We start from the raw sequence: 541,489 nt of genomic DNA, 5'->3' as shown, positions 1-541,489 counted from the left end.
TTGGTTTTTAATCCTAGTAATCAATTGAAAGAATATCTTTAAGAAGTTGTCAGCCAAAAATAGCAGCTCTATTGCCGACACCACCTCCCTTTCCCCTCCAACTCTGGAGAATGTTTCCCTTCCTCTCTTTCTCTTCTTATCCAGCCATGTCATCCAACAGAACCAGAGGCTGGGATCTGAAAGTATACAGGAAGGCAGCTGGGGAGAGAGGAGATAAAAGATTGGAGAGGACAGAGATGTTTTCTCTTGTTCCTTGCATACTTTCTAAGCATCCTGTCTGACTTATAGGGAAAAGACACCATATCTGCCAACTAGCTTTATGTCTTTTAAAGTGATATTCTTCTCATAATCTGGTGTTTGGAAAACTGGAATGCCATTTGATAGTCCTGAAGTATCATTTCAAAAGAACATCCAAAATAGTTTATTTGGAAACATAGAATTACATGTGTTGAATTTTCTATAAATAAATAAATGGTCTCCTTTTTCTTACTCTGAAACTGTCTACAGAACCAACCTAACTAGTACTGCTATCTCCATCCAACACCAGAAGTGCCTTTTTTTAACAAACTCAATGCCTGCGGCCTGTTCTAATGCTTTGTCAGATCCCAAATATCATCTACCATCTGCCAGCCACTGACATACATCTTGATGAACAGTGTTTTTCATTTCATGTGAACTGGGTTGTTCTTGTTTACACCCAGCAGTATAGAACTGCTCCTATTGTCCATTGTTCCCTTATGTACTCTCAGAAAACCTTTTTGTTTCTGGCAGCCTTCTCTTCAAGGAATGTGATGCAGAGTACAGATAAAAGTGCAAGCATCTGTTAAGATGACTGGCATTATCCTGACAACAGAAATTGTCTGCTTGGGAAGGCAGGCAGGCACAGCCAAACAAAATTAACTGTAATCTTAGTCTGCAGTGGGTATGATAGAGCATATGCTTTAATTCCAGGAGAATTAAAGCAGCTGTGCAAAGCTTGCTGCTTATTTCCTAGGCTTCCTCTTCATGGCAGACATGCACACACTGATTCCTTCAGCAGGAGCTGACACACAGGTGCTAAGCTCCAGCATACTTTTAAGGAAAATAGTATGGATAAAGGCAAAAATCCTCCCAGAGTTCTTCAAATATTAGTTTTTTCTTGGGAGCTTTAAGGAATGTTTGCAATCCTAGAAGCTGGTACCTGACAGACTTCTAGTGTCGATGCTTTATTTCAGCCCTGAGTGATAGAGTCTCTCCAGTCATCAGTGCTATTTCAGGCAACACTGAGAAAATTATTGATGCTTTCCAGTTCAAGCTTTGACCTGATCTGACCCTGCTTAACTTTAAAATCTGACCAGCAGGGTCTGAAATTATTTTTTCTGTATCTAAGAGTTGAATGCATATTTAAATTCTTTAGGCCTCTAATATCAATGTTGGTCCTCTGATCAAAGATAAATTGTTCTATTTCACTTTTACACACATGATTTTGGCATGGTAGCCCTAAAAAAATATTTCTGAAGGAAAAAAAATACTGAAAACTGAGATCCTGGGTTTTTTTACTTCTCAGTAAAATACATCTTTAATAAGGACCTAAGAATCTTCAGTGGTGTCTGCTGAAAGGCACTACTTTGTTTCTCCAGTGATATTTTTTCTCATTATTCCTGATTTGCTGGCTAGATTCAACAATATAGTGTTCTTGAAAGAGACCAGCTATTACTCTTCCTTCCATTCTGTTCTTCTACTGTTTTATTTTCAGTTTTTGTTATGCAAAATGCAAAAAATCCTTTTGGAAGCTTTCAGCAAATACAAGTGTCAAATTCCCTAAACATCAGAAAGCAAAAATAGCTGTAGACAGTTTCTGCAAGACCCCAGCACTTTCATAAAACAATCAAAATGAGATAACTGTCATGCAAACCAGGGAAAGACTCTCTCCCATCACTGATGTTTCTCTGCGCTGCAGAGGGATATCAGGTTGATACTTTGATAGATTGCAATCTGTTTTCAGCAGCTGACCCAGACATAACATCATCATTTCCTGATTATATTGATATGTGTTTCTATTATTTGCTTATTTTGCGCCTTGAGAAACAATTCCTTTTTGTTGTTAAACTGTAAACAGCATAGCAAGGCCTCATATTAAATCATAATTATTTACCATGCTGTTCACGCACCTTTGTCCCTGGGGAATGTGGTGACGTGAATTTACAGGAAGATCGGGGTATTTCTCACCAACAGTTTCCTGTTATTGATATGCTTTTGTTTAGTTGTGGTCTTTTTTTTACTCTTTCAGGTTCTCAGGGGAAAAATAAACAGGCACATGACATTAATCACAGTCCTTGGGTATCATATTGGAAGTCTCACAAATACTTTCGATGTGGAATTTTGAACTAGGTTTGAATCTTTGGAAAACACCAATGACAGCTTATTGTTTGCTAGTACTTGCTCTCCTATTCTGATAAATGATTCCAATAATTCTTAAAAATTCTTTTGTGATTGTGTTCCTTTTAAGAATGCCAGAAGGGTTCAAAAGTTTATGAAGACAACCTTGAATGGTTTGCATCAGTGTGTGTAGATTTGTATAATTGGGCTAACTTTTCATTTGAGAGAAAATATGGACCACATAAGAGATAGAGAGGTAGTTCAAAAACCTAGAGTCCTTTCAGCAAATACTATCAAACATAGCCAAAAACGTTTTCTTTAAGATAGTTTGCCAAGTTCTTTAAGAATATATGAAGCCTATGTTCTTTCTGCAAAAAAAAATTAGTATATAAATTGTATTTACCAGAGTGTCAAGAGTCACCAGCATAATTACCAGGGTAGTTGTCTAACATATCTAAGATGTAGCTCTTAAATCTTTTTCAGTGGTTTTGGCTATCCTACTTTTATGTCTGTCTCTATGGATATGTGGTACACTCCTAGCCAATAACCTTTGCAAAATATCTTGATTTTGCAATAAGGAATTGCAGTAGAACAACCATGAAAATGAATAACAAACCAGACTTTGGGAGGCTTAGATTTTTTTCTTCCAAAGCATTGTAGAAATATTGTGGTTAAAGGCAAAATGACATTGTGTCCTAGAGAACCCACACCAGGAAGGCCACCAAGAGATAGATCTGTTGGATAAAACAAACTATTAAAGTTACTCTTGTATTCGGTACCTAGTACTTCAGTGCTGCATTGAGTGTGTCACACTGTTGTTTCCCTTCATTTCTGCTGCTAGTATTAAGGACTAAGAGTAAGCTCACAAAAGCTGTATGTAATATAATATTAATAAAAATCATAGGATCATAGAATGGCTTTGGTTGGGAGGAACCTTAGAGGTCATCCAGTTAAACCCCCCCGCCATGGACAGGGACACCTTCCATCAGACCGTGTTGCTCAGAGCTCCATCCAACCTGACCTTGAACACTTCCAGGGCATCCACAGCTTCTTTGGGCAGCCTGTCCCAGTGCCTCACCATCCTCACAATAAAGAATTTCTTCCTAATATCTAATCTAAACCTTCTTTCAGTTTGAATCCATTCCCCCTTGTCCTGTCACGACATGCTCTTGTAAACAGTCTCTCTCCATGTCATATAACTTCCTACAGAGGTTTTTAACTGCCTTCTCCTCCTGGATAACATGTGGTGTTATATGATTTCTTAAAATCTCAATTATTCTTTTCCTGGCAGGCCATGCAATCTAAACAGGTCTGTAAAAAGTTTCTCAATCCTGCTCCCACTGGACTTCTGTGAATTTGTAAGCTCAGCCAAAGAAGATCTGGCTGCTTTTTGGATGAGGAAATTCTAAGAAATCTCAGGTTATTAGGTTCTTCTAGTTGTGACATTTTATCCTCTGGACTTCCACATCTTTAACACAAATCGCTGGTTCCATTACTGAATTGGAGGTATTTCCTCCCAAAGCTATCAGTTTAAGAATTCACAAATTAGGCAAAATACGTTTCTCTTTGTGGGGGAAAAAAATTACAAAACCCACAAATTATTTATTAAGCAGGCTATAACAAAGCTTCCTATCTGATTTTTTTCATTAAGTACAAGTATCCCTCAAATCATAGAAGTGTGCAGTCCTCCGAAGTAAAGTTTTTTCCATTCCAAGTGAAGCTATAGACTAACAGATGAAGTCCCCAGCACAACAGCAAGCTCATCTCCCAGTCTCTGATATCCCCCTTCAAGACCTTGTGTGCTGTGTTCTCTCCCAGCACATAGTCCTCTAGAATCCATATAGTCCTAAAGTCCCTTCAAATTTTTTCCAACACGTTGTCTTTTTAGCATCACCTGTTAGGATGTCAACTCCAAGTTGAGCAAAGGTGCACTGTGCCCTGGCTGTACCTCAGCAATTGTGTGGCCTGAATGAGACCGTGGCTTAATATTTCACTCATACAGCTGATATATTCTTTAACCTACTGCCAGAGCCAGCTGACCTGGTGAAGATGAACTCAGTTTAAGTGTTTTGGAAATTTAGGAAATGCCTAATTCTCTAGTCATATCCACAGCTACACTCTGAATGCACAGTTTTAACACAGTTCTTCCTTCCTCAGAAAGGGTTTAAGATACGGATCTGGATCTTCTATTTAAGTATCACACAGGATGGAAGGAAGTCAGAATTACATTTTATCCAAGGTATTTCAGATTCTTTACTCCTACTGGTTTGGTGTTTGGGATCACTCCTCAGGAGAGAGGAAGAGAAATTTCTGAGTCATTAAATATTTTGTTGCTGTTGTTTCTCTGTAGTTCTTGCTCTCCGGTAACTACCTCAAGAGCCATTTCCAACAAGATGGTAAGACACTTGTACTTTGTTATATCCCTCTGAAACCTCAGTTAGTGATTTCAATACCTTTAATTTCTCTCTCAAGATATTTCTGTTATTACTCTTTCATGCCACAGGAAAAAGTTATTTCTGTTGTTGTTAAGTGCCTTTCAAAAACAGAGATGTCAGTCATGATCATTACAGAATTATGACACCAAATCAGAATGCCTTTCCCTCTGCATGGATGCTTTGGCCACTTTGATTTGTTTGATGTTTGACTAACAGATTGCTTTCATATTTGTCACAATTAGGAAGACAAGTGTTCAAGATAACTGTCAAAACTAGATGTTCAAAGGTCAGTGTTAGGTAGAAAAGCTTATTCACAAACCCTGCCCTGTTTCCAGAAATACCCAAGTTCTGGAAAACTAAACTTTCCCAAAAGTTCATAAGTCTCTCCTGTTTCCACTGTTCTTATTGGAAAATAGAATAGTGTCTTATTGGAAAATTTTATTTTCACACAGAATGTGCACTCATCTATTAAATCAGCAGTGATTTTACATACTCCTTCCTTAATGACAATTCTATTTCATTCTCATTACTTCCTACCGGACAAATAACAGTAAAAAGGTCCCTGATTTCCCTGCCATTGCATTGTAGGTTTGGGCGAGATGGTTGTTGCAGGTCCCTTCCAACTGAAACAATCCTATTCCATTCCATTCCATTCCATTCCATTCCATTCCATTCCATTCCATTCCATTCCATTCCACCTTCCACTCACCAACTGCAGGATAATGTACTTCTTTGATGAGTTCGGCTACTGTGCTATCCTCATGATACTGGTTCACTACACCTAATATGTATGTATCTATAAATGCTATTTCAACACAGGATCCAGAAGAATGCTGTGGTATTTATCTCAGCTGAAAGAGTAGGGTAGTGTTCACCTCACTTAACTCACACAAGTGCAATGCAGAAAACTACTGCTTTTCTGTGGGTCCTTACAACTCAGAACATTCTGTGATCTGTTCTCCCTACATTCCCTACATAATTTATAGCGAATATTACGTTCTGTGAGAGAATTCCTCTCACCCACTAAAGAACACCAGGAGTGGGTCAGATGAGTGAATGATCTTGGTTTACAGCTGCAGAGGTTTAGCAGGAAAGCAAATGACTCTACAGCTGTATGAGCACTTTAAGTAGGAATTGTGTAGGTGGTAGTTAGAGGGGACACTGGAGGGCTTGATTCCAACCTGCCCCTCCAGGCAAGATTGCATGAGGTCAGCTTTGTGGCTGACAATGCAGCCCTGTGTCACCTTGGCACTAGCACACACTAACTGGCCACACCATTAAGGTCTCTTTGTTCAGACTCCCGGTGTTGCAGCATATCTCCTTTTGGTGTGGTACGCTCTACTCAGAACCTTTTTACTGCATGTGCACCTTCTCACCTTGGCAGCTTTTTATCTTTTCAGGGGGTTTTGGCATTGTTCATTGTTTAGGTGTGATTTACCAGTGAACTCAAGCTCACAGAGGCACCCAGCTCACAGTGGGTACACAGATTGTCACTGCATTGTGCAGTGAATGCTCTGAGGGCAGGCTGCAAACACAATTCAGCCTTAGGTGGGCCTCTACACTGTCCTACAATGTCCTACATTCCTAAACAAGATACCAGTTTTGCAATTAAAACATATATTTTTTACTTGAGAGGTAAATTACACAGGTGGTGTTTTAATTATGCAAATATCTATGGATGAAATGTGCACCTCTCTTAACTGCTGTTTTGTTTGCAAACAGAGCAGCATCCCTTAGTATGAAAATCTGACTGATTTGAAGATAAATTTAGGCTAGGAGAAGTATAAATACCAAAGTTACCATCTTGCTGGCCAAGGCACTCTAAGATTTTGTCTAATGTCACCTTGGAGGCAGCCTAGTCTCCCTGAGATATGCTCAAACCCAACATGTAAAGAGGGAAGGGGAACTTCAGTGACAGAATCACAAGCCCCCAGAAATGTCTCCAGGAGACCTGGTTGTCTTGAGTGTTCAAATGGCATTTCTAAACAGTCTTAATCTACCTTTTAGCTAAGAAAATGTAAGACAGCCGTAGTAGAGTGCAGGTCGAGATGATGCCCTCTGATGACATACTTAGCTAATGAGACCTGAGTCACAGCAGTCAGGAGACTGACATAGAAATGGGGTTGATTGTGTGCAGACAGCCTCTCCCTTAATTCCAGAGATGGTTACAGAATCCCACATCTGTGAGATGCTCTCACTCGAATCCCGTGTAGGGAAATTTCCTAGAGTTTTTAAAGCTGCACAGTGAAATAGAGCTTATAATATTACTTCTATTCTTAAATTTAAATACACCAGTCAGAAAGCTGATCCTGTGGGAGAATTGAGCTCACAGCCATTGAGGTCTACCACAGAGAGTACTTTTTTAAAACAGAAACCCCCACTATCTTGCCTCTTGAAAAATATTTATTCTTTCTTTTCCTAAGCTATGTTTTTCTCTGACATTTTTCAGATATTGGTGCCAATGTCATTTTACAATGATTTTTGGCTCAGAATACAACATATTAACTCTTCCTCTCCACACAAAACAAACAAATGAAAAGAGAAACAGAAAACCCTTTATCTGTTCTCATTTTGTTCCGCCAGAATTAAATAGTTACACATTGTTATGATAACCGAAAATTATTCATTAATGTTACCAACAATATTCTGGAGTAAATGAAGAATAGTATAGATATCACTCAATAGTTCTTAGTTTAAAAAGCCTCAACAACATAATAAGTTATCATAATTTTACTTACAGGTTTTACTCATAATATTTGATATGTAATAAGTAATGATTTTACTTAGAGAACTTCATTTTAAAGTACAAAGTGCTTATTTGCAATTATAGTGGATTATGGCATGACATTAAAATGTATGTTTTTCTTTATTTTTTATCTGGATTTACATAAAACTTAGCAAGCTACTATTTAAAACAAATATTCATCAGTATCCAAACCTGCAATGTTCCCAAAGCACTTTGCTACTGCTTTAAAGAAAAAACCCCAATACAGTAATTGTTAGAAATGTCCAGGTTGCATCATTTATCAATTCTTTATTTGATTCCACCTGCTTTCTTGCACTGCACTTTTACGTCCTCAGATTCCACCAAGTAAAATCATATTTAAATAAGAGATTTAAATCAGAAAGAGCTAAACAACACATTTTCAGCCAAGATGGTGGACTACAAGCACAGCACCAGTAAAGGTTACACAGGTAGAGAAATTATTTCTTTCTTAACAAGAAGGGAACAGAGCACTTGGCTCTTTCCCTTGGCATCAGGGTTCTTTGGCACTATGATTTGAACAAATTGCCACTCCACAGCAGTCTGGTGCATCATGGTAATATTGGCTGTGAGTCTGAAGAAAATTGCCAACAAAATCCTTAGTGGCTATGCATTTATTCCAGAAAAAATGTCTCCTGTCAGTGGAGTTTCTTCCACTCTGAACTGGTTTAGGCAGCACCAACAAAAGTACTCTCTTGCTCAGGTGAAGAGATGTTGCCAATATTGCTAGAGCAGGAAGTCTTTTGCATGCAGACAGCCCAAAAGTGTGGGTGCACCGTGCGCTGCTGTTGCTGCACACCTGCCAAGGTGATGGGTGAGCCCTGCTGGCCCCCCAGTACCTGCCTTGTCTGAAGAAATTATTTCAGATTGGCAGCAAGAGGAACAAACTTCAGAAGGACTTGCCAGCTATCTGCCAGGCTGCTTCCATGGATCCTCAATCCCCTAACCCATACACAAAAGACTATTACTGGTTATGATAGTGTTGGCCCTCAGAGGTGGCATCTCCAGCCCAGGAAGGACCACAACTGCAGCTTTGTATTGCCAGGTCTTGAGGGTAACCTCCACACTGCCCATACGGCTCTACCCAAAGCATTTTCAGGAGGACTGTGAATTAGATGCCTGGACAAGATGTAGGAAGTATGTAGCACTCAGCAAGAAGTGTGACTGGGAGGAGGGAGACACAGTCAGGGAGAGGACCAAAGCACTAGAGAAGTCACACCTCAGGGAATGAAAGAAAAAAAGGAAATCAAGGTGGAGAGAAGTAATGAGACAGACAGGATCTAACTGGGGCACAATCTGATAGGCAAGATGATCCACTGTTTCACAGTAAGCATTGCTGAGTGTAGGTTTATGATTTTCTCTTTCCTTTTGATTCATATGTTTTCTTGCTTTTATTTCTCCCTAGAAGTTTGAGTGTCTGTGTGAATTCAATGGCAAGGCCTCTTCTCCCAAAATCAGAAATACTCTACAGTATTTGGAATTTATGCTTCCAGCTTGCAAGGCACAAAGAAAGTTCTTTTCTGAAAACAATGACTCATTTTAATAAACAAAGTAGTAAATAAAATTCTCAAGCATAAAGAGATTTGCTATGCTGCTGATAATGAGTGTGTGAGTTTAAAAAAGATTTCTGGCTTTTTTTTTTTAATGTGCTTTATTAGTAATAGACTATTTCTCAAATATAACTTTTGACTGGATCATTTATTTCAAGCAAGAAGACAGCACCCTGTGGCTGATGAAAACATTTGAAAGTGCTAAGTGTACAGATCAGAAAGAAAAATATTTACCTTTCATGAAGGCATGATGGCAAGGAAAAGATTCTGAAGACATTTTCAGCTGCTGCTTGGAAACTTGGCACTATGGTCAAGGGATTCATTCTTGCAGTCTTTACACCCCTTGTATGAAATCACACTTGCCCTTCTCTAAGCACTTATTGGGAAAGCACTGCAGAAACAGACCATTCATCCTCAAGGGGAAAATCCTAAGGCATAGGCTTAGATCTTCGAGTGACAAATGATTTTCAATACCTCAAAGATTAGCAGGAGACCTGAGACCTGTTTCCCCCTCTCCCCTGCCTCATGGGTAACCCCAGCAATATTACCTTAGTACATTGGGTCTCACTTTCTTCCTTTTTAAACAGGAAAGGGAAAAGTGCTTTAGAAATAAGGATATGATCATTATGCAAGAAATAAATATGGCTATTATTTTTAATCACAAGTATGGAACATAGTCACTGCACTATAGTGCTAGAAGTTGCACAGCTCTCAACACTGGCTCAACATTTCTTCTATTTTTTTCTGTTTTCTTTTTTCATGTTCCAGATCATGGAAGGAAACTTATCCTTCCAAGAAGAAATGGACAGAAATAGTATAAAGAAGTAAACATTAGAAGTATAATTAAAGAAAATTATTTAACCCTGTTTTGTGGGAAAGCGAATAGATAACCAGTTTTAGAATGAGAAGTTATTTTGCCTTACAGAGTTGGAGGAAAATGAAACATGCTTTGTCTGAGAAATAACTAGTAACTGCAGCCTGGAAAAATATCTGTGGATAAAAATATATAAAATAACTTTTTATAATAAGAATTACAAAAAAATGCGGTCAGGAAGAAACCAATTAGCATAGTAGAGAGGCTGAATGTACTTCAGCCCAGCAAGACTCAAGAAGAGAGCACTAAATAGGAGCTCAAAGAGCTACTTTAATAGAGACAGCAGTGTTATATAGCACATCATAGAATCACAGAATGTTTTGGTTTGAAGGCAACCTAAGGATCATCTCTTTCAAAGTCCCATACAACCTGGCCTTGGACACTTCCAGGAGTGCAGCATCCACAAATTCTCTGGGCAATGTGCATGTTGTCCATATATGAAGTTATACTGCTTGTCTGATTCTCCTTCTGTGTAACTTAAGCCTTAGAGTCATAGAGGGAGTATCAGGGATATTGAACTTAGATTGTGAGTTACAGGTGTGATACCTCACTGTGCATATTAACTATAGTCAGTTTTGAAGTCGAGGTGTTTGTACATGTGCGTGCTTAGCTGCTGGGTCTATATGTGTGTGCTTTTCACAAAGCAGTGTGGGGTTGCACAGTCCCACACGGGACTGGGACTTCTTTGTACTTTACTCTGCATAAGCTCACAGGAAGACATGGTCTTTGTCCCAGAGCATTTTAATGTCTACCTAGAAACAATGGCATGAAACAAAAGGAGGGAAGCAGAGAGGGAAAGGGACAATGAGGTCTCAAAGTTACGTGAGTCAATTCCACATACAATGGAATTGACCTGAATCCTCTGAAAGGCTCCTGGGGTAAATAGCTTTGCTGTCCTGGTATGTGTCCGGGCAGCTGGTGCTTTTACACAGCTTTGATGGTCTGTCTATTCAGTTTCATTCTGATGTGGAGGATGTTGTTTGCATTGTAAGAGAAGAAGGCCTGGTTTTGAGGAGGGAAGCAGGACTTCCACATTTACATGCCGCTGAAATAAGTTTGGGAAATAAAATAAAACCTAGGACATACCGTGTTTTTTACAGCATGTCTGAGAACTATAACAGGAATTGATATTGGAGTTAATCTGTCCTTCTGGACTGCTGTGCTTCTGCAGTCCCAGCAGGTTCAGAGAGGTATGTAGGCAGGGGCTGTGCAGAGGATCTTCCTATGATTTAATTTCTACTCCATGAGAAATTAATAAAATTTAATTGCAGATGACAGTCAGATTCATTTATGTGCACCATCTGTCTTACATTCAAACATACTTGTGTGAAAAAATGCTGGTTCCCAAAATACCTGTGTGAATAAAAATATTTTTGCATGAGTTTTTCTGGAGAAATGGTTGCAAAGATGCACAAGCCTGCTGGAAGCAAACATCTGTCCAGAGACTGAGAAATCATTCATAACTGTTGAACAAACTTCCAGAGCTCTGATGAGTAAATAAAATGTAGCAGTAAATATCTTACACTCAGACCTTCATTAAAATTGTTAGGCTCTAGGATACAGAGAAAATACACACCCTGCACTGTAATCAAGTTTTCCCAGAACAAATTATAGCAATGAGAAATCAAACTAATTGACATTTCTCTTCATATGAAACCACAGGACACCTGAAGGTCTGCCTTGCAAATGTTTCAAAAGCACTTCATGAAAGAAGATGATACAATAGGTAGGTCACTAGTCGAATACCTGCAACAGCTGGTGGGAGCTCCTGCCTTGGCACAGAGTACCAGTGGGGTCCTGGGTGGGAAACTTGGCCTCCTCGTCCCTCTACTTGCTGCCTTCAGGCTGTAGTGCCTTTCTGTCTGTGAGTGCAGCCATGGGGAACACACTAAGGACTGCAAGATACTCATGAAATGGTGGAGGAAACACCACACAGTGCCAAAAAGCTTTTGTAATACACAGGGCTCCCTGTTGTTGTTTACAGAAGAAAAATATTCCTACCTGCCTGGCACAGATTCAGCTAAGTTTCTACTGACATTACATCTGAGCTTTTCAGATTACAAAATCGACAGGTAGCTCATCTGCTATTTCTCAAAGTAAGCACTGCCAGCTGAATTCTCAGTGCTTCTGTCTCCTCTCTTATTAAGGGTGCTATTTATAGCCCCTCTGGCTGCATTCCACCTGAAGGTCAGATTGTTTACAGGGAGGGAGGATATATTGTGTTTTTTAAATAGAGAACACATATTTTGAGTCATTAAAATAAAACACCAACTCTTTTCCCTGCACAAGATAATGGAGAGACCTTATTCTTTACTCACAACAGAGACCTGGCTGCATATTCGAAGCATTCCAGAGAGCAGAGATGGGTAAAAAATTGGGAAAGTACAGTAAGGGTTTTCACATGCATGCAGGAAAGTAAAGAACATCCAGCTAATAAACACAAATAAATACAGATGAATGCAATGGCATTTCTGTCTATTGAATATTTAACCCTGGTTTTATGTTTGTTTTTCTTGCAGCAACTGCTGCTCTGCTACTAAACAGCATATGAAGTCCAGCACCGTTTCATACTCTGCAGGCATGGTATGGCTCCCATTATTTATTTTCCAGTCACAGAATTCTTTACTATTTCCTTCATTAGAAGCAGGATTGGGTCAAAAGTTTTTGGGCTCTACAAACCCAAACAGAAAAGGAAAATGGAAGATACTGTATAAAAGTAAAATGTTGGTTTAAGTAGATATATTATGTATTGTATCTATTTTTTTCCTCCAACTTCCATGTGTAATACAGAAGTACTTCATGTCCTGGTGAAACAATGGAGTCTCTGAATATGATGTACTATTGTTCTCACCTTTCTTCATTGCTCTTTAGTTCTTCATCTTCTCCTTGCCTCAATATAACAGGGGGGAAAATGTCAGAAAGATAAGAACTGGTCTCTCCATTCAAATGCTTGAAGACATAAATAAAGAAACGAGCCATTCTAGAGCTTTGATGGAGCAGTCCTCTGAAGCATAAAAGCACATGGAACAGGCCGAAATTTACACATGGACCCAGGTAATTCACATCAATCAGCAAAGAGAGCTATTTTTGACAATTAGGTGCCCTAAGAAAGAAATCTTATCCAGTGTATGGTAAAAGAGGGCAGTGTACAGCCAGTGAGCTGATTATAGGCTCAGGCTTAATTGGAGAAATGAGGTCTTCGGCCTCTCCTCTCCTACTAATTCCAGCCACTGCCATGTCACATGTGGTTGCAGCAGTATAGCCTGCCCCTGAAATGCAACCCTTCAGCAGACCTTTAAGTCTGATCTCCTCCTTCCATTACTGAGACTACTGCAACGTTTAGAGCCTAAGGAAAAGGAAAAAAAAAATTAAAAAATTTGTTTACATTTAAGTGATTGAAAAGGGCTGTTTAATATCTACTACCCTGTGAGGGCATCCAGGGGGCTGGGGTTGGAGCAGAGTAGGTACTGCCTGGCTGAGGTCTGCCCAGGCACATGGCAAAGGTGGCAACTCCCTCCAGTACATGAAGGGAACATGTAAGCCTTCTAGTACCTGAAAGAAACCTACAAGAAAGATGGAGAGAGACTTTTTAAAGGGCATGTAGTGACAGGACAAAGGTGAGCAGCTTTAAACTGAAACAGAGTAGGTTTAGACTGGATATTAGGAAGAAATTTTGACTCTGCCAGTGGTTAGGCACAAGTTGCTCTGAGAAGCTCTGGGTGCCCCATTCCTAGAAGCGTTCAAAGCCAGGTTGGATGGGGCTCTGAGCAACCTGGTCTAGTGTAAGGTGTCCCTGCCTATGGCAGGGGGGTTGGAACTGGGTGGTCTTTAGGGTTCCTTCCAACCCAAACCATTCTATGATTCTATGTAAAGAGAACATGCAAACCCCACAGGTGAATTTGCTAATGTGCTGTGAACAACTGGAAGGCTCACGTGGCTCAAGTCAGAGAATGAACTCTGTGGGCCCAGGAGTTAAGGTTGGATGGTGTTTCTTAAAAAATCACTTGAGATAATAGAAAGGCATGGGTTTCAAAGAATTCATCTTATTTCAGACTAAAAAATACTGGAAGCTGCAGGTAGACAAGAAGTTCAAAAAGTGATTAAACTGGGGTCTGCCCAACAGCTCGGTTCACTTTCAGCACAGCACAAGTATCTCTGCTGCCTGCATGGTTAGAACTACCAGAAGAGTCCTGTGTCTTGTTGTTATGATAGACCTGGTCACTAGAAAGAGCTGCCAGATGCCAAGGAGGCTCTGGGAAAAAGACTGGCAGTTTGATGGGTGTTAGGGAGCTAAGGGTCATTATGAAGAGCATACTGGGCTAGAACAATCTTCAGCCTGAACTAATACAGTTTTTCTCCCTCCTTATATTACATTCTTCACTGCAGTACGGGAAGATGGCTCTATCTTACATCTATAAGGGTTGAGATCAGCTACCATGTACTTCCTACATGAAATCATCAAGTTCCAGGTGTCCCAGTATTTGCACATTTGAGTCAGCTGAGGCTGATCTCACTTTCTTCAGCAGTGTTCACCCTGGAGATCAATAGAAAACAGCAACCATACTATGATTATCTACTTAGCTACTTATCCAAGACAGAGCAAAACTGCCTACAGACATGAACACCTCCAGGACCAGGGAGAGATCTGAACCCAGGTATAGTCTGTGTTTCTGTATTGCTTTTGTGTAGCCAGGTTTTGGCAGAGTGGGGGTACAATACAGGTGGCTTCTGTGAAAAGCTGGCAGTGTCCAAGAGAGCCAGTACCAGCTGGGCCCAAAATGGACCCACCAGTGGCCAAGGCTGAGCCCATCAGAGAAGATAATAACACCTCCTTAACATAATAAAAAATTAACATATTTAAGAAGGAAAAAAAGTTATTGCTCAGGTGTAGTTGCACTCACAGAAGAGCAGGGTGACAGTATGTGACAGGAACAGCCCTGCAGACACCAAGGTCAGTGCAGAAGGAGGGGCAGGAGGTGCTCCAGGCACCGTAACTGAGGTTCCCCTGCAGCCCTGATGCAGACCATAGTGAGGCAGCTGTGCACCTGCAACCCATGGAGGACCACAGGGATGCAGAGACCCGCATGCAGCCCATGGAGCAGACCCACACTGGAGCAGGTGGATGCCTGAGAGGAGGCTGTGACCCCATGGGAGTCCTGACCTGGAGCAGGCTCCTGGCAGGGACCTGCAGACCCATGGAGAGGAGCCCATGCTGGAGCAGGTTTCCTGGTAGGACTTGTGACCCTGCAGGGAAACCACACTGGTGCAGGCTGTGCCTGAAGGACTGCACCCTGTGGAAAGGGACCCACACCTGAGTAGTTCCTGAAGAACAGTAGCCCATGGGAAGGGCTCAGGCTGAAGAAATTCATGAAGAACTGTCTCCTACGGGAAGAACCCCACGCTAGAACAGGGAGGACTCCTCTCCCTAAGCAGTGGCAGGAACAGCATGTGATGAACTGACTGTAACCCCCATTCCCTGTCTCCCTGCACTGCTGCAGGGAGGAGGCAGCACCCAGGAAGGGGAGAGAGGTGGGGACAAGGGGTTTTTTTAAGATTTGTTTTACATTTCATTATCCTGCTCTGACTTAAATTGGTAGTAAATTCTAAGTATTTCCCCAAGGCAAATCTGGTTTGCCCATGACAGTACTCAGTGAGTGATCTCTCCCTGTCCTTAATTCAACTCATGAGATTTTTTTTATATTTTCTCTCCACTGTCCAGTTGTGGAAGGGAGTGATAGAGCATTTTTGGGTAGCTGGCATCCCAGTAATTATTGGTAAAGCCTTGGTAATTATTTAAGATGATTTATGCCTAATTTGTTAACTTAATTAATGCCCAGGGCATTTGTGCATAGTTTTCATCATTGCTTTATCGGTTTCTTTAAGCTTGTTGTGGTGGTGGTACACTGCTGTGGATGGCTGTGCTAGCCCTCATACTGGCCAGAGGAAGCCAGATGTTGTTGCTTGACATGGCCGCAGCCAAATTTCAGCAATTTGAAGAAACTTTGTGAAGTAGAGAAGTGAGAGAATTAGGGAAGGGAAACAGATGCTTTCACTGTTCACTGTGTCTGGTTTTGTACTTTCTTGGACAGTGTCAATATTGCCAGCCCCAAGCTCAGAGTTTCAGTTGGGAGCCAAGTCCCAAGAAATTATGACATCAGTTTCAATGTGCTAAAGGATTTAGTTTGGACTTTTTAACACCATCTCTTAAACTGAGCACATGGCTGCTGATTTCTGAGTCTCTGAGTGCACACATGCAATGAAGTGCATTCACCTGTAGAGAAGTTTATTGTGGGGTAAACAAAACTTTTCCCCAAAAACCTTTGTATATTTTTAAACATCAGATGAGGTTCCTGACTAATTCTGTGCAGATAGGTCCTAGGCTGCTAGCAAAGCATTCAGTAATAGCATGAAATTTGTGGTACATCTTTAACAGGTGAAAACATTCTCTGTTCAGTAGGTAAGCTACTTGGCTCCACAAGATTACAAATACTTCAATATATAAACAAAGGGGGGAAAAAACACACAAAACTTCTTTATGATGCAATGTTTCACCAGAGCCCATTTATGTTTCTTTTTTTCTTAAATGCCAACCTGGGAATTTAAGATGAGACTTCATACTGGTGGCTTCCCAGGCGCAAAGACCAGGATATACTCTAGAACAGGCTTGAGGTTTTTTTGTATACAGCTCTTTTCTTACGCTCATGAAGTCTGTGTATGTTACAAGCTGAAAACTAGCAATGTAAATTTCCTAAATGCCTTTAGAAAACCAAGAACTCAGCCACTGCCAAGAGAAACATGACTTCCTAAAACTGGACAGCATTGCTTGGGTTTCCTTTGAAGAAAAAAAAAGGAGGAAAAAATGGTGAGCGAGCCAAATGCTTGAAATATGTAAGACAGAGCAATACAGGAGTTAAGGGGAAGCTGCATAGGAAGCAAAGCAAAGACCAAAATAAAGAGCAGGAATGGCAAACTAAAAATAACAAACAGGAAAGTGTGACACAGCTGCAAGGGCTCTGGTGCATTCTCCCCCAGCATTGTACCTTTTTTTTCAGGAACATACTAATATTGTGTTTGGATTTCAATGGCATTCCAAACCATTATTTGTTCTTCAAAAATAGATGTTTCTCTTGTGAGGAAGAAAGATATTCTCAAGTAACATTCATAGGATTTCAGTTGTTCCAGTTTATCAAAAAACACTTTTGTTAGGCTCAGTGTTTTCAGAGCAGAAAAACTGCATCAATTACGTCATTTCATGAAAAATTAGTCTGTATCTCCTTAGGACAGTGAAGATAAGCTCATGCATAATCAACCGTTGCCCTTAATTTCAGTTGAGTTTTTACTTGACAGCTTTCAAAAGTAGGAAGGGAGCAAGTGCATGATTCTGAGGTACAACCACTTTGGATGCACAGTGGATGGAAGGGGATCAAGGAGGATCAGGAGCATCATGTACTAATAAAGTTAAGGAAATCTCTGTCTTTTTCTTCATCCAAACACAAGTTTGTTTGTTTACACAGAGCATTTGTGGGATCAGGAAGGCAGCTCAGAGGTCTGCCAGGGCTGTGGCCGGATCCTAGTGGGCGCCTGCAGAAAAGCCAGACTCTCCAGGCGTGGGTGCCACAAAACCACCCAGCCATGACTGAGGCACCCAGCGTATGTACAGGGGCCACTGCCAGCTGCTGCAAAGGAGAGAGGAAGGAATACTTCAGTGTTTGGAGGTCATGCTATTTTAACACCTATTTGACTGCTAAACTTACCCATCCTGAAATAATTAAGCCAAGTTGTTGAGTTGTGCGTCATCTCTGGCCACCCAGAAGATAGATAGTGCCACTTTGAATGAGTAAGAAAGCCTGAACACACCAGTTTTTCAGCCCCAGTTTCTGTGGACACTCACAAACCCTGATGAAAACCACATTAAGACGTGCCAAAGTGGGGATCATAGTGTCTGGCAAGTTATCAGTTCAACTTGTAAAATTCCTATTTTTGGCAGACACAAGAACAGGAAATATTTACCAATTTTGCAGGTGTCAGGAAATATTTTCTAAGTGCTGCTGTGACCTGACAGTCCATTTAAATAGATAGCAAACGTGTACAGAGGTGATAATAAATATATTTTAATTTAAAATATGTACTTTGATATGTTTGCTCCAATATCTGTGTCCTAGCAGACCAGAGTGGCAAATTCGTGTTTTTAATCACACTACAGTGATTAAGCAGTGATAAATCTCACAATACTAGTGTGGATGTTTTATACAATGAAAACATACATTAGAGTACATTAAAGATGTTTCTCACTGTTCCTCTCCTTTCAAGCTCCTCCTTTCTCCTGACTTGCCAGCTGCGAATTCAGAGTTTGCTCCTTTATGGTAAATGAAACAGTGTCAAGGAGTCGCAGGCTCTGCTCCAGAGCTAAGTATTCCCTGGCATGGTGATGGCCAGGCCAGCAAGATAAGACAACTTCCAAATCCTTCCTGTACTGGGAATGGCCAAGGAGTTGGTTGTTCTGAGTAGGCAGCTAGGATCCAGCCACCTTGTTTTGGAAATGAAAGTGGTTGGAATGGTGTGGACACAAATCATTCTGGACATGGGCCACCACTCAGCTTCTGCAATTGTGAATGGTCCCAGCAATTTGCTGAAATAGATGCAAATGTTGTGAAACTGTTTCTGTGGATTTGAGAGCAAAAGCATACCTAATCTGCATGCACCATGGCTGTACCATCACCAGCAGGCTTACTCTGTCGTTAATAGATAGACACAATAGACGGTGATGCTTTCAGTTGTTTTTTTTATTGAACAATAATAATATTACACTCTTTAAAACCAACTGACTTACTAGATTTACATTCAAGAACTCATAATGTCATTTATGACACTGATGCAAAATATTAATAATGTATGCAATATTTACTACATTCTTTAAATATTTATCATTAGTCTGCTGGAAGACCATGGGTTTGATCCTGCTCTCACTGAAATAAAGAAAAAAATTACTTTTGATATCAGTAGATTAGAATCAATACACCTGCTTGTAAATAGCCCAAGATAACATTGTTCTGTCTCAGACCCTAACATTCAATACAGGTTAAAATGTGGCATTATGCTAGTTTGAGACTTATGTTTATATGTCTCCGATTATCATGGCACTTTAATCCTGACATTTGCATGTCTACTGCTGTCATTATCCTCTTGTTGCAGATCAGCATGATTCACTCTGCTTTCCCAGGTCAAAGCAACCTGCTTCCACAGATGTTGACTTTGGATCTCTTTAAGGGCATTAGAGCTTCTGTTGTTCATAGTTTTTAAAGTATGCTTTCAGATCCTGAACTAAACTCTGGCTACTGTACTGTGTGTTCCTTCTTTCACTGAAGTCATTGTCAAAGCTCACATGGATTTCAAAGGAAATATTAAAATCAAGCCACACTTCCAATGAGCGTACTCTGTGTTACAAGGCAGCTCCTAAACTCATGGAATCCAGGTTCACTCTGACCCAGCAACATCAATTTTCATTATCTGTGAATCTGGTTGTTTCCAGACATATTAGCAAACTCATCTCAGTGGTGATTTCTGACTTATACGTGTATCCTCCAATTTAGACTGAATGAGGGACTGCCCATTCCTGCAACACTCTAACACATATAAGTTTTGCTCCTGGCTGAAATGGGACCACTTGCTCATGCAATTGATAAATAAAGGACTGGGTACCAAAACTGTAGTCTGTGGCTGCACTATCACTTGCTGAGGGTCCAAGTCTTCCCTACCCGGGATCAAATAAACTCCCTGCGAGTCACATCTGGGCCATAGCTAGCAGTGAAGATGGAAAATATGAAGGTTCCTTTGCTGGCCTCTCACCGCTCTTCCCAAAGAAATGCAGACGTTGCCTTAATGACACCAACTAGCTGGTTTATGGAAACATATATATTTAAATAATGGTAAGCAGCTTGTTTTGTTTCAGATCCCCTTCTACAAATCGGTAGAATTTACCAATCTGCTGTTTCTCTGTACAAAATTTAACGTTAGAAATCCAACTAAATACAATATATGTCTGCAGTGTCTTGCCTAAGTTATTCACAATGTATGAACTGAAATGCTGGGTATTTTCTCACTGAAGAAAGGCATATTTATCTCTGAGGAATTGTCACCAAACTTCCAAAAACTAGAAAATTTTTAACAACTAATGTTGGTTTATTTAATGTACATTGTTGTGCTTCTGTTGTTATTGTTATCAAGATTCAGGGGGTTTCCTTCCATCAGAGGTGTAGTTTATCTGTGTTTCTTTCATGGTGTTCCACACCAATAGTATCACTCACCTAAACTGTCCCCTTCATTCAGTGAGAGCTTTCCCAGCCCCAGGCTGCAAGAGTCAGCCTCTGGCATTATTTAAATGATCATGTTGGGTTTTTAGTATTACTATACATTCAAAAAACCACAATACATTTCTCTGTTCAAATACTTATCAAAACAAATATCAAAAGTCATATACACTGTACAATCTATTTTTAAGTAAACATTTTTTGTCACTAAAAACTGGTCACATTTGACCTTCAGAGATTACATTTTCATACGTTATAGATCTACTTTGTTCTTAAAGTGTGTTGTTGCATATTCAATAATCTGTGAGAAATGCATTCACCTGAAAGTCTTACAAGTGTAAGTAAATATCAGCGAGGATTTAGCCATTTCATTACTGGAGAGCGAATTACTTTCTCTTTAACGAATTCCTCTTTTACAGAATTTCCATCCCCTGATGCCATGTCATTGTCTGAAAAAAACCACAAACATAAAGATGGATTTCATGAATATGAGAGCTTTAAAATATTGTCCTGCAGCAATGTCCCTGGTTTTAGGAATACTTAGGAAAATCCTTAACTGGCAAGTTTGCAAGAAACTCACTAAATTACGTCTGCTTACCTAGCTGTGAAATTTCTACCAAATTAATGCATAAGTCATATCTGCTTTCTAACAGTTTAAGCATAAGGCTGATTATTTGACTTCGGTTTCCAGTTCTGACTGTAACACTCACTCCAGTGTGACACAGGCCCAAGCAACACATCCTCAATAACTACAGCAGCAAATTAAACTTCCCTGCAGCTATTCCCTGACTGAGGCCAGCTGGCATGGAATATCCTGATGCGTGCCACTAAACTCTCTTACTCTCCAAAAATAGGTAAAAGATAGTCCATTTGTCAACTGGAAACAGTCCCTGGCTGAGGCTGATTCCTGAGCTGTGACTGAGGTTGTCTGGCACAGCTAGCTGGCCTGGGACAAAGCGTGCTGTCCACTGCCCTACCGTTTGACCGTGAAAGGAGTCAAATTGCAATGCACAGGACCATGCTCTGACAGCTTTAAGTTTGCTAAGGTATATGCAGGCATAGTGGTCTTTATAAAACACAGGGGTCAGATTAAGTACAGAAATACAGAAGTCTTTACAGCTGTTTTAATTTGCTGAAGATCGCCTAGACACTATAGCTACTTCCAAAGACCACTTTTAAATGAAAGCCTGTTTGACCATCCCATGGAGTACTACTCATAGTGTCCCTGATCTGCTAACAGTGATGGACCTCTGAGGACAGAAATCACAGGGAAACTTTTGCAAGGGTAAAAAACACCATTTGTTTCCAAGAAGTGAGTATCTCATCCCGTCTGGGATAAGTCAAGCAGTTAAACACTGGGGCATCAAAATCTTTGGGACCAAAGGCAAGTGGGGGATTGGACAGGGGAGGAGGAACTGATGAAAATAGACAGTCTGGGAAGATTTGGAATATAAGCTAGATACAGAAAAAAGCAAGCACCCTTATTATTGTGGCACCCTCAGTAATAAATAGAACAAGGAAAGGCAAAAGCGCACAATCACATAGAAAACTACAAAAATACCAAGGCTGATTTATTAGAGGGGTTTTTTTGAGATCATTTTAAATGTGATATAAGCACAAGCTGAAGACATTTGCTACTATCTAACTTTCTCTAAGCAGAGAATGGGAGAAAGATAAATCTTGTGTGAAGACAGCAAATTCCATATAGCTTAATATAACAGGAGAAAATAAAAAATTGCACACCAACTGCAGTTGGAGAAGAAATAAAATCCAAAGACCTTTAGGTGAAACCCTATAAAAGCTCCCAGTAGGCCTAAGATTAAATCTCTGGTTTGATTTTTGTTTTTTTTTTTGCTTCTAAACATTTGTATTTATTTTGGTTTGGTTTTAAATTTAGAGTAAACATCATTCAGACAAATATACCTCAGGTGGGAAAAAAGTGGAAAATTTTTAATCCCACCTCTAAAAACTTCAGTGATCTTTCCTTGGTGCATCAAAAACACTCCAGTTTCTCACACTCCTTTTTTTTCTTCTTTTACTTTTAATTCTGGACAGACCTATTACAAGCTACAGACATAAATGTAAAGGGAAGAGCTTCTTCCAGAGATACTGTGACAAATGACTACAATAAAATGTTTAATAAAACAGTTCTCTGACAACTGAAAACTTATAAGGCTCTGTCCTCATGGGGGAAAAAAAGTGTTGTTTTTACTATGTATTAGCTAATAGTAGTAAATAGTAGTGAAATAGTAGCAATGTGGCAAAATCCTGAATTGACTGATGCAAACCCTAGCACAGCCTCCCTTTGCACAGGTGATGTACTGCTAGCACATGCAACAAAGTATTTCAAAATATGTTTACCATGTGTCACAGCTCACCTAATTCCTTGCCACATGTTAAGGGAGCTGCCAATAAGAAAAATAAACCTACCTTGTGCTGTTACTTGTTTGCACAGCTCCACCAAAGTACCCATCACTCGCACACAGAGTGGTAGCAGATCATGTGCAAGGTGTTTTCTGCTAAAATCAACTGTCCTGGAAGGTCTTACCTGTGTGTGAAGATATTTTTCGTCGATTTGGAGGCTTTGAAGCAGACAGTTGAAAAAACGGGAACTTCAAACACTTCCCTGTTACTCTGTCACAGATGCCAGAGGGACAATTGCAGGTTTTCCTGCATTCCATTCCATAGGTACCATAAGGACACTCTGGAAAAAAAGATATTGCAAAGCAGTTCTCAGTGATCCAACTCAGCTGCTGTCTGAATAGCTGGTCTGCTTGAAAGTGGAAAACCTTTGAGTGGAGGTCAGCTAAACCTTAGCTACAGGACTTCAGCATGCTGACTGGTTTTTACAAGTATTTTCCAGTATTAACAAAACTTGACACACATTACATACATCATTTCATTTCCTGTAACTTATTTACAGTGTGCCACTGGTAATCCTTCTCTGAAACACTCTTAGATTTAAATGCACTCTTAGATTAAATTGCCTTAGTTAAAGGCAAAATGAGTATGTAAGTACGCAATCACAGAAGACTTAGTTAAAGGACTAGCAATGAATTCAGAAAAGAAGATGACTCCAGAAATTCCTGGAATTCACTATGTGATTCACTATGGTATTTTCTGACTTCATGACTGTTGTGACTTAGATCTGCAATCTGATGCTGGTGCAGGGCTGCTGTGGCCAGGGCCAGCAGTCTGGGTGGAGGATGCAGCCCGACCTTGAGGAGCTATCCAGCAACTCACCCTCTGCCTGGAGAGGCTACTGGCTCCTGGGGAGTAGCCTCCCACCCAACACCTTTTCACACAGCAGAGTTTTGTCTTCCCGTGGCAGACAGCTCACCCGCATCTCCAGCCTAAAGAGTGAGTATGCCCTGAAGGGATCTCTGGCACTAAGGCAACTCCCTGGTTGTACTGGATCTGGTCACATAATGCCCCAATTCAAACCTCATATTCCTGAGCAAGCTCGTGGAGGAGCACCAAAGAGCAGATGTCAGGATGGAACCAAATGCTTTCCAAAGAAAATTAAGTCAGGTACAGGAGATTTGCCCTATCCCTTAGCTGACACACATCACATGCTAAATCATATATCTTCCCAGAGGGTTTAAACTAGGGGCTACAGCCCTTGTCTTCCTCTTGCCTTGCTGTTGAACAGGATACCTTCTCAAAACCATTGCTAAAGAGATGGAGACTGGGAAGATCCATGTATAACATACATTTTCCAAACCCACAAACAGGTGGTCATTCCCAGCAGAGGTTTGAGATATGCCAGGAGAAAGGCCTGTATGTTCAAACTGTCCTTTCCAACCCAGGCTACATGGTCACCTCAAATAGCAAGGTCTGAAGAGTCTCTAATTTACCTCCTAAGGGCAGATGAACGACTATTCAGGGCTGGATCAAGGATCCATCTAGCCCAGACTTCCACAAAACACTTAAGAAAAGTGATTGTAGTAAGCACAAATGATACCTCCCTCCTCATTTTGTCTCTCCTTTTCAGCTATGGCACATCCTGATCCAGTCCTAGTTTCTGTGCATATAGCACCCCAAAAGAGAATTATCTTTTTCAGTTTGTCCAGTCTCCTCTTGAATGAATGCAAACTTTTAGCTTTGCCATAGAGCCTAGGCAAGATGAAAATCAAGCTAGTGCATTATAGCGCAGCCAACATTTTACAATTCTCTGTGTATCAAACGGATATGGTCTTATAAATGAAAAGCCCTAGAAGATCAACCAGTTCCCTGAAAGGCACTACACAGCGAGTCACTCCAGCAAGGAGAATCTTGCAAGGTCTCACCACACTCCCCTTCCTAAGAAGGACACTCTTTGATCTGCTGCTTGTCCACATAAAACAAAAACAAAATCTCACGCAAGTGAAACAGTCCTTGTGTTCACATCCTCCCTGGGAGACAAGCAAAGAGCACACGCTACATGGAGCATCAATCTGCCTGCTGCAGGTGCTCAGCCTGGAGAGATGGGATTCAAAGCTGTGCACAACAGCATAGAAACAAGTCTGAGCCCAAAGCACTTCACTCGGTGTGGAATAATCCTGGTATTGATGAGGCTCTTCAGATTTCATGAAACTGAGATCTGAGTCAATTTTTCTTTTGGAAGGTTTTTGTTCAACAGGATCCTGCTCCTAAATAAATTGCAGATTGCTCCCAGTGGTTTAATGGAAGCAAGGGCACCAAAAAAGTAGTTTGCTCCTGGCAATAATGACATTGCCATTGATAATAATATGATGCACTCTTCTAATAATAAAAATATCCCCAAAAATTGCTCTGGAACATATACAGCCCATTTTAGAAATAAGAAATTGAAGAACACAGAGTTCAGATCATTTTTTCAGAACTTCAAAGTAAATCGGTAACAGGAAGCTAGAGAGAATTTAGCCATCCTGCCTCCGTCAGTTATTACAAACATGGAAGTTATTAAAATGAGTGAGTGACCTGGTATCATAGCTGTAAATGGATATATAAAATAACAGTATCTGGCCCCAGAGAGAGATTGTGCTATCTCAGAGCCGAGATGAAGAAAGAAAAATAATTCAAAATTACATCTATAATATTTAGTGGAAAAAAATATATGGGGAATAGAAGATTTAAACACCAATTTACAATTCTAAGTCAACATATTGCTTTACAGAAATTAAGGAGAGTTTTTCCACTGACTGGCTGGGAAAAAAACCCAAGCATTTTACTTTGCATTTTCTACAGAGCATCCGAGATTCAGCTATGGGGATTCAGATTTCATGTCCCATAATATTTGTTTTTTCCCAAAGTGTGCTATTGCAAAGAATAACACACTTTGGGAAAAGTGTTTTATATTCCTCCTATAAGGAAAGTGAAAAGTACGCACTAATTCAAAAGAATTGTTAATAGAATTATAGGCAGTATCTTCCACTGTGGTAGTTTTTAATAAACTGAAGATCAGTCAATTATCTCAGTGAAATACTCCTCTGGTGAGTGCACCAAAGATACAATCTTTATATGTAAGTTCTACTCGTTTGCAATAAAAGTGCTATATTGGGTTTCACACTGTGTGCAACCATGCACACAAGTTTTTTTTAAATAAGGTAAATAAGTGTGTGCTGTATGTGAATCAGCCTGGGTGTTTTTTGCAGTGTCTGGTCCTAAGTCATTACTTTTACTGAGTCTATTAATACTCCTGATATATAACTATCTATTCAAGATATTCCCACTTTTAAGGAAGTTATTCTAAGGCTTATCTGTATTTACTTACTGAAGTGGTACACAAACAGGAAAATCTACTGCATTCATGCTTTGCAAACTCCTTTTTAAGAAGCTTATTTTTTAAGATATTAATTCTACTTCTTACAAATATAATACCTTCTCACCTTTTAAAGATTCCCCTGTTTACATGGAGTGAGAATAGCTCCTAAATGAAAAATGCCATTATAGACTCTGACTAAAGAAATCAGCATGCAACATACCTTGTATAAATTGAAAGCAGTGCCTGGCTGCTCATCTCACAGTCAACTTCTGTTCTGTTATTGCCATCTTTCAGGCAGGAGGGTTTCTGTTTGCCTCCCCTGAACACATCCCTAAGATAGCTGAGCATCTCAAAGGTAGAACTAAATTAAACAGAACAAAGTCTCCAGGCATTCAGGCAGTGCTGCTTTCTCCATCCCTCAGACTGAGCACCTGGTTCCTGGGCAGGCAGACGGCAGTGCCAGAGGGAGCATCACTCCCAGGAGTGTGCAGCAGTGACAGGGACCCTGTGACAAGGTTGGACTTGCGGGATTAAAGTCTTAATAATTTATAGAAAGTCACCCACCAAATCAACTGAAAGAACAGGACTAGTGCCTGGGTCTCCCAAGCCCCAGTCAAAAATCTCATCTCCAAGCACACCCTATCTGTATTTCCTCACACACGTTTCCAGGTGTAAACAACATTGTCACATTAATAACCCTGCCCCACTACATGTAACACCTTTTGATGACAGCAGGTATTTCCCTTTTTTCTTGGCTAAGGGCTGAGCTGGAAAAATCCAATTTTAGACTTTTCAAGCAGGAGGCAAACTCTGCATGTATGTTGCTGCCAAATTGCCAAAGCGGGTGCATACAAAGTGAATATCATTACCTTTGCAGATACCAAATTCATCACCAAAGTCATCCTCCTCAGTGTAAAACTGGCACTTCAGCCCAGGACCACACTTGACACCATCCATACCCGAGACTGTACGATAGCAAGTCTCCCCCAGAACAGCTGCACACACTCTGCAGCAGCCACAGTCATCCAGCACTGTTCGCTTACAGCGCACAGTGCTTTTGCACGCGTTACTGTCACAGGGATCGGGGCAATCCACTGCGTATTTCGCGCTCCAAGAAGCTCCAGCATGCACGGGCATCAGGAGGAATGTGAGGAACAGGAAGCCCTTCATGTCTTGCAGGGGTAAAATCTCCATCCCAGAGAGCAGGTCTCAGTGCTCAGCCTGCTGGTGCCTCTTGCTGAGGGAAGCAGCCGTAAAGAATCCAAAGTGGTAGCTGCACACATCAGCCTACAAGTTTATGAGCTTTATACAGTGTGTTGCCCACATGTTGCACCGTCGTCAGCTTCCTCAATCCGGCAGCGCTGCTCCTGCCAGCCTCCCTTGTTTCAGTTTATGAAATCCAGGATGGAGGTTGGATTAGCACTCTGCTGCCATCCAGGAATTGAAAAGGCTGAGCTGATGTAATCTGTTATGTTTAGTTGGTTGTTTTGTATGAGGTCTAAAAACTCTCTCACATCCGTTTCAAATGCTCAAGGACGTCTGCCAAGAGTAAAAAAAAAGTAAAAAAACAATCAGCCCCGAGGAGGTTGCATACCTTCCTGCAGGACAGGGATTGCTCTGACGCTGGGCACACTGCTGACAGGAGAGCTCTGCCTTGCTATCAGAGCTTGTACAGCCAGAAGAAAATCACACTGAGTCATCTTACTGCTGAAAGAATAATCTTTAATAGAATAAATCCTTCCCATATTCTTTTAGGGGATATGGACAGTTATTTTGAGGAATTAAATGAGATCATGTCATTTAATAGCCAAACTCAGATTTTTCAGTAGCTTTTTCTGCCTGCATTTAAATAGTACTTCTTAATCAGTGTTTAAGTGAATTAAACATTTCATCCAAAGATTACTGCCAGAACTGAAAACCGGTCAGAAAAAACCCATCATTTTGTGGGATCTTCCAGAGGAAGTTCAGGAGAATGAGCAATGAGCTGCCCCAACTTCACAAACAAAGGGGAAATCCCCATCCATCATCAGCACTGTCTGCACAGCCTAAACATACATCCAGGGGGCTGATTCTTCTCCCCTTTACACCACTTCTATTCTTACAAACTTTATGGGATGCTCTGATGTTGCTCTTGAATGAAATCAATGTAAATAAACAGAAAACAAATCTCAGTTTCCCCTGTCTCCCCTCTTAGACTTTATTTATCCTGCCAGAGCCTTGACAAGAAACAGCAAACAAGTGGAGTTCAGTGAAACTGATGAGCCACTGGAGAAATGAAAATTTCTGCACTTGAAAAAAAATCTACCGGAAAGGAAAAAAGAAATAAGGCTAGGCATAAATAAACCTCTGAATACCAAAAGTTGTTGCCAGTAAATTTATTGGGAACCAAAGCGAACTTGTCAAAAGATGTCACTTGGGAATCCTGTGTCTCGAGTGGGCTAAGGACACTGCCAGTAGGCTACCAAATAAAATGAAGAACTAGGCTAGAAATACAAGAGAGCAGGGAAGCCTTTTCTTCATGAATGCAAATGTGAATTGATAAATACACAACCAAAATTCTTAATTCTTCTGTCTTGTGAAGAAAATGGAGAAAACCAACATACTGTATGTTATATTTTGGTAAGTTGTTCATACACTTCTGGTGCATGTGGGTGTAAGAAAGAGGGGAGGGAAGGGGGGGGGAGGGGAGGGGGGGGGGAGGGGAGGGGAGGGGAGGGGAGGGGAGGGGAGGGACTGGCCTAGGTGTAAGAACACTTGCAGATATTCATCTTATACTGTACATAATTACTTGGAACATAGTTCTTCTAATCACAGTTGTTGGCAGATGTTTACACGCACAAGCTTGTGCATGGTTTTACATACATTCTTGGACCAATTAATGAATTTAAAATATAAAAAATTAAAATGTTAGGTTGAGGTCACATACAAACCAAGGAAATATTACTGGTAGGTATGAGCTGGCAGCAAATAGCAGTTGTAGACAGCTTCATCTTCAAAATACAAAGCAACTATCCCCTAAGAAGTGAAAGGAGTACTTCAAAGATGGGAATGAGAATTACAGCTAAAACCAGAGGAGGAACACAAGTTTAAGGTTATAATGAGCAGATCAATCAGAAATTTATGTCCTACCACTGACTCCATCACAACTAAAACATGACAAAAGCCTGTTTTAAAAAAACCAGCAGTCCAGTATTTCTTCCACAGTTCTCAGGTCAGCAGAATAATGTGAACCACTGCCCATGTCTGCTGGCATAGCAACAACTAAAGTTGACGTTGATTTCTATTAATAGGTCAGGCTGTAACCTGTGGGACTGAGGAGCCAATGTAAATCCCACTGGGCAGTCCCTCAGCTCACCCTTAAGTTAATTCACACCTGCACTTCAAACTCATGCCTGCTTGCTTGCTCAGAGGAGATAACAGATGATGTGCAGATGTGCAGACCCATCCACACATGTACTTAGACATTTATGCCTGGTAGTAACCACCAGCTGATAAAATCCTACTCTGTAAATATTTATAGGAAATGCTCCTTGTCTAGAACACCAAGCAAGATCCAAAAGGGCTACATTTTACATTTGGGTTTCTCACAGGAAAAATGTCCTAGAGAGATGATAAATAAAAAAATTACACACAGATGTGGTGAGGGAAAGAAATTGTAAAAGGAATCAGCACACTCCCCTAGCAACTAGCCAATATTATTTGGAATAAAATGGAAACTGTATCTTATGCTTGGAGCTAGAAGCCAAAGTAAATTATTACAATGGATTAAAAAATACGCGTAATGGAAGAAAACAATATGAACAGATAGACGTCTGGCTTGCGCATAAGTATCATGGAGACAATAAGGATACTATGATCTTCCACACTGTCCACTGATTAAATAGTGAAATAAATCCAATGTCACTCTCTTTGGTTTTAATATTTCCCTGTTGTTTTACCTGTTGAATCCATTAAGCTTTCCTTTCCAGTGAAAAGCTTAATCTGTAAAACCGTGAGCTAAGGTCTTCCATGAAAATTGATGCAATGGGAATTAATGAAGCTTCCTCAGATATCAACAGCAGAAAATTTGCCACCATTTTTTAACTTGTTGTATAAATATATTTCAAAGGTGGTAAGACCTTCTAGATCAGATCAGAGCTATTTTTTTTTCCAAATTTACAGCATAAATTGTCTTTGTGCCAGCTTACATCATAATTACATCACCATGTATAATGTTTGGCACTCCTTCTAGAAGCAGAAAAGGTTCCATGCTTGGGTTCCATGCTTTACAGGAACCAAACAATCTAATAGCAGTGAGCTGTGTTCCAGCTGAATACTTCTGAGAACCATTTTTCTAGCTCTTTTGTAAATAAACTATTTGTCAAGCAAAAGCAGCCTGTGGGATGGTCTTGTTGATGGTCTTGTATTTATGCCCTCTGAAAAGTCTGACCCCACCTGTTAAAAATACCCATGAAATGGCAAACATCATGTTACATGATTTTTTTGTGCTGATACATGGGCACAGTCTATTGACTAGGTTAATAGGCTTTGTTCATTTTACTCTTTAGACAGAGAAACATTCACCTCCACTCTTCTGAACTTAAGCGTTCTGGCCACTGTTGCTATCCAGTCTTTTGAACGCATGAAGTCGGGATAAGCAGGAAGCACTAATATCTCTTTAAACACAGGTAGATGTTTAATGCATGACCCTTGTTGTTCACTTCCTAAAGACAGTCCCTAAACTAAAAATACGCTACCAAACATTCCTGAACAATCCAACCTTTTCCCAGGCTTCTTTTACAAAAAGCCGTAGGCACAATGCTATATGAGAAGCAAAAATTCAAAGGGAAACACCGAAAGGAAGCTGAGCTGCAAAGTCCAAAATGAAAAGCCAGAAATAGGAAGTAAGAGATAAGAATCAGGAAAGTGAGATAGCGGCAAGGACTCCCCTTTGTATGATTTCTTTTCTTGTATCTTTTCAATGAATTGCTAATTACTCTTTGTTTCAGCTGTAACATAGCAACTCAACTTCACTCTGGTAAAAATAGATGCTTTGGGACATTTCCTACTTGCTGAAGGCAAGAAATGTTTACATGCTTTCTCCAGGCAGACCAGGTGCTCTGCAGAGAGCTGGGTAGGCACAAACTGCAGGAGCTACTAAGAAATGACTGGATATGGAGGTTACCTGTAGAGAGCCTCAGGAATAAGAGCCACAGCTTCTTTGGAGTACACCAAAAATATACTTGCCCATATGTCCGTGTGCAAATACATGGTATATCCAACCTGGCAGCTGCTAGCCAAACCTACTGCACATGATTTCTTCTCTGAGTTTGCCATTGAAATGGAGCTGGGCCCTGTCTGTGCTACTTACAGAGCCCATGTGGCACTGTCCTGTTCCTCCATGGGCTCCGGTCATGGCTGGCTGATTGCAGGACCTCTGCCCTATGTCACCTCTTCACAGAACAGGTATTCCCAGTGATTTTACAATCACCATAATAATCTGCATCACAGAAATTACTGACTTTCTATCAATTCAGTCATGAATCAAGTAAAATAGTTCTTCTGTGCTTGGAAAAGGTGTTCAAGAGGCAAAAAAATCACAGAGTGGTGTAGAAGTTCTACTACATGGCAGCAAGGATCAATTTTTTCCATGGTGGGCAAGTCTGAGTTTGTCACTCACAATATATAGGTAGTTGATTTAAATGGAAAAACATGATAAAAAAATATGTTGTGACTCTGTTATGCTGAAAACTTTTTTTAATACTTTCTAGTCATCTACATTTCCAGAGGAGGAAAGATGTTCAGTGCCCAAGACCTCCAAGATCTAGGGAATTTCTGAACAGTACAAGAAAGTCACATACCTTTTCTATACTTCAGAAAATTTGTTTGTCTGAATACAATGACTGATTACTCGCAACCCAAAATTCTGCCTTCACACACACCCATCTTACCAATAGTTTTGTCAGGAGCTGTTTCTCTTGTGACACTTCTTGCTTCTAGAAATCTAAATCACCCCAGGTAAGTCATATGTGCACCTAGGGAGAAATAAAGCCTTTTTGTATAGAAAAACACCTTTTAAGGACTGATCGTCAAATATTCTGTTTCTTTATCAATAAAAAAATAAGATATGAATGATGGTTCTTTGCATGTTCTGCTTAGGTGGTCAGGTGTCCATATGATAAACAGTTTTAATACTGAGATAATGTGACTATTTACTCCCTCACTGTTTGACATAGTAAATTGATGTAGGAACACACACTCATTTCTCTATCATCAGGAAGCTTCTGCTCTCAGTAGTTCTCTGCAGAACTAGAATAAAATACAGTAGACTTGAAAAAGCGTTTTCATCAGTTTTTTCAGGACATGAACAGTAACTCAACAGTCAATAAAATTACAAATACCATATGGATTTTTTCCTTTCTCTATGGAATCCAAATGGTAATTGTACTCCGACTCTACCAGTCCCTGATAACTAAGCCAAATTCCCATTGAAGTAATGTTTGTTCTTGGTACCTGTGCAGAATCTCAAAGTGCACAGTTTGATTTTCAATTCCTAGGTAGAGATATTAGAATCAGGTATTTTAGGATTGGTGGGGAGTATCCTTTTGCTTGCAACTCAAGTTGATCTTGATCTCTGCTTTTTAAGATAAAAAAGTTGATAATCTATAGACCCGAAAGGAAATAGAACCATATCTTAAGTATTAATGTGATTTCTACTTTTCTGTACTAAAACCTGCCTTTTGTTGCAATTAAGTAGTGCTATTGTCTTACAACACTTCTGCAAATATTTTAGCGATGCCTTATATATAGTTTAGACTTGACTAAGTAGCTATTTCCTGTAATGAATGACAAACCTATTAAAAGCTTGTTATCTTCTTGTGCTCCATGTGTTGCTAACAAGCAAATCTGTAGTCATATGTGTGAAATCTTGGGTTGTTTAAGTTAGGGTTAGGTGTCCTCATGAGCTAATACTTCCATGTGTTCTTTGCCATATAGCCAGGATGACTTCCACTGGCAGAGAAACGTCCATTTGAATTAATTAACTTAGATAAGCAAGCTTATCAAACTTACCTTGATCATCATTTTTCATTAAGAAGAAATCTCTCCCTTTCGTAAGTATTCATCTTTAAAGTATAAAGGTTTTCCAGAATTATTAGGTGATCCCAGAAAGACCGGAAGAGGACTTCTGATTTCCTAAGTAATTCAACTTCAGGGAAGAGACAGACAATGCCTGAAAGGAGTCAGGACACCAATGGGAACTATTTTTCAGATTTTTCCAGTGTTGCACATACTTGCTTTCCTTGGGATGAGTGGCTGTTTTATTCGTACTTCTCTCTGCCACACAGTCTCTCTGGCTCAGCCTTAGTCCTCATCATACTGCTTTTCTCCTTTATTATACTGTGTTCTCTCTCTGATCTATATGCAAGTTTACTTATGCCACACACAAAAAGCACCCTAAAAATAGGAGTGCAATAGGCTATATCCCTTCATTCCATCTTTATTGCTTTCTCTTGTTCACAGTCCTCACACTCCATCCATCTTGTCTATCCCAGCTGAAGCCTCTGAGAGTTTGGATTAACTGGAGCAAAGGAGACTTTTGGTGGCCGGTCCTCAGGCATGTCCGTGCTATATGAAATTGATATCTACTTCCATGAACAGGTTTGGACAAAAATTGAATCAGTATCATGGCTTCCATGAAAAGAGACAACAGTCAGGGTCTCCAAGAACAGTGCAGTTGGAGGGACTTAACACAGAACCATTTGTTTCCCCAGTGTGGCAAGAGGATTTTCACACACATGCTCCCTAAATCCTTTGTCCTTTGCTCCATAAATCATATGGTTGTGTTTTCAAATATCTTTTTTTCTTTCTCTGGGGCACACATATTGTGGGTGAATGCTGATCCCAATGAATCAAGTGCTGTGTCTCTCATTTCAGCAGGGCCAGGATTTCACATGATACTTTCAATGTTTTATGATCTCTACTGTGGTTTTTTTACTCAAAATATGGAAAGTAATGTTTGCAAACAAGCTCTAATTAGAAAGCAATGAGGCGTAACAGCTGCGAATCGTCTGTCACAAATTTGGTCTCACTAAGAAACAAAACTGCTAGAAAGCTTAAAATTATAAGCTATAAACCTACAAAGAGCCTAATCACTTCCAAATCTATTTTAGCTTGTATTTCATTATTTTCAGCTTTCTTAATATATTGCTAAAAGAGGTGTCATAAGTAAGCAATATTACAAGTGCAGAACACAACCTTGTGATTTTACTCAGAAATGTGATAATTTATATGCACTTATATATACTCGGCATATATGACAGAATAAAATATAATACACAAGTAGTCTTGGTTTTCTTATTTTTTTCATTGATCAACCTTAGTTATTTGATCAAAACTTGATGATAATTTTCAGTCATTCATTTAAATGCCCAGAAGATTTATTCTTTAAGAAAACCACCTGGGGAAAAAAAGTATGAGTGAAATATACAAAGCTGGAGCTATTTTTCCAAGTTGTGAATCTGATAGACTGAATATGTGATTTATCCATAATGGCGTATTATTCTTCTCTTTTAGTTTATCTTCTGAATTGTCATAGACTGAACATATGTTATTGTAGATGTTTCCTGACCATGATAGAATAAGCTTTTCAAGCAAGAAAAATTCCTGAAATAGTTCACGATCAGATGCACGTTCTTAGATGATTTATTTAAAACCAGATAGCTGCTACTCAATCCTGTGTCCTAATTGTGCCCTGCACTGTATTATGGATCCTCTTCTCTGTGCCAGGGGCTGGCCTGTAAGGTTTTCGACTATGAACGCTGGCTGGGTGCTGGGTCTCACCCTGACTGTAAAGAAGCTGCAAAGGGAACACAGAGGAAGATCATCTGTAGATAGCTGTTGACAATAGGAAACATCCTCCAAAGCTGTGGTGTACAAGATGTTCCCTCATGTGGATCCCATGAGGCCACTTGGGCCAGAACTGGGCAAAGTACCTTCAGTGCTGGCTATAGTGGCTTTTTCTGTTTTATAAAACAAGAAATGTTTGGTTTTTTCATTTATAAAGCATTGGATGTAAAAATAAAAAGTCCATTTTCTACAACCAGCATAGAGGGAAAGAGTTTTTTTGTTTGTCTTTTGCCTAAGATAAGTGCCTGAAACAGGACTTGGAAACCACTGACAGCGCAGATGGAAACCCTCTCAAAGTGACCAGAGTTGTTTGTCTGGGCAGATGCTTCCCAGGATGGCTAAGCTGCAATCGAGCACCATGAGGAGGGAAAACCCAACCCAGCACTGCTGGTGGAATAACAAACCCTTCTGGAAATTGCTGTCCCAAATATGAGTGTCAAAATGGGTAACCATTACTGTGACCCTGACTTCAGTAACTGGGTGCAGGAAAAACAAGGCGAGGGAAAAAGGCCTGGAAGAAAAACAATTTAAATATCACTTTAGAACTGAGTCTAGCTTTTGTATTTTCTTACCACCAGCAGTGCTCTCACCTCATGCAGGTACTCTCAATATTTCTACTCATTGAGGCCAAGACCACTCGATAAAGTCAACACCATTGTTCGTAAGACAGAATAGTCTGTTAGAAAGTAAGGTGTTTTTTAATAATTCAGGGCTCTGATGTGCAGTCCCTGTTAAATCTCACTGTGGCACTGTCTGTCTGATTGTTGCTGCAGCAGAGTCTCATTTCACAGGGCAAGTTAACTGCAACCACTCATTTCTACTCCTGGAGAAGCAAAAATACCACTCCACCCCGCTGTGCATGTGGTAACGTCGGAAGTTGATGTACCTGGAATCATGAGCACCACAGCCCCCTGTATCACTCTTTTCAGCACTCTCATATTCTCACCCACCTATATTTTGTTATAGAGCCACACCAAGGAAACTAGGTTAGAGCCCAGCCCTTGGGAATATTGCAGACAGAAAATGAACACGTTAATATTAGCAAGTTTATCTTCTGTCTCTGTGAGTGCAGAGGTATATCTTCAGTGCTGGAGGTATAATTGCTGCCTCCCCATTTTTCTTTTCATTATGATGTGGGTTGTACATAGGAGGAATTTGTTGACAAGGTCTGGCTGAACCACCTTGAAAGGCAGGGCCTCTCACAACCACCAGTGACAGGGAGCAGTGCAAGTTTCTCCACAGTCTTCCATCAGCATGGCCAAAAGCACCAGTTCTGAGAATAATTGTGAGTTCAGTGCAAGTATTTGTTACTTGAACTCTCCTAAGACCAGTAACCAGACCGGACTGTGGCTTTTGGCAAGGGATGTGCACGCCCAAGATTTTAACCAGTGAAAGCTACATCACTGTCAATGTGGTCCATTGACATTTGAATATGTCACAGGTTTCACACACATAATAGTCCAAAGTCCACCCTATTTTCATGCATCTGCTTTTTTCTGGTATCAGTTTTCTGGTATTCTTTCTGGGCTGAAAGAATGTCTTTTACAGTTTTGGTTGTAAGAGCTTGAGATAGACTGACCAGTGCATCCTGATAGGAAACATCCTCTACATTGTTTCAAGATAACCTAAACCAACAACCATGTACCATTTTTCCATATAAATGGAAATCATAAAATCATAGAATCTTTTGGGTTGGTAGGGACTTGAAATATCATCTGTTACAACCCCCCTGCCATGGACAGGGACACATTCCACTAGATCATGTTGCTCAAAGCCCCACCCAGCCTGGCCTTGAATGATTCCAGGGACAGGGTAGCCACAACTTCTGGGCAACCTGTTCCAGTGTCTCACTATCCTCTGAGTAAAGAATTTCTTCCCAACATCTCATCTAAACCTACTCTCTCTCAGTTTGAAGCCATTCCCCCTTGTCCTGTCACTACATGCTCTTGCAACAAGTCCCTCCCCATCTTTCTTGTAGGCTTCCTTCGGGTACTGGAAGGCAGCAGTTAGGTGACCCCAAAGCCTTCTCTTCTCCAGGATGAATAATCCAAATTCTCTCAGTGTTTCTTCACAGGAGAAGTGCTTCATCCCTCTAATCACCTTCATGGCTCTTCTCTGGACTTGCTAATTAATAGTTAATGAAATACTCATGACCATTATGTTTTAGTACAGGAGTGATTAAGATTGATTAAAGTAATATTTAATTTTTTCATTTACTGATATTGCTACTGTTCTAATTATCTTTATCTTAATTTTCTATGTGGCTGCAGAAAGGCTTGGGGTTTTTTTGAAATAAAGGTGTTTTAAGGGTGTTAATAGGGCAAAGTTTCTGGCTTTTTACAAAAAAAGGTATTAATAATTCATAAGAATGAAGTCTGTGAAATTCTGTTGTTTATATATTAAATCTAACATATACCTTTGTAAGTAGCTAAGGTATAGAAGTTCCCATTCTATTATTATATAAGGGCTTTTTTTTAATAAGGTCTTTTTTGCTCATCTTTCTGTGGTTCCTTTGAAAAAATCTGTGCCACTTTGAATTGAATTATGATTAAATTAAACCTACCTGTAATCTGTTACACATTAATTATGAAATGTCATAAGTCAATCCAAAAAGAGCTCATTCAGATGACTGTGGGATTATAAACATACTGGGGTAGAAGTGTCTGAACCGTCTAGGCCAGGTCACTAATGAAATTAGGATATATTTTTGAAATTAGCAATTTTTAATTAAAAGTTGTAGCAGACATATGAAAATGGCTTGCTCTAATTTGTCTATGATGAACTGACTTATTCAGAGTCCAAAGAAGTCTTCTGAGTTTATTTATTTTTGGCAAGTATCCAAGAAAATTATCTTGAAAATCTGATGGCTTGTTTTAATTCTGTTTTCTAAATGTTTTTTCCTGATGCCAGATTGAGTTGCCCAAAAGCAAGGTTATTTTTACAGCTTGCTAGATAGTGGGCAGCTCTGTCATCGGAAGACAAAACAAAGACTTTGACTAGAAGCTGTGGAGGCAGTCCATGCTCCAAACATATCACCACACTTTCAGGAAACAAGAGTTGTTGACAATACATAATGACACCCTCTGTACTGAGAAATAGAAGTTTGTTTAAAAAAAAAATTAACAAAAAATTACACATGCAGTGCATTAGATGTACAGCCAATACTAAAGGCACTACAAAACATCAGGCACTACAAAACATCAGGCACTACTGCCCAGCACAAGAGCAGTATGAACCTAAGGACTAAAACTGACTGGCATCTGCACCCCAGTGTGATGCGTGAGTATGAGCTGTCGGTCCCCTCTTGGGCATAGGGATGCAAGGGCTGTGTGTCAGTACTGTGTGTTCTGCGTCAGTGCCATACATCACATCAGTGCCATTTGCCAGGTCTTTGCATGACCTGGTCAGCCTTGGGGGCTGCATTCTATGACCAGTCATGACTATGTGACAAGCAACAAGCAAGACAGACGTCTCAGAAAATAATCCTTAGGAAACACTGCTTACCTGGAAGACCTCAGTAAAAACAGATGTAGAGGCTAAAGTGTGACAGAGAAGTTCTGCAGAGATGAAACTGAAAAGTACAAGCATAAACAGGAGCATACAGAAGGAGAGAAGGATTCCTTAGGCAGGATCCCTTAATCCACTCATAAATTTCCAGTAAAGGTAAGTATAGCTCAGGAAAGCTGGGGTGGTAGAAAAAGTCAGTGTTTAGGAACTGGGAGGTACTGCGTGAGGGGACACCTCACAGGCACCTAGAGTTCAATGTTAAGGCATGTCGTGTTAAAAGAGACAAGACTAACTTTGTGTCACTGAATGAAAGTGGAATTGCAAATGCTGTGTTAGTATGTTTTATAAACTCTGCTACAAGCTGCTGAAAATGAGCTTTTCTCAGTCTGGTCAAGAATGTGTTTCCAGTTAATTTTTTCATGCTTCGTTAGTGTCTGTCATTGCAAAACTGTAACATACATGGAGCTACTCTCTGTGGCTTTCCTGTTTTGAGCTCAGTTCTGAGAACTAGCCCAGCAGTGCTTTCAGCAGTGAGTGACACCAGTGGACACCTCCTTTTCCTGGACCTTTCTTCTGCCCATCTCCAGCTGCAGAACCAGTTATCCTTCCACCATGTGTTTTCAGAGGTGCCAACAAAATGCAAAACTGTGGGACACTTTACAGCCCCACTGCAGGACTCCTGCCACTCTCCCTGGCACAAAGTGCCCCTCCTCACACAGAGCAGTGGAGAGGTGGGAGGGCTGGCACTCTCTCAAGACACTGGTATTTCAAAGCTAGCAAAGGCTTCCCTCCTATTACATGGAGAGGGAATAAAGCCTCAGGGTGGGCAGAAATTGAGTCAAGGCTGCTGCTCTGCTAACAGTTGCTGGGGGAGGGGTTGCTGGCCCTGGGGGCTGAGATGGGTTCTGGTAAGTGGGTGCGTGGGTGGGTGGTGGGTGCGTGAAGGAGCCACAGGGGCTGGGCAGGAGCAGTCAGGCCTAACAGTAACACCCTTCCACATGCTACATCACCCATAAACAGAAAAAAGGTTATGTGAATGAAGTAATTGCAGGAGATCACACACAGGAAGCCCAGCATCTGAACTGTTATGAACCTGTTAGGTTATGGTTTACAGATTTTATCACTCACTCTTTCCTATCAGTGACAGAGACAGCCACTGTTCACATGAGTGAGGGAGTTAAAGTTTTGCCTGCGCCAAGTTACACACCAATTGGTGGCCACTAGGCTGCATGGTGTGGAAAGCTTCCTGTCATTTAGCCCCACAAAGTTAAAAGGGACTAATTTGTGTTTGCAACATCCTCTGAGACCTCCAGCTGTAAAGTGAGAACAACAGTACATTATTCTTTCCACTTTTTTTATACCTTTCACTTTTTTCCCCTCAGTTTTTCCTAGTTCTCTCTGTATTCCAGTACTGAGCCAAGTCCCACTGACATCTCCTAAGGTCTTCCTTCCCACAACCTTGAACTAGAACTGGGTCTAAGCCTCCACACACCACAGCAGCAGGTTTTATTGCACTATGGCCAACGACCAAACCAGTTTTGTGGTGTCCTGTTGCTTCTTTTCTGCATAGCCTTTATGAGACAGGGCTTGTTCTGCCCTGCTCAGAACTGTGACATGCCTCCTGGTCAATAATCAAGGCCAGTAGGTTGTTATGCAGGAGTTATTTATTCATGCCTCTGCAGCATCCCAAATTTTACAGTATTTGGTACATATAAGTGCAATAAGCAAAGAAGCAGAGAAACCCTGCAGACAGACACTTCAAAATTGCTAGTTACAAAAGACCTAGTAAATATTTGGAAGGTAATGGAGTACAGCAAGCTAACCACAGATTTCTTCAGAAACGCACGAGATCCTTCTGTTACTAGAAGTCTGTTGAAATCCATAGCCAGAGTCCTGTTTGTTTCCACAGATGTTAGATAAGGACCGTGTTAAAGAACTATAATTTCACCCATTGCAATCAGTATTTACACTTTTTGAGGAACTGTTAACTGAAAGAGTGAGATTATGAACCAAGCTGTGAGATGATTTAGTTGATTTGATAAACAAAATAAAACAATACCAAAACAAACAAAAATAGCCAAACCACCATGCCCCCTCCCCAAAAGAAACCCCAAACAAAACCAAACAAAAAAAAAATCTAGGGAAAGAAGTAGGACATTATTTTTATTTCTATATTTGTATCTTTATAATGAAGACTAATTGGAAAACGGTTTCTCTGTTTAATATTTTAACTCTTTGAAATTGAATTTTAGATAAATCCACAATAATGGTAAAATCAGGTATTTGGGGTTTAATAACACCACAGAGAAATATTTGAACATTTTAAGCTTTTGTTCTATTTTTTCTCATTCAGCAGACATCTCATTCACTATCAGTCTGAAACCCAATTTTTGTGTAAGTACATATTAACAGATGTTGCCTTATCCCAGGTGCAATGAATACTTTCCCATCCCACTAAGAAGTAGAGTGGAATCCAACACAAATTATGATTTCCAAGTGGCAGTTTCTTACTAAAGATTAGTAAAGGTGTTATCTGTACAGATGTGGATATTTTGAACTGTTCTCATAAGGCTGTGTTGGTGACAGCAAAGCTGTAAAGCTGGGAGGTGCATTTCAAAGGTGGCACACTAAAGCAGCAGCATCCAGCTCTAATGCACAGCACAATATTTATTAAAATGCTCTTGCCTCTGGAAATTGTTTTTTTTATCCAAACAATATATTTTTCAGTCAGCCATGTATAAACTCCAGGTATGACTCTTTTTCCACAATTTTTTCCAAAAGTAACAATCCCATGGTACTGGTCATCACAGAATAATGGCCCACCTGAATCTCCCTGGAAGACAAAACAGAAGGAGCTGTCAGTGTGCGTCCATTTCTCTCCAGAGGAGCATGCAGTGCCACCTGCAGTGCACAAGCATGTTTGGAAATGTTACCTCTAACCTTTTCCAGCCTATGAAATGGAGCAGTTGGCTTACATCAATTCATGGGAATTGGGTGAGGTATAAAGAGAGGTTGCTTTTCAAACCTGAGGGATTCTTTGACGGAAATGTTATAGACCAGCAGGGTGCTATTATAATTCTGTTTCAAAATATATTTTTTATTGTTAGTGTAAATGGATTCTCACTTCTTTATCAAATCTCTCTTCTGGATTCAGCACAGAACATTATCAAAAGCAAGATCCAAACAGTCCCAGCAGCACTTTTGGGTAAAAAGTTAATTCTGTTGTGGCACACTTCGCATCTATTCAGATGTTGATTTCTGAAAAGGATCAGATAATTCAGACCCTGTAAACTCTTGTTTTTCTCCCATAACTACAGGTGGTGTCTAGGGAAAGCACCACAACTAAAGAGATGTACGTGAATTCAACAGGTAAGTCCAGGCTCAAATTCTCATGCTCTCAATCCTGGTATGTACATCGACCTAAACGGAACAAAGTTTTAACACTTCTTTTTCACAACAATGAAGTCTCTTACAGGTGTCATTAAAATCACTTTATTCATTATCAGCCTCATAAGATTTGTAGCACTGCTTTGTTCCCAGTGAAAAGAGAGCCATTGTTAAATATATGTGTCCCCCCTTTGTAACTTTGCTTCTTACCTGGCAAGCATCGCTTGGAAGAAGTATACTTTTCCCTATAGCACACAACATGTTGATGGTAATTTTGGGCTTATTGGCTCTTTTTTTTTTTTTTTTGTCACAGCTTTTTCTATCAACAATTTTAAGATTTACCTCCTGGAGATATTTTGGTGGCTTTCCTGATGATGTGTTTCCCCAGCCAGTCACCTTGCAGAGTGTGCCAGGTTCAACACCTTCAAAAGAGTCAGGCAGAGGCAAACACTGCACATATTGATTCAGCTTTGCAGTATCATTCAGCTAAAAAGGAAAAAAAAAAAGCTTTCATATGCAGAAAGCGAGGGGAATATAATCCAGTTTCAATTGCCATTTAGTCTCATTCTACTAATACTTTCCTTATAAATCACTTTTCACTGTTTAGGAACTGATCCTAAAGTTAATTTCCCCTTTGAAAATACAAAGGACTTTCCATAGGAGAAGTACAGCAATATACCATCTATGGCAGCAGTAGTGAGTTCAAGCCCAGCTTCCCATCGGATACGGTAGGAAATGTAAAACCTACATGGGAGTTAGGCTGTTGGATCTGTGTCCTGTTTACTAACCTAACTCACTACTGAACTTCAGCATTGAAATCATATTCTGGTGCTTGACTGACAGAAAAGTCTCAAAGAGCAGATCAATGTCCCCAAGAATAAAGATGAAAACAAAAGCTCTAAGCAATTAGTCATGACAGCAGCAACGTAACCGAGGAAAAATCGGGTCCCAGTCTATCCAGACTGCCAATTTTTTCTCTGAGAGATCCTTAAGGGCCTAAATGATTCAAACTCTCTCTGTTTTGTTGGCCTTTGCCTAACAGATTCATCCTTCAGCAGAGGCTGGTTTAAGCCTGTAAATGAAAACGCAGCCAAAGCCTGACATATATCCTCAGTGTGCTTGATAAGGGCTCACAGCTACTGAACAGATATTTTCAGTCTTACTGCACCGTGATTCATTTCACAGGTTGCTGTATGGTTCTCATCTAAGCAATTCCAGCTTTATACCTTTAAAAAAATGCACTCCAGCAAATCACAAATTTATAAAAATAAAAAATCTTTTCAGTAATTATTGCCGGTGCAGCTGGAAAGTTCCAAAGATGGAAAGTTTATCCCAAGCCATTTAATACTCCATTACTGCAGAAGTGTATAGATGGGAGGTGAGCTCTGATACTAGTACTATCCCTGCTTCTGTGTCAAACTCAAAGGATTGTATGGTATCCATACCATTCTGGAACAGAGCTGGGATTTTCAGCTCTAGAAATACTACTTCCTAGATATCCATTTTGGTTTTGTGTTCACAAATACCTTGGTGCACAGAAGAAGCCAGTGAAATGAGACTGGTCTACTTTACAATGAAGCAGATGTATAATGCTCACTATCTGGGAGAAGGAGTTTCTCAGAGGTGGGCTGTGATCAGGTACTTGGGCCACAGGTGCCTCTACGTGCTCCAGCTAGCACAGAAAGGGACATGGTTACCTTCCTCCCTGTGTCATTGCCGTGTCAAACTGGTGATGCACTCTAAATACTAGAAACCAGGTTCCAGTCATAGAACCATAGAATCATAGAATCATAGAATGTTGAGGTTGGAAGGGACCTTAAAGATCATCTAGTCCCAACCCCCCTGCCATGGGCAGGGGCACCTCCCTGTAAATGCAAATTCTTACAGCTCTGCCTCCCTTTGGTATCAGGTGATAATGTTGGCAAGGATATCTTTCCATGCTTCATTCTGCAATGTCCTGAGCCTTATCCACTTTGTGACCACTCTGTGCTCTTAGAGCTCAGTCTGTGTGTCCTGTATTATCCACACTTTTGCTTTACATCGTTATCCCAAAAATTAACAGTAAGTTTCATCTCCATGTTTACTTAGTCCAGCACAAGGTATAACTCTGGGATAGAGATATGAGCCAGACTTTATTTCATGCATCCCTCCAGCATTGCCTTTGAAAAATTACTGAAGAATGTGCTTTCTGTTTTGGAGGGATTGCTGCAGTGAATGGGTTAAAAAGGGAGTTTTAGGGCACAGAATGGGCTTGAAATATAATCCCTGCTCACAGAGCCACTGATCCCTTAACTTCATCTAGAGTAATACAACCAAAAGTAGATTTCTGTGATACTGTTAAGCTATCTAAACAATGTACTCTTCAATATAAAAGAGTGGCCAAAATTACCATCAGCAAAATTCCTTTCATAAAAATACAGCAGTATTTTTAATAAGACACAATAATACACAATACCTTGAGGAGCATTATATCATTTTTTCTGGAAGACCAGTGAAACTGATGATGATGAAAGATTTCCATGATCTCAAATATCTGCTGTTCTTTTTCAGCAATGGATGCCTGATGAGCTCCAAGAACAACTCTGTCTTCCGATTCATCTATTCTGTAATTTATAGAAAGTATAGGGAGAGAAAGTCACTACAGGAATTGAGCAACATCTCTCAGGATAATCAAAAGACATACAACATGATACCATTTCATTTTACAACAACATGATTAAGACATAGAGCAGGAAATAATTCATTTCAATGTTTTGACATAAGCTTCTTCTTTCCTCTATTAAGTAAGGTTTCTTTACTGTGAATATAGTTTAGTGAAATAATTGTGTGATAACTGACCTCCAGAGATTTTCAGAGTTTTGAATTAATTTCATGGAAGAGTCTCCCATCTTTTTAAGGAGAGTTGCGTGCACAAGGACTGCTGCTACTGATGCCTTTCATTAGTCTCTGAAAGGTCTCCTTTTGGATTATGACCTAATCCTGCAAAGGATTGGAACATGCCTGGCATGCATGTAGGTTGTCTTGATGACATCAGTAGCATGTAAGAATGCACATCAGTACTCAACACTTACCCTGAGCATTATGCGTACAGGTACGTGCTCTGCTAAAATAAATATCTTTAGTATTAATAAGTGTTTTGTCCTTAATTTACTAAACGCAGGATACAGCATATAAAGGAAGAATGATGTGTTCTGCCCAACCCAAGACACCCCAGCAGTGAATATTAAAAAAAAAGGAGAATGCTAAAATTCAAAGAGTTATATGTTCACTTCCTGCTAATAAACGTTAATAGCTAAGCAACCAATAAATTCCCCTCTGTTCCAATCTCTCTAAGTATCATCAGAAATGTATTTATTAACATTTTTTTGTCTTCATTTTGCCCTGCTAAACTTAATGTAGCCCAGTAATTTGACATTGCAGAATATATGCTGCCAGTTTCCTGCACTTCATCTTCAGAACATAATCTCACCATACATAGGAAAATTTATTCAACCCAGAACAAAGACTTTATCTATACAAACTCAAAAAAACCCCTCTTTTTCTTCATTCAAGATGCATGTTTCACTGAAAGACACTATTCATTTCTTTGTATGTGAAAGTTTGCTTGTGAAAATAGCTGCAAAGGCAGTGCTGTAGTCCAAAAATTTCTCTTTTTATTTACAAAGCACTCTTCCTCAGAGAGAATTATATAAGACCCTAAAACCTCCACCTCGGTGCCTCTAACAGGTGGTTCACAGGCACAGTCTCTCACACAGAGATTCACGTTGCTGAATTCGTGTCATTTTGCCTAAGAAAAAATTATCTCAGATGTGATTAACACGTAAGATCCATTAGTTAGGAAGTTTTACATGCACTGCAATTGCACCTGCTGAGAGTAGACCAGGCACAGAACAGGAGTTGGTGGGTTCTGTGTGAGCATTGTTTTACAGCTTAAGAGAAGGAAACCTGCCTGATTCAACTTGCCCCAGTGGCAAAGACTTAAAGTCAACCCGAACCAATGCGCTGTTAGAAACCCAAATCAATGACCAGAGCACATTCTCCACAGGATCAGAGACAGACAGTGCCCTTTTCACTGAACAGCTAACAAATCTGAATTTTTGTAACTGTACTGGATATCTCTGACCTATTTACTGAAGAATGAGAGACTCCAGATCCCATTAAAAAGTCCCTTAATCCCAAAAAGGAAGACTTGGTTTTGTTTTGTAAATTTCCAAAACATAGCATGCAGGGAATGAATATTTTTCCCCTTACAACCAAACCTGATTCAGCTGAAAAGTAATGGAAGTTGAATTCACTTAGAAGGAACCGTGTCCTCTATTTCAGACTAACTCAGGAAAGAAGGCTGGCCAACCTGCCCACACTGTGTTTAAGGAGGTCAGGTTTGCACAGGTTTATTGTAACTGGTTTCCTTTCAGATTGTCAAAACAAGGAGGAAAAATTGGAGAACTAATACACAATTCAGAGAACATTTTTACAAAAACAGGACGTTTTACTTCCCAACAAGAACAGTAGATGTCCCCCTTACCTTGAGTCAGCTGCTCAGCAGCAGAGCTGATCTCGGAGTATCCCGGATGGGGAAGAGGTGCTTGTGCTCACATTTAACTTGTCAAATGGACAAGTTTTCTTGTCACAGTCATGAGCAACATTCTGGATTTGTAAGGCCAGGTCACTTAAAATGAGAGGAATAGTGTCCCCATCTAATTCAACTTCATCTCTCAGGGTATTTTGAAGCTTAGACCCAGGTACACAGGTAAGATTTGTTTAAAGTACCTTGGGACGTATTCCCTTCTCTAAGACGTTCCTGTTTCAGATACATAAAGAGTTAATTTGGTCTTTCAACAGCACAGTATGCTGTAACATTGGCAAGATCTGACGAACGAAGGTAACTGTATTCAATGCAGACCAGTAGCTTATAGCAACTTAAAACAGTATGACAAGTTATTGGATCATTTTAGTGAGAGAACTGCAGCTTTTAATAATTTATAAAAAAATCAATACCCACCTTTCTTCACTTACAGGCTTGCATACCATGCCCCATTTCAATTAAGAATTAAAATTGCCCCATTTTAAGATACTTGCTGCTGAAATTATTTCACTAAACAAAACCCATTGTTTTTCCACAAGAGTTCCTCCACAAGAAGCATCTAAATACTTGTTCTGGATAACAGCCATATAGGGCCAGGAATGAGGATGCTCTTTGTGTCCTCTGATAATGTCCGTGCAGCCCCCTGAAATGCAACAGAAGTGCAATCATACTACACGTTATCCAGAGGAATTGGAAATTTGGATACTTTTGCTCTTAGGTGAGTACTTGCATCTTGCCAGTAGGGTAACAGCAATTAGAAGGAGCAGGAGAGCAGGAGAGCTTCCAGGTGTCATAGCTGCTGCTATTTGCTGACAGGAGTGCTGTAAATTACCATGCACTCTTTTGAATTTAAATGCCCCCTACAGGAAATGGGGTTTGAAAGTTTTTATTAATAGCTCTCTCTCTTGAAACTTCCCTTTTCATCATTAACATTGTGTTATTTTACTGCAGATTGATTTCTTTATATTTGTTCTTTCAGTTTCTTTAAAGCCTGCCTGTTTCTTGAATCTCCTAATGAAAGCTGAATAAAATCTAATCGCTGAATAATCCCTCATGTCTCAGGGAATTCAACTCATTTTTGGCTTCAAATGAAAAAAAAAATACATGAGAAGAGTTAAACTGGCCATCTTTAAGCTGGTGAAAGAAGAGGGAGAACAAATGCAAGGGCCAGCTGAAAAGGCTTCAGAGAACACCAGTGTGAAGGAAAAACCAGGGCATATAGAGTAAAAAAGTCAGTCTTAAACTGTGGACCAAGATAGAGTAAACTCAGGGCACATAGAGTACAAAAGTCACTCCTGTGGACCAATATACATCAGCAGCCAGCAATTGCTCCACAGAATTCCACTGCCCAGGTAACATCTTCAGTGGAAAGACTGAAAAATACTCATATGTAAGTTAACAAGAACCACTGAGAACTGTCAAAGATCTGTTATTTGATAAGCTAAGGAATGTCATATAAAAGACAAACCACACACATGTAAGACAAATCAATTTGTATTTTCTTAGAAATAATTTTGGGGGTGCAGCTTTCAGAGAGTGCCAAATGCAAACAAAACGTCTAATCTGTGGTCACAAAAAAAAAAAAAGGTAAATTTGTGAGAAAGACATTTCTGTATTGTAGATCTCTGTGTCTGCATACATGTTTTGCATACCTTGCTGGTAAACCACTACAAAAAACCCAGCCTGCCCTTGTGTGTAGAAGTTACAAAACCTGCCACCATATTCAGCATCTTTAGAAAGAATACGAAACATAACTTGCCCAATAAAATTAGCTCTCATTTTTATGCAAGAGTTACAGAATGGCAACTCTTTGTGTCAACCTCACTGTTGAATGAGATTGTAACATTGAAATAATATATTTCTATGGCACGGAATCTTACTAGTTAGAACCCAGTTTGAAAACATGTATACGATGCAGCAAAATGTAACACAATGTTTCAGAAGACTCTTTCAAAGCTCTTTTAAAAGAAAGCATATAACTATTAGAATTCATCAGCTTTTAAAAGAGCCAGCTGCAGCTCCCCCAAAGTCATTCTCCATTCTCCATCTAATCCCAGAATTACTCATCCACTGGAAATTACCTACAGGTAATCTCTGCAAAGAAAGTCATAAAGGCATAATTACGTTTGTCCTTTATGACTTTGCCCCGCTAATAAATAGCTTGATTGAAAAGCAGCATAAGAGACAAAATAGAAAACAGATTCATATTCTGGCCAGACAGGAGAAGGCTTGCATTTCCAGAGCATAATATGTAACATTGGATTATTTCTGTCAAGTACAATCAACATCATAGAAGGAATGCCGATTTGCTGCAAGACTTTGAAGACTCCCTGAGTTTACCACATCTACTTGTATCTCTGTGCTACTATATTTTCCTGTGATATCACATAGCAAATAAGTGAAAGAGGAACACTGAGCAAACAGCTGAGGCAAAAAAGACAGCCAGGTAAGTATTATGAGGCACTGGTACCAGAGAAGAAAATAAAATAGGTAAGCCCAAGCATGTATTCTGCTCTCTCCCCAACAAGTTCCCGGGAAGTCTGTCTCCCAGCCACCAAGAGACATGTCCAGATACACTGGGGTGGAATTGGGGATGGGCAACCCAAGAAGAAGACAGGGAAAGCGTGGCAGCTCTGTCTTACTGTGCTCCTGGCAGCTGCCAGCTCCGCACCACTGTCCTGCCCTCCATTCCCAGCCCAAGTAAACAGCCCTACAGCTGAGATGAGACTGTCTGAACTCAGGCACCAGAAAACATGAAAGGTTTAGAGGCATGCCTGAACTGGTGTCCTAAAATCACATCCGATGCTCACCCTAAGCCCCACAGAAAGCAGCACGAAGGAAAAAGAAACACAGTCACTGCAGAAGGAAAATAATCAAAATGACTGGGTATAAGGGATAGAAGACCTCAGCACAGTACTGGACAGAGCTGAAAGTGATCCACTGGCCCATGGGCCTAAAGCCCATAGGAAACTTCCCCAAAGGCAGAGGCTGGAAATAGACCTGGGTATACTCCTTGTTCTTTTTACTCAGGCAGTAGCTTCTGCCAAGAGAGTGGCTCTGCTTTGTGGGCACTGTAGGGAGAAAGGATGGAATGTTTTGCTTACAATATGTCACTCCTCTTGAAGACCAATTGAGTATGCAACAGAGGAGATAAAAGAAGTTTTGCTTTGGGATTTCCCTCTACATGCAAAAGACCAATAGAATCTCGACTTCACCATAAATTAACTTATTGCCGTAACCAAAGGAGTCCAGTCAACTAATTGCACACTCTAAAATTTTATGTCAAAATTTGACCCTCAACTATGTAAGTTACAAGCTGAAAAGAACTCTCTGACAAAAAGCATTTGGGTACAAAATTCGATGCTGGTTATGTGCATATCAATCTGATCTTTAACACCTGTGCCATCAGGGATTTTGCAAATAGTCAGAGAGGTTGTTCAGGAGCTTGCACAGAAGTGATCAGTTGATACTGAACAATAGTTTAGACTGCATATTTCTAGTTATCAATGTCAATGGCTCTCTCAGAATTGGAGGGGATTTTTAACAGGCAGGGATATGCTAGTATCTATGGAGTTTCAGAAAAAACATCTTTAGAAGTAAGTATGATTTAGCAGTAAATAGAAGCACAACTAGCAATTGAAAAAAGTATAAACAGGCTATAGAAAATTTGGTTTTAGATAGAAGGCATAGATTTACCTAAATCTATTTCCTGGAAAACATCTAGGAACACTTGCTAATGTTTTATTCCATGTCTTCCAAATAGATTTTCCTTGAAAATAGATGACACAAACATCGGATGGTACATACCAAACCTCTTTTCCTGGCCATTGCAACTCACATAGGACCATCCAAGGAAGAGCTTCACAGTCTCTGAAAATAGAGACACCTGCCTTCTTCAGAGAAATCACCAACAGTTATCCTCTGTCCCAGAAGAGGGGGCAATAGCAAATTTGAGCAAGGTCTGCCCAAGGTCTTCTACAGGTTAAACTCACGTGGAGCTGGGCCAACTGAGCTCAAAGATGTGACACAGCTAGAATCCAGAAGCTTTCTACAGGCTCACCATAATAGGGCTCCTCTCTCCTTGACTGTAGTGGGGCTCAAGACTTCAAGAAACCTTCCAGTCTGTGTGACAGTGGCATTTCACTAGTTAGGTTATAGAATAATTGATACTCTGAATTATTTAATATTGATGCAAGTTATTTCTACTATTTGGGTATATATATGCAAGTGAGGAACTGTGCCTTTACAAGGCTCTAAATAAGATTTATTCATAGAATCATAGAATCTCTTGAGTTGGAAGAAATCCAAAACTATCATTGAAGTCCAGCTCCTGGCTCTGCACAGGACACCCCAAGAATCACACCATGTACCTGAGAGCATGGTCTGAACATGTCTTGAACTCTGCCAGCCTTGGTGCTGTGACCACTGTCCTGGAGAGCCTGTTCCAGTACCCAACCACCCAGGATTCAGGACTCAATTCTGTTGCCTAAAACTCAGCATTTAGTCACATTTGAGATGCTGTGGGTTTTCCAGACAGGGGCACAAGGCAGGCAAACCTGACACAGCATCTTCAGAAGAGTGATGACCTTTTGCACCGACCTAAAGCACCTCAAGACACTTTAAATATCATTATACCCTTAGCTATAGGCCATGAAACTACACCACACTCAGTGCTGTATGAATGCTCAGCCTGTGCAAACCTCATGAGGTAGGATCAGATCCTGAAATGAGTAAACATCAGACTCCTTGGCTCGGAGGGTCTCCTGAGCAGAACAGATATTTCATTGATGGGGAATGGACTGGAATTCATGTCTGACCTGGAAGCCACCTGAGGTGTCTGGAATGAAACTATACAGCTTCACATGGACAACTGAATCAGCCTAAATTTATGTGAAAAGAGTCCCACTGCATTTCAGTCCAATATTCATACATCAGTTCTCTGCATGTGCTACAGAGAGAACACGAAGTGGGGCAGAGCTTGTCTTCACACCACAGTAGATGATGCAATTTCTCACTAACACTTCTGCTGTAAGGTACATCGGTGGGGAGTGTTTCTGTCTTTGTCATGGTTACAGATGTCAAAAAAAACCACATCCTCTTCATTTCTATGTATATATAGATAGATAGATAGATAGACAGATAGAGATATATCGAACAATGAATAAGGAGGAACATCAGACAGAAATCATGGGTGCTTTCCTCCCTTGGAACACCTTTGCTGCTGTTATTCTCCTGGTAATTCATGGAGGTAAGTACCTAATTTAATACTTTTGAAGGTAAGTGCTGCTGTACAGAGTTCCAGTTAAGCCAACATGTATTAATGTAAAGGAAGTAGTCACAATTATTATTTGAATTCTTATAATTAGCTCTTCTCCACTGTCTGCGTATGTTTGATCTTTCATGCAAACAAAATAATCTCTGAATGGGTAGTGTTAATCAAAGATGCACAGAGGCTGAGCTGTTAGGAGGATTCTGAGTAGAGAACATAACAATTATCTGTTCTTTCTCTCCAGAGGCATACACGTACATTAACTGCTTGATTTTCTCTTTTTCTGAAAAACAGATTCATGTAATGTGACTTACGCTATATAGCCCAGTTTATAGGTACAATATTTATGATGTGGCAGATCTGAGGTTGTTACTCACTATGAAAGCTAAGAAATTAACCATATCAGCAATCTTCAAGAAAAGAAATCTGTGCAAAAGCAACAAAACTTTGGCGGGGTTTTTGCCCAAGCTAGCCCCAATGATCTCATTTCAGTATTATCGAAATATGATGAAATAGTACTGCTGAGTAGTTTTAAAATTCTACCCCGAAGACCATCATTGTGACATATGTACGTACTTGCATGTCTGTATACTTTCTAATTACATTAGCTGCATTTTCTAAGAGTCTTGGAGAGTCTTATAGTATTTGTTAGCCCAGCTGTGTGTCTTGTGGCTTATTTTTTTAGGTTTGTGTGCAGATATCATTGGAGGAAGTGAAGTAGTACCACACTCAAGACCATTTATGGCCCAAATCAAGGAACCAAGAGGAGATATTATTTGTGGAGGAGCTTTAATCAAGGAAAATTGGGTGTTAACAGCTGCCCATTGTAATGTGTGAGTTCTTACTGTGATTCAGAGATTGTCCTTAGTGAGTATCTGGTGTCTCTGTTCAAGCAGGAGAGTTAGTATTTCTGGTCATTTTATTCATTTATCACGACCACGATCATGTTCTGATTACTGTGCTTTATAGTTTCTATCAGCAAATGTGTTACAGTGTAAAAAAATGTTATGACAAGGTATACTGATCTTCACAGTTTCTGAAGAGGTATTTGAAAACTTTTAGCTGCATGCAATATGGAATAGCAACACTGAAGCAGTGAGTTAGGGGGAAAGTTTTATCCCTGTTTTCTCAGTCAACCAGTACGCTAGATGAGAGGAATGTGCAGTCTAAACTGCTGCTCTGAGAATGAAAATAAATTCTTGTAATTTTATTCTGTAAAAGATATGCAGTTTACCACAGAAAGAGACAGCATGTGGTGAACACAAGATCAAAAATCCTCCAAAGAGATGGCAGAAGACACTTAGAGATCTCTGCCTTACTTGGTGTGTTGGCTTGCCAGCCGGTCTTTCTTCTCCCACCCAAATCAAGATGCAAATAGGTATTTGGCTCTACTGAGTCCTTCAGCAAGGCAAGAAGTGAGTTTTGAATTACACATCCCACCCCTATTTGCTTTTGTGGGGAGGACTGAAGCTGCTGCTGAGCCAGACCTCACGCAGGCTCTGTCAACAGCCTGACCAAGACCAGTGAACCACTGGACTCTGCAAACATTAGAGAAATGTATCCATCACTCCTGTCCTTGTCCAGACAGGGAGATATATGAGACCTACTACAAAGAGAACACTAGGCCCAAAAGCTGTGTATTAGCATAAAGTAAAGAGTGTTTCCAAATCAGATTGCATTTAAGAGAAAATACAATGAATTATTAACTTAATGATGGCTCAGTCAACAGAGAGCTCTCAACAGAGGAAGGAAAGGAGCAAGCATTTTCCCAGGGTTGTGTTTTCCACATGAATGAGGGCCAACATACACATCTGCTCCAAGAATATTTTCCCATTCAGCTGTAAGATGCACTGTTTGCCCAAAAAGAGCTGTACCTCTGGTCAGATAGTAACATCTGCTTGGCCTGTTTGGCCAAGGAGTGCTAGACTTCTGGTGTCTGTCAGAGAGCTGCAGCAGACACAACTCTGCCACCACTTCAGGATCTTATAAGTACAGGAAGTTGCAGAAAAACTTAAGAGAAGAGGAATGAGCCATGTCTCACACGGATTCAGAAAATGGTGTTGAAATCTGTTAGAGCAAAGCAATAGTATATTTTGACACAGTAAAGATATCTCTGACCTAACAGTGTTATGACCTATTTTCCTAAATTTTCAGCACAAATTACAGAAGGCACAGTTGGTGAGACAAGTACCCACAGCAAATCTGATGCGTCCCAAAAGGAAACAACAGGGATAGATCCAGAGTCAAGTACCTGAAACCTGCCTGTGCTCCTGGGGAAATGAAAAGAGGATAGCATGAATTTTGATTCACGGAATCACTTTTTTCTTTTAACTCTTGTATGAACAGGGTCATCTTTCAGATATTTCTAAATTGCTGTTGTTTTTCAGGCACAAGAAAAGAGACTGTAGCACCCGGACATTATAGCACCACATTTAACAGCAAAAAATTTAGAGTTACATCAAAGTGAATCCCAATAACCATGTCGTCCTCTCCTCAGGGAAAAAAGCAAAGTTATTCTTGGAGCTCATTCGTTGAAAAAAAGGGAAAAAGAACAGCAGATTTTTCAGATTGCAAAATACTTTCGTTATCAGTGCTACGACCCCATTACCAAGGAAAATGACATCATGCTGCTGCAGGTACAGACTTATATATTGTTTGTGGAATATACATCTCCTACAATGCACTGTTTTCTTCCTTCTTTTGAGGGAGATGAGCCAAGGGAGTTTCTGGTGACTTTTTTTCTAGTCCACTAATCCAGCACCCGGAGGAATTGGGGATGCACTGGAAACTAAGGCAATCAACAATTTTTGCCAAGTAGTAGACAAATTCTGGAGCTTGATCAAGATATTTCAGTTTCTGGCTTTTCACTAAAAGAATAGATTTACACAGATACATAATTTGGTTAAAAACTCTAGTGTTCTGTCTGAAAAAGAGTTCTAATTTAAAATGTCTGACTTCTCTGATCCTCAATTTTGCCAGTATCAGTAATTACTGTTATTTTGTCCTCTCAACGGTCTGAGAGCCAGAGAAGTAAAATATGATGTTTTTTAAAGCTAATAGATCAGCAAAAGGTAAGTGGGCTTTCATGAGACAAAGAATACTCATTTTCCTCATTCTTGCATTGATGGCATAAATACTGTCACAAAGAATGGAGGAATCTCAAAAAGGGATTGCAGTAATTACCATAATGGGAAAGATCCAATGGTTAACATGCAAGGGCTTCTATTAGACTCTGCCCCATAATACCTATTTTCCATATCTTCTACAGCTTCGGGGAAGAGCAAAACTTAATAAAGCTGTAAAACTGATCCCCCTGCCTACCTCAGATGATGATCCCAAGCCAGGAACCATTTGCACAGTAGCAGGATGGGGGACAACTACCAATTCTCCACACAAGTTGCCTACTGCCCTGATGGAAGTCAATATCACTGTCATCAGCAGGCAAATCTGCAATGATAAAAATCATTATAATGGAAAACCTGTCATAACAGAGAACATGATTTGTGCAGGGGCTAAGAACGGAAAGAAGGACTCATGTAATGTAAGTATATTTACTAAATAAATTGCATACATTTTATAATAAAAATAAAATATAATGTACTAGTATTACACATTAACCTTTTCTGTCTCTCTTCAAATCAATGAATAATTTTATCAAATATCCATGAATTTACCAAGGCTTTTTCTTCTAAGCCTTAAAATCAAAACTTTAGATGGGTAAATTCCCCTTCAGAGCCTTTGGATATTGCAGTTGTATCCAGGCACGGAAGATAGCTATCCTCATTTTCAATAAAATGAGTTTAATACCAAAATGCCCACACAACAGCTTATGGGCCCATTCTCAAGCAGCTGACCACAGTGGAACTACTTCTCTGTTGTCAGAGGACTTTGAAAGGGGTTTTGCTGATAAAAAGTATTTGATTGAGTCCCAAGTCAAGTACACAACTGTGTAAGAACTATCACATTTTAAAAGATTTAAATGTTGCCTATAAAGAGTTACAAAAAAGGTATCAGTTTCTGGAGACTTATATTTTCCATGAGGAAAGTTTTCAGCCATTTTTCCTCATTTTCAAGGAGACTAACTCTTCCTTAGTGCTGAGCTAGATTCATTCCCCATAAGCACACTTGAAAGATTAGACTGAAGTCTATGAAGTCTTTTTTTTATTTGGTTGGTTGGTTTTGGTTTGGTTTTGCTGTTGGAAATCTTAATTTCCAAGGAGGGAAAAAAGATTCCTGATAACACTGGCTACTTTTTTATTTTCTCCATGTAACTAGTGAAAATTTTATTTAAAGGAAACATTTTTTAGCTTTTGTTAATATGAATGACAGTATTTTCCCTTTTTCTAGGGGGATTCTGGTGGTCCTTTAAGATGTAATAATGTGATGAGAGGCATCACTTCATTTGGGAAGCTGAAGAAGTGTGGCAAGCCTGATGGCCCTGGTGTCTACACTCGACTCACAAAGCAATACCTTGAGTGGATAAGGAAAACCATAGGGGGGGCCTAACAGGTTGAGTTTGGGCCAAGTGATTTGTGTAAATGAAATAGGCTTTAAAAAACACCCTCATTAGTCTGGTAAAAGAGGTATTCTTACACTGAATTTTGGCAGCTTGATGTAGTTCTGCTACCACAGCATTTATAGCTTATACGGTCAGCCATGGAGTCATTGGGGGTATTTGGGACTGGGGATTTCAACATCCCCGTAGTGCATGTTCACACTGAGCTCTACATGGATTAGCATTTCAGATCAAGAATCTCATCCTTGTTTGTGTATACTGCATGCTGATTATATACTGCACTCTTCTGTACCTGGACTTCTGCAAAAACCCTGAACGTTAGTGATGTGCTAGGTACAAGTCCAGACACCTGAAAAACTTCATTCCTCTGCGGGAAAAACTGGTGGTGTTACAGGTGTAATGGACTGCTAAGCTTCACAAAATTAAGTTGTAGCAACTGCATTTGACTGTGGGACATAAGTATTAATTTTCTAACTGTCTTCTATTTGAAACCTCTAGATTTTATCCCTCTATGTACTTTGCATTTAATAAAGAAATGGCAATAAAAATCTACAGCTTTCAGCTTTCAATTTGTGTGGAAAGCTCTCTTGAAGTACAGGAAGTCTGTGTACTATCTGTATGATCTTGTCCACTATATGTACAATGTTCTGTACATGTAATATGTTTGCAAAATATACCAAAATAAGCAGCATTATGTTTAAAAAAATCATCTGAAAACCCGTGCTTCAGAGAAATGACAGGAACTGTCACAGTTCAATATGATAAAGCACTGCTGATAATATAAAGCACTCTTAATTTTATGATGCCAGTACTGCTGTTTCAGACATGCGGTGATATTTTTAAGTGCTTCAACAAGCACTTGTCAAGCAGCAAATAGACCTATTGTGAAAAATGTTTCTGCCTGCCTCTAAATTAACAGACTTGGGCATTTTCAATGCCATGAGCACCTCAAAAAGGGCTTGGATTTATTTTGTGCTGCTTCAAGAGGTTTTTACTCGGAGATGGGCATTAGCTAAGAGAAAGCAGAGAACATTCAAGGGTGGAGAAATTTTTCATTGATTTTAATTAAAAAATTTTTGTTCCATCCATCATGAGCAATTAAGCACCACTTGGAAACACAATGAAAAAGTACAAACTAAACCTCTTTTACACAACTGCCTTTACCAGATCTTGTTGAGACAGTAGTTCTCTCACAGAGAAATAAGGAAGGGTGAGGATGAAGAAGGCCTAAACTACAGGGAAGTTTACTGAAAGTTTTGATGATGAAAAACATCTTTTTTTTCCATTTGTTAAAAAACATTGCACAGTCAGAACTTTCCACATTCCTATTCTTATTCCTAAATGTTTTTTCTTACTCTTGGGCTGAACACACAAAAAAATATATGCAAAGGGAGACACAAACACAAAAGTAAAGCAGGAGCAGAGAGCAAGATTCTCAGCAAGTAAGATTGCATAAGTAAAACTGAGAGGAAAATTTGCCCCACTGACTGCTACCAACACCCAAAGCAGTGACTTGACTCTGTCTTTAAACACATAGGAAATAAGTAAATTCAGGCTTTTTTTTTATTTTTGCGAACTTCCAAACCATTGCTTAGGCAAAAACTAATTCTAAAAACCTTCAGGAAACAAAAATATCTTTATCAATCTGTAGCCCACCTGGGGCTACTTCATTTCTTTGCTCGTATTTTTACTGCCTTTCTTTCATCTTGCTGTTACATTATTTTATCATTCTGTTTCCTCTTTAGCCTGATTTTTCTTCTTCCCCACAAGTCACAAACAGCACCCTTATCAGCGGAAAATTCCTCTCAAATCCTGTCATTCAGTATTTCTCTATTTTCCGTACAGTTGTTCTGAACCAAGTGTTGGAGAACCTTAGAGACCAGGAAGGAGACATTCTGACCAAGGGTAAGTTTACAATGCATGAAGAAATGTGCAACAGAAAAATATGCAGCCTTCTTCTTCTACCTTGAAATTTAGGACCTACCCCAAAATACCTTAAAAATGTATTTTTTAAATGGATGTTTTTAGTGAATTGTGCAAAATAAGCCTTTGCAATTGGACTTACATGGTAAAAACAATCTTCCAGCCTCTGTCACTACTGCCAATAGTGTAAACCTCTAGAAAAAGAGGAAGCAAGAGCAAAAGAGAACTGAATTTTCCCCTAGATGGGGAGTTTCTCTGCTCAAGAGGCATGATACGAACCCATTTAAAACAGAGTTTCACCACTATGGAATGGAACCCACACGAGCTAAGAAAAATGCTATGATAATTTGATGTCATTGTTTTATTCTCACTGCGGCTCTGTGAGATAGTTGGAGGGAAGTAACAGGTGTAAACTACATTATACAATGTAACATATATGTAGTTAGTATCAAGTCAGATCACACAAGGCCAGAACAGGACAGTGTCTGCTAGACTAGTGCTTTTAACTGTGGGAACAAATGGATTTCTCAGTCATTACATTCCAAACAATTGCTTTGTCATATTGATACACCTGAGAAAAAAGACACATACACTGTATGAGCAACGATGTTTTTTCCTCATACAAAAATTGGTTTTGACCTGAAGTTTTGGATTCTATATGTTGTACAGTGCCCTGTAGATGCTGAGAAAGCTAGCAGAGAAAAATTCTCCACTTTTTACTGTCTCATGTGAAAGTCTCCGTTCTCATGCAAGCTATCTGTCTGATGGTTTGCTAGTCGGTAAACATTTTCAGGTGCAGGGCTGTTGTGAGAATGTAGTGGAATTGTTTTTGGTTCACTGGGAATAATACTTTGAAATGGGTGGTTATACCTCTTAGCCTATCACCTTGGTAGGTGGTTGACCAATGGGCCAATCATGTAATTTCTCCTTTGTGATCCATGCTATAAAAAGATGGGGTTTTGGCATTAAAAGGTCGGCTTCAACCATCTTCTCTGACCTGAGTGCACGTCGTTCTTCTCCATCCCTGCGTGCAACACCAACAGCGTCCCACCTTGGGCAGGACTGTAGGGATGAAGATCTGAGCTTAGTCAACTTAAATTTTCTTAAACCTCTGTGCCACCCCTGGAGACTTAGCCTTCAGTGCATACAGACCACAGATGCAGAACAAGTTGACCTCTCAGAAATGGGTTCTGATTTCTGTCTCAGCCTGGGCCTGAGCAATATACGAGGCATGTAACTGGCAGTGAGCTAAAAGAATGCCATATTGTACAGAGAGAAAGTCAAAATTTCAGATTTTGACCTAGACTTCATACGTTAAGACCTCTGCACTGGCGGAATGAGGCAGCTATACAAGAGCAGTGTTCAACTTTCAGCAGCTTCACGCTCTGCACATTCAGAAAAGAAGCACTGCAGTATATGTTTAATTTTGCTCCAGATTAGTTACAGTCTGGAATGCACACTTAGATGTCTTCTCAGGCATGGTCACATAATAGATCTACAGATTACACAAACAAGGTTCTCTCATAGCTGTGGGCTGTTGAAACCAGTGACTTCTCCCACTTTTAGCTATTATGCTAAAATACATCTGGGGCAATACTGCTTTGCTAGTCAACAATGAGCAACAAATAACTAAGATATGAGGAGTTCTTAGACTAAGAAACATGTACTTTCTTATTTTGACTCTTCAGCATCCAACAAAATATGTATGGTTTCAGTATTGATCAGGTCCTTCTATGCCACAGCCTCCCATCCTGTGTCATACACCTCCTCCTATACTGGGCAAACGAATATCATTCAGGTGCTGCCAAAGGAAAGAGAGAATTTCTGGGTGAATAAAAAAATAAAACGTGTAAAAAGACTAATCCTACTCATTTTTTAACATTCAAAATGGGGAAAAATATTTTTAATATTCCTAAAATATTTTATATTATTTAAAATACTATTTTGATTGTTTAAAAAAGATTCTAACTGATAAAATCTCCAGAAACAAACTTGTTCATATTAGAAGACAGGCACAGTATAAGTTATTTCCCATATTTAGACACCAGCTTCTTGGTAGCAATTTCTCAACTGAAAACCAATATTACCATTTCCTAATTTGCTTTTAAGACCACATGAGATGACATCAGAACCCAGTAGTTTAGTAGCAGGTTTACTGCAATCTCTTACTAAGTAAAAGAGATAAGTGGTCTCAACCTTCCAGAGCTAAAGTTAGCAAACACGTGATTTATGAACAGCACAAGATGAGGCTTTAAAAATCATGAGAATTAAAGACATGTAGGTTTCACATTCATTTACAGAGATAACTTGTGCCCCTGTCTATCTCTTCTCATGCATTTGACCACAGTGTAATTTTCCATAGATTGGCACTGCTCTACTCCCCTAATAACCTATTCTTCCCCAGTACAGGAAACATTTTAAATAAGTTTTCAGTTGTGAAAAGAAAATAAAAGAATCCAAATAGTACAAGTTTCTGAGCTAAGAGGGCTTTTAATATAAAAATGCAAGAGTGAATCCTTACCCCTTGTCTCTGATTGTTCCTAACAATGAAAGCAAAGCTCTGAAGGTGTCTGTGGGCAGAACACACTGTGAATAGCACTACTGATCTCTATCTGAATAGCTTCTGAGGACCCTCCTGACATCCTTACTTAGCTACTGGCAGTGTACAAGTCTTCCACAGGCAAACCTATGTTAAAGCCCAAGGGGTTTTGTCCTTGTGAGCACTAAGTAAAATTCCCAGTATGGTGACTGCTGCACTGGTTGCTGGCAACCAGAACTAAACCGGTGCCCTTAAGAAATGAGTGAACTAACAGCTGTGTTTGGCCCAAACAGCATGCTCCTTTGACTATGTCCATCTGAATTCTTAACTAGTTGATTACACAGCTATGCACAATAATAAAATCATTATGTAATTGTTTATATTTTCATTCATTGTCAAACACAGTGAGTGGGTTTAACAAAAGGAAACTAAATTAAAGATCCAATACAGTTTCCTAGTTATGCTAGTTTTAGTTATCATTATGAAAACAATAAATAATTCCCAATAAATCATTTATATTTAGTTACATATATAACCTAGAGCTCTAGCAGTATTTAGAGAGATTCCATACCATGATTTATGTGATATACAGAACAATTATGACTCCTGAATTGGTCTCTGCTGATCGTAGTCTTTGAATGATTCAAGGCAATATACCTTAATTAGTATGTGGTTATCAATGGGGATGCTAAGACAGTGTAAAATTTATTGCAAGAATCAAAGCTAAAAGCACGACCTAAAACTTCATGCTGGCACTTTACACAGGGTGGATTCCTTCCATGTTTGCTAATTTAATGAAAATATACATGACATTATTCTTCAGAGTTAGAATCTTTTTCCTTTAGGACAAAACAAGCTACTAACATTTCACATGACAGACTAATAAAGAAAATTTTGTTCTCTTAAATAAATTGTACTATATTTTGCCATGTTTCTATTGGAAGGAAGACACATATTTTGAATTATTGAATGGGTGAAATACATTAATCACTGGCTTTCAAGAAAAAGAAGTCACAAGGATGAGCTCAAATAACCATTATTAAAGTGCCTTGTTGCTGTGCATGCTCTCCCTAGACCCATGTTGTTTTCACAGACAAGCCATCCCATCTGCTGCAACAAAAATGAGCCTACTCTGATCTGGGCTCAGTGCTATATGAAAGACTCTCCCTTTGTGACCTGTAAAATAAAATATGTACAAAAGAAAAGGGAAGATACATCAGAATTCAATGATGATTATGCCAGTCTCTTTCACCACCCACACTGTGGCTTGTTCCACTTTTACTGCAGCAGAGAAGCATGCTGCATAGGATGTGGGAAGTTATCATCATCTATTGACTGTTTTCGTATTAATAAGGAGCCGAAGGAAATATATTCTTAATAGGGAGTAGGCTCTAACTGACTTTGAGGAGACATTTCTGTCAAAGGAACACATTGAACCTGAACTACTGTTCTCCATGCATTCACAACATCAGTCTCATCTGTGTTTGGTAATGTCTGTCACTGTTGAGCTTTCCCATCTGGCTGCATAGGCCTTGCAGACAGTTGGCAGCAGCTGATCCAACAATAATGAGATACTGTCTCCAGCTGCTCAGTTATTGCTGTTAAGGAGATTTTCCAACAGTGATTCCACTAAGCCATTTAGTGGAATCATGTTTTGAGTTTGTCTGCAGTTGCAGTAAACCTTGGGACCTACATGCTGAAAGCAAAAAGCTACCCAGTCCAGCAGCACAAAGAATGTACAAAACTCATTAATGTGGTTGTACAAAAATCTCACCCATGAGCAGCCACTGAATTTGAACTGAAGACAGAAAGAGTCTGGAATGAAACTGAGACTGTTGAGAACTGCATTTACCTCATTGCTCTGCCATAGACTTCCTGTATCTTCTAGAGCTGTGTCAATGCCTAGGAAACCCATGAAATTTTTAGGCACACAGCAACAAGAGAAATTTGAAGCCATTTTCCTTGATGTTCCTGGACCTCATCTTTTCTGGCTGGGTGAGTTACTGACAATCACACTGGTAAGCTAGTCCCGCAAGGGAAAAAAATCTTCTGAGTCATAGTTTCTAAAGCAGTTCAGATAAACCACATCCTAAAAGGAAGTGTGAAAGTAAGAAGTCATGTGTGACCAGCTGAAATGAATGAGTGACCTGTGTCCTCCCATCACTTGTACCTGAGTTCTCAGTGAACACAAGAGGATGGCACTTCTCTAGCTGAAGATATTATAAGGATAAACATGTGAGGAGCTGTAAAGCCCTCTGAAACTCTGGTACCTGATGAAGACCTGCAGGTACCTGTTGCCAATGGAAAGTCTGCCCTTAACTTGTGAAGCTGCTACAGTGGCTCTCTGGAAATACTGACTAAATCCAAACACCTGCTGTCCTGGTACTGAGCAACATGTGTTCCTCCTAAACCTTGTGACTTGAACTTCAACGCCACCACTAAATTATTTCAACAGAGATTAATTTTCTGGCTTTTCTCCTTCTGAAGTTGTTGAAATGTACACAACCTTTGACAATAGTTAGGACCATGAGTTTATAACAGTGAATTCTGTATGCTGTCCATTCCCTGTCTGTAATGACTCTGAAGGAAGATCTTGAGTTGTAATCTTTGGAGGCATCCAAAATTATCCACAACACTCATTGAAATTTGATTAAAATTCTAAGTCAAAAAGGAATGGAGGGCCATAGGGAGAAATCAGACAAGTAAAAATTATTTATTTCCATGGGTGTTGAGTGGAGTTTTCTGGGTTTATTTCATTGTTTCACGATCATGTTCAGGTCAGGTAATTTTCAAAGCAATTACTTATTTTATTTGCCTGTACATTTTCATTGATCTACAACAACTTTTCTAAGGGAAGGAAATTACAGCCAAAAAAAATTTTTTTTTTCCTAGAAAATTACTGTAATAGTTCTATCAGAAGTATCTCAAAAAAGGACTCAGTGCTATAAAAAGTTACCATGTTTCAGTTGTCATTCTGTTCTTAATATGCTATGTGACAGTCAACCTTAATTACAGCACTCAGCTGGTGCTGAGGGGTCTTCATTCTTCAGCATTTGCAAGAGGCTTAAACAGTGAAATTCAGTTACAATTTATCAGATCATTTCTGTGGGTATAAAACTTACATGGTTAAAAGTGTCTGAGGTTGTCTTAGAACCATCTCAAAATCATCCATCACAGTATTTATTCTGACCATATTTTGATACATCCACAATTTTTTCCAACATTCAATTGCTGACAGTAAGTTATTAGGAGTCTTCGTAAGCAGGAATATGTCTGTGTAGCAATGATCTGGGGTTTTGCTCTTGAATAGACCAGAGACAAGGAGGACTAATATCAAGAAACAGCTTCTGCATATGGTATAGCCCTACAGCACCGCAGAACAATACAGAGCTACAAGGAAACTCCACTTTCTCTAGCAGTCAGCAGGGTACAAGGGAAACGTTCTGCAGTGCATTTCTTCACAGCAAAATCCTTCATTAAAACACAGACATGTCTAAATAACACATGGAGATTTGGTTTAGACATCGTTTGAAAGCTGGTTCAGTATCCTCACATCATGAGAGGCAAAAGCACATCTGGTTTGTTTATGTTGTCTAGAAGGTCATCAGCCAGAATACACTGGAAGCAACCTGACATTAGCACATTCAATCCTGGCCTGGTAAGCCTTAGGAAGAAGTGGAAATACACATATTGCATCTGGCATGGCCTTAGGAATTATAGGAAAGGATCCCATCACAAAAAACAAGGAAATTTTGCAGCAGAATTTTTTACCATGTTCTTAATAAGTCAGCCATTACAATCCCACAAATCGGGATTGTGCACATGAACACAGATGTGTAGGTGACTGCTCTTTACTCTTTTTTTTACATCAGGTATGCACTTGCAAAACCAGACTGATTTGACAGATAAATAACTGAAATACTTGCCATAGAGTTCTAATGAATTGACAAGCATTGGATACTTCTGTATTTTCATCTGATTTCCAGGAAGGCCTTGTCCCATTATCAGTTCACCGGGTAACCAGAGCAAGGAAGAAATCCTTGCAATCTAATCCAATGCAATTTAAAATTCTGCTTTAGTTTTCAGAAGAGCTTAACATACACCATTCAGAGGTTTGAAATGTAATCTACAATGTTTAAACAAGCTACTGAGAAATAGTCCCAACAGAGTATTTACTTATTTAGAAGGATCATTTAATTGTTTGCAACTCTTCAAAGTACTGTACAAAAAAGTACAGTTGCTTTATTGTCCTATCTAAACATGGTAACAGCCTGTTGGTATAACACCAAAGCCCTCAAAACACCTCCTCAGCTAAGTTGTAACAGCTCCAGCAAATCAAGTTGTTTTACTGCAGCTGAGAACCTGTTCCTCTGTCTCCTAATAGTTAGATTCCAGAGACAGATGTTTTCTCTCTGACTCTTACACCTCTCCTCACCCCAATGCTCTGGGAATTTTTCTTTCCCTTCAAGATTCTCTTCACATTTAGAGTTTTGGCCAAAACTATTATTGCCAGCAAGGAAAGAGGATGAAAAGTGTCTGGCTTCAAGACTATCTCCTCTTCAATCACTTCTGCATGAAGTGGTGAATGAGAAACAACAAACTGCTTGAGTCAATCACACACTGCAGTGCTGAATGTAGCACAATTGCACATCCAGAGAAAATCCTGCTGTTCCTCTTACTGCAGAACCGCCCTCAAAGTCAGTGGGAGTTTGCCAAAAGAGCACTAGACAAAAAGAGCGTAGCCTAAATATGCAGACATTTCATCATTTCACCTGCGAATCTGTAACTGCACTTTGGATGATTTTCTCACAATTTATGTGCCAGACACGCAAAATCCCATCTTTCATTCCACCTCCTATAGCAAGGGCTTTTGACTGCCAAGGACGCCAGTTTATAGCCTAAAAAATAAAAAGAAAACAGATGCCAGAATAGGTTAGGAGGTTAGCTGGAAGAGCAGAGGAGTTTTAGCTTAAAGTCTAGTTATAAAAATGAACTACAACAAGCACACGGAATGTACACTTAGGGCAGTGTAGGATCCCAAAACTTGAAATGCTGCTTCCCTTGCCCTTGTTTCATAGCCTACACTGTCCCACATACCCTCCTAAAACTCCAGCTTCTCTGCTTGCCCTTCCGAGGCCACAGACTCACACCTCAGTTCCAGAAGAACCCAGCAGGATAGAGTCTTACTGCCTAAGCCAAGCCATCGCAGAAGTCTAAGCAAAGAGGTCTACAGGGTTTACAAGACACCTGGTTTCTCCTGGGATATTTCAAGGATATGCCTAAGGCCCAGCATCTACCTGAAGAAAAGCTTCTCAGAACTCAATTCCACCTGTTTTAATAAATTTCCCTGACCCTTTAACCACAGCACTCCAGTCCAGTCTCAGATACTTTTGGGAGGACAGCTTGTAAATACTGGACTCTCCTGCCTCTTATTACTAATACCTGACCTATCTCCAACACAGACAGGGACCTCATAAAGACAAAGAATCTTAAATTGTTTCATTTAAAATTTCCTTCTTCAGATTATTTGCCACCGGAAACAGCAAGAAAATATGGGCAGGAGGGCAAAAGGAACCTCATGTATTAAATTAATTGCAGCAGAAATCATTTTCCAAAACTCCAAGAATTGAAACATCTTGTTTGCAAACTTGTAAGTATTACACCACCAAACTTTGCTGTGAAGGTACATAGATAGAAGAAAATGTGGTAAAGGTTATTTCTGTTTGGCAATATATTTACAAAGGCCTACTAATCCAGTATCAAAGCCCTAGCAAACATATCTATGAGGAGAACTGATCTTAAAATTAATGGCAACACAGACAGAAAAAACTAATAGATATCAGTAAGATAATCTGAAAAATTACCCGGGCGATATGCCTTCTTCATGTACTTTAACTGCTAAGAAATGAAGTATGGTTTCCAGTGTCTGTGACTGCAATTTCACACCAGGGTCGCTATGCCAGATATTCAATATACCACTCCTAGACCCAAATGCCAGCAACAGGTTGGCTAGTGACAATTTCAGGCTGCAAGTGTTTTGTTTGTTTTGACAAAGAGTCCCAACATGGTGCTGAGCAACCTGAACATCATGGTGACAGAGGGATCCTAGTAGTGAACCACTGCAGAGGAGAAAAAACAGCGTGGGTTTGATGTTAATGATGACAAGCAGCTTCATCACACCAATGTTTCTTCAGAAGCAAACCACATCAGAGTGAAATCTGTCAGCAGAACAACAGCACTTCAGTAAGAGGAAACACAGAACAATTATCAAACACACGCCTGACCGTGGAGGTGACTGACAACAGAAAGGCGCCAAGCAGCTGTTCCACTCAAGCTGGGCAGAATACCTGTTGTCTCTCAAGTTTCTTTTCCATGAGCACACTGTATGCCACTGATCTGCACCCTGTTCAACTGCCAAGCCATATAATACAAACTATTTCCTGTTCCTCATGAAAAATTCTTTCACAAGATGATTTTTGCCAAAGCCAGGTGTGACTGCACACCCAACAGAGAGGCAGTGTAGAACTGCATTGTATCACTAAAGGTCTTTCTAGCAAGTTGCAATGTATTCTTTGGTTCTGTCCCTTCCCTTGTGTGCTGTAAGCACTCGTTTGCAAGAACATCACTTCTGGGACTATGCTAGCTAACCCATGACGCCTTGTCTCCTTTCTCCCTCCCGCTCTAAGGCTTTAGGAAAATCTGCACAGCTTGGCACTGTTGCACTAGCTGCCTGACTAGAAATGGATTCACAGTTCTACAACCAGTATCATCAGTCTACCAAAGGCAGGAAGGAGTACCCTGCCTGGAAATACTGCTACTATTAAAGTTTAGCTCCTAGATATGGGGTTTATATATTAATAGAGGAGTTGAACTGAAAATATTGAAAATACCTTTCAATGCATTTTACCATTTTTTATGGATATTACTTACATTAAACCTATGACAAATCAGAAGAGCTTCCTGCTGGAAATTCACACTTACAACTAGTATGATGACACTGAAATAAAATCAGCAAGTTCAATACAATCTTTCTGGGTATCTGAGAAAGAGATACCTGATATTACTGCAATAGATTGATTTAAGGTATTAAGGGTTAGTGACTGGAGACTTTCTCACACTAGCTCCAAAAGATTTATCAAATACACATTGAGTGACATGGAAGCCCTAAAAATGCAGACACAAAACTGACTTGTTGCAAGAAATGTCATTGTGTTCTGCTTGTATAATGGACTTGAAGATCACAAAACAGGGAAGATTCCAACCAAGCCATGTATCAGAGAAAGTTAAGCACGTCTTTATGGAAAATACCTATAAAACTAAATGGGAGTATGAGCCTTACATGCAAAGGCATCATCAATTGCCTCCTGAAGATTTATATAGATTTTTCCTACTAAATAATAATAAAATCTAGCCTAGTGTATCTGGTCCAGATGAGATGGAGTTCATTTCCCCCACAGCAGCCCCCCCAGTGCTGTGCTTTGTGTTGGTGGCCAGAAGGGTGTTGGTAACACACCCATGTTTTGGCAGGTGCTGAGCAGCACTGGCACAGCATCAGGACTGCCTCTCCATCACTCCTTTCTCACTGGGGGCTGGGCAAGATCCTGGGAGGGGACAGAGCTAGGACAGTTGACCCAAACCAATATTTCATACCATATGACATCTGGGCAGCAAAAAAACCTAAGAGAAGAGGGCAAAGGAGGCAGAGAGAGGGGAAAGCATTCTTTATTATAATCTCTGTCTTTCAGAATAACTGCTGTCCTGAAGTCCTACTTCACAGGAAGTGGCCTTTGTTTTTGCCTTATTCAACTGCCTTTATCTTCACACACAAGGTTTTTTCCATCTTATTTTCTCCCCTTCCCCTTTCTGATAAAGGTAGTGGTAGACTGGGTGGTGGGCACCTGGCATCCAGCCTGGGTCAATCCAGCACATCACAAGAAACAGAAGTCAATTGCCATATTGTCAGTGTTGGTCATATTAAGGTTCCCAGTAATTATAGTGATATGAGTGGCAAGGAAGCAGACTCCTTAGAATAATGTCTGAAAGGAGATCTTTTTCCACTTGGAATGAAAAAAAAATCAAAATTATTTGCTTTTGACACAAAAGACAGCATCTGTTTTGCTAAAGGCAAAGAAAAGACAATAAAATGTGATGGATTAATTTATGGTACTGAAATTCACTTACAGATTAATGATGATGTGTTGTTGGATTATTTTTAACTATAATTAAACTGTAATCCTGAAGTCAGTTGATACTTTGGAATTGAAGCCTCCACAGTGAAATTTAGTGTAAGAATGTTGCTCTAATTTTAGTTACAATTAATATTAACTCCATGCCTTTTTTTCTCCTTATGCAGTTATTTTAACTCTACCCTAATATTAGAATTAGACGGTAAATTTCAAACCTAGAAAAAGAAATAAATGTTACCTCAACCTAATGTGTCAACCATAACTGTAGTTCCCAGGTTCACACTGAATTTTATCATCAGTTTCTACTCTGAAGTTCCTGTTATTTTCACAGCTTTGGCCAAGAGGAAACATGGACCGAAACTATTTCTTGCTGTAGTAAGGTTATGCCACTTGGCACTGGCAGGATGTTACACCTGCATCCTTGTAACCTAACCCACCCAGTATAATTGCAGCTGTATTTTGTTAACTGTTTGTTCAGCTGGTATGCCTGTACCTCCTTGTACCTCCACCTTCCAGACTAGTACCGTCACAACCAGAGCATCTTGTGAAACCAAAACAAAACTACCACTGCTGTTCCTACCAAGAGATACTAGTTTCATTTTGAATTAACAATAAAGTTGTACCCTTGCTATTATGTTTCCAATTAAGTAAAACAGAACACTATCATATGATTTTAAAATCACAGCAGCATTCATCATACACAAGTCTCCCCTCGGCCCCATCATGTGTGAGTTAAAGATCTGAAACAGAAAGTGGGATGAAAAAAACCCACAAGAGTACATTTGATCTTTCTCATCTGAGCCCACATACAGAAATGATACCTAAATACAAAATATTCACCTGCTACTCTAAAATACACCCTTCACAAAGCAAATTTCAGGGACTTTGTCCCTCCTTGGGCTGCAGATAGCAATGAGCTGGCCTTTCCTTGCAGGTACAGAGCTAGAGAGGTGTGCAACTCTTAATAGCCGTGGTTTGCTGGGCATTTGAAAAGGCAGATGCAGTCTTGATATCTATACAGGGGCCATCTAAGCTACGTACTGTCTCCCCAGCACTGGGGAGGCTGTGATTTTTGACATTCAGACCCACTGGAGACAATAGAATTTCAAGCTCAGGCCTTGCACAAAACCAGAGTCACAGCCTCCAAATCATACTGAAATTCTGCAAGTGGTGACAGTTTTCTGGAAGGAGAGTAAGAAACAGAGACTACAGAAACAGGTTAAATCCTTTTTGGCTGCTTTCCTGTCATACAATAAATCTCTGTATGATTTCTGAGATGGGTGATAGATGAGGGAACAGGAAAATCACATTTGAACAAAGCCAAGAAAATCAGCTAAAATGAATGGGACATTTGCCTGACTAAAAGCAGCAAGACTCTTTCTGGGAATAGACTTTACTACTCACCTGCTCAGAATACAATGATTCCAGCTCCAATTACAGACAGGTGGCCAAACATATTTCTCAGCCGCTTTCTGGTTTCAATGTTCCACAACTGCCAATCCAAAAAAAAACAAGAAATAAAAATTTGACAGCAAGAGGAAAGAAAAATTTGTTCCCTTCATTTGTTCACAAGAAGCCACTCCCCAGTTCTGAATTGACATAAGGAAAACTCATTTATTTCACAGGTAAGATAACGAGTATTTCCAAATTTCAACACCTGTGTCAGTGATGCTGAAGTCAGACTGGATTGAAGGGGTGCACGTCTGTGAGTTTAAAGCTGTTTATTTATATGTCAGTATTTATAAGTTCCTACATGGACATGCTCCACTTCAGTATCTTCAGATTGATGACTCATGACTGAAGCAGGTAAGTCCAGTTATTACCTAGCACCTCAGCCAAAGTCACACAAAATCACATACACATTTACGCTGCAGATGATAGGAAAAAGTGCAAAAAGTTATTAAGGAAACTCTGCTTCTCATCTTCAGGGCTTGTTCAGTAAATGTATGATGGGAATACTGCTTCCACTCCCTGATGCTGGTCACATTGCATTTGCAGACCAAATCACTACAGTGATTATCTTCAGAACACCCTGTTATGTCATGTAAGTCAGCAGCAGATGGTGTGCAACATTTAATACCTAACCAGGACATTCTCATTTTGCATGACCTCTGAAGCACAGAACGTTCTACCATAATCCAAGGTCTGGCACCATATTTTGGTAACTAAAATCTCTCTGAAGAACAGTTGAATCCATCAGTCTGTTTAATTACAGATCTGACTCTCGCAGCAGAAATTGTTTGTTTCCACAGACCACTGTTGTTAATGTTGTCGGTCCTGGGACATACCTTGTGCATTAACAGTGTGTATCACCCCAACAAACCTTTGTCCTGTTCATGGATATACATGAACACTCACAAAGGTATGTTGAAAAACTTCCCAGGGACAATTATAAACACATAAACATAAAGAGTTGTTTGTTATATCTTATGAAGTGCTAAAAATCTTCAGACCTGAGATTTATCTGTTCATGTATAGCTTGTGAGTGTTCAATTTTTGCCTGTTCACCAACAAAGACGTAAGTGAGAATTTAGTTCAGAAGGTGTCACCCAAACCACAAATGTCACTGCTGTCTTCAAAAACAAGATATTTCAAAGTCCACTCAATGGAACTGCTGCTGTGGTTACTGGCTACTACCCAGGGCTGATTGATAAAACATTTAACTTACTCTTAAGTGGGGGTAGATCTATTTGATTTGAAAGTTGTATTGAGATCTATAGCTGAAGGAAGCTGTATGAGACTTATGTTCTGCAGTGATTCCATTTTATGTGAAGGGGACACACCACCATCTTTCTTGAAACACATTATAAGAATTCACAGTCTGTGCTAGAAACACCACACAGGAGAAATTAACTTACAGCAATCATTGCACCAGCCAGTAATATGAAGCCTCACTTCTGGCTCCAAAGGTGTGAATGGCTTCATAGTGGTAACAGTTTTAAGCTCATTTTGGGTCCCCTCTTGGCATCCTGTATTTGAAGACTCATCACATGCAAATCAGTAATGCAAAACACCACCATTTTTTCTCAGGCCTAAGCCTTTCACATTCTCATTATATTTGTCTCCCCATGATTCAGAGGAGGCTTGAAGTGCCTAATTTATCCTGGGTAGGCTCAAAACACTAGACACACTAGACCAGGTGAAAGCCACACCTCACCAGCTTTTTCAAACCTTCATGCATTCAGTCAGCTAGAACTGAGAATAGGGTCCACCATATTTTGTTTAAGTTGTACCACTGTTCAATACAAAACATGGTGGTTTTCCTCTTTTTTTGCCTTTGTTTCTGTCAGAAGTTGCTATTAGCAGAATTTTTCATGTATGCTCTTCCACTCCAAAACCCCTTTACACAGTAATTAACTCTTTTGCTTTCTGGTGTTTACTTCCCCCCTAAGGTCTACCCCATCGATACCTAACCACAGGAAAAGGTTTTTAGAATGCACGCTCCTTGATCACACCACACTAAGCTCATGACAGCGCAGTGACGAGAAACAGAAGACAATTCAAGTACGAGCAAGAAGAGTCATCCTTTGTGGTCATTGTCTACATCAGGCTGCAAAGACTCCTCAGCATTATTAAAAAAAAAAAAAAAGCCAGATCATTAGCCTTTTGAATAATTTAATGCTAGATTTTTATGTATAAGAAATTATATTGCTGTAGTGTGCAGAGCAGAATGCTGGAGACCCACATTTTTGCAACCTTCTCTGTGTTTTAATTTCCTTATTCAAATTATTCCCCAGGGAGTAGTAATTACAATGAGTCTTAGAAGTTTCAAGGGCAGAAGATGATATTTATCTCTACAACTAACCTTTTCTCTTCAAAAAAAATTTGACACTGACAAAGTATTTGTATTCTGTAAATATGCACATGCACAGCCTATATGAAACTTCAATGGCAAATTGTGGAGAATTTGCATCATGCAACCCTTCCATACTCTTCTCCCATATTCCAAAATTCGATTTTGACAGACAGCAAATGTTTCCCCTCTCAGCTGTGGTATTCCTTCTCTCTGAAGATGAACAAGTAGATTAGAGTGATTTTCTTCTGTGTCTAAAATTTTGTGGAGTTTAAAAAATTAAGAAGATTTGCAGGAATGACCTCAGATCTGCACAGTAGGATATGTAACACTGCATTCTAACCCTAAAATGTCTGACATCACTAAAATGAGACTTCGTTGTACAGAAAAAAATTGTACTTCTAATGTCTAGATTTTTCATTACTTTTGAAAAGTTTACAAAATCTTTCTGAATCCCACCAAGATAATTCAAGAAACTTAAGGCACTTAATTGTAATATTCAATGAACGGCAACTCTTCTGGCACTCTGTAAACACTTTTCTTCTTTAACACTGGCAGCTGACATTGTGTAGTGAGACAGTAACAGATGAAATCATCTTGGTAACTCATTTCAGGATTCTCTTCTCTTGTGAGTAATTCATCTACCCCAAATTCATACTGGTTACCCTTTCAGCTCTGTTCACCCACTTCATGGGCACATGAATATGCATAACAGGCTTTTTTCTTAGTGGAGATTAAATTTCATTATGCCATTTTGTTATTTTTCCTGGGTGCTAGTGGATATCACTGACTTTTGATAAGATTTTGGCTCTCACATGCCTGTGTCAATTCTCAAAATGAAACTCAGGAAAAGTAGTCAGTACTGTCACATCAAACCACTTGATTAACAAGTAGGTGGGTGGAATCAAACCTGGTATTCTTAATGCCTATATTCATTTGTCATCAAGGGGAAAAGCCACTGTGATTTATCCCTATACTGTTGCTATTAACTGCTCTGAAACCAGGCTTATTTGCACAGAGGAAAGCAACAAAAGAAAACACAAATCTATCACATAAATCCCAGCTTCTTCCAAACAGGGTTGAAATCCAGATTCATAAAGAGACATAGCCAGAGCACCAAAACAAATCATCTGTTCAAGACAGAAGGCACCAAAATATTAGTCTGAGATTTAATGAACTGTCTCACACCCAAGTAAGTATGGGAACGCCTGTATTATTTCACAGGCTTATCTCTTCAGATACCTCCTGTTTTCAAATCACTTGATCATCCACACTCCCTTATGCTCCTTCATTCATAGGATATTTTATGTAGTAAATTAATCTACTGCCCCACAGATGAAACCAGCTGCAATGCTAGGGACAGTTTGATCCTATCATCTTTCCCTACAGGTAAGAGCAACAAGACTCCACCATCTCCGCATGCCCTGCACTCATATGTACCCAACAGTCCATATGATACATATCCCCCACTCATTCCACAGCACAACCCTATACTTTTTGGTTTCATTTGTAGGGCTCTGAAACAGAAAAGCTGAAAGGAAATTAATGTTTTAGGGCCACCAGTGTATCAGATGGGGGCCAAAGGAGAGCCAGGTAAAATGCTGGGAGTTAACCACGCCGAAAGCTGGAATACTACCTGTTCAGAGGTTGTGAGACCTCTCAAAATAGCTCTGAGCAGGTAACTCTCAGCCACTTTGTGTTATTCTGTAACACTTGCTGAAAGAGGTAGAGGCACTTGCTTTTCCTGTGTAGATGCAGACTGTACTATCTTACTGTTCAGTGTGCCTGAAAATGTTTGCTACATTGGAACATACCTTTCCAGATGCAACTGGTGTTTTCACAGACCTCCATATCATCATTTTCTGAAATGCTATATCCAACCTCCTGGGCGACTGGAAGCTGAGCTGAAGTGAAAATATGACTGAATTAAGAAGCCAGTTGAACAACATACTTAAATATGGATAACATCAAAGGACTCAACGGTCATTACACAGAAGCTTCAAAACAGCCTGTCTCTGAGATGGGAGATGAATAATAAATACCAAATCATATCCAAATCATGTTGCTCTGACTTGAGGGACTTGAGACATCTTTCCTTCCATAAAACACAGATCCACTGCTAATGATCACACACACTTTAACAAAGCTGTTTGAACAAGGCCACCTTAGCAGTGGAAAAGGATCCCAATCTGTACATCTGGAGTTACTACCTGGGTCACCTGTCAAACCTGGGTCACCTGTCAAACCTGGGTGACCTCTTGTCCACTTCCAATTGGCATTTGGACTAATTTTACCAGCTTGTAAAGACACTTCCTGCATGCCATCAATAAGTCTATCTGTGAGGGAAGATAAGGTATGTGGTACATACACTGCAGGGCCACTGATTACAGCATGAGACCCCCTGGATGTCAGAGTCTGCCCTCAAACCAGGCATACAAACACTGGACTCCATGATCCCATTCCCTAAACCAGTGACACAACATAAAATGGAAAATAGCTACAAAGTATCTCTGAGGAATAAGATCTTAAAAATTACTTCAGCATTTCCTTGGGTATCAAAGAAATAGATGATGCAGCAAAAATAAGAAAAGGGAGATCAGAATTATTATTGGAACCTTTTTTGAAAATAATTAGCATAGGTCTTAAACCAAGATTCAAAGGCTCGGATCAGCTCACACAGGACAGGAATATCTTTACCAATTCCTAGTAATATGCATTTCTTCACAATGGTGACTGAGATGAATGCTCTGATGCCAATTTTCTGTTTGTTCTTTAATTATTTATATACAGTAATGTGGAAACGCAGCTGATGTTCTTACCAACCACTCAAGATTAGTGAATTCTTTCTCTCCAATGCCCTTCCATGCACAGTCTGTGTTACTCTTCTTCAAAACCCTGCTGCAGTCCTGACAAGAAATGTCTTAGAAAAACATAACCTGAAAATAGAAGTGTTTCTCCTTTATTTATTCCAGCTGCTCTGCAGCAGGCCTTCAGCTTTGAGAGGCATTTTCTGTATGATTTATACAGACAACTTGGCAGACAGTTAATCACATTGTTTGGTTATGTGTCCCTTTAAAATTAGTGCAGACATTTCTGTGGAAAACTGATTGTGTATACAAAAAAGTAATATTTTGGCCCACAGAGAGACCACACACATTCACTGGTATGTGAGAAGATTTTATTCTCAATGGATCCCATTCCTTTATACTAACAGGGAGCACAAAGTAAATAGTCATTTGTTATTATATCTAAGAAGATAAATAGATTTTTGTATGGGTTTAGCCAGGACTGGCTTTTAAATGGTTTTAGGAAGATCTTAGGTTTTGTTCACCCCAGCTATATCACAGTAGAGGAAATGGTTGCAGTCCTTGATCTAGAACTCTGAGTATATTAGCTCTAACTCAACTTCTACTTGTAAGTCATAGTATAAATCTAGGTTTACATAGCATCCATGTGAACCTCATGAGGTACCTCAATAAGGCTAAGTGCAATGTGCTGCACATGGCTCAGGGCAACCTCCAGTATCAGCGCAGGCTGGGGGTGAACAGACTGAGAGCAGCCCTGCTGAGAAGGACATGGGGGCACCAATGGATGAAAAGCTAGACATGAGCTGGAAATGGGCACTTATAGCCCAGAAAACCAATTGCATCCTGGGCTGCACAAAAAACGTGGCCAGCAAATTAAGGGAGGTGATTCTGCCTCTCTGTTCCGCTCTGGTGAGATCCCATGTGGAATGCTGTGTCCAGGTCAACACAAGAAAGACCTGTTGGAGTGGGTCCAGGCCAGACCCAAAAAAGCGATCTGAGAGCTGGAGCACCATTCTCTGATAACAGGATGAGAGGGAGGTGGTTGTTCAGCCTGGAGGGGAGAAGGCTCTGGGGAGTCCTTACTGTAGCTTTTCAATACTTACAGGGGACTGATAAGAAAGAGAAGCCTGGTCCTTTCAGCAGGGCCTGCTGTGCTGGGACAAGAAGTAATGGTTTTAAACTAAAGGAGGGGAGATTGATACTAGATATAAGGAAGAAATTTTTTTCAATGCAGGTGGGGAAGCAGTGCAATAAGTTGCCTGGAGAGGTGGTGGATGCCCCATCCCTAAAAACATTCAAGACCAGGTTGTACAGGGCTCTGAGCAACTTGATCTAGTTGCTAATGTCCCTGGTCATTTGCAGGTGTTTTGGACTACATGACTTTTAAAAGTCCCATCCAACCCAAACCATTCCATGACTCCACTTGAAGAGAACAACCTGTACTCACCTTGAAAATACGTTTCATTATAAGAAAAAATGTTTTGTGTACATTACTTCATCGAAAGTGCTTATGATCTCACCAAAAACAAAGAGGTTACATTCAATTTCTCTGTTGGCTATATTCACCTAGGACTGTTAAATCAATAGAGTTGTTTATTGTAAGAGTTCTAATATTCACTGATTCTCCAATCAATTGATGGGGGGGGGGGGCGGCAAGAAGAAAGAAAGCACTGCTGTTGAAAGAAAGACGTTCAAGACTACTTCATTTATTAAGAAAATCAAGTGATTGTCCCAAGAATCAGGTTTCCCTAAATGGCATAAAAGCATGGTCTCTTTCCAACATCCAGAGATGTTCAAGAGTACCACTATTACAAAGCATCAGTCAACAAGCCTATTAGACCATCCATCAGTGCTCCTTCTCTTAGAAGTTCAGCTTACTACCCTCACAGAAACTCTACAATAATATAAATTAAGGATTATAAAATGCTACAAAAAAAGACATTAGGTATTGTCCTGGGTTGCAATGTATTCTATTACCATCCTCATGAGCTGTTGAAATCAGGTGGGGCAGTGTTTCCTTGCCTCCTCCCCCCAGACTATCTTGCTGTTAATGGCCCATCACTGTCCTGCCACATGACTCAGAGATAACTCCCTCCGGACTGTCTTCTGTTAATGAGCCTAATCAACACTTGGCCTCATGACTCATGACCCCATTGTGAGATGCTCCACCCAGAGGGAGGAGCCAAGCATCCCATCGTGGATATAATCTGAGGCTGAACACCAGAGACACCGGCTTCCCACTGGATTTCCAGAGGACAGGAGCTACACAGCCACCATTGGACTTCCTGAGGAAGGGCAGACTGTTTTACTACAGGATCACTGCTTCAGAGGACTGCAGCCACCTTTCTACCAGACTGGCTACCACCACCCTGCCTAACAGGGACTCAGGTTGTATCTTGACTCTGTCAGTTTGAACCAGTGTTTTCTTTTAGGTTTTTTTCCTTTTCTTTAATTTCCATTAAATTGTTATTCTGACTTGGTGCCTCCCACTGGTTTGTTTTCAAACTAGTACAGGTATGCATCTCTGAAGCAATCTTTTTCAATAGTTATGGTCAAAAGAGTAATTATGTGAAAAGAGCTATTAACATCTTCATATCAACTTCAGAACTGGTGCAATCCAGGGAAGGAGAGAACAAGAGAGACTGTAATCACTGACTAAAAAGTTCCAACTTAATATATGAACAGTCGCAAGGAGATAGCAGTAAAGTAGAGAAGAGGTTCTGAGCGTCATATTATGGTAAAGGATTTTATAACGTAAGTACCAGTGCTTCACATAAGAAGTCAATTTTCAAGTTAGTGAAGAGAAACTTCTTCACTAGTGAAGGTGAGTAGCTGAAGCATAGACTTATGCTCCAAAAAGACATAATGCCTAAAAAAGAAAAAAAAAAAAGAGGTGTGCCAGTGTTCACTAGGAAGAATAAACTGATAAAATGTACAGCAGTAGAAAATAACACCTAAACAGGAAGTGTCCTGAAGTCTTTGTTTCACATGTTAAATGACCTTTCAACCTTGACCAAAATCTGACCACCTGTTTTCTCAACTGTATTCTCAGAAAGCTGCTTTTTGGTAACTTTCATAGCACCTCCTTCTGCCTACGTGACAAAATGAACAGCAACATCCTGCAGAACTGAAGCAATCGTCTTCTTTGCACACAGTCCTTATTAAAGCAAGTGGAAGACTGAGTCATCCATGCTCTTCATGTGTATTTCTTACAATATATGCTTTCCCTCAGAGGTAACAAACCCATCTTGGGGGCTTCATTAGTTTAATTTTGATTTTAGTTTACAGGATGATAGCCTGGAGAAAGAGGAGAGAAGCTGAATCAAATAAATGACAAAAAAAGCTACTCCTGACTTTTCTCCAGCAAACAATTCCTAAATGGACCTTCTTACGTTACTGTTATCCATGTTAACAAAGTAGTACCCTCATAACTGATTCCAGGCCAAAGACAAGATAAAAAAAACACATCAGAAAAGCAAATATCCTATCTGTGCACTTGAACACTGTATTACTCTTACTTTTCTATTTCAGCTCTCCTGTTATTCCTTCCTTCCAAACCCATTGCAGCATGACTGCTAGGTAGAGTAGTTTTTGTGATGGAGAGTTTCTTAGGCATCTGCAATGTTACTAGAAAAACAATTTTAATGGAAACAATTCCTCTTATGCATGGAAATATTTGTCAAGTACTTTTTAGAATAACACTGATTGTGTTATAGCAGCACTCGGAAAGCAGATCGGCACACTAAGCAGGATAATCCAAACACTGACATTTGGAGCAGTCACCCTGCTTTCCTTTTGTCAGTGAAGAGACATTTCTACAGCATTATTCATCTTATCCTAAAAAGAGATGTCTAAACAAGATCAAATTGATCATTCCCTTTATAAAGAATGCCTGTTTACTACTGCAGCTCATGTCCAGCCTTAGGTTTATTGACTAGTTATGGAGAATCTGACTCCATAGAAAATTAGTATCTGATTTCCCAGGATCAGACAGGCTTTCACCACTGCTTGTAGAGGCAGCATGCAGGACTTCCTGTTCTACAACCTGAAGATAGAAAGACCTCACACTGTTTCAGAGCCAGTTTCCTAGACCTGGAGCAGGCATTACTGAAAAGAAATACTCTGGTATTCTCCTTAGTAGAAAACAGAATTGCACTTTCTGACCAACATCATAGGAACATATCCTGGACACTTAGGAGCATCTTTTATTTTTTCTCTAAATATTTCAATTGTTAATAAAGAAGTCAACTGTGTTAAGTTCCCTACATCTTCCAGGAAGCTTTTCGTGAATGTGGATGTGCAGCATGCAAACCCACTTTCGCCTAGCACTGTTGGAAGCAGGAGTCAGCACTCTCAAATCTCATTTGACGTTTTGTCAGCTCCCCCTGTTGCTGACGGAGAGAAACAGCCTACCCTAGAGTCAAGTCCCCCGGAACTCAGGGTGCTGGAAATTTGATCTGCACTCTGAATGGCCCTCCAGTAAATCTCTTCTAAAATGAGTGGAGTGTGGGTGTTCCTCGGCTGGTGTCCCTTTGTCAATACATGAAGCCTTAGGCACTGGAGAAGAAACAACGGCACAAGGTAAGCTCCTTCTGCCGTGAGTGTGCACTACTCCAAATCCAGGCCTGCGGACTGATCCTAGTTCTGCAGTTACAGCTGGGTCTGCAGGAACTGCATACAGGGTGAAGAAGAAGCAGAAGGAAGCGAACAAGAGAGGCCTGTATGAGTTCTCCTGCCCTCCTGTCAGTTGTTGATATATTTTCCAGATATGAAGGTGCTGGAACAGACTCTGTGCCCTCTTACAGTCCAACAGAACTTAAACCCATTCCTGGGTGTCCCACATCACAAAGCAAAAAAAGGTTACTGTGCCACAGGCACTGCTTGGCTGTGCATGAGACCCTCTTTTTCCTCTTCCCTTCCACCCTACTCAGTGTCAGTTGTCTGTATCACCTGCTGCCCTAGGCTGTCTGCACACAGGGAAGAGGAAACTTGGGCCCAGCTTTCCTCTCATGGCTGCAGCATGCTCCTGTGAGAAAATCACAGAATCAATTAGGTTGGAAAAGACCTCTGAGATCATCAAGTCCAGCCTGTGATGGAACACCACCATCTCAATAGACCATGACACTAAGTGCCATGCCCAGTGTTTCTTAAAACACGTCCAAGGGACAGTGCCTCCACAACCTCCCTGGGCAGCCCATCCCAATGTCTAATCACCATTTCTGTGAAGAAATTCCTTCTAATGTCCAACCTAAACCTAACGGCTTGAGGCCATTTTCTCTTGTCCTGTCACTGGTTGCCTGGGAGAGGAAGCCAACCCCCACCTGGTTCCCCCCCCCCCCTTCAGGCAGTTGGAGAGAGCGATAAGGTCACCCCTGAGCCTCCCTTTCTCCAGGCTGAATATCCTCAGCTCCCTCAGCCGCTCCTCACAGGACTTGTGCTCCAGACCCTTCACCAGCTTTGTTACCCTTCTCTGGACTTGCTCCAGTACTTCAGTGTAAATAAAAAAATTGAGAGGATGCTGTCCTGGAGCTTGCTCTGCCTGGGCAGCCTGCGCAGTTTGCTGCAGCTGTGACTGCCGGAGCCCCGGCAGCGGGAGACGGGAAACACCGATACTCACCTCGCACAAATTCCCTGCCGCAGGCCGTTTCATAAACCCCTGCCGGAGGTCATCCTCTCCCACACTGCCTTGTTTCTCTGCGTGCTGCCCTGGCCCCTCGCCCGCCGTGCTGCTGCGCCGGGGCTCCGCGGCGGCTGCTGCCATCGTGTGCCGGCAGCGCTGCGCGCCCGCTCCCGCGGCACGGAGCGCTCCCACCTGGAGCGCCCGCTCCGCTCCGAGCCTGCCACCTACACCGCGACAGGACACCAAACACCCAGATTAGCCAAGGCTTAGTGTCATCCCGTCCCTTCGCGCTGTTTATAGTTCTGCCGTGCCCTTGCCTAGGAGCAACAGCCGGGCTGAGGAAGGCTCCGGCAGACGGTCAAACGCGCAAAGAAGGAGAGAGGAGATGGAGCAAAACGGTGCAAAACAAATGTTTCTGTTCAGATAGGTACAGCTGAATCAACGGTGGCACAGAAAACCTGTGGCAGGGGAAGAGAAAAACCCCACAACATAAATTTGTGTCTCTCGTGCACTAAAGATACATGAATGGCTTTTGAGGGCCCAAGGCACCTTCAGCCCCAAAGCAGCGCAGGCTTAGAGGTCTGGTGGTTCCTGAGAGAGGGACACTGGGCAAACCCACATGTTGTCTGCCTGGAACCAGGCAGGTTCTCTGATCTCCACTCAAAAAAGGTCTTAGATCTCCTCTGATTTCTGAACCTTCTCACCACCACTGCAGCTTGTTCATGTCATTATTTTTAATGTTATCTTGTACTTTTTAATGTATTAAGGGATACTAACTAAAGATTAAATCACTTTTTAAAAATTTTCTTTTGATCAAATTCATTCATAGATCAGTTTGTGTCAGAAAACCATAAAACCTGAAAAATTATCCCAACTTAAAATATAAGAGCCCAGACAATATTAAACAATGTATTCTGTTTTTCAAACAGATTTTAAGCAAGGTTTTAGTTCAGAGTAGCAACAGGAGACACAGCTAATATAATGGGCTTCTGGTAATTATTAGGTACACCAGTAAATATTTATAATATATGAAGTTTTGTTTGGTTTGTTCAGTTCTGAAATAATATTAGATGCAAATTGCAAACATTTGAGCTGGAGCTTAGACATCAGGATGTTGCATGGATTTTCTGTAACCAAACACATTTGATCTTGTCTTTAAGGTCAGCATTAGTCACCTGTGTTTGCTCGTTGAGGACAGCTTCATTCATTTCAGCACAGAACTCTGTGCTTTTTCTGTCTCTGCCATCAAAACACCATGCTCACAGGCCTCACTCCCAGGCACAGATGAAGCCTAATATGTCCTCAGATACAAATATTGAAATTTCACAGTGTTTCCTAAGCAGCTCTCTGTTATGTAGAACAGTGTGAAGCTCTCTATATAGTCTTGTTAAACAAAATGAATGTGGATTTTAGCTATTTAGAGATTATAGCAAGAATTTAATGCATCACTATGATATTGTATGAATCAGTGATACTGGTAGTACTACTGAAAAGGAAGAAACAATCAGATTCCAGGTTTTACATTCAGAAAAGCCCCTTCTGATTCCATCCTTTAAAATGCAACCTCTAAGTGCAGCAAAAAATCAGGGTGACAAAGAAAACCCACTGAGACAGAAATCACTCTTAATGGTGGTTTGCACTGGGAGGGACAGGGAGTAAGCAGAGACTCACAAGCAGCAAAACACCACTGGAACTGCTTGGCTTACACCTGAGACCTCTCAGCTAACTCTTCTCTCATGCAGACCTTCAATCTTACCATCTCAGTACATCTCGTTGCCAGGTAGCCAGTAGCAATTAAGAAAGCAACCCATTTTCCATTATCATCCCCACTCTCATTGCAAAAGAATCTACACTGTATTATCTTCCTTTATGACAGCCTATTACCGAGGAGTTTTTCTCTGCCCCATGTGCTGAAAAGGGTTTTGCACAGCTGCCTGTGATCCCAGAGCAGCTGATGGGATGCAGGGCTGAGTTTGTAAACAAGGTGGTTTCAGCCCTCCTGCATTTTTTCTTCCTGAACAGCTGTCCCCCAGACTGCTTCTCCAGGTCTGCCTGATAACACAGCTGCCTCCTGCTGAGCAGCTCTGTCAGATACACTCCGGGAGCCCAGGGGATGTGCTGAAGCTGCACTACAGCTTCACGCTTGGCCACAGCAGCTCTCAAGACAGTGCAAACAAGCACTGGAGTATCCCACAGAGGTCAGTTAGAGCATTCAGCATCCTTAGGTGATGGGTACACCCTTCATTCATTTCTTTCCCCCTCCCTCCCCCTTCCCCCCGAAAGGTCCCGATACTTTACGTAAGAGCTCAGGAGCCCAGCAGGCACTGTGATATGTAACAGCTGGTTTGCAACAGGGACAAAAATGAGAAGCTTGTTCTTTCCGGTCTGAGCTGAGAGTCTCATATTTCAGCTCCGCCTTCACATTCCAGGCCTACCCAGGCTACTCTCAAAAGATTTCGAAAATGGAGCCTCTCACAACTAGTTATCCTCTGAAATACTCAGTGCCCAAAGCCAGGGTCTTTGTTGTCTTCCTGTCAATGGTTTTGTGTACCACCATTCTCTGCCTGCTGCAACTCAGGTTTTTTAAACCTAAAATCAAAGATTTTTATTCTTTTGAAGTCAAGGATTCACGAGGAAGGATCATTTCCTTGGAGAAGTACAGAGGGAAAGTAAGTTATTATTTCACTTTTTCTGCCTTGAATCCTTACTGACAAAAAATGTGTACATTTCTAGGTAAATAAAAGGTTTGGTTATGGGAGTTTTTTGGCAGAGATTTGTGCTAAATTCCTGCTCTTCACACAGTAAACTGGAGAAAATTTGTTTTATCTAGGCCTGCTCCAGGAATTAAGTATTAGATCTAATAAATCAAGGAAAGAAATAATATTATTTATAGACCAATGCAGCCTAAAAGGCAAACTGGTGTATTTTAATCTTAGTTTGGAACATTGGTTTTGGATTTTAGAAATTCATCTAGTAAGTATGATTTTAGTGCATGTCCTAAATATCTGCTTTTTTAAATGCTTATATTTAAACAAAGCTGTAAAAAATAAGTTTATCAGTTTACTGGATTTTTACAACAGATTGTTTGGACGTAATTATCTTCAGCTGCTTTCATCATTATCTGTTTTATCTGTTTAATGAAACGATGATCAGACAGATTAAGTTTACCTTTCTGACAGGAACCATCTCGGTTATGAGAGATGCCATTTTAAGATTTAATTGTGATCTCTACAATATCTGTAGGCTTTTTCCTTACTATTCTAACTTTATTTTTCTGAAGGCAACTTTGGTTGTAAACGTGGCCAGTTACTGCCAATACACAGACAAAAATTACATCGCACTGCAAGAGCTACACAGAGAGTTTGGTCCCTCCCACTTCACTGTGCTGGCGTTTCCCTGCAACCAGTTCGGAGAATCAGAGCCTAGTTCAAGCCAGGAAATAGAATCTTTTGCCAAAGGAAACTATGGAGTAACATTCCCTGTTTTCCACAAAATCAAGATCCTAGGATCAGAAGCAGATCCCGCCTTTAAATTTCTAATAGGTAATTGTTTTCTTTTATGTATCAAGCTGCCTGTGACCATGGTACTCTTACTGAAGCCAGGCTGAGTGTTTTTGTCAGGGAACATTGAAGTCTTCATAAACTAGGGAGGGAAACAGGCTCTCAACATACAATTACTCTCATTGCAATCTGGATATCAAAACTATGGGCAGAAGAACAGTATCCTGAAAACATCAGTTTCTCCTCACTGCTTGTAAAAACAGCCTACTCTGACCAGCCTAGCTAGAAACATCCATTTTGTGGGTGTATAAACTTGGGTCCAAAGATTTCCACCTACAAAATCCCATTACAAACCATGTGATTTTTATTTTAAAAAGGCTTTTATTATGAACAAAACTGTAGTTATGGGGATCACAAAATTACTGGAAGATTTTATATAAACACATGCAGATGAGATTCCTTTCTTAGCAGAGTCATATGTCCACCTTTACATAAACTGTACTGTAAAGCAGGATTATATGTACTAGTTATATATAACCACTGAGATAGATAGATAGATAGACAGATAGATAGATAGAAAGTTAGATAGAACCACTGATTTGTATTAATTTTTCATGTGAACTTCAGGGCCTAGCCCACAAAATCCTGCATGAATACAGGGAGCATTTACAGACTAAGAGCCTCATATACTCAGAAGCAGAATTAAATTCTCTTGTCTCAGTTGATCAAAGATCTCATAGACTTAAAGCCAACTTGAAAAGCCTCTCTGAATTTTTCTGAGTTTTGACCAGGCCTTTGAACCATATTGATACATGAAAGAAAGAATAGCTTAAACAATCCTTTTCTAGCACACCATTTTAACTAGAAAAAAAAGTAACAGAAAGCCCAAACCTGTATTCAATCTCCTTGCCCTCCATTCCACTCTCTCATACTGCCTCTTGTCAGAAAACTATTACAATAGCCAAATGAAATCTTTTCTAGAACACTTAAGTGTTGCTTCTTGCCATATCCTCTATGATACCTCCTATGTACTTGAAAATTGTTATTATTGAGTAGTCATTTAAGTGGTCACCATTGTCATTGTAACTGTGTTTGTTCCTTCCTTCTCTTAGGCATGCTACACAGACCTCAGGTAGCTTTGTCTCCCTGAGTTGCCAGATGTCCAGTGGAATTATTGAGTGTTTTCTCTCTGTTCTTTACAGAAGAGACTAGAGCACAAAGGCACCAGCTGTGTGTGGTGAATCCAGATTCTAAATATCAGTGCAATCAGTGTTAAACATTAATACCTATAAAGGCAAAAAAATTGTTCAGCATTTTCTTATTTGACATGCTGTTCACCCGCAGGAAGGAGAAAGAACCTTTGGTACTTAAATATTTTGAAACAAAGTTTTCTCTTCTTGCATTCCTGTGTCTCACATTAAATTACTGTGCGTTTTCAATTAAAGTATCTGTTTTCTTCATGTAGCTGTTTTGACAATCAGAAGGTTGAACATCTTCATGCTATACCACCCTTTTGTGCCTGTGACTACTAGCAACAGGATGAAAACAGGACTGTCAGATAATCTAGTGCAAAGTTGGTCCCCTTGCTGCACAAGTGCGGTGTCAAACTTCAATCCATTGCTTCAAAAAATCAGTTTAGGGTCTGGCACCATTCCCAACCAAACACTTGCTCTCCACTCAAAATCTACTGTAGTTTTTTGTGAAAGCAGCCTAATTAAGCCATCACCCATACAACTTCCTGCTCCCATTTTACTTCCCCAAAACTGGCATAAAACTGGGGATTCCCTGAATAAATATGCAGCCCTTGTATCCTCTTCCCTAGGAAGCATACCACAGTAAAAGTAGGAACTCTCAAACAGTTTCACAGGAAGAGGGGAGCATCATTCACCTCCCACTTTTCAAATCATTAACAGCAACCAGTAAATCCACACCCAGCAAATAATATGGTGGGATTACTTCAGCATAAATAGTCAAAGAATCAGTGTGGGGCATGGAGGCAATTCCAGGTGTAAGTCACTAAAATTATCTGATTTCATTCTTACAGATTCCTCAAAGAAAGAGCCTCGATGGAATTTCTGGAAGTACCTTGTCAGCCCTGAGGGTAAAGTTGTGAAATTCTGGAGACCTGAAGAGCCAATAGAAAGTATCAAGCCAGAAGTAACGTCATTAATCAGGCAGATTATCATGAAAAAAAGAGAAGACCTCTGAAAAGGCCATTCAACACCATGGGTATGCAGCCTTTCTACATTCCTGGGAAATGTTGCTAGAAGCTAAACCATCAGGTGATTTTGCTGCTCTTTAGCAGTGGTGTTTGCAACGTCCATTAATGCTGGATTGGCTCCTGCAATGGCCATAAGAATGACTGAGGTTACTGACAGGACAAGGCACTTGGTGCCTTGCAGGGAGGGACTGTCGATCTGCATAAGGGGTTTATGATTTTTTTTTTTAATTGCTGACAATAGCTAATTAAAATTGTCACCAGAAGGGAGATAGCTAGAAAGAAAGTTTATTTTAAAATTACTTGTTATTTACACAGGGTTTTTTTCCCACCTACCAGTAACAAAGAGGTTCTTATATTCCATTAACACATAATTGCTCTGTTATGAAAGAAAAGAGGCCCAGTGACAGCCATAGCAGGGTTTCTAGAGACAAATGTAACTGAAGATACCAGCTTTGCAGTATCTTCTCAAGGAAGACTTCTGAACTGTGAAGCTGTCAGTTGCAAAAAAATTGTACATAGAAAGTAAGATTATTAAAAGAAGGAAAAAAATTGAAACAAAATGTTTGCTTGCTTGCTTTATATTTTGATTATTTTACTTTCAGTTTTACAACACCTTTAAACTCTTCAGCCTTCTCCTCACATTTGTGCTGAAGAACAGTGCCTCAGACATGATCTCCTTTCCTGCTGGATTCCTTCTCTTCTGACCTGGATGAAGGCAGGGCCTGTGTAAATATACATGGTTGTTTACAGAAGGATTCAAGGGGCAACAAAAATCAAGAGCCCAGCACTCTAACAGACATCTTTCTGACACAGTCCAAAACAATGCTCCTCAGTCACCCACTTACCTCATCTCTAGAATAAAATGGCAATCTTCAAGTAGAGGTAGAAGAAGGGGCTGAAGGTTCATGGCTGAATCCCCACTCTTCTCACCTTGCAACCTCCCCAGTCCTGCATGTAACTGCAAACCCATTTCCAGTTCTGTCCCACTGTTCTATTACAAACTGCCAAGTGTTTTGATTTATCTCTTTGAAGAAGGGAGATAGTAAATATGATTAAGAAACCTCACTCCAGCTGCCCATGTCTTGAAGGAGGGCTGAGAAAATAGAAATGAGAAAAAACTGTCTCAGTGGAGTTTTCTATATGAAAAGAATGGATAGAATTAGTTCTGTTCTCTTGTAAGACTAACAGTGATTGAAAATACCTAAAGTGCTCAAAATTTTTTTCCAGTAACAGCCACTTAACTGTATTAAAAGGCAAGAAATTCAAAAGAAATTAAAAAAACAACAAACAAACGAGGGGTCTTTTTCATTCACTTATTGAATTAATCGAGAATTTCACAAAAAAATATTTACGAAGATTGAGTGATGGTACTGATGTGGAAGATTAAACAAAGTCACTCTCAATAATGACAAAGATCTTTTTGGAGAGGAACTCAAATTTAATGCATGATAATTTTATCCACTTACACTTTCGGAGCCCAGTTAAGGACTATGCAAGGGTCTCATTAGACCAAACGAGTCTGCTGCTAGTGTTTTAGACCAGCCTCTGCACTGTTAGCCATTAACCTGCAAGATTCCACATCAAATCTGTCAAGACAGTGCCTGTTCTTATGCTGAGATCCTGTATTTTACTCCAGTTGCCTCCTGCATGTACAGTTCCAGCCCTGAGAACACATAGTGGGACATATCAGGTGATTTTTGTCATACATCTCTGCTGCTTTGATGGAGCAGGAATGAAACTGAGGTATGGACCCTCTCCTCTCACTGGGAGCAGGCTACAGTCATGTAACTGCGTGGCAGGACACACTGTTTTGCCCTTAAGAGGTGGATATCTTAACTTGAAAATGTACAAGTCTAAAACATGCATGTCTGCTCATGTGCACTGCTAAAGCTCCCTGGTTTTTGCATCACTGAATAAAAAAACGGTAGGTATAAAGATATGTTGGGTGCTGTTAGAGGAAGACCTGAAAAAAAAAATGCTTATTTTAGTCCTGGTACTGCCTGAGAGTTATTCAGCATGTGGGAAATTTCACCTGGGTCCTTAAAACACTCAAGACAAACAGTGCAGTATAATTTTCTAGTTTGAAAGGTATCAGGAAGGGAAGGAGGGAAGGAAATGTGTACGCTTCGTTTGTGACTCGCTCACTAAAGCTCATATTGTTTTTCAGAGGACACAGTGTAATCTTGAATATCTCAATGCCAGTATTAAGATCAAGTGTCTTTCCTGGTATTCAGAAATAGCATGTGATATTAGCGAGCAAGTGGACAGAATTACTTAACTCACGCCTTCCTGAATCATGTCCACTCCACAGTCCTAGAAAAAGAAGATTTTGTCTGAGAAAACAGTCATTGAGCTTCTCATTTCGCTATTTAGTCACAGTGCACTACAACCATCTTCTGAAGAGATTTCAATATAGGTACTGTTCAGTCCTGATTGTACACAGTTTAAGTTTTTCAAAATTTACTGTTAATTAACATTCCTCAACAAATTAACATACCTCCTTAACAGAAACTCAGTGTGTTTGTATTACTTATATATCATCATGAGACATGCCAGCTCTTCCAACATAGTGTTTAGGGCAGATCATTGATAAGCTAATCACTCCTTTCTTAAAACTAAGTTACCAGTTATCTGAGGTAAAAATAAAGCATCTTTAATGGACAAATCTATGCAAACTTGGAAAGGCAAATAAATAAAATGGAAGTAAGAATACTATTGTATAAATACACATTTATTTATAGTCAAAAGGCAAGAAAGTAGTATGAATGCATGTCTGCATAAATATTCACTTAGAGTTAATTTTAAATACAACATATAAAAATACAAAGTCCAAATTTTTAAACAGATTGAAACCTATTTCTTGGATTCTTAAATATCTCCCCGATTTAAGATTAAACTACCCTCCTATAATGTTTAACAATGATCAGTCCATGAGTGTCAAAGTTATTTCATCTCCATTTGAGCATAACCTATTGGATCTTTCTTCCTAACCCTTCATTCCCATCTCAAGCTTCCTTCACTCCTTAGGTCTGACATATCCTTATTTTTTCAAACAGATACCATTTAATTGTGAGCTTCTCTTTCCAAAAAGTTGCTTGGGAGTGAAAATATTCTAAATCCATTTCAGTCACCAGTAGTACATGTTCCTGTAAATTCAAGTACTGTCACAAAGTACTTGTTTGCTGAGCCAACACATCAGTGTTCCTTCAAACATTTAATGGTATAAGAGAAACATACTCATATAGGGTTCAAACCCAAAAACTGTTACTTAGTATTTACATAATTCAGTAGATTGTTTATAAACCAGTTGGGGTAGCTGTATAACTGTGTGAAATACAACTACACTTACTTTTATACTCTCGGTTACGCTTTATTTTATACCCTACATTCACTCAGTCTGTATAACCTAGCACAGCTCCCTTCAGTCAGGGGAACTAGGCAGGCATTGGACCAGCTAGGGACCTATGAGATATTTATAACAACAGTGTTTATATTCTTGTTTTGACAGTGATGTATGTGCTAATCTGACAGTGTAGTCAGTTGCTGGTGTGTGAGGAACAGCTAACTAACAATACACTGCCTAATCACCGCACACAACAGTGGGATCACCGTGACTCTGCAGCCTTCACCAACACTGGTGCTCTTTCTCTTCACTGTCCAAGCTACATGCAGCAGCACCTACACAAAACAAGTAACAACAAAGAGTTTCTGCTGCACTCTGTAGATGCCTAAAGCACCAGGACAAGGATACTATTAACACTCTGGTCACTGTGGCAGTATGTTTGGCAGAAGCTTGCAGTGTAACATGAATCAAAAAGATTGATATGCTTCCAGCCTTTATTCTTCTTAGTCTTGTGTACTGTTCACACTGTGTGGCTGGAGAGACAATATGCAGTTTTTTTAATGCATTGATGTTCACAAATTATATTATCTGAAGAAGCAATGAGAGAGGAAAAACTCTAAGCCTGACTTTTTAATACATATACAATGGAAAGGTAATTATTTTTCAGATACATAATTAAGGAAGTTAGTGAAAGTGACTGTAAGCCTTTGGGGCCTTTCATTACGCAATTAAAAACAACAAACAAACAAAAAACACCTCCCAAAAAACTATCAAGTTGCATTTGCCAAATATTACTATTAGAAAAACTAAAATCAAATTTTAAAATGCATGTAAAGTTTTTAACTGTGCTGCTTTTGTTTTTAAAAACCTCCCAGGAGCTTAAATTTTTTTGAAATATTTGAATTATTTACCTGGTTCAGGTATGTAAAAACATCCTGTTACCTTGGTATCTAAAAGCAGATGAACACCAGAGTCTAAATTCATCAAAAATTCTCACAGTTGTTAGAACAATGGAAATACAAAATGCCACTTATATTTGCCTGACAGTCAAAAAAAATCAATAATAAGGAGGAACTACAAAAGTAGTGGCTTTCCATTTTGATGACCAAGGTATGTGGGAAAAGAGAGCAGCTGCATGTTAGCTGCTGTCAGAATTTCAAGCAGCCAACAAACACTGCCGCCCCATCACACACAGTTGCACCACCTCCATTCCTGGAGCCCAAATCCCAGCACCTTCCGAAGGAACTGCCTTGAAACAGCGGTGAGCAGCCCTGCAGCCAGTGACAGTGTAGCAGTGACTGCTGCATTAGGTACAGCAGTCAACTAGCAATACACTGCCTACCAGACACAGAGTCCTTTTGAGGGAGATGCCTCCTGCAATAATATGCCTGGAAATATTTGTCATTTTCTCCCTAAACTCAGTGTTATTCACCTGTTTTAAGGTTCATGTTTCAACATGTATATGTACAAGTTCAAACAGTATATACTGTCAAGAAATAAATGTCACAAGTACGTGCCTGACTCAGGAATACCAGAATAAGAGCAGCAGTATAAACCCTGTATGGAGTTCCCAGACAGTCCAAAAGGAACTGGATACTGTTGCAAACAGTTTCTTGCCTTAGTTGTAGGACTACCAGTATAGTGTTGCCTCCACAAGTTAATTTGTATCATACACACTTCAGTCCTTTTCTCCGTGGGACATTTGCTTACAGTCACAGTCGCAACCCTGTCCTTAGTCTAAATGAGCCCATAGTCAAAATCAGTATAGTCAATTTTATTTTGAAATTAGAATTAGCATTGGCTACTCCATAGTGCAATTTACCTGTAGGTTACAAGCCACAGGATACCTCTATTTACAGCCACCTAATGGAAAATGAGTAAAGGTTTCAGGATTGAAGCTCATCAGTTTAGTCTGCATGGAGGTAAAATTTTACCTCCAACACCCATTTTGTTGAAAGTCCTTTGAAGTCAAGCTGGAAAGGAGGTACTGAGTTAGACACTTTGTACAAAAGCCAATTAATACTGTATTTGAAGCCTTCACTTTGTTCCTTCAGAATTGGTCTTAAATCACTCAAAATAAATCTTACCTCAATACAAAACAAAACATAAAACATTTACTTCCTTGAGTGGTGCTGCTGTTAGCAGCCACAGAAAGTACTGGTTAATTGAGTTCTCCTTGTTCCACAGCAAGAGGAGGCCACCTCTGAGTTTTCTGTGATGCTTTTGAATGAAACAATATGGAGTACAGCTAGCAGCTGTGGACGCATCAGAGACGACAGCCAGCTAACATGCACTGCCACACTGTTACAGTCTCTTCAGTTTTGGCCATTAGTTCCCCTTCACCACCAACCCCAAAGTTTTGTCTCCTAGAACTCAGTCGTTGCCCACTGCAGCAACATGGCTTTTCCCTAAGGGGTTATTTATATAAGATATATATGTTGAAGCAACGTTCTCAGCACGCTAGAGGTTACATTTCTATATTGCCATTATATCTAATGGCACACTGCTTATCTCCTGTCTCAGTGTTTTTCAGTATGGTCAATCCCACCACCACCTTTGTTTCCCAGTCCATCAGTTCGTATGTTGCAGTCTTACCTGGTTTTGTGATTTATGTCAACTCACTAAGACACAAGCTGCTTGTATTTTGCCTATTGATTACTGTTAAGCAATTATTTTTGTGATTAATAAGTTTCCTACCTAGGTTCCTTCTGCACTTGTGAGTTCTTTGTTGTCTCCCTCATCATTTACCACCCTCAAAACGTGGATAAGTGAGCTTGTAGTTCCAATGGAAAGGGAGCTCTGCAAATCTATACAACCCCTTCAACCAGGTCAGGTAGCTTTTGCTTTTGAAGAGTAAGCAGTCCCTCTAGTGCACTAGGAGAGAAGCCCAAAGGTGTTTTTGTTTCCTCCCCTGAACAGATGTCAGTTTACCACAACTTGTGATTTTCTGGTATTGCAGATGCTACACTTGAGAAAGTGTGATAAGGATTAATAGAAAAGAATAAAAAGTACGTGTTGTGGGTTTTTTTTCAAAAATGCTTATTTTCCATAGTTTCATTCCCTCCTCCCTCCCTCCCTCCCCCAGAAGTGTACAGTGGAACTCTCAGTTCAGTGTGTACAAAGGAGTGCAAGTGTCTGTGCCGATCCTTACCTTAGACGCTCTCCGTGGGCTTCTGCTCCACTTCAGGTCTTTTCCAAGTGTTCTCATCGCGTCATGCTCGAAAAAAACACAGAGACACAACACTTAGCAACCGCGCAGCTCAGTTTGTTCACACGAAATCACCCTCCACCCAGCCTCGTTGCTGGCGAGGCTTCCCCGTGAGCCACGGCCCCGGGGACAAGGCAGAGCCGCCGAGGAAGACATCCCCCCGGCCGCAGTCCTTCCCAAGGCACCGGCAGCCCCTGCACCCCCACGAGGCACTGTTACCAAAGCAAGTCCTCATCCCTCCTGCTCGTCCTCAGGGCGCGTTTTTCTAATTTCCACTCCATCTCTGTCGGTGCAGAAGCTGGCTGAAGCACTGAAGGAGAGGTGCCCTGGGGCAGGATCGCTCCGAGCGGGTCGGCCCACAGGAGGGTAAAGGGATGGTCCGGGCAGGTGCGTGGCAGGGAACCTACTCGTAAGGCAACCTGTGCGGAGGGAAACTTATAGCCCGGCCAGCCCTCGGGGCGCCGGTCCCAGCTGGGAGGCGGTGCCAGCTGCTCTGCCGCCCACCGCACCGTGCCCTGGCGCCGCACGCCGTCCTTTAAGCATCCCGCAGGCGCGCCCGCCGAGGCGGGAAGCCGTGCTCCGTCCCGCCGGCGGGACCGGGCTGCGCGGCGGCGGTCGCGGCTGGCGGCAAAGCCCCTGGCGCGGCGGGTCCCGCGGCTCCGCGGGCAGGGCGGCGGCGGCGGCCGGTGCCAAAGAGCCCTGGCTCGGCCTCGGGCACGGGCAGCCCGCCAGACCGACACCCCCGGCAGCCGCTGCCTGCCCCGCCGAGGCCGCTGTGTCACCTCCCCAGCCGTGCCACCTGTGGCTGCCCCGTGGCCGTGCCACGGTCTGGGGGTGCCATCACCTCCGGCCTTGCTCTCTGCCTCTGGAATGGGGCTAGGGCAGCTTCACAGAATCACAGAATCAATTAGGTTGGAAAAGACCTCAAACCATCGAGTCCAAGCTATGACCGAACACCACCATGTCAACTAGACTAGGGCACTAAGTGCCATAGCACCCAGTCTCTTCTTAAACACCTCCAGGGACGGTGACTCCACAACCTCCCTGGGCAGCCCATCCCAATGTCTAATCACCCTTTTTGTGAAGAAATTCCTTCTAATGTCCAACCTAAACCTAACGGCTTGAGGCCATTTTCTCTTGTCCTGTCACTGGTTACCTGGGAGAAGAGGCCAACCCCCATCTGGCCATAGCCTCCTTTCAGGCAGCTCTAGAGAGTGACAAGGTTCCCCTGAGCCTCCTTTTCTCCAGGCTAAACACCCCTAGCTCCCTCAGCTGCTCCTCACAGGACTTGTGCTCCAGATCCTTCCCCAGCTTTGTTGCCATTCTCTGCCCTTTTCTTCAGCACATGCTGCACACAAAACTCCTCACGTCTCACATCAGCTGTTTCCCACTGACGCTTCGCCTGCTGTGAGGAGCCGGGCACCACCGCTCAGGGAGCGAGGTCTGAGGGGCAGTGCCTCTCTGAGGCACTCAAGCCAGGCTGTCCGAAACGGAGAGCTGAGTGCAGTGCCGTTTTCTCAGAGCCGAGACTGAGCAAACGGCATCGCAGCCCCTGTGCACACTTGTCTTACATGACAGCAAAGGCAGAAGTTGCAGGAGAAAATGGGAAGAATCACTTAATGCTAGCAGATGAGTTCCTTATGCATTTGTGTTATGGATTTTGCATGCCAGAGGGACAATACACATACTTAGGCACACACTTCACACTAAGAAAACCTGAGCACAACTTCAAGAGAACAAAGGTAAAACATGGTTTTTTGAAAGATAAGGTTTAGTTAAATCAAAAGAGTTAGAAAAAGAAGAATTACTGGTACATTTAATTTGTGTCTTTTTTTCAAAGTAAGTTGAGAACCATTGTTTCAGTACTTGTCATAGTTGTCACAGAATTTGGAGTGACACCACCCAGGTTTTCAAGAGACAGGTGCAGACAAACACACAGCATGTAAAAGAGCCCATTTTCCCTATTTCTGTATTTTGGATCTAAGAAACAGCATTAAAATTGTTCTTTTCTGAGTAAGAAACAGAGTCCCACTTTTTAAAATATGCTGAAAGTATTCTTCACTTTCTTACTGCTTCCAGAAAACAGGAGAGATTTTTCTAAATTTTCCATTGGAAAATAATAATTTGAACCAATAAAAAAAAATATTCTGCAAAAATCTTCCTATGTAATTTCTTATTTCCCACCTAATTCTATTTTTCAGCTTCACACTTCACATCTGCAGCAAAACACCGTGTAAGCAAGATGACGATATTTTTATTGATGCATGTGTAATAAGCAATAATTAAATATCAGATGATAGAGTTGTTTTGCCGAGTCAAAGTAAAACTCCTTCAAAAATTGCCACCTTATTACTTCCCTTTGTGTTGGTAAGGACGCAACTAAGCACACCCAGCATACAAAGAGGCTGGGTCACTCAGCACCTTCTTAATGCTTTCTGTAAAATAAACAGCACACAAGGCACTGCTAGCATAGCTTCACAAAGGATTGTTTGCAATGCTTCAGTTGCTCGTTTAACTGAATGTGAGTTTTTTCCTACAAGACTAACGTTTAACGAGCACGGCCAAATATCGTCACCCTGCCTAACAGCAGACTCTGGCATGCACTGCAAAGCCAGCTCGCTTGAACACTCAATAAATCACCAACGCTCAACTGAAGTGTATTGAACTATTACCTATCAGACCAGTGTTTGAGGCTCTCAACAAACCTTTTTCTCACACTGAAAATTTCTTTCAGACGTAACCGTGCAATTTGTTTGATAGAGGGAAGAAAGAGCTTGCAGTTGAGAACTATATGGCCGTAAACTGGAATAAAAATCAAAAGTCTTTCAAAGTCAACAAGGTTTTGTTCGAGAGAACTAGGTTTAATTAATGCCGAGCAATTCATTAAAGAGTAAATACTATGACCCACTGCAACTGGTGTTACAAGCAGTGATTCCTACCTGTGAACCTTCAACTCATCCATGCACACATGCACCATGAACATATTATAAGAAAAGATCTGGAGGTTTTTCTACAAAATTTCTACTGAACACTGATTAGCAAATGGGAAATACGCCAAGACATTACATTTGGTAGCAGCCTTAAGGTAAGTAGCTGCCTAGGTGAAGTCAGTGGTAAATAAAAATAAGCAGGAGTGCCATGGGGAAGTCTGAACTTCATTGTGTTTGTTGAGGAGGATGTGTTGGATTGTTAGGAAGGTATTATAACACAAAGGATATCCTTAATACTTTCTTCTTCACTTGAAGCACATGGTATTTTGGAAATCGTATGCCGAATAAGAACTTTGTTGTCCCTTTGAGATTGTAACTGAATTTTTAACAAAGGCGATTTGTTTTAGAAAAGTTGTACACAGCTAAGTGGATCGCTTCTGTAATGCTTCCAGCACCTCACTGATGTGTCTTCAAACTGAAGTGAAGTCGTCTGGGTTAAGTGTTTTTGTTTCTTTCTCACGGTGGACTTATTTTAGGCTCCTCACTATGGAACCTATGCAGCCAATTGCTCAGCTAATTCGTTTAAATACTAGAAATGTTGCTGAAATTTTGTAGCTCACTGTAAAAGTCTTACCAAACCGATATGCAAGACACCATGTAGTTTGTCCTCACTGGCAGCAGGTGGTGCTGATATGTTGTGCCTGGTACTTCTTTAAAAGCTGGTATTCAGGTTATAAATACCATAGTAACGGTTTTTTTTTTTCATCCATTATCCCTAAGGTCTTTTAACATAAAATTGCCATCATCATCATATGTCAGAATTTATCGAGATAAAATACAAGTTTATAGTTTGAAGGTGAGGTTTGGACATCAACAGCAAGCCTCACAACACTATCAGAGAATTAAGCACTGACTGAAAAAACACATTTCAGGTAAAGTTGGATTCATCACATCCAGGCTGCTGAACAAGGACCACTAATACTTTTTGGACCCAAGCATTTCAGGATATGATAATGACAGTGTTGCTTGCCAAATGATTGCTGACAAGATGTGATGGTAGCTTACACCAGGTTCTGGCAAATGGGGAGATCTCAAGAGCTGGTCATAGAACATTGTTTTAAAAGCGATAGATGACATTGTCTCCGTGTCAGAGAAAGAGGGAAGTGAACAAAACTGGCCTTTAGGTAAGTTTTTAGGAAACATTTGCTTAAATAAAGGCCTAGTTTGAGAAACCTTGCTAGCTAACGAGCACAGGGACTTAGATATCAAGGGCATATTGGACTGAATACTTATCCAGAGACGATGTAGTCCTTGCCTGTAACACCCAGGATAAACTAAGAAAGGTGCAACAAATTGTGTTGAGAAAAGGATTACCATTTAACAATGTGAGGGATCTGAATAAGATTTACCACAGGATTGAGTTTCGAAATATGTGGAAAAATTTGATGAATATATAGAGGTGAAAATTTGTTTCCATTTTGCGTTTGCAATCAAAAGAGACTTCTGAGAACCAAGGCCTCCAACTTCCTGCCAGAGGGAAAATTATGTCCTAGCTTTGTTATATGCTTACTGAGCAGAGATCCTGAGATATGGAAACATCTTAAATTTTCTTCCTGTATTTCTTCATTGTTCTCTCTAGGTTTTCAGCCGGTATACCAGAAAGATCCCAATCTTTTTGCCTGCTCAGTGCTTAAGTGCTTCTGAGTGGGTTAGAGGAACAGTTCTCACAGCAGTACAGAAAAGACACTGGGCCTTTCTAAGTAGCTGACAGTTGCAGTAGATGGTGGCTCTCATTTATTAAAGGCGGTTTTGACCCTCAAGTATTTCTACCTGCAATAGAAAGCAAAGCAAGCAAGGGGAAGGAAAGAATCTGGAAAGAAAGAGGGACTCAATCGTGTAGCTGCTCTCATCACATCATTTCACACTGCAGTGAGCAGCTGTTGTTTAGACTCCAGAATGAAATATTGTTGACCAGGTAACTGGAATATTCTGGCAATGAACTCAAAGCTTCATTTTAGCTGTACAATGAACTCAAAGCTTCATTTTAGCTGTACAAAGGAGAGGTAATTAAGAGGACAAGAGGAGGAAATAGTTCCTTGCTTTGCTGATTCTTTGCTGGGGCTTACATTAAAGCCAACAATTAGCATCTCAGTCCAGCACTCTGCTCATTAGAAATCTCCTGTTACATTTATCTTTGCCAGCACAGTATAAGTGGTTGTGAACATGAGGGGAGTGAGCTCTAGAAATAACTGTCTGCTACTACTCTTCAGATGAATCCCAAACATTAAGGAAAATTACATCTCCTTTGCAAACAAGTGAGAAAACAACAACAACAACAAAAAATGTAACCGTTACTTGTGTGTTGCGTTCTGTCACAGCAAGATATTATGTGCATAGACTGGCATATAAAAGATTGAATACTGTCTATATACAGTTTTTTCTGATTTTTGTCCACTTGTGCCCCACTTTCACCTGTACCTAAACCTCTTTTATTTCCAACATTAAATTTAGCAATAATGACAAGCCTGGCTGGCAAGCATACGTGAGTAGATCAGGGTTCTATTTAGCTCAGGGAGGAATTTGTGTCACCTGTCACTTTCTGGTTTTATGGGTTTAAAAAGAGAGAGGTGGAAAAAAAAGCTAAGAAAACAAGGGCACCAAGGGATTAAGTGCAGTTTGATAAATTATATTAATTTTCATGTAACACACAGTTGACTCCCAGGATTTTCAGTTTTAATGTGACCTTCAGCTTTCATAAAACAATAGTCTATTTCTTCATCAGCACACTATAGTAATTTTCTGGTTTTATTTTTCCATGGATACATCAAAAGCTGTCCTGCTAGGTCATCCATCCCAGGCCTTTCTGCTGAGTTTCACTCTTCAGCGTATTCTCCCTTTTTTTGTGCACACTGCAAATCCGTTTCAGCACATCACTGCTGCAGTCTTAAGTCAAGGCTTCCAACATGCTGGGATCCTGTGCTGGCGTTAGGGAGTGCATACAACGTAAAACTACATTTTGTTTAGCCTTGGATATACTCCAACTCAACAAAATAACCTCTGGGTTCATTGCCAGCTGCCAACTGTGTGCCTAAATAATATTTCATCCTGGAATCCTGAGAGTCTGGATTAATAAACTGCCAAAATACCACTCGGATGGGGTTCTTTCCAAAGCTTCCCTAGCAGCTTCTATTGATAGCACAATACTTATTTCTACATTACTAGTACCAAACTGCTATATGTTATTGTACAATTAAGTATTGCAAAAACTAATTATGTCTCTGAATAACTATGAATTGCAACTATATACAAGGCTTCAGGCATCTGCTGTAGGTGATTCCTCTCATGTTGTCTTGAACACAGGGCAAGGTTTCTAACATTCTTCCCTGGATAAGGGTAATTAACTATACAGCTTAAAAAGCACTGTCATCTCTCATTGCAACTGTGTTTCACTCAAGTAATTGCTGACAGGTTCAGCTTCAACACCTGTGACTCCCTGAAGTTCTGCTGCATCTCCATATGATTTCCCATGGAAATAAGTCTCTGGTTTCACTGCCAAAGACTAATATTTATGGAATCGTGTCTGACTGTGTTTTCGATACAGTTGAACTCATAAGCTTTCAGTGAAAATGTTTTTCTGGGTTTGTTTTTCTGTTTCATTCTTTTAAAATTGATCCATTTACAATCATCAGATCAAAATAGATCTATACAATCAGAAAATATGCCTCACCTCCCTATCGAGATAGTGACTTCAGCAAAACAGATACGCAGTTTTTAGGTGACACAGGTTAAGTCGCGCCCTCAGTACTTTACAAACTTAATGTTGAAGATACCCAATTTGTACCTTACTCTGTAGGACATGTTCAGCTGTTTCAACTATTCCACTCTTTTGGGCCCCTAAACCCTTCCCTGATATTCATTTTATAGGTACAGGTCAAATCATCTCTGTCAACCCACAATTCACAAAATTCCGTTCCCCTCACAAGAGATACAAGTCCATTACAGCTCTTCTCAGAGACACTATGAGTTTCTAGTCCTGCAAAGACCTTGGAACTGCGGGATTCCTGAACCTACCCAAAGGCCCACTGAGACAAAGGAGACTCTGAATTTCACCTGGAGATACAAATTTGATCACAAAATTAAAAAGAGAAGCACGCTATGAACATAAACAAAAATGGAAGTGTACTAGAGACAATCAGACCAAGAACAAAATGGTATAAAAGAATTTAATAAATATCACTGTATCTGTTTTATTAATAACACATTTTACACAAAGAGGCCAGTGTGAGAGATTCAGCTACTGATTTTACCCTCATCTCTTCCTTTCCTCTTTGGTTGATATGCACCTGCTCTGCATTGCACACCCCAGAATATGATGAAGTATATGCTGGCCATTACTCTGATCATATTAGTGCATATTTGATAGCTCTAACTAGAATTCTGAAGAATATTGTATAGAAGTGCTGGGTGCCTATATCTCATCACCTGTGTAGTCATCCCTAGGGCACCAACCAATTTCGAAGAAAATAATAGGAAGAAATTTCCTAAGAGAAAAAAGAACTGAATCAGGGCTTTTAGAAAGCTGAGAAGTGGTGTGTCACAGGTTCAGTAGTGGCTGGTGCAAAATGTCCCAAGGCCACAACCTTTTGGAAGTCAAACTGAAATATATTAAGAAACCACCTTCATCTATTTATTTCCACCTGAGATCCACCTGAGTTAGGGAATTACAAAGCTACTTCTTTGGTGATGGACAGAGAAAGCCCATTGGAGTAGAAGGGTAGGCATAGTTATACTGCTTTTAAGAGAAAACTCTTTGCAGACAGTAAGTAAACTGAGAATTAAACTTCTCAGGCATTCACCATCAATCTATATTAATAAATAGTCCTGTGAGCTCAGGCTTAATTTAAAGTCAGATGCTTCAACACTTGAAGCAGAGAACAGATCTCCTAATTTTGAGCAAGATGGGCAATTTTCTGTTAGTAGTGTAATTCTTTTTATTGCCTCCTTCATGACTGCTAGTTCTAAACATCAACGAAGTACTGAAATGCAAAACAGTTAATTCGTGAGCTCTAGAAATGTCACTTCGGAAATAGACCCTCCCTTCTTTTAAAGTTCCCTATTCAATTATTTAGAAAACTAAGTTAGCCTAAAATCATGTGAGATTCATACCTTACCACACAAACCACACAGGCAGAGCCACCGTATACTCATGTGTGATTAGGACTGAGTAGAGAGGTCCTATTAAAGCCACTGAACCCATTTGAGTACTTAGGGTTAAGAGGATGTACTAATGTTGTTTGTAGACCTCAGGCCATGGAGTCCTCCCATGCATGCCCCAGCAGCTCAGCTACTGCCCAAGCGAGCTGGGACAGGCTTCAGTAAATGGCACCTCAAAGCCAAAGTGTGGGGGGGATGCAACCAAACGCCAAAAGGACATCATTGGGCTTTGGACGTAGCTGCTATGGAGACCGAAGAAATTAGACAACTGAATACCTTGCCTGATGTCTCAGAGAACTCTTCTGCTGTGGGACTGCTGAGGTTGTAAGAATAACAGGTACCAACTGCTACCAAAATGGTGCAGTGGCAGCAATACCACACCAGCTGGGATCCCACAAACCCCATCTGTGAGATGATTCGTGATTCATGAGGAGCCAGGGAGTGAGCCAAAAGACTCGCTCACACTCCAACAGTCCTATGTAGCCATGCATAAATCCAGTGTGGAGCGGAGACTGGTGATGGACTATCGTGGCCTGAACGAACCCAGACCACCACTGAACACTCCCATGCCAGACATGCTGGAGCTTCAGTAAGAACTGGAGTCCAAGGCAGCAAAGTGGTGCCACCACTGACATTGCAAATGCATTTTTCTCCATTCCTCTGGCAGCAGAGTGTAGGCCACTCTGCTTTCACCTGGAGGGGCGCGCAGTACACCTGGAACTGACTGCCCCAGGGGTGGAAGCACAGTCCCACCATCTGCCATGGACTGATCCAGCCTGCACTGGAAAAGGGTGAGGCTCCAGAACATCTGCAATGCACAGATGACATCATTGTATGGGGGAACACAGAAGGGGAAGTTTTTGGAAAAGTGGAGAAGATAATCCAGATCCTCCTGAAGGATGGTTTTGCCATAAACCCAAGTAGGTCAAGGCCTGGGACTTCAGCTTTTAGGAGTAAAATGTCAGGATGGACATCATCAGATTTCAATGGACATGTTCAGTAAAATAGCAGATATGTCCCCACTGACCTGCAGGTAGGAAACACAGGCTTTCATAGGTGCTGTGAGGTTTGCAGAATGCATATTCGAGATCACAGTGAGACAGTAAACCCTTTCTATCATATGACATTAAAGAAGAATGATTTCAGGTGGGGTCCTGAACAACAACAAGCTCTTGAACAAATTAAGCAGGAGGTTGTTCGTGGAGTTGTACCTGGGTCAGTCAGGACAGGACAAGATGTGAAAAATGTGCTCTATACTGCAGCCAGGGAAAATGGTCCTTCCTGGAGTCCTGGTGAATGGTATCCAGGAGACCCAACGATGAGCCTTGGAGTTCTGGCTTCAAGGATACAAAGGATCCAAGGCCTGCTACACCCCAGCTGAAAAAGGGATCCTGGCAGCTCAGGATGGGGTTTAAGCTGCCTCAGAAGTGATTGGCACCGAAGCACAGCTTCTTCTGGCATCCTGACTGCCAGTGCTGGACTAGACGCTCAAAGGGAAAGTGTCTTCCACACATCACGCCACAGATGCTACATGGAATAAACGGATTGCTTTGATCACACAGTGAGCTCAAATAGGAAACCCCAGTCGCCCAGGGATCTTGGAAGTCATCATAAACTGGCATGAAGGTGAAAATTTCAGACTATCATCACTAGAGGAGGAAAAGGTGACACATGCTGAGGAGGACCCACACTACAACCAGCTGCCAGAAAATGAAAAGTGATGCACTGTCTTCACTGATTGTTCCCACTGTATTGTAGGGACAAATTGAAAATGGAAAGGTGCGGTATGGAGTCCTACACTATTGATGGACAAGATGGATCCAGTCAGTTCACAAAGCTGAAAGCCATCCAGCTGGCTTTAGATATCACTGAAGGAGAGAAATGGCCAGTGCTCTACCTCTGCACTGACTCACCAATGGTGGCAAATGCTCTGTAGGGTTGGCTGGACCAATGGGAAAAGACCAATTGGCAGTGCAGAGGGAAACCCATCTGGGCTGCTGAAGTGTGGCAGGACACCTTGCCCGGGTAGAGAAGCTGGCTGTAAAGTAGGTGCACATGTACCCAAGAGTTGGGCTACTGAAGAATATCAGAGCAATGGAGAGGTGGATCGAGCTGCCAAGATTGAAGTGCCCCAGGTGGATCTGGGAGGGCAGCACAAGGGTGAATTATTTCTGGCTCAGCGTACCCATGAAGCCTCAGGTCACCAGGGAAGAGATGCAATATCCAAATGGTCTCATGATAGAGAGGTAGACTTAACCATGGATGCTCTCTTCCTAGTTCTCCCAAGATGTGGCAGACTGGTTACACCACACTACCACAAACAAACCCACCAAGGAAAGATTTATGTGCTTACAGTGGTGGAAACAACCACTGGATGGCTCTTAGGGAAGATATTTTGGATCAGTCCTGCCTCAAGCAAAGGCAAATCCATCCATGAGATTGTTTTTGCTCAAGGACATGGGTGCACTTGGTGGGTAATTCAGAAGGACAGGGAAACATGATTGTTACAGTGCGGATACTGCAACATGCATATCAGACAACGAGGCCCGTGGAAAATAAATATATATGGACCGATTCTTGATAGATATTTCAGAGAGATGGTTATTTTCCCAGCTGCATGGCTGGAGCTCTGCCAAGGAACTGAGGCAATCACGGGTCTGGAGGGTCCTTTGCCCGCGCAGGGAACACAAACCAACCAATGGGAACGAGGCTGAGCAGGGGCAGGGAAACCCCGTGTCTGTGCCCTCAGGGCCCCTCTCCCAGGGCTACACGGCAGGGGAGGGCCCCAACATTTCACTTGTTTATTTTTAACAAAAAGAGATTTAAACTTAACCTTGAAAACAACTGGATAAACATGAGACGACAAGGACAGTTTCAAAACAAAACAAGCCACCCTCCTGAGTCTTTAAATGTCCAAACAGATTCTCTGGAACATCTTAAGGCTGACAGAAGGGAGACAGGACTCTCCGGGCATGCTTTGTGGGGAAAGTGAGGCAGGAGAGGGTTTCTTCTATTTGTACCTGTTGGAACTCTAAGCAACAATAGTTAATTTCTTCCCTCCCCCTCTTCATCCCCCACTCGGCATTGGAAAGGGATTTTTGGGGAAAAAATTGGCAAAGGCGTGGTTTTGTGAGGGAAACCATGGGTGAAAAAATGTATTGGGAATACACTGGGAATACATAGGATATAGGATAAAAGGGAAAGGTGGGATTAGGAAAGGAAGACTGTAGGGGGGGCTTATAATGGAGATATTGTCTAACATGACTACGATTTTTAGCATATACACTGCCTTTCACAAAAACACCATCAGGCCCAGTGACTTCTGCTGCTTGTAACCCTTTTCTACCTTGCACAATTTTGAATTCCACCACCTCTCCATCTGCCAAGCTTGGGATGCATTTTTCAGGGTTACTCTTTTTAATAGCAGTTCTATGAACGAATATGTCTTATTGGTTGTCACATCTTGTTGTAAACCATAATTTTAACATTATACCATTTTACTATTCCTAAAACCTTAGCTATGATGATTTTTTCCTTTTTCCGAGTGGCTGCTGTTTTCTGTCTTGCTGCGTTTTTGCTTTCTCTTTCACTTCCGCTCGCTCCCATGTTGGAGCTGTTGGGGCTGCTCGTGCCTGCGCCCTCTTCCTGGGGTCGTATTCGGGGCTGCGCGGGCCGAGCTGCTCAGCTCCCTGCGCACCATCTCCTCTGCTCTCAGCTGCGCTGCCGCTGCCAGGCACCACATCCATGTCTCGGCCGGGCCCCCGAGCGGCAGCCCCCCTGTGCCCTGCTCCAGCGCGCATCTTGGCTAGGCGCAGCTCCGCTCCACCGCCACCACCGCCAGCCGCTGCCCACAAGCCGCCCCTCTTGGTCAGGCGTTCCCGGGGCTCGCTCCACCATGCACTGCACGGGGCCGGGTGGGCACTGCCGGGTCCCGCCGCTCCCGTCGTGCCTCTCTCTGCTGCCGACACTGCAGCTCTCATTGGTCCGCCCGCGCGCGGGAACTGCCTCGCTGTTGCTCAGAGAGGGCTTGGTCCACATGGCCTGGGTCGCACGGACTCTGAGGCACGCTTCCCTTCGCCAAGACACAGCTGACATTGCTCAACAGTCTCAGTAATTAAATAATATTCACGAAAATATTTTTCCATTGGCATGTATTTTGACTCAAAAATTAACTGTGTCCAAAAGGTATTCCAAAAGTCTTTGGTAAGAATTAAATCCCAAGAAACATAGAAAAAGTTCTTAAACAATCATGCCAGGAAGTGTTTCAGTTCCTTTTGAGCTTGAATTAAGCTAAAATTTACAAAAATCGCTGTTCAAGAATCTTTTCAAGTTTAAGATAAATGTCCATATGCGGCTCGGAGAGCTAAGAGTCTTTCCATGGTTCCTCCATAATTTAGATATGGAACAGCAAAACAAAAACAAGAAGAGGAATCCAGAGTTTACTCACAAATCAGTCACTGTAGGGATCGGGGATCGTTCTGCCCACATTACCTACCATTTGTTACAGTGCGGATACTGCAACATGCTGTATCACACAACGAGGCCCGTGGAAAGAAATATATATGGACTGATTCTTGATAGACGTTTCAGAGATGTTTATTTCCCCAGCCGCATGGCCAGGGCTCTGCCAAGGAACTGTGGCAATCATGGGACTGGAGAGTCCTTGCCCGCACAGGAGAACACAAAACAACCAATGGGGAATGAGGTTGACCAGGGGCTCGGGAAATCTTGTGCCTCCCCCCGGGCCCCTCTCCCAGGACTATATGGCAGGGGGACGGCCCCAACACATGATGTGTACCTCAAGGAGGTTTGATTTTTGGGTGAGAGGAGTCTGTAATATTGAACTGTATAATATTGGTTGCTGAATGACACTGCCATTGTATGCCATAACTACTATGGGCAACAAGGATGAACTGCTCCAGATACACCAGTTGTGAGCTCCTGGTGCAGCTCACAAACAGCCAATAGCACATGAGCCCTCCTGCCCTGGAAGATGTCCAGGGAGGATAGAACCCATAGCCATGGACTACATGAACTCAACAGACACCTTGGAGGGACAGATGTTGACTACAGAAATAATACCTGTGTATGTGTATTTTTATGTATCTATCTATATCTACATATATATATGTATGTATGTATGTTTGTATATGTATATGGCTCTCTGTCAGAGCCATGTGGGTATGCCTAGGTTATTATCTGCTGGGTGGTAGCAAGTAAGGGATTCTCATTTCCAAGAAGGAAAGGGCCATGCGTGCCGTATTGTTCTCTGTCTCAGAAAGCGGCATGACACTGGTTCTGCTCCGTTAGACTCTGTGAACATTTTGTGTGCAATCGCCCTCTTTTATACATTGTTGTTTGTAGTATTGCCGCTGTTACTTTTTGTTTTCTTATCTCATTGCTGTTTCCAGTAAATTGTTATCTCAAACTATGATTCTGCCTTTTTTCTCTCTCACTAGTGTGTGGATGAAGGACTAGAGGGCAGGGAGTGGCAGTGTGGAGTTTAACTTCCAGCTGAATTTAAATCATGACACCCTCACAGGCAATTGCAGCAACAATTTACTGGGTGAAAAAGAGAACAGACTCAAAATCCAAGCTGACCTATTTTAACAAGTGTGTTCTAATTGTAACTGCATTATCCACACAAGAAATCTGGAGATTTTACCAAAAATTAATGTTTTCGTGTGTTTTACCAATACATGAAAAACCTTGAAGATGCTTACTGATTTATTTTTTGTAGTATTTTATTTAAGAGTATAAAGTAAATATTGAACATAAATAGTCACTTGCTATCAGAGTTTGAACAGGTGCTAGATGCAAGTCAGACTTTAAGACTGTTTCTGCTACAGCTATGAAATTGTTGTGCCAAAGCAAACTACAACCTCTTTTGACCTCTTTAGCTTTAGTTATTTGTTAAGGCTGTACAATGCAAAATGCAAATAATGGCTGCTGCCCAGAAGTAAGTCAATGTTTAGAAAAGATGAAGAGTGCTGCTGCTGTCATATAAAAAGGACTGCAAATGCTTGCCTTTCTCTTGAATTTAGACATAGGGATATTTATATGTTACTTTAGAAAAATATTCAGGAAAACAAGGGACTAAATGTCAGTGAAATTCCGTTTTCCACCAAAGAAAAGAGAAATGAGCCAAACCAAACAGAAGTAGATTAGTACTGCTGCTATCACATGATGGCCGTGTTAGAGTCTGGTCTCTACATGATCACAGGCACCCAAGTCACCTCAGTGCCTGCCTGCCACCACACAGGGTCTGCGGCAAACCAACAGGAGCATCAGTTGCATCTTTGTGATGGAATATGAATGGGAGTTGTATGAATCCGTGTGCTTCAAAAACAGTGATCAGAGCAATTAACTGACACCAAACGTTTGCCTGCATTTACATACAACTTGATAATGAACATCAAATCAAGACCATTTCTATTACTGATGTGTGGAGAGTAGCTCAGACTGTGAATGGGCAATATTTTTGCTTTAGGAGAAACATTGAACAACCCTGGCAAGCCCTGCATAAAAATGCCATGCTGACATTCAGTCTTGGATACTGCCTTTAGACAAGGGATGAGTAAAACTGCTGATAAAAAAGGCTTTCACAAATGATAGCTCTAACAAAAGCCCTCCGCCATTTCTAAACAACTCCACCCAGGTCCATTCTGCCTTTTCCATCCTTAACATTACTGACTTAATACGCACCTATTTACTAGAAATTAGTTGTCTTTCTAGTATGTAGTTTTAATCAAGATTTAATCAAACTTGAGGTCTGGTGTATTCTTTTAATGAACACCTAAGGATTTTACCCAAGGGAAAACCCATCTTCCCAGACAAAGTATATACGGAACTGGTGTGCTTATCTTCAGCACATGGTCAGTAAACCCTTACCTTGGCACCCACAAATTAAAAGATATTTTTCTCTTTCACCTCAAAACGTTCCAGTTGTCTGCAGTTCTGCAGACTTCCACACCACACTTCCACAGCCACACATCCCATGGCCTAGCACTAGCAGGGAAGGGAAAGGTGGAGATAGCTTACTTAGCATGGGCAGGTAAATAGCTCATGAAATGTTATTGCATCTACTTTGCTTTATTTCTGCTGGGGTCTTGCCCACCTCCCTTCACCCATTGCGTGATGGACTGTGCACCACCAGAGAGAGAAAATTACAATGAGCATAAACCACAAACCAGCATGTTCTTCAGTTCATCACACCTGCATGTCCAGGGGCTCTGCACAGATTCTGTGCAGACAATAAACATAAAGCATAAAATATAAAAGCATAAAATAGAGCAAAAATTGGATGTGAGGCTTCCTAGAGGTAGACTTCCAGCTTCTCCAGGGTCAGCTTCTGATGAAACAACCATGAAACATGGGCATCAGAAGACCAGGCTTTGTTTCCTGTGATCCCAAGCACTCCTGCCTGAGAGAAAGACACCAGGAGCCCTTCTAATTTATTGTTGTCAAAAACAGTAAGTGGGCTGTTTTAATCTGTGCAAGAGCTTTGCCTAGTTTTTATACAGCTCCTGTATGGAAGTGGATGCATAAGTATCAATTCAAAATACACCTTTATAGATTAAAGGAGATGTTTACAGTGTACCACTAGAAATACATTTACAGCCTAACACCATGACCATACCATGTTGCATACCAAACACCTTTTATGAGTGTGTTATCTGTGTGTCTGATGATGCTCCAATGAGCCTCACTGAGAAACATCCTGTTCTCATTAATCAATTTTCAGCCTTTCCAATTAATAGGGCTTAAATAGATTTTAAAAATACATCTATGATCATTTTCTATTATTTTTAGATCATATCTCAAAATTAATCATGGACCCTTTTACCATAGAAAACTATGAGTGAAAGTAATCAGTGGAAATGCCATAGCAGGTCCACTCTAAAAGTGGGTAAAAACATATTTGTAATTCTGAAAACACTTGAAGTAGCAGCAAGATCAACAGTAGTTGCAATCCAACAGGGTGGTTATTTCATTGTTGCATCCTACAAGAAGTGTACACTTCTAGTGTGTCACTTAATTTCTGAGGAATTAATATTCTTATGAGCAATTACGTAATTGTACACAACGTACATTTTGTGCTTGATTTCATAAAACACACAGAGAGGAACTGTTTATATATATTCAGAATCTACCTTTTGCTATCAATTTATTCCCTGCTGAATTCAGTGCAGACAGGAAGCTTTTGTCTCTTCTGTCTGCTGTCAAACCAGAGCTTTTGTACAGGATTTTGGCCTAAGTGGCAATGGTCTCCTGCAGTAATATAAATGTCTTTGAAGTCATCCCAGGGTTGAGCCCATAGCATCCCAGAAAGGGCTTCAGTGCCATTCCTGCTAGAAAAACGTCAGTGCTGCAGACATGAGGACCTCAGATACTCCATGACCACTTTTGCAGTCTCCGAGCAGCCATACAACTACACGTTGTGCTGACAACAACCATTCTCCTTCTGAATACATCTCTGCTTGCCAAAAGCGCAACAGTATGTGCAGTGTTTCAACTCCTCTAGGAAATCCACCGAAGTGATGATGTACTGTCAGTTTAACCATCACAAAAGTCTGTAACCACTGGACTGCTGTTAATGTGCATGGACCCATGCAAGAACACTGGAAAATTTGAGGGCTGAAAAAATTATAACTTCACAGAGAGAAAATCCCTGCCCTGGATGGAGCACAGTGTGTCACTCGTGTGTCACAGAAGTATAAAAAAATCAGGTACCATTTCATGAGTGTTATTAGTGGTTCAGCTTTCAAACTAGTGGGTGAAATTAAATGTATCCATTCAGAACAGTTTAACATCACTCTTTACATTTCTCTTTATGTAAGTTAGTATCACTGAATGTTAAAAGCAGCATATTTTATTCTAAAACTTTCTGCTTTCTGCTGTCTCTGCTCTAATGAAAGCAAATATGCATACCTGATGCAAAATGAAGTCTGCATTAAATCTGTACAAATAAAATGGCAATTTAAGCACTATTTAATAATCACAACGAGTACAAATATACACATACACTTGCACATATGAACGATACAAATGCACTTTGTAAACACTGTGGGTGTAAAATTCCACGATGGGGCAGGTGCATCGTGTTTAACCACTGTCAGTCTGCTTTCGTACTGGCCAGCTCCAGCCACTGTCCCGTCAGCTACGGTCGTCAGCTCAGCTAACTAAAACTTCCGGATAAAACCGGGCAGATCTTCGTTTAATTTCTACTTTTGTTACATTCATTAACAAGCTACTGAGGGCAAGCTGCCGACCCAGGAGCTATGGCGACTCCGCTTACAAAGCCTGCGGCGCCGTGCCCGCGGCGCAGGACCCTCGCTGAGGCACGGTGGCTTGCTTCTGGCCCGCTCGTCCCGTCGCTCCTGCAGCGGGGGGCGGGGAGGGGGGGAAGGGCGAATGCCCCTTTTCCAAGAGAAAATGGGAGCGTGCCGTCGGGTGGGGTGCGCTGCCATACTCACGCTGCAGAGGCCCCGCTCCGCCCCGCCCGGGACACGGGAGCCCGGGGCCGCGGGGGTCTCAGCGCGGCACCCATCGGAAGCGGTGCCCGCCGGCGGCGGTGCGGAGAGTGAAGGCGTTTCCCTGCGGGAAGGCCAGGGTGCGGATGGCGCCCGCCTCCCCCAGCGCCGCCCGGAGGCTGCCACCCCCCTCCAGCTCCCCGCCGACCGGGCGCGGGGCGGCGCGACCGGCGCGCAGCCCGCGGAAGGCGCCGTGCAGACGCGGGCCCGGCCGCGGGCGCTTGGCCGTGGGGCTGCCTCCCGGGCTGCCCCCGGGGCTGCCCCCCGACCTGTCCCCCGCCTTGCCCCCCAGGCTTCGCAGGGCGGCGCGGCACTTCTCCGACACGACCCGCAGCATGGCATCCACGCCCTCCGCGTCTTCCCGGCCGCTCCCTGCCGGGGCAGCGGCGGCGGTGGCGGCGGCGGCGGGAGGAGGAGGCAAAGGATGAAGAAGAGGAGGAGGAGGGAGGGCTGTCCCGTCGGCGCTTTGCGGGAGCATCAGCGTCTGCCGGAGAGAGGGAGCGCGAGTTTCGCGATCTGCGCTGCACCGCCCCGTCCTATTCCGCACCACACTGCGCCCCACTGCTCCATCCCACATCGCACGGCCCCATCCCACATCTCACTGCTCTGCCCCGAACTGTACCACCCTGATCCCCCACTGCCCGGCTCCACCCCGGACTGCTTCACCCCAAAACGCACCAATCCACATTGCCCTGCCCCACCCCGTCCCATCCCACACCACCCTGACCTGCACCACACAACTCCCATAACCCTACACTGCACAATCCCATTCCACATCTCCCACCACCCCGGCCCTGTCCCACCCAGTGCTACCTCACCCTGCACCCTGTTCCCCTCTGCAGCCGACATCACACTGTCACCCAGGGACCAGCTGGGCCGTGGCAGCCAGGCCAAATGGTGAGCGGCACTCACGTCAAGAACAGCGGCCAGCTGCCTGGCCTGACTTGCCAGCTCCTTCAGCTGCACGTTGCTCTCCCGCAGCGTCACCAGCTCTTCCTGCCTCTGTGTGAGGGTCTCCTGCAGCTGTGAAGGACAAATGGGGAAAGGAGTGGTTGAGACAGCCCCACCATCCAGGGGCTGGGGGATGCTGCACACCAGGGCCCTGGAGTCGCCTCAGCAAGATGCAGCAGAACAAACACGACGCAGGCTGGGGAGGTCTTTGGGTTTCCTACCTGGCTGTTTGCCTCCAGGGCATCTCCCAATGCTTGCTGGTGCTGGTCTGCCAGGTCCCTCCAGCACGGCTCGGGGGAAGACAGGGGCTGTGGGAGCACCTGCACCAGCATGCTACTCTGCAGCTGTGGGGTGCAGGGGCCAAAAGCCACCTCCTCACCAAGTGAGAAATCAAAATCAGTACAGTCCAGCGATGGTGGCATTAAGGTGGATACATCTGGAAGGAATAGCCACGAGTGTTAAGACTGTGGAGGTATGCATGTGCTCTGTTCTCCCCAGCCCCAACCCACCATTCTGGTTCTAAACATCCCTCTGGTATGTCCTGAGATGCTTTTACTTTACTGTGACAGCTGTGCACCCCAAATCTGTTTGGATTTAATTTGTCTCCTGTGGGAGAAAGCTCAGTGACAACTCAGGTCTCTAAGGGAGTGAGCAGGAATGCACTACCTTACAGACTGTCCCATGGTGGGACAAGCATGCAGTGAGTGGGCATCCAAAATTCCGAAAGCAAAGCAAAAAAGAGGAGACCAAATGCAGCATGACTGCAGATGTGCACATGCAGGTACGTTTGGCTCAAGTAAGGAGAAGTATCTACTTGCCAGGTATAAAATCACCGACAGTATCTCTGAACTCCTGGAAATCAAACTCTGGCCCATCCTGGAAGCAGGGACCCTGGCAGGGGTGAAGGAAATGATCCAGTGAGCAGGGCCCAGTGCTCAGACCTGCCCACACCACTGTTCATACCGTTCCAACAGTGTCTGCTGCCTGTGCTCACCAGCTTATCACAGTTCCAGCACCCCCAGGCACCATCCCCTTGCCACTAACCCATCTGACACATGGGACAAGATGCTGTCCTCTGCTGTGTCCATTTCGCAGGTTGGAAACCCGAGGCTAGGGGAGTTGCCAGCCCCCATCTGCTTGAGAGAGCTACCCCTCCAGGTGTCAAGTGCAGCCTAGGCTGTTCCGAACAGTAGGTTTACCTGCTGCAGGGTCACGGGGCCAGCTGGGGTGGTGGGAAGGATGGGGGCAGAGGCTGTCAAATCCTGCCAGTTGATGGTGCTGAGCACTGGGGACAGTCAGAGACAGAGGTGAGTAGCGCAGGCAGGGAAGGGCATAGCCGGGGGGGCATGGCAAAATGAGCAGCATGGCTGGGGGGCATCCTTGGTGCAGGGCTGGGAAACATGGTGAGAAGGCACCAGGGAGGATACAGTGGACGTCATGGAGAAGGGTCATGGCCGGGGGAACGCGGCGGAGGGCAAGGTGGGAGTGTTACAGCCGGGGGATGCTGGGCTGGGGAGCACGGTGGGGGACACCAGAGGGGCGCAGAAGGAGAAACGGGGAAGGGTACACGCCTGGGGGTCAAGGCTGTCCGCCACAGACTGACTCACCGAGGGCGGGCGCGGCGGGAGCCGGCGAGGCGCCGCTGCGGCGAGGTCGGGGCAGGAGAGCTCGGGGACTTTGGGCGGCGGGGGGCGTCCACGCCGTGTCCCCGCCGGGCCGGGCCGTCTTCTTGGCTAGGCGGACGGGCGGGCCCTGGACCGTGTTGGGGCAGATGGTGCCGAAGGCTCGGCGGCGGCCGCCCTGCTCCATGCTGGAGCCGCGGCCCCGGCCCCGGCCCCGACCCTGGCCCCGGCCCCAGCCTCGGCTCCAGCTCCGGTGCCGGCGGGAGCCCTCCGCCCCGCGCCCCGCTCGGCGCCGCCCCGCGGGCAGGGGCGCGGGGGGCCGCGGCCATGCCGGGGACTGCCCGCCCGCCTTCACTCTCCCGGGGCGCCGAATCCTCCCGCCGCCGCCCCGGGCTGCGCCGGCGGCTCCCGCGCCCGCGGAACCCTTCCCCGCGCCCGCGGAGCCTGGGCGGGTCGAGGGGGCTGCCCCGGAGGGAAACTTGAGGAGAGGCGCTGCCGGCCCCGCCACCACTGCCGCCCGTCCCCCCAGCACCTCATTGCCGCTCCCAGCCCCGCGGGTCTCTGCCGGGCAGCGCGAGCATCAGCCTGGGGGCTGGGCTGGTTTTTATAATGATGTTTGTTAAATGTCGTTACAGGGGTAGGGGCCGGGCTGGTTTTTATAACGATGGTTTTTAAATGTCTTTACAGAGGTAGGGGCCGTCTGCGTTGAAAGCCAAGGGGCACAGGGGAGTGTGTATGAAAAAACCCGCCCATGGAATCTTGACTGTACCGATCCGTCCACCGGCACAGGGTACACTCACACCGGCAGAGAGTCCCACCCGCTGCTAGGAAAAGTCCAGCTGAAATCACCGGCGGGACTGGCGGAGGATGAGCTGCCCCTTATTCCCTTGTGGTGGTCTTGTAGGCATTTTCTGTAACAGCAGCGTCGACAAAGGTTTCTTCGCTCTGCCTCACCACCTGACGGCAGGCCACTTGGAGCGCCGCCCGGTGCCCGGGCCCCCCTGCCCTGAAAGGCGAGCACTCCCGAGGGCAGCTCTAGGCGTCCGTGAGGTCTTTTAACACCACTTTTGTGCACAGATACAAACGAAGAAATTTAAATATTTTACAACACTATGACTGTTTTCTGCCCTTGAATGTTTCCCGTGCTACAGTGCCAACCAGCTTAGGAGAGTGCATCTGGATTATAGACCTGCTAGAAAACTAAACAAACCAACCAACCTAGATGTTATTATTATTCCACACTTTGTTTTCCTACACTTATGTCAGTGCATCTAAATTGTTTTTTCCCCGAGCCATGACCAAGCCAGCGGGTGCCAGTTTGAACCAGGGAATGACACTATTGGGCATCTTTTTTTTTTGGGCGGGGGGAGGGGGGAATTGAGTTAACTGACGAGGTGAATTCGTTATGTGCCAATGTGTTTCCTCTCCCACCTGTGTACACATACCGCCAGCAAATAAACGAATAGAGGTAACAAGCAGAAAAGCGTTTATTCAACATTCAGTTGGTCCTTACACCGTTATCTTTATGGACCACCCTCCAAATAAATAACACAGTACGTGAGATTCAGTGTATTATTTACATGCTGGATTTTTTTAAAAAAATAGCAAAGGGACAGTGCAGATGACATGTCACATAAAATCTTTTGCAAAACGCCATCAAATTTTTAAGCTCCAATGACACTAAGGCTTAGTGGATCACACTACACCGACTCTGTGGAGCACAGACGCCGAGACAGAGCCGCCGCCACCACCACCCGCTGTCAGCCGTCATCCCCAAGCCAGGGGCACTTCTGGGCCACCTCCGGGGGCAGGAGGAGAGACAGGGACCGCCCGTTCAGAGACACCAGGAGCTGCAGCTGGTCCATGCAGTCCCGCAGGAGCTCCTCCGGATAGCCGCTGACTCGGAGGTCCAGGGGGCTGAGGTGGCGCAGGAGGCGGTCCGCCAGCCCCAGGCTGCTGGCTGCCAGCAGGGAGGGCGCGTATTTGATGAAGGCATAGTCAGCTAGGCTGAGCTCTGCGACGCCCGCCGCCAGGCTCCGGGCGGCCGCCGCCTCCCCCGCGTCGGTCCCCCGAGCTTCCAGCCGCACCTGGCTGAAGTGTTCCAGGAAGAAGCTGACGGTGGGCGCCGCAAGGTCGAAGTGAAGGCGATGCAGGACGATGCACTCCAGGTTACGGAGCTGCTGGCGGGTGAAGGCGTCGCAGCAGAGGGCGAGAAGCTCCTTCACGCTAGGGGGGTGCACCTCCACCTGCGAGGGGGGACAGGACTGAGGACGCTGCCGCTGGGAAGCAGCGCAGGGGAGCTGGCGCGGAGGCCGGCCTGTCTGGGGCCCCCTCGGGCTGGCCTCGGCGGGCTGCAGAGACCCTGGCGGCGGGGCAGCCGGGCACCGCGGCCGCCCTACCTGCTTGGAGGCGATGAGCAGCGCCGTCACCCCCAGGAGCTGGAAGCAGTCGGCTGCCACAGGAGTGGTGGCGAGAAAGCGGTCGAGGATGTTGACGGCCAGGCAGAGTGACTCGAAGGAGAGCCCGAAGTGCCGGTGAACAGGGATGAGCCAGCTGACCAGCTTGCAGCGCGCCTCCGCCGTCACCTACGGCACCGGCAGCGGGGGTCAGGCGGGGCCGATCCCGGGCTACCCCGCCCGCTCCCCGCCGCCGGCCTCGCTGTCCCCACCTGCGGCTGCCGGGCGAGCGGCTCCCGCGGCTGGAAGCGGCTCTCCAGCCCCTTACGGGACCGGTACCAGCTCTCCCCGTAGTCGCGGAAAGCCTGCAGCTCCTGAGCGCTCTCCCCCGCCGCCGCCGCCGTCCCCAGGCGCCGCCGCCGTGCCGGGCGCCGCGGGCAGCTCCCGGGGGAGCCGCCGGGCCCCTGACGTTCCGGGGTGCCGCCGCGCCGCCCGGTCGCCGCCGTCACCATGGAGTGGGCGGCCGCGCCTGCTCCGCTCCGGTTGCGGCGGCGGCTATTTGAGCGGCGTGGTCGCCGCCGAGCTGTCACTGCCCGCCTCCCGGGCACGCCTCCCCGCCCGTCCCGGGGAGGTCGTCTGGGCATTTAGGGGACCACCGTCTCCAAAACAAAATCCGAGCCACCGAAATGTCTGTCTCTTATCTACCGCTTACCCTCAGGCTAGAAGGCTGTGGTGGAGTCGCCGTGTGACTGTGACCTCCCGAAGACGGGCCCCTCGCTCTGGCAGGGCACAGAGAGCAAAGCGGGCAGCAGTGCCGTAAACCCAGGGCAGAGCATGGAGCCAGCCAGCTGAAGCTGCTGCATCTGTTTTGCCATTACAAAAGCAGGCGTCTCTCCAGCTCCTAGCAGTTCAACTCGGAACCCCACAAGCTTTAACAGCTACTGATCACTCCCCATAACTAACACTTTTCACTGCAGGTCACCAGAAACAGCACAAATACACCAGGAGAGATACCTGGGAATGCTGGAGCTCCCCGGGCAATCTGGGGCTCAGTTACACTTCCATCCATGAATAGAGAACTATTTTAAACAGCCGAATGCAGGGAAATCAAAATAGTCCTGCACTCCATCCACCAATTTATAATGCGCTATAGCCGTGGAAAGACCTGGAGAAAGAAAAAGCAAACCTCTTCTGGGTTAAGCGCTGGGAAAGATACCAGCGGGAAACAAGAGCTTCAAGCAGCCCATGATTCAGAAGCAAAGGAGGGGAGGAGGTGGGAATTCTACAACGTGAATGGCAGGAGCAGAAACTCCTCTCCGAGGTGAGGACAGAGACCAGGAGAACAAGCTGCCTTCAAAAAAAACCAAAACACACATTGCAGACCACAGCTGAGACTACAGTGACCAAGACCCAGAAGAGATAGTGAGTGGTCTTGTGTCCAACAAACGCCTTGAGAAAAGTAACACAAAGGTGTTAAGAGAAGTCTTTATTAAATAAATAGAGCAAAAGAGAAAGATCATTCACCCAAAAGAGTACAGGCACAAAAGTTGCTCATGTATACTGCAGAAGCAGAAAGCCAGCATAGTATTTGTTTTTTTGTTTTGGTTTTTTTTCTTGTTGTTTTTTTTTTTAAGATAACTGTGCTTATCTGTACACCACAGTGTAACCTCCTTAATCTGTTTTGCAGAAAACTGTTGCTCACGCATATCGTGCAATGCCCCAGTTATTACAATATATCCCCTTAATTTATTTCAGTTATTTATTTAAAAGATTACAAAGCAGAGCATGCTAGAAAAACGAAGAATAACTCTGAATTTCAACATTACCACCCATAAATGGAAAAAAACCTCCTATTCATCACAGTTGAATGAGGGAGAAGAATTCAAACTCGATTCACACATTCCCTAGGATCTAACCATTTGAGACCAATAACCCCTTTCCAAAATTCAAACCCAAAAGAAAGAGGAGCTTGCTAGTTACTGAATTACTGAAATGTTTTTCTAACTCATTTTTCCAAAGGATACAAGTAAAATATCTCAACCAAAACAAAACTTAGGAAATTTGTTTAGGGTACAGATTTAGCTTGTATCTTCAATGAATATAATTTACACTTCAGTGTGGTTTTGACTTCAGTGTGGGAATACTGAAGGCAAAGTTGAGGTCTTATGGTCTAAGATCAAAACTTCCTATTCAAATGCTTCCTTGCCTAAATGGTGGCGTGAAAAACCCCCAAAACTCATTTCCTGTCTCCTATGAAATCAGGACTATCACTGGATTATCATAACGTACAAAAGAGTAACGGATGTGATCCCTGTTCCCTCAGAACTGTTAGCAAACTTTCCTCTTCCAGAACTAAGTGTAAGCTAATGTACACAAGCTGGACAGCAATACCAGTTCTGCTATGATAATCTAAATGGACAGGGTCCATAGATCTTGCATTTTTATGCATTCATTTTCCTCAGGGCCCTTTCTGTACACAATTAACCTCAGCTGTATAAAATCTTTTATTTTTCAGATTAAACCGAAGTTGTCATCTACACTGTGCCTCTGTCTGTAAAGACAGTTCCTACTTGACAGCAACTGTTTAATGGCAAACCCTCCCCACCAATATATTCCTTATTTTTGAAAGCTGAGTTGGCAATCTAAAATTGCACTTCATAACTGGAAATAGTGTGGATAGGTGGAATATAAGATCATCTGATTAATTAAGCTACTCAGTTAAGGATTATTCAGTATTAAAGAAACAAGAAACAAAGGATCACACAAATATACAGTCATTGTGAGGAAGTACGGTAGGAGAGAACTGCCACTGGAAGTTTCCACTACGAGCTTCTCTGGTATTTCCTTGAAGAGGGTCAACATGAACTTTGACCAACAAAGGGAAAAAAATCCCATGATCATCACTTGAAGGGGGGCTTGCAGAACTATGCAAAACTTAACATACAAAAAAGGGACAGCAAAATATAGTACAGTTGCAGGAGTTGCAAGGATCAGGGTAAATAGGGAGTAGCAACTGTGAAAAGAGGCACATCCTCTGTTTGGGAGGATCTGCTGGTCAGTACACGCCTCACCGAGCACTTGTTCACAGCAGTCCATACTATCACCTTATAGAGCATCTTCTTAATGTAAGTCATACAGAAAAAATAAGACTTCCCTAACATGTATTGGTTTAATACTGTAAATTCATAGTTCCAAAAAAAAAATCATCCCTTATGAAACCCATATGAGAAACATTTGTCTTCTGTTTGCACACATGGAATTCTACTCAGCTAAGATTCTGGACTGAATCTTTAATCATCAGTACATACTGCACTGATGGCATGATTAGCACATTAAGCTAAAAAAAGAGGACTTGTTCACGGCCATGTCTCTTTTGAAAATAAACTGCTTGCAGTTATCGTTCAAACAGACAAATGGCACCAAATATATTGTAAAGGCTAAACATATTCAATGTTCATCTTTAAACTGATAAAGAGAAAGACTGATCCTATGTAAAAACATGCAGTCTATCCCCATCATGGCTGGTATCAACCACACGAAGAATTTAAAAACTTTCAATTAATGTTGGAGTGCATATTTCCCCTGCAATTACTGAAGCTCTGATTTGTTAGTGATTTCTGGTTTCAGTTACCATTTTCTGTTTTTATCAGCTCTTTGATGATGTATAAGACTTTGTCATCTAGAAAAGAAAACAAACAAAATGGGTGAAAAAACAGTGAGTTTAAAAATTGATCCCCAAAACCCCAAAAAAATCGTAAGAGAAGTCTAGCTCTCACCAACTTAAATTTCTAATGTTTTAGGCTACTCCAGAATCTAAAGCAAGACAAGCGATTACCATTTGGCAAGCAAAAGGACCAACAGTATCTACACAGTACATCATTATAAAATTATCCAATGAACGGCCAATGACCATTTCAGTATTTCACAAAAAAGATTGGGAAAGTGGTGGGTTAACTACAGATACATCAGCATACAGGAACTCCCTTTCTTCCCCACCTACAATATGCTCCTGAACATCCAGTGTCCAAAGTTTAAATTGTGCTCCACTATCTCTTACTTTTGGGAACCAACATGCAGTTGGTTAACCTAGATTTTGAGACAACTTGCACAACATTTACAAGTCATCCACACCTAGGATTCTCCACACACAATCTCAATGCTGTTTTGAGATGCACGCCTCACCATTACTACCACTACCTTGCATGTTACTGTCAGGGATACCTTTAAAACAACAGTTGTGCAGATCTTCATACATCTGGGGTGAGCCACATAATATATGTAGTTAGTAATCACTTTTTGGACGCCTCTTAATGGAACATTCATGTCACACATGCTACTATGTGAGGATGCAGTGTACTAACAATTCCTCAGATTTGCCACAAGGTCCACTTAAACAGTAGTGCCAGCAATGCAGCAATAAAGTTACCTTCAAGTGACATTTTGGGATTTTCAAGCTTCTTCTTTAAAACGGACTCAATGAGAACTCTCAGCTGTTTGAAAATTACTGCTATCTTAACAGGAGCCTATAAAGAAAAAACATTTGCATTATCAGACATTTCATACCAAAATATAGCTCATAATATTACTCTACATATAAACAGAAGTTTGTAGTAAGATTCCTGCAAACATGATGCACATACATGACTCTTAATGGTAATGACAACCATGATGGATAGTATACTCATGAAATGACTGGGCTTACATTATGCCTTAGCTTTAAGCACCAATTGTTCATAGTATCAAAGCCTGAAGAACAGCAGCTCAGAAGGGTTCCCACACAACCAGTGTAAGAGGAAATTATTACTTTACCAAAAAGCCACCCAATTAATCGCCTTTTCTGCCCCAAGGTAACAAAGCTCATATTACATTTATACCTGAAATAAAATAGCTACACATTTCCCTCTTGGGAGGTCTACCAGGCCTTCTGAGAAAGCAATCATGAGCCCTTCCCAAATCTCACTAGGAATTTGGATACCTAAAGCTGAACCCTCTCCTAGAAATATTTAATTTTATCCTTCCCTCCCTATTTCAGTCTTTATTTCATTTATATGCTGCCTTTAGTCCAACAAGTAGCTGCTATGGCAGAAGCACAAAATGCAATGTATTCTGCTTAGCATCTCAGTAGAAAAGTAGAAATTCTGAAACACTCTGTAAGATGTGACTAACCCAGCAACTGCGCCACTGTAGCAATCCAGGGACCAGGAAAAAAAGCTCCAACAAACCCACAAGGGACCTGCTTTCTAAAATTCCCTATTCATGATAAGCAGTGAATTCAATTAGATGGTTGCTTACTTGGATCAGCAGACTGCAAAAGACGGTTTTGTTGCTTATAGTTGTCTTTGAGAGTAGCACATAGCCCACAGGAGCACAGAAAATTGTAACCAAGTAGCTGTCAGGATAGCAAAACCCACTACTTGCCATTTACCAGAATTCACAGAGGATCTTTTCATGACAACTGTTTTGTCTGCAAAAATATGCTAGGAAAACGCTCTCAGCCTTTCCATTTCCAAATAAAGCTTTCACGTATGGAAAGGAAAAAACCTAATCAAGGAAACCAAACACCCCAAACCCAAGTAAGCAGCAATTTTACAATACGGATTTTTTTCTTTTTCAAATAACTCCATCTGCACTATAAAGTAGTATACAGTATACAGTAGTGTGCTAAAGACGAATATGTAGTTACAAGATTATAAGATTGTAGGAAAGGGTAATATAAAAACAGTACACTCCTCTGCTTTCAGTGCAAGCTCTATAAAAAAAAGGCTTAGTCTGCATCCACTTTCAATACTTTTCTGAAAGAACACTTTCTTCTTGAAGAGAGAGGGAACTGATTTGTTGCAAACCACATATGACACGTCTATTCTTTTGAGTGTGATTTATTAAGATTTCATCACATGTATATAAAATTTCCCATCATTCTTTTTAACTTTCTCCCCCTTTCTTCCTTCTTTTCTCCATCTTCCATATACAGTGGTCTGAATCAAGCTGATACATCAACTGAGTAATACAAAAGCCCACGGAACCATAAAAGGTAGTTTAGTTGTAACTCCAACGCACCTGAAAATGGATCCAACCATCAACTGTCAGGAGACGCTCGCGATGCTGCACTTCTATATCCCCACCAAAAAGCAAAATGGGAAAGGGGGATACTAAAGTAGTCTCTCTCAGATACACCCTGGTGTACCTCACCTACATATAAACAAACATAAACAAATAAAAGCAAAAACAAAAAATCCTAAACCATGTAACATCTATAACAATAAATCTGATTGCTACTTCTACCCGCAAAAAATACTTTTTTTTTTCTTTTTTATGATGCAACCAACAAAAGTTATTGGACACGATCAATAGCTATTTGTCTGCCTTACACCACTTAAAATAATTCACCTCTAAGTAAGTGGCAGGCTTATATGCTGGAAGTTAGCTAAAGTCACAGTTACCTTCTTAAAGCTCAAATGGAAAGGTAATGTTAGCCTAGTGGTGTTCACAGAAGCTACATTAAAAGTAATAAAACTACTGAGGTAAAAGGGAGGAAAAGCTCTTTCATTATACATTCTTCTTGGGAGCAGCTATTTTTTCAATTTATCTGCATCCACATACGCACATGCATAAATGTGGTACACCCAGACATACACTGCATGAAGTACGGGGCTCAGCATGTGCTGCTTCTGGCTTTGGAGCATCTCAAAGACAGAATGAGGTGAAATGAGTTGTAGTGGGAAGAATGGACATAAAAAGAGTGCACCCCCACACAAAATTGCAGGCTTTGTCTGCCCTACTGTTCATGGAATAACTTACCTACCTTAGCTGCTGTCTTGTCATCAGACTATGATGTTCTTGGGGGCAAGAAGTACTTTCAGGTCTCAAAAAATACTATCACTTTATACGCATTAAAAAGTCTAATGCTTTCTGCTTCTCTACAGTAAATTTGGCCAATAAGCAACTGCTGTCAAACATCTGTTACACCAGAAATGTAACTAAATACAAACACTTGAATTCAGCAAATACCTGACAAGGTTTTCTGTTGAAAGGGAAAGAAAGTGACAGGGAAAATAATGCAATTCACTTAGGGAGTTCAGCAGTCCATTACAGAATTGGTTATTTTATTACTGGGTTAAGTCAGTACCAAATTTCAAAACCTTAGAACAGTGAAAAAGTAGACTTTGAAAAGTTACTACTACATTTTACTGTGTAAAGTAATACTAAAATCAACAAGACTGTACTTAAAAAGTCAATTATATTATTAAGTTAAATGATACAAAGAAAATGCCTTTCATTTATAGCTATCAGTTTCACCATGAACATATTTGTTCATGATCTTCAGCTTTACCTTCTTGTTCTTCAGCACTCAGATGACTCATTTTTATGGTTTTTAGGATCATTAGATAATAAAAGACTCTTTAAGATAAAACATTTAGATATTAAATAACATACACTAGTTTAAAGTATACTAGAGGTGTAACTCCACCTTTACACAAACTATTAGCTGCATTCACTATCTTCAACTTACCTTCTCCTGGTAAAGCAGCCATCCATATGTCTGCAAGTCTCGATTTACAGAGGAGGGATGAACTTGCGCTTTACCCTGAGCAGTTTCTACCATGCAAGCCAGCTTCTCTGTAATATCCACAGACTTTGCATACAGTATTTTTCCTACATTGTCATAGAGCCCTGCAGTCAACACAGCTTTAAGAAGAGCTATTTCACTGGGAGACGGGGATTGTGTGGCTCCATTTCCATCCCATCCACATTGCATTGAAGGTGCTGTGAACCCTGCTGCTCTGACCAGCCTTATGAGTTCTTGCTTCACATCCTGAAATTAGGATATTAGTTAAGTTTTTAATTCAAAAATTACATACTTCACTTCAGCAACAGGAAATGACATTTCATCTGAATTATTCATGATCTCCAAGGGAAAGTCCCTTACTAGAAAAACCACTTGTGTTTTCTGCAGCCACACTGGAATCCTAGCTATTTCTATGAGAAAAACATCATCTATAAAACAATCTGATATCTGGAATATAGGATTAGACATATGGAAATACATATGCTGCAAATACTAAATCTCTACTTGTAGTTAAAATGAAAAAGATATAGCTACATCAAAGATCCAGTTCTGCTTAGAAGTACTCAGTCACCCAAACTTAAAAGAAAAAGATCAATTAAAACATTTTCTTACCAAAACTAAGAGGTTATTCACATAAGTTTGTGGCTCATCTTTTAAATTAACTGTTAATAGATATGTTATTGATATCAAGAATAATATAAATATTTTAATTCATGAAGTTTTGATCATCTGATGGAAGTAAGGCCTAGCTTCTCCAATGGCAGTGACTACAAAACTGTTTACCAAAGCGTGCATATCAAAACTCAAATACAAACACAGCTGCTTTGACTGAGAGTGCACATTTCATCAGTCCCTAGAATTCCACTTGCTTTTATCTTGTCTAAATAGTAACTGTGATGTATCACCTCTTTAAAAGGGAATGACATTTTCAGAGGAAAATTTTAACAAATAACTTATGAGTGCAGAGCAGAACATAGAATGCTTTACCTCCAGAGTTAACAGCGACGTCCTATTAAGAAAATTTCTTCTGCAATAAGTCATTTCAGCACGATATCCCCCTTCCTGTCGAGCCCTTTTCCACCTAAGGGAAAAACTGTGTCTTATTAGAGCAGGAAGAAACCCATCAAGACTATAACAACAGATGTGGCACTAAGTTAAAAAAGAATAATGTATTTTGGTAAGCATTCTCCACTCTAACGTAAGTTGTATTAATGAAGATGAATACTGTTGGTCTAAGGGCACTCCAGAGAACATGCCTGTAACATAGATTTGACAGATACTAACAAAAATACAAGGTGATTTACTCTCAAAACCCACGTTTCTGCCTGTCTTGACAGTCAAAACAAAATTCAGATTTAGTGGTAATACCCTAAAAAGGAAAAAACCTGTATGTCATTTTATACATTTGTGCTTTATCAAATACAAAATATTCTGGTCAAAATACCACAAACAGCAAACAAAATACTTTAAACACTAGGATAAACCCACACAGTAAACCTCTATAGGTGTGTAAGCATAGTTAAAAGAAGTTGAAGAACAACATACTAAGCAAGCTATCCATTTGTGTTACAGTATTGGCAATCTATTGCTACTCCGAAGAGAAAAAACTTGAAGTGAAAGCAGTTCCAGAGATATTAAGGATTCTTCCCATAACTGCATTACTTAAGTGTTATCTGCTACTAGTTACGAGCATAGGAGAACCATCACTTACCCCAGATAAGCATTGTAGATTGTTATATGGTCTGAAACTGCCATAGCTAGAGATGATTTTGCAAGATCTGCTTCATCTTTTTGACCAATAGGTGTAGTAAATGGGGATTTTTCTGTCATAACAGCAGCCAGAGTTGCCTGCAATTATAAAGTACACATCACTTAAAAATATTTTATTATAAGCTTACAGGTTTGTAATACAAATAGTCTTAAATTTTGTTTTGCCAATATCAGAATTACAGGCTTGGGTTGCAAGGGACCTTAAAGATAAACTAGTTTCAAGCCCCTGCTATAGGCAGAGACACCTTCTACTAAACCATGTTGCTCAAAGCCCCCCCCCAACCTGGCCTTGAACACTTCCAGGGATGGGACATCCACAACTTCTCTGGTCAACTTGTTCCAGTGCCTCACCACCCTCACAGTAAAGAATTTCTTCCTAATATCAAAACAAAACCAATCCTCTTTCAGTTTAAACCATTCCCTCTTGTCCTATAACCATATGCCCTTGTAAGAGGTTCCTCTCCAATGCCCTTCAGATACTGAAAAGCTGCAATTAGGTCATCCTGAAGCCTTCTCTTCTACAGGCTGAACAAGCCCAATTCTCTCAGTCTCCTCAAAGGAGAGGTACTCCAATCCTCTCCAGTCATCTTTGTGATAACCTCTGGACTCACTCCAACAGGTCCACGTCCTTCTTGTGTTGGAGACCTGGAGTCACATACAGTGGTCCAGATGGATCTCAGCAGAGCAGAGCAGAAGGGCAGAATCCCCTCCCTCCCTTGCTGCCCACACTGCTCTGGATGCAGCCTAGGACACGTTTGGCTCTCTGGGCTGTGAGTGCCCATGGCTGGGTCATGTCCAGCCCCTCATCCACCAGCACTCCCAAGTCCTTCTCTCCAGGCTGCTCTCAGTCTCTTCATGCCCAGCCTGAGTTTATACCAGGGTTTGTCCTGACCCTGGCGCAGCACCAGCACTTGGCCTTGTGAGCTTCGCATCTGCCCACTTCTCCAGGTCCCTCTGGATGACATCCCATCCTTCAGGTGCGTCAAAAGCACCACTCAGCTCGGGGTCATCTTCAGATTTGCTGAGGGTGCACTCAACGTCTTCATCTATGCCACTGATGAAGACACTAAATAACATTGGTCCCAATACAGACCCCTGAGGGAACCACTTGTCACTGATGTCCATCAAGACTCTGAGCCATTAACCATCACCTTCTGGGTGGGACTGTACAACCACTTTCTTATCCATCTAATAGTTTATCCACTGAATCCATCTCTCTCCAATTTAGAGAGAAGCATGTTGTGGGGGACCATGTTAAAGGCTTTACAGAAAGTCCAGATAAACAAATATGTAGCCTTTCCCTTACCCACTGATGTGGTCACTCCACGACAGAAAGCCACTGGGTTGGGCAGACAGGACTTGCCCTTGGTTAAGCCATGCTGCTGTCTTGAATCACCTCCCTGTCCTCCAAGTGCCACAGTGTATTTCTAGGAGGATCTGTTCCATGATCTTCCCAGGTACAGAATTGAAGCTGACAGCTTAGTAGTTCCCAAGTAGTTCCCTCTTATCTACTTATTAAAAAAAAGATGGGTACAATGTTTCCCCTTCTCTAGTCACCTGGGACTTCACCTGACTGCCGTAAAAGAGGTTGCCATTGAAGACTGAGGCAAAAACATTGCTGAGTACCTCAACCCTCTCCTCATCTGTTGTTACCATTTCATCAGCTGCGGCACATTTTCTTTGACCTTCCTTTTCTGGCTGACACAGCTGTACAACCTCTTCTTACTCTTCTTTGTGTCCCTTGCCACGTTCAGCTCCATCTTTGCCACGGTCTTCCTCACCCCATCCCTTACACAACTAGACAGCATCCCTATACTCTTTCCAGGACACCTGTCCTTGCTTCTGCACTGCTTGTGCATTTACTTGTTGCCCTTGAGCTGGGCCAGCAGGTCTCCCCTCAGGCCCATCGACTGTATTCCCTGCCTGACTTCTTGCACCTGAGAAATAGTAGCTCTTGTACTCTAAGAAGAGTATATAATATTTAATTATAGCTTATCTTCTACTAAGTCTCAAGGAAAACTCAGCACCATAAGAATTTCTTATATAGAATTCAGCACTTGCTTATATTAAAGCCACCATTTATATAGTGTTTTACATGCAAGGATAAAAACCATTAAATCTCAAAACTCACATGAAATATTTTACCAAGTTACAGGGCAATGAAGGTCAGATTAATCAACTGCTTTAGGTTATAACACATTAAAAGGAGACATCAAGAATTTTAACTTTCACATTCCAGGAACTAACATACTCATGTTTTCTCCTAATTTGCAGTGAATTAAATGGATTAGGTGAAAATAAAAACCATGCCACAGCCTTTATAAATAAATTAATTATTTGCAATCAATTAATTTGCAGTAACTCTGATAATGTTCTTGGCCACAAACTGTGGGGTAGCCCAGACTGCCAAACCCACATGTAAGAGGATGTTTTCTTTAAATGTCAGATTCCCTGGGAGCACCATGGATAGAACTGGAGAGCAAGCCTGATTATCCACTGTGGAGAGTTCCTAGGAGTTCAGAATCATAGAATCATTTTAGGTCAAAAAAGACCTTTAAGATCATTGAGTCCAACCAAAGAACACTTACGTTATTCCCCTCCATGATGCCTGGGTGCCCTCACCCTAAACATTTTAACTTCTTGCATCATCTTTTCAAAATATCACATTATAAGAAATCAGATTAATTGCAAAGAGTTAACCATTTTTATACTTTTTAAAATATAATTTCTTACTCACCACAGGATCCAAGCAGCCAAATATAGCACCAAATATAAGCATTTTGCCAATCTTTACATTAACAGGAAGGGCTGCAAGGTGCTGGCCCAATGGAGTCAGCTTGGGCACATGTAACTGACAAGCCCCAATCTTCCTCAACAGGTTCATTGCATTACCAATTACTTGCTGCTGTGGCGGATCTAACGCTCTGGAAAGAAAATCTTCAGGAGAGCCAAGACTACATTTCTGTGAAGTAAAGGGGCATATATTTCAATATAAAAATTTATTATTAAAAAGTTTTCCAACAGCTACATAGAAAACTGCAAAGCTGTTCTTGCATCAAAAGTTCACATTCCCTCCCCATTAAACAAGTCTCTTGCTTCCCAGAAGGCTGATCTGCCCCACATTAGGTTAACAAAACTTCATTGTTTGGAAGGGCTCCATATGGCATGACCACTGTTGAGAGAAGTGTGTTACCAACGACCACTGATGAGCAGGAGACTCAATCCTCATGGGATGCAGTTCAACCTAGCACTAACTTGTCAGGTTGCTCATCTTTCCATGCACATCCTACTCACTTAGGACACGATGAGACGTAAAGGAATTGCTCCCTTAAGCAGAAATCAATTAGAAAGCTATTTAACAAAGTTTCAATTGTTACTCTGAGGCAACTGCAATCATATAGTAGACTATTCTCACTGAACAGTGCGCTCCTATTATCCAGCAGTCAAGTGCTGAGTTACCCCCTGACCTGTGGGAGAAGCCCCATTAAGTAATTACATTGGATCAGGTCTGTCGTAGCAAACCTTTTTAGCTACTAAGGCCAGTAATTCCAAACCAGGCAATAGTATGAAGGTGTAATTTCTCCAAAGGCATGTGTAGTATTTTAGCTACCAAGCCTTTTGTTATGTTTTCTCTCCCATCCAGCTGAGGACAAGAATAATAGAGGCGCTTTGGGGCCACCCAGCATCAAGCCAAGGTCAACCCACCACACAAGGTTAGCAATTCTAAAACCAAAAACCATACCATAATATGAAGGCATAATTCCTCCAAAGGCACACGCAATATTTCTGGAACAGAATATTCCATGAAACTCTCAAACCTGCAACATCACAAAAACACAGAAACATATATTCAACTAAATCTTTGAATTAAACTTGTAAATCTGGGTTTCACATGGTCACTCTTCCAGTTTTTCTCTTGAATGGCAATGGCATGGGTAAGCCATTCATACTTTGAATTAAGGCATGTGTTGTGGCTTGAAAAACAAGTTTTAGTCAGAGAGGGAAAGGCAGGAAACCCCAATTTTCAAAACAAATCTTTAATGCTTTCAAACTGAAAGTCTTGTATGTGATTAAAAGGGACACTTCATTGGTTGTATCAGAAGACTTTAACCTTTGTTTCTCAGCTGAAAGTCGCTTCAGGCTTTCACAGAAGCAGGAAAAAGGTTATTCCACTGCAGTAACAGAAACTAATTCTGCAGTGCCCCCATCTCTTATCCATAGAGATACCTCCTCAGAAACCTACAGATTTGCCTGATAAAAAATTCAAAGCTCAGGAGATAAGGTTCGCACACATTTGATGTGAACCAAGCCAGTGTTAAAAAATTCATGTTCTACAATTCCTTGTGCTGCGTTTTTCCTTTAATTATGGATACTTTTAAAAAAACACATTCTAGAAATATTAAGAGTAAAATTAACTTTTTTAAAAAAATGCAAAAGACTACCGTAACACTTTATATATATGACATTCAAACTCCTGTTTTGGTTGAGTTTTTTTCCAGTTTTATCTTTCTGGTTTGCAGTAAATAATGTGAATTTCAACAAGAATTCTTGGTTTTTCACAGAAAAACAAAAAGACAGTATCTGTGTGATTTACATAATTCTGCTAAGTTTACAATACCTGTCTCTCGTGTACATTCGGAAGCAGAACCCATCCCTAACACGCCCGGCTCTTCCTTGCCGCTGCAGAGCACTAGCTTTACTAACAAAGGTCTCTTCCAGGGAACTCATCTGACTGCTTTCGTGATACCTTAAAAATTATAAAGCAAAAGCCTGTTCAGATTTCAGAATTAAAATCTGCACATACATATAACCTGAACATCAGCACACTGACAATATATTTAATGAGCAATTATTTGAAAATATATTTAGTTTTGAAAATTAAGCATGGGTGGAACTGTATATTACAAAACCTTGAATACAACTAACCAATGAAACTGTAAATATTGGAAAATGAAAACTTTATTATTGCATGTCCCTGGCAATTCAGAATCATTCCAATACATTGTGTAGGGCTTTTCACATTTAAAGTGAAGAAGAAAAATAATTCTTAAAAACAGAGATAGTATAAAACATACTTCCTTCATTTTTAAAGCAGTACTTAATCATGATTATCCATACATTACATCCATTATCTGTGGATAACTTCCCCTGTTCTTCACACCATTTGAAATTCCAAAGATACATCCCAAACTTGCACCTAAAACTCCAAGCTGTTATATGAGCTCAGCACTCATTTCTGCATCCGGAACTCTAGTTTAAGAAGGATACTACAAAATTCTTGTATTTCTATCCTCCAAATATTTACAGTAATCACAGTATGACTGATGAAAATCAAACTCTTACCTATTTTCTTTTGTTCTCCCAGTATCAATCACAAAGACAACATCTGGTATTGTAATACCCGTCTCTGCTATATTGGTTGCCAAAACAATCTGGAAAAAGCAACATAACATAAATAGAAGAACTGGAATGTCTAACAGTTTTCACCCTTTAAATCAGTATTATGGGGTAAGTCTGGTTAAAATTTTTTACCCAGAAATGTTTCCTTAAATAAACTGACAAATAATTAAAAGCTACATGACTTAGGAAATTGTCTAGTTTCTCCCAATGAGAGAAATTAAAAGTTAATAAAGAATTTCACATTCCCATTTTGTTTTATAATCCATCAAAATTATTGGCTAGTATCTGCCAAAACTAATCAACATTTAATTACATAGTTTGGCAGTAAATAAAATTGTATTTTTCCTAGAAAGAAAGCCATAGTTACTGGTTAACAATAGCTAAAATACAGGAAAGTAAGAATTAAAGAAGTTCACAGAAAAAGATTAGGTTTAAGAATTTCTCCAATACTGTCAATATTTTCACAGAATATTAGCTTCTAGATCATGAAATTAGAATTGTTTCTTTGCAGAGAGGAAATTCCATGAACAACTGTTTGTTGTGTAATTCTGTATGATTATATTTCATAACAATTCAGAGTTGCACCCACAGAAAACTTCTCTTTTCAGCTGTGAACTTTGTAAATACTACCTTTCTAATACCAAGAGGAGGTATTGTAAATGCAGCTGCTTGATCTTGAGTTGAAAGAACAGAATGCAGAGCTATCAATCTGTGCCTAGAACAAGAAATTAGAGTAATAAATATATACTTATCAAATTAGATAGAGTAAAAAAATGAGACCAGAATAATGACAACATTCGGAGAAAGCAACTAGAACAGACAACTGAAAGAATAAAGCTTTGTATGATTAGGTATGAAAGTCTGCTTCACTGTTTTATTACAATATCTAGAAAAAATAACATCATTAGCTCATAGGGATGTTCTCCCATTAAGTAAAAATGCAGGCAAAATAGTAATACTGCAGAACTTCCGGTTACTTTACAATAATAGCCTAGCAATAAAGGGAGGAAGGTGTCCATAAACCCAAGTTTTTCAAATTGTTCTTCCAAGACAAGGACCATTACAAACACATGCAACTTTAAGTTTGAGTAATAAAGGCCTTCGGAGATGAGATAGCCACAGAGACTGGTACTTTCCTTCTCTTCCAGACCTTTACATCTCAGTGCACCAACAAATATTTAGCATTTGACTGCAATTGTTCCTTTTATGCAGTTGTGTTGCTAACTTTCAGTTACCCAAAAAAAAATTTTTGAAATTATCTGTCACTACAACCCTAGGCCATTTCTCTTGGTAGATCCAGATGCTCTGGAGCTCTTCTCAGGAAGTAGTCACTTCCATGTAAACAGTAAGCCACAGAAATCTGTATCCCAGGTATGGCAGCTTCCATACCCTAAGAAGTGGAAAAGAAGTAGTCAACTGCTTTTGATTAAATAAATTTGTTGAAGAATAAAATAGAAAGTAACAAAAGAAAATTTATCATACCATTCTTAAGTATCTGTCATTTTTGCTTGTACAACTTTTAGATTATAGTAGTAAAAGTACATTCGTATTAAAGCGAAACCACATTTGTACTGCAGTAAAAGTACATTTGTAGCACAATTAGGTCAGAGGTATAACTCTCAGTTTCCTTTTACAAGAACACCAAACCTTAATGAATATGTTTATTGGGTTGTAACTGAGAGTATTAACTTAAAAAAATACATCTGTGTTACCTGTCACGCAAGTTAAATCTTCTGTCAGTTGAAATGAGATCATACAGCTGTTGGATGTGAGCAAGGCCTGGTAAAAAGATCAGCACAGCACCTTCAATGCTCTTGAACTGGGGACTTCTATCTGCAAAATTACAGTACAAGCATATAGTTAAAACAAACATGCATTGCAAGAAGTTTCACATAACAACAGGAACTAATGCTATACCCCGTGGTTAATGCTTTTTAGGATGTTTCATTTAAGAATGAAGTCAAGTACTTCAGTATCAGTAGAAAGCACTGGAAAATAGGTCCAAAGGACAACCACAAGTATATAAACTTTTTAAGAAGTGGACTGTACCTAAGTACGCAAGCAACTCCAAAATAAGTTCAAGGTTGATCTTGTAAGGGTTCATGTATAAGATAGCCTGCTGTGTACGACTGCTATACTTCGCATAGTGAGGAGCCAAATCGATACCAGATCCAGACTGAATTGGGACATACTCCTAAAAAGAAAGAATAAGAAAAAAAAAGAAAAAAAAAAAAAGAAAAAAAAAAATCACATTCTTAGTATTTTAGAAGAAGGTAAGAGAGAAGAAGGTGAATTTGCCATTCACTTGAAACAGAGATAGGGATAAGAGAAATTTAACTGACTAACTTCCCACCAAAACCCGTGCAAGTTAGATTTAATCACAACCACCTACACAATGTGTATAGGTATCTACAACTGTTAAATGACACTCCAGATGGAAAAAAGGTAAAAATTAAAGTCTGCTGAAGAACTAAACAGGCCCCAGGTCCATATCTAGCATTCAACTGGTATCAGTTCAAACTGGGCTAACAGATGTATTCTTGTCTCTCAAAACTCCTACTCTGGGGTATAAGAAACTAGTTTCACCTTTTCCCTCTCCCTCACCTCACCCTTCTCAAGTAATGGTAGCAACGAAAATTAAGAATGAACGAGGCGGCAACTCCTGCAGTGTTTTGGAACAAGAAAGAAGAGTTAGCACGAGAGACATACATTTGAATTGTTTCCAGGCATCTTAAACACATAGCATAGTTTCTGTATTAAGTGGCACTATTGTAAACTTTTTCACTGTTAATCAATATACTTAAGGAAGCATGACACCACATATTCTTCTGTACTGAAGGACAATCAACAGAGCACACCAGAGTATTTTTTTCAACTTAAGTATCAGTGTTTGATCATAGCAAGCTAAATTTCCAGAAGTTTTGCAAAGCAAGTTGGAGCAGATGGGTATCCCCCCAAAATACATAGTCTACATGAACAGCCTAAGCTGCTGAAGTCAGATGGCACTGACAGAATCTCCCCTTCAAGAGTTCTGATGCAAAAGCACAGAGAGCTGTCACTGCAGAGTACTCAAGGATTAGCCACAGACTGTTAAAGAAAAGAGGTCTATACAACAATCTCATGTAAATCATCTCATTTGGCATGTCAAGTTGGAGGTTCTTTCGAGTTTTTCATGTAAGGATAAAGCCTTGTCTCTTCTGTTGTTAGGTTCACTATGTAGGAGAATTCTTTGGCATAAAAAAATTAAATGCTTTCCCTGCTGCTGCTTATAGTGCAGAGCTGGGAATCTACAAGATATCTCATTATCAAATACAGCAAAATCAAGACAGCTATATAGGAGTTGGAGTGACAATCAAAAGGGTGCAGCATTCACAAGTATTTGTAGGAGTGCCACTGTGTCTTTTATAAACTGAAAGAATATTTGATATTCTACAATCCAATAACATTTAATTCAAAGGAACCAAAATGATTAAATAATAAAAACCCTCAAAATTTCCAAGACAAAACGAAAAATGCCTGTTTTACCTGGTGCTTTGTAGTGCTTCCTCCTTTGCCGGTAACATTTATTGTTACTTCCTCCTCCTCCTCCAAGAACTTCTGACAATATTCTGAGTCTTTCTCCAAAACATAGCCAGTTGCTTCAATTACATCTTCAACATGAAAAATCTTTAGTGAAAATTCAAAGAAAAAGCACAAGGCATGTCAAAAATTAATGAGCAGCCTTTTTCACTTTTTAAAGCTTACTGAACAAAGTTGAACAGGGCATGCCTTAATGTTGCAATAAATCTTCCAGATTTCAAATAAAACTCTTACAATTTTTGAAAACCTAACCTTAGAGCTGCTACAAGTTTGTCAACGGGCTTCTCCACCTGATCATTACATAACCTTTACCATAGTCTACATAGCACAAGTAAGAAAAACACCTAAGAGTGCAATGACAAAGTTACAGGGGGTGGGAGGAATTCTTAAATGCTTTACCTTCTACCTAGGTTTAACAGAGAAAAATCAAAGTGTCACTGATGGACTGACTGTAATCAATTAAATCCATCACGAAGAAATAGTACAGCTGTGCACTTCAAAGCCCTGAAGCTATTCTGTATTTTCATAAAAGGACTACAAGTCCCTAAAATATTTATTTTAAGATCTGTATTTTTGGTAAAAAAAAAGTGATATAGGTATATTACCTAGATACTAACCAGGCAAACACTGCACACATGCATACAAAGTGTCTTGCATAATCAAAATAAACATCTACCTACCTCAACAGGGTAGCTCCTCCCTGAGATCCTTAAAATGGGACAGTGTGAGAAATAGCTGGAAAACTTCTCACTGTCTACAGTGGCGCTCATTAAAATCAGATGCAGGTCTGAACGCTTATGCAAGATCTCTTTCAGAATAACTAGCAAGAAATCAGACTGGACACTTCTTTCATGTACCTAGAATTAGAAAAACACATCTATAGCAAGAATTTAGTACAGGTCAAGGCCCAGAATAATTATAATTTCTGCAGAACAGTAAAGAACTGATAACCTCATCTACAATAACATGAGATATACTTGAAAGAAGACCATCTTCTTGAAGTTTTCGAAGCAGGACACCTGTCGTACAGTACAGTAGTCTGGTGGCTTCTCCTGTTCTTGATTCCATACGAATTTGATATCCACACAGGGAATTCTTAAAAAATAAATTAAAAATATAGAATAACTAAACATACAAGCTCACAATATTCAAAATTTAGTGAACTCTACTGTCAGATTCAGACACCGCACAAGTTGCTAATTAAGTAGTATACTGAATGACTGCCACACTTCCATACAAGTACTTTCTTTCCTTTGTTAAGAAAAGAAAAATACAAAAGTTTATCCAGAGTAGCAAAGAGCTGGTAAAATCAGGGCGCTTTTCAGGACTCTCTGACAGTCTCAAAAGTATTTTTGCACAAATTACCCTAACAAATGCAGGACTTCAGCTTTCTTCAGATAACAAAATAACTTATACTGGAAAGGCCCTCTCTCAAGGCCAGACTGGATTGCTCAGAGCCTTATTCAGGGGATTTTGCTTCAGCCCTAGTCATAGTGATGGCCAATAGTCCCTGGAGCATCTGCTCAAATCTTTGACCATTCCCACTATGAAACACTGTTGCTCTACATCAGCCTCTGAAGATTTTAGAAATCATACAGAGATACCTACAGGTTCACAGGTGACAAGACAAAATAAATAACTGACATACCAAGAAGTCCTTTTCAAGAGAAAATAGCATCTAATTGTTTTGTTGTGTAAGAAATAGTGTTCTTGCTTTTTGTCAACAATCCAGCCCCCTGTATTTGATCAAGACAAGCAAAAGAATTCAGACACTTCTTACTTTTCCTCCTGGTCCTGATTCGCAGCCCAGCTCTTCACAAACCCTGGTTGCCAGACTCACCGCTGAGATTCTTCGGGGTTGTGTGCAAACGATGTTGCATTTTTTTGATCCTTCATCTAGCAACAAGTCTTCTAACAAAAAATGGGGCACCTGGGTACTCTTCCCACTGCCTGTTTCACCAGCAACAACAATTACTCGATGTTTTTTAAGAGTTTCTACAATTGAGTATCTGTGCTTAAACACAGGCAACTCCTGTCTCTCTTTCAGAAGCCTCTGGTATCTGGAAGAACTCTGCAGCTTCTTAAACAAAATCCTTGAAGGTTCCAAATTATCTGCATCTGAGGTCTCAAGGGAGAGACTGCTGAAGTCCTCATCAGAAACTAAGTTTTCCCAGGAATCTTCAGGACCCTCAGATAGTTTTGGCTGATTTTCAGACTGTAGCTGCTGTTGTTGTTTGAGTTTGTTTAATAATCTAGCAATAAAGGTATCACGTGGCTTGTTGGTTTCTATCTTGCTTTCTTCTTCCTTTTTCTTTTCAATATCCCTCCACTCTAGCCAGACATCTCGGTAGGTAGGAGGCAGCAACTGATGAACTGACTTCAGGTGCAAAAAGCAGAAAAAAACTATTACATACTACTTAGTAGTATCATCATTAATATTTTATGCGTAAACAAACTCAAATGTCAAAAGATATGACAAAAACCAAGAAAGAAGTCATTCTGAATACAGAAACTATGAAAGAAGTAATAGAAATGTCAACAATAAATTTTTATTTTCAATTAGCTTACAGTTTTTACAAGACTGAAAGTACAGCTTTACAAAAAAAATCATTTCTGCATGCTGCAAAGCATATGCACAATTAGATAAAAACAAATGAATTTGTAATAGAAGCAAAGAATTTAATGGGAAATACTACATGAAACTATTTTTAGAACCTAACCATAGATAATAATATAGATAACAAAAAAGTGCAGAAGCAGATTTGAGGCCAAGAACAGTAGTACTGCTAAGAAACTTACTTGTCCTTTGGTTAAATGGTAGAGCGCCAAAGTAGCAGCTAGATGTTGTGCTTGCATACTATCTTCTGTTACAATTGTAGGACACATTGTCATTACATCATCTGATGACTTGATAATCCTGACCCTTAAAGAGATATTTCAAAGGCATTTACCTCAATTTTTTGCTACTGATATAAACAGAAAATACGTATATAACGTAACATTTTCAGCAAAGATTCCAGCTGTGAATTCGTGGGGTTTTTTTCCCTCTTCACAAACATCTTCACTTTCTTCAAGGCAGAAGTGTTTATATACACACAGATTATCATTAAGGTTAGGTGCTTTGGAAGAAGGACTAAGTGTTTGTGGGCTTGTAAGCATATAGGATAGGTCGAGGTGACATTTAATGATCTACTGAGATGCAAACATCTGTTTAACAGATAAACACCAGTCAGAGCAGCAGTCAAATTTTCCATATTCTTAGGGTGGCAGTCCATTAGTAGTTTTTAGCTTGAGCAAGAAAACAAGCTCTTTTCCTTGGTTTCTTCAAGAAATGTTGCTCATTGATAATGTTGTGACTACTTTATTTATACATGGTAATATTCTACTTTACAAATCTATATTATACACTTGATTTCTAAAAGAAATTTTAAAATAAAATACTGCACTCTCTTGCCTACAAATTTATGTTAGTTTTAATACAAATTTTTAATTTGCACTTTATTTCACACAATCTCCAGAGTGGTTTTGGTATTCACAAACTTGAATCTTTGATTTGTTACTTTGAATATCAAACGTAAACTGTTCAAATCTATCTCACAGCTTCAGACTAATTTTTCATTCAGCAGTACACAAATAAAAAACCTTCATCCCTGCTTTATGGGATCATTCACTAGAATCTTATTTTTGTGACTTTGTCTAGTCCAAGCATCACTTTTGAGAGCTATTCAGAGTAAAATATATCCCTGATGGACTAAACAGGACACACTATATAAACACACTGTATTAATATAAATCTCAATCAACAATACAGAATTGACCCAGTTTTTATTTTCAAATGAACCAAAAGACAAATGTAAAGATTACAGGAAATACATACCTACATTTCCAATATTTTCCAACGGGAATTTTTTCAAAAGCAGGATTTGGGCTCTTGGGAAAATTCTTTCTGCACCAGTCAATCAAAAATTGTTTTGGAGATTTACCAGTCCAGCTTCGAGCACTATAATCAAAATTTCTTATATCTAGTGGTTCCCTCTTTTTCACTGCAAGAGCAGAAAAACACATTTTTAAGTATCTTAAAATTTATTCTACATTCATTTGAAGTAATTTTTACCTTTTATTCACATGTATTTAACTAGACAGCACTATTTTCTGGAATGTTTTGCAGAAATACAGGTATTGATGATACATGACAGAAATTTCTGCTTTTCCTACAGAAGTATCTGGCAGAAAATTAATTACAGTATTTTGTTATCTCTGATCACCCAATAATTTCAGAACTTTCATTAAAGTTTCGTTATTAGAAAATAACCTAACAATTTGAATATTTACAATTAAAATAGTTGAAAAACATGTGAAGGTGACTGGAATAGCAACTAGCCCTACAACTGAAAAAAAAAAATCTAATTTTTAAGACATGACAGCATGACAAAAATAGCTTTCAACGTAATCTGCTAAAACAACTCCAGATCCTTTAAAGGTAGCTTGGTCAGTGAGACAGACTGTACACAAATGACACTGATTTGGGTGGGAGTGTTGATCTGCTGGACAGCAAGAAGGCTCTGCAGACAGATCTGGACAGGGTGGATCCATGGGCTGAGGCCAATGGTGTGAGGTTCAACAAGGCCAAGTGCTGGGTCCTGCTAAAACAACCCCAGGCAGCACCACAGGCTGGGACAGAGGGACTGGAAAGGACCTGGGGGTGCTGGTGACAGCAGCTGAACATGAGCCAGGGTGTGCCCAGGTGGCCAAGAAGGCCAATGGCATCCTGGCCTGGATCAGCAATAGTGTGGCCAGCAGGACCAGGGCAGGGATTGTCCCCCTGTACTGGGCACTGGTGAGGCCACACCTCGAGTGCTGTGTCCAGTTCTGGGCCCCTCACTGCAAGAAAGACATTGAGGTGCTGGAGGGAGTCCAGAGAAGGGCAATGGAGCTGGGGAAGGGTCTGGAGCACAAGTCCTGTGAGGAGCAGCTGAGGGAGCTGGGGGTGTTTAGCCTGGAGAAAAGGAGGCTCAGGGGTGACCTTATCACCCTCTACAACTGCCTGAAAGGAGGCTGTAGCCAGGTGGGGGTTGGCCTCTTCTTCCAGGCAACTGGCGATACGTCAAGAGGACATAGCCTCAATCCGCATCAGGGAAGGTGGTTCAGGCTGGACAGTAGGAGGGATATCTTCACAGAAAGGGCTGTCGAGCGTTGGAATGGGCTGCCCAAGGAGGTGGTGGAGTCAGCAACCCAGGAGGTACTTAAGGAAAGACTGGACTTTGCACCCAGTGCCATGGTCTAATGGACATGGTGGTGTTTGGTCATAGGTTGGACTCAGTCTCAGAGGTCTTTTCCAAGCTAATTGGTTCTGTGATAATCCACCTTCCTTTCCAACCAGAGTTTGTTCACTTATCACTGCAAACCTAGAAAAACAAGAACTAATTTTGGAAATTTATGGTATGATTCAAGCTTATACTGAATCACTTCCAACGCACCTTTGTCTTCCTTTGCAGCACCATCAGGTTTTTCAAGCAAACTCAAATTCAAAGTGGTTTCTTGAGGCTGAGATGAGGGAATTTTTTTCTTTTCATTTTGCTGCTGGTTTGAAATCTTTATAGATGGATTAAATACTGGATGTTCCTCAAGTACTGCCATTTCTGTCAGAGAGAGAATATAACTTACACCCACCAACGGCTTAAAAAACACTACATTAATTCATACTGAGTACCCAAAAACAGAAGTAGTGAAATGTTACTGACATTTTAGAATTTGACCAAGAAAGAACAGATTCAGAAAAGCCTTCATTTCACAGAGTGGCATAAAAGATAATGAAATCATCTTCAAGTCAATCTGACTCCAATATTTAATCGCCTAACAAACATGCAGGCCAGAAAATAAAACACAGGTAACTTGCATAGCTCTACCTTGCTGAATTCTTCTTATTTTTTCTTGTGCTGCCTTCTGGCCTTGCTTGTCTTTGTCTTGCTTGGAGATGCTTGCTTGTTCTTTTGCTTCTGAAAGCTTGGCAGACAGATGTACATATCTCTCATTCTATTTCAAACAGAATTATTAATTACAAGTTGAACATGGTATGCTTGTCACTTTCAATGACCTTCATAATAAAGTGCAGGTTTTTTATCCTTTGTACCAAGCTTACACAATCGGGAAAAATGAGTTTTTACTTAACTAACACTCAAAACCTCCCAGAATTTGATAGTAACTCACTCAATCTCACTGAAATGTATTTTAAATTTTTTTCCTGCACGTTACATTCCAACATTTTGAACCCAGTGCAAGTAATATGGGAAATGAAAAACAACTTAGAAAAGAAGCAGCTTCAACAGATTTTCCTTCAGCAGCCAGATGCATTACTGATAACACAAGAGAAGTTTTCAATCCCCAATTTGTAACACACAATTTTGTAACAAATAGATCCACCACATGCAGATGTACCAGACATGTCAGTTTTTAGAAAGACTTCCATGAAGCATTATTCTGCTTACTGGGTCAAATTTTTCTTGCTCTGTCTCTTTCACAGACTCATCCTTCTCTTCATCACTCTGTTGCTCGGCATATTGCAAAATCCATTCCTTCATACTCAATTCTTTCTCTTTCCTCACATTCGTTTCCTAAGAGCAATGTAAGTTAAAAGTAATGATAAAGTATGTGAAAACAATGCTTTTTCTGCCAGTATCCAGGATCTACTGGTTAAGATTTTATATATAAAATATATATATGACAAGAAAAAAAATGGCTCAAACTTCTCCAACCAGGGTGAATACTCCACCATACACTTAAATAGATCTTAACACTAGAGCAACTATAATTGCCATAAAGAATGAAATTATTTGCATGAAATCTTTTTGTTTTCTAGTTTAAGATTCAATAACCACAGAAATCGAAACACTGAAAGCATGTATGCAAACTTTAACCCATGCAAGTGTGTAGAGAGTGCCACATGTAAATAAACAGAATAAACCCATTATAGCATAAAATTAAGCAATTAATCTATAGAGTCATAGAATGGCTTGCGTTGGGAGGGACCTTAGAGATCATCTAGTTCCAACACCCCTGCCATAGGCAGAGACACCTTCCTCTATGGCAGGTTGCTCAAAGCCCCATCCAACCTGGCCTTGAACATTGCCAAGGATGGGGCATCAGCAGCTTCTCTGGGCAATCTGTGCCAGTGTCTCATCACCCTCACAGAAAATAATTTCCTCCTAATACCTAACCTAAATCTCATGAGATTCTCCATGCTTTACCACAAAAATGAACTACAAAGAACCTTCACAGGAAAAATACCTTTAAATTACCATTCCACTGAAATTAAAATGCAGGTGACAACTATCAATCATACAACATTTTCATAAGCTTTCCACATCAGTGCTTGAAATCAATACATCTCCCATATTTCTGAAAGCTTTGTTCTCTCCTCCCTGCCCTGCCCCAAGTAACTAGAGATTAGATTTTCAGATTACCTTAGTTTCAGGGCCATTTTCTTTCTTTTTGTTGTCTTCTAAGGGAGGCAGCGTTCCACGTTGTGACACAACAGAACGAAATTTTGCTCTAGGTTTCTGCTGCTGCTCTTCAAATTGCTGGCTAAAACCTTCAGGCAAGGCATCTTCAAAATAAAACATGTCACAGAAAATATCAATAATAATTACAGGAAAATATTTTAAAGTGTGTTGGTAAACAATTAGAAGAACACAAACAGAAATAAAAATTAGGCTTTAGCATTTATGTAAGATACTATTTGCTCACTGGACTTCCACAGAACTCCAAGTGCAGAAACAGGAAGACCACAAGATTTATACACTAAAATATCCCAGAACCAGTCAGGCGTGCCTCTAGGAAAAGAACACTGTTGTAACTACTAGTCTTAGAAACATATTGTATTTAATTGCTACTATGAAGTAGGAATGCTACTGCTTAGGAGGTCCTGTTTCTCTTCTGTCAAGAACTATTTTGTCACCACACTCACCATCGGGAAGGTTTAAACAAAGCCAGTCAAGTGCAGAGTGAAGATCACCACCATATAAAAGTGTATTTTTCATTGCTTCTTCAATGTGCTCAGTCTTAAAAGAGAATCTTTGTAAAGCCATATATACATCCTATAAATGAGACAGCCAGAAAAGGTTAGTATTTAATCTAACAATGTAACACAGGCTTGCAAAGTTCTATTTCCCACATATCAGAAAGTCAGCATTAAAGGGAGATAAACAATGTGCAACAGTGTATCTAAAACTTAAGCAGAAAATTGTTTTGCACACAGAGTTTATAATACTTTCTTTCTAAATATACATGCATAAGTATAAATAAATCTACATTCCTGCCTCTGTACACAATATATTTTATAGCTAAATAAGGACATACCTGTAATTTTCCAAGTATATGGAATGAAAAATGTAGGAAACCTAAATCATTCAGATTAAGTACTATTCCTCTATGTTGTCTGAAACCTCTTGATTTTAGTTCCTGAATCCATAAAGATGTGCCTTTCCTAATAAGCATACTTCTTGATTTCACTGACTAATCATTAGTGTAACTACTGAAAAGCATGGTGTATTGGCTTGTACTGTATACAGAAGTGTAGTATAACACTTGATAAAAATGACAAAAAACAAACTTTATTCTACATAAATAATGGAAACTAAAACTTTGAACTGTACCTGTAGTTTCTTTGCAGTTAGTCTTTTGGAAATAATTCCTTTGTCATCATTTTGGTTTTTATGTTTATTAATCACATCGATAATCCTTTTCTCCAAACTACCATTTATCATTACCTGCAAAGAAAAAATTAATTGATACAGGTAAACATTAGAAGCTTTTCTGACATGTCAGTGCTCTTAATGACTAAGGATGTAAGAATGGAGAAATCTCTCTGCCATTCAAATTCCAATTTTTCAAGCTTTCCATAAGTGGCCTAAACATCTCTTACAAAAAGGATACCTTTATTTCTGCAAGCTATATGCTTTTACTTGAAACAGAGGGATTCGTTCCTTATTACCAAGAAAGCCCATGTACATTTTCAAGGAAATTTGGTATGTTAAGTGAAATGCCATAAGTAAATTTTCAAAAATTTCTACCAGAAAAACCAAGGTCTTTCTGTTCTACTTGTATAAGATAATTTGGACATAAAGATGCAATCTGTGATATCCTCCTTCCAAAACAAATATAAAAAACAAATTTAGTATAATAATTCTAAATAATATTTGAAACTCTTCTGAAACATGAACCAGGCTTTACTTACTACTAAGTTTGTTATATAAAATCTGTAACTCTTTCCTGACAGGAAGAAAAATCAATACACACAGCAGAAGCCCAAACCTAACTCCTAAAATAATCTTGCATGCGAAGTATGATTTGTTATTTAAAAAACAGACAGCCATTCTCCTACACTGTTAATTTATCCCTATTTCTTAAAGGACACTCAAAACCCTAAACAATATCAAACTCAAAATGGTGACTGTCTCACACATTAATGTAGTTTACGTGCACAACATAATACTGAAATAGACCTGAAGAAATATTTACTCAGCTAAAGCAGTATTATGAAAATCAAAGTTATTTACATAAAGAAGATACTTGCCTTAAGAACAGATTTATCTAGATTTGCAGCACTACTGGAATCTGTTGTTGAACCAAAACTGTAAGTTTTTGGACCTGCAAATTTTAAATAACAATCAATTACACAAAACTCATTGAGAACATTGTTTAAAGTAGCTAAAGCAGACCTAACATAACACAGGTTAGTGCAAACTATTACACTAACTTGCCAGAAACTTGCAGGTGCATAAAGACAATAATAATCAAGAAAGGCCTTAAACAAGGAACAGTGAAGAGGGCTACGACTCTTGGTAGACAAAATATAAAATTCAGAGAGTATAATGAGAGGAAATGGGATTGACTGCTCACCCTCTCAACACTGAAAAAGGATTGCCAAATAGGAAGTAAATGGCAGCTTCAGAACATGCAAGGTTGCTAAGAATTTTTTATTATAGAGCACATAGCTATGTAACAGAACCCTTTGCCACTAAAGCTATGGACAGTGGATATTTACTGAGGTCCGAGGGCAGACAGAACAGCTCTGAAGTAAAGAAATCAATTGATATGGGAGAGTATTGAAAAAAAATTATATCTGGCTCAGGAAGACCCTAAGCCACAGCTGGTGGAGCCTATATCACTGCATGCCTGATCTGTTCTTACCTACATACCTGCTTTTGTCCCCTACCTAGGAAAGGGCACTGGGTTACAGAAGCCTTTGGCCTGCTCTGCTACAGCCATTCTTAAATACTTCTCATTTAACAGCTATTAAAAAAACCAAACCCCAATTCACAAAACTATTTATCGCCATTAGAATGACAACACACAGCTTGCTGTTGAATTGAGCACACATACAGTGTCTGGTACTCCACAGGTAGGAAGAAACTGAGCAAGCCCACAGCTTCCACCAGCCCGTGTGGCTAAGTGCTGTTCCAGGAGGCACAGTTCATCCATGCTGGCCTGCCTGCAGAATGGCTCTGGGAGAGCCTGCTTTGAGATCAGACCCGGTTTTGGTAACTGCATTTCAGAAAAAGTATGGTCACCTCTGCTCAGGAGAGACAAACAGCTGTCAGCACTCAGGAGTTACTCACTGGCACTTACCAATGGGCTCTTTAGAATATACCAACTTAGCTTTCACGTACCCTGACTGATTTTTCACCATATTATGCAACCTGAGAGAGAAGCAGGATATTTTCTGAAGAGGACTGAGTACCGTGGTTACTGGAGAAGTGGAAGACACAAGAACTACACTTGGTAGAGCCCACACTTGTGAAAGCAGACTACATTAACAGGTCCAGGAAGCTTATATTAACAGATTACAAGAACTTTTTCTTAACAAATTCGAATCGCAGATGCCCTGGCCATTGCATGATTTGCTCATGGTCTGCAACACAAGCTGTTCTAACGTTATATAGTATCTGAGCTACTTCTGGCAAAGCTGGCTTATTGAAAATAGGCATCTCACAGTGTTGCAGAATATCATTATTCAGACATTCAGAATAACATTATTCAGAACAGTCATCCCTTATCTTATCCAACACCACAGAAGTGCCTCCAGCCCTGTAACAGCTCCTTCAAGACAGAAAAAAACCCTAAAACAATCCCAAATCCACATTACATTAATTTTAATAACATACAAAACAAAGACCTACATCTGGGAAAGTACCATCCAAACACTTGCTCCATAGGAGCTACTGACCATCTAATAACAAGACTTTCTGTAATTAACTCAATACATCAATGCCACCAAGGCTTATCTGCTCAGGGACACCCATGGCAGCAGAATCACAGAATAAGTACAGTTGGAAAGGACCTCTAGAGATCATCCAACCTAGAGCGGGCGACACAGGAATGAATCCAGGTGAGTTCTGCATGTCTCCAGAGAGGGTGACTCCATGACCTCCCCAGACAGCCTGTTCCAGTGCCCTGCCACCCTCAGTATACAGGATTTCTTCCTCATGTTGAGGTAGAACTTGTCATGTTTTGGTTTGCAGATATTGCTCCTCATTCTGGGTACCACGGAAAAGAGTCTGGCACCACCCTCTTGGCACACGCCTTTGAAATCTTTATATACATTTATGAGAGCCCCTCTCAGTCTTCTCTGAACAGGCCCAGCTCCCTCAGTCTCTCCTCATAAGGAGAGCCATCATCTTTGTGACCCTCCATTGGGTAGATCCACTCTCCAGTAGCTCCTCTCTCCCACAGAGAAGCCCAAACCTGGACACAGAACAACAGACGTGGCCTCACTAGGGCCGACTAGACGGCGAGGACTGCCTCCCTTGACCAGCTAGACAGGCAAGGCGGGCTGTAGCCAGGCCCAACCACATTAGGAGCAGAGTAATTCCAGCTGCCTCTCCCGATGCTGGGAAACAACAGCCCCTATGGCCGACCTCTCCTCGTAACGCCGCGGTCCACGGCAGCCGCACCCGTGGGGGCCCCCTGAGGGCACTGCCCCTCCAGCCAAGGCACCCTCAGCCGCGCGCACAGCGGGCCCCACTCCTCGTCCGCACGGCACGGCCGCTCCCCGGGCTCCGCGGGGCGCGGTACCTTGTTTGACACGCGGCTCCTTGGAGGCAGGTGCTGGTCGCGGCGGGGCAGCCCGGCTGGCCGGACCGCCGGCCGCAGCTGCCCCGGCCTGGGCGGCGCCGGCGCGGGCGGTGACAGCGGCGGCAGCAGCCGCATGAGCCGCGCCGCCCGCGCGCTGCTTCTTGTTGCGGCCGCCCATGGCACCCCCGCCGCCCTGCGCGCGCGCACATACGGGCACCGCACTTGACACGGCCGCCGCCGCGTCCCATTGGCCAGCACTCCCAGCGCACGCGCGTAGGCCGCGCGGCCTGCGTCGGGTTTTCGCGCATCGCCTCCCAGCGGCAAAGGGCCGGGTGTGTGCCCGGGGGGAGGGTCACAGAAGGGTCCGGCATCGGGACCGAGAGCCAGATCCAGACAGAAATCGAGATCGAGATACGGCGCGGGCCGTGCGGGCGGCTCTGGGTGCCAGAACCGGCGGGAGTCTCTGTCTCTCCTCGGGGGGCGGGGCCGGAAGGGCCCTTCTCGCGTGAGGCGTGAGGCCCTTCACGGGGCATTGTGGGAGCGCGGCCGCTAAGATGGCGGAGGCCTTTGGGGATGAGCTCTTCAGCGTGTTCGAGGAGGACGCGGCCGTCCCCGCCTCTGGCGCCAAGAAAAGCAAAACGGGCCCCGCCGAGGGTGCCAGGAGGCCGGGGTAAGGGCGCGAAGCGGGGTTGAGGCAACTATACCGGGGGCGCTCTGGCGGCGGGGGTGAGGGCCGTAACGCTGGGCCCGGCTTCTGCCGGCTTGATTGAGCTGCTGAACCCCCTCGGGACTCAATGTCTATAAGTGTCTGAAGGGAGGGTGCCGGGAGGATGTAGTCAGGCTCTTCTTGGTGGTGCCGAGCAATAGGAGAAGAGATAACGGGAAGAAACTGATGCACAGAAAGTTTCACCTGAACACGAGGAAGAACTTCTTTAGTGCGTGGGTGACTGTGCACTGAAACAGATTGCCCAGAGTTTTGGGAGTCTCTCTCACTGGACCTATACAAGTACCATCTGGACACACTCCTGTGCAGTGTGCTCTAGGATCGTCCTGCTTGAGCATGGAGGTTGGACCAGATGACCCACTGTGGTCGCTTGCAGCCTGACCCATTCTGTGATTCTGTGAGGCACTTTCCCAGGATCCCTGGCTCTAAAGTTGTAGCCAGCCCTGGTGCTGTGGTCAGCTGGGGAGTATGGGGACCTGGTGTCCATCTTATCTGGGCGCTGGTTTGAAATTCCACGACAGTTTTTGTGGATGGACTTACCTGGGTTGTTTCCCAAGTGCAATGGGATCACGGTTTCCCTTAGCCTATCTGTTTTTTCTCCTGAAACTACATGAATAAATGAGGCAAAATGTAAATTTCTTACGTTTTTATGTTGCAGAAAACGATTGGAAGAAAAGCCTTCGGTACCAGCAATAGTAAAGCCAAAAAGGGAAGTTGAGCTTGATAGTACTGAAAATGTCTTTTTGGGAAAAAAGCCGAAATTGGAAGATGTTTTATCAGAAGATGTTAAGTAAGTGCCTGGCTTAATGTGTAAGGTAGTCCTAGCAAGCCACACTGGGAACAGTTGGGAACAGTTGATAAAAAGTAGCTTTGCAGTGTTTTCATGTAAAGATGGATTTGCACAAGTTTGTTTTTCCATTATCTGTTTAAGTGAGAATGTGCTGCTAGTGCAGCCTCAGCAGTAATGAGCACTGGGTGTGTTTAAAATACTGCAGACTTGTAGATGTTTGCAGTAGAAAGTATACATTAATTTGTGGTTACTCATATGAATCGGTGACTCTTGCTCAAAGCCATCATGTTCATTTCACATAGAGCAGAAGATGAGCTGGAAGTACGTGGGAGGAGACAGGCTTGCTGTGTACTGTGATGTTGAAAGACATAGTTGGCTTGGGATATCGGAAGAGTAAATTGGCAAATAGGACAAACAAGGCTTTTGAGGCATGTAAGGTGGTAACTGCATTGTCATTTGGTCTTGCATTTAATTTTTCTGAAGTTCAGTGTCAGCTTTTCTGTGAAAAGCTCATGAGAAGACTTCTCAAAACACTGTAAACAAAGGGTAAGTGTATAGAAGCAAAACAGAACCAGAAACAATACTTTTAAGTCATTTTCTGTGTTGGTGGTATCAGTAGAATGTATACTTGCCTGAAGTAGCTTGCTAAGTATGTTAAAACCATCAGAAATAAACAGTTTCTTGCATTGAGACATTAGGCCCTTCTTGTGGCCATTAGAGAAGGAACTGGTAAAGAAAAGAGGAGCCTTGTCCTCAGGCAGCTGCTTGAGATGCTTCAAGCTGCTTACTCTGTCTTGACTAGTAGCAGGAGTACAGGTCTTGAATTTTGTTTCATTATGTATTGAAAAAAGTCCTCATTTAATCATAAAACTTTATGGGAATAAATGTGACCTAAGTGCTGTTGTGTGGTGCAATTTTTGAGTCAATAGCTAAAGTAGATTTATATGGTAGCAAAATTTTAATTTACAGGTATTAGTCCTGGTGGTAACCTCTGCTGCCTGTCCATGCCAAGACTGTGCATCCTTTTTTTTTGGTGTTGCAATTCAAGTAAAGGTGAAATTCAACATATTCACACTTACAAAGATCAGGGTTTTTGAGTACTTATTTTGGCAATCCTAACTCATATCTTTTTAGTTTGACAGATCTGATGCCTCAAGTAACGGTGCAGTCTGTGGACACTGTTGAAGGTTGTACACATGAGGTGAGTGCAATGAAAATGCAGATGAAAAATAGGCTTGTTTCACCTAATTGTGTGTATCCTGCCAGTATAACAGTATTTGATATTCCGCTTGTAATTATTAGATCATAGAATCACTGAATTTTTTAGGTTGGAAAAGGCCTTTGTGGTCTAACCATTAACCTATCACTGCCAAGTCCTCCCCTAAACCTTGTTCCCAAGTGCCACATTTACACATCTCTTAAATAGCTTCAGGGATGATAACTCAACCACTTTCCTGGACGGCCTGGTCCAGTGCTTGACAAGTCTTTTCTAATGTTCAATCTCTTCATACACATTTTAAGGTCATTTCATATCCTCCTTTTGCTTATTACCTCAGAGAAAAAGCTGTCTCCCCACCTGGGGGTGCCTGCAGTGCTCGTTAGAATTGTTGTGACCCAAGGGCAGGACCTTGTACCTGACCTTGCTGAACTTCACACCGTTGATCCAGCTTGTCCTGATACCTCTCCAGAGCTTTCTTGCACTCTAGCAGATACAGTATTTCATACTATGTTTAAGGTTGTGGGGAATTTGAAGTCTCTATCTGACACTGAGCATGCACAAAATGCACTTGAAAAATTAGTAAAATATTTTACCAGAAAAAGTTTCAATCATACTTAAAATAAAATGAGTGATTGTGAAAGACTCAAATCATAATGTTGATAGGTTTCCATATTTGTAAGGTACAAGAACATTTTGAGCACTGTTGTTGAGGAGAAGAACCTACTGGTTGGTGAAACATGTTTGTGTTCGTAGTGTGATCAGAGCATTGAGGTATTCTGCTATTCTAGTTCAAGAATGAAAGACTTTCTTGTAAAGATTATTTTATGTGCAAAGTAATGAAAACTTCCGTTTTCAAGTTGTGTTCATAGACATAAATACAAATTCAAATGCAAGAAATATAAACTATTAATGTTGGGTTTTCTTAAATCATCCTGCATCCATATATGACTATCAGAAAGAGTTCATGTGAGAATCAAATATGTAAATTTTAAATTCCTTGTACTGTTATGGTCTTTTTCTCTTGTGTGCTGTTTTGCAGAACTAACTCAAGTTAATTAGGGTCACATTCAAGGGCTCTGTATCATCAGACTTTTGTAATGAAGGAACTGTATAAACATTTGCTGATAAGGGTTCTAAAGCCCATGTGTCTGTACAATTCTTGTTATTTTGAGATGTCTGGTAAAGGTTTGCCATTACTTAGTAAGTATAGAGAGCTTAAGTATTTAAAGTGATTAACTGTTAGATATTGGCAAGGAACGGGAATGTTACCAGTATAGATACAGTGTACTTGAAAAGGGAATGTTTATCAATGTGAGCTCAGTAATTACTTGAAACATCCACTGGCCGGAAGACATGATTGTGTCTTGGCCTGAAAAGCTAGTATTCCAAGGTAGCTGAAGCAGTAATGTCTCACACAATACAGTAGGGATATCCGAGAAGTGAGAGAAGGAGCATTGTTGGGGCAGGAGAATAAAGAGATTGATAGAAAAACTCTTGAGAGGAAGGGATGAACCCTGGACACCTGAGCTTGTAGAAACAGGATAACAGAAATTCAGATTGGTTTTCATATACTTCATATTGCCAGAAATGTCACTGCTGTGGACACAGAAATCTGCAACTGTTTTTATTTTAAATGTGTTTTGTAGGTTGCGCTTCCAGCAAATGAAGAATTCACGGGTCTGAAGCCAAGAACTGGAAAAGCTGCAAAAGTATGTGGTAGATTCCATTTCTTTTTCTTTTTGTACATGCTTTACATACTAGGTGAGAGCAGAGGAGAAAAATTATGTACTTTGTCAGTAAAGTCTGTAAAAGATAGCCTGTCATAAATAAGATTGATGTTTCTGTATTTAAAATTCTGTAGAGAAAATTATGTGGTTGAATGAGGTGGATAGGCTGTTATGATGTCCATTCTTTTTGTTACATCAGGCGGTGGCATTATTTTAGTTTCTCTTCCTAAGCTAGTAAATTAGAGAAAATTCAGTCATCAGGGCAAGATTTTCATTTGCTATGACAACAGGACATAAGCAAAGATCTTAGGTGTGGTATGAGATAAAAATATTTAAATACAAAGTCATTGCCTAATACTGGATTAGATCAGCGGAAGTTACAAGTATCTGCAGGATTTAGTTCCTGTCTCTAATTTACACACTAGGTCAGTCAGAAAATTAATTAGATGTAAGTCTGTATTAAAATTCTGTAATGTTTTTGTTTTTTTCTCTTTCTAGGAATATCCATTTATTCTTGATGCCTTCCAGAGAGAAGCTATTCTTTGTGTAGATAATAACCAGTCTGTGTTAGTGTCAGCTCATACATCAGCTGGTAAAACTGTTTGTGCTGAGTAAGTACTTCTCTAACAGGCTCTAATGAAAGAACAGTGTGATGTCCGTTCTGTCCCTTTCTTGTGCTGTCAGTAGCTGTTGTGTCTCAATTTCTTGATGCAACATTCAGTCCATCGGTGTTAGAATTAAATTGACTACCCTTGAATATGAAATTTACATCTTTCGTCGTTTAGTGGGTAACAAAAGGTTTAATTTGTGTTTAAGCTTAGCTTTTATTTTTAAACTGTCAAGGTGTCGCTGTATAGATTGAAATGGAAGCTTCTTCAATACAGATTTCTGTAAATCTAGAAAAAATACCTTTGTTTTCTAGCCCTTGGATAGAACTAGTAAGGACTTTCTTGTGTGGTCTTTTTTTGCTTTGTTGGAAGCACTGGTTTGCTTTAGTTGGCAACTTTGTGTTTATTGGGCAAGAAATTCTTAAAAGGTAGTGTATATTTTCTGCCAGGGTTTGGTTCAGGCAGTGAAGTGGCTTTGCTGACCTGAAGCAAGGAGTGAAGTGTACATGAAGATATGTTAGAGCATGGCTTCAAGTAACAATAGTTTTGTTGTGAGAAAATGACAGTTTTTTAATTAAACTACATGTACTCTGGTGTCCATAAAAATCAGCTAACTTGGTGTTTAAAGGTTTTTCACTCTCCAGAGATGCATATGTAGTTGATTTAAGGTTGCACTGAACTTACTAATCTAGATATGAAATGCTAAATGTGTTAAGAGTGTGGGTTCAAATGCTGTGAATCATTCTCTTCATGTTCTGAATTGCACAACTTATTTTGTTTTTAAACAAAGTCATATGCTCTGTCTTCCTGACAGCTGTTAATATGGACATTGTTTGAATACAGGTATGCAATTGCCCTGGCTTTGAGGGAAAAGCAGCGCGTGATATTTACAAGTCCAATTAAAGCTTTGAGTAATCAGAAGTACCGTGAGATGTATGAAGAATTTCAGGATGTTGGTTTGATGACTGGGGATGTCACCATTAACCCTACAGCTTCTTGTTTGGTAATGACAACTGAGGTAAGATCAGACATTAATTCTTGATCTGTGTTTTCTTCTACCCTTTTTTGATTGGGGAGGTCTAATTTTAAAGTATTAAACTTGCCCAGTTAGGGTAGAAAATGTTCTAAAGTTCGTTATGACCCATTTGAGCGTTTTAACTTTTGGTTATTTAAAAAATTAGGTAAATCTCTGTGAATTTGTACTTTTGAACTATAAGCCAGGAACTTTTGATTCTAATGTGGAGAAAGTCAGAATTTCATTTCCCGGGTGCTCAAGACACTGAGTATTTGTAAACGTAAAATGCTGAACGTCAGATTTACTGAATCCTGTGGTCAGTATTTTGTTCTAGAAAGGCAAAATGGGGAAAGCAACATCATTGAAGGATTGTTGAGTGGTTCACAGTAGGTGCTAGAGCTCCAGGAATATGCTGCTTTTCACCTTTGGTAACAAAGTACTGCTTACAGAGTTTTGTCACATTTCTGTTGTAGAAGTGCAGCCATGAGTTGGAGTTTTTCTCTTTTTGTCTTTACCTCAAAAGAACCAGGCAAAACTTTGGTAGGGAAAGATTAGAGAAACAGGATGATTTGATTTCTGACAAAAGATTTCCTCTTAGGATGAGGTAAAAAGAGGGCTTGCAGAAGTAGACCTGTAACAATTACCTGCCGTGTAGAAGCTTGGAGAAATACGTTGTTTCATTCTTTCACCTTCCTTTCAGGGAAACCAGTTTTTCTCATGTAATGAGATTTGTTGGATTGGAATGAACTTGGAAAGCATCTCGCAACTTATCTTTAAATGCTTTTACGTTTTGTGCAAAGTATGATTTCATATACCCATGTAAATGTGAACCAAAAATTCTGGCAGTTTCTTATAAATGTTTGTGTAACACAGCTGTTGTTTATTTTGTATAAAGGCACTCAACTCTTACTTCCTTTTCTAGATTTTGAGAAGTATGCTTTACAGAGGTTCTGAGGTTATGCGTGAAGTCGCATGGGTTATTTTTGATGAAATCCACTACATGAGAGATACAGGTATTCTATGCATACCATTTTTTTTTTCCAATCATTTTTTTTTCCTCCAAGAACAATTTATTTTTCTTTCGAAGTATTAAGTCTTATTTTCTCTCTTAAAATCAGTCATCTTTCTGTATAAATCATTCAGAATTTATTTCCTACTGAATTTTTGTAATTCTGTGTTGTAGTTTGCATTTTCTTCTCCAAAGCAGAAACGATTTTGAGGGCATTTGATATGCCCCACTTGTGAAGGGGAGATTTGTTTTAGTTTTTGTCTTATTTTCTTTTTAAGCATGCTGTTCTTTGGCTTCAGGGATGAGAAGCATGCTTTGACCACATAAATTTCCCATATGCCTTTCCATTTTCAGAACGTGGTGTGGTTTGGGAAGAGACAATTATTTTGCTTCCTGATAACGTACATTATGTGTTCCTTTCTGCAACTATTCCAAATGCCCGTCAGTTTGCTGAATGGATCTGCCATCTTCACAAACAGGTTATATTTCTGATATGCTGTACCTCTATCCTTTTTGTCTTGTGACATAATACTTTCTGTTTGGTTGATAACTGGACCTTTGAGTATCTTTTTAGTCATTTTATTGCTTATAGGTGATGGTAGAGATCAGTCCTAGTTCTCTGGCTGTATTCCTGCTTTTGCAGGTGTACTGGCTGTTGCTTCTACGTGGCAACATTAAGGCTGTTTCTTCATGTTTATTTTCCACAATTATTTAGGTACCTGCCTGATTTCAGCAAACATTCTGAGTTATGAAAGATGGTGAACATACTGTGATTTTCTGAGGGCTCCAAATTCTCCCAAAAACAAGAGGTTTTTGGGAGAATTTGGTTGAGGAGCTCTGTAAAAAGGCCATGCAGAAATCGAAAGCAAATCTTAAATCCATGGGAAATACTATATATGCTTGCAAGCAAGTGGGAAAAGTGTAATTTAAGAAACCTATCCTGTCCTGTAACTTTTGGGTTTTAAATTCTATTCTGGTTTTTTTCTAAGATGCGATTTTATAGCAAAGAATTTGTGGATTAGAACTGGGGAATTTGTTATCACCAAGAGGTTGGTCCAAATTTAAAAATATCCTGGAGATTGATTCTTAAGTTGTTTGTGATGAAGGGAGTATAATATAAAAGATGTCTGTTTAAACTTGGCACAAAACCTTGACTTTGTTTTGTAGAACATTAAATTGCCGGTTTTTTAAAAGCAGATTTATGCAATATTTAATGTTTTAAAGGAAGTGTTTGTTTTTTTCCTAAACAAGTCTTCTTGATGCATTGAAACCTTAAATGCTCATGAAAGTCTACTGTGAGTCTTTTTTAGGTGTTTCAGAAATACTTCAGGCTTTTTTTACAAAATAGAAATTAACAGGTTTTCATTTGATTTTAGAAGGTGTTAATATTTCAAGCCTGTCTAATAATGCAGAAGGAAACACTGCCTGTCCTTACTTCTTTGTGTTCGTGAGAAAGAATTTTTATAGCCATCTTCAGAGTTCTAAAACATTTGCAAACTTTCATTTTCTTAAACAATGTTGTTAGTACAAAATCCATATTCAGGATAGAAAATTTTCTATCTTAGCTTCAAAAGCCTTACTTTCTGGTTTTTAAAAAGTTGTATTTTAATAGTAATGTATTAGATTTTCCATCAAGCAAGTGATAGTACAATGCAATTATAAAATATTTATGTGAATTCTTTCTTTATAGCCTTGCCATGTGATTTACACTGACTATCGACCCACTCCACTGCAGCATTATATATTTCCAGCAGGAGGAGATGGACTCCATCTGGTTGTTGATGAAAATGTAAGGATTGCTCCAGTTGTTTGAAAGATTGTTTTCCTCACTTAACAGTCAAAAGCTTGAGCTCTTGCAAAATTTGGATAGGCTGTATAAAGGATGTTTTTGTTAAAATTAAGTACAAGCGGGTAATGGTGATCTCTGAATTGCTTTTAGATTTTTGGAGTCTTACACAAGAAATTGATATTATTATCTAATGTCATGCAATCAGCTGAGTAATACTTCCCTGAGCTGTCTTAAGTGCCCACATTCTTGCTTGTTTCCTAAAATGTGTGCTGCTTTTTGTACATCTGCAGAGTAGTTGATTTCCTTGTACTGTTTCTCACTCAAAAGAAAATGCAGGGGCATGTAAATTCGACTTTAGTCAAGGGGGCAAAATATTTTTGTTTCTTCAGGTATTTTTCAACTAACAAGTTCTTTAAAATTTATCATTAGCTCACTTAGCCGTAGCTGATGCCATAAACAGTAGTGCTGCACTTGAAGATAGGTCTTCATTGGGCAGTGTAGTTTTATGTGGACATTCGTAAAAGTCAGTTTTGGTACTGTGTCATTTAGCAGGTCTGGCATGGTGGATAATGTGGTGGATAGAACAATGAGCAGTAACTTCAGAGACACCAATGTAATTCTGAGCTGTGACACTGACCTAGTAAACTCTTTTGATAGCTTATGAATTGTTTTTGTCCTTCTGCCTGTGTATATATGGGGCAATGGTACTGCCTGTGCAAAGTACTAGGTATTTTTAAGTGGGCTGTGTAAGTAACTCCTTACAAAGTTTGTGTTTTACATCTAGGGAGATTTCAGAGAAGATAATTTTAATACAGCAATGCAAGTGCTTAGAGATGCAGGAGACTTAGCAAAAGGGGATCAGAAAGGCAGGAAAGGAGGAACAAAAGGTGAGTTTGAACCCATTCTGAGGTAATTTTTGGTATAAATGTTTTCTGAAGTTCTGTGCAACTTGTGCTTGTGTTTCAGTTACTCCATAAGATACTTTTTGTTGCAAAATTTAATTTAAATGAATGTAATCTTCCTGCAGGTCCTTCAAATGTTTTTAAGATTGTGAAGATGATCATGGAAAGGAATTTCCAACCTGTGATTATTTTCAGCTTCAGTAAGAAAGACTGTGAAGCCTATGCACTTCAGATGACAAAGTTAGATTTCAATACAGGTACAGATAAATCCAGTCGAATTCTATTCACAGATGTAGTTTGATGTGAAATACTACTTTTCCTGTTGAACATCTTGTGTAAAACCAAAAGGAGAATACATACTGCTTTTTTCTTTTACTCTGCTGGTATCTCAAGCTGTATTCGGTAGGAAGGTGTTGGTGTACAGAGTACTTGGTCATCGCAATGTTGAACTGTTCATTGATTTTAACTCTATTTCTTGCTTCAGTATGCCGTTTATTGTAATAATAATATAAGAGTTGCTAGAAAATTCTGTCTGTAATGGGAGAAGACTGATCATAACAAAAGTATATCCGAAAATTTTCATGTTATGTTCATTAGAAAAATAGTATACTCTCAAAGTCCAAACAACGGTGTAACAAACCACTAGACTGTTTTTTCTTGACAATGCAACCCAGTTTTCTTTCTTCCCCCTTCTCCTCAAAGTAAAAACCAAAAGGTAATTAAAGATGTTTTTCGTCTTGGACTAAGACCAAGGTTTGCAAATAAGTTAAAGCTCATCACTTCTTGGAAAGCTAAAGAGTTTTAACAAAAATAAGGAATTTGTTGTAAGTCAGTGTACTGTTTCATGTTTGTGAAATGTTCAGGGTTCTTGCTTGCTTACTTACTTGCTCCAATCATTGCACATTTTGGTTCAGTGTTGCAGAATAGTCAGAAAATATAGTCAGAAAATTTTCTGTCAGAAAATATAAAGATAAGTGTAAATGCAGAGGTGCATTTTCATGTTTTCTTCAGAATCACACCTTTGAATGTATATTCTTGATATTCATACTACTTAGTGGAAACAGTGTAAACTTTGAGAGTTAATAGGGAGGAGCCTTTATGTCCATTCGGACAGGGACTAGTAGGTGGAAGAGGAACAGGGGAGGTTTATGAAATAGGCAGGGAGCACATAAAACTGATAAATCCCAAGCTTGGAAGTAGCTGAAGTTTGGACTATTCTGAAAGGTTTGTTCTAGTTTTCTTTTTCCTGATCATCTGCTTCTGCTTACCATTTGGCTCCTCTAGGCTTATTGAAGTCTTGATAATCTGACCCAGTGCAGGTGGTTTTGTGTAGACTTCACAGTATTCCACTCAATTTTTATTGTACACTTTTGTAAATATTAGAATGTGGTGTCACTTTATTTACAGCTGGTATTAGCCTTCTACATTTTGTGATAATTTACAAATTGCCTTCTTAGATGAAGAAAAAAAGATGGTTGAAGAAGTCTTCAATAATGCAATTGATTGTCTCTCCGATGAAGACAAAAAGCTTCCTCAGGTGAGTGGAGATTGAACAGGGTTCCTTTGAATAGAGTTGAATTGCTCTGTCCTGTTTTCTGCAACCTGTGAAGCTGAGGGTGTTTTGTAGATGGTATAGAAATTATAAAACTGGATAATCTCATTCATCTCCCTATGTTGTTCTTGTCATTATGAAAGAGGTGATAAGGATTCCTTGCAGTTGCGATTCCAGCAGATGATGTATGTCAGAATTAACAGTGGAGTTCCTACCGCTTGTTTTATTTTTTCCAATTATGTTTTTAAGTTAACATAAGAGTTTATCAAGCAGTAGACCTGGTTTAAAACAGTCCAGAAGTAGTTCAAGTCAGAGTGCAGTGTGCACTTACTAGTTATTGATTCCTGACACTTTCAAAAAGTCACATTGATGCATCTGCAGTCTAATTTTTTGTATAATGACTAAACACAGTGATGTTTTCCTATCTTTACAATGGAAAAATACAAGCTTCTAAGCAGACAGAATATTACAAGATTAAAGGGGTAGTCATTGTATTTTAAATTGGGAAATGGTGAATTACATGAACACTGAGGGCAATGTTGAGGCTTTCCATGCAAATTTTAGTAACAAATGCTAAAATTTGTTTGCTGGTGTTTGGTACGTTTCTTCTCAGGTTGAACATGTGCTTCCCCTCCTGAAACGAGGAATTGGTATTCATCATGGTGGTTTGCTTCCTATCTTAAAAGAAACCATAGAAATTCTTTTCTCAGAGGGCCTAATAAAGGTATGTTTTATGTCCGTCAGTAGTTTGTTCTCTGTTGTGAATACATGGCTGGTAATCCTGAAAATCCAAGAAGTACGCTTTAGCTCAGGGTGTATGCTAGTATTACAGTGGAGATCTACACAATTGCAGCTGTAGTTTTAAGTGTTCCAGATTGTATTCAGAAGTGTTTGAACTTACAGTGTCTAACTTAAATATTTTCTTCAACCGTTTTATGTTACATCTTGCTCCTATAAATGACAATGGACAATTGCCAAGCTGATTGTTGGTTGTTCTAAGGAGAAATACTCAGAAAAATGTAACCTTAGGTCAATTTCATGGTTTTTTGGGATAGCTAACTCCTATTTTCTCCTTGCAAACTTGAATATTGAAATTAATTAGTATTATTAATTAATATAATTTGCACTCCATTATGGTTTTTTTGGAATCTTTCATTTGTCCCATCTATTTAGTTTTCATGCTTTCCCAGGAAAAATAAGGGAAGAAGGAAAGATGGTTTTAGTCCAGTTTTTAAGTATTGAATATGCCTGTGTTCCCTGTATTGACTGCACAGATATGTTCAAATCCAGAGGGATTCTGTGTAGCAATCTCTGACTATTTTCATCCTCTTTTGAGATCATCTTTTTTTGCTATATTAACTTCAGTCTGTTTATTTAGGCCTTATTTGCAACAGAGACTTTTGCTATGGGAATTAATATGCCAGCCAGAACTGTGCTGTTTACAAGTGCCAGTAAATTTGATGGAAAAGATTTCCGATGGGTAAGTGATAAACAGGTTCTGTAGAATAATTGAGTTCTTTAAACCTTACTAGGATTAAATTTGCGCTTTATGTGTTCTCCTCAATGTAGTAGAAAACACTTTTTCTTTCGAAAATCTTCATATCTAATCCGGTTACAGTTAGTACACAAATTTCTGAAGACAAGGTTCCTCAGATTATCCATGAGATTGTTTAATAGACACATCAAAAGGGAAACAAACACAGGTTAGCAGCAGACACTGGATTAGACTAAGACTTTTGCACAACTTGTCCAAAACTGTGAGACCCAAATATTTTACTCTGTGTCAGAGAACTGTGGAGAATAAATGGACTTGATAACCTATCCTAATGATCACTAATTTTGACAGACCTAAGAAAAGAGATCATTTACCTTGGGAGAGTATTGTTTTGTTACAACAGAATTTTTTTGCATAATTATAAAATTTTAGACATTAAAATGTGGTATGTGGTTTACTTAAAATAATAATGATGTCTTGCAAGTCACCACAGCAAAGCTTTATAAGAGCCAAGGCTCATCCTTCAAAGGTGGGAAAATTGTGGTGAACAGGACAAGTGACTTGACCTATGCGTTATGAAGTAAACATTTCTTCGATCGTAGTTTGGGTTGTTCAGTTTCACTATTCATTCTGATTGCATGTCTGTAAGATATGTATAAGAATGGTTTACCTTTGAGATAGCAGAAATGTGGAACTTCTGAAATTATTTAGCACAGTTCACTTAAGTAGTTTTTGAAATCTGACTCTAAGTGAAACCTGGGGAGTTGTTGAGATTGCAGTTCCACAGATGACAAAACCCGTGTTTTATAACTTGCTGAGACATAGGTAACCAGTTGTAGCTGCCTCTTGCCATGTCCCAGTTCTTTATAAACTTCAATTTCACATATAGGAGGCATAAAAATACTCCTTTTGCAAGTGTGAGTATATTAATGTTAGTCTTGAATAATTTGAATGAAATGATACATTACTTGAAGATGATGAAGGTGCATTATCAGTATGTTGAAGATAAATTGTGTCTTCACCATTCTCAGCAACCTTCCATTATAAAAGACATTAGTAAAACGGTTTTTGTTCTTGCTTAAATGATGCACCATGATATGGAGCTGTAAGAGCAGTAGTTGACTTTTACAGCTGACTATGTTATTCATAGTAATGGATTTATATAATTACTTCATGGTAGTTATGACTAATGAAGTCAATCTGATAACTCTTAGATAACTTAGATAAGTCTTTGCTAATTTTTACACACCGTGTCAACTTACTGTGCAATTGTAATTAGCACTGTATTCTTGCTATTTTCTTGATGTTTGTTAATTGCTTTTTCTCATTTTATTGTAGATATCCTCAGGTGAATACATTCAAATGTCAGGTCGTGCAGGACGCCGAGGTATGGATGACAGAGGAATAGTAATTCTTATGGTGGATGAAAAAATGAGTCCAACGATTGGCAAGCAGCTTTTGAAGGTAGGGGAGACATTATTTTGTTTCTATTCTCCCAACAAGGTTATGCTCATTTGAATAATGTTATGTGGAAAATTATCCACCTTAGATGAGAATATCATGCAGGTAGAAGATGACAGCTCCTAAAAGTAGCTTTCAGCGAGTTCTCATAGGAGTTTCTATTGTGAAACAAAGTTAGAAGACTAGTACCATCCTTATTTGTACAAAAGTAGTATCATCCTTCTTGGTATAAAAGGCCTGTCAGGCAGGACAAGTAGAGCTGTATCCTGTTTTCTAGTGATAGCACTACTTCTTTAGTATTCTGTTTGTTTCTTGCTGACAGCAGTGAATTTAAGGGTTATGCTGAACTAGAAGGTTTGAGCTTTCACAAGAGTTATTAAATTCTTGGTTCTGTGATGAAATGAAACTTTGTTAATAGGCTGTCAGTGTGATAGACAAAATGGACAAGGTCATGCAAAAATGAGGTAAAGAAGAAGAGTGAAATGGCTGTCAGTGTGCTCAAATCAGCTATGGAGAAATTGACAGTTCTTGCAGAAAATGTTGAGTTTGGAAATTAAGAGATTGAAAAAACTATAATGGGAGATTATTACACTAATACCCTCTTGCTTTGTAATTTGAATATGAAATACCGTACTCATTACACTTCTGTTTAAATTCCATGGCACAAATTACTACAAAGAAATACAGTAATCTATTGTGTGAGTTGCCTGTCTTAGGCTGCTTACATTAATTGTGCACACATGTTAAAATAGAAAACCTGGGGAGTTACAATGCACTCTGTTTAGGAGCTTGTAGCCTTGGTGCAAATAGCAGGTCATTCGTGTGCACATAGCAGGTCATTTCTCAAAAACAGCATTTACAGTATTACTGGACTTAGTATAAATTGGGAATCGTCTCAAGTCAGCATCAGGTTATGTTAACAAAAGGCATGTAGTTGTTGCAAAGAAATGGAGATCCCAGTGTTTTTCATTCAGGCAAATTAGAAACAAGGGAAAAAGTACATAAATGGCTGCTGTTAATTATGCAGATGAGGATTCTTTGTTGTGTGTCGTGATCTGTCAGTGCTACCTGTAAATTCATAATACATTATACTTGTAAATATGTACATTACATGTACCCTTTATACACAGGTACTATTTTCCTTCTTAAAGTCAGAATTTTCATGAATGCTGCATTATGGCATAATCATTATAGCCAGAAATCAGTAAAATGAATTTCAGAAGTATTCTTGTATGGTAGCATTAGGTTTTGTGTTAATTTCTTAGTCTTGATTTGATTTGTGTTTTCTCAGTGGAGCGTGCCTATATTTATTCCTTCACATGCACTCTTAATGCATGTGTACATCTCTGAGATGTATGAAGACTTAAGTTTTTTAACTGGGTTTTTTTGAGTTTTTAAGGCTGTTTAAGAAAACAGATGTAATTTTGTGTCATACTTACTTTTAAAAAGGTTTTACACATTTGTACTTCCACAGCTGAAAAATAAAGAGCAGGATATACAAAGTGAGAGAACCAAAAGGAAATCCTTATAAATAGTATTTATAAAAAAGTCCACAAAAAAGCTAATTTATATTAAATAATTGTTAATAGCTTAAGAAAAAATGGTATTTCAAGTAATTATCTTTATGTTAAGAGATTATAAACTCACCTGTTCAGAAGGTGGGGGTTTTTTTTAAAGTTTGAAAATTCAGCAGTTTGAGAACTATTGAACTTAATCTGAATGAAGTACGACAGAAAAGGAAGTAGTAGATCACTTACCTTCTCTTTGATACTACCCCTGGGTTTTAGATTTTAAGGAAATAATAAAGAATATTTCCTTCATTGAAACTTCAAGACCTTTGATTTTTCCCCCTTTTGAATTATAAGGAAACAAATGGGAAAAATAATGGCAACGTTTTTGCTTTCTATGTTATCTCTTGCTTCTTACCCACTGATCTAAATGAGTTAATGTATTTCATTAATTTTTGACACTATTTCACTAGTGAGCAAAGACTGAATTTTAGATTTTTCTGAAAAAGATCAGAAGGGGCTAAAATGAAGGTATTGATGTTTCTGTAGCTTCTGTAACTAGCCAATTGCTGTAAAGGCAGTAAAAGTAATCTTTTATGAAATGAGCAGTACAGCACAAAAAAAATCCTGCTTCTTATTTTCCTTCTTAAGTACAAAGCGTCTAGAGGAAATTCCATGTCAAGCAGGCCAAGAAAATCTATACAGACTAAAATTTCTACTACATTTACAATTCACAGTCATCTAAGTATGTCTCAGTTTTTACTTACTGATGGTATTTGTGTAAGATTGTGGATATGTCTCATAGTAGTGTTTTACTTTCAGAATAAGCTAAAGATTTATAGGAAAAACTCCAGAAGAAATAAATTAGCTGTATTGAGAATGATAGAACACTTACATAAAACATTTTTATCATAGCTCTTCAACCCTAATGAGTGTCTGATCCAAACCATTTCCTGAACACTAGAGCAAAACATCTAGGAATCCTGTTGTCAGCTGCCTCCCACTGCGGTCGGTGAAATGAGAGCTTTGAGCGTATTGGTACCAGCAGCATTGCTGCAGCTGTGCTGCTTGGCTGTGGCACTGTTCATTGCGACATTGTGTACAGTACTCCAGACTTACATTCAGCATTCCGTTCTTAGATGGACTTCTTACAAGGGAGATTTGTAAATATTTCTTAAACTCAGTAATGTACATTTGTCTTTTGCAGTGTAACTAGGTTTTTTTGTTTATCCTTAGCATTTACTTGACCACTGAATATTTACTAAACTTGCATAAATCTGTAAACTTAAATGCTTACAACACTGTTGGGGCAGCTTTCTGAAGATGGTAAATTGTAATTTTACAATTTGCATAATACTAAGAGATACTTGATTGGAATTTTTTGTTGTTGTTTCCTTTCCTTACTTAAAATCTTTAGCTATATTGTGTTAGTTTAGATAGGAAGTGTAAAGTGTCTTCTTGATGCTAGATGGCCTTTGAAATCAGTGTACCATCTCTCCAGATGGAACTTGGCCATGCTACAAGGATGTATTCCTACAGAGATAGTTGATAATTTGTTATGTCTCTAAAAGACAAAATCTTGAGCTAATTATGTTACTGGAATGGATGTTTGTACTCTGAAAGAAAATGTGCTGCATAAGTAGATTTTTGAACTTTGAGCCTATCAGTGCTTTGCATCTACTCACTCCATTACAGGAGAAGATAGATGGACTGAAAAATTCAAAGAAAACATAGACTCATCAAGGTTAGAAGAGACCTTTAAGATCATCAAGTCCAACTGTAAACCCAGCATTTACCAGTGCAAGCCCTAAACCACTAAACCATGTTACCCAGTGCCAGATCCAGACACCTCTAAAACACTTCCAGGGATGGTGACTCCACCACCTCCCTGGGCAACCTGTTCCAGTGCCTAACCACCCTGACAGTGAAATTTTTTTCTAATATCTAACCTGAATATCCCCTGTCCCAGTTTAAGGCCATTTCTTTGGGTCTTCTCACTGTGGGCACAATAGAAGAGACTGGACCCCACCTTACTAACAACCTCCTTTCAGGCAGTTGTAGAGGGCAATGAAAATTCATTCCCCTGAGCCACCACTTCTCCAGGATAAACACTCCCAGCTCCCTCAGGTGTTCCTCATAAGACTTTATCTCTAGATGCTTCATGAGCCTTGCTGTCCTTCTCTGGACATAGTCCAGCACTTCGAAGTCTTTTTTGAAGTGAAGGGCTCAGAACTGAACACAGGACTCGAGGTGTGTTCTCATCAATGCCAATCCTTTCCCCAGTCCTGATGGCTACACTATTCCTGATACAAGAATACATTCATCTATCAAGGTAAAAAATTCGTTAATATGCTTTCTTGTCATTTGCCTATGGAACATAAAATGCCCTGATGCCAAGCTGTAGGAGATACTCCACTAGCTGCATCTGATTCCTTGGCAGGGCCTTCATTTTATAGAGCTGGCTGTACCATCCTTATGTGGCCTGTATGCTGCCATTAAAAGTCTCTTCGCATTTTACTTGAATTCTGAAGTTGTTTTATTGTACCAGGCAAATGAGCACAACAGCAATTCAGACAGTTCAATAGTTTTCTCTGGAAGCATCAGCTTAGTATGCCATCTTAATTACATTATGGTACTTTGGTTTGACTCAGAACTTACTTCTGAGGAGGGAAAAGCCTCAGGAGTTGAGAAATTTACCAAATCATACATCAGGAGAGAAAAACTTCAGCTGGAGGTTGGCACTAATACTTGTTGGAAAAGACATTGCAAAACCTTAAAGTAACAGATTGTCAGTAGTGGTTTGAGGACAGTAAAACATTTTTCTAAAGTTGTGACGTAGGTAAGAATCACAATGAAACAAGTGTTTTGGATGTTTTATAAAATGTATTTACATAAAAATAATATTAATGTGAAATAATTGTTTTTCTGTAAACTGCCAACCTTTTCTTGTCCTTACGAAGTATGCACTGCAGGAATTTTCCAGGCTTTGATTCAGGAACGTACTTAACTTTTAACCTTAATTTAAAATCGCCTTAAAGTCAACAAGGTTTTAGCATGAAATCCCAGAGATAAGGGAAATGGATAATCAAACACCTTTGTGAACAGGGTCACGAAGATAAACAGTCTATACAGTTTTGTATATAATCATGCAAGCCAGCAGATGGAAGAGAACAGCAAATAATTGTTCTTGCTGATGTTTGCAACCAAAATGTAGGAAAATGGAGTGTATCAAATGGTATGTAAAATGGTTTGTCATTCTTGAACTTCGCCTCAGGATTTTCAAGAGCCTGTAGGACTAAGCTAATTGTATTATTTATTAATTGTGGTTGCTGCTTGTTAATACCACAGAATACCTCAAGTTTTATTAGTTCAGTCTGTGGAGAGCAGTTTTCCTCCAGATTTTTGGGAAATTTACTTCAGTAAACTCATCACTATAATGTGAATGTATTTTGGCTGTCTAAGCTAGATTTTTTCCTTTGCCTTCTTATTCTTAAAAAGGATAAGTTTGAGATGAACAGACGACAGATACTTTTTAAAATTTATTTTTGTATTAACATTTTATAGAATTAGATAGTCTTTGCTAGGGCACACTTTTCCTTTAAGTTAAAACATACTGCATATTTACTGAAATTGTAAAGTGTCATAAAATAAATGCATCACTGTCCTGATACCTATAGTGGCAAATCTGTTGAGGATCTGAGCTAGCTTCTTCTTGTAGACAGAGATAGTATTTACTTTTTCCAAAACCAAGGAGAAGACCAGAACTTGGAGTTACCAACCTGAAGTCAAACTGATGGCTACAACAGTAGAACCTACTTTATTAAAGAGGGTAAATGACTGCAAATTTCTGTCATTCAGAACTGACTTGAGAAGGTAGTATTTGCAGGCGAGAGAAACAGAGGTACATTGTTTTCCTTTTAAGTCTCTTGTTACAACTGGAGCATGTGTTGAACCCCAGCCTGAGGTATTTTCACCAGCAAAGCCTGCTGAAGCAGTATTTTGCCACCCACAGTGGCTTCTGTTTGTTGGTGTAACTGGTTTTGGGGCAAAGCAGTGAGCCAGATTGGTAATATATTTGTGTTTAAAATAGCTGTTTACCATTGCCTATTAAAAATAACCTCACAGAACAGTTTTTTTATTGGTTTTGCAGCTGTGCTAATGTAGTTCAGGGTAATTCTGCTGTCAGTGTAACTACAGGGGGTTTTTTATATTTCTGAGGGAGCACTGAATATTCCTGTGGTTATTTGATTACCGATATATGGAAAAAAGCATGTTATTATTTCACAAGAGGTGTTTCTTTGTCATAAAGATGTATCAAGCAGTCACTTGCATTTTTATTTAATGAGGGTTTTAATAGAAATTCGTAGCAATGACTGTTACAGACAGCTAAGTGTACTTATTTTCCCTTTATGACGAAAAAAGTGAAAGATCTTTATCTTTTTAACTATTATCGGTTTGTTCTGTTCTTTGCTCTTTTTGTAAGTGTTTTATTATTTCCTTCCTGGAAACTCAATGATTCAATTTATTTCTGGAAACACTGATAATTAAATGAAATTGTTTGTGGACCAAAATGGTGTAAATGATGTCCTGTATTGTATCAAATTTCATCATTATGAAAGACACTTTATTGTTGCTTTGCAACGTGGCTCTTTGATCTTTGTTACCTCATAATGTCTCTATGAATTAGTTAGTTTCAGACAGTATTTGCCATTTGATATTCCCATGACAGGCTGGAGAGCAAGAAATTAATGTGCAGAATTTGTTCCTCTCTCTTAATGGGAACATATTTAAAAATGTAAATATTTTTCTCCTGCTGTAAGAGAGAACAGAGGGAGTAACCCTTACCAAATGTACGTCTTGCTCAACACTACATGCCATAGTGCAGCAATGACAACTCTCACATCTCTGGTTAGACAAGGCTTCCAAGTCTTAACAGTAATAAAAAAAAAGAAAAAACACTGTTTTTATCAATTCCATGCAATAATCTTCCTCATCCCAATCTTCCTATCTTACTCGTTTATGTGGGCAAGAAATGGTTGTACTGGTAAATACTGAATGGCCTGTTGGATTGCTTGGTTGTGTTAAGAAGAGGATCTGCTCTCAAATTGTTGGCAGTTAAACAGGGGACACTGTACAGCAGCTCTAATTTTCAGATTCTCATACTTTTTTGTAGCTTTTGACTAAATTATTTCTGTAGTGAATTGTTTATGTTCACGTTCCTGATTTTTAACATTATCAGCTTAATCCAGTCATTGTTTTGCAACCCAAGTCTTGGAAAACTTGAAAGGGTGCTTCTGTTAAGTTAGCTTAAATTTCTTGAGAAATGGTTGCAAGTGCAAAGTAGATCATTGATTTCTGAGAACTTTAGTTGATACATGCAGGCTATGCTTATGTATCCAGGCAATTGTCATCCAGAGGGAGGAAAAGCTTGCAAAGTCATTCTGCTGTCTAAAAACTATTCAGAAAAAAAGTCTATTGCTACAGTCTTGTTGAATATTTGAGGTGAGGAGGACTGCCCTCTCAAGGAATGAGAAGCAGGATTACTTGCAGAAACGAGGCTGGAGAACTGGGACAATAGTTCTTCAACAGCAGTGAGTCATGGATGCAGTGCATGTTTGAAAGTGACTTATTGATGCCTGTTGAAGTCAGTCTTTCTTGTCAACTCTTTTTGCAGCTCTGATTAGGCTTTTGCCTGATCTTCTGCATTGACTGGTTGGCGGTTCGTTCTTTGCCTAATGTGGAGCTTCTTCTGTGGAGGCAAGGGCGAGGCTTCCTCAGACACTGAGAGGTGTTGAGGGAGATGATGGTGTAGCCTAGTTTATTGAAGAAAACGTTGTATTTTGGCAGGAGGGCCTGTGGTAGAGGGTGAACTAAGTGCTTCACAGTATTTTTAAGAAAGTAATCCATTTAGGAGCCAATGGCAAAAAGGTTGAGCAGACAAAGAGGTTTCAAGAGGAGCAAACCATCATGGAGAAAATATAAGTTAAAACTGATTTGCATCTTATTGGCAATAAGCAAAATCCAGCATAGCTAACACTTTATATTGTCAAGGCTCTTTGAAAGTAAGTTGGGAAGGAAAAGCCCACCTTCCCTCCCCTCCTGTTAATTGCTTCTCTCCACCATGTGTATCTGACAGGTGACTTTAGGTAAGCACTAATTGTCTCTGCAGTAACTTACCATGGCCATTTTTAGTATTTACCATAAAAGGCTGATTGTCTACTCATGCCTTGAGTGTACTGAGTATAAGAGAACAACTGTATTTTGGTGTAAGGTTTTCTAATGCAGCTGCAAAATCTGGATGTTGCTGTTAAGTAAATGAAGCAAGGATGGTACAGGTGATTGCTCCCTGTTAGGTGTGAGTCTATTGATAGCCTGGGGTAGTAGGTAAAGACTAATGCACACTGCAGAACTCGCTGGTTGTGCTGAAGGTGTAATACAATAGAGCTAGTATATTTCATTCGAAGAAGTAGCAGTTTCAGTTTTCAGACAAAGTAAGCTTCTCAGAACTCTTGATTTCAAATGTATTGCTTAGAGAACACTGAGAAGACAGGAGTTTCTGAAATTTGGAGAAAGATGTGTTTATGAGATGATGGAACAGGAAAAATTCATAATTTTTTGCCAAAGCAGGATTTGTATTTTAACTGCTGTGTCTTAATAGAATGATCATATTCTCAAATTGTAAAATGCTGATCATGTGTTTAAAATAAAAATTGCCACATCAGCAACTGGCTCAAACATTGCCTTTCAAGTAAGTCTGCTTTATATAATCTCTGAACTAGCTGGGTTTTTCGGTTTGTTTTTAAATTACTCCTTCATAGTTGAACTCTGCTGTTTAAAAAAGTCTTTAAAGTGAATCTGCAGGAATTGTTTGGTCTTTCTTGGCGTGTTCTGTGCATATATTATAGTTGCATGAAGTTCCTTGTTTTCTCACTTTATGATCACATTTAATAGGGGTGTGACAGTTATAGTTCTATTCTTTCAAATAGTTTATAATCTTGCAAGCACACGATGAAGGTTTTGCCTCCAAGATGTCAGGAATGGAAAGAGGAGTTACTTCATAGTGTGCTCAGAGCAGTCACACAGCAGCTTTTTGCCAGACCTCTAGTGCCTGTAGCCAGCTGATGAGTGTATTCCAGCTTCTTTAGTTGATGCCTGACTAGAGCAGTGGACATTGCAGTAGGAAAGAATCTGACCACTGTTAGCTGACACTGGCATAATTGCTGTGCCATTCTTTAGTAAATGGCATTCTTTAAATGGCATTTTTTGTTACAGAGAGGCAAGCTTCTTAGGGAGTGATAATGTCTCTTTCCTAAGATGAATGATATATTTAGAAAAATGGTCAGGAGGTTGGGTAGATACACAATCCTTTTATCAGGTCTAAAAAAAAAGAGGCTATGTTATATGTTGGTTAGCATCAGCAACAGAAGTTCTGTCATCTTTATTTGATAGATCAAATCAGAGGCATCTGTAGAAACTTGAGCACCACAGCTCAACTGTTGATGTTGTAATTAGTGACACATTTCTGTGTCACTAATTCCTAATTCTGTGTGTCACTAATTCACTAAAATCATCTGTGGTGATTTCAGAACTGACAGCATTATTTTAAATTCACATTTCACGGTCTAATTTAAGAGGTACTTCTGCCCTGAGATGCATCACTTGAGGTGAAAACCTAATGTGTATTCATGATCCACTCACAGATGTTATCTAGAATGACTAAATGAGTGGCCATGGGAAGCAAAATATTAGGCTGTATGATTTATCCTAAACTTGTTTTACATGTATGCATGCTGGTACTTCCATAAGATAAACATACGCCGAAGGCTTTTTCTGTAACAGCTGTGTTCTTTTCTGAGACAAAATAATCATGCAGTGAGTAGGATTCTACCATTTGTAAGGTAATCTTGTAAAGCTCTGTCTCACTTAAAGCAAATGGGATTACAGTATTCTTAAATCTTCTACATGTGAAGGAGTTTTAGATTCAAACTGTCTCTTAATAAGTCTAGTATCAGTGCATCAATGGATGTAGGATCTGAATTCCTGACAGTACCTTTAAAATTGAAAGAAAAATGTGTGTATTGTAGTATTGTCATTTAAAATCCAGTACACTTAGCTTGATCTAGAAAAGCACTGGATCTGAATTTCAGCATTTGCATATATAAACAAATCATCAGTTAATTTTTGAATAGCCAGTGATTTTTTAAATTAGGTATGGCAAGGGAATAGCTCTGCTAATAAAGAAAAGCAAATGAATTAGCTGCAAGAAGATATACTTAGTTTTAGGTAAAGCAATTTGTGATCTTAAAAAAAGGTGCAGAGTAGCATGTTTTCTAGTGTCAGCCTTCTGAGCTCCTAAAATGTCTGATAGAATATGTGGAACTTTAGGCAGTCGTATAGTTGCATGAAAAATATGTCTCCTTATTTTCTTGTTACGTTTTAGTTGTTATTTAAAATGTTTAATCATAACTGAATTTACTCATAGGCTTGTTGAAATAACAATGCTTGTTTAGTAAATCTCTTATATTTCACATATAAGTTATTTTAAAAGAATGATAGGTACAAAACCATTGCAAACTGTTGTCCATTGTCTTTTATGTTACTTCTAAATTAGATTTCACTTGCTGTTTTATTCTTTGTCATACACTGTTTGTGGATTATTTGTGTCTTCAGATATCTAGTACAATTTTTAGCAGACCTTGCTATTTTTCTAATGTTGCGTTTTTTACATTTCTTATAAGTCCAGCCCTCTTTGAGTCTCTGGGAAATTTTGCTTTGGAAAACACCAAAATTGCACTGGTTTTCTGTTCAGTAATTCACAAGAGTTTGTTTTTTAAAAATTTCTTAAACACTTAATTATGTTACATTGTTGGAGGTGAGTGTATTGTCATAAGCATTTCAGGAGGTATGATAATCCATGTATTTATTAATACCTTCAAAGAGCTCTGAAATATTTGTGAGATCTATCTTGGTTTTACAAAAAGCCTATTTATGTTGTTGTTCTGCCATGTTCTGTCCAGCTGTGTGTTGCTTCTGTTTTGAACTCCTTAAGTTGCACACAAATTGTAATTTTCTACTTCATAACTCCTGAATTTCCCTGGTATCCTTTCTGAAGGACTATCAGACACCTGTTCCTTTGATACTAGTGCTACTTGGATGAAAGGTTATGCACCGCAGTTGGGCAGTTTTATATTTCAGAAGTGTTGGATCTCTCTCATCTGATTTCAGTGATTTGGTATATCTGGATGGTCTTCTGTGCTGACATTTCAGTGAGAGACAGTTTCCCAGGCTGGCCCTTACTTGGAGAGGCTGTGTGTTGAGCTCTTCTAGATCTTCTGTGGACACTGCTTAACTGTTATGTTTGTTCTTTGAATAACTGGTTGTTTTGGTCCACATTAATTAAATGTTTGCTCTTTTATGATAACAAGGTTGTCCTCTTGGGTAGAACATAGTAACAGCCAATGATGAATCAGGCCAAAGATGCACTTACTTAGTTCAGTACCCCTTTTTGACAGATGACAGTAGTAGACATTCTTAAAAAACGTGTATGGGTAAAGAAGATAATTGTGTTACCTGCAATGCTTTCTGAGCATCCTTTCTTCTTAGGTTAATCAAAATACCTGTATGTACCACCTTGTAAAAAAAAAAACTTAACTTCCCAGAATGGTGGGGGTTGTAAGGGACCTGTGGAGGTCAAGCTCCAGCAGGGTCATATAGAGCAGGGTGCCCAGGACCACATCCAGGGGAGAGTTCACAGCTTCTCTCAAGCGACCTGAAAATTATGTTAATTTTATAATGAGTCATAATTTAAGTTAAAGAATTTGCAGATTACCTATTTTTGAGCAAAAAGCAAGACACCAATGTAACCAGTAGGTCTTAAGACTTGCAAATAAGATTTTTTTTCAGTGTTAAAATAATGGATTGCTTTAAATCGTTAAGAAACTCTTACTTTAAAGTTAAGATAATGGAATCCAAATTGTAAACTACAGGAAACATCTGAATTTTTCACCTGGACTTTTCATTTCGTTCAAATATCATTTATAATATTGTGGCTATGGTAAGTATCAATACAGTACAAATACTTCTACATATTCAGCATAATAGAATTGCTTAGGACTTCATGAAACATGTAATCTAAATTCAAGACAAGTTGTGCAATTCATCAAAGCAGCTCCTCATATAAAATACTGCATCCTGGTTCGTTCAGTGTGTTCTTATATGCTGCAATTAATATTTTTTTAATCGGAAAATGCTCTTGGATCTTTTTCAGGGTTCAGCCGATCCCTTAAACAGTGCATTTCACCTGACATATAACATGGTATTGAACTTGCTTCGAGTAGAGGAAATTAATCCTGAATACATGTTAGAAAAATCCTTTTATCAGTTCCAGCATTACAGAACTATTCCAGAAATAGTGGAAAGTAAGTACTGCTGCATGTTGTTCCCATGTGAGTAGGTATAAAATATGGTGAGATTGGGCAGTTAGACTTTATTATGCTCATACAAGTTTTTACCTGGGCAGTTTTTGTCTTCCCTGCCAACAGTTGCCGTTGCATCATTTGTTGCCACGTTGTAGTTTCAGTAAGAGTAATTTCCTCTTAGTTCTTAGGACTCATACTAATATGCACTGTCAGTTTATGAAGAGAGCTTTCCTCTCTGAGTCAGACAAGAAGGGTTGTCACATTGCTAAACTGTAAGGCAGGAAGAAGGAAAAACAATTTAAAAATTCCCATGGCTTATTTGAGATGCAGGGAAAAAAATCTTAGGGAAGGAAAGTCTTCCAGCTTTTAATATCCCAGTACAATCTGTAAAAAGAACTTAAGCACACTGCATTCAGAGTAGTGTAGGTAAGAAATGTTTATTATAATAATAAGAAAAATGCAGAGAGATCTGAGACATTATTTGCATTCTGTTGAGTAACTGCATTTTGAGCCATGATCCTTAAATAGTGAGTTTTCATGCACCAAAGTCAGTTTCTGGAGATTTCAGACAGTGTTTGAGAGTGAGGCTTCTTATAAAACTTAAGAACATGAGAGGAATTATTAATGAGGAATTCATCTGGTCATTTGTTAATTGAATGTTATGAAAGAAAGTGTGTATGTGCATGTAGCTTTGATAGCCATGCAGAGGGAGGGTTTCCATTATGTCTCTGTTAGTTTGCAGGTGCAGTAGTAGTTAAATAAAGTATTTATTTCCTGACAACCTCTCTGTTCCAGTTGGTATGCCTAGATCTTTATTCTGTCATTCCAGCATTGCTGTTTAAATAGAAAAATGGAGCTGAAGAACATTTTTCATAGTTCGTGCACAATTTCACCATAGGCACCATACTGGGCATTAGAATTTTGTAATCACTTCAGCTGCAATTAAAAACACAAAGGAGAGAACTGGCTACTTAGACTAAGGAAGAAAGTATGCCATGAGTATGAATGAATGGCTTATTTCTTTGAAAAATTGGCAGGTAAAAATAGGAGCACTTCCCTGAGTTGTCTCTCAAGTCCCAGTGAAGTGGGATTTCTGGGCCACTTACGAGCATTCAAAAATAGCATGCAAGAGGATGAGTTGGTAGAGAGGAAAAAGAGATTTTTATAATCTGTCCTTTGTTTATGCTTGCTGATGGTATTACCAGAATGAGAGAATGAATCATACTGCTTAGAATAAAAACTGATTTGCATAAATAAGATGTAAAAATACTGGAGGAAGAAAATACTGATTTCGACTGATAAATCAGAACCTAAAACAAGTTAGGAAGAACATCTTCTAACAACTCACCTCTTGTTGGAACGCTTCTTTTTAGAAGATGTCCTTGAGCAATCTTATTTTTGTAGGAGGAGATAAAAAGTGCTGGTAAGCATCGAATACCTTCCTGCAAAATCACTGCATGTTTTAATGTGACTTCTGTGCAAACCTAAATCAGTTATTCCTGGATAATTGGGTGTCTAGCCTTTTCCAGTTTCTCAAGCTTGTTTATTTTTAAAAACAATACTGGAATTTAATTCTCTATAAATAAAATGCAGGGGACGAATGTACAGATTTCTAGCCCTCCAGAGAATGGGTTCTTGTAAGTAGAAGATGAATACTAAAAGTGGTCACAAAATATTAGTCATGTAGATCTGAAAGTGAAACACTGATTTCTCAATCTGTGTGAAGATACTAATTTCCTTGAGAATTTACTTGTCATTTTAGGAGTCAATAATTTGGAAGCACAGTACAACAAAATTGTAATTCCCAATGAAGAAAATGTGGTGATATACTACAGAATCCGCCAGCAGCTTGCAAAACTGGGTAAAGATATTGAAGAGTATATTCACAAACCAAAGTACTGCTTGCCCTTTCTACAGCCAGGAAGACTGGTAAAGGTAGTTTGATTTTTCTTTTGTTTTGTTTTTAATTTCTGCCCATTTTTGAAATTTGCAAGGTTCATTTGTGTCTGCCAGTTTACCGTCTTGAAAAATTACATGCATCACACTAAGCACCAGTTTTTACTTGTGTTTCTTTGCTAAGCATTCAATAATGCAATAAAAGAAATACTGTTTTCATGATGAATAGTAATCTATGACTGCTGTTGTAAATATCAAAAATACAAAAGGTTGTGCTTGCTAGGATGTTATTATAGGTGGGTGATGTTACAACATCTTGTAATTTTTCCAGGTGAAGAATGAAGGTGATGACTACGGATGGGGAGTGGTTGTTAATTTCTCTAAGAAATCAAATGTTAAGGTAAAATACATGTTGTCTCCATTATCAAAATATATATCTGACTGGCTTTTCTGAAAATAAGATAAAACTCCTATTTCTTTATAGTTCTCAAAGGCAAAAAAATTTCCTTTTACCCCAAATTTACAAAAAGCTCTGAACTTCCTCTAGTAAAAGTGTAAAGAAATAAAGTTATAGAAGATGGAGAAAACTCCACGTCTTGGGTTCAGTTTTTAACTTTTAACATATTTGTGGAGGAAATGCTTGCTTTTACATAGCACTGAAAATGTTTCGAACTAAGTTGTTTCTGAGACATTGCCAGTGCTAATTTAAGCTGTTAATGAGAAAGTTGAACAGCTTTAATGAAAAAAGCTGTTTAAATGAAAACCTAAGTTAAAAGCATATTTTTCTGTGGTACCATTTTTGCTATAATTTTATCAGGAGACCATTGGCATTAGTTGCTAGGTCTAAATGCAAAGTTGTCTTTGTTGAGTTCTGGTGGTGCCTGTTCATTGTGGCACCTTTTGGTGCTTCTCTAATATATATTCGTTAAAGAGGAAATGAGAAAAATGTGTGCATACAGAACTTACTAAAAGAGCTTTTGTTCTGGTTTTCCATCTTCCTTTTGAAAGTCATATTTCTTTCTTTTTTCAAGTTGAAAAACTGGACACTTACTGCTGTTGCTTAAATCTTTGCTTTATATCATAGAGACACACAAGTAGTAAACCAGATTGTCCCCCTAGTCACAGCTTTCTATGTAAAATTTCCAACTTCTGTGTCATTTGGAGGCAGTTCTTCTATCTGTGACATATTTATTCACATATATATTTGCCTTCCCTATCTGGTCTGTCTCACTGTTGTATAAGCCTTTGGCTTTGAATATTAGCTTTGAAATTCCAGTCTGTTTTGCAAGAGATGGATGTGGCTCCAGCAGCACTTTTTTCATTAAGTCATTCTAGCAGCTGGGTTGAATTTTTCCTTCTGAGTGTGTGGAAAGAATGACAATAGGTGGTGGAAATTAAGGAACAGACTTAAAGCTATGTAACTTTTAAAGTCAGTATGAAAGGACTAGTTTCTATGAGCAGAGGCAAAACAAATTACTTGAAGAAGTTGTTGTTTACCCATTTTAGTGTCTCTTCAATGCATTTTTGTCCTGAGACACAGATGCCATTTGCCATTACTATTTAATGTATACAAGTATACTTAGTTAGTACTGGAAAGATATTACTTATGCTGCATCTTTAAACCTTCATCCACTTCTAAGCTGAACAGTTCTTTGGGTTTGCTTTTAGAAATCATGTTGAATTCAGTCGATATTACTAGATCAGTTGCAAACTTTTCTTCACTATATCATCGTTTCTAATTAAGTCTTTTTTTCTAATGAGAAATCTATGTAATTAATAATGACATTTAGGGCTATAGTATGTCTGTATTTCACATAATATTCTTAGTTCATTGCACTGTGAAAGTAAATGCATGAGTCATGCCAGTTATGTTTATTATTAATTATGTGTAGATGCTTTTCCATCATAATTTCAAAATTCAGTGTTCCACAAAATTGTCAATGCAAATAGCACTTTACTGTTATTCAGAATATAATTTATCTCAAGCAGGGGTGCTTGCTATATACTCTACATTATAGTAGGCAGCAAAATAACTATGTCCTTTGGAATTCATACAAAACCCAAGTATTTTTGACTGAGAAATTTTATTTTCACTAGATTGTGCCAGCAGTAAGCTAGTGATACTGTTGTGCTGTTGATAGTCCGTATTATCTGATCCCTGATTCTAGACAAGAAATTTTTGTCTCTTAGCAATTATTGATACTAAAATTTGAGATGCTGCAGTTCTGTCTTCCCTGTTTAGATTTATCGTAATCCTTGTATATTTATAATGTTTACTATATAAACATCTCTTTTAGTGCTGTGTCATGGTCATTGAATTTTCAGTGAGTTTGATGTTACTAATCTGGGACTCTGAATTCGTTACCTGTGCTATACTTCTTAGTTCCTGGGCACGATCACCTTTCTTATTTTGGTTTGTTTCTGGGCAGATGAAGTAAGAGATGTTTCAGGGCAAATCTAAAATCTTAAGAATACAGCTAATCCTTCTGTACTCTGCCAAAAAGGGCTTAATTTTGTCCTTGAAACATGTGACTTGATGGCAGTGTGAATTAAAGAATCATTTAAACTTGATATGACAGAGAAGTCTGTGGCTAACAAGTTTTCTAAGGGTTCTAATCTCCTTTTATTTTTGCATATAGAAACATGTCTGTCACTGTTCAAAGATGTAGTAACTATACTGTTGTAGGAAATCCATGGAAGGAAACAGTACACATTCAAAATGTAGCTGTAGGTTGAGTCGTGTCTAGTGAGCATTGTCTAAAAGCTGTTGGTATATGTAAACTTAAAGAGAGTAATATTAACAGCAGATGTTAATGATTTTTATATTCCTGCTTTATTAATAAGTTTGCAATGCAATCAGAGATAGAAATTTTTTTTCCTCTCATAATTTTCTAGATATCTCCAATTCTAGTATTTTCTGTAGCACACTTGTGCAGCTATGAGTTTAGTCTCTACTTCATTCAAGTCAGCATTATGCTTTCCCTGGCTTTGGCTGGATACTGATCTGGTACATGTGGGTATTATTTTAAAATTCTTATTTCAGAGAGTGGCAGTGGTTTGGATCTCCTACATTGCTGTGACTGCTTCCTGCAAATGTAGGATACAATTTAGAGGAACAATTTCTTCCCCAGCAAGTAATTGGCATTTCTTGAAGAAATAATTTAGCTTATACAACAGGATAACCCTGTTTTTGTCTTTATTTTTCTATGGCAGTTTCTCATAGCACTTCTGAGGATCTGTTAAAAATGCTAGTTGGCATGCAGTGAAATAAAGTAGTATGTTGTAGCTTTGTAATGAAAAATACCACCCAGTAAAAATGAACTGAGTTAAGGTGGGATTTCGAAAAGAATGTTTTCTTTTTCTCTTGTATTTGGAAGCAGAAAGCTTGCACGTGGTATTTTAAAAGATTATGTCTATGTTTGTGTTAGGCCTAGAACATAGTTCTGTTCAAAGTCTTAAAAATACTTGTTTATAGTAGGAGTGTATCTGAGCAACCCTAGTGCATATTGATCCACTCAAATAACTAATGTCAGGCTTTTTAAAATCAGGATATAAGGAAGGTTATGGCCTTGTGAACAGTAGTCTTTCATCACCACATCTACATGTTTGAGTTCTTTAAATGAATATCAGATGTTATGAGTGCATTTTGGGGTTTGTAAAGATGAAGCGTGCAAGACGCAATGTCCTGCTTGCCGCAGATACGAGCTGTTATACTTGAAAGATTTTTCTGTGGTCTCTATTGTGCATGAAAACTTGAACCTGCAAACCTGCAAATGAAAGAGATCCCCTAATTTTGGTTTGGGTTGTTTTTTTTTTAAATGCAAAGTTCAGTACTGCTAGTATGATGCAAATATGCATTACAGTTTTAAAACATATTGGCTTACTTTGGAAGAGATACATCTAGAAGAAAAGGCAAAAGCACCTAAAGCTTCAAGCAGACTTTAGGCTATTCCGACAAGGGAGGATGAGGGAGGGTAATTTTTTCAAGTGTGTTTTCCTGGAGGAGGGATCTTTCTATCAGTTCACCAGAATGTGCGTTTTCAGAATGTACTGCGACACTGAGCTGATACTTTGTAAAGAGACATCGCTCATTTCATACCTTTAATGTTGGAGAAATGATGTGGTTTTCATTCATTCTTTCTGGTATTTTAAAATAACTGTTTCAGACCTGTTCTTTTTCTGTGCCCTCAACAGCCAAATTCCGGTGAATTGGACCCTTTGTATGTAGTTGAAGTGCTCCTGCACTGCAGCAAAGACAGTCTGAAAAATTCTGCGACTGAGTCTGCAAAGCCAGCCAGACCTGATGAGAAAGGAGAGATGCAGGTTTGTTACATGTGTTTATTCTCAGTAGTTCTTCGTAAGCTTTCTCAAATCTTTATTTCCAAGCCATTTGCAAACTATGGTAAAAGAGGGACTGATTCATTTAAGGAAGAGAAAGAATCTGTAGACCTAACTCTGCCTTATTAATAAATTAAAGTAATAGATTTTTAGTAGTACTGTTTGACAGATGCTTTTTTTAGCAGTAACTTGTCTTTGGGAACAGAACTCCTTCTTTATATCTTAAAATCATTAAGGCTGGAAAAGACGTCCAAGATCATTGAGTCCAACCTTTGAACACCAGCTTCTCACCTAAATCATAGCACAAAGTGCCACCTCCGGTTGCTTCTTGAACCCTTCCAGGGATGGTGACTCCACCACCTCTCTGGACAGCTTTACAAAACTCATTCTAAAATTAAATTGAAACTTTTTTTTAGTGAAAATACTTGCTTTATTTAAAATTTTTAGTTTGAAACCCTATATCAAGACAAACAGTTACAATTTTCAGATCAGAGGCAGTTTAATTTGTCTGCAGGTTTTTTCTCAGGAAGTCCATTTAAACCTTGGAGTTCAATGCAGTATTGATTCTTCATGGTGTCATGATGGTTTTGATACTTAGGAATTATGTGTTTTCTGGCTTGATGTTCTCTGCTGTTAGCATTCTTATTCAAGTGTATGACAATAATTTGTCTGGTTTGGATCAAAAGAGGTATTCCAGCAGGTAAGACGCGAGGTAATAGAAAAACTGTTGTTTTGTTTTCACTTGCAGTCACTCTGTAGAGAGAAACTGCATTCAGAATTTTCCCATTTGGACAACTACTTTTCTTCTTTATGAGTACTTTAAGTCATTAGCCACATTTTCCTGCTTTCTGATATTCCTTTACCCACTGCTGCGTGCTTGTGCACTAAGTTTTCCTTTTCCCTTGAAAAAGTTTTGCTATGGACCAGTAATAAGAGGTACGTTTTTTACTGATTTATGAGTTACTACCCTCTCTTTGATAGGTTGTTCCTGTTTTGGTACATCTTGTCTCAGCTATCAGCAGTGTCCGACTTTACATACCAAAAGACCTGAGGCCTACTGATAACAGGCAAAGTGTCTTAAAATCTGTACTGGTAAGTTCCACTAGGCTGTGTAAGCACTCTGCTGTGATTAGTGAGGTACTCTTGAGCCCAAGGCAGCTTGTTATAAAGAAATTTGTGGAAAGCATCTGTCACATCTTCAGCTTTATTCTTTAAAGGGGTTGGAAACCACAATATGTGTCAATTGTTTCTCCTTGTCACGTCATTTTAAACTAATTTTGAAAACTGCTGAAATGTCACGTAACTTACATTACAGCCTCCTGTGTCTCTATAGTTATGCCAGCTTATTTGTAAAATGTAGTTTATTTTGCTGTTACTAATCATAAAAATAAAAATCTTTTTTCATCATTTTAGGAAGTACAGAAACGGTTTCCTGATGGAGTGCCTTTACTAGACCCTATTGATGACATGGGCATCAAAGACCAAGGGTTGAAAAAAGTAATCCAAAAAATAGAGGCATTTGAGCATAGGATGTACTCACATCCTCTTCACAATGATCCAAACTTGGAAACCATATACAAACTTTGCGAAAAAAAAGCACAGGTAAAGATACAAACAAAATCACTTTGTATTTAGCTGGAGTGGGGGAGGGAGGTTGTCTTCTTACTTGCTTTTCTTTTTATTTGCTAAGCCCTAATCAGCCCTTTTAAATACAGTAAAATTACTGAATCTCAATAACAAAATGGCTGAGTTGGTGGTATGCCTTTCATTGATACAGACGCAACATATGTCTGAAAAGAAGACTCTTCAGAGGAAGTTTTCAGGAATTAGAAGGTTACAGAGCTCTTTTTCACTGAGTAGGCATAGCACAATGCAGCATAGGAAAAGTCTTCATAGATAATTTCAATTGATAGGTTTGCAAAAGTATATTAAAAATTAAGTTGAATTACTTGATGGGGCTTAGTAGCTTGAGGAGTATACCAGAGGAATCATCATGCTACTGCTTCCTGAGCTGACTCTCAGCCTGGAAGCAATGCACTTACTTATTTTGCCTAGCGTTGTACCCTCCTAGACTGAAACTGATTGTGCATAAAACCAGCTGTCATGTTTCTCTGCTGCTTGAGAAAACAGGTTCTTCAGCAGCCACTTCACGGAAGTGAGGTAGTTCTGGTATGGCCACAAAGTTGCATGTGGTAAGACCTGATGGACCAAACAGCTTTCTGCAAGGGTGTCTGCTGTCAGGATCTAGACAGTGACTGTGATGAACTGCAAGCCACTGCAAGAAGCTCTAATAGTGGAAAATAATGCATTTGGGTTACATTTCATTGAATGATTGGTTAGGTGAGACTTAGTATAGGTCTCAGAAGATGAGCACTCATTTCTCAACAGATGATCACTTTGTCTTTTTAGCATGGGCTGGTTTGGTTTGTTTCCCACTATGTGTAAATAGCTTAATTTACTAAGTTTACCAGAGGCTTCAGTGGGTAAATGGAGCTGATTTTTAATAATAATAATAATAATAATGATAATAATAATAATAATACTGTTTGTTTTAAACCTTCCTCTTAAGAGAGTTAGGCAGGTCAACTAGTCAAGTAGTATGTTCATATACTGTTATTCTGAGGCCTTTATGTAAATTAAACGATGTCTTTAAAACAGTTGCATCTGTTAAACCAGCAAGGTGTAATTCCTCTCCTTCTGGCCCCCCAGATTGCTATGGATATTAAAGTAGCAAAGCGAGAATTGAAGAAAGCCAGAACCGTCCTACAAATGGATGAACTCAAATGCCGCAAGCGTGTTTTGAGAAGACTGGGGTTTGCCACGTCTTCAGATGTTATAGAGATGAAAGGACGGGTTGCTTGTGAAATCAGCAGGTAACTGGCTTCTGTGGAAACTGTTCGTTGTCATGAATACACACTTTACTGTCCTTGCTAAAATCAGTACACTGTATTTTAAAGTTTTGAGACCATTAGAAAAAGAATTCTTCAGAGACAGTGTTCTGTGTAATAAAGGTATTATACTGATTCAAGCAGTATAAATAAAGGTAGCAACTTAAGGAAAAACACAATAGATTTTAAAATTCAAACATAGACATGAAAATGCCAAAACAATGGCTATTTTTGTGCCTAAGGTAATAGGATGTGTTTTCATTTAATGTTGCACGAGAGGAAGATCTTGATTTCTGTGGTTGACATTGAACCAGGACTGTTGGTACAGTCACTCACAAACAAGTGTAACAATGTTGTCAGCAGTTGCCAAGTCACTGACAGGTTTGGAATATAGTGAAATTGCTTCCATAGGAATCAGTGAAGTGGTGCATTTTACTATAATACATTTAGCAGGTACGTACATACTGAAACAGGTGAAAAAATCATGAATCAGACTTCAATATTTTACAGTAACTCAGATTTTGATAGAATTTTGTATTTTTAAAAGTCACAGTGACTGCTGTACCCTTTGTCTTACAGGTAAGTTTGAAAGCTGCTTTTTGGTATTTGTTTGATAGCTAATTGCCCTGCAAAATTTGATAGCAAGTGGGGAAGCTGAATCAGAATTTTATCTACTTCCTGACTGCCTGGAACTGTTTGAGTGACATATCTCTTTTTTAAAAAATTCCTTCTTTGTTTTTCCCCCATCCTATTCATCATTTTTTTGATAAATTCCAGTATTACCGAAAATTTGGTGTTTTATCCAAATAAGTATGTTTGGATTTTGTATCTGCATCATGCACTTACTTTTATAATTCGTGATTAAGTCTTTATTCCTCAAGTAAATTGAAGCAAGTTCATTCCTTTCTTCAGTATTTTGGAAATACCCAGTCTACTCTTTTCTGAGCAGCAGCAGTACCAGTTTTCGTGCTTTTCCTAAGTTGCCTAACTCCCTGGTTCTTTCTGATCTCTTGATATTCTGTCTGATAGAAACTGACTAAATCAACTATTCATACGAACTCATATGATCTGTCAGGAGGGTTTTATTTTAGTCTATTAAGTGCTTTTAGTTTCTTTAAAATAATGTTGCAGTCTCTTATTAATTAGCATTCCCCTTAAAAAGCTAGTATTTTTGTGTGTGTGTGTCTGTATATTTGGTGTCCCTGACAGTAAAATTAAGATGCTGGTTTTTTATCCATATCCAGTTGCTTCACAAAACAGATTAATAGTTCTTAATTTTAAAATTACATTTCAGTAAGTCTTTCCCCTAAGCTTCCTTCTCGTTATTTTAGTGCTGATGAACTACTCCTGACAGAAATGATGTTCAATGGTCTCTTCAATGACTTATCTGCAGAACAGGCAACTGCACTACTCAGCTGTTTTGTGTTTCAGGAGAATGTGAGTTACTTCTTCAATTCCAGAATTCTAGACATTCCTGTCTTTTAATAATACTGTTTTTAATTCAGTTGCAGAAATTGGTCATAACAGTATGAGCCTTTGCACATTTTTTATCGCTTCCTAAGGTGTTTGACATGAACTCCCACTGAACTGAGCAAAAGCATTTCAGCTTCAATGCTCAAGTCTCTTTCCGCATGCGTGACATGCCAAAGGTTGTGTTAAATTGCAGACTTCCTCATTAAATGAAGCAGTATCAATAGATTCTCAGCATATGTGCTGCTATTAATACATACATACCCCCCTCCATATAATTTAAAATGTAGAATGATTATCTCAAGAAGAGGCTTAACAATAACTGCACCCCTACACTGTGGGGTGAGGGTATCTTTAATTCTCAGATGTGTCTGTGTTACGTTACATGGTCAGTACCCTTGACCATTGATCAAAATGGCAGTAACACATGGAATTGATACCAAAAAGGCTGTTAAAATCAGACCATATATTTTTAAAAGCAATAACATGGGCATTTTATACCAGGTGTTATTTTTTTCCCACCTGCACGCTATATACAAGGTTAGTCTCACCTCAGAAAATTAGTAACAATAACTACCATATGAAATATTTTTACAAAGAGCTAGCAGGATGTATCACTCAGGTTGATTCTAAATATGGGAAAAAAACATTAGCAGCAGATGCCAATGCAGTTCATTTGTTAGTGGAAGGGATGCCAAGGTAAGCCATTGTTAATCAGAATATTGGGGTTCACTCAACAATAATACTTGAGTCTGAACAGCTAGGACATAAAGATGTTCCTGTATTTTGAAAAGCCATATTTTCATATATTGCCACTGATGCTTAAGTTATTAAAAACATTTTTTTGTAATATTCTTAAAGAAAAGCTTGAACTGTCACATAATAAATAGCAGTTCATTTGTCGGTTCCAAACTATGGTACAGCTAAATAGAGAGAATTTTGGAAGTATCCAGATAGCAGGTGCTTTTTCATGATGCTGGTATATTATGCAGAAAGATTTAGTTTCCTGGTTTAGTTTGAGGAACAAGCATTTGGGGAATTGAGTCATTTTAGTGTTGATAACAGGTTTGAGAAGTTATTAGAATAATTTAGGATGGCAGTATCACACACCGAACTTCTGGTTTTGCATTTAATTTGGTATAGAGCAAATGTATGGGAGCACATGAGATTGTTTAATGTCTTCTTTTTCAGTCCAGTGAAATGCCAAAATTGACTGAGCAGTTGGCAGGACCACTTCGGCAAATGCAGGTAATTAGAAATCTGTCTGAGCTCAGGGTTAATGTTAACACGAGCAAAGCTCATGAGTAATGTATAGTAAGTGCATAGTAAAGACTTAATTTTGGATCATCAGTGAACTCAGCTGGCACTGCATGTGGTTTTGCAATGTGTAATAACACGTTATATTGTTTGCAAGAAATCTTTATGCTAATTTAGGATATACCTCTAAAACTTTTATAAGCTTGCTTACTACACTGTACATGGTTAGTGCAGGCAGACTTCATGTAAACAGTGGTTTACTTTCTGATTCTGAATAATTTCACACTAAAAAAGGAAACCTCATTCTGTAACGCAGTACTTAGTAACGTGCATGTCTTTCTATCAGTTCAATACTTACTCAGGTTAAGTATATTATCAATATAAAATATTTTATTTTAAAGGAGTGTGCAAAAAGAATTGCCAAGGTGTCAGCAGAAGCAAAACTGGAAATTGATGAAGAAAATTACTTGAATTCTTTCAGACCAAACCTAATGGATGTTGTGTATACATGGGCAAATGGAGCTAACTTCGCTCACATCTGCAAAATGACAGATGTCTTTGAAGGTAGGCTAATCAGTTGTTCTTTAGAAGGTATGAGTTGGTAATTCTACAACAGGGAATGGTAATACTGAATAACTTTATAGTAAACTCAGATGTATTCAAGCATCTGTATGGCTACAATCAAGTGGGGAAAAAATTGTTTACTATATATGTTAATTTATACTTAGACACTTGGTAATTTATAATCTAAGATTTTTTAAAGGGATATCTCTGTATTCTAAAAACTTTCTATAAAACTCAGAAATTCTAAGCATTACAACAAACAGTAATGCTTACCTTTTCTAGTTAAAGGGGAAAAAAAATGTTCCAAATGCTTGTCATCAGGAAGTACAGCTCTTGCACTTGTCCTCATTATAGTTAAGATTTTTATTTATTTGGTATAACCAGTTGGTATAACCAATTCCTCCTGCTGACTTAATGATGACAGAAGTGAGAAGTGGTAACCAAGTCTCTCTTTTGAATAGTTTTTCACAGCGGTGCAATGGATAGTTGAAAAGCCTAGATATAACCTGTCATGTGGATTAATTTGGTTCCTAAAATTGGAGTACTAGAAACTGGCGCTTGAGGAAGAATATTTTGTTTCCACTTTTAAAAAGTATGATGACTTGAGCTCTGATACTTTGTAAAAACAAACCATCCAAAGGGTTGTGAAACCAGAATGAAAAGGTCAAACCAGAATGAAAAACCAGCCTATTGGAAGTTGTGAAGAACAGTAGGATGGATGCAGCAGTCTTAGAAGTCTTCCTTTTTGAAGTTGTTACTGTCAGTGCTGCCTCTCTCAAATGCTGTTTTCTTGTTTGCAAAGGCTTGCAAATTCCCTTAAAACAAGGGAATTCATGCGCATAATTCGTGCATGTAATCCAATGCACAGATCCAGGAACTTAATAAGAAAGTTGCCTTTAGCAGCACAAATCTTGGCAGTCTTGGCTTCTGCAGTCAGCAGATTCCTCCTATTGCAATGATTATCTGAGCCTTCCATTTGCTATGGAGGCACCCTGAGTGTGTGGAACACTAAAGTAGCAGTAGCTGGCATGTATTTACATTGACACTTGAATGTTCAGAATACACTGGGCAGTAACATTTTCCATTTACCATATTTAACATATTTCCATTTAACATACTAAAACAGTCAGCTTTGTTCTACTCAATAGTGCCAGCTCCGTCAAAATTAGATCTAGTGGCCTGTTTTGAGGTCAGCTCTTGTGGCAGGGGTCAATGCATAATTCTTCCCTTAACTTTCATTGGCTGGTTTTCTGTGCCTTATCCACAAGGATGGGAAGCATTTCAGGCATTTGTTGTCGGTTATGTGTACCTCAAATGGATTGTGGTGTCACTAAATCCCAGAGTAGTTCACCTTGGTTATCCAACTAACTATAGTGATTTCAAAGAAAATTAGAATACAAAATAAGTCTGAGTGTTTCAAGAACAAGTGTTTGCCACATAGTGGAGTAGTGTTGATTTGCTAATGCAAATACCTTGTCTTCAAGTTGAAATGCGTGTGTTGGGAAGAAATGAAAATAAGAGCGGCTTTTTAAAGCCTTTAGGGAAGAACGCAAAACTGAGTTAAGTACCCTATCTATTAACTGCAGACCAACTCTTGCTTTGTGGAAGTATTAACAATAGTAATTTATTTTAAAATTGCAATTTTCTTTATCTTGCACAAAAAACTATGTCTGCAGCAAGCCCAGCTATGCTGCCTGTAAACAAATACTCCCTGGAATGGCTGTCGGGGTTGGCCTTGTAAATGGAGACGAGCAGGATCTTTGACAGCTGAGCCAGGACATGCCACAGTGCAGCACAGCCGTGCTCGGGGCAGCTGCCCACAGGTCACTTGTGTTGGTGTGTGCTCTGCGCTCAATGCTCTGTGTGGGTTTCTCCATCTTGTCATTGCAACAGGTTTTACAGACTTGCTGCTCTTACATACACTGTTCTCACTGTAGAAACTGACATGACCTAGTGAGGCCCTATGAATGCTTTTTTAAAGAGAAGCATTACTTTATCATGTCTCCGCTTTGTAGAATGTTCTTTTCGTATTTTTTTTTTCCCCAGATATTATGCCTTAGAGGTAATATAGAAAGGTTGTACAGACCAAATCCTCTTCAGTGAGCAGGGACATCTTTCCCTAAATCTGGTTGCTCAGAGCCCCATCCAACATGACCTTGAATGTTTCCATGTATTGAAAGGTCACAATAAGGTCTCCCTGGAGCCTTCTCTTCTCTAGGCTGAACAACCCCAACTCTCTCAGCCTGTCCTCAGAGGAGACCTGTTCCATCTCTGATCATCTTGGTGGCCCTCCTCTGGACTTGCTCCAACAGGTCGATGTCCTTCCTGTGCTGGGGACCCCAGAGCTGGACGCAGCACTGCAGGTGGGGTCTCATGAGAGCAGAGGGGTAGAATCACCTCTCTTGCCCTGCTGGCCACACTGCTTTGGATGCAGCCCAGGATATAATTGGCTTTCTGGGCTGCAGGTGCACATTGATGGGTCATATACAGCCTCTCATCCAGCAGCACCCCCAAGTCCATCTAAGCAGGGCTGCTCTCAAGCCCTTCATCCTGTATTTACCCAGTAACTGTTATTTTGCCTACAGTAATTTTGACTGTACGACATGCTGCTGGAGGAAATGACCAAACAGGATAGTCTTTGCTTGTGGCCAGAAGAGCAGAAACATTCAGAGTTGTTTTGTGAAATTTGTAGCAGTAACTTGGGCTGAGCTGTGAGGAAAGTTCAGAGAGAAGATGAATGCATAATAAATCATGAATGGGTGTTGGGTTGCAGTGTAGTAGTAATGCTCTATGGTTTTTGAGGAAGTCTTAACAAGTACTTGAAAGAAAAAATCCACTAGGAACTACTCAACAGCCCAGAAAGTCCTATGATTAGGTAGTAGTTAGAGACTGTAAAGACAGTAGAAAGGACAAGCATTTGGAAACAGCTTCAAGGAAATGCCTCACAGAGAAATTTACTGTGCAAACAGAAACTAAGTTTAAGACATTTGGCTTCTAGATAAATTGAACAGGGTTGTAGAAGGAACTATTACTTTGAATAATTCAGGACCAGTTACATGATGTGGCACAAAGTTTTCCCTTGCTCTTTCATACAGGTAGCATAATTCGTTGCATGAGGCGTCTAGAAGAACTGCTTCGGCAGATGTGCCAGGCTGCAAAAGCCATTGGGAACACAGAACTGGAAAATAAGTTTGCAGAGGGTATGTATTTCACTTTCACAGGACATGAAGCAATTCTAGAAGTAGTGATGGGGGAAGGGGGCTGCACAGGTACCGAGGGGCCAAAGGTGAATAATTTTGTAATGAGAACTTCTGGTGTTGACTTCGTGGTAAACAGCACCATTGCTGTTATTTTTCCAGGTAACATCTCTGTTACGAAGTTTGACTTAAAGGGTGGATACTGATGGTTTAACTAAGTTTATGGCTAAAAATGGATGGACAATGACTTCCATTTAATACTTGTAACATGCTTATAACTGTACTTTAAATAGTGGTTGTGGCAGTTAAGACTCTTAGACATGGATATTTTTTTCCTTAATAGGGATTACAAAAATCAAGAGAGATATCGTCTTTGCTGCAAGCCTTTACCTGTAACAGCAGATGTCTTCCAGAAACTATATTGACATGATGGAACAAATTCATCAGCGTCACATGTGGCTTCCATCTCAAGTAATTCCTTTTAATGGTGTTTACTTAAACCACAGTTGATTCAACAAGGCATGTAAAAACAGCAGTGTATGTAATATAACTTGTTACTGTTTTCAATAAAAATTTACAATTTTAATAGCTTTCTTTTAAGCAAGAGCTTGAACCAACAAAAATTTAAAGTTTAGATGTACAGTAACTGTGGTAGGTGTTACTATATACAGGTAAAGTGAGCATCCAAGAAGCAGCAGCAGTCCCTTAAAGGCATTTACTTATATTACATAATCAGACTTGTTGAAATTGTTTTCTTTCAGAGCAACAGAGGTGATATGGGTCATTCTTCATGGTTGATGATTGCTGCCAAAGTGATTTCCATTTGTTGGAGTCTCATGTAGGGTTGTATGGGAATCTTCTTTTGGTTGAAATGTACATCCTCTCACTTTGAAGAAGTCTGACACGTATACAACCTAAGTGAACAAATTAGTGTTAAGTTCCTGCACTCGTAAGTCTTTGAAACAAGGGCTCTGCCGAAGGCAGATTCTAAGATCAAAACTAATAAAAAGCTTAATCAGTTTAAAACATCAGAAAATGGCAGGGAAGTCTTGTACAAAATTCAGATGTCTGTTCTTTCAATAGCTTTTACTCCTTGCCCTTGACCATTTAGCCACTGATGGTTTAAGACAAATTCAAGGCTTGTGCTAACTAACTGCTGACTGCCTTACCAGGCACTGCTTCATCACAACAGCCATAGTTGGAGCAGCTTTAAATGAAAGCAGAATGTGCTTTCTGAGGGCCCACAATGCAAGTTTAGTTAAATTTTTTTTCTGTAATTTATGTAGAACAGAACAGGAGAGGTGGTGCTTTAGCTGGACCCAGCAGCTCTAAGGCCAGCTCTGCCTACATAGTCCTTTCCTGCAGTCCTTTAAACATACGACCTCAGTTCTTCACAGCTAGGAGACATGTCCCTGACTACAAGACAGGTGGTTGATCCAGTTCTGCAGCTCGCTGTCTTCCATTGCTCCCTTCAGTAAGTCTCACAGCAGATGTGCTAAGCACAGTGCTGCATGGGGTGCAATAAATGAGAAGCCTCACATGATCCCTTCCTTTCCTGCATTGTGTCTTCCCCTCCCACTGCAACCCTGAGAACGGCAGAACACTGTCCATGGCAGAAGAAAATATCTCCCACCACACTGGTAGGTGGCTGATGACCCAGCACACTGCTTTAGCCACAGGCCAGGGGAGTTTCAGCTTCCACTTAATGCCAGATTCCCTCAGTCCAATTTAGTGATCCATTTGCAGTTGCTGCACCACCATGCTCTAACCTCACCTTGCTGTTTCTGGAGAGGAACTCAGTTCTTTCAAATAAGAGTTTGGGGGTGGTGGTTGGTGCTAATGTATATTTTTAAAAATAATTTCCTGACCTTTCAACTCTTCTCTCTGTAATGCTACTTTCTACTCTTTCTTGTATTACCAAGCACCTTCTGAATCATCCAACATTCTTGACTAAACTTGTTTTCCTAATAAAAGTGTCCTCACCTCTTCAATCTCTGATGTTTCTTACTCTGAACTCCTTTTCTTAGAAAAAGAGATTGGACAAAAATGAGGGGTAGGATTATGTGAACATGTAGCCATTTAGTAAGAGCTACTGGAGCCTGTACAATTTCCCAGAGCTGCTCCAAGATTTGTTTTTATTATTGATTGCACCTTGTAGACAGCTTTGTCTTGAACTATACCCTTCTGACCTGAGAAAGCTGACAAAGCATTTATTTTGGATGTGGTTCTTCCCCTAAGCCTCAGTTCTTGGCAACTAAATCCTTCAGTAGACCTCAACTCACTCCCATTGATCTGGAGTTCCTCATCTATCCCTTCCCAATGGATGAATCAGCCTTGGCACTCTGGTGACAGCCAGTACAACTGTTGCCATTAAGTCAACTGGGCCTCCTGTGACAAGTTTAGGCAAGTGTCTGTTCCCTGGGATAGCTTTATACTTATCAGTACAGCTGAGCTTCACAGGTTCCTCCTTGTGAACACATTTTTAGTACTTGGAATGCACACAGGAAAAGGTGAAGGGTTTTAGTTTCCCATCAGACTGAAAAAACACACTGTGTAAGGTGGCAAAGGCAGACACTTTGATGCTCTCCTTATTCTTCAAGGCCTTTTTCCCTCGTTTACCTTGTACAGAGTCCTCTGCTATTGTACTCGAGATTTTGAATTTGGCTAGAAGCAAAAAGCGTGATTTATACAGAGAGGCCTACACACTTTGCAGGTACCATTTCTATCTTAATTATTTGAAAAGCTCTTGAGCAGAGACAATTTCATGTTGTCCAATGGCTAAAACTGCCACTTATCTCATTGGGCCAGAGCCTGTCTCACTCCCCAAAGTACTATTGCTTACACCCAGTTCAAGGAGTTGTTTCCCTGCTTCAGCAATTTTTGAAGCATTAGAAATACAGGTTTGCTTTCCTCTGAACACAGCCTGCAATTCTAAGGTGCTGTTCATAAAAGCAGCATTCACACACATCCACCCCCTCAGGAGTTACTTACAATGAGTACAGCAACCACTGCTCCCTGGATAAGTCCTGTTAAAACGTCACTCCAGTGATGCTTGTAGTCAGAAACACGTGAGAGACCCACATAGATAGATGCAGCAATGAGACCAAATTGTATAGTAGGACGTACAAGTCTTGCCCAGTCTCCTTTCATTCTTGCCTGAAGATAAAGCTGAAAGAAAAAGAAAAGTTACAAAATGCAGTAAGCACAGAAGAAGTAAAATTGTGTTGGGTCTTTTCGAAGAGTTGATTGAAATTTGCATTGAGATAATATTCACAGCTGTTCTAGGTGCTATAGCTGTACTCTCAAGGCTGCCAAGGCAGAGCTTGGTAGTTTTGGTCTTTATTTTATATATAACACCATCATATTGTTTTGTTTGTACTAATGTGACAAATGAGTATTTTCATCCCAGTAATACTAGAGCCACTTAAGGCTTAAAAAGAATCCACTGGAAGTTAAACCAATATTTTACTCCTGCATGAACTAGAGGTAAGTCTTACACAAAATAGTTTACATTTACGATACATAGAGCTGACAAGTTTTTTAACTTCATTTGCAATTCTAGTCACCTTTAGTATTATCAACTTCCTGCATAGTATTGCAGCTGTAGCTAAGTACCAGAACTAACTTGATAAAATGATTACATTTCTCAGTTGTCAATGGTGTATTTCACTGAACTTTGTTCCTCACCCTTTTCAGCTGTGTATTAACCATGCTGCCACTCTGGTAGATATATGAAGTTCCCATGTTTCTTCCCTCCCCTCAGCTCTACTTCTGTTGTGTATATCTGTGCTTTTGATGTGTTATCTCCAATTCACAGTATTTGTTACTTTCCCATCTAATCAAGACCCTGCCTTTGTTTCTTCTCTGGTCTGTCTACAATCTGGCTGTCTACATCTGTCTAGCTCTCTAGTTTCTCCAAATACTCTGTAAATACTCTCCAAATACTCTCCAAATACTCTGTAACCATCATTGAATTTATTCTGAAACTTAATCCTAACACCAAAAAAGGTACCATAGTTACTGTATTCACTGAGAAAATAATACAGTTGGAAGTTACATTTAACATTTCAAGTATATCTTCTCAGAGACATAGAAACTTCAGGGCAAGGACAAAACCTTAGCTGATAGTGTTGAAAAATGTAAAAACCAACACACAGGTGTCAGGCACTAAGGCAGCACACCAAACTCCTGGTAAAACCCTCTACTACCAACTTCAAAAGCCATGGCTAACTTTGAGAAGCAGTACATTTACAATGTAAATATAGGCACAGAGAACACACTGTAAATGCAGAGGCGCTACTTTCTAAAGTTAAACATTTGGGGAAAGTTTCTCTGACTAACTTACATCACAATTTTGGCAGGCTGACATTTTCAGGTATAAATGGAGCATCAAAAACATCAACCCCATCCATAAACAGTTTTCTTTAATAGCAAGGTCAGGGTAAAGTTGGACTCTGAAGAAGCTACACCTAAGCCTGAACTGAAAAATAATTTTTCCCCTTCAAATTGGTGGGCACTGCATATTTCTGCGGGCCTCAAATTCACCACTAGGGAAAAGAGCTTAGCCACTTCAAAAATTACCTGTCACACGAAGTTCTTTTAACAAAAGGTGTTTTAATGGGCTTAGTGATACTACTTCTGGATTTACCAACAGTAGACCAGAACACTACAAAGTGCCTGGTGGAGTAGAGGTAGGTCCAAGGAGTAAATGCTAGTAGTCTAAAGAGTTGGCTGATGATTTGATACTGGCTGTTCTTTGCTCTTTCCCTATTCCCACTAAAGTTTCCTGAAGGCAGTTAAAATACCTTGCTGCAATGAAGTTTTTTCCATATAAACATTTTTGGAAGTTGGCAACGGGTGTAGAAAAAACCCCAGGGTTACGCAACTGCAGATCTGTGAGAAAACAGGTTTACTTCTGAACACAAGAAGAAAATGGGGCAAGACATGCAAATGCCAACTTGCAAAGATGCCAGCCCAGTGCACTGAATGATCAATAAAGCAGTCTGTGCCCTTATGCAGCAGGTATTCAAATTCCTTCTGCTTTACAAAGCATCAGAGAAGAAACTTGGATTGGACGTTGATGTGAAAGCTTGACTTTTGTACTGTGAGAGTTACCTCCTGTCATAGAGAGGATCTGCAGCTGTTCCATCAGTTGCAGGGCACAAGCAGTTGGCTATAGACTTCACCAATTCTAGATGATTCTTTACACCATCAGTTCCTGTATCTGTACAGGAAATGACCAAAGGCCTTCTCGCACCTCATACCAGCAAATAGATTTACATTGTTCTAAAACTATGTGTGAGAAGGGTGAGAAGTGATACCACAGATAAGTGTTAGGCTGACTGTTCACAGCTGTGTTTAATTTCAGAAGTAGCAGCTGTCATTCTGGTTACAATTGGTTTGGGGGTTTTTTTGTTGTTGGTTTTTGTTAAATTTAAAGTAATTGTTAATTTAAAGTAATTGTTAATAATTAAGTAATTGGGGGTTTTTTTGTTAAATTTAAAATAATCTGCTGCAATAGCAGATACCGTGTTATTTTTAAGCAAGTAACTTCAGACTGCTTCTTTTAATAGGCTGAGTTGTGCTCCCCTGTCAAGTTTCTTCCCACTACTGTGACTTGCTCTTACAAAGACAACAGCGACATGTCTGCCTGCAACAGGCCATCAGGTCCACACAGGAAAATAAAGCAGCCAAGGAGAGGAGGAGCTTTTGCTGATGATTCATTAAATGTAAATCAAGGTTAATACTGGCAGTAATCCCAATTTACATTTATACAGTATTAGCCTTTATGTAGCATTAAGTGCACAATATGGAGGTGTCCTAGCCCCACGCTTCGTTAACTCTTGCTACTATTTTGACCCTGTTGACTAACAGAGGGCAATGGCTTCAGGCTGTTTACAGAACCTCCTCCTTCACAGCATACCTCAGGTTCCTTTGCTCCTCTTTGAAGTCATTTACAGGACAGCCTTAGAGAAGGAAAACAGAAGCAAATCCGTGTTTCCCCACCCAAGCCTCTTTGCTAGAAAGGAATAAGCTTTATAAATAAAACTTGTAATTTATAGAAGCCACAGGAACTTTAGGAAATGTCATCTGGTTAATACTACTGAAATGCCTGCTACCAGCTTTTCACATGTTGCTGAGAAACAAAATTTGCGAGCCTATGAACACAGCAGGAGTGTCCCAAGCCGCTCTGATAGTGACTTGCTTCTATCAGCATTCACCATGCCAGCTTCCCTCCACACTGTTCTAAGCAGTCTGATCCTTCAGCAGTTGTCATTCAGCTATGCTCTATTGCTCTCTACTCCCCTACCCTGCTGTTTCTTGTGTTTGCTTCGTTCATTCCTTTTAAAAGTGCAGAGATTTCATAAAGGCTTCTTTTTAATGGGATTAAATAATCTCCAGGGTTTTTTTCCCCTGCTAGCTTACTCTATAATGAAAATATGTTCTCTATGCCACACACATCCTGAACACAAATTTCTTCTTAATCTATGGTCTGGTACTTCATTTCTAAAAATTCACACAAGCCATGAAGAGAAACTCACAGCTACTTTGTGGCTTCTTGCAAGAAGCCACAGACATGAATGGAAGGGTCTCTGCTACTGGAGAATTATTTACTACTCAACATTTCTAGCATGCCTTTTGAGTGTTTGCTCTTTCACCAGAGCAGTATTAATTTACATAAACACATGCCTACCAAATTTTGAAGTACAGTGACTTATATGGACTAGATAGACTTCTGGAGGTGCAACCATGTGACTTCACAAGGAAATTTCCTAACAGCTAACATATTGCATCTCCACTTTAAGGGCACAAAATTCTTTCAAGATTTACCAAAACCTACTCACTTCACCAACCAAGATCATACTTCAGATATTTAATTTCAATACTTTAAACTCCCTGGTTATTTTTCATTCAATACCTTCTCCAATTATACAAAAATTCCATACTGCAAAATACTTTTGCCTGTTAAAGTATGGAAATCCTCCTGCACTTGTTCAAGAATGGAAGTCAAAAGGAAGAAATTTGGAGGGGGGGATTGTGGTGGTGTTCCCCAACCAAGTAATACTACTACTTGTACCAATTGATTTGTTCTGGTAAGTTTCAAAAATGGATTTTCTCCTGATACAAAAAGGCCCCAGTAACTGGATTTCCTATAGGTGTCCTGTCCTAAAGAACAGAAGCAAGGCACATCTTCCCTTTAGAGATACACCTATTTTCTCTCTTATTTCTGTCTCTCCAACCCTAACAAACTCTGCATCATGAACTTAAGAGCAGAACAGTGACAAAGTTTCCAAGAGAGAAAACTCCCGTGACACAGAGAAATGAGAACACTTCTCAGTTTGTCCAAGTACAAGTACGAAGAGTCTGGAGATGAAACAAAGGTGCAGAAAAGTCAGTTCTCATGAAATAAATCCCTACTTTGAGAGACCTTAGTAGTCAATACAAGTTTTAGAAGCAAGCAAGTGGCATTTACTTTACTTAGCTTAGCATTTACCATTAGTCATGTTTTACTTTGGTTTATGATATCTGCTGGAGCACTAAGGAAGAGCCCTATGGCATTACTGTTCTAGGAGGCACAAAATACTGCTGTGGTTATAGTTCGTATTTGGATCCATTATTGGCTACCGTTAGGAAAGCTCATACTTCAAAGCAAGTCTGCTGACCCAAAAAGTCCCAAGAGCCACAAACCATAAGGATTCTTCCAAACCAAGAAGCTCTGAATTAGGAATGCTTAAGCACACTCAAGTCCATGTATACAAGTATGTGGTTTGCTTTGGGATTTCAGAGGTGGAGGGAGTAGTTATGGAGCTACTGTCTATACGTGGTTTTGTTAATGAGGCAGGGGTGGAAGGAAAGGAAAGCACAGGAGGCACCAGTGTTTTGAAGTCTTCAGGAAAAACAGTCTTTGCATAACTAATACGAAAAGACGGGGCAAAATTTTTCAGGAGACCTGGGACTGGGCATTAACAGCTGAGAATCCAGGCACATCTGTAAAATAGGAAAATTCCATTTCTACAGATATCCCAAGGACATCCTTACAGGAGACAACACCCCCTCTCCTAAGACCGTAAAGTCTTCCATTAGGAAGTTGGGCAAATGCATAGAGTGCCAAAGTAACTATTCACCCTTCAACTCCAGTAAATACACACTGTTGCCTTTCCTTGAGGAGAGGGCAGTGCAGTAGCCACAGTACTACACACTTGCACAAGGCACAGTTTGCATCTTTGATAAAAGCAAAAAATATTAAAATATGAAAATATGATCCTCCAAGAGAATGAGCAAGCTGAGACATTCAGGCTAGATTCTTGCATAATGTTATAAAACAACTGAAAACAAATGTTTACACAGGTAAGTGATCTGCCATCCCTGTTCCGGTCCCGTTCAACAATCCAGACACCTCTGCCCTGCTCAGACTAGGCAACAGCAGAGAGAAAGGCTCCCTTCAGAGATTTTCAAAGCTTTCTCTTACATCTGTAAGTGTTTGCAGAATAGCTCTTCCCTTTCTGCTTGTTATGGGAAACTTGAGAGATCCTGTCATATGAAAACTTGTTTGTATAAATGCTATTACCCAAATAGCTGTGTATAAAAGTTATTCATCATATTTCAGCTAGGACAAACTCTGGAATTCAAGGAAATAAATCCAGTAAACAGTTTAAAAATTGCAGCTCTGAGCACAAAAGAGCCACAAGATGTGCTGAGAAATAACCTGTCATATACAATCTTACATTTATGCAAATATTACATACAAGTGCAACAGCTTATTTTATACCTGGAAGCACTGTATCTATGGATAAATACAGAGATATAGGCATCAGCCAACAAGACACTGCCTGCAAACCAGAAATATGGATAATGTCTCTCCCATGTACTTTTAAGCACAGCAGGTTCACATCCAAACAGAAAACTGTATTATGAAAGGAATACAGAGCTGTAGAAGAATTAATGAGTCACTCATGAGCTGGGCTTCTCAAAAAAATATTTAAAATAATAATAAAAAAGCAACTTAAGACTTCCATGTCTGTCAATGAATTTTGCCTTTTTAATGAGATCACCTCCTTTTCTTAAATACATATTTATGATCCCTGGTAAATCTGCATTATTAGATGTCCTTTATTTTTATTTTGATTGGGCAGAAAATAAAGAAAGAAAGAAGCAATTGTCCAGAATTAGTTCTTCCCCTTCCAGTGAAGGAAAAGAATATAGGTCTATAGTTACTCCAATGTGGGAGTATATCAAAGCTGCTTTTCAAACAGAAGGCAGATCCATATTGTTCCGAGCATATCTGATTCCCCTGTGTCAGCTCTGATGTTTGAACAGCCCTACAAGGAACTGATCTATTGGAGAGCTGAACTGGGGGGTGGGGAGGGAAATGAACTAGGGAGAAAAGGCAGAATATCTCCCAGTCTGGGCTCTTTAAGATAGCTGCGTACTGTTGCCAAAGGCAATTGATGTGCAAGAGCTGCCTCCTAAGCAATGGGGATAAAGTCCCCATTGTTACTAATAACAACTCGACTTTCAATTCAATATCAAAAGTATTATCAATCTGTCCTAAACAAATACTACTTGTCCAGTGGGCAATGGGTTTTTTGGGTTTTAATCCTCCTGCTTCAACTTGGCAGTACATTGCCAAAATAATTTCACTTCGACAATTTTTACCATAGAGCAGGATAAACAATAAGAACATTTTATTCCATTGCAAATTGGAATACAACACTTACCTCTTTTCTGATGGAAAAACCCCTTGAAATTAGTATTTTAACCTTTACTAGAAGAAGTAAAGCACTGCAGCCTATTGCTTTCAGTTCAGTCCTACAGGAGCCAGTTTGTAATACTGGCATTACTACTGCTGGCCCTAACTTCCAAGCAAACCACAGAAAAATCATTTTTCTTGTTTGCTTACTATAAAAAGTCTAAATACCAATGTTAAAAGAATACGAGGAGCACATACAAACAGAAGTGCAAGTGCTTCCATACTTGAGCTGTGCAGCATGACCAGTTACCCTGTATTTTTTTAGCTCTGCTGAAAGTAATATACTTGATACTACACACAGCTACAGCCAAACAAAGCATTTTCAGTAACAAATGTCTTTTCATTAGTTTTAGAAAACCAGTAGTCCTCAACTTTCATGTGGGCAGGAACACATTAAAGACTGTTCTGTAGCTCAAGTCAATAGCATTTGGGAACGTGAAGAAATAGGTGCTGTGTAAACAGACATACCTAAAATACTGTGTTCAAGACTGTTGTTTGAGTACTGTTTCACTCAACCTCCAATCCCAACATAAACAATTAAAATCAGAGTTTGAGACCAGAGCTTGACTGGCACATTTGGAAGCATGAATACCAAAAGCAGCCTAAAGCCTGCTTTCACTATCCTATGATCTCTCTGCAAAAGAACGCTGTCAATCCCGGCCACTGAAACACCAGTTCTCATCCGTAATTCCGTGTGTCCTTGGATACATAAAATGTTCCCAATGGCTCGTAGGAGAGCCACTCAAGTTACATTGTGCAACACTCATCATCCCTTTTCATCCCAAGTCTAAGCAGCACAAACACGTTGCCATCCCCAGAATAGCAGTGCCTCTTGGTTGTGTTTGTGCAGCCCTATTCTTCATCCTGGGATAGGTGCCAGCAGGAAAGTGCCCAGGCCAGCTACAGCCAAGACTGATTCTGTTACAGCAACATAATCCTAAGGGCCACACCCATTTCTGCCAACTGCCAACAGTTGTGGTGGATCTTTCTTGCTACTGATGGCAGCATGCATTTGGCATTTTAATTTACAACAGCTTTTTAACATACTTAGATGGAAAAGTCAAAGCAAAAACTACCTGCAGCTTCTCCCCCTCCAGGGGCAAGGGGCTAGTTTCATCACATGGAGACACAGCTAGGAGAAGTGTTCCACTACACTTGCCCTCCCATTCTCCAAGCCAAGATTAAATAGTTTTGTTGGTACAGGAGAGGCCATGCCAGCTGTTTAACTATGAAAAAAAGGAACATCATGGGGAGACAATTCAGGATCCAGCATCTGTTATTAGGTCACGGGGTTCCCACATACTGTTGCGGTCAAACTCCATCTAGTTTCCACACAAAGCTGCTGTTGGCAGAAGCTCTTATCCCAGAGATAACAGCTCTGCTTGGACCCTAACTAACCCATCTAGCTCTGCCAAATGAGTCTCAAAATACACTCTCCACCATAGCTTCCTAGACTGACAGTCTGCAAGCAGGTTTTTTTCTGGGGCTTCACTCATTTTATGTACCAACAAGTTAGAAAATATAGGAAACTGTAACTTTTACCTGGAACTGGGCTGAAAACCCAAGCTTTGAACTTGTCTAGCTAGACACAACAGCTTTTTTACAGGTGCAATGATCTCTGTGGTGCGAGAACAAGTGATGTATACTGCTGCTTATTTAAACAGATGGATAATATAACTATTTAACATTCCCATGCAAAAAACAGTTAAGGTAGAGAATTTGATGACTAATACAGTGAATGGTGTTTCCGTGTGTGGCCCCTGCTATGAGATGGGACATGCAGCACAGGATTATGTTGAAAATTGCAGTTTTTTCTCCTGAAACCAGCAAAGCCATGCAGTCAGGACTCAGATAATTTTGGCAACCTCCTGTAAGCAGAAGAAAGGAATACTTCTCAGCATAATTCAGATTCTTGAAGTAATCCAAACGGTTGCCAAGTAAAAAATGCCATAGAATCACAGAATTGTTTAGGTTGGAAAACACCCTTGAGATCATTCGAGTTCAACTGTTAACTCAGCACTGCCAAGTCCACCACTCATCTATGTCCCCAGCTGCCACTCCCACACATCTTTTAACTACCTCCAGGGATGGCAATTCCACCACTTCCCTGGGGTAGCCTGGTCCAATACCAATCCTTTCCAAGAAGCAGCTTTTCCCAATATCCAACCTAAACCTCCCTTGGCACAACTTGAGGCCATTTACTCTCATCCTATTGCTTGCTGCCTAGGAGAAGAGACCAACCCCCATCTGGCTACAGCCTCCTTTCAGGCAGTTGTAGAGAGTGATAAAGTCACCCCTGAGCCTCCTTTTCTTCAGGCTGAACTCCCACCTCCCTCAGATGTTCCTCCCAGGACTGGCTGTCTACAGAGTCATGGATTCACCTGACACAGCACATGCATTCAGCAGGTAACATTTAAGAGCACACTTTCTTCACTACACACACACACACATCAGACTCCTCCAGCCTCTCCAGAAAGCAGCACGCTAGTGTCTGGTTATGATTAACACTGCCTCTGAGTAATGCCACATGTTAACAGCCTGTCCTGCTGATGACTCAGCCTGTGACTGCAGGACATGTGCAGGGCGCAGATGAAGCCAACATCAGAGTTCAGCAAAAGAACAAGCCATCAAGGGCCGCAGGTTTGGCTTGGAGCCAGAAGCAGCACTCTGCCGTGCGGGCAAGCATGTGTGTGTGTCTTTTCCTCACCTTCCTTCACTAGCTGTCTTTTTGAAGACATCTGCACTCAGTTTGGGTTCTTGGTATGCGGTAAGGCTGTGTTAATCAGCAAGACAAAAACATACCACACAGGAGCCATTAACCTTCTTCAGGTGTCCCTACAATGGCTTCATGGCAGTTTCTAGATGATTAATTTTATTATTGGACAGAAGGAAGTAGAAGTCTAATCTCCACAAAGCTTCTTATTTTTACTGGGAAATATAGCTCAGCCAGAGACAAGAAATGGGTGCAGGAATACACGGGGCTCTGGGAACTCAGTGACTAATTATAGAAAAACAAACTGATCTCCAATGAAACACTTCAAATGTTGTCATAGAAGAGTTAAAGGCATTTGTACCCCTCTAGTCTGAGTATGCTACTAAGCAAAGCCATGTTTTGCAGCTACTACAGAACTGAATGAACACAAGGACGGCTCTGAGCACAGCAAGTGTCTGAACCAGGACAGACACAAGGCCAGGATTTACGGTATTTTGAAGTGGCTTGCATAGGAGGTGTTTGATTTGCACTTGACTTGCCACCTGTCCATGCAGGAGGTTGCCAAGAATGAAACTCATACACACAAAGCCCTAAGACAGCTAAGGTTCATAATTTCATCTTCAAGAACTTTCTAGACAAGCTCTTTTGCATGGATTCAAAAAAATATGCTACAGGCACTCCAGAAAGCATTATTCAAGCCACATGAAGTTAGTAACTTCAAAATAAAGAATTCTTTACTTTCTTGCCAAAGGCTGAATTTTTTCCAAGCCTAGTAGGTTAGCTAAACAAGGTTTCAAGTTGAGTCTGTTCAGGACATATTCTACTATCTTGTGTTCATCTAGAGAGTTGTATTATCTAGTGTGACCTATTACCTTTTATTCAGTTATTGAGTTGAGAATTCCTTCTGACCCCCACCGTTCACCCAGGCTGCAGCAGAATGCTCCTTACACACATGGGACAGAGGTAAAAGCTCAGGCAGCTTCAGATCCCTGACAGATGACTGTAATCCAGTCAGTCTAAATTACAAACAATACATATTGCTACACACTACACCAAGGTTTTTCTTATCTCTAGGTCTGTCCTTGTGTGAGGTGTCAATATCACATTATCATGTTGCTCAACAAAACCACATGAGAAGATGTTGGATGAGAAGGGTCTGACTGAGCCCAGAGGGGCAAATCTGTATTAGGGTACTCTCTGTATAGCAGTAATTGCTTCACTGTACTATGGAAAGAGTAGGTTTGGGTTTGAAGTGCTATTAGAAGTGGACCCATAAAATTTTGGAGACAGCCAGTCATAATGAGCAAAGACACTTTATTACTTACTTTCAAAAACCCAAACAGCTGACAGGAAGTCATACCATATTCTAGTCAAACCCAGGACATAAAGCTTTTATGAACTCTTTGTATTTACGTTAGATAAGACCAGTAAGCAGGGGAGAGGAACCAAACAGGTTTAGCCATAAAAAACCAGCATGACAGACCAAAACTCAACACAAAGCTTCTGAAACAGCTTTATTTTAAAATAAAGCTAAAAAAATACCAACATCATACTGAAGAGTCACCCCTTTTGTGTGTGTGTAGTTGTAGGGGTTTTTGATTAGTTTGAACAATCAGTCCACTCACTGTGGATGTTATACTATTGCCAAGAGAGTGAAAAAATTAAAAATGCAACCAAGACAAGAAAGCAAATTGAGGTCTGTAAAGATCGTGGAATGTACATGTGTTAGCAACTTACATCCACTACTAGAGCTTAATAATACAACTACATTAACAACAAAATTCCATAAAGTTGTTAATGTCTTCTGTGTTACTACTTAGCAGGAGAACAACAAAATCAGTCTTTCATGTTACAAAGCTTATGCTAAGAGTGAAAATAATTTGTCCTAGATGACTTGGAACAATTTCAACTAAAATATATTAATCTGCAACTGAAGCATTTCCAAACTGATCTTACCACTAATATTTACTGTCCCCTTGCTTTCCTCACTCTTTCCTCTCTGTCCCTAAAAAATAGGGAAACATAGAAAGGAATTTGAAAATTCAAGTTGATCTGCTGTTTTGTGCTTATGGGCCCAGCTGCAATTGATCAGTGTTTAAGGGTCTTGTTTGCTTTATTTTAAAATAGGCTTTGCACATTTCATTAAATCAGACATATTTTATTATGGCTTTTTATAAGGCTTATAAATTTAAACTATTATAAACCTTATACATTTTATAAGGTTTATGATACTTTAAATGTAACTAAATTTAAGTAGCATCTTCTTTTCAAAACCCACTTGTCACTAGGTTCATTTTAGACACGACACACAAGTGAAGTACCATATTAAGTATTCTTAGGCATACTGAACATCATTCTACTTCTTGTCCCAGTATCACCACCCTTACAACTCCTCTTTAACTGTACCAGACAAGCATCCTACAAAAGCAATGTCCCTCCTGCAGAGCAGCCAAGTAAGTATTCAATTTTTGTACTGGGTAGCTAACAGATCTTTTGTTGCCACTTAGATGGAAAGAGCATACTTACTGCTAAGAAGAGCATGCAGTACATGGAGAATGAAGAATGGCCAGAATAAAATGATAGTCTGGAAGAGAAAAGATCAGACATCATCAGTTTTCTTTTACAACATTCAGTCTGCAGTGATACTAATCTATATTATACAAGTGATGAACTGGTAAAATGCAAACATGTCCATACTACTCTTCAAGGAGGCTCTCTAGGCACATTACACACATCTGAAAACAGCTTTTGACAAACAGTACAGACTTCACTACTTAGTAGTTATCCTTTACCAGAGTTAAGTTGATCTCCACATCAAGCAGTAACTACTAGACCTTTGACTGAAGTTTGAACAGCAAGGGAACACATCTTCAAAGAGACAAATCAAGTGTCCTTTAATAGTTCATCTTGACAAATGCCAGAATACTTTAAATATAATTACTTCTTAAAACTCCTTGTCTTATAGTACATGTATGAATACAAATTACATTAATCATCCCAAACCAATTACTTGCATTTAGTCCCCATCAAGAGGCAGTAGTTAACAACTCATATCTAGTAGTTTATATTACATATGTACATACCTTTGTAAAATGTATGATTCACAAAGACCCTGATCATTTATCACTGAAGGGTAGGGGGAAAGGCAGGAATGCCGTTTATTAGCTAGCCAACTACAAAAGATAACACCTCATCTAATATTTTTAAAAGGTATTCATACTTGGTGGTCTCATTTAAAGTGTCAACACTGTCTTCAATTCCCAAAGGCTTCTATCAGGTCCAGGCTGAAGGGACTTGACAGTTGACACTGACAGTCCAGGATTCCTTTGGCTAGGTCCTCCCCTTCACAGCTGGTTTTGTGAGGAGCCACAGCTATAAAATAAATGCCACCCACCTCTTCCAGAAGAGAAGGCAAAATGGAAAGATACTTCTAATTTAGTCTTAAGCAGGGAGATGAAAGAATTCCTTTTTTCCATTTTGTGCACAGAGCCTTGTAACAGTGCTACTTCACAGGCCACCAGCCAGGTCTCCATGCAATTTAACTACACAAACAGAACACTCCTCCCTCAGCAGTGTGGCATACACAAACGAGGCCAGCTTAATAAAGTTTCATAGCTCACCAGACTGACCTTTACCATATCCAGCAGGTTCCTTGTTTTGCTGCCTCTGCCAGGCAGAGACCCCGAGGCCAGGGAAATTCCTGGTCAAATACATTTCTCCTCTTTGGACTAGGAGTAATCAAGGCAGCTCTGACGTACAGCAAGATGAGGTTAAACACACCGTACTCAAATGCCACAAACAAGGCAATGAAACAGTCTCGTGCACAAGTGAAACTGCAAAACTTCCTGAAATAATTTGCACATATAACATTTAGAAACTGCATCAGAAAAAGCCTACATAGGTTTATTCCAGAGGTTTTAGAGATTTTGGTTTATGGTTGATTTAAAACACTAGCAATAGCTTTTGGTTTCAGAGGTACTAAATAAGCATTCTGAAATAAGAATCAGTTTCACCAACTGATATTTTCCAATTAACTTCTTAAAAAGAAGAACTTCATTGACAATGTACTATCTTCAGATGTTTAAAGTTCAAAACCATTAAGATTACACTGTAGCTAGACATTCCTTTTCCACTCTTGTACTCTAACACTTAACATTTCTGGGCAAAAGTCCACTAGGAAAACAAATCAACAAGCGTCTTGAAGAGCCCTGCCTTTCAAATATGTTATCTCAGAACGCAAAGTATGCTGTTCTATAGAAGATGCAGAATAAGGAATTCCTGGCTCCAATGACAATATTTTATCCAATAGCTCTGGAGCTGTTCCTGTTGGCCATAAGATGACATTTCCCACAATTATTGAAAGCAACCCATTGCCAACTGAAGGAGTTTAGAAGACAAGTAAGTGATAAAAGGAAAAAATACCATTCTTTAAGTTTATTTTGGAATTCCTTTACCCTTTTAAAAGCATTGTTGACTACTGGTCTTTTTTGTTTCAGGGAAGTATTGGCCTAAGATAACTTTAAGAATGCCTTGTTTCAAGTTGAAGATTATGAATTTTGAATGCATGCTTATCAGGCATAAGTAAGTACATGCTTACAGTCATGCTGTACATGACTGAAAATATTGTGCTTAGCACCTGAAGTATTGCTGGAAATACAACTGGGATAAAGTACTGATCCAACCTGCACATTGTGCGATCCCAGTGAAATTTCTTTGGCAATACTGCTGTCTCTAGACCTCTTTTAAAAACAGCCATTAAAAAAAAAAAAATCTTATAATCCTTTCAAACACTAAGATTGACAATGAAAAAGTTTCCCAACAATTCATCAGCATGTAAATAATGTCTTCCCAAAGCCAGGAGAATGTCATGTCTATCGGACCAGCCAAACACTTGTACAGCCCAGGCTTCTTTGTGATCCTACTGCAAGTCCTGGTTTGCCATGAGCCGCCGGTAAAATGGTACAGACAACTCTCCAAATCCCTAGCTTTCACCAGTAAAAGAAAGGCTACATTGTCCCAGTAGGAATTCACACATCAGATTCCAAAACTTCCTTTTCAAAATAGTATTAGAACATTCAGTGAAACTGAAGTATCATGAAATAGAGCTGGTAAGTGCAAAATCTTGATCTGATTGTTTCCAAAATGGCCAATTCTGACATTAAAAAACCAGCTTTTCAAGGTCCATGTCTTTCTGTCCATCAATACCTACCTCACAGACCTCCTCCTATGTCAGAGCAGGGCTTCATTTTAACAGGAAAAAAGCATAACCTTTAATTACTTCCATTTGGACAATATACTATTCCCAAGTTAGAAGAATGCCTTAAGTAGTAACATAAAACCAGCTTCAGGTCTCAATTGAGGTCAAAAGTATACTCCTAGTTTCCAATGTACACAGTAGAGCTGGACATCATAAAAAGGTCTTAAAACAAGGTAATTTAAGGGCTGTTTAGCTTTCTTGAAACTTAGTTTTGCCATTAATTTCACATGGTTTCCAATAAAGACAAAAGTAAAGACAACAGTTTTTAAAAAGCTTGCCGTAAGATTGACTACAATTTATCACTATGGTTTATTACTGTAAGTCTGCATTTTTAAAAAATACCTGGAAAAATAATCAAAGTACAAACAATCCCTACAAAAAGCATATCAGCTCAACCACTTTGTTATTTTAGCCAAGATTTCTAAGCCCAGATAAGCAAGACTAAGAGAGATTGCCTTGCAGGACTTGACACTGAGAACCTTCTATTACTTTCAATGCACAAGGCCAGCTTAGCCTAGGGAGCAGAGCTGAAAGGTCATGTTTCTTCACATAGTAGAAAAATGGAACACAGCACACAGCACATAAAAGGATCCTTTTTCTTGGACTGTGACTTACAAGAAAGAGCATGTTTTAAGAAGTAAGTTCTGCTTGGTAGTATTTTGTAGAGTGAATGATTTCTTAAAGTGAATTACTGCACACTGGAATTCAGTAAACAAGCTTGATGTCTTGTCTTCATTAAATGTCTTAGTATGAACACCTGAATGTGCAGAAACTGTAAGACAAGTGCAGGAATCTGACAGGGAAATTAATAGCCTTGGGAAACACAAGACTAGAGAACAGCTAAACACATATGGTACAGTGGAACATTAAATGGTAAGAAATTGAAGTAAATGACAGTGATAAGCCACAAGAAAGGGATCCTGTGGTGCCACAATAAACCTGGCAGAGGCTGAATGATAAGGAAATCTTCCCAAAGTAACTACAGAATTATGGAATGACCCCTTGGAGAAAAAGAGGCATCTCAGCAAAACATTATGCGCACTCCCATATCAAAGCAAATAAATACACCCAACTGGGTTAGCCAGAAAGTCCTTTCCATCTTCAAGTTCCCTGGATTCTCCTAGACTGACTCAAAGCTTCCACTGACATTTGTGTTACCCATTCCATGATCTGGAGGGGAATAAATGCCAGAGTGCTGCAGCTCAGCATGCCTGTGTTGAGTAAGCCAACGCCTGTGACAAGCAAGCCACATGAAAAGTCAGTGAAATAGTCCTAGTATTTCAGTGCCATGGTTTACTAAAGTCCTAGTTCTATGCTTAAGCACCACATTCTTTAAAGTCAATTTTCTCTGTATTCAACAATCAGCTTGTTCTCCCAGGATCCACTCTTTCCTTATGTGCTGGACAACTTGCACTGCTACAACTCGCACGATCAGTGTGGTCTAAGAGGTTTGAGGACTCCGAAATTAAGCACTTTTGTTATTATTGCGAAGAAAAGTTTAAATAAATACACAAGCACTTCACCCACTGAACAATACCAGGAACTACTCAGAACCTCACTTTCAAAAGACAGCATTCCCAATTTCTCCACTTTCTTCCTTCTCTGCTAGTAATCATACCCACACTTCAGTACAAAGCCATACACTTACACATAGGAAAATGCTGCCAGTCTTTCCAAATCAGTAATCCTCATCTGGAAAATTTTATTGACAGGTTTTTCAACACGAGACCTAACATTTAATAGCAAGTATCTTGCGCAATTCTCTAATCATATCTGGGATGAAGGGTGGATCCACTCAGCTCTGCTTTAAGCAGTGGCAGATAGTGAGGAAACTGCCAATGCTGACATTTAATACACATGATTTAATACCATGACCACGTTTTTGCAGACTTACCACATTTTTCCTTTTACAGCCTATCGCACACAATTAAATTTCCCTGCTTACCCTACTGACATAAACCCAACCTAACAGGTTCTAAGAAGAGATAGGTATCTTCTAATTTCTAACCACCTTCCTAGCCACCAGCCTTTGAAACAAATGCTGCAGACAATGCAAGAAACAGGGGTATAATGTAACTTTTTCCCAAGCTCAGGATCAACATCAAGTAGTTTTACTCAGCATTAGGTACTACAAGGGCTGTCTTCACCGCTAGACTGACCAGATTCTGAAGTTGGATAAAGCCTCTGCTGGTGTGATTTGATGGGTGTTTGTTTCTTTACTCTCTGAGAACTGAAGAAATTAACTGACGATACATTCAAGTGTGCAGATATTCTGTAAATTCTATTTAAACAGAAGTACTACACACTGATGGAACAACCTAGCTGAGCAATGACTACTTAAGCTAGCTATTTTCCATCTGACAGCTGAAGTTTATATCAGCAGGTACCAGGGGAATAAACTTGATTGCAAAATAACCAGTAATAAAAAAAAAAAAATTCATACTCCTACTGGTTTTTTCCTTTTTAAATAAGCAGCAGTCAACTTGCACATGGAACTTCCAAATTTTTTTAACTTTTTCCTAGGGAGCAAGAAGTTACCAACTCCTGTCATTCATGCCACACACAAACATGTACATTTTGAGTTTTCAGTATTCCAAAGTCAACCAAATTGCATGCTGCAATTTCCTCATGCACATTGCAAAACCATTACAAAACAAGTTATCTTTCATCAGGTCTGATTTTATCATTCCATTTAACTCAATGCAAAAAAGGAAAGTTTAACTTTCCACTACATTTCTATTTAGCCGCCTCCAATAGAGAAGAAAATAAAAATTAGGACTTTGTTTACTTCTCTTCTTAGTATCCCATCTCAGGAAAAGAGTAAAACTGAAAAGAGCGGCAAGGCGTACTCAAACCAACATTTCTAAAGACTAGTAGCTTGTTCTCACATGCATCAGATTACGGGTTCCTGTTCCATTTATTATGTCTGCATAACTTACCCACATAATACCTTTTTGATTGGCAGTAATGTTAGTTTACATAAGGGGAATGAAGAGAGAAAATTATAATCTCTATTAAATCAGGGATTTATGTATTATTCCTTCTTTAAGGACCTGCTTTGAGCAAGAAGTGCTTGGCAAGAGTGCAGAACATCCTTCAGTAGATTCTTTTAATCTTTGAAGGGGAAAAGGAAAGGTGGCAGTGGGAGAACCATTCAGGGGATACCTGTTCCTCCAGTACTATTTGATTGGTACAGTTATACACACCCGAAGTTTCATCTTAAGAGACTTTGTCCTCCTATTACCTTAGATATAAGCTTTGCAAACCAGTGAAATCCTATGAATGAAAAGATGCATCTACCTGCTTGGTTGGCCACAGCTAGCTTCCAAATAAATTTCAGGATGCACTGAACACAAGGCACATATTTTGATTTCCAGTGACCTTAAGCATGATAAGCTACTGAAATAGATTTCAAGCCCACCTTTGTCTGCAACCCACTAAAGGGGAGGAGTTTTAGTATCAGTCATGAAAATGAATGTTACCCATCACTAGACAAAAGGTCCAATTCACAGTAGGGCAAAGGAGATGTAAGATCACAAACAAGATCCAGATTGCAGAACTGCATCTCAGTTGATAAGAGCATGCTCACCTTTCAGATTCAATTCTCCCCACCACCAGTTAGTTTCTTTTGCAAAGGCAGCTCCTTTTGCTCCCAAATCAAGTATAGCCCCATTTCAACATGCACTGCCAGGCTTAAATATTTAAATTTAAAGGCATTTATTCACTACCATCTCTTATTTTCCTTCCATGTAAAATAATGTGTAGTTGCCCTGACTAAGCTCCACTTCTCAGATGTGATGAATAATTTCATTAGGACTGTAAGTATATCCTGAATACTAGTAATGGCATATGTGTGAAAGCAGTGTTTAAGGAAAAGGCTGCACCATCTGAATAGTAGTACATGTGTGGCCTTTCATTCCTTTCAAATGCTTTGGTATCCAAGCTGGTTCCATTTTTGGGGTTTTTTTTTTTTTGCATGTATATTTTCAGAAGTGAAAACTAGTAAAGTAGCCTCCAATGAAAACTCCTATACATAGAAATTTCAGTAGTGTAGAGCACTTCAGGGGTTGAAAGCTCCATAAAAGAAATAGTCAGTGCTATACACAGCATACCAGTATGCCTCTAGTAAACACATATTAAGTCTGACACATCAGAAATTTCTGATTTCATGATGCTGATGGAAACTGCCAGATGAGAAGTAATCCATTTAGTTATGCTTGAATCATTAAATGCAGTTTGGTTTTCAACAAAGCTTTAAGAAGTTTCAAAATAGAATATTGGTACATTTTATAAAAGGCATGTAATTTTAATGCAAAATAATACTTCATTATTAGAAATACTCCCAGTAATGACAGGCAGGGAGACTGATAAGGAGAAGGAGAAACAGGTTATTTAATAGAGATAGGTTAAATTAAAGCAAATGTTCGGTCTCTTGACTTAAGTTGAAAAAATACAGAGCAAACCAATTGCTATTTAATGAAACAAGGGAAAAGAAAAGCATTCATTAAAACAGAAGTAAATAATTTATAAGCCTTGGAAGTTTTGCAAAGGTTTTGTGGGTTTGTAGTTGTTTTTTGTTTTAACACGGTTACAGTTTTGAAGGGGTACACAGAACAGACAACATAAGCATTTCAAAAGTTTGGTTGAACTTCAAACAAAGTTATATGGGTTAGTCCCATACCAGCTGCGTGGCATGGGTGCCCTGCTACTGGAAACTGCTCAGTGATTTAACTGCACTCACAGCACATGCAGGGCTACAACCTGAGAAACAGCTATGAACACAGCTGACAAATTCCTGGCAAATGATTGGTAAAGGGCACCACCTTGGCAATTGTTTTGAAATAAATTATCAAGGTCAAAACAGTCAGCCTCAAACTTCCTAAAAACTTCCTTTGAAGATTACATTTTGAGTAATGGCAGACTACGCAAAGCTTGTTTTGAGTGCAGTCAGCATGGGAGCAATACATCAACTGAAGCAGGGAACTATTTTTTCCCTTTAGACATCTGAGTTGTAATATGAATATGTACATTAGTATGACAATTATAATTATGAACCTTGACAGCTGCTTGTTACCACAAATAGAAAACTGGCAGACTGAAATTAGAGAGCTACAAATATCCAAGGTTAAATTTAACTTAAAAGGAAGTGTTTCACACACACACATCCTTGCTAGCTGTAAAAGTCTGCTTTGGGGGCCAATAAAGCTCAGACTGCACAGAGTGCCTCTGAAGTAGCAGCCTTCTACAATATGGCATAATATGTACCACTTCAGGTTTAAAGGTTTAATTTCTATGTACATGCTTAGTTAGCTGACAAATAACCCAGGAAGACCAATTTCCTGGATGTATTCCTGGATCTACTTTGTCAGGAGGTCTTCAGTGTTGCTCCAAACCCAGAACTCTAAACTTTTAGGTCCCACCCCAATATCTGCACTCAGCAAAAGAAGCTAAAAAAATTAATATCTAACAAAAATATTTAGACCTTAGTGATTGCATTATTGTGACAAAGCTGCACTGCTCAGCTAAAATGTAGTAAATACTGCATTTAAGAAAAATTTTTAGTAAACTCAGGAAGCCTAAGCAGGTAGATTAAGGAGCCTTTTCACACATACCCAGGACAATTACAAATGGGAAAAAAATACTACACTGTACAAGAATTTGTACTGAGGAGAGTTAGTTTACCCAATGTTAAAGCAACAAGCTTTACAAGAAACTGTACTGCAAACTGCAACCAAATTTAGCATCATTAGAAGGCCATTATCAACCTACATGAATATGCTGGCATTCAGTTCATCCTCTGAATACTTACACCACTGCTCTGTTCCTCCTTTATATTCACTTATCCCATTAAGGGAAAAGATGGATTTTTGGGAACAATAAATAATGATTTTGTTCCAGCTTCATTCAAAAGTTCTGAAATATTAAACAATGTTCTCAGAATTGGTTAACAACATGATTCAAACTTCAGCTACAAAAGGTCTTAAGCAAATTCCTCATAATATATACTAGAGGAGACAGCTAATGCAACCACTTTAAGTACATCCACTGCCAGTACTCATTTGCGGATCACCCACATTACTTCTATTTGTTCAGAAACAGAGGTTAAGCAAAACATGGTATATATGCACACAAGTACTGCATGCACACACTCTTAACTGCTCACATAGAAACTTGCTACCATACCTAAAACTATTTGCATGAAGGGCTAGTCTTTCAAAGGACTGCTTAGACATATATTTTCACATCCTTCACCAGAAAAGATCTGGACCCTTACTTCCCATTCCCAGCTTTGCAGTGTATTGACTGAGGAACAACATGTTACGCTTACAGCCTCCCATCTCCAACTGTTCCATGTCTAAGAGCAGGATACTTAAGCACTTTACACTCCTGGAATAAAAAGGCTGCTTGGTTTACATGACAAGTATAGATCATTGCTAAATGTGTATAACTGCCCTGCTTTCTTAAAGAGCATGAAATAATTAGGGGGTGAGATGTTTCCTATACGCATCTTTTTCCTCTAATGAATACTGCCCCCTCCACTTTCAGAAACAGAAACCTGAACTGTCTCTTCATACAACACTGAAACTGCATTGTTATGGAACTAGTACCAATATTTCAGTTTCAAAAATGTGAAATTAGGTTTGGAATTGCATTCCTGAAGACTAAGTTTTATTGTTTTTTTTAAAAATCCCAAAAGCTGGACCCAACAATTACCCAGGTTTGAAATTCAAACCAGATTTTTCAATTGCAGTCCAAAAGCACAGTAAAATTCCATCACAAAGGGACATCTGGCAATTATAAAAACCCAGATCTTATATATGAATGTAACAGAAAGTCCTCATATTTGCATCTCAAAAGAAAAACCAAAACAAGACAGCAATACCTCAACAGTACGTGTTTTAAGAGACAGGAATGCCTCCAAATCTGTACCTTAAATGAGAGCTCAATAAATAAACTTCAGAGTAGAAGTTAGTGAATTGAAGGTTTCAATAAATTAAACCATATGTTGACCCTTCTCCTTTAACTCATCATAAGGTGCAGCTGGAGAAGCATAAAAACAAAATGCGAATGTGTTAAAGAAGGTCAGCAAGTAGAAAGATCTTTTCAGCCTCCCAGGTCTTCATGCTTAGTTGTACAATTCAGAGATGAGAGTCACCACCCAGCCACCGAAGATCTTACCATGATTATGTAAAAGCCAGACAAGCCCATGAGTCCATGAGACATGCATCCAGTGGTGCTGAAGAAGGCAGATGATGCCATAATGAGGCTGTCTAGATACCTTTTAACAGCCATGTGAAGGAGCCAGGGTGTCCCTCAGATGGTTAAAAAAATGGATCAGTATTCACAGGGCTTTGTTGAAACAGCTACCTCCACATTAATGAAATATTTAACCCATTCTTGTCAGTCACTGTAACAAGATCTCCACAGTCTTAAAGATGATGGGGACATTAATAATAATGGGGGCAAGGTGACTCAAAAGCTATACTCAAAAGGGTAGAAAATGATATTTTATGAGAAGCAAGAGAAGCCAGCATATTTATTTTCTGAAATTATTTAATCCTTTTTCCAGTGACATTTTTTAAAGTTATTTTAAAAATAGTTTTCACCATCACGGGTATAAAAATATGTACTTCACGTTAATACAAAACTATGAAGAATAGCTTTATAACCCAATTACCAGGTATCTGAATTTATTATTAAACTTGTATCCACTAAGTAAGTTAGGATTTGTCCCAGTTAAACTGTTTGAGACCTACATACCCACTATGGCACAACAGAAAATCAGGTACACTGAACATGCAAGAAGAAGAACATGTTAAATAAAAGCCTTTTGCTTTCAAGGGTTGTAAGTTCAGCACAGCATTAGCAAATTTCTGTTTCTCATTCCTTACTGAATACAGACACTGTAAACTTATTTTTCCTACATTATTACTTCAGGAAATTATTTTAAATCCAGAAAATGAAAAGAAGTATGCTTTAAAGCTTTGAAGTTCTAGGAAGGCATCATTTGCATGAGTGAAAAATGTTATTATACCCTAGTATATTACTGTCCCTGTGAAATTATTCAGCAGACACTGAGTAAGAGTATAGCATACTTCATGCTACAACACTTATTTTTAACATTTTGTGGATAAAATATAAGTTTAAATAGTATCATATTCAATACACCTGACCTTTACACAAGGCTTTAATGTGCAGCTTGTGCTGCCAAGTTTATAAAATTATATATATACATACACATCCCAAAGTGACAGCACAATCCTAAACTGAGCTCTAAAAATACTGTAAGCTTTATGTAGCACCTGCTACATTGTTTGTGTTTCAGTCATACATAACACTTATGTTGCGTGTGATTGAAAGAATATTTGAATTAGTCTTACTTAAACCAGAAGTTTGGTTTTGGTATTCTTCGTTGGTTTTGTAGAATTTTTGTTCAACTTTGACTGGCTTTTTTGCTGGGAAGGCTTAGGGAGTTGTGTTTGATTTTGTTTTAGTTTTTATTTGCTTGTAGAAAGAACTTTATGAAACTGGAGAGAAACACCTACCATTATTACTAAGTTCTCACCCTCCTCAAAAAAAAAAAAAATTGACAGAACTTTTATTTAAATCACATTTACTTTTTTTTGAGATCAGATTTTACAACCAATAGGAAATACTCCTTTGCTTAAGATGACAACTAACACTGACCTTTACCAGGTTCAGGCTGGTCTCGTCAAGTGTGTCCTCCGGATTCCAGATCCTACTTCCTAGAGATTACAAATGCTTGTCTACACAAAGGCAACCAATGTTGAATTCGCAATTCCTGTTTGCCAAAATGAGTTGGGAGCCACCAGTTAGTACTGCCACACCATGGTTTGGTACATCCCAATGATAAAGCCGGAAGGCACACTGTCACCACTGAAATCTTGAAGCACAATATATTTCAGCTTATCTGAACAAATACCTTATAAAGTTGTCTTTTTTCCCCTCTGCCAGATGCTAAAAAATAAGTCTATTCCAGGGCAGTCAAGTGTTCATATACTAAAGGAAAAGAGCAGCACTTGATGTTCTCCTTTGTTACTCTACTGGACACTCAAGCCTCACTGTTTAAATACTCATTTCAGACCACCAGCAACTACAGCAAAGTACACTCACCAGAGGAACACTGAAATACTAATTCAGAGCTGCTGCTGCTGAACATCTGTGGTTTCTGTTCAGTCTTTTGGATGCAGGAAAGATAACAGGATGTATGAACAATCTGCCATGAACTGGTTAGAGCAGACAGGTTTGGGAAACATGCCTTAGCTACCAATAACAAATGGAGAAGCCATCATCTGTCCTATCTGCTTACTTCTCCTTGAGGAATTTGGGCACTTTGCCAACCCACTCAAAGCCAGGCAAAGGTACGCAGTGGAAAGCCAGAAGAAAAGGAAGATGTGCAGAAATGGAAGCTGCAAAAGCCAAAGAGATCAGAGGTTAGTAAACACTGCTCACTCACACCCCCACTTTATCAGGGTTATAGCCTGGCACACCTACCTATTTTACTGAGTCTTGCTTTGCTTATTTGAAAGGGAAAACAGCCAACTGACTAGTCATTATCTTTATAGGTGCTCAGAAAAGTACCTTAAAGGCAATTCAGCAACAGTAAAGTACATACTAGTACACTAAAAGTGACATGCTAATTGCAAGCACCAGTGACTAGAGAACACCATGACTTTGATCTCTCTTCATTCATAGGCACTAAACTTGTGCTTCTATATCAAATTTACTTTTCTGAAACTAAAACAAGCCAGGTCAGGCACCTTTATTGAGTTACTACTCTTAATATTTATTCAGAGGGAAGGAATACTGCACAGCTCTACACAAAACTAGCTGACATCAAACCTAGCAACAACTCCATAAAAGCTTGTGATGGCACTTCTGTACAAGTCATTCACCTCAGCGAAATGCCATTGAGTAGCTCATTCCAAGATTCTGTGTCTAACTTAAAATAAATGCCAAACACTGCCTGAAGAAAGGACTGCCTTACAAAGAGGTACAGAAAAAAAGTAGTTTATAATGTTAATATTTAACTAGCAATTTTTTATATAACCAGCGAATTGCACGCATATTTTAGAGATCTTCAAGTGCGACAAACTTGGATGTGTATGTGCCAACTCTTACATGCATCTTTCAACAAATATGAAAGATTTACGAAGCACACAACTGTGCTTGTGATCCTCTGCTTTGCTGAGCCACCAGTAATGGAAGTGCAAACATACTACAAAAGTTGTCAAAGAGAACCTAAGGCATTTAAAACTGAGGAGGACTGCTTTCAGCACGATATATAGCAAACAAAATGCTTCAGTCAGCAAGACCTGTCTTATTAACCTCAGGTTAGAAAGTGAAACCTTACTGAAACTAACCATAACTCATGGGCACTTTACTCATTTAGACAATCAATCCTAAATCCATTGGTCTATATTCCTGATAAAGCATGCATGTACTGTAATACTGTTCTTGCCACTGTACAGTAAAAACTAATTACTATCTTTCTCTCATGCCCCCATGTTATAACAGAGTAGACATATGCAAAGAATTGGAAACATCAGATTTACATAAAACAGTACTGGAACATAATATGCAATATGTTTGCCTCCAACCATAAAACTTACAGGCTTCTAGAAACACAGGTTGTTTTCTTGAGGTTAGTCTTCTAGAAGTTCCTGCAAATGGTGTTTTGAACCCATTTTGAACCAAACTTACATATTCCAGTACTATAAAGAACTTACACAGCTTACTCCTTAATCTTCATGTGGGAAAAAATAAACTACTTCAAATGTTTCCCCTTCCAGTTTTACTGTTAAGGAGGAAATAGAAACACTGATTGATTACCTAATTGCTCTACCACTTCCAAAGTATCCTTTAGAAACTTCCACCTTACATCCATCTCTTCCACATACACACTCTTACTCTATTTCAAAACAAGAAGTCTGATGTACTCAGGGATGCTCCATACAAAAACTATTTTATGCTTTTGATTAGTAAAAAATTGTAAGAAGAAATGAGAAGGGAGGAGATAACTAATCAGAAAATACAATATGAATAATGGAAGCACACAATGGATTTTTACACTGTTCTCATTATTTTCAACGAAATAATAAAAAAAATAGATTTGTCTTTCTGACTGTACATTCAAGCATGAATCTTTAAAAATATTCAAATGCAACCTCAAGTTTTACTAGTATACAGGAATAATAGGTTCAGTTCAGAACATATGATTTTACATGCAACACTATGATTGTTCTGTTTTCATTCTCTTTGCATTTCTACCTGCCTATTTAATCTATGCAAATTAGAGTAGATGGTAGTAGGTTTGCCACTAATAATTTTGTCAACTGATATAGAAATTCATCTCTGGATTACATCTTGAGAGACTACTGACCTCTTCCAGCTTCCCGGAAAAAACTCCCTGCAATCCACCACTCTCCTCTTACTGGGCTATTAACTGAAAGGTTAATGCCTTCAGGCATATGGCTTCTGTGTGGGCACATGACCCAAGATCATTGAAAGTTTCTGTAGGAAACCCTGAAAGATTTACTGGATTACTGCATCCAGGTCATACACCTCTACAGGACAATGTCCCACTTTAATCTATCCTACACTTCTTCGACCACTCACTAGCTTTTGGTTTACATCTTCCTGTGCATGCAAAACTTAATTGAGAGCATAAGCCCCACAAGCGAGCTCACACTCAAGTGAATACTTCAAGGCAACCTCTGACCAAACCGGAGAGCCCTCTCACATCACTCTCTAGGGGAAACAGTAGCAACAGAAAAGGGGAACACCACAGTTGCTGGAAATACAAACCTAACAGCTGATCAGTTAAGAGATGACAAACAAATCTTGCTTCCAATATAGAAGTCTGAGATGTCAAAGCACAGGGAAGAATACAAGGTAAGTGATCACTATGTCATTGCTCCCCCATACTATTCTCGTACAAGAAAAATTTTTTTGTTTAAGCATATGCTAACTCTTGTTTTTCAGCATCCCCGAAACCCAGAAAGATTATTTCAGGACCATTTCAGTCATCACGACCAATTCAAATTTTCTCCATGCCCCTCTTTACACTTAAGAAACATTTTTAGACTCATGAAGAAGTTAAACTAAAGAGTTGGAGCTGGCTGGTACTGGCTCTGTGGGACACAGCAGCTTCTCAAAGAAGCCACTCCTGTACCCCCTGCCACCAATCTCTTGTCACACATATCCAGCGTACTATTCTACTGCGTATCCATGCACTTGCTCCTCTACCATCAACAGCCATTCACATTTCAACAGCGTTTTCCTATGGCTACTGAAAAATACCATACATGCTACTGGAAAATTATAGGGAACACGTGCCAGAAAAGTCAAGGAACACAGAGGACAGTGAGCAAAACTACACACATCTACTTAAAAACTACACTAAGAGAGAAGTTCTAACTAAGAGGGTATATGGAATGTCTGGAAAAAGAATGGCAAGGAGTCTCTATAAAGGTAAGGTTGCAGAAAGCTCCAGCAACTCAAATTATTCTGAATATAGTTCTAATATTTCCAATAGCACTCAAAACAGTGTTTATGGCACAACGACTGAAGTTTGAAGTGTCAGATGCTTTATTCTTGTTTCCACAGTATATTGCTGCAATTGAACTGGCAGATAAGTATTTAAGATTAAAAACTTCTTAATAGTGAGAAAAACTAATAGAGTAATTTTCTTAATAGTCCTGCATATATTTATATAGATGTGCAGTTTTTATCACTTTCATTCCAAGGTGAAAACACTTCCTTTGCTATTCTACATCCAATCTATACAGTAGATTTCAAATTGTTCACTTCATTGGGATGCAGACATTTTAGAAACACGAATAAAAGCCAATTGAAACTGAAAAAAAAAAGACAATCAATCACACATTTTCTAAAGAAGCAGAAACAAACACACACTTAGGCATTCACAAATTGGGAAAAAACCCCCACTGTCTAGACAGGGTTTAGTGTTTAAAATTACAATAAATTTATTCTAGGAGAAGCACAAAACCTGCAGCACCATTACCAAACTCATTGTCCCAAGTTAACAAACATGTTACACAACCAAGTGTACAAGGTCAGTCATACTCACCTTCCCTCACTGATTTTTGCTTTGTCTCCATGACAAGTGAAGTTCTCAATGTAGCCCAAGCTGCAGTTGATCCGTGTCCAGTCAGGCTGGCACACAGCAATGAAGTGAGGACGCAGTCTACCTATGGAGTACTTGGCAATGTCTGTCAACGACTGGCTAGCAGCTGCCCCAAAAATGAAGGTCCCAATGGCTTTGTAAATAGTGGCTATGTAGTTATTTCTGACAAATGAATTTGAGTGCAAATTATTATAAAAGACTGAGAGAGTCTCTCCTAGGATTATCTGAAAGAGAAATAAGGACAACAAGTTAAAGATAATAATTTTAAAAGAAAAATATCACACTATTCTTGTTAATACTCAGACATACAGTTTCAGAAATTAGTTTTTTATAAACATTAAGCTGCAAATTTAAGTTCTCCAAGAGTCAGCAGTAACCATGTCCAAACATTATAAACACTTTCACACAGAAGAGAAACACCCTTTTACTTTACCCTACTTCATGCTGAATTTAATCATATTATTTTCAGAATACTTATTAAAACAAAGCCTTCTCAGAATAACATTTAACGATACTACTTGGCATGGCCCTAACTAGAAACATTTTCTCCTGTATAACTTCATTTTACATTGAGTCTTCTTCAACTAACTTCTACTGAGCAAAATTTTTCTAAGCTTGTTAGGTTTTTCATGAAGCCAGAAACTATTCTGAAGGGTTGAGACTTCATATTCAGATCTGAAAGGCCATATATTTTAACAAAGGAATTCCCTATTCCTCATGAAAACTAAATCCTTCAGGCAGAAAAGAAAACTAATGAGAGTAGGGAAGACAGGGAGGTCTTTCTAAGGATTTTTCACCCTACATGTCTAAGGTACAAGTATCAAGTGTTGACAAGAAAGCAGATCTAATTTTGTTTTCTTGCAACTTCATCTTTTGCAGAAAGTATTTCCTTATGCCAAATACAGAACTTCACTCCAGATAATTTGGATATTGAACCAGATGGTCCCATTCTGTACAGAAAAGATCAATTCATATAGATAATCAGATGTGTGGGGGACTGGACATATATATGTAAAGTTATCTTGAAAAATCATGTAAAAATTAAAATTATGGCTCCATCTGTCACTTGAGAGTGCCAGGTCCCCAATCTCAGCAAACCAGAACTTTGGTGAATGAAGCCATTACTTAGACACTGCCACCCAGTGACAGCTTGTCAGAGGCTTCGCACGTGAAGGCTAACAGACAATACTATCAGATGTGTGACACTTTAGTTTTACAGCCTCCACCATACCCAAACATGGACTGAAGCAGAGAAACACCAGAACATGCACTAAAGCTGAGAAAGTCTTCAGTAAAGTACATAGACACCTAATCCAGAAAGTAACCTCTTAAGGAAGATGGTTGAGCACAAATAGACATGGGTAAATAATGAATCCCTTTCAAAGAACACTGCTGCAAAACCTGCAAGAAGGTCACTTATCTCAGTTGAGGCAACAAAAAATTAGTTGATGTCTATGCAATTACTACACTGGACAGACATCAAAGAATGTTCATCTTCAATAATCTGACTAAGCATTGAGTAAAGGACACCAATATTTGCTTTTACCATCTGACTATGAAGCAATCTTGACAGAAAAGCCTGGTTTCCCAACTAAAAGATGGTCCTTGATGTTGCAAAAGAAACTTCATTTGCTAAATATTCATACAGGCTCAAATGGAGATTGGATTAATTCAAAGGGAATACATCCATTAAAAAACTATATTCAGTGGAGCCTTTTCTGACTCAGGAAGTTCCTGAGCTGCAAACAGGCAGTAGCCAAGTACTGAGGGCAAAACATCAATCTTTCCATGCTCTGTTTTGTTCCTCCTCCCTCAACTGTTTTAACTGCTCTAGAAATTAGATAAGCTATATGGACTTCAGTTGTGAGCCAGCACTGATGGTCTCAGGTAATACTGACTACCAAAGGTAGTAACAGGGTGGAAAAAAAAAAGCCTTATCTTAAAGGCAGGATCTTTAGCATAAACCACTTGCCATTTAACAGAACACACAACCCCTCCCCCCCAAAAAATCTCATGTGCTTCAGAAGCATTTCTGTAAGATTTTGAAATAGCTTTTCCAAAAAGAGGGAAACCAGGCAAGTCATGGTTTCAATTCTCAGAACATATTTCTACACTGCAAAAAAAAAATTCCACTCAAGAGCAAACATGAGCTGCAAGTTGACCTTTATGTTGGAACCTAGATAAATATCCATGCAGTCCCTGCGCAACGCAGAGTTTGATTATCATAATATTCCTCCTGGCTTAAACCCATTAGCCCAAAGAAACAGCTGGTCAATACTGAGGATTACATTTAGCTGTGCTAAAATTCAGCCATTTTCATTTCTGGCTCCTAAATATACTTGGATAAATATTTATATGCCTAAAAATCTTATTTGGCATAAGAAAGTTTTAACTCTGTTCAAAGTGTGGCTCTGATGAGCTTGGATGCCACTCAACAGAACCATCAGTGGAGGCTGAAGCTTTTTAGCACATCTGGACAGGGATCTTGAGGGCCCTGTTGAAGGGCCTTCGTAGGAACTGAAGTGCAGTCCTATCAGACTTAGGACATGAAATGGTTAACTGAAGAGGTCCAACTGTCCCCTCTACTCATGAGGGCATGTCCCAGCTACTTTTTGCCCCCATATCCTTCTAGAAGCCATTTGTACTCCATATGTAGTCAAGGAAAGCTGCTGTTTTCTGCCAGGCTACGGAATTTTCACTAGCTGATCATGGCTCAGACAAGCCACAAGAGGCGGCAACAGACAGTGTAATAGTGGGACCTCAACTTTTGTCCATACATAGCAAGCTATTAGGTTAGCTCAGCTGACAGCATACAATTAAGTATTAAGGATAGAGAGTCACTACATGCTTGAGACAGTTCAGCTGAGCTAGGAGCTGTGGTCAGAGAGAGATCCCAAATTGACAGTCACAGAGACAACCTGTCCAGCTCACTGATCTGGTGTGACAAAGAGGAAAGAGGAAAAGTACCCTGTTTTTCAGCCAGGTTAGGTGCAGTATGAAAGTGAGCCCCTGCAGTAATTTAAATACAAATGGGCCCAGAGCTTTATCCTGACCTTCAGGGAAATATCCAGGGGAAAACTCCACACCTACTTAGTCTTTTTATTCTATTTTTGTTTTTGGTAACATCTGACTGGAAGTCAATCTTTCTCTTAAATAGGCTGTTGTTACACTTCCACACACAGAAGTATTCCCGAAGATTTTGTGGCAGATAAAAAAATGCTGACTTAATAGGTCATGCACACTGATACTCTGAAAGTAGCAGGTCCTAAAATAAAAAGACTTAAGACAGTCACTTCCAATACATTAGTGCTATTTTCAACAAACATGCTAAGAAGTTTTTCTCTCTCTAAATATAGAATTAAGCCACCATAGTTCTAAGGTTCAAAGGCATTCTTCTTCTGTTCTATAATTCTAGCTGTTTGACCTCAGTTAAAGAAAACGTTTTAGTTACACTTGCCAGACCATCATTTCTACTTCTTTAGCACCTGCCCTAAGGACATTATTTTAAGGTTGAGAAATCTTACAGAATATAGTTTTGTAAGTCTATATATATTAATATATCGCCCTCCTCCCTCTCTCCCACCCCCACTGAAATCAAAAGCAATGAAGAAAAGTTTAACTTACAACAATTACACTGAAAGGAATAATTATTCCTGCTAACAACTTATAAGAAATGGTGTCCTCTTTGTATGGATACCGGATGGATTCATCACTACAGAAAACGCCTCTCTGGAAGGGGATACGTCGTGAACTGAGAATTGCAAAAGGCAAGCCAGCTGGCAAAAAGGAATACAAAATACATTACAAAAGCAAAACAAAGTGGTGATGATTATACCCCCGCATTTCCAAAAAGAAGTGCATAAAGAGGAATGGGCATGCAGGAAGTTAGAAGGTTATGCACTTCTCTTGGCCAATGCCTACTGCCTTGACTTTTTAGCTTCCAGGAAGGATTGCTGAATGAAGGAAAGCAGGGCAGGATTCTTCTCATCTCCATGTTTGTGGCACTTGAAGTGTGGAAGCCTGCCAAAACTGTGACTGAGTAAATAGTTCAGTGACAACCACTGAGGTGCTCAATCTGCTGCTACTGGCACAATTATCAAATATTTCTTTATATTCCAGTGAGCACCAGTTGCCCCTGTACACCTTCTCTGGACAGCTTTACAAGTCAGAAGAGCATAAATTGCATTTCATGAAAGCAGAAAAGGAGGTGCTTTTCACGGAGTGCAAGTGCAGAGGGAGCTTTTGGGAATATGGAGAAAAGGAAATTACACATGCATGCAATACCCTCACTTCCTCACACACCGGATAGCTTCCTAGAACAACATGGTCACTGCACAAGCCCTACAGCCTCATGGCATGGAGATTTTATCCTCACCTCTTCCACCAAAGAGGATGCCTTTGGCTCAATCTAATACCAGCAAGACACAATACTAAGGTGCACAATAGCTGCACACTATTGCACATCAAGATACCCAAAACAAACCAAAACTAGTCATTCGAACAGCAAAGATTTTTTTAAAAAACTCAAAATAGGATGCAAGTCACCACAAACTAATGGAATCACATTTCTAAAACCTGTTCCTCCATCCTTAACACACATACAGCATCCACACAATCTGTGTACAGGGATGAATACTCTCAGAAAGAAATGGCTGTATGGAAAACAAGAAGTGGGGGACTACAAAGAATGCTTAACCAAACAATAAATAATCTTCTTTAGCCTAGGCATGTAGAGCCCAGTAGGACAAAAGCCCTTGACTTAATGTCAAAATTCAGCTGTGTTGCACATAAAATGCATATTCCTTTAAAGTTACACAACAGAAATTATCTGGGGAGACACTCCCATCCAACAGTAAGGGATTGCAAAGATAGAAACAGTCTCCATCCTTCCTTCCCAGCAGAAGTAGATTTTGCTGTAGTCTCAGGTCTCTCCTCAAGACCTCTCTGCCAAGGCATAGCCTACCTCTTCCTTTCCAGATACACAGCTAGCCCCAAATAAGCACGTACATGTAAAAGTAAAGATGTGAAGAACAGGAGAAAAAGTGAATAAAATAGGTTACCAACCAAGTCTCAGGAGAACCGCTAAGAAAGGGAAGCAAAAAGACCTAGGATCCTTTCCAATCCTCTTCCCTCTTTACCTACACCCATGAAGTCCTCAGCCTGACTCCTGGGGACCATCACAAGAGATACAACTGGGTTTTCATCAACAATTTGCTATCAGTTTTGTTCTGCATACCGTAAAGTGCTTAAAAGAATACTTCAGTTTGAAAATAAAAGAGCAAATAAACTAATAGCTCAAAAGGTGAAAACTTCCTTGAAGTGAACTCTGGCGAATGACACAACCTTATTCCTTGATCAGGCAGTTATAGATATATCATGCGGGCCCATGAATTCTAGCTAAGTCTGTTGCAAGGAACCACGTACCTTCTGTATTGCTGTAGTCATGAAACCAATAGCATGCAAAACCTCCCCTCCAAGAGTGGCAGAAAAAGACCACTGTCACTGTCAAGAGGGGTTGTTTCCAATTCCATGCCAGCAGGACTACAATGACACAGCTCTGGAAGCCATCCAAGCACACCAACAAAGCAGAAGGACAGCAGGATGGGCTAAGAGCCAAGCCAGAGCCTCACCAAAACACTGCACTATTCAGATACCAGCCAGCAGAGCCCAGGAGCTGGACTCTACAGTACAGTGCAAAAACACTGCCTTTCCTACTAGGAAAAAATTCCTCTCTCTTTCTCTTAACAGGAAGAATATCAGGATTTTAAAAAACACTGCAGCCCAGACCTCATTTTTTTCCCTCCCCTTGTGTTGGTATTGTGACAGACGTCATGATACACCATCAATTGTTTCGTATTTAGCTGACTTGTGTCAGGGATGAGGCAGAAGCATATACAGCCATGGTGAGGGAAGGTGACCTGTCAACATAATGTCATGGTGTTTCCAACACCACTTATTACTACAAAATATGTATGGAATGAAAACTTCATCATTCACCCTGCACACATGCTAACATCAACATTCAAGACTGAGTATTTGAGAAAAATATATTGTTTGGACCTCCAAATATAGAGAGTTAAGACATATACGGATCAGAGTTTCTTAATTACTTACGTGGTTACTTCTTTAGAGTTGGTAGTTCTGATTATCATGGTAAAGCAGTTGTTCACAAAACTATGTTCAGCCCAAAAAAACCTTATCACAGCTTCAGCACAGTGCCACAAACACCTGTGGTTATAGCTTGACAGTGTCACTGACATCAAATCACTAGCTCTGCATCACCCTTTTTAAAGGCCTGCTCTGTGAATAATGGTGTCATGGTACCTTACTCCTCATTTCCTCCTACCCACACCTGGATGTTTCAGCGTCTCAAGGTGAGAGATCAAAAATTTTCAGAACAATGGGGTTATATTCAGGGGGCAGCTTTTTTTAACGTAATTTCCAGCTACTAAATCAGAAATAAAAAGCAGTGCTGTGTGGATCATAGGAATGAAGTCCCTCATGCAGTGAGGATCTGTGCTCTTCCATGCTGAGTGAAGCTGCTTCAAGTGTGTGCTCACTCTTCAGCAATATTGAGATTATGATGTAATTAGCCTGTAATTGCACCTTCCTGTATCCAGATCATGCAAACAAAATACCAAAGAACTCAATGTTTGTTTTTGTTTTGCTTTGTAAGCAAGTATGAACAGCTAAAATAAAGTTACTGTCTTCTTTCATAATTTCTTTCCACCTCCTTTACTTTGAGTTTTAGAAGTCCTAGGTATCTACGTGGTAACCATTAAGTTGCCATTAAGTAACTATCAATTGGAAGAGCTACGCACTGAAATACAATACTGTTAATAAACCTTATATAGGAAATGTAACAAGGGTTTCTTCAGTTTCCCCCAACTGCACAACAGAGTCAAGAAGTAATTCCACCAGTCATTTATCTTACTGCTGTTCTCAGCACCTTTCATTTTTGAAAGGATACAGGCTCCATGAAAGTCTGTGAGAAAAGTTTTAATTTCTAAAAAACAGATTACAGTAAAATTGATCAGATTAACTTAACACAGTTAAACTGTAAACTGAAGTCACAGAACTACAACATCTGTAATTTACTTCTTGCTCAATCCACGGCAGTCATTAGCCTGAAAAACCATGCCAGTAGGGGCTTTTGGTATCTTTTTGGCTGAAGTACTCTCCAACATCAATACCTAATCCCTCAGGACATGCTCCATACAGCAGGTTTAATTTACTTCTTTTTAACACATATGGATTGACTTCACTATTACTAACTGGTGAGAGAGAGGACAAAAGTAGAAGTCAAACCAGAGGGGCATCAAGTGTTTCTGGCACGTGAAGCCAGTAAGAGAACCTTCTCACAATACTGAGGGTTCTGTTCTGTTTTAAATAAATCACCAAAGTCTGCTTTTGTGGGTTTTCAAGGTGTTTTCATTTCTAAAATCAAATCAAAATTATTTCGAATATATAGTTTAAATACTTTCTGCAGTGAAAGTTTCTCTCCCTGTAAGAAAATAAAGGGACAGGAAAAAATAGTTCAATTTTTTCATTACTGCAAGCAGAACAAACAAGCAGAAGAACTGTCCTAAGTGATAAAGAGAAAGCTTCTTACTATATCAAGTACAATAGTAGGGTTTCCCTATAGTTGTGATAGACATGTTACTTTTTCACCCTGACAGATATCAGGATTTCAGAAGAGAGGAACAAGTTTTTGCATCACAGCAGCAATTTCCTGAGCATGGAAACTCCTGGTACATACAGGAAGACTGGATATGACTGAAGATACTGAATGATACCTGTCTTTATAATGGTACCACTATCACTAGTCTCACTGTCTTTAATTTCACAGATACAACTGAGGAAAAAATGTTTACTGTAGTATAGGAAGTGGTGTACTTCAACAGATTTATTCACATAAAAATCTAAAGTAGTTTCTCAAGAAAAAGTAGCAAAGACAACAGCAGATGACTGTGAGAAGAAATCCTGCTCATCTGCCAGTCACATTACCACATCTAGTTAAAAGAAAGGTCCTACAATATCCTACAAACAACCATTTTGCTCCTAAAAAAGCTACAATTTCCAAGGGCAGAGTCTGGCACAGTAAATGGAGAATTAATTTGGCTCAGTTTTCCCTGAAAGCAGAAGAAATTGGGGAGTCTAAGTACTCCTTTTATGTAAGAAGTGGAGACAGTAGAGGAGCATCTTCTGTGCCAATTGTAACACAGTGAAGAAATTGCCTAATGGGAAAATTACAACACATATGTGAAGAGGAATTATAAGGTTGGGAAGAGGTCACCTGTAGGGTAATCTCAAAGATAGAGCCAACAAGCTGGTGTTACATGGTGCACATGCATCCTTAATGAGTAAGTAGAAGATGTACTGCTGACAGAGCCGGCAATTCTTTGATACAGTGGAAGATCAAGGCCAGCCAGTTCTGCCTGCAAAACAACTCATAAAGACTGAGGCAACAGAACATACAGAGATTTGTGCAGTAATGAGTTCAGAGTCATGCATTTGGAGGTTAAACAACTCTGTTGAGTTGGGAGCTTGTCAGTTAAAAATAGCAGGGGGAAAATAATGTCTGCTTCCTGTGATTGTTGTATATCAATATAATGGTGTGACCATTACACAAGTCTTTTCAAAGGCATTAACACTTCTAACCATCCGACAAGAACTTTCTTCTGAAACAGTATTCAGTCAGAATTGGTGAATGCATTTAGTTTTAATTAATCTGTCTTAAGTGCAAACAGAGAGGGACTGCTAGGATATACTCTTCAATATCTCAAAAACAAGAGTTTGGTTTCGCATAGTTCAGCAGTCAGGCTGTAAATCAGCCAAGTGCATATGCAGTAGGTACTAGAAAAAAAAGCAATACTGATCCAACAAGGAACCAAGAATCCAGGAACTACAGAGTAGATAATAAAGATATAGGGAGAAATATAGGCTCTGAAATGTTTCAGTCAGAATACACAGAGTAGAGACACAAGTAGCTCAACTGATAAGACATATTTTAGACAATCACTATACCCTTGTCCAAAAGTTCAACTCATATAATATAATGTATTAGATTTCCTCAAACTGGAGTGATTTCTGACTGATTACATTACGTTTTTTCAATAAGTATCCTGCATAACAGGCCTATTGCTTTCCAAATTTCTAATCTTGATTATGTTTCTTCCCTGGGCATGAAGTTGATCTCTCCACTAAAGCTGACCATTACTACTCCAAAGAGAGAGAACATCAGATCATATACCTCCCTCAAGTTGTCCTTCCCACTCACCTCAGGAAGGATATCACTTGGCATTTATCCACACTGTATTTCACCAGCTATGTTACTGTCATCTTTTGTATTTATTGCTCTGAGTTCCCTACTTTGCTGCCTCACTGCATATGCTTTCTCTCCTCCAGGGCACTTGTGACTATACTGAACAGGATAGACTCACAGAGAGCTCTACTTAACAGCTTCCTTCCTTGCAAAGGACAAGAGGCACTTACTCCTACTGCTCACTTCTCACAGTTAAGCAAATTATTTGTTCATTTAAGGATTCTTTATCTGGTCTCATCACATTTTCTTAAGATTTGGTTCAAGTAACCATTTGAATATACACATCTAATAATGAGATTTTCTAAAAAAATGAAGTTTTAGCCTGAGTTCTCCATCTTCCTGGTTTATCACAGGGATTAGGATAAGAACAGATGTGACTGACACCAGAAAACAGTGGATATGTTCCTGACAAAGTAGTATGTTTCAACACCTATGCTTAAGTAGTGGGTAGTAACAATCTTTCTCCAGAGCTCAGAAACAAAACAAAGTTTAAAAGATTTTGCTATCTTCTCTCCCAGCACCTCAAAAAAAGCTGCCACCACTTTTGTGCTTCTTTGCTGTAGCTTTAAACTAGAAGTGACTCCTAGACTTATTTTTTAAAAAGCATAAGTAATATTTTGAGCTTTAAGTCTCTTTACATCAGAAATTCAGATAGAAAGTAGAAGTTAACATTTCCCCCAAATATGCTGTAGATATTTCATTACTAATTCCATCAGCAAAAACATCCACATTATTCATTACAACATTAGAACTACTGCCTGGAAAAACATTCGTTTTGTAAAAGCTTGCTTAAAACTTTTGTGCTTATATTACTGCTCACATTCTGTGAAGGTTGGGCATAGGGTCACAAAGCTGTTTGCAGATTAAGTTAAGACTTTGGCTTCTCCTCAGTGTAAGAACAGTGCTACTTTCCATTTCTCATAAGTGTTAAGAGTTCAGGAGAGCACCAAGAAATAAACCATCACACCACAGTTCACCAAGATCAATAGTTCCATTTTTTGACATTCAGCTTTCTCCTGAAAAGGTGGGTTAAAAACCAGCTTTTTGCATGAACATTTCCTTGCTCAAGACAGAACAGAAAGAGGCACAATGACGTGAGCCAGATGAAGGGAAGTAGAAGAGGTAGTACAAAAAGGAACACTCTCTGCTTTACTTTCCCTGTTCCTTGTCTCCAGTTCCTAGTGTGGTTGCTTCCCTTTTTTGATACCCCCTCCAGTCTCTGGTCTAAGTCCTGAATGTCAAGAGCACATTACTAGTAACTGTGTGTCAGTCTTGAGAAAAATCTACACCACAGACTGTTTAGGTTTTTTCCTTAAATTACAATACTCCAAATAAGCGGCAACTCCCTCAACCTACATTTCTCCCTATTCCATTTTACCCTTTTGTATACTCTACTAAATAATACTTAAACTCCTTTATACCAATGTGACTGCTTGGCTTTCTCATAGCTGTGACCAAACTTCACTTAGCATTTTAAAAGCCCTTGTCTGGAGTTCCTCCCACAGTCACAATGCCAACTGTCTTACTCAGTTTCATACACTGTGTGCATTCTCCATCACTATATTAAGAAAGGTACTTGAAGGGTTGAGGAAAGTACAGTACCAAGTCCATAGGGCTAACAAGCAAGTTGCTACAGTTCATTTACTTAAATAAAGGTGTAATAATAATTACAGCTGCACTTAGTAAGAGTGATTTGTACAAGTAACAGAGGCAAATGGTGCTCCTCAGATCTTTCCTCACCTGATCTCAAACCAAGCCCACCAGAACACCCACACCATGGACAGGTCAAAAAAGCAGAGTCAAAAGCTGGATGCTGCTACTTCTCAGCATCTGTCCCCCACTGCTCAGATCTCAGCCAGGAATTACTCATCAATTCAACAGCTCACCAAAGTGCATCACCCTGCATATTAACCCTTCACAGAGTAAAACCATGGGTTATTATTACTATGTTGGCTTTAAAAAGAGAACCAAAATATATATATTTTTGTTTATTCCTCAGAATAACGTTGGGTTCAAAGATAATGCTAACCTGTAGTAGTACAAGGTGAACAGTTAGTATCAAGTAGAACCTGTGACAGATTATGAAGTTCAACAGCATTGCCCAAAAAAGTTTCCAATGCCATAAATACACCAAAAAAAAGATAAAACATGAACACCTTTTCAAGAAGTTTAACAGATAAGAGGCAGTCTTGCTGAGAGCATAATAAGACCACGTACAAGTAACCTGAAACCTAAGATTTAACTTGAAGCCCACTCTAGTGTCAAACAACAGGTTTAATTTCAATTAGTTGGAAAACTAACAGTGGGTCATAAAGCTTTGACACTGCTGAAAAAGTGAAGAGCACATCTACCAATCAACAGTCTTCAACAGGTTTCATTAGTCCCCTGATTTATTAATCTCTATCACAGTAGTAACTACATTTGTCCATTAAGACATACTAAACTAGCCCAGTGAGTACTTTTGTTGGTCAATCTAATAGCTGCTGTCAATAAAAGTTTCCCTTCCCATCCCTTTCATAAACAGGCCGTTAAAGGTCAGTGTCTTTTGCTATAAAAGAAATCAATAAATTGATTCCAAAGTACGACTGTGCTAATCTGTAGGAGGGAAAAGCTTCAGTCAGAACATCATTATACACGGTGTTAAGTAAACATTCCCAAAACCACCAAGCCTAATGCTTAATAGGTTAAAGCTGGCACAGGAGCAAAGCTACCTAGGTCCCTTTTGGGAAGTCATCATGATACTGAGGACATTTTGCCAAACCAAACCTAGGAATGTTTTGATTTTGCCCTGTTTTTGATGTTGTTTAAACTACTTTGAAATTAATGTAACCTGATCACTTAAATACCTTTTGGATTTGTGCAAGGAGGAGATATCAAGTCCTATATGCCTCATCACGTTCCTTTCTCTCAAAGATGTTCCAAACAGCAGCACATATCCCAGAGAAGTGACTTAATCAAAACACTGTTTACTAACAGACATTTCCCTGTCAGGAACATCAGCATTTGCATTACTTGTTTTGGTAGCAACAGGTTGTGGAGAACTACTTTTTTTCCCGGAAACTCAGTGCAGCACTTTGGCTGCGTTAGAAGATCTAAACTCTTCTGTCTACATCAGTCCATCTTGTAATAGAAACCTACCAGCAGGTCGTGAGCATTCAGCTCTGGAACAGAGCTGCCAGGCAAAGCCTTGGCAGGGAACCACAGAAATCCTGTTGAAAACCTAGAACAGGGAGCAGACAAAATGTAGCAACCCTCATGTTGCTCTGTTGCTCTGTTCCTCTGATGAGAAGGGTGTTTCTTTCAGAGAGGTTTTCCTTACTCTGTGCACTTTTCTTGCTCTGGACACTGGCCTAGCCACCTAGAGAGATTCAGTCTTCTAGACCAATATCAAGTCTTGTTTGACCCTATATCTCAAAAAATTCCCATAGAAAAACTGTGGTTCCCATCCAGACAAAGAGAACAATTTGGAAAACTGAGAAGCATTATACTATGAAGAGGCACTTGGAAAAGAATAAACATTAATTTCTCAGACATTTTATTTCCTGATAAAACATGGCAATGGCAACAGAAAGGGTTCAGAGCTACAAAGAGAATTATGATTCCTAAGAGCATTCTTCTAATTTTTTTTAAGATTCCTGAGTTTCTAGCACATCTTGTAAATCTTCAGAAAATGTCATAAAAACAAATCCATGTTCATGCAGCCTAGTTTCTTTTATGTATAAGAAACTTAATAAAATATCTATGTATGTTTTGAGTTTTTTGAGGGTTGCTTTGTTTGTTGGTTTTTTCCCCTCTTTGAAGTTACTTTATATTCCGTAACAGGCCTGTCTCAACAAGATCTTTTAGTATTATTATTATACAACAAGATGTTCAGGCCATTTCTTATTACATTTTGAAGACAAGCAGGCCCATAGTGCAGCAAAGGGCATATGCATAAAAAGAGTTCTACCACTCAGGCATCATCTTTGAGGTAGTCTCATTAGGGAAGAGAAGTCTGTACAAAAGTGCAATTTATAGACTCTAGATGAAATTTTTATCATCAATTCCTTCATTGAGGATTCTGTGCCTTTCAGTAAAGTCTCATGTGAGGATAACAATTTTTACTAGATGCGGGATAATCAGAGTTATTGCCCAAAAACCTTTCATGAGCAAGCTGTGTTCCTGTTGATACTGAGTGGACACACTACGCCCAAAAACTTAAACTGTCTTGGAAAGTCTCAAGCCTCTATCGAGTCAGACCAAACAAAAAACATTCTGAATTCAGATTCCCAGACTGATCAACTTTCCCTGCCCATTTTGAATAAAGGCAATCTTGAAGACAGAAACCATTCACTGGGAACCCACTTTCAATTCAGGAAATTGTAATATCCTGTCTCATAGTCCCTAGCTGTACAGCTTACTCTGGCCCTTAGTTTTCAGTAGCTATGGAAGATTTTTCACCTCTTGCATGAGACTAAAGAGCTCTCTAAATCTAAAATTGAGATTAAGAGAGCCAGGTCAACATGTTAACTACACTGAGCAGTTGCTTTAAGGTTTGTAAAATGTTCAGACTGAAAAGCAAATGATCTGGTTAGACTGTATTTTAACAACTACAAGTGCTCTAGAATTTTTTTTTTTAAACCTTTCAGCATGGAAACCAGAAGTGATTGTTCCAATTATAAACTCCAGGGCCCTGCACAAAGACAAGCAATGAAAATCCACTGTGTGACTCCTACAAAAATATCATAGCAGAAAAATATCACAATAGACTGGAATAACTGACACATCTAATTATAAGCTGTAACTTTAACTACACGAAGGTTATCTAAAATTTTAATAGTCCAAACCACTCTTTAAATGTTCAGAATTAGCTCTAAGTTAGATGTTTCTCCATTGCTTTAGAGCCAGGAAAAAACACACTCTCAATTGACTTTATATTACAGGAACAACTTCAAATGAAAGATAATAAAAATATCAAGCAATTCAACAGATTATTGAACTACAACTAGAACATTTCTTTAAAGGTCTGAAAGTGCAGAGAGCTGCAATTGTTAGTTCACCTGTACCCATATCTATCAAGGTATACAGGAAACTACTGGAAAATAAATTTTCCCAAAGGTGTGCTGAAGATATATGTACTTGTCAAAGTGACAAACTTTCCTTAAAAGTGAAACTATACTAGTGATAACTTGTTGTGTTAACCTCCTACTGATTGCACAGGTCTAATGGAAGCTTCAATAAATAAGCACTAAAGGCAAAACTACAGTAATATACATAGAAGTTCTGCAGGTAGCTGTTCACTTGTTTTAAATGACTGCCTTCCATCCTTAAACCATTTCATATATGTCTTACTAATTAATTCAGCTTATACATTTGTTAGATAATAATACCATATCTTTCATATGGCTTGGTCAAGTACTGCAGGCAGAAACAAGATGTAGTTTCAGATTCAAAACTATTCTGCACTGTTATATTTTGATTCTCTAAGTCAGTTCAAACCTTACTAAAAACTGGGATACAAGCAGGCTTAAAATATCGTTAGAAAAACCTACTAAAGAATTAAATTGTTCTTTGTCAAAATCATGTGGTCTTTAAAACACTGAGCCTCTTTTCTACGAGCAATTAGATTTTCAGTCTCTGTATCCCATTTTATCCCACTCTTCTTTAAAGAGTAATCACATTACTTTTAAGCTAGAAAAAGCTTTTGAGTCAAAATTAGACTTATTTTTTAAGAAAGTACATGGAAGCAACAGTGATCAGTTATAGGTATGTGCACTGCATTACAGTGCCAACTTTTAACATCACAAAGTGTTTAAGTTACCGGACTAACCCATTCTAATCATTCTGTAACATTTTGGAAGATATTTTTCTTCTCCAGTGATAAAAGCCTAGTCCAAATTTTTTTTCTGCTCCTAAAACAAATGAAATTAGCAACACTAGCAGTTAGAGAATAGTTTCAGATTTTCTGGGCAAACAGAAAGTAGCAACAGCACCTTTCACATGCATATGTCTACACATATATGGGATTTTACCTATATAGACTCGTCTTTAACTCATTTACCGTGCTGAGCTCTTGGAAGGCATACATTTTACTCCCATCACCAAAGCTCCCTATATATTAGCTACTTACAGAGAAAATGGGCAGGGTGAACCCCACTGTGTAGAGGACAGTGGATGTGATGGTACTGTCATGGAACGGATACTTGATGTTGTCATCATTACAGAAAAAGCCTCTCTGATACGGTTTTATTTTGGCCAAGTTTAGAACACCAAGGGGTAAGCCAGCTGTTGGGGGAAGGAAAACAAAAAACAAAAACAAGAAATACATGTGGTTAAATCAAAAAAAATCATGTCTAAACATGCATGGAGGAAGCTACCAAACATGCATAACTCAAATTTCCTAAGTATCATGCAATGCACATACTTAAACCAAATCCTGTTTATAGACATTTCTCTTTTAGAAGACTACTTCAGAAAGACTCAGATTCCTCATCAGGTACGGATGTTAAACAAAATACAAAGTTCAAAGTCTTCCATCTGTAAGGTGAGTTGCTACTGAACCACATTGCACCAAGATTACATTAAAGAAAAAGCCTTTACCCCTCACATGACTAAATGATTATAGACGGCAGGCAGTCTTTCATGCCCCCTCCCTTTGCCACTGCCCCATGACCTTGGCTTGTATCTGATTTGCCAGCCTTGTTCTATACACTATAATGTGGCTAGTGTTTACAGATAAGACAAAAAATACACACAGATTCTGTCACAGGGAGTTAAAAGATTTCATGCAAGTAGTTTCCATGCAGGTAATGGGAACAAGAGAACTGCAGGGACACCAATGGACACTTTGAATGGACTGCATCTCCAGGTAATGAGACTATACCTTACACAGCTTTTGTACACTTTGGAAGATTTCTGCATGAAAATATACAAGTTATTAACATGGCATCTGAGACCTGGGTACAAATTATAGCTCTCAGAATTTACACACTGATATATTACCAATTCCCTCTCCTAGAAGTTAACTTGCACTATACTGACAGTCATGCCAAAGAAGTCTTCAAGACTTCTGACAATTATATTCAGGTCTAACTTATTTCTGGTAAGAACTACCTGCCACGGAATACACGTTTGCAGGAGCAATAACCTCAGGAAATCAAACTTGTTTTTACGCTACTTTCTCACAGAATCGGTAAGGTTGAAAAGGCCCTCCAAGATCATGAAGTCCAGCCTTCAACCAAATAACACCATGCCCACTCTCCCCCTTTCCTTTGATCAGCTGAGCAAGCGATAGATTAAAGTGGCTAAATTACATAATGCTAAATCCCCAAACAAAACAAAAAGTAGATTTTGTTTTAAAACATGGTAAAAAAGGACAAATAACTGTGCGTTTTCCCCAACATCCATGTAGTATACAATTCTGCAAATGGACACCCTATAGGTAAACTAGACAGTGAGTACAATTACTGCAGCAGAAACAACTAATCAGTACATAAACAACCTGCTGTACTGAGAACAAAAAACACTTCAAAGAAGTTAACATGACTGCTTTGATTGAGTGACTGCCTTGATTTCTGGTGACATCTGTTTACTACCAGGTAAGTAGCTTAAAGGTGTTTTAAGTAAGCTTATTTCTATATACCTCATTAGAAGAAAAGACATCAAGAGTGAAACAGTAGGAACAGAGTGATAAATGCTGGCCCCTTTTTTGGGCTGCTGAGTTGCAGTGCAAAGGCTTGTAAAGTGCATATTGAAACTGTACATGGTTGGTAGCACGCCAGCTTTCAACTCCTCTTCTAAGAAAATTGCTACGGCCACAGAAAGCAGTTTGGGAGTAATTTAAATCCTCTTACAGAGCAGAGAGAAGTTTTTTTTCACAAATCATCTGAGATATGAAAACTGTCCACACTTACTGATGCTTACCATCCCATATAGAAAAAGTGAACTAAAATACAAATGGCAGTAAGCTTATTCAACTTTAAGCACAAAGTTTTTCATTAAGTAGCATGGTGCACCATTGAATCAACTACATCTCAAAAGTCTCTCTCCTTGCACTTTAATGGCTGAGAAAAGAGCTAGAGCTTGACCAAGTACAAGTGACAGACAGAAGCAGATGAAACAATTGCAGCCCTTCAAATATGAAGGGGGCCACACTGAAGAACTCAGAAAGCTCACTCTAACCAAATGGCATTGCTGTATGTTCGCATGCCTGGAGCCAAGTTCCAGCTACTCTCAAGGCCATGGCAAGATCCCACTAACATAACCTGGAGTCCACACTTCCTGTCTTTACCTCTGCTATTGCATACCCAGAAGGATGATGGAGTGGTAATCCCATACCTATGTGATACAATCACATCTTCTCAAACAGGTCACCAGATTTTCATATAAGGAAACATCACATGTTCATGATTAACTTAAGCAGCAGCTTGTGTTTTGTGGAAGTGGACTACTTCACAGACATAAATACCTGTTTTCCAAGGAAAGCTGCTACAATTTAATATAAAGAACTCTAACACGTAATTAATTTTTAACCTGGGAAGGGGAAAAAATTGAAAGCAGCAAATAAAGGGGTCAGATGAGAACAGTTTCAAAGTGACTGCAAAATTCATCTGTATAGTCTACATTAAAAGAATACCAAAAAAAGGAAGTTGTTACACATTTTACAGCGACTGCCCATTTCCATTTTTTTTCATTACTGTTAGAATTCTTATTGCAATTCAAATTATGTACTGCTTTCCAACAGTGGACTAGAAGATTTTGTTAAGTGGTACTCAGTTAATCATTAACCTATCCCAAACAGTGGTAGTATTTTTACTGTTGCTCGTTTTACAGGGAGAGAAGACAAGACTTAGTACGTGTAAGCAAACAGTCCTGAACTTTTCACTGTAAGCAGAAAAGGAAAAAAACCCACCACTAATGTACATAACAGGCCAGTATTGACATCAGAGGTGTCAAGCATCTCCATGACCTTTAATCAGTCTGAACTTCTGAGGAATGTACATATATGTTCAGTCTCATTAGCTTCTACAAACTGGAGCAAAGAGTGACCAAGATCTCATGCAAGATCACCAGGCTAAAAGCCAATCTTGTAGAGCAGCTCTCATGCCTTATCCTCTCCACAGTATACCTCCACTTCCTTTTCACCTAGACAGTACCAGCAGTAACCACAAGGTGCTCTTCTGAACCAAGTAGATCTATACCTTAAGGAATCATAATGGCTTAGTTGCTATTCAAATCCTATAAAGCATGAAGACCTCCAGCTGTAAAAAAGGGCTATTTCTTGAAGTCACCCATCATTCAGACTGGAACATCTCAGAATTGGAGTTTATCTGTTTTCTGGTAGAATTTGTGCAGCTTATCTTGTCAAGAACTAGTGACCAACAGAGATTCTGGGCTGTTTTGCTAGGCAGTAGCAAGAAACAGCAGTCCTCTGAGCTTTCTCTCCCCTTTAACTATAAAGGGAAAACAACCTGGTCACTCCAGTGCTCTGTAACTGTTACAAAAGCACACACTTCTGCCATGCTCTCACAAACAGACACTAGCTAACCCATAGGCCAGGCTGGATAGGGCTTAGAGCAACGGTCTACTCAAAGTTGTTCCTGCCCATGGCAGGCATATTGGAACAAGATAATCTTTAAAATCACCTCCACCCAAAATATCCTACAGTTTTATAGCCTTGAAAGCTACAGATGTAGTAACAAAGTTGAATTGGAAAAGAGATTGCAAAGATTTTAATTCTTTTCCTATGAAAGAAAGGTAAACAGCTTCATACATGTGAACAAGAAAAAAAACCAAACAGGGTAAAGAGGAAGACAAAGACAAGAATGATCCTTGAATTACTGAGCAGGGATTGCAGGGAAGGAACAGCCTTAAGTTTTGGCCTAGAACTGTAAGAACAGGGCAGCACACATTTGTACAGAGTGAGGCTAAGCTAGTTACATGAGGTATGCTGAGTTCACAAGGAGTTTCCAACTCTAATTTGTAGGTCCAAGCCAGTTGCAGTGCAGTTTCCACTGACCACCTACAATAATTCACAGTAATATACATAGCCTTCAGGAACTATTTGATCACATCTGGCTGGATGACATAGTGTGACAAATGCCTGTAGGAAAACAAGGAAGGAAGGGAAGTCCAGGCTGGAAGAATAGGGAGGAAATCCCTGTGAGAATGGTCCTCCACCCACAGAAAAAGAACGTTAAAAATAAAATACTAGTACCCAAGGGGAGAAAGTGAAGTCTTTTTTTCCCCCAAAGGAAGTCTGTTTGAACAAAAAATGTTGATATGCTATATTTTTAGTGGTTTTTTAAGACTAAACCAGGAAAAAAAAAAATTTAAATTTCACAGTTTATCCTACAAATGGAAGTGATGAGTACCAATCCATCATCTTTTTACAATGTGTGTAACACTGCACTACTGTTCTGATCTGTGGCGTTTATCACACTGGTAATTTTAGAGTTAGGTGCTTAAGCTTGGAGACCTAAGAAGTGAGATTCTGACTCTCAAGTGTCCATGTAGCTTTGGCAGCAAGCTGCCTATTTTTCTTAAACAGAAGAAAAGAAGAATTTATAGCTGAGCTAGTGTCTTTTACAGCAGTTGCCATAAGTATTTAAGACCAGCAAAGAATATTATGGTTTTATGTCTAAAAGGAAAGAAACTCTTCAAGTTTCTAACCACTTCAGTGATACTGTACTATCTAGTTCTCAACCAAATGTGGCGCTCACAAAACTTGGCTCAGCTTTCAAGAGCAACCCAAGACAACTTAGACTGTCCTGTCCTTCTCCCACCTCTGGCTATCCACCACTACACCCCCTTCTTGCCCCAGCATTAGTTTTCACACAACCTGTCCAAAAAGACAAGCCCATGCCCACGCAACACAGGTTTTTCAGAGGCACTTGCTCATCTGGCCAACTGTATTACTGTAAGAGCTGGCTTGAAGGACAGAGTAGGAACATGTAGCCAAGAGCGTGTAATAAAGGACAACAAGGACAGCCCAGGACAGATCAGCTTCAATACCTCATGAAACTGCATCTTGATCACTGGTGCTTTCTTCCCCACAATTTTAAGTAGTACAAAAGAATGCACTGTATTTTGTAAACACACTTTAATTAAGCCACCTGGTCTCCTTATCTGTGCAAGTATTGAATCTCCACTTGAGGCTCTGTGCCATCTGAAACTCATGCTGGATTGCTGCTTCAAGTCCTCCAAGGCAATATGACTCTACTCCTATCTGGTCCTCAATCAGGAAGTTCTCTTCAACAAAACTAATGAATATCTAGGATATTCAAACAAATGAATGAACTGGGAGAAAGGCAGTTACCCTTAAGGGAGACTACAGCAAATGAGAACACTCTGGTTTGATTATTAACCAAAGTTTTTCCTCATGCTGCAATGAACCCACAAGTGAGTGTTAATTAATAGAACCTGTATTGGACTAACATGAGACTGAAGAATTTTTATGTTCCTCTACACTTACACTGAAAAATATAATCAACATATTCTGCACTTGATATGCTGACAAAGTCAGCTTCAGGTTTTGTACAGAAATACACAATTTACAGTTCAGTTAGGGAGTGTCAAACAATTCTATCTGTATCTGAGAAATAATGAAATAATCTCCAGAAAACACATCAAATTATATCCTCAAAACAGATCAGCTACTTTCTACAACTTACATTCTTATTAGCAAGATGGTGCTGTTAACCCCACAGACAGATAAATATCATTATTTCAAGCTAAACCTATACAGCTGTTAATTACTACCAACAGCAAGAGAGAATTTAAGTTCTCCTACTCTTACACATCTATTTTTGCTTTTTATTTTCAGATAGGACAACCATGTTTGCTTAGCTGTTCATTTTTCAGTGTACAGTCTGGGGTGAGGAAGTAGGCAAGAGATTTAAGAAACTCACATCGACCTCATGCTACTGGAGAGAATTTAGAAACATCTGTAAAAGATACTGCTGCTGCAGAAAAGGAGACTGGCTGAAATTCTTTTTCTATGAACAGTCAAGAGAAAGAATCAACACTTTTTAAGACAGAAGGTTCTGTGAATACAAAAAACTACCAAGAGGAAGAAGAGATTAAAATAATGAGAAAGCGTTTAAACTTTTGATAACTAGAGACAAGGGATGTACAAGAAAAAAAATCAGTGCACTATTTATTTGCAGTAGTTGAGATAAGTGGATAGCCCACAATTTACCTCCTAGCCACTTTAAAGAACTTTATCTTACTTTTCTACACTAAGGAATGTGAAGAATTTCTAATACCAGCAAACTGATTGTTCTGATAATGCCAGAAGCTGTGATAGGCTTCAGGAAACAGGATACACGTATTTAAAAGCATGAACAACATTCTAATACCTCCTACTATTATACTTGCAACTTTATGCTACTTACATTTTTATTTGTCCTCTGATCTATGACTTGGCCAGCAGAGAAGCCAGATCAGCAACTGAGCAAGTTCCTCACCACTTTTTGTTATGCCAGGCAAGGGTGATGGAGGCAGGAAGCAAAAGCAACCCTCCTCTGAACTGGAACAGCCTCAACACAAGCATGCATTTTCTAGTCCAGTCATTTACTAAGACAGAACGACATCATATTCCAGTTTCTCTGCATTCAAGAGTTTACTACAGGGGAACACTAGTTCAGTTATCTATAGACCCAACTCATTCGAACAGGTCAAAACATTTGTTTAAAAATATTAGCACGGACAAGTGTATTGTCCCTTATAATAATATTTCAGTCAAAAAAAATGGACTTTTACAAGCACTAAGTACATGTTACTCTAAAACCCATGCAATTGTCTCTCCTGGGAGTGCTTAGAGAAGCGCAAATGTAAATTAAAAAAATGCAGAAGCAAGTCAGTAATATATCCTATCCCGCTCTATTACTTAGAGAAATATACACCAGACAAGTGAGTCAACTGCAGGTCACAAGCAAAAGCTGTGCCCTGGGCACTGCTCAAGGACAAGGGAAGGCTGAAGCTGGCCCAGGGATGGACACACCTGGAAGTCGTTAGCAGCTCACCCAGTGTGGCAGAGGCCAACTGCACCATTACTGACAGATTGAAAACACTGAAGACCTCCGGAGGAACAGTTAAAAGTCACCAGGGGGACAAAGGCAAGGGATGGAACAGGAGACATCAGCAATTCTTTGCACTGCAGTGCTGCTCATGGGGCGGGAAAAAATCTAACTGGCTGCAGCCAGAGTAAACAACGGTAACTTCCCCCACTATAACCCCTCGTGTAGGGGAAATTATATATTTCATCACTGCTTGCATTATGTGCTCAGCATTACATTCAGTTAAAGGCTTTAATGGTACTATATAGAGAATTAAAAATAATGTACATGCCCCCAAAGAGGTCGATTTGTGCACACAATCTACCTAAATCACTGAGCTTACAGACCAGGAGAGCCACAGCCAAAGAAACAGAACTGACAAGGTCAGCTGCTGGCAAGACAGGGAAGGATTTACTTTAATTTTTTAATGTAGGTGACACCAACTTTGAATGTTATTCAAGACTACTGCTCTTTTAATCTCCAGAAGTTGCAACTATTTTCCCGTTTTAATCTTTGTTTTGTGGGAGTGCACAACAGGAGGCTTTCAGAGTATTTCACCTATAACTACACACCCTAACTTGAAATACCATTCAGTCTCTAGAAATATAATAGGCAATTAGTTGTCAGGAACGTAAATGCTCATTTTCCAGTGAGTCCTACAAGCATAGCAGCGTTTTATTTAAACAGTCTTTAACGAAGTCAGCAGTGCTACAGAGGGACTCAGAATTTCCATGACATTGTATACCCTGTCATACACCACGACGTCACTTTACACTGTACACACTGCTGCATGCCACCATGTTTACGAGAACAGAACTTAATTTTTCATGTTAGACTTAAGTTTGTAGTGTCTAATGGTACATTGTAAGAACAAACTCTGTAGAAAGCTCAATATAAACAGATTTTAAAAGAAAAAGTGACCAATATACTCTTGAGCTATCAGAACAGTTTTGTTTTGTACAGATTCAGGAGACTGCCCAAAAAGTCCATTACTTAAGAATTTGGAAAAATATTTATACAAAATCGCTCTTGATACTTGAATACAATGAATAATGCCATAGCATAGAAAGTCTTAAAATACTTAGAGTAGGTGCTGCTTCCCATTTGTAGTAGAAGTTATCAGCATTAGGTTTGTGATCTCAGTTTCTGTGTACATCATTTTCTGGTGTTGATGACTAGACTCTTACATTTAAAGAAGAGATGGGAAGAATGAAAAGAGTCTGCAAGCAGAAACGGTGACCTGACTTCCATTCCCAGGATCTCCACTAGTGTTAGACCCAACCATCACACTATCTTAGAGAATTTTAACTGAGTACTAGTACTGCAGCACAGGCTCACCTAACAACACAAAATTGAAGCCTTGATTTCTATGCATCAGCAAAAACCTACAAAAAACTCACCCAAAGGAACACTAAGAAAAGCAGACACTGACTAAAATAATGACTAAGATGATTTTTGGAATTTAATAGAGAGTAGTTTCTGACTATTTGACTGGCTCAATCCCACTGCCTGCCTTCTGTACCTCTTAAGGGCCATGTATGCTCCCCATTAGCTTGCTGCACATCAGTTTTCCCTGGTTATAATTAGCGTTTTATTCTCTCAGGTCTCTCCACCACCAGCTTCCAAACCACCCCTTCAGCTTAAGGTAAGCAAAGTTCACTGCCCTTCCATGCCTCAAAACAAGGCAGACAAATTTAGATATGTGTTCCTTACCATCCCAGTGGTCCAGTTTCAGAAAATATTGCACCTATTGCTTAGTTTCAGTGACTCAGTAATCTAAGACTTTCTGCAACAGAACTAAGTTAAATGGACAAAAATGCACTAATATTAAATTGAGGTAAAAATGTCACCTTATTCTAAGAGATTGAGAAGCCACCCAACATGAGAAAATTTTGATACATAATTCCTTCTATATTAAGGCAAAAATTGAGTATAATTTCTCCTTGGTACAGTTTCCTCCTTTCCCAGGAAAGGGATCACATAAAAAATTGTGATCCTTCTTCTATACCAGGCATGGCTAGGTAACAAATTGAAGCTACTTTTTGAGATCCAAGAAAACCCCACATAGCTCCTCTGAAACCTGCATATTTAGCAGAGGCAGACAGAGGAGAGGAGGCACTAAAATCTAGGCTATGTCTAGCAAAATCCACTGCTTCATCAACAGCACCACAGAAATAAGGGTGTACTGATATGGCTCATCCATACCTTTGGTTTCATTTAACAGCATCTGGTTGAGAGACATTCCAAGATGCATGTCCTGACCTGACAGACACCTGTTTTTTAAACAAAATTTTTTAAAAACCCTTCATTTTTCTGTTGCCTAATATCAAAACACCATATCAATGGAGATGCTAAAACTAAACTGAAGTACAATACAAATAAAACTGAAGTGCCTTCACAAACTTCTGAGTCAGACTGCTTCTTGATCACAGCTTTTTCAAGATGAATCAGTTAAGTCTATAAGAGAGCAAGAGTAGCCTATTGTTGTACTGGTCATTTCCTCTAACTCAATATTATAACAGAACAAGAGTTTGATAAGTGCACCAGAAAGTTTCAACATTATCTTTCTGTATCATATTTTACTAAAGAAGCTTATTTGGCTCTATTTTTGGCTTCCATACAAACAAGCAGTCTTGATTTTAAAAGCTCTGTCTGACTGTATGAGAAGGATTAATGCACCAGAAAATCCAGCAAAAGTGGAGTCAAAAACACAATGCAGGTTTATCAACAGTTTTTAGTTCTATACCTTTGAGATCAGTCTCATAACTTGAAAAAGGAAAATTCCTCCCAGAAAGTGGGTCAACTCATTAGCAGTCAATTGTTAAACAATAAGAGGCGGCATCAGATCCTTAATATAAGCAGGATAATTGTTTTAGTTTTAAAATTGCAGGATTGAGCTATTCTGGCTGGAAAATCACTTATGAGTCTACTCACAGGCAGCACTGAGAGATCTATTGCTACAGCTGAAGTGAGTATCTGTTCTAGTGGAAGGTGCCACTATCCACGGCAGTGGGGGCTGGAACTACACGATCTTTAAGGTCCCTTCCAATACATTTTATGATTCTATGACTAGTGTTTCCTGATGCAGTGGCAATTATACAGTTAAAAAACAAAACAAAACAGTTTCCAAAAGTATCCTAAGGAAGTCCTGCTTCTTCAAAATAGCTTTAAATGGTTTTAATTTTTGTCATAAAACTAGCCGTTTGCTAGTCATCCATTATCAGAATTTCTGGTGTTTGCAGATTTTTCACTTGTTTCAATGAACTATTTACCTGAATAAAACCTAAGAACTATGAGCTTCTATTGCAGAATAGAGGATGAAGACAAGCACCCCCACCTAACTAAGCAGATCTAGTACTAAATCAAGCTCATTTTAAAGCCATACTTCCGTGGGTGACGTATCTTGCCAATAGGTTTCTATGTAATTCTGTTCAGCACTCTTTGTCGTTTTCCTCCATCCAAGGTGAGTTTGGTTTAATTCTCCTGGACTAATTCTGGAAAGAGGATTACCAGTTGTTTGGGACAGTAAATCTGAGTCAGTTGGCAGGCTACAAGGCTCAAGTTCTCTTCTCATTGGGTACTTTCAAGAGTTGGGTCACCTCTTTGTGCTACTTGCCTTCCACAGCTCCAACACAGTCACAGGCAGAGGATTATCACAGCTTTATCCCCTCATCAGCATCTGGTCAGCAACAGTGCTCCTACATAAAACTATGCAGTAGCAGGCAACCAGTACTCAACTCTTTTTTCCCCCCAGCAGGGCTGTGATTGTGCAGCCTTCAGACCAAGCTGCTTTCAGTCAGTATGAATTCATACTGCCCAACTCTTTAAAACCAGGAGGTGTGTTGCATCAGCTCAGTACAGCATAAACAAGCACTCAAGCAGTATGGAAGGGAGGGACAAATTCTTCTGCTATGAGAGATTAGCTATTTTATAAATTAATTGTAGTGTCATACTTAATTTTCTACAGAAAATGTTAGAAGCCCCTTCCCCTCCCATTCCATTACACAAAGGTCACCACCCTCATGTAAGAAAGCTGCAAGAGCCCTTCTGACTGTTTAAGGCTAAGGAAAAAAAACCACCAGGACTCAAGCAGCTGGTAAGGAACCCAAGAGCTGATAAGCATCTTGCTCTATTACGCCAAGAGAAAAGAATATAGTCCTGAGTTCAAGACTTGGCTCTTGGGAAGGCACTGGAAGGTGAACTAAGATTCACCCATTGCTGTAAAAAGTAAGTGCAAGAACTTCTGGTTTTGAGTCAGAAGTTTGTACAAGACACACTTTAACAGCAAAAGCTGGCAGAACAAGAACCAGACTGCTGACTTTGAATAGTATTCATTAACTAATTGAACTTTTACCTAAAGTTTCACTGCAGGTTTCTGATCAAGAGGGAGAGTCTCTGGTAGGGCATCTTTCTTCATGTGGGGGAAAACAAAAAGTGACTGCTGCAAAGAAGAAAGCACAGCAGAAGAGGAAAGATTTGCCCAGTTTCAGGTAACAGCTATGCTTCCAATTAACTGAGAGTGTCAGTTTAATGAGTACCATATCATGGTACTCATTATACTGGTGGATAGTGTCACTGAAGACAGACTGCTCTTTCACATGTACTTGTTACAGCTTTACAATGTATTCATGCACTAGAAAAAGTATTTAGCACCCACATGATGTGGAAAATAAGAAAGGTGACACATATGTCAGTGAGTCACGAATAATAGTGGAGGAGGTTTAATTTAAACTAGGGCAATCAGGAAGTGCTAACCCACACAGAAGGAGACTTCCCTGACTGAATAGCAATACCTTAATTGTCACTGAGACTTCAGCCTTCAGTGACGGCAAGAGTAAACACTCCCAAGAGAGAAGAAAGGCACTGAAAGCAAAAACACTGTGCGGGGTGTGCGCAGTGGTCCAGCCATTTAACCCCCAAAGGTCACACACTGCAAAAGCAAGCTCACTGAGTCCTATACACATGCATCTGCTGTTTAGCATGTTGTCCTGTATCATAAAATATTCCAAAAGTCTTTAAACAGTAACCTGAAAGTGATGTGAGCGTTTACTATTTCTGGGTTCAGTTTATATGTCCTTATGTTTGTGAAGGACTAGACGAAGTTTCTTGACAAAAGAAAATAAAAAAAAAAAAAATGTATAAATAAGACTGCCACAGTCTCACCTTCCCCACAGTCACAGGGTAGGACATGGTGAGAAGGAAAAAAGATTAAATCCCCACACAGCTACAAGTATATTCCACAGCAGTTTTAAACTTAACTAAGTAATTCTTTACTATTTCCAACATATTGCAGAAAAAATGAATCAGAACAGAAAGGGTTGAATTTTTAGAAGGCTTCAGTTTTTCTAGTCTTGGGTTGTACATATTCTTGCATTACACCAGCGATCAGATATTGACAAGTACACTCTCCAGTTACTTATAACAGCTTGTCAGTAATTGCAGAGTCAGGTAAGGACTAAAGATATAGAGCTGTGTTGTACTGCACCCCTGCACTCAAGTTAGGTATGAATTTCAACAAGTACAGACCAGATGAAAGTCATCCCAGAATTGTGACAGAGTGTTTTCCTTACGGCTCCAGTCACCTCTGCAGAGCTTACTTTAATCTGATTTTGTTTTTGTGAGAGTGATCTAAAGATAAATGCATTTAGCAGTTCTTCCACTGATTACAGGAATATTGCCATGCATTTCCCAACTTTGTTCTTTAATGCTGTTTACCTGCTGTAATGAAAAAAGAGCCTGATTTGCAATCAAACAATAGACCTCTAGGAGTGCCAAATAGTATATATATAGTGCTTAATGAAGACATCAGTTGCAAGCTAACTAATTAACCTATTCTAATAAACTTTTTTTTTTGCATGACAGTTTGCAAGTATAATAAACCATAAGGACCAAGCCTCAGTATCTATCTGTGAAAAATACTACTGTCTAGAATGCAAATCTCTGCCATGCTACATGAAATGTCTATCAGAAAACCCAGGAGTAACAGAAAAAAACTCAAGTAACAGAAGTATGAGAGAGAAAGAAATCCTGCAGTCCAGGCCACTCATGCTTTCCAGTGCCAGAAGCAGCTGTGTACCATCTATGGGAGTGCAGGGAGTAGGGGAGGTGCTGCCTGCAGCACTGCAGAGCTGCATGCGGACATGCAGCACACACACACCCAGCACTGCAGATCAGCACACAGGGAATGCAGATATAGCCTCCTCGCACTGTTTGAGGACAGGTACTGCAGAAACCTGTTAGATTACAGAATAGAAAGCTAGTTTAAGGCTGAAACACCGGTGTTATTTTCAGGAGAGAATTATCTTGCTGATAAGAGGGAAGGAGTTATTTTCTCGGGCACCAAAGACTGCTTTCCCTGAATTCTCCCTCCTTTAGTGGGTAAAAAGCCAGATGAGGGAGAGATCTTTCTTCAAGACAATTAAAAGAAACTTAGACTCAAGTTTCAGGCAACCAAACCGGTCTAATAATTTAATGGGGATGTTTTTTACCTCCTATTTTTTCCCCCTCTCCCCACCTGCTCTTCTTTGATGTCTTTCTTATTCTCTTACCTCAACTCCATCATAAGCATGTCACACCTTTCAGTAAACCCACCTAAATCACATATACAAAAAAAACCCAAAAAAACCCCACCAACAAAAAACCCCAACATAGTATAGCTCTTCTTCCCCTTCCCTTTCTTTTGAAAAACTTACGTTGGGAAAGTTGAAACTGCACAAAAATGGCTTGACTAGAACAGGAGCAAGTAAGTCAGACACACAGTCAGAATCACTTGTTTCCACTGCAGTGAGCTCATGGGTGTGTCAGATCAACTGCAACTTCAAGTGGTAAGCTCGGATATCACTTGAGTTTCAAGTCCAACATTACTGAGACAATGAAAATAATTTTTCTTCCCCATCTGCACTTACTTTGGGGAAGGTATAAACAGGAAAAAGAGGAGAGTAAAGCAAAGCTCTGTATCAAGTGACAAGAGTTAAGTTGGGGATTCTGAGTATGCTACTGCTACCCCTTTTTGTGGTAGCAGGGGCTACCACACCAAAATTGAGTGTTCAGCTGAAACCGGTCTTCATAGTTTTTAAACCTTCACTTCTGTTGGAGGCCTCATGGTCTCTGTAGTGGAGATACTAGGTATCATTTATCCATCCGAGCAAGTCACTTTATCTGGACAGTTACCTCCGTCATTTGAGCAGATACCAAAGTACACGAGCAGGGGAAAGGGCGGGGGGAAAGTGAGAGTTAAAGTCCACAATCAACTGGGACTATTGTTTTTACAGTAAAAAAATTAAATTAAACAGCCCATTAAACACAGGTAAGACCTATGTTCTTCTAAGGGCCTGTCTCAGCCACGTGAGAGTCAGCCAGAAGAGGAAGAGAACTTGGTCCTACATCCAGTATCTTTCCCATTCTGCAACTCAGCTAGAGTTTCACTGAAACCTGTAACTCAATGTGTTTAAAGTTGCAGGTGTCAGAGCACTTCATATTATGCACTGCCTGCATTTTTCAGACTACTAGTAGGAAGTAAACAAGCCTAGGGGAAAATAAAAAGTCTGGCAACCCTTCAGCACACTGAGGCACCAGATAAGTACATCTGTGATCCAAATGCTACGCAGTGTGAGAGGAAGAGAAGGGAAAGGTGTGTAAACTGATATTACACTGCGGAGCAAGGTCAAGGACCTACCTTCCCAGGTAATGACTTGAGGCAACAGTAGGGGGAAACCCTCATCCTTTCAGGTGGATGACCCTCAAGTTACATGCTTCTGCAGTCTTACTTTCAATATATTTTGCTTTCCTTGATTACTCAAGATGACTTATAATACGCCCATATGCTTCATACAGACCAAACCATAGGCATAGTGCAAATTTTTTGTCTAATTATAAAGATTTTATAATTACAATTATCCAGACAGACAAAACGGCTTCACTCACCATAAAGACAGCATGAAAGTTTAAGCCTCACAATACCGTAGCCCAATAAAACTCCTGATCTGAATAAAGATTGCTCTCAGTGGATTACATGGATCCACTATCATTTTGCAAAAGCTCTCTCTCCTATAACACGACCTCAGAGCAATGCATCATTCATTGTAATTTTGCTTTTTAATGGCATTTAACTACAGGTACCACTGCTATTTGAAGCATCCAGCAAGAGAAAAACGTTGTTCATTATGTTTATACTGATGCTACAAACAGCTTCAGCCAAGCAGGAGTTCATGAGCTAGGCCTGAACACTATCTACTGAACGTGGCAAGAAAGTACTTAGATTACTGAAGTACTGACATTATTTAAACAAGCTAACACCCAAAATTAGCACTTCCTAAGACCGACCAAGAAGTACATCTCCAGAGAGTAAAGACACTTCTCAGGCTCTCAATACCAAGAGGTGCCACTTCTTTACAAAGTGCACCTGCCTCTTCTTTGATCGATAACTGACATCACTGCCCTTTACACTGTATCATTAAACAAAAGGAGAGAGTTAATGCAAACTGGCAGGACGTTAAGAAGTTTCAACAAAGACTGAAATAGAAGTAACACTGGGAATGCGCTGATATTTGGGCTGGCCAAGCCAAGCATTGCAGCGCTGTGGCAGTGTGCTGTGGCTGTGTCGGTTCGACGCATGGCCATAACCGAGGCATCGCTCCTGCCCCGACACCCATCTCTCGCTGCTGCACACGGACAAGAGGGCGCAGACACCGTGTTCTAATGAATGCCCCATTTCACTTCCAGCCTACAGCTACAGCTCTAGTTCAGCGCCACTGACATCGCACTCAACCCAGCCTTACAGCGAATCCCTGCTCTGCTGCCGAGCACCACCGTGCCTCTGCAGGACCCTGGATGGATGAAGCGTGTTTCCGTGATGACGGTCCCTTCCAGGACAGCTTCCCGACCCACTGGGGATAACAAGCACATCCCAGGCTGCAGGTATCTCCCAGACATCCACCTCTCCAGCACTGACTTTTGCCACAACCAATTTTCATCTGACAGAGGAGGTTAGGGAAGGAAGAGTAAGGACGTAAGAAAGAAGTGGGAGTTACAGATGTCAGTGGATAAGCTGCAGCAGCTCCCTCCCCCCGGCGCTTTCCCGTCTCCTCCCGGCCCGCAGCAGCGACCAGATCCCCCCGTGCGGGCGCGGGGCGGGAGGCGGGGGAGCGGGCGAGGGGCGGCAGGCACGGCGGGGGCTGCGGGCCGGCCGGAGCCCCGCTCCGGGCGGTGCCGGCGCGGCGGGGAGGGGGAGGCGAGCATGCGGTAAGCGCAGTGCCGTGCAGGGGGAGAGCGGCGCCCCGGGGCCGGCTCCCCCCGGCCCTCCGCGGCCCCCGACCTACCCAGCAGCACGCAGAGCACGTCCAGCGCCACGAAGGGCAGCCGCGTTCTGTCAAACATGCTGGCGGCGCCCGGCGGCAGGCGCGGTGACAGCCTCGGCCCGAGGGGCGGGAGCGCGGCGGAGGCGGCAGGGAGGGGCTCCAGGCGAGGCGCTCCGAGGCAACGGCCCCCCCACGCTCCCAGCACCGCAAAGGAGCCGCCACCGCCCGCACTGCGCTACTGCCGCCGCCGCGGCCCCCTCGCGCCTTTAAGGCCGGGCGCGGGCGGCGGGGCAGGGAGGGAAGGGCGGGCGGCGGCGCCTCCTCGCTCCGCCCCTCAGGGACGCCCCGCCCGCGGCCTCCGCAGCCCGGCGCGCGCCGCCAAGCGCGCCGCGGTACGCCCCGCGCCGGGCCTGGGCCGCGCAGCGCCCCGGCAGCGAGCGCAGCCCCGCGGCGCACCGCGCACCGCCCGGGGAGCCTTGCCGCCGCCTGCCCTCACCTGCCGGCCCAGCCCGAGGCCACACGGGCCGTGGCTGGGATCTGGGAGGGAAGGGGTCGGTCCTCCGCGGAGAACACGGGGAAATTTATTATTACTATTATTATTATTATTATTATTATTACTACTACTACTACTACTATTACACAAGGAAAAAGCTGTTTCCACCTCTGGAATCACTGAATCCTCCAGGTCGGAAGGGACCACAGTGGGTCATTTGGTCCAACCTCCCTGCCCAAGCACCGAGGACAACCTGGCTCCTTCCTCTTGGCACCCACCCCTTTTAGATATTTACAGACATTGACGAGTCCCCCCTCTCTGTTGTCTCTCTCCTCTTAAAGCTGAACAGGCCCAGCTGTCTCAGTGTTTCCTCGTAAGAGTGATGCTCCAGTTCCCCAGTCCCCTTTGTTGCCCTCTGCTGGACCTGTTCCAGGAGCTCCACGTCTCTGTTGTGCTGAGCAGCCTACAACTAACACCCTGCTCCAGATGTGGCCTCACCAGGAGTGAGTAGAGGGGCTGGAAGACTGCTGGAAAATTGCAAAAAAATTACAAAACAGCTGGATGCAGAGTTTCAGCCCAACCCAACCCAAAGCAATCTTTTTCCTTGTTAAAAGCTTTTATTTGGAAAGAAGAAACTTACCAACACAAAGAAAATGTTTTCTGCATAACCACAGTTTTATTTTAGCACCATTAGCAACAAACCAGACAATTTTATTCACTAGTGTTGGGCACATACGTGTAGCTCCTGCTACAGAGCACATCTGTGTTTTGTTCAAGGCAATTGCAGATGGGATGAGTGGCACTTCCCACAATCACAGGACCAGGCATAAGCTTTTCAGTCATTTCTCATATATTCCACTCCCTAATTCTGTAAACAGCTTCACTTTGTACAATATCCTAACAGCTGAATAACAGGTTTGAGGGATCCACAAGAGGGACAAGTTCTTGAGGTGGAAGTGCCTCACTAAATATGCTGTATCTTCAACTATGCTGCCTAAAAAAGCACACAAAGTAGTTCCATATAGAATACATAAGCAAGCTCTACATAGCAGCCTATACAGGAGATCCCAATTTTATCTCAATGCCTAAGCATCATCCCACTACATGTCAAAATGGACAGTTCTAGATATTAAAACTACCCTTGATTTCTGTAAGTGTAGTATAAATTACAGAGCGCATTTTCCTGTGGAAGTGTTCTGGGATGGTTTCATGAAGGTAGAAATTCCTGTTGTTTTAAAATGCATGAAGTAATGGAACAAATTGGAGCACAACCTGGCAATGAGGAGAACTGGGCTTATCTTTGTGAGAACAGCTGCTGAAAGAAGTGTGCAATCTGCTCTTCTCCTCACAAAGCAGGAAATTGTACACAAGGTCTTAAATCAGGAGTAGATAACATCCCAAAAATTGAAAGATGTTAGAAAAAACAGATGACAAGCAATGCAGACATTTCATGCACAATTGCCATAAGTGCTTTCTTCAACCCAAAAGCATCAGGCTAATCTTGTTCAGGCTAAGCTGCAAACAGCCCCCCGATCCACACACACCCCTATGCAGTGAATTAGAGACCTGAGAGATTGCACTAATTTAAATGGATCTCTTCCCAGAAGAATGTAAGCAAGATAGTGATTACACTTAGAACACCTGGAAATTGGGTCGCAACACAGCATTCACTGACAGAAATTAATCATGCTTTATTGTCCTGCAGTTTCTACATCTCTGTTTCACCCTTGCGATGTAGCGTGCCTGAGGGAAGAGGTATCTTTGCAATCTTCTGCCAGAATTCAGGAAAGAAAGCAGTCACTGGCTCCTCTCCAAATTTTCCATTGCACAAGGGATATGAGCCTTGTTGTTGCAACCCTATTCCCACCACTTGGCTTGCTGTGTCTTGGAAATCCCCAGCTGAGCACAGTTTGGGGATGTGGGTAGCAGTGCACAGTTCCAGGTTCTCAGAAGGCTTTCCTGGGCCTTCTAATGTGGGCAGGTATTAAGCATGGAAGCATGCCAACCCAAGCACTTCCAGCCTGAAGTACTACTCAGATTAGCAAAACCCTACATTTGCACAAGGGCTGTGTTAGCATAAGTACTGGCATCTTCAGATATGTTGTTATTTCATACGAAAAGGATGTTTTGGTGTAAACTGAAGAGAGTGTAAAAAATCCAAAGCCTGCATACTTAAGTACCTTTAACAAAGAATATATGCAGTAGCAACAAAGCCCAGAGTGGCAGAAAGGGTAAACCGATGGTGCTTGATTAGAGAGCATCTGGAGCAATATGTTCCAGAGGAAATGGATGTTGGTTGATTACAAACACAAATAGAAATAACGTTCAGCATTAGTTGGAGGTTCAGGGTTTTTAACAATACAACACAAATCAGAGCCTCTGAGTTTCATTTTCTCCTGATACCGTGAGAGCTTTGTAGTATCTCTCAGCTTCATGGCATTTTTACTGTGTAGGCTTTGCTTGGTAGCTGTCCCTTACAACAAAGTGCTAACTACTGCCACTACTCTTAGCCACAGTGACCTTAGTGACCCAGCGAGATCAAGTCAGAGCCACTCATATACTTAACACAGTCTGTGCTAAAGAACATTTCTGGACACAAGTAAAAATTAAGGCAGCAGACAAAGCTCATAAATTACATCGTCTCATATCCCTTAAGGAGATTTACATGTTAAGTTAGTCTTAATATTCTAGAATTATAACTTCTTCTCTAGAATTTAGACTCTCCAAAATATCTTCCCCTCTCACCCATTCTCTTTTTTAGTATGGTTATTTAGTTGGTTGGTTGGTTTGTTTTTATAATGGTGTCTTTTTGTTTGTTTAAGGGAGAGCAGTGAGCAGCAGCAAACCCCAAGAACAAGTTGAAGCCCTGTTAATGTCTCGTCTTCTGTTTCCTCTACAAATTGTGACCTTCAGTGTTTCTACCAATCTTCTTAGAAGTTTTGTGTGTACAACGATTAAACTCTCAAGAAGTTTATCATCAGTCTCTAGTGGTACTTGTGTGATAATTAATTAGTACTGACCCAACAGGATTCTTAACTGCAATTAACATTCATACAGATCAGCAGCTTTAGTAAACGACGGGACTTTCCCAGGCTTGTTTCTCTGTAGCTTGTTCTGGGGTGGGAGTCAACAGCTCTGAATGAGCTGTTACCACTCAGGAAAGGGATGAGAGGGTTACTGTGGATAGTTCTGGGAAGCCATCCTCTGGGTGCTCAGAGAGAGAGCAACACTCCAACCATAGCACTGGGAATGCTATTAGGAAAGAGAGCAATCTGACAAATCTCATTAGGACACATTCCTGAATGCCAGCAATCCCACTTCAAAATGGGTAACTAGAAGCAGAGAAAGCACACAGTAAAGCAGAAAAGAAAGCAATTTTAGAACTTGTATACAACAGCTTCAATGTAGCAGAAATGGAACATGATATTTCAACATTTAAAGGGAATTATGGGATAGGAAAAGTCTATAAAGTACAGATCTAGAAAATCATTAAATATGTGGAGAACATTAAATGTGTAACAAGCATTCAGTATTTTATATCAGCTAAAAACTAGAGAGAACTTCTACAAGATGTCAGACAACAGGACGTTTTTACATGAGAATGTTGTGAAATGTTTTGCCTCAAGATGCTGTGGGGCACACAATTACAAAGGAGCAAAAAGGCTCTAGTGAATTCATAGAGGATAGGTCCACTGTTAAACAGTGGATCCTGGTTGTTTCAGAAACATCCCTACTTCTGATTTCCCACGTTTAGAAAGAACTGCTGGCAAACACAGCTCCTGTTTCTTAAACTCCCCCTCAACATCTGCTCCTGGGCACTGCTGCACAGTTTTTGGCTGGATGGACTTGATCTGAGTCAGGTCTTCATATGTTCAAAGCCCATCTGCGTGCACAGTGTAGCACTGCAAAATACATTAGTAATAGCAGAGATTAAAAAGTTCAGACATGTTCATAATGTTCCGTCAGTTTCAGACTCTGCAAGACTTTTGTGTGGCTATTTTGAATTTATCTGCCAAAACCCCACTCATGGAGTAAGGAGGACAAGGAGAAAAGTCCGCAAGATAACCCCCCTGAATTTGTCTTTCAGGATACAGGATTTGCCTCTAACAAAATTGCATACTCTGCTATAGGATAGTAGAGACCTGAACCTCTCAAGTCAGCTGAAACCCCTTGCACAGAATGTTTCAGGAAACAGAATTTAGACTCCACCAAAATATCTTAGCCTCATATGTCTTCTTTTGTTTGCTCTGGCCATTTATTTGTTTTCTTTCTTTTGCTTCTACATCTCATGTTTGTTTTGTTTTTAATAAGGGAGCTGTGATCAATAAAGAAAACATATATTTCTAATAAACAAAGCATGAGAAGTTTCCTGTCTTCTCTCTTTTAATTCTTTTTTCTTTAAATGCAGGTGACACTTTTTTGGGTAGTTCATCCCCATGTCTCTCTTGAACTATTCCCCAGAAGGTCCTGCTGTCAGGCTGATTTGAGATTGTCACCTACAGGCAAGTTCAGATACGTGAAGGGTTCTGCTCCCCCAGTTTTAGATCAAAGTTGTAGATCATTCCCACAATAGATCTGCTTTAGTAGAAAAGACAAGTTATTTATAAATATTAGCCACAGAAATAAAGAATCAAGCAGACCTCACCATACAGCATAATAACAAATCTAATATTCATGCCCATGTAATGAATGAAGATGCATGAAACCCCAAGTATGTAGTTTTGTTTATATTTAATGGTGTGTATCACACAGCCTCAGAGGATCATATAGCATATTCTAGAAAAAACACTTCAGGCTATGTCTACACAAGTTAATTAAGTGGGGCCAACACACACTGAACAGGTACTGGCACATGATGGTACTGTTTATAAGTTAGCTCACAAATGGTGTTGTTCAGAACTAACTACCACAGGCTGGGGAGCATTCCCTATGGCAGTTTTGCATGCAGCCATGCTATTTTGATAGGAAGAAAAAGCAGTTGTGTGGCCATCAGCTGTGCTCTACCAGTTGGCCTTAGGGCTGAGAAACTCTTCCTGTTTGCTCTTTATGGGATTTCATTATTTGTTTCAATTACAAATATTGCTCTGAAGCAGTAAGAGACTCTGAAAGAAAGAATGTCTCAAGGGCACCCACAAAATGTTCATGTCTGAGTGAAACTTTTATTAAAAAGGTCTTACAATTATTGCAAGTTGGAGTGATTTAAAGGCTGCAGAATTTGTGTCCTCTGGCTTCTGATTTCCCTTTTCGATCATGCTTTCCTGTCAAAACAATTAGCAAAACAGAAGTAACTCTGGCAGCAGCCATACATCTCAAGAGATGAACTTCAACATGGTAACCAGTTGCACAGTGAAGAATTTGCCCATGATGTTTTAAAGGCACCCAGTTTTGACCCATCACACACCTAAACTAGTAACTCAGCCTCCTGTGCCTGTTTCTGTGCATGTTTGGATACCCATATATCCATTTCAACAGATGGAAGAAGATAAGCTTGAAGGAAAATATGTGTCTTTGCAATTTTGTCCAGGTGTGCTTCACTGGCTGATCAAAGCTGTGCATTCAGATTGCAGCAGGTAAGGTGTCTGTTCCTGCTGCTTCTCCCTGTTTGGCAGCAGCAGTCCCACCCCTGACCTAACACTCTGTGCTTTAACCAGGCAGCAACCTGCATGGAAACCATTGCCAGGCAGTAGCCCCCAGTCTCGTAGCACTTGAGGATGGCCTGGATTACCAGTAGAAGTACCACTACAAGTACAGTATGGGAGTTGACAGAAGCAGAGAGATCCAAAAAGAGATACATCTAGGTATTTTTCCCAGCCTAATGCTTGTGCTGCTGCTAGGAGGATGAACCACCTGACTGCTGTCCTTCAGTGCCACACATCTTCATTTATATTGGAAAGTTTTCAGATTAGTGGTGGTCCCTTACCATATACACTTCCTAACACAGTGGATTGAGCCATTGCAATACTCCTAAGTCATATTCATCCACAACTCACTCTGAAGCTAAGGCCAAGACAAAATGACCAGAATGGTCATACGGAAACTTGTCTGTAGCAGACCTTTTGCAACACTATTAGTCACAGTGCTATGCTGTAACAGTTATCAACACTTGCTTTTGTTTCATCTCCACTTGTGATTTTCTTTCCTAGTGTCAGATCTGAAGAAATTTATTCACAAGTTTATAGCACTTAGTTGTTTTCTTAAGAAATAATAATTATATTGGATAAAATTAAAGCTTGGACACATTTCCCTTACTGAAATGTAGTTACTATAGCCTAGCACGTAAGTGATGGCAACTAAAAAAATTAATTATGAGGGGGCTCTGAAAGTGAAATAACTATAGACAAATTGTCACCAGAACCCTAAAACTGGAAGAATCAAGTAAAAAGGAAACCTGCTTCAGTACTGATTGTAGGGCATGTTTATTTCTGGTACATCTGAATTATTTTTAATGGAGCATGATTAGGGCCAGTTCCTGCTCAAAACACAATTAAGAGTGGAGGAGAATAGATCAACAGATTATTGCAACATTAATTATTTAGAATTCTTCCACAAAGCATTATGTGAAGATTTGGGTCCTAATACAATCATAATCTAATGGAAGCTTCTGCTTCTCCATCTTCTATAAAATAGTATTTGATTCCTTGAAATAGTCATCAGAGTTGAACACAAAAAGCCACAGCTGGAGCTGCTCCAACATACAGAGTGTTCAGTTACTGAAACCTTACACTTCCTCTTAGTTTGCATTCTACACCCTGAGCAAGAAACATGGGATTTCACTTTGCTGTCTTGTCTCTTTAGATGGGGTCACCCTCATGCCAACAGCGGATTCAGTGCCTTAAAGCACAAGTTGATGTCTCCTCTAATCTACTGGCAAAGCACAGAATGTCCAGATTATAATTACGCCCTGACCACTTGGTATTTACTTTTATTACACTAATACTGTGAGGCCCCAGTAAGATTGGAGCCAATTGTGCTATGTGCTGCACACACGCACAGCCACTGCCTGAAAGACTTCACAGAACAGGGTGAGAGAAAGAGTTATTTCCCACAGCAGCAAAAGGAGCCTTAATTTTGTTGCTGCTCTCCTTGAGGCATTAATCCCAAAAGAGAAGAGGAATAAACCTGTCTCAAATGAGTCATCTGAGCAGATGCAAGCATAAAAATATCCTCTTATCTCTTGTTTTATCTTCCCTTCCACATTGCTGCTTCTTTCCCAACTAGAATAATAACAAAATAAGAGTGAAGTCAGTCCTGGGCAGGGATGTTGTAGTGTCTGGAGCACCAGAAGCAGTGGAAGCAGGCAGGAGTCTCACTCGATGCACTCTGGCTCCTGTAGTCTGAGCAAGCACTTGGCAAAGGTGAGGAGAAGGATTATATCTGTCAGAATAACTTTTATGGGACCCAACTCTTCCAGGAATTGTTTAAAATCCACATAATGCTTCTGAGTGTTAATGCCTGTATTGGGACATTTGCATTAGCAGATAAATGTGCAAGAACACATGTTTCCAGACATCCGCCTAGTGACTGCACATCTGAGCAGTTTGCTGAAACTTAGTCTAAGGTCCGTGAGGTCCTTGGGCTCCTGAAATGATTTCCAAGGTTTGTAATAAATTGTGCTGCTGCAGGGTACCATGGTTAAGCAATTATCCCATGATAGAAACAATATGTGGTGCACTGCACTAAAACCAATCTATGTTATTTTAACTTTCCTGCCTTCGAAATCTTTCAGAAGGGAACACAGACGAGTTTCATACATACAGATGCTGTGAAAAAAAGATGAAAGCTTTTGTGATGATATCCCCAAATTATCACTTTCCCAGTACAAGACAAGTGGATAATACAATGCTGATCATTGTGCATTGTATTAGTAAGAAGTGAGGAAGAACAGTGTAGTTTAAGGCAAGGACACTTAGTAGATTTCTGCAGAGCCCTGGTTGAGTTGCTTACATTCCCCCAGCTAGATCCATAATTTTTTAGCCATGTCAGAGAAAGGAGGACTTGGAATGTGCAATGCCATGAGGTTAAGTGGTGGTGATGTCTGGGAAGGAGGGGTTCATCTTCAGGCACAAAAGGCATTGCAGTGTTGTTGAGTTCCCCTTCCTGGTGCACACACGGGATTGCAGGATTGCGTCAGAGTGTGAGTCAACAAAGAGGTGGACTTTCAGGGATTTTGGGCTTCAATGGGAATGCAAGCCATTAGCTAATGTACACCATGTGTTTTTCCCTTCTTTCAAGTGGAGAAAACAGTGCTCCTGTACTACAGGTAGGTACTGTGAAGATAAGTGTCACAGAAATGTCACAGATACTACTGTCATGGGTACAGATTCAGGGCACAGATTTAGCTTGTTCATTTGTCTAATGCTATTATTGCTGTTATTATTACTATTAAAACTATTAAATTCACAAATTATAATCTACTATCAGGCTACACACACATTACATACTTCATATGACTAAAGCAATTAAGACACATAAAAAGACCTTGCATTTGATAAAAATAGGCAAATGGGGAGTATCCCATCCCAGACACAGCAGCTGGAGAGGGTATATGCTGCAGTCATTCACTGTGAACATGAACTTTGTTCTTCTCAAGAGTTCATGAAGCTTGTGATAAATTAACTTATATTGGACCAGCCACAGCAGGCTGGCAGAAGTACCCAGGACTGAGCATGATTTTTATTACTCAGTAACCTGTACTCTTAAAAAAATGTAACCATGAATCAATGTGGTGTTTTACACTGTGTTTGTCTGCTTAACAAAATGTAAGAGGAAAGCTATAGGAAGAAGTGGGAGGTTGCCTAGTTAGAGCTTATAAAGGTCTATAAAACATGTTATACAGTTAAAAAATGACATGCAATGCAATGTTAAGATTACTTCCGCCAAGTATGTTCATGGTATGGCTTGTTTTCTATCAAGTCATTTGTACTGTCCTTGTTTAAAAAGCATTAACTAGTTTTATAAAATTAAAACCAAAAAAACCAGTCCCGTTCAGAAATCAGGCATCAACTCCATATGATAAAGACTTTGACTTTGTCACATTTAAAGACAACTGACAGAATTGGTTCTGTAAGGCTGGTAATTAGGAAGATCTCTGAGAGATTGTAGATTTTGCTGTAAGTCTGCTCCACATGTGTTAGTTACAAGAAGGGAGAATTCAGCTTCCCAAATCTCCCATCTCCCATCTGAGTGCTTTTACTGCTGGATGTGGGCAGGACGTGGGTAGGATATAACCCATCTGCTTCCTGGCTGTAATTCCAGGGACAGTTAGGCAAGAGACTGGAGAAACCCAGGTTTTTGCATCTCCCTTGTTCTCACCTGTGAGGTAGGCTCTGAGTACTTTCATGACCCCAGGGATGACTGCAGACACTGCAGGGCCAGGTCCCAGACATTGTGAATACACCAAGTGCTGATATTTAAAAGGCCTGTTAGGCATTGAAGACTTTGTGAATAAGACTCAGCACTGACACCATCACAGAACTGTCAGTCTTCATCTGAGAGCCTTTCTAGTGTTACTCATCTTTGCTGAGACTTGTTTGCTCAAATGCTCAATCCAATACAACACACGCGATTATTTGCAAGATGGGAACCTTCCTGTTTGTCTGCAGTCTGCTTTGAGGACAACCATGTTGATTTTTCTTGCACTTTTATAATTTGGAATATACTGTGTTTAAATGGCGGGGGAGGGGGGAGGAGGGGAAGGTAAGGAGAGCAAGTGGAGAAAGAGAGAAAGACTGTGTGCGTATGTGCTTACCTGTATTTATCAGATTAAATAAACATATTTTAATAGGTTTATAGGAGAGGATAATTCAGTTTGGTGATGGATTTTCATGTAAGAAAAAACCCCAAGCTGTTGCCAAGATTATGGCATTGGTTAGAGAGAGGAACCTTCTGCCATCGGTGCAGTTCAGAGTCCTGCCTGGATCCTAAGGCTCTGGAGACAGATGAGCAGCTCTGGAGATAGAAACAACTATCAGGGGAGAAGAGAAAGGAAGCAAAGAAAATGCAGAGGCATCTCCTGGCATGTTTAGTTCATGCACAGCTCATATGTGATTTTATCAGGGTTGATGTCTAGTCTTGCAAGAAACATTTTGAAATAGAACAGTGAAGCAGTACTGTACAGATGGTGGTGTGGAGTGAGAGGTGGGGGAGCTTCATCTGAAAGCATCAGAGAAGTCAGTGCAAGAGCAGAGGTGAAAGGCTCAGTGAGTAGCTCTAATTTAGAAGGAAATTAGTGCAAATTACAAACGTTAATTAAATAATATTTCACAGGGCAAGAAAATACTGGATAGCATTCCATTTTTTTTGGAAACAGGAAGAAAGGTGATGGAAATGATTAGAGTACTCCAATATGAAGATCCTGGATAAACTCAGCTTCGGTCCTTCAGGCTTTCTCAAATGACATGACAGGATATCTAGCACAAAAACATGCTGAGAAATGTTCAGATTCCAGAAACACAGTGACTCATGCATTTCCAAAACAGTGTTACAGCAAGCTGCTGTCCAAATTTCCTGCTGTATTACATGTAATGCATGTTGAGTGGTGCTGCTGACCCACTTCCCTCTAAGTCAGTGTAGAACCACTGCCCCAATTCAGAGTTAGGTGACCCCTGCACAGCCAGTGCTTCTGTCATTGCAAACAGATGTGAAACAAATGTCCTGATTCCTCGTAGTCCTCAGGATCCTTTTACAGATGGCAGAGTCTACTTAATCTCTGACAAAGTGACAGTGTACAAAATAGATACTTGCCTTCTACATTTCTGTGCCTTTCCATCTGATTACAACAGTTTTCAGTTGGATTAACATTGAGCTCTGGGGACATGGACTCTAAGTTAGGGAAACAGAAGGGGAAGTTGGAAGGGAGCATTACTTTGTACGTTTTCTCTTTGTTTCAGTACCTAATGCAATGGTATTATGTCTTAATGCTGCATGTCCTTTCCCATGGACCCTCCTTGCACTGTGTGTTTGACAAACTCTTAGGAAGCACAGGAAACCATGTGGAGAGGTGAGAAGGAAGGTTTAAGTGGAGAGAAGGACAAGTACTGGCCTTAACCATATTGACATGAAGGGATTCAGTGATGCCAGGGAACAAAACAATTTGTCTGCTCCACAAACCCTGGAGTAATCCTCCTCCACAGTGATTTCTCTCTGTTCTCTTTTTTCTGTTCCTGGGTCTTACTGCTGAAGAAAGGCCTTTCAGTCTCTGGGAAATCTCGACCTATGTAGGCGTTTACTGCAGCTTGTAAATGAACTAGAGGAAAGGGTAATGATAATGAACAATTAACAGCATTGAGCCTGGACTTAAATAATCATGATCCCATCTGTTGAAAATGCAAGAAGTAAGAGACCTGAATGCAGTAATGGGATCTTCTCCGATCTTTAGATGCCATCAAAAAATATAGAAGAAGAATTGCACAAGCCTTGTTTTGTTTTTCATTCTTTTTAATGTACTGGTGGACCCCTTGAACAAATGAAATCACGAGGCTTTACGTGCCCTCCTAGTAATACTTTTGCCCTCTGTAAATGCCACTGTTTCATACCATCTGGAAATCTGGAAATAAAAAATTCTATCCTAAGGGCAATTTATTTGAACTGAAGGAGTCAAGTTTGAATTTCTCCCAGAGCACATTACATGTCTCCTGAAAAAGAGTGAATTTTTTAAAGGTTAGGTGTTGCCCATTGTATGCTGGAAAAGCACCTTTGTAGATTTGCATGGAGGCAAGATGGTATTTGAATCTGGTATGCTTTACATATTCATATGGCCTGAAGGCTGGGAACTTTTTATCACCAGAGGAGTAGTAGAGATGACAGTAAAGATACAGTTCAGTCAATGGAAAATGAGATAAAAGCAGTTGTTGAGACCCAAATTTTCTTCAAAGCACCTCCCTCCCTCCCCCTCCCTCCCCCCCCCCCCTTTTTTTTTGCATGTGAAAGTCTACATCTCTTTTTGTGAGATGTACTGATTTGCAGGGTATGTTGTACTGGATCCCAGGGACAGCTCCAATAAGTACAGTTTGATCCCTGAATGGACTTCAGATGTAAATATGGAAAACATAACAGCTTTTCTTGGCTATAATGAGAAGAGTGACATGCCATGTCCTTACAGCTCTGACTAAGGTAACCCCCTACAACACTTCCTACAGGATTTCCTTTTCTACAGCATTCTTGCTGGCTAGATCAGAATTCATTTTTTAGCAATGATGGTTTCCACAGATCTTACTCTTGGAGATACAACTCTCCCTCCAAGAACCTATCCTGAATGACATGGCAGTAAAAATTAGACACAGTACTGAAGAGCACCCTAAATCTCTTGTCTTATTTAACCTAGAGCTAAGAAGTCCAAGAGAACCAGATGATAATCTGTTTTAGTCCTGTCTTGAATGATCCTGGTAACTTCTTACAGTTGTTCATTTTTTTTGCAATGATTTTTCTCTAACACCACTCTTAAAAATTTAGTTACAAAATCAGACAGGCTAATTTGAGAATAGAGATACTGAAAGATGAAGGAAGGACATGGGGTGATTTTTATATTAGTGCTTAGTTTCTGTTTCTGCAGAAACAAGATCCATAAGGTTTATTGATGTCTGGAGATCTCTGGGTGTGTGCAGCCATACTCTGATGCACACAATAACTGGGAAAATTGCTGTTGCGGCCTTGGAAAAGATGACTTTTCTTCACAATTACAATTAATTTAAACAACTCCAAGACACAAACCTAAGATCACAGCTGACAACACAGCAAATAATTAGGGATGCTCTACCTTGTGGGATATATTAATGAGTCATATTAAATAAAGAGTTATGCACTCACATTACATAAGAATATTCCATTACGTGATATTAAAAAAACCCAAACAGCCAAATAACAAAACACAGAATAATGCAACATCCAAATACCTAGGAAAGGAAAATAAATAAAAGCTGTAGAATAAATAGTGCTATAAAAAGCAGTAAAACTTTTGCCAGAGACCTTGGTCTTTTGCACAGGTTTACAATTGTGTTTGATCCTCCTTCTTTGGTTTCTCATGGAACCCTTGTCCAGCTTTGTCATTCTTTATTACGAGACTGACATCAGTCAGCTGGTTTGTAGCCAGTGGCACTAATAATAAACTGGCAAGGAGATCAGAAATTACTGGAACTATTTGGTCATCTTGAAACTGAAAATTAAGAACTACTCCAAAATTCTTGAAGGCAAAAAAAAGACACTCTTAAATGCCTTTTGTATAATAACTGGTTCACAGCATAAAAAGTCGACAAAGTTCAAATTGTTTCAGTTTATTTAGTGCTATGTTGGCCTTAAAAGCTGTAAGGAGTTCCAGCCAACAGAATCTATCTTCTCCAAGAGAGTTTCATTTAATATTAGCAAATAAAAATACATATAGTTGAGGACCTTTAAAACCTTTTTAAACCTTTAAAGCTGTAGAAATAATTTATTAAGGAGAATGACTTTTCGTACCATATTTCCTACAGCATTCTAAGTAACATACTCCATTTGTCTCATAAGGTTTATAGTCTAATGTGGAGCCATTAAGAGACTGGGTAGGCTTTTGAATCAGCTACATGAGCACAGTGTGTGATTTATTTGCATGTTTGACTGCCCCACTTGCAGGTTTTTTAAGAAATTCAGCTCTCCTGTGCTGAGGTCATTCACTTACAACTTTACAGTTCTAACCTCACTCCACAGGAGTATGGAGTGAGAGCTTGGTGAAGTTTGTGAGCATGTTAATAATGTTCTTGTGAAGATGGAAACACGGATACAATGTTTTTCTCTGTCTTTGCACATCTAGGCTTTTGGGTGGAACTGCACATGTCCTGAGGTAGCTTTTGCTAGCATGCTATCTTTCTATTAATCTTCTATTATTTCTTCTACAGCTTTGGTGTGCTCAGTAAGGCATTTTATCCCCTTTGAAAGTCCTCAAAGGAAGAACAGCAAAGCAGTCTACACAGTTATACCAATTTTAGTGGAGATTATGTATTTGGCAGCTGGAGGGCACCCCCCTCAGTGAGTGTCTGAAACCTGGATACAGCCTGGAGCAGCTGTGGCTGTACCTCTGTTATACCAGTCCACTAGTGATGCTCCCACCCCTCTGTTGACAGTGTGAAATGCACCTCTGGTATTTGCTCAGGCCAGGATACAACATGAGCTCAATATCCCTAGAGCTAGAACCAGGACGTTTCACTATTCCTGAGAGCCAGGCTGCCAAGCTGACTGCCACCACAGACTCATCCTCTTGGTGGACTGGATATCAGGGTGACCACAGGAAGCAACTGATCACAGCCCAGCATGGCAAACTTCATGACCAAAGAGTACCTCAGGGGCTCAAGCAACAGCAGGTAGGTGCCTGTTACTTACGTGTCAGGTATACCCAGTGGTGCCCTCTCCAAAACAGGTCAGCACCAGAAGGTCTTTAGATCTCCAGAAGAGACTCCTTCTACTTTGTTGCACAGGTCAGTAGCTCCGCTGAGAGCCCTGATGGGCCAGATGATGTCCATTCATCTCCTGAAGAACTGTCATCAGGAGTGCCAGAATGGGACAGCTGGTAGTGAGGTTAAGCAAAACTAGACTAGTTACTCTAAAATGCAGTGTGATACAATGAACAAGTGATGGGACTGACGGAGAAGGAAATGGCAGAAAATGGAATTCTGAGTCTTCCATGACTTCATATATACTTTGGCTAAACATTTTAAAATAAATGTGGTCAAAAAATTCACAGCTTCTCTCCAGCTGTCTGTTGGCTTGAGGTTTGTGGGTCTGGTCAGTAATGAAGGCGGTGAATCGCATGGAAATTCACACAGCACTTAGAAGAGGAAAGATCTTTTAAAGCTCTGTGACCATTCCTTACAAGTGTTTTTGAAGAGTACAGAGTGCCCTTTAGTGGGTTTTTTCTTCCCCAGAAATACATGACAAGATCTACACACAACAGATTATTCACCAAATTTAGCAGTGAAGCTTGGTGCATACTTTCCATGCGGTTTAAGTGCTATAAAATACTCCATAGAGAAATGCTACTTACAAATAACTAACATGCAAAGAACAAGTACACAGGGGCCCACAATGCAACTACACACAAATCCCAGAGTGTGAGTAATTTTTTGCCCAAGGAGTTAAGAAAAACCAACAAAACCAAGATCCACCCTGGAATGACATAGCCCGCAGAGGGTACTTCACATGTGTATTCCTGTATGAGTTATCACAGCACCCCTGCCCCGCTACAAAAAAAACCAAGCAAATTCCCTTTCCCACTTACGTTCTTACTTTAGTGCTTACCATGTCAGTGAGTTTTTTAAAAAGTAAATTTGTTATTTCATACTCAACAATATAACATGCAAACTGTGATGCAGGTCCAACTGCATCTGAGTAACAGCTGCTGAAGTATACCCAGCTCCTTGCGTGGAAAGCGGAGTCCTGCTGTTTCTGATGGAATCTTCCCTTAACTGCCAAAATCTTTTCAAAAGCGACTTCTCCAAGGGCTGAATCAGTGCCCACTAAAAGCAAAGGGAAAGATTCCTATTGATGGCAAGCATCCCAAGTAAGCCAGAGGTCTAGGTTGCCCTTGCCAGAAAATTTTATGTGCATTTTGATGACTCTTAAAGCTTCTCTTTTTGTAGTTGTCTTTCATATGGATCTCACCATGTGATTTTTTTCTGGACACTTCACTTAGTGAACAAAGTGAGGTTGATGTATTTCTATCCCTGACTCAACAGAGAACATAATTTTATCAAATTAATTTTTAAGAGACCTGCTTTAGTCAGGGTGCAGGGGGAAGCATATGCAATGTTTAAACATTCTGCTGTCCAATGGCCTGATTTTCCCTGTATAAACACATGGGATGAAGGTAAAAGACTCAGTCATGTGTTAAAGAAAACGATGTGGTGCCCTCACAATAAAACCATAGAAGCCAGGTTATTCACAAGTTTACTCAATGGTTGAAGTTTACTTGCAGTTTGTCCTCAGAGGTAAGTATAGACATTCCAGTGCAGATGGGGATTGTGGAATGAAATGAATATGTGGAACGAAGTCTCCTAAGCTCCCAGGGAAGGTGTGGGAGCCTGTGGTCATGTACATTCTCCTTTGATGCCACTAAATGGCAATTTGTTACCAAGGTGCAAATCAGGTAAATAAACCTGTCTGAAAGGGGTTAATGGGAGCATGAGTTATCTATGAAAACAGACAGGAAAGGAATGAAAAACCGTGCACCTTTAGGTAAAAGTTTATTTATGGAGAAGCTCTAGCCCATCATTTATTGCAATTGCTGTGATGGGGTAGCTGGCTGCCAGCAGGAAGTAATATAAACAAGCGCACACAGAGAGCAAGAACTGTCCCCTTTTGTTGTTCTTTAACTAAACTCAGTTTCTTCTGTTGGAGTAAAAGCAGGAACAGTACATGCAGTTGCAACTCATATTTTCCCTCTTTTCATAGACCAAGATTGTTTTAGGCTAGATCAGTTCATTTAAAAAAATGCAACACTCTCCTGCTGCTGCATTAAGATTAGCAAATTTTGTTGTATCTTTGATACCACAACTAATTATCCAGAGAAGAAATCACAATTAGTTGGAATTTTGGCTACAGACTCTACCCCTAATTTTGCACTCCTTTGGTATACAGTGTATTGAGAGGACAGACAAGATGACACTTGAACCTGAGCCAACCCTGTAAAAATAGGGAGCTGGTGGCATCATAAAGAAACACTGAAATTATTTCAAAGGCTTAGTGAATCTAGTCTCAGGAACACCACAGTCAAGAATAATCTGCTCATGGCAAGTTTCACAGAGGCAGGATATGATCTTTTGCCCATTGCTGTGAATCTGGCTGTACCCTAAATAGCAGCTATATTTCCATAACAGAGGACTTTAGTTATGCAAATCATCCCCCTTAAGCTCAAGGATGGCAGACAGGGTAGGTGAGATTCAGCCTTCCTTTAGTAAAGAGTGTTGCACTTCTATAGAAGAAGAAATGCAGTGCAACCATGAGCTCTTCTAAATTCCAAACACACAGAGCCAGCACAAAGCATTACTGGAAATCATCTTCACTGTCTCTGCCACTCTGTACTGGCCAGACTCCTTGAACTCTTATGCTGGAAGGCGAAGGGATGTACATGAGTTTGCTTATGCTAACTTGGGCTCTTATTATACAAAAAAAAATAAAACAGGTATTCACTGAAGAGATAAATAAAAGCCCAGCAAAACAAAAAAAACCAAAAACAAAACAAAACAAAAAAAAGCCTTCAGTTTCTTCCTACGACCAGCCTGTAATTTGAATGCCCCGTGGTAATTTCATAAATCAACCTCCTTTTGCTCTAAGAGAAGAAACCAGATGGGCAGTGGGGACAATGTCTCTCTTTCGTGTGGCATTTGGTATCTAGCCTGGTACTCAAATGTGTAGGCATTTCTCCTCCCCTTGTATTGCAGCTGAATGACTTTGCTGTGTTGATTTGAAATGACCTGACTAATCTCAACTTCCTCTAACAGTTTAATGAAATGTCAGAAGTTAACAAGGTTCATGGAATTGAAAAAAGGCCATTCAAACAATGATGAAAAGAAACACATGGACAGCAGTTTTTAAACAGTCTTTGGGCTATTGGAAATAATTCAATGAGCTTTAGCCAAGCTGCAGTACAAACATACTGAGATGCGACCAAAAAAAAACCTGCATTTTTCATCTGGACTATTTAATCTATTTCAGGATTACAAAAAGGAGGTATTTAAGAAAAGCCATAATTATGTAAATTTGAAAAAAAAAAGAAAGAGACCCTTTCTGCCCCTCTTGGATCATCTGGTGTTTGGAAATACAAACCACAGAGCAACAGTTACGTGGCGCTTGTTCCACTATCTGAAATTACAGGAGGCAGAGGTAGTGATGATCTGGCAAGTTGAGTCCTGTTCCTTTCCAAGAGAAGTTTAATGGTGTTCTCAAGGGCAAAGGAATTGAATACACTGATCGTGGTTCCAATCTCGTAGAATACCAACTCAGAGGAAAAAGCTTACACTGTACTCCCCCACTAAGCATGGTACAATGAACTAGACCAAACACATTAGTGCTTCGTCTATCATTAGTATTTTACTTCCTATTAAGAAGTTATTGAAAACTCTACTAAAATAGCATTTTGTCACTGAAGACAGCTCCCAGATTTAGCGAACTGCCCACAGGAGTTAATTTCTGCTTCCAGCTGAAGGAAAGAGAGACACTGTTTTGCTGGTACCAGTACCAGTTATGGCCAAGCACTAATCCTTTTCCTTTTTTTGATTTTTCCTCAAGGTAGGTACCTTCATATCTGTTATAAAGGTGATAGAAATTTAGTGCAGCTGTCATCTGGAGCACAACATCCTGGAAGGCAAAAACATGCTTTCCAGAGGCTACCATCTCTCTCACATCCCCCACTACCATTTCACTGCAGAACCTGGCCACTGCAGCATCAGTCTGCCTCCTGTACACAGGAGTCTCTAGGACTTCGAATAGCACAGACTGTATATCCTAGCTTCAACTGTTTCAGTATTCCAGGAAGTCTCTTCTCCCTCCCATCACAACTCCAGCTGTGATGTAACTCCTTTATACTGCTGCTGCCACTCAGCTTTCCAGACTTGGATGGATGGATGGATAGAAACTTGGTTCAATAAACTCCACAAAGGAGTTTTATCAACCTTAGGGCTGACTGCATGTCCTTGCATGTTTATTAACACTTGGCCAGAGTTGAGCACTCAAAGCTGGGAGACGCCAGGTTACCGCAGTAATGGGGAACCAACTGCCCTGGCAACCTTCGCACTCTCAAGCTGACTCCCTATGGAAAAAAGGTTACATGAGCATGTAAACAGAAGATGGCCCTTGTGCAGAAGCCTGGTGATGGAGGGAGCAGTCTGGAGGTCAGGCAGGCGAGCTATTAACACAAAGAAGAGTTCAGTGTTGCAACCAAAGGCTATTATCTTCACATATTTTTGCACATGGAGTTTAAACAGCTGAACCTTTAAGAAAACAGGCAATGTTACATAAAATATCCTCCCTGAGACCCTCTGTTTACATGATGCAATGTTTGGATCCCAAATGCTCGTATTTGGTGCACACATCGTCTCAGCTACATGATTTAATACATTAGCATTACATTGCCAGTCCAGGCGGAACAGGAGAAAATTATTTATGGGAACAGATGCAGCTGTGAGAGACTGGAAGAGCAAAGGCAAACTGAGAACCAGTAAGCATACGAGAAATTATGAAGACCACTAGGAGCTGAAAGGAAGAATCTGGGCCACAATAACATTACAAAATGATGCTAGGCCATTACAGAGGGGTCAACGAGATTAGTACAAGCATATAGAGAAGGTAGTTCTTTCTCGTGTCGTAAGAGATGACAGACTTACAAACTGTATCATCTGTCCTTGTCTTCAGAAAATACAACTACTTCGGTTCATCACAACGGTCCCGCTGAAAAACTAATCCCTTAGCATCAGCGCTCAGAGTGTGCAATAACCTACAGACATATCCACAAACTCACCACACAGGCATGTCCACAACTGCTCATGGAGCTTCCTGGGAATTCCCCAGGCTACTTATGCTTTGGCAATGTCTGAAGGTCATGCTGGGTTAACACCTTATGTATCTTGAGATCTGGATTTTAGCTTGATGGTATCAGCACAGAGGATTGACTGCAACTGCTCAAACCTCATGCAACAAGAATTTCAGTTTGCATCACTGAGTTATCATGTAATATGGATGGCTGGATCGTCAGAGTGCAATGAGTTAGGGATGGTGACAAAGAGCCTGGTATGTTTCGGTTCTTTTTGAGCTTGAATCAAGCTAAACATTGGTACTGTTAGGAAGAAAACCTTAGATTCTTAGTCAATGCCCAGAGCCAAAAGTGTTTCACCTCACAGCTTACTTCAGCGAATTCAGTATTTCCAGCAGAGATTATTCTTCTTCTGTGAGAAGGTAATAAATGACATTTCATAATATACTACTGGGTCAATATGTTACTTTTTGCTTTTCTAAATCACATGATGATATCCTGGAACACAGAACCTAAGGAACTGAAATTAGCTGGCCATCACTGCAGGTGAAGTGTGTGTTTGTAAAAAACTACATTTTGTGCTTGCACTAAAAAAGACACTGCAATCCACCTCTGGTCTTTTAGGGCATTTAAGTTGCCATTAAATTTTAAGACATTATTTAACTTAGGATGCTGACAAAGAAGAGAACACCTGAAAATCACAATCTACTTACACAGTCATAACTTGCTTCTGATGCTTGTGAAAATCTCAACTGCATGTAGTAAAATTTAAAAATACTTTATTATAAGAAGGCGTGCTTCAGGAGATGACAGTTTAATGAAATATTTGCTATCACTCTAATGCTTACCAGTCTGTAATTGAAATCAAAGTTTTAAAGGCTTGTGTAAATAAACAGTGCAGCAAGAATCTATCTCTGTGACACAGAGATGAAACAGTCTTTTAAAAAGGTTCTGAATAATTTCCTTCTAAATATTAACTCAGTCATTGCACATTGCACAACTGACAAAAGAGCCAGATACAAGATGCAATCAGGACACTTCAAGAATTCTGTCTTTCTTAGAGATTTCTATTGACTACTAGATCCTAACAGAATTTAATTCTGCTAAAATCAATGGGCATTTTACTATCAGCTTCAATGGCAAGGATATAAATCATGGAATCAAATACAAATGGAACATGGAAGGATATAATCTAATTTAATTACCTGCACTCACTGGGGTTTGTACCTAAATTAAGCACTGAATCTATAATAAATAAGCACAAGAGCTTAATGTATGTAAGCCAACAGTGCTAAGAAGTCTGTGTCTTTTGTCCTTTCCTTTTGGTTTTTAAATACTTCTCTTGTAAGAGTATACACAGGAAAAGATGACCAGGACGGGGCAGATAGTTCTCTCTAATATAGAACAGATGATGGATGTATTCCCCAATTCTAATTTAAAGGAACAGAAAGTTTCACAAGAAAAGAACAATCATAAATAATCATTGTAGTCTGCAGATAGTATTCCAAACCCATATAATACTGTATTTCTTACAAATCAAAGGATATTTAGGAAAGTGAATGTACTTTACACAGTTTGAGGAGCCTAAGTAAAACAATGTGGATTTACATCATTATTTAAAAAATCCACATAATTTCCCAGAGAAGCATGGTAATAACCTAGGTTATGTTTTTCACTGTCCTTCTGATGAAAATATGAACTCTTACCCTGCAATGTAATTATCTTTCCCAACTCATACTTCACAAAGATTGCACCACTCCAACTTTTTTCCTCTTTTACTTACTTTGGAATTTAGCATAGCTCAGAGTTCTCTTTCAATTATTCTATTTGTTGATTATTTTAATGCACTGAAATTCTACACAAAGAGAAGTTTCTACTCTCTGTCCAACCACAAAAATGACATTCCACTAGTGTCTGGCAACTTAATTACTGCATGTTTTGGGTTAAGACACAGACTTACAGAAGGTAGGTGAAGAGAGGTGTCTGTGTGCTTACGCATGCATAGCCTCTTAATTCGTAAACAAGAAGTTAAAAAAAACCCAACCCCACAACAAAACCTTCCCAGATTCTTCCAGCTTCTGTTAGGAATTATTTAAAAGTTAAATTCTTTGACTTCATCCATGATTCTGAAGATGGCTGGCTTTGTCTCTGCTCACATCCAAAATGTCTGGAGTAACATAGTAGGAAAGTGAGAGACCACCAGAGGAAGACCCTACAAGGGAGGGAGCGGGCCTGTGATGAACAAATGCTGTGCACACCATGCATCCATGAAACCACATCCAGCTCCTGACAAAACAACTTCACAGCACATAATAGCCCAGTAACAGAGTTGAACTGAGGTCAAGCCTGGAATACTAATTTTAATCGTCTTGTTCTAATTTTTTTCCTCCTGACTTTTTTGTATTGTAAGATCACAAATAATTTGTGCACATATTGGTTCTGAATAAAACACTGAAACATGAGTTTATTGTTTCTCTTTGTTGGAATTTCCTAGAGGAAAAATATTGCCAAAACAATTTAATAGCGTATTCAAAATTAAGAGTGCATTTTGACCCAAATGACTATAAATTAACCTAAAAAAAAAGAGAAAAGACAATAAAGTCTTAATTTTCCAAACAAATCAAGAAAATAACTGCAACAAAAGAGCATTTCAAAGAGTCACTGAACAATACTGAGAAAACATGCCTGCTAATCAAGGTAAGGACAGCTCCTTTGGAGGAAAGACTCTCACAGCTTGAGGCTGGAAACTTTGTATTTGGAGAAATGTGCTGTAAAAAATTAAAATATTTGAGCTTCATTAATTTTTGATGCACCTTCAACAAAACCAGGAGAACTGTATCACTCACATCTGAACCATTCCACTTCTCACAAAACTGTGTTTTCGAAGAAGCAATACATGTTTCCTGTAAAGCACCTGAATGATGTGGTTTGAATTTGTTTGAATTTGCAGCTTTTCTCAAAATCCTCACATTGAGAACTGTTCTCATGCCTAACAGTGTTGCTTAAGGCTGTTGCCAAATACCGAAGTACCACTTGTGACAGCCACGGGAGAAGGGGGAGTTTTCACAATAGGAATTGTGCAATCAGATTAGCCAGTCCAAGGAGGATTATAAAGATGTGAATGATCAATGCTGGCCACGTCAGCTGCCCAGCACGGTGCAGGGAGATCATGTAGATGAGTGATGGATACACGAATACAAAGGCCAGACCACATGTTGCTCCGGAGTATCTGAGGAAAGAGAGGGAAGAGGGGAAGAAGAAGAGAAAAAAAGAAAGAATGCTTTGCATTTATTCTTATTTCTTATTGTCGTTTCCCCTGCCAAACCAATGAACAGTCTGGATGAACACTGACTATCTGCAATTGCTAAACATTGATTTCTGTTCCTTGCCGACTCCACCTCCTTCACTAGCATTTAATGATCATCCTCTGTGTTGTCCAGCCCCCTGCTTGCCTGTACCTGCACTCTGACATGTCTCTGTCCTTTCAGTCATACCCTGTGATGCTGTTGAGGACCAAATCCCTTACTTTGACTTTATGTTTCTACTTTGGGGAAATCTATCAACATGCAACAGAAAGAGACTGGACAGTGCACCCTCTGTTACACATCTTTTACTGTCAGAACTGTAAATCTCATTGCACCCCAGCCACCTGAGGACACATATTAAAACATTTAAATATAGAAATGTTCCTGAATCTGCAACTCTTATTTTAATTTATTTAATGAGCTTATAGAAAATTATTCTCCAGACCTAAGAGGAACAACATGCCCTTCTGGTAACATGATCAACCACAGCAAGGTTGCATTTAACTGTTCTTTTTCTAACCTCTCCCTTGCTTACAAAAACGTTCTCATTATTTTCCCTTACTAAGCAGCCAAATATTATTAAGTAACAATGCTTTTTTTTTCATATATTTGAACATTCCCTTCAGAGGAAAGACCATAATACATGAAAATCATCTGCAACACAAAATCAGCAAACATGCAAGTTAGACTGCATAAAGACAATTTATCTGCTGGAAATCCACTGTTATAGATGTTTGGCTACTATGCACAATATAGACACATTAGAAGAGATAAGCACCAGCTTGGAAACAGAGACACATATTGCACAATGTTTAACTAAATTAGATATTAGGAAGAAATTCTTTCGTGTCAGGGTGCTGAGACACTGGAACAGGTTGCCCAGGCTGTGGATGTTCTATCCTTGGAAATGTTCAAGGCCGGGTAGGATGGGGCTCTGAGCAACCCGGTCTAGTCAAACGTGTTCCTTGCCCATGGCAGGGGGGGGTTGGAACTAGACGATCTTTAAGGTCCCTTCCAACCTTAAGGTCCATTCTGTCATTCTAAGAGTCTATAACGACGATTAACTAGACCATCTCTATTACTGGAATACAAATAATTTTACTACAAGGAGAGACAGAAGAGAAAGAGGAAATGGGAAAAAACCTCAAAGATCAGCCACTGAGCGAAAGTAAATTATTTTGCTACCTTGGTCAGACCCAAGCCTGTCATTCTGGTTTTATAATTGCAGATTTCTGTATTTTTAAACACCTCCCTCTCCTGGTTACTTAAGGAAAGATGCAAACCAAGAATAAATGACAATGCATATAAATATGTTGATGTCAAATGTAGAAAATAAGATTATTATTTCCTCTAATATTTTCTAATTATAGAAATCCTAGCTTTTCATCAACATAATAAATTTAAGATATCATTTAGAGGTACAACTTTGATGCCACTTTTCCGTTTAAAGTTACTTGCCTTCTTGGATTTTTATTATGGAACGTTTTTATTATTTGAACCTTCAAACCAGGTTCAAATGTTAACACAAAACAGAAACTTGAGAAAAAGCACACAATAATGAAGCAACTTTTCTTCAGGCACCATATTCTTTTATGAGTATAGTTATAAGGTCCTCAGATACAGCTCCAGTAAAACTCAACCAGCTCAGACACAGAGGCACAATAACAGATAGCCGCTTGTCAGAACTTTGCAAGCTGATTGTTTACAGATCTAAATCATTATTTACAACTTAAGAAGGCATAAGCGTCACAAAATATAAAGGTACAATTATTATTGCTTCTTTTCAACATCAAGACACAAATGTAGTAACACCACAGGGAAGCTGCAAGCAACACTCACCTTATGATACCTCCTATATTTGGATAAAATCTTGCCATTGCTACTCCAGCTCCTACAATGGCTAGGTTCAGGATGAGCACATGGAAAAAGCTAGGGGAAAGTGAGGAAAGAGTTTTAAAACCTGTTCTATTTATTACAAAATACTACCACTATCCTTCATTTACACTAACATTTAACTGGTACATGGGTGGTGTTTTCATTTGCATGACTCTATTAAAACTAATTAATTTCACAGCAAACCTGTAATCTACTGAATATTCAGAGTGCCAATTTCTAAATATCTCGTATTTTGACTCAAAATATTCTTAAGGAATAAGAATGTGTAATTTGGCAATTCTTCCGAAAAACATCATACGTGATACTCAGCACTGAAGTATTTCAGATGGATATTCAAATACCAAAGAAACAATACTATACAACTTAATTCCCACACAAAAGAATTAGCTTGTTCACAGAATGATCTGAATTGCTCAAAGTGAACTAATGGAAACCAGAAGAAAGGCAAAGATGCATCAAGTGGAAAACATTACAAAGACTACTGGGGGGGAAATAAAACCTTAAAATTTGAACTCTACTGCATTTCGATAGAGGACAAACATTTAGAATGTTGGATGTCTTGCGGTACATGAACTGTGCCCTATTTATGCTGAATTTTTTGCTGAATTTGTTTTTACAAATAAATTCCTGTTGCTTTCCTTTTGCATTAAGGATGAGAAAAACAAGTATTTTCTTTCTGCAAAAACAGCTTTTACTGAATGAGACAAATTCAGTTCAGTTATGCACAGAACTGAGACTCAGGAAAGTATCACTTTTCTTTCGAGAATATGAAATGTTGGCATATTTTAGCATAAAGTCAGGAAATATAATAAAAACCTGTGATATTTTGGTCACACAGCTGTTTCTATGAAGGGAAAAAAGAATTCTCACAGAGGAAACATACATACACTTACAGGTTTTGTTTATTCTTCTGGAGGATACGATTTCCTAAAATATACAGAACCTGTAAGCTGAGGCTAATTTTTTCTTCACTGTAGAAAGTATGTGTATTATGGAGGATGTAACTAACTAACAACTTTTTAAAAGTGACAGCTTCCATGGCTACGGCTGAAAGGCTGCCTGCCAGTTTCCAAGTTAGGAAGATTAGGGACATAGAATAGTGTCATTAAAGCTCAGGGAAATTAAGGCAATTAAAACACAAAGGAATAATTTATGTTATGGACTGTTTTTAACCATCACTCTTAAAAATTGATTTCAGAAAGACAGAAAAAACATCTTTAATTTTATATATGACATTTTAACAGTGGTACAAGAGGGGTACTTTAGAGATTGACAATTGCAGTGAGGCTACAGCAGCTGTTTAAGTTTAAAAAACACTTAATTGGATATAAACCTGGTAAGACCCCGCGAATAAAAAATAAAATTCCAAGAATCAGACTTCTTAGGGACCGAATGTGTACAGCTTCTCTAGTATTGCTAAGGAAAGTTAGTTAACTAAACTGTTCACAAAAAAATGCCATTAAAAACTACTTCCTCTTTCCCCATATATGTGGCAGATTGTAAATCTTACTATCACGCAATTGAAGCAGAAAGTTTATGCACACAGAAAATGACAGCACTTCTTCCATTCTTTTTTTGCTGAGATTATTTTTTTAGCAAGAGGGACTAAAAACAGTGCAGGGTTACTAATTCAAAAATGTTTTGCATATTTGTGTCAGTTTGGAGTATTTTAGCAGAAAACCTGAAAAATTGCAGAAGTATTTTATTCAGGCATGCTTTGAAGACACGATTTTGTTGTTCAAAGCTGTTGTTTAAAAAAAAATTAATTCTCAATTCTTCTAAATTTTGAAAGCAAGTAGGCATGTCTGCATGTTTGGTATGAAATGAAACATTTTACAATTTCTTGATCTGGAAAAAGATTATTGGGTTGAGGGGGGACACAATGTGTTCTGGCTCAGTTGAAAACAATGGTCCCCATATGCTGAAGCCTCCAAAGTAATTCAGTACTTGTAGAGCATTACTTTGCAGTTTTAATCGTTAAAATTAAGCAGAATCCTCAAGAACAATACCAAAATCAGAAGGTCTGAAAAGGCTTTGCATCTACCTGTTTCAATGTGAAAGATTTCACTCCATTTCTCCCCTGGAACTTCCTTGCTCCTTTTTCTATCTTTTGGAACAGCCTGAATTGTAACTATGTCATTGGACGACAGGTGTTTAACCTGCAAACCCTTTCTTTTACCTAGGCAGACATTCACAGCTCAGCTCATCTCATCTCCAGGGTGGGAAAAAAGCCTCAATCTTAATGGAGAGAAAGGCTTTATCATTTAGGAAAAAAACCCTACCCTTCTGAATAAAGTAAAATCTGATACCTAGGGCTACTAGGAGGTACATTATTCGAGATAGTACTTTTTCTAAGACTGTAGAATTCTGTGCATGTGTGTTCCAGACAGGAGAAGCATTTCTCATAGCCTGTGACATTTTAACAAGTTCTGAATTGCTCAGGTTTAGGCTGACACTGGCTTACAGTACAATTAGCAGTCACCACACATTGCAAAAGGACAGTCAGAAAAACAGCATTTGGAGGCAGGGGACATAACCATACCACCCTGCTTTTTACAACCATACAAAGAAAAGTACTTTAGAGGATATTAGAGATTAGAAAAGATTCAGCCTGTTTTGCCTAATCACCATGGTCACATACAGATGTTTTCTAAGTGGTATAACTTTCTTCCCCATGGTCAATGGCAGCAGAATTGGGTGGCCCATGCCAGGGCTGGACTGTCTGCCTGGGCAGCCTGGTTAGGGCTACTTCTCTGAGGCACAGGTTGGGTTGCCTGAAGGAGGCTGTAATTCACACAGGAGGCACACCCATGGCAAGTCTTTTATATTCTGTTCTCAGTCTCCATACTCTCAGCTGGGCAGATGAAGATTCTAGCTCTTTTCTATAAAGGGAATCATTGCTCACCTGCAAAAATCCTGCAACCCCACAAAAATGATAACAGAGAGGAGAAAAAAAAAAAAGATTAAAAGTAAATGCAAGCTTTCCCCTAAGTCTTGCTTTTCTCTCATGGCAAGGCTATCCTTTCAGATTGACAGAGTGGAGAAACAACCTTGTATGCCAGAAGATCATTAAAGGGCTTGCTCCATCAAGTTCTCTCCTGTGGAAGTGGTAGACACTTAAGTCACTGAATAGCAGTGACCGTATATATCTAATTAACTTTGGCATCCTCAAAGTAAGAATCATATCAAAAACAATGAAACCAAACCCTAGCACAGGTGAAATTTAAAGATAGAAACTATTTTTAAATCCTGTCAGCTTTTAAGCTCCCTCAGAAGTTTTGGACTCGCCATGGAGTCACAGGATGAACATAACACAATAAGGGAAACTGGAAAGCCAGGAAAAAAGCAAATCAGGATCATTCAAGTAAGAAATTTTGAGAGGTTACTGTATCTAAAAATGCATTTTCTTCCTGGAAATCTCACTCAAGTGACATTGGTCAAAAGACTATGAATCACAACCTTTAAGAAGCTAGACAGAGACTACGTGAAAAGCAGACAAGCAAACATGCATATAAACAGAAGAAATGTGTTTCATTGCATCAGAAGACATACATCTGTGGGAGAAGGAGAACTGGCAGGTCTGCTGGGCTACCATGGAGTAAAGGAAGGACAATCATTAAGAAAAGCTAAGTGATTTTTGTCCATCAGCTTATTTAAACTCTCAGAACAGGAAAGACGTTTAAAAAGTTTTTTAAAATTATCAGATGACTGTATAAAACACTTTATGCACACCATATAATTAATCAAGGGAATCTCTGTCACAAATAGCACTGTAGCCAAGAGCCAGTAACAGTAATAAAAAAATTGACTTTCTGGACATATAAGAAGATCCAGAGTCAAGCAAGAAACAGCAGATAAAGCACATGCCTCTGGCCCTAAATCAGCTGTTAAATGATGCCATTACAGACATATCTCATTTTAGAAAAGAAAGCAGTTACCCAAAACACTAAATTTTGGCCTTCCTTAACACCAGGGAGAGCAGAGAGAATGAACAGTTCCTTGGGGTTTTGTTCCAGTACATCTGGAACAGTACAACAGTACTTTCTCTGTTGCAATCTGTATACTAGCATACATTTTGCAAAATAAAAGAAGGAATTAGGATGTCTTCTCTTGTTTTTAAATCTTCTGTAGGTAGAGAAAGTAGAGAAAGGCTGAAGGATTTGTAGATTGAGTGCACTCTCAGCACCAAGCTGTGTATGATGCAGTGGACACGCTGGAAGGAAGAGATGCCATCCAGAGGGACCTGGATAGGCTTCAGAGGTGAGACCACACCAAGCTCAACAAGGCCAAGTGCAAGGTCCTTCACCTGCATTGGGGCAGTCCCAGACACACCAACAGGCTGGGCAGAGACGTGATGGAGAGCAGCCCTGCGTTGAGAGACTTGGGGGTTATGGCTGATGAAAAACTCAACATGGGCCAGCAGTGAGTGCTCACAGCCCAGAAAGCCAGGGGAATCCTGGCCTGCATCCAAAGAAGAGTGGCCAGCAGGGCAAGGGAGAGGATTTTGCCACTCAGTTCTGCTCTGCTGAGACCCCACCTGAAACACTGCATCCAGCTCTGGGGTCCCAAACATAAGAGAGACATGGAACTGTTGGAGCAAGTCCAGAGGAGGGTCATGATGTTGGTAAGATGACTGGAGCACATCTCCTATGAAAACATGCTGAGAAAGTTGGGGCTGTTCAGCCTGGAGAAGAGAAGGTTGTGTGGGGACCTCACAGACACATTCCAGTATCTGAAGGGGCCTACAGGAAAGCTGGAGAGGGACTGTCTGACAGGAACTGGAGTGGCAGGTTAAGGAGGAATGGGTACATACTGAAAGAGGGAGATTTAGGTTTAATAGATGGAAGAAACTCTACTGTGAGGGTGATGAGACACTGGAAGAGGTTGCCCAGAGAAGCTGTGGGTGCCCCATCTCTGGATGTGTTCAAGGCCAGTTTGGATGGAGCTAAGAGCAACCTGGTCTAATCAAAGGTGTCCCTGCCCACAGCAGGGGGGTTGGGACTAAATGATCTTTAAGGTCCTTTCCAATCCAAACCACTCTATGATTCTATGTGATGATGCCTGTGAGAAGACTCCTGTGTCTAGCATGTATTTGATTTTAAGATAGGCAGAGACGCAGGTGACTGGTACTTGTACATAAGAGCAAGGAGAATCCTCCTTCTTAGAATCAAGGATGTTTTTACTCTCCTCCTGACTGTTGGAAGACAAAACACTCACTTCCTCTTTCAGACAAGCATGCTTCAAGTGTTCAGCTTATGCCTGTTGTGAAACCTGAGAGAAGGAAAGTTACATATTGTCTGTTTAAGCTTTTAAGTTTGGAGAGCATGAGCTGCTTCATCACTCAAGACTATGGATTAACAGGATACACTATAGGTACATACAGCAAAGGACTGTTCACAGAAAAACAGCACTACAGAGTATCTAAAAAGCATGGGACAAAAGAGATGAAAATCAAGTTTTCAGACAATAAAAGCTCCCTTGAAGAGGAGTATATAGTTTTTTATTATAATCCAGTTATAATCCATGGTTTACCAGAAAAAAAATAGGATACAAACCATGATGTTGCTTTTGGTAGAATTTGCCCTGGATTGGATCAAAAGTCAAGACTATGAACAGCAAAACAGCAAACAAATATCTTGGTACTTTATTATAACTAGTAACAGATAAATAAAAAGGAGTAAAGCCCAGAGAATGAAATTGATCTGAGCAATACAATCACTCCTAGGAAATAAAAACTATCTGGCAGCCCTGCAAACGTGCGAGATCAAGCTATCTGCTTTAAAGTTGCATCCATCCAAAATTCTAAGTACTCCATTTAATAACTTAATGCCTATTTGTTAACTCCATCCACACCAGCAGCAGGTATCCACACTTGCAAATAACTGCTGATATGAAGAAGTCTGGCTTTTAAAATCAGTGAGTTTCCAAGTGAAGCAACCAACAGCTTAAAAATGAAGATAGGAAAATTTCTAATGGAGACTAGGACCACAGGAGAAGGTGTTTCTGTTAGACTTTGTTGGTGGTGGTGATTTGTTTGGACAATTATAGCCAGATGGCAAATTTATAACATTCTCTCAGGTGCAAATGAAACTTAATATAGGAAATACACACCTATAAAAAGACATAGGATTTAGCACACAGAATCACAGGGTTAAACTAGGCTAGGTTGCCAACAGAGATCATGCTCTTTTCCTCCTGTTCCGTCCTTTGGGTTCCCTAGTCACACAAAAATTTTCTCCAGACACATGACCCAGCATATTCTCCTCCATATATTCATCTTAGACAGACATATTCATCTTACACAGACATGTAAGACTAAAGCATGAATCTCTGCAGGTCAATCTTCTTATTGCCCAAGAACTTATTGCCCTGATTAATGAGAATTTTGAGAAAAGAAGCCAAGTATATACTATTACATATAATCAGCTTATTTTCCTACACAAAAAGCCACAGAACATAATATTTCCAGGTAGGTTCTTCAGAGTGAATCACCAGGCTCTCCAGTAGACATCAGCCTATGTCAGTAAGAGCAACATCTTTATATTTGCAAAACATTTCCCTACAAAAGCAGGTCTGGGAAAAAATAAAAGTACTTAAGTTTTTCCTAGAGAGGTGATAAAGTGCTACTAAAGGAGCTTTGTCAGGTTAGGTGACTGGTGAGAACCAGTCATGAAGATACATTTCACAACCAGGTAGCAAATCTTTACTATCCTTCCAGATACATGTCCTATGCTTTCTACTAGCCTTCAGTAACTCTTCACTGCATAGAGAAAAACAAGGGCTGACCTTGCAAATGCACAGAAGCCAGAGCCTAAAGGTTAACTGAATGATTTCTGTGCCATATTTGAGACACCTGGGATGCTAGAAAGCGAGTGACAGTCCACTAGGCAGAATGTGCTACCTCATCACTACAGGTTGGAGTGACTTATGTGGCTTCCTAGAAACCATTTCCACTACGCAGAATATGCTACCTTATCACTACCGGTTGGAGTGACTTATGTGGCTTCTTAGAAACCATTTTTGACTTCTCAGAAGCTTTAAAGACCTCAATATATGGAGTCTTAAAAAAAATTAAATTTAAAAAGGAGTGAAGCTACCCACAGGACATCCTGGAGACCAGAACCAAGCAAGTATCTGCATCATCAAATTCGTCATACCATGAAGGCTTAAAACAGCAAGCTGGAATTAACCCGAGAAGAGTCTGGCATAAAGCTGTAGGTTCTCAGAGAGGCCATGAGGGAAGTGAAAACCATTCTGGTTGGAGAGTAACTGGAGGGAGGAGATAGGAAAAGGCACATCCACATAATATAAAGGACATGCCTATTTCCCAGTGGCTGTGAAAGCCATCTTTAGCACTTAAATAAATGGCCTTGTTTCCAACAGTAACTTGCAGCAGTTCCTAAAAATCTCAACGTTGAACTGCATACAATTCAGCGTCAAAAAAAGCAGGCACTTATTTCACTGTCTAATTTTAGGCATTCAGTTTCTAGAACTTCTCATACCTATTTTAGGACTCAGAAGAAACCTTAAACTTGGAACAACATCTCTGCAGACCTGAACTGCTGATGCCACTGAGGAAATACACATCCCTTCCTGAGATTTTTTTTCCTTTCCTCCATCAACAGTAATTGAAAATATAAAATAAGACACTTGGAGATAAATGGCAACTTCTCAACGGTGACAAATTCAGTACTCCAGTACTCCAAATATAAATGTCCTAGGTTTCATTTAAAAAACCAAACTAAAACTGAAATCTGCATCAGCTCTTCCCTGGAGTACAGACACTGTACAAATGCAAGGGTGTGGCTCATCTCTGAAATTAGCATGTGAAAAGCTATTTTTATAAGCATAGCAGCAGCCCAGATAGCACAACTAACAACTCACTTAGCTATTAGCTCTGTTTAAAAACAGATGGATGATTACTAATCATGCACAATCAAAACACAGATGGCATGCTGAAAGGTTAGTATCTGGAGTATATGTCTTTCACAGCTTAAGGATTGCTAGATGAAATGCTTCTGGACTAAACAAATTTTTTTTCCTGTACAACTTTCCTTCTGCCATATAAAAGGGAGTGTGTTGACAAAATTCCTATTTATGGAGAAAATGAAGATCTAAATCAAAAGAAACCCCCTTACCCTGCTCCGGCAAACTGTAGCAGTCCTGATCTGCAGGCAAGTTTATTTTGCATGCCTATTCACCCCAACTCTACAAACTGTGAAACTAGCTTATGAAATGTACCTAATGCACAAAGAAAATCCTCAAAAACCTAGCCAAATTTCTGACAACAGAAAGCCAGTTAAGCAAAGTGTGCCAAACTATTGTCAAGAAACAGACTTCTTACCTTGGGTAAGCATTTCCAAAAAACTGTCTTAACAGCTGAACTCGTGCCAGATAGCCCAACAGTGGGTATACCGTCATCATTTGGAACAGCAGGAATATTCTTGCAACAAATGACATGATGTCATCACTGGGAAAGTTATCTAGAAAATTCTAAACATATAAGTAATGTTACACATCAGTGGCGGCTTGTTTACATGTATCTGCTGGTTTTTAGTATCTGTGTGCCAGAAAGAATGGGATAAAATCCAAACAACTACAATTGCTAAATGAACTCCACAACATGAAAAACCCTCTCCCTCTTTTACAACTGCCTTGCCACCAAATAACAACTGATTTTTGAATATTACTAGGCTGATGTCAGTGTTAATGCTAGTATTACATAAGGAATCACTTTCTGATCTTCTGAACATCCTCAAATAATCCAGGCTGTGGAGGGGCCACCTAACCTTTTAGGCAGATGGATTCATATGCTCCTATTATCTGTTATATCATACCTACTAATTAAAAACTGTTATTTAGTAAGTAAAACTGCATCACATACAAATGAGGAAGGGATCATACGCTACAAGTGGAAACATCCAAAAAAGTATTATAAGACTTAAATATCAAGAAATATACAAATGGCTTCATAAGCACTTGAGATAACTACAGAAAATAAATGGGAAGAAAATCACTCATTATGTTATTTAACTGTGGATTTCATCCTGTGAAATTATTTTAGGTGGTTAAAAAATCGTTTAATGGTTTAACATGGTACTAGTTCTAACTAATCCACAGTCAGAGGAAGCCTTTAAATGCTGCTTTATTGCTAAATATTATGCCAGAGTTATAGAATACCTGGCATAAAATGGATCCCCCCCCTCGATAACTGCTATCTCTGAAGCAGCTTAAGGGTGTGGAAATTTGCCTATAAGTAAATAAGAGTTTTTAGCCTTCACACGGTGTTTCATGTGATGGTATTATCTGAAGAACTCTGCTGGCAAGGCTCACCAGAATGTCAGACTGGAGTGTCAGACTCCAAAATACTTGCAGTGAGGATTCCTATCTAAACAAGCTTGTTTTCACATTCCGTTTCTTCTAGAGTCCCAATGAGTCACTGCACACACGTCTCAGGATTAAAGAAGCTAAAAAAATGAAAGGCTCAACTGTTCACTTATTCATTTCAGTCCTTCTTCATCACTTTCACAGAGTATTTATTGAATGTTTGTTTTTCACTGAAATATTGGGAACCATTTATAAATATAAATGAGATAACACAAGCAGTACTCATCTGTTCATGGTAGTGCCCATGAGGTGTCAAGCAACTGACCACAGTCAAGGGCAGATGTGTCTGCTAGAGTGAATCACGAACCAAGAAGCAGAAGCTGGGGTTTATTTATTGCATATTTTTAAAAAAGTTAAGGACAAATATGGCATCTTAATGCGTATTAGGAAGAGCATTGACAGCAGGTCAAGGTAGGTGATCCTGCCCCTCTACCCTGCCCTGGTGGGGCACATCTGGAGTGCTCTGTCCAGTTCTGGACTCATCAGTACAACAGACACATGGAGCTCCTGGAGCAGGTCCAGCTCAGGGCTACAGAGATGATCAAGGGACTGGAGCATGTCTCTTACATGGGAAGGCTGAGGGAGGCATGCCTGTTCCTGTTGCACCTCATCAATGTATACAGGCATCTAAAAGGAGGGTGCCAAGAGGATGGATCTGGATCTTCTTGGTGGTGCCAAGCAATAGGACAAGAGGCAAGGGGCAGAAGCTGATGCACAGAAGTTCCACATGAACATGGGGAAGAACATCTTTACTGTGTGAGTGACCAAGCACTGGAACAGATTGTCCAGAGAGGTTCTGGAGTCTCCCTCACTATGCCAGAGCATATCCAGAGCATATTCCAGAACCATCTGGACACAATCCTGTGCTATGTGCTCTGGGATGCCCCTGCTTGAGCAGGGAGGTTGGACCAGACGACCCACTGTGGTCCCTTCCTAAAAATCCATTTTGTGATTCCATGAAATACATACTGCAGTAAAGTATCTCACCTGTTCAATGCACTCTTTGGATAATGGCGGAGAAGGAAAAGATGCAAAAATTATCACTCCAACATAGAGATACGTTAGTCCAACCAGGAAGTACGCAATAGAGAGGTCTCTCACCTGAGAAAAAACAAGACTTTATTTTGGCCAACACTGACACACAAAACCAGATGAAATAAAAACCTCGTGAGATTTCTATTTCATTTATTACTGTTGCTTTTATATGCATTACTTTTTTATATTTACTACTATCACTTAATACATCTTTACTTTTACTTTCTACTACTTGAATGGAGACTTCAGACCTGGTTCTGATCAGATCAGAAAGCTGCAAGGAGATACCCCAAAGTGGAGCTAGACAAGTATTATTTATCTCTCAACACACAAAAAAGCCACCATGAAAGAGATATACCAATAGATGTAGCATGTTATTCCTGATGCATAAACATACACTGGTTATTAAAACAAACAAGAAACTCCTTCTACTTTCTTACATTCACCTATTCCTACTAAGACCCTTGGGACACAGACACACCTGTCTAAGACAGAAAGCCCAGCAATACCCTATGTTAAATTTCTTGTCATGAATAAAATCTTGCAATCAAAGACATCAGTGTACCCAACTGCAGATATAAAAAAAAGGAATTTAACCAAAGGTTTTAAGGATAGAGTGCTGAAGCAAGGGTCATAAATCCCTATTTAACTATACTACATACACTTAAGTATGGATTTAAACCTAAACTTCAATGCTCAGTTCTGAAAATTTTGGCTATTTTTATAAAATATATAATATATACAAATATTTTCCATTACTCAAAAATAATTACATATTTATTACAGGAAAATAACCAGCAAAAAAAATTAAGTACTTTATGAAACTACAGAATCCACATATACATCAGAGTGACCTCACAGAAATGTACTTGGTGGGTTATTCTTCTACATCAATTCCTTCCTTTGGAAATAAAGAGGGAGACCATTTGTTTCTAGTTATTAACTATATTCTGTATAGGCTTATGTTACAGTACAAAAGACTCATCACCTTACAGCAAACCATTTGTTCAGCTACTGTTAATCATCACTTCTTAAAGAATTACTAGTAATGTTTCAATACATGGCCCTATTTTCTTAAGACTGAGAAGCAAGTCTTACTAGTTCAGGGACAGCACCAAATTACTAGGATTATACTGGTTTCCAGCCAGCTCACTGAGCATGAGCAAAGCCTGCTCACATCCGTGCAAGAAAATTTTTCCCTATGTGCTTCTTCACACTATCTTGTTGACAGAAGAAGCATATCCTACACCATTCCAGCCTCTGCCAAGGGCAAGGCAATCCTTGAGGAAAGCATAAAATGCTAGACTATGAGTTTTAAGAGAAATTCAGATGGAAGGCAGTGAAAGAAGTGGAATCTCCTACTGATTTTGCCAGTGTTTTTGGGGTAGAAGATTGCTGTTTGATAAGGAGTATTATTTGCCCCTTAGAGGCTGATGGGAAAAAGGCATCAGTGTTCTCTGAACATGTCTCCCACGGTGGCCTTCAAGCTCCCAGAAGCTGCACATTTCTAGCTGCAACCTCTTCCTCCTGCTGACCACATGAAAGCACATGAAAGATGATTCCCTAGATTTCACTCTCCTCATACTGGTCACTGAGTAAGGACTATCAACTTTCACCAGAAGCTAAGCAGCAGCATTTTCTTTAAATTATACTCAGACTTTCTCCTCATGACATGAGAAGTTGTACAGCTATACGTTTCTATATAACATCTACATCTTCAAAAGCATCAGTGCTCACCCTAAAAACTGATTTTAAGAATACAAAATCTGAGCATCCAGATTTCTTACAGGTATTTATCAGCAACTTCCATTAACTGCAGGACTCAGGCAGTTTTGCAAAGAGATACAGACTCTCGTCTCTTGAGGACAGGACTTTGACAATTTTTCAAAGTGTATCCAAGACCTTCTTAATGCACATAATCTACCAAAACCTGCTTTAAATTTGGTATTTTAGATGTATTCCTAATGCATAAAAACAGCATAGCTACTCACAGTTGTTATTTGTACTGTGCCTACACATAAGTTCTAGAACCAACTGTAAAACTATTTTTGCTGTGACAAGTGCATGCAGTTGTGAGGGCAAGAAATCTGAAATAAAATTCTTACTGCTTCCTTTGGACATGAAAAATGGTAGATAGGTGGTGTGCTATTACTTCCAACTATACTAACCAGTTCATGATTCTTTCTTAAGGGTGTATGATTTAATCTGCACTGAAACTAAGCGCTGAGATAATTTTGATAATTTATTTTCATAGATGTAACACAATAGACTGTTCTCTTCAGGTGCTGTCACCATACAAAGAGTACCCAGATTTCAATTTCAATAAGCTACTAGAAAAGAAATAGACAACTTGAAAACCTGGATTTATTTTTTTCTCAAACATCCATCAGCTGCCTTCCAAACATATGCTGCTGTGTCTAAGATGGTTATCTTTGTACAACATGTGTTTGCTTACATCATTTGATTAATGTCCATTACTCCTCAAGAGACCTGGGTTCACTCCCTAAAGACCTTGACAGTACTGTTTAGACAGCATAATTCCAGATAAAATCAAAGGACACATGGGGAGAGACAAAAGGATTAATTTTAACTAAGAGCAATAACTACACTTTTCTATTTTAAATTTGATACTTGAGGCATTTACATTCAAAATGGACATCGCTGTGGTGAAAGCTGCCTAAGCATAAGAATATAGCGATTCTTACAGCCACAATTTAAGAATCAAATGTAGAAAAAACTATGTCGGAAGCAGGAAGTACTTGTAGAATCACAGTGGAAGTCTCAAGGTAAGTATCTAAGGTAACATGCAGGTCACAGTCCATAAGGATCACAGACTGATACCTGCCAAACACTTGTCAAGTACACCAGAAGTAACAGGCAGATTTTGAGACAGAGCTTGGAGAACCTATGTTAGCTGCAGGTCCTGCTGATCAGGAGCTCCCCTGGTCAGATACACAGAACAAAGTGTTAGAAGCGGCACGGGAAGAAGAGAAAATTGGGTGATCAAGGCTGGCAGCAGCAGTAGAACAAAGGAAGAAACCAGCCTCCTAACAAAAGGATGAGTCTGATAAATCAGGTGGAGCTAGCAAAGACAACCCCGAAAGTACCTAGACAATATTGTATCATACCCACAGACCAGTCAGTACTCAGCTGCTAGATGGACCTGCAGCACAGGATTTGACACAGCATAGAGAAGGCTCTGTGGCTCTGCGGATATTTCTTATGTGGTGCTGCAAAGAACAGGCTGCTTCCAGGCCTTGATTTGCCTGTTGAATGCCATGGAGAAAACAGTTCACTTTCTTCCTCAGTACCAGTGAAAGCTAGCTTGTAGAGTTGCTTCTTGGATGGAGAAGCCTGTATCAGTGCTTAGTAATGATTACCACATTCAAATTCAAAAGGTACCTTTTGATCATTCCATTTCAGATTAGTGCTTCTCAAGAGAGATGCCGTCTCTGTAATATCTCAACAGGACTCGATCTATATCATAAAACCAGATTGCTGCATCAAGGGCAAGTGATAACATTTAACTGGGTGACAAAAAACGTATTTCACCAGGATGGATGATGCTGTGCATAATTTTGGCTGGAAAAGAAACCAGTGGTATGGCACCATCAATGGAAGCTCACAGTGTTTCTTTCCATACTGCAGAAAATAAGTACCATTTGCAGCTCCATGCCTTCTGCGTTTAATACCTACACAAAAAACATCTCCCCACTCCCAGCCTTTCTCCCAGGTACATCCACAAACAACTCTTACGCGACAGCATATTCAGCACTAGCATATTCATGCCTGCAGATCATGCTGGGCTTATGTAGCATCTGTACAGATGCTCAGGGAAACTGATCACAGACATGAATCAGGAAAAAAACCAACCAACCAAAACCCACAACTAAGCCCCTTTTTGTGGCTGGCTTATGTTTCCTATGCAATTTGTTTCCAAACCATTTACCTGAGCACTGTACAGAAACTCAGGCTGATAAATACAAGGAATTCTTGGTCTGAACTGCAGACTAAGAACCTGCTCACAGGGCTTCTCCAGGCTGTGCTGCTGACATTTGGCTTACTCTGGTACACTGCTCTTCTCACACCCACATCACTGTACAGGAATAGCAGCCAGAAGAATCCTCCCCCATGTGCGTTTTTGCTTTGGGCTGTGATACACGCCTGTGACCAGAATGGAAGCTGCTATTGTTTTGAATTTCTGACTCCATAAAAGGAACGTTATTGTTTGTCTTACTTTTTTCCACCTCCCCAATGTGTTGTTCTATGACTACTAGTTTCAGCAAGATTTGTTCAAGACTAAAACAGTGTTTTTTCAGCTTGCCATATTCTGTGCCTTTTCACAGAATTCTGATGGTACTGACATGTTAACAGGTCGATCAATAAAATAGTGAAGTTTTTATCCATGGAGTTATATCAGTATCACCCCATCAGATACTGAGAGAAGAAAGCATCTTGTTATAAATATATGGGAAAAAAACCCACAGAGGATGAGACCCCTATACATATGTAAATCTCCCACTTAGCCCAGCAGCTTAGTGACATAATCACAAAACGACTCTTCAAGAGCATAGGTGCTTCATTAACATTTGCAAAGCACTTTTGAGACATAGGTGAAAGGCTCCTACACAGCTACAAACATGAAAAGAAATCTCCAGCCAAATAAAACTCCTACAAGAACTACACAGATTCGATATCCACTAAAAATCTTTCCTGCCATACTTCAAAGGTGTCCTTTCTGAGCAATCTGAACATTCTTCTGGAACGCATAATTTTTTCAAGGGCTTGAGATCCATGCTAGGGCTGACTTGGAAATTCAACTTAAGCTCCAGGGAGGGTATTAGAAAAGTTGATTCAAATGCATGCAGCAGTTTTTTCCTCCTTCACACAGGAAAAGCAAGCTGGAGAACACTCCAGGTCCTGCTTGCTCTGATGTAAATGGAGCAGGAAAATCCACAGGAAAACCTTAAAGATGGAATGAGGGTATTAGGCCACCTCTGCATATAGAGCTGATTGCTGGAGATCTAGCCTTTAGAATTTGAAAGCCACAGCTAAAGAGAAGTCTCGTCCTTCTCCACATCATAAGATTTTCTTAAGGAAATCAAGAAAAAGCTTACTTATCTTTCTTTGTCCAGACCTCCAGTTGTTAAACTAATTTCTGAGAAGCCTATAAACCTCCAGAAGCTTTCCTGGAGGAGAATTCATGACTCCTTAGCAGATATGGTCATTCACAAGCTGTCTTGATTCACAGGCAGAAGGAAGTAACCATGCAGATTTCCAAAGAAGTCATCTCGTAAGAGGTCATCTCATTGCATTGGTACATAATCTGCACTTCACCGTGAAATGATCAAATCTGATATATTTTATCTGATATGTTATACAGGCATCTGACTCTTAGTGGCCGATCTACCATGATTGAGTAGGGGGACAAGACGACATCCAGAGGTTCCTTAAAACCTCAACCATTCTGGGATTCTGTGATTTCGTACCAGTTTTTCATGTAGCTAATACTCTAAAATTTTTGTATGTTATTGCAGGTACCTTTACAGCTAACAGTTTAATGAAGCTGGACAAGAATCTTTGGAAGTAGGGAGGAAAAAAAAAATAATAAAAATAATTACAGTAAAAGTTAGACTCTGTGTACCGTGTTTACTATTTTGTATTTTATAATGGGAAGATATTAACAAAGAATGAGGTTCCATCTGGAGGAGCAGTGCTTAACTTTTTCAAGGGCAAAGCACCAGTCCAAAGACTACATATCACAAAGCCTCCTGATCCAGGCTTCAACTTTTAGGACTTCCTAAATTGTGCCAAGTTTCTCTATGGACCTTGCCTTGGATTGTGACACAAAACTACTGAAGCAACTCTGAGAAAAGGTATTAGCTAGACCTCAAAACTACTGTTCAGGACTCTGCTAAAATTAGTCTTGTACCAAACATTTTTCACCATTTTTTATTCTAAAAGTGGGCAGTTTTCACTGAGTCTTACAACATTGTCAAGTCACCTGCCTCATGTGCAATTTGGCCGTTTAATACCAGCTTGACCAGAAGTAAGTTTGGGGCATTCCTCAGGGCTCTTACGTGAATAAATTTCTAATGTGTCTGTTACTCCCTGATCGCTAGGAAAAGAACGTATAACTTTTTTGTTATCAAATCATGGGAAAAAAATCACTGTTGTCTGGCAATCTAGATACAAATGAGCACAGTCTTGTGAAGTTACTTACATTGTTTTCTTGATTCCTGTTATTCTGAAGAAGTGTGATGACACAATTGTGGATGAAGAAGGCAAGCGTTAGAACCCCTGTGAGCTGAGGGAACAGAATTCTAAACTCTAAAGGAAGACAAAAAAAGTGTTTTTAAGTTACTTCTTTGAAGCAAGCAATGCTAAAATGCAGATGACATACAGTGCTGTGGAGGGTACTGGCAAACTCATGCACTTCCACCTTGAATTAGAACAATCTATCTCATCTTTGACCATAGCCAATGCAGATATTTAATCAGGAAGTACAAAATGCATGAAGACAGTAGTTACTGTAGAATACACTTTCCAGCAAGGCTTCTCTGATAGACTCCAACCATCAGTGATTGCTAGATTAATTTGACACATCCAAGCTTTTCTGGTCCTCAACAGTTTAACTGGAAATCATTTGTAATATTGGAATTGAAAACAGTAAGGCTGTATACCTATGGGTTCCTGAAGAGGGAGATGGAGGGAAGGAATCATTTGCCCTGTGAGCACTTTTAGTTATTAAGAAGTCACTTATGCTATCAGAGGAAAAATTACATCTGTAGATATTTAAGAGGCTCTGCTTGCAAGCCAGGGCAGAAAGAAAGGTAGAGCAATTTCTTATCATGCTTCACATCATGTATGAAAAAATTTCTTTTTTGTCTTAATGGGAATAGCATTGTTCTGTTTCTTTTAATTGTCAAAAGATGTTCATATCTTAACTTTTTCGAAGGCAAAGCACCAGTCCAAAGACTATATATCACAAAGCCACCTAGTCTAGGCTTCAACCTTCAGATTTTCTACATAGTGCCAAGTTTCTCCATGGACCTTGACTTGAAAAAGCACTGGAAGTGCTGCAGATGGTCTAGGAACTCACCAATGTGTAACATCATTAAAGCACCGTCTTAGTTTGTATTACCTAAGAATGTAATTAGAGACCCCTAAGATAGCTCAGCTTCTGGGAAGCATCCAGCAGTATAGCACAACACTAATCAGAGGTCCAGAAATCCTTACAGAACAAACCACAGAGAGCTCCATGCAAACATATTTAAAACAGACTTCTGTAAAGTGCTATAAAGTTAGAAAAGTAAACACATGTAGCGGGTGGGGGTCCCGGGAGCAGGGAAATCCAGCCAGAGTCACGACACGGACACCGATACAATTTGAGCATCGTGCTCCAGTTTTATTATTCAGTTACACCAAGTTATACTTTTTTCCAAAGTTCACGCCCCTTTCCCATGAGAAAGCCTCGAAGCAGCGGGGGAGCTGACCAGTGTATACCTTTTCCCAAGGCTGTTCAAGGCTGCCAGCCAGCAGGTGCCTTGCAAGCCTGTTTTCAGCCTGAGGCCCCTTCAGGGGTACTTCTGCAACAGCCCTGGGATGCCCAAGCCCTCCTGGGGTATCCTATATTCCACAAGGAATCCCTCTACAAACACACCCCAGGCAACTAATGGAGGGCTTATCCAAGCTGAAAGAATATGCTTTCCCTAGGGCTAGATTCACTGTACCTTCAATACCTAATTGGCATGATGCACTGCTGATAGACTTGAGAGTGCAAGCGACTTTTGGTCTTGTTTTCCATCCACTACTTCAATCTCAATAATTAAAAGCAAACTGACAGTTTCAGAATCTCTTGTAGCTGTATTTGTACATGTAGCATTAGCTACATGCTTTGTCTATCTCCTAGCAGTACTAGGAGATTTTGCCAAAATAATTGAACTACTGGGTGCTCTACTTCTCAGTGACCTGTGGCACGTGTGTCACTATAACTCATTTTTCTCATTTGTTTCTGAGAACAGAAGAAGCGATACTATTCAAATGTACAGGACACAGCTCCCTGGAGATAACTGGTCATTCAATTTTGCCTATTGTAAAGGATTGGGAAAAACAGCTAAGACCTAACCCTGGTTCTCTTACTCCAGGTTCCTTAAAACAAGAAACTTACCTCTTTAGGCTGTCTGTTCATGCAATAACAAATGCCACTTGCTTATGACTATGGCATCTCACAGTGTAATTTATAACAGTAATTTGGAAAGAACAAATAGCCATCAAACAACTTTCAAGAAAATAAAATCATACCGGAAAGCTAACGTGTGTTTAAAAAAGAAGACCTAAGATTATGGCCTAAAACTTGAGATAGATGGGGAAGTACAGGAAAACTGTACTTGCTAATTATGGTGAATGAGCTATTTCATTTAAGTAAGACACTGTGTAGGCAACTTGAAGTACCTTTAACAGTCAGTCTCTCTACAGTTTGTCATTTTTAATTGCTAGTGAAACAGGCATAATCTGAAACTGGTGCTACCAGAACTTAAAATAACACAGGTAAAACAGGACTATGGTAAGCTCTCTGTCACAAGAGGTATGTTGGAGATTCCTCTGACAGGCACTCCTCCTCTTCCCCTCTGTTGGTATCATCTCTTAACTAAGGAACATCGCTGGGAAAGGGATTCCTTGCCACTTTGTCCAGAGGGATCTTTCCTCTACACGCATCATCAGACAGCATTTCCTCACTCAGAGGTGTCTCAGAGGTGTTAAAAGATGAATGAGAAAAAAATATCTTAAACTCATCAAATACGTGCTTCATTACTGCATTTTAACTATCTTACCTGGTACGAAAAATTCATTCTCTGTAAACCAGTTGAATTCTAAGTGTATTCCCAGATGAGCAGCTTTTACTGTAACCATAAAAACTAAGTAGACAACTGAAACTGTACCTGGAAAAAAATGAGAGCCAAACAAATACCATGATGCAGTACAAAGTATTTATGCAGGGTTTCATTTCTGCTCCACCCAGCTAGTTAGTAGTAGTCAAACAGCTATGGTTGGTATTCATTCTTAACAGCAGACTAGGTCTAAACATTTTCTTTACTTCTCTTAGAGGTCAGAGAGAAAAAATAATGCATATGCACACAACATAAACTTCCAGCAAATTTAGTATTTTCCAGGTGCTGGTGACAGCAGAGGAAGTACTGTGTAATCCCTGTTGCTGGGAAGGTAGAAAGATCTTTAGGCACTAACAGACCAGTTCCAGCTTTCACTGCCAGGATTTCAATCTAAGCTGAGACAATGTTGATCACAGTACTCCAGCTATTACAATATTCATCTAGTCATTGGCTTTTTTGAACCAAAGAGCTCCATGAAATGTGAAATTACTGCACTTGTGAACTTAACACTGGAAACTAGAAGCTGATGATGACACTTCAATGCTACTGATCAAAACACTGTGTTAATTGTAACTTTGGATAATATTTATTATAATACTGGATTTGCATTCCATCTCATTGGTTCAGAGGCATCCAGCAGTACTCTGCACAGCTAAAGGACAACAAATGAGATCACAGATGGGTATAATGCCTTGCTGTGTATACCTGTGGAATGGAGTGTATATGGACTTGGGTCGGACCATTTGAAAAGAGACAAAGATAGAATAGTAACTACCTAAAAATTGAAGGAAACTGAGCAACAATAATTAAGGCTACTGCAATGCACCTCATGGCCAATAATGCTGCTAGTGATCAGACAACAGGCTGTAGTTAAGAAAAGACAAAAATCCAGCATTTTTACCATTTAGAATACACATTCAAAAAAGACATAATTTCATTCTAGCAATATCTGCAAAGTTAAAAAATAAACTGAAGAAATTACCATTCGATTATGCAGAACATGGTCAAGAAATTAGGAAAATAAAAGGTTTTGTACATGAAGATCAGCTAAAATATTTTATAGTTTCCTAATGACTCCTGTTTCCATGGATCTCAAGAAAAGTAAAACTCTACTGAGATAAATTTCAGCATCTCAAAATTGCCTTTCATTTTTTCCTGTTCTATAAACTTTACAAAAATTAAGGCAATTTTGAACAGCTTCTGAATTATAATAATCTACTGAAGTGATGAGCAATTAATAATCAGGTTCTTTTATTTCTAATGTTATATCTAAATACATAAAACCCACGCCTCTTGCACAGAAGCAGTATCAAGTACCCAAATTCCTATGTGGTATTTATATCTAATGGTTTCAGCAAGAGCAGATCCAAGCTCTGATAAAGTGTTACTATGGAACGGAGGAATAAACTAGACCTTCAAATCCCTGTCCTCTACCTCCTTTACAATGCATCTTCAACTTTTCAACCTCTGATCCCCATCTGCTTTTCTCTTTCTCTTCACTGTGGGCTTCAGTGCTATCGCTCAGACCTCTCATGCTCCCTGAATCCTGACCAGCTCCACCCATCATGCATGTGCTTTACTCACTTTACCAGCCTCAGCCACCCTGGCCTTCTATCTCAAGACATGGAAGCTAGAAGTCACAATTGTTGCCTCTGCAGCACAGAAGAGTCCACAACACTGGAAGCTGGGACAAAGAACGGCAGCAGGTCATACTGACTGACTGATACTACGATTAATTAATCACCTGATCGGCAGCAGCTGATTTCAGGTCAAAAGCATCTAGTCTTTGGGAGTAACTGCTGGTTTGAAATGTTTACCAGAGGAGGCGGAGTACACCTGACTATAACAAGATAGTATGTATCAAATGCTGCACAGCAGCAGGTATGGAATCATTTGGGAAAATATGTTGTAACGGAATTTGTTTCACAGGATCATCAAGCAAGCAAAAGGAAGAAAAATGAACTGCCTATTAACTGTAAGATTCAAGCAAAGCAGCACAGAAAGCCTGTGGGGTTGATAAACCAACCAACAACCCACTTCGAGGCACAATAGGGACTGCCAGCAAAATACTGGAAGAGTGGCTGGAAAGCTGCCCAGTGGAAAAGAACCTGGGGGTGCTGGTGACAGCAGTTGAACATGGGCTGACAATATGCTGACAGGTGGCCAAGAAGGCCAGTGGCATCCTGGCCTGGATCAGCAATAGTGTGGCCAGCAGGACCAGGGCAGGGATTGTCCTGCAGTACTTGGCACTGCTGAGGCTGCCCCTGTGACGTGAATATTGCCAGTTTTGGGCCTCTCAAGACAAGAAGGACATCGAGATGCTGCGAAGTGTCTAGGGGAAGGAAATGAAGCTAGTGAAGGGTCAGGAGCACAAGTCCTGTGAGGAGCAGCTGAGGGAGCTGGGGGTGTTTGGCCTGGTGAAAAGGAGGCTCAGGGGTGACCTTATCACTCTCTACACCTGCCTGAAAGGAGGCTGTAGCCAGGTGGGGGTTGGTCACTTCTCCCAGGCAATCAGTGACAGGATGAGAGGACACGGCCTCAAGCTGTACCAGAGAAGGTTCAGATTTGGAAAATGTTCTTCTCAGAAAGGGTTGTCAAGCACTGGAACAGGCTATCCAGGGTAATGGTCAAGTCACCACCCCTGGACATATTTAAAAAATGTATAGATATAGCACTTATGGACATGGTTAAGTGGTGGACTTGACAGTGTTGGGTTAACAGCTGGACTCAATGATCTTACAGGACTTTTCCAACCTAAAAGATTATACGATTCTACTCACTGGAGTAGATTTCACTGTCTTCTGAACACTTCAGTCACAATGAACGAATGCTTTAATAGTATTTGTTACCTACCTAGGACATTAAACTTCGCAAAGAAGGATGGAGACTTCAGATTTAGCAGGGGTAGAAGAACTGCAATCAGGTAAAATGGTACTGTTTGTGATTTGTCCCACCATTCCTCAAAGAGCTCAAAACCTGTTCTGTTGCCAGACGAGAACATCACACTCCTGTTCTGTGGCAGGTGACCACTAGCAGCACTTGGACAAATGACTGGAAGAAAGGAAAAGAAAAATATCTTCAGATGAAAAGGGTTTTACTTGCACAGAATATTCACAGCCAAGATCTCACAATTGCTGGTTGTGTTTTACCTACTGAGGATTTCTCAAGTGCAATGTTCAGCATTCAGTTCCTAACTTCTCTTTGTTTTTTTAATCAGGAATTCATTGCTACAATTCCACTACTAGGCACCTTGCACTCTAATCTGACAGTGCTACAGTTCTTCCAGCTGAGCAGAACAAAGATGATAATTTATCTGAAGTCCAAGTTGTGACACAGGATCATCCTTCAAGGTCACATACCTATAACAAGGTCTGTTCAGTGCCTACGTGCACCTGCTGGAATCAAGTCATAGCAATGCTTCTCTGCATCTGGCTGCATATTTAGCATCCTAATCTGTCCCGGCACACTTCACTAAGATCATATCAACAAAGATCCATGTGCACCTCTGTACAGAAGAGCCTGAATTACTGTAAACTGCTCTACAAACAAAGGATTGCAAAAAAGCTACTGGCAGGTCAAAACCTCATGCACTGAACAAAAACACTCTTGTCATCTTTGTGCCATGACAGGGGCAAGTACATCACTGCCAGACAACACAACAAATTTAAGATGTGCTCCAGTAACATTCCTAAGAGGGAACATCTTACATGGAGGTTGAACAATGGCAGCACCTGAACAAGTGACTGGAACAAAATCAACCAAAAAGACCCTGTGCAGAACACATGCCTATGAAGCTCTGTGTTGAAATATAAAACTGTCTTATTGTGCTCATAATGTCTTATTTTAAATCTTGGCCTCCTGCAATACTCAGCAGCCATTATCCTACACTGTCTGCATTCCCATTCTGTCACAAAACCGAAGGTGTAAGAATCATTCTGACAAATTTCTTGCTTAAAAGAGGATTGTTTTACAACCCTTGAAAAATGCTTTTGTTCTTACTGATCTCATTGGTAGCCCTGAATGTCCTGTCAAGAGTCACTTGAACATCTGGCAGTCCTTAATTTTGTGTAACAGTTGCTTTAAATCTTCTAGTTGGTGGAGGATAGTGTGGAATATTGTCTACTTTGCCTCCAAGTTATACCCCCTGCTGCATAAGAATGGGAGAGAACAGCAGAAGCCGGAGAGAGCACAAATTGGTGCCTTGCTGGTAAGGACTGCAAGAGAAGCAGGATTCATCACTAGCTCAAATGCAAATCAACTGGTTTTCAGAACTATTTCTCAACTCCTTGCCTGACTCCAACATCTGCTCTCCAGAAACACAGCTGCAGCTAGTGTTACATACAGCTGCCCAGCTGGTAGTGATATGTTTCCCCATTCCTCATGCACTCAGGATAGAGAAAGCTTTCTGCTTCCTCAGAAAGCAGTACAGATTCAGTCACTATTACAGAAGCAGAAAGATTCAGGGGTTGACAGTGCCTGCCTTGCTCCTGTCTTCATTCTACATTAAGAATGTAGAATGCCTACTTAAGAACCCTGAGCAGATCTATGTTCATACTTGACTGAAGTTTCTTCCCTTAGTTGCGTAAATGTCAGATGCTCCAAAAAGCACAAGCGGAGGCTCAAGTAGCCTGACACTTATTTCTTTTTTGCACTCGGCATCATTAAAGCTGTTCTTACGTAAGTTTTTAAAAAAATTATCTTGCTGCAGAACTGGTGAGTAGCAAAGCTGCCCCAGTCGAGATTTTAAACAATGAACAGAACTAAGGTGCCTCAAATTTAGGGTGTGAAAGTTAAAATTCCTTAAGGCAATTCCTCATTGTGCAACTACTGTTAAAAAGTTAACATTCAGGCTTTTACGGAGGATGTATCTGGGCATACAGAAACTTGTAACTGACTTTTTAATACTTATTCCCACCTCCATTTTCTTTACTTATTTTTCCCTTCCCCAATTATTAAGATCTCCAAGTGTGTGGTTATTTGTGGAAGTACAAATCCCAGATAGGAAATTACAGGTTTTTAAGAAACACATAGTTACAACTTACAACATATACTTTATAACTGGTATGTGGTTAGGCATTGAAACATGATGACTTGCCTTCAAACCCCCACCCCAAAACTGGAAACACAATACTACAAGGGCTTCCTACCTTTGTTACTTCCATTGGTGCCAGGAACAATATCCGTTACATTAATGTCATGAACAAAGTCTGAAAAGAAGAAAATCTCACTATCAATGTCCCAAACCTGCTACTAGGCTTTCACCTCTTGACTTGACTAAAATTAATTAAGAAAATACTTTGGAAAACTACATCAGAGGCACAATACAGCAGCTTGCACTCCCCACAGACCCAAGTGAAAATTTTCAAACTATTGTAAAAGTGTTTTATAGTAGCCCCACACTCTACTACTTTCTTCTCAGTAGCCCTGTCCATTTATAAATTTCCCAAGACTCCCCACTCCTAGGATTCCTGTTCGACAAGCACACCTCCCGTTCTCCCAGCTACTCGGTTGGTAGTGTTGAACAGTAGGCCAGTGACAGATGCATCTTAAATCCAGAAAAAGAGGGCATGCAACCATACCCCTAGTCCAGATGGTATTATATAGAAAAAGCTTCCCTTACTCATTTCTCTAATATTTTCTTTTTCAAAAGAGGCTCTGTGGGATGCTTTTTCCATGTATCCACAGACAATTCTGGAAAAAGGTTTAAGCCTTACTGTCTACATGCATTTCTAGTACTGTCTTATTTCCAGTACACTCCTGTGCTACTTTACTGCTATACAACACCAGTTACTTCCAAGTTTCTGCAACCTCACCTTTAAGAGGGTATTGGATAGCAATTTCATTATATTTATGTATATATACACAAAGAAAATACTCCATCAGCTTGGAAACTGAAGTAGCATGTCACTGGTTAAATTTTGCTTCTGTTGCATGTGGGTGTGTTATGCACACAGAGAATCGACTGGGGCAGTTGGCCTCAGATTTTTTAAATGCAATTAAAAGCAGCTTGTTTCTCATAAAGAAAGCAAAAAGTCTTGTGGGAAGAAAACTGTTTCTTCTTTCTTTATTTTGATTTATGACACCCTGAATCACAAATAAGTTTCTCATACTTACTTCTACTAGTTCAGGGTATACACCAATCAGAAGATTTAACTAAAATCACTGATCACCTCCTCACTTAATCACTATTTTGTGTTCACCTCCTCACTTAATCACTAATTGAAAAAAAGTACCTAGTGAGAATCCATCAAAATTAATAGGTCTTACAGAATTAAAGCACTTTCCAAGTAGTTAAAGATGTAACTTTTGTTTCTTCTGTATTTAAAAAGCAGTTTAGGACTAGAAACTGCATTTGTGGATTTCTTTTTTTTCATAAAACAAAAACTGAACAAGACCATGCGACAGCATGTTAAAGAAAAGACATGATATTGTACTCAGTTAACAATTCTTGCATTCTTGGTGTACTACAGATTTCTAGACCATCCTCCCTCAGGAAATCAATTTTTTCCCACATAAATTGTATGTGCACATGTTTTAAAAAGTCATTGGAATGTATTAGAATTAAATACGGTAGCCTTAGAATACTTAGAAACACATGGCAGGAAGATGCCATTGTGTCAAACCTACATCCTATTACATATTTTATTACCTAGTAATTAAGTATGAAAGTTAAAAGAAGCCAGTGATTGTTATCTCAGACCAAACAACTTAAATAAGAACTCCAAACAAATAGAGGTAAGTGATAAAATAACATGCCAGACCCATGAAAAAGCAGGACTTTTCTCCTAGAAAAGAAGCTCTTTTCACCATTTTGAATTTTGCTTATAAGAATTGGCATTATTTCATTTAGAATAATTTAAGATTTAAGTGTTAATCTTCTTAAAAAAACCCCAAAGTCTAAAATGAAATGGCTGTAACAACATATAAATTAGGTCAGCTATAAAATACATCAGTCATTAACCAACATAGCAAAGTATGTCCTTCAGGGATGGCGGGAATTCTAATTAAACACTGTTTAAGAGGTTTAAGTGACTGTGCTGTTACTTGCCTCAGAGATTTGTTAACTACCTTCAAAACAGAACCTCTTAAATCTTAGTCAACCTATTCAATACTATGAGTCAGATTTTCAAAGCTCTCCATTCCATCATCCATTCCCAGAACTCTACACTGATTACATGCACAAAGGCTTGTGTGCCTGTGCATGTACCAGGGTATAAAAACCCAATGCGTTTTCTTTTGTAGCAGTGCTACAAAGAATCTAAGTGCTACAAAGTACACTAAGAATCATTTTTACTGTGATACAGTTCACTGTTCCCTCATGGACACTTGCAAAAATTTCCTATATGGCAATACTTTCAGCGTGTTTGTTAAAATCTATAATGAAACTATAGTTTTTCATTATCCTGAAAAATTTCAACAGTCTAGCCTGTTATAGGGCTGTTGAAATAGATACGCCCATGTAAACAAAGGGGGACTGAGAAGAGAGGAAACAAGCAACCAGGTTTAGGTTGTTTAAACTATACCAAGAAAACCACACTTTGAGAAATTGAAAAAGTGGCTTTGAAAACACACAGGACTTTGCCCATAACACCACACACAGTTACTTATTCTCAACTGATTTTTCATGCAATGTAGCAGGAAAATCAAGATTACATAAATGGACCATCCTGTTTAAGTATAAAGCAGTCTTGATCTTTCTAAAGGTTTGCTGTTAAAACTTAACCAAAAATGTATACTTACTGTATATAAATTTCCCTGTGTTGAACAAAAAGTTGGACATAAGTACCCAATAAACAACCATGGCTCCAACAAGTGATACCATAGAAAATATGAGGCTTGACCATTGACCAAAGGATCCAAAGTAATACTTGCAAACATCTGGGAATTCCCAGTTTGAGGTATCTGTTAAAGCTGAAAAAGATACAAAACCCAAAAAATATGTCTAAACAAAATGTTACACTAGAATTAGTAGAACTATTCATGACAAAATGTGGAGGGTTTTTTTAGAATATTCTGACACACATTCCCAGCACTTTCAAGGACTAAGAGAATTGCCAGTAACTTTAAAATAGAGCACTCATAAAGTGTTTGACTGAAGAAGCCTAAAGTAGAGACTTTTATGGGGCCATACTACTACTTTTGAATACTTTCAGAAGCACTGAAATAAGACATGGCAAAAATGCCACCATGCATTTGCAGCTAAAGCCCTTTGCAGGAGTTATAAGAAGGCCAGACCATGAACTATTCCTCAACAGTGCCCTGAAATGAGTCCAGTCACAAACTGAAAGTCTTAATGGCCTTTATTTGAGCAAGTTAGAGGTTAATTTATGCACAAAAGCACCAACCAAACAAGAGCCACAAGATGAACTTTTGAACAATACAAGTACATTCTAATTAGATCCACTGTCAGTGACTGCTTCAGCTGCTGACTGTACTTAAAGTGCTTTCAACACAGGATATACACAAATATTAGGGCAATACAGAGCCCACCCTGTTCCACTGTGCAAGCTGATCAGATATATAGAGCACTGGACAGTGCTTATGGAGAAAAGATACCTCTAACTCTCCAGAAACTTAGGAAGTGAACATCTGAAACCATGCTTGCTGACTGTTTGTGTTTGGCTATAATACTTAGGTCCCAAACAACTGAAGGAATACCTAATAAGGGAAGGCAGGCATTTAGCATACAGAGCTTAGACACAGACTACAAAAATAGAGAGATATTCAATGGAATAGCTTTTATTTGCAGATCAGGTCTAATGTATAGTAAAGACACATACAAACAGAATCTATTGTATATTGGTATTTCACACTTAATGGAAATATTTGCATTATGAAGCTTTGGATTTCTTACGTATCATTTGCCGTGATTTCACAACTCTGTAACAGCAATAAAGAGTCAAAATGCCCATCAGTAAGATGAGAATAATTCCAGAAGTGAAGCCTGCCTGTTAAGAATGAGAAATACAGTTAATACTACAAAAAAATGAAGAGTTAGCCATGTTACCAAAAGCATTTTCATATGCATACATTTTTCATAGTTTACCTGTTTTATTCCCCATGGGATACTTAATATGGATGTACCCATCATGGTATTCCATATCATAAATCTAGGAAGAAAAAATCCAGTCAATATTTTAAGAACTACTCTTACCTCATATTGTCTTCTTAGTTAACAACAGTTACATATACTATATAGAACATTCAATAATAATGCATTTTGTGGCTAATATATGGCAAGGTGTTTAACATACATTGTCACTAGACTGGAGTTTTTACCATAGCCATCTGTGCAACTGTCAACTTTAAAAGCAGTTCCTAATGGACTGTACACGTAGATTTCATCAGGAGCTGGGAGTACATGATCAGGAGCAATCTAAAAAGTGGATAAAAAACAAGACTTATTAGTAACATCAATATAACCAATTGTCCTGAATACAGCAAGTCAACTATTTTAGGTCACAAATGTTTCCAGGAAATTACATTAAAAAAAAAATTTAAAAAAAGAAAGAAAAGGTTGTACTATGCTAATTCTCTTCCTGGGGGGAAAAACCCAACAAACAGTTGATAGAATTTCTAGAGAGCAGAAAAATGCATTTTCCTTCTGCAAAATATGTGTAAACACACTATGAACAGATCATGCTAGCTCAGCAGTTCAATTACTGCAGCTACTTAAACTGCTTAAATCTTACAGAAGGGAGAAATCTGGGCAGCCTGGGTCACTCTTATAAAATTCATGTTGTTTGTATGTTTTCTTTTAATGGTGAAGGCATTGCACAGGAAGTAAATAACAGCTTGTGATAAAACAAAACCTTTCTAAGGCACTCAGCTACTAGATACTTAATTCAAAGCAAGCTGCAGAACAATTCTCCCCCAACCTTTATTTCCACTGCTTATATAAATCTAGGCTGTGTAAGACCCAACATGCCAGAGACCACCCAGTTAATGAGGCCCTGTCTTTGCCTTACCAATGCCTTGTCTGCAGGGGATGTGAGCCTGCTATAGTAATGAATTCGCTTATTCATTGCTGAAGCTTCATCAGTGACTCTTTGCATGTCATCATTCACACTGACTATGTTTGTGGGCTCCACATGAAATGGTCTAAAGGAGGGGAAAAAAAGGGAAAAAAGGAAAACCCTTAAAACCGTGGAACACAAGATCTAACATACAACTCAGAGAACAGGTCAGCAGTACTCAGGATGGTTTTGTCATTCACTGACACAAGGCAAATGCAAAAATATCAATCAATGCCATTGACAGAAGCTGCCATCCATGAAAGAGCCATGAGTTTATCATCCATATTAAAATGGCCTCCAGCCCAGATTCTGTAGAGCAACCTAACATCAGACCTAATATCCAACTGTTAGTTTTCGACAATGAATCACACCAGAAATACATGTTAATAAGCTTGGGCAAGCTTATTAGTGCTTATAACTGGTGTTGCCAGAACTAGTGCAGAGGAACAGAGGTAGAAACAGAAAGCATAAGAAAGAGGAATGAGCGGTGGCAGTGAGAACCACCTATGAAAAGATTAGGAACTACTAATCTAGCTGAAAACACTACATAGAATTGTGTTCAGTGGGGAAGGAACCAAGACAAAATAAGTCCATGTGCTCACACTATTTTTAAGCCAAAGCAACAGGGAATGGACTTTGTCTCGCTTCCTTCGTCCCCACCTTAGTTAGACTGCATGCACGGTCACAGCTGCTGAAGGAGAAAGTGGGCAAACCCACATGCCCCCCCTGTTCTCTCTGCACACACAGGGGTACAGAGCAAGCACAGTGAAAGCTGCTCCTTAAGTTAGAACACAACATAAATCCAGCTTCGTGCAAGGAGCACTACCAGACAAACATGTCTGAATCAAGGTATTGCTGACATTTTCTTTTCTAACTCAAGTATAATTTACTTCCATATAGGCATATTATGCTCTTGCTTAAAACCAACATTGATTCCTGGCACTGAGAGGCTACTTTCTCAAACAAGACAGAGGACACTAGTGGCCTCTAAGCCCTAATACACTGGGGTTTTTTTTCCTTTCAGCAGTGCTTTTAATTTTTAAAACTACCTCAACAGCTTTCTGATCTTCCTCTTCCAGGCTGATGTTTAAATCACTCAAAAACCCATAGAAACAGAGATCACAAGTTTCCAACTACTAGGAACAGGAACTAGGTCACCAATAAAGCCATGCCATTTATTCTGCAATATGAGCAGAATCTATTTGAATTGACTGGTTTTCGATATTAATTTCTGTTTCAGACTACAAAGGAACTTGGGCAACCTCTTCAGCTCCAGCTGTCAATACCATCCATAAAAAAGTTCCCATTCTCTTTCCCAGTTAATCATTAAGCATTTGTACTATGACACCACATTTTATCTGTAAGGAAGATAGGGAACACAGTTCTTTTCTCGGTCTTTGGAAGAGATGAAGATAGGTTCCTATTCCTGTGTGCTTAAGGGGAGACAGTATGTGGGAGCACCTAAGAAAATAAGAAAACTTGAGTCACAAAAGTAGAAAATAGAGAATACAAACTTCCATCTCCACAAATTCATTCTTTCTTTTATCTTAATTAATTCTTACATATTCCTTCATCATGGAAAAAATGGCTTAGACTTTCTAAGTTGTTTCCTACTTACTGAAATGAAAACGAACACTTTTAATTCTCTAAAACATTCTCAATTGACTCTTCTTCCTATTAATATGACATGATGGGGGAAATACGTGTTTTGTGTGTGCTCTTTTGTGGTTTTCTTATAAACAATTAGAGAGAGATCTCAATTTAAGAGAAAAAAATTTTAAGCAATAGCTTTATTACTCAGAACACAGGCACACGGGGCTAACATTCCACATGTAGATGAAGTACAAAAATACTCATGGACGGTCAGTTCCTAAGGACTTCACTTGTTTTAGCATAAAATTTATTAGGTTGAGCCAATCATTGGACACAGCTAAAATATATTTCATTAGAAGACCTGTAAAATAAAAACTGTAGTTCTGAAAAGAGGAAAAGTAACTTGTTTAAATGCCGCTCCACCTCCACTCAGCTCTCTGCTGTTTTCTGTTTGGATCTCTGACATGCACTATATTTAGAACACTTAAAAGTATGTGTTTTGCTAATTACATGGGAGCTGCACAGTGTGTAGACCTTCACCCCTCTCCTCATCTCCATTTAATAATATTAGTACATCCCCATAAAATTCCACTGCAATTGTGGAAAGGTTAGTGAGACAAAGTCTACATTTTGCTTCAAAGCAAGTAGATCTGTGACAAAGATTTCTTTCAAGATGGTGTTCAACAGCTGCTAACATGGATGTTGAAGAAAACTTCCAGAGTGTAAGACAGTGAGATTATTTTTTAAAGCAATTCAGGATGAAAGCTAAGGATGATTTTAAAATTAAAGTAACAGAAAACATGAATACAACATCCTATTTTATGGGGAAAGCAGTGTTGTTAGTCCAGTGACCAAACAAATATAAAGAAAATAAATTATGTGTAGCAAAAACCTATCTGTAGGTAGAAAATTGTTTAAAGAAAGACATTTCATTTTCTTCAGTATTATGAACAGAGTCTGGATTAAACAAGCAACTTATGGTCTAGCACAAAACAAATGGGTATGACCCAGAATCTAATCTATGGATGAGGAAAAGAAAACAAAAGTAAACAATCCCTAAGAAATTCTATATACCTATTGCTTCTGCTTCCTGACTAGAGGAATGCATATGTTTATTGCTACCAATACTTGGGCTACTTCCCCTCTTGATCTCTACTCCTGTGAATCTGTTGAGAATGAAAATTATGTAAAGCAGCAGTTAATTATATTTCTTCTGGGGTACCACTGCACCACTAGCCCAGAGCAAGTGACTGCTAAAACAGACTGACCACCCATCAATTTTATGTTACTTGCAGGTCTCTTTGAAAACATCAGTCTGACTTGGAAGCTGTGTGAGCAGGCTAGGAGGCAACCTTTCTCCCTGATCTCCACTAGGAGAGGGTAGCACCTTGTTTAGGATCAGGGTCAAGGTATTGGTCCCAGCAATACCCAGATCAAAGACTGGTTGTAGGCATAACTCAAATGGCAGTCTGAGAAGCTCTCTCAAAAGCTCAAAGAAGTTCTCAAAGACTGAGAATTTCAAAGCTCAAAGCAGGTAGGATATAATCTGGGATATATTTTGAAAAACTATTTAGGGACCTTATGTCTAACAGGCAAGCACTCTGTACATGCAAGTATTAGCAGGTACAATACATTCCTACAAAAAAATCTGATTTATACAGGCAATTATATCATATCTCTCAAGTGGCAAAATGATTATGAAAAGAATGTTGGACAAGATGATCTGGGGGAAGGGGAGAGATTGCATGACTGGAGGGTGTGACTATGACGTGAAACACTGCAGATAATTTTCATGCACTGAGATAAACTATAATGTCTCTTGAATTTCATCCACACTAAAAGACACAATTACAATTACTATTTCATCAGCTAGCCTGAAAAACAACACTCTTTTACCAGGGCAAACATACCAGTAAAACAGAGCTGTTTTCCACAGCACCACAAGTATGGAAAACTTGCAGGACCACATGCAGGAGGTCCAAATCTTCCATACATTACACTCTGTAGGGGTATTTCAGAAAACATTCCCAGAAAACCTGCAGCTACACTCATCTTTTCTTACTCACACAAAGGTACAGTTAATAATAATTCTCTAGAGCCGGTCCAGGAAAAGAAAGAAGAGTGATTCTGTCCAAACTTCCTCATGTTTTGAACTTCAGTAGCAATTTTTGCAAGCAAAGAAAATGAAAAGAGATGCTCATGATTAAGGTTTTTCCCAAATACTGTGATAAGCAAAGTTCTAGTGTTGGATTTGGAGGGCTAGCAAGAACAGCATAAAAGGAACACTGGCCAAACACATACAATTTTGCATAAGGATGGTGCATTCATCTTACGGATATTTTCAGCAATGTACTACATCTTGCAGGGCAATGAAGGAGTAAGACTAATGCATATCTCCAGAACTTCTAAATTAAATAATACTGCTTTTCAAGTACCTTTGCTGAAGTATTTTTAAACATCAAACAATTAGTTCTTGAGATCTGATCAAAAACATGGTAAGTATTGAGGTGATTTTTTTTGTAACACTATGTCTTTTAGCTCTACATGATGCTCTTAATGACTTGACATTAGACAAGCTTTACATTTTTAAACAAATGGGCAAAAACCTTCTTTACAGGATGCTTTACAATTTCTTTCCTCCAAAGAGACCACAAGGAGACACTTTAGCTTACTGCACAGATTACTTTGAACCCCACATCAATCACTTACTTTTCAGGGATGTGACAGGATTGTCACACAGAAATAAAGCTAGTAAATTCCTACAGCTTTATTGTCTTACTGAGTTACCAAATTATTATAGAAATGCTGTTTAGGGCAGAGAACAAACTAAGGAGTAAAACTGATTCACTGTATTGGAAATTAAGATAAAGAGAAAAAATAATAAGAATAGGTGGCTATTTCATAATTGGCAACTGCCTATCTGGATAGGAGCACCAGGCACTGGAAGCTTCCCCAGGGAACTGGCCATGGTACCAAGCCTGTCAGAGTTCAAGAAGCATTTGGACACCAGTCTCAGGCACATGATCTGATTCTGGGGGTTGTCCTGTAAAGGGCCAGGAGTTGGATTTAAGGATCCTTGTGGGCCTCTTCCAACTCAGGATCCTCTGTGATTACAGTATCAGTGCGATTCTCTTAAGGAAATCTGTATCAAAGAATTCCCCAAGTGACTTGGTTTCTACTTTCTAAGCTGTCTGAATTTACTGAAGCATTAGACAGTGTGCTTACAGTTATTCTGTAAGATCTTCATTCTCTTGGCAATACGCTTTACCTAAATTTTTCCACATGGATATCACCATTATAGTAATTACAGCACGATCCCACAAGTTTCTTAACTTGCATGCTGGATGCAGAACTAAAATATCCTTTCAAAGCATAATGTCATTGCTTGCACACTTTAACAAATTAGAAATCACAAGTTTTACCACAACACATTTCAATCACTGTTCCTCTTCTGTGTCAAAGACAAAAGCTATTTTACTTGTCACTTACCAAGAAATATGAAGGTTCTTAATTAAGGTTACAAATTTTTCCAGTTAATAAGAAGCAGTATTAGGAATTCACAGAAGTGTTGGCAAGAGAGAAATACAGGGAAAGGAAGCCATGGTGTAAAATTATCACATTCGTATGGAGTAATAAAGGCATAATAAATGCAGAAAGGATAGATTTGCACAGGTTGCCGACCATTGCCTACCTTCTTCTAAGTTAAAAGAACTTTGAAAATAAAGGGAATCAACCACTTTTGCATGAAAAAGGCTTCTCTGACTGCCATCTACAGACACTGTTTAATTTATAGCTGTTGAATTTAACTTACTGATGCCTCCTACATTCTGGGAACCTGTGGGACTTCAAAAAGAATAAGAAAAAAAGGCAGAAGTCTTGATCTCCCTTTAGCAGGAAGCATTGTCAAGTTTTTTCACATGCAAAATGAAACATCAATTGCTTCTTTGAAGATTCAAGTATTCCCGACTGACAACTGCAGTATCTGTTGACAGTGAACAGATTTTAAGAGCAGTTGGAAGAAAACAAGAAACTCCCTCTTTTGCATACAATAACTACCAACAAGCCACTGCAGCAATGATATGATGTCGCTGTTGGGGCGGTCACCACACACACACACACACACAAGGACAGTGCCCCTTTCAAGGGCCAAAAAGCCGTTTATTAAACAAAGCAGCCTCTTTTATACACTTCTTGTATGTTATCATTCGTGTTATATATTCATTGGCTGCTAAACTACTACAATAGACTCATTGGCTAGTACTTACTACAACATACCTATAGCATAAGCATTCAAGCACTCAGAAAAATTACAGGTACAGATATGTTGCTGTTTTCTCCTTCTATTGTTTAACTTTCATGCTTCTGTTGATACTACATTCCCATGGGTAAAAACTAATTGTTTTTCTTCTCACAGACTTTTCTCACAGTCCTTCTCTAGCCAAAGTAACAGGCGTGAGCCATAATTTTACAAATGCAACAAGGCCTTCATTTTATAAGGTTTTACTTAAATGCCACAATATTCTAGTTTCCAAAGGGCCCTACAAAATGGGAAAAACACCCTGAATACCGTGTGAGTAATTCGGGTCACCACGAAGAACAATAACATCCTCCTTAAAAAGATTAAAAGTGGCTTTATATTTCCCCCAAATTAGCAAAACAATACTAGACAAAGTAATTTACAACTCTAAAAAACAATTAGCTCATTGTTCTTATGTAAACACTGAAAAGCATTCCTTTCAAAAATCCCAAATCCTCCAAGCTGTTAAGAAAACCAAATAACTATGCAAATGCCTCAAATCTCAAGCAACCCAAACAAAAGTGCAGAACAGCACTAAAACAGACAATCAGTAATTACAGCAAATCACACAGAACACTTGAAGAGCTATCTCAATCAAAGCAAAGTGGCCAAGCACCCACTTGGGTCCAGTTTCTGAATAGTAAGTTAAAAAAAGGAACAGAGCAAAACCACACTGCATTGTACTACTGGATTTTCACTGTTTGATACTTCTGTGTGTAATAATCCTCCTTCCCTGGAGCTGCTAATCCCTAAAGGTTTAATGAAGAAGCCCTTCAAACTGTCCACTGCTCTGACCATGACTGACACAGACCCCAATGGCCTCTTCTTCCTTATTTCTTCTTTTAAAGTGTGGGGGTTGCCTGTTCTAGTATAGAAATGGAGTTCAAACTTGTTTAGCCCCTCTGTGATTTCCAGGTCTTTCTGATATCCCAGGCCTCATGCCCTTCATCCTTGTGCCTCTGCATACCTGAAAGACAAAAACCCTAGGTCGTAGAAAATGGGAGAATGAACTCAAGAGAGGAGCAGTAAGGACATTTAGGCAGATCTGCAGAGCTAGAGGCCGTGAATGTGGGCACACAATTCAAGTACACACTTCTGCTTTTAGGAAGGGAACCAAATGCCAGAGGCTATGACCTTTTATGAAGCTGAGTATCCAGACTTAAGAAATCCCAGGGAAAAAACCACAACCACACAATATGGAAACAATACCTAACCCCACTTAGAAAAGTGAGTCTTAGCATTTAGGTATTTCAAAAAACCTCTCTCATTGCTACTGCATCACCACAACACCTGAAACCCACTGCTCCTCAAACGGAACACATACTTCCTCCAAAACAAGTTGCTCCAGAAAGTCATACAGATTAGCAGTCTTCCTATGACAAGAAGGCCATGAGGGGCTCAGATACTCCACAAAAAGAGAAAGACTTCATTTACATTCATTCACAGTTGCCTTTTCTACCTGAAAGTACTCTACTGTTTCCTAGCCTTTATATACACAATTCTGTATGCTTCTACACCTGTGCTCCCTTTGTTCCCTCACTCAGACCCTTATCCTCCTTCCTTTACTTGCAGAGAAGAGCATGTAAGTAGGCTTTCATAGCTTTCCAAAGCTGGAGGCTGAGATAGCATCAAAGCTCTATCCTCAAGAACTCTTTTTTTTTGCTGAAGTGGCCTCCAACAACGTGATTTTTTTTGTATGCAACACCGCCATCTTCAGTTCCTTCAGGAAAACTGCATTACTGAAATATGATGGCTGTAAAGATGGAAGAAAAGAATCATAAATACGTCCAAGAGGTGCTATGGTGCTATTCCTTCATCTAAAAATGCAGAGCTGATGCCTTCAGCTAGTATTACAAGGGCTGTTCCCAGACTGATTTCAGTTTTGGTTCCATGACCAGCCCACAAAAATCTTAACTGCAGCAGAGAAGGTCTCCGATTCCAACCCCCTTTGTGGAGATGTTAAACTCTTAGGAAAAGATGTAAAATAACAACTTAGCTAGAGATATAATTTTTGAAGGCATAGTAATAAGGCTGGACTGACGAATTTTTCATATTTGCTCAATCTCAGAATGCACTACACTTTTTTTTTCTTAAAAAGCAGTAAAGGTCACTCAGCTCACTTAGTACTAGCAAATAATGTATTTTTCCAGCATCACCTGCAGAATGCATACAGCACCATCTACACATACTGATAGCCATTTATCTACAACATCTAGCAAACTTTCTTGCATAGTCTCAACATTTCAGTTAGTTGTTCTAAATAAAAAAAATCATCCTCTAGTATACACACAATATTCCATGTTTGAAGAGCACTTCAAAAGCCTCATGATGAGTTCTTAATGGAGAACTCTCTCTGAAATGATGGCAATAGAAAAATCTTACCCTTGTAAACAAAATACAGTATCTGTTCACCAGGTACTTGGAAATAAAATATTATCATATAGTGATGAAGTAGGAACTGTTTGTACAGAGATTCTGGTTTCCAAATGTGCACCTTCTGTCTTTGTAGGATTCTGTTGTCAAAAGCAAAGATTAAACAACTCTTTGCTACATAGTAATTCTTCAGGTTCATCTTTCCTCATACCTTTTGCACTTATAGTCTTCTGGATTAAACTGTATATTCACGATTCCATAATTGCTTTCATCACCACCCACAGGAACCAAGATAGGTTTGGTATTCTCTTCCATATTTGGTGAATATGTCTCCTTTTAGATTCTGTCAGTTACTCCAGCCTAAAAAAAAGGAAATAAAGAAATGAGTCAACTGCATTTAAGCAAAACTGTGTCCCTCCTATAAATTTAACACTGGTAGAGTCCCACAGCTTCAGAAGTTCCTGGGGTGAAAAGCACCAGTAAAGAACTTCAACACACCACTTGAGAATTCTCATTCCATAATGCAAACACCATGAGGCATATACTGTGGGGACAGCATTTTTTTAAAACACACTATCCAGTCCTTAATCTCTTTTAGCACAAGGCAGTATGAATTAAATATAAATTTCGAAAGGACCTGTATTTCTAATACGTAATGGTACAGCTGAGAACAATCAGTTGTAAGAGCCTACTGTTTCACTAAATTACTTCAAACTTTGCAGCAGACACATATGCAGTTTATTTCAGTTCCAGTATACTTCCCACAATAAGGATCAGACTATTGCAGTCCACTGTATCCAGGCTTTTTGAATTAAAGGCAATAAATGGTTTAAGAATGCATTAATAATAACTATTATATGCATTTAGACCACTCCTGGCCAAAGAGTGGAGAAGAGATTGCTTTTAAGCTAATGGATTTCTACTCAGATTGAATTACAGGGACTTTCTGTGGTCTCGTGGGCAACTGAACATATATAATGGCTTAACAGCTCTCATCCCTGCTATCTTCTGAGGAATTCCTCAGCCAGGACTCCTTCAAACAAAAATGCTAGAAGTCAGGACACCTTGAAACAACAATGGTAGAAGTATCTGTTCTTTCATCATTTCAGAATGCTTCAGAATGTTAGGCTGATGGAAAGACAAATGACAACCAGAGATGGCACATAACAAGGAAGGGTAGGTGCTGGATGTTTGAAACCTGGAACGGCAGTGGAAGAAGATAAGATAGAAAGAATAAGGCGTGTATCATCCTTCTGCATCCTCATGGAAATACACCATAAGGGCCCAATCTCAGAAATCACACCAATCCAAGTTAAGCACTGACACAGTTCTATCCCCTCCTAGCTGCATATTGTCAATCCTCTTCCATTAACTTATCCTGCTAATACCTCCAGCAAAAAAAAAAACCCAACAAAACAAACAAACCAAAGAATCCGAAGGAGATGGTGAAAAAGGAAAGTTACCAGTTTTCAACCACATCTACTCTCTGGGGTTGAAAAAACTGAAGGAGGCACAGGAAAACACTGATGAACAATGTGGCAGGAACTGTAGAAGCATTAAGACTGGCTCAACCTGCTTTTAAAGGAAGTGCTTTTTAGAAGATAGATGCAGGTTATGTCTCTCTGCTCTTAAGGGGAGGGGATCACTAAAGGACCCAGTTTATGGAAATTGTACTGAAAGCTTAAGTCCTGCTTTGACAGCTCAATGGCACTTGTGTGATCCCATACTGAACTGGACAGGGAAGACTGACACAGATGAAAATTAACCATTCTTTCTTTTGCTTTAAACCCAGATCGTTGTTGAGCTTGGGGCTTGTTATCTGTATGCCAGTATGCCTGTGCAAGGGCGGGACAGTGCCATAGAAGCCATTTCATCTTGCAGTGCTGACAGATTCCTCCTAGTTTCAACATCCATGACAAGAGATTTGAAGTTACTAAGTTTAAAGGCATGGCTTTGAGTTTAAAGGCATGATTGTATCTTGGTCACTTCAGCTCTTTGAGAGGATACAATAAGTAATCAGTGGTAATAATCAAGGGAATCTTAAGAAACTTACTTGCACTTGCTGACAACATCCTTTCTCCTACACTAATTTTTGCTGTTACACTCTCTAAAGCTTTATTCCTTTACCTTTTTCATGCCCAAGGGATCCTGTTCTCTCTTTTAACTTACTGCCTTCTCTCCTTTGCCACTCCAGCCCTCTAAAACATCAGTTTTGATCCTCTACCCAAAAGTCCTTCTATTCCACAATACTGCTTCTAGTCCTTTGGCCCAGCTAAACATACTCTTACCCTTCTTAGCTCCTCTGGTGATGCTTAGCAAATGGATTCCTGCTCCTCATGTCCTTTCTATTTTCTGTCTCTCCTACACACTGTCAAAATTGCTTTCCCAACCCACCTTTACTAAGCACTACTTACAAAGCAGTATCTTAGTTCACACCAATATTTTTACTTCCTTTCATGTGACACACTCTTTCTCTCCAAACTCTGTTTGCAGCTCCCCTTTTGCAAACTTCTTTTCTACTGGCTTCTCTAATTTTTCTACGGCTCTAGGGTTTCTCCTTTCTCCCTACCGATGCCCTTCCAGTCAAAATTACCCTGGTGCACATCAGCTTCCTGCAACAGCAAATACTTCTGAAACAAAAATACAGGCCCCAGAGATCTCATACACTGCTACAGACATGCACCCAGTCCTTTGCCATTCCCATTAAAATATGGTATAACCTTGTTTTAGTCTATTCTATTCTTTCTCAACTGAACATCCTGTATTCATTTTACGAACAGACAAACCTAGGTGCCAAACTTAATCCCTCCACTTGTTCTGCATTTTGCATCTCTCTTAAGAATTTAAATCACACTTCAGATCTAGCCATAAAAATGCAGATGGAAATTTAAATTCCTAGTGCCTGAATTGAAAATTGAAATACATTCAAATCCCAAGTAGTCAGTGTTTTTAGCCAGAATCTTGCATAAGATCGCAGTACGGACAACCCTTCCTTCTACAGGCCATGGTTTGTGAGACAGATTAAGCAGATAAAATGAGCATCCCTTCCTTAAAACTTGTTAATACTTGTGCTTTATGAGTCAACCTGACAAATGCTGACAACACTGATCACCAGTTTGATTTTTTTTGCACTACTGCCATAAAGAAAGAACCCAGATTTTATAGGAGTCCATGAAGAAAAATAATCCTTCCAAAATATATCACACACTAAGTTTGGTTTGACAGCATGATTGAGGCTTGTGGAGCTGTTGCTCACTGACTCTTTACGGTCACTTAGAAACTGGGTCTGCAAAGACAGCTTTATTTTTTAAGTACTTATTGTTGATAACAATGAAGTTTATGACCAGCAAGCTTATGACCAGGAAAAATAGATGCAGCTACCATACATGTAAAGGCTGGAGCTGGAGCCAGTACAGTTTAAAGGACAACTGTAAGCAGAAGAGTAAAATGAAGAATTAACGTGGTTAATCTCTCTTTTATCTACCATCTATGCCTTTTGACTGGACTGCATTCTCCATAAACATTTTTAATATATAGAATGGAGTGAGTTATGCTATCTGAAATTATTGCCTGTTTCCATTTCAACAACTTCTTCCCAGCTGTAACCTTCATAGTGTAGCAGTCAGCTAAAGATTCTTCTGAGTATCTGATCTATGTTCATCTCACTCAAGATGTTTCTTTCAAAAACCTGTGATGGGACACGGAATGTTGTCTATACAGTCTATAAAGCTTATAATCAGGGCTGGGATGCCAAACAGAAAGAATTTACATCAAAAACCAAAGTTGTTTGACAAGCTTCATTCTGCTTATATATTTTATGATACACCATAGTTACAGCTTCTATGAGACTACTCTTGCATGCAGACAATTACTATGGGTCTCTGGGAATAAAAGTATGGCTGTTTAGAAATTGAGAAGGCTGTTATAGGGGATACCCCACTCATTTGTTGTCAAACTGGATTTTCCTGCAAGTGGAAAAGAGGTTCCTGTTAGCTGCAGTGTAGCAGGAGTTGGAGATACAAATTCATGGTACTTTCTCTTTAGCTAAGTTAAAAGTAGTGCTGTTCATTCTCAGTCCTTCCTTCTCCTGTTTGTGGTGGCACAACTACTTGTCTTCTTTCCTGTCTTGGTAGAGAGCAGGACTGGGGAAAAGATCTAAAATAGATCTAGCTGAAAGTATAAATCTGAAGGGGGAGGTAATTGTTTTGGTGCTGGTTTGGGATTGTCTGGGCTGTAGAACCAGCAGTTTCACTATCCAGTTGAAAAGACACAGGTATAGTCTGCAGAGGAAAGAAGGCAGCACTAGAGCCACAGCCTGAGGGACCACCTACCTCTTAGAGTATGTTACCTCTTTTCTTACCCTGCTGCTTAAAGTCTGCTTCATACAACACTGGACAATACAAAAGAGCATTTGTGTCATGCACCAGTGAATCATGTTAGCTATTTTGAAAGCAATCAAGTTGGTCTCAAACTGAGCTGTCAATATTTGTGGATTGTTTTCCTGCGTTTTAATCCCTATCCTTAAAATACGGATAATGCCAGTACTTGCCTTAGCTCATGGTATGTTGAGAAATTAACTTTTATACAAAACTTAGTGATCTGTAGTAAGCACTGCAAAAAAACATCCAAGACCACAGTAATGATTTGCTGAGCAGCTGGTAAAGCAGATCACTTTTATGCGCAAGTGAACTGAACACCATTAACTTTGCTGCTCTAACAAAACATTCCCTATGTCTCAAGCCAGACAGTGAGAACTGTCTGGCTTGAGAAAAACAGTATCATAATCCATACGTACCAAGATGACTAAAATCACCTAAGTAACTAATTTTCATTGTTTAATGCTCCAACCTTTGAATAATTGAACTTTGTAACCTCTGTCCTTTTAAACATGTTTGTGTGTTTAATTATCCTTGCACAGAATTGCTTTGTAGTATATCTGGTAGTGAATAGAGATTTTCTCCTCAATATATTGCACCCAATATTCCCCTCCAAAAATCCTTTTTGTCTGTCTGGATCTTCTGCCATTTGCTTGTCACTATTCTACTGTTCTGCAAGTTCTCTTTTTCCCCTTGCAGGGATCTGCCTTCTTCTTTCCTCTACTACAAGCATCATACCTCTCCTAACTTTTACTAATACAGCCGTGGTGAAGATTAGTACGACCTGTTGCCCTATTTGTAATTCTCCTACAAACACCTGAAGCAGTACATCAGAAGGGCAGCAAAAGGGAACAAGTGGATTAGAATTTAATAATCCAGGTTTTCTGTTGCTGGTCATAAACTGTAATGCAATACCTTAGTCTATGCAAGTTATTTTTCCCCAGTCTCATTTTGGGCTACATGCCACGTGACTTTCAGATGGTAATGTAAATAGGACTGGACCTTCATTAATCCTCACTGGCTCGCCCCTACCCTGCTTTGACTGTCTTCAGGTTCTCTCTCCTGGTTTCAAAGTCTAAAAAGCATGAAGGACTGAAGACAAGGACATAGCAGATTCAGAAACCTCATTGTAGCCTGGTGGCTGTTCTGTGATCTAATAATGTTGGCACTGAAGGGCAAAACTGTATTAGTTGGCTTGCACTTAGAATTTACCAATGGCAGTTTATGGCTTAGTTACAGATGTGCGTGATGAAGCTTTAAGATGAGAGACCCACCTTGACAGATCACTCAGAGTTACAGCCCAGGCTGTGCAAGAAGGCTACCAAACCGGTTTACCCCACAGCAGGAACAAAACTGTGTTCAGTTACTCAGTCATCCCAACCATCCCATGAGCACAAACTGTGCTTAGCTGGTATTTATCAGAGAACCTCCCACAGCGGGCAGGAGGAGAAAGGCTTAGAGGATCACTACCCCCACACCCTCCACCATGCCATCATGGTGCTGTAAAAAGAGCAGCTGGAGCACTGAGAACTAGTCGTACTTCATTTCCTGTTTAAAGCCACTACTTCTAAAAACCACTTGATCCTCATGGTTTAAATACCAGAATATGCTAATTGAAGTATTTAGTTCAACAAGGAAATTTTTTTTATAAAGTGCCATTTGGTATAATCTGGTCTCCAATTCTGAGGAGGATAAATACAGTTCAAGGCATAACTGTCAAGTAAGCTGCAGTCTGTGTACATACAAATTATGAGAAATAAGCACGGTCTACACTGAAAGACAAGAACTTCAACACAGGACAGCAGAGTTCCTCCATTCCTGGAGTGAATCCTCCATCAGAAGGGACTGAAGGATGTTATACTGGTCATGAAAGTAGCAACATACATTAAGAGCTCCTTAAAACGAGGACAGCATGCTGCCTCTTGCGGCACCTTATAGACACCTTAGCTACACCTCCTAGAACTCCATTGGTTGAAGGCGATTAAAACTGTATAAGCAAGGCAAGTTACCAACTTTTTGAGGGAAAAAAGACTATTGAATATACAAGCTGAACCTCTGCTGAGCTTTTGTGTTGCTCTGACTGAACCAACAGGTACATGGTCAATGCCAAATGATAAATCTAAGTAAAATTAAGAAGAAATGGAATGTTCAACTAGATTTGTCTTCAACGGATAAAGCTTGTGTCATTTATACATTTGTGGGGACAGTAGATAAATAGTTACAGAAACATAACACTATCACCTTAGGAACTAACTTACATTTTAAACACGATTTTTGTTTTTAACTTAACGGGTCCTCCCTCAGGCCCGTGAAAACCGATATCAACACTTCCCTGCTTCACGGACAGCCCGAAAGGCTTCCATGCCGTTCCTGTACCTCCGCCCCCGCTCTGACGATACGCCCGTGTTCCCACGAACACGGCACGGCCGCTCAGTGCCCGCGGCCGATCAGTGCCCGCGGCTCCTGCCCGGCCCCTCCGCCCCGCAGGCCGCGCCCTCAGCGCCGGCAGGCCGAGCCCGGCGGGCGGCGGGGGACACAGCGGGGGACATGGAGGGGACACGGCGGCGCCGCCACCCAGCTCTCTGGAGCCGCCCCGCGCCCCGAGACCCCCGCGGCCGCTCCCGCCGGGCCGCCTGACGCGGCTCGTCTACCTGCGGCTCGGCCCCGGCGGCGCCGCGCTCCCGCCGCGGCCACAGGAAGCACGGCGGCGGCTCCGGGCGTGCCGGGCCGCGTAGTTCCCGGAGCGGCTGCGCCGAGGAAGCCGCCCGGGTGCTGTGGAGCGCAGGACTACGATTCCCAGGAAGCGGCGGGGCGGTGTGTCTGCCTTGGCTGCTAGGCGGGATCCTACCGTACGGACAAACGTGAGCCGAGTGCCGGGAAGAAAAGATTTGTTCTTGCTGGTGATGAGATGCTGCTAGTGAAAAAAAAAAAAAAGGGGGGGGGGGGGGGAAAGGAGGATCACTCATCTGCTTGCATGCTTTTGCGGTCAGTGTGCTGACAAAATGCATCCATGACCCTTGCCAAAATTAACCGAGCTGGTCTGCACGTGACTGGCTATAGGGTGATGTACCGTGGGCCTCCTGACCTGCTTAGCGAGGTATGAAACACTTGCTAAGCAAAGCACACTAAGCAGACCAAACTACAGGGACAATCTGCCAGCCAATACCTTTTAGAAAATCACTATTTTAAATCATGGGTTGGATTTTTTTGTTTTAGTTTGGTTATTTCTGAGTTTTTTGTTTGCTTGTTTGTTTTAATTTGGTACTACTTAAATCAAATTGAGATGATCCTTTTCATAGCTGAAACCCTGGTTAATATCAGAATCCAGGGATATTTATAGTTCATGCTTGGAAAAAACGCTGAATTGCAAGGAAGACAGCAGAGAGAGCTTCCCCTTGTGACAATACTACAAAACAAGCTACAGACAAATCACCCCCTGTACTTCCTCTTCAAGTGAGGCCCAAACCAGAATGTATCGATAGCAGCAGGACTGCAGGACTGTTCTGCAAGAAAATTGCTGTGTAATTCAATTTCAGACTGCTGACGGAAATGAGGCAGCAGAGACTGAACACTACTCATCATCCTGAAATCCAGCTGCACACAAGCTCATTGGGACCAAAACTCTTGCTTCTGTATCCAGAAAATTCACCATCTTTTGCCTCTAAGTCACTCTTAGAATCCAAGTGTATGTTGTGGGTTTTGGCCATTAGAAGCTTTTGGTCGATGAGTCAAAAAGTCCATCCAGCTGCTATCACAGGAACTTGAAATGCAATGCTAACACTGTGTGCTGGTGCTACGAAAGTAAATTAAACTGAAACCCACAAAGGTAGACGTGTGTGAAGAACTTTTTTTCACCATGCAAACTTCTAGTCTTGCTCTCGCAAGCCTGTCTTCTGTGTCCTATTCTGTGAAAGATTTGCCTAAGTTACTACTATAGCAGGCAGATGATCTGTATTTCATTGCATTCTTGGTCACCCACTACTGTTCGCAAGTTACGCGTAGGAAAAATGTTTTATTGTAAGAACTATAAGCCTAGCAGAAATGTAGCGATTCTTCCTGCTCCCTCATGAAATCTGCTGCCACAGCTGACTTCACAAAAGGCGGTTCAGTCTCTGTCCTGCAGTGTTTGTGTTCTGGCTTTCTATTCTGATGACGTTACCTCCTGGGCAAAGAATGTCTCTTCCTACATGCTTGGACAGGGTCTAGAAAAATGGGAGCCTAAACTAATTTTGAAGCTCTTGGTAAATCTGTAAGACAAAGGGAATACTAAATCCAGCTCTTTAAGAAATTCCCATCTCATGCTATGTTGAATCTTCTTTTTACTGCCTTAAGGCATACTTTACTCTGTACTTGCAGATATAATTGTAATATGCAAATTCATAAAACTGAGGCATTATAGAACATTATAGTGGATGAATTAATAACCTTCCCCATTGTTGCAAACAGGGGCATGGTCCCATAGCTAACAAACTTAGAGGGATGTCGCATTCTGTTAGAGAAAACTCCAGGTTTTTTTCTGAAAGATACTGAAAATATGTCAGGATAGCATTTAAGATACAGAAACTATGTTACACTCAAAATCTTGTTTGTTGCCAAAGAGAAAGTAGACCTCCTATTTAACTAAGACAATAATTTGTTGAAAGTGTAACCAAAATTCTAGGGGGTCCAATCCTTATTAGTCCAGAGGTTTTACACAAAAAGAAAGAATAATGGGTTTTATGCACACATTTACTTCCTACCCCTGTTCCTGGTGCTATGCTCACACTTCTACAGCTGTTCTGGATCCTAAGGTTGATGGTTTAATTCTTGGGCAGTGGTGAGAGGAGAGGACATTAAAGCAGATTGTCAGCATCTGGAGCCCATCTCTCAGCAGAATATGATGTTTACATTGCTGATTTCTTCCTTCTTTTAAGGGGTTGCACTTAGACTTGGGGTAAATTCTTACAAGTTTTTGTAAAATACTTCTATATGTTTTTCTGGTTAGCGGCAACTCCATATTATGTTTCGAAGTATTACATGAGATACTGTTTATGTATGTTGGATAAAATTTTATTCTGTTTTTGCTCTAGGTGACTCTGCTTGAGTGGGGCTGGTTGGGTAAAATTACCTCAAGGGTGGTCTGTAAAAATCTTGTGCAACTTGTTCACTGCCACCATGGTTTACATTGAATTGTTAGCAGCCTTAGGGGGAAAAAAATTTAGCTCCCCAAAGAATCCTCTGAGTTGAAGAAATTAGTTACAATTACCACGTAATTTCTTGCTATTCACAAAATTTCATAGTTTGGCTTCTCCTGGTGTAGTGGAAAGTAATTTGGAGGCAGTAGGGAGTGTCCTACAGAGAGCAGAATCAATGAAAAAAAATAACCTTCCAAGTCTATCTACTAGTTAGAGGCTGTGACATCTGATTGTAGTTAAAGTGACCCACCAGTGATTACAGATCTGCTACTATGACTGTATTCATAGTAGCTGCCCATGTCTACCATTAAAAGTATGAAGCTGTACGGAGTGCTGAACATGAAGTTACACCGGCAAAGCTGAGGAAATAGTAACCTGCTCCTGGAAAGAAGGGGGAACAATCTGAAAGTTTTCAGTTTGGCTTAGATGTGTCAGAGTAGCACATCTGCCACTAACCATAAATTTCTCAGGAGAACAGACACACTGCTGTTTTTCATTACGGTCATCCAAAACAGAGCTCCAGTACAATGCAAACAGAAGCCATTTTGGCTCCCAAAGCAGCTGACTCTGTTTCCTTGTTTAGACAAGAAGTAAAATGGTTACCACAGTGGGTGAAATTTGACTCGTGAGATTCCCTGCTAGTTTCAGGTGCTGCTTTGGGAACTCGTAAACAGGTTAATACACTTCCCACAGAGATGCTCCCACTGCAGATTCTTCATCCTTGGACATTATGTGTCTGAATACTTATTGAAAGCTGGTAACTCCCAGCATTAAGCACATCATACACACACACACACACACACACACACACACACACACACACACACGTATACACACACATATATATAAAATCTAGTCGTGCAGGTTTAACCTCACTGTGGGACAGAGAAGCTGGTTATGTCTCTTACTCACTCTGCACTCTGAGTCCTGTCTTGATGCTCCTGAAAAATGAGCAGCTACAAAGGGTAGGGCTTAATTGATGATGGCTAATGAGAAAATAACAAAAGCATTAGTTCAAAGACCACTTTCCAAAATCTTCCAACTGCTGAAGGAATTTGCCTTGATGCTCAAAGCCCCTGCTAGACATTCACTGCAGAAATACGGATCCCGTGTCACCTCTCTACAATAGAAGGCATTAAAGTTCTTGAACAGACACACAACTTTTCAAATTGTTTTTCTGATGAGGAAAATCTGTTGAACATGGTGGAGCAGGTTAATGAGTTTTACCATGTTTATGAAATGACATAGGACATTCCTTAATGTTTTTATGAATAAGCATTGCTGTATTATCTCACAGCATGAAGAGAGAGGTACAGAGAAGACACACACTGCACTGGTAGCTTGGAGACCCAAGCTGGAGTGCCAGACTACTTGTTACTAATTTTAGTAGATGCATTGAACTGATAGGAGTGAAACCCGTGTTCTCCTCCTCTCCAGCATCACGTCCTGAGCCAGGAATTCAGCTATCTTTCTTATCTCTGACAAGTCTGGTAAACAAAAACCAGCGGCAAAGAGTCATTCCTAAGTTTGAGCTGTCCGGGGAGGTTAAATCTGTTTCGTTTTATTTTTTAAACATGTAACCTGCCTAACACAATTTAACCTTTTTTTTTCTTCTTTTTTTTAATTCCAGCAAAAGCACATGTCCCGTTACTATTACACTAATGCTTGACAAAGGTGTCCGTAGTAAAACGTTCGCTGTGCCAGCTGCGGCTCGGCGGCTCCTGCCCCGCCAGGCGCCGGCAGCGCCATTCCCGCCCCAGCGGCCGCACGTGAGGCGCCGGGGCGCGCCCGCGGAGCCCGGGCGGGCCGCGCGCCCATTGGCTGCCGGGCGCGACACGTGACGAGGCGCCGGCAGCTGCACGTGTGGCCGCTTTGAGGGGTGTAGGCGCAGCCGCCATCTTCTTTTGGTGCGCAGTGTCGTGGACCGTGGGAAGGAGGTAGGAGAGGAGTTGGGCGCTGTCCTGCGGGAAGCGGGATGCTTTTCAACGGGAGCACCCCCGCCTCGTCCATCCCCACCAGCGCAGCGCCCGGGCCGGGCACGCGCATCCCCGCCTGCAGGCGTTGGCGGCGCCGTGTTGGCGAGTCTCGGTGCGGGGCGCCATTTTCGTTTCGTTTGCGGGACCCTCCGGAGCCTGGCGGGGGACGGGCGCTGATGTGTTCTGTTTCCTGCAAGCAGGTCTGGCAGGGCGCAGCATGTTTGAAGAAGACTGGAATGCGGAGATAGGGGACGAGGCGTTATTGCTATCCCTTGAGAAGGTAGGAGTGGGTGTGGGGGGCAACTATGGCGATGTTTGCTTCTTTTCCCTTTCCTTTCTCCAGCCCATGTTCCTGCAACCTGTATTGCTGTTGGTTAGTGGTGTCCCCTGTTCAGTGATTTTTGCAAGTATGGTAGGCAGCCGTAGGAGTTTACTGTTACTGAGGAGTTTTTCTCTGCACTAGCAATTCGCTTCCTACTGTTTTGCTAAGATATTAGTGCCTGTTTTATGCTTAAGTGGGCTTGATATGTTGTCTGTGTATAATGTAATTTTTGGTAACATTCAGGTGCAAACAGTATGCCACTTAGTATACTGAAATTCAATAAATTGGAGTAAGCAGAAGGATGTGAGAGTTTTAATTTCAGAAGGTGCAGAAGGCAACTTCTTTCAAGCGCGTGACTTAGTAGCTGTGTTTGTATTTACTTATTTTGCTAGGCCTGAAGTCATCATGATGTTGTGCCTTTTTTCTTTCTGCAGGTTAGCTTACTTGAGACACCAAATGACCCCTCATCTGTTTTCAGTCCAGGTGTAGATTCATCTGGTATGTGAAAGGCACTTTTGACTTTACTGATGTTTGGAAGAGTTGATCCCTTGGGCATTGTACAAGATTAAAGGAAAAGACAATGTTATTGTGCTATTTTCATGTGACCTCCATGGAATAGCAGCATCAAATTATATAGAGAGCATTATGAATAGGCTTTCCGTTTGACTGTCAACCCTTCTTTATTTACCGGAGTTATGTAGTAATGTACAACTTCTAATGCGTCAAAGATTGCTTTGAATTTTAACTTAGTTCTTTTTTTTTGTATTATAGGTACTGATGAATTTGTGAACACACAGTGTCAACCAGTGAGTAGTTTTGGTAGAGGAAGAAATTTTGCAGCCACAGGTAACTTCCAGTAGTGGTTTTCATTCTAATGGTTAGTTGATTATGATACATTAAATTTTGCTGTTCACCAGTTTCAATCAGCAGGCAGGTTCAACTCCATGAAAGTAGAGCTCTGTCGTGCATGACCATCATTCTGAATGTCTTCCTCTTCCTCTGTCTTTCCCTGGCTTTATATATTGAGCCTGATACCACATGGGATGGGATCAGCTTTCCTGGCTCTGTCCCATCCCATCTTGTGCTCCCTCTTTACCTTTGCTGGTGAGGTGGGGTGAGGCATGGAAAAGGCCCCAACTCAGTGTGAGCACTGCTCAGCACTAACTGAAAACATCCTTGTATTATCAACACTTTCTGGCAAGTCCAAAGTACAGCCCCGTGCCAGCTGCTATGAAGGAAATTGACTCTATCCCAGTCAAACACAGCACAGTTTATTCTTTGAAAAAATTCTATACCATTTCTGCATCCTTTGGGTCGAACTGCATTATGATGGGGGAATGCTAGATTTGTTTGATGGAGGGCACTGAGGACAAGCAGTTTTACTGTAGACTCTCCAGCAGCAATTGCCAAGTAACTCACAAGCTGTATTTAAGATCGATTGTATTTATAGGTACTTAGGATACTGTCATTTGCATGTGGGCCTTTAAGATGTAATTTTTGTATCTCTTTGGAACTGATGTGGAAAAGCCAAACTGACTGACATACTGGTAATAGACACCAAGCATTGGTGGAGAAGAAGCCACAGATGCTGTGCTAGGAGAACTTCATGGTGTCCTGTACCAGATGGTGCTCTTTGTCGTTACAATATGATAGAGCAGATGTTCAGCTGAAGAATAAGGACTAAAGAGTAAATCATCACCTAAGCTGGTTGTTTGGATCTTAGACAACACCTAAAACTTAACAGTCTAAAATGTGGAATACCTTGTTTATGCATATGACTGTTTATTTCTTTTCTCTTCCCATCAGGAGAGTGACTAAGGAAAGGGATTAGAAGCAAAAATACACTACATACTTGTCTCCGCCAACTGAATAAGCAGTTCTGAGTAAAAAAAATAAATAGAATTTGATAGATCTGAAAGACATATTTTCAAGTCCTTGTTTCATAGCAGGCAGCAACTGGCATTGCCACCTTATTCTACAGTACCAGTTAAGAAAACTGTGAAGGGACAAGTGCTGTCAGTTGCCCTCAAACCAGAAGTCTGAATCAATCTGCATCCTTACAGAAGATTTGAAGTTAGTGGCTTGGTTAGCATATACGCATGTAAAGTCAAATAGTTAAAAACCTAATGTTTGATTTACTTCTTGAAATTGTACAGAAGAGCAGTATTGTTATCTGTCAGACTTCTTGGCAAAAAGTACTCCCTGTCTTCATTTTTTTCATATGTTTAGGCAAATCGCTTGGTTATATTAAACTTTTATGTGGAGTCATGAAACAAGGACTGAGAAGAATAATTACCAGATATAAGACATTTGACCTGCACATCAAAATTAGGCAAACTTCAATTACTGTGTGCTATGCTGTACTGCAGGTTTTCAAGAAGGCAATGGAAGAGATGCTGTTACACAAAACAGAGGGTTTAAAGGATTTGGACAAAGTGAGAGTAAGTTTTTGTATTGACTTTGTATTGGTTTGTATGATGGCAGCATACACCAGTCATTCTTTGTGGCTTTGCTCGTTCTGTGAGAACTAGCAGTCAAGAGTGAAAGCTTTGAAATGGCTTCTGTTTGTCAGCCGGATAAAAGGCACTTGATCTGCTCATGCAGGAATGGGCAAGCTTACTGTGTGCTATGCTGTATTGCAGGTTTTCAAGAAAGAAACACTGTGGATGGTGCTAGTACACAAAGCAGAGGGTTTAAAGGATTTCGTGGTGGCTTTGGACAAGGTGAGAGTAAGTATGATGGTTTGGGTCTTTTTTTTTCCACACTGAGTAGTTTGTATGGGTACAGCATATGTTTAGTAAATCTTCCTGGATTTGCTTGCTCCCTGAGAATTACCACTACAAGGGTGAAAGCCATGAAGTGGCTTCTGCTTTTCTGCCAGATAAATGGCATTTGTACACACAAAATTGAGCAAACTAGGTTATTTTGTCTTATGTTGTACTGCAGGTTTTCAAGAAGGTAACAGAGAAGATGCTATTACACAAGACAGAGGATTTAAAGGATTTCATGCTGGCTTTGGACAAGGTGAGAGTAAGGTGTTTTTTGGTTTTTTTTATTGACTGGTTTGTATGATGGCAGCATACACCAGTCATTCTTTGTGGCTTTGCTCTTTCCGTGAGAACTAGCAGTCAAGAATGAAAGCTTTGAAATGGCTTCTGTTTGTCAGCCAGATAAAAGGCACTTGATCTGCTCATGCAGGAATGGGCAAGCTTACTGTGTGCTATGCTGTATTGCAGGTTTTCAAGAAAGAAACACTGTGGATGGTGCTAGTACGCAAAGCAGAGGGTTTAAAGGATTTCGTGGTGGCTTTGGACAAGGTAAGTATGATGGTTTGGGCCTTTTTTTCCCACACTGAGTGGTTTGTATGGGTACAGCATATGTTTAGTAAATCTTCCTTGATTTGCTTGCTCCCTGAGAACTGAGAACTCCTACTACTAGTTCTGTTCTTCAGCTGTATTGTGGAATATGAGTGATCTCTTCAAAAAACGAGTGTTACTGGGTATAGTACAGTATAGGTTGGAGTTAATGAAGTTGTTGTTGGGACTGTTGCACTGCAGATTTTTTTGGAGTAAATAGCACTGGCTTTAGTTGTAGTATTTCATTATACTGATTTTATACCTTATATGCACTACACGTTTGTTACTTACAGGTACTAAAGGTGGGCAGAGGGACTTACCTCAGTCTGGAACTCTTGACTCTAGAGAAAGAGGAACAGTCGCAGATGGTGCAGGTGAGACTTCTTAATAGCAGGGTCGAGCCATACAAATTTCCTTATTGGTGATAAATGACAAAGCAGTTCCTTCCTAATTCTGCCAAATATTGTCGTTTTTCTCCCTGTTAAGAACCTTCTGCAAATGTTAGGTATCTTGGTGGTATGCGTGCAAAAGACATGTTTGTAACTTGTTTGAATTTTAGTTATTTAATTTTCAAAGCTGTTGGTTACATAATTTTTTTTGTCTTGCTGCTGCTGGTTCAGTTAATGCATGGTGAAGCAGAGGTGCTAACCCCAGAATTGAAAGTAAGCCTTAAAGAACTTGCCAAGTTTTAAAAGAGTTGATCTAGACTTTTACCCTTCTTCTACACTCTGTAAGCAGAAATACTTTGTCAGTGCTAACAAGTAAGATGTATAGCTCTGACAAGCCACTTCTTCCTGATTTAACTTTATTTTAAAGGTGGGGTTTTTTTTTGTTGTCTGCTAGGGATTTTTCACTCATAGTCCTGCTGTATTCTTTTGCCACTGATGCTGCTGTACTTGGCTACGTATATGTTGTCCTACCTAGAGCATAGTAATACATTATTCACAAAAGTACCATAATTCAAATTAGGAATGGGATTAAACCATTGGTAGATGGTTGATAATCTCCATGTAAGCACACCTTGTGTGATAATCATTAAAATATTTTTCATTGTAGAGAAGATGGCTAAATGGCTCTTTACTCAGAGGGTGAGTTCCAGTGAAACACTAGAACAGGCTCACCAGAGAGCTTGTGGATACCTCATCCCTGGAAGTGTTCAAGGCCACATTCAATGGAGCTTTGAGCAATGTGGTCTAGTGGAAGGCATCCATCCTGTGGCACGAGGGTTGGATGATCTTTAACATTCCTTCCAACTCAAACCATTCTGTGATCCAGTGATTATATATACATTTTCAGAAGTGATCCTTAATACCTGAAGAACAGTTGATTTGCCTCTATTTGACTTAGTTCAGCTCAGTTTTTTTAGATTTTTAGTTCAAATAATGATTTTTAGGAATTGAAGTGTTTATAGAGGCAACATGCTAGTGCTCAGTGGACATAGCTGCAACCTTCACACAGAATAGTAATTCCTTTTTCATGACCATAGTGTACTAGTGTCTTAGTGTACTAGTGACATAGTGTATTAGTGTGTTAAAAACTGTTCTGGGTGTTGGTATGCAACAGTTGCACCTATCTGTATAGAATTTCATGTTGAAAGAGAATTCTTCAAAAGAGTGATTTGTTGGCATGGGATGCATGTCCTTGTGCCATAAGAGCGTATGTCTGTCTGGATGATAAAGAAGCCTAATTTAATTTTTGTGAGTAGCTCTTTAAAGTGTGGTCCTTGAGTGAATGTGAGACATGAATGCTTTAGAAGTCTGACTTCGTGTGTAGGTAAATTTTAGGTCTCGTAGTATAAAATTAAGTTCTGATAGAACGAACGTATGGAATTTTGTGCCTTCCTGAAAAAGGGAGGGAAATCCAAATGACATCTCACTGAACTTAACTTCAATAGCTCCATACTTAAAATAGTTTATTTTAACTTCTCTTTATATTGCTTGTGAACTTCTAAGTGTTTGTGTTCTTAAGGTCCAAAGGTGACTTACGTGCCCCCTCCTCCATCTGATGATGAACAAGCCATCTTTGCCCATTATCAGGCAGGAATGAATTTTGACAAGTATGATGAAAATGTTGTTGAAGTGTCAGGACTGGACCCTCCAGCAGCATTGATGGTTAGTGAACTGATTAATCTCACAGTTTATGTGAAGCATGATTTACCAGGGTGTGTAGTGGGTTTGATATTTGCAGCTAATGAAAATACTAATAAAAAATACTGCATCTTGCAGGCAGTGTGATGGTGGAAGGAAGTGCTCCCCATTTGAAAGATAAAAATTTGAATTCACAGTAACACTAACAAAATGCATAAATGGTCCAGAGAAAGTAATACTGGATATATAGGAAGAAAAGTCATTAAATTGTAGAAGAATACCAGTTTAGATATTGGAAGAAAGAGATCACTGACTGCAGTTTCTGGGTAGGCTGGTATAGTTATCTTACTGAAGTCAGTTACCGGGGGATCTTGAAAAATGTAAATTAACACCTGTTAGGGTAGTATTTGTTTGGACAGAGAGGTGTTTTAAAGTAATTTCTAGCCCTGTTCTCCATGGCTGGAGTTCATTGTTTAACCTATAACTTTGGTTTTTATCTATACTGGGTGGCCAGTGTTTAAAAAGAAAAAAGCTCTTTTTAGGGAAAAGAATGAGAAGTGTAGAGGGGTTAGTAGTACCTGTATTGAAAGAGTAAGATGCAGAGGTGTTCTCCCCATGCATCTTCTGAAAGGTGTTCTTGCTGAAGTCAAACTGATTTTTGTCACCTGTGTTCCTTATTGGTCCTGGCTAGGAACGTTGTTTTAGCTACCCTTGCTGGTTTTAGCACAGAAGGCCATGTGTAGCTCCTGTGTGAAATGAAACCTCGGAGTGTCAGGGTTTTCATAGCTTGCTATGTGAGTTGATGTGCTTGAATCCAGGGGTATGGCTTCTGAGCAATTTTCTTGTAAGACTAGTAAGACCAGCTGAAAGCATTCACTGTCCTACCAACGTCATTGGAATGGCATGAGCAGATTTTAGAGACCTTTGGGGCTTTTACTTGTAGGAGCCTTGGCAATCTAAATGACTGGTGAGACTACCTCTAAAGTTAACACTCTTTAGTATTTGGATGTCTGTATCCTACAGTAAGCATTTTGGGTTTTAAGCTTATACCTTCCATGATTGTGTAATAACTGTTAAATTTTTTTCTTACAGAGTTTTGCAGACTCTAACATCTGTCATACTTTAACTGTGAACATTGCTAAAGCTGGATACTCTAAACCTACTCCAGTGCAGAAGTACAGCATTCCTATTATACTGGCAGGACGGGATTTAATGGCATGTGCCCAGACAGGATCAGGAAAAACTGTAAGCATTTTGTGCAGTATTCATTCTACTGAAAGTGTGTTACTGGAAGCATTTGAGGGGATGCTTCGCTGTTTGGCATTTCAGATGCCTGACTGCTTGTTGTCTCATAATTTCACTTGCACAGCAATGGCAGATATCAGGCACAGATAAGGATGATGATAGGGTTGTCACATTTTGGGCTTTATTCTTTATTTCAGTAAACTAGTGTCTTGATACAGCAGGCCATCCTTCAGAACTACAGCTGTGGATTCGGAAGTATAGGCAGGCATTCCTAGAAACTGCTGATGAGAAGACTCAGCAGTTGAAAGTAGGGATTTTTGTGTTGTGTGGGATTTTGTGGTTTTTTTTTTTTTTTTTAGTGGGGGTTTTTTTTTGTTTGGTTGGGGGTTTTTGTTTGTTTTTTATTTGGTGGGTTTTCTGTTTTGTTGGGGCCTTTTTGTTTTCTTTTGGGGTTTTTTTTTGATTGTTTTTCTTTTGTGTGTGTGGATGAGTTTTGTATGTTTTTAGGTTTTTTTCAAACTTAAGCCAGATTCTAACCATGTTGTGCAGGTTTGTCATACTTAGTTTGATGAAGTCTGATCTGCACCAGACTTGATTTTAGGTGATTCGCTTTTAATCGTGGAACAGGGTTGAGAATTGATACTAAGTTGAAAGTTGTCTCAACTTTTTAAATCGTCTAATGTACCCAAACCTAGCCACTGACAGCTGGTGGATGGGAATGTTTGGTTATGAGGTGTAGCTTTTTGCTGTTCAGTATGGAATCCTGGTTTTGTTTTAATGTAGCTTACTAGTTACTTCTTTTGAAAGACTTCTTCCCTTTGCAGAAAGGGAAGTATCCAAAACCTATGCTCTAAATACTTACTCTGAATGCTTTTGGGACCGCTGTGCAGATGTGGTTTTGTGGGTAGCTAGTCTTACTTGGAAGTAAGTGTGCTGGTGTGGTGCAGCTGTGTTGCAAACTGATCTGCTGTTTTAGTAATCTGGAGAATGTTAGTACATGGTTACTTTACAGACCTACTGATGATAACCTATAGCTTTTAAGTACACATTAAGGATGGTTTTGATCTTGGTTTACTTAATTACCAGGGTATATCATCAGTGTATGGAACCGTATGGAAAGTTAGCCACTGCATGATTGTATTCCTGTGTTACTAGACTGTTAAGATCCAGAGAGATACTTTTATACTATTTAACAAGGAGAAAAAAGCTTAAATGTTCTCTTGTAGGTTCAGGTCAATCGTTTTGCAGTCTGATTTCCTTTATCATTGTGTACACTGTCATTCAAGCTTTAAGATTGATATGCAGGTTTTAATGGGACTGATTAAAGCTTTTAAGACTTAAACAGCACAAATACTACTGTGGTTTTTTTTTTTCCCCCAGGCAGCCTTTCTTGTACCAGTTGTGGCCCAAATGATGAGGGATGGTGTAACTGCCAGTAGCTTTAAAGAGCAGCAAGAACCGGAATGTATTATTACTGCCCCAACTAGAGAACTGATAAATCAGATCTTCCTAGAAGCAAGAAAATTTGTGTATGGGTAAGTTTGTGCACTGTTGCCTGGTATTGATTATTACTTTGCTTGAATCAGCAGTGCTTTGTTTTTTTCATAAGTACTTGCAAATATTTTTGTGCCAATCAAATTACAAACATTTGAATTTAGATTGTAATGAGTTCACATTATAATACTGGCTAGCAAGTTTCTTACTATATGACTAGGGTTTTAAGTGCCTAATCTTCCTGATAACTGGGGTGGATGAGTGCCTGAATGGAAGGCTTACTCCAGCTTGAAGAGGAGATAAGTATTCAGCTTGTCACTGATGAGAAAATTTCTTAAATTTCTTAGAAGTAGTGTTAAGCGCATTGTCCTGTCTGACCATCCGGGAGCCACTCTAGCAGTCGTTCTGACGCCGCCAGGAGGGACTTCAACTGCTGGGACTGAAGTCCCTTTGCAGCAGGTGGCTCTAGTGAGCTGCTGGCTGCCCTACTTGACTTTTTACGCACACCACTCAGAGAGTCAGATGAGGCTTCCTCACTGACTCGACCCCAGGTTTCCCATAGCAGAATCTCAGACCTCCTTTTCCTTCAAGTAATTTCATTGTTGTGCAGCAATGTGTAACAGCTCGAGTAGGATGTCTCCTGAAGGGACCCCTGAACAACAGAATCACTGGGCTTTTATATGGTCACAGTTTATGTACCTAATATTCTGAGGTCTTTTTACTGAGTTATTTGCTCCTGCGGAGTCTGAGTGTTAGGTCACCTAGTGATGCAGGTCCCTGTGCCCTTTGTTAAGCAAAGGGTCAGCTCCAGTTCATGATCTTTTGCCTGGGCTCCAGCCATTTCCTGCCACTCAGAGGGAGGTCAGTCTGTAGCTTGCACTGCAGCTGCGCACTGAGCTACCTGCACTAGATGTATTCAATATGAAGAAACTACTAGCTTGCCTTTTGCAATTTATACTTGCTTTACTTTCATCTTTGCAAAATGGAGGTGGATGTTAACGGGTTTTAGTTAACTTTCAGTGATGGTTTCTAATGACTCTTGCTTCCCTGTGTTTCTGGTCTTGGACAGACACATCACAGCTCAAAGAAACTCTTTGAGCTTTCAAAACAGAACAAAAGGTTTAAACTTGTTTTTAAGTCCTTGAATATTGTGGGAGAGTACATTTGTACTAGATTTGTCATTAATGTTTTCACTATTAAGTAATAGGTTTTACCACTGTACAGAAGAGAACTAAATCTATTGTATGTAACAGTTTGTTACTGTTTGGAGGTGGAATGCAGAACATCATCGCTGCAAAATCTGGTGGGATAAATTGTACTTGCTTTTGTTCAAGCAGCTTACACTTGGAGGCTGGCTGTCCTCAGGAGGAGTGATCATGTTACTGAATGATCAATAACTAAGGATGTTATTAAGAACAGCTTCTTAATCTCTAAATCTGTTATAACTTTGTAGCTGATTCTGTTCATTATGCTATTTTAAACTAGATACAGATGATTTTGCCATAAAATAACGTTTCAGTCCAGAACTTTCTGCTACAGCTGGCCTGCAGTAAAAACGAGAACGAGTTAGTGTCAAGATGTGAATATGTAATGTCTAAGAATAGCATGCTTATTGATCAGTTCAGATTTATGATCTTAGGCTCTTTAATTTGCAAATAGGAATATGAAATACATATATTAATAGTGGGTAAATATTGAAATTGTAGGATTCCAGAGGGAATTCCTATTCTTGACTAAAGTTTTCTGAAAAGTTTTGATTAACTTCGGTAAAAATTTACCAGGCTTATCTGATCACCATTGTTGCATATGAAGCTGAATTAGTATCTTCAGGAAAAGACCATTTGAATTTGGGTGTGAAAATACTCCTAGCATGCATGTTAAAATCTTAGCAGAAGGTTATAAAGATGAGTTTGTAAACATGCTTCAGTGCTGCATATGGTGGTTCTTGCTTAGAGAAGGGGTTTTCTGCAGAAGAGTATCTGATACAGCTCTACTTGGTAGATCTAACCAAAAAGCCTGCTGGGAAGAACAGTGAGTAGTATAGTCTTTGAATGGATTTGCTCTCTAATCCTTGAGTCACACACTGTATGGCCAGTGTGATTAGCTGCTTTACAAAGATTCCATACATGTATTTTTTTGTTTTGCCCTTTTAAGGTCTGCAAAGTTTACTTCTGAAGCTCTAGAGGCGTATGTGGTGGTGGTTCTGGTTTTTCTGAGTATGCTGTATAAAAAGGGACAAAGTCTTTATACCATTTTGGCTGTTGCTGTTAGTAGGTCTCAGTTGAAGGGAGAGGGGAGAATGCAGGTGAAATCAAGTGTTTGTTCCTAGCAAGCCACTTGGGCAGCCTCTGTTATATAGTGTGAGGGTGAACTTTAAGCTTACTTTGAGTGAGTTTCTGGTTTTGAGTGCTCTTTTTGGACCAAGCTGTATGCTGAAGGAGTTAAACCACTCTTTAGCTCTTACTATTTTTTTGAATTTTCATGAAACAATACTGTTTGCATACTTACACAATTAATCCAAATTTTCTTCTACATAATAGAACTTGTATAAGGCCTGTCGTGATCTATGGAGGTACACAAACAGGCTATTCGATTCGTCAGATAAAGCTAGGCTGTAATATACTTTGTGCCACTCCAGGAAGGCTTCTAGACATCATTGGAAGAGGAAAGGTAAGATCTTAACACTTCATCTAAATTCCCTAAATACTTTTACCTAAAAGATAAAGTACCATCTTTCATTCTTTAAAATCACTAGAAACAGAGATTGGTGTTCAGTGGATCTATCAGTATGCTGCCTTTGTACAGGCACTGAAATACAAGTGAGGTTTTCTTCTATCTGAATTCCCATGATGGTTTTTGAAGGAGTAGCCTGAGTCTAGATCCCTTCTGTTCCTTTCAGAGTCAGCTGGAAAATATCAGTCTAAATCAAAGTGGCTGCAGTGGTCATGGCAATAAAATTTTATAGCTTAAATACATGGAACAGCTTCTCTTAGTTCTTGTGGCATATTCCATGGTATATGTTCACTTGATGTCCTGTTTGTTTTGCTACAATGGTTTTTTGTCTATCTGGAACTATATTTTCATACTGATTCAAAATACAAAAAGTCCAGGTTATATAATACTTTATTTGAATTTTTATTTTCCCAGTCATTGTAAATTCATATTGAAATTGCTGCGTGTTACAGTGGTGACTCAGTGATGTTCACTGAACAAACGAGGTTTGGAAAAGCGCTTCTTGGTGATAAACTGGAGATTAGTTTTCTGCAGTTGTCAGGCTTTCACTAAAAGTGATAGTCTTGGTCAGCAACAGTGAAGTTGTGATAGTCTTAATAATGCTTTCTGACATAATTGTTTGTCAGAAAAAAAAATTTTTTTGAGAATGTTTAAGGGTTACATGAGAGAACCTTTCTAAAACTCAAGGCATAATTCCAAAATAGGTGGGCTGAATTATAGTTGATCTCTAGGCTCTGTGTTTACATTGCTGAACCAAGTTCTGAAGCACCGTGGTGTGTGCCTACTGCTAGAATTAGTGCAGATTAAAAGGTTGAGTAGAGGTGGAGGTGTGAACAAATCATAATACTTCCATTTTTTATTAACTTGAAAGAAATAAGTAAAAGATGGATTTTGGCAATTAGGATATTTTTAAAGTGTATACTGTCAGTGAACCAGTAGTGTTTTTCTTTGACTGAAATACTTGCAGATTGGCTTGCATAATGTGAAATACTTGGTGCTAGATGAAGCAGACCGCATGCTTGATATGGGTTTTGGCGCAGATATGAAGAAGCTGGTATCTTTCCCAGACATGCCACAAAAAGAAAAACGCCAAACCCTAATGTTCAGTGCTACTTTTCCTGAAGAAGTTCAGAGGTGAGTAGAATAAAAATAGAAATATATCTGAAGATGTACTCGTATAGAACTAAATATCTGGGGAGTTAAGAACACTCCTGATTTTTAAAAGCTTATAATCTTACTTGAAGATACTGAAAGCTATGATATTAACATTCCTTGCTTGACTGAAGCAGGGACTCTAAAACATTAACTGCTTAATTCAAGTGAGAACTCCAAAGTAATTTAGAAAGTGGTCTGAAGGCTTTTAAATTCCACTTCTGCAGAAGTCCTCATGTTCCTCTTTTTGGTTTCTTGTTCCTCCCCCATCACATCTGTGCAAGCTGAAAACCAGTGATGCTGCCATTTCACCAGCACTGATGGCACTGTCTTTGGCTAATGAGACATACCAATTATTGCTCAACTTACCAGTGTTTGATACACAGTTCTTACTTATGTAGATAATTGGTATTTATTTTCAGTAGTTTTAAAGTGTCCAGATGTGGGTTTACAATACATCTTACATATTTACTACTTATTACCTTTAAAGTCTTCTTTCTTAAGGGAGCAGTCTTCAACAGATGGTAGTATGGTTGCTGAGTAACAGAACAAAACAACTAATTCCCTGCATGCGGATGGAAACTATTTAGTATTTCTTCTGCTTTTCAAGACACCAGCATCTGAATACTCATTGTCAAATCAGAAGAGTCTAAACTTCAGTTGGAGCAGTACAAATAATTTTGGTGACTCTTGCAGAGATTACAAAGTGTGTTGGTACTTCCGTGAGTCAAATCCTGACAACTTACTTCCATCTTCAAAAAGTCTGAAAGATCTTTTTTGAGGCAGGGAGAAAATACTTTTCTGTAGTTGACTCTCCTGAATGAAAGAGGGGAGTGGGCTGTTTTCTTCTGTTAGTCAAGTAGTGCTGACTACTGATGTGGAAATGTATCACCTTTCTTAAAGCAGGACTTGCCTGTTGTGGCTTTGCTTCCTTGTCAAGACTTTTTTCATAGGTTCTTTGTATGGAAAAATAATCTTGTAGTGAACTAATAATGATATTGCTTGCTCAGCTGGGAATCAGGAATTCAAATGATACTGTACACAAGTATAGTTTGTGTTCATTCCATGTGTTTACTTGTTTCTGCAGGAATGTGGTCTCACTTCTCAGTGTATCCTGGGAAGAGACCAGGCATGTGTATCTCCCTGTAAGATACACAGAGTGCTCTGATTTGCTGAGGTTTTGGGTTTGAAAGAAGAATCTGGGTCCCTTGGTCTCTAGGTCTGTTTTTATCATTGTGATTTTGCCCAGGCTTTTGTTATGTCCTTTTGTTGCATTTGTTGGGATGAATCAAGAGTAGTCTAACTACCAGCATCTGAAAGGAGGAGATTCCTTGAACTGTGAAAGACATTTATGGTCTGCTGCTGTTTAATGAAAAAAGATGTACCTTTCTACTGTCAGTCCTGCAGGATTTACAAGTGCTGGTGGAAGACTTCAGAAACCTGAGTGCTTACATCATGGTTTGGAACTGCATAATAACATTAGAATCATAGGAGCATTTAGGTTGGAAAAGATCCTTAAGCTGATTAAGTCTAACCATTAACCCAGAACCAGCAAGTCAACCACTAAACCAGTGCCCCCAGGTGCCACATCTGCACATCTTTTAAGTACCTTCTGTGGTGGTGATTCCACTGCTTTCCAGGCCAGCCTGGTCCAATGCTTGACATCTCTTTCAGTGAAGATTTTTTTTCCTAACAGCCAGTCTAAGCCTCCCCTGGTGCAACTTTGAGGCTGTTTTTTCTTGCCCCTGTTCTTGTAACCTTTTGAAACTGAAATGCCTAAAGGTAGTTTTTGCATTTTAGAGTGTGAAAACTCTTCTTTTCTGGAGTCTTTTCATTACTGGATTTAATGCTTTTCTGGTGCTGAAGTCAGGAAAGCTAATGATTTCCCATACTCTGCTACCAGGAGGGCTTTAAACAGTATATTATTTTGGTAGTATTGGACAAGGTGCTTTCTTTGGTCCTCTTGGGTTCAGATAGTCCTGCATTTCTGTTCAGTGAATATAATCAGATCTAATTTTAACATAGTGCTTGGTTTTATACCTGGATTTGTTTCTGCTATTATATAGATCTTTGATCTGATAGTTGTATCTCTTTCTGTACATGTGAGTTGAGAGAACCATGCATTTTTCTAGTTGACTGGAGAACTTCAGTTTAGTGTGTGAGGCTTTTATCTCCCACTAAAAGGCTGTGGTTTAATCCCAGCTGGCAGCTAAGTACTGTACAGCTGCTCACCCTGGAAGGCTACTCCAAGATCTCCCTGAAACCTTCCTGTCCCCAGGCTGAACAACCCCACCTCTTGTCAGCCTGTCTTCCTAGGAGAGGTGCTTCAGCCCTGTTACCAGGTTAGTGGCCTCCATGAACTCATTCCAGGAGGTCCACATCTTTCTTATACTGGAGACCCCAGAGCTGAACAAAGGTGGAGTCTCACAGTATCAGAGTAGAGGGCCATAATCCCCTCCCTTGCCCTGCTGGCCACACTGCTTTTGGTGCAGCCCAGGGTGCAGTTGGCTTTCTGGGCTGCAAGTGCACCTTGCTAGGTCATGTTCAGCCTCTCATCCACCAGCCACCCTCAAGTCTTTCCCTCCAGGTCTAATCTTGATTCATTGTCTGTCCAGCCTGTACCTGTCCTGTCCTATCAGCCTGTGTAAAAGGTTTCTCTCCCTCTTTTTGATAAACCCCCTTTAGGTACTGGAAGGTTGCAATAAGGTCATTCCAGGCTGAATGGCCCCCACTCCTCAACTCTTAGCTTGTCTTCAGAGGAGAGGGACTCCAGCCCTCTGATCATCATTGTGGCCTCTGTGCATCCTCTCTGGCATGTCTGTCTTGTGTTGAAGAAGTCACAGCTGGATGCAGTACTCCAGCTGGGATCTTAAAAAAGCAGAGGTAGAGTCCCTTAACCTGCTGGTCATGTATCATGCAGCCCAGGATGTGGTTTGTGTTCTGGACCGAAACAATGCAGACTCTCCTGGCTTTTTAAAAAATGTACATAAGACTACTTGTACTGTTCCTCACAAGATGGAGGATAAAATTATTTGTTGTAAGTGTTGCTTAAACATAAATGAAAACATGTGATTTTAAAGCAAAAATAATTGCGTAGTATGTTTCACGTTGCTCAATTTTGTCTCTTTTTCAGGCTAGCTGGTGAATTTTTGAAAACTGATTTTTTATTTGTTGTTGTCGGACGTGTGGGTGGAGCATGCAGTGATGTTCAGCAAAGTATTCTTCAAGTTCCTCAGTATTTCAAGAGGACTAAACTGCTAGAAGTTCTACACAGCATAGGTAACTTTCCTTAATGCCAGTTGTTTACCAGGGAAGTCAAAATTGCTTGGTTTTAAACTTGTGTTTAGAAGGTTTCAAAGGTTCTATGATTTTATTGTCTGTCACATACTTTACAAGACTGTTGACGAAGCTTGAAGCAGAACTTGGAGAATTGCAGGTTTTTAGGCATATTTCTTTAGCGATATTTCATAGAATCATAGGATAATTTGGGTTGGAAGGGACTTGTAAATGTCATTGAATTTAGTCTAATGCCCAGTAAATGCCAGTGACTCATCTCTAGTACTAGCAGACAACCTTCCTAGATGGTTTTCTACTTTATATGGTCGGTTACAATACTTCAGCATCTGGGGGTATTACCTCAAGATTATAGGTGTATTAAAATTACTGTGTGAATGTTTGGGCCTGTATTTTTTTAGTGTCTGGGATTTTTCCATTTTTATTCTGTATGTCTTAAGCTTTAGTGCTGAAGACTGAACGTACGTTGGGAATTAAAAAATTCTGTGGAATCTTGCTGTTCAGTGCTCAGGATAATATGCTGCCTTTAGCTACATTCTGTAGAAAGGGAATGCCTGCTTGTCTCAGGGAACAATGTTTGTTTCCTCCTTTTATTGGGGTAAACAGAATGTGTGTGTCTTCACTCAGTTTCCATATTGATCTAGAAATTGATAGATTGGATTTAATTAGCTCAGAATAGGGTATTCATTACAGTCATACTTTGAAGACTTTACTCAAAATGTCTGCCTGTATTAAGTGTTGATATCTGTAGGTAAGTGCAGCTCTAAGTGGTGAAAGTGCATCATGTTTCAAACTGCAGTGGCTTTAAACTTCTGTTCACCATAGGTAATGAACGAACCCTGGTCTTTGTGGACACAAAGAAAAAAGCAGACTTCATTGCATGCTTTCTTTGTCAAGAAAACATACCAGCCACTAGTATCCATGGGTAAGTATTTTTAAAATGAAAGTCACCTAATAACTGTGTCTTTTAAAAGAAGCTTTTCCTGAGAACTCAAATGTTTGGCCGTATCTGTGTAGTTTAGCTTGCCATGTGTTCTGACAGACATCATAATATCAAGGTTGAAGAAGGGCTAAAATTGTCTTAGCATGCAGATGCAGGATGTTTGTGTGTATCCCGTGGCTGTTGGATTTATAGGTGTGTGAAAGCCACACAGCTTTGGAGAAGATCTGGCCTTCCATTCCTGGGGAGTCTTTATTGCTAACCTACAACTCCCTTGTGTGGGAGGAGGGTCTTAATACATTTCTATTGAATTATTGTACTGTGAGTTGAAGTATACTTGCATAGAGAATAACCAGTTCAATGGAAGCTGTTAAACTGTAATGAATGTTACTGGTTTCTGATTCGCTTTACCTTTTTGAGCTGGAGTTAGGACGGTTACTCTTCACTGGAGTAGTGGTCGTACCAGGCTTCACTATGTATCTCATGTTGAGATCCTAAAGAGCACTGTTTAGCTTTCTAATTTACTTTTGTATTTGGACAATAAAGAACATGAGTGAAGTTCCGACCCAGTAGTTAAGTACTGGATAATCTGTAAATATTCTTTAAATAGGCAAATGCCACAGCAAATCTAGTTTTCTTGTCATGATGATAAACAAAAAGACAAGTTCTGTGCTGTTGACTGGCCACACTTTTTAGTATATTTGAAAAATGGCCTATGCAGGAGTCTAGGTAGACTTTGTCTTTGCTGTACTGGCTCCCTGCTACAGAGCTGTAGGAAAAGCACTTGTAATCAATTAAGCAAGTGGATTTTCTTAGGCAGTGAGTTTGATGCGTAATTAACTCCAGTTCTTTTAAATACCCTCAATTTCTCTAGAGACCTAAATTAAAACAGTTCCTTGGTCTTGCTTCCCCTTAGTTAAAAATTCAGAAAACCTAAACTGGCAGCCTGTGAGTTGTTTAGGTCTGGTTTTGTTTTTGTCCCCCCCAAGAGCTTCTGTCCATGAAACATGGCATTTAAATTGTATTTTAAATAATGCTGTAGGTTTTTGGAGACATCCATTCTAACCCTTGCTTTCTTTGTAGAGATAGAGAACAGAGAGAGAGAGAAATAGCTCTTCAGGATTTTCGCTCTGGAAAATGTCCGGTTCTTGTGGCAACCTCAGTGGCAGCAAGAGGTCTGGACATTGAAAGCGTTCAGCATGTTATTAATTTTGATCTTCCTTCCACCATTGAGGAGTATGTACACCGAATTGGGCGAACTGGTCGTTGTGGAAATATAGGGAAAGCAATTGGCTTCTTTGATAACAATTCAGATGGTCATCTTGCACAACCTCTAGTTAAAGTGCTTTCAGATGTAAGTTTCAAATCTTAGTGCTTAACTTTTTCTGTTCTTTTAGATTTCACTTGAATGTACTGAGCACCTGTTACATCTTTGGTACAGTTACAGAACTCTTAATCTGAATTGGTAAAGCAGTCAGTCTCTGAATTGATTTTCCTAATTGTATAGGCTCAGCAGGAAGTTCCTTTTTGGTTGACAGAAGTTGCTTTTGAGGCTAAAGGGGGACGACTCCCAGTTAATACCCAAAAGGTAGGTCTGGAAATTAAAAAGTCTTGACTATTAGAACTTCATCTGAGTTTAAAACTGTCTTCGTTGGTATATATCCGGAGTAATGCCACTGAAACTGTTTTGAGTGTAATTGTAACTTTTCTTAGTTGTGTATCTTAAAAGAATTCAGTATTACTGGAACTAATTTCAGACAAGTTGCTTGACTTGGACTCTTACAGTGTGGCCTCTTACTTAGCTGCCTTACTCTTGATCTATAAAATCAGGATTACTCTGGAAGAAAACATTCATGCAAGCATACACAAAAGCTGTAGCTCAGAAATTTCTCTACTGCACATGTAGGATGGGAGCAAATAGTTGCTGATTATACTGTTACTGCTTGTTATGAATCACCCATTCAAATAACTCATTTGACTGAAAACTTCAGCTAATTATAGCTGGATTAAATGCCCCAATCTGGTCTGTGTCAAAATTATTCTTAATGTCTGTGATAGGGAGAAGCCTTCTAGTCTCTTAGTGTTGCTAATTTTAGGATTTAAATTCTGTGCGTACTCCTATTTGAAAGCATTTCCTTCCTTCATGTCTTGATTCCATAACAACTTTATCATATCTCAGTTGCTTTCAAATGTTATAAATGTACTTTCTTTGAGACCATAGTAGAAATAATTGCTCTGACTGCTTACACAGTGTCTGGAAGTTTCAGTTCAAGCTCTGACTTTCCTTTCATTATTTATCTTTTCCCATACCATAATTACTGAAAGCATTGGGTGGTTTGGGTATTTCTACCTGGCTGGCTAGTTCCCTTATTAGATCTGAATAATTTTTTTGGGGGGTTTTCATGAGATCTCAGTTACACAAACCTTGCTTCCTTCTTACACTTGCATCCTCTCATTATAGCTGTTGTGTATGTTTGCCTGAACCTTTTCTTGCAGAGTAAGTTTTGACTCAGTGGATCTTTCTTTTATATTCCAGTTCAAGGACGCTTTATTTTTGCTTTTTTATTAGATTGCTTTCAAAGGTGGATCTCACTAGATTGCTTCCAAATGCACATCTCCAGCCTTTGTGTAGTGTCTCCCAGCATTTCATGAAATCCATCATTTCTAGGTCCAAGTCTGTCCATGTCCTTTACAACCTCTGAGTTACCAAATCTGACCGTGACTCTTTGTCCAGAATAGAGTAGATTTTCAGGTGAAATCTGTCTGCTTGCATTGGGAATACTGCCCTTAATATTACATACATATAGTGCACCAACTCTTTTGAGTTGGAGATCATGAGGTTCTAGTTCTTATGACACCTTCTCATGTCAGTCTGACAGAAACTCTGCATTTTTAGTCAGCCCAGTTTTTTATGGAAAGGCCGTTTGATAATCAAATGATGAATTTGAAAGGAGTCTTTGGAGGATCTTACCTGTTCATTTTGAGGCAGTCTTAGAGATCACTGAGCTTTATTCTTTTTCCAGGGGAAAAGGATTTTATTGGGAAGGTAATGCAGACAGTCAGTCTTAGATATGTAGTGGAGATGGAAATTTTTTTTCCCCCACAATTTTATGAACTGATTTGTGTTAGGTAAGAAAAGAAGTTGGGATGTGAATTGTGGGAAGTGTTATTCCAACACTTGATAAAATCTGAGGTTGATTAAGCTGCAGTAATTGTACAACAGGGTCAAAAACCCTTGTGTTACAGGAGGTTAATGATTAAAACTTTCTATTTATTTAAAAGCAGCGTTCTGATTACATTGAGATAGATGCATGCAGAAAGCTAAAATTGTTTTGTGGTGACTTACCATTAAATGATTGAGTGTTAATAATTCTAAACTAGGACCTGTTGTGTTTCCTAGAATTACAGAGGCAGAGGCAACATGAACGCAGGAGAAGTAAAGATGGAGTGTTCTGCAAGAGAATTTGAGTCATGGGATTAAACTACTTTATACCAAACTAGTTTGTATTTTGTTGTGCTGTAAGTGGAATGTTGCATGAGAAGATAATCTTGTGAAGGCCTAGTTTGGGAAAGACCTTTATGTAAGGGTTCGTCTAAACCTTGTTCCTTTTTTTGTAACATGTCAGTTAAAAAGTTTGAATCTTGTGTTATGATGATTTAAGGACTGTTAAACAGCTCTTAAGCAGTTAATAAAAGTTTGAGAAGTGCACTTTGATTGTTGGCTGTGTATCACCTGTATGTCATTGCAGTTTCATTAGTTGGTATTACTTTGACATGCGTGGAATATTTCCATCTGCATATGGAACTAAAGGTCAGTGGCTACACCCACAGTTTAGTGAAAATACGTGCTTTTTACAGAGCCGTCTTCAGAGAAGGATGGAATCCTGTATTGCATCTAGTAGAGTATTTTTAGCTTTGACTGACATAAATACGCTTCTGCTATCTCTTGCGGAAATGTTTGCTTTAGAACAAGCTTAGTGCCTTATATCCTGAAATTTTTCAGGGCTTGCAGAAGCTATAGGAGGTAAGCAGTCATTAATAGTTTTAGGTTTCTGTAAAGTTGCTTTTTCCTTGAAGTTGTTTTTTCCGTATCAATACAGCGTGCTACAAAGATGTGTATCATTGGGTCCCAAAGAAAAGGGCAAGGTCATTATATTTTGTAGTATCTTGCACAGCTGAACAAGCTTACAAGCTTCTCTTCTATTTAGCGCAAAGTGCTGAGATCTGTTTCTTGTACAGTCTTCCCAATCAATCCAGAGAAATAATACATACAACCTCTGCTTACAGAACTGAAGGCTTAGTACCCAGGTTAGTGAGAACCAGAACTGACTGGACAGTACTAGGGAATCTCTCATTGCAGGTTTTTAGGCATATTTGTTTAGGGATATTTCATAGAATCATAGGATAGTTTGGGTTGGAAGGGACTCGTAAATGTCATTGAATCTAGTCATTGTGGAAGAGTGGTCTTTCATTCTTTGTATGAATATCTTTTCAAAACTACTTAAATATCTACTTAGAGAAATACTGTTATTTTTGTAGACTGTAATTTTACTGCTATATATTATGCAAAAAGAGTAAAGTCTTAATTGTGTACTTGGAAGTGAGCTGGAAGGGTAGTATACTTAAATTGCAGCTCATAAGCAGTAGATGAATTTAAGCGTGATGTTAATAATTCAGAGTAAAATACCATGGGCAGTATGACTCCTTTTCCTGAGAAGTATCCTTGTAGCTTTTTGTATCCATTCTGAATTTCAGGTAAACTGAGGGTGCTTTTGATGGCTGGCTACAGTAAGTGCGAGTGAACTGTAACTGTTGGAAGAGGCTGTGAGCTGATAAAACTTGCATGTTTCTGTGAAGAGAAGTCGAAGGAAAGAGTCACTTGTGACCTAGAGTAAACATTTGAAGGGAACGTGGCTTAGCAGTGCTTAAAGGACCACTTAGATCACTGGGTGTTTTTTTTGTTTTGTCTCCCATCTTACGATGTGTGAGTTGTGGTCAGGTAGCAGAAGGAGTTGTGCAATTGCCAGATTTTCTATAAAACAACTGTTCTGGCCCCATTCTTCATAATCATTTGCACAGAAAGGTGACCAAAAAAAAAAAAACGGTGGCTGTTCTAGCATAGAGCTGCAAGCTCCCATAAAAAAATGGAACCAACAAACCAGTCCATAGAATGCTTTTGAAATAATTCAAAGATGAAAAGTCATGTTTACTACTTTTTATGAGAGGATGAGAGTTGGAAGGGCCAAGTCTGCTGTGAAGGAGAAATAGAATTAAGAGAAATAAACTTGAGCAATATTTACAGAAAGATAAAATACTCAGTTTTGTTTTAAGTTTTGTGAGTCTTTAAATATTTAATCTGCAGGAAAACATTTCAGTGTGATTTTTCAGCTGGAGGAGAATGCTGACAAGGGAAGTTGGGGTGGGGAATTAAGTGCACTGTCAGGTGCCTGTTTATTTTTGTGCTCAAGTATTCTTACATGGAGAACATGTTGAAAAACTTACTGGAAAATACTGTGTCGACACCTTCTTTATTCAAGGGAATTCTGTTGTCCTTCTGGTGGTGAGTCAGGGTAAGTGTTCTTAAAAGGTTTTGCTGAACTGATTTAAACCTGAGAACACCATAACCACATACCTGTGATTCCTTTTAGGTGATTCTGCTACCTGTAGTTTGTGCTAAACTCGGGTCATTGAGTGTTTTTCCCCCATCTTTTACCTCCATGTTTTTGTAAAGATTGCTATTTGTATTGGAACTTTAATTCAAGATTAAGTTGAAGGTTTTTGACAGACTAGTGTTGAGAAATGACATCAAACCTTTCAATGAACATGGAATTTTTTCAAGTTAAATTCAATTTTTATGCTATGTATAAAATAGCATTGACAGCATGTGTCTTCTTTTAATGCCAGTTTGAGCACACATTATGTCCAATTCTTGTCACTAAAGGAAAATAGAAATTAGTAATTTAGAGCATTTGATGTGGAGCTGTTCATGTGCTATGGACAAGTTGTAAGGAATCTTCAGGTAGTACCTGAATAAAGCAAAGTTTTCACAGTATGCTTAACTTCGCTGATGAAGAGCTGCATCTCAGCTCAGAAATTATGGCTGTAAGAATTGAAGGACTGTAAATGAGTTCTGAAAAACTGAAAGAAAATGGAATGTCTGCAAAACTAATACCAGGTTGATTAAAATCCTCCAGAGTGTTTTGGCAGATCGGAAAGCAGACTATAGTCTGCTGAAGACATAAACGGTCTATTCCGAAAACATCTCTTTGTTGATAATACTTACGGGAGTTTGCATTCTCCTACAGATTAGCTTTAAAAATGCCAAAGAACAGACCAGTCTCTCTTCATTGACCTCAGTTAAAGGGCTGGGAACAAAAAGCAAGCTTGCTGAGTATTTTCAGTGTGTTAGCTGGCTTTATGCAAAATCTGTATTCCTCTTTAAGACAAAGTGTAAAGCTTCAATGTTAGGTAATAAGGGTTGTTCTGTTTTTTTAGGGGTTTTTTTCTGTTAGCCAAGATTAGTAGTTTGAAGGTGTTGTCCAGCAGTTCCAGGAAATTCCCTGGTGACACAAGAAGGGAATATTTAACATCTGTCACAACTTTATCTTCAGTGACATCATAAATGGATGAGTCTTGGTCAGATGCGGGTGTCTGTACATGTCCTGTGCTTCAGAAACTGTGAAAGGTAAAAATACTATTCTGTCGTTGCTGATTTTATTTTTTTGCGTGACTACTATTGTGTGTGGTTAGTGTCAGTCTTTGGCAATAACATTTCTTAAAAACCCTCAGTTGCCTGAATGTTTTATGGTATCACTGTTTCCATGTCTTAACTCCATTAACTAATAAGCAACAGTAGATGCAATTGTTTGATTATGGAGTGTGGACCAAGGACGTGGGAATCTTACATTTAAACACAATCTCTTCAGATTTATCTGGTACTTGTATTTCTTCTAGAGAGCTTAAGGAAAATATTGAAATCCAGTAGAACTAATTCTAGACCGTAGTTCAGTAGTGCTTGAAATGTAAATATTAAATATTTTTTATTTTATGCTGTTTATTTCCTTCAAAGTAACTATGGTACAGTTGTTGGCACTTCTAAATGTAATGAGTTTGGCTTTTACTTCTTTTTATTAAGCAGAAAAAATAGTGAGAAAGGACATTTAGAGGAACTACTTTGTATTCAGGAGTGGAGAATCAGCACTTTGTTCAGAGTTGACTAGACAAATTATTTGGGAGCCAAACTGCTGAAAATGTCTTCTTTATGTTTCTGTATAAATCTGGTTTACCTTTCAGAGCCTGATACCATATGTAAGTAGGAATAATGTTTTCTCACTGCAAATTTACATGTTGCCTGCTGATACTGTCTTGGAAAACTATGGACAGTGGCTGTAGTCAGCTAATTTTAGTGTTACATGAGCTTGTCATTCTTGTCATTCTTCCTGCAGTGCAGTACTGTCAGGCAGGATTTCCTTGCACTGTTGTCTTTTCCCTCCTTCTGTAGCCAAGTCAGCTAAACCAGTTTTCAATACCCAATCCTTTAATATCTCCCAGCTTTAAAGAATGCTGTTCTTTGCTCATCCTCCACTCTTTAAAATGAAATATGCATGGTCATACGAGGTGGGATGGTTGTTTACAAAGACTTTTTGTTCTGCAAAGATGAATGAGGTTTGTACTGGAAGAAGTTGACTCAACTTTGGCCTCTTAGTGCCTTTCCCTTTACCACTAGTAGCAGGGAGATGAAAACAGGCAGATGACTTCTCAGTAATTCTTCCTCAATAATTCTTTTGTCTCCATCAACTCTGCCTTTCCATTCCCACTGCTTAAAAATGCTGGGTTTCTTCCTTTAGGATCATTATCATGTATCAGCTGAAACTCCCTACAGCAGTATTTCATGGGCTTCCTGGTCTAAACATGCCAGTCAAATTAAAGTATATTAAAGACCTATGTTTCCTTAAGAAATTCTGTATTGTAAGGTCATATGCAGCATACACAAATGTACTAAGCAAAGGAACGTTCTTCACCGGAACAGATTAATTTCTGAGCTTGCAATGTAAAATTCTTTGTAGTAGTTGATCAGTTCATTTAGCGATCACTTCTAGAAATTAATGTACTTTATTCACATTTACTGCCTAGACTGGTGAATATGTAATCCACCCTCTGTGAACCACTTCAGGAATTTTTGTGCATGTAGACTGCAAGTGCAATATATACAATTTAAGAATATAAAGCAGTGATTTATTAGAAGGTGTAGATGACTGGTAGCATGTTAGTCTTGACTAAATGGTGATGTACCCTTCATGAGACATCTGACGTGATGAGGAAAAACCTGACCTCAGCCCACAGCAACAAAAACGGCCAGCCTTACGAAGTGAAGACTTGACTCCTTGGAAGGTAAAATTGTGGGTGGCCAGGCAGGAAAGAGAGGAGCTCACATCATTCTATGAATCCTTTACAGGAATTTCTGAGACATTTCCTAACCTGTTGGTCCTATTCCAGAAATGTGTTGCCTTAGCCAGTACCTGCACTGTCTCAAATTCAGGTTGGTCATGCTGTAACTCCTCTTCAAGCCACAGATGTTTCATTTTATAAAAACCAGTTGAACACAATGACTGTGTTCTTCAGTCACCAAGATTTACCTCAGATTTGCAGGTTAGAGACTTGTTAGTGAAGTGTTTTACCTCTTAAATGTTTTCCGCTCTGAACAGTTTCACAGAGTACTTGGTGTCATCTACCTGGACTTTATTAAAGCCTTTGATACAGTTTCCCATAGCATTCTCATGGAAAAGCTGACAGCCCATGGCTTGGACAGGTGCACTGTTCACTTGGTAAAAACTGCCAGGATGTCCAGGCCTTGAGAGTGTTGATGAGTGCAGTTATATCCAGCTGGTGGCTGGGCATGGGTGGGGTTCCCCATGGCTCAGTAGTGGGAGCACTTCTGTTAAATATCTTTATCAATGATCTGGATGAGGGAATTGAGTGCACCCTCAGTCAGTTCACAGGTGAAACCAAATTGTATGGGAATGTTGATCTGCTGAAGGGCAGGAAGGCTCTGCAGATGGATCTGGACAGGCTAGATTGATGGGTTGAGCCCTGTGGTGTGAGTATCATCAAGTCTAAGTGCCGGGTCCTTCCCTTGGGTCACAACAATCACAGGCAGTGCCACAGGCTGGGGGAAGAGTGGCAGGAAAAGGATGTGGGGGTGCTGGTGACAGCAGCTGAACATGAGCCAGGGTGTGCCCAGGTAGCCAAGAAGGCCAAGGGCATCCTGGCCTGGATCAGCAATAGTGTGGCCAGCAGGACCAGGGCAGGGATTGTCCCCTGTCCTGGGCACTGGTGAGGCCACACCTCGAGTGCTGTGTCCAGTTCTGGGCCCCTCACTGCAAGAAAGACACTGAGGTGCTGGAGGGAGTCCAGAGGTCAACAGAGCTGGGGAGGGATCTGGAGCACAAGTCCTGTGAAGAGTGGTTGAGGGAGCTGGAGATAAGGAAGCTCAGAGTGACCTAGAAGGAGGTTGTATCCAGTTAGAGGTCAGTCTCTTCTCCCAGGCAGCCAGTGACAGGATGAGAGGAAATGGCCTTAAGCTGCACCAGGGGACATCCAGGTGGGGTATCAGGGAGAAGTTCTTCACAGAAGGAGTGATCAGGCATTGGAATGGGCTGTCCAGGGAGATGATGGAATCACCATGCTTGAAAGATTTCAGAAAACACCTGGACTTGGCCCTTAGTGCTGTGGTTTAGTTGACAGGGTGGTGTTCAATCAAAGATTGGACTCAATGATCTTGGAGGTCTTTTCCAACCTTAATGATTCTGTGGTTCTATTGATGCCATGAAGATTTTTTGTCTTTTCTTTTATACCCCTGTTATACCTTTTTACCACTTCTGTATTCCTAGTGGTTTTTCCTTACATTCTTGAACTTGTTTGTTAAGCTAAGAGACTAAACATTTTAGAAGCTTCATAGCTAAGGATCAGTGTGCCCCAGACCCCAAGGTCCTCTCCAGAACACATTCTGTAAACCAAGATAGAACCATCCAGGGGAAGGTTCCTTGGGGAGGGGGGCTCACTTGAGCCTCTCATTGGGGAATCTTAGATATGCTAATTATTAAAACCTATAATGTTATACCCGATCTTCAGGGATAGACTCGGCGGGGTGCATTTCAATGCATATGACCTGGACGTGTGCACCTAAGGATCCTTAAAATAAATACCATAGGTGAAATCCCTTTTCCCCTTAACCGTGTATGACTCTTGATTTTAAGACCAGGAAAAGGCATCACTATGACAAGTGGAAATGGCCTCAGGTTGCATCAGGGGAGGTTTATATTGGATATTAGGAAAAACTTATGAAGAGAGTCGTTAAGCAGTGGGTCTGGCTCCCCAGGTTGGTGGTGGAGTTGCAATCCCTGGGATTGTTCAAAAAATGAGTCAACATGGCATTTTGTGATATGGTTTAGTAGGTAGTGGTAGGTGTAAGAGAAGAGTATTTGTATGATAAGCTGTTCTTTGTTAAAGTGTATGTGAGAAACTTGGTTCATTGCAGGTGGTTACTACAAACTGCTGCAGCTCTCCCTTCATAGTGATTCTCTGCCAGGAGTAACTCGTCCTGGTTGTAGTTGTCATAAAGAGTCTGCTCACTGTGGTCTTGGGGTGGAAAATTACAAGAAATGGTGCCTTGTAGTCCTGCTATTATTACATGGGATTTTCAGTAATTCCTTTAGCCTCCTTGTACAAATGGGTTTGATTAGGTTTCTCTGCTTTTGCAATTGTAGTAAAAGGCTTGGGAATCTTAAATTACCATAGGATGAAAACATGTAAAAAAAAAATCTGTAATAAAGCTCTAAGACATTACTCTGGGGATAAAACATCCCTTCTTTGCCAGCAGATTAACATTATCTGGCCTTTAACAGATGGCAATTACAGCTGTTTTGATGTTGCAATGCTGTGAAGGAAGATGTGATGGGATGGAGGTATTGCATAATTCTCTATTCTGAAATTGATAATGGCTTTGTGGCTTTCTTAGCAAAACACCTGATTCTTTTCTTGAGGAGTGAATCTTCTGTGGAGCACAGATTAAGAAGATGCACAAATAATTGCACTTAGGCATTAAAACCTTTCAGTGTGTATCAAACATTGGTGGATGCACACTGCAAAACAGTAATTCGTACATTTCTTACGCCTTTTGTTAGATTTGAGCAGTTTGTAGAGTCTGCCTCTAAACCTATGTCAAATTAGTGTCATACAGGTGTTGCCCATTGTAGGGAAGCTGACTTCAGGCACGCAGTGGATTGTGGTGGTCCTTTCTCTCTCCCCCTACCCCTTTTATCAAAAACCCACAGCTGTGTGCTTATATAGTAAGTAGGTCAGGAACAAACACCAGTTTCCATGCCAAGTGTGTAATTTACTAATAAAACTTTCTGATTGATTGTGGACCCTTTGACTCGTCGTTCCTTTTGACCAGTGAGCATTTACAAGTCTTAGGTACTTCCTTCCCCTTCAGAGTTTGTTGTCACACCCATTGTTGTTGCTTATTCAGTGATACATTAGTCATAAGCTTGGACAATGAAGGCTGTAGTCATAAACTGTAGTCAACAGCATTTAAATGAAGGCTGTAGTCATAAACCAGTAATTTAAGAGCATGGTTTTGAGGGTACTGCTGTTGTTGAATTTTTATGTTACTCTAAAATAAAATTTAAGAATGGCATCGTTAATTTTTTTACTTGTTACATGCAGTCTTGCATGGAGGTTGATACTAGTAGACTTCTAATGACAAGCTACTCACTGAAAAATGGAGTTATACATACTCAGAAATTGAAGTGAAAATCAGACTAGTTTCACTGGATTGTTCTTCCCCACAAATGAAAACAGTAGGGAATAGAAGGACACTCATGGGTTTTGTTTGTGTTTTGCAATGGCGTAAGTCAATGAAAGTCTGTTCCCATGCCGTCCTCCTTATATTTAGAGGAATGAACTGGTTTGAGTTATTGGCATAGGTAGAAATCAGCCTAATGAGTTTCTCGGTTAAAACCAACTCTGCAACTTCCTGAGGTAAAATTCAGTATATGTTTTCCATCAAACCTGCTTTTGCTAAGACTGCACAATTAAATGCTGCAAGGTCAGTTTGCAGACTGGTCAATGAAAATGCACTTAATTTTTCCACCGAACTACAAAATTCTCTATTCTGTGCCAGTGTTAATACAGGCTCACTGTAATTATACAGTGGTCAGTAACTTTATATGGTGTGGCCATACATAATACAGAAGATAAATATTTTTTGAAACTGAACTTCTACAGATAACAAATGGATTTGCAGTAAGGGTCAGATTTGTAGCAGTAGTTATGCAGTCTTCTGTCTCACCCTGCCAACAGAGGCAGTGGAAATGCTTCCCTTTAAGAAGGGGTACCATCTGGGATCAGGCAATCCCTGGAGCAGTTACCCCTGAATCACCAGCCCAAACAATACGTAGAGAGGAATCAGCAACGAAAACAGTTGAGTCTTTTCTGTGGAAGGCACTCGTGTTTCAGGAACAGTAACTTCTCTTTGCTCCCACCCTCAGGACAGAAGAGTTAGTTCTTCTAGAGCATTTGTGTGCAAAGTGGATAAAAGTGTCTCTAAGTGTGGATATGGGACACATTTTTTGGCATGGTTTCTATTGTACTCTAAAAGTTTCCTGTCTTCTGTGGCAAATGACTTTGGTAAATGACATCACTTTCGTAAGATGTTTTTCTCTTTACTATTAAGTTGTTACAAATGCTATCTTTAAGTGCCTTCTGCATCCTGGAATCTCGTAAGTGCTACTGCCCAGTGCACACATTTAAGATTGTGCAAGCTTTAATTTAAGCACGTTATGTAGCCCTGAGGCAGGCAGAGGGATGACTCAAGGTTTTTAAAAGTTAAACAAATGTTTAACTAGTCTGTTAGGTCTGGTGCAACTTTTCATCATTTTGAAAGATTGAGCAGTCAACTTTCAGTGTATCAGTAAAAACAGTGTATTAATCTGTGAGAATGGGCAGTTAATCAGACCAAGTCTAGAATAGAAGTTCAATAATTAAACATAATTATGGGTCTGGTCCTGCTCTTACTTTTATTCTTACTAAAGAAAAAAAAGTCTGCTATACCAAAGAGCATTTAGGTTACAGTTTACATCTGCTGCACAAGTCATGGAAGTTGAAATGAGTCAATCTGCAGCTTCTGTTGCATGTGACACTAGTGCAGGATAAACTATTTGTTGTCTGTAATGGATCTCTTCCTGAATTGGGGCCAAGACTTCTTGATGTACTGATTGTATTATTAAAATTCAGTATCTGTTCGTGGAGACTGTCTGCTTAGCAAGGACTGTCAGTGCTTAATAGGAGCCACACTACTAGGGACTTTGTATTTCCATTTACTAATTTCACGGCATCTTAATTGCAACGTTCCTTCTGATTTTCAGTCCCATTATTCCTTTTTATGTTGCTTATGGGCTGCAGTCTTCTTCCAAGCCATTAAGTGGAAAACATTTGTTTGTTTTAAAAGGGATCACCACTTGAATTACTCCCTTGCCTGTGCCCTAAATGATGCATGACGTGCTTACCGGTGAGTGCTCCTCTGTTGTTGCTGTTACCCATATGCTTGTTCCGCTGCGTGTGCTTATGCGATTTGAAGACACTCTTGACTTGTTTCATCTGCATCCAAACGTCGCTGCGTACACCCCCGCACGGCCGGCTGATTACCGCCCTTTGGAAGAGCGGCGAAGCTGGTGCGGGCGGGCCCTCAGCCTGCATGGCGGCAGGGCTGTGTCTCCGCTCCGCCCCGTCCCGGGAAGTGGGGTGGCCGCAGGGACGGGCGGGGGGCGGTCAGGGGGCGGCTCCGGGGGCGGGCGCCTGTCGGGGCTCCGGGCAGGGCCGAGCAGCCGCCCGCCAGCGGCCGGCGCCGTGCGGGGCAGCTGGGGCCATCCGAGTCCGACACCGCTCGTCCCAGCGGCAGGGGTGGGAATTGCTGGCCTTCAGAATTACGGGAAAAAGCGTTACTTGTGCTCAGCCGGGCGACTTCCTATTTTGTCCGTCTCTTCGCCGTCGCGGGGAGGCAGAGGCCCCTGTTAAACCAAACGCCCGTTCTGCAGCTGAGGTGAGTAGAAAAGATGTTTTCAGCAAAGGTCCCTGTGCTCATTTTCGTTTATATGAAGTGTGGGGGAGTGTGAAACTCTTCCCCGCACTGTTACACGCGTGGATCTCTAGCAGTGAAGTTTGCTTGCGTTTGCATTTCTCCAAGCGTTTGTCCCAGACTTCGGGCAGGATATGCTTCTGGGTGTCTTCGGGCCAAAAAGCTCCGTTTGGTTTCTTTCTTTCAAGTCCATGAGACAGAAAGAATTGAAACTTTCTGTTTAGCTCATTGCATTAATCTCATTTTCTAAAGAATGCAGTACAGATGCTTGGCAGTGGTTTTCCTTGTGTGTGTAATGTTCTCATTATGTGTTCTCAAAATGTTTGCAATGTATGCAATCATCAAAGGAAGTAAAAGCTCTTACTAAATTGCTCTCTGCTTAATTTGTATTCATTCACATTTTCTCGAAGTGATGTATCATATTTTAATGAACTGGGCCCAGGTTTCTTCAATGTTTGCCATTTCTGCCTTCTGAGGAAAAAATATTTTCGTAATGGGTTTGTGTATATATATATATCACGAGTATCATGTTCACGTACTCATGCTTAAATTGGGAAGTGTCAGTTGTCTTCTCACCTGTAATGGACTGTATGATTTGTCTTTTGGAAGTGGAGGGTCTGGAGCACAAGTTCTGTGAGGAGCAGCTGAAGGAGCTTGGGGTGTTTATCCTGGAGAAAAGGAGGCTCAGGAGAGACCTTATCAGTCTCTACACCTGCCTGAAAGGTTGTGGTGAGATGAGGGTTAGTCTCTTCTCCCAAGTTATAAGCAACGGATGAGGAAATTGCCACAAGTTGCACCAGGGAAGGTTAGATTGGATATTAGGAAAACTTTCTTATCGGAAAAGGTTCTCAAGCACTGGAACAGGCTGCCTGGGGAATTGGTGGAGTCACTGTCCCTGTGGGTATTTAAAAGGCACTTAGATGTGACACTTGGGAACATGGGTTAGCGGTGGACATGGCATTGCTGGGTTAATGGTTGCACTTGATGGTCTTCTTGAACCAAAATGATTTTATGATTGTCTAAAATAGTTGAAATCCAACTTCTAGACTCTCTGTGAATTAAGACTCTGATTGGGCAAGAGAATGTTTTCATGCTTGAAGGAAGCTTTGTGTGTTAGGCAAAAGAACGGAGTGGTCAGTTCAGATTTTTCTGTCGGAGGCTAATCTATAACAAAACAGGTCTCAAAAGGGATAAAAAGGGAGAAAAAAGCTTTGGGTTTGTATCACAGAGATTGTAGTATTGAAGATTAAAAATTCTGATTTTTTTCTATAATAATCATTTAAACCTGGGGAATTTTTGCATGATTTGGTGCTTGTAGAGGGCATTTTCAGTTCAAAAATGCCATACTAAGAGATGTCAAAACATAACTGTGTTTAGTAGGTCCCATGGAGCCTGATTTCTCACTACTGTGCTGTGTTTTGGCTTGCAATTTTGGCTAAGATACAAAAGTATTGTTAGTAAAGGTAACAGCATAGATAGTAAAGAATAGCAGGATAGATAACCTTTACTATTTGATTTGAAGCAGCAGGGTTATGATGCTGCAGTGAGTCTGAGCCTATAATGTTTTCTAAAATACACAATTAAATGTCTTCTTCAGAATGTTGTGTTACATGTACAGGTAAGTTTCAGGGTCATGGTCATCTTTTTTGAGTGTGAAGAAAGTATGAAAGTGAAGTTTTGTGCTCATTTTGTTCTCTTTCCTTCTCGTGTTTGTGGGAGCATGGTGTTACCTGCACTGTGTTCTGTGTTGTTCTACTTGCAGCACTGCAGCAGTACAAGGATTATAACTATATGATACATTTTGGGGCTGTAGCTGATTCCATAACAGTCCAGGAAAGTTTTTATTTGCTTTCTTCCAAAACATATTTTGTTGGCATTATAAAAGTAGGTGTGTGTTTTACATCTAGGTCCAGTCTGAGGTTGAGAGACAAGACTGGAGAAGGTGAGCTAATGCTCTGAAGCAGTAGAGAGAATCTTCCTTCTGATTTTATGACAGGTGTGTATTCTGTATAAACTTTAGATTGAAACCACCCAAATCTGACAAATGTAAAAGGTTTTGATCTGGCTACCCTCTTTTCAGTGAGAGCTCTACATTTCTTTGGAGTTCAGTGCATGGATCCTGCTACCCTGGCTGTCCATTTTGCTCACCTAGTTCCTTGCCACATGAGAGACAACTTGTTCTCCACCAACACGAAGGGGCATGAAGGCAACCATTGTCTAATAACATCTTATTTACTGAAAATGTCTGATGCAAAATCATCTCTCAAAGTAGACCCTTGCAGTTCAAATAGACTGTGTAGTCACTCAGACAATCAGCCTAAGAAGGAGGCTTGCTCCAAGACCAGATCTGTATGTTAACCTTCTTTAAACCATAGCTTGTCTGTTTTTTCTTTCTCAGTGAAAAAAGAACAGGTAATGGCCTGCTCTGAAAGCAACATTCTGTCTGGTAATATAACCAACATTTAGTTATAGTGATACTGATGGCCTGACCTTTCCTCTAGTGAGTATTATCAAATTGGATACAATCATGTAGTTATAATAAAAGAAATGACCCGTATGTAAAGATAAAACAAGTGAATCTTGTTTTGTTTCTAACTTTAAAATTTTTCCATAAAAATTATGTTTCTTTTATGAGGTACAATATATTAATTAGTAAAAAAAAAAAAAAAAATCTGTTTTGCAGCTTTTTTTGATCTGTCTGAGCATTTTATACATTAAGAATTATATAGAGACTTGTTTGTTATGCTTGTTTGGAAAATAATGAGTCATATTCTATTTTTCCCTATTAATATCAAGCTTGTATAGTTAGAAATTTGATTTAAATTCCAATGTAACAGCATTTTATATTATGATGAATGAATATTCAATGTTCTGCTTTATAAGAAAACAAAGGGGGTTTATCAAAACATAATGTTTTGCATCTGAACTGCAGGGTATACTAAGCAAAATAACTGTTATCAGCAGTTATTGGCAGACCTGACTTCTCCTGGTCACGATGTCCTTCAGGATTTTAGAACAAAAATACCTCATCCTTTTGTGCCTACATTCTCTATTGAGAGACTGAAAGAGGAAAAATTACTTTTCTGCTTTTTCCGTTTCCAGTTGATTTGAAGTTTTTAAATTCACAAGTTGTTTGTGTGATGATGTTTTGGGGTTTTTTTGACGTGATGTTGTTTTTAGAACAAATTTCTGTGGTCACCATACAGAAACATATACATATGTATATGATACAGCGTTTTGACAGCGTCATCATGTGGCTCCTTCAGATATGTCTGTAAGCGTAGTGGTTTTCTCAATAGATATGTATTGTTTGATTTTATTTCCTTTAAGTGGTGTTAGCAGGTTATTAGTTAATAGATTATTAGTTAGTAGACTAAGTTTTTAAAATACATATAGGTTTCTTTTCCAAATGAAAGTGCACCTAACACCTGTTTAAATCAAGTTCTAGTTAAAGGTAAATGTTTTAAATCCTGTTCATCCTGGTCTGAGGTTCAATTGACTATTTTTAGCTCAGTGAAAGACTGTGGATTGTGAAATCAGTGTGCCCAGGATCTTTTGTCACAGTGTCTGTCATTTTTCCCGTGGATGGGCTTGTCGGTGCTTAAGTCATAGGGGTTAAGGAGTTAAGAAAACCCATTAGGTGTCCCTCAAATTTACTGCTTCTTCCATTATGTTTATGTGTCATTGTCTTCTCCAACCAACGTAGAAACCCCTCCATTTTCCTCTTCTGATGCTCACTGGTACTTGCCTTTGGTGCAATCCTGACCTATCATGAATCTGATGCACCCTGTTACCTAAAAAGGATGCTGAAGTACATGTTTGAATCATTTGCCTGAAATGTCCTTTTTCCCTCTAGGATTTGTGTAAATGCTGATGTATTTGAATCTTGGGGTTCTTAAAATTGATGGTTATTGCTTTTCCTGGTGCATTTTGCAGAACATCACAGTTAGGTGGCCCAGTGGGCCAGAGTGGAGGCTTTCAGCATTTGCTGACTGTGTATAGGGTGAGGTCTGTCTCTCCATATGGCAGCTATCATGGGAGAGCTATAGCAATGGATAGTAAAGACTAAATAAAAGGAGAGTTCAGCTTCTTTCCTCCTTCATAGTTGTTAGATGAGTGTCAGACTTGGTAGTAAAGAATTTCCTGTCACATTCCAGCAAAGATGTTAAAAGTTCTTGAAGATGACTGGAACGAAGAATGGTGCTGAGTGGTGCCACATTCAGTTGACAGCTGGTTGCTAATGAGGTTCTCCTGGGCTCACTATGGGGCTCAGTCCTGTTCAGTATCTTTATTACTGATCCTCACAAGGGGTTCAAGTGCACCCTCAGTCAGTTTGCAGATGAAACGTGGTTGGGCAGGAGTTGATCTGCTGGAGGGCAGAAAGGGTCTGCAGACAGATCTGGACAGGCTGGATCGATGGGCTGAGGCCAATGGTGTGAGGTTCAACAAGGCCAAGTGCTGGGTTACAAGAACCCCAGGCAGCGGCACAGGCTGGGACAGAGGGGCTGGAGAGGACCTGGGGGTGCTGGTGCCAGCAGCTGAACATGAGCCAGGGTGTGCCCAGGTGGCCAAGAAGGCCAAGGGCATCCTGGCCTGGATCAGCAATAGTGTGGCCAGCAGGACCAGGGCAGGGATTGTCCCCCTCTACTTGGCACTGCACACCTTGATTCCATGGCTATGTTGCAAGGAAGACGAAGGTTAGGGATAATGTGGGCCCTCTTCAAAAGCAAATGGGAGACATGGATACCCTGGGAAAAGAGAAGGCAGAGGTTCTCAACAACCTCTGTGCCTCTGTCTTTGACAGCAAGTGTTCCAGCCATTTCAATCAAGCTGAGAAAGGCTAATGCAGGGTTGGGAGAATGAAGACCCTAAACCCACTGTAGGAAAGGATCAGGTCTGAGACCATCTAAGGAACCTGAATGGTTGTAAGTCCATGGGATCCAATAAGATTCGTCTGTAGGTCCTGAGGGAGGTGGCAGAAGAAGCTGCTAAGCCATTATACATAATTTTTGAAAAATTGTACCAGTCAAAGAAAGTCCCTGATGACTGAAAAAAGCAACCTATAACCCCCATTTAAAAAAAGGGGAATGCAGAAGCCCTGAGGAGCTACAGAGCAGTCAGTCTCTCCTCTGTGCCAAGAAAGATCATGGAGCAGATTCCCCTGGAAACTATGCTAAGGCGCATAGAAAACAAAGAGGTGATTGGGACAACCAACGTAGCTTTACTGAGGGCAGACCATGCCTGACAAATTTGGTGGTCTTCTATGATGGGGCTACAGCTTTGGTGGACAAGGGCAGAGTAACTCTGAGGAAGGTATATTTTCAGCTTTTACCGGCTAGCACTTGTATTTCAATGCCTCAGAAAGCGTTGAGCAGCCCAGAGAGGTAGCACGGGCAATCTGGCACTTTAGTAGCTCTAAAATCGGTACCTGTATCAGCTGCAAAGCAAATACCACCAGCAGAAGGAAAGAGGGAGAAATACAGCTCCCTGCTCGCTCAATTTCCTCCAGTTAGAAGCTTTCAAAACAAACAGACGACAAGATGTTCACAGGAAGGATAGCAGAGCCAGGAGAGGGCGGGGCCTCCCTCGATCGTCTCTTGTATCCGGAGAAGGGGAAAGGGGAGGACTGGCGGCGGACCCGGGGTGACCGGACAGTGAGACACTGCTGAAGAGTCTGAGTTACATTTGGTTTTGCCCATGCTTGGAACAAAGGGGTCCAGAGCACATGTTCAGAGCAAGTGTCTTTGGGAGGGAGAGGGGAAGCTCAGAACAGGTAGCAACATAACTCCCCTTGTCTACCTGGATTTATGCAAAGAATTTGACATCGTCCCACTTGCCATCCTTGTCTCTGTATTGGAGAGACGTGGATTTGATGGATGGACCACTTTGGATAAAGAACTGGCTGGATGGCAACACATACAAAGTTGTGATCAACAGCTCATTGTCTACAGAGACCAGGGATGAGTGATGTCCCTCAGGGGTTGGTCCTGGGGCTGATGCAGTTCCACACCTCTGTCAGTGACATGGATGGTGGGATTGAGGGCACCCTCAGCAAGTTTGCTGATGACACTGAGCTGTGTGGGGCAGTTGACACATACTGGAGGGAAGGGATGGCATCCACAGGGACCTGGACAGGCCTGAGAGGTGGCACCAAGCAAACCTCATGGAGTTCAGCAAGGCTGACTGCAAGGTCCTTCACCTGCATTGGGGCAATCCCAGACACATGAACAGGCTGGGCAGAGAAGTGGAGAGCAGCCCTGTGGGGAAGGACTTGGGTGTGATGGCTGATGAAAAATGCACCACGAGCGGGCACTGAGTGCTCGCAGCCCAGAAAGCCAAGGGAATCCTGGGCTGCATCCAAAGGAGAGTGGCCAGCAGGTCAAGGGATGTGATTCTGCTCCTCTGCTCTGCTGAGACCCTGCCTGGAGCACTGCATCCAGCTCTGGGGTCCCCAGCATAATGACAAGGAGTTGTTAGAGCAAGTCCAGAGGAGGGCCAGGAGGCTGATAAGAGGACTGGAGTACTCTCCCTGTGAGGGTAGGCTGAGAAAGTTGGGGCTGTTCATCCTGGAGAAGAGAAGGTTGTGTGGGGACCTCACAGACACATTCCAGTATCTGAAGGGGCCTACAGGAAAGCTGGAGAGGGACTGTCTGACAGGAACTGGAGTGGCAGGGTAAGGAGGAATGGGTACATACTGAAAGAGGGGAAATTTATATTAGACACTAGCAGGAAATTCTTTATTGTGTGGGTGGTGAGACACTGGAAGAAGTTGCTCAGGGAAGTCGTGGATGCCCCACCCCTGGAAGTGTTTGAGGCCAGTTTGGATAAGGCGTTGAGCAACCTGGTCTACTAGGAGGTGTCCCTGAACATGGAAGGGAGGTTAGGATTAGATGGTATTTAAGATACCTTCCAACCCTTAACATTCTGTGATTCAATGACTCTATGATATGCTGTCTTGACATTTATAGATGTGGCATGCTCTTTATTCTTGGTGTAACATCTACACTGTATGCAGAGGTGTGTAGTTAAAAACAATCTTAGAATTGGATCTGAATGGAAAATGGTTTCATGTCCTGAAATGGGGGAGAAGGGCAATTAAGAAATGGTCTTAAATACAATAGGGGGAAAAGTTAACTTTGAGTAATTTTTTCGTCTGACTTTAAAGTTTTTAAATCATAGCTCTTCCAAACGCGGTAATTTAATCAGAAGTATTGAGACATTATTCATCAACTGTGTTACACAAGTTTTATTTATTTAATGTGACCCTTACTGAGATTGCATCTTCCTACAAGATATCTGGCCTTGCTGAATCAATTTTTTAATCAACTGAAGAAGACAGTTCTGTTCATATTTGTTTAGTCATCAGAATTGAGCTTTTATAGGCATCTTTCAATTAAATACTTAAATTTTCACTCAGGCATGTTCTTTCATCACTTTTACATGTACAACCTCTTCAGTAAACAGCCAAAGAGCTATTTTGTCACGTATCAGTGTTCTGACAAGCATATAAGATTTGAGCAGCACTGTAACCTGCTGAATCACCCTGGTTTCTGGCATGTAGTAACTAGCAGCTGGCATGTCAAATTAACAGCTGCTAATTGATTCTGGAGAAAAAGGAGGCGGAGGACTGAACCAAATTAACAGCTCACGTCTGGGAAAAGTCATAGAGGTCTCACTCCCCAGTTCTCTCCTCTGTTTCACCAACTCCTGTGCCTGTCTGATCATGTAGCAAGTTGCTTAATGTAGTACAAATACTTTTTTTTCCTTAGTTTTCTGCTGTTTTGGCAAGTGGAAGTGACTTACTGTATGGTTGAGTACTAGAGAAGCACTAGAAGAGGAGGAAAGGGTACAGGATGGATACAGAATGAGGAGCACCCCCTGGATGTGGGTGGGATCTTAGGCTATTTAAGCTTTCTGGTGTGCATGTCAAACTAGAATTTTTCAAATCCTTCGTCTGGGGAGGTAAAACCCCAGACAGCAGTACAGAGAGCTGGCCAGGTGGAGGGCAGAACATGAGCCAGCAATGTGCCCCTGTGACAAAGAATGCTGGTTTCCTGGGCTGTGTTAGGACTGCAACCAGCAGGTCAAGGGAGGTGATCCTGCCCCTCTGTTCAGCACTGCTGAGCCGACACTTGGAGTATTTTGTTCAGTTCTGGACTCCCGATGTCAAGAGAGACATGGGCATACCAGAGAGAGTTCAGGGAATAGCCACAATGATGATTAATGTACTGGAGCATCTGCCATATGGGAGCTGGAACTATTCAGCCTAGAGAAGAGAAAGCTCAGAGGAGATCTCATCAGTACCTGAGGGGAGGGTGCAAAGAGGGTAGAGCCAGAATCTCTCCAGTGATAGGACCAGAGGCAGTGGGTACAAGCTGAAACACAGGAGGTTCCCTCTGAACATCAGGAAATACTTCTTTGGTGTGAGAGTGAATGAGTACTGGAGCAGGTTATCTATCCAGAGAGTTTGTGGAGTCTCTGTCAAGGGAGATCTTCAAAAGCTGTCTGGACATGGTCCTAGGAGGCCCTGTGTGAGCAGGGAGTTTGGATCAGATGGTGTGTAGGGGTCCCTTCCATAAACACATTCTGTGATTCTGTAAGAGCTGACAGCAGCACTTGAGGCAAGAAGAGTGTTTGATTTTTGTAATTTTTTCTCATGGAATCCTAGATTCAGCTGTCCTTTTGGAAGAAATCAGTCTCTGCTTTGCTTTCCCCATTCTTAACATAGAGTTAAAGGTTTTTCGGCTGCACAGTAGTTCAGTTTTTTTCTTCGAAAAGAAAGCCAAAGAGAGGTGCTTTCCTTTGTTTTTGCAGCGTGTACTCAGGTCTGTTGCCAGGTACACTTGGCCAGGAGAAAACCAATATGAATTCATCCTCTTTTGGGTGAAAGGCAACCTGCACTGTTGTCCACTTCCTGAACAATTTCTTTATTAGGTGGTGATGTACAAGATAGGCAGATCATTCCTTCTCCTGCAACAGCCTTAACTTTCAAAAGAATTCACTAGATGAATCTGCTTAGGAAAGACTAGGCAGGCTGCATGTCAAGTGAATGGAGATACATTTCTTGCCAGTTATTTACATGGTCTTTGGAAGGTAAAACCCTTGTGTGAATTGGATTGCCCTTACCAGAGTTTTAGGTACACTTATCTTTCTCTTGATTATGGGAAATGTATGCAACTTATCTTAGGAAAACTGCATCAAATTTCTCCATTGTTCAGGAAAGTAACATTTAAACAAAGCAATACTTCACTTGAATACAAGAGAGAAAAGCTGAATAACATTATTAACTCTTACACAAATGCTAACAAGGTGTTAAAAGGGCATCTTTAGTTGAATATATTATTTTTATTTTTATTTTATGACAGCATTTTCTGCCTATACTTACTGAGATGGAAATGTTCAACAGTTTGATTTGGATGTTTGTCCTGCTCTGCAGCTCTGTAGCAGGTATGCTTCTGGATTTTTACCACCTGTCTTGCCATAAGAAATTTTTCCGAAAGGTAACATTCTCCAAGTGAAATTTTGAGGAGCTCTGAAAGCAGGAAAAGTATATTTTAAAAGTAGAAGTTAGTAGGTGATTGACTTAGTGTACAGTATATATAGAAAAATTAATATATGGTAGTTTTGATGTCTTCTTGTTGACAGATTTATTTATGAAATTTATTTATTTAATAATTTTAAATTAATGAAATTTGGCTTCAAGAAATAAGTAGCACCAACCCCCCCTAACAAAAACAGTTTGTTCCTTCCAGGACTCTAATGGATGATTCTTGCACTGTTTGATAACTTTGTGCTCAATTCATTTATTCAGCCCACTTATGTGTTCTTCTTTTACATGTGTTTTGTATCTGCACTCTGTCTGGGAATATAAATTCTAAGAAGTATTGAAATATATTGCAGCTTAGTTGTAAATTTTAGTCTTACTGTTTTAATGTATTTTTGGATATTTTAAGTAGTAATGATAAATGCATATAAATTACATGCATATCTTTTACCTATAGGAATATTTTATAGAAACAGGCTTAAAATACAAGACTTTCTTTTCTTCATTTAGGGCTATTAAAAAGGTTTCTGAATGGAAACTTCCTCATTATTTCTGTGAATTTGTTGAAACATTACTCTAATGTAATACCTACTGTAATACAGTAATTAATGTGAACTGAGTTTTCAAACAGCAGTATCTGATTTGAATAACTAACTGGGTATTTTATTTGAATTCTGTATGAAAAAAATTAATTAAATTATCTGTAGACAACAAAACAACTTATCATTTTTCTACTAGTATTTTAAGAGGAATTTGTCTATGAGATGTCTTTGATTTTGTTTCTAGATGAAAACTCTATCACAGATGCTGACATTTTTCCTTCATCTCCTAAAATTGAAAGAGGATCCCCCCTGAAACTATTCTGTGTTCTTAGAAAGAGCTACCTGCCTCAGAGAAATGCAAGCCATATCATCTGGAAACTGAATGATGAATTAATTGCTTCAGAAAACTGTAACATTGTGAATGAGACTGTATCTAGTGTAACCATCCGTAATTTCACGTACAACACAGCTTATGTGAAGTGTTTAATGAACTTGGACAAGGAACAACTTTTGGCTCACACAGAAGTTAAGTCTGGCTGTAAGTAGAAAGGCAGAAAAAATAATCTTAACACTTTAAAATAATTTACTGTAGTAATTTTACTTTTAAAACAGCTACTTTTGGTTGTGGCATTTTAAAACACCTGTACTCAAGGGCATTTTTTTTTTTTTTTCTGAAATAAAGCATGAAATTACCAGTATTTTATACTGACACAGGTCTGTAACCTCTCTGACCCTGACTTTCGCCTAGCTGAAGTTTTCTGTTGAGTTCCAAAGGTATTGGGTCTGTCCCATTGGTTATATCTCCTTTCTAGCCTAGCCAACTTCAGCTTTCTCCAGAGAGATTTCCTCTCTAATCCTCTCTTCTGAAGAAATGATAATTACACTCTCTCATGGAGAACGTTAAAATACGTATATGAATTCTTTAATTTATTGAACAGATTAAGTCCAGATTGTACTAACGTATGCCTGGGGGTCCCTTTCTAATAAAGAAGTAATAAAAGCAAGACATCTGTAGAAAAAAATCCAGCAAAAGGTCTTGCTTGTCTGCAAAGTTTAATGTGCTGTAAGCTTATTGATAAAAGAAAGATCTTTTGAGAATTCTATTAGATGGGACAGAAAAATACTATTTTGAAAAGAGGGCTTTTTCAACCAGTTTATTTCACTGGGCACAGTTCTCTTCCTTTCTACTCAGACTTCTTCTAACCAGTGATGAAATTGAGCTGTAACAAAAAAGTCTTTCAGGGTGTAACATTTTTATGGATGACTTCAGACTATAGAGGAAGACTATAGAGATTGCAGAAGATTGTTTCCTTTGTGCTATCTTGCTTATAAGATAAAGAGAGCCCAGAATTAGCGATCTCTTTGAGATCACTTAGTCACGTAGATCTGTTTCCCAGGGACTTGTCTTCTGCACTCTTGAGGTTGTGCAGTCACTGCCTTTAGGCACACTTAGTAAAGTATTTCTGAGAAGTGGTTGGAGAAAATCTCGTTGTCTCCTCAGGATAAGAAAGAGTGGCTTTCGTTTTGGTTTTGTGAGGAGTTCTCAGGGCAGTGAAGAATGATAAAACGAAGTGCTGACTGACACTGAATGAAGTTTGCCATAATCTGCTTTTTGACCAACAAAATCAGGTGTATGTTAAAATTACTTATTTGTACTGGATTTTTTTTTTTTAAACCTTTGTCATTGTAGTTCGTCCAGACAGGCCAGAAAATATTTCCTGCATTTATTTCTATAAGGATAACCTTACCTGTACCTGGAATGCAGGAAGAGAAACAAGTTTTACAACAAACTATACTCTTTACCGAAAACTGTAAGTACAAGAGGTGCTGGGAACTGGGTTGCTGGGGTGTGACAACCAGCTCTCTTGCTCTCTCATCCTGACTTCTGTTTAAAGAAAACTTGAAATCATCACGGAGATTGGAGTCTTGGCATTTCTCGGTGAATATTGATTAATTCAGGGTTGGTAATTGCTGATAAAGTACAGTCTGATATCTTTTTTGTATGCTGTATAAAGGAAATGAGTATTCTCAACCCAATATTCAGTAGAGAAATATTTATATCAAAGCTGATTCCCTTGAAGTAACATTACCAATAAAATTGGAAGTTGAGTGACCTTATGTACAGATGAAGAATGGAGGCATTTTATGGGTGAGTTTCCCAGAAACTTTCTATATAATGAACTATCCTCATTTTGAATGAGTATAAAAGATTGCTTCCTCATCTGCTTTAAAAAATTCCCTGTCAAAATTCATTAAGCCACTGATTTACTGCAGTATTCTTCTTGACTCCAGTAGCATTTAACCTAGGGACCCTGGGAGTCATGAGGTTTCAGCGAAAGAATCCGGAGTTGTCCTTTTGGATTGCTTGGGGATTTCTATTTACAAATTATGTGGTCTCATGCTTTTCAGCAGAGAAACACAGATACTTGGTTCTTTCAATTTCTGTTAGATTTTAAATATTGGTTAGGAACTTGCTTTTTCATAAGTGACTGTGAAAATGGTGAAATCAGTGTTGTTCCAAGGCAGATCTCAGATAGCACAGATTTGTCCCAGATGCACTTGTCAATCTGTCCTTCATAGTGCTGCTTCTAGTAGTGTTGTTTTTCTGCCTAGCCAAGACTCCAGGTAATACTGTTTCATGAAGAGATTTCCAAAATGCCTAAAGTTATTCTTGATAATGGGAAGGAATTCAGACTCTGGAGGGCGCTTTTTCATATTGTACTAGTGCATACTATATTTTTTATTTAAGTTGTAGGGTAGGAAAACCTCTTTAGTTTTATCTCCATTTTAGCTTTGGCATTTTAGGCTTCCACCTTTTTAATGTGGAACTTTCTTACTACTTCTGGTGTTTCTATATTTTATAACTTAGCTGAGTTTATGAAGCCAGAAGCTAAAACAGCCATTGAAAGCACATTTCAGTATTATTCCTTCCTCTATAAGTACAAACCTTTTATTAACCACAGAGTGAATTGGATTGCAGAACTGTTTCCAGCCAAATCTAAACATTAGTTTTAATCCAGATATCTCCCTAGCTGAGTTTAGCATATGACTACAAAAGCACTGGTACAAGGGAGCAGGGAAATTAGGAAAGAGTATTCGTTTACACAAACATGTCATCTAAAGATGTTCACTGGTAAAAAAGTCTTGCAACCTCAAAGGTATATAAATAATACCCTAACAATTTGTTTGAATTATTGTAAGAAAATCCTCTCGTTTCTAACTGCTTTTATTTTTCTCTTTTTTAGGATGAATTCTCCAAATACAGTCAGCTCCTGCCAGAATACAACAGAGTCATGTTCATTTTTTTATCCAAATACTCCGTATGATAGGGATTTTTGTTTTCAGGTGGAAGCTAAAAATGTTTTGGGTAGCTCTTCATCAGACTGCATTCATATACCTTTGATAAAAATAGGTAGGTAATTAAAAAAGAGGTGATAAAGATTTTATTTATGACCTTTCCATGTAAAATTCTTCAAACTGGTTGGTGTTACAGCAGTAATTTTCAGCAGTTTCTTGATCTTTCTGTGAGGTGGTGAAAAATGACAGGGTGTTGTTTTCATGCTGTGAAACATCTAACTGCAACAATATTGTTTTAAGCTAAAGGCCGTATATTAAAACCTTTTGTCAACCTAATTGGTACTCGGACTGTACTTTAATATTTCTGAGTGCTACCAAGCATCAATACAACACCTGGCTGTAAATGAATAGTGATATTATAATTTCTCAAGGGCCACCCATCATTTACTCTGCTTTTCTATATTCTGGTTAGGAATGTTAAAAAAATGCACTTGTTCTAATGTGCAATAATAATTCCACACAGGAGCAGTAATAATATCTTGTGTACCTCCTCTCCCTCTGTCCTGTGCTTTTCTTCTGTTCATTTTGGTGGTGTAGTTAACCAATAACCCTTATAAACTGACTGCTTTTTGCTGCAGCACTCGTCATCAGTCATATCCTTTATTCCTGTTTTCAGACCTGCTGTGACTCCTCATTACTCTCCACATTCTCTATGCCAGACATGTCTTTTCTCATTGCTAGTCCATTCTTTTCCCGCCATCTTCTTTACACTTCTCACCCCCTCAGATCTTTTTCAGCTGAATTGTTTCCTCATTTGCAGTTAAGTCTTGCCTTTGGCATCCCAGCTCTGCTTCATTTGTTTTCCTTGCTGTTGTCTCTGGGTACTATTTTTGAGTCCTGATGCAAATGAAAGACATCTGCACGTATATTTGAGGGCAGGTTCACAGCAGAATCACAGAGTCATAGAAAAGCTTGGGTGGGCAGAGACACCTTCCCCTAGACCAGGTTGTTCAAAGTCCCATGTAATTAAATCAGTTATTTATGCATCTCTTACAGATAACTTCCCATATGTAGAATTATGTTTATAAAATAAAAATCATCACATGAATACTCTGATAGGGAGTGTTATTGAGATAAGGATTTAACTTCTTGGAACACACACAGACATAGAAATTCTGAACTTTTATAGAAGCGTTTTGCTCTCTTAATGTTTTTGTTTCTTCATTCTAGAGAAATTTGCTCCTCCTGAAATACTTTCAGTTAAAAAAATCCCTGGTATAAAGCAGTTACTTACGGTAACCTGGAAAATGCCTGAGAAGATTTTCCCTTCAAAACATTTAATTTGCCAGGTTCAATACAGAAACTTGTATTCAAACTTTACAGTAAGTTACATCATTTTTCTTCTGAATGCCAGTTTCTTTTTGACTAACTTCTTAATATTATAAGAATTTAAGTAGAAAAAAAGCAACAAGTTGTTTGAAATAGTGATTATAACCTTGTTATTTTTTTAGTGGAATGTTATCAGGGGTGCATGATCTTAAGATGCATGATCCTAACACTGTTTGGTTTTCTAGGGTTAATTGTCCTCTTTCTTTTGGTCAGTACCTGTTTTGGTACGTACCATGCTTCTCAATATTATTCTGTGAAAGGATGAGGTATGACCCTAGACCAAGGGATTACACAGGCAGTCAGTCACAATATTTTATTTTTCCCTTGCATTCTGGTGGTGAAAACAGCACTCACTCAGAATCACAGTATTTAAATCTGATTAAGATGGAATAATGTTACACTTATTTTAAAGTGAATGAAAATACAAATTTTGCAGGATGGAAAGTAAGAGAAGTTATTTTTCTTAGTTTGTCTTTTTGACACTTGAATGGTTGTAAAAAACCCCAGTATTTGCATATTTCAGATGATCTATTTCTATGGTCCTCAGTATGGAAGGGATTGTGTTTATAGTTTTACTGTTTCTTCTTCCAAATTAAAGAATTGGCCAAGTTTATTGGATTGTCTTTTTAAATTTATTGAACTGAGATGTCTACCTTGATCTTACTGTTTTATGCACTATATGTATAATTTTGGGAGAGAAAAATTCATCAAGGTAGTCTTCAGAGCTTTAAAAAAGTTTCTAACACTAAAGGTGTTTCTGGCTAGCATCCTTCTCACATTCTCAAGCATCATTATTGTAGATATGACATACTAGTTCTTGGATTCATGATACAATATTCGAGATGATTGGATGGGCAGGATGGCTCAGGTCCAGTTGGGGTATTAGAAATGGAACTAATATTTGTCCAAAAGATCTGTTTGAGATGTTTATCCCTTCGGAGTTGTCAGGATTTCCAGGATTGTCCTGGGATTAAAGTATGCTCGAGATGTCACTGAGATGATTTATTGCTGAATCAGTCTCATGTTTATTGAAGGGTGAGACAGCAGAGTCCTTACGAACAGCATCTCCAATATCAAAGGCAGTAGTTACAGTAGCAATAGCAGAAGCGCTAGGCCTGGCAGCTGCAGCAGGTACAGATGCCAGGTAGCAGCAATTCAGTGAGGTAGCAGCAGCTTGCTGAAGAAGCAGCAGCCAGCCTCACTATCTCTACAAGGCTTTTTATAACTTTTTTAGCCAATAAGCAAATGCCACAAAGCTTGCTACACATTTGTACCAATCAACACTGTATAATTTGCCACAATGCATACTTTCTTATCCAATAAACATATTGCTATTATAGCCTATTGCACAAGCTTACACTAATACATCTTAACATTCTAGGAAACTTTATTATTAAACTCAAAACTCTTTACTCTTTTACTTATCACTATTATTTCTTGTATAAAGTATATTTTTACTACATTTCTATTCATATAAGGAATATTTATTTCAAAACTACAAAACTGTATTTGCTTTAGTTTTGCAAAAGCTTATTGCTCTAAGTCAGGCAGTTTTTGCCAAGGCAGCAAATTGAAACATGTATCCATTTCTATCTGCTCAAGCACAATGTCGTTTATGTATTCTGTCGGCACCTGCGGGCTCTCTGTGAGAGCTCCCTGCAACTTCATTTCCCACACGGAGTCAAGGCACTGGTGTCCTTGTGACACTTATATGCTATGAGGTCCTTTCCAAATGTTGAAAACATTCACCTTCTTGGAGGTCTATAGCTTTATTGTGTATTGTGTCTATTTTTCAGCACCTGCATTAGAAATCACCTATCTGGTTTTTTGCTATCAAATACAGTGTCCATTTGCTTCCTCCGATCACACCTGCATTTTCCCACAGACATTCTGGAAAAAACAGTAGCTATCCATGATTAGTAAAGACATAGGAGCTGTTTCTCTGTCAGCACATATATGCAAAACAAAACCCCAACATCAACCCCCAAAAAATGTCTGAGCAAATGACAAATATCTTCTTGTCCTTTAAAGTCATCTGAGCAAACCAGTCTAAATAGTTTGGTGTGAACTGTTTTTACTGAGTGAAAAACAAGTGATCTGTTTTTGTACTTGCATATACTAAGTTTCTAATTATAATGCAGTATTGGTAACTGCCCTTTGGCAAATAACTAAAACTTAATATGAGGTGTCCCCAGTTCTGTGTCAGATTCTGACACAGGCTGGTAATAGTTTTGGAGCCCTTTTTATTGTATGTTTGTTGTAGAGTCTGTTACCGACAGTGGTTTGGAGAGTCCTGAATTCATTCTCATAGAAGCAGGTATTTTTTGACAGTGAATTTCTTGAGATCAGATCAGACTAAAATCTCCAGTTACATTAGGCAGTGCACTTCCCATTATGGTGTTCATACGAGTGGGTGTCTGCATTTTGTATTGTTATAGACTGATGCATTTTTCATTGGAAGTTTCAACTGGTGGAAGCCAAGAATGTCTTCACTGTGTTTTAGCCCTGTTATTCTAAGTGTTGAAGTGAGTGAGATTCCTTTTAAGACAAAGAAATGACTCACATTGTCATTACTTTTCTGAAAAGATACCGCATCATTTATTTCTCATATGCCTGTTTTCCTTCACCACTTACAGGCTTCATCTTATTTTTTACCTCTTGGTACCAGAATTTTGTCTTTTCATTTGCCTTTTCATTTTAATCCTATGCTGATAATCTTTGGGAAAGCCCACAGCCACACTGTTGGATGGCTAAAAGCGAGAAGGCCCTGTAACTCAGGAAAGATATAAAAGACAGGAAACAAGTACCCAGCTGACTCACAAACTTCTTGAATCACTGCTTCCCCCAGGATGGTCTTGTGGGCCATTATTGTAGTAATGGCTTTAACAATAACCAGTTGCTTCCCACCAGTGGGATCTGCATTCTTCCAGCAGCTCCTGCGCACAGCTGCTCTAGAATCACATGTGAGCTGCGCACTGTTGAAGCCACAGGTCAGTCAGTGCAGACCTAGTTTGGAATAAAGTTTTTCAAACCCTGGAGTTTTACAGGAAGAACAAAGGTCCTACACAGAAAAATGAAGTATAAAACAAGCAATCTTGAGTTTCAGAGGAGTGAGGTGGGATACACAAAAACTGCATCTTTTGTGGTTTTTTAAGAAAATAAGTCATATATCTGCATGTAATTTTTTATCAAATAATTTTTGCTCATGTACCTTTTTTCAGAAATTTGTCAATGTCTCACTGAATCTAGAAAATAAAACAGGGTCATGTAATCTCACAGGTCTGTGGGACTCCACAGACTATTCTGTTGCCATTCAGTGTGTCAATAATGGGTCAGCATTTTGGAGTGGATGGAGTGGAGAAAAAAAAGGAAGCACAGAAGAAAAAGGTAAGCTACCTACCTGTAATAGTTTTCTTCTGTTACACTTTGAGGCATTAGGATTTAGTAGGGAAAAACTGTGTTTCAGCATATTATCAATCTATTGAATTTAGAATCCTGTTGCTTAAACAGAACATGTGTATTTTGTTTGAATATAAACTGAAAGATGAGCAAGTAGTGCAGGTGATTTGAAAAGTGATTCAAGCAACATAGTGCTAAGGAAGAAAACATGAATAGACAGACTGAAGAGAGGGAAAATTAAGAGTGTAGATGGAGATTTAACAGTGAAAAGTAAGATAGTAGCAGAAAAGTAGTGCAGCATGTATGTTCAATGAAATAAATTATAAGTAGAGAAATTAAAAATGTCAGTTATAAAACAAGGCTAGAAAATCTCTTCTAGGAGACTCTAGGACAACAAATAAAAGCGAGCAGCGGGAAACTTATGAAATTAACTAAATTAGGGATTAGGAAAAAAAGGGCATAGCACTACAGAAAACTTATTTCAGTAAGTTTCTCTTAGACTCTATGTTTGAAACCTTTTGATTGTTTTCACCGTATTAGACTGTCTTTTTAATACAGCAACAAATTGCAAGTTATTTGTTTTTGTTTTTAAATAGCTCCTTCAGGAAAAGTGGATTTGTGGAGAGTAATTGAGCCTTCACATTCATCTCAAAATAGATCTGTACATCTTATGTGGAAGGTATATACAGTTTTTGTGAATTGATAATTGTATTGGTATCCTGTCGCTGATACTGTGTTTAAGTATTTTAGTGTTGTAGGACACATAACTGCCAGAGGCACTTGCTGTTACCAGAAAAAAACCCTCACTGAACTAAATGAGAATTGAAAAGGCTTTTGTTTAGTGAATGGTAAAAGAATGGAGTTTTGTAATCTGTGTGGAAAAGGGAGCATTTAATTGTGTTCAGATCACTGGAAAATCTCATTGAAAGTCCTTAAACTGCATTTAAACAATCCATTTTACCAAAGCTGTGTTTAAATTCACTTTAATCTTCTAGCAAAGTGTCCAAAGGCTTTTTGCATTTCAAATCTCAGTATTTGACTTTTGAAATCTGTCAAGGAAATTGCCATGGCTGTCTGTCCTAAAGATGGGCCTGAAGAAAATACCTTGCTTTTCTAAATACAGTATGATAGTTTTGTAATTTGGCCTTTAATACAGCGTATGTTTTGGCTTGTCCAAATAACACTGTGAAACACTTACTACTGTATATTTTTTTAACAGCCATTAAAAAGCTTTCCACCTTCTGGGAGAATTCTAGGCTACAAAATACAGTATTTTCCAGAAAAAAAGACTGCTCTTAAAAGGACAAACAACTCTACTGAAAAGAAAATCACTTTACTTTTAAATGAAGAGGCACATATAGTATCTGTCACTGCCTGTAACTCTGCTGGAGAGTCTCCTGAAGCCATTTTGAGGATTCCATCCACTGATGAAAAAAGTAAGATTTCTCAATGTCATATTTTTCTCAATAATGAAAAAGTGGTTTTCATTACATCTGTTTAAGTTCTGATATAGTGGAAGCAAAACTGTGCTAAGGGCTTCTGTCATAAGTATCTATGTATATTTTGCCATCATGCATCATGTAACTGTTACAGACAATTATTGTTGGAGGTTTTGTTTTGAGATACAATTGTTAAGATATGAATAATTTTTGATGTCTTACTGCATTTCTATTGTATTACTTTCTGAGGGGTTTTTTGTTTGGTTTAGTTTTTTCTCTAACTTTGCACCTCCCAAATAAATTTATGGAATGCTCCCTTTGTTAGCTCATAATACCTGGTTACCACAGGGTACTAGTGCAGAGTATTTAACAACGTAATTCAAAGATATGATAAATAGAAGTCTCTAAGTTGTGTTAGTGGAAGCAGAGAGAGAAACCTTGTGTTTAATCTTATTTCATAAGCATTCCCAGAGTACCCATCCCACCCACTGCCTGGGTTAGGAAGCTGGTCTGCTCTAGCACAAGAGTTGCTCTTTGGCTCTTATGTTTAATTCTGATACTGCTTTGAGCCTTGCATTGCAACATCCTGCTACCTGCTATGATCTGGCAGAGAGACTGTGTTTGACACACTTGAATCACCTCTACATCACTTGTTCATGATGTAAGTGCTAATGTTCCCCTGGAATTGCTCAATCAAATTTCATTTCTCATCAGAAGACTGGATACGTAGATTTGATGTAATTTTGTGCTAGAGTTTGCTTACTACCTCCCTATCCACTTTTGTATCTCACCATAGATTTTTTCTGATTTTTCCATGCTGTGATATGCTTTCCTCCCACCAAACACATTTCTTTTTTTCCTCTGCTTTGTCAGGTCTTTTTTGCCTCTGCTTTGCCAGGTTGGGTTTTCACTCAGAATTTCATTACTTCTATTCTGCAGGCTGATGGTTCACTTCTGCTTCAGTGTCATTCATGACCTTGCTGACTTGCCTTATTGTTCTCCTATTACCTTTGTCATCTCAATCAAAATTGCTTATGAGCTACCTGCAAAATTGGTAGTAACTTGGTTTATAAAATTTTACACACTATGAAATTTGGATTCTAAAAGAGAGACTGGTTCTTGAATTCTGTATATGTTTTTCAGGTGTTTATGAAGACAGAATTGCTGATACTTTCTGTTAAATTTTTAGCCTTTCAGGTGATTGAAACAGTAACAACCTCTACAACAAATGAAGAAGTGGTTGTGCAGTGGAAAACCTCTGAACCAGAACCAGCCAAATACGTGGTTGAGTGGTATGAGGAATCAGAGATGGACCCTTTTGGTAGATCATGGCAATATGTATTGAATTCTACAAAGTGGAAAAATAACAAAAGTATGTTTATCAGTTACAGCTGTAACAATGTACAGATGTACATATATTTATAGGTAGATTGGAAAGAACAAACAAGGATGAACTCATGTAGCTTTCCTCAGACCATTTTAAACATAACAGTATTATTACATGTTTTACTGAAATCTCTGCAGGAAATGTAATAGCTTTTTTTAATCTTTCAAATTTTCATGCAGTGTACAAGGTGTAGTGTTTGATCCCATATAAGATTAGGCTACCAATTTTGTGTTAAAGCAGTTCCATGGGTTGATCTTATCCCAGTAGGGAGGCCTGTGACTTATGTCAGTGATGTGACTCTTTTAGCAGAGAAATCTAGAACTAAAAAGAATTTGAATATGGGAGAAGGTAATGCTCCTTCATGTGTTTTAGAGAGAGAACATCATAGTCCTCCATGGGCGGCAGGGGGATGGCCTGCTTCACCATGATCTTCACTACAGGTGGCAAAGGAATCTTTACATCCCCTGTTCCAGCATGGGTTCCCACCCACAGGAGACAGTCCTCACTGAACTTCTCTGGCATGGCTGCAGTTATTCACAAACTGCTCCAGTGTGGCTCCCCTGTGAGGGCACGTTCTCCACATGCTCCAGTGTGCGATCCTCCACAGGCTTCAGGTGGATTCTCCATTGTGGACTCATTCACACATCACAGTCCCTTCAACTCAAGTTCACACTGGAGTTCCAGCCTGTTGAGAACATCAGCACAGAAACAGCAGCACTGCCCTGGCCAGCCCAGGCACATCCCCATGGCTGTTATCAAAATGTTCTCAGGCACAAATCAGTTAAGCAGTGCATCACTACAGCAAACAGCAAAAGCAAAAAGCAGCCACTAACTAGCACTAGACTCTAATATCCAGTCAAGCAAGCGAGCCCCATAGCAAGCACAGGAACCTGCTTAACACTAGCTGAACAGCACTAACAGCTATGAGTTCAGTCTAGTACATACCAATCAAATCTGTCATCATTTCAATGGTTCGACTCCTGCCTGGCTCCCCAAAAAGGATGGCTGTGGTTTAACCCCAGCCAGCAGCCAAACCTAGGCAGCTGCTCGCTTACTGAGTGAGATCAGGGAGAGAATCAGCAGGGTAAAAGCAGGAGAACTCGTGGGCTGTGGTACAGACAGTGTAATAGGGAAAAAAAAAGCCCCACACACAGGCAAAGCAAACAAGGAATTAATTCATTGCTTCCCATGAGCAGGCAGGTGTTCAGCCATCTCCAGGAGAGCAGGGCCCCATCACATGTAACAATGACTTGGGAAGGCCAACACCATCACTCCAAATGTCGCCCCATTCCTTCTTCTTCCCCCATTTTATATGCTGAGTGTGATGTCACATGTTCTGGAATATCCCTCTGGTCAGTTGGGGTCACCTGTCCCAGCTGTGTCTCTTCCCAACCTCCCGTGCACCCCCAGCCCCCTCACCAGTGAGGCAGTATGAGAAGCAGAAGAGGCCTTGGCTCTGTGTGAGCCCTGCTCAGCAATAGCAAAAATAACTCTGTACTATCAACCCTGTGTTCAGCACAAATCCAAAACACAGGCCCACAGCAGCCACTGGGAGGAAAATTAACCTAGCTAAAACCAGATGGGGTAATGTGTATATGATGGCCACCGTAACTCTTGCTGCCCTGCAATAGGTGTAAGGGACTGAAAGAGCAGCAGAAAGCTGATATAATGCAGGGATCTATTGATAGCCATTATTCGCAAGCTGCAGAACTTGAGAGGAGTGACCTAGGAAGCCAGTTTCATACCAGGGAATGTAAAGCTACAGATACATCCTCTCAGGGTCGATGGGAGCTGTTGTAAATAGTGGGTACAAACCCTGTTGATTACATAGCTTGAACTGTCTTGAAACATAAAATTCTACTGGAGAGATCTCACTTGGGACAATTGTACCCTTGAGTCAGGCTGGTTAAAAGTAGATCTGCAGTTGGCATAACTGGAAAATCAGTGTAGAAATAATAGAATAATGTAATATTCTGAGTTATAAGTGGCCCAGAAGGATCACTGAAGTCCATCTCCTGGCCCTGCACTGGACACCCCAACAATTACACCATGTGCCTGAGAGCATTGTCCAAACACTTCTTGAACTCTGTCAGTCTCGATGCTGTGACCACTTCCCTGGAGAGCCTGATCCAGTGCCCAGCCACCCTCTGGGTGAAGAGCATTTTCCTGATATCCAGCCTAAATCTCCCCTGACACAGCTACTTGCCATTCCCTCAGGTCCTAGGTGTTAAGAGCTGGGACCCCACTGCTTTTTAATCTGTTTGATGCATGAGACAAAATTGTCTCTTGTGGAGCAGTAAACATAAAGATATGTGAAATCAAAAATACTACCTTTAAGTGTAATGTCATACCAGTTATTTGAAGACAGAGACTTTCTCCAAAACCATAGACTGTTTCGAGATGAGCAAGTGGATTCATGTAGAGAAGTTGTATGAAACTGGAATATTATTACCCATTCAAAGTATTTCTTGTGAAAAATGAGTCAGAAACCATGTGCTATTACAAATACTACTTTTAACAAAATGTGTTAAAGGCAGTAATGAGCATTCAAGTCAATAATTGCATATTGTGCTTGCTAAACAGTTGAGTAGTCGGTAACTGTATGTTTAGAATTCCCTTGTGATTTAGTCTGTTTTCATTGTATTAATGTCACACAGAGATTGTATGTAGATATTCTTTTCTTTCCTTCACAGAAAACTTTAAACCATTTATATGCTATAACATCTCAGTGTATCCTCTTTATGGAAATAATGTAGCAGCTCCATCTTACGCACAATTCTATGCTCAAGAAAAAAGTAGGTATTTTAAAGTAAACATGTTGTGAAAGATGTGTTGTAGTCTGTTTCTCAGGATGTATTATCTTTGAGTGATTTGGTATTATCATTATTTGAAAGAGAGATGAAGATGGTGGAAAAACCCCTAGGTTTCAGGGTTCCTGATTTCTGTTCTGTTCAGCCACAGAATTGGTTTATAAGAAAGTATTCCTCTTGTGATACAAGTACATTGCTGCTTACACCCACTAATTTTTTGTGAAGTTTACATATTGTATACAAAGCACTTGGAAAGAGTATAGCTCCAAACATGAAAGTGTTTTTTAAACTAGTTATCTCTTCAGTGTTACAGCTCACTTAGATATACAATTATACTTGATTTTAATGCTTGACTACATTTTTCAGTCTTAATATATGAGTAAACTCTACTCATAAAATAAAATGTATGGTTTGAGAAGCTTACTTTTTTAATACTTTGTTGTTATATTTTATAATGTAATAAAATATTTGCAGTCCTGCACATAAAAAATGATAAGAAGACACAGCATTTGTAATTGTAGAGAAACTGTGGATGAAGTAGTGTTTTGCAGGGGAAGGGGTAAAGTTTCTTTTTTTGTAGAAGTTTAATGTGAATTCAATGATTTATACAGCCATTTATAAGAATGTAGCTTACCAGTAATTTTAAGATTCCATGTGAAAATGTTGATTTGTGTGTGGGCATAAATAGGTCTATGTAAATGGGCATGCAGACATACTACAGTGCACCACTAAAGAGCATTAATTACTGGGGGACGGCAATGGAGTATTTTTTATTTGAGTAATAATTACTAGCAAAGTTAGAATGTGTTTTGAGTGCCTTCCTGTTTATAGGTAGCTGTGACAACACTCAGGGTTGTTAGAGAAAGGGGGAAGTAAGGTGTTTTTTTTAAACTGGAACACAGAGAACTCTTCAAAGTGATGAGGAATATGTCTGAGGTGGTATTGTGTCAGTAGAAAGGCTTTCTTTAGTGTGACGGGCAAGGCTGAGGATGCTGGGGGTGCTGGAGATGTCATCTGAATCCCAGCTCAGCTAGAGACCTCCTGCATCAGCAGTGGCCTTGCACCTGAGTCCCCCCATGAGTGCACAAAGGATACTTTTGATCTCTCTCTGATGTTGTAACAATAGAGCCTTTTAATGATCTCAGGATATTTGAATACAGTAACACCTAGAACTATGCAAATTCCAGAATAGATGAGGGGAAGTTGAATCAGAAGAATTCCCACACTAAGGAAGGTGAGAAAAGTTAAGGACTATGTCAGAGCACTGTGGTTACGTATTTTCTCATGCTTATGTTTCCCCTAATGTTACTGGTACATGTGAAAAAACAGGGGCAGATAACATTGTGGTACCTTGACTATTTTACTACTTTTCCTATCTTATAATGCTTCTCTGTAGAGCCATCAGAAGGACCTCTGGCTGATACAGGCTTTGTGGGGAAAAATGAAGTTACAATAAAATGGAATGAGATTCCAAAGGATAAAAGAAACGGATTTATCACTAACTATACAATATTCTATAAACCCGAAGATGGAAAAGAATTGAGTAAGTATACATTAAGCAACAGTGCTTTCAACAGGGTTATGAAATTTTCAGTCTCTCTTCCATCTTGACACACCTTTGAAGTCAATGGCAAAGGTCATGACAGGAGTAGAGGAGTTAAGTATATTGGAGAGTCATAGATTCTATGTAAAGTCACAGATCGTGAGGGTTCAGTGAGTTTCATGCATGTCCTTGGAAGGATTTGCCTTCAGTTTCTGGAAAAGTATGGTGGAAATTTTCTGTTAAAATATTTTTACTGTCAATTTTATATTTATATATAAAATTTTATATATAATAATTTTATAGAAGAAAATAGGAAGCTGCCAAGAAATAGTTTCTTTGGACATAGTTTTTAGATCAGTTCCTTCAGAAGTGTTTGATTTTCTGTGCTTGCCATTGCTTTTCTGGTCTGGAGGCTGATAGCATAAATTTGAGCATATTCCTAACCTCTACCTCAGGAATAGTGTCCAAACAATCTGGCATTGTAATGGTATCTGTTCAAAACTTATTTAGTTTAAATCTCAGCAGAAGCTTTCATGAAAAGTGTTGGGGTGACCGAAACTCTTCTTCCTGTATAGTTTATGGAGAATGCTGTTGGATCATTCAGTGCTTCAGAGTTGGTTTTTTTCCTCCCTTTTTTAGACATCATTGTTATCAGGCACCTAATACAATCTCTTTTCAAAGTTTGCAAACTTAAAAATCTTGTGATGCTTGTTTCTTACGGATATCCATTTGGACCCAGGGCAAGAGTATTCCTGGTAATTTTTAAATGTGAAAGAGAAAGCTTATTATTTCTATCAGATTTAGTCTTCTGCATGTAATTTTTCCTACCATGTTGGTTTCTGAGTAATTTAATGCTGACTGCTTTGTGTAGGGTCATCCGTGAGACATGTTACAGACCCGTATTTCTCCATATTACTTGTAATGTAAAGCAGGCCGTGTCCTTTTTAGGACTTCAGATTATTTTCTTTAGAAAATTAGTTGTAAATACCAATGCAAGGGAGTTAAATTTAAATGGAAAAACATGCTGTACTGATGTTTTCTGAGGCTTCTCTGATGTCATGTGTTCTTGATAAGAGTAGAACATGGGGTGTGTGCCAAGGTGACTTTGCTGATGGCCTTTTAACACTAGAACTTCACTTTCCCAGCCTTAAGAGAAAGTCAGTTTATTTTAACTTGGGGCATATTGCAGCATAACTATTTCCTGGGTGTTTCTTGGCAGAACTGACTGATGAAAGGAGTTGACTTTGACTTTATGCACCAGAAAATGTTTTAGTGCCTGTAATTTCTAATATGAAGATCCATTTGGCATTGTTAGTAGGCATAGGATGATAGGATACATGCCCTGCTTAAAAAAATGTAAAGGTGAAGCCTGTTACACTAATTTCAATGTATTGGAAACACTGAGTTCTGTTCATAAAAGCATTTTTAAACTTGGAAAAAAAATACCTGTTGATTTTGGCTTTCCTTTGACTTTGTTGGGGTGGTATCCCAGTGCTTATAGATGGCATTCTTTTGCATGATACGTGTCTAACTGCATGTAGTAGAAATATAGTTGAATTTCACAAGCTACAGAAACTATTTGAAGTTCCTAATTTCTGGGCCAACTGCTTTGAGGAAATAAAGTTCTCAAAGCACTGATTTCAGTGATAAACTGCAGAAGATCATAATTCACCTATCTTTAATACTAGAAAAAATATTTGTATTTATTTTTAAAAGCAAATACATAATGGTTCAGGTTTTTGCCTCAAACTTTTAAGAAGTATTGATAGTTTAATGATTTCGTTTTTCTCTTTAAAAGGACTGGTGAGATTGCTTTGTATTTCAACTTACCTTTAAAATAGTTTGTGATCTATTATTGTAGAAGTTGCTAAATAAGTGTACAGCTCCCTGATACAACATTTCTTTTGTGTGTTTACTGACATAAATATTCTCCTAAAAAGATGAAACAGTGAACTCTGATGTTCTGCAATACAGACTGAAGTCTTTACAGGCTAATACAGAATATACTGTTAATATCATGGCAAGCAACGGAGCTGGTGGAACCATTGGAGAGCCAAAAACCTTCAAGACTTTGAAATTGGGTAAGTAGTAATCCAGGCTAGTTATTACGATTTCAAAAAATGGGTGTGGGAATAAGAATTACAGGACATTTTTGTTTAGGCATTTGTTAACTTCTATTTCTTTTTTAAGTAGTGTTGAACAAAACAAGGAAGAATTGGCAACAGTAGTTGAATTCAACTTAATTTCACTAACCATCTCACAGACTAAAAAAAGAGCTCATAATTGGAAGTCAACCCCAAAAATCTTTATTTTCTTGTCAGTAAAGCTGTGGAGTACTATGGTTGCTTGTGGAAGCAGTGGTGTGTATGCTATCAGCTATGTGATGGGATGGTTCATTAAAAAGTAGACTTTTCCATCTGAGAGATTTACAGTAACCACACGTTGTGTTGCACCTAATAAATGAGTGCAGAGGTTGTGGCCAGTGAGTATGTAGGGAAATACCTTTTCCTGTCTCTTACTATTTGTTTTAGCCAGATTTCACAAGGAAGTTGATATAATGGCAGCAGATCAGAAGGTCAGACATTTCCTCATTTCAACTTCTGGAAGAATGTTCTCAGTACATTCCTAAATACCTCTGGTACTCTGGTACATGGAAGCTAGCTCAGAAATTTGTACAATGTTTCAGTCAGAGTAACTGTATTTTTTGGGATTTAAAATCTATCTCCTGAACTTAATTTGCAATTTATCTTTTTGTAACTGGTGGAAGTGGCACTGACCAGCAGATTTAGGTGAGTGTAAAATAACAGGTGACCAAGACGTGGTAGAGTTTTCATCCTAGACTCCTTTCAAAGGTTGGCATGTTATGGCCCTAAGCAGCCTGATCTAATTGAAATGTTGCATGAAGTGATTTACAGATATCCCCTCCAAGCTAAATTACTGTGTGATTCTATTAAGTAAAGGAAATTTTTAAATGCGATAAATCTGTCTCTGAAACATCCTGCAAAGTCTCATTGTGAACTGATTTTCTGGCTCAGTAACAGTGGCTTGTTGAATTCAAAATACTCATCTTTTGACTCATCATACAATGGATATCCTACAGTATTCTGAGTAATTTTGGCTAGTTTTGACAGAACTCTTTAGAATTGTGCTAATTGAGTGACTTGGATGTTAAAAATTAACTGTCTTAAGGGAATACCTGAAGAAATGACAAACACCTGTGGACTAATTGGTGTTTTGGTTTTTGTTTGTTTTTGTCTAAAGATAAAGAAGATGTCTTTTTTATTGCTATACCAGTTGGGATAAGCATGTTTTGTCTGATAGGCCTTTGGATAACGTGCATTTTGAAAAAACATGCGTGAGTACATTTTCTACTGTCTAAAACTCAATGCAACCACTTAAAATTAACTTGTAAAATGGGAATTTTTAATTATTTTATAAATGCTTTTATTGTCAATGTCAAAACCAATGTCAAAATAGAAAACAAGCAATTGGAGCAACAAATAAAGTGTACAGGTTATACTTTAACGGCAGTTTATGTGCTATAGCCCAAAAATAAATACTAATTTTAGGAAGTTTAATAAATGAAAACAAAATAAGTAAGAGAAACAGATTTACATATCACCTACATAGTTTTATGTAAAATGCTGTATATGTGCCATTTGCAGTTCCATGGTCATTTAAGTGAGGGGAGCAAACTTCAAGCCAGTTTCTGAAAATTAAGAATGCTAAGAAATAAAACTTTCTAGACACTTTTAATATCCTAGGATGGTACTTGCACATATTTCACATAGTTCCTATTGCTTATCTTACCCATAATAATATGACTCTTGTTGGTTTGTGATGCGGCCTGTGAGCTGCAAAGGAGTAATGAAAAAACTTACAAATGACATTGTGTGAAAACATTTGGATGCTTCATCCTTGAGTATGGATCCATATCCATTCATGATTCATAATCCTTTCATCTGCTGTCACAGTTGTCACCTGACAGATTTTAAATTGCTTTCTCTGAGCATATCCCAAAGATGACAATGAGTTTTTTTAAGGTTATAAAATATGCTTTTTTTTCACAAGAAAAGTGACTGGGTTTTTTGGCTGATGAGAAGGTTAAAAAGTTGAACGATTTTGGGGCATTCTAAGCTATTGGAACCAATACTGTTGTCAAGTGAAGCATCAGCTAATAAGTACAGGTGAAGCAATAATTTCCATCCCTTTTACATCTTCATCTGTGTTGAGCTTTCTGAACTTTTACAATAGTAGAAACTATTTTTTTATTCTGAATAATACTTTGAGATGCAGTAGAATGTTTGTTCCTGTGTAGATCAAATTGCCATGTGAAAAGTCAAGCTAAGGACTGGTTTTCATTCCCTTACATCTCTACCCAGTGTCAGTAAGTGATTCAATGAGTGAGCATCATTAACTGCTGTTAATTTAGGAACTCAGCGTAGGTCTAATGTGGTGTAGTGCTAGGGACACTTTCCTTGAGCAAAGGTCACCTGAGGTGGCTTTTCACTGAAGAAACACCCTGAAACACGATCACAACAGTTTGTATACAGTCTTATTTTGGCATGCTCTTATTTAATATACTCTTTAATTGGATAATATTATATAATAATACATAATATATAATATAATAAAAAATTGCTTTTGTGAATTAGTAGTTTTTCTGCAATGTCTCTGTAACCCAAGAGATCTTGTTGAGATCTTTTGTAATAAAAATCCATGTATGGGGAAACAATTTTATTGAAAAGCATTGTGTTGATATAGAAAAGACTTCCTTTGTGAAAGTTTGATAGTTTAGCAGTATCTGGAATTTCTGGTGATTTGTTAGTTTTATTTTTAATAATCTATTTCTTTCATAATGTGGCTAAAATTCCATTCTCAATTATAGGCTTAAAAAGGTTTGCTGGCCTGATATACCAAATCCTGAAGAGAGCCTTGCAGTGGAATGGCCTCTTGCTTCATCTATGGTAATAGTTGCAATTTTATGCATTAAAGAAGGGGTAAAATGGAGAGAAAAGAAATCTTTTTCTGGGAGTCATTTTATGAATTAAACCCTCCCCATACTGAATTTTATTCTTCTTTTTAAGTGCTACAAAATGCTGTTTGTAGTATTCCAAAACAATAGAGAAGATGCATCTTCATAAAGTATATTCATCTAGTTCTTATAAGATATTGAGAAATAATGTTTTGAAGTGAAAAAGTGGCTGGTGGACATGGTTCATTTAGTAAAGTAAATTAAATTTGCACAGGCTATTGAGTCTATTACATCAGATTTCCACATCTGTATACCTCCTCCCTTCTCCACAAAAAAATTATTGCAACATATATAGTAAGATTTGGTATATGATTGTATTAACACTTCTGTCTTTTATTTGTTGAATATTTAATCCGTATTAAAGTTTTGATGTTTATTTGAATGGAGATGAGTTGATCAGGTTTATGCAGAAAGTGTAATCTGTGGATAATGGGATTTAAACTTTTTTCTCAAAAATGTCTGATTAGACTAGATGGACACAATCCAAACCTGATTCTGAACCTTCATTGAAACTTGCTATTTCATTAAGCACAGAAAACCTAATATGAAAGTGTTTAGCAAATGGACAGAATAACATTGCCCTTTTTAGTACTCATTCACATGTAACTGCATCCTGTCTGAAATGCATGTGAACTCTTTTCTAGTGCATGTCTGAAATTGAGTCAGAGCTCAAATAGCAATAATTTACTTATCCAAAAATAAACTGATACTTTATCTATACCTTTATAACTCTCCAGTGTATCTCTTTGCATTGACAGAATAATTCATTATTGAAGAGAGTGTCATCTGAGACTAAAACTGTGGACTTCGAAGACATAAATGTTTTGGAATACTGTTTTCCTGAAGAAAGTCAGGAAGGATCACTACTAATAAACTATGAAAACCATGTTTCTGAATGTACTGATACTAATACAAGAGGCATAACTAACAGAGATGAAAAGATACCGAATAATGAAGAAAATGAACTTGCTAAATGTTTTTCACCATCTATGACTTACATAATTACTGATCAATTTACCAGAAGCCAAATGCATTCAGCTTCAGTACCAGTGAAGGAAGTCCAACCCGTAGAGATGCTGGCAAATGATTTGTGTGGATCCCAACAGAATCCAATTAAAAATGAAGAAAATGATAGCGAAGAAGTTTTAAAGCTGGAAGATTTCAATGAAGAAGCACTGTTCAATCCATACCTTAAAAATTCTGTTAAAACAAGGGAATTTCTTGTTTCTGAGAGCTTCCCAGAAAGCAGTATGGATGAATGCAAAAGTCAGTCAAGTGTCTTACCTCCTTTTCAACCAAGTGTTCCAGGACAATCCTACGTAACATTGGACATATTCAGGGTGGCCAAAGCTCAGTAGTGTGAGAAAACTCCATTGTAAAATCCTGTGAGAGATCCCTTGGCACTGCTGCTCATTGGCATTCATATGTTCTAACGTGGCTGATATCAGTTAATTTGGATGGGAACACCCTCTTCCTTCAAATAGCTGTGAAGTAATTTTTTTCACTGTGTGTGTACATGTCAGAGTTCACTTTCAATGTGGATGTTTGGGTTTTTTGTTGGTTTGTTTTTTTTATTTTGTTTTGGTTTTATTTTTACCAGACATGTTCATAGTGAGGCAGAAGAAATGGCTTTTGTTATTTCTTCTTAGTTCTCCTGTATCAGCCTGCTAAAACAAACTGGTATTTGCTGCAGAAGCATCCAGCAGTGCAAGTAGCTCGTCTATTTCTCCCCACACAACCAGTTCCCAAGGCTCCGCTCTGCTGGGGAAACATGGGCGGACTTGAACGGAGTTGGAAACTGCCGAATCCCTCCTTCAGTTACACGAAACAGAACTACTTTCCTGTTATTATTTCCCTTGATTGTTTTTTTGTCTGGTTTTATATATCATGTTCCTCTTGTTTTACAAGTATTTTGTAGATTTCAGTAGTTGTCTTTTTGTATCCTGACTCTTGAATTAATAGTTAGGGTTATAGTTTCCTGTCTTTAATGACAGTATATTTGTTATGTTATCTGCATTTTGGAAAATGTGTTATGCTGGCTATGTTGCTTCCTTTCCTTTCTCATGTTTTTAATTGTCATCAGCATTTTGTGCTGCCTGCTTTTGTTTCTCCTGTTTGTTTCCTGCCTTTTAAAACTGCTTACTGAAGGATAACTTCTTATCTTCTTGTCCCTGTGCTTCTAATTTGCTTCAGTTTAAAACTGTGTTTCCCAGTTGAGATTTTGATATTTTGAGCTGAAAAAAAAAAGCAACTAACTATGTCATCTTGTGCTGGAATAAGCACTGAGTTAGGAAGTTATTTTTCAGGGAGGTAATGAAAAAACACTAAGTCTATAAAATCTTCCCAGTTATTCTCTGGTAGTTGATTTAGGATTAAATATTTATACATGAAGGATATACCTTTTGTCATTTGTTTTATGATTTTGTTAAGTCATAAATCTAATTGCAGTTTCCATTTTACAAATCAGCAATTAAGCAGTAAAGCATTCGATTATACTAATTTTTTAACAAGAAAGAGACCATTGTAAAACTTACTGAAATACTGAAAAACTGAAATAACAGGTTTAAAAAGATGGAGAGTCTAAGTAAACTGTGTTAGAAGGGGGTGTTCAGTATGACACGTATTGGGGATATGGTAATTTTAAGACTTTGAACTATTTTTAAAGTATTTAGAGGCTTGATGTCATCAGTCTTGTTTGCACAAGACTGTAGTTTGCACAACTGCAGATTTCTTCCAGGGTAAAAAAAGATACAGGAGTTATGGGGATAGAAAATGAGAGGCAAATGTGAATAGGAATAGAAGGCCTTTCTTTTCTGTGCAGGAAGAAAGTGGATGAATGGAAAATATATTATCTGGCATGAATGAGGAGGCTGAGCCTTTCCTTGGATGCATTGGCTATTACTTGCATTGTGTTGGGGAAAACAGTGTAAAGTTTTGCATTTAGGATCTTTTTCTATAGTTTGGAAGCTGCTTTAACTTAGAACAATGTTCCTCTAGTTGGCAAGAAAGAATGGGAAAACAATTTCTGCAAATGTTCCTTATCAAGCAACAATGATTTCCACCTCTTGTGTTTGTTGGATCACTTTTGCAACCACAGTGCTCTAAGCCAAAGTGCATGTACGTATGCTCTTATAAGCCCTTGCTCACCTAGGTAAGTCATACTCTGAAACTGGGACAAAGCTTTGGTTAGGTCACTGCTTTTTTCCGCTGCTTCAGTTGGTTCTAGACTTCTCACGTACAGCTACATTGTTGTTTCCCCGGGCTCAGAACTCACTGATTCCATCACAGCATTTTTTCCCCTTATATCTCAGTATTTGTTTTAATAGCACAATATGTAAAAATAAACAGCTGTAGAGATATTGTGGGCCTTTCTAGGAATTTTTTAGCAGCCATATGAAAGCTGCATATTCTGAGTTGCATGTTTGATACAGGTAAAAAGTGAATGCAACATTTAGAAACCATTAGAAAGGGGAGGTTCTTGCTTGGTGGTTATCCTTTGGTAGGTTATCCTTGTAACAACTCTTAGCTTCTGGAGGGTAAGCATATCCTTCTTTTTTATCCCATTTTATTTCCTTCCCTATTGATACTCTGCTTTTCTCTCCTCATTTTTCTGTTTCCCTTGCTCATTATTTTCTCTGAAAAAGCAAAATGCAAGAAGTGGGCTCAATACATTCCAGAAAGTAAGGCTGCCTTTTGCACATGCTTTGGAATGAAAGCTTCTTGCACTTGGTTTTTTTTGCATTGGGAGTTGTACTCTTCCTTACCTTCTACAGTTTGTCTTTCAAACGAACGCTGTGAACCATTAAAAAATTAAAACTGAGAAAACATGTAAAAATTTTTTTTATTGATTTATACTAAATATACCATTTAGATATTTTATCTTTTCATATTCACATAGAATAGGTCTCACTTTGGACTGCTGTTTATAGGGTCATAAGAGAATGGGCTTTAGTCATAATAATTTTCTGTGGCCGCAGTTTGAGTCGGTAACTTTCCTTGAATGTCAAAAATATTATTTCACTTGGGTTGTTATTCAGGCAAGAAAAATAAGTTTCCAAGTCAGTTTGTTAAAAACCAGGTACTTATTGGACAGCACTAATTCCTGGGAGCAGACAGTGATTCTGAGTACATGAAGAGAAGCTCAGCCCAGATGCTGTTTGTCAAGGCTGAGGCTTAATGAGCATTTCTCAGATAATAGTGTGGCTGGTGGGAGAGCGTGGGATGCACCACCACAATCTGCCCTGTGACTAAAGTCAGCTTCTCTGGGCACACTACCCCAGGCAGCACTACAACAGCCTTGGGACAGAGCGGCTGGAAAGCTGCCCAATGGAGAAGGACCTGGGGGTGCTGGTGACAGCAGCTGAACATGAGCCAGGGTGTGCCCAGGTGGCCAAGAAGGCCAAGGGCATCCTGGCCTGGATCAGCAGGACCAGGGCAGGGATTGTCCCCCTGTACTGGGCACTGGTGAGGCCACACCTCGAGTGCTGTGTCCAGTTCTGGGCCCCTCACTGCAAGAAAGACATTGAGGTACTGGAGCGAGTCCAGAGAAGGGCAATGGAGCTGGGGAAGGGTCTGGAGCACAAGTCCTGTGAGGAGCAGCTGAGGGAGCTGGGGGTGCTTAGCCTGGAGAAAAGGAGGCTCAGGGATGACCTTATCACTCCCTACAACTGCCTGAAAGGAGGCTGTAGCCAGGTGGGGTTTGGCCTCTTCTCCCACATAACAAGTGGTAGGACAAGAGGAAATGGCCTCAAGTTTTGAGGGGGAGGGTTTAGGTTGGATATTAGGAAAAATTTCTCCACCAAAAGGCTCATCAAGCACTGGCCCAGGCTGCCCAGGGAAGTGTGAAAGTCACCCATCTGGGACTATTTAAAAGATGTGTGTTTGTGGCTCTTTGAGACATAGGTAAATGGTGAACTTGGCAGCTCTGGGTTAACAGTTGGAATCTATGAAGTTCTACCTCATGTCATAATTAATCTGGTTTGTTTTGAATGTGCCCTTCTGCAGAGAAGGAAGTTGTTTATGTGATTTATATTGCTGCATGCTATCATTCACCAGAATAGGTGGCATTACAGGCTGCTTCACTGCTGGGGTCCTCTGTTTTGCATTGTTCATGGAGTCTGGCGTAACAGCCCACAAGGTTGTGGCCCTTGAGCAGAAACCGTAGCCTGTTGAGCTTTTGACGGGGTACCCTTCCTTCTCAGAACAGGGTAGAAGAGCAGAGGAAGCTGCTGTTCCGCTAAGTTCTTTATTTCATAGTCTCACAGCTTTCTTGAAGGCAGAGTTCAAGGGGGGGGGGGGTTGGTTACATGATAAAACCAAGCAGCAACAGCAGGCAGAAGACAGCTGCTTCTTCTAATTCTAGTTTCCTCTATATTTTTTTTTCTTATGGAAGTGTGGATTATATTTGTTAATTGACCAATAAGGTTAACACACGATTCTAGTTTTTCTGTTCTTAACCTATCCTGGTCTAATTCTAACAATCGTAAGTTTTACACAAGTGTTACACAGGTATCACACAGATTTGGGTGTACAGTTTCTATCAGTTCTTATTGTTTATGTGAACTCTATCTAAAAAATGTGAACAGTATAGTTCTATCTGTATTTTGTGTGAAGTAAAGAATTCTGTGAAAAGGTAACACTGCTGCAGTAAGAACTGTGTTTAAGGTCTCTGCTGCAGCTTTTTAATGTTTAAGGCACTTAGCATATATTTCTACTAAAAGTTAAAAATCTATATTTCTATTTCACTTTGGTGTGGCTTCATCTATCTCAGCTTGTCCAAAGGTTTTAATTCAGCCCCTGTGCTTTGGCTTCCCTGTGGGCCTGAGTCCAGAGAACCTTTCATTCCAACACTAGCCCATGTTTGTGCTGTATCTGTTGCTGTGCTTTTAGATTGAGGCTCCTTGCTTTTGAGTTTCCTGCATGAGGAGGTGACTGACTCCCTCCACCCACAGTTCAGTGCAGACCAGCACTCGGACAGTCTGGATGCTCAGGAAGCTTTAGACACATGGAGGCTCAAGTCCAGAACTACAGGGTGGGAGTATCACCCATTGCTCCCATGATACAGGCAGTTTTTAAGATCAACAGTAAGATGGTCCTATGGAGTAGGTGAAGACTCTTGAGTTTGAATGTTTGCTTTTTTGAACATCTGTTTGAACGTCTGAATGTATCTTTCTCAGCCTCTTAGGTTGCCTTGATTTCCAGGCACTGCTCAGCTCCACACTGATGAACAGCAAGCCTGCTGAGCCAAGTAGTGTATTGTTCCTGTATGACCGGCCAGAACTGAATTTTCTGAGTACTTATTTCTTGGAAAAGCAGCCTTATTTATATTTCCTGGGTTTGTCATTGCTATGCTCAGAGAGCAGTAGTAGCCTAGCCAAGACTAACTTCTGTAGAATTTTCACCACTCCATGAGTAACTGTATGTCTAAGAAGTTTAACAAAGAAGTAACATTTTCATAATCACATTATGCAATAGTACCTAGGGATGTCAGAGACAATGAGCATAAGATTATAATCACAGTTAATGCTCTGGGATGTCCACTTAGAACATCACTGATCTAAACCAAACACTTTATTCTGAAGCAAAAGAGCATAAAAGACTTTCTAAAATGTTACTATGGCGAATTATGTCCTAATGCAAGAAATTTCTTTAATTATACCAAATGAGCCCAGCACAATTCTGCAGTGAATCTTCTCATAGCTAGTGTCTGCTAAGTCTGGGCATGGACTCTATGTTGTGTTTCTGTACTGTCTTAAACAGTTAGCTGAGAGGGTTTGAGCTGGGAGGGGTTTTAGTTTTTGTTTCTTTTTCCATTTTGGTTATGTTTTGTTCCCCTTTTGTGGTAGGAATTTATGCCAGCATCAATAGTTTATGAGCTACAGATACTTTTATTTATAAAATGTGTTTCTAAATCCTCTGAACACAAAAAGATTTGAACAGTGGGGGATGGTGTCTTTGCTTTGAATGTAAAGCTTTTTTGTCACTAGCATACTGCCCAGAAATATCCATACCCAGCTGTGTTCACGGCTTGCTGCCTTTGCTGCCTGCTTCTCTCTCCCATGACCTTACACCTCCTTCAAACACGCTCCATGCATTTAGTTTCATCTCCAGCAATTCTTTTGTTTTATAGCTTGGCTCCCAAAGAGGCTTGGATATTGCTTGTCTTTAGGGACTGCATCTCTCTTTTGCTTTTATTTTCTGGAGAGCTTAATTGCTTTTACACTTCTGATGAAAGGTTTCTACAGTTTTTGGACCAGATAAGGTTTCCCAACGTCTGATCTGCAAGAAAGGAAGCAGGGGAGTGTTGAATTATTTTGTGTGAAAAGGAAAGCACAGGAGTTTAGATTTTGCTATTTTTCACCTTTCTTCCAGCATGCAGGGCTGGTTCTCTGTTTATGAGTACAGTCTTTATAAAGTAAAGGACGATCCTGGAAATAAGCTGTGCACTACACCTCCTGATACACTGTGGTGAGAGGGAGAGGAGATGCTTGATCTCAAATAGGGATGACCCCATCCTTTGCTCCCATGCCTTCTTACCCTTCCTGTGTACATTCCCACTTGCCCAGCCCCACTGTCTCAATGCAAAATTACCAAACAGATTGCTGTGAAATTACCTAAGCCTTGGGTTCATTAGCAGGTCTGCTACTCTGTAGATATGGACCAGGTGCCTGATCTAAGGTAGGAGCAAGGTACCTCATTCCTCGGGGAGTGAACTGGCGGTGCTGTGTCTAATATGGATAGGAGCATGCATGTGTGGGGTAAATCCCTCATGTGCCCCTGCTTGCTTTGTGGGGACTGGGTTTTTTTTGTAGCCATGTCTTCAGATAAATTCTTGGATGTATTGTCTCCAGCTTGTGGTTGTTGTGCTACCATGACTGAGATTTAATTTTGTAAGGACTAATTTTTTCTTTAATGATAGGGCTAACTAGAGTTTCTCTCTAGAATCCCATGTTGTGCAATTTATCTCTGTTTACTCTAGTTTTTGTGGCTGAGCCTGAGTTTTACTGCCTTTACCTTTAAAGGCAGTGAAAGGAATTTGTACTCTGTCAGTGTTTATTTTTGGTGTTTTTATGCTGACATTTTTATTTAAGTTACTCCACGTGCTGCACTCTCACAGAGTCTGACCTTTTTCTTGCATTAGGTTCAAGTTAATTTTAAAGGCTGATACAAGATCCCTTATTCTTCAAGCTCACAAAATAATTCAATTTGCTTCCATTTATAGATGTGTATCTATGCATTATCTATCTAAATGGAATTAATTTATATAAATTAGTAAAGTGGAGAGGCTTTCTGACACTTTCAAGTATGTTAATAGTTTCACTTAAGGAAGATATCCAGCAGAGGAGTAAAAACATGTGCAGCAAATGGAGCATAACAGGGATGTGCTAGAAGACCTGTGCCCTGAGCAGGCTCTGGAGACATCTGCTATTGCCCTGGGGCTATTGGCAAGCTCTTGTGTCTGAAAAAAGAAGGTGGGGAGGGAGGGAGGGATGCTCTTCAGGTGTCTGGCTGAAAATGCTAAGTTTCATGTAATACCTGATAAAGGATGATCAGAATATGTTTTAAAGTTTATTACAGTGACTCCATTTAGGAAAGTTGTCTTAATACCAAAATAGCATCCTTGCCTCGTCCACAACCAAGTCCTGAGTGGTGGTGGGGAGAGGCAGTGTGTGTGGTGGGGTGGTCCCCGTGGGTCTTTGGTGCACGTGCAGCCACATTTGCCAACGACGCATCTCCTCCAAATGGGGAAAAGCTGTATCTGTTCAAGCAGAAGAGTTGTGCTGCCACAGGTTTAGTCCAGAAAAGGTCTTCAGGAGCCTCGTGTTTTCTCCCAAAGCACGTGGGTCAGTGGTGATTACTCATCTGGGCAGAGCAGGGCAGTGACTCAGGCTGCAGTAGTGCATGAGAACAGGCTTCCTGTCAGCAAACCCCAGCATGACCTTCAGCCCGCGGGGACAAGGAACCGGTAATTGGGGCCTGTTTCATATGGACCGACTATTGTGCCGCCCCATCTGGGGGGAGGTGTGTCAAGGGTGTGACCTGCATGGCAACAGGTAGGCAATGACCCTGCCCATGACCTGGATTTATTAATGCACTCAGGATTGCGGGTGATGGAAAAACTTAACAAGGGTCAGGGCTTTTGCTCACAAAGGAAGAGGAAGAAGAGACATCAAGGGGACTTGCTAAACTGCCAGAAAATAAATACTAAAACCATTTCAGGAGCTAGTGCTGGAGAAGTCAGCCTGCCGGCTCTTACAAGCAACACGTGCTGCCATCTCCTGGCACGGTCCTGGCGGGCTGAACGGGAGGGCCGTGGGGTGCTGCCAGAAGCGCCGTGAGACGCCAGGAGCGGGGCTGTGCTGCTGAGAGCAGCGGATCTGCAGTGTGCTGGGTCCCCAGGTGCTGGCCAGGCTGCCCCTCTGCCCCAACACCACGGTGCTCCCTCGCTGGTCCCAGTTAACGCTGCCAGTTTGTCTGCTGCTCGGCTGCATCCTAGGAATAATGAGTGCCCCAGGCAGTCACAGCCCTCCACGGCATTCTCTGAGGACCTTTATTTGGAATTCTGGTGCCCAGAACCTGCTGTGTGACATGATGCACTCAGGTAACAGCCTATGCCAGCAGCAGCAGAGGACCAGCTGAGAGACGCTGGAGCTGGGTAGGTGGTTCCTGCAGAACTCTCACTGAAACCTGTTCCTGGTGATGCCTGAAGTGCCCACCTAAAAACAGAGACTAGACAAGAATAAGATAATAATAGTAGGTATTTATTTGAAGGGCCTTCAAAGGTACACCCTGGGCAGTCAAAAGGCTACACCCAAGATGGACCTCTGGGTCATGAGTTCTTTACCCTTTTATAAGCTTGGTTCATTTGCATATCAGGGTTAATTCTCCAATTATAACTTTAGCTAATGATGTAATTTCCCCAAGTTTACCCTCCCCCCCCCTTTAAGATTTTAGTTTACACATTTTGGGCCTAGAACAATCTCGGCGTCCTTGGAGAGCAAACTTAGAGAAGTTTGCTATGTCTAATCAGCATGAGAGAACAGCAGCTAACAGGCCACTAGAAACTTCAGAGTTACACACTAGACAGCACAGGATTTGAAAAATATAGAAGTTAAAACCTAAGGCATCATTCACCCTGACCCAGCTCAGTGTCCAGGCTGGCTGTGTGACTCAGCAGTTATCACAAAAGGAAAGCCAGGGTGATGCCTAGTACACCAGTGCACAGAACGTTTCCACTTACAGGCGAGCCTGGAGTCAGATTACTCACTGGGAAGTCATCCTGCATCTCCCGGTTGGATCACTAGCACTCAGCCTCCTTGGCGGATGCAGGAGTTTCCTAGCTATTTTGTAGGGAGTGGGAGGAGTATTTTGGCTCTGCTAGTTGTTTCGTACAGATGGAGTCTGCTGGGAAACCAGAAAGGCACTGTATTACTCTGCCATGAATAGCACAAATGACTGGAAAATACATCTAAGATGGTTTTGCAGAGAGGTTCAATGTTACTGTGGTTATCGGGGTCAGAAGGAAGCAGAGATCCCCCAGCCGCACTGCAACCACATCGCCCGGAGCTGGGCAGGGCTGGCAGGGCTCCCATGCACCTCTCCAAGGCTGTTGAGCTGTATTGCTGCTCAGTGCCAATCCTAGCTGGACAGACCTAGGCTACTCCAAAGGTAGAACGTGGTTAGGCACACCCCCTGCTCCTCTGCAGCACTCTGTTGGCCCCTGCCACAGGGCTGGGGAACTGTGTCCAGGAACCTCGCTGCTGCTGGCCTTCTGAGTGTGCACTGCACAAGCATGTGTTCCCTGGCTGCCCTGGCAGCTGGGAGCAGCCTGTAAAAGACAAACTGCTGTCCCCTCTTCTGCACACGCTTTGCCCTGCACTGGTGGAACTCCACTGCACTAATGCTCATCAGCTGTGAGCGCAGGGGAGCCGGACACACGAAAATGCTACGCCTCTGCAGAAAGGTGCAGGGCCTTATGTGAAACAGGGGTTAGTGAACTACTGTGTAGTAAACCAACATTTTGGAAAAGGAGTCTTTGCATCTAACACCGCCAAGCATTAACTCATGCATGACATGCCTCGGATGGCTCTTCCGTGGCAGTAATAATTTCTGGTGATGTATAATGGAACGCCCCCTTCCCCCCCCACTGCGCCCTCAGTTTTACAGGGGTCTGTCTATTCAAATAAGGACTTCAGGCAGGAAGGGGAAGCAGTCCTTCCCCAGCTGCCCACCTTAAAGCCTTTTGTAAAGGTGACCAGCCTTTCAAGAACCAACTCTGCTTTTGTAGTACTGTGATATAAGTTAGTAATTTTTAGTACTGAGATAAAAGCCTGTGAAGGTCCTCCACCCATGAGAAACAAATGAACTAAACCAGGTGGGACTGAGAGCAGTGCCAGACATAGCCAGGTCAGTGATGCCTTTCTTGGAAATGAGACGGTGTGGGAACAGAAACATTTTTTCTGTTTCCAGAGCAATTACAACGGGAGGACTAAAAGACCATTCACCTGCTGCTGAACATGGATATACCTGCTAGGTGAGGTAGCTTTTATCCAGGTGTCACAGCCATGTATCTGTTTCTTGCATATGAGGCAGTGGCCCAGACTCTTCTGTGGTTACTACTTGGTCAGCCTTACAAAACACTGACTCCAGCACACCAGGTAAGTATGGACTTTTGTTTTGTTTTCTTTCTGCGTATTATGTACTACAGAAATGCAACATTCAGGCTCAGTCAGGTAACAAAGAGGAAGACATTCAAAACTGACCATAAAATAAATTGTAGAAAGCAGATTTTATATGACAGTACACATGCAGCTTGCAAAAGAATAAAGACAGTGAACAGATATTAAAACACATTTCCATACAGAGACAGCTTATGCAGCAATTTACAAGTTTAACCTCTGGCTGGAGTATGCAAGCCCTTTAAAGCTGGCATTCAAATTACCACTAGCTTAATCAGCCATACTTACTTAAGTACACAGCAAAATTTAACTTAATGTTTACATTCACTAGCCATCCAATCCAGCATCAAGGCACTTTCCTTGTTGGTACATCTGTTCCTGTGTCGCACACCTCCGCTTACCTGGATGCATATATTGGCACAGCAAACTGGGTGACCAGTAACTTCTTATCCCCAAATAAAAGCAGTTGGTTACTAGACAATCCCTGGCTGTATCAAAGTGTCAGGCTATAAGTGACACTGTAAACAAAACTGGTGTGTTAAAAAAAACACGACAAGTTGACTGGATCCATTACCAAATGTGCTTTGATGATGAAAAATGATGGGTGGTATCAGTTCCCACTCTGCAGAGAATGCACATCGGCCACGCCCGTGATGCCTGGAGAACAGCTGACACTTTAGTCTGAGCAGGAGGATGTGGATGAGGAGCTTTCCAGCCATCAGTCAACGGTTGTGCCATAAGTGTTTCTCATCTATTGTTACAGAAGTGTGCTTCTGCAGAGTAGCAATGACATTATTGCATATATCCCCTTCAGGTTGTTTTTGCAAATAAATACAAGTACTGGCTAAGGCTGCATTCTGGGAGGTGCTTGCTGCCCACCCTCTCTCTGCACTACAGTTAAGAGGCAGGGAAGCAGACAATTGTTGAAATCTGGCCCTTCATTATTATTTTTAGGTTTGTTTTATCAAATCTTGTGGCCTTAGAAACGCATCCTTGTGCATTAAGTCAGCACTGCTTTTATTTTCAAGAATGGCTCAGATTGCACAAGTCCTACAAACGAAGCAACAGTGAAAGCAAATCAAATACACATGAATTTTAGCTTTTGTTTGTTTGTTTTAGTAATGCTTTCACTTTAGAGGAAGAGAAATGGGAATTCATGAGTCCAATGCAAAATACTTAATTTCAACCTCCTCCAGACTGTTGTATTTATACCTCCACTTTACTGCAGTTTTCTGGATCAAAAGCAAAGCTGAAGACTTGGGTTGGCTGCAATTCCCTAACACGTGTTTCATGAGAAAAGACTCAACATTTTTATATGAACTTCTCCTGTATAACATTACAAGCAACTCCTGGAACTTAAAATGGCTGTGTGAATCCATCCTTGCAGACAGACAAGAGGTTACAGGGATTAATGAACTCTTACAGTTGATCAGTCAAGAGAACTTTTTAACACAGTTAAAGGAATGCATTCAAATAACAGTTATTCTCAACTACACTCACTGTCTAATGGGGAAAATAAACTAGTGTATTTAGTCCCACTTAATGCACACAAATTACGATGTAAAATGTGTAAGTCCTGGAGTGGGGCAGACTATTAACAACCTGACAGTCTTTGGAGTTTCAGATCCCACTGAGAAGTCAATTCCATAGCAGCATATACTGATACGGATCTTGGGTATTTGAGACCTGGCTCTAATTAAACAAGCTCCATTACTGAATTTAAACCAGCACGGTGATCCCTACATACTGGGCATACTGACGTAAGTTTTAACCACCTGACAAAGCTCACAAAGGTGAAAGCTCCAAGCCCCACCCAGGTGACAGGGCTTCTCCAGAACCCAAGAATGGGATTCAGCCCTTGCATGCAAACTCCCTCATCCCCCCGGGCCAAGGTTTTTTCCAGTTTTTGCCAGGCTCCTGTACCACAGACAAGCAAATACTTGTCATAAACTCTCCAGAACAAAGTTTAAAAAAATTTTTGCTCTGCTGTGCTTGTGCTGCCACATTAAGGCTTAACAGGCAGCTTAGTTTTCTACAGTAGTATGTATGAAACAATCCCAACAATTTTGCTACAGCGGGAGAGGATATTCCTAGACTATCTGCCCTTGAAGTGAGCCAATACACTCCAGAAAACAATACCAATCATCTCCTGGTCTAACAGAACCACCACAATAGAACTACAAAGGTAATATATTCACTTCTCTTGTAAACAGAGGAGCATTAGCCAGCTTGCATTTAAGAGGTTTTTCAAATATGCTAATATATTTCCCCTAGCCTCCCTTCCCTACCACCAAATTAACAGTTCTTACAACTATTCTTCCACCTGTACCTGAAAAATTCCAGTCCAGGAAATCAAGCTGGACATGAAAGTGTCTATACTGAAATGTGACTTTAATAATGCCTTTATTTTGTTACATGCACCAATAGCTATTGGTGAAGGGGGGAGGGGGGGGGAATGGGGGAGGGAGAAAACTTTTTCTTTAGTTACTGTGTTAGGGCCAAGCTCAGAAAATTTCAGTGGATTGATGTAATCACACTACAGATACCCTTAAAAACCTGTATGCAACTGTTTTGACACAATTAGATTCTTACAGTCCAAAGTAGAAAAAATCTTGTTAAACCCTGAACACTGCATGATATATTTGGCACATAGGTTTATGAACTAGCTGTAAACCTGTTATTTGTATGTACTGTGGCTTCTACAAGCTGTTCACCCACGAGGAGCTCCTGCTTAGTCTTTAGTATTTCAGCCCTAGATAAATGCACTATCTCAAAAGAGAGCATGTCACTGCTAGCCAGCCAGAACTCTCTCTAGGCTCCACTCCTGCACAATTCTGTGAGTTTACTACCACTGGCCCATAAACAACAATGAAAGATGCCAGAAGTGGCAGAACTCTTGCTAGCACACACTTTAAAAATCAGAATCTCTTTAAGCTGTTTAACATTAGTTAAGTCCTGAATGGTCCATGATTAACAGCAACTGAGAAGAAAACGCCTCCCCTTTACAGAAAAGCAAGTAGCAACTTAAGGAATAACTGACATTCTCCCTCAAGTAACATATGCTATCAAAAGTTAGTATTACTGAATCACAAGAACATAATTAAAAAAAAAATCATCAGCATGTTTTTGAAAACATCCAGACCTTTGCAGCAATGTTTAGACTATGTAGCCAGGTTGTGGCCTACAATATTTCAGAGATGAGAAGATGGATTAAATGCACGTGGCTGCTGGGCAGTTCTAATAAGCATGCACACTGCTCAACAGACACTTTCCCTTCTACTTGTGGTTTCTACAGTCACTATGAAGTTTGCATAGAGAAGATAACTCATCCCCCACTAAGTAACTGCTATTTTTTCCAAGAGGAATACATTCTGAAAAAGGAATGCTCCCTCAACCTCTGAAAAATGAAAGATGGTCTCTGCTGTCTCATGTCAGCATAGTTTTCATTATGCCTTTGACCTCTGGGAGGGAGTTTGAAGGTGCTGAGGTGCAGTGGGGTGAAAAGGAAGAGGACTGATCTGAAGAGAGATGTAATTATAGTAAACTGCAACATGGCCTTTTAGTTTTTTTAAAAAAGTGCTTAGATACAGAAAAATACTGTCAGGAGAAAGGAACTGTGGAATACTGAAATGTTATTAAAGATTCTGCATTCTTTATCTGTTTAAATATTCCAGACTTCAAGAGATAATATTACGAAGTTACTCTTGCACTTAATTTCTTTGTAACAAAAGCAGAAGACACGTGGACATTTACATGTATACCCATCCTTCCATGCAAGCTTGCAGACAAGGACAAGGGAAGATGAAATGATACTGACACCTGCCATTCAAGGGCTTTTAGCAAGTGCTCTGCAGAACAGCAGTACCAGAGGTCACAGCACAAAAGGTTTCAGGTGGTCTTCAATACATAGTTACTTTGCTGAAGGAGAAATAAAACACTTGTTTTAGTCTCACAAAACAGCATTTAGTGTTTTGAAATGAAGTTTTAGTAGTGTCAGATTAGAAAGCTGACTAGCCTGTATTAGATTTAAAATTAATTAAAAAAAAAAATCTTTACGAGTGCCCTAACATTTCTGGTTATCATTGGAGAAGGTGTTATTGTAATGCCATTTAATTTTTGTTTAAGCACTGGCAGAGGAAGTTTCCAAGAAATGTAGCTTCTTCAAAAAAATGTGAACTGTATGACCAGGAAAAAGTGAGGCATTAAGAAAAAAAAATACGGAATTTTAACAACCACTTAAGTGTTTTTTGTGGCTCATGATTGCTAACAGATACATACTACCAGCAAAGTTCAAATTCAGCATACAGGTTTCGGTTTTAGTTCCAAGAGTGTCAATGACTTCAATGCTTTGGCTGCTTTGAGGTTCAAGGATGTCCTGCAGTATTAGCAGTGAGGTTAGAGCACACTAATAGCTGCAGCCTGTCAAGAGGAAGGTCGTATTCCCTTTCTCCTGAGTACTTAGAAAAATGGTAAAAGCTTACAGCTTGTTACTTGAGCTGTACACAGCAAAGGTGCACTTATTAAACAAAGGCATAATATGACCACAGAAGTTTCATATAATCAGACAGTGATTGGAGCACAAAGCCTTTAAATAACTTCTGACCTGTGCTGTCATCTGATTTCCAAACTTTTGAATATGAGACTGAATTGCTGTGCGTCAAGTTGCAAGGCACGTATTTTAGGCCAAATTACTCTATAGTTCATGTGTACACATATCTAAATATAGGTAAAGTATCAATTACTATAGTAGCAGATTCAGATTCAAGCAATCTTTGTGTTTTCCTATTTGTACACCATAGCAAGTTCTATTTAATTTTTATAGTTTTTAAACAGGGATGAACATGACTTGCAGGTCTGGTAAGCTGAAAACTGAGGCACTGGGCCACGTCAAAATTCAGTAAGTCAATCAAGTTACTGGAAAGTGTATCACACAAATATTCTTCCATGTCAGAATACTGAGCTTCAGTCTTTCTTTTGCACAAAGCTACACTGTGCAACTAGAGCTGGCTTTTTAGGCTTGTACACTGTCACCTGTCGAAGTATTTCTTCTAGGCTGATGCAGGTATTTAAAACTTGCCCTTTTCAGTCAGTGAAATTCTGTTATGAAAAGACACGAAACCCTCAATGTAGCACAAAGGCTCGTTCAGCTATCCAGATGTAAGATTTTATGTAGTGCATAAAAGTAAATCTCCTGTAGGTCTGGACTGGAAATTTTCCACAAAAACAGTCCTTTTTGTATTTTGTCAAATTAGTCTTCACTTAATTTCAGTATTTCTATCTGCAGTCAGATAAAAATACCTAGCTTACTTTATCAGAAACACAGGGGAACATGTGAACAGGCACTAATGAAGGCCTAAACAGAGCCAGTCTTTTCTCACTGAGGCATATAGCCCCCTTGTCTCACAGTCTGTGGGAGGTAACTTTTTGGCATGTCATCACCTGACAGTGGATTTTCTTCCACTGTTTCAGGTCTCACAGTTTGTCCTTCAGTACATGCCTGTAAAATATTTGATAGAGCAGCTTCCTGGGTATTTTTTGCCATCCCAAGGCCCAATGGCTGTGAACTCTGACCTGAGACCTGCAGTTGAACAAATCCAACAAGATCTCCCTCACTAGCATGAGTAATTTGCTTTGCTCTTTCAAAGCATGGCCTGTCTGTGTTGTTTTCATCCTGACCACCATTCTGTCTGAAATACTGCTGCCTCTGAGCTGCACTGTCAGCTCCTCCAGCGTGATCCTCTGATCTCTCTTCTGAATCTAGCAGTGGCTGAGTTGACTCAGACCTTGAAAAGACTTGCACAGGTGTCTGGTCTCTGTAGCCATTAAGTACTACAGTTGAATACTGTACAGTGCTCGAAGTGTTCTGTGTTGTTTCGCCTTCATCACTGTCAGAGACGCTTTGCCTAGGAGAAGACATGCACGAGGATCCTCCAATACCACTGCTGTGCCCTTCTGAAGTACTCTTTTCTTTTTTAAGCAAGTCAAAGGGTTTTAGATCTTGTTCTGAAAAAGACTTCTTGTCGTCAGCTTCTATTTCTACGACGCTTACATCTGTAAAGCTGCCTTCTGGGTACATCTGATTTTTGGAGTTAAAGTTATGCTGAAAGAAAGAGATGCATGTTGCCTAAGAGGAAGGTTATATTAAAAATCAAAATCCTCATTAAATACATTAATTTTTGTTCTGTAATGCCAGTTTCTTCATATACGTTTTCTCTTTACTAAGTCTGGCAATATCTCCAAAGCATGTGTTAAAAAATGAAGGATACAGCTTTGTTTCCAATACAGAGTCTTAATTATGCAACTATTCTAAAATCGTAGTGGATGTGTGAGCAAGTCTTTGCTCTCATTTAATTATTCTAATGAGCTGTAAACATAGAAGCATTTGCTGCGCAGCACAGGAACATTCTATACTGAGAATCACACATTACTTCAAATAATGTATTCAACATCAGAATACTTCTTCACAGAAATTAGCCACAATTTCTTGAACAGAATTTGCCTGGTCATTCACCCTGTGTGCAGCATAAATGTTGCTGCCATCTTCTCATTCATGACTGAACTGTGCAAACAAGTCACTTCAAGGTTTTAAGAATGGGAATCAAGAATTGTTTACTTAATCCTGATTTCCCATGAGTGAGCAAAGAAATGAGTACTTGACTCTTCCACCTAGTAAACTGAATCTAACTCACAAATGTAAAGCCCATGCTAGACCGTCAATTTGTGGTAAGAGCCATGCATTTCTAACATTGAAGCTACAGATACAATACAGTGTTCTAACCATATTCTATCACAATGTCAATGAAACTTAATATTCAGGTTTTTCCTTGAAATCCGTGTGTGCTAGAAGACAGAAGACTCCCACCCGTTAGTTTGACTGAAACCTTGCAGACTAGGAAGATATAGGATGCAGAAAGGTGAGTATTACCTTAGCTGGAACTTGGGGAGACCACTGAGCAATGTTACTCTTGGACGGATCAGGTACGATAGGCCAGATATGTTTTTTAATTCTGTAAAGGATTAAAAATGGAATTAAGTCACAAGATGCACTCCCCAAATTCCCTGTTCATAGCAACAGAATCCAGGACACCACTCCCTTACATAGCAATTTTGCATTCCAAATAAGAATGCTTCCTGGGCTACGTTTCATCTTTGTATGAGGCTGTACTACTTAGCAAAACACAGCACTGCACTCAACTCCTCCACACATTAGATGTAGCTATGAATGTAAAGCAAAACAACAAATGGTAATAGTTAGTGAGAGATTTTCAAATTTATAGCACTCTAGAACCTATAGAGCTATTACTTAGGTAGAATTTATGATGCATACCAGTATGAAAATACAATCCTGCTTCTTTTTAAATAACTATGAATACCAAAGGTCAAAATCTAAGCTAACCTCACAGTTGAAGTGAAAATATTTGGAAGAAAAACTTGCTTTGGAATTCTTAAGAACACACTGTTACTTAAAACCAGAAGCTTCTGTTGATACATCACCTCCAACCAAACCAGATTTGAAACTGATGCACCTATATTGCTCTTTATAAACAGACTCCAGCAACAGTTCCTCTGTAGGACAACTCTGAAGAACAATGCAAGATGGGCTTTCCAACTGATATACATTAAGAACTAATTTTAGGAGCAGCAGGGAGGTCAGAAGGAAAAGGGCAAAAAATGCTGTCTTTAATTAGAAGGAAAGGATAGTTGACATGGGACATAGGAGAGGGGCTACGCCTTGCCAAGAGAAACACTGCAGCAATGACATCTTTATTAAAGCCACAGACAAGAGCTTTTGGGTGGGGGACCAGGAGGAGGCAGGCTGCTTCCCAGCAGACAATGAACAGGCACAGAGCTACTGGAGATCAAGGTGTCTCCCTAATTTTTTACGGTCATGAAGCTTAACGTTTGTTAATGCTGTAATTAAATAGCCCAAATGCAGCAAAGAGATCTCCTGTGCTTCACAAACTAGAGACCATCATTCCACTCACAGGATGACTAAGAAACACAGACAATATATCCTGATCAAAAGCTAACAAAGCTACTCCTAACTATGTTCAGAAAGAAAAGCACATTTTCTTGCAGGATTGAATCATGGAACATTTAGTGTGTGTATAATTAACAGCAAGGAATTAGTGTCAGAAGAGGCTCTGATTTCTCAAGGAAAACACAGAAGTTTTTAAAACCAATCACTACATGCATGTTTTAACTTTTTTTCTGATCTAACTGCAGAATACTTAACTGGTCTGTTATAAACTACTGACATTTCTTTTATGCTGAGAAATGTAAGAGAAGGAGTTCATTTGTACTTACAAGTCACGTTTGTTGAAGCAAAACAGAACTCCAAGGAGCACAATCAACAGGAATGCTAGACACACAGGTACAACTATGGCTTCAATTTCTCCTTTTCCTGAAGGAGGTGAAAAGAAGCAGTTATAGCCCACTCTGGCATTTAAGGAACTCAGCAGCAGTACATATTTCCAAAGGGTCAGGGAGAACCTGAAACTGAAGCACCTCAATGCTCAGTCTCAAAGCTTTACATTCAGAAGAACCCCTTCACCATATAAAAACATGAAAAGCTCTGTCCTGACAATCTAGTGCCTTGCATCAACAAAAAATATGGGTTGATCTAGAAGTTGCAATATTGACAGAGCAAATAATTTTGTAGCTTGGGCAGGTATGACAGTAACATCTCTGTCAATTCATCTGCTGCCCAGGTATTTCAGTGCCCTGGTAGCTGTCATAATGTGGTCATGGTCAAAAAAGTAAACAAAGTCACTACTCGTCCATCAGTTTATTCTGTACATGAAGATCTCCTCTGCCTGCAAACATCAAAGTTTGCATTATTGTTAGGTATTCCTTCCAATGTTATACACGCTCTTAAGTAAACCTTACAGAATGCTTAGGGAAGAGCAACACTATACAGAAAAAAAGCCTCTGCTAAATTTAAGTAGAGCATCTTCCACAATTAAATTCAGTTAGTAATGTTGTTCTTACCCTTACATATAAGAAGCACTCTAAAGCTGAACATAACAATAAATTAAACTATTCAAAATGAGTCTCTGTAAAGAACTGTAGCAAATTTTCATAGTGATACGAAAGAATGTGGAAGGGCTGTGAGAATGGTATATGCTGACTGGTACCTACATCAACCAATCAAGATACAAGCACAGCTCTCTACAGCTTCTTTAGGACACCTTATCAGGATTAAAATAAAAACTCTGACTAGGGGTAGGTGCCACTGGACACCAGAAGAGACAAGGGCACTGAGTAAATCCTAATGACTCATGAAAAGTCAGGGCAAAACAATATTATAACCTAAAGTATACACAAACCACATCCAAAACGGCATGCTTAATAACATAAGTTAATGAGGTTTGCAGAGGATATCTTGTTCTCTATATAATCAGAAAAATCCTGACTGAACTATCTCTTTGTGAATGAGCACTAGACAAGCCACCCGGGTATCACGCAGATTGCAAGCGGACTGACTGAAACTTTAAAATAAAATCACCTTCCTCTCCTAAGACATCTTGCACAGAGCCCTGCTGTACTGTTGCAACATTAATTCCTACTTCTACCAATTGTGCCTTACCAAATTTTTGTGTAGTAAACGTGAAATCGGGACCAGTCCTGCTTCCGTTATCTGTGGATGCCATCATCCGCACAGTATACAGCGTGTCACTCGTTAGAGAGGAAAGGGTATACTCTGTCTTGGAAGGATCCACTGTCACAACTAAAGAGATGAAGAAATTTACACTAGTTTTCTGTACAATTTATTACATCTCCACAAAACCAGCAACATTAAGACATCACATCACATCAGATGTGAAAGGTAGTTTTAATACAATGCATAGCAGATGGAAAATATAACAGCCCAAGACTACAAACTCATACAAGAAATGCTGAGATCCATTTGTTTCTGTTTAATTTAGTCTCTTTCTATATTTAATTTCCTATGAGATTTTTTCCCCCGGAATGCACCTACAAACTAAACTGGCAGTATAATCAAAGCTTAAAGGTGTCTAGTAAGGCAAATACACAGCACTAATGAGAAACTGCTAGTACTGACTAGAAAAAAAACATGGTAAGGAATAGTAAGACATAGGTATACGCAAGTACCTGTCCCTTACAATTTAAGCAAATCTAAAAATTAAAGTTTTGATAGTGCCAGCTCCCTGTAGTATGCCTGCAGGTCATACACACTATTGAAAACTAAGATGCACTTAAACCAAAATGATCTACATCAGTACTATACTGACCTACAGCTCCAAGAGGATTAAAAAACTCCTCCCCACTTCCTTTTTTTAAGGTTTTATCCTGGTTAAATGCAGTCAACTCCTTTTGTATCTTGAACAGTCTGCCATAATCTTGACTACCACCATCTCATTCTATATTTAGATAGCAATATGGGAGCACAAGAATCAAAAATCAGCTTTCACAAACTAAACTCAGTACCCTGCTACACACAGACTGAATGTTCTGAATTCTTTACTAGGGACTTTCTGTTCTATATGGAGGAGAATTAAGGCTCAGACACCAGCTTTATGTTCTCAGAACAGATTGTCAGCTATAACTGATTCTGTGTATTTTTTCAGGAACAAATATTAGGAAGGAGACAGATGAAACACTTCAATTACACAAAACACTTCTCCGTTTTCTGGTACCTGTTTCATTCCCATCAATAGTTTTGTAAAGTATTGTGTAGTTTCGGATAAATCCATTTTGTTCCTCAACTGTGAGATGGTTCCATGTCAAAACAGCTTCAGCTTTTCCTACTTTTTTTGTCTGAACAGTAGGTCCTTTTGAAGGACCTGTAATGGGAGATGAAGATTAGTTTTTGCTTGGCAACCTTGCATTCACAGAAGCAGCATATTAACAAGCACTGAACTGTTCTAGCATAAAAGCTTCAATGGAATAGTTTGACTAATTCATCTGGAAAGCACTGTTTTCAGACAACATAAAAACTACAAAGATATTTTAAAAAAGAAACATTCAGGAAAACAGATATGAAAAGAATAATCAGCAGGTTGTGGGAAACCTTCAACTTAAGTCTTGATTCACATTTGGAATTTAAAATAAATCTGCATATAAATATCATTATTATATATTATAAATATATATTAATATATTATATGTTACAATAGCTCTTTGGTTTTGCAACTCTTTCTGCAAACATCTCTTGTCTGTTTCTTTTTGAAACTCTAATTGCAGGAATTAGGCAAACCAAAAGCTGTACTTCTCCCTCTTTGCTTCTGCTGGATATCAGCTTTGCAGCTACTATTTGCTGCTTTTAGAGCTACTAAAGTGCTGGACTGCCCGTGCTGCCTCTCTAGGCTGCCTGAGGCTTTCTAAGGCATTGAACTACGAGCCTAGCAGGTAAAAAGCTATATTTCCACAATTATATACTATAAATATATCATTAAAATAACAAATTCGTGTCTAATTATCTGGTAAAGGTTGGAAAAACAAAGAGCCAGTCACAGACATCTGTTTAGCTCCCAAACACTGTAAGAAAGCAGAATGGACGATAACAGAAGGGAAAAAGATCAATGATGTCACCCGACTCTCAAGTATTAAACCATTTTTCATTACGCAGTCCACATTAAAGCACGTTTCTTTTATTTTTTTGTCAAAAAGCACAGTATGTGCTTCAAGGTGATGATTTTGTACTTACGATCTTGCTTAAGATAAGCCTTCACAGACTCTCCACTTCCCTGACCATCAGCATACAGAGGGTACACGGTTATCAAGTAACACTTGAAAGGCTTTATACCTAATAAAAGGAATTTAAAAGGTGTTGTTTCACAGACAGTCAAATTGCTCACCATCCTTCTCATTTACTTCAGATATAGGCTTGTGAGTTCTGGTAGTTTAACTAGGTGCACTTGTATCTAATGCAGCTGAGTATTTTCTAGAGCTCATTGATATACTGCTCCAAAACATTAACTAAAGGAACAATAAAATGGTTCACACTGAAATCTAAAATTTAATAAAAAGACTTCAGAGAAGTCAGGGTGGTTTTTTCCAATTTATTTTAAATAAAAAGCCTTTATTTGTCTGTAGTATGAACTCCCAAAATTACTGATTTCAGAGACTGATCATAATCTCAAAAGAACAGTAAAGCTGATCAAGTTGCACTGTTTGAACTGAGTGACCAAAGATCTTGATTTTGAAAGAACTCAGCCTTTTCACTATTTTCATGGCTTCCAAGAATGACAAGACTAAAACCAAAATGCAGATAAACCCCTTGTTGTTACATAATATATGTTTCAAAATGCAAGATCAGATATAGTTGTATATTTGACAAAAATATACAAATACTTCTGCAGACTCATAATAAACTACTTGAAACCCTCAGCATTAAACACCTGTAGTACCATAAAATTCTAATCACCATGAGGCTGTTCCTCATCTTCAGAATACTAAGCAGGTTTTTAGAGTGTCCTACAAACTGTACATAGATTTATGAGCTAAATACCTTTTAAGTCTATTCCTTGAACATCTCCTAGTGCAATCTGCCACTCTATGATGCAGTCTGAGCTGCTGGACACCAGACACCATTCGATCACATATTTAAGAACGTAACTGTTAGGAGCAGTCCACCCTACCCACAACTTGTCATGTTTAGGTAATGTTCTAAGATTCTTCACAGGAGCTGTAATGAAAGAAAAGAAAAAAGTGATCAATATTGACAGTTCTTCCACTAGATATTCATGATAGGAGCTGTTCTGGCAAATGTTGATACTTTTGGGTTATTGTAATGGCAGCAACTTGACAGAACCTACATAATTGTAAATGCCATCTTCTGACATTTGGAGGCTTACACTTGAATCTTTGTATCAGAGATCCAAAAAGCCCTATTTAGGCTATTCAAAAACCGGAAGTTAGACTCAGTTTCGCTATTCTTATAGACACTATGTTCCTTTCTTCCAAAAGAAGGGTCTATTTCAAGAGAGAAATCAGACTTAGAATGGGAATTTACAAGTGTATCAAACAGTCACATTCAAGTACCTTACTGAGTACTTATACCTGATGTATAGTGTGTGTATATATAAGTAGATAGCATATATAACGTCCAGGTCACAGCTGGATAAACACATCCTGTGGTGGGTGAGCAACTGGCTCAGGGGTCAGGCACTAAAGGTTACAGTGATTGGGGTGATATCAGACTGGGGACCTGTAACTAGAGGGGTTACCCAGGGCTCCATCCTCAGGCTTGTGCTCTTCACCATCTTCATAAATGACTTAGACTCAGGACCGGAAGGGACACTAAGCAAGTTTCCAGATGATACAAAACTGGGAGGAACTGTTGACTCCCTCCCAGACAGGGAGGCACTGCAGAGAGACCCCAACAAACTAGAGAGATGGGCATTCACCAACCATATGAAGGTCAACAAGGGAAAGTTCAGAATTCTGCACCTGGGATGGGACAACCCTGGATGTATGGACAGACTGGGGAGTGAGAGGCTGGAGAGCAGTGCCATGGAAAGGGCCCTGGGGGTCCTGGTCAGTGGCAAGTTGAACATGAGGCAGCAGTGCCCTGGCAGCCAGGAGGGCCAAGCGTGTCCTGGGGGGCATCAGGCACAGCATCGCCAGCCAGGCAAGGGAGGGGATTGTCCCCTCTGCTCTGCACTGGGGCGGCCTCACCTCCAGTGCTGGGGCAGCTTTGGGTGCTGCAGGATAATAAAGTTATTAAACTGTTAGAGAGCATCCAAAGGAGGGCAACAAAGATGGTGAAAAGCCTTGAGGTGAAGTTGTATGAGGAGCAACTGAGGTCACTTGTTCTGTTCAGCCTGGAGGAGACTGAGGGGAGTCCTCATTGCAGTCTGCAACTTTCTCGTGAGGGGAAGTGGAGGAGCAGGCACCGATCTCTGCTCTGTGGTGACCAGTGACATGACCCAAGGGAATGGCCTGAAGTTGTGTCAGGAGAGATTTGAGTTGGATATTAGGAAAAGGTTCTTCACCCAGAGGGTGGTTGGGCACAGGAACAGGCTCTTCAGGGCAGTGGTCCCAGCACCAAGCCTGACAGAGTTCAAGAAGCATTTGGACAATGCTCTTGGGCACATGGTGTGACTCTTGGGGTGTCCTGTGCAGGACCAGGAGCTGGGACTTTGAGATACTTGTGTGTCCCTTCCAACTCAGCTAATTCTGTAATACATATTACATGTACACCTTACTGAGTACTTCCTCCTGGCTGCAGTACTACTTTGCTTGAATTATACCCTTAACTTACTAATCTAATAGTTTTAGAACTGGTGGGTCTCCCTTGCTGTTTACCTGCATCTGTCCATATATTTATTTTTTTGCTTCCTATCCTGGCAGTGACCATATTGCAAAAATATGGGAGCACAGGACTCACAAATCAGCTTTCACAAATTAAACTCAGTACCCTGCTACACACAGACTGAATGTTCTGAATTCTTTACTAGGGACTTTCTGTTCTATATGGAGGAGAATTAAGGCTCAGACACCAGCTTTATGTTCTCAGAACAGATTGTCAGCTATAACTGATTCTGTGTATTTTTTCAGGAACAAATATTAGGAAGGAGACATATGAGGAGAAATATTAGGAGATTGTCTAAGAAAAGGCTGGAAATAAGGATAAACCAGCATGTACTTACTATTATTGCATAATGAAAAGAACATAATAAAAAACATGAACAGTAAGGAAATAGTGGAAGCAGATGACAAAACAACCAGGTAAGATACTGAAAATGTGGGAGAGTGAGACTGGGACAAAGAAAGAAAGGAGTGGGAATGAGATCAGGAAATTAAAGGAGGAATGGCAGAATGGTATATACATAATTATATACCAACCCTTTGATATTTTTTAAGAAATACAGAAAAATGCCTACTATGCTAAGAAAAGAAACAATAGGGAATATAGCACACAGAAGCACTAAGAATCAAAAACCAGCAAAACAACACACATCTTCAAATGACTCTGTGAGTACACAAATCCACACATTCCCTGGTACACAAATAGCAGAATAGTTACAAAGGCATAAGACTGTAGATAATTCCAAACTTTAATTAGGTGCCCATGTAAAAGGTATTATTGTACAACATTGAAGATTTCTTATAAAAAAGGCCATGTAGATATATTTGACAGTGACATTACTAGGACACTCACCTTTTGAATTACTTTCTGGGATAAGCAGAACTGATGGAGGAGATGCCCCAACACTGTTACGAGCAATCAGAGTCACTTCGTAAGTTCCTTTTGGCAGCTGTAATGTATGGTTGGTGCTGGTAACATTGTATTTCTTCAGTGGACTGGAAAGAGATGATTTATCTCTGACAGTCACTTCATACTGCAAGATTACTCCATTGGCTTCAAATGGCTTCAGTGCCTGTCAGAAACACATCTTTGATTGAGCTGATACCGAATATATGTGACGTAACTCTTACTGTCCTTAAGGCACAATTAAAAAATAAGAGAACAAGACAAGTTCCATAGACCTGCATATTTAAGAAAAGCATAAATAACCTGTGCTCATTTCTATAAATCAGTTACTTCCAAAGCTTATTTCTGGTTTAAATACTCCTTTTCTTCAATCATACCTAGTGATTTCATAAAAGATACTCTGTGAGGATTGCAAAACTTGTTGATAAAACCTCTGTTTTATGTGACTTTACAACACAATGACATAAAAGGAATCTCACATCTTTGGTCGTGTTAACGTGACAAATATGAGTTTATGGACCAAAAGAAAGGAGGGGGTGGGGAGTGACCATAATTACATTCCCCTTCTCAGCTGAACTTATCATCCAATTGGACACTGCAGCCTTACTGCACACAAACGTGGAGTGCTGTTTTTAACAACCCTGGCCTCTGCAGTATCTCAAGGCTTAATGGATTTTGTAGCTGGGCTATCTATCGCTGTCCTGACAGTGTTGCCACGTTTTAGGTTACAGCAAAAGGCATGACATGAAGGTATGCATTGTTCAAGTGGCAGCTCCAAATCCACAGAAGGACAACAAATGAGGAATCTGAAAGTGTATTCTGTGTATTTTAGGGCACAGATGAGCATCAGTTAAATGATGCCCTTTACATCTGTACATTTAATTTTCCATAACTAATTAGTATAATAAGAATACTAAAGTCAATTCTCACCTCAAAAAAAGCTATACTATCTCTCAAGGCTGTTGGGTAGATTTTTCGACTTAAAACTCATGCTTCTAAAAGAATGCTCAACTCCTGCAAATTAGTTTTACCTTCCACATTAGATGCACAGTCCAGGAAGCTGGTGAGTGAGATGCATCAATGATCCTCCATATGGGTGGTCCTTTAGATGGTTCTGATGAAACAAACAATGCTTAATAGTAGAAATATTTTTATTTAATCTGTTTTAATTCATCTGTTGATTATCACTATATGCTTACTTTCTTTAAGGAAATAAAAGCATATTAAAAAGCATTTCCTTACTTTCTCGATGAAAATAATGCTTGGCATATTAAGTGGAATAATCTCCTGAAGAGACGAGCAAGACACCAGTTCTGCTTTAAGTATACAGTAGCAAAACAAGTACGAGTCACAATGGTGCACATCTGCAAGATTAGGCTGAAGGTGACAATGCTGAATGAGGCATGATCACACCTACAGTATGCAGCCTGCATCCAGAGGCACAGCCCTGCATACCTACACCCTGCAAACTTTGCTACAGTCTGTATCCAACACTGTTCCTACCCATCAATATCGAGTCACCTAAAAAAACGAAAGTGCACAAGAGTTAACAAGGAGACAAATGTCTCCTGGCAGTAAGACTCCCTGATTCTAAAAGGGTAACAGAACTGCAGTACTTTTGTACTACAGTACGTTTTGGCATCCATACTACAAAAAAGTGGTATTTCCACAACAAATTCCATTTCAAAGTAAAATGAACCTACCTTACAATATTTCAAAGTAGAATGAACCAACCAATACTACACTGCACAAAGCAATAAAAAGTGGCCAATCTTTTGTGAGGGTCTTAGCCCCAAGAGAAAGTTGATCTTAAAATGAATTATATCTTTAATGCTATAAGACTATTTTTTCTCAGAGTTCTTTCATAGCATTTAGTGTATTAATCATTATGAGGTTTTGGCTTTTAACCTCAAACACCCCTCAGTACCAAGTACACAGCTTGCCCCTCATCTTTTACGCTTTACATTGTGAGAGGAGAACTAGGAATTGAGGCAAAGGGAGCTCTTTTACTCATTTGAGTACCTGAATTTGATTCACATGAAAGAGAAGCAATTGTACATCTTGCCTAATAGAGATCATGAATCTAATGTGATCTGCCTGACCACATTCGCTACTGTAACAGCTTTGTTCTGAGGCTGAAGTAAGACACGGGTACTTAATATTAGCAGTATTTTTGCAAAGCCAGTCACCACAGCAGAACAGCAATGCAACCTAAATAGGTAGGCAGTCCTGAAACCATCATTGCTCAGCCTGAGACAGAAAACACAGAAAATGAAGCTATACTATCATTAGGACTTGAAAAGCAGAGACAAGAATATTGACATATTTTACAATATCTACACAATACCAAAGAAAGTAAATTTTGCACAGAACTAAAGCAATGCCATTATGCATAAAAATTCCACTTTGTTTGAACAAAAACTACAACAATCTCTCTTATTTCTTATCTAAGATGACAAATGAACTCAATCAGGATAAAAAAAGGAAGAATTTCCAATCTGTTTTAACAATGGAACCTGCACTGGTTTAACTTGATGTGCTCTGAAAGGCTGCAGTGAACAGACTGCTCAGAAAATACATGCCTTGGAAGGTACTATGGGACACACAGGATATTACAGAGACAACACCACAAAGATGCAAGCAGGAAAAACTAAAGCACATTTAAAAACCAGAAAAATACCAAGCAGCTTGGCACTGAAGTCAAACAGCTATCACAAAGTATTCATTGCAATTGGACGCAAGAATAGATTCCCTACTAAGTATTAAGTGCATAACACTGGCTCCCTATTGGGTAGCATCAGCATAAGCCAGAAACAAAACCAACCTTGCAGGCTATCAAAGTGGAAAAGAAATGAAAATTAATACATTGGTAAAACTTAAAACTAAACCAGAATGTCTTATTTACATGCTTTAGTGCATAAGAGGCTACACTTACCAGATGTACATTACTTCATATCATTGCTTTACCAAGTTTGTGAGGAAGTCTATGCATCCTACATGACTAAAATCTTCTGTTTCACAATTGTTGAAGATTGTTCACCTATGACTTTTACTGGCCTACTTAACATGAAGTTGTTCGTAAACTAAGGCAGCTGGTCTACTAAGAAAACCTTTTCTAACAGGCAGGATAACTTCTGCTACAGAGAATAATCTTCAGAATAAAAAAACAAGCATAAAGCCTAGATCTCTTCTAGAAGAGACTCTGAGAGTACTGTTTTCCCTGCTGCCCATTCTAGCTGTTTTCAGGGAGCACCTATAGATCAGCTTAATGGGGAGCTATTCTAATGCTCCTTGACATGCATAGGTCATGCTGAAAGTAACTCAGGAGAGCTTTGTTGCTTATACAAGCAAGCAGTTCAAGCAAGGATACACCATATCAGCTGGCCATTGCCAAATTGCTGAGCACTCACACACTTTGGAAGTCAGTGACCTACTTTTATATATTACTTACGATCTTCAGTGGTAATCCCGGTCTTTTCTTCACTCCAGTCACTCCAGTAGCCCACTCCATCTTCCTTCATGCAACGAATGGAAAAGGCATACTCTGTGTAGGGTCTAAGCCCTTGAACACTGAATGAAGTTCTTGGGGAAGCTGTATCTTCAGAAGGAACCTGCAAATGTGAGAAAGATTTTAAAGGCACTGATCAAAATACTGTAAAGCTAAGTTCTGTGCTACTGCAGCTGTCATTCAAGAAAGCTCCCCACCACATACACACCTAACAAACAAGTTTTCCTTCCCTCTCATTTCCAGAAACTTCAATTCTCAAACACTGTTTGGTAAAGGTTCGGTCAGAGTTGTTGGTCTTTACCAGGTACAAGAACATACATACACTAGAACAGTTAGGCAGCTACCTCAGGACAATCTCATTCTCTTTTTTTAAAAATTAGCTTACATCTCTCTCCTTCCTTCCCATACAACTCTGCTGCTTACTGATCTGTAACATCCTGCCTCACAATTCAGAGCCTAGCTAGGTTACCTGCTTGATTACTGATTACAAAATTATTGGTTACTAGAAGTTAAAAGTCCAGGATCACTGCTTCCACTGATCCAGAACAGTGCTTCTTCAGTGAAATTGGAAATAGTTTTAGAGTAGCTTATACTTTTGCCGATAAATTACTTTCATAAGCTCTTTCATTCATCTTAGGTGAGCAACCAAATGGCAGAAAAGTATTCTTAGTGTATATATAGGGAAGGAGGCATGGAGTAGGTAATAGACACAAGTAGGTACACACACTGACTCTTCACGTTATTCCACTTGCAAGTAAGGGCTTTTTACAGTGAGGACCCCTGCAAGGGGAATGCCTGCAGATTAAACGTAAATGTGGGACATTTAAGAGGTTAATCCTGAGGGCAAAGAATTATCAAAATAGTCCAATTTTACCACAGCTAAGCAAGTTCACCTGATTTAAAAGCTACTATTTCAATGGTCTTGAGCATATGTTAAAAGGGCAAGACAAGTTAGGAGAACTTGTCCTGTTTTCCTATCAGGACAACATATCCACAAACCCAGGAGTTGCAGACAAGATCATACAGACCAGTGCTTTTTAAAATATCCATACAGGTGACCTTAATAAATAGTTGCTGCATCTAAAGCCACATTAGCCACAAGGAGCTATGTTATGCTACTTGCTCCAAACACAGTATTTTGGTAAAATCAGAAGCAGACTTCCTTCCAAGAACTCACAGAATTCAGAATACTTTTGGGCCTCTGCTGGAGTACTACTGCTCTGAGAGAAGGCTTAAAGTAAGGAAAAACTGAGGAGCTACTAGAAATATATCCCCAGATTGATGTAGAAGAAAAAAACCCCACAGCTTTTGATGAAAGGAACATATCATAGTACATTACACTTAAGTCTTACTCCTTATCCTTTTCCTCTTCTTGACTGCATCACACTTGAGGAATGTACACAGAGCAACCAGATTATACCAAATTACACAATCATTTAGGTTGGAAGAGACCATTGAGTCCAATCATATACTTGTCACTGCTAAATCCACTCCTGGACTATGTCCCTGAAAGCCACATCTAGACCTTTTCTGAACACTTCCAGGGATGGTAACTCTAAATGGTAATTTCCCTTGGCCAATCCTTGACAATTCTTTCCAGGAAGAAATTTTTCCTCTCATCCAATGTAAACCATCCCTGGCACATCTTGAGGCCATTTCCTCTCGTCCTGATGCTTGTTACTTGGGAGAATAGACTGACCCTGACCTTACTACAATCTCCTTTCAGGTAATTGTAGAGTGATAATGTCACTTCTGAGCCTTCTTTCCTCCAGGCTGAACAATCTCAGCTTCCTCAGCTGTTTCTTGTAACACTTGTGCTCCAGATCCTTCCCCAGCTGTGTTGCTCTTCTCTGGACATGCTCTGCTCAACCCCTCAAGGTCCTTCATGGAGAGAGGGGCCCAAAAACAGGATTCAAGGTAAGGCTTCACCAGTGACAAATACAGGTGGACAGTCACTGGTCCTGCTGGCCACACTATTGCTGATCCAGGCCAGAATGCCACTGGCCTTCTTGGACACCTGGGCATACTCTGGCTCATGTCCAGCTGCTGTCACCAGCAACCCCAGGTCCTTTTTCACTGTGCAGTTTCCAGCCACTCTGTCCCAGCCTGTGGCCCTGCCTGGGGCTGTTGCAGCCCAACTGCAGGTACAGTAAATTCTAAAGAACATCCCAGCATGATACAGTTTTCACCCAAGCTTTAAATGACATTTAGATCACTCATGTTGCACATGCATGGGAAGACAAAAATTCATGAATGTTCTGTATGTCACATGTGCACAATGTGACATACATGCACTGTGACAGGAAGGACAGCAGAAAAGCCCACAAAGACATGAAAAGCCCACTGTACTCAGACTGTGCCAAAAAATACCTAGATCACAGCCTTCATAAACAGGCCAGATAAACTTCCTTGGGTGGCCATGTAAGACATAAGGAAATAAAGGTGAATGCTCTGAACTGCAACAGAGGGAACTGCAGTTCGACAAATGGCTGGGTTACAGCAGAATCATGGCAAGGGACTTCAGGTATTACCTCCATCCAGCTTGTGTCGCCAGTGATCCTATAGCGAATATTGAATTTCAGTGTCATCACAGCATCTGAAATCCAATTCTCCCAGGAAAGCTTCAGAACAGTAGGTAGTATTCCTGAGCTGACTGATACATTCTGTGGAGACAGTGGTTTAACTAGAAGAGAAGAAATTAAAGTCAACTCCACAGCTGTACTTGACCATGCCTTTAGAAGCTGGCACACTATGTTGCAGCACTACTATTAAAGCCTCTCAGGACCTGAAATGGCTGCTACTTTACACTATTTTCTAAAGCAGAATACTCAACACAAACTTGCTGTCTGAATTGTGATGGAATCTCACACCATCCCTTTGCCCAGCACAGTTCAAGTTCTAGTCAACAACACTTTTGCAGTATTAATTTTTATAGTGAAGAAACATTAACATACCAATTCAGCAATAAGCACAGAAGCAGCAGTAATGTTCTGTTAGAGCCTTAAGGGGCATATAGTTACCAATGTCAATGGGATCAACAACAAGAGGATCAGATTCAGCCTTCCCAAGTGCATTTGCTGCTTCTACCCAGATCTCCGTGTTAACAAAGAACTGAATATCAGTAATGGTGCAAGAATTGTTTACACCTTTCGGTATACAGTCAGGAAAGACCTCTTCTGGCCTAAACAAAAGAGAAGGAAAAAACAAGATACAAAGCAGTAAGTTTGGTTTCCTTTAGAGAATATTTTAAGGTAGATCAGACTAATCAATCAGTTTATCTTGCATGTTTATCCTCTGCTTTAACTTTGTAAGCAGAGAGAGGGGAAGAAGTGGGAACGGCTTGTTCAGCCACAAACACGTGATTGCATTAGAATTGAACAAAACAAAATCCCTTGACTTCCAGTCACATATCTTCAAAAGCACAAGTAACATCACTGTAATTAAATTTGTATAAAAACCTGACTTGGCTTAAAAAAAAAAAAAAGAAGGTCAAGAACTGATACAATTGATCAAAAGCAACATGGCCAGTAATGAGAATGCATTAGAAAATGTAGTCAGTGCTACCCACATACCTTTCAGGAGTACAGTGTTAGGGGTGCAATACATAACTTCTATTCACCATCTTCTGCTACACTAACACCAGATAGCTCTAGGGGCATCAGGAAATGTGCAAAGCATTAACATTTTAGATCTGTACATACTTCCTACTACAACTGTTACCAAAACACTTCAGCAGAATGGGGTAGCTGGAAAGTTGTAGGCAATCATTCCTGTTCCCAGAGCAGAGCAACAATCCTGTTCACTCCACTTTAAACTATGAGAGACCCTCCAAAGAGTTTGGAAAGTAACTTAACTTACTTTCACAGGAGAAATACTTTGCTGAAGCTTTCATGTTAAGATTAACTCAGAATAGTGTTTGTCCACAGTTCCTATGAAGTGCAGAGTAGGTAACATCTCCGCAAAATTCAGTCATTTTATATTAGTTTCTCTACTTAGAATCATAGAATGGTTTGGATTGAAATGGACCTTTAAAAGTCATCTAGTCTGATCCTCCTGCAATAAGCAGGGACATCTACTTGTTTAGAATGGGATAAAACTGTCAGCCTAGAAAAGTGTAAAAATTTGGGTACAGCCCCCTATTTTTAGATGTATTGTACTCAAGCCACACTAACCATGTATTTGAATAATAGAAAAATATGAGATTCTTGTTACTCTGAAACAAGTTCAGCACCAAAACTTCAGGTCTGACTTAGAATTACTTTGAATGCCAACTTCTTCCCTTCCCCATCAAACCACAGACAGCAATGCTTCAGAAAACTGGACTTATGGAAAGAACTCCTCCAAGGTATCAGGAATTTCAAGGAATGTTGGTTTAGCACAAAAAATATTCTTCAGAATTATTTAGATATTCTGTGTAGTGCTACTTACCAGCTGTATCTCAACCTGAACTCAGTATCCAGGAATGTATGCCTTCCAGGGTTCCAGGTACAAGTCATAACATATGTGAACCTTGATATCTGATGCACAATGCAACTTAAATTCTTGGGCTTCTCTGGGGCCACTGTACAGAAAGAGTTAGCAGTAATTAATCTGTACACACATTTCAGTCCAGCAAAAATCATTTTACGTGTCCCACTTAAAGGGGGATTTCTGTGAACATCGGAAGCATTTAATTAATTTTTTTTCTAAAGGATGCAGCACAAAGTTGTGGATACCATCCTGCAATCAAAGCCAAGAAACTTAAATAGCTGCCCTGACAAACAGTAGGCTGTATAAGGAAAAAGCACCTACTAGTAAGGAACAAGAAAGATTTCTCATTCTGAGGCAGAAAACCTTATATTAACCGTCTCTCAACTAAATATATTTCAATTCACACAGAAGAAAGATAAATTAATAACCACTACTGAATTGGCATATGGTGACTTTGCCAGTAACTGGAGCTCTAAAGGCAATTTGATAGGTCTGCTCTCCCCCAGCTGAGGTATGGAAGAAGTTTGAGCTGCAAACCCACACAAGAAAGCTTAGGGATCTTCATCAATGCACTGTAGTGTGTAAGGAACGTCTTCAGAACGCAGCAAAACTATTTTCTTTCCCTTTTAAACTCAAATTATAGCACACACAGGGTTTGTTTCTACTTCCTATATCACCACTATTTAAAACAGTATAATGTACTTAGAGAATCTTATTTTTTTCAATCAGAGTGCTAGTTTCAACGGAACAACCTTATGAAGCTTATTTCTTTCTTCCTGAATAATTGTATTCTTCTCAAACCTGTTTCTAGCCTCATTATTTATTTTAACTGAAGTATCAAAATACAACAGCTTTAAATACAAAAGCATCTCAAGACTTGTAACATGAATTAAAAATGCAGAATGTCATCTGTACTGTCATTCCATTTATAATCTTAGCATAATTTATCTGTCCTCACCTTTCCATATATTCTACCTCTTTAAAATATTTTTTATTTTATCTTTCCTGGTAAAATATTTACTCCTCAGAAGTTGAAATGGAAAACATTACTTTCCTGTGAAAGCATTTTGTAAGTCATGCCAAAAGCACATCATTTTACATTGTGAACTCAAGCTGGCCTTTCGCACGCAGACCATTCAGCAACTGCAATACCTTCTGCCATCACTAGGAGACAACATAATTCATCAGCCATGAAATGCAATATTTAGGACACTTCAACACCTGTCCGATTAGCAGGACACCAAATAATTACAAAGTAGCATATTAAGTTATTCACATGGCTTTCTCAAGACAGTCTGGTCTAAAAGAGCACTTACTCTGAACGATGCAAGTGCTACCATTCTAGAACAAAGAATGTTTGTAAGTAGCTAAAAGTATTTTTTTAGGTATGGAGGTAAAGTAATCCAAGTATGTTCCATCCTTAAGGCAATTCTGGTTAGCTTTAGTGGTACAGATGGACTAAATATTTCTCAGTCCATTAATTAAGAAAACATTATTTTCAAAATGTTAGTATGAAACCAGATGTATCACCTAGAAGTATTTCCTCCAATTCTGATACAGAAGCAAGAAGTAAGGAAAAGCTAATTTCCTACTATCTATTTCAGTTAAATCCACATCTTAATTCTGTAATTTAAATCTGCCACTTCAACATCTCTGTTATTCCATTTTTTTCCTATTTCAACACTGAAATACTCCAGACTACTTTCTATTTTTTAGGAAACTTTATTCAGTGCATATTTAACACCTGTGGTGGCATGTAATTTGACAATATTTTCACTCTATTATCCATGAACTGAGGGAATGAAAATAAGTACCTCAAGATATGCATACTCTCTATTTGCATTTCCCATTTCTCAGAAACAATTTTTTTAAGACCAGGGTAAAACAAAAAAAGATACTCACAGCCTACTGTAACTGTAATTCCATAAATGTTCTGTTCAATCTGTCCATCTGCTAAAATGTTGCATGTCAGAGGAGTAGCTAGTGAAGAAGTGTCATTGAATGTGACACTGGAAACTGTTCTGTTTATTTCCCGATACTGTTCTTTAGGTACCACTCTATTTTTTATCTTCCAGATAATCTGATTGGCATAGATATTGCCAAAGTCAAGACAACTCTCATTCAGAATGCATAATGCTGTGAAATTGGAACCAAGGGCCAGTACAGGCGACTCCGGGATGATGTGACCACATGACTGCACAAGTCCACCTGAAGCTAAAAAGAAAATTAATTTCACATTTATTAAAAACTACAGAGCATTCCCTAATCAATATTGCTGATACATCACTAGTGCAATGTTAAAAACACTATGTGTGTTCTAAGCAACACGTTCAGTAGTTATTTGACAATTAAAAAACTGAAATGCATCAGTAGACCACCAAAAAGAATTAAGGGGAAAAACCAGCGTAGTGTTCTTTAGGCTTTGCAAAAGCATTTTACAAAGCTAGAGAAGTTCTATTAATGAACAGAGGCACTTAGAGAAAGAGGTGAGTCAAGGGTTGCATGTTTATATCTTTTGAAGGAGGAAATTATTATACTTGAGGTTACTCTTTTGATGAAAAAGTATTTTGATAATAAAGTATAAAGAAGCATATTTCTTAAGAAAGTTATCATAGGAAAATTGGGGTAACTGTGCACCTTTGTTGTGGTGAACTAGTGTTAGAAGACTAGGTGTGTCTATCCCAACATACCTTGCTTTCTATCTCCATCCAACAAGTAACTAGACAAAAAGCAAGTAGGTGCTTCAAACATCTGATTTAACAAATTCTACATCTTCTTGTATTTGAGACACAGAACTCTTACCGTCAGGAGAACAAATATTCAACACCAGATAGAAGCCACAGGCCACCCAGCTCCACCTAGAAAACATGCTGCACAGAATTTCTGTAACAAGAGAAAAAATATATTCTTAAATTTAAACTATTACTCTTTACTTTAGATCAATGTCAAATTCAGATTTGTATTTGCTCTAAGATAACTTCTCACACATGCACATTAAATTTCATGGAAGTGTTTCTATCTTCTCACATTAGAATGGGCATCTTGTTTCTATTTTCTTCCCTGCTAATCTAGACAAAAATCAAATGTCTACTTAACAAAACTGAGGCTGTTTAAAGCTGCTTTAATTGCAAGTTTAAGAAATGTTATCAGCTTTAGGTTTCCACATTGTAATATGAAAACAAACTTCACTGGTACTTCTGTTGGAATACAGAGCATAACACTGTGGTTCAGGTTTTAAAACCATAATCAATTTCATAGGGTTATGTTATCATATTTAACCTAACTTTCAAGGGCACTGATATAAAAGCTTCAGACAAGGTTCAGAACAACTCACCACACAACTGTATGTCTCATTCACAAGAGTAACTTAAAATACATTCAGGAATTACGAAGCACAAAGCTTCCATATCAAGAACTGTTGTCTACTATAAAAAGAGCACTAATTAATTCCTCAAAACTTACAAGGGAGCTTCCAATTCCCCAAAAGCTGGAGCACATTTTATAACATAATATTAATTTCTGTATTGCAACAGAGCTTACTTGTTCTCAAGTTTTGATATTTCCAGAATACACTTTAGAGAAACTGAAGCATTCACATAGCAGCTTCCACCCCCATTGTTCTGAAGCCACTAAGTCTGTTCTGGTTTTCTCAACTTGCAGTTTTAAAGCAGCCCTAAACTCCTAAAAGCAAGTGACCATTCCCTACTAAGCATATGAGCTATATTATTTTTAGCTACATTTACGCATCTTTACAGGAACAAGTACATTGGCTTAGTAAAATACGGCATTTAATTCACAAGGTGATTTCTAGAAGCGGACTTTATTCTATTCTTACACCTAGAAACTAAACATAGGCTCTTTAGATTTACTAAAATTTGAGATGAGATGGCCTACAGCAATGCTGTTTCTGAAGTCTTATTTTCCACTAACCTTCTTTGGAAGCTAGTATTCTGAGCTTTACCCTATAAAAGGAAACTCAGTAAAAAATTTAAAGGAGTTCACAATATTCCCTAGACAGGAAAATTAATAAGCTACACTTATTATTATCAGAAGAAAAATAAACTGCAATTTATGACAGTAAACATGTCTTTGCTTTGATTGCATGTAATTTACTTAATAATAGTGACAGAAGGACACAATGTATTTCACATATATAAGTAAAACTAAACATACATTCACGCATGAATCACTACCAAGCCAGAACCTCATTCCTTACACATCAACACAACTAAGCCATTTTTTCTTTACAAATCAAGATAAACAGTGTAACATAAAGAAAATCTCTATTCACAGGAACAACAACTAAATGAAAGCAGATCTCAAATATTTACAGCAGAGTCCTCGTAGGGTCCACCAATCTAGATGTCTTTCAGTTAGAATTAAAATAAAAGCCATCAGAATCACCCAGCAGTATCTTTATTTGCATCTATACTTGTGAGTTCATTACTCAAAGCCCACCAAAATTTCCTGTATAGAAACTTTATAGTAGAAACATTGCTGATTGAAAGACTTGACAAACATATTAACAAAGGCACTGGAAGTTTGTTGGTTTGTTTTTTGACTAAATAACAAGTAATTTATCATCGGACCATAGCTATATGGCATTGACAATCAAAAAGCTATTAATTTTTTCTATATTCTACTCAAGTACTCTCACAGGGTTGGATATAAAAACCATTATTGCTTTAAATGCAATATGTATTTGGATATTTATTACAAGGGTAGAGCAAAACAACTGTATCAATTGATTTTTGCTTATTTTGGATGTAAAGTGTCCAATATCTGAAAAATAAGGTTTCTATCCACTCATTAATTTCTGCATTTAAAAATCCCAACTAGCTTCACAGATTTTTATAAATTTTTTATAAATTTGCATGGTGAATACAACCAAATTCTAAAGAGTATTCTCTTTTAGTTTAAATCACTAAAGAAAACCAGGACATAGAGATCTACTTTAATGACCTGACTTATGCTAACGCTTACCAGAATACTGCTTGTTAACCAGAGCCTGTTGAGCTCTACTACAGATAGACCTTAGGATCTGTCAGATAGACCTTAGGATCTGATCTGTTAATCAAGATTAATTTAAAATTTATTTAGTCAGAACAACTTGAGTTGCAGAAGATCTGAAATTCATCAGAAGCCTGAGGGCAACTACAAGATAGGTGGAAAGAAGCAGAAGCTCCGCTTCACTGCTAATTGCCAAAAACTGCAAAACAACAGCATAAGCACCTCTCACACTGAAGGGGAAAGAATGAAACAGATGTAAAAAGGTAAAAAGGAAAGTTTTTAAAACGTTGTTGAATTTCTCTCCCCATTTGCTATCATGATTCATGCCACCTCAGAGTAACGGGAGTGTCACCTAAACTAACTATTACATCATTACAAAGTTACTGGTTTTCTTTTGGGACATTAATTATGAAAGTCAAACAGCATTTCCACAAAACTATCCACTGATTTTCATAGCAGCAGTTATTAAGTATGGCTCAGGTTAGTAAAAAAAAATACTGCAAAGCAACTGAAAGAATAAACAAATAAAAAGCAATAACCAATAAAAGTAAGCAATAATGCATAATTATCATGTATTTTGTCCTAAAGTATGATTTTTCCCACTGGAAATTAAAATTAAATTACTATATTTTCAAATAAATGCCATTTCTATATTCAACTGTCTTCCAGACTTGAAAACAACATTTCAGTTGTTCAGAGCAGATTCATTCACACATAAAGAGACTGAAGTCCAAATCTCTACTACTTTGGAAAGTTTAGCAACTGTTTTGAGGCAGCAGTGAAGCCCTCCACAAATCATACTACTCAATTCCACTGCAGTAGGCTCCTGAAAGGCAAGAGGACAGAGCTTCAGCTCCATCACCTGCAAAGAAGAGTTAAGTGGAAAGCCCACCCACCTACACTATGGGAACAAAGCAGTTGAAACTATAGTGTCAAAACCATGCCACAATTCAGCATTTATCTGCTTTAGGCTGTTCTGATGTATTTTACTTACCCCCATCCCCTGCTGACAATGCGGTTTGAAGAAGATTGAAGCTACACACCTCCAAACCCACAAAGGGGCTATTACAATCCCTTCTAATGTGTGCTATTTTAAAAAACATTAGTGTCTCTGGCTTTTACAAGACTGATTCTTAATTGAAATTTAGTTCTAGGGGAAAGATCCAGAGTTACACTAGACACTTCCATCCATCTTGCCTACATGAAAGCCATAAAAGAAATGAAAATAAAAACCAAAATGTGGGACTTAAACCGAACAAAAGCAGCCATACTTCATATTAGAATGAGGAAGATACTTCTATCCAAACTAGCATTTTCTTATCTGAGTGTGTAAAAATGCTCAGGTGAAGATAGTGCAGAAACCCTGCATATAAGCTACACCAAACTTTAAAAGATAGTGCCATCATTCAACGGAAATGCTAAACACTAATTGTTCACCATTAACGATTTTAAGCCAGACTAAGCTGTTAGTCTAGACAACAGAAAACTCCATTTCTTTCAGTCACTATGCACAGCTCAACCCAAGTTTTATGCTTTACAGACTAGTACAGTATATTAAGTATCTAAGGTGAAAGCTGAACCTGATGCTGAACTAACATAGCAGCTAGTCAGTTCAGATGCTTTTTATTAAAAACAAACAAAACCAAAGAGCCAAACTAACACTTTTATCTATACTATGTAGTTGTTGTGAATCACTGAGTGAAGAGGCAAGAGAGACAGAGAAAGAAGCTGACTTTAGAAGTTTGTCAGGTTATTCTCATAATTTAGCGGCAAAAGATCAAAATCCATCAAAATGCTACTGAATAAAACCAACATGGTCAATTTAGAATGCTGCTGGTGATGGTCCTTAACTCGCAGAAGAAAAATTACCTCAAAGAGGAAAAAAACTGTTAAAATGCTCTTATTATTTCCATAAAGACAGACTTATAAAACTCATGCCATAAGATCACCCCATTTAATCTCCAAATCAAATGGGACTTCCATTATTCTTCATATCCTGCAGCCATTTTGAAAGGAAAGCACTAAGCCTTTATGCCTAACCCATAAACTGATGCTTCATGCAGTGTCCTATGAAAAGCTAATAACAACCCTAAAATCAAACCTTATATGCACAAAGTAGCAACAGTGTTGAGTTTTAAGATTAACCTGTGACTAACAGTTTGTGAAGAAGTACCAGGCTTTCATGCAAAACAGGTATCACTACATATTCTGAGCAAGAGAGAAATCTTAAAAAATAATCTTATATCGTATATCATGAGATTTACCCCCAAAAGAATACAGGCATACGTCATATAATGAGTTATCTCTCCATTTCAGAGAAGTGGCAATTCCTGTCCAAGTGACCTACAAATCACAGTGTCAGTTTAAGAAACTATAGCTAAAATAACATGTACTTGCCAGCAAAGCCAGCTTGCAAGTCAGGAAGCACAGATAACACCACAACCACCACAGGAAGGTGTTCAGTCTATTAAGGCTCATCATCACATCAATCACAAGAGACCAAAGGTTGATGGAAAATGGATTTCCAGAAATTCCTCAAAAAATTAAAAGCTATGTTTACAGCTTCAAGTGGTAATCTCTCACTATAAATCCACATAGCTCAGGCAGACAGAACCAGGGATGCTTCACAAAGCAGCTGCTGCTCGAGGTTTTATAACAAGCCAGACCATACTTAAAGCCATCTAAAAGCTGTAACTATCCTCAAGGAATTTTGATTACTCAAACATTAACTGCTTTCTAATTAAGCATATTTCATCTGCAAGCTTCCTTCCTTCCTCCAAGCTTCCTTCCTTCTTGGAAATATTTATGAGAGTCACAAAACACCAGACACCTCTAAGGGAAGCACATGAAAATATTACTCAACATTATATGAACAGAATATTCTGAAATACATTTTCTTATTTAAAATTGCTACATACAAATGACATCTCTATCTCTTTCACCATCTAAACAAGTAATTTCTCTACATTACTTATTCCTCTGCCTCTAGAAGGAGGCTTAACCCTAGAGTTTTAGTAGAGCCCTCAGAATAAAAAGTAAAGAGAAAAAAAGAAAAGAAAGAAAGGTTCACAGATTAAAATTACTGAAATACCTAATTAGAGACACCAAATACTTGTTTGCAATAACTGAGTTCTTTCTGGCACCTTCTTAAAACGATAAATCATTTTCTCTGAAATACTTCAGAATTTTCTCACCGCTAGAAAGTAGTTTCAGTCCAAAAATCAAATTAATTTGTACAACTGAATGTCTTAGCACTTCATGTTCTCATTTTGCAGTCAAACCTTCCAAACTGATCACAAGCACTGCTGCTTCTCTAATCTAGACAGTTGTTGCTAATACAAGAATAACAGATGAAAAAAATGGCCAAAAAGTTCATTTAATTTCATATAATTGTGCTAGTGCTAATCCTCCAGACAAGCAGCACAGGAAACAGTGTATCTCCATTTGGTGTATTCGCTTATAAATGTGCATGTGTCTTTCCCCTCAGCCAAAAATATTTATCTATTGACTTTACTTGAAGCACCGTATTTCTAGACATATAAACAAGATCCAAAGAATTACTTTGAATGCTCAACTTCTAGGAAGTAACATCAAATTTTCATCATCCCCACTTACATTCTTATTGTGCTACACCAACATACAGATAAAAAAATCTGTTAAGTTCAGAAGTTACATGCTTTCAACAGTATATTTTACATAACTATTCTTCTGAAAATAACAGTATACAGGAAGTATAACCGTTATATTTTTATAGAAAAGAGAGAGAAAGAAAAAGACCTTAACCCCCAATAGTATCCAACCTTTTCAGGTTGTGGACTTCCTTGGCCCCTCCACCCCTCTGTGACAGGACAGATCACTAACGACAGAACTATAACCCCATATAGTTCTACTACGAGGTTTCTCCTTCAGAATGGCTCAGTAGTAACAAGCAGCCACCAGCTGGCAAACCCCTAGTCAGCCTGAAACACGGAAGAAAACTGAGACTGGGAATTATTCCCCTCAATCCTGCCAACACACTTGGCAGACGGCTTTCCTTTGTGCCTCAGTTTCATCATCTGAGAGACTAAAATAATGATGCAGATTTTTTTTTAGGGAAAGGATCAGAGCCCCACTACAGGGATGACTGGAGCTCAGGAGCACACTGGAAGTTACCAGACGGCCACTGTACCCGCTCCTCCCTAATTCCTCAGGGATTCCCCTCCAGAACTTGGACCGACAATAGGACGAAGTATGCGTATCTTTCAGAGTAGCAGTTTTCTACCTTCTAATCTACAGGCAACAAGAACAGACCACTTGAGGTGACAGCAACAAAACGCAAATCTCTGCATCAAGGAAATGCCTGCCGGTGGTACAGCCACGCTTATCTGAGAGTCGAAAAAGCCCGAAAGACCCGAGTCCCGCGAGGGTCGCGACACCTTTGCCAACTCAGACGGCCAGCACTAACCACCACCGCTCCGGGGAAGAGGGCAGATAACCTTCAGCCTGACCCTCCGCGCCACGCCGGGGACAGGGCTGCGGATGGGGCACCGCGGAGCGGCCCCGCGAGGGGCCCGGCACCCGCCGGCCCAGGAGCGAGTGGCCCCGGGAGAGGCCATGTTGCGCTCTGAGCGCCACCGCCGGGCAGCTCGGCCGGCGCCCGCGAGGGCAGGCTGGACGAGACGAGACACCGCCGCAGGGCACGGCTGGCGATCGGCCCCGGAACCGAGTGGCGCAAGGCTGCCGTCCACCCGCCCGCCCCGGCCCACCTCCCGGTCAGCCCTGGACGAACGCCCCGGTGCCCCCGCCCGCGGCACGCGGCCCAGAGAGAAAGACGGCCCAGCACGACCCCCGCCGGCGGACGCCCCTCAGGGAGAGGACGCTGGGACGGTACAGGGGAAGGGGAACCCCGCGCACGGACGCACCCCCGCAGCCCTTACCCAGCGCCGGCACCGCCCGCGCCCCGCGGCCGCTGTCTCTAAATACCGGCACCAGCACCGCCGCCTCCCGCCATCGCGCCGCCGTCCCGCACGCGCGGCCCCGCGCCTGGTCACGCTCCCGCCCCGCCCCAGCCCCCGCGCGCCCCTCCCTCCTCCTCCAGCCACGCCGCCATTGGCCCACGGGGCGCGTGACGTGACCGCAGAGGGGGCGCGGCTGCAGGAGGGGGCGGGGCTTCCCGTAACGCGGGGGCCGGTGGCAGGATCTGGGGGGCGCGGGGGGCGCGCGCGGGGGGCGGGAGCGGCGGCGGGGGGCCCTGAGGGAGGCGGTGCCCCTCCCCCGCGTCTCTCCATCTGTCAGTGAGCCGTGCCCGACACCCCCCGCAGGGTGCTCCCTTCAAGGTGTGCTTTAGCTCTGGGCGGCAGCCGCGGGACGCCCGGCTGAGAGCTGGACCTCACCCGGGCCGCCGGCGGCCAGGCCTCTGGAAGCTTCTGCTGGCCCTTGACCGGCCGGGCCTGCGCGGGCGGCGCGGCGGGGGTGTTGTCCTGGGCAGGCCAGAGGAGCTAGCGGCCTTCCCGGCGTTTCGCAAGACTCCCTTGGGAGCACGGGCGGCTGGAGAATGCTCTTGTCAACAGCCGCGGTGTGAACAAAGCGCTGTGATCCAGAGCAGTCTCGATATTTCAGTCCCTGAAAGTCAGTTAGGATTCCGGTCCCTGAAAAAGGTGTTTGTGGAAGGCTAGGTTTCTTAGGAATGGTCCTTAATATAGATCGTTAAGATGATCATGATCCAGCTTATCCTTGGACATTTCCTCATTCAATAACTCTGAGAAACTACTTTTGTAAATCAGACAGAGTCATGTGCTCTAAGATGCCTTCTTCATTCCAGGTTAATTTTTTTTCCAGTTCATGAGTAAGAAAGAGCACATTTCAGTGCCACGCCACAAACTTGGTGCTGAGAGTGTCAAAGGAGGATGTTCCTAGTCAGGAAAGTATCAGACATCACTGATGCAAGCCCGAGTGTCTTCCAGCCATATCTTTTAGGCTTTTGCCCCTTCTTAAATTATCTTTGGGCTCAAGTAGGATATGAGGTATATTACACTTTTAGTTACATCTTTAGAGGAGTGGGCAGATTGGCTAGATGAGAAAGACATCTAGTTCAATACCCCGTTTCCAGCACTGGCATGAGCAAACAGGCACGAGCTGCTAATAAGATTTAGAACTTTGGAAAAAGATAGTGGAAGGTAAACTACTTCTCATGTATTTAGTACCAGTCTCTGATTATGCTTGGTGTACTGTCTCAGATCGCTTAATATCCAACAAAAATACTGTTGTTAACTCTGAGAATATTGTATTTTTTCTACGCAACAGAGTAAAGCTAGATAGACACTTTTAAATGGTCATTTAGTTGCTCTGCTTTCCTAACAACAAAATTGTCTGTACTTACATAATTTCCAGTAGGTATTTGTCTAACCTGCAGATTATTACTTTATGTCCCTGCTCACAGCTAATGCTGTCTAGTAACCTTAGGTGCTATAGATGCTGCTGTTTTCTCCCACTGGTGGTCTCTACACTCAATAGACTCAGTCCTTTCCATTTACTCCTTCAGGACTTTTGGTGTTCAAACCCTTCTTAATGTATCAAGACAAATGACATCTGGGGAATAAGTTTCACAGTTTTTTCAGTATGATAAAAGCATTACAGTTTGTCACCTTTGCTTTCTCACCAGATTATGGTTAGTGTGTTTGTGTTTACATTGATTCCGGGTTGCAGTTTGAGATTGTACAAATACAAGTACAGTTTGATTGTATAATTGGTAGATTTCAGTCTGTATGGATATGCCTGCTTCAGCACCGTTAAAAAATTGGTGTTTGGCAACAAAACTTTAAGTGGAACTAGGCTCTAACTAGAAGGACCAAAAAAAAAATGTTTTTTCTCTTGTTTTAACATGTCTTCTGTCTCTTGTAAGATCACTCAAGTTCTGCTGCTAAATAGGCATTCCAGAATTAGACTCTCCACTCTCCTCCCTCCCCCAGCCAACAAAAAGCTTCTTAGGACATTCTTATTCTGAAATCCTATAGCCTGAAGCGATTCCTGGTATACTGCCAGAACCTGTAGAACAACCCCCCACCTTCCTTCAAAACCAGTCCTGTGACAGGCTCCACTTACATATGACATGCATAGTAACTCTTCAAATAAGCAAGAGATCATGTACTTCACAGGCTATTTGTGGACTCAGTGTAAAACTATTTACACATTTCTGAAGCCGTGTAGGAAAACAAAATAATTTATTTGTAACTGTACTTAATTTTTCTGTATTGGCACAAAGTACTATTTATTCATTAACAATTTAGTTAGTTGCCGAAAATCTGATTGTTCTTAGACACCAGCCATTTTCTGGTGCAAGCAGGTAAAAAGTTAATAGCATTACAACTGCCACTGGATAGAGTAGGACATTTGGGATCCCTGGTAAAGAAGAGAATTAAGCCATTCAAGCATGTTGTGAAGTGCTTTTTCTGCACATGGGTGATTTCCTGGAAAGACTCTTTAGTTTGATTTACTGCTTTATAGTCTTTCCTACTGAGACATGTTATATGGCTTTATACTGTACTGCATATGCAGTATAGTACTGGTATATAGGTAATATAAACACCAGTTATTTAAACTTTCAAGTACAGAGAGAAATGAAAAATTCTGACCACATTTTAAAAATATTCCTGTCAGCTAGCATTTTAATCTGCACATTGAATAAAGCATTGTATGAAATGTTTATTTTGTGTATTTAATAAAATGTTTGATCATATATTCCCTAAATATATGAGGCAAGAATGAAAGAAAGTTAATTGTCAGGAACTGGAAAGTCTTTGAGATCAATTCCCATCTGCTTATTTACACTGCAATTTGTATTCCAACACAGTGCTCAGATCAGGACTATCTAGGATATTTCCAAGCTCCCGTGATCACAGTTAGGATATAAGTAGGTGAAGCATGCCTTCACATCCTCTGCTTTCTCAGTCCCAGGAAGAAAGAGGTAGCCTGGGAGTGTAGAGATGGGCAATGACACTTGAAAAACATGTAGCTGTTGGCAAAGGTTCATAGCTGTTCGTCTGTGAGTGCAGAGCTATTTTTGGAGAAGCTGTTAGAGATTGCTGAGGAACAAACTTATACCATTCTTTATGGATATTTTCAGGAGTTTTGTAACAAGTTGTGACAAAATTTGCAGTCTTTGCAAAATCCACCGAATCTTACAATAGGTGAGCCACAGAGAGGAAAAGATCTTTCTGGAATGTATTATCATCTCGGTATGAGGACATGGAGCATCCTATAGATGCATCAGGAGTGTGAAAAATTTCCTTACTCTGACTACATGTGTTTTTTTTTTTTTTTTTGGTAATGCATCACTCTCAGGACAGGGATGTTGGGAAAGATTCTCAAAGTAAAGGAGAAGCTGAACAACGACACCCTTTAATGGCAATGTTCTGACCCATGCCAAGATATTTTCTGTGAGACAGCTGAATCACTATATAGAGCTATTTGCCTGGGAAGTTCAGTGAAACATCTGAGCCTCTTGCCAAAGTGATGATGTTATCTCAGCTTGTATCACTTCTCCTGAGCTTGAACTTAGGATCTCCAACATCTGACATTTTTTAACATGAAGAAGAGTCACTTTATTTTTTCCCCTGATAGTAGAGAGGACTAGTCCTTTGGCCTCAGTGGTCAGCACTGTAGCAGACTGTTGTGTTGAAGCCACAACAGGTCATGAAATAATGGTGAAGTCCTCTGAAGAGGTAGGGAGGAGACAGCAGCAAGGAAAAAAATGGCTAATGGAATTGTTGGAAATGATTTAGTGACAGTTGAGGCACTTCACAGACTTATGACTTACCAAACATGGGTAGCTCAGTGGCAGCAAAAAATGGGCTTGGTAATTCATTACTTCCTCTTAAGGGAGATGGAAGCGTATTGCTTTTTTATGAGAGCAAGTAGGTGTTTGCAATTTGTGTGACAAATTAGTAAAGTTCACTGAGCCACAAGCAGCCATTATGGCAACCTTATATGTACAACTGGATGCTTGATGGCATCTCTTTACAAGGGAATGGATGGTGCATATGGCAACAGGACTGACCTCATTCTTTAGCATTGCTATGCCCTGTGAAAGGGCATAAAATCTGAGACTCTGGATGAGATCTTGCAAAATTCAGCCAGGGTCTGTAAAGCTTCATCAGGACTTCAGAACTTTAGGAGAATCTTGTGATCATTGGAAGAAGTTAGGAATGGGGATAGCTGACTCCACCACACTCCTGAGCTTTGGGTTGCTGAAGAGGGCTTGACCTAGTTCTTTTGTTCTGATTCTCAAGAACAGGAATGGTAACACCATGAAGCTGCAGCAGAGTATATAGAATAGAAGGGAGATTGATTATAGCCCACTTTAAATTAATGGCACATCTAATGGAGCAGTGTGGAACCTAGCAATCTGCTTGTTTTTCTGTGGTGGAAATTGCAGAGCTAATGACATTTTAGACCTAGACTGGAAGCTTTGGCTGATGGAACATGTTTCTAGGGGGTGTTTTTTATGAAAAGGTAGTGGGTATGATAATCAGAAAAAAAGCAATCTGGTCTTTGCTGGAGGAGCAAGACCAAAAGTGAGACCAGAAAAAAGAAAACAAATATGAAATTTCAGTGAAGATAAAAATACTGTAGAGGATTAAGTTGATCAAACATGGAAAATGGTTAAGTCAGAATGAGCAATACAGTTCACTGTGGAGAAATGCTGGTTCAGAGCTAAGGTGAGGTGAAGGTATTATGCTGCAGTCTCTTACACCACATGGGAGAGCTGCCCATTAATTTAGTATGCTTTTGGCAGCTGCTGAAGCTAAAATGGCTTTGGAGTAATTCTGCACACACAGACCAGAATGTGGATGTGTCCTAAAGGCAGAACTCTTGGACAGTGGGTAAGAAGACCCAACTAGGAGTAGCAAAAGATGATTAAAAAGAAGAAGATGACATCTCAGATTTACTGGAATTATGTTTCCTTCTTGGCTACAAAGACTTTAATGAGCAGTATAGCCAATAAAAAATACGCCAGAAAATATAAGTCAGTACTCTTTTGCCGAAGTAATGAACTATTTGCACAAAATAAAGTCATGTGTGAAGAACAACTGAGCTGGGCCTAATTATTTGGGCTGATAAAAGGCCTGCTAGCAATAGAAAAAGGCATTCTGAAACCAAGGCTGCGGTTCAGTCTCTCTATTACAGGAAGCCAGTCTGTCTTATATCGATGTAATTGTGGAATTCTTTCTGATGTCGACCTTTTAGAAAACACATGGGTGGCACTTTTGTCCTTTCCAGTGAGTGAGGGAACAGTTCTAGCCAGGCAAATTAGCACTGGCCATGCTTATCCAGGCTTTCCCTTGAGTTTTGGGCAGGCTGTAACAAGTTTGTAGTTGGTACAGAACAGTGCCATGGACGTGCCTTTTCAGGTTGTACGATGACTGGTGTACCAGGTGCGGAATCACAAATGGAGCTTGTGTTCTTGGTCCTCAGCTGCAGAGTGTAGCAGGGACAGCACAGGGGTGCCTGACTCTGTACAACACACTGTAGTTAATCCATTTAGCCTTAGCCTCTCCAGACTAAGTCTAAAACTTGTCTGTGGGAGGGCTGGTCTTAAGGAGTGGAATGACTCTAAACACAAAGAGTGTGTATGAGTTAAGCTGTTGTTAGATATGTTGGCTTTCTGGTATTACAGCTTGTGACTTCTCACAAGTAAAGGATAGTAGAGACATATTGAAGAAACAGTATATAGAGCTTACAGAGGGGAAATACGCTACAGGCAAACTACTGACAAATCCTTTTTGTATTTTTCCATGCTATACCTAGAGTTCTACACTATACCACTGAAATCAATACAGTGAGATATCACTTGATTGCCAGGAAGAGAGCTATCAGCAGTGATAGATAGGTAATTGTCTTAAAGTGACACGTTTTAAAAAAGAGGTCTTGACATCATTGTGCTTGAACTGTTAGAAAACACAGAAGGCCGAAGCCTGTTGCTACAAGTAAAGACTGTGGAATTTACAGGGAAGTACATTCTCATCACTAAAACTGAAACTAAGTTAGTATTAGATAACCCCTCCCTGCTGCCTTATAGTTAAATTGGCTAATGCTATTGAGAGCAATTAAGGATACACATGGTAAAATATATTCAGTCCTGAGTACTTTGCTGATATAATCATCAAAATGAATGCTTCTGTGAGAAAGAATAACAACTTTGTATGATGAAGGAATGAAGAATTGAAAAAGCAGTGGCAAAGTTCAACATGCCAGGTATATTTGTGTGTGAACGTCTAACTAAGAGATGCAGGAAGGAATGTAGGAATTTTTACATGAAATTGAATAGAGCATAAAGTAAAAAAAATAACAGAAGAGAATGAAGAGAATTAAGGAGAATATTGGCTTTTGATAATAATTTCTAATTGCTGAGATGTACTCTCTCTCTCTCTCTATATTTATTTATAAATATGTAGTATAACTTCCATCAGCTACAAGACTAAATTATTTATATCTGAAGTGAAGAAGTATCTAGGAAAGTCAGGCGTTCACTAAAAAGTGAAAGAAACAGCAATGATTTGTATTAGTCAATTCATGTGGCAACTTCATATATGGTACAAAGATACAGGTAAAGATGTTTGCCCTGTATGTTTCACTGCCTCTGAAGATCTACTTTGTACTTTACATTTCTGGTCTCATTGATCTATCTTCTCATTTTCTTCTGCTACCCTACCATTTATTTACCATTCTTTACCATTTGTTAAGAGTTCTTCCTTTCTTTTATCTCCTTTTTCTTTTTCTGTCCTTTGCCATTGCCAAACTTACATTCATGTATTTTCCTGTTTTTTTCTGCTCCCTTTAGCATTACCTATTGTATTTACAACTTGTCCAGCATCAGTCTGTCAAAATAATTCCTTTTAAGAGTTATCTTAGGAGAAAGTTAATTGGCTAAAAGTATTTTTGTGCTCAATTTATACTATCACCCAGCTATATAACAAATCAAATTCTGCCAAAAATCTGAAATGACAGTTCCTTTTCCTCTTGTCTCACCAACATGGCATAACAAGTGCTTTGCTGTCAGAATTTAGCAAGCAAAAATGATGGTGGTCATGCATAATCAAGCTCAGTTTGTCAGTATTGAAACTCCTCCATAGTGCCAATAGCACTGAAAGCTTGCTTTAAGAGATAAGCCAGAAACATATAAACTATAGCCTGAGAGCGTCTCCTTCACTGATCTGTGAAGCATTCTTTTTAGAGCCAAGGCCCCAATGTGAAAATTGTCATTGTTACTTGAAATTTTGATATGAATATTTGTAATCAAGCTTTAGCTTCCAAGAACAAAGCTTGGTATGTTCAGTGATTTCTTTTTTGTTTTGTTCTCTCACTCATATTTCCCAGACTGGAGTAGGAGCACATTGTCTTGCTGATGTATAAAAGTATGTATGTAGACCTTCTTCAGAATCAGGATCCTAAAAGATAAAAGAAAATGGCAGACAAACATTAGTTGTAAGAAATGTAATATACACACCAAACTCTTTGTGTAAATGTGGACTAGTCTTCCCTCATTCTTTACTTTATCATTGACTACTCATTTCTTTTTCACTTTCCTGTCTCTTTTCTTTTGCACTTCCTTTCTTCCGTAATTGGAGCCACTTGTCATTCATTCTGTAAAGGTCGACTTAAATATATTTTGTCTATAGTTAATTAAGCAATGGGAGAATCCTCTTGGAGAGATCCACATACTCATGATGAAGTTAAAAGTCACATCGTCATCAGTATATCCTGACAGATACAAACTGTTCATATTTCAGTGCCTTTTCTGAATAGATCCTTTAACTACTTGCTAGTATTTGCTCCAAAGTTACAGTTCACTACATATTACTTGAATTTTATTATATGACTGTGACAATCAGTATCAACTAAAAGTATATTGCATTCACCAGTCAGAAGAGGAATTAAAATTTTTACTATCCTGATAATTTGTATGCAGAACTTAACAATGTAAATGAATGTATTTCAGAAATGCTTATAAATTCACATACCACTCATTATTTCCTGATAAGCTTGATTCAAAGGAGTCATTAAAAAATTACTTTTAATGCCTTGGATGTGATGAAAATTTCTGAGATAATGTTGACAATCTCATGGTAGCTTCTTATTGTCAGCTTCATACTGTAAATTACATGCATGTCAGCATGTAACCTGTAGGTACAGAGAATATACATAGGTTCTTTTAAATTAAAGTTTTGAAAAATATTAGTGTGGAGTTGGGTCATCTCATCTTTGGATGTGTTGAGAGCACTGTTCCCCCATAAGCTGATAGTGGATAATACAGGCTTTGGGAGAAGGGTAGAACCACAGTGCCTGCAGAGTTTGCTTTCTGAATTATTTACTAAATTATTTTACAATTCTATGATAATCAATAACTTATCACTAAAGATCGGGCTATTAGCCCACGTGCTGTCCAATGCATTTACTATTTACAAGATTACTGGAAGGTATTCAACATATCTTCTTAATTTTTTTTATGTTACATTTATGCATACCTTATTACAAGGTTAATTGTGCATCACTGATAATATACCTACTTTCTACAGACTGAGATGACCATTAATGCCTGAAATACAGCAATACATTCACAATAACCTTTGGAGTGATTCCATGTTTAGTGTAAAGATGTATTCCATATCTCATTTTGAAATAACCTGCCTTATAGTGCCTTTGTGTTACCCCTCCTAGTTCTGGGAAACCTTTTCAAATGTTGTGTAAGATATGGTGTAAAGTTGCTTTGCAAATTGTTGGCAGCTCAGGGTTTTGTAGAACACTTGATATTCTCAGGAATGACCTGGTAGTTGCTGTCTGTCTGATCTCCTGCAGTGTTTTAAGTGTTGGGCTGTCCTTTTCGTTCCTTGTCTCCCTTAAATCTTCTTGTTCCACTGTATTTGTTTTTCTTGACTTTTGCATCTGGACTTATTTAGTGTTGTCCAGGGCATGTCTCACCATCCAGAGGCAAATTTGATTAGGTAGATTGGTATCACAGCCTGTGATCAGGCTACTGATAGAAGTACTAGGAGCAGGTACAGACAGGGAAGAAAAGGAAGCTGTGAATAATGAGGTGCTATTCTCAGTGCCTGAGTTAGGAGTTTATGGTGGCTGTACTCAGCACTGGTGAGGCCACACCTTGAGTGCTGTGTCCAGTTCTGGGCCCCTGACTCCTGGAAAGACATTGAAAGTGCTGGAGTGAGTCCAGAGAAGGGCAATGGAGCTGAGGAAGGGTCTGGAGCAGAAGTTCTATGAGAAGCAGTGTTTGGCCTGGAGAAAAGGAGGCTCAGGAGTGACTTTATCACTCTCTACAACTGCCTAGAAGGAGGTCATGGCCAGGTGAGGGTCAGCCTCTTTTCCCAAGCAGCCAGTGACAGGATGAGAAGACATGGCCTCAAGCTGTTCAAGATTATGATGTACAATCTGAACCAAGCCAAGGTTGGTTCAGATGTTCATCAGTAGGAAGTTTTTCATGGAAAGGGTTGTTAAATATTGGAATGACTGCTCAGGGAGATGGTGGAGTCCCCATCCCTGGAGGTGTTCAAGAAATGACTGGAAGTGGCATGTAGTGCTTGTGACACTTAGTGGTTTTTGGTCAAAGATGGGACTTGATGATCTTAGAGGTATTTTCCAACAGAAGTGATTCTGTGATTAAGAAAAACTAGTACCTCACGTACAGATGAGCTATTGACGGTATGGCGGTGGGATCTTGTCTCCTGGGAAGCAGCAGTTCCTGGCTCCTGCTGAGTTCCTTCCAGCAAGTCCAGCCACTAAGTTAGAAAAGAAAAACACAATCTGACATATAATCCTTGACAAATTGCTGACCCTTGTATCTGAGGGATGAGAGGAATCTATTATCTATGTTCACACAATTCTTTTCTCTGTAAGCAGCAATTCTTTGTCCTCAGCCTTAAGAAAAAAGTCTGAGTTGGAGACGGTTCGGTCTCATTTCTCTGTGTAAGAAATCCCTTTTACGGATGATTGAATTCAGCTGTGTCTGGAGTGAATGTAACAATTGTTTAAAAATGTGAAGTCTTAAATTATATCCAGCTGATTCTGTAGGGGGATTTTGCAGGCAGGAAGAAGTTAATTATTTAAAGCTGGATCCAAATCAGGATTAGGTTTATTGGCTCACACACTGTAAACTTGATAGCTCTAAAGTGGTAACTGACATACTTTTTAAAATATCATTTGTAAATATGTACAATGCTGTAAGGAGGTGTTTTTCCAGCCAGCTCAAGAAACAACTTTTTGCCTGTTCATTATTCAATTACACTTTTCTTGAGAAAAGGAATGTAAGCTAACATAATATTTACTGAAATAAATACCAATATTTACTGAAAAAAAAATCTAAGTAGAAACTTCTCAGGTCATGGTTTAGAATTCCTTGGTTTTGCTTTCCCCCCCTCGAAATGGTCAGAGTCAACATGACCAGTATGTTTCCAGTGTTCTCATTTGTAGTAATGTGATGTTATCTTGGTGGTGTGATTATGCTGAAGAATCACAGCTAGATTTTCATCATATTAAGGGCTAGCAGATTTGGTCCCTGAACTGTGAAGTGAAACTTACTGATGAAAATCTAGACTAGCAAAGCTATTGAGTGTTTTATTACTGATCCTGTAGGGGTAAGGATGTTATCCAAGGAATTAAATCTTCAGCCATTTTTAGAAAGTTAAACACAAGTATGATTTTATATTAATCCTGATTTTTAAAAAATAAATAGATGTTTGCTGTTGAGTTCAGTAGCAGCTGGACTGGACTTCCTTGTTGAATTCTGCAAGATTCAGCTGACCTCTGCTAATCCCTCTTGTTTATATGGAACCTAAGGTACAAGTACCATAAATGAGAAAAGATTTTCAAGAAAACACTCGAGAATGAATTTTCATAAGAGTTATCCTAATTAATCTCTAACTTCAAATTTGACTTAATGCACAAGTTAAAAGATTTTAGAGGTTATAGCCCATACTTAGAGTGATGTTAATATTGCCTTCTAAAAATTCAGACTCAGATGAAATTCAGACTTAAAAAAGAATGGAAATAAATCTGTCACTGTGCTGTTAAGACAAGCTGGTACTCAGAAATTAATGAGAAGAAAATACCAATTTTTAGTAAAACAGGCAAGACATTTTGAGTTACTTACAGAAAAATAGGATCATTATGAAAGTACCTTGAACTATTCAGAAACTTTATAAAATATTGGTACAAAAGTAAAGTTCTTTCAAGATACAGTGGTACTGTTTTTTTCCTTTTTGTATGTTGTTAAAGTTAACTGAGGAAGAAAAGTTTTCTAGGATACATAAAGCCTGTATCAGGTAAAAGAATCTTCAGCAGGAGCCGTCTTAAGCTGTATAAGACTTGATACTGTTAATGCAGTGTATCTGTGTTAAATGAGTTTGATCTATTTGTGCCTGTTTGTAGAACTTTTTTTTTTTGTAGATAAGTCCAAAATGCAGACAAAAAGATGTCAGCTCTGGCAGACAGAATTGATTTTCTGCAAGGGAGATTAATCTGTTTTGTGAACAAAAAATGTAATGCCCAAATAATGTTTTGTGACATTGCCTGTGTACAAATGGAGACTGAAAAACAACCTGTTTTGGAAAAGCTTAATATAGAAAAGAAGAAGAAGTAAAGGAAATTCTGTACTCAGTGAAGTTAAATTTTTTTCCATTGTCTTCTAGAAGGTCAGTTTTCATCCTCAGTTTTCCAAAAATGGACTATCCAGGTGAGTAAATGCAACCTAACCAAACTGTAAAGAAATGTCACAGTAATAGAGGTAATCTACATTTTCAGCCTTTAATGGCACATTTTTTACAGTATGTATCTTTTCAATTACAGTTGATTTTTGAAACACATCTTTATTTTTGAATCAGGCAAGACAATACTAGTGTCAATTTCTTTATTAAATGAAACTACAGTGTAATAGTGAAGAACAGGATGCTAACTGCTTGACTGACCAACACACAGCTTGAAAGGAAAGGAAGCACGGTGGATACACTTCCTGTTTGAGTCAAACCCTAGTGCTAAAAAAAGAATCACTGATAATATCAACGAAGTAAGTTATGTGAAAAGGGCCACAAAGTGTCAAGGTAAAAAGGAGGAAAACACAAGTAACAAGATTATTGAAGAGATACAGAGGACATTGTGCCTCTGTCAATGATATTTGGGGTACTGTATAAATTTTAGCTACTGCAAGAAAAAGGGAATTTATCTTCTATTGTTTACTTTACACAAGTAATGCTTCAAATAAATTGCTTTAAGCAATAGATTTCTTTAAAGCCCCACCAAGTTGCAACCTTTAATCTTCTGTATTTCTTACACCAGGACCTCTGGGGTTTCTATTGGTTACTTTGGTACAATGGCCATACAACTCCCAACAAAACTAATTATCACGAATGTGTTATATTACCTAGCTCACTTCTTTGGATTCTTACTGACTTTTCTAAAGTATATTAGATGACTGTATTAGGTATAGTAAGTGTTGTGTTGTCTAATGTGGGTGTGGGAGATGCTTCTTAGCCCATCTAATAACACCAGGAGGAGTTTGGATAATTTTATCATCTTAGTCTTATGTTGATTGTGGTATACTAGTAGTAGAGTGAAACCCTGCACCATTCCCCTCAGGTACAGGTAAGCTTGTTAAAGCTTTTCCCAGAAGCCTGTTTTTCCTAGAAAACAGTCAACATCTAAGCAAGGCCTTGCATTTAAATGGAGGGTTTGAATTTATGATCCAGACTATATAAATTTACTGACTCCAGACTTTTCAGAATCTGTAAAATTTTCATTTTTTTGGGACATCTGTTATTTTGCTAAGCCTGATCATCAAGAAAAGCCCTTTGTGTTCTCCACTAACCATGATTAGCCGTCTGGCAGCTATCTCTAGATTTAGTTTCCCAAACTGTGCTAAGCCTAGGCAGATGACCAGGGGCCTCCATTGGCGTCTGCCTTTCTGTTATTTTTAAAAATTACTTCCAGTATTTCTGCCCAGTACTTAGCACCCTTGTTTACTTTAGAGTATTTCCAGCAGATGGGGAAGAATGTTCCATTTTCCTCACATTCAGCACATTTCCAAAGAATGCCGATTTCTTTTTTTTTTTAGAGCTATAGTGGAACAAGATACCACTGGAATAATATGTTTCAAAAGGATTTTCTTTCATGGTTGCACTTCTTGATGATCCTAGAGATCTCTTAGAGGCCACTGTTCATCTTGCCTTGTGTTGCTTTGACTGTGGCATGAAAACCGAAGCATAGTCTGTAGAATGAATCTGCTCCGAAGTACTCCAGGCCTTCTCCCCTGCTTTGTACAGCTCTGTATTCATGCTAACTGAGGCTGACAGTTAAAACTGAGAAAACAAACAGCTGCTCCAGATTACAGGAAGAGCAAAATAGTCCTCAATTCCAAGATAAGAATGTTAAAAAAGTGAAAAACCCCACTGCAATATTATCTGTAGTTTTTCTCCTGGTTTGAGAGTGCTATATTTGCATGCTATGGAGACTTGTAGAAGCTTTGAGTTATAAAGACAGTGATTTTGGTAGTGCTTTATGCCAGTGACATGGCTTCCCCAGCCTCTGGTCTATATACAGGGTTCATATTCTAAATATAGTGATCAATACCCCTACAAGACTGGAAAGCACACACATTCTTCATGCACTTTTAGCAGTGTTGGGAAACCAGTAAAGCTAAGATGAAGTTATGCTGATGTGGTTTACTTTTAAGGGCGATGAGGATGGTGCTTTACTCCACTTGTGTAATGTATTGTCAGAAAAAAGAAAAGCTGGTTCTTTCCACTTGCATATTTCGTGGCTCACTCTCAAGTTTTACCTGGGTAATATTCTCAGCAGACAGACTACTACATTTCCACTGTAACAATTCAGTTCCAAGCCCTGGAAACACAGATAAGAAATGAAATAGAAACATTGATCTAAACTTTGTGGTTAAATAATTATTGGTAGCAAGAAGTCTGCCTTTCCATTTTACTCATCAGCTGATTCATCTAGATCAGGCTTTAAATCAGTTTTGAATGGACTGAAGTCAACGTAGTTTAGAAAGCTGTAATAGAGATTTCTGAAACTTTTCAATCTTACATTAAGAAAGGCTGTGGGTAGTGTAGCTGTGTGATAGGAGTCTCTGTATGCATAAAAAATTATTATGCAGGACACAGAATACACTCAAATAACATTGGTGGTAAAAGTCCAGGGAAGGATCGTGGGAGTAGGTTAGAGTTTCTAATATTTCCAGGCTACAACACAGGCAGAAACTGTATTCTGGAAGAGTGGGTGTAGAAAGTCATGCAGTGCTCAACAAGCTCATGATTTGGCAGGTGAATTCCCTCTTCAAAACATGCTCATAGCCTGTAGCTCCTGGCATTTTGCCTGCTTTTCTAGTTTGAGATGGGAGGAGTGAATTTCCATGTATAAAAGTACTTTTGTCTACAATTCACCTCAAATAGTTGTTGAGCAGCTGCCACACTTTCTAGCTGGCCTTAAGCCTCAAACCCTGTGACAGAGAAACTTTTTTTTCTAAAGCACTAGGGAACACAAATATATTTTTTTGGCGATTTTAAAAAAATATAAACATTTGAACTACATTAGAGTATTGTTCAGACACAAATTGGACTTTCTTTTAAAGAAGCCAAGAAATACTTGGGAAGAAAGATATTTGTGTTTCTATTTTCACTTTCTGTATTAAATCATTCGAAGCCTGTGTGTGCTGATTACAGCATTTCCTCTTTACTTCTTGTAGTGTTCTCTAAGAGAAACACTCATATAAGCATTGCAGCAAATGTGTCTAGCATATATTTCGTTTTTCTCTTCACCTCAGGAGTGTAAATGAGCCTAAAAAAAAGACTGTAAAATTCTAAAAAATGCTTTAAATTACTAACAAAACACGAAGAACTTATACTAAATATATCTTGAAGCTCTTGTGGCATGAGACATAAAGGGTTCTGAAAGTCCTGTTGCACTTATCTACTAGTATGTTATGCAGTGCAATAGCGTCCCAGAGCTCTATAAACATTGTTTTAGAATTGACTGGAACATTTGAAGCTGAGTCACAACTGTTTGATTCTGACTGGCCCCTTCTGAATTCTGAGTGTTCTTCTACAATCATTTTACACTAGCATATGCAAGAATTCCAACAGCTGTACTTTTCAACTGGCTTGCAATTTTAGACAATATGTTTACATTTCCGTCTTCTAAAAATAGTAGCAGGAATGAGGTGAAGGGTGAGAAATGCTTTGCAGGAAGACTAAAGAGCACTCTGTAAAAGATTCTTCAAAAGCATGAAGCTATGTAGCTGTTAAAAGAACGTGTATTTCTTAGTTTATATACACTGCTGACATATTTGAATGAGCACAGGCTGTTACCATTAATTTAAAAATAGTTAATAGTTAGAGAAAGTCTAAGGAATTATGCATATATGAGAGTTATGCTTTATCCACTGCTAAAATGCAGCCCCCTCCTAGGGTGAAACATAGTGATGGTTCAAAAGGGGTTATCAGCCTTAAAAGAGTTCTATGTGTCTGATAACCAGAGTGACTGATATTAATGGGTGACTTGACAATACCACCATTTTCAGTAATTAACTGCAAATGGGCATCATGTTTTCAATTTCAGAAAGCTGCTACTGATGTGCATGGCTGAAACGAGAAACCAACTAAGATATCTTTGCTGTATCACCTTGACCAAAATAGCCTCATTTTTCCTCTCTGTGTAGCCTGCTAATTTCAGTTATAAATTTGGGGATTACAGGGTCTACTTATAATGTATTTGCAAAGTAAGAAGCGCAATGAGGTTTAAATCTTCACTGGAATGTCTAGGTGCTACTTTGATATGAGGAAATAAATTACAAACATTTAAATAGGTAGTCACATCTTATGTATAAAAGATGCTCTTTAGTGCAATTTGAGTCTAATGGAACAAGAATGAATAACAAAAGATTTGCCTGCAGCTTGGGAGAGGACAGATGCAGTCTGAGACAATGCTGGCTTCTGCCACAAGCTGTATTTCCAGTTAGGCTGACTGCAAAGTGAAAGAATATTTTGCATAATGGAATTCGCCTTTTTTTTTCTGTATAAGCCAACCGCATGAACCACACCCAAAATGGTTGCTGTTTTATAAATCACAGTACAGATTACTGTCATGTCCCCTGCTTCTCTGTGATATTCAGCTCTTTCATAAACTGAAATTTATTGCTTCCTTTCTTAAACTCCTGCTAGAGACTATTGAAAGTATTCACCTGTGAGATCTTAATTTAAACTGGGTAGAAGAAAAGAAAGTCAAAATTGTTAGCATAGTCCTGGCATTTTATGGCATAGCGTTATGATGCTGAGCAGCTTGGGTGTATATAGAAAACATTCCTGAGGTGGTGTGTGAGCCAGCTACGTTGGTGCTGGCCAGTATGAACAGGTGATGTGAAAATCTGTGCAGGATCACAGCAGAAGGTGGCCAGGAATCCACCGCAAGAGAGACACCGTTAGGAAGACAATGGGAAGAGAAACAATAAGCTCCTCTGGCTCTGCCTGGAAAGAAGGTTCCCATTTTTGAATACAAAACCAGAAACTTGATTCTAGTGCTTGTTTCTTTGTATGTAGGAAGCATAACCCTGCAGATATTCTTGAAAAATAATCAGACCAAGTCAGAGACCATGCTGCTTGCCTTTCATATATCTTATTTAGATTTATTTGCTAGTCACATAGGATCCATGCAATAGTTGCTCTCACAACTTCTGGGAATACCTCCCTGCAAATTCTTAATTTAACTCAAATCACATTGTGAGGTTCACCGTGGAAACAGGGCATCATGTGGTTGTTCCTCAGTTCCTTCCTTCCCCCTTGCAAGAGCTTTCCAGCATGCTGCTGTATGGACATACGGGACTTATAGCTCAACACTGAGTTCCATTTTATTGCTCTGCTGCTCTATTCTGTTGAACTAGGCCCTACAATTTCCTCTTTGCAGAGGTTGGGAAGTGTAAATTTCAGGAAGCAGGTTCTGATTTTAAAAAAATGTATCTTACTAATCCATTAAAAACACCACTAAAATAAGTGAATGTGATATACCATTTTTATAAAGAAAGTGACTTTTTTTCAGAGTACACAGTGGAAATTAACTGGTGATCTGAGATAGCCATTTCTATTTTCCTAGAACTTCAACATTCTGACACTCCTTTACCATTAAAAACAAAACAAAACCACACCCAACTATCACACATCACCAAGTCTTCATATTCAGTGTTTTCTTAGTCACTGTACAGACAAAACTACACACTCTTGGAGACCTGCCCAGGAAGACTGGGTAATCAGTTTAAAAATGACAAACTGAAAGTTTTAGTCCAAAAATATAATGCTTGAACAAATGCCTGTCATTACAGGGAGGTGGTACACCATACCCTGATGTACTGCAGCTAAGTGCAGGTGCTTGATATTGTGACATGGTTATTTTACTGAGCTCACATGTTATCATTTCCAATAATACTTCACTATTACTCTGTGTTGTTGGCATTAAGGGGTTACTACTCTTCATCCTACCATGTAGATCAACGTAGATCTTCACCCATGTAGCTGAAGGATCAGTGCTGGCTACTTTCAGGAGTCACCCACAAAGAGAAGAAAGGAATAGTCCCCTGCAAAATTCAGACTCTTGAAGAAATCCAGATGGTTGTCAAATCAAAAATGTCATAGAATCACAGAATTGTTTAGGTTGGAAAAGACCCCTAAGATCATTGAGTCCCACCATTAACCCAGAACTACCAAGTCCACCACTTAACCATGTCATGAAGTGCGACATCAAAGTTGTCTTTTAAACAACCTCATGGATGGTAACCCTCCAATTCCCTGGGCACTCTGTGCCAATGCTTGACTACTCTTTCCATGAAGAAAGTTTTCCTAGTTTGCAACGTAACCCTCCCCTGGTGCCGCTTGAAGTTGTTTCCTCTTGTCCAATTGCTTGTTACTTCAGAGAAGGGGCTGACCCCCACCTGGCTACAACCTCCTTTCAGACAGTTGAGGAGAGTGAGAAGATTACCCCTGAGTCTCCTTTTCTCTAGCCTGAACAACCCTGGTTCCCTCAGCCACTCCTCACAGGACTTGTGCTCCGGACCCTTCATCAGCTCTGTTATCCTTCTCTGGACTCACTGGACTCGCTCCAGTACCTCAATCCCTTTCTTGGAGTGAGGGGCCCAGAACTGGACACAGCACTCAAGGTGTGGCCTCACCAGTGCCCAGTACAGGAGGACAATCCCTGCCCTGGTCCTGCTGGCCACACTATTGCTGATCCAGGCCAGGATGCCATTGGCCTTCTTGGCTACCTGGGCACACCCTGGCTCATGTCCAGCTGCTGTCACCAGCACCACCATGTCCTTTTCCACTGGGCAGCTTTCTAGTTACTCTTACCCAAGCCTGGGACTGTTGTGATCCAAGGGCAGGACCTGGCACTTGGCCTTGTTGAACCTCACACCATTGGCCTTGGCCTGTTGATCCATCCTGTCCAGATTCTTCGGCAGAGCCTTCCTGCCCTGCAGCAGGTCAGCATTCACACTCAACTTGGTGTCGTCTGCAAAGTGACTGAGGGTGCACTCAATCCCCTCATCTAGATCACTGATAAAGATATTAAACAGAAGTACTCCCAGTATTGAGCATAGGGGAACCCCACCCATGACCGGCCACCAGTTGGATATAACTCCACTCTCCACCACTCTCAAGGCCTGGACATCCTGGCAGTTTCTACCAAGTGACCAGTGCACCAGTCCAAGCCATGGGCTGTCAGCTTTTCCATGAGAATATTATGGGAAATGGTGTGAAAGGCTTTACTGAAGTCAGGTAGACAGCATCCACAGCTTCTTCCTCAGGAGATTGGGTGGTCAAGCAGAACCTGCCTTTCATAAGTCCATGCTGGTGAGGCCCAATCTCCTGGTTGTGCTGCAAATGCAGTGTGATGACACTTAAGATGACCTATTCCATGACTTTCCCAGCATTAACGTCAGGTTGACAGGCCTGTAGTTCCCCAGATCCTCCTTCCAGCCTGTGTTGTATTTGGGCATCATATTTGCCAACCTCTGGTTAACTGGGACTAGCCTCGTTGGCCAGGATTGCTGGTAAGTGATGGAAAGTGGCTTGGCGAGCTCTTCTGCCAGACCCCTCTGTACCCTTGGGTGGATTTCGTCTAATCCCATAAATTTGTGGGGTAGCAGGTAATAGACTATGTCCCCTTGGATTAAGGGGGCTTCATTCTTCTCCCCATCCCTGTCCTCCAGCTCAGCGGGCTAGGTATTCAGAGAAAAACTGGTATTGCTATTAAAGATGGAGACAAATAAGGCATTAAGTACCTCATCTGTTTTCTCCTTTGTCACAATGTTTCTCCCCATATCCAGTAAAGGATGGAGATTATCTTTACCTCTCCTTTTGTTGCTGGTATATTTATAGAAACAGTTTTTACTGTCTTTTATGGCCGTAGGCATATTAAACTTTTGTTGAGCTTTGGCCCTTAGCTAGGATGTTTTTCTCTGTAAAAATTCTCTTTTGAGCTGAGACATGATTTCTGTTATGAAAATATACTTTAAAATAGCTTGAAAGATAGTTTCTCAGACTAACTCTAGGGTTGAAATCGTTGGTAGATATGCTTGAAAGGAAGTAGTTCACACCTGTGGTGGCATTTCTTTGAAAGTCTTTTTATTTAGAGAACATTTTGACACAGATCTCAGACATCTCTCAGCTTTAGTCAGCTGAGGGATTGGATTTTTTCTTGAAAAATGTTTGGAATAAAAAAAAATCAACTTGGCTGCTAATGTAATATTGCTACATAGTTAAATAATACAATGTGATAATGCATAGCAACCAACAGAAAAAGCCTCCCAAACTGTTGTGTGGAATGCAGAATTTATCACACTCTTGCAGATTGTAAAATTGCAGAAATGCATATGAACTGATGGTTTGACAGAGTTGAGAAGATGAGCTAGGAGATAAGTAAAGCTTCTACTGGTGTAAGAGCATATTGAAAGAAAACCATAAACAAGTGACATTTAGTGCAGAGATAAAAGTTCATGTTTTAAATTAGGATAGTTTAAGTCATCACTTGAAGCAATTCATACTTGTTGCTTTGAACTGTCCCAGTTTTTGAGTTTAGCCCAACATTTGGGTTAGTAAACTTGTATTATGGAGTTTAGAATGTTAAACAAGGGAGTTAGCTAATGTGGATTTTATTTGCATGTCATTTGGTTGGCGCAGGAATACAAGAAACTTTTCAGACCAGCCTGTTGCCTAAAGCAGAGTGTGTCAGTAAGAACTGAACTCATCCTGTAGCTTTCCAGTGGCCTCTGTGGTTTGAATTGATGATTTTGGTTCAGCTCACAGAAGCCAGTTGTAAGCACTGTTACCACTGGCCTTTTTAATCTTAAAGACAAGTTAAAGAACAAATTAACTTGTCATTTAGATTTACTGTGAGAGTTTTCCATTTGGTACAAGCGGAGAACATGACAACCCCATCATGCCCTCATCCCTTTGCTATAGTTAACCTGTAAATACAGTTCTGCATTCTCAAGTGCTTTTCACCCATCAACTTTTTTGGGGGAAAATGATGTGCTGAGGTGCTTACTAAAGGGTGCTGCCCAAGAAAGGTTGTGCTGACCACAAGTACCATGTCTGGTATTCCTTCATGGGTGGTACTACAAGGCAGCAGCATTTTAATTTGGATCAGCTAGAGAATGTGAAACAAAACCGTCCGTTGTGATGGTAAGTATTATGTGATGAGTTCAGTTAGAATTCACAAAACATGTCAGGAGAGCAGCTGGAATGCACTTTTTATGGATTAGTTTGTTTAATCTCTTTTCTTTAGTTTGCGAGAGCAGAGTGGTACTGTGACTCCAAAACCTCTGCCTTTTCTCTTCCATCATCTAAGGAGATTAAGGAGATGAGAGGACAAGGAGGATCAAGGAGACAAAGAGCTAATCTCAGCCAGCAGAGATTCTGCGCCTTTCCTAGCCCAGAGAGTAATCACACAAAGTAACTGTCAAGAGGAGGTTCCACTTAATTTTTCTGAAGATACAGGCTGTTTCCAGTCCTTTGCTACTGCTCTGAAGCTGTGGTTCTGGGCTAAGATTACCAGTGTCCTGAGTGAACTGCCCATAGCCATGGGTAATGTTACTTTCCAGTCTGTCAGTGATAGCACTGTGACTACTACATATTCCCCAGCAGAAGCCTTTCAGCTGAGCTGGCCAAGGTGGCTTTTGGTGAAGAATAAGCATAGGCCAGTGGCCAGGATCTGCTGTCAGACTCTGACTCTCTGCACTGTGCCGTGAGAAGAACCATTTATCATCTTTACATTTCACCCGTTAAATTGCTTCTTGCATTCCTCCATCTGATTGTCATAAATACAGAACACTCAAAGCAAGTTCCTGTAAGGAGGGAATATATAAACCACATTTTGAAGATTTAACACCTGAGCACTGAAGTTAGCTCCCACTAGCCCCAGTTCTAAGAAGCCACTATTGGAAATTTAATCTCTAATCTTTCTGCCTTAGTTTCTTCATATGTGACATTGGGTTAATACTAACCTACTGGGAAGTTTTCAATGATGGAATGATTACTTTTTAGTTAAGTGTTAAATTTCATTAGAACACATAAATATATCCTCCAGTTGGCTACAAGATCCGTGTGGATTTTAGTAACCAGTTGCTATCATCACATAAAAGCTGAGAGGAAAATAAAACCTCTGTGAAAGCAGACTATCTTCCTGTCTGCCACCTAACCAGAAAGCACCAGAAGCATGCAAAAACTGGTACTTGCTTTTTTTAATTTGCATAAAGAACTTACACTGATTCCTGCCACTGTTTTACAGTGTGCTTTTTACCTTTGACATGTGCTGATCTTACATTTACAAAAATAACATTGAAAACTAGTGTTGATAGATCTGACAGTAAAATGAAATTTTCATTGTGAAAAAGAATTTGGAAAAGTATTTTTTTCTGTTGTGTGTAACAACTGCCTCAGTTAAGAAGGTGGTGTCTGAATTAAGAATAACTACTCCAGTAAAGGAGTAATATAGCTGAAAGTCCTGACACATTGATTTTTGCATTTCTGAAACTAAGTGGTATGCAATCTACATCAGGAGCAGTGTAGGAAGGGCTTGAGCTGTCCTTTTAAAGTGCCTATAAATGCAGCATTTGATTAACTGTACAGGATGTATGTATCCAGGAGTGAAAACAATAAAATCTTGATGTAACTTTATCTGGCATAAAAACCCACAACAGAACAGAAGGCAATAGAAGGACAGCGAGGGCACAAATTGCTCCTTTTGGCCTATGGCACTGAGAAGTCATTACATGGAAATTCCCATATGTATTAATTATAATAAACCCTCTTAGTGGACATGATTTTGTGTTTCATGAAGAAACCTAAGCAGTGACAAATCAGAGGCAGCTTTCCCAAGACATGTCTTGGAGTCTATGAAAAAAATAAGATGGCAAATTTATTTACAGGAAAATCAATCTTTTCAAAATATATTGCTGAGAGAGAAAGACTACAGAGACAATGAGAAACTTCAAGTGGTTTCAGTGTGTAGTTTCTAGGACATTATGGAAAAATTGCTCAAATCAACAACGGGAAGAAAATCTTTATAAGATCACAACATAGTGAACTGTGGAAAAAATGCTAGATGCTGTAACAGGAGAGGTCATAGCACAAAAAATATTTTTAGAGTTTCAAGTATTAGAATTTTCAAAAGCATCCAACTCTTTTCTGATAAACTGCCTACACAGGATGTCTCTTTGGATCAAAAGCTGGAGAGCAAATGAATCTTTAAGAAGCTCCAGACCTCTAGATCTGAAAAAATTACATCTCTTGGGTGCTAGGAATTGAACAGAAGGGGTTGCAGAGCCTCTCTCTGGGTTCACATAATTATTTAATATTATAGTATTTAATATTTTAATTTTTAATTTTTAATATATTATTTAATACTATATGATTTAATATTATATTTGGTTTTTCTGTCCTTGCTAATAAATCTCTTCTTACTTCTAAGAGTCTATTGCAAGAATCACTTCAGGTGAATTTCAGAAACCAAAAATGCTGTCTTTACAACTGTATTGCATAACAAGCATTTCTGGTCAGACCTTATATTTCTTCCTTCCTCAGATTATATTTACCCTCAGCTTCTTATGTGAAAGATAGAGGGCCATTTCTCTTCAATTGTTTAAGTGCAGCCAACTATTCATGCACTGTAGGAAGGTCTCCCTTCTCATCTTTTCAGTGTGTATGCTCAGTTTTCAGCTCAGTTGGCAAGCTGAAAGTACAGCTGAGGTTTGTGGCACTGTGTGTGAGAAGGGGATCTGCTTCTCCTGACCTTTCCTCTCAGTTCTACTCTTACCAACTAATCCTCCTTATGTAATCTTGATAGGAAAGGCTATGACTTTGGAGTCTTTTGTAGTGGTGCTGATAGCTACAGAGACACATTGGGAGAGCTGGACCAAGCCTTTTCTTAGTGCATTAATGTGTTCAGTTTCAGTCGGCTCCTGTGTGATACAAGGAACTCTGCCACATTCTTCTAAAGGATGGAATTCCACGCACTGAGCCTAGAAGCCTATGTGCAAAGGTCAGGAAGGCACATGTGTGTAGAGTCAGATAATACTCTTAGACAGGTACGAATATACCCCTGACTCTTCAGGTTCTTCTGGCGTTTGCATAGCCACAGAAAGTCACACCATGATGCCAAGTCCCTTAAAGTGCCACAAACAGTGAGATGGGAATGGAAACTTAACTGCAGAAGGCTGTACAATGTAAGTGAGCAGAGATGCTGGACCAGATGACCTACTGTGGTCCCTTCCAGCCTGCCCATTCAGTGATTCTGTGACCTTACTAAGCTCGGTAGCAGCTGGATGAGGCAGGGCCTTGTCAGTGTTGGCTGTCTGTGAGGAACAGTTGGACTTTAGGATTCTGACAGGCACAGAGTTAATTTTTTGTCTCTGTGTCAACTGCTTCACATCAAGTACTACTCTGTGCCCTTGGTCTGAGTTGGCTCTGAGGCTGGACACTGGACAAACTGGTATAAACTGCCTCTGTTATAATGGTGAGCTTTTGCATCAATAGGGCCAGCACAGAAAAATCTCAGAATCTAAGGAATTTCCTATGATTCTCTGAATCCTCAGAAAACCCTATAAAAATAATGAGAAAAAAGTACACCTTTAAAATACAAAGGCAAATAATGTATACTTTCAATATTTCTTCTAAATCATTATGATGATGCCGATGCAGAGGAAGAGGTGCAGTAAGTCATGATGACAGGATGATCACATGAGCTCTTAAAGCCCTCTTAGAATTGTTTGAAAAGTTGATGGTTTTATGCCCCAAAGTGCTAACTATGATGCTTCTGGTGTTTTGCTGTGGAAAAACATATAGATTGTGCAGACAATCCTTTGGTGATGGTAGCAGAATGCAGTCTATTAAGTGGTGAGGGGACAGAGATCTCCACTTTTGGCAGCGGTAGGGATATTTAAAATGCTTTATTAGGACTGAATTTTAGAGGATATAGCTTCCACTGTAGGTATTTATACAAGAAAATTAGCCTGCTCATCAGATATTCTGCTCAGCAATAGAGTAGCCTTTGAAAGATCATCATAATAGTGGGTGATCCTTTGTTTTACATGTGAATGTTTTTCCCTGTTTTAAATAATGGACTAAGGCTAATCACCTGCACAGTTTACTGGAAGAGTGGACCAGTCCATTCAGTATCAATGTATAAGTAAATGGTCCACTGGAATAAAGGCTGCTTTTAAAAGCTTTTTGAAATTATATTCATAGGACTGGTATAAGGAATGTAGAGCGTATGCCAGTGAGGAGATATATTGTGTTTTGTTCAGAAAATATATCCTTTTTGTGTATATATTTTCTTAGCTCCCTGTGCCAAGCTGAACTTCCCAGACACCTGAATACTTCACACTCTGTGAGTAAACACTCAACTAGAGTCAGAGAAGAATGTGCCAGGATTATTTAATCTCTAGACAGAGAGGGAAAAAATCTCTGTCATGACCTACCGACCAGACATTTCTTGGCAATTGCTAATCAACAGTGTTAGCCTTTTATTGTCTCTCCTGCCATTATCTTCCAGGAAAGGTCTGAGCAAGAGGTCAGAGCAGCTTAAGTGGGTATTGGTTCATTTGTTATCTTTCATGCAGAATGCTGCCGTCAACAGTCTGCTCTCCGCTGAAGGTGAAATACTTCACCTTAATATGTCATGTTCATTTACTGTAGAATTTGGCAACCAAACTCAAAAGATAAGAAGAGTTTCTGGTGGAAATGTTTCTGAGAATAATTTTTAATGCTTTCTATAAGCAATAATTTTTGAAAGATCTATATTTGATTAATTACAAACTACTTCCTTATTGACAGTCTACAGAAGAAACACATTAGAAAAGTGACCTGGATCTTATTTCAGATTACCAGCTTCTAAGACTGTCTCTGTTCAGGTAAGAACTATGATCACCTTTGAACAGGCAATTGGATTTGCATTCCTTTCCTGAAAAAGCCTTTTCTTGGTTGCAGACCCACAGAAGAAAACATTCATTCCTAGAAAAGATGAGGAAAAAAGGGACAAATTATAGGAAAAATTCACCTAGCACCTGCCTTCTGTCACACAAATATATTGTGTAGAGAGTGGTAACGTATATGGTAACAAGTGACTGCACCTGGAATTCTGCATTTTTTGGGAAGGAATTTAATTTGAAAGACAGTGTTACCTTTGATCAGAAATTGTTCATTATTCAGCCTTGTTAACCCATGCTGCCTTAAAAAAGTACTGCTGAACAGGAAAACCAGAAATCTGATTGCTTCCTTTCTGGGAATGGAAGTGTCTAGCTTAAGGCATGGGGGAATTTCTCTCCTTTTCTCTCTTGCTGTAATACTGGAACCATTTAAAATTTGTTCAAGCTTCTATGGGAAGACAACACAGACTGCTCTTCTATCTTTCTCTCCAGCATAGAAGAGCAGCTGGCAAAAAAATGAGTGCCACCACAGCTTTTATAGTCGCCAATAGACGGCCCAGGACTCTGGACCCTGGAAAGGCAAGGTAATGCATGAAATGAGAGGTGTTCACCTCCTCTCTCAAATCCAGCAGAAGCAATGAGGATCCCCTTCTATTCAGGAAAAACTGGAGTTGCATCATGGGACCATCCTCTTTTGAGGCATCCCAGTAGATAGCTCAAGGCATGGTTTCCATACCCACTGAAAAGGGCTAATGTGGCAATGGAATTACAAATGTTTGACCTCACTAGGATTTCCTTGTTATGCCATTTGGTCTTCCCTTTCTTCCACATGCTGTACCCATTCCCAAGCAGTTTGTTGAACTAAAGATAATTAATCTCTTCCAGAATGGTTACTTTAGGCTTTCATTCTGTGAAGACAAACCTCATTCTTGTGATGGCCAGAGCTGTAGGATTTAGATTTCTCTTCCCTTCTGTGCTGTCTGCACCAAAACCATTTGCTTTATACCAAGTGATAGTGGCAAAGTCTGCACTGAAGCTTTAATGTTTCTAGGAAATGACTTATGAACCATTTGTTTATTGTGTGAGGCCTCAGGAAGAGGTACAAAGTGGCATAAGTCAGGATAGAGATTTTGGAACTTGCAATAGGTGGAGTTTCAAGCACAGAAGCTCAGGGGCTCTGTAGAGCAGAGAAAGTAGCTCAGGCAATGACCTCATGGAGCAAATACCTGCTACACTGCAGGAAAGATTCTGGACTTTTCAGTGAGGCTGGACTGAACAGGACCGGTCAGGTGCAAAGACAGAGCATGCTAGAATTGATTCCTTACCAGACCATGCATCTGTCATGCAGTGTTTTTTCCATCTAGCCTCAGGGAGTAGGTCGTCTGTGAGGTCCAGGTACATGAGCTTTTTAGTATCACATTTTTTCATCAAGAAGCTAGATGTTTACATGTTGAATTTGAGCTTTATACCCTGACATTTAGGTGAGATGTTTAAAAATAAAGTATTCTTTTATTTGCATGCAAAAGTTCCCTCTTCCCCGTGTTGCATCAGAGCAGCTGTTGTGCTCTGCTTTTTTCTTTCTGGGACTGTCTGTGACAGCCACCAGCCATCCTATTTACATCTGTTAGTACAAGGAAATTGGAAACTGCAGCTACTGGAACATGATTATCTTTGTCTTCATGTCAGGTTTGTCTTTTACTGTGACACAGCAAAAGAAGTGTTTGTACAGCTAATAAGACATTTATCTAGAGATAATCAGAAGTGGCATGTCCTTTTTGAATGAGCTGCTGATGTAGAGCTAATTTTGGACCGGCTTACTAGAAGTGGTGATACAGAAGAGTGGCAAAAGGGGACTATCTCCCCAAGTCAACAGCCCCTCTATAATCAGAAGTGGAGAAGCCTCTAAATCAATTGCAGCAAGATTTAGATAAGAACCCTAAAGCAAGCAGAGTCTGGCGTCTTTGTTAGCCTCTACGAAAGGACAGTCTTGTGAAATGTTTAGTCAAAGGCTTATACCACTTGTAAAGGTTCTTGACTGAACAACAATCTAGTTAAATTTCCTTCAGTTCAGTGATCAAAGTGAAACAATGCCTAAAAACTCAGGACTGTGCAATCCTTGCTTTATGAAGATAACAGTACACAATTGTTTTTTTGTCACTGAGGAGTATGAAGAATTAAGTAAGACATTGGTCTATCTGTGAAATGAACAGTTTTGAACAGTGCATGCTAAAGCCCTGTCTGTTCCACAGGGATTAGTGTTTTGTTGTACTTTTTTAGCTTGTTGAATTCACAAAACCCCACAAACTTACAATTTAGAAAATGTGTGAAAAAGAAAGAGACAAAAGACCTCAATTGTTAAAACTGCCTTTTGAGTTTATTTTCTTAATCTTAAAAATATTTTTTTTGATGGCACACAGCATCAGAATCAGCACCTTTGCATTTACAAACTACCGAGAAGCCCTGCCAATTTGTTTCCCTAGTTCTGACTTTTAAATCACATGGAAAACCTTACTCTTTGTTCCTTTTTTCTATGAAAGGCTTAACAGCACATTGCTGCAACAAAATTACGCGTTATGAGGGTTCCATTCACAAAATAAATTTACTGCACATTAAATATTGATTTAGCAATTTCATCATAAATGAAAACTGTAATGCAAATGCATATATACACACACACACACAGAGTGCAGCTTTTGTGATGTGCTATCTTATCTTGGTTTTTGTTACACTCCAGTTCACAAGAGTATCATTAGTGCAAATAATGAGATTTAACTGTACAGTTATCTTTTAACAACCACTTAGACATATTTCAACTAATTTAGGCCAGTGTAATGAGTTAATATTCAGCATCTGATTTGGTGAGTGATTTCTCAAGCTCTTCTCCAGGATTAGATTTCTTCTGGTTTGGGATAGCAGGTAGGACACAGCTTGGTTTCAGATGCTCTCCTGATAGATCAGGCAAGAGAGAATAGAGAATATGACTCTGAGAATGTCCTTTTTTCTGAGATCTGGAGATTGGAGCTGGTGGGAGAATAACTACATCAGTTTGTAGGGTCTTAAACTTCTTAGCATCCTGAGATGGTAGCTGAACTAGAGGAAAAAGAAAAAAAGAGAAAGAGTGCACAGGAAGTGAAAAGCATGGCATTTTTACAAATGATTTTGCTACTTTCCTTGAACTGTTGTCTCTTATTGTGCGTACTCAAGCCTGCATTTGAAAAATGTGATCAAAATATTAATAAAAAATAGTGTAACCGTGGCAAGGCTAATCTTCATCTGAAGAAAACAGCTCCACTGCTAAGTGATTTACTTTTTGTTTAGTGAGCAGTACATCTGGAAAAGTTCAACAATTTGTTTTTGATAAGCAGAGAACCTATAGTTTGTCTGAAAGAGACTTGGTCTTCTTGGAGGAATTTTCACAATGTATTTTTTCATCCAAAACCACAGGCTGACTGTAACAGAAATGTCCCATGGGAATATATTATTTCTAACAAAAACATTCTATTGCTGAAGATAAATGCTGATCAAAATCTTAAGGAAGATGAAATGGAAGAATGTGAGATGCTGTGTCTGGGTTTCTCTAAGCACAGTCAATCATAAAGGTAAGTGCACACATGCTCTGCTATTCACAGGCTATAAAAGTAGCCCATTACCCTGTAGCACACCAAGACACACACCAAAACACCTGAGGCACACCCACTATGTATCTCTATTGTTGTCTCGTAAGAAACTGTGGATTAAGATAATCTTTAACTTCTACCTCACATTCATCAGTTTAAAGCACTGTTTGTGCTTTAAAGCTAATACAGTTCTGTATTTTCTCTGAATTGAAATCCTCAGGCTCCTTCATTCAGACAACTCACTAATTTCCTGATCTTTTAAAAGGAGAATTCAAAAACTTAATTGTAGACCTACTTTTCTGTGCTTGTAAATTTTTTGTGAATCACATTAGCTTCTTTTCATTTTATCTCCATTTTATTCACAAACTCTTTGTATACAAATCATTTAGTTTTTTCCAGTTTAAGCATATAAAGAGCTCCTTCTGAAGTTACACCATCTCCATTTTGGCTACAGAATCTTCCTTGCAATTTTTTACATTAGTTTTTTCTTGGTTGCGTTCTCATTGCATTTGTGATTTCCTTCCATCTGCATATTTGTGATGAATTATCTGAGAAGCTATTAACACTTTCCTCTGAAGTGTTCTAGCTGGAAATTTTGTGTTTTATTTAATTTGCCCTTCGGAAAACAATGTTACCTCTCTTATGTCTGCAGTGGGCCCTCACTTCATATATTTGTCTATCTATATCTATCTATTTTGACTATACATATTGTGCAAAAGAGGCTGAAGTTCTTGTCATAATCCCCTGTAGCATACACCTTATACTAATTAAATCATTGACTATTTGTTTATCAGGAGCAGTAATTTTCTAAAGCTTATCAGGTATGGGTTTAGGGCAAAGCAGGATCTTTATAGAGAGGATTTAGAAACTTGGTAGATTTTTTTCGTTTTGAGCTGATTTCAATTCCTATTCAAGTTGTGATTACCTGAGCAGACAGTGTTTACTACAATTGCTTGGCCTCTGGCAGTATACTGTAATTCATGGGTCATATTTAAGATTCATTCATGTTCAGAAATTCAGGAAATCACTTCTCCTTTCCATGAAAAACCCCAAACCATTAATACTTTGCTTTAGTTGGTGTTGAATTTGTGTGAATCTGGGAGGGCTAAATACAATAAATGAGTCCATTTGTATGATAGAATGCTTTGAGTTCGCTGAAATTTTGGTGTGCAAACCAAATGTTGTGAGGTTCACTTGTTTCCCTCTTTGGAACATAGTCGTATGTTAATATATTCAAAGTTCACACCTGTGTGAAAAATATGCATAAAGCTTTATGTACTTTATATACACCATTAAAAGTTTTTAATGATGGGTTTAAGTAGGCCAAAAGCACTGTAGCTTATCTTCACCCCCATGACAGAGCAGCCATCATGTAGTCCCACATACTGTGCTTATTTTAGGATATTTGATTTAGGATTTCAGGACTGGTACATGGATGGCTCTGAAACAATGCATATAATGACTAGTACTAGTACATGTATTGAAACACATGAGCCTGGACCCAGAGCTGGGATCTGTGGGAGGCAGAGCCCTTAAGGCCCCCAGAGCTACATACAGCAAAAGCACCAGTAATGACTCACATGTGGAGGGCAGAGTCGGCCACCGAAGACCTAGTGGTACAATAGGAGCTACTGGTTCAGGAAGCCTTTTCCACTCGGTAGAGACTCTTGAGTGGCTGCTATTACAAACTGCAGAGGCAAAAATAAGGCTGTCAGAAAGGCATTGCTCAAGGAGTATGGAGTCCAGCAGAGGGATGGCTCTTAGACTCCCTTCCTTTGCAAGCAGTGGACCACAGTGGCCTTCTGCAGAGATGTGGGTGCTTTGTGGAATGCTTTGCTGTTAACTTGGGAAAGAAGAAACTTCAAATCATGATGAATATTGGCAAAAAACAACCACAGATCTCCAGAAAACACTGTTAAATGACCTGTAGAAATAGATATAAAAAAATTTTTTTTTGAATTTGTTGTTGTGCTTTTTTTTCCAGCAAGTTATAATGTCACTTTTTTGGCCATTAGACACATGTTTTCTCCTCTGACACCTCCAGAACCATCAGGCTTTTTAAACTACATGAAGAAGTGAGAGCAGCAGAGAGCTCTCTAGAAGTCCCATATTTGTTTGAAAAATTATTCTGGCATTTTGTGAGTGTGTGACAGCCTGTTTTCTGGGGTTGTTGGAAGCGTTTGCATGATGAGATAGAAAGAGTGTGCTGGGGATGAAGCAGCAGCATGCAGAATAGGAGATGCAGTCTGTGCTGAGGCTACTCAAGAAGCCAGGTGAAGGATCTCTGGCCCTGGGAATATCTGAAGGGTGAGATTTTATGGTTTAAAGTCATTCAAGTACTCTTCCTAGGCTACTGTTTCATTCCTATTTTCCTCTTTCTAATGTGTATTTTAAAACCTTTTACTGAGAGATTTAATAATTTCTTCCTTTTGTTTTTCATTGCCCTTCCTTTTCTGGGGGAGATACTTCTTCTTTCTGTTAGTCTCTGAGTAGTTTCAGTTCTCATTCTAGTTTGTGCTTATTTCATTGTTTCAGCTTCTTGGCAACTTTTTTTTCCCCTTAGCATATTTTTAACACACGTCTTATGTATTAAAAATACTAGACAAACACAAATATTTATACTCAGTCTTTGTTGCTGGAGCACTTTGCCTGGATAAAGGCTATGTCCACAAGAGTAATATTTTTGGGGCTGGGTGAAGGATGAGTGAGATCTTGGCTCTGAAACAGTTCTTTAGAAACCTTCAGGAGCAAATATGTCATTTGTGTGAACAAAGAAGAAATACAATCTATTTTGCAAATAATTCTGCTTTTCTCTTACTGGCTTGAACTAATGTTCAAGCAGTAATGGTACCTGGATAAATGTGCTGTGTTAGTTAATTAAACCATGATTCTTAATTGTGACAATTGTATCTTATTTGTAAAACAGTTTTTAGCGTGAGACTAGAACTAAATTCTTGACCATTTATATGAATTAATGCAAGAACAACAATGATTATGAAATGATTTTTAAAGGATTTTCCTTACAACTATGATTTAACTAGAAGACACAGAGAACATTAGTAGAAAGCTTAAAATACAGAACACCTGGACCTGGGGTTTTAAAAGCAATTAAAAGCAATTAAATTGTTTTCTTCCCTCTGAGCAGACAGAGAATACCACCTCAGTAATTCAAACATCTTTTCTTCTTCCTGTCTGATGTACAAAACAGCAGCAGTTCAGGATTCTGTATAACCCCACCCAATCTGATGGTCCCTGTAAGGCTACCTCTGCTGTTTCATTTCAAGTAATACTGCCGTAACTGCGGAACTGCTTCTGAAATTCAGATTATAAGAGGTGGTGAGTCTTAAATGTAGGTCTGAAATGTGAATGCTTTAGAACCTGGCTGATCTGCAGGATTACAATTAGTAAACTGTAAATCCTCATCCAATATACAATGGAGATTTGTTCTTTGTGGAGCATAAGAATGTGAGGGTCGGACACTGCTAGGAGCAGGGCTGGTGTTTATGTGTGAAGAACACCCCAGTTTCTGGCTTGATCCAGCCTGGAACAATCACTAAGTCTTGACACTCTGCTGGGGCTCTGGGAGTGGGTTGAAACTCTCCTGCTCTTTGGGACAACTGCTTCCCCAAGCTGAACGTGAGCCAGCAAGGTGCCTGTGCAGAACTACAGCCAACAGCGTCTGGGGCTCTATCAGGAAGAGCACTGCCAGCAGATTGTGACAGGTGATTCTTCCCCTCTACTCAGCTCAGGTGAAACACATCTGGAGTTCTGAGTCCAGTTCTGAGGCTCCCAGTACAAGAGAGAGAGGGACATATTGATGCAAGTCCAATGGAGGGCAATGGAGATGACTAAAGGATTGAAGTGTCAGCCTTAAGGGGGAGGCTGAAAGAGCTGGGAGTGTTCAGCCTCAAGAAGAGAAGGCAGCTCAAAGGATCTTGTCAATAAGTATAAATGTTTGATTGTGGGGAGTAATGCAGAAGGAGACAGACTCTTCTCAGTGGAGTCCTACGGAGGGAAAAGAATCAATAGCCACAAATAAGTAAGAAGAAACTTTTTACTCTGAGGGTGGTAAAACACTGGAAGGGATGGCCCAGAGAAACTGTCTTATTTCAATCCCCATTCATAGAGATTTAAAACAAAACTGGGTGCGATCCTAGGCAATGTGCTGTAGGTGACTTCTTTGTCACGTCTTTGTCAGGGGGCTGGACAGACAGTCTCCAGAGGTGTCTTCCAACCTCAGCCATTCTATGATGCTGTGAAAAACAAACATGAAACCTCTCTCAAGCCCTCAGACGCCAGTGATGGAGGCACGCAATATGATACTGTAACTAGCACTTGTCTGTACTTACTTTTGTGAGCACTGTGGTTGGATATGGGAGCTAGGCTGTTCCGTACAGGAATAACATTTTTTGGTTTGTGTTGGCCTATGGACATTTGTTGAAAACTTTTACCTGTGAAAGAAAAAGATAATAATTGATACGGAAATAATTGTAACTAGTGTGGTGCACTGTGCATTTTTGGCTTCCAGAAAAGAAAGGAAAACTTACTTAGTATTTCTCAGAAATATGTAATAGCAAGGAACCACTGAAGGAAAAAAAAAGAAGCTGTTGCTTAGTTTACTTTACATTCATAAAAAAGACTGATTGATTTAGTATAACCTTCACATAAACCCTTACGACTTCTTCTCACATAATATGGCAATAGGTCTTAAAATGGGCACAGTTTATTAGCTAGGTCTCTGTAAGAACATTTAGACTCTAAATCTGTAAAATATTATTCAAATAGATTATTTTATTTCAGATTTGAAGCTTTAGTTTGCAAAATACCCTGGTAGGGCCTTTGTTAGTATTAGAACACAAATAAGAGTTCAACTGCTGGTTGTAAAAGGAGATTGAAGTCTATTAGTAGTAAAAATAAGCTTTGAGAGCGTTTTGTTGCAGATGAAAGCATATCAGAACCCATATAAGGTGATACTGATCCTTATTAAACTATGTTTATGGCAGTATCATTTTTACCAAGAAGAATATATACTGAAAAAGGAAAGGTTAATTGCTTAATTCTGGCACGAAACTGTTTAAGATTAAAGTTAACTTAGGTCTAATACTGTTAAAAAAGACAGTATGTTAGATGATGTAATGCATTTCATCACATAAAGGACATGTCTAATATTGAAAAAAGTAGAAATTCAAGCACCAAGTCAATGTTTTCCCCAGATCTTTTTCCTGAGCTGATCTTACTCTGTGATGCTTGAGTCCTTCAAATTATTTTTCTCGTTATCACCAAATCTGCGATGAGCCGTGTAATGAGTTGTCTTGCCAAGAAGCTGCTCATCCAGTATGGCTTTGCAACATAGCTTATTGAGGAGCAGGCATCTGCTCTGTCGACACACAGAGACAAGGGGAGACATGGGGTGTATGTAGCAGGACATCCTAAGCAGGAGGAAGAGATTGAATGATATTAATTGCCTTTGTGGCTTTGCAGTTGGTACTTGAAAATACCTATATTGTTGGGCTGTGCAAGATAAAGCTATAGAAAAATAGTGTAGAGCAGTTTTCTAAAGGTGCATTGAAGGAGCTGTCAAGACTGCTGTAACTGTTGCTGACTGAACAGATTCTGTGGGAAAGGAATTACAGTGGTGTTTGTCAGGCAAACCACCATGTTACACTGAAGCCTTCAGCTCAGCATGGAGCAAGGTCCTGGTCCAAAAACCACAACAGTTGATAGACATTGGGTCAGTCTGCTGGATCCTGTGGTTAAGCTGATGTGTATTGAGCTAAAGCATGAAGAATCTTGTATGGGTGAGCTGTGCTTAATAGAAACAGACTTCGGTTTGCTTTTCCCATGTTTTACTCTTTAACATCTCTAGTGTCTAGTCGGTAAATTTCTTCTGTAGACATTGCATCCACTTTGCACAAAGAACTAAATATATCAATTCCAGTATAGCAGAGAATTGTTTGTTGCTCTCATTAGTGCAATTCAAGTTATATTGGTTTCTGTGATGTTTATGCTGAGAATTAATTGCTTATTGTGTATGTACCATTATGGCTTTGATGACGGGAAGTTGTTGCTATCAGGAGATAAGAAATGTTCACTTCATAATTGGAGATATCTGTCTGCAGAACAACAGTACAAAACATAATCCTATTTGCAAAGGATAATATGAATGCTTGGAAAAGAATCCTTGTTAAAAGTTATGGCATTAAGTGGAGGTATTCTTCTACTCTTCCTTTCTATCTGTTTCACATAACATCTCGAAAAACAGTTTTTCTCTCTTTAAGACATCATCATTGCTGTCCCCAAGAGCACATTTATGATTGCAGTTGTTTTTGATTGAAATGGAAAGGAAACAATTTCATTCTTATAAAATGCAAGACTGCATTTGGATTTTTTTACAGCTTGTTCTTTTTGATTTTCCTTTGCATTTAGGAAGGTAAACCACATAGTGGTGTGTTTTGTGTAGAAGTAGTTAATGTAATGATGAATGTCTCACTGTAAATTTGTTCTTCAGTTTGAGAAAGTGACAGCCACACCAGTCAGCTTTTCTCTGCTTTCCTAGCCAAGAAATTCTTCCTGTTGAACTACACCATACCGCTTATACCAACATAAACTTAATAATGGCCCATTTTTCATATTACCTATTCAAGCAAATAGAAGGTACTGGGCTGCTGTAATAAAATCTGTAATAAAGTATCATCTTACATCTGGAAGTTTAGTAATCCAAAAGGTGGGTGGGTGAAAGGCATCTCAGAGCTGCCTTATACTCAAGACAGATTCCATGTTACCCATATCACTTGGAGTTTCTCTACTTAAACCATTTTTCCCTGTAGAATGTAGTTGGCAGTACATTTTGCAAAAAGAGATGATTGCAAAGCTCCTAAGTACAAAATGCTTCAGATTGTTGATGCCAGCTCAGTACTGTGGCTGGCATACACTCTTGAAATATTGACAGTTTTTAGTATAGACTGTCTTTGCCCTTCTCAGTGGAGGGCAGTCATTCTGAGAGAAACCAATGGCATAATAGTAAGGTAATTCTCATTGCTACACAGAGTAACCTCTCCCCTTTGTGTAAGTGCTAATGCTCAGCTAGTAAATTGACTCATCTTTCATTCCCAGGAGAATAGAAAACAGAACCAAAAACCTCCAAAGACTTTGGCACACACATGTGCCAGCTGCCTTTGTAGCAAGTGAGCACAAAAATTAGCTTTGACTTTGACTATAGACATGGTCATGCAAGACAATCAACACTGTGTGTCAACAGAGAAAATAATTTTAAAATTGAGTTCCCTTAGATTATCATACCTATAATCCCAGCCTAGATATTCAGTGATTAGGAGATTACATGTAGCCCCCCCGCATTTATGAATTTAGAAATTAAGTATTAACACTTCAGTGTCTTTGAAAATCAGATGTTTTTTCCCCTCAGCTAAGTCTGCTGCAGAAGGAAAGAAAAATCAATTTTAAAAAACCCCAAAACCCAAAATCAAACCAAATCAAAACAAACAAAAAAATCCAACAAAAGCCAACAAGAGACATTTTTCCTCAGAGAGAGGGCTGCCTGCACAGCATTGCTGGCTAGGCTGGAATGAGACTTACTTTTCTTCTGATCCCTGTAAGTCCTGCAGGCACAGTGCACTGGAGACCTGGAAGCCCTGGAGCTCATACAGTAAATGCAGTTCCAATTCACAGAAAGTCAGGTGGCTTTAATTACAGGGGCAGACAGATTTAACCACACACATAGGCATGAAGAGGGATAAGTAGATCTTTTTATCATGAAGAAATGTGAGACAATATCTGTGTTGTGCAATGTGTTCCTGTCAGATACTCTCTTCCTCCTTACAGGATTTTAATTCACATGTTTCCGAGGAAGGTCCTTTTTCCCAGCTATCATTTTATCATTTTTTCCCAGGAATCATTTTATTGTTGGAAAATTTTTTTAAAGGGAGCTGGTACAAAGAGAATGGGGCTTAAAGAAGACTCAGGCTTTTTATTTTCTGAGAGAGATAATAAACTGTCAGAAATAAGATTACTCATTTTTCCTTCGGGCATGCAAAATGGCTCCCATTATAATGACTAGATTTTTGTCATAGGATGTTCACAGAAATATTTTTCCGAGGAAAACCACCTATCCTTCTGTCTAGAGCAGACAAGGATTTAAACATTTTATTAGGAATGTAGTATACTACAATATTAAGAAATATCTATAATCACATTTTAAATAACTTCCACATCAAATGCATTAATAGTCTAGCAAATTCCAACAAGAAGCTTTCCCCAGAAATAGTTATCCTCCAGTTTGATTTATGCAGTTTGAGTTCAGTCCTGCTACTCCTGTCAAGTTTAATGATCTCAAATATCTTAACTTAGTTACTTCCACATCAAAGGTATTAATAGTCTAGCAAATTCCAACAAGAAACTTTTCCCAGAAATAGTTGTCCTCCAGTTTGGTTTATCCAGTTTGAATTCATTCCTGCTACTGCTGTCAAGTTCAGTGATCTCACATATCTTAACCTCACTGTACCCTATTACAGTGAGGTTGTAAAGTAGCCCTGGAGGTATTCTTGAGTTCCACATGTGAGCTGAACCTCACAGAATTGCAGAATTTAGTGTAGAAGGAGTTGTGCAGAAACAATCCTTGCTGGGCATGTGGAGTCTGGGGCTTGTATGGTTGAGTGAGCAGCTGAAGAGTGCATAATAAAAAAATAGTGACACCTACGGAACAGTTCTATTAAGCTTTCAGGAATGTGGAACTTTTTAAATAGTTTCTTTTTACACTGAAAAACTATTTCCAGCCCTTATTTGCACAATGTATGTACAATGGCCTGTCATTCTGAAATTGCTGTCTCTGCTCTGCTTGTCAGATGTGTGCAAAGATTTGCTTTTTTATAGTTCCCTTCACTTAGATTTTAATACAGTTTGCACTATCATGCAGCTAACCGAGGGGTCTTCTTAGGCTTTCTGTTCACTACTCTTTCCACTGAAGGGTAATAGGGTAATGGCTCATGTCTTTTGGGCTTTTTACTCCTTTTAATGGTATACTGGTAAGTTTGGGGATTGCTTTTGCTTGCTTCATTTTCAGTTAGATATTGCAGTGGTTGGAAGGCATGCTAGATGTGTTTAATTTTGGCATGGGACTAATCCCAAAGGAGATGAATTTGGAGACACTGATATGTTAAAGTAAACTCCAGAGTGCAGGCCAGCCAGCCAGATTCATTTAAACATGGATGTGAGTCAAACAAAATACTAGATCCCAAATCCAGCCAAACTCTGGTATCAAGTTCACCTTAGAATTCTAATGCTCTGCTTCATTACTGTTGCATTACAATTTCCAGACCACAGAATAAGAGCATTTACCCCATCTCTGTAAATTTAGCAACCCGAATTCAGCTTTGGAGAAACCATAAGAACAGTATGTCAGACCAAAAAGCTGGCATTCAGGGTGGCATTCAGGTTGGGAAGGGGTGCCACTGCAGCCTGGGGTCAGAATACACCTACAAGGGTAAAGCGGCATGGCATGAAGCTGTCCAGCATGGCACTGGACCTGGCTGGATCCAGAAGCAGTTCTCAGCACAGTTACAGACTTGAGGGCAGGACTGTTTCTTGCACATCTACTTCCAGGACTAGATGTGAACACAAAGCAGCAGGTGTGGTAGTGGGCGTTAATGTGCAATTCACAAAGCATATGTACAACCCGGAGGCACTTATTGCTCAGGTACCTTGTATGCCAGCATTTTTGCTTACTCATCAGACCTACTTAAATCTCTTATTTCCCACACCTAAGCACCTTGCTTCAGCTTTCAAATGATGTCCCACCCACATTCTGTGATAGCTACATACAGGAGAAACTGAAAAAAATATTAAAAAATTAGAAATGTTATTGGTACCTACTTTTTTTTCTGAATCAGCTTGCCACATCAGTAGGTATTATAGGATTTAGGATATAGAGAAGGAAAAAAAATTACCTGATGGAGAACTGGGAAGTGAGGGAAGGCAGGGTGGGCACAAAAGCACACGGTGAGATCTATCAGAGTTTAAGCCATTCATCAGTTTGTCTGAAGAAGTCCTAGTACAGACTTTGTAAGAAAGTCTTTGGTTAGAGTCTGTGTTCCAGGGATCATCCAGCAAAGACTGGCAGCTGCTTGTGTGGTCCAGCAAGTTGTGCTCACTCCTATTCTTTTGAGACTTGTGTGGAAAATGGTGGGTACTGGCGCTGGAGGAGAAACTTGACATTGTGCTCTGGGAAGCAGTTAGGAAAGAATTGCCTGCAGTGACTGGGGGGAGGCTCTGGGTGCTGATGGGCGGGAGTCCCTGACTTGCTGTTTGATTCTTTTCTGCTATGAGGTACTTAGTGTCTGTGCTCTTTCTTTTAAAGTCAGGGGTGGTCTTACACTCATCTGGAATGTCTTTGAAATTTTTTCTCATAATGCAATCAAAATGGGTGATGATATCATCTACTTCTGAGGTCTCTTCTCCAGGATATTGATCCCTGCTTCTCTCCTTCTGGCTGGGTTTCTGGTCATCTTTCTTCTTTTTGCAAGAGAAGATCTGGTTCAGCATACTGAATCTTTCTTCTTTCTTTACAAGTCTGTTGTTCTGGGAGGGCAACTGATGAACTGACTCAGATCTACTGGAAATACAAAACAAAATGTGAAAACAACTGTGTTACTCCATGAAAGAAGCAATATTCTGTCCAGATATATTTGCATACGTGGTTCAAGAAAATTAAGATCCCAAATTTGTAATTAACAAAGACTGAAAATACTACTGTCTTACTTCACTTTCTTATGGTGAATTGCCTTACAATCATCTCAATGTAACTTAGTACAGCTATCTGGCAAAAAACCCCCAAACTTTTCTGGTTTCAGGATCTACCAGCTGTAAAGATCTAATGACAATGAGAAGAGCATGCTGTGATCTTTTAAATCAAGAGGTCCTTGTATTATGTCATATTTGGAAAATGATATTTCCAACAGTACAGTCATTGCTAACACTGTAACAAAAGGCACTAATTCACCATTCCTACCATCCCTTTTCCCTTTCCTTTTTCCTCTTTGCCCTTTCCCTTTTTGCCCTTTCCCTGTCTTGCTTGTGCTAAAGAGCTCTGGCACAGTTTCAGATTGGTCAAGATAATTATCTACACTGGTATGGCTGTGGTTTTAAGATGAAATTTTGGCTAATCTCTGACCTCCTTTAATAGACAGAGTGCAGGAGGAAAGGTAATATTACCCATGTCTCACATTTGGAACATAGGACATAATACTAACTTCTGACTAGAAAGGAGGGGAAAGCACAAAGAAATGGGAAGATAAATGTAAGTGCATACTCAAAATTGAAGAATGGAAACTAATTGCATAACAGCTGCTGAAAAAGGAAAAATATGAAGAAAAGAAGACTGTAACCAGTAACTATTTTGTGATACTTTTTAACAAACAAGAACTCAGAATAAAAAAAGACATCAAGGCAGAGAACTAAGGAAGGCTAGGATAATACTACCAAACCCTTACACTAAGGATGAAAACTTGAGATTTATTTTATTGTCTGTCAAACCTGCTTTTGCGTTCAGTCTCTCTGTCTGTCTGATTACATCAGCACACAGATAGTGCACAGGGATTTCAAAGAAGTGGAAGATATGTGTATCTGAGGGCTGAAAGAGGGCTGAAATTATTCTGTTATACAAATTTTCTACATGAAGGTGACTGAGCAAGAGCTATAGTCCTATCTTCTTCAGAACCCTCTGCGGCTTGGTAGAGTAGTACTGCAACCTCAGTGAAGAGTCTTCAGTAGGTAACTGATTGTAATATTGCAACACTGGTGGGAAATGAACTCAGTATTGCATATGGATAAAGGGAACACCACCCAGGGCTCAAACCCTTCAGTAGCATTCAAAAAGCAATAAATTTGTTTTCTAGTCAGTGGCAACATGTGAGCAAGATGTGAACTTTACCTTTACCTGCTCTCCTGAGACAGCAGCTTGATGCATGCTGTGTGCCCACAGTATATTGCGTACGTCAGAGGAGTGTTTTCATTGATGTCTCGAGGGCTGCTGTCTATCCCCAGTTCTAGCAGTGTCTGCACACAGTCAGCTTTCCCTGCTGCTGCAGCCCAGTGCAAAGGAGTCCTACAGAAAAGGAGAAGTATCATTAAAATAGATGAATAGATTTACAATTGAAACTATTAATGACATAGTGAGGTGTGCACAGGTTATGCTACTTGTACAGATTCAAAACATACATTTTAAGAAGTTCTGCAACTTTTTCCACACTGTTGTAGGTGCATCTATTTAGCTGCAGGTAAAGTAGATATGGGGCTGCAGAATGCCTATACATACTATATAATAGCATCTTTTCCACAGCTGGAACTGTAGAGTAGGAGAAGTGGCTGAAGTTTTCAGACCAGACTTTGAAAAAAGCCTTTATGGGGTCTACTGGATAGAGAAAAACTCTTCTCATCTTTACACCAACCACAGTTAGCAACGGTTGGCACGGGACTCTCCATGAAGGTAATAAGAGAAGCTCCTCCTAGATGAATGAGAAAGACTGAACACATCTACCAGACTGCCACTGCCACTTTGCCAGTTTCTGAGTTCTATGATAGGCACAGAACAGAGCACATATAATTGTTTTGAATCTCTGTGGGAAAATCAAACTGATTTTGTGCTTGGCAGAAAATTTGCATCTTGTATTTGAAAACTTTTGTCCAGTTTCCAAATTGTATTTTGCTCTTGTTGAAAAACCTGAAAGCAGAGACAACACCACAAGAAAAGTGTTTCAAGAATAAAAAAATGACATGGACATTTTCTTTCTATTTCTTTTCAGCCCCAGTGATTTCAGATAGGTACAGTCAGAAACACAGTAGAATGAAAATCTTAGATATGTGTTTGTAGTGAACAGCTTATCTTTTCCTTCTCCAAGTATAATACATTCTGTGGAAATACCTGGGCACGTGGAATAGGTGGCCATGTCTTAATGAACGTTGAAGTTCATTCAGGTAACTTCCTCCCTTTGCTCTTCTTTCCATAGAAACACAGCCTTCTCAACTACATTTTAGTGATGTTTAGGAACTGCTCCAGAACCCTGTTCATTTTATTTCTGTTCCATTTTATTGCACTTTTCCATGAAGAATGATATTATTTTAAGTACCTGAAGGCCTAAGCCAAGAAAACCTTGGCTTTTGCTTCACTGAGAAGAATAATCAATGTGAACAGCCAGCTGGTTCTGTTTGCATTAAATAAAATTATGAGGAAAGTTCCAAGGGAGGTGGGTGTGGGGTGAAAAAGAGGAAATATGACTCTTCTCTACTTATGAAATAGAGATTTAATCACAGAAGGAATCATATGCCTTTTCAGAATGGAAGGTGAGGGTCCTCTGGTCCTATAGGAGTATGGTATTTTCATCTTAAATACAAGAGAACACCACCATTTCTTTAATAAAAGTAACAGCAGGATCCTGGCTTCGAGTTGCAGGATCCTGTTCTATTGTTTTGAAAAGAATGTTCACTTTTGATTGAAAGAAACTAAAGTGAGTGGTGGCAAAGTCCTTTCACAAATAATCTTTTTTTTCTCCTACAGATAGAAAGCTAAATGTCATTCCTTCTAGTCAGTTATGATATTAAGTAGCATACATGTGAGCTGGACTGGTTTGCAGTGTTTCTGAGCAAGTACTGCTCTCTGTGGAGTGCAGGGTATTAACCAGGCCATGGCCTGTGAAACAGGAAACATGATTATTTAGTAAACAGAGCGGGTCTCAGGTTATTAGAAAGGAAGCAGAAATTTCAGAGTTTCCATGGTTACCTGTCATCCACATCAAGGGGCTGCAGGTTGCACTTTGGGACTTTAGCCAGCTCACTGATGATATCACTGTAGCCAGCAGCAGCAGCAATGTGCATACATGTTTTGCCATTCTCATCATCATAATTTATTATCGATGGTCCCTGCCAGTGGTCCAGAATGATGGAACATAGAATCCTGTTGCCGCTCTGGAAGGAAGTTCAGAGAAGGAAAGTGCTTTACAATGGAGCTCACACCAGGCTGCATCTTCTCTGCTATAGAATGCTAAATACAGTAATGGTGTTCTTTTGTATGTATGCCAAAATCTCCAGGTATGAAAGCCAAAAGCTTCCCATCTCCAGGTGAGAACTGTGCATACTTTATGAAATTTTCTAAAACACTCTGAACACTGGAAAAATAATAAATAATGTAGCACTGCAAATATCTCCAGAAGTTGCAGAGTGTAAATTACTCAATAGAAATTACTTGTGCTTTTTGCTGTTTTGCTAAGCCAGAGTCCAGAAACACAAACTTATATTTTCCCATACAAATTTAGGGCTGAAAAGAACCTCAGAGAACCAACCCATATCTGTAAGTTTGTCTCAGTACACCTAGAAAAGCAATGTCAAATATTTGCTCAAGTGCTTCTTGAAAACTTTCTTAGCTAGTTTGCTCCAGTGTCTGGTATCTTAATAGAAAGTCAACATTGTTCTCTAACCTGCAAATGAAATTGAACATTTTATATACTACCTTAGCAGAAACTGAGCAAAAGAATTCATTACTTTTTTATAGCAACAGAAACACAAGGTTGAAAAAGTCGTTCTGTATTATCAAATTCAATCCCTGCAATCACTTGCAGCTATGTTACATCATCCCTCTCATAAACTCACTTTGTCCATTAAAAGCAATTAGGGTTTTTTTGCCCCTGTTACTCTCAAAGGAACACAGTTCAAGAACTCCTTTGTTTTAATGATTTGTATCTCTGATTCCTATTCATACTCAGTGCTGATTATATCCTTCTGTTTCTGTTCCAGCATTATTATTTAGATTAAATACTTCTTTCCTCTTACTGGTACTTGTTCTTCAGATGTATTTTTAGGCAATCATCACATCTCTTTTGAATTGTTCTCTTACTGCTCTAACCAATCATGGTCTTTTAAGTTTTTCTTGTAAAATATGCTTTCTGTTTCTCTCATTAACCTAGTAGCCCTTTTCCTTTTAGTTGTGTTTCCTTGAAGAAGGGTGATTAAAATTGTACGAGTCATACAAAGATGTTTTTGCCAGATCTTGTACAGTGACACTGCTCTTATTTGTGTCAGAAATACCTCTTTTGGTATGTCATAGAACAGCATTTGCCTCAGTCACAGCTGTGTCCCATTAGAAGATCCTAGTAATTTTGGAATGACCCTTTACACCTCAGTACTTCTCCTCCTTAGTTGTTTCCAAGCATAGAGTTTCTAGTTTTGGGGAGAACCTTCTGTTACTAGCACCCAAGAGCATGACTTAAACATCTTATCCTATTCAACTTTTTCCTATTTGTATTACACAATATTTAAAGGTGATCCATATCCCTGTATGATATACCCATTCTTTCCTGTCAATGTCTTTCAGTTTTTATTATTGGTAGACTTTATCAGAAAGCTCCTGTATTATGTGCCAAGTTATCACGAAAATATTAAACAAGAGTAATTTCAAGTCTTATCCCTGAAAGTAATTTCTTTCCAGCCTCTAATCAACATTTAATCATACTCTTGTCTTTTGGATTTTAAGACACAATTTCTTTTGCTTCTCTGTACTTTTGTATCTTATTTTGTAAGATAGCTATTTATTCTAAATATATCTTTTAAAGATGGGTAGACATCCATTATCTCAAGCCTCTTCTATACACTTTACTCTCTGCTCTTGGGATGCAGCCTCCTGCTATAATTTGCACCATTGTGAGGATACATTCCAGGTCCCTGGAACATTGTGATCTCACAGCTACTCGGTCCAGCTGAGAATTTCCTTAATTTATCAAAACATGTCCCCCTGAAATCAGGAATTTTGTTTTGCATGTTCTTTGTTCACTCACTTGTTTAATTTAGAGTCTAATCTTGATTGTGTCATCCAAGCTTATTTGCTGTGACCAGGCATTTTATAACATCCTAGTTAACCATGTTCAAATTGTTATTAATTTATAGTTGTCTGAATATCTAATGAAAAGAAGAGTGTTGATCTTCACATTCAGGAATACTGAGGTCCTATGAATTGTTGTTGTTTTTATTGTCCAGTCCCTATGCCAAATACCAACATCCTCCATACTAGTATAATTCCCAGTTACATATTTTCATCATTAGTATCAGTGAAATCTCTGGTCACATTCAGGGCTAGCTAAACTTAGAAGTCTACTACATACTTCTAGTACTACCACACAAATACCTATCTGTTACCATCCTTCTCTAAGTCACTTTTGATATAAAAAATAGTTAACATTAGCACCTTACTACTTCTGTATTCATGTTCTACTGACTCTACTTTTCCTCCAGTTTTACACTGTCTTGCTAAATTGAAATTTCACACCCTGCAGCTAACAGTTTCAGTCCCTCAATGTTCTTGCACAACTCTTAGCACTCACATAAGGAATTTCCCACTGTTCTTACTGGCATTTTGTACTTTTATAGACTGTTCTGTCTCCCACCAACCTTCTGTTTTCTAGACTAAACAAACCATTTCAACCTCCCTGTGCAGGTCAAGTTTTCCAACCTACTTATCATACTTGGTGCTTGCTTTTGGCCTGTTTCCAGTTTTTCTACAGCTTTTTTCAACCATGGCACTCCAAACAACATAATTAGCCAGCAGAGGCTTCTCTCCTGACATTGAAAATTACTTCCTGTAGCCCATATATACCATACTTCTGTTAATATGTCCCAGAATTATGTTTGTTGGATTTATATCAGCACCATAACATTAACTCCTATTCACTTTTGTAATCTGCTAGTTTATTACTCTTAATTTTGCACAAAACCATTTAGTTTTTCATTATTCTGTATACAGTGTTATTTTACTAATTTCATTTATTTCCTACAATTTATCAAAATAATTCTGAAATTCATCTTCACCCATTAAATACTTGGTGTCCCTGTAATTTGGTTCTAACTGCGGGTTATGTATTTTGACACCTCATTATGCAACAAATAAAAACATTCTTATGATACATCCCTGGTTGGACTGTCTATGAGATATTCACCTCTGAAGATTAATTGAACTGTCTTGAATGTGGCTGATAGAGAATATATGATGTGTGGTAGAAGTCCCCGGTTGATTTTGATGGCATCACTCCTTACTCTGCCCCTCTGGGATATCTTGGACTGAATTCTGGGTCTATTACAGCAGGTTGTGCTTATAAAAATTGTGCTATTGATGTCATTCAATGTGATTAAACTTGCATGTACTGCTCAAACCAGAAAGGAACAAAGAATTAGACTTTTAACGATCACTGTATTTGCCACTTGCTCAGCAAGGCTTCTATGCCATGTGATGAACTTTATCTTGTTGTCACTTTTCCAGCTTTTTTTGTGGTTTACTACATGGGATTAAACTGATTAATTGACATTCAAACATGTTATACCTAAGAGCTTCTCATCTGAGGAAGCAATAATTGCTTTGAAGATGGCTATGAAAATTCTGCCTTGTTTTAACATTTCAATCAAATTGTTACTTCCATTTTCTAAGTAACTGAAGAATATTTCCTCATATTTGAACCTTCTGCTGAACGAGATTTCTGGGCAACTGCTCAGTGGTTTTCCAGTTCTCTCTTCTTAGGAATGCCTTCTTATCTTTATATTCATCTTGGCTCTTCTAAATTGCACTCAAAATTCTCCTAAAATGCTTACTTCCCCTTATTCTTAGATTGACAGCTTTGGGCTGTGGTCACCAAAAATGTAGTGTTCCTGTGGTAAATTTACCACAGTACTATTGTTAGACCAGGATGTTCTCTGGTAAATTTACCATAGGAGAATCATGTGTTTTTGTAACCTTACTGTATGCATCACTAAATTTCAGCTTCCCTTTTTGTATTCAAATTCTTTTCAGCAGAGATTCAAACATTCTCAGAGATTATCAGTCATTTTTACTATGTCTTTCTAAACAGTTTTGCAGGCCCCCCCCCCCCCCCGTTTTTGTTACACTTTTGTGTCATCTCACACTTTTATCTGCTTCCACCCATTATTGATTCTCTTCAGTGCAATTTTCTTCCTTAGATCACTCATCTCAATTAAACTTACTTTATGAAGAAGAAATGTCCTAAAGCCTGGATCCATGAGCCCCTGTAAGAAAATCTGTCTTAATGCTTTATGCAAATTTTTGTCTGAAATTTGTATCATCTCCAGACAGTGGCAAACAGCCAATTCACTAACAGGGTATCTAGCTCTCACACTTGATTACAACTCTGGTTTCTATAGGTTGGTTAATAAAAGTCAGACTTCTGAGAGTTGCATCTCTCCGTGCTTTTCAAATAAAAAACCAGTTATTCAGGAAGTATCTACTGAATCAAGTACCATGAGGAGAATCCTGAACCTCTGTGACACTTTTCTGGTTTCGACAGTTCTTTCAGCTATATCTTCTCAATTTATCTCATTGTTACTACAGCTGTGGTTCTTATACTTCAGACCTCTCTATATCCAACTGATAAGTAGAACAATAATTTTACTTGGAAAGTTTCTTGTCACTTACATTATATTCTACCGTAACATTGCATTTTATTCTGCCAGGTCTTCAATCATAAATATTGAGAAGTTTTATTTTGTTCACTGCATTGTTTAGAGGGTTAACTTTTTTCCCTCTTCAGAATACTCTAGTAAACTAGATAAGGTGGTGCCAAAGAGGAGTCATATGAAAGGAGTTTTCTAAGCCTGCTACCAGTAATGGAGAGGTGGGAAGGGGAGAGGAACAAGCTGTGGACCACTTAAATGTTCTCACAAAACCCGAATAAAATAATTTTCTTCCAAGTAAATACCTCTGGATGTGGTTAGGTTGTATTTGTTCTCCTATATTTCCGGTCTGTTTGCATTAGCATGCTGTTTAAAGCCTTCCTATATCTGTAGCCAGCTTTGCTGGATGGAAATTCTCCACCAGAAGCTCTTGATGTTGCTTCTTATCATTAGCATTGCACTTTAGTCTGCCTGTGTTTTCTCCTCTCTTACATTCTCTCATCTTTCAGTTCCATAAATATGAACCTAAAGCTTTGACCTTTTCTTTGATGTCTTCTGTTCCACCCCTGAGTGGCTTGAGATTTTAAGCATTATTTCACTCCTTTCTGCAGGAACAAACAAATACTATTACCATTGCACTACTCTGGGAGATAACTCACTTTTATAAAAAAGCAAAATAAATTATATTTACATAAGGACTTCCAGCTTCCTCTTGCAAACCATCTATGTGCATCATTGGGTGCTGTTTGAGTTTTATGTTAGAAAATCCAATCCCTTTTGTCTTTCCTCTTATCCTTCACAAACAGACACACATAGAATAATCTGAAATCAACTGTAACACCAGCAGGACCACTGGAAAATAAACCAGACAAACGAAACATAATCTTTTTCTCCTTTGCTGAAATAAACATGAACCATTTAAAGTATTTTTTTGAGCAACCCAAAGCAAAATTTGAACAAATAAATTGTCTGTGGACTTTTTCCTTTATAACTCTAGTTGAAGCTATTATGTTGGCAAATACATCTTTCCCTTCAAAGTAATTTTTAACCTTTGTCTTTATTCTGAAATTCAGTATTTACCAAAAGCAGAAGCCATTCCATATCCTTTAACACATGGATCTCTGGACTGGATCTTGAAAAGCTCTGATCTTTAACTCAAGGCTATTGTGGCAGAAACTGTGTTTAGTTACAGCTATACAGACAAAACTCGGCTATTCTTCCAACACAACTTTTTTCCTTATGTGATGAATTTCACTGAAGTGCCATTTTCCTCATATTCACATGCAGAGCACTGTAGGACTATATCACATCATTACTTTTACTGTAATACAATTTAGAATTTCATCCTAGAATCAGAGCAAGACAAATGTTGCATCGGCCGTGAGGATAAGTCAGGTTGGAATCAGATATTAAGGCAGTATCAGAATAACATATGCCTATTTTGTTGTAGGTGCAGTGTCCGCTGTTTTAAGGATGGAGAATGCCAAACTCAAAAGCAGAGACATAATGTGGCCTCTAGTCTGCAGCAAACAGTGCAGTGAGAAATGTCCTTAAATTGGCAGTTTGGGTTGCTGAAGAGTTTTGCACACATTGGAGCTTTATGCCATGTATGGTGCTGGTGTCGTCCAGCACCTCCCCCTCTGCACCCAAGACTAGGGATAGCTAAGGAATGGAAACACACTCAGTCTACCTTGACTGCTGTCATTTCCTGGCTGCTAGATGGCTGAAATTGGCAGTGGAGAAGTGAGCAAAAATTCAGAGCATCCTGTGGTTTCTTTACACTAGAGAGTACATGGAAAAGTGGTCTCTGTGATGAGGAAAGAAACAATTCATAATACCAGCTTTATCTTTCCTCCTGCCAAGGAAGCTGTGCCAGAGATCCCCTGAATGCAGCCCAGGCTCTTCACAGGGTGTGTTTCTGATGGCAAACCAATACAAATGAGTAACAACTCCACTGACACCACTGTAGTTATGTTGGTGAGACTCAGCTCAGAGCGAAGCTCATTTGTCTTCACCTGACCTGAGTGCTGCAGCTTTACACACCCACAGAGACACCATCTCTGCAGTCAGAGTGAACCAGCTTGGCTTGACTTTGTGGTACTCTTGGAAAGAGAACGTGTTGTTGTACAGGAAACTTTGTCCTGTGGTCCTCAGAGCATTTCTGTCTCTGGTACAGCTAGGGGACGTGATGTTTTTAAAATATTTATCCTTTTAGCAGCCTTAATGTGTGTTGGAAAAAGGTACCAAATGACAAAGGCAGTCATGGAGGCATGACTCTGGCTATAATATGTCCCTGCCTCTCTTACCCACTCTTTGCTCAAACAAAACATTGCATGAAACACTGGCCAAGTCTCTCTGAGAATTTATTTTCACTTGGAGTCTAAGTGCATATGATTTACTGTGTAAATGACTATGACTATGACTAAAATCACTTGGCAACTTTCCCCTGCTATTGCTTTATTGTAAGGACTGATTTCTCCAAATAAGCTGTTTACATACTTTGGAAAAGAAGTAATTTTTATAATCTGAAGTAGAATAAGGATTTATTCTATCAGAGAAATGGAAACATTTGTCTTCAAGTGCCTTTTGTCAGGCATAGGAGATCACTCATGCCTAGATACGCAAGAAGTGTGTTGCATGTACATTACTCATATTCTGGCATCCTCTGTGGAGTTACACATAGACTGTGTGCTGGGAAGAGGTCTGGCAACTATCCTGTGCTTACCTACAGTCTTTGCCCAAGACAAATTCCTGCTAAGCTCAGTGGGAGTTCTGCAATTGATTACCTCAGAAATTTGATTGGCATGAAAAATTACATCATCTTTGGCATGTTCATACTTGAAGGTCTTTTTAACAGTCTATTATTTCAGTAAAGGCGGTTTTTCTCATGATCTGGTTGAACTGGTGAGATTTTGTACTCAAAATATACTTTATACAATACTGCAAGTTTGCAGATGTTACAAAACTGGGAGGAGCTGTTGACTCCCTCCCAGGCACAAGTTAGAGAGATGGGCATTCACCAACCATATGAAGGTCAGTCAACAAGGGAAAGTTCAGAATTCTGTACCTGGGATGGGACAACCCTGGATGTATGGACAGACTGGGGAGTGAGAGGCTGGAGAGCAGTGCCATGGAAAGGGCCCTGGGGGTCCTGGTCAGTGGCAAGTTGAACATGAGCCAGCAGTGCCCTGGCAGCCAGGAGGGCCAAGCGTGTCCTGGGGGGCATCAGGCACAGCATCGCCAGCCGGGCAAGGGAGGGGATTGTCCCCTCTGCTCTGCACTGGGGTGGCCTCACCTCCAGTGCTGGGGCAGCTTTGGGTGCCACAGGATAATAAAGTTATTAAACTGTTAGAGAGCATCCAAAGGAGGGCAACAAAGATGGTGAAGAGCCTTGAGGTGAAGTTTTATGAGGAGCAACTGAGGTCACTTGTTCTGTTCAGCCTGGAGGAGACTGAGGGGAGTCCTCATTGCAGTCTGCAACTTTCTCGTGAGGGGAAGTGAAGGAGCAGGCACTGATCTCTGATCTGTGGTGACCAGTGACATGACCCAAGGGAATGGCCTGAAGTTATGTCAGGAGAGATTTGGGTTGGGTATTAGGAAAAGGTTCTTCACCCAGAGGGTGGCTGGGCACAGGGACAGGCTCTTCAGGGCAGTGGTCTCAGCACCAAGCCTGACAGAGTTCAAGAAGCATTTGGACAATGCTCTTGGGCACATGGTGTGACTCTTGGGGTGTCCTGTGCAGGACCAGGAGTTGGATTCAATGATCCTTGTGTGTCCCTTCCAACTCAGTTTATTCCATGATTCTGTGATAACTAAAAGTGAAGTGATAGGTTGCAGTTATATAAAAAACTAAGTAGCACTCAGTAACATCCTTCAGCACTGGAACTTGGTTGTCTGTACCATGTAATTATTAAAATCCTCCCTTGGCCTGGGTCAATTAATACTTTCCCTAGCAGTTCCTGGAGCTCGCATGGGTCCAGATCATTCCCAGTAGGTGGTCTGTGTATGGCCATCCTGTTTTGGAGAATAAGAGAGTTTAGCACTAGGGACACAGGTTGTCCTATGATAGTTCACCTCAGCGCCAGAGCCAAGACTCAAGCACATTTAATTCACTGTTGCAGACAGTGTCACAAATATTTAGGGCACTTTATGGAAAAATCCTCTTTGGTATTAAAGCAAGTTTATTTCTTCCTCAAAACTATTTGCAAATTCTCTTCCGTCTTGTTTTGCAACCTGACAGCTCACTCTGTAGATCCCTGCTGCTATGCAATATTCCAACCTCCATAAGCAAGAGCTGTACCATTGCTGGAATGACAATATTTACACAAGAAAGAGATTTTTAAAGTGTATACTTAAAAAATGAAAATTGAATATCTTTCTGACTTGTTTGTTAACAGTCAAAATCATCTTTAAAGCTAGTGACATAAAAAAGGAAATCACTACTCTTCCTTTCAAGCCATCTCTAGAAAACTGCATGTAATAGCGAGAAAAGAAATACAATTTTGCAGGGAAAGAAATCTGACTGAAACCAACTAGACTGTGAACCATTCCTGGCAAATGCACCTTTTCTGGCCAGTCCAACAACAGACATACCTGCAGTAGAGAAACACTCACTGGGTTTTAAGATGTCTTTGGAAGTCTCTCTGAATTCTTCCACCATATGGAGCCCACATGAAACAATGGGGTGCAGGGCAGAGAGGAGGACAGCAGTGATCCCTTGGGAGAGATTCTGAGCCACCACTGCCTTCCCTGGACCCTTCCTCTGCTCTGGCCGGATAACCAGCTCTGTCCTTGAGATCTCCTACAGCAATGGAGACATTCCTTCCCACAGATCCTGACATTTAAGTGTGCTTTCACCTTCCAAGTAATTACAGAGAGACTGCAATGCTTGGCCAAACACGAATTAATAATTACTTAAGTATTTCTTTTACAGTGTGTTTTATATATACAGGTATTACACTCTTCTCAGGAAACAGGGGAATGAAACAACTGCATTGTTGTTATGGAACAAATATGCTGGCTTCTAATTTTTTAAAACTTTGCACTCCAAGTCAGCCTATTAAAAAATCATAAGCACAGGTCCCCATGGCAGAATATTATTTTTAATAGCTTCTTTCTAGTTGCTTTCTTTTTATTCCTACAGGCTTGTACCTCTTCACTTTAAAAAAAAAAAAAACAAACTGTTTTTTGTTTATCCTTTTTGTTTATTTTTTCACATAATAGTATGTCTTTGGGAGCCAGAGTCTTTGAGAAAGAGACAAAGAAAATTCTGGTAAAAATGATGACAACTGGCAAGGCAACATAACAAGATTCCAAATCTTCCCAAGCTGCTTCCAAGGTACTACTAATACTTTTATAGTCTAGTACTGTGCAGTAGGATAGTGCATGCTGTGTGGTATATACTATATTTTACTAGGATTTCAATAATATCATTATCTAGAGTTGTTAGAATGACTTTACCCTTTGTCCCAGTATCAGTTAACAGTTTTTTATTTCAAAGGTGTGTTTCCTTTTCACTACAGTAATTAATGCTGGCTGCAGTGAAATGAGAGAAATACCTCCTGAGACACTCCTAGTAGGCCTGTCTGCACCAGCGCTTAGAAATATTGCATGTGTGAAAAATGTGGTATGAGGTAGTCTCACGCCAAACAGTAATTATCAGTGTTTTTGACACTGATACCTTTGCACTTCAGATGTGAACTTGAATGGCAGGAGGTTTGAGCTTTTCAAAAGAGGCAGACCTTGGTGTGGGCAAGGTCTGCTGGGTACATGGATGGGACTGATCATCCCACGATGCCTGATGGAAGACAAAGCCAGAAACATGCAGTCTTTGACAGAGCCAGCATGGAACAATGATTTCATATCAAATATGCCCCATGCCCAAGAATTTGGTTTTGAAGGGTGGGCAATGGTTTTCTTATGGTCCTACTCTGTGTTTCAGCCCAGTGTGCACGAACTGCCTCCTTCCTGCAACCTCTGAAACAAGTTTCTGTGCAGCGTCTGCTCTTCCCCGTACTGCATTACAAAAAAAAAAAAAGAAACACAGGGCTCTATTCAGCCAAAAATAACCCCTGCAGCTGTACTGTCTGAGCTCTGTGAGTCTCTTGTTCTCTAAAGATATTTATACAATTCTTAAAGGAAAAATATTCCCTTTCCAGCAATCATGGAGGAGGCTATTAGACATAATGATGATCCCATACAGCAGAGCTGTTGTTCTGTTCTCTGTCACAGCAGAAAAAGTTGTGCCTGTCCACAGTAGCCAAATCTCCTGAGCCTAAAAGGGCAGCAGAGAGCACTGCGTGAAAGTGTTTTTTTTCTTGGCCAAGAGTTTTCTTCTTGAGTAAGAGAAATGTGAACAGATCTATTTCATGCTCTGGTATTTCAACTGCCCCTTCTGGACCTAGAGCGTGGAGAAGTATGTGGATGGAAGAAGCAATTTATAAGGTTTAATGGCAGAAATCTCACAAGAAGGGAAAAAGGGGTGGGTGTGGGTGTGTGTCATTCTGCACACTTCCTCTTCATTTCCAGGAGCAGCTTAAAGGAAAAGAGGGTATTTGTGACTTGTCCTCCACCTGAGGCCAAGTGGGTTTTGCAGTTTCCATCTCCCCATTTCTCAAGAGTTATTCTGCACACTTGTGAGAGAAGGGTGGAGGTGCGAGTTAACAGTGGAATTAAACAATGAAACGTACAAAATACAGAATCAGGGAAAGCTTAAGGAAGGAGGGGAACTCTGAATGTTATAAAGAGGATTCACTTTTGTCTTTCTGTTTGTCAGACAGTTTGTCCCTAGAGCTATGATACAGACCACTGGCTATCATGCAGGAGTTTGCATGAGTTTCAGAGATTTCCCACTGGAAGCAGCCAGAACTGGAATAAACCTGGTAAAAATGCACAACAGATAGCAGAGTAGATACCTTTAGTCTCCAAAGGCAAATAACAAGTCCAATTTAAGAATGATGAGGATTAAAGAAGAACAAAACTTTTGAAATAATACCAGTTGCAGAGATCAAAATATACCTCTACTTCAGAAAAAAAAAAAATAAAGGCCTATTATATTAACCATCTTTGTGAGGCTGTGGTTGAAGGAAACAGATCATTTGCTCAGATGTCCTTACCCCCCCCATAACAAATATAGTATATGGCAGTTCAGAGATTTTAAATTTCTTTGTTGATGCCTCTTTTAAGAAGAGCAAACTTAGACCAAAAGATAAGGATGCAAATATTTGGTCATTGTACGAAAATGTTGCTGGATTTCTGTGTGAGTTCTATTTTGGCTTATCTGTTGTGCACGTGATTTGAACATCGCTACTGGAAGCTGCTATGGCAAGTGAGCAAGTTAAAACATACAATTTCATCTGGGCAGTTTTCTGCAGTAAACTAGGAAAGCCAGTAAATTATGCTGTGCTTTAGATCACTTACTAACAATTACATAATACAGTTTTTAATGTCACATTAAACCTATATGGTTTGTTTCTCTAATGATGTTCTCAGTGTTTGACAATGTTTTTTTGCGTATGAGATAGGAACGTACAGCTCAACAGAAAATGTGTTTGCTCCATGTCTTCCCCAGTCTCCAGAGAAGTAGGGTCTCAACCCTTCAGCTAATTATTTCACAGCTGTATCTCTTTAAATGTGTTTTAACTTGTGTTTACATTATTTTATTCCCAAAGGCCTTTGGCAAGACTATTTAAGCTGCTGGTTTCTGAAACCCTGATTTAGTGAAAAAAAATTAGGCGTGAGTTCAATATGAAGCATACACATAGTCCCACTGAGCTGAATGAAAACTTTAGGGCAATAGGGCAAAGCCGATATTGAGTATGCTTTGGTCTCCAAAGAGGATGCTAGATCCTTGATCCATACCCACTGGCAAAATGCTGGGGCTTAATGGGCATTCTTAGCATCCAATTTCCTTGTTCCACATCCCCAGCTATATCCTTAGGAGTATTTAGGACACCACAATAGCCAAGTCAGCTCAATAAACATCCCAGTGGGACCATGGTGTGGCTCACCTGTACTGCCCAGTGCAGAGCTGTTTTGAAGTCCTTGTCCACCAGAGTTGGGTCTGCTCCCTTGTGCAGCAGAGTCTGTGTGTGCTGGGGTCTGTTGTGGAATGCAGCCCAGTGGAGTGAAGTCATGCCCTGTAAGCCACAAACCCAGAGGGCAAATTATTGTCACTCACAGGAGCACCCTTCAAGTCTTCAAGGGCTAGGCAGCCCTTAAGCCATCTAGGGTGGACAAACTCTTCCCTCGTCACCTTGATTTGAAATAGTAGCAGCTTCTGAATTAGTGGAGTCATCAGGGGGAACCAAGCAATTAGCTTTTTGGAATTATTATAGAAAATGGATACAAACACAAATGCTACCTCCGTACATGCCTATAGCCTGTTATAAAAAACCTGTGGTGAGGGCAACGATGGCTGGGAGACAGTTCCTCACTGCTCAGCTTGGATCCTGTGAGAAAAGCCTGGTTTAGACTGGTGCTTCAGCATTACACAGAGTGATGTTTATGTTTTATCTTATTTTTGATCCAAAATAAATATCATAAGCTAGTACTGCAGCTGGCACTAGTCAGCAAGCTAAAGAACTGACAGAGTGATGTCCACAAAAAAGTCACAATATAAACATTTTATATTTACTCTTCAGGGAGAAAACAAAGCAAATGGTAAGGTATTCACCTGCATTTTCATTCCATCTTAACTGCATCCAATCAGTCTTAGATCAGAGAATTCTTGGCCTATATTTGCACCTTCAGCATTGTTACACACACCTATCTTTTACTCTGTATCCATAAGGATTAAGATTCTCTGTATAAATTTAGTCATTTATTGTGCTTCTAAAAAATTGCTGGTGTTTTTCAGGTGTGGTAACATTTTACTTTGGGCAGGTGTTGTTTTCTCTCTTACCAGAAAAATGCATTTCAAGGGTCTTGTCTGATTTCCAAAAAGATAAGAAGCATTAAAAAAAAAAGGTTGAGTGGAAAAGCAATTAAAACTTGAAGTAGAGCACCATAAAGCTGACTGGTAACAACCCAGGTAAAGTATGAGCTGTATTGATGCAGACAGCTTATCAGTGCATTAAAGTGGAAGTTATTTGCAGTGATTTTCTGACTAAAAGCTTGAATGCCTTTACATTCATTTCTCTCAATCATCACGTATCTTGTAAGACTTTTAAGTTCCCATGTGGCTTAAGTATGGGTGATAACACAACAGAGCAGTTGAATGAGAGCAGTTTTGGTTTTACTTAGCGTTTGCAAAGCTTAATCATGGGGGTTTCAGTTTTGTGAAACCAAAATTGAGGGTAAACTCCTGCACCAATGAAATTAATGGGAGCTCTGACATTGATGTCAGTAGACATGGGTGACTTAGTACTGTTGATGGACACACATTATCTGTGAGTGCAATTATCTACAAGGCTTCAGTGATTTCCAGGTGGGAAATGAGTACTTGTCACTAGTCCTGGAGAGCAGAAAAATCCCTGAAGAAGGAGAAACTACGGTTTCTTTCTGTCATCCTTTCTCAGTCTGTTGGTATGGCCAAAGAAAAAATCCTTGAAAAATCAACTTTCTCTCTGTTTCTACTGCGGTAGCCAGCAGAATGAGCTGTAACATAGAATGTAAAACTGCTGATAGTTTTCAAAGATCTCTATAGTACAGTGATAAAACTCAGCGAGGTCAGTAGCAGCTGCTTAGTGTAAAAATACAAGAAACAAGGCTTGACAATATACTGCCACCTAATATTTGGTAATTAGACTAAAGAATTCCTATGACAACCAGTGCTTCAGAGGGTAATGATGCATTTTCTGAAAAAGTATTTATTTTCATTTTCTTTGAAACTATTGCCTGATAATTTTTATAGATGTCCCCATATTTTCATATGCAAGAATCCCAGATCAGTTAATCATAATTCTCTTTTCATTTCCATGCAATTTATGATACCATGGGTTTATATCATCCCTCTGTAGTAGTTGCCAAGCTGAAAGTCCTATTATAGTTAGTTAGTTTTAGTTAGCTTGCCCGTGTAAGGAAGTTGCTCTAAAACTATTATCATCTTGGTAGTCCTTTTCTTGTATATCTTTTTTCAGTTTACTCTTGTAGCCATGTGGCTGCACCAAGGATTCAGAGAGAGCTTCCTGTTTTCTTCTCCATTTCCTGTCTGATAATTGGTACATTCCACATGTCCTTTCGGAGCGCCCAATTGAGCAAAGAGCATTGAGCTGTTTGTAGCAGCAGCTCATGTTTGTAGGCTTTCTGCAGCAGGCAATGACTGCCTAGCCCACAGCATTTGTGCATAGTGCTACCACCCTGGAGTGGCATCCGCTGGTAGATACACTACTGCTTGTAAGTGGAAGCATGAGAGTGATATCAGAACTGTCAAAGCTGAAGGTCCAGCAGAATACAAGAGGTGAGGCAGCCAAACAATTGCACATTCATACAAAATAAGGAGCAGTAGGGGACATAAAAGGACAAAACCCAAGAAATGGGAATGTGAGAAATATAGTGTGACACTTGTTTTGTTCAGATTCAAGGCTTTTACAGGGAATGTTTCTTCACATTGTCATCTCACAGGCTTAACTAATAAACCCACAGAAAGACACAGTTGTGGAAGCTATGAAACCTCCAGGTGTATTTCTTACTGTTTACGTGTTCATGCATTCATCAGGGTGTTTTTCTCAAGTGTCAGATGAGAAAACAGAAGTGTTTTACTTATGCCAAGAGAACAGCTCTATTAGTTTCAAACATTTATGAGGATCCACATTTTTCGGAAAACATGAGTATTCAGGGCTTAGTACTGACACTTGAACAAATATATTGTCAGCGCCAAATGACAATGAGATGGACTAAAAGTTCCAAATTGCATGTAGCAGTGCATTACAGCAAAATATTATGAAACGATGATCCACAGTTCCACGCAATTCATTAGCAACATATTTCTACAGCAAGACAAAGCATATATATCTGGTTTAGGGTGTTGTGAGCAGGTTCTACAACTTTTCAGTGGATAAGAAAGAGGACAAATTAACAGCCCTCTGGCCATTCTGGCGCTGTGGAAAAGATACACATTCTTGAGCAACTGTTAGAATGAAGAGAAACATATGAAAAGACACTCAGAATCTCTCTTGTGTCTTGGCTTCTCTCTTTGGAGAAAAACATGGGAAGTTAACACTCTCCTATGTATGCTATATATACATGCAGGACACGATTTCATATGGAAGACAACAGCACAAATTTTTGTGCTTCCATGACTGTTCTGTGTAATGCTGGCTCTCTGATCAAGGATCAAGGAATCATAGACTGGCTTGGGTGGGAAGGGACCTTAAAGATTATCTGGTTCCAACCTGCCTGCCATGGGCAGAGACACCTTCCACTAGACCAGGGTGCTCAGAGCTCCATCCAGCTGGGCCTTGAACACTTATGATTGGTAAAGGTGAAGATTTGGTCCAGTGTCTAACTTCAGAAGAATCAAGGGCAATTATTGTCTTGACAAATGATTTAAGAGATGGATTCAAGGTACCTCATAGATGGCTGAATACAGAGAAGGTTTATTAGCCTACAGGTACATAGTGTATAGAAAGAAAAATGAGAGTACTTTGCAGAGTTCAGCAAAAGCGTTATAGAAATTTTTGGTAGTGTGAAGTCCCATTGTAAAATTGAATGGCTTCTATGCCCTCAATTCAAGGGATTGTGACTTGAAGCACAAGCTCACTCACCTCATTGTCCTGATGATTAATTTCACTAAGATTTGACTGCTGCAGAAGCACGCTCAGAAGCCTGTGGAAGCAATGATATAATCAGTGTGCTGTACTCCTGACTAAACCTGAAAAACTGACAGTTTTTTAAAAACCAAAATGTGCAATTTCATGAAAAATCAGTATTAGTGACGGGCACAGGTCAGTATCTTACTTTTGAGCTTTGTCATATGAGAAAAACAAATAGGACTTTATGGCTTATGGTAACAAGAGAAGTTTGGAGCTTGGAATCAAAAGAAGATCCACTCGGAATAACTCCTATGCTGATTGCCAGGCTAGAATCAGAATGTATAATACTATACGTGTGTGTAGTTTTTGGTAGCTTAGCAATTCACTGTCAACCTATTTTATAATGTCCTAAAATAACAGAAATGCCAGCTTCTGTAAGGATTTTTCACTCTGTTTAAATCTCAGAATAATGTGATGTAGTGTACACAATTGTGGGTGTGTGGGTGTATATGTATATAAGCATGCTTGCTGGATGTTTACACACACAAACCCCAATATTTTACAAGGCCTTACAGTATGTCTGCTGGAATAGGGCCATTATTATGGCATAAAACATAGAAATGCATGTGTTCACATTTTACAGAATATTGGACTACAAACACTCCCCTCTGGTGGAGGGAACAATAAAGTATGAACGAAATATTATTCAAGCACAATATTTTTAACACTTCATGGATTTTGATTTTCTTTTCCTTTTGGTATCTTGTGAAGATGTTCTGAAATCACTATAGGTTTGGCAAAGATGGCTGTATTTTATAGTAGGATGCGAAGTGTTTGGATGATGGATGTGGCTGGACGATGGAAATGAAAAACACTATCCAGTCACATGCTGTAACAAAGCCAATCCTAACATGAATGTACAGTTCTTATGATTCCAGCAAAAGGAAGGATGTATCCTCAGTGGATCATTGTGCAAACCTGTGGCTCACCTGAAAGTGTGAATTTGCTATAAACCTTCACAACCTGGACATTAAGAACACATGCTGTTTAGCAAGGAAAGTAAAAGATGATGAAGAATAAAGGAAGGAAAGCTGATAAATGTAAAGGTAATGCAGAAACGAATGTATAAAATCCTGCATTTATTCCCATGCAGAGGAGACTGAATGAAAATCTTTTGCTGCTTTTTATCTTCAACCACTTCCAGTGTATTTTCTGGATTGAACCGTGCTCAGGTGTGTGCATCAGATGAAGTTGAGAATGCTGCATGTCAAATTTGTTCTTCCCTACAGGTAACAAAGAACTAGATATGTGAATTATTCAAAAGAAGATATTTACAGTTGCTTAGGGATGATTTTGGTAATTCTGCAGGTGAAAATTTTATCTATAGGTAACATCTTCCTCAGGTGTTCAGAGTCCAAATTTAGGGTTTTTATAAAGCAGAATGAAGAGGGTGATGATTGGGCAGATCCCAGGATAGGGATTTTGCTTTGATTTCAAATCCATTTGCGTATGGATACAAATTCTTCTAGAAAAGAGGTGTTACACCTCCTTTTCTAAATTGAGTCATATTATAGGAACTCTGAAAAGGATGACACTAGAATTGTTGTGATTGGTTTCGTAAAAGTTTGTAGAAGTGAAGAAAGATTCTGTGGTCATTTAGCAAAATTACTCAGAATCTCAGAAATTCAGTGTCTGAAAACAGGTCTTGGTAAATATCAACTAGCGAGGAAAACGGAAGTGAGATATCATGCTTGTAAAGCCCATTTATCACATAGTTTTATAATCTGATACAGGGCTCTGTGGTTCAGCTCCAGATATGATCAATGAAACCACTGTGTGTGAAAGAAATCTAATTATTTGACTAGAATCTTTATCACTGATAAACTTTGATTCCGTTACATCATTAGACCATTATGGCAACTTAAGTGCTACCATTTAAATATGTAGATATCCAACCATGCAGCTGAGGTTTCTCTGATATCTACTCTTAAAGGCATAGATCAGCAATTGATTCTCCTTCCACCTTGCCTGTTAGGCTCCATAGAAAGCACTGGAGCACATAAATCAATTATCAAATCGATACATGAACTGTCTCTGTCTTTCCATGCTGCATCTAGCATGTGAGGTTGCAGCAGTGGACTGCCAGCTTTCAAATATAGCTGCAAAAGCATTTCATAACTGGCCATTGGATATTCTCTTTAGGCAATGACATAGGATTCAAGGGAGTGACAACAACCATGGAAAAGCCTCCCCCCGTCAGCGCTCCAGGCCTGTGTCTGGGCATGGGGCAAACCCAGTGGGAATAGAGAGGAAACTGTGTAAAGCAAAGAAAGGTCTACCTGTATCCATGGAGAACATGAAAAACATTCAGGGGAGCCAGGGTGCTCCTGGTAGAGTAGATTAATGTAGTGTTCCCTTTCAAGTAGCAGCATGTGTGGTGTTGTACAAACATTCTCTTCTTTCTGTGTTGGCTTTGTTTAATGATAGTGACCTTTTTTTTTGCAGAAATTTCAAATTATTCCCTTCAAGTGATGCATGAAAAGCAAAGATAATGTGGAAAATGAAGAAAACTATAAAAATAGGCTGGAGAACAAGATCAGCAGAAATGGCCAGATGTCTGGGCTGGTCCGATATGGTTACAGCAACAAAATTGTAGACTCAGTGATTAAGTCACATGAACATATTGCATGTACTGAAAGTTTTACCTATTTCTAATGTCTTCCTTTGTGGATACAAAAATGCTGCTAGCAAGGATTTTCTTGCTGTTTTCTAAGTCCGTGAGAGACTTTTCTCTCTCATAGGAGATAGTAGCAGAGTTCTGTAAACAACCAAACTCCTGCAACCCTGAGAAGCCGTGTTTATGGTACAGTAGAAAAATATTTTGACAATGGATGTTTTAGGATTTTAGCCAATCACCCCCAAGGGGTGGCTGATCCTTGTCCAATTAGATTATGAAGAAAAAAAGTCTATAAAAGAGTTTGTAACATAATTAAAGAAATCAATCTTGCTGCACAGTTCCTGCCTGCTGGATCTTCTCTCCTTCTCCCTATGGCTGTGGGACACAGTAATATACCCTAGGGCATTTTAATGTTCCTATACCTTCAGGCATGATTTACTTAGGGGAGATTTTTGAGTGAATTTGTTCAAATGTACAAACCAAATTTATTAAACCTTCCTATTGTCACAGGCTGGAATCAGACAAAGAGAATATTTCTTAAGAGTTCTTGTGAAGACACTCTGTAGCTGTTACTCTACCTTCAGTAACAGTAGTTAAAAACGAGCCAGACCACCAATCCTTAACTTCCCCTTTATGGGAGGGGTTTTCAGAGAGATTGTCTTGTGGAAAACTTTTCTCACATTTACCATGCTACTCAGAGGAGAAGTCCAGAGAAGAAGTCTTGAAATATTTCATGTGGGTAGGTGACAGAAAGGTAGTTGGGCAGGGGAAACACAGGGGTTCAACCTCTGTTATAATTATTTTTACTCCTCCAGCTATTGCAATCTTAAACCAGGCTCCTCACTTTACCTGGACATCGACCTCTGGTACACAAATATTGTGCAATGTTTTTCCTCCTCTCTACCTGCTCCATGGTAACCACTAAACAAAGATGCAGGTCACAAGTGTAGCTGCCACAACTATTATTCCTAATGTGGGGTCTCCTTGGGTTGCTGGCTACCTGTGAGATTCAGCCAGCAAAAGGTGTGGGAGCCAGGCACATACCTCACATCAGGCTCTGCGGTGGCAGCGTGCAGTGGCAACCTCCCGTTCTTGTCAGGTATGTTCTGCTTAGCACCATTCCTGAGCAGGCTGACACAGCCTTCTAGCCAGCCCTAAAAAAGAAATTAGAGCATATCAAAGAGGAAAGTGAAATGTGTAAGGCCAGATCTTTTCTTGTTGGTGCTGGCATTCGCATGTGACTGTAGCCATTTCTAGCAGCAGAGGAACTGGACTTTTTTTCCTCAGTAGAGGGTTCTCAGCACTGAGAGTAGTTCCCCTTTGTAGTCTGGGTCTCAAACTATGTTGGTTGTTCATTTCTCTGAAAAGGTGTTTCATTTACACAGTATTTTGTTTGTTTGCTTTTGTTTTGTTTTTTTTTTTCCCTGCAGCTGTGGCAAGCACTAACAGTGTGTAAAAATCTGGTAATTCCTGTATCGCTAGCAAATACTACACATATTCTTACATGTGAATTCAATCATGCTAGATCAAACCAAGAACATGAGCACTCAATCTCATTTCATTTGTGAGATTTTAGCAGGGATGGCAAATCAATGATAAAAAGCCTTAGAGTGTGGTCTTATAAATGTTGTTGCAGAAGTTTGTATTAGCGGCAATGCTAGACTGAAAATAGCACCAAAACATCTGGGATGAATCAGTTCTTGGACTAAAACCTTCTATTGATCACCTCCACATAAAAGCAAGTAAACAGTCTGGTTGTGACTGCATGAATCTTTCAGCATATACTTAAGTCTAAACAAAATCAAGCATGAGTTTAAGTGTTTCGTTAAAACCTCAGCAGGCAATTGATAAAGATCATTCCCTCCCATATGAGCTATTTTGGATTGGCATTACGAGCATTTCTGGGGCAAATGTGGGGAATGGTGGAATCAGAACATCCCTGTTGGAGTTCTTGGTGGAAGTACAAGGCCACCAAGTCCCACACGCAGTCTTGACTGTGCAACTCTCCTGAACTCATTTGTTTGGACAGACATCACAGCTGAATTCTCTCTGGACCTCTGGTTACATCTCTCAGAGAAACAGAAATGGAAATTTAGAAGCCTGGGTGGTTTAAATCTTTTCCAGTCTTTTCTTTTTTTCCAAAGAACATTTTTTCCCCTCCGGGAAAAGAGGAAGGAAAAAAGGAGCATGACACTTATTATGGGATTTTTTAAAAATATCTCGCAGAGGAAATGTTTGTTCTCAAGTAAGTGGGGCATGATCCTTGCACTGGATGGGACTGCCTGTTTTGTTATTTTCTACATTTATTTTCTGGCTGAATATTGCATAGCTAAGCAGGAACATTGTTTTTGTCCTGAATTTTCAGGAAGAAACTAGGTGCAAGGTATGTCATTTAATTAGGCTGCCACAGTGTCTGTTTAAATGGGCTGGCAGTCATCCAGCTTAACTCATACTATGCAGCATGGCTGGACACTCCTTCCTTTCCGTCCGATTAATAACGGAAGCCCAATCTGCTCGGCTAACTTGGTCCCCACTCTCTCTCTGAAACCTGAATTACCTCCCGCAAGGAGTAGAAGACTAAGGAGAAGAGGACCATCCTTGTTGCTTCAGATAGATTCTGAAGTACAATTCCCTTCCCAAATGTCTCGGTGGGATGTCTGCCCCTCCTGCCACTTGCATGTAGGTTGATCAGGGGACTGGATTGTTTATGATCTGAACAAGTGCCCCAGCACCTGCAACACCCGGAACTTCAGTTCTCAGCCTGGCCATCCAAAGTCCAGGACCACAGCGAAAAGAAGCAATGCCCTGGTTCATGTGGTGTGCAGGAACACATGCCTGCTGATCACCAGAATTTGAGACAGGAAAGCCCTCACCTGAGCATAAATATCTAATGCTGACTATGCAAGGGGGAGAAGTCAATCTGCCTATTAAGAGGGAAATTTCCAGTGCATAGAAAAAATTTTTTCTTGTGACATCCTCATATCATGCACTGATTTTACAACCCAAAAGAGAAAGGACACTCTGACAGGAGTATCTGACAGGAGTCCTCATCCTCTTGTAACAATCATTGCTCCAGGTTTGCATCGCAGTAAAGTTTCAAAACCAATTCCACTGATGTCTAGAACTAAATGTCTTGCACTTTTGTTTTTCTGTAGTATAAGCAGAAATCTTATTTGGTCTGCACATTTACTCCCTTCCTCCATCTTTGTCCCCCAAGTCTTGGTACCAAATATGTTGCCAGAGACAGACTGGTACGTCCACAAGCATCTTGAGTATTAATATTGGCTCCCATCTTCAACAGAAGCTTCACTGTATCAACCTGGCGTCCTGACACAGCATGCATCAAAGGTGTGCAACCTGGGGAAGAGAGCCAAATTTATTTTACAATTTTGTTTTGTCATGTTTATAAGATACAGTTTCTTATTTTCTAATGTTAACACTGGCAAGTTAACAAATCCTTTCTCTGACAACTGTCCAATAGCTGTACTCAGCTTTTTTTAGACAGGAAGTAACTGCTATGCCAGTCACTGACCACTGATTTTAAAAAGAGCATGACTATATTAGCAAAAGCTTTGCCTCATTAACTGTGCTTTTGGAGGGAAAAGTGCTTTTCTGTTCCCAAAATGAACTTTTGGTTTTGTACACCATTCTGGAGGCTAATATTCTTCAGAATGACTAGTAGACAGATGGTACTTGTCTAATTTTCTCAAAACCCAGCTTCATTCTGTCTGTGTATTCAAAAGACTTACAAAATCAAGCGGTGTCCCTTGCAAAGGTATAAAAGTGTGAGTTGCCCTTTATGCAGAGAAAACTTAATTTGAAGTCTGGATTTGGTCTAGGACATTTTATTTCCTGTTTTGATAAGAACTTTTTTTAATATCCTGCAAAAATTTTCAGTTTTGTAAAACCCCTGAAATCTACATTTAAACCTAATAATCAAATTTCTTCATGAAGTATAGTATTTAATTACTTCCTTTTCCTTCCATTCTGTTAACTGCTGAAAAACGGCAAGAGATTTTCCTGCAGAATCTGAAAAAGCAATTTAAAATTACTAAGCTGGGAATAAACATGATTATTAGAAACTATAAGACTATTAGAAACTTCATATATAGTTGAAGTATAATTATTCTTACTGGACTCAATGAGATTGCTGAGGAAATGTGCTACTCAACCTGAGGTCATGCAGAGCCTGACAGAAGTGCAAGATATGAGCTGTATGTTTTGTGTTGCAAAACTGGTCTTTAGTTACATTTGCATGGACAACCTAGGAAACAAGTTAATTCTGGAGCTGAATACTTCTGTTTGCTGACCAATCCATCTCCACCTACTCCACCCACCTTTTATACCTAGTCTCTCCCATTAACAAACTGGACTGGGAGCATTTTGTCTTGAGTAAATTTTCCCTACTAACCAGCAGATGTTTTAAAGATAACAGTTAGAATGGCTTGTTTAAAGTGTAAGAAAAATTGGTAGCTTGGTAGAAGCTGTTAAAGATTAGAAAAGACAGTGTTCATAGAAGAACACTGCAATTAAAAAGAATTTTTTCAGAATTTAGAAAGGCCTTTATAAGAAACTGCAATTAAAAAAATACTTCTGACAAAAAAAAGGTTATTCTTGAGAACAGCCTCCAGAGGTCTGTGGTTCTTATTCACTTAGGAAACAGATGCATAGAAAACCCAGCCAATGTACAATAATTTGTAATAACATTAAATAGTAACTTGAACACAAAATGAGCACAGCCTGACAGATAAAACAGATCATTTAGATCATTGCAGACTGTATAACCAATCATTTGGCAAAATGATTCATACTTGACAAAACCATTCATACTGTGACTGTACACCTACTGTAACCTTTGCTTTAGAGATGTGCAGAATGTATGTCATTTGGCATTGGTAAAAACATTCTTTTTCCTCCCCTGAAATGCCAACAGTTTCTCAGCATCTCCCTAAATAAGATAAACTAAATTAATGGTAAAGTACTCTCTAATTATAGCAAAACAGCTTATTTGTAATCATATAAAAATATCTTACAATTATAGGGGGAAGGAATTATCCAAACTGTGCATTTCCAGTGGATGTTCCAACGAATAACTCAAATTTCCCATATTCTGCTACTAAATATAATTTGTTGAACACAAAAATCATAATAAAAAAACGGAAAGTTTAATTGCAAGCTGAAGCAACAGATCTCCTGAGAACAAGTTCGGCTTTTATTTACCCTCTCTGTCACAAGACTCCAGGATGGAAGGATCCTCTCGGATCACTGCAGTCAGGGTGTTCACATCCCCATTAGCTGCTGCTTGGTAAACCACAGCCAAGTCGATCTCTTCTGCTGCATCAGCTGCAGAGAAGGAGCACGTCCATGAGTAAGCAGAGAGCAAGTACAAGCGATAAATAGTGAAAATTATGACACTTGTTTAAATGGCTGAGTAACTTGGAGTGGAACAAAGTGTATCTAAACAGCACTGTGGTTTTTGTTAGTCATCTGAAACTTGCTTTTCATCATAACTTCTTCCAAAAACTTTCCAACATAGACACTCAAAGGACTTAAGAAAAATTCTGGAAAGTTTCCACTTCTTGTAAGAAATCATACTAATGTAACATGACTTGAGAAAAAAATGTAATAACTGAACTAGCTCTTAGTATTTCTGGCTGCACTTTTATGAGATAGGACGAAATCAGGACCTAGGTGTTTTCAGTTTCAGTGTTATTCTTGCACCAGTTAGAAGACTGAGGCTTTTCACTTCCCTGCAATGTCCAAGGGAATTCTCTTCTTGGGAGAGTAAGCTTCTGGCAGCAGTGGTTTGTGTTGATAATTCCTGCAAAAAGGAAAAGTGGACTATTGCTTTGAACCCAGGAGAGGTTTATTTTGTCTGGCAGCTACAGTGTAAGTTATTATTTAAAGCAGATGCCTTGCAGGACCTGTTCTGGAACATTCCTCAGACTTTTCTTTCTAAGGAAACAATAGCGATGTTCTCTTTGCTTCTTTGCTTTTCACTTCCTTTCAGACTGGTCATCCCATGCTCCACATGCTTCAAGTGGACCTCTTAACTCTAGGAGTCAAAAAGTAGATTTTTTGGTGCAGGGTCAAATCTGATGTTACGGTAAAATGCTCTAGATATGTATTGTTGGTCAGAAACAGTCTTATGTTTCTGATCCCTATTAACTCGAAAAGAAGTACAGCTGCAGTGAGCTGTACTGCTCACAATGGCTGAGGGTCTGTTCAGGTCTAACCCCAGATGCCTCCAATGCTCAATCACTGTCCTGACCCTTGTGGGGTGGGAAGGAGAATCAGAAAATGGTAAAATTGGTGGGTTGATATAAGAACAGTTTAATAATTGAAATAACACATCATCATCATCATCACAACAACAACATAATCATTAATAATTCCAATAAAAGGAGAGAGAGAGATGAATAAAACCGAAGAAAGGCAAGTGATGCACAATACAGTTGCTTGCCACCTGCTGACCAACTCCCAGCCTGTCTTCCTGCAGCTCCCCCCATTTCACACCCTGGCCATGTTGGTCTGTGTATGGAATATCCGTTTGGCCAGTTCAGGTCAGCTCTCCTGGCCATGCTCCCCCAGCCTCTTGAGCACCTGATTGCTGCAGAGCACAGGACACTGAAATGTCCTGGATTTAGGGTGAGCACTAATTAGGAACAACTAAAACTGCACTGTGTTGTCAACATTAGTCTCTTACTAAATGCAAAATACAGCACTGTATTGGCTGCCAAGAAGAAAATTAACTGTATTCCAGGCTACACCAGGACAGGGTCAGAGCTTTAGAACATATTACTTGTCCAGGCACTGCACTACCTTGTTAGCTGGAGAAAATGCCTAAATCACACTAGGGAGTTGATCAAAGGAAAGACAGATTAAGAGACTGTTGACTTATCTGTACTGTCAAATTGTACTGTACAAATCCGTACTTCTGCAGATAGCATGACTCTGTAAGCTGTGCAAAAAAGGTGAGATAGTTTAAAGAGCATTTGAAAAGTTAGTATAAAGCTATTAACCATAATCAATTATATTTGTAACACATTGGTAGAAATTATATTTTAAACATTGTCATTATATTTTTTAGTGAAAAAAGATCTTTAAATATTAGCCACACTACTCACGTTGTGATCAGATGTTGTCTCAGATGAACCTGCATGAGCTCTATGCTGGGCTTTACAGCCTAGCCTAATTCTCCACATGACCTTCTCTCACTGGGTGCAATCAGCACTCTGGACTTCAAAATTTGGCTGCCATGGAAACACAATCGGCTCTTACCCTGCAATAGGTTAGTCTGTCAAAGCTGGAACTCTATTTGTGGGCTTGGGAGAATTAAAAAGCTGATGTTAAATCTGCCTTTGTCACAGATTTCCTCTCCATTGCTCTTCAACTAAAGAGAATCTAATTTATTTTCTTTCTTCTAACTGGTATTTTAAATTACACACCTCATTAAATTTGTGAATAAAAATGTTAACTTGATTTTTATTCTGTTGATGGATCTATTGCTAAGGCAACTGTTCATTTAGCTCAGAAGGTTTGTCCTGTGGGCCTGGGAGATGCAGAGAGATGAGGAGTCATTGCCTCTGGAGAGTCATCATCAGTGACCAGTACATGAAAAAAAGAAGTGACTTTACCACCAGTCCAGTTAATATATTTCCTTATTATGTCAGACCTGAAGATGCCTCTCACAATTGGTACACTCAACAAAAACATATTAATGACAAGCTCAGGTCTGAGTGGTTGATTGCTTGTGTTGCGCCTCTTGTCCAGTCTCTGGAGGTACCAGGGTGTGCCAGCCATGAGCACTGGCACAGCTCCTCTCACGGCTGCTGTTGTGTACAGCTGTGCAGGTTTTGTGTGGGTATGGTACAGAGAAGATGCTGCTGGCAGTGGGAAAGAAATCTTTAGATGGGCTGAGGCAGACAGTGAATCAAAGGGGCCCTCACCTCCTTTGATGTATTACATGTGTAAATTTTGTACTCTTTTTTTGCCTTTTAAGTATTGTAAAGTATTCCTATTGTGAGTCAGGAGCAGAGAAATCCAGCCACAAAAGGAAAATCTCCATCTCCTGAGCAGAGCAGTTGCTTACCTGGAGGGCGCTGTGGCAGGAAGATGAGGACAAGGGTGCGCTCCTTCATGTGGGTCTCTGAGTATCTCTGCCCTTCTTCCCCTAGATAAAACCAAGACACCTCCCCTTTGCTTGTGCTGGGCTCAGTCTGCTTTCCCCAGAGCAATTGTCCCTGTGTATGAGGAGAGGAAGTAAAACATGGATGGATGGATGGATGGATGGATGGATGGATGGATGGATGGGTGGAGTGATGGATGAATGGAGTTTTGCCCCTGCCCCTTCTTGCAGAACACAGGCTCCCTTCCTGTGAAACGATGGTGGCATGAAGGCCACAAAGATTCACACTTCCCCACCCATGAGTCCTAGCTGCCAGAGCAAGGAGATGCAGGTGGAGCAGGCTGTCACCCTGCTGGTGAGGGAGCCTGGGCCAGGAGGAATGGATGAGTGCCCACGTTGTGCATCTGAATAAAGAAAACTGACAGAAATTCCATTTCTGTAGGGTGACACAACTTCAAGTGGGGTGTCTTTAACATGGCCTGTATGACTGTGGATGGGGAGTGAGAAGGAAGACAGATAAATGGTCTTCTGATGCTTCACATGACAGGAAGCAGAAAATGCTGGGAGAGCTTGGATGTCGTTTGTGCTGGATGCACTTGGCTCCAGGTGAACAACAAGACCATTTCATCTTCCTCCAGCTTACCCTGTCAAGGAATGAAGAAGTATGGGCGCAAAGCTAGTAGGACATTTATTTTTGAAGACACCTTCCTGGGCAGAAGAGGAATGGTTCAGAGAAGGCAACAGTGAAGTACTGAGTACTTGTGTCCCCTGCTGTGAGCTTGGCTGTGGCTGGGACACAAGCACCATGTGGCATAAAAGGATTGTGAACAGCCAAATGCCTGACTCTTCACCTTCTAATGTGGTAGAGTTATTCCATCATTATCTTGCTGTTCTATAAATGCCAGTAGATACTAGTCCCATTTCAAACACATTTTACATTTTACATTTTATTTTGGAGAATTGCTATGCTACTGGGGAAGCTGTCAGATTCAGAAAGGCAGAAGTTCCATTTAGGAGCTTGTGTATAGAGAAAGGCAGGGGAGAAACTGCAGGCTGACAGTAGTGGTATAGAAAGGTCTGGAAGAAAAGACTAAATGACATACAGGGTGGTACTAAAATCCTCAGAAACAATCAAAGTTAAACACCAATCTATCTGAAATAAGCTGCAGTGTTTTAAGAATGCATCATTTCTTCAAGGCAAAGTAGTTTTCTTTTGGTCAGAAAAGGGGGTATATAAAGAGAGATACAGAATGATCACAGGATTCAGAGCAATGAAATTGTGCTTCTCATGACATTAATTCTCCTCTGACTGTACTATGGAGAATGCATGTTTTACACAATTTGTGATGTTGCCTGATGTGTTGTTTTGCAAAGTGTACAACAGAGACACATAAGTGCATGCTTTCTAGAGCATTGGATTTTTAAGTTCTAAATGAATTTGCTGGAGCTTGGTGTACATGCTCTTGACAGTGGCTGATTTAGGACTTGCTAAACCACAAGATATTAAAAACTGAAGATGGGAATATAGGATAATTCACATTCACTGGGAAGAAGAAATATTTAGGCATGTAACCCTCTCTCTCATAATCCCTCTTGTCTCTGCCACTAGCCAAAGGCCATACGTGATTTCCTACACCTTGTTGTCAGGATACAATACTGGGTAGTTTATTTGTTTTCAGCATGTCAGTGTCAAGGGTCAGCGGGAGGTGGATGAGTGCAGTTTTTGAAAACTGTAACTTACTCCCTACTATTGTGTTTTTATTGAGCACTTAACAAAGCAGTAATCCCTGTGTGTGCCTGGCTGTGCATGCACCAGGCCTTTGTCTAGCTTCTCTGTTTAATTGGTAAACATTTGAAGCCAGGAACAGTACACATTTATTTAAACGGCACCAAGCATTTAGGAGGGAAGGGGTTTCTGGTGCTGCTTGCCTTCTGCAAGTCCCACCCATATTGCTGTTACTATTGTAAGTATTATAAGATATTATTGAGCAGTACCATAAGACATCTTGCAAAGAGACTGTGTGATTTTCAAGTTTGGAATGCTGGGGTTTTATTTTCATTTGTAGTTGGGAGAGTCTTCTGATGTGTGGGATGGAGCAAAAAAGGTTTGGGAGGAGAGCGGAATTATTTTTTCAGACCAACAGAGAGTAATTTAGTGTATTTGAAAGATAGTTTGTATTATGCCATTGTTATAAGTTGCTGTAATGAAAGACATTCCCCTTTTCCTTGCTGAAAAAATTATGCCTGCTTAAATCAATAACAGACATTAAGATGGTATTTAGACAAAATCCACTATATACTGTAAGTTTTGAATAGACCGTTCTTTGCATGGTAACCAATGAGCTCAGTATCCCATTACTGTGAGTTTTGTGCTCCTGCTTCTCATCCACCTCCCACGCAGCTAGCAGGGAAGGCAAGCAGTAAGTCACAAATCACCTAATGAGCAAGCATTCCTGCAGCGCTGGTGAAGGAGAGATGATGAATTTATACTGAAGAGACCTTTTGGCTGGGGAGTTGATGTAGGTGGAGACTGACATGGGGTGCAGATGATGCTGGATAGGAATTAGGATGGGTCAATGTGGAGAGTGGCCTGGCAGCAGGAAGGGGTGCAGATTAGGGGCAAGGGGAGTGACAGGCAGATGTTGCCTCCCAACTCTCTCCATTCTATCTGGATAAACTGGTTAGGGTCTGCAGTCTCCTGCATTGCTTTCTGCCCCCTAAACCATCTGAAGACTTGGCTTTGCCTTCCCCAGCCCTGGTGATATTCCAGCCTCATTCTTGGCACCACTTCCATTGGCTCCCTGGCAGCCATCCCGATGGCACTGAGCATGCAGGGTTTCCCCTCTGCCTCCCCACTCTGAGCCCTACTGGGTTGGCATGTGGCATAGAGCATACTCATAGTGCAGCAGAAGCAGAGGTTGGAATGGCTGTTTGGAGCTGCAGAAGCTCAGTCAGCCCCACAAGTCTGTCCTGTTGGGAAAAGTGCTCCTTGCATCATTCACACATGGTTTAGGAGTACCTGTCTCTATTCCTGCAGTACAGATCCCCCTTCTACCACTGCACTTCCCTTTCTCCTTTATACTTGCTGGTAGTAGTTTTTTCTCTCTTGTCCCTCAGTTTTACTTCCCACTAGTCCCCCACTACATGGGGGTCCCAGCTGGGTTGGTGTAAAGCAGTGCTCCCAAGACTTGCTCAGGCTTTGAGTGCTACTGTGGCTGAAAGGCAGCCATAAACCCACCACTTTATAGGGGCTGTATTCACTTTGGGTTCACCAGAGAAGTGTAGGCAAGCATGAAATACAACCTGTGGCACCCGGCTGCCTAAAGGGCAGTATCTTGTCTTCCTCCTGCTTTCATCTTTTTTCCACACTCAGCCCCCTTTACTGTGGGGCCAGCGTGGCCAAGTCAGCTCGGATATTTTTCAGGTCTGCACTGCAAACTGTGGCCACTGCACACATACTGTTTGGTAAACCAGCTTAAGGAGAAATTTGTTGCAACATGCATAATCAGGAAACGACAGTGTCCTGGCTTTGGGAACATAAAAGGAATGCTGCGACACTTGCAGTGGATTAAGCCATAAGACACAGAAGATTGTATTGGCAAATAAAGATGTGACATTTAACATTTAGCTTCAAAATAGACAACAAAGAGACATTTTTATTTCCATACCAACCTTACAATGTAGAAAATCTTTATGTTGGGGATTTTAGTGATACCTTAAATTTACAATTATGGCAATACTCCCCTATACAGCTAAATTCCTAAAGCAAAGTATTTCACTTGTCAGCTTCTAGTCTTTTTAGTGTAGACTTATGAAAACCAGCTGTTCTTAAATTTTTTACTCCATTTTAAACTGCTCTGTTTGGTACTACTACAACTCTTTTTAATGTCTATAACCATAAGAAGACCAATATACAATCTAAAAATAAGTATATAGAATACATCTCTCAGTGCTAAGCATAAGAGTAGCCAGACACTGTTGCTATTCTGCTGAAAATTAAATTTTAGAAATCACTGTAGCAATAGACTGAAATATCCATCCAGTCTAAAACTGATGGAAGAAATTCCTTTACATGAAATCAAAACAAACCTGATCTTTCCCAAAAATTTATGTTACTCATTCTGTCAAGTAATCTCAGTATATTTGCATGGGACGCATTGGAGGACCACAGGATTTTGAAATTAGTAGCAGGTGACTTACCTTTGTGCTGATCAAACACCGATGAGGAACTGAAATCCATTGTGATCTATGTCATTATTTACAACCAGACCAGACAAATGCCAGCTCCAGGTTTTAAGGGCAGAATCTCATATATTACAGTACACAGTGAAACGATAGCTGTCACCAGTCCTCCTCTCAGAGAATTAAACTCGCTTTAGGGCTGCAGGTTGTAGGCAAGGCAAGAGCCTGACGGAAACATTATATTCTGTTATGGACTCTCTTAAAAACGTGCCCCTGGAAGCTTCTCTGAGATTCTGAAAAATGCCATGGCTGCAGCGAGTGTGGAAGTGCCTGCGCGCGGCTCGGGGATGCCGCAGCTCCCGCAGCCCAGCGGGGCTCCGTGAGCGGCCCGGGCTGGCACACGGAGCATGTGCAGAGCTCCAGGGGCCCAGCGGTCACCCGAGCTCGCCGTGCTGCGGGCCGCCGGCGCCCCGTGCTTGACCACAGCCTTGCGGCCACGCTGTCCGCTCTGCACGTGCCTGAGCCCGGCTCGTGAAATGATGCATTCAGGCACCACCTGAGCGAGCACCAGCGCAGAGAACACAAATTCGTAGGGCCTTCCCACCTCAGTTTGGTATTACCCAGTTACACTTAGTTAAGGTACAATGACGGGACAATAACGGACAGCAAACTACTGCGGCTGAAGTGGACAGTGTCAGCTACAACAGCACAGTGCAGCAGACACACAGTGCACAGCTGTGCTGGTTTGGGCTGGGGCAGCATTTATTTTCTTCAAAGCATTGGTATGGGGCCGTGTTTTGGATTTGCTGGAAACAGTGCTTATAACACCAGGATGTTTTAGCTCTCCCTGAGCAGTGCTCATGCAGTGTCAAGGCCTTTTCTGCTCCTCACCCCACCCCACCCCACCAGCAAGGAGGCTGGGGGGGCACAAGGAGCTGGGAGGGGACACAGCCAGGACAGCTGCCCACAAATGACTACATGGGTATCCCATTCCATATAGTGGCATGCTCAGCATATAAAGCCAGGGGAAGAAGGAGGAAGGAGGGATGTTTAGAGTGATGGCATTTGTCTTCCCAAGTCACAGCTGTGTGTGTTGAAGCCTTGTTGTCCTGGGGATGGCTGAGCACCTGCCTGCCCATGGAAAGTGGTGAATCAATCCCTTGTTTTGCTTTGCTTGTGCCTGCAGCTTTTGCTATTAAACTGTCTCTATCTCAGCCCATGAGTTCACTTGCTTTTACTTCTCCAATTCTCTCCCCCATTGCACTGTGGGCTGCATGAGGCTGAGCTGCTGTCTTAGATTAAACCATGGCAACAGGGGATGTTGTCAGACCCAGGGTCCATAACTTCAAACCCAGTATCTGCCAAACTGTCTTCAGACTTTGTTTTTGACCAGGCCTCTGCCTTCCTAAGCTGAGAATCCAGACCTTGTACTTTACGGGAAGGGCACCCTTCCCTTAAAGAAGAGCTTTGCTTTTTGCTATGTTATTTCTGTGAAAGAAATAATAATGAATGTACTGACTTGGAATTGACCTGGAACAGTAGATTCCAGCACTGACTGGTGGATGGGAGGGGTATAATAAGTTTACTTAGCACTGGTGCACTGAGAGAGACACATCATTGCTGCTAAATAAGGCAATGTAATATATGACAATTAGGAAAGGCAAGATATTTTGGATCCAAAAATGCAGGCAGGGCCTACACTAAAGCTGTGCCTATGTTTGGTCAGCCTAAGAAGCCCCTACTCTTTATTTACTGTATTTATTCTGCTCTGGTGTTTTGATTAATCCCTGTGACTACAGCACATCCTACACATGGACACTATATGAGTAGTATCTGGAGCTCATTCACATCCCAAGCACCTGCTTCTAAACATAAATTCAAACTATGTATTTGGGAAAGGATTGCATGGTCCAGGAAGCAACACAGCCTCAACAGCTTGAAATGAAACACCAGAACTGAAATTCTCCAATATGTGGCAGTGTGACCTGCTGATCTGATTAATTGTGGAAAGGCATGTGGTAGGACAGAGGATCCAGCGACAGGCTGTTTCCCTTTTTTCTCCTGCTGACTGTTTTGTGGTTTGCTTTGTCTCAGGCCAGCCTTTTTATACTGAGGAGGGATCCACCGTGTGGCAAGTGCTGTGCGTGCAATCTGGGAGCAGAGTATTGCTCATGCAGACAGTCAGCTGCTAACTGGCACATTCTTGGTGGGAGGGTGCCTCCAGGGGTGGCACCAGCAGGTGAAGTCCAGTCTAATCCAGTCTAATACCCTGACTGTGTTCAAACAACTGCCATGGCTGCTGACTTCATGGAAGAGGCACTGGAGATGTGTCTCTGGTCAGGAATTTTGGCCTGCAAATAGTCACCCCTAGTGATCTCTGAAAGACCACAAAAGTGACCTTTGCGTTCTGCATGTGGCAAGAGGCCCTTTGTCCTCTGTGTACCCAGGATTTCTGACCCTGGCGCTGCTGCAGTGCAGGTTGCTCAGCTAGCTGGATCCTCCACCCCCCTCTACCTAATTCAGTCAATTAAATACTCACAGTTCTACCTGCCTGTTTTCTGTTAGTGGGTCCCTGTCCTTTCATTCTGCTCCTGAGATGAAGGTGGATGGGCTTTGGGGATTACTGGTTCAGTCTCACTCTTGCAGCACATTAGCCTGGGAATGAGGTGCATTGCAGGTATGCAGCCAGGGAATTTGGGGGAGAAACACAAGGCAGCTGATTCCTTCTGGGTCCCACATGTGGCATAATATTCCCTATAGCATTGTGTACATTTGCCTGGGGCTTAGCTTGCCTCCAGCAACATGAAAGCCAGGCATCTCATCTGAGACTGGTGTCCACAACTCCTGTGGTGTCATGCATTGAAAACCATGGTGTCTCTTGTGTTTTGAGAGCTGGCATCTTCTCCCCTTTACTTGCATCAGAAGGGAAGTAAGGCCAATGTTTTAGCAAAACACCTTCCCCCATGTAGATCTGAGCACCAGGAGAACACAGCTCTGTGCCTCAGCTGTGGAAGATATATCATAGCTCAGATGCTGCCAGAAAAGCTGAGATATGGGAGCTGGACTTGAGTCACTGACTTTCTGTATTGCTTCTTTAGAAGAAATAAATATCTCAGGATTCCTCAGGGCCTCCTGTGCGCAGAGGCTATGAAAGCAGCTCTGCCTAAGGACAACAAAGCCACAAAAGAGTTAGAGGCTAGTATAGGCGGCAGATAAAGATTGTAGCTTTAATATTGTTAACTATTCTTTAATTTAAACAAAGTATCCCTGACTTTTTATTCTGTCAGAAGTAGTTAGGTTTTTTGGAAAAAATTTTAGTGGTACAGAAAAGTGAGGAAGAGAGAGTATCAGAAACACAGGCGCTTTTTTTTTGCATGTTTGTTTGCCCACATTTGCCTGTGCATCAGTGTTTTGCTGTATGTAGGGTAGTTAACTTGCCTCCTTCTAATTGTTGTTCATTAGGGGAATGCAAAAGTTGTGGTGAAACCACAGAGTGGCTGAAACATATATTCAAGTGCTATGTAAATGGTATTTACTGGGGTGCAGAGCAGGGCTGAAAACTGACAGTGCAGGGGTTGAGAGCTCATCGGTGCTTACAGCTGGCAGCTCCTGTTCTGTGCCACACTGCCATCACGAGCAGACATTCACTCAGCTTGCAGATCTTCTCTTCTCTTGCCCCTGGAGAGGACACTGGCAAGTGGGCAGGAGTTTTGTTGCAATTTGATGCAATCACACTTTGTGTGCTTTGGAGGAAGGACGAGCCTCTCCTCTTGCAAAGTGCCTGGAGCAGCAGTGCCCCCGGCTGTAAGGAGCTCTGCCAGCAGCCAGCACTGCAGAGGCAGCAGCTCCTGCTGTAAATTGTTCTTCCCTGCTTTCTTCACGGCTGTATCACAAACCTGAATGTTCACACCCTCAGTATTGCTTGGTAAGCATGCAATCCAGGGAATGGAAGCCAAAATTAACACAGGGATACCAGCAACCTTCATTTCCAGTTTCTATTTGAAATCCACTAGTAATAATTTGATTATTAAGCTTTTAAGTACTATGTACTATTTAAAGTACAATACTAACTCCTCATATAATTTTGGACTCCATCTGCAAGGTCTGGAAGGTTAGCACCAGGCTCAGACGTGTGGAGAAGTCAGACCACTAACCAGGGAGAAGGAGTCAGCTGTGCTCACTGGTGGGAACGGTACTGGGATGCTCTAAATGAACAAAACCTCCCTTGAAATGTCAGCACATAAACAGAGACTAGAGAAAGAAGCATAAAGTCACAGCGCTGTCTTAGAGGTACCCACATGGAATGGAAGACAGAGTGAGGACCTACTCTGCTTTGCTCCTGGTTTTATAAGGCCAAATACATCCTCTGCTCAGTCAATATGACTTTTTGCCCTTGACTTCGGTGGGATCAGGGCATCTCTTATGGTATGACTTATTGGCATATCAGTAGCACCCTGTAAAACAAATTTACTAACAAGCCAGTACACTTGAAAATCTACTCTATGGACTGTTAAACAGTAACTGGGTTGACGGGTATTGTTTTCCCAAATGATAATCTGCTTATAATTAACTAAACCAAATTAAAGCTTTTATCTAAGAGTGATTTTTGTGCCCACTTCAGAAGGAGTGGGGAGTCTCTCACTGAGCTTATCATACTCTTAACCATACTCTAGCTTTGTCTTCTTACCCTCCAAAAACTTCCTCGTGATATTCCAGGTGTAAAGCTGCCTTCAGTGCCTCTGGCATGGTGTGAGGCTGGTTTAATGAGCCTGTCAGAGTGCTTGAGCCAGACATGCCTGTGGAGGAGCAGATGGGGTGGGTGTGGCGACCTTGAGTCAGGGTGCTGGTGTGTCTCTCCCGGGTACACACCATGTCTGTGACACCAGGGAGCTGGAGATAGGGCATATCACTTTCGTGGTGTTACACTGACAAAGAGAAATTTCTGTGCAAATCCTCACTTTTATATTTATTTATTTTTAAATTCTCTTATTGTTTATTCTACAAGATAACATAAGGAAAAAATTCAGTGTCTGTTCCAGGTCAGATCAAAGGTTCTCCTAGTCAGGTAACCAGTGTCTGAATGGCACTCACCAGCAGCTGTCTGGCAATCTGCAGGACGAGTGTGCAGTGAATGACATTTCGTTTGAGCATTTCCCCTGGTCTCCAGTCCTTTTCAGACTCCTGCAGAGCAGTTTCTGAGGCAATGCTGTGATTCTGCAGAGTTCCAGAAGGTGGTGGGCTGGCATCAGCACTTGGCTTCACGAACCAGTAGGAGCAGTTCTTAAGTAGAAACATTTATATTACTTTCCATTAAATCCATTAAATCTATTAAATAAATGGAGGAAGAAAAGTTCATGTATGAGGAACCAGTAATCTCTGACATTATGCAGTGCATTAAGAATGCCTGAAAATTAATGAAGTCCCATTCCAGGTATCAAATAACAGCATAGAGCATGACTAATCATCTATGAATGGTAAGCTTTGAGAGCCTTGCTGAAAATTGTGATAGCAGATTTGCACTGGTAAAATACAGGAAAAGCTTAACGTGTTTTTACTTCTTTGTGTTTGGGATAATTAAAGGTATGTGTCCATTAAAGTATTTGATTAGGAATATTTTACATTTCACTGTCAAGTTATGCCAGAGCCCAAGATACGAGAAACAAACAGAAAAAAGGTGTCCGTAACATGCAAACTGTAAATTATGACACAAAGTATTTAGTCCTGCATTCCCTGCATACCTGGGACTCCTACTGATACGTTACCCAAGATCATGAGCTTTACTTCAGGCTTGCAAGGTGACAAGTACGTTAGCATGCAAGTCTGTGGTTTGGCATTGTTGCACTTACACAGAAGTGGCAATTTAATAATGTGCCAATGAAACTCAAACAAAAACGCCAGCACTTAACTGGTATCTTGCTATATGTAGTGCACTCACTGTCAGAAGCTGAAGTCAAGCAGCTCAGGAGGCAAAGGCAGGTTCCAGAGAAAGCCATACACTAAACAACCTGATCCTTTAGAAGACTCATACTATGACCAAGGGGCACCAGATTTGCAACCCGTTAGGAATCTAGATTGCAGAAGCATTTATTGCTTTGAGGTGGTCATGATAGTTCTGAGACTTACAAGACCTCTTTATGGACACTCCCCCTCACCTGAACAATTACTTCTATAGTTATGGTGAAATTTTGGTGGTACTGGGAGGCCCAAGCAGGCATTGTGCTCCTGTGTGGTGACATGCAGGACTGAAACCCAGCCTGAAACTCTTGAGGTTCCCAGATTTTCCAGTCCACCTAGAGAAGACATACAGAGGTCTGGAAAAGTGGCCAAGGTCAAGTACAATATAGAGGTCACTTGGAAAGCCATAGCAGGGTCACACACCTGACTAGCAGTTCTGGGACTAGCAGAGGTCTTCCAAATGGCTGTGCCAGGTGAGTGCTCGGTCCCTTGATATCCTAGCTGTGGGAGCAAGGTGGCATTACTGGTTAAACACTGAACTGGGAGACTGTTCTGCTTTTCTGCAGTCTGCTTGCACAGGCTCTGCTGTTCCAGTTTACTGGAAATAATATTGTAATAATATTCATTGGTTATTCATAGAAAGCAAAAGGCTTATACACAGAACTGATGTAGTTTTAAATAGTTGAGTGGATGTTTGCAGGAGGGCTGTTGTAAAGTTTGCTTATTTCTCACTGTGGTATCTAGAATGAGTGTGCAACAGAAATTTAGAAAGTATATTTTGGTGCTGACAAGTGGCTTTTATATGAAATAATTTTTGAACTTTAGGGGACCTTTCCTGAGATTACACAACCATCTAAGTGGGTCAAAGCACGGCCTTAAAATATGTGGATACTTTAACTGGCAAAAGAAACTGAAAGCTCTTTGGGACCACTTGAATACTCTGTGTGTGTTTATTCTGCATTTGATGGACAGGCACGAACTCCCTTGAGTTGTGCTCTGACAAAAAGATAAGCCTAATTTTTTTAGCTCAAGCCTAGCTTCATACTCATGCAATCTCACATTTTTCAGCTTGGTGTGTCTGTCTACTATACACCACATATATCCATGGGAAAAATAATTGCAAAGAGGAACTTTTACACTACAAATGTAACCAAACCCTCCATATATATTGGTCAGAAGTAATTAATGGATTACACACATAGATGTGATGCAGGAACAGGACAACAAGAGGAGGTGCTGCAGCTGAAAGGGATGCAGCACCCATGCAGGTTGCTTTGCCACATGGCCTGGTGTGCAGCACAGTGCTGTGATTCATGCCAGGTTTTCTGTAGCACAGTAGATTAAATAAGCACAGATCTTCCTGGCAAAATTGCTCCACTTCAGATGTTTTCCAGAGAGAGGGAAATGTTTTTCAGTCTGGTTAGGCAGGCTAAGGGAACATGCACAGCTTCTTTGAAGACATAGCTTGTGGGAAAATTACATTGCTTTGTCTCAGCTGGTTGAGAAGACAGCTTTCATGGCAGAAGCTGTTGGCAGTGACAAGGCCATTGCATGTCCAGCCTGGCTGGGGTACATCAGTGGCCGCAGGCAGACCAGAAGCTGTCTGGTGTCGGGGAGGGTCTGTGCCTGCAGCAGCTGCATTTCTGTGCAGCAGCTTCATTTCTGTACAGCGCCCTGAGGCCAGCATGGCTTCTCAGCTGGCCAGGGTTCCCAGCAAACTCCCCATCAGCTCCCAGCAAACTTCCATGTCTCTGGGCCTACCCTCATCCTGAGTATCAGCCTGGGGCTGTGCTGAAGTGTAATTTTTGAACAAAGGGACTATGGAATCACCTGTGTTTATATGCCTGCCCAAGCTCTTTACCTAGATGAGGTGTCTACAGCAAGCTCAGGAGAGAAGAATATACAGGAAAGCAAGTATTGCTTATGCCCTTATTAACTCTGTTTTTGCTATAAGACTGTGTACCTTTTGATTTGGGCTCTCACTCACTCCTCTGACTGCTGGCTGTGCTTGCTGCTGTCTGGTGGGTGGGATACACGGATGAGAGGATGTCCCCATCCTGCCTCGGGTCTCCGTACCTTGCTCTGCCCTCACCATTGGGAGCAGCAGCCTGGTGCAGCCAGGTCTCACTCAGCAAGCCTCCCAGCAGCAGGAAGGCAAGTGTAGTAGGAAGTGCTCAAGGGTGGTGATGGCTGACTTTGCACTAGCCTCAGCCCATAAACTTAACAACCTACAGACCGATCCCTTCATCCTGTCTGGGCACTTTGCGAAGCAACTTGAACAACCTTGGAAAAAACATGCGAGACTCTAAAAATGGCTTTGCGATTTGCTGTGTGACTGATTTAAGACAGAAGTGTTTTGAAGTTCCTTGAGCATGTTTCTGTTCTTATTTTAAATTATAGCACTTTTACCTGTTCTAAAGCTTTGTTCTTTTTCAAAGTAGCTGGAATCAGTTTGGCAGACTCTAAATCCTAAGCTAGTTGTTATAATATTACCAGGAGTGGATAGGGCTGCGTAGAAGTAAATATAACAAGCACTTTCATTTTTAGAAAAAGTGAGTGCTATGGAATAGGCCAGGATATTTTTAAGTATATGAAAAAGCATGCTTGATTTGTTTGTGCTTTCAAGTTGGCTTATTAGTAAAGAAATCCTTTGCAAATAATTTTTTCTATTTCACAGCTGCTTTACTGGGACTTGTGAAGTTGATTATAATCCACGACTGTCTTGGCAGCTGCATGGCTATGAAATTGTTGTATCTGCAAACCATGAAAATGTCATGAGTCTCTATGGATGAATGAGAAATTTTAGCTGGTCTTTATTTTTCTGTTCTTATAAAATTATATCCACTATCATATCCTTTTTTGAGATTTTTTCTGCTTTCTTTTCCACCCAGAAGAGATAAGTATGCATAAATCTTTTCATGCAATTCTGACTGTGCAGGGATTTAAGTTTATGCAAGCAAGGCTGGAGATTTACAATCTCCAGAAAGCATTTTAGCATGTAAATTTTGTTATACATAATGCCCGTAGATGATCATTCAAACAAGATGAACAATAAATTGTTTACAGTCACTTGCCTACTGAGATTTACAAAAGCCCCCACACACAGACACAGACACACACAAACACATTGTATTTTCACACAAACACACTGAAGGGCCTTTGCCAGTCTTTAACAGGAAGCCAAGACAGATTATAAAAGTTCACCAAAAAGACATTGCGGAGGGCTCAGATGCAGAAAAAAAAAAAAGGAAATCTGTATGAAATAAAGCCAGATAACAGACAACCTCTTACTGAACTTGCTTAATCCAGGAGGGGATTTGCAGGCGCATGGTGGGGAGGGGGGCAGGAGACTGTCCCTGCTTCTCTTAAGTGGCACATACTTCATGTCACATGCAAGGAGAGCAGCTGTGCAGCCTCCCCAGTCCACTCCATGGCTGCACTGATCTCTGCATAATTCATGGCAAATTTATAACTCAGCCCAGGTGGGGCCACATCAAATCACTTCAAAACTCTACAACAAGGCTACATGATGACAGAGGCACTGGGGACATTTATCTTCAAAGGTACTACAGGATCTCCAATATTTATGGGACAAATAGGAATCTGCTATAGTGTCTTCTCCACCATGAGCGGCCAGTGCTTTCAAGTGTAGAAACTCTATCAGTGGTGCTCAGGAACCTGCATTCCTCTGGGGTTCTGTCTCTGGCTCCGTTTATGCAGATGTTACTGAAGCCAGTAGCTAGTGCAGATGTTTTGAGTTTGGTGGGTATCTGCCATAGCGAAGAAAGAAAAGTGGTGATTTCTTCCAGTAGAAACAAATGCATTTTCTCTCTCAGATCTTTGCAACTGAGCACTGTAAAATGAAATAAACGGAATGAAATAATGAAAAACTTTCCTGGAATAAATACCCATGTGGCAGAGTGAATGGGATGGAGATATTTCTGTGAGCATTTTCTAAGGACCTCATTGTCAATGTAGAGCTGGGGCAGAGCATGTACAGCAGCTGCTGAAAATTGGCGGAGAGGTTTCTATATGCAGTGGTTTGGTTCAAAATATCCATTACTTATTTTTCTTCTGTGAGATAAGAATTAGGAGAAAGCAAAGCAGGCACAAAGCTTAAAAGAATATAAAGAAATTTATTAACAGATCTAAAAGAAAAAAAGTCAGACTAAACCTTCAGAACACTTCTCTTCCCCCCACCTTTCTCCCTTCTCCCAACGACAACATGAAAAGACAGCCCTTGAGATTTTTTCAGTCAGTTTACCACCTCTATAATAATCTTTCTCAGTTCACTTAGGGAGAGGAGTTTCTCTTGCTCACGCTATGGAGACATCTCCACAAGAAACAGTTCTCTCATGGCTTCAATGTCACAGTGAGACAGCCGCCTGGGTTGGTTCTCTGCTCGCATGTGAAGGTCCCCTCCCCTGACTTACAGCTTTCCCCACAACTGTTTTGAAGGGTTCAATCTTGAGCTACTGGGGTACCATTCTAAGGTTGAGCTGTTCAGAAACAAAGGTTCTCTTCACCTATCTCTGGGTGCATCTTCATCTCTAGGAACAGAGGTCTTCTTCTTCCCTGGGAGCAAGGGTCCTCATCACTTTCATCTCTCTCTGTTCAAGCTGCTCATCAAATCAGAGATAACTTCAACATTTGCTCATTTCAGCACAGGTACTTTTGCTCACAATTGCAGTTTGAACGCTCCAACCCGCCATGCTTTCATGAAATTACAGTGGGTGCTCTGATGTATCATAGTCCATCACCATAGCTTTACAACAGAATTTCAGCTTCTAGGCTTGAAGCATCTCCTCTTTCCCCTCTCTCGGGGTTTCAGCTCTTCCTTCTTCACTGACTTTGGTGTCTTTATGGTGTTTCCTTCATGTGCCTTCACCTTTCCTCTTCCTCTGACTTGGGAGAGGATTGATGTCTGCAGGCTTCATCTGTTCTGGATGTGAAAAACGAGGTTCACTCTCCTGTTAGAATTTAAAGAGTTTAATATAAAGACAATAAGAGACACATAAAATAAAGCAAAGGGATAATGGCCGGGTGCCTTGGCGCTCTGCCAAGAGCACACCTGATGCCCGAGGTGAGTCCTTTTTATACCATTTTTACTGTCTGTTCTCTATTCATATTAAAACTTTTCTAGGAATTGTTCCGCATGGCCACTCCTTGGGTCCGCTTTTTTAGAGCATACGTAGTCTTCGGCCTTGTGGTTTTATTTCTTTTGATTCTTGGGGTTGGGCCCGCTAGGTAAGAGTCGACGGTAGGGTGGATCTCTTAATTCCTCAGACAGTCAGGGCTGATTGCAGCTTTGGGCCTCTTTGCCCCCCGGGCAGAGCGATGATAGCGGCTCTCGGACTCTCCTGGCCGCCCGTTCTCCGGGCGGAGCAGCCTTTGGGCCCTTTTGTTCCCTGGACAAAGTGTTGATTAGCAGCTCCTTGGGCCTCATCCTCTGCTTGCTTGGAGGTTATCTTACTTGCTCACACTTGCTAACATTCTTGCTAAAACGAGAGAAAACTACATCCACACAGCAAAAAGCATTTCTAACATTATATAATATCTACTTTAATACTTTGCGAGAAGCCAATACTATAATACATGTTTATAACATGGAGAATCTTACAGCACTAAGAGTTAATCTCACCCGGGCCTTGCAGCTGGAATTCGCCTCTCGCTCTTGGTCACATGGCGGCCTGGCCGAGCCTCGCCGTGGGGCCGCCGGCACGGAGCAGGGCTGCGGATGGAGCAGGGCTGCGGATGGAGCAGGGCTGCGGGCACGGAGCAGGGCTGCGGGCACGGAGCAGGGCTGCGGGCACGGAGCAGGGCTGCGGCTGGAGCAGGGCTGCGGGCACGGAGCAGGGCTGCGGCTGGAGCAGGGCTGCGGATGGAGCAGGGCTGCGGGCACGGAGCAGGGCTGCGGGCATGGAGCAGGGCTGCGGATGGAGCAGGGCTGCGGATGGAGCAGGGCTGCGGGCACGGAGCAGGGCTGCGGGCACGGAGCAGGGCTGCGGATGGAGCAGGGCTGCGGGCACGGAGCAGGGCTGCGGGCGGAGCAGGGCTGCGGGCACGGAGCAGGGCTGCGGATGGAGCAGGGCTGCGGGCACGGAGCAGGGCTGCGGCTGGAGCAGGGCTGCGGGCACGGAGCAGGGCTGCGGGCACGGAGCAGGGCTGCGGATGGAGCAGGGCTGCGGGCACGGAGCAGGGCTGCGGGCACGGAGCAGGGCTGCGGATGGAGCAGGGCTGCGGGCACGGAGCAGGGCTGCGGGTGGAGCAGGGCTGCGGGCACGGAGCAGGGCTGCGGGTGGAGCAGGGCTGCGGGCACGGAGCAGGGCTGCGGATGGAGCAGGGCTGCGGGCACGGAGCAGGGCTGCGGCTGGAGCAGGGCTGCGGCTGGAGCAGGGCTGCGGGCACGGAGCAGGGCTGTGGATGGAGCAGGGCTGCGGGCACGGAGCAGGGCTGCGGGCACGGAGCAGGGCTGCGGATGGAGCAGGGCTGCGGGCACGGAGCAGGGCTGTGGATGGAGCAGGGCTGCGGGGGCTCCGGGGTGGCTGTCTCCTGGCCAGCCCGGCTTGCACTGAGGGGCTGCACCGGGTGTCCAGCGAGCAGAAGCGGCTGAGATCTCAGCCAAGCCGCGCTGTGGCCGACACGGCCGGGCCCAGCCTGGCCCCGCTGGGCCGCGCCGCAGCCCCAGTTACCTGTCCAAAGCTGGAAGCAAGAGCGCTTTCCCGGGGTTTGTTCATTCTTAAATGTGGATCACAGAGGCGTGTCAAGCTTCTTAAGTGGCTTAAAAAAGGTGCCAATATTCAAACGAGCCAGTTGATTGGTTCTATTGGGTCTAGAGGAAGCTGTAAGCACCTCTTTGCAAAGAATCACTTCTGGGGCTGATGGAGCCTTCTTTAACTAAAAACCCAAACTATGCTAAACCATGACACTATAGGAGGGTCTTCTGTTGAATCAATGGATTTCTGGCAGTGATGAATTTAACTACTAATTACTAAAGAAAATGAAATATAGCAGGCAGAGGTTGTAGTACAAAATACCTGCTAGTAGTATTTGTCATGATGCCAGAAAGGCTATGAAGTATCTTAGGTTTGCTTTTCTTCTGGTAGAAGGGTGCTCAAGAGAGGAGAGACAATAAAGTTCTTACTTAAGACTGTAAAGAGGCTAGAAAGCTTAGCATGCTTAAAATTGCTTAGCAAACTCTGGCAAACTCTAGCTTAGAGTAAGGCCATTTCTGTTGCATCTGCTGCCACGTTTTACTTAGAGCAGGGAAGACAGTATTTCGAAGAGTTGTCGTCAGAGTTGGAGCAAATACTGCTCCAGGAGTCACTGGGTCACACACTATGTAGTACAAAGTGTATGTTCACAATGCCAAACCAAGCAAAGCCAGAGTGACAAGAGAAGGGGATAGGTACAGCTGTTGTTTCATGGGGCATGATGCCTTAAGAGGCCTCCTAGAAACAGAGACTAGACAGCGGTAAGGGAATAAGGTAGGTATTTATTTGAAGGGCCTTCAAAGGTACACCCTGGGGAGCCAGAGGCTACTGCCAAAAATGGACCCCAAGATGGACAACAGGTCATGAGTTCTTCACACTTTTATAGGCTTGGTTCATTTGCATATCAGGGTTAATTCTCCAATTAAAGCTTCAGTTTAATGATGTAATTCCCTCACTTGCCCCCCCTTTAGAGGCCTTTTGGTTTATACTTTTTGGGTCTAGGACGGTCTGGGTGTCCTTGAAGAGCAGGCCTGGAACGGCTTTGTTACGTCTACCTAGCATGAGAGAGCAGAAGTTAACAGGCTACAAGAAACTTCAGAGTTACACACTAAGAAGTAGAGTGATTTGAAAAATGTAAAAGTTAAAACCTAAGGCATCAGGCACAGCACTCCTCAAGTGTTAGTTCTTCTACTGGTACAAAAGATGCAACTAATTTGGTGTTCCCGTCTGCATTTCTTCTCTTTTGGGTGCTGAGCATCCCGTAAACACAACAGCAGAGCAGCCAGTCCACATATCTGAATGTATGAATATCTGTGAACAGCATCCCCCTACACATTTACACTCACATGTATAGTGGCCAGCCTAATATGTGTGTACCATTGATGTCTGTTGTGATACATAATATGCTTATTTGAAAAGCTACTGATGGTGCAGTTGACAAAAAACTATTGTGAAGTCTCCTGTTTCTTTTTAGTTAATGTTGTCTGTAAAAAGCCTTCAGAATTAGAACCCAGTATTTTATTATTTGAGAACAATTGAAAACACAGATTTTCTTTAGATCCACGTTTTTACTCATCCCATTAAATACTGGTTGGCTGGCCATTTTAATCAGGATTATGCTCTCTAAAGAGATTAATTAAATGACACTTCATGTTAATTAGGGTGGGTGCCTACTAGATTTTTTCTGAATGTGGGTGCATGAAGCAGAATGCTTTGGAGGACAGGTGACTGTGTGAGACCAAGATCAGAGGTAAGATGCTGTGGAGTATATGACAGTGCAAACATGAGTGTTAGCATAGATGTTCTTTTAAACCAGTCAATTAAAAAGACATTATTAGAAAAAATGCACAACAGACACACTTCTATAATTGTGTCTATTTAACTGCTATTCAAGTGTACCTATTGAATTTGAACAGAAGATGTGTGCAGCCTGCAGTTAAAAACAAACCAAACCAAACCAGAAAATTGCAATGAGAAAGCTCATTTTGAAAAAACTAGTAGAAAAGAGCTAGCTTATGTCTTGCTCTGAATAGTTCTGAGGTGGAGATGTTTTTATTATGGTGAGCACCGTTATTGTTTGAGAGAGTTTCAATTGGATGCACTTGAGACCCACTTATATTTTGTCTACTTAAGTCCAGAATTCTTTGCACTTCCTAAGAAAACGGAAGACAAAAAAAATCCTGATTCTTTACTTAGAATGAAGGACAACAATTCAAAACTGTGGGATGAAACACAGCATAGTAAAATGTAGGCTGAATATCTGGATAGATGTCATGATAATAAGATAAATTAGACTGTAAAAGAGTCTGATGAAAACCTGAGAGTCATTTAAACTAGAAAGAACAAAACTGCCTGACATATTGTAGGGAACAATCCTATGCTTATGGGGGGAGACGAGATGATATCACAGGTCTTTTCCATGATTTATTTTCTAATGCTTATAATTTGTGATAAAGCATACTTTTCTGAAGGGAGACCAGTATTTTTAAGCCTAGCCCTGACATTTGGATCTAGTTTAAAGAAGTATATGTCAAAAGCAACCTTTTCAAAACTCAAAGACATAATGCAAAATGAGCTGAGATGTTATAGTGTTGAATCAACAGACTGCTAAAAAAAGCGGGGGCTGCCTAGGAGGGTGCATCTATATAGAAGTTGTATAGAAGTATAGAAGTTTGTCTTGCAGTGCTCCATCTGAAGTTGACTCCTATGTATTACAATAAGGAAAATCATGATGGTTAGAAATAATAGGGTATTGGCTTTGTGATACCAGTGACTGAATCCAAAGCCTCTGAACAAACCTACATGCAGATCTTACAAAGCATGGTGTGGTTTTGGATTATATGGGAAAAAAATTTATAGTACTTGGGTTTTATCCTTTCCACAGTACAAGACAGTACATCCACTTTTTCCTAGCATGGTAAGAATTAACACCAAGTGCAAGATACCGCCTCTGACTACTGCACGAGGGTTGTGATGCTACTGGTAGCTGCTGAACTTGAATATACAACATACATGAAAATATGTAAGATCCTTATAGCTTTTGTGCTCATAATATTACAGCAATATTTTCCTCTCACCATTACAAACATAGCAATAACAAACACAAAAGGTGTGTATATATACATATTGCATGTAACTGCACAGTTTTCCTTGCACTCTTTACACTGACTCTTTTTTGCTTAATAAAACCTAGCATGTATGAGGAGAACATAACTAAAGAAAAGTATATTTGTCTTACCTAAAACTAATTGATTCTGTAAAATCTTTTTGAAGAATGACAAAGAAAAAATGATGATTAAACATAACCTCAGCAGTAAAAAAAATGCAAAAGTCCATGTATTTATGGTAGAACAAGATGATATGGTGCTAAGGTGGAGTCTTACAAAGCATTCAGCCCATGGTCAGCCAGCTGGGTAAGCCCAAAGTCCACCCAAGTCCTTGCCAATGCTTCCTGTATTGCAGCAGTCTTGAGGAACTTGGAAGTGTTCAAAAAATGTATGCATGTGACACCTGGAGACATGGTGCTGGATTAACAGCTAGACTCAGTAATCTTAGAGAGCATTCAACCTTAGTCATTCTAGGATTCAATTTGTTGGCTTCAGCTCTTCAGAATCATCTACCTGATATGAAATAGAAGTCTGGGAAACTTTAATGCAATTCTGTCCAACTGAATTTCAAGATCTCTCTTCTCCCACTGATACCATTATGAGCTGTACTTCTATTTAAAAAGGAGTTATAGAATATGCTTTTTAAAATCTCACTCATGGCTCTCTAGGTGGTGTTTTTTTGTGGTTTGTTTGTTTGTTGTTTTTGTTTGTTTGTTTGTTTGTTTGTTTTAAACTTTGAAATATGAGCTCTGGACCTCTGAGGAGACAGTATGAATGACCAGCAATGTTGCCAGGCATGGCATCCCATGGTGGGTCATGGCACCCATCATCATTCTGGATAAATCCTCTCCTGTATGATGCAATGGCATAATTCACTTTCTGAATCCGGCTAGCCATTCTCATCTTCATCTGGCTAGTTCATCTGGAGCCATAACACTTTTTTTTAAACTTTGTGAGCTACAAGTGGAAAGTAGCTGGCTAGCATTTCTCTGTCTCCAGAGAGCCTAACAAAAACTTACCTAATAAGAACTATACAAATAAATTACTAAAAACAACTTGGACAGAAAAGAATGAGCTTCATCATCTTCCAGTTATCTGAAGTCTGATTTTGTAGATCTTCACCATATTTTAGTTTGAGCATGTGAGAGACCTTAAATATAATTTAAAAATTACATGCTGATTTATTGCTACTTTCCCAGTAAAAGAGTAGCTCCAGAGTCAAATGCATTCTTATATTAAAGGAATTTACAGGTGTTTTCCTAGCTGATCTGTCACAGCATAGCCAGACAAAAAATGTGTGCATTTTAGTTGATCATTGCTGGAGAAACTTTTACCAGTGTCCAGATTTCAGAGTGGAGAATCCCTAGGTTCCCCTAGGAATTCCAGCTGATAGAGAATACAGATAAGTAAATAATGCCAGACTTGGGGGACATTTGAAAAACAAAATAGCATCTGTGAAGCCTGGACTGAGTTACATTGGTTCCCCTTTCAAATGTTGATGATAACCTGCTGAGGCTCAAGTGCCAGGCTTTGAGAGGTGCTTGAGTTTCAGTATGTGCCGGTGGCCTCAGGACATTTCAGCTTTTGTATGAGGAGGGTGAGAAATATTTCAGCTTAATTTAATCTTGATAGGGAGGGTCTGTACTTTCTTGTGTTTGCTAATGTGGTTTGCACCACATTTCTGGAATCTGGCTCACACAATCAGAGTCAAGGGTGATTTCAAGATGTCACGATTCATCAGTGAAAGTAATTAGAGAAAGAATGGTGAAAGAAAGCTGGCACTTGTATTAATACTGCCGAGTAATTAATAGCATAGGTCAACCTTGCTGGCTCCTGAAAATATCTTCAGACTTGAGCCAGAGTTTCTGCTTTCCTTTCTTTCTGCCTGCTTGACCTTGAGTAACTATGGCATCCCACCCTTCTGAGCGGCTGTGGGTTGTGGTGTTTTAGCTGGTATTAGACAGCCCCAGATGGTATTCTTATGCTCAACGCCTGCTATGGCTTCTTCCTCCTTCTTGTTATCTCTGCCACAGCCTTTATACATGCCTTTTTGCAGTTCTCTCAGTGGAACATGGAGATGGAAGTGGAGGAATAAGGAAGGGAGAGAAAGGAGGAGGGAGGAAGACTCTGTCCGGTACAAGATGAATACAGGGAGGTGGCATTTGCTTGGTGCTTCACTCACACACCAGTTTCAGCGCAGTGAGCCATGGGCAGAAGTAACTCTGTCCCGAGTCATCTCTCTTTTGTGCTGACCTAGGAGAGTCTAAACACTCTCATCTCAACAAAATACATTATTTACCTACTGTGGGTCTTCCAAAACTGAAAGAGTTTTTAAGGAGGTTTCCTTTCTCCCTCCATAACTGCAGATATTGAAGACGCTGCGAGCCACCGTTTCTGAAAGACTGCCAACACTGTATTTATGAAACAACCCCTTATTTACATTAGTAAAAAGACCTTATCCATACAGCCCTCTCTTAAAACATATGACGCCTACATGAAGGCTCTTCCTGGCTGACTGAATGCTTTCCAATAGCTGCTGAGGAGATGCCTGATATTACTGTGTCTCTCAGAAGGAGACTGGAATCATAGACCAGCTTCTTTCTGAGGCAGCCACAGAAAGGAAGATCGGCTTAGTGGACTTGTAATTAAAATGTTCTATTGGTTCATGCTCTCACAATGCTAGCTCCCATAGGGCAAATATAGATCCATGTCTGGAACTAATAAATGGCAAAGTGTCAGTCTAGTTCTCCTGGCAGACCTGACTAATCATCAGATTGATTTTATTTCAAGGGGATATACATTTATCATTCCTTCTGATCAAACAGTGGCAGCAGAGCAGGACACATCCTCAGATGCTGAAAGCCAGCATAGCATCACTGATACCCTTTTACCCAAAAAGAAAAGCTGGGCTAACCCTAGGCACCCTGCATTTGGCACACAGCACTTTGGGAGTGAAATACATCCTTGATCTCTAGAGCTAAAGCAGTCTGAAGAGGAGCATCCTGTCTGCAGGCAGTTCTGATTGCTTCCTGTGCCTACCAGCAAAAGGGGAGCAATCCTGGAAAACAAAGCCACATGATTAAATAGGAAAAAAAAAAAAAAAAAAAAAAAAAAGAAAAGTGGGCAAGTGGTCAGGAGAATGTGACATGCTTGCACGGCATCTGCTAAATTTTTAGTACACATTGTCTGATTCCTTGCTAGCTGATCCAAGTATCTGTTTGCTGGAGACAAGTTTTAATCAATAAATTAAGAAATGTGTTTAGAAGAAGTTTGGCATGAAAACCTCAGTTTCATCAGAAAGCAGTCATTGTCTGGTCTTAAAATTCCCAGTATATGAGATGGTGTGTGAAATGGTAGCACATCTTACATAGCTAGGGTAAAACTTTAGTATCAAGAAACATTAACAAGTTTCAAGGTCTGCTCAGGGTAAGCCTCTTTAGTCCGTGGGGTTTGTTATTTTTGATCATTTAACAAATCCATTCTGGGAAAAAATATTTTCCCTCCATACATTGTAGCTCTAGATAAAATATTCTACACAGACCAGATGGTTAAACAATATGCAGTATATCTGTATATCAAACAGAAAAGTCATGAAAAGATTGTCAGGTTGTATGTAATTTATTATGATGCAAGAAGGCATCCAGCTACTGTTGCAATAGAAGATGTTTACTTTCCTGTAAAAGATAGCTGGACAAGTTTAGTAGTTTTTTTGTTATCTTTTCTAATCAGGGTAAATTACCAAAGCAGAGTTTCTCTCCTGTAAACAGGCATTGGTTTTGGACTGAGATCCTAGAAGGAAGAGATTGCATTGCATTGCATAGCTTGTAATCCTCTTTCTTTCAGAATAAGTATGTACTTGTAAATAAAGCATGTTGTACTTAGAATTCCACAGACGGCATCTGTCTGACTAATCTATGGTATGGCTATTTCTTTGCCTGAAGATACCAGGTTCTCAGCTAGTGACTCTGGAGTCCCTTAGAACCAAGATAAAACAGATGCTGCTAGCACACAACTAATCTTCTCCTAATGCAAATGTGAAAAGCATGTCAGATGAATGGCATTCTTAATACATAGGACACATGAAAAATACATGAAATAGAATTACTCTTGGAGAAACAGGAAAGAGTTCATGTGCTTCTTTTGCAGGATGTCAAAGTGAAATGAAATCAGGCCCTTCTGAATTGTAAACAGAACACTAAAAAAGCAATCATGGTTTTCCAGGGCCCCTGGGTCACAGCCTGCTGGTGTCTCCACACACTCTTGCACTAAGACATGGTTACTACAAACTTCTACGGAAATTCCCATTGTTAGGAACTGACATTGGTGTCAGATTTTTTAATGATTTCCAAGCTGCTGTCAAATTACAGCAATGTTATCCAGGTCTGCTGAAACAGAAAAATATCCTCCATTTATGCAGACTGTTGCTTAGACATGTTTCATTCATGTGCTGTTTCAGTTTCTGTGACAATAAAAAAAATCCATGATGGTGGGAAATACGGGTTTGCCTTTCAATCAGATTAAGTCAGTTGAGCAAGATTAAGATTAATGGAAAGACTAACACACTTGAAGGCATGCTGTCTGTAATCACTGAAGTCACATGTGAAATGCAAGCATTTCCTGGAAACTCTTTGTTAATTTCTGAATAGCTTGATAAATTTACCTTACATTCAGCTTGCAATCCAAGCCAAGATAACCCTATCTCTCTGGAGGTATTTCTTTTCACACTGCTAGATATACTTCACCTTTTTGCTTTGTCATGAATTAATTAAGTTCAAGTATCTCAGTATCTGAAGACAACATCCACAATGTTGTCATGCAAAAGCTAACCTTGTCTTATGCCAGTAGATATCTGGGAACCTCTTTTTAAGTTTGTTCAGTTGCTTAATTTTATCACATTTTTTGGCACATTTTAGCATTCATAACAAATAATGTGTTTATAATTACAGTATTACGCTTCCCCCCCAACAATGACTTCAGATGTCTCAATTTTCTTTTAATACTTTTTTTTTTTTTTCAGCTGAGGGCATGCCAAAACCAGATTGCTTATTTCTGCATTACTGATAGATCTGTTAGTAAGCTCATTGTGATGTACACTTATCAACATGCAGAAATATTTCTTAATTCTTCTGTGCATTATGCTAGCAGTCTATTTTATCAAAACTTTTAGTGAGCTGTATTTTGCTACATACCACTTACAACTTCAGTGTGTCCATATAATATTTGTATTGCTGTTTTCCTTCCAGGTTCTGTACATTTTAATTTGTGCTTTCTGTCCTTCTCTGATTTTAGGGGGAGGGGAGTGAGGGAACAAGCAATATCTATAAGCTCACTCAATAAATTGTTCAGTGCTCACGGGGTTGATAAGTTAACTGGCTTTCAGTATGTTTGGAGTACTTACAAAACAAAGCATGCCAGCTTGATCTAAAGCAATTTCATCTGTGGTTTGGCTTTTCAGAAGGTGAAGATGTAGAATCCTGCAAAAACAAAACTGAAGTCGTCAGCTCTGAAAGGTCAATAAAGCTAAGTTGAAATTATGCCTTTAGATGTCCTGGATCTGAACATGACTTCAGTTCTTTGGGTGCTTTTTTTTTTTTTTTTTTTTTTTTTTTTTTTTTTGCCAAGGCTTTTATAAACTGAATGTCTCGTGATTATGTCCCATGAAATCTGCTTTTATTTGGTTTTAAAGTGCCTAAAGTGTCTTGTTGTCACAACTGAGATATGAAGCATGCTGCTTGGAGAATGTTGAAAAGCACATTGGTCTAGATGTCATGCTTAATTTCACCATGGGCCTTGGTGACTGACATACCACTTGGTGTGTACATTTCTTGTTCTAACACAGCACCAAAACACCAAACATTTTGATTCTTCTTTGTTATAAGAAGACTTCTTGCCGGGTTGGGTTTTTAAAATTTCTTTATGAGTGTTTCTGTTGTAATGTTTTTCATCTTATTTTAGTGTTGGTAACAAAGCATTGGAATTACATATATGTAATTCCTCAACTTTTAAACAGAATGTTTATTGTATTTTGGGATGTCTTTCTCTAATCATCTTTTTATTATCATGAGTTGCTGCTCAATTATTGTCTTCAAAGAAATCCAGGAAAGTCATTATGAAAGAGAATATTTCATTTATCTAATCATGGTTGGGCAAATCCTGAAATGCCTCCCAAGTCTGTAAAACTGTTATTTTTTGGCCTTCACCTCAAGATATTCTCCTCAACCACAGTAAGTTCTGAATTCACCGATTAAGGCATTATAGCTTGCACATTTGCATTCATATTTACAGGCTGGTTGTGTGTGTTCTCCAGTGAGTAACCTAAAGTACTCTAGTGATTTGCCCAGTTGCTTTTAATTAATAGGGTGAACTTCCTGTAAGGACAATGAAATAACTGAGTAGATAAATAAAAAAAACGTTATAAACAGAGAAAAAGAGTCAGTCTTTCAAAAGGGAAGAACATATAGCAAATACACCAATTGATCACAAATAGTTATCTCTCTCACGTACTTCCAACACAACGAATGCCTTCTTGTAGGTCACAAAATAACAATGTCACAATAAATTACGACATACACCGTATTTGCTTTTCACTGAACTTGGCTGGCACTTAGGTGCTTCATTCCATCTCAGGATCTATCGTCTTCAGATTAAAGAGCTGTTATAACTCCCTGTTTGTTTAGAAACAGATTAATGATATCCTGCCTGTTTTCTCAGACACAGATTTTATTCTGCCTAGTGAGAGTTATTGAAAATGCTGGCCTTGATGTTCTAGCTGAAAGATCAAAGACATTAAATCAGCCAACTTTGACATAAAACAGAGGACATATTTTAGCTAAAGTTCCATTTGATTCAGGTTCACTGTCTAAATAGTTCTACTGATAAAGACACAGCATGTCAGAGATAAGAAAAATAAAATGGCTGTGACTCTTGCACTGACTGAACTGTAGTCTCTATTTGACATAGTTGGAAAACAGCATAGTAAACAGACAAATAAACAAAAAAATCGTAGTTCCCAATCAGCCACTTGCCTCATTTTCAGTTTTTGTAAACAACAATAGATTAGATGTAAGGAGAATACTGGAGATACTGGCATACAATTTCTTTTTCTGTCACTGTCATATTGCATCATCATTGTCATTGTGACCATCATTGTAACCCTTCCCAGTTTGTGCCTGATTCCTTCATCATCCGTGCATCATTTCCCCGACACTTTCCTGGAGTTGGTGTCAGTGACCTGGGAGGTCTGCTTTGGATTGGCCTCTTTTCAGTCTGTGTCTATGCTTGTGAATAAGACAGAGCTTGGTAATGCTCTAAACCAGGTCCCCAGCTAGCCATGCTTGTGCTACATGGCTTTTCTCCCTGGTATCCTCTGTGTCCCATGCAGTTCTTGCCCACAGGACTATTATTGTGTGCTTTTTTCACTTTCATTTCTTGGTATCTGAAATAAAGTGATCACTGCTTTGCAAAGTACCAGCAACATCACTGGTATGAAACTGAGGTGTAGCTATGAAGGTAAGTGGGATATAGGACCAGGGAATGTAGAGTGGAGAAAGCCAGGTTTATACAGTGCTGATCATGCTGCCTAATGGATTCCTACAGGACAGTGCTGTGGGTGTCAACTTATTCTATGCTCTTCTTCTTCTGGAGGCTTTGTGAGTGCAAGCATTGTGCTGGCCCTAAAATAATAATAATAATAATAATAATAATAATAATAATAATAATTGTCTCATAAATATTGATTTAGTTCAGAAAACGATCCTCAGTGTATTACTTTTCATTCTGTCTGGGCAGGTTTAGCCCCAGAGTAGAGCTTTCAGATGTAAGGAATGCGCTATTATTAGTTGGTTCTTTTTCATAGAATCACAGAATATGCTGAGTTGGAAGGACCTACAAGGATCACTGAGTCCAGCTCCTAGCCCTGCACAGCACCAGGCCCAAGAGCCTGAAAGCATTGTCCAAACACTTCTTGAACTCTATCAGGCTGATGCTGTGACCACTTCCCTCAGGAGCCCGTTCCAGTGCCCAACCACCCTCTGGGTGGAGAACCTTTTCCTGATATCCAGCCTAAACCTCCCCTGAAAACTTGAGGGCATTCCCTCAGGTCCTGTCACTGGTCACCACAGAGCAGAGATCAGGGTCTGCCCCTCCCCTTCACGAGGAAGTTGTAACTGCAGTGAGGTCTCCCCTCAATCTCCTCTTCTCAAGGCTGAACAGACAATACTTCTGCTCTGTGCAACCAGTACTGAGAGCTGCAAATTCTTCCTGCCATGAGCTAGCTCCACTGTCTGACTGAGAGCATATCTGCTCCAGGGCTATTGAGCTTCAGTGAGCTCTGGGACAGATCACCCCCCATGGCTGTCTCTCTGACCTAGTAGCACGTCAACAAATAAATGTTTAAGAAAACTATGTGTAACACATTCCTCAATCTATTGTATGGCTAGCATCAGTGCCAATAAATTATCTGCATGCAAAGTGAAGACAGTCAGACTTTAAAGATCACGTGTTCAAGGTTCTTTCAACTGACCTCTAAACGCAAATGCTGAAGTATTTAGTGCCAGTACTTGTACCTTTCTTTTATTACACACTGAATTATTTGTGCTTACGAGACAGGATATCATTGCTATCATATGGCATCCAAAATATATGCATTTATAATCAGAGGAGAATCTTTTTTCCTGTCTGAAACAAAAATAATACAACAGAATCAAAACTTTAGTTTCGAATTACTTTAAATTATTTTACTGTCTGTTTTGGGCTAAGTCTGTGTAGGTCAAGAAATATATCCTGGTGTATGTATGAACTTCGCACTCAAAATGTTTCACTGTACTAAGGGGGCTGCACAGGTATTTTGTTTGAATTGTTCATAGGGTCAAGTCATATAAAAATAATCAGACCCATTTGTGAGATATCAAAAATATACAGAATCTCTTAATTTGCCATGCAAGAAGAAAATATATAAAAGCCTTATATATGAGAAATTTTAAAAAACTGTCTGAAATAGGTCATCATCCAAGCTGAAGTGGTGACAATGAAAGAGATTTGGCAGATGATTAGAGATGACAGGTGAAGAGAGACCAAGGGAAAAGAAATTGATTGTTTATAAGTGAAATGTAACTGACAAGTGTCCATGACATCTCTGTTGAATACCCTTCAGCTGAGGTTTTCCTTGCTTAAGAAATAAAGCCTCACACACACATCTGCTTATTCTGTAGAAATAGGCCTGCCAGGAAGAAGTGCACAAGGAATAAAAGCATCTCTCTCTCTCTTTATACATCCCACATTTACATACATGTGCACATTCTTGTGGAATTAAATACCATTTTACACTGGAAAGTCAGGAATCACAAGAAACTCAATGGCAATCCACTTACTCTCTTATTCCAGTTTTTCTCATTTTTTCCCACTTCCCACATAGTCCTAAGATTGATGCTAAACTTTGCTAGGATTTGTGTGAATGTGGAAAATATGAAGGATGTATGTTGGCCTAAAGTGGTAAAAATTCCATTATAAACAAATATGCAAAATATAAACATTGAATTTTTTAAAAAATGAAGACACTAATGGTCTCTAAAATAAACTAAGGTTTACTTGTCATAGCAAAATTGGAATAGAATCTCCTTTTTCTCAGGGCAAGTGCACATATGTGCAGAAAGAGGCAAAAGTAGAAAGTCAGTCTCCTGTAAGAGCTCCTCCTAACAATTTGCATCAATCTTTCATGGGTTCATGCTCATCTGTATTGTTTCCTCAACTTCACTTATACTGTTTATAATAAAATATAGTTGCTAGAAGATGTGATGAAAGATAAAGAGTAATTTTAATGCAATTCTGCAAATGCTTGTTAATATTTTCTGTCAGGTCATTTTTCAAAAGAAAACAAAACCCCAAAAACCCAACAAAACCCCCACCTTGAAACAAACTATAAAATGTGGTCCTTTCACTGACATATGAACACTGTATGCTTTTTAACACCTTAATTCCTGAATTCAGAGTTTTTCTGATCATGGTATCCGAGATGCTTGATAACTGGTGAACTGTGCTGCACTGTATCAAGAATTGCCAGCCCGAGAGAAAAGAGGTTGAAAATACTTGTTATGTGAGTGCTTTCTGGATTTAAATGTTTCTGTCTTTGTCTGTCATGTACAGTTGATAAAAAAGCAGTATCAAAACCAAAATGAGCTTTATGTTTTCTCCTGAAAATCTACCATTTTAATCCCATCTAAAGCAGCACCTCCCAGAAAAATGGCTGTAGATTCACTTCAGTCTCTAGGGATTGAACCCTCATCTTTTTCCCAGGGTTTGCTTTAATGATTAGCAGGACAGTAATTGGGGAAAGGGAGGGAAAATATTAACATCCATCATTCCCACAGAGGTTATTTACCCTTGTGAAAATGATGGTCAGGCATCATTTTCGCAGAAGACTCAGGCTTTGATGATGTAATGTCATTTGGGCTCCTGTACTAGCCCTGCTTGGCATGGGGTGTGCTCTGGGATCAAGGATGTAGCCCCATTGTCCGTCAGGGGTGGCCCTACACTTAGGAGAAATGTAGGGAGAGGAGGCTAGGAGAGATTAGGAGAAGGCTCTGCTTGCTGCTGAAACACTCCCTGCTCAGTCACTTTAAGTTAATAGTATTTTCCTCAGCAAAAACACATTCTCTATGGTTGAAGCACCATGCATGACTCTGATATTTGGACTGATAGTTTACACTGTCCACAGTACTGTTAGGGCAGATTTGCATAAATAATAGAATGGATTGTTTTGGAAAGCATTTAAGTTCAGGTCAGAGATTCCTGTGGCTTTCCCAGAAATTCGACCTTAATTAATATGTCAAGAATGCTAGCAGACACTTAATGGTTTGAGAGGCTCTGGCCAGTCTTGCACCTGCACCTGTTTTTACTTCTAAGGTTTGATGCTGTGCTCTAAGAAAAAAATGGAATGTGTAATAAATAATGGGTTAAAATTAGCACCAGAAAAGAATTAATGAGATGAAATCAGAACTGCATTTTAAATATAAGAAGCAAATGCAGTCTTTACAATGAAGAATTTAACATGTCCAATTTCAGTCCCAACTAAGCTTATGCATTAATGTTTGAGTTGATTGTGAACACAAAAATACGTGTATCTGTATCTGTGTACAGAGCTATGATGAATGAGGATCAATTTACCCAGAAAGCTGCACTGGTATGACTATAAAATTTGTTGGATGTTTGTCAGAAAAAGTTAAGTTGTTTTCTGACTTTATTCTAGATTAACTATGAATATGAGAAATGACCTAGTATGGCATAAATCCTCAGGAATGCAGACTTCCAGTTAATATAACATCCAGTTAATGTAATCAGTCATCAGGGGTTAGTTTTGATCTGTGCAAACAGGATAGAGAGAACATTTGTCTGGAAATGAATCCCACAGTTTTATAGAGCCACTCTCAAGTGCCAGTTATCAGGTTCTCTTTTATGTCCCCCTCCCCACTCAAGTGATCTTCCCATGAAAACCTCTCTGAATGTATGTTGCTTGTTCGTATTATTTGTCATTGACTGTTGGCACAAAGGCTACCAAAGTTTCTCAGAAACAAGGGCTGTAACAAGGGCTGTTTATCAAATCCAGCAACTGTCTGAGCACATGCTTTGTGTTTACTATGCAGTTGTTCTGTAACAGAGAATTCCACCAATACCATGTGAGAAGGGAATCCTTAATTATTTCAGCAACTCATAATTAGTTTAATGATCTGAGCTTACTTGGTTGATTAGGCTGTGGTAAATGGGTCTAACACGTTCTGGCTTCTTCACTGATTTTAAAGTATTCTATGTAATGTTAACATTTGACAAGTTCTTGCTCAGAGCCCTCACAATGTGATGAGAGATACTCACATCCTACCTTCTCTGAATATTTTAGATAACACATCCCATAGCAGAATCACAGATTGAAAAGGTTCTGTTGCAAGTCTCCCACTTTTTATTTTTATTATGTGGGAGGCAGAACAGTTAGCTCCCCTGGGAAAAAACCTACTTATTATGTAGTTCTGTGTATGATATATATATAAGGCTTTGGTGCTGATAGCTGCATTATATTCTTAGTCATGCATTCAATAATGGGCTACAAACTAAATTGGTGAACACTTTAACTTTCTTTTTCAACATCTGAACAAATATTAGAGAACATTCCTTTGACTGAGCTGGGATAGAGAAGGGTAGGCAAAGGACAAGCATGTCAGCATTATGCACTACCTTGCATAAGCCAGTTCTCCTAGTCATGAAAGAGCGGTATCATGTGCTTCCATGGAAGCATGTGCTTCCATGAGTGCACGGACCAGCACAGAGATCCTGCTGGGTGATCTGAACTTCCTCTGGTCCTACCCATTGATTTTTCGTACTCTCTTGGGGGGAGGGGTCAGAAATCAGTCTGCTGTATACTGTAGAGCCACTTTGATTTGATCAAAAGACATAGCTGCCAAATGACTGAAATCTTCAGAGAGGTTTAGGACTTACATCTTTTCCCACTTGGTTGGTTGTGGAGCTCTAGATTTCTCCCAGCCTACTTGCAAAAAGCTTTGCATTCATTCTTCTCTGTAGTGTTTTAAGTAATAGTCTTTTAGACTGCAACACAGACTTAGTTCCAGATGCTTCCTGTAGTGGGGAAGCTTCCTGTTCAAAAGCAATCTTTCACATGCAATTTATACACAAACATGACGTATGTGCTATTTTTGTATTACATCCGAGTACTCCGTAACAGCAGGTTCACTTCTAAGGACACAGGTCCTTCTCCAGTTAGCCACCCTTCATCACCTTCTGCAGCTCCTGGCTTCGGGGGCTTCAGGACAGGCTTTTACAAGAGTTTCATTATTTTCTGATGCTAAATACACCAGTGGCAGCAGCCTTCTTTATGTTGTAACACTTTCACTTCTTAGAAAGCAGAAACAAGAGGACAAATGGATTAGCTTTGGTTTCAAAACTTCTGTTTTCTCTTTTAACATATTTTCACATGAAGATTTTTTCACCTCATTTTTTATACTGACTCTTTGCCAAATCCTACCATTTGCACATTTATATTACAGACCTTATAAGCTGCAGGGGTGTGAGGCAAGCAGCTGGTAAGCTATAGCCACGAAACTGTACGTACCACTGGACATCACGCATCTGAGATTTGTTAGCTTCAGAAGCCTTGTCTCAGAATTTGCCTAAACTTATGGGGGCCTTATGTTCAAGATGTAAAACCATGCTCCCAGGGATCCTCAAGGTCCCATTCTGCATCAGTGTCAAAATACCTCAGCCTTGGGAAGTCTAAATAGCTTAATCCCAATGTCCCACTAATATGCCATAAAAACATGAGTTCATCTGCTGTTACTGTAAAGAAGTGTCAGAGCACACATAATGCATATCCACAAGATCAGGCTCTACATAAGACACAGTGGCAAAAAGTGCTTTTATTAAAAAAAAAAAAGACAGGAGAAGCTACAGTACAGTCATTAATCTAGCAGTTGCACTTTGAAATGGAGTCAGATGCACTGGAGACTGATTAATGTCCAGTAAATGTTTAGTGTATAAAATTTAGATTTATATGCCTGTATAAATATTATAATTCAATGTTATTAATACTGGAGGAATCTAGAGAACTTCCTTGTGCAAGATAGCTAGCTTCTTGCAAGTTGTTCTTCTATTGCTAAGTAATTGTCCCTTTATCCTGGGTCAGTTTTCAGCTTATATACTGTCTTCCAAAACGTACACACTTATTGGAGGGACAAGCAGTACATTTGCATGAAGCTGCATGTCTGAACCTGTCAGTTTTCTCACTGACATCCAGAATGTTTTGGGGCCAAAGGAACTCTAAATTCATTCTAGATGCCAGTAAGGCTTGTACTTGGTAGTTATTGTTAACTGTCAGGGCAGGGCAGAGGGATGGCTCTTTGTCTGAAAGATGTTTTAACCTGTGGAAAATGCACAAACACTAAACTGACTGGGCAGACCCCTTCTGTTTTCTGTTTAGCAGATTCCCTCAGCTGCTGGGGTTATTTCAAAACATTTGTATCATTTTCTTCTTGTGCCATCGCATCTACGGCCCTTGTTAAACCCACTACAATAGGGTCAGATTGGTAGGACAACTAGCTGCTTTAACTTGAGAAGACTGAATGAGTCAGAAACAAAATAGGGGATAATGGGATGAAACACCTGCCCCAGGCCCAGATTTGGTCTGGTGTTTTTCTGGATGGCAGCAGCTCCCGCCTGGATGCTGAGGAAGTCCTTTCATCCAGCCACCACTGAAATTTGGCATTTTGCCTCTTGGCTGCAGCCTGTGTCCTGCTGCCTGTGCTAAGCTCTGCCCATCACATCCTGTCTGCCAGGCTGCCTGCCCTGGCCTGGGGATGCTGGCTGGGAGCCATCCCCTTGTCCCCACCCAGCACAGCTCCCTGACTCTGCACACAGAGCAGGCAGCCCTCTGCCTCTGCAGCTGCTCCAGCAAAGGATCCTAACAAATGGAGCACAGGAAGGAAAGGGCAGACCACAAGGCAAGGCAACAGCAGTGTGGTTGGGAGACAGGCTTTAGGTCTTTGGCCAATAAAAACATTAGTAGTAGTAGACTGGAGATGGTCTGCAAGCAAGCAGGCAGGCCTGGAATGTGACTGAAAGTCAACTAGGAAGTGGGACCAGGAATGAGAGAGAGCAGAAGGCAGGGAACAGTCTTGGGAGGCAGTGACAGGACAGATGGGTCGCCTGCTTCTTGTCCTAACCTCCATCCCTCAGGTACAGCAGACTTTTTGTTTTCTTCATCTTCTCTGGCCACATTTCATCTTGTCCATGTGCCGACTATGTCCCTGTGGCTGAGCAGCAGCCTCCTCAGACCATCCTGCTGTCCAGCATCCTGACCATCTGGCCAAAACATCCATATTCTGGACAAGATTTCCTGGTAAGCTTGAGTGTCCTAAAGCAACTGGTTTGCTACACTTGTGACATACGTCATCTATGTGACCTACTGTGAGCTTAATATCCTGCTGGTGCATGCAAAAGGGTTGCACTGGCCAGATGTGGTCCATGGTTCAGTCTCTGGGCTAAACTTTACTGGGGCTGGTGGATGTTCCAATGGGTATCAATAGGCATTTGTTGATTAAGGACTATAGAAGGTTTTGTAGCTCTGAGCACATTGAAGAGAAGCAATGTTAATCTCTTTTCTCTGGGTCTAGCATCTTTTCCAAGCATAGGAATCACAGAAAAGATCACAGGAGCATTGCCCAGACCTTGAGGGCCCTGAGCACAGGACTGACTCTCATCGTGCTATGTAATGACGTTGCCATAAAAAACTTAAGACTAGCCAAACCAGCTCAGTCCTGAACTCCTGCTAGCCTAGTGCCATGTCTCCAAAAGTGGGCCACATTTACAAAGAGAACAAGAATAAAACCAGACTTGTGGTAATAATTCCTCAGAATATTCCTCCAGCTTCCAGCAAGTTGTGTGGCAGCATGGGGAGTGCATTAAGGCAGAGGGAGAAGTTTGGATTTCCCCCACGTGGATACATGAGAGATAGTTTTATCCCACATTGCAAAAATATCACCAAAGGGATGGGAAAGTGGCAGCTATTTTAATCATGACCTGTGACATTCCTGAAACTAGAGATGGGTGGTGACAGCGATGAATATAGGCCAGAGAATGTCCCAAACTTTTTAAAGAGACAAATGAGGAGTGGGAATCAGGAGGCATTGTCCCATGTACGATATCTTCATAGTAGTGACTTCTGCTGATGCTTCAAAAATATGAGCTGCCTTCTTATATTTCCTCAGAGTAAGGTTCAGGTGTTACAGGAGTTTACAGGTGCTGATATCCAGCACATGTAAACAGTGATTATCCATTGATGAGATGGTGTCAGTGTTTGCAAACTAGCACGTCCCAGTTACTGCAGTTCCTCCATGTATTCAGAATAGAAAATAACTATGGTGACTGTGGCCTCTGCTGTCAAACACTGACTTTTGGAGTACTGTCTCTTGTACATCGGCTTCTGCACTGAATGTATTTGTAAATGCTCCCTATAATAAATAAGCAAGGGAAACAACATATAAAAAACATTCCAGTCAGAACTTCAAGGGGACTGAAAAGAACATGACCATTAATTCTTCCTCCTCAAACATTTCTTGCATTAAAAATTGAATGAAATGATAAGCGAAGGGCTTGTGAAAAGCTTATCAGGAATAAATATTTAGAAAACTTTGCTATTATAGCATCATTCCTGACAAGTTTATCTTAAAAACCTCTTGCTTTATACTATCTTCCAGCCCAGAACTTGCACAAAAATGGGCATTCAAAGTGGTTTCATCTGAAGCGTATTCAGGCTTTCCATATCGATGTTTCTAATGTTTCCCTAGACACCACTTTGAACTATTTAGGAAATCTTAAGGGCGGTGTTTGTTTAAGATTGGTGAACGGAATGGCACTGCAGCCTGGGAACTACACAAGCAAAAGAGAAATACTGTCCTCATGAAATACGCTGTTGATGCCTTGAATTGCTTTGTATTATAGTGGATGCTAAAATTAGCATTGGAGTGTTATTTTTGCAGGAGCGCTGGGAGTGTGCTGCAGCACAAGCAGGGCTCCAATGGCAGCACCCAGGCCTGGACGGGATGGGGGCCCCCACTGTTCTCCTGCCTGCAAATGCCATGTTTCTCTTACATTTCACGATTCTAAAAAGGTACTACTTTCATCCTGTCCTGAAAATACGAAGTGCCTCACTTTCTTTCTCTGAGCACACAGAAAAGTCATCATTATTTTTGTGTGCATAATGCTTTAGTGCTTGCAAACCTAGTTGTGAGTAAACACCTTTCACGTGAGCAGAGGCTGCAGGGACTGGTCTTTGCATGATCAGGGATGTTTCATATTGATGAAAAGACACTTGGCATTTTATTTTTACTTTCCAGCAATGGCTTTTTATTAGCGATTCATGGTATCGTCTGAGTTAAATAGAGACAAACAGTGAAAGAGAGTTTTCTCTCAGGTTGTCATGACTGTTTATTTGTTATGTTTTTTCTTTCTAAAATACAGAAAACTGTGGCTAGAACTTCCAGCCCAAAGGCATGTTCCTACTTCTAGCTGTGATCCAGCCCTTCTATGCTCATATGTCATCAGACTCCTTGGGAATGTGGAAACAGAGGTTTTTTTTATTTAAGGAAAGAGGACAATGATCAGGAGAAGCTTGGCCATACTCTCTATGTTTTTATACAAGAAAAAGAACAGGACAAAAATTGCAAAAACAGCTTTGCCCATTGTCTGGAAACAAATAAAGAATGCCTAGCTTTATATTTCAGGCATCCCAGTCATATTTCAAGTTCCTTCGTTATCCAGCTTTGCTCACAGGTTGGAGCAGGGCTGGCCTCACTCTGTTATACCTATTTACCTGCTTTGACACTCTCTGTACCAGCTCTTTAGCCACGTCCTCCTGTTCAATTCTGTAACCCCTTCTGTGTGGGCAGACACACTTTCACTATTACTGGTCAGGACTGGTCATGCTATAAAGCCCACTTCAGATCGGCTCTGCTCTTGGGTCTCAGGCTCTTTCTGGGGTAAGGAAGCTGGTGAAAGCAGGGCACGCTCTTCCTAGGGAGCAGCCAGCCATCACTGTGCCACATTAACTCAGAGCATGCCGGGGAAACCAAAGTGTTTGCTGAGGAGAACGTCTGTGAACCAGTTCAAGACATCACATGTAGAGTAAAGCAAATCTTGTTCAGGACATTAGCCTCTCTACCAGCAGGTTGTACTGTCCTTGTCGCAGGTAGCTACAGATGCAGCTGGGCTTGTAAATTAGCCTGCAAGTGAATGAAAAATCAGCTAAGAAAAACCTGGATGTTTTTCAGTATAGATGATTGCATTTAACTATCTCCAACAATGCAGCAGAAGTCAAGCAGCCAAGCAGAAGATACTTTCTTTTAGGAAAGAAACTTAACACTATACCCCTGCAGGAACACAGCTTTCACTTAAAAACCACTCTGAGTTAGAGATATTTTGAATTGTATGCGTGCAAAGAAGATCTGATGAATTTTCAACTACACTTTAAAATACTGCCCTTCCCCTTGGCCCCCCTAAGCTGTCTGTTCCACTTGTCTGACAGATAAGTTGCCACTAGCCCAGGAGAGGCTCATAGCAGGTCCAACCTGCTTACTCCCACCACAAACACAGAGATGCTGGCTGGAGACAGCAGCACACAATAGATCTGCTTTAAAGTGCATGCTGCTTGGTCTCCATGGGTTGTGCAAATATTTGCTTTGCTTCACAGTATCATGGCACTCCCTAAGTTTCTGCTCTGAATGGGCCTAAAGTGCTTAAATTGAGACCAAGTGAAACTGCCATTCTTCAGATGATTTTGCACTGAAACCACATTAAGATTCATGATTACTATTTCATCGAGTGTTGTGGAAAGGTATATATAGAAAAGATAACGAGGGCAGTGACACTTCAGCAAACTGTGGTATTAAGAGTTACTTAACACTGAATGGTGCATTCAGAGCTCTCACATATTGAGCTAAAATCTATGCTGTCCATATTCATTCAGCAGTATTGCCAATACATGATCTTCCATCCCACATCATTTAAGATGTGAAAGCATCAGATGAGGTCCTGACTCACCTTCACTCCTTGGCAATCCAAACACCTGATTCAGTGTCAGCCATCCTCTCTTCCTAGGGAAGGATGAGTACCACAGCTGAAACTCAGGCTTGACATTCAGGCATTCCCCCATTCTCCCATTGCATGACAGAAGTGTTGCAGATGACAAGCCACAATTATGTTAGCTGAAGCACTGGGGCTGGAAACAATAATTACAGAAAAGAACAAGATTAGCAGCACAGAATGACCAGATTAGCACCTGCTAGGCTGCTGCAGCTTAAAGATGCTAAATCGCCCCTCTACCCACAATACAAACCTAACTGCTGGTGACTTAAAGCTATCCACTCCTGTTACCTCAGATGAGCTCAGAGACTTCGTGCTTTGCTTGTACTGGGGCAAACCTACATTTAAATTACAATGCCTTGTATTTTTCCTAAACCCTTACATTTTTGCTAACAAACCTCAACCCCTCTTTTGAGAGTGACTCTCTGAGCAGAGTTCATTAAGGATTTAAAATGCTTTTGAAAACAGAACATACATGTGAAATGTATTGGTAGGGCACTGGCTATCAGGAGTATTGTTTCTCTCAGAAGGAACTAGGTGACTGTGCATGTCTAGACTGAAGCTGCTTTGCTGCAGAGCACAGTCTGAGCTGTTGAGCAGATGCCCATTCCCAAATCCGTCTACATATAGTATACAACACATAAAACTTAACACTGCATGGAGCAGTGGCTAAATGCCTTTATATCTTAATTACCTTAAAAAAAGTAGCATAACCACTCAAGTCACTTCAGCCTATCTGACCATATTATTCTAGTTGCTGAATGGTAATGCTTCAGAAGTGTAAGGTGACACATCTGTAAAATAGTTTGATTTTTCTTTAGAGAGGGCTGTCATGAATAGAAAACAAATAATCTGTCGAGTAAACAGAGACATAGTGTGAGGGCAGCAAACCCTTTAGGAAAACAAAAACACTGGTAAAGCTGGGACAGTATACCATCTTTTTTGTCAAAAGAACAGACAAAAATGAAAGAAAACAAGCCTACACAAATCTCATTTTGAAAGATGTCCTGAAGCGCTAATACCTCAAGACAATATTGGTGATTAAGGCTTGTGTTGACATGTCAATCAGGACAGGAGTGAGGGCCACATCTCAGTTATGTCTTTATCCATTCGGGATCACTGAGGACTGATGCTATGGTTCAGCACCAATAGGCTGTGCTTTCAAAGGGGTGGTGTTGGTATAGATGAGATGCACACAAGTGGCTCAAACTGGGCAGTGAAAGAGAGGCACTATAGCCAGGAGAGAACAGTTAGGCAGTGCATGCTAGTACACACTGCATATTGAGGTAATTATTACTGGTTTTTCCCTCCAGATAAATTATAAACTCTCATTTATATTTATTCAGTAGGCTCTGCAACCTGCTGTTGAAGAGAAGATCAGGAGACAATAGCAGCTGGACTCTTCCCCCTTCCCATGCTACACACTGCTCCAAGTTATGCTCAGTCACATACTCTGGGACAGACCCATGTTTTGCTGTGATTTTTGGTTTCTGACACCACAGACTGTGGGGTCTGGCTGGTATTTTTAATCCATCTGCTGCAAATATTAGTGAGGAATTCTTGTTTGGAACCACATCCTTGTTTGTATTCCACACAAGGATTTACAAAAGACTGTAAGAACTAAAGGAAGGGACAAATGGGGTGTGTGTGCATGCGTGTGTGTGTGTGAAGAGGAAAGGCAGAAAAAAAGAGTGAAAAATGATTCAGAAATGTGTCTGTTCTTTCCGTTTAAGCCACTGTACAGAAACTATGCTTCTATTGTGGGACAAAGACCTTTGAGCACAGTGAGATGTGTTTATGCTGTTCCTATCAAAGAGCCTTTCATCTCCACAAAGCAAATTATTAACACATTCCACTGAAGATG

General features: G+C 40.0%; 15 protein-coding genes and 4 long non-coding RNA genes across 38 annotated transcripts; 7 read left to right on the top strand and 12 right to left on the bottom strand.

Annotated features, from left to right (window-relative positions):
• Positions 1-20,559: 20,559 nt before the first annotated feature.
• ESM1 (endothelial cell specific molecule 1) lies at positions 20,560-32,016 on the bottom strand. Its single transcript, XM_032097366.1, has 4 exons — positions 31,944-32,016; positions 26,883-27,552; positions 22,837-22,992; positions 20,560-20,737 (listed from the first exon to the last, which is right to left on the bottom strand). Exons 2-4 carry the CDS (start codon positions 27,205-27,207, stop codon positions 20,637-20,639), a joined length of 582 nt encoding a protein of 193 aa, XP_031953257.1. The 5' UTR covers positions 27,208-27,552; positions 31,944-32,016; the 3' UTR covers positions 20,560-20,636.
• A 19,509-nt stretch (positions 32,017-51,525) lies between these two features.
• Positions 51,526-56,732, top strand: LOC116438076 (granzyme A-like). The gene is made up of 5 exons (XM_032096641.1): positions 51,526-51,626; positions 52,333-52,480; positions 54,145-54,283; positions 54,916-55,188; positions 55,995-56,732. Exons 1-5 carry the CDS (start codon positions 51,536-51,538, stop codon positions 56,151-56,153), a joined length of 810 nt encoding a protein of 269 aa, XP_031952532.1. The 5' UTR covers positions 51,526-51,535; the 3' UTR covers positions 56,154-56,732.
• Positions 56,733-61,507: 4,775 nt separating this feature from the next.
• Positions 61,508-81,172, bottom strand: CDC20B (cell division cycle 20B). Its single transcript, XM_032095769.1, is given in 10 exon segments — positions 61,508-61,801; positions 64,552-64,672; positions 65,398-65,523; positions 66,516-66,744; positions 70,216-70,240; positions 70,243-70,303; positions 70,667-70,679; positions 71,639-71,808; positions 74,419-74,508; positions 81,029-81,172. Coding segments are annotated over 10 exon segments (1,116 nt in total). The 3' UTR covers positions 61,508-61,664.
• Positions 81,173-83,383: 2,211 nt separating this feature from the next.
• GPX8 (glutathione peroxidase 8 (putative)) lies at positions 83,384-88,099 on the top strand. Of its 3 annotated transcripts, XM_032096643.1 has the most exons (4): positions 83,425-83,700; positions 84,312-84,573; positions 86,576-86,760; positions 87,355-88,099. In XM_032096643.1, exons 1-3 carry the CDS (start codon positions 83,494-83,496, stop codon positions 86,737-86,739), a joined length of 633 nt encoding a protein of 210 aa, XP_031952534.1. In that variant the 5' UTR covers positions 83,425-83,493; the 3' UTR covers positions 86,740-86,760; positions 87,355-88,099. The 3 variants fall into 3 exon arrangements, with proteins under 3 accessions (XP_031952535.1, XP_031952534.1, XP_031952533.1); XM_032096642.1 differs by lacking the exon at positions 87,355-88,099 and having other exon boundaries at positions 83,427-83,700; positions 86,576-87,173; XM_032096644.1 differs by lacking the exons at positions 84,312-84,573; positions 87,355-88,099 and having other exon boundaries at positions 83,384-83,700; positions 86,576-86,668.
• Positions 87,302-93,779, bottom strand: LOC116438078. The gene is made up of 2 exons (XR_004237586.1): positions 93,247-93,779; positions 87,302-89,065 (listed from the first exon to the last, which is right to left on the bottom strand). It is a non-coding gene; the product is annotated as an uncharacterized LOC116438078 (long non-coding RNA).
• Positions 93,780-110,303: 16,524 nt separating this feature from the next.
• LOC116438306 (multicilin-like) lies at positions 110,304-112,406 on the bottom strand. Its single transcript, XM_032097145.1, has 3 exons — positions 112,153-112,406; positions 111,893-112,003; positions 110,304-111,464 (listed from the first exon to the last, which is right to left on the bottom strand). Exons 1-3 carry the CDS (start codon positions 112,351-112,353, stop codon positions 110,982-110,984), a joined length of 795 nt encoding a protein of 264 aa, XP_031953036.1. The 5' UTR covers positions 112,354-112,406; the 3' UTR covers positions 110,304-110,981.
• A 335-nt stretch (positions 112,407-112,741) lies between these two features.
• On the bottom strand, positions 112,742-113,747 carry MCIDAS (multiciliate differentiation and DNA synthesis associated cell cycle protein). Its single transcript, XM_032095768.1, has 3 exons — positions 113,539-113,747; positions 113,131-113,216; positions 112,742-112,822 (listed from the first exon to the last, which is right to left on the bottom strand). Exons 1-3 carry the CDS (start codon positions 113,738-113,740, stop codon positions 112,742-112,744), a joined length of 369 nt encoding a protein of 122 aa, XP_031951659.1. The 5' UTR covers positions 113,741-113,747.
• A 1,269-nt stretch (positions 113,748-115,016) lies between these two features.
• Positions 115,017-117,315, bottom strand: CCNO (cyclin O). Its single transcript, XM_032096456.1, has 3 exons — positions 116,222-117,315; positions 115,953-116,138; positions 115,017-115,799 (listed from the first exon to the last, which is right to left on the bottom strand). The coding sequence occupies exons 1-3, from the start codon at positions 116,591-116,593 to the stop codon at positions 115,314-115,316; spliced, it is 1,044 nt and encodes a 347-aa protein (XP_031952347.1). The 5' UTR covers positions 116,594-117,315; the 3' UTR covers positions 115,017-115,313.
• Positions 117,316-117,569: 254 nt separating this feature from the next.
• On the bottom strand, positions 117,570-146,530 carry DHX29 (DExH-box helicase 29). Of its 2 annotated transcripts, XM_032096451.1 has the most exons (27): positions 146,338-146,530; positions 143,837-143,910; positions 142,917-143,030; positions 142,229-142,358; positions 141,726-141,868; positions 140,751-140,876; positions 140,172-140,298; positions 139,743-139,904; positions 138,143-138,308; positions 137,065-137,188; positions 136,046-136,642; positions 135,217-135,360; positions 134,946-135,122; positions 134,212-134,352; positions 132,736-132,880; positions 132,399-132,519; positions 131,317-131,401; positions 130,630-130,718; positions 129,905-130,033; positions 129,029-129,104; positions 128,024-128,248; positions 125,228-125,364; positions 124,504-124,597; positions 123,460-123,762; positions 122,007-122,138; positions 120,376-120,472; positions 117,570-119,628 (listed from the first exon to the last, which is right to left on the bottom strand). In XM_032096451.1, the coding sequence occupies exons 1-27, from the start codon at positions 146,513-146,515 to the stop codon at positions 119,573-119,575; spliced, it is 4,092 nt and encodes a 1,363-aa protein (XP_031952342.1). In that variant the 5' UTR covers positions 146,516-146,530; the 3' UTR covers positions 117,570-119,572. The 2 variants fall into 2 exon arrangements, with proteins under 2 accessions (XP_031952342.1, XP_031952343.1); XM_032096452.1 differs by lacking the exons at positions 140,172-140,298; positions 140,751-140,876; positions 141,726-141,868; ... (2 more) ...; positions 143,837-143,910; positions 146,338-146,530 and having other exon boundaries at positions 138,147-138,308.
• Positions 146,531-146,656: 126 nt separating this feature from the next.
• MTREX (Mtr4 exosome RNA helicase) lies at positions 146,657-188,750 on the top strand. Of its 2 annotated transcripts, XM_032096453.1 has the most exons (27): positions 146,659-147,007; positions 147,720-147,851; positions 148,986-149,052; positions 150,717-150,779; positions 151,296-151,408; positions 152,249-152,423; positions 153,343-153,433; positions 153,784-153,908; positions 155,120-155,218; positions 156,003-156,105; positions 156,246-156,377; positions 157,578-157,657; positions 158,286-158,396; positions 159,051-159,152; positions 160,506-160,631; positions 172,404-172,554; positions 174,317-174,489; positions 174,782-174,850; positions 178,645-178,773; positions 179,770-179,880; positions 180,202-180,390; positions 181,498-181,661; positions 183,008-183,113; positions 184,338-184,394; positions 184,805-184,967; positions 188,063-188,167; positions 188,508-188,750. In XM_032096453.1, exons 1-27 carry the CDS (start codon positions 146,892-146,894, stop codon positions 188,558-188,560), a joined length of 3,105 nt encoding a protein of 1,034 aa, XP_031952344.1. In that variant the 5' UTR covers positions 146,659-146,891; the 3' UTR covers positions 188,561-188,750. The 2 variants fall into 2 exon arrangements, with proteins under 2 accessions (XP_031952345.1, XP_031952344.1); XM_032096454.1 differs by lacking the exons at positions 188,063-188,167; positions 188,508-188,750 and adding an exon at positions 187,186-187,225 and having other exon boundaries at positions 146,657-147,007.
• PLPP1 (phospholipid phosphatase 1) lies at positions 188,625-250,887 on the bottom strand. 2 transcript variants are annotated; one of them, XM_032096457.1, is made up of 6 exons: positions 250,736-250,887; positions 234,491-234,645; positions 219,000-219,280; positions 203,155-203,212; positions 191,156-191,332; positions 188,625-189,078 (listed from the first exon to the last, which is right to left on the bottom strand). In XM_032096457.1, exons 1-6 carry the CDS (start codon positions 250,791-250,793, stop codon positions 188,953-188,955), a joined length of 855 nt encoding a protein of 284 aa, XP_031952348.1. In that variant the 5' UTR covers positions 250,794-250,887; the 3' UTR covers positions 188,625-188,952. The 2 variants fall into 2 exon arrangements, with proteins under 2 accessions (XP_031952348.1, XP_031952349.1); XM_032096458.1 differs by lacking the exon at positions 234,491-234,645 and adding an exon at positions 222,681-222,832.
• LOC116437997 lies at positions 250,008-254,190 on the top strand. The gene is made up of 2 exons (XR_004237556.1): positions 250,008-250,334; positions 254,030-254,190. It is a non-coding gene; the product is annotated as an uncharacterized LOC116437997 (long non-coding RNA).
• A 17,268-nt stretch (positions 254,191-271,458) lies between these two features.
• On the bottom strand, positions 271,459-320,614 carry SLC38A9 (solute carrier family 38 member 9). Of its 4 annotated transcripts, none has more exons than XM_032095275.1 (15): positions 320,517-320,613; positions 313,701-313,849; positions 305,179-305,311; positions 304,465-304,586; positions 304,257-304,320; positions 304,065-304,158; positions 302,951-303,121; positions 300,358-300,417; positions 298,064-298,261; positions 295,154-295,261; positions 292,543-292,649; positions 286,272-286,385; positions 284,242-284,390; positions 275,841-275,930; positions 271,459-273,925 (listed from the first exon to the last, which is right to left on the bottom strand). In XM_032095275.1, the coding sequence occupies exons 2-15, from the start codon at positions 313,802-313,804 to the stop codon at positions 273,760-273,762; spliced, it is 1,680 nt and encodes a 559-aa protein (XP_031951166.1). In that variant the 5' UTR covers positions 313,805-313,849; positions 320,517-320,613; the 3' UTR covers positions 271,459-273,759. The 4 variants fall into 4 exon arrangements, with proteins under 4 accessions (XP_031951166.1, XP_031951167.1, XP_031951169.1 ...); XM_032095276.1 differs by lacking the exon at positions 320,517-320,613 and adding an exon at positions 320,124-320,226; XM_032095278.1 differs by lacking the exon at positions 320,517-320,613 and having other exon boundaries at positions 304,490-304,586; positions 313,701-313,816.
• Positions 320,615-324,845: 4,231 nt separating this feature from the next.
• Positions 324,846-345,353, top strand: DDX4 (DEAD-box helicase 4). Of its 6 annotated transcripts, none has more exons than XM_032095269.1 (19): positions 324,847-324,976; positions 325,212-325,295; positions 325,772-325,835; positions 326,109-326,183; positions 327,707-327,778; positions 327,980-328,066; positions 328,284-328,361; positions 328,574-328,654; positions 328,987-329,067; positions 330,662-330,804; positions 331,873-332,025; positions 333,406-333,560; positions 336,060-336,189; positions 337,220-337,386; positions 340,538-340,683; positions 341,524-341,623; positions 342,722-342,992; positions 343,146-343,226; positions 345,039-345,353. In XM_032095269.1, the coding sequence occupies exons 2-19, from the start codon at positions 325,233-325,235 to the stop codon at positions 345,117-345,119; spliced, it is 2,028 nt and encodes a 675-aa protein (XP_031951160.1). In that variant the 5' UTR covers positions 324,847-324,976; positions 325,212-325,232; the 3' UTR covers positions 345,120-345,353. The 6 variants fall into 6 exon arrangements, with proteins under 6 accessions (XP_031951164.1, XP_031951163.1, XP_031951160.1 ...); XM_032095271.1 differs by having other exon boundaries at positions 324,848-324,976; positions 327,980-328,060; XM_032095273.1 differs by lacking the exon at positions 328,284-328,361 and having other exon boundaries at positions 324,846-324,976; positions 327,980-328,060.
• A 2,693-nt stretch (positions 345,354-348,046) lies between these two features.
• On the top strand, positions 348,047-390,377 carry IL31RA (interleukin 31 receptor A). Of its 4 annotated transcripts, XM_032095265.1 has the most exons (18): positions 348,048-348,323; positions 355,149-355,208; positions 357,683-357,771; positions 365,141-365,222; positions 366,106-366,399; positions 367,552-367,672; positions 369,107-369,273; positions 370,389-370,540; positions 373,769-373,934; positions 374,543-374,625; positions 375,166-375,382; positions 376,575-376,757; positions 379,466-379,567; positions 380,979-381,125; positions 383,066-383,206; positions 384,387-384,480; positions 386,014-386,092; positions 386,919-390,377. In XM_032095265.1, exons 4-18 carry the CDS (start codon positions 365,165-365,167, stop codon positions 387,516-387,518), a joined length of 2,604 nt encoding a protein of 867 aa, XP_031951156.1. In that variant the 5' UTR covers positions 348,048-348,323; positions 355,149-355,208; positions 357,683-357,771; positions 365,141-365,164; the 3' UTR covers positions 387,519-390,377. The 4 variants fall into 4 exon arrangements, with proteins under 4 accessions (XP_031951159.1, XP_031951156.1, XP_031951155.1 ...); XM_032095264.1 differs by lacking the exons at positions 348,048-348,323; positions 355,149-355,208 and adding an exon at positions 355,499-355,739; XM_032095268.1 differs by lacking the exons at positions 355,149-355,208; positions 357,683-357,771 and having other exon boundaries at positions 348,047-348,323.
• A 7,441-nt stretch (positions 390,378-397,818) lies between these two features.
• Positions 397,819-431,025, bottom strand: IL6ST (interleukin 6 signal transducer). Its single transcript, XM_032095402.1, has 16 exons — positions 430,927-431,025; positions 423,803-423,883; positions 422,903-423,214; positions 420,959-421,091; positions 419,551-419,711; positions 419,062-419,213; positions 416,474-416,633; positions 414,054-414,136; positions 412,969-413,188; positions 410,314-410,490; positions 409,510-409,608; positions 408,500-408,646; positions 407,428-407,568; positions 406,146-406,242; positions 404,764-404,845; positions 397,819-403,938 (listed from the first exon to the last, which is right to left on the bottom strand). The coding sequence occupies exons 2-16, from the start codon at positions 423,867-423,869 to the stop codon at positions 403,213-403,215; spliced, it is 2,757 nt and encodes a 918-aa protein (XP_031951293.1). The 5' UTR covers positions 423,870-423,883; positions 430,927-431,025; the 3' UTR covers positions 397,819-403,212.
• Positions 431,026-458,822: 27,797 nt separating this feature from the next.
• Positions 458,823-505,907, bottom strand: ANKRD55 (ankyrin repeat domain 55). Of its 4 annotated transcripts, none has more exons than XM_032097025.1 (12): positions 505,236-505,907; positions 498,128-498,250; positions 496,134-496,264; positions 493,952-494,061; positions 490,243-490,303; positions 486,547-486,675; positions 473,874-474,058; positions 472,035-472,202; positions 470,047-470,711; positions 464,437-464,538; positions 461,668-461,775; positions 458,823-459,560 (listed from the first exon to the last, which is right to left on the bottom strand). In XM_032097025.1, exons 1-12 carry the CDS (start codon positions 505,273-505,275, stop codon positions 459,307-459,309), a joined length of 2,076 nt encoding a protein of 691 aa, XP_031952916.1. In that variant the 5' UTR covers positions 505,276-505,907; the 3' UTR covers positions 458,823-459,306. The 4 variants fall into 4 exon arrangements, with proteins under 4 accessions (XP_031952916.1, XP_031952915.1, XP_031952918.1 ...); XM_032097024.1 differs by lacking the exon at positions 505,236-505,907 and adding an exon at positions 501,000-502,266; XM_032097027.1 differs by lacking the exon at positions 461,668-461,775 and having other exon boundaries at positions 505,236-505,904.
• A 15,787-nt stretch (positions 505,908-521,694) lies between these two features.
• LOC116438449 lies at positions 521,695-539,686 on the bottom strand. The gene is made up of 2 exons (XR_004237747.1): positions 539,584-539,686; positions 521,695-526,466 (listed from the first exon to the last, which is right to left on the bottom strand). It is a non-coding gene; the product is annotated as an uncharacterized LOC116438449 (long non-coding RNA).
• Positions 535,328-540,516, top strand: LOC116438450. The gene is made up of 2 exons (XR_004237748.1): positions 535,328-535,885; positions 538,006-540,516. It is a non-coding gene; the product is annotated as an uncharacterized LOC116438450 (long non-coding RNA).
• The last annotated feature ends 973 nt before the right edge of the window (positions 540,517-541,489 follow it).

The sequence above is a fragment of the Corvus moneduloides genome, chromosome Z (assembly GCF_009650955.1).
Source record: "Corvus moneduloides isolate bCorMon1 chromosome Z, bCorMon1.pri, whole genome shotgun sequence".
NCBI classification, from domain to species: domain Eukaryota; kingdom Metazoa; phylum Chordata; class Aves; order Passeriformes; family Corvidae; genus Corvus; species Corvus moneduloides.
This window is presented reverse-complemented; position numbering and strand designations above follow the sequence as displayed.

Excerpts from the sequence above, each read along its gene's own strand:
- DDX4 (XM_032095269.1), top strand. The coding sequence starts at position 325,233 with ATGTTTGAAGAAGACTGGAATGCGGAGATAGGGGACGAGGCGTTATTG. Across the intron at positions 325,836-326,108 it reads TCCAGGTGTAGATTCATCTG|GTACTGATGAATTTGTGAAC; the intron begins GTATGTGAAAGG and ends TTTGTATTATAG. Across the intron at positions 342,993-343,145 it reads TAGTTAAAGTGCTTTCAGAT|GCTCAGCAGGAAGTTCCTTT; the intron begins GTAAGTTTCAAA and ends CTAATTGTATAG.
- MCIDAS (XM_032095768.1), bottom strand. The coding sequence starts at position 113,740 with ATGGAGCAGGGCGGCCGCCGCCGAGCCTTCGGCACCATCTGCCCCAAC. Across the intron at positions 113,217-113,538 it reads TCCCGCCGCGCCCGCCCTCG|TGCTCAGCACCATCAACTGG; the intron begins GTGAGTCAGTCT and ends GACTGTCCCCAG. Across the intron at positions 112,823-113,130 it reads GCCCCGTGACCCTGCAGCAG|GGTCCCTGCTTCCAGGATGG; the intron begins GTAAACCTACTG and ends CACCCCTGCCAG.
- SLC38A9 (XM_032095275.1), bottom strand. The coding sequence starts at position 313,804 with ATGGAAGAGAATACCAAACCTATCTTGGTTCCTGTGGGTGGTGATGAA. Across the intron at positions 304,587-305,178 it reads CCCCTGCAGACAAGGCATTG|ATTGCTCCTGATCATGTACT; the intron begins GTAAGGCAAAGA and ends TCCACTTTTTAG. Across the intron at positions 286,386-292,542 it reads ACAGGAATCAAGAAAACAAT|GTGAGAGACCTCTCTATTGC; the intron begins GTAAGTAACTTC and ends GTTTTTTCTCAG.
- ANKRD55 (XM_032097024.1), bottom strand. The coding sequence starts at position 501,048 with ATGAAGGAGCGCACCCTTGTCCTCATCTTCCTGCCACAGCGCCCTCCA. Across the intron at positions 496,265-498,127 it reads GGAGTCTTGTGACAGAGAGG|GTTGCACACCTTTGATGCAT; the intron begins GTAAATAAAAGC and ends TCTCTTCCCCAG. Across the intron at positions 470,712-472,034 it reads CTGCTGTCTCAGGAGAGCAG|TAGATCTGAGTCAGTTCATC; the intron begins GTAAAGGTAAAG and ends TTGTATTTCCAG.
- MTREX (XM_032096453.1), top strand. The coding sequence starts at position 146,892 with ATGGCGGAGGCCTTTGGGGATGAGCTCTTCAGCGTGTTCGAGGAGGAC. Across the intron at positions 147,852-148,985 it reads GTTTTATCAGAAGATGTTAA|TTTGACAGATCTGATGCCTC; the intron begins GTAAGTGCCTGG and ends ATATCTTTTTAG. Across the intron at positions 160,632-172,403 it reads TTGGCAAGCAGCTTTTGAAG|GGTTCAGCCGATCCCTTAAA; the intron begins GTAGGGGAGACA and ends GATCTTTTTCAG.
- DHX29 (XM_032096451.1), bottom strand. The coding sequence starts at position 146,515 with ATGGGCGGCCGCAACAAGAAGCAGCGCGCGGGCGGCGCGGCTCATGCG. Across the intron at positions 137,189-138,142 it reads GGAAAATATTGGAAATGTAG|GGTCAGGATTATCAAGTCAT; the intron begins GTATGTATTTCC and ends TATCTCTTTAAG. Across the intron at positions 130,034-130,629 it reads GGGAGAACAAAAGAAAATAG|GTATCACGAAAGCAGTCAGA; the intron begins GTAAGAGTTTGA and ends ATAATTTTTAAG.
- LOC116438076 (XM_032096641.1), top strand. The coding sequence starts at position 51,536 with ATGAATAAGGAGGAACATCAGACAGAAATCATGGGTGCTTTCCTCCCT. Across the intron at positions 52,481-54,144 it reads ACAGCTGCCCATTGTAATGT|GGAAAAAAGCAAAGTTATTC; the intron begins GTGAGTTCTTAC and ends TCCTCTCCTCAG. Across the intron at positions 54,284-54,915 it reads ATGACATCATGCTGCTGCAG|CTTCGGGGAAGAGCAAAACT; the intron begins GTACAGACTTAT and ends TATCTTCTACAG.
- PLPP1 (XM_032096457.1), bottom strand. The coding sequence starts at position 250,793 with ATGTTTGACAGAACGCGGCTGCCCTTCGTGGCGCTGGACGTGCTCTGC. Across the intron at positions 203,213-218,999 it reads GCAAAAATCAGTGAGGGAAG|ACTATCATTTTATTCTGGCC; the intron begins GTGAGTATGACT and ends TTTCTCTTCCAG. Across the intron at positions 189,079-191,155 it reads CAGTGGTTGCTGTACTCATT|GTTGTATACGTGTCAGACTT; the intron begins GTAAGTAACTCC and ends TTGTTCACTTAG.
- LOC116438306 (XM_032097145.1), bottom strand. The coding sequence starts at position 112,353 with ATGCCACCATCGCTGGACTGTACTGATTTTGATTTCTCACTTGGTGAG. Across the intron at positions 112,004-112,152 it reads CCCTGGAGGCAAACAGCCAG|CTGCAGGAGACCCTCACACA; the intron begins GTAGGAAACCCA and ends TGTCCTTCACAG. Across the intron at positions 111,465-111,892 it reads AGCTGGCCGCTGTTCTTGAC|ACGCTGATGCTCCCGCAAAG; the intron begins GTGAGTGCCGCT and ends TCTCTCCGGCAG.
- CCNO (XM_032096456.1), bottom strand. The coding sequence starts at position 116,593 with ATGCCCAGACGACCTCCCCGGGACGGGCGGGGAGGCGTGCCCGGGAGG. Across the intron at positions 116,139-116,221 it reads CGCTCGCCCGGCAGCCGCAG|GTGACGGCGGAGGCGCGCTG; the intron begins GTGGGGACAGCG and ends CCGGTGCCGTAG. Across the intron at positions 115,800-115,952 it reads TGCTCATCGCCTCCAAGCAG|GTGGAGGTGCACCCCCCTAG; the intron begins GTAGGGCGGCCG and ends CCCCCCTCGCAG.
- IL31RA (XM_032095268.1), top strand. The coding sequence starts at position 365,165 with ATGGAAATGTTCAACAGTTTGATTTGGATGTTTGTCCTGCTCTGCAGC. Across the intron at positions 366,400-367,551 it reads CACAGAAGTTAAGTCTGGCT|TTCGTCCAGACAGGCCAGAA; the intron begins GTAAGTAGAAAG and ends TTGTCATTGTAG. Across the intron at positions 376,758-379,465 it reads AAAGTGGAAAAATAACAAAA|AAAACTTTAAACCATTTATA; the intron begins GTATGTTTATCA and ends TTTCCTTCACAG.
- ESM1 (XM_032097366.1), bottom strand. The coding sequence starts at position 27,207 with ATGGAGATTTTACCCCTGCAAGACATGAAGGGCTTCCTGTTCCTCACA. Across the intron at positions 22,993-26,882 it reads TGAATTTGGTATCTGCAAAG|AGTGTCCTTATGGTACCTAT; the intron begins GTAATGATATTC and ends CTTTTTTTCCAG. Across the intron at positions 20,738-22,836 it reads AAAAATATCTTCACACACAG|ACAATGACATGGCATCAGGG; the intron begins GTAAGACCTTCC and ends GGTTTTTTTCAG.
- GPX8 (XM_032096643.1), top strand. The coding sequence starts at position 83,494 with ATGGAGCCTCTCACAACTAGTTATCCTCTGAAATACTCAGTGCCCAAA. Across the intron at positions 83,701-84,311 it reads TGGAGAAGTACAGAGGGAAA|GCAACTTTGGTTGTAAACGT; the intron begins GTAAGTTATTAT and ends ATTTTTCTGAAG. Across the intron at positions 84,574-86,575 it reads CGCCTTTAAATTTCTAATAG|ATTCCTCAAAGAAAGAGCCT; the intron begins GTAATTGTTTTC and ends TCATTCTTACAG.
- IL6ST (XM_032095402.1), bottom strand. The coding sequence starts at position 423,869 with ATGTTTTCTAGGTGGAGCTGGGTGGCCTGTGGCTTCTATCTGGTGTTG. Across the intron at positions 407,569-408,499 it reads TATTGATGGGAATGAAACAG|TTGTGACAGTGGATCCTTCC; the intron begins GTACCAGAAAAC and ends TCATCTCTTTAG. Across the intron at positions 403,939-404,763 it reads CTCCCCAAGTTCCAGCTAAG|CATAACTTTAACTCCAAAAA; the intron begins GTAATACTCACC and ends TCTTTCTTTCAG.